The sequence below is a fragment of the Cyprinodon tularosa genome, unplaced genomic scaffold (genome assembly GCF_016077235.1).
Source record: "Cyprinodon tularosa strain WSP-4 unplaced genomic scaffold, ASM1607723v1 ctg71, whole genome shotgun sequence".
In the NCBI taxonomy this organism is placed as follows: Eukaryota; Metazoa; Chordata; class Actinopteri; order Cyprinodontiformes; family Cyprinodontidae; genus Cyprinodon; species Cyprinodon tularosa.
Genome location: NW_024039463.1, coordinates 3,479,922 through 3,942,500, shown reverse-complemented (window position 1 = coordinate 3,942,500; position 462,579 = coordinate 3,479,922). Strand labels below are relative to the sequence as shown.

Below are 462,579 nucleotides of genomic sequence, written 5' to 3'. Positions count from 1 at the left end.
TGCTGTCTTGTTTTAGACAAGGGCCCGAAAGCCCTTGTCTATTACAGGAGACACCCCAAGGACAGATGTTTTAGGCTTAGGAGGGTGATAGAGAATAATAGCACATTAGATTCATAATGTGTCCTGGAAGCAGAACTCTGGGGAGACAGAACTCCTGGGTAATCTAAATTCATCTGTCTTTCTCTCCTCTTCATTTCCTCTTTTCTTTCTTGTCTTTCTTTACCCCATCCAGGGTTGCATCCAGTCTGCCTCTTGAGGTGTTGAATCTTTGCCTGGAGCTACAGGCGGCACGGCCCATTCATCAAAAGCATGACCTGCTGCAGTCAGGAACAGGATGCTATGGTTTAATGAACGTACCTGTGTCATATCTCTGCACAACGTCGGGGGGAGATTTACTGTCCTTATCACCGGCCATTATGATGCATACAGTAACACATTGTTAATGGTCATCCTCAAAAGAAATGATTTAATCTGAAATAATCATATAAAATCTGTATGCGTTTCTTGTGCATGATAAAATCCCCTCAAGAAAACAAATTATGTCTTTAAAAAAAATCTCTTAAAGTTTCTCTCAGCTATCAATATATTGTCTGAAAACATGTTTACTGTAGCATTTCCCTCTGGAGGATTCATATTGTCATACATCATTTAAAATTGGGGTAAAGTCAACATGAATCTGGGGTGAACTAAACACATATTAATACTATAGTATCATCATCTCCTCCCCCTACCCACCTTCAGTACGGAGCTCCCACCTCTTCTCCTACCCCAGGCCAAGGGTAGGAGATGATGAGTGAAGAGGGAGGTAATTCACTCCTCAGGCTTAATTAATCCTATGTCTTATTTGATGAATGGCTCCTAAATTGTGCTGGGATCGTATTTTTCTCCTTTTTGGTGTGGAGGGGGCCATGAGGCTATGAAGCAGAAAGTCAAAGCTGGGACTTTGGGAGAAAGCTTGACTCTGGGCATTGTTTGCAAAGTTGTTGTCCTCTGTAGACACTTTGGGCCCCCTGTTCTCTGACATCTGTCCAGCTATAGAGAGTGATGGTTTGCTGTAGGGAACATGTGTTCATGGATTTGGTTGGGGGTTTTTTTCTATCACCATAGGAGTCCAATGCCTTCATTACACACTGAGTTTGTTACTTTTGCCAAACATGATTTGTGGAGTGTAAATACACAGAGTACCCTGTGATGATCTATCCACTTCTTATGAATACTGTATCTGCCTCAAGGGGCCAACACATTACAATGATAAATCCCATGTTTGACTACCAAATGTGGCTGCATTACTCAAAATCCAAATTATTTTTAAAATGAATTTTATAACTATACATTTTAATGTAATTCAATTAATTAGTATTATATTTTAGCAGGTGAGATTACACCAACTAATTAAAACTGTATTATTGTAAACAACCAAGTAGGTCTATATCAATTCAATTTATTTTTGTATCCTCAGCCGTAATTACAAATTTAAAAGGTAAACACGTCCCATATGTAATAGAATGAAATGTACTATATAATTATAACATTTCATTCCTGAAATACAAGATTCACATGGTTGTGTTTTTCTGAGCAGTAAGGTTCAGTTTTGATCAACTTCATTAAAGTTTGGAGTGCTTTAAAGGTATAGAGGAGGATTTTGGGGAATTCTTAAAAGATCTGATTTTATAAAACAATCAACATGCAAACGCGTGCAAGAGCATGCACAAGCCCATTTCTCCTTGTGCACGCTCTGTTTAAAAGTTGCTGTTTCATCACTCATACAAGCTTACCTTCCAAAAGAAGATTTGCAATTTTTCCACTATGTCAGACTCAGACATCCCAAGATCCAAAAACTAATTTCAGGGAGATGCTTATCAAAAAAAACTAATTCTGTCATCAATGCACACATTCACTGACACACATGAGGTCTTTCAAGCTGGACACCGTTTAATTCACACCAAGGGTGTAGGTTTGATTTCAACTTTGGTTGGGACACTATTGGTCTGATGTCATTGGTCCTATGCAAAAATATGCATGCTTTTTTTTATGCTTGACAGGAAAATCAGGGTATATTTCTTGCTACATTTATACAAATTTTGTAAGCACTACACACACTAGAAGCTGTTTATCAATGACTGAAGCTTAACTGGCTCTGATGAATGTGGAATTAGGACTTTTCTCCACTTTGAAAAGGTTTGTATTTGAAATTACCAGCGACTGAGACAGTAGGTAAATCTGTGCCTACAGAATACAGTCTAAATATGTCTGTTATATGTGAATGTATATAACAGACATATTTTCGGTCCTGTTTTTGGACCGTGGGAGGAAGCCGGAGTACCCAGAGAGAACCCACCAACACTCAGGGAGAACATGCAAATTCCTCGGGCAGGGAATCTAACCCAGGACCTTCTTGCTGCAAGGCACTGAGTAGCCAGTGTGTAGCCTTCTTTGTAAAGTCCAAATGTAAAGCTTCCAAATGTAACCCTTCATCTCATCTACTTAAAAAGATTTTATTCATTTACTTTTTACAAAAACAATACTTATGCTTCTGACCAAGGGCGTAGAACTACAGTGCACAGAATGTGCCTTGCAATGCCACAGTTTCTGTACTTTAGCAGTTTGTCAGTTTTTTCTTAGCCTTTGCAATCAATTTGATATCATGATATTAAACAATAAATAATAAACAATTAATCAAAGTTTATAAAAGGCCTAACTTTTATTTAAACTTTACATGTCTCTCAGAAGTTTAAAGAAAATCTTTGGGGTATAAATGTTCATTTTGAGGTATAAATATCCATTTAGTGACAACTATCAAAAATATTTTCTTAATAACACTTAACACAGATTGGGGCAATTACTCCAATATACAGCGTTGTGTATACATGGCTTTAACTAGTGTGTCTTAGATGTTGATGCATAAACTGTGCTACACACACAGGACTGGATCGAAAGGACCTTTATGCCCTCTACCAATGTGTGAATTACATCAACTTGTTATTTTGCTGTATAAAACTTTATTCAAGCATTGTACAGAAATAGGAATTTGATTTGAAACCTTCTTTTGAACAACAGCTTGTGAAAAGCATTTTTTTTTAGATATAGCAGCATCAATAAAATTAACTTATATATATATATTTGTCTGTAATGGTTGGTGATGCCTACTTTGCCGTTTTGTACTATGCTCAAATGTATAGTCATCATTGAAGTAATTGAAGACACATTATTGAAATCAATGAAGATACTGTTTTCTCACTAATTTGGCATCCATAAAGTCAGCTTTGGTGGGTGGAGGTGAGAGGTCCGGTTGAATTGGGGGAGGGGCGATAAGATTTGGTCGCCTGCTCTGATCAATTAACTTAAATAAACTAATTTCTTTCCTTTCAAAGCAGTGCTCATACTCTTTATCCCATAACTCCCAGCAATAGGATAATAACCAAGAAACAAATGGGGCCCATCATTCCTGAGACACGGGCCCTCAGAACCTCAGCTACAGTATACCTCCACTCCTGTGCACAATATTCCTTTTAAACACACATGAATTGTGGTCAACTAGATGGCTCACAATTGCCACACATACTCATGGAAATTATTGCCCCCAAGACAATAAGGGGTGTGTGTCAAGTCATCCTCTGATTTAGGGCTGAGTTGGGATGAATGCAATCAAAATTTATGATCAACATCAAGATATTGTAAACATTGTGAAAACAGAATAAATACCCTAAAACCATTTAATAGTATTTCCCTTTTGTTAAGATGTCAGGGATTTGCCCACAATCATGTAGTATGGATTCTCAAAAATAAGTGTTAAAAACTAATTAATATAATGAGTTGCAAAAATGTCATACATAAATACATGGTCTTAAAGACAAAGCTATAAGATACATGTTTTAATTTCACATCACAAAATATTAAATAAAAATCTCAACCCAAACCCTTATTTAGATATCTGAATACAATCTTTTATCATCTAAACTTTTGAAACTGGATGAGATAAAGACAAAAAGAACGGAATTTTAAAACCACATAACCAGTAAAACAGGTAACCATATAAACAGCTAAAAACAAGCAACCTTCAGGCCCCGTCCACACAAAGACGAACCCTGGCCTAAACGCACAAATTTTCACCAAACCAGCCTCTCATCCACACGAAGCCAGCGTTTCAGGGGTCTGTAAACGATCTTTTTTTTATTCAGCCTTCAGAGTGGGAAGATTTTGAAACGCCGTTTTCGCGTTTCCATCTTTACGCTCTAACCGCATATTTTTTTTTACAAGCATGCGTCATAGCGTCGCCTCTAAACACGCATGCGCGACCAGTATCACAACAACAATGGCGCCGTTGCTGCTAATGCTACTCACCCTGCTGTCGGGCTTACAACAGAATCTTCTTCTTCTGGAATATCTCCAGGAAGAACAGAGCAATATCGACGACATAGTTCAGCACCTGAATTTGACTTAACCACGAAAATGGACCTGCAGGGCAACCATGTATAAATATTAGTGCGCATGCCCAACATTTCGTCGCTTATTTTTGCTTTAGCACCACAGCGCCACTTACAGGCCTGGCATACATTTTGCAGCGTTTTCATGCATTCGTGTGGACGCTCACATTTATTTTACATCTCCGTCTTTACGGCAAACGTTTTGGAAAATATCAGCGTTTCGTGTTCGTTTTGACTTCGTGTGGACGGGGCCTTAGAAGTCTTTTGAAAGAGGACTTTTTTACTGAAATGCAATTTATGATCTAGTGAACTGAGTTTTGTCACAACTGGATTATATTTGAATATATATGACTGAATTAAATAGGACTGTTTTGGGATTTTACTGGAAAAAGGAACATGAAAGACTAAGAGTAATCAGCATTGTACGAGCAGAGAGAGGCCTGTTTCAGTAGCTTAATTAATCAAATCTAAATACCACATTTCAATATCTATTTTCTCATTTTAGAAGTTTAGAAATCAGTGAAAAAATCAGTTCTAAATAGTGGTGGGGAGCACTGAGATTAATATACCGTAGGTGGAACAAAGAATTAGGGGAAAACAAAAGGTGGCTCTGATCCCTCCTACTGGATTGGTCAAAGAGGTCATCTAATGGTAAATAGGGGGGTTCTGATTGGTCCTTAACTAGTTAGAACTGAAGAATCTGCTTGGATGAGAGGCGAAATGTCTTCTAGATCTAGTTGCCTAAACTGAACCATTCATCTTAACAGATGAATTCAATGGTGTGATAATTCAATGATAAATTGCTCTTTGTGTATATCTTTATTTACACACATTTATTTTCCTCTATTTTCTTTTTAGTTATGCAAAATGGAGATTGTGTTCATTGTCTTTATTTTATTTGGCTTTGCAAAACAAATAAAAAATGGTCTAAGTTATTTGTCCGGACTTTTTTGATGTGCACACTCATGTACCACTCCTTATGCACAGCCCAAGGGACTTAGTACAGTTGGGAGTGAGGGACAGAGACAATCAACAGACAGCAAGCTAGTGTAATTATATCCTGGAGTGGTAGTTAGTGAGCTCTGCTTGACACGGTCAGAGCTGCACCGCCCCCTGTGCCTGAATGCAGGATTGTTGTTTTATTTTTACCACTACCACCTTATATGCCCTTGGGATGTTTTTCTGCAGTTCAGACTTTTTACTGCCTCCTTGGGGACTGAGGTATACCACTGACAGCTGACCATATCACTTGAAAGTAAGAAGATTATTAGGCTGAAGAGTCTATTCACTTTTACTCTCTTTCTATTTTTGAAGTTAACTGCAGACACAGAGAACATTTCTGTTGTTAGTGCCCATCTCAACTTGAGCTCCACAAATAAACTAAACCTACAATTTACATTTAGTGCTAGGGTGAACCGGCTGTGAAGAAAGGTTTATTTTTTTGTGGTCCAAGGTTTTAGATATTGAATCAAAAGTACAAATAAATTAACACTTCTCTCAATGTGCTGTAAATCTTTCCATTTGGACGTGCTCCAATTCAGTAAATAGGCTTTTAGATGCAAATGTTTATTGCTGTGTTGTTAATAATGGTCACCTCTCATTGAACTAGAATTTTATATGCTCTGACACAACAGTTAGAGATTGTAAATATGGGATATTTTATCTTGGAAAACAAGCTGTAAAAGATGCTTCAGTTTAACAGCTTTCTAAAACATTTATTTAAGGATATGGAATTTGATTTTCTAAGAAACATTTTGTTCAATATTGATTCCTTACATTGAGAACATTTAATCCATATACAGCCTTATCCCAATCTAACAACTAAATATGTTAAAGTTCCAGTGGGAAGGTTTGCCAAAACCCTCAAACCCTCAGTGATACCCATTTTTTGTCATCTTTAATGGAAAATTACATAATTAATTTGTTTTTATTGAAATTTATGTAAAATATAAACAAATGGTGGTAGATTATATTAAAGTGGAAGGAAAAGGATACACACCTTTTTTAATAATATTTTTTAAAAAAACATAAAAGCTGTGCAAAGGTATCAAGTAAAGTGCAAATACTTTGTTACCTTACTTAAGTAGAAATTTTGGCTATATATACTTTTAAGTAATTGGACAACTTTTGAGTTATTCTTCTTAATTTTTTTTATAAAATTATATAGATTTAAAAAAAATAGACCCAGTTAGTAGACTTAGTTTTGTTTCATTTGAGTTCATATTGGTATTTAAAGTAAATAAATAACATAAAAATAATTTGTTTTATCTAGACAATTAATTTCTTTGTGGCTGGACTCGGTACTGCGCCCCCAATTCAATGTTCGCAACATTACCACAGTTTTTCAAGATGAGGTAAAGTTAAATTTGACATTATTACCATTAGATATAAAACTAAGAAAATTAAGTCCAAGGAAATTATCATGTTGAATTTCAGAAATGTTTTCCTTTAATAGGGTAGTGCAGTTAAGCATCTGCACTTAACATTTTTCAGCATTACTTTTATACTTTAAGTAGTTCTAAAAATGTTGCTTTTACACTTTTACTTGAGTAAAAAGCTTAAGTTGATACTCTAACTTCTACAGATGTTTTTTTTAAAAGTGGGAACATTAATACTTTAGACACCTCTGAAGCTGTGGAATGGATCTCTATTCAGATGTGTGCGTCTATTTTTTCTGAAACTCTATTATTCAACAACTGCAGCTGCAGGTTATTGGGGATACATCTCTTACTACTTCGAAGATCTATAAAGTGAAATTTATGCTCAGTGTTTTTTATCACATAAATCAAGATTATTTAGATAAAGTCTTACCTCAGATTTCCAATTTAATTATGTTCTGGATTTTGATTAGACCGTTCCAGCACATATATTCTATGATCTAAACCATATCTTTGTAGCTCTTAAGGTCATTGTCTTGATGAAGTCAAGAGCCGTGTGTCTTGGTGCTTTGGAGTTCCAGTTGGATTTGTGCTTAAATTTAACTTTATATATATATATATATATATATATATATATATATATATATATATATATATATATATATATATATATATATATATATATATATTTTTTTTTTTTAGCTTTTCACAAGATGCTTAGATTCTTAGCTCATTTTTCTGTTATCTTTTTAAATTTGTCTAATAATTCATATACAAACCCTTGTTTCTGGCATTTATAATAGCAACATCTATTTGTTGTCTATGGCCCCGTCCACACGAAGACGAACCCTGGCCTAAACGCACAAATTTTTCACCAAACCAGCCTCTCATCCACACGAAGCCGGCGTTTCGGGGGTCTGTAAACGATATTTTTTTTATTCAGCCTTCAGAGTGGGAAGATTCTGAAACGCCGTTTTCGCGTTTTCATCTTTACGCTCTAACCGCATATTTTTTTTTACACGCATGCGTCATAGCGTCGCCTCTAAACACGCATGCGCGACACATCACAACAACAATGGCGCGGTTGCTGCTAATGCTACTCACCCTGCTGTCGGGCTTACAACAGAATCTTCTTCTTCTGGAATATCTCCAGGAAGAACAGAGCAATATCGACGACATAGTTCAGCACCTGAATTTGACTTAACCACGAAAATGGGCCCGCAGGGCAAACATGTATAAATGTTAGTGCGCATGCCCAACATTTCGTCGCTTATTTTTGCTTTGGCACCACAGCGCCACTTACAGGCCTGGCATACATTTTGCAGCGTTTTCATGCATTCGTGTGGACGCTCACATTTATTTTACGTCTCCGTCTTTACGGCAAACGTTTTGGAAAATATCAGCGTTTCGTGTTCGTTTTGACTTCGTGTGGACGGGGCCTATGTTAAGATAGTGAAGCTCACTTCCCAGATGCACTGATTGGTCTCATTAAGTTTTTATGTCACTAAAGGCCAGATCACCTCAGCTGCATTGCACTGACTGACTGTAGATAGGCTCAGACTACACAGGGTAAGCAGATCTCGATATGTGCAGATTTGTTTCACTTCTGTCTCTTTGCCACACAAATTGAAATTATCATTTGAGTGGGAAAGATTACAAAAAGTTTTAAAATGAAAAAAAAAAAATAAGAGCTAAGATTAAATATAGAAATTGACAGCAACTACACTGGATGAGGCATTGAGTGGTGATTCTCAGAGAGAGAGATCTGTGAAGTTTGTTGAACTTTTTTTTCAATAAATACTCATCATTTGCACCACGAGACTGCCATTCTCTTGTTTTCAAGAGAATAAAGAAACTTAAGTATTTTATATAATTGAAACACTAGCTGGGTATCCCAAAGACATTCATTGGTATATCCCTTTAAGAGGTTCTCAGTGAAATGCAATTCATCACTACATGGTGTATATTAAGTGGTGTACATTAAAAGAATAAATATCAGGCTCATATCTTTGAAACATAATTAATGATTAATTGTAAAGCATGGTGCATTTACAGGCTTTAAACAAACCACCATATCATAAATATTTGCATGGTTCGTAATGCAGAAGTTCAGAGGTGTTTTCATTTCACTTAAGAAAAAGAACAAAGTTGCTTTCTCTTTCTTTCCCTGTCTGAGAGTACTTTACCTGGATCGTCCCTTAAATAAATCAATATGTATTTCAAGCATGGCCATTAACGGCAGCGTCCTCTTATTCCCTTTTTCTCCATCAAACCACACTAATCCTGATTTACACAGTTTAAAACCTTGGCCCCATCCCCTACCTTCCAAGGAGATAGGGTAATTAAATTGGTACTTTTTACAAGTCGTTCTCAATAAATCTGAATAAATTAACAAGGCATTACAGAGGCTGCAACGTTAAATTTGCATAGCGTGTTTAATGAATATGCAACTGCAAGTGAAAAGGTCTGATACTGTGAACTCTTGAAATTAGCATAACTACTTCCAGCATGTTTCTTAAATAATGCTCTCATTTGCACATCACTGAGTTGGCTAATTCTAACTTCAGTCACTGTAGCCTCATAATTAAGAGTCTCGCTTTAATTTTTAATGAAGTTTACGTTACATCAATCCTGACAGTAATGAAGGCGACATGGAAACAAAAAGGCTGCTAATAATTAAATTCACTAACCAGTCTGTGGCATAGTAATTCCTGAGGAGAAATTACATGACTAATTATTTATATGATATCCGTCCCACTCCATGGATAGACTCGCATAAATGCCAGTCCTGCTAACAGTAATGCTGAAATGCAAAATGCCTTTTTTCACTGCCCTCGTTGACTGTGAGGTCCCTCATAGATTTTTTTACTGCACAATTAATCATGTTGACACTCACGATTAAATGCTTTTTATTAGTTGCCATTTATTAGGCCTTATTACCTGAGTTGGTTTAAGGCCTGTTTGAGTGAGTTTGCAGGGTTCAGACATAAACAAAGTAGCGATGGAGCAACAGTCATTCTAGAGGCATCGCACAACTGAATGTGACTTTCAGCACTTTGAAGACTGCATACAAACATTCGCAGAATGCTATATATATATATTTTGTCTTCCTCTCAGGTTGTGTAAACACTGCAGGCAAAATGCTCAAAATCTATAGAGAGGAAATGGACTCTGTTTACTTTTGTATATGCAATATTGAATTTTTTTGTTGTGTAAACTTGTTTGTGTTCAGGTCTGGCAATTTGTGTTTATATAACATGATTTGCTTACCAAAAACATTTATGTTTGAAAATATATTCTTAAATGAAATAATAAAAAATATTTCAAGTACAATACACACACTTACTTCTACACATACAAATGTTAAATAAATGTGCAAATCTCACTTAATACAGACAGACAAAACTATAGTTATGCACAGGTTAGATTACAAGAACATCTCAGGTTCTCATCTAGTTGTAGATTACAGGAACCTCCTTGTAGTCTATTAGGTTTGATCCAAATTGTAATTGATTTCCCTTCACATTTTGTAGTGTCAACAGGTGGTGCGTTTCCATGAGTTTTTTCTAATGCGCATTTTGAAGTATCCTATTTAATCGTATCAAAAAGGCTTGATGAAAATTGGAAAAAAAAATCCCTCAAATTCTCAAAAAAAATAAAATAAAATTCCGTTCAGTCAAGGTGTTTTTTGCTTTTGCAAAAAAAAGTAAATGCGTAAAATATAACTGGAAACACTTAGGTGTGACATAGCAAACTTTTACAGATTTTTTATAGATTTGGCTGGAAGCAACATAATCATTACTATCAGATATTGTAAGAACAACTTCACTGACAAAAACAGATTTATTTAAACTTTCTTCAATTACTATCCGTGGTCGGTGCTAGATTGCAGCCTCTACTTGCTGTTTATTATGTATGCAATGACAGAATGTGGAGGATGACGTATGACTACTTTTTTTACACTTTGCATTCCTTGGTGAATTTGCTTTAAACTAAATAAAAAAACACCACTAATTTACATTATTTTTTTTTTTTATGCGAATGTTAAAAAGTTTGCTTAAAATTCACAGTTCAGTTGGATGGAAACACCACTAATAAGAACACTATCCAGGGTGGGAAAGGAGCTCCAAAATGCTGAGTGGAATCTGAACAGCGTTCAGCCTTATCAACGTCAATACAAGACATCGACACACAAATGGAGCTGGTCAACTGGGGACATAACCTACCAAATAAAAAAAACACACACACAAAAAAAGTTAAACAAATGCAGCAGAGGATGAAGCTCTCCATCATAAAACCCAAAACATATGAAGGAGTATAGATTTGCATTTGTCTCACACATAGTACTTAAATCTGAAAAACTCACATGAAGAGAAAAGACAATTAGGAGAAATTCATTGATACAATTCTCTGCAGGAAACATAGCGCTTAATTTTGATAGATTTGCATGAACGGGAGCAAAGAATAGGGCTGTTTCCCCCCAGGCCTGAAACTGGTGGTGGAATGGAGATAGATGGGGTTGGTCAGTCTGTAGACTGCTGGTTAGCGAGACGGTCTGCTGAGCTTTATGGGGAGATCCAGTGGATTGTGTGAGCTGATACTAGAGCTTCACTCAGGGACCTGGAAGATGGAAGTCCACTTTGGATAACACAGGTTGAGAAAACCTGCCCATGATGAGCAAGCATGAAGTGAAAGTGGAAAGGAAAAACTCCCCGTTGGGAAGAAACCTCTGGCAGAAACAGGCTCAACATGGCGGTCTTCTGCTGGACCGGTTAAGATGAGACAGGGAATGCAGTAAGTGTCCAGGAGGAATGACACTCTGTTGAAGCTTTAGCTATGATGGTGGAGGAGGGGTTGAAACGGGGTCATCTAAATGAAGTCACACAGCGCATCGTCGCCTGCGCACAGCAGCAGACAAGTGCGTATGGGAGGCTTTTTAAGATGAACTTTGGATGCTGATTGGCTTTTGTGGAGGTGTGGTTCAAAGCTGATTGGCTGTGTCACAGGTGAATGAAGGAAAGCAATGAGTTTCTTCAGTTGAACTTCCACCTAGGCTCCATATGTCATGACATAATGAATCTTTTTCATGAGTTGGGCTGTGCCTATATGTCTGGTCACACAAAGGATTTTGGGTACCTGTATAGCTCCCAGGGATGGTTAGGGATGTCACAAGGTCTCTATGCCAACTGCAATGACACAAGAAAGCATACTGCTTTCTGGTCCTAGCTCCATCCTATCTGCCAGCACTATTTGGGTAGTACATATTATGGCAACCAGAGGTTTCAAATAACAAAGTACAAATACTTTCTTACTTTACTTAAGTATAAACTTTGGCTTTCTATACTTTACTGGAGTAATTATTTTTAGACAACTTATTTGTTTTTTTGCAATTATCTCTACTTTCTACTACTTTCTTTTTAAAAATAGACCTGTTATTTTTGTTCATTTAAGCTCACTTTCATTATGGCTTGTTGTTATTTAAAAAACATAAAAATAATTTCTTTCATCCAGACAATGAATTTCTTTGTGGTTGGAGTCTGTGCTGTACTAACTTGTTGTTTTCCACCTACCAAAAGTAATCATTTTTTAATATGATGCAAAGTTAAATTTGACACTGTTATCATTAATTATAAAACTAAGAAAATTAAGTTTAAGTAAGTTATCATCCAGAATTGTAGAAAAATGTTCCTTTAATACAGTTGTGCAGTAACCATTATGAGGTTTAAAGCATCTGCCCTTATCATTTTTTACAGCCTTACTTTTAATTTTATACTTTAAGTAGTTTTAAAATGTTACTTTTACACTTTTACTTGAATAAAAAGCTTAATTTGATACTCTAACTTCTACAAAAGGGTTTTTAAACAGAAGTTTTTCTATTTCTACTTGAGTAATAAACATTAATACTTTTAGACACCTCTGATGCCAACCACAGACACACGTCTGCCATCACTTAAGTCTCATTACACACAGGGTGGAATTTATTCAATTATTGTTGTAACTTATATCTGAATTTAGGATGGATTTACTCCTGTAGAGACAACTGATTAAATAAATAATGAAATAATGTTTTTTTTTCTTTTGAACAAATAATAGCCATTAGCACTGTCAGTATCTTTAATATGCTTTGAGACGTTTTATATTGATATATTAGGACAGCAGTGCTACATTGTAGCCAAAGTTTAGGCCACAGTTTAGGCCAAAGTTCTGAGCACCGAGGAGCTGAGGGCGTTTTCCCTCCATCTCTAGTATGTGGCGAGGTGGAATCTGCACATTGCACCTGCATGGCTGAATCCTGCTCACATATTGTTCTTCAATATTCGGGCACCTTATTTCCACTGTTAGTAGCACTTTTACAGTATCATTCCACACATTTTTAAATAAAGACTGAAATAAAAAGGCGTCCAACATTTCATATGTAACTGTCCTAATTGTTGTTCTAGCACTTCATGCTTTTAGAAGTGCTACAACAGGAATAGATAATAAACAGAGGAAGATCAAAAGGCATAATATTTAATATAAGAAATTCACACACAAAAAAAAGATTATACATAGTTCAGAAAAAACTGATGCAATGTAAAGCTGCTTCTGCTGCTGTTGTTGCCACACTCTTTTCTATGTTGCTTTAATGAAGATGCTCAATTTGGATGGGCTTCTTTAATTTCATCAACAGGTCTCCCATAGAAATACACCCACCCTTTATTACTATAAAATCAAGACAATTATTATGTAAACTCAAAATAAATCTCCTATGACCCCTCATAGGAGATTATTTTTTAGGAAACAGAGTAGTCTGGTCTGATATACAATAACTATACAATACAATAACACTAACTGTGTTGGAGGATATTTTTGGAAGACACATTTGTTGTATTGTCTGCTATCCAGACCATACTGGCTATCCTAAGATTGAAGTGCAGGTATTTTATTTATTCCCCTATAAACTGATGATTCTTTTAATATCAGTTACTACTCTCTGTGTGTTTAACAACATGCTAAAAAAGAGGGAATTAATTCATATGAAAAGTTGTCTATCTGGTTTAATTTAGAGCTGCATACGTTGAAGCATAACATGAGGAAACTGGAGAGACAATGGACCACTGCACATCTAGAGGAATCCTACTTAATCTGAGAAAAGGCTACGGCTGTATAAAAGGACACCTCATAAAACAAGACCAGCATATTTCTCTTCATTAATAGAGGAGGAAAAAAGAATAATCCCAGATTTATTCTTTATACAGCTGTCAAACTTACTAAGAGGCAAAGTTCTGTTGAGTTTTCTATTTTCCCATCTCTCAACAATGCAGACTTTATGGGATTATTGAATATATATGATACTATAAAAACAAAAATATTGGCACGCTTTTAAATATGATTCACTCATCCTTAGAAAAAAGGCGGCAGTGGTGGTAACTGTAGAAATTTTACTTTTTGGAAGCTTTCTGAGTAATCATAATTATTTCATTTATGTCAGATCGATTTCCAAACAAAATTCTTAAGGAGGTATTCCTTCCGATTTCTTTCTCTGTTTTAGATATGATTAATCTATCCCTACTACAGGGGTATATGCTGCAGACTTTTAAGGTAGCAGTTTTCAAACCTTCACTTCAGAACCCTTTCTGCTATCAAAATGACTTGATCAATCGTAGACCTATATCTAATCTTCATTTCTTATTGAAGTTTATCTTGTGAAAAATAACCGCTCATGGAGGTTGAGAGCACTTACACCGCAATGATCCTTTTCAGTCAGGTTTTAGAGCTCATCATGGCACTGAGACGGCACTAGTTTAATTCGGTAACTGATATTCTTATGGCATATAGACATATTGACTTGCAATTCCATATGTCCTGTTAGACCTCAGAGTTACATTTGATGTAATTTGATATAGTCAATCAAAATATTCTTTTAGGTAGACTTGAAAATTCTGCAGGAATTAATTATTTGTTACTCCTGCTTCTAACTTGCGCTTCTTTCTCTGCTTTTTTTCCCTTTGTCATAGTAGCTGGTTTAACCACTCTAGTGTTATTATTATTATTATTTCAGTTTGTTAATATTATTGATAGATCTTCTTTAACCTAAAGGGTTACTTTTTGAGTACCACGGTGGATCAGTGCTAGGGCCATTTCTCTTCACTGTATAATTTTTATTTGTAGAATCATCATACAGCATCAGATTTATTTCCACTGTTATGTGATGATACTCTGTTATATTTGTCCATAACTCCCTATGAAACAGACCTGTTAGGCAGACTACAGCTATGTCTCAATGACAAAAACAAGTGGATTACTTAAAAATTTTATTTTATTGAATTCAGAAACTACATAAGTTATTGCGTTAGTCCACTGATTATTTATTCACTTTATTTGGAAATCATTAAATTAGCTTCCAATAAAAACTGCAACTCATTAAACCTTGATGTTATTTCGGATCATGACTTCATTTAAATCCAGGTTTCTAAAATATATTTCTTGAATTTATGTAATATTGCACAGAATAAGAGTATCTAAATCCAGGGATATGCTAAGAAACTATTCTATGCATGCGTTACTTCAAGGTTAGACTATTTAATTTCTTTATAATCAGGAAGCTGACAAAATGTAGAGTTCTGATGAATATTAAAAAGATATATTATGTTCCTTTCATTTTAGCTTCTCTGCATTGGTTCCCTGTCACATCCAGAATAGAATTTAAGATTCTATTTTTCCACATATAAATGCCTAAATATCCAAGTTCCATCTTATATCAGAGATCTGATTGTTCTTTATGTTCCTAGAAAAGCACTTTGCTCTCAATCGGCAGGTTTCTAAAAGTAGTATGAGGGGGCAGATATTTTAGTTATCAGGCTCCTCTCCCATGGAACCAACTACCATGTTTAGTCTGTGAAATAGACACCCTGTCTACTTTTAAGGCAAGGCTTAAAACATTCCTTTTTGATTAAGCTTAGCTTGACTCAGGCTCGGCGCCATCTCTATAGTAATGCTGCTATAGGCTTAGGCTGCTGAAGGACATGGGAACCACTTTTTATAACTTTTCTTCATTCTTCAAATATTCTCTGTTATGTATTAGTCCAGATTCTAACTTTCTCTTCTCTCTCGGCTTTTTCTTCTAATACCAGCTTCTGGCCTTACACTTTGATTAGATGGTACATTATCTTGGAAGGAGGCATCAGCTGGGATACTCCCTTAAAGCATTTTGCTTGTCTCCTATTCATAGCTGTTGGGTCAGCCTTGCTGTGACTGTATGTGCACATTTATTGATCAGTGATTCTATGTTCCTTAGGATTTCTGCTTTTCTCCCATTGAAACCCTAGGTGGCTTAGACAGAAGGCTACTCACACTTAGCCTGGTTCTGCTAAAAGTTTCAACCAGTTATTCGGGAGTTTTTCTCTCCAGTATCCCTGCATGCATGCTCAGTACAAGGGATTGCTGCAGAGTCAACAATACAATGCAAGCAAATGTCTACTGTTGCTAACTGCTCATTCACGAATAGCATGTCCTGCAAAGTCATACTTAATGCAGTCAGCTGAGTTTTTATCATTCTGTCTCTATGATTTAATCAAATAATTTCTATGGTTTCTGAAAATGACATTTGTTGTGAGTTTATATACTGAGGTATATACTGAAAATTAACTAAACCGAAACCTGGTACAGTTTGCTTTCCTTGCAGCAAGCAGGTCCTTGGTTCATTTCCTTTCCTGGGGTCTTCATGTTCTCCCTGAATGCTCTGGCTTTCTCCGACAGTATAAAAAATGACTGCTAGGTTAATTGGCATCTCTAAATTGACCTTAGGTGGGAGTGTGTGTGTTGATGGTTGTATGTCTATATGTTGACCTGCGATTTTTGCATGTTTCTTCTGACAACTTGTTCATGGTGTACGCTGCCTTTTACCCATAGCCTTCATGGTATAGGATGGATCCACCATCCCATGACCCTGATGGATAAGCAGGAGAAAATAGAAAAATTATATTGAATATCTCCAACAGTAATTTAAGATAAGAAGAATGCAGTTGTGGATATTTTGATTGTTTAAGAGGTTTAAAGGGCGGGTTATACTTCCGCAGCAGTGTGTCCCAGTGAGCTTTTCACAGGTATGATGCAGACATTTTTGATTTATGCTCAATTTTGAAGCTTGGTCTGCGCTATTTTATTCCACGGCACAATGCAAGGTGGACAATCACAAACTAGTTGTGGGTCAAGATACAGCCCGGGTGGCGAGGAAGTGGGGGCAAGTTTGTCCGACAACAGAAGTACATGAGGACGAAAAAGAGCAGAGATCCAGGTGGAAAAAGGGTTGCAGGGTTCTCGCACACCAAACAGGAAATACGCATGAGTAGAGCAGATGTAGATTTGACCAATCAGGGGTCTCCTGTCTGAGGTACTCTCTGCGGTCACCTACAATTTTGGAGAGTACAGCAGAGTGTCTGCAGAGAGGGGGCGTCTCTGGGTTCACTGCGACACCTACGCAAACGACCTACTTTCGAAGTATAAATCAGCCTTAGAGATCTGAACGGATGACTGTACACAGAGAGAAAGTTCTTCCTTATAACAAAAACAATTTAAGCTTATGCTTTAGGTATTCTTGAGTTATGTTTTATAGAGAACAGTTTGCAATAGTTAGTAATAGTTAATAGTTAGATAGTTGAAACGTATAAAAAAAAGCCCATATCTGTTCCAAAAGACTTTAGTTTCTTCTTCATCTAGGGGTCCCATGCTTGCAGCGCAATCCAGCACTTCGACCAGGCCTCACAAAGCTAAAAATAGTGGCCTAATGTCCTTTAAGTCAGCCTAGGGAATATGGCTTTAAAGAGGACCAGCCGTGCTTAATCTCTTTCTACACAGTTGTTCTTGTTCGCAGACTGCATTTGGTCTTTTCAGTTTTAGGAAAACAGGGAGGATTCCTGCTATTATTTCCCCTTAGGGGAACAAAAAATACAGAAAGTCTTCCTCCTCTAGATTCCAGGAATAATGGAGAGCTGACAGTTGGACACAAACAGCTTTTCAAAACAATTCTCTGCAAATCCCACAATTTTTAGTAGGGATTTCTGAGAACACACTGCTTTATCTGTAGCTTTTCAAAATGAAAAAGTCAGTTTCTTTAACACATCCATATTAAGGCACAGAGCAAGTCAACTGACAGCCAACACATCTATGTGTGTTTGACCATCAAAAAATTGTACATTTATACATCAACATTGTGATAGCAAATAAATCGCCTCTCTATGACATATGAATTTAAAAAATATTCACTCTAGAATCACATCTTTAAAAATAAGCATTACACAAAGTGTATGTGCAATTAAAGCATTTATTTGTCTTTTAAAATAATTCTACATAATATGCTATCTAGTATAAAATAATACTCTACCCCTCTATGATTTATATGAGCTTATTGTTCACTCCATATTCTGTAGTGTTCTCTGATTCTGCCATAATTACTGTGTAGAGGTCTGGGGTAATACTTACAATTATACAATACAACAGTTATTCATAATTCAAAAAAGAGCCATAAGAATAATTCATAATTCTGGTTAAAGAGGTCATACAAATTCATTATTGTTAAAAAAAAAAAAAAAAAAAAAAAAAAAAAACTGACAGATTTAGTTAATTTTCAGAATGCAAAAATCCTGTAGGGTTAGGGTTAGGGTTAGGGTTTGGTCTCTTGATTAATTATATATGTGAATTTTTTTTTTACTTTTTCACGTAATTCAATTTAATTCCAATACCTGTAGTATGAATATTTGGAAGGACTGTTGATTGAGTGATGCATGTTACCTATTTTTTAATAAGGAATAGAGGATAGGCAAAAATAAGCTTTTGTTTCTGCCTACTTCTTTTGGACACCTTAGAAAACTTAATTTTGTTATATATTTTTCAAACTATAAAAAATCTGTTGCTCGAATTAATAAATAAATAAAAATGTCTTCCAGTTTTTCAGTTGGGTGGACGAATAGCATACTGAAAAACAAAACTCCCTAACATGTTTTTCTTTTCGCTCTGAAACAGGCCTTCTTTGATCAATATTATTCTACATGTTGCTCTTCTGATCGAGGTTGTCACGACAAGTGGCTGCTCTGCTGAAAGTTAATTATTTGGGATTGTAATAGCTCCGGTTTAGGCAGGGGAATGGGACATTTCCCTTGCCGATAAGCCTGTTAACACTCTGTCTCTGCCAACAGTAGGTGTGACTGGTAAAGAGTATTTCCTGATGCGCAGCAGCACTTGACATTTCATTGGATTCTTCCTGTGCTATTCCATTAGTCCATTCTAATATCACAAACCTCAGCTCTGGATTGAATCTGTTTGATAGAAATGTAATTGCATTCTTCTCTGTGCATGCAGTCTGTGTGGATTTCCTACATATAATTTCAATGCCTTGTCACAACTGAAGTGCTGTCTTCCGAACAGGTCAGTGTCAACAACATTATTTCCAAGTGCAGACTCTCAAGAGTCTACTAATCAACATCACAGTTCATCATCTCTATTACTACTATCCTTCAAAAATAAATCTTCCCATATATTAGCTACAGTGCTACTTGAAGAACACTTAATCAACCGTATTTCAGACACATAAATATATATTTTCTTCTACTCGTTAGGCATGCTTTCCAAGGTCCTTGGCCACTAGTGACGAGCTGTGTCGCATTAGAAATACCAAACCAGTCCAAAGTAATGATGCAGTCTTCGCTGAGCTATGCTCTATAAGCATCTTTCATAGGGACTCCATCATTCAAATTAGTCCTCAATCAACATCATACATATTTTTGAGCTTGCTATGCTGCCAACATCCATCAGATCTTAATTTTACCATTAAGATCTGGTGGATCACATTCAGTGAAGAACTTAATAAAACGTCTGGCAGATGTGTGAGCATGAAGCTGAACTGCTTTCTGTCATATGATAAAAAAAAACAGGGGGTCGTTTTATTTGATGAAGCTGAACCCCTAACCGAACGCTGCAGGACTGTTCTGGCTGTGTGTCAATCAGAAATGTTGGAGTAATCATTTATTCAAATTTCAAATTTTATCAACAGGTCAATGCAAAAGTTTAGCCACATAAGCCCGGTAAATCTCTAAGGTCTCTTGACCAAAAGCCTTTAGTTGTTCTCTGGACTGGAATCAGGAGAGGCATAATGCTATACAACACCCTCTCTCTTTCTGTGAGGTCTGCCAAGACTTTAAAATAGTTTAGGCCTCTTTTAAAACACGTTTTTTTTTTTTTACTCCAGAGAGCACAATTATTAGTTCAGCCTTTGATGCTTTTCATACTTTTAATTGTGTATTTAATTGTGCAAATTGCTTAATAAAAGTTTTTTTTTCACTCTTATTTAAACATACATCATTTATGGTTTTTAAAGTGATTTATAGATAAATTACGAGGAATGATGATGGTGTTTTGAATTGTTCTCCTAATTTAAAACCCAGTCTCAAACAATTGTCAATATTAAGACAGAGACGAGAGAAGTTTTATTTTAGATAAGCTAGGATGTCAAGGATTCAATAATGCCATAAACTGTAACAAGGTTCCTTTGTCTTTGAAAAAACTTGGCCTGCAGCCTCACAGATCCTCCACTATACCTAACAGAGACAATAAGCTACTTCTTAACATAGTCATTGGGTAGTTTATAGTAATAATCGATAAATAGTATAGCATCGTTAAAACATAAAAATCTCAAAGTGCTAACATGATATAAAAAGGAATTGTTAGAATAACAACAAATTGAAACATAAATCCAAATTATTCTAAACAAATATAAAACAATATTTTATGTTTAAGCTCTTAAGAAGGGACATGTTTGATGAAGAAAATCTACAGCTGCTCTTCAAATAAGTCAAAACCCTTGAGACAACAAAGAAAAACAAATTGAGCTCATTAGATAATTAAGAAACAACTGTCTGAAAGCTTCTTTATCTGGTTTCCTCCCTCAGCCTGATCTGTATTAGTTCCATTTGTTTACCACTTTCTTATTATACCTATAAATGTATACAGTACATAGACGTGGATGATAACATTTAGCATCCTTTTTTATTGTAACTATTTACTCATATAAGGATGAATACACGTTTAATATTTAATCTTTCAAACTTTGAAAACTAAAAGAACTCAGGTTTAGAATTTCTTCATACCTAAAGGAATAAATCATCTATAATTTATGATAAATATAACACAAATGCATGTTTATTATTAATATGAATCCTTCCTCCACTCACGCATATATAGTGAGACTGTGATTGTCGCTAATAAATGTAAAGAACAGTTGCTCAAAAATAAAGAAACTATGCATTATTTTCTATCCTTGATATTCTGCAATTTATCTCAGAACTTGCTTGCGGTGGCCAATTCAAATATTTAGCATTGCTGGTATAATTATGGAATATTGTCACACGGTCATAAATCTTTCTGTTTACAGCTAATAGGGAAAGAGGGGTAAAAAAGTCAATAAAAAAACTTGTGTTTATTTCCATTTAATTATAGCTTTCAGAGAAAGCTAAACTTTTTGATTGCAGGTGCAAATTGATTGCTTCCTAACTTTTGTTATGAAAGTGTGCTGTGGTCTGTTTTTCATCTTTTACCTTCCCTATGGGAAAGTGTTTACTGTTTACATGTGTTATAAACTCACCTCGATTGTTGTTGTGCATTGTGCTGCTCTGGTCTTTAGTTCTGCCAGCCCTCCGTGGAGACTAGGCATTTCCCTGATGTATAAGATGAAAGACAGAGCAAAATGCCCCTCATTTGGTCCCAGTTGGTTAAGTATGTTCTGATCACTGCCAAGGTCTCCATGAACATGAGCCACACAAAAGACCGTGCCTTGCAACCACCAGAGCCGGCAATATAAGGGGATTTGCATCAGTTAGCTGTCTCGCTCATGAACCCCCAAAGGAGAAATGGTGGTGGGGCTAAAAAGGACATGCGAATGAACAATGAATTGATCCTTGAACCTTTCTTTTTAATTTTCACTAAACATCTAAAGAAATTAATTTAGGGAACTTATTCCACTTGTTTTAGTTTATGTGCTATATTTATTTGCACAAAAAAATATTTAGGCTACATATAAGGGTCAGCCGATATCAAATAAAAGGCCTTGCAAGAGAGAAGTTTTGCAATTGAAAGGTCAGTTCAGGAAGCTGTTATGACAAGTGCACATAGGATGCAATTAAAATAAAATAGAATAATAAATATAAACAGAAAGGTTAAAGGTTAAACTTACAGCTTTGACCTCATGAGGATGATATTTCACTTAAAGTGACCCTGTATTGATCTTTCCCCTTTCCTCCCTCAACGTCTCCTGTCAACAGGGAGGGTTAGTGCTTAATGATACGGTTCATGGGAGTTCATGTTCTCATAGACGACCTCTTTAAATTTGATATATTCTTATTATTTTTGCTCTATCCTGTGATCTCAGACTAATTTTACATTTCATCACAAAGCTTTCCACCTCATTTTCATCCTCTGTGAATTTAAAGTCTCTGCGTTTGACTGACCTTTGAAAATCCATGCCTCTTTTTTAACTGGAGCACTTTAATCTTTTTTCTTCATGATGAAAGTTCACTCCTCTGTTGAGTTTGTTGTTAATATATTATGATCCCTCTTTGCTTGATATTGTATAATTCTCTCATTTTCTACATAGATACATGATATGGGAATTTAAATAATTACTGTTCACTTGGTGATCACATTTTCTATGTTTTGCTTAAATATTGAACTCTGTCATTTTGTTTTTTCCTCTGTTCTCTTTTGGATTTATTTTTTTTATTTTTTTTTCAGTCTCACCTTCATTTCTTCCACTCCGGCTCTTTGATCCCCACTACCCATTTGACATGTCAGCAGGCTAAGTATGGTGTGTAGTTTAATAAGATGATGCTTTTCTACAGAGTCATCTGTCACCAAAAGCTAAACGATTAAAGGGAAAGTGACTTGTATCTTGTCTGTGATGAATTATGCGTGAAGGGGTCAGGGGGTCCTCTGTTTTCGTTACAGTCGACAGCTCAAGCACGGACCTCAGGTAGTGCGCTCATCAGTCTGTTTCTCACCATATGGAGTCAATGAACTGATGCAGCCCTCTAACACACACACATATGGCATACATGCATCCCAACACGTTTCCACATATACAGAATATAAATGTATATATATTTCTTATCATCAGATCGATAGATAGATAGATAGATAGATAGATAGATAGATAGATAGATAGATAGATAGATAGATAGATAGATAGATAGATAGATAGATAGATAGATAGATAGATAGATAGATAGATAGATAGATAGATAGATAGATAGACTGACTGTCTCCATCTGATGGTCATAAAGTGAAATTGCTATTCTTATGCTAAATCTGCCTAGACACAAATATTAAAGCATATTAGACAAGTAAAGATGTAAAATCAACTAATATTGGGTAAATCCCTGATTGTTTTTCCATTTTCTGTCTCTCAGTGTCTAATTGGGTGAAACTATTCCCAGACAAATTGAATTGCTTGTTTCCGCCTCCTTCCAATTGAGATATCTGTTACAGATGATGTGCCTTATAATGAATGCCTAATTTATGTAATTAGACCATTAAGCATAATCCGAGCATATGCTGTGAATGCCCCGAGGTGTTCTTCCAGGTAGCAGCCCCCTCCTTCCGATTTCACCCAGAAACAGCTGATGGAAGAGACTGCCAGCAAGACCAACTCCACCCTCTGATGAAAACAAGACAAAACACAAATTTGTTCATTAATGAACGCAAAAATAAAAAATAAAATAAACGCTTTTGTTGAAATGAAAATGAAAAGTCTCCTTTAACTTCTCGTCGTATAGGCTTGCATTTGCTTGGATGAGCTCTTGAGGTAGCACTCTGGCTGCTAATTAATTGTCTTTCTGCTGAATATTCATACCTTATGATCGGCACGTCCTTAATTGCGCCGTAAAACATCTCTGGGGGTCCGAATCCACGGCGGACTTAATTAGAGACGCAGGCCTGTTTGTTGCGTTTGCGGCAGACAGCAAACTGTGCTGCTACATGCTTTCTCCTGTCCGATTAGGCACCTTTACCACAAAAGACTATCAGATTTCTCACCCATGCGAAATAAATAAATAAATGGCAGGTGGTATGCTACACATTATTGAACAGCTCAATAATGCTAAAAGAATGCAACCGATTTTTGCATTTACTTAATCATATTTGCTTTAACACAATTGTTTTATGTCCTACCCTGCTAACATGAAACAATTGTGTTAAAGCAACTAAATATGAATATGAAGTAAATGCATAAAACGGTTGCATTATTTTTTTCAGCACCCAGGAGGCATCTTCTCACCTGCATTCCCCCACCACCCACTCCCCTACACACATACCAGCTTGAATTTTTATATTAAGAATTTACATCGACTTGTATTCATTTTGGTTACTGCATTTAGGCCCAACTCTGACATTATACCTAACTATATCCATCATCTGTAGTCCTAACCTTAACCTAAAGTTATTTCACACAATACTACGCTGTTATAAATAGGGGTCCACCGCATTAGGACTAGCCTTAAGGCCAGTTGGTCCTCAGAAGGTTAGTAAATATAACAAAAAACGGTCCTAAGTAGATAAACAAGGACAGCTACACACGCGCGCACACACACACCACACACTCACACACAAAATAGTTAACAGGAAAAAGTAAAATTTTATCCCACAGCTATTTTATCTATAAATACCTTGAATTATTATTTCTTGAATTATTATTATTTGAATTATTATTTCATAATAAAAATGTATTATATATATATATATATATATATATATATATATATATATATATATATATATATATATATATATATATATATATATATATATATATATATATATATATAAAGAAATATATGTATAATTTTGTCACTAATGTATGTCTTTTAATCACTTGTTTATTTTATTTCTTTTCCTCCTCTACCTCCGTGGGTCTGTGGGTCTGGGTGGCAGCATATCTCAACTCGATTCAGTGTGACAATATTGTTTGGCTATCATTCGCTGGTTTAGTATGAATGGCATCGATCCTCTTTTAACAACATTTGTTTCCTATTGTGTTCGGCGGCGCAGCAGAGGAGGGCAGACGTGTGAAAGTGGCTGTTTGATTCTCTTTTTCATCCCATGACCTCAGCTTTTGTGTCTGGTCACCCTGGGAATGTCACGCCTCACTACTCTACTTTAAGATGTTTCAGAAAGTGCCCTTTGTTTTCCTTCTTCTTTTTTTTTTTAAAGCTCACACAAAATTGTTCTTGAGCACCCCCCACCACCTCAACCTCCTTCTTGCTATAAAGGATACTTCAGAACGAGGCACGGTTCACAAGTGCAATGCAATTTGGCTTATCCCAACCTTTGTTCGGGTTTCTACAAATGACCAAACATAGTGCAGACTTGATCTACTGCTGCTTGAACTCGGGAGTTTGGAAGCCGCTGCAAAGAAAACCTATTGAGATTCAGAGTCATGGTGGTATTTTCAGTGTGTGCATCGGCAGGGACAATGGGCCCAACAATATCCCATAACCCCGGAGCTCAAAAAGCCATTGCGTTTGAGAGTGAGTGAAGTCAAAATAACGGCCCTTAAACCCTGCGCAAATGAGCGTTGCAGGTCAATTTGCAAGGGTGCACAACTTCCTCTGATATATGAAATATTGGTAACTACATAAAATCTATACATTGTATATTTCCTCTGATGTCACAATAGGTAAATTTGTTTTATTTTGCACGACACTAATGCACTCACTGATTAATTAGCGTGAGCTCTCATCATATCATACATATATAATAATGGGAGTGAATTGACGTCCCGCCCTGCGCTCTGGATGTCAGAAGATATTTGGCTCTTTGCAGACTGTTTTCATTATCCGCAGTGTTTGAGTTGAGGGCGACAAAGCCACTTCCTTTTGGACAAATCCCTTTCCCCGGAACATTAACGAGAAATGACAAGTGTTAAAAGTCAGTCTGCTGAAGCAAAAAAAAGGAAAAAAAAAATCCATGTTTTTGAGTCTCACCAAAAATTACAAAAATAAATACAGTTAATTTAAAAGAGACGTTTAGATAATGATCCTAATTTCTTTCTATTATTTTTAAAAGATTAATTGCTTTACATATTTGTCCTGACTGATGATTTGAGTTCGTTAATCAGTCCAGAGGACGCTCCTCTGCAGGTTTCTGGGTAAAAGTAGAAGGCTCGGTGCTCCCCCGCAATGCGATTCTTGTCGTAATCCATCAGACTGGTGATGGGTTGCGCTGTGGGTTTATAGAGGCGGGGAAATTAGCATAAATTATGAGTAAATCTGGATGTGCGTGTGTGGTCCCCTGGCATTGCGAACCCTCCAAGCGTAAAAAGGTGGCCCTGCACGGCCAAAGAAGCCTGAATAGAACTTTTCTGAAAATAGGCTTCCAATTTCGAGGCTCCGCATTCATATAATTGACTTATGGATATTTTATACAGTTTTCGCCACACCATCCTTGAGGGTTTATTTGCATTCCTGAAGTACTTTTTGGATCTTCTTTTACATAAACACAAAAGAGCTGATTGCCTCATGAAGTTTCAGTTTGAACAGCTTTGTGTTGCACGTTTTTTTTCTCGCTGTACTCTGATTAGCTGAGAAAAACTAATATTCAAATACACCCACTCAATGCAAATATTTTTTTTCCATCGCGTGCAATATAACATTTTCATTTGTGAATAAAATCAATTTTCCAAGCGCCTTAATTCATTCCACCGAATTTAATTTAATACATATTTTACTATCCATTTATTACCCACCTACAAAATTGCGTAATCCAGTTTATAGCAATAAAAACAAGGAAATATGGTTTAATTTTAATGAAAATGTAACATGGCAAATAGGCTACTCTTAGCTTTAGTTTAAATTCTGAGAGTTAAGTCCGCAGAAGAGCGCATACCTTAACACACTGAGTGCCATCCGGTTACCGAGCCTCTTTCGCACCCTTTTGCTGTCTTCAAATGGAAATGATTTCCATTGGCCCAAGGTGTCCGTGTAAATAAGTGTAAATGAAACCAGATTATGCCTTCCTTCCCAGCACCCCTCCCTCCCCTCCTTCCCCTCCCATGGCAATTGTCATGTGATAGCAAAGAGGTGGCACATTAATGGAGCGCCTCTACAGGGGTTCTTTTCTGCTCATGTCACAACATAAAACTATCAGATGGTTAGAGGAAGGCCATGGAGGCGCACGACAGTTAGTCTCATACAAGGGGAAACCGCCAAATGAAGTCCACTCTGCAACCGTAACGGAACAAGCTGAACCACTTTGCCAGAGAGAGAGAGAGAGAGAAAAAAAAAGACGCTCTGTAAATGCTCACCGTCCCTCTCCAGCGCAGAGGCACTCAGAGACCGGCTGTTTTACGCGCACCGCAACTGCAGCTTTGCAAAGACTGAAACTTTTCCCGACTGTTGTTTGCGTGACAAGAACTGAGCTTCCATCGAGGAACTGAGGGAAAGATTAAAAATATAATATCATTATTTTATTCCGCTTTACAAAACAGTGAGGATGCCTCGGCCGGGGAGAAACACTTACAGCGACCAGAAGCCTCCCTACTCCTATATCTCACTGACCGCCATGGCAATCCAGAGCTGCCCAGAGAAGATGCTGCCTCTCAGTGAAATTTACAAGTTCATCATGGATAGGTTCCCTTACTACAGGGAGAACACGCAGCGGTGGCAGAACTCTCTGCGGCACAATCTATCATTCAATGACTGTTTTATCAAAATCCCCCGGCGCCCGGACCAGCCGGGCAAGGGCAGCTTCTGGGCTCTGCACCCAAACTGCGGGGACATGTTCGAAAATGGAAGTTTTCTGAGGCGTCGCAAAAGGTTCAAGGTGTTGCCAGCTTCAGACCACCTAGGCCCCACCAAGCAGTCAGATGCCGCGCATTACCTCCAGCAGCAAGCCAAGCTGAGGCTGAGCGCACTGGCGGCCACCGGCACGCACCTTCCCCAGATGTCAACCTACAACCTTGGAGTTTCCCAATCGTCCACCTTCAAGCACCCGTTCGCCATAGAGAACATCATCGCCCGGGAGTACAAGGTCCCCGGCAGCCTGGCGTTCTCCACCATGCAGTCTATGTCCGCCGGGTACCCGCTGCACAATCAGCTTACGACGGCCTGGCCCCACATGTACAACAGCAGCGTGATCGACACGGCGGCCCCCATCTCCATGACGAGCAGCGACTACAGCGCGTACGGTGTACCCATAAAGACGCTGTGTCACGGGGGACAGTCCTTACCGGCCATCCCAGTGCCGATCAAGCCCACCCCGACCTCCATGACGGGCTTTTCGGCGTTACCTCCTCACATCCCCGCATTCCTATCAAACTCTCCACAGTCTCTGAGCCCGACCTCCCCACAGACAGCAACGAGCCAAAGCAGCCCGGCGACCCCGAGCGAAACTCTGACGGGCCCCTCCACGCTGCAGTCCGTGGCCGTGCACTGACTTTCCCAGGCCCCCCTACTCCCCTTCTTACCAAACCCAAAGTTTATATTTTCTGCAGTCGGAAACTATCAAGGCGAGTGGAGGTTATATATTGATTTATTTGTGTGTATATATGTCGAATGTGTCGCTTTAAATCGTGTCAAGTCCAGCACAGAAACGCACACGAAGTATTGCTCTTGAACATATAAATTATTTGATAGTTCTATTTTTCAGTTTGTTGTGATATTAAAGTGTTGATGGTGGGGGGCCCAATAAGGTGATCAGGGGGCTTGCCTTTTTTTTTTTTTTTTTTTGGCAAGAACTCGGTTGGAACTTTTGCACCGTTTCTGTGGGACCACCATAATCTCAATAATGATACAAAAACATCTCCTTTTTGTTTACTTTTAACTCTAAATTTGTGGTTAAAGGTTTTGCCAAATAGGAGTAGTATTTAGATCTGTTCTTTCACCTCTCACACCATCCCTGGGGGGGAAAAAGGCAAAAAGCTGAAAGACATTGTGTTGTCATCAAAAAGCCAGATGTGAACGTTTGTTGTAAAATGCACTTTTTTTTAGTTGTATGTTTTAGATATCTATTTTACAGGAAAAAAAAATGTTCTGTGAAGCATTTAATTTAAAAGCCGTGGTGACCATGTTTATCAGATGCTGTAAAATTTGTAATTTTTTTTTTAAGGTGAAGCATGCGTTCCTGATTTTGTATTGTTCCTGTTGTTGTTGTCATTGTTGTTTTTTTCCCCACCTTTTCGTTTCACTCCTGTTTTTTCTCTCTCCTCTATTTCAAAAAATTTATTTCAAGCATGCCTGCTTTGGAAAAGTGTGCAAACAGTCTGCGATAAACGGGAGGAAAAAATGGTCATCCAAATATTTTTTCATTAAAAGTGAAATAAGCAATCCAAAGTGTTTCCGAAGTTTTCAAGAAATTCTTATGACTTTAAGAAATTATGCTTATGATTATATCATAGATTATGATTATTATCGCAAATTATAATTATAATAAATACTAATTTCTATAATTTAGAAAGCCATTTTTACCATTTACATAATATTATTAATAATCATGTTAATAAGTGGGAGAAAAGGGAAGCATTAAGTTCAGAAATGATTCTGCAGTCGATTAGGATGCAGGGAGCTGAGACGCCTTACTCACAGTGCAGACAACTAACCTCATTCATCAAGCCGAGCTAAACACTGCTGGGTCTGACAATAAACAATTAAAAGACTCACACACAGCATGCAAATTGATATTTATTTATAAGATAATATCAATGATAGGGATTTTATATTTGGAATAATGCATTTCTCTCTCTTTGGCATTTTTATCTATTTTATTTTTCTTGTTCGGGAAATAAAACTCAACAGGTTAGCAGATATAAAGTCAACAATATCACAAATTCTTACATTTAAATATTTAAACCTGATTTTTGCATCCTCTTAAATTATTATTGTTTTTAAAAGAAGAACAAATGGTTTGAGTATTAAACAAATACACTAGAATTCCGTCACTTTTTTTGCAATCCAAATCAAATAAAGGGTCTCTGGCCACTTCATTCACCTTCATTCACTTGTATTGAAAGTGCAAAGAATGGTAAACTTCGACTGGGCCACCAATGTAGATTTAGCCTTTTTTTTTTTCAGCAAGACAAAAAGACAGATTTTTTTTCTTCTTTCACAAAAACATTGCTGACTGGGGAACTAGGAAACGAGCTGCCGAGACTCTTTTGGAATTTAAATCCACCCCTCCCCCGTAGACTGTTTGTACAACAGTGTTAGTTCTTTTTTTTACTTTTTCTTCTTCTTAAACCCCCTCCTTCACTTTGTGCATTTGTGTTTGTAACATTATTTCTGACTCTGGAGAAGTCAGCTCCGACGTTACGATTTTACAGGATAGTGATATATTTTTAGGTAAATCATTTCATATCCCTACAGCATATCAAAATACATTAAAAAAATAAAAAACAAGAAACTCTTTATTTGTCCTGCTGGGTAAATGAATGCTTAAAAAACGAGGAAAGAACAAATTAATACAACCAAAAAAAATGTATGCATATGCATAAATACATATATGTATAGGTGATTTATTTTTCTTTTGCGATGGATGTAATGCAAATAAATAAATAAATAAAACTAAACAAAAAATACAAAGTAAAAATTGCAAGAACTCTATATTGAAACAAAAAATTGGATATTTTTACGGCATTAAGAACAAACTAACCGATTATCCAAATGTTAAAAGTTAATATTTTAATTTAAGATGCAGTCTTTTTAGTCATGCCTTTAGGACAGGAATAATACATTGAAATAAAAAAGGGTGTTTATTTGTCTTGTCTTTAATTTTATTTCTAACAAAAAAACATGCCGAGCTTTAGCTAGAAAAATCAGAATTAAATGTGAAACAAATGCAAAAGCTAAAATAAACTGGCAAACAATATAATTAAAATAAATAATAAGATAACAAAAAACAAATTTATTTCCACAATTTTAGTTTTTATTGTTTTCCACTTTAACACCTTTTTTTCTTTTTTTAAACCATTAAAGCTCAGTCATACTTGTATAATCTAAGGCTGCTCTGCCCTTGTTCTTTCAACTATGTTCCACTTACACAAAGAAGAAGGTCATCTCAGGCAGGAGATAAAATATAGACCACATACACAAAAAATAAAAAATCCATGTTGTAGTTTAATTAAAATAATTCATTAAAGTGTGAGCCTAAGGTAATTAGTATGTATAATTTATGATTTGCTTAATGCATGCAGGCGCTGGCCGCTGCCATAAACTCAGCTTAACCCAGAGTAAAGAACTGATGTGGACAGGGTGCAGTTATTTACAGTGTGTTTACTGTTTGTCAAGAGTAAGCAAGTGTCCCAGCAAACCCGGGCTGCTACCTGGCTCCACTTTGTACACAAACAACTTCAAATTTATGTGTTTATCTCCAGGATTTATGCCCACTCACAGGAGAGCCTGTCACGTTTGTTGAGGGGTAAACAATATTGGCAATTGCCCCCTCTTTTCTTTTGGCATTTATGTTTAATCCGTCGTATCGGGTTGGTCATTCTCTCTATAGATAGTTTCCTCAGCCTTCTTCGAGATGACAGAATGGGAACAAACACCACAAAGTGCAGCTCATCTTTTTCTCCCAGACGCTTGTCAGCCCCGACTTCTAGAGGAAAATAATCAGCAAAAGACCAAAAACTTGCATTAATCATACTCTGCATATGCTTCAATCCCAGGCAAGCCCTTGACATTTTGAAACGTGGCTAGTGGCTTTATTTTATCACATCTTGTGAGGATTTTTTTTTTTCCTGCAAAAACAACACAGTAAAGCAAATATTTTCAGACGGAGCTGTGTAGCACAGTAAACAGATTTATTTTAGTGGTAAACAGAGCAACTTGTGGGCTTTAGTGATTGGTGGAAAGAAGACAGCATTTCCTTTAAGGCTTTCATATTAGATCACCTGTTATTATCCTTGATATGAGTCCATTTTTACAATGAGAATAGTATTTCAGCCCACTCTTTGGTCACAGTACACATCATCATTATAACACTAAAAGCTTAAATCATCAGTGATAATGTGTTGCTCCCCAGGGTAAATGGGCTGCCTGGCTGTGGCTGAGGGCAAAGGGCAGGTATGGAGAGGGCAGCCGTAGGGAAAGAGACGTGGAGGGAGGGAGGGTGCCGCTGAATCCACGACCGGCTCAGTAAAACACCCATGTGTGCATGAAATTAGAGTGTCAACATCTGATTCATGCTTCTGGGTGGTGACTGTGAAACAAATTATGTCAGCGGGTGGCAGTGGCAAAATTCCACTGAGCTGCAGCAAACAGTGTCCCCTGTGAAGTTACAGCAGGCAGTAGATCAGGGTTTTATAAAGCACAAGAAAACATTTTTGCACTGTAAATGTGAACACATTAGAAATAGAATTTCAAGTCATTTACAAAAGAGCAAAAGAAAACAGAGAAAAATCTATTTTCCATCCTGTCTTTGTGCTGCTGACTGTAATTGCATTTAAGGGCTTAAATGGATGTTGGTGTCACAGACCATTTTCAGTGTCTTTAAAATACGTGTGACGCACAGGAAAGGGTTTCAGCAAATTAAAAGCAATGGGTCAAGGAATTACATTTTAAATAAAAATGATTGCCAGTTTAAAGGTTTGCAACAATGTGGACATTTTTTTTGTCTGTTTAATTAAGTGTCAAGTGTTTGCAGAGGAACAGGTGTTTGGATTGTATTTGTAATCTGTGGTTTTTATCTCTGTAAATAAAGGTAAAGGAGCTAATCAAACAAGACCTGATGTGATTTTCTTTAACAGCAGAGCAATGGCCTGATTTTCACCTTCGCTGTGCAGGTTGGATGGCTTGTCAATCATTACCTGAATGTGTGAAATTGCGGGGCAGGTTGAGGCAGGTTGAGGTATAAAGCAGAAACTGTTCATCATGTTTCAGACTCCAATCCTGACATCTTCAACCTCCATTATTTTTATTAGATTCATGACCAGGGTCTTTTAAAACTGTCTCAATACTTAAACTTTAGCTGTTGTGCTATGTTTCAGCCACAAACATCATTATATTTAATGCTATTTCAGGTGAAGGTCGAACACAAAGCAGTACATAACTATGAGGCAAAAAGGGAAATGAATGATATTTTTCAACTATTTTGCTGTAAACTGACTTTGTGATTAGAGACATTCTGCCTCGGTCACAAATTGTTTATATCCTCAAACCAGTTTTGCTCTAGCCTTGTCCTCCCTCTCTAATCTGACATGGGGAGAACAAGCAGTTAGCATTCCTCAATGAAGACAAGCATCCCCACAGCATGCCAGATGACTTTGTCCTTTATTAATTAGACTACTTAGAACAGTTTCATTCTAATGTTTGATGTTTCCCTTTTCAGGGTTTAATTGAAAACTTGAAAAGTAACTTCTTAAAGTACAGCACATCAATCGCTTTGCTTAACTACACAATTATATACAATTCAATGCTGGTTGATCACGAAAATCCTTTAAAAATGCATCTAAGTTTGTTGGTGAAATACTAAACGTGTTATACTGTATACTTCCTCGGGTAGGAATATATTTGAAAGGCATTGTATGGTAGTGAAATTTGGGGCACCATGGGCTTCAGCATTTTACTAGGACTGAAAGTCACATGGATTTTGGTGCAGAAGTAGACACGCTTATTTCTGTTTAATTAAAAGGAATATTTTGCATTCGGACACACACGTCTGTAAAGGCTGTGGGCTGAGAGCCAAAAGTGTCAGCTCCGTTGCAGCTTGTCAGTTTAATTACTTTGTGTTGAACTTTAAACAGCATTTCACAAAATTTTCTTTTTAAAGAAATGTCTCATAAACAAATGGTTCCTCGTACAGGGTGTGAACCTGAGAAGTTTCTCTGTATGCCTAAATAAATGGCCTTAATGAACCTACTTAACAGTTTTCAAACAGCAATGTTTTTGTTTGTCAAAAGCTTTCGCTGTCAGGTGTTAGAACTGTGAGTGATCCTGTGGATTTTAGCAGCCTACTATTTCCCGCTCAGAGAGCTGATTCACTGCCTCTGGTAGGATCTTATCCAACCTTCTCCAGTCATAAACTAACACTTGCAGCAGGACTTCAAAGGTTCAGCAGGTAGCAGAGGTGAGAAAAGAGGCTTTCTTGCACTCGGGGGCCTTCCAGAGATGAAATGGAGCTGATTAGCAGGAGTGTGCTGCAAAGTCCCCGTGGGGCAGCAGCTGGGGGAGAACTCCCTAAGGGACTGGAGGACGTGTAAGTTTTGACAGCTCCTGCACCCTCTGGACACTGCAGGGTCAGGGCACCTTCAGAGAGGCTTGGGCTTGGTGTTTCATAGGAAGTCATCGGTAATTGCCATTCAGCCGATGGGACAGAAACAGAGACAACAATAACTGACAAAGAACACACAGCCCACTTCCTCTTTGTCTCCATGTGTTTTCAAGAAGGTTGCTACCTCCTCTACAGCAGAACAAAGCTGCAATAAAGTTTTCCCAATCAAATCTAGTGCTGCAGAAGCCGTTGAGAAGGAACAACATTTAGAGGCAAGCAAACCACTGGTGCTGTGCACCCGCAGCACCCGAAAAAGCCTAGATGGAACAGCTTGTTGCATGACAAGACTGCATTATTTTGTTAATGTAGCTCCATTTGTCTTTGATCCAATCTCATGTTGTCATGGCTAGTGTGAAAATCCCTATTAAGTGCATGATCCAGCACCGCGCCCATTGTGATTGTGATAATCTCCTGCATTGATATTCCACTTTGTTCCTTTTGTTTCTTTGTCACTGAGCACAATGTGAGGTTAATTAGCAGCCACTGCTACTGGTACCCCAGCATTCCCGGACACCCCACTGCAGCTGAAGTGCGCTCTTTGCTGACTGTCAGAGACCAAACGCAGGCCCCTGAGCCGATTGTAAGTAAGCATGATACAACCCGGCACTGAGTTAATCCCTTTCAGACATCACCAACTGTAATTGTCTCTTAACATCATTAATTGCTCTTATCGTTTCTTTACATGGTGTTTAAACACACAGAAGAGGATTTAGAACAAAATTAGAGTATCTCTGCAGATAAGGTTGCTGTGATTATATTTATTCAACATTAAACTGCTTTGATTTGAATTTTTTATATAATTTCAAGATGTCACATCGTAATTTCCTTTCTTCAGTGATTAAAGAAAAAAAACAACAACATTCAGTGCAGCACATTTATCTGTAATACTTCCCTTCCACCACTTCACATCTCCCATTCCCTGGTGGTCTAATTTATGTTAAGTCACAAACCTCCCCTATGGCTGTTTTGAAATGTTCAGAATGGAGACTGTGTGCTGCAGGTTTATGCCAGCCTCCACAATCCCCAGTGTAATTGTTCTCTCTGGGAAAAGCACATCTCAGTGAAACCATCTGCAAGTCCATGGGGCTGTTTCCCAAAGAATGAGTGGACTTCTTAGGGGGTGCCACTGCAATCCAGCTTCTCTTGTGAAGCAAGTAATTAATTCAAATCTCAGGAAGTCAATAACTGGCCTTGATCAGAGGCGTGTAACACACAGCTGTTGATACCTAGACTTCCCGCATTCTACAGGATGTACTGAAACAAAAACAAAAAAAGAGGTGCATACACCTGCAGTTGGAATGAAAAAAAAAAAAAAAACCCTGTCATGCTTTTGTCCCACCAAAGATAAGATACTCCATAAATCTGATGGTGCTGGATTGTGTGTGAAACACACATCAGAGAAATTTCTTCATCAATGATGGCATATATTCATAAAAATAAAAAAAATCAGGATTCTGAAGATTATTTAGGATTAAAGCTACTAACCAAATGTTTCTACAAATAACTCAAACTCACTGAAGATGTTAAAGCTGTAGAATAACATGGGCTTGTCAAGTGACAGCTTGTTCTGACATTTTTTCTGTAAATCATTACACATCAAAGTAAAAATGTGAGGTACTCAGACATGCCTTTGGTGCAATCTCATAAGAATTTTTTAAAGAAAGTCAGTTGTCTTATTTTCCTTATTTGCATGCTTTCTTCCCTAAATTCCACTTCAACACAAGCTTGTGGTCTCTGTAGGTGTGCAAGACATTTGAGCCCTATGTAAGAAAACTAATTGAGGCGGGGGGCAAGGAGTTTCTTCTAAACTCTTATTTTAAAAACTAAAATAAGATTATGAAACATGGCTTTAGAATGATTTTTAATACACAATAAGACTTACCATGATTATTTTTAAACTGATAAATTCTTGAGCAACATGGCCTCATCATTGTCACACAGACGAGGAAATTTAGTAATTGTACGGGCAGTGGCCACGCTATCAAATAAAGATTTAAAACCTGAATTTAAAAAGATGAGTTTCTGCATGCGCTCTGAAATAAACCATTGTCACAGTTTTACTTTTGTTAATTATTCACAGCAGTGTCCAACATGGCTGCACACTGAGAGCCTTTCAAATCAAATGCTTCAAAATCTGTCTAAATTCAACCGGATTTTTGATTGTTCAGTGATTTTTTTTTTTACCAAATGCAAACAAAGCTTAATAATAAGTGTTATTATTTTTTTTTTTTTTTTAGTATATATCTAGTAATGGAACTTAATGCTTAATATCCAGCTAGTTTTAAAGTTAGCATACTTGTATGAAAGAATGATAAAAAAAAAAAAAACAACCAACTAGCATCTTATCTTCAAATTATGCACAGACCCAGTTTAGGTGGAAATTTTAGTGATGATGTGCAGAAAATATAGAGTTCTCTTCATTTGTTACTTTTTTGGAATCTCATTATGTTCATTAGCCAAAGCACAGAATGATGAAATGTGATGAAAGAGCCAGAACAGCATTTTCACTAACTTCAGATGAAGATCACTTTCTGGCTTGCTGCCTTTATCCTACTTCTCTGAGAACTATAAAATGCAACAGACAAGAGGAATGAGATACTTTTTTCTTCCTTAAATTTGACCCACTGTACGTCTGGATTGAGAGCAGAACTGGAAGGTGCTGGCCTACAGTACCCTTCATCATTTCTTCAGACTTGAAATCAGTCTTTGGTCTTTTTTCAGATAGATAAAGATGCTCAGACAAAAATAAGTGGAGAATTTTTATTTATTTATCGAAATGCTTTTCACAATAAAACCACAAACATAAAGGTATAGTGGTGGATGATCTTTTTCTGGGTGGATCATCAAAATAAGTAGTCCTCCTAATTGTCAATCATTCTGGTGATATTTTTATGTAAGGCCGTCCCATGTGTTTGTCCCCATTTTCACTCACTGGTGGCGAGTCTGACATAGTGGAAAAATTGCAAATCTTCTATTGGAAAGTAAGCTTGTATGAGTGATGCAAACAGTAACTATTAAGCAGAGCGTGCTCAAGGTGAAATGGGCTCATGCACGCTCCTGCTCGCGTTTAATAGACATTTGCTCTCGGGAGCGGGTACAGGGTTGTGCATGTGCATTTTTTTTTTTTAAAGTGGAGAGGGTGTGCCTTTTCAAAAATTCGTGAAAATCCTCCACTATACGTTTAAGTAGAACTGATGTTGAAGAAGAAAGATGCATGTATTTATGATTATTTATGAATACATAAAAATATTACATTCAGCCCCCTTTATTCTGAGCCTCCTTCAAAAACTCAGTGCAACCACATTAAATCATAATATAAGGTAAACATGGTTGACAGTACTTCAGTACTTTTTACAATAAATTCTTGTAGGGCAACCTGTTAGAGGCTGGAAATGAATTGAAATTTGGGTGCAGGTTTACCAGAATTGAAGCATATTCATGTATTACAATGAACAAGTCAAAAATCCATTTATTAGATCTGAAAACTTTTTATCTTTTTTAGAGTTCTAGTTAAATTCTAAAAAGGGTAGTAAATAATTTTCATTTTCCTTTACAGATATTTTATACATTGTGGTGTCCTGTCACATCAAATCACCACAAAATGCTGTTTCCCTTAACAGTATGCTGAAAGTCTGAGTTACTAATAATTTTGTAGGGCACAGTACGGGGGCTTCCAAAGTGTCTCATAAACTTCTCAATGCACTTCTTCACCCGACGGGGCAGGGGCTAGGGTTAAATGCCTTGCTGGGCTGCTCCCTGCAGCTAAATGTTATCCAGCCCAATTGAGGAAGCTACTGCTGTGTTCCCAGCCTCTCTCTGACAACAAGTGTAAATAAGGATCTAAATAACAAACAGAAGCAGGCAAGCCTGCGTGTCATAGAGAGCTTCACTAGGCTTAGCTTTAGCCATGCACTGGCCACCTTAATGACTCTCTCAAAGGGAGCATGCAACGGTTGGCTAATTTCTTTCGTCTAGCATCATTACATATTACTGTAGCAGACAAATTAAAAGCAGGGGCAACTCGGCAGATTACTGGATTTTGTCCTATAAAGATTTCACTTTATTGGAGATGAGAATTTATGCAAATAAAATGCTTTGACATTAAATTAAGAAGTCCAATCTGCTAATTGGACTTTACATCTATTGTTTTTTTTTTTTTTTTTGTATTACCTTGTTTGGTAACCGTTGTGTCTTGTACATAAGATCAATGTCAGATGCAGCTTTGACAGACTGAGCTTGAGATGTCCAAATGCTCTTTTTGTTAACATTTGCTTTTGTCAACATCTGCTTATTGTTTTCATATGATTCTCAGGCTGTGTCTATAAATGCACATGGTGTCACCCAAATCTCTCTCTACTTGACCTTTGGCAGAGTGAGGAGTTGTTCTTCTGACTGCATTAAGTGTGTGTTGTGCTGCCTTATTGAGGGCCCTCGAGCATATCAGCAAGTTATGAGTCCTGCCTCCTTCTGGCGTCTTCCTTGGTTGGGTGAGAGCATTGTGCTGGGCTGGAAAAGGGCTTGCCCTCATGGCCACAAATCAGCCTCAACGATCTTCAAAGGGTGGGCTTCTCTGTGTGATTTACAGCCCCCACAAAGACAAAGTTAGGCACAGCCACTGTCTCCGCACCTGGGCCTTTATCAAGCAGCCAGGATGAGCTCTTTGCTGAGGACATTCAAATGTACAAGGAGCAGATTAGGCTGACTCAATCTTCTTTTGCCTGAAGAGAGGAGAGGGGAGAGAAAAAGAAAGAGTAGCGACTGACTTCAAAAAGACCCCCCACCCAATCCACCTCCTTTTGCTTCTTGAATGAGTGAATGGGTTTGGGAATAAAAACAGTCTTGTGTATTCAAAGTGCTAATTCACAACTTATTCCTCTAATACACTCATGAAGGACTTTTAATTGTGTTAGTTCGCATTCCAAAGCCATGTTTGTAGCTTTTAATTGGAGGTCTCTTTGAAATCTTTCAAATGTATGACTTGTAGGGCCAGCTTAAACAGTTCTTATGTGCTTGGCTTAGAGGCTGCTTCGTCGCTTTTTATTCCCATGCCTGGGTGGCACTCAAATATTTACTGTCAGGGTAAAAAGTGGCCTGAAACTATATAAATATACATTTTTATTGCTGCATCAGTTATTCTCAATCTTGATGAGTAAACGTAAATGGTGACTAAAACTATAAAACAGCTGCTCTGCTTAAAAAAACATGCATACTCCTTTACATTTTTTTTTACAGAGCTATCAAAATAAGAGGGATTGAGTTTAAATGCATGTTTTATATTTACAAAGATATATTGTATAGCATTATCCTTTCATTTTACAAAATGCACCACTTTCTATTGATTTATACAAGAAAGTGATAATGAAGTGCATTGATGTCTGTTATTCTAACATGATTAAAGTTCCATGTAAAGGGAATGCAATTAAAATTGTTGTATCTTTTAAGAACTAATCTCACAGAGTGTTTTGGGGTCAATAGTTGTATTTGGTAAGGTTTGGCTTTCTGTGAAAAAAGAATAAAAATAGGAATGATGACAATAAAAATGCATTTATTTGTGCTTTTGTTTGGCATTTTTGGAAGAAAAAAACTAAAGCTCTGTGGAACCATGGAGGTAAAAAAAAAAAGCAACTACATGTCTACCTGTCAATCTCTGCTTATGTCCAGTATTCAATCGTATTTGGCAACCTTTCTGCTGCTTTAAAAGGGGAAAAAAATCTTTTTTTTCCAATGGATTCTTTCTTATATCCTTCTGCTTTCCTCTCTTGAATCATCCTTTAATCCGGAGGGAAAAAAGAGCCACAGAACTGGCTGTCAATTAATGCTCTCTGTGCCAGGACTCTTAGCTTAAATAAACTCAGTGTAGCATGAAGCTAATTCTCATGGATGTATGCTCGGGATGGTGACTGTTGCGTCTACAGAATCAGTCCTCCTCCTTCTGCATAAAAAAAAACGGAAAAGAAAAAGCCATCTGTGGAAATGCCTGGCGACTGCACAGTTACCCACAGTAAAAGGACCACCCACATGGGGTTGAGAGGGGATTTGAAACAGCCTGACCAAACCTTTTCCGATGCTGTCTGAACTCATCCAATTGTGCCACTTTTACCAGTATTTCATAGATTTATGGAAGCAAGACTGACGTGTTGAACTCAATGGGGATATTTAGGTATGGCTGAAAATAAGAGTCATTAAAGATTTTTTTTCCTACTTGATAAATTTCTAACAATGCTGATTACAATACTGTCTGAAAAACTGTTCTAGACAAAATTACAATAAAAGTTATCTAAGTCTAAGCATTATATACTTTACTCACAGGTACAAAAAAAGAGAAAAATCTATCCATAAAAAAATCAGAATTTCTTTGGAATTTCACAAGCAATGAGTATTCAAATACTTAGATGTGTTTAATACCTTTTAGCAACAAAGCTTTTTTGGTCATTATAGCTTCAGATGTACCGTATTTAGAGAAACTGGTTTTAACACATTCTAACATTAATATTAAGGCTTGAAGATTTGGGACTTCTTCCATGCACTGAACATTTATGGTGTTTCCAATGATTTTTGGTTTGATCCCATTTAGCTGACTGACTTTATTTTCTTTACTGACAGTGTCCTTGACTTTGTGATTAGGGTTATGAAATTGCTGGGGAAAAGAATCCCAAACAATTCTTTCATTTCTTTTTTTATTAGAATTATCATACACACTTTGCAACATTATGACATTAGGATGTCTTTACTATCACACTCAACTGTTCAATTCATATTTTGATATTGATAGTCGGTTCCATTACCCATCCTACCTGGGATGCATTATGTCATCTAAAGATTCACTAACAATTTTTTGTCACATTGAAATACTCTTTAAACAAGCTTCCACTTGCTTTTTCTTAAGTAGTGAAGTTTTTTTTTTTTTTACAGTGGATGCAGAGGCAAATTTAGTTGAGTTCATTGCTCAAGTAGTACTTGCAATTCTCAAGTGTTTATGAAGCTATTTATCCATCAGTTGTCTATTAGTGCTCCTCTGCTTTTGGGCAACTCCTTAGATTCAGCTAACTTGGCAATCTAGGTTATTAATGAGTAGCACTCAGTTTAGTTGTACACGTCAATCTGCCAGTGCTACCATCTAATCTGTCTAGACCAGGCATGTCCAAAGTCGGTCCTTGAAGGCCACTATCCTACAAGTTTTCAATGGTCCTCAGCTTGAGCATAGCTGATTGCAATGACTGTAGCTCAGCAAAAGCTTGTTAATCAGCTGTGAATGGAAATCGTCTGTGCTAAAACAGGGAAACCTCTAAAACATGCAGGGCAACGGCCCACGAGGACTGATTTGGACATTCCTGGTGTAGAACCATCCATCCATCCATCCATTTTCTAGCACGCTTATCCCGAGTGGGGTCGGGTGCTGGTGCCTATCTCCAGCAGTCAATGGGCGAGAGGCGGGGTACACCATGGACAGGTCGCCAGTCCATCGGAGGGCAACACAGAGACAAACATGACAAACAACCAGTCATGTTTTTGGACTGTGGGAAGATGCCGGTGTACCCAGAGAGAACCCACAAATGCTCAGGGAGAACATGCAAACTCCCTGCAGAAAGACCCTGGGCCGGGAATCGAAACCCAGGACCTTCTTGCTGCAAGGCAGCAGTGCTACCCACTGCGCCACTGAGCAGCCTGGTGAAGAACCTTCAGGGCTTATTTGGCAGCAACGCCTTGTGTCCACATATCAAAGTTTGATATAAGCCAAACAGGCTCAACAGATGTGACAAGAAACTACAATAAGTCTTCACAGCTGTATGTCCCACCTTAATGCAACGTGATTGGTGGACCAGCTTCAGGTTAGTCTCGAATTGTTGCTAATTTATTTGATTAACCACGGTTTAGATTAATTATTTCATGAGTTTCTGATTGCACAAATACTGCGAGAATTCAACTTCCACACTACTCTCTGAACCACTCAGAATTTTAGATGCACATCTGCAACCACAGCTATTAGTTTTCTGACAACTAGCCTTTGAAAGCTCTCTCATTTATTCAATCATTGTGTATTTATTGTGGAATATCTTAGCAATCAGCAAGCTTTTTATACAAAAATAGCTCAGCTGATATGCATTACCACAGACTAGGACTATTTTCTAAATACCGGTAGATTTCAACAACTATCTTGATTTCTCAAAGCCTTTTTACTGGTTCTATTTGTTATAAAACGTATTTTGTGGATTTTTTGTTTTAGATTCCTATGTATTGCCCTTTTCCACCACCAACATTAGCATGTTTACTCATTAATTTCTCTACTGTTTTATATTTTCTTCAGATAAATATTTCCATATTGCACATTTCCCTAATATATTTCTTCTACAGCCTATTCCGCCCAATACTAAGTTGATAAAAACAATTAAACGTTTTGTTGGAGGAAAGTTTAACTGAGGCAGAGGTTGAGGTGTTTGTTGTTTCCGACCTGAATTCCAATGTGCCGAACACATCCACACACACAACATCCAGGGGGCTTCTCTCACTCTGCTTTTGCGGGTGTTTTTTTTTTCTTTCTTTTTTTCTCAATAAGGTCTTGTATATTTGGATTTCCCGCTCCACTGCTCCTCCCCAACATGTTCATTTCTAACTCCCCATCTCCATTTACAACCTGTTTTTATCAACTTTTTTCACAAAGCATAACAAAACAGAGGGAGGAGAGCCTCGCAGTTTGTTGGGACTCAGGAAGGCGGGGTATGTGTGTCTGTGTGTGCGTGTGTGTGGCGGGGGTCCAACACAGCCACAAACAATGTCCATGAACTTCTCCTCATCTCCATCCCCCAGTGTTATAGACAAACAGCCCTTTTCCATATGCAGGGGACAGGGTCACAGCATTAACAGGAGAAGGAATGCTTTGGGGAGAAAATATTGTTCAGCAATGACACAGAAGTAATTTGGGTCTCGCTGAGTGATTCCATCAGCTCCTTTTGTTCCCTCAAAGTGTTTGACCCAGAGGTCCCTGTCAGTCCTGTTGTTAATGGGAGCTGGAACAGAGTGACAGCACCAGAAAGTAAAACGTTTCTCCAATAATAGTTGGCCTCTAGAGGCTTAGGCATAAATATTTAAGCTACTTTTCCTTGTCCCAAATACTAGGGCGGCTCTGTGTTGCATTTATCTACAATGCAAAAAAAAAAAAAAAGGCTCAATATATCTGCGAGATACTACAATAAGAGCTTTTGGGTCATGTTTCTATCTGTATTGTTCCAATAAACAAACATATATATGCATATTTTAGTTGAGTTGAAAAAAAATGCACACATTTTAACTGCAGTCATCTAAGCTCATACATCTGCACAAGGAAAGACATAAACTTTTTCTTTCAAACACTTCAATCCAGACTTCCCTTTGCACAGTAGAAGCTTTGGCCTTCCACTCAAAGTAAACTTCATTAAAAGGGCTGCACGGCGTGTGAAGGTGGTCTGACGTGCCCTGAATGATGGTCTCGGCAAACAAAGCTGCTACACAAGCCATCGAATTATCTCTGTCAAACTTTGGCGTAATCTGAGCTGATCCTCTTAAAAATATTTAAATGAAACATTTGCACATCAATAGGGCTCCATGGCAACTATGTGTGTATTCTTTTTCCGGGGGTGCCCCTTTAACACCCAGCTTTAGAAAAGCACATCTCTTCTGTTGTGTTTACAAACAACAAAACAAACAATATTAAACGGAGGAGCTGACGTTTTTTCTTTTTTTCCACAACATTGATGAATAGAGGAATGTGAAAGGCTAGCGGAGCCCTCGCTGAATAAATCCTTGAGCTTGAGACGCTGGTAATTGTATGATCGTGCTTGGGATGTGTGGTTATACATGGACTATAAACCAGAGAGTGGGGCATTCTGAAGGTTGTAAGAGTGAATCCAACTTAGAAGCCTTCATAAGTATTCACTGAGCTGCCCACTCAGTGCTTTATAGCTGCATATTATAGCTCTATGTGTGAATAGCTCCTCTTCCCCCTAGTGGCAGAAAATAAATCTGCCTTTCTTGTTATCAAAAACACCCTTCTCATGTTATGTTTGGCTTATTTTCCTGCATACATAACAAAAAGCATTGCAGCAAAAATGTGAGCATGTTTGTGAAAATAACAGTGTGCCTGTTTTTCTTCCTCTTGCATGCTGGGAAAGGACTATATATCAATATAGCTTGTGGCCTAATTGGGTTTCAGATGGTAAATTAATTTGTGGCTAATAGGCACAAACATGAGAAAACAAACTTCTTTACTTTAATATGCCGCCTCTATGTGCATCTAAGTAAGTAATGTAAATTATGCAGCTTGTGTTCATTAGTCTGACAGAGTTTTGTGTAGGTCTTAAATGAAAGATAAAAACTTCCTGTCATTTTATCTGATGTTTACTTCCAGAAAAAGTTGGGGGTTATTTCTAACAACCGGGATTTGGGAATTAATTAAACTGATGGTTTATGGTTGGAAATGTTGAATTGACTTTACAATGCAAACAATACAACACTAATGCAGATGAAGTGTGAAAGAATAAATGCTAGAAACTACCAGCAGTCCTCATTTGCAGGAATGACATTATCAGCGCTGCACATAATGCAGGGCTTATTTTAAAAGCTAATTATATTTCCCTGTCCTTTAAATTTGCTCTTTTATCTGTAGCTTTCCCAGAAGATACTGGAACTCTGATGCAATAGATAAAAAAGATACAAGACTCGGCATGGCCTTGTAACTCTGCTGCAATCCATGCTTGCAAACTGATGGCTCACAGAAACAGAACCCCCCACCCCACCCCCCACCCCTGGTACTCTGCATTAAATATGCTTTAATCAGCAGAACATCAATTAAGGAGTTAGAAATAAAATGTCACCTTGGTGTTTCAAGGGAAAGTTTCTCGCCTCAAGGTTTCATTTAGAAAATTTGGAAATTCTTTCTTATGGTTTTGTCTGATTGCACTGTGTGCTGAGAGGGTTTTCATTTTACTGTGGGGTGTTCATTATATTTATGAAAGTTTCAAAACTCAACAGAGGCAGAGGATCCAATAGTCGCAGCAGAACATTTCAACATGCAAACATGGATTTTAAATGGCTAATCTTAAAACTTACATTAAAACTGCCAAAAATTTCCAAAAAACAGGAATGGGGTCAAGCTACGTACACTTTAAAGTATTAATTATTTGATATAAAGCCCCAAAGTAAATAATCAAAATGTTAATTGCATTGTGGAAAAAGGGCCAATATGCATTTAACTCTTTGTAGAGATGAGCTACTGAGATAAAATTAGCTAAAATGTGGAAAATATTTAGAAAAAGATGAATATTTTCTGATAACTAAGGAAGCTGGGATCAGAATGCTATTTTTTCCAACATATCAAAAATTCCTGTTATTTGTCTATTTACACGTAGGAGGTTATTTTTACTCTCTTATGAGAAAACAGTTTATTTATGATTTTTTTTTATATATATTTTTGCTTTCATGTCAAGAAAATAAGCTGAAGTAAGTTATCTGGAGGTAGCAGGCCTGCTTTCTTTATAAAACATGTTACTTATCAATAAATCAACAAACTGATATCTCAAATAAAATTTAAAAAAACTTAAGTTTTCAGTTTATTTATCCATTTACACAAGATTGCTGAAAATTACAATCCTTTAGAAATGTCGCTATAATTCGGAGGCTACCAACCCTTTTTTTTTTCTTGATATGGGTGTCTTTTCATGGCAAAAAAAGCTCCTAATTTAGTCAATAAGAAGAGATAGGAAAAAAAAGGGTTTTCTGAAATATTAAGATATTTATCTACTTATTACACACAAATAAGATTAAAGTTTATGCTTATCATTATATCATATTGTCTCTAGATGTAAGAAGTATCTATTCCCTTATAAACTGATTTTATTATTTTCATCACCCTTGTTTTCTTAGGGATTTGTGATTAATCTCTTGAATTCATAAAAAATTACATAACTATGTTAAAATCTCAGGATAATAAATATGATTTTCTTCTTAAGGTAACATTGTATTTCTGCCTAAACATGCTATTTCTATCCAGCCTAATGTTACTTGTTAGTCATGATAGAATAAAATGGAGACCGCTTAATCTGAAATCAGGGAAGTCATACTGGCCACCATTACTGTTGAATGCATCAGTTATAGATCCTGCCTTAACCCAAGTATTTTAATACTAATGCTGCACCACAAAACTGAGTGTTACAACTAATGTTTGCATTAAATTTAGCTTATCTTCTTGAATAATGATATAAAACTAACATTACTATTACAGATGTTAAAATTACCAATCAATGAACTCATGATATGTGAAAAACAATATAAAAATCAATTATATGGGTAGTACAGATCCCTTCTGTTGTAAAGGACTCAGTTCCACATTTAGGAAAATACAAGATGCAAAAACACAAAAGTGTCTTCTTTTGTCTTAAATTAGTTTCCATTTCAACTTTACCTGGTGGGATGATACTATTAGTGGAATTATATGGTCAAAGTAAAATGCTAGCTTTACACATACAGAATATCATCCCATGGCAGGCTGGTGCACACTATATATCAGCTGTGTCTGCACTGGTGATAACTCTCAGAAGTTAAACAGCCATAAAAGGCTTGAGAACTCTGACCTTCACAATCTAACTAAGCAAGAGGAGCCAATGATGTGGAACAGACCCGTCGCAGTGCTCACAAGATGATAAACTATGCTCCAGCTTTGCTAAAAAATAACTGTATGTCTTCCATGGCATATATAGCACCAGCATTTCAATAAGATCCCAATTTATTTTGCACTAAAATGGTTTATTGTCGGCTATAAAGCATATGCAGCAAGAGCTGGAAGGACGAGGCAGCTTCAGTGCAGAGAGTGTCTCTCAAAGGCACATTGTTCTCTTCGCAGCTTAAGAGCACATCTTAGTGATGTGTCTCAGCTCATCTAGAAGGTTGTAAAACCTATCAAAACTTATAAAGCTTATCATTAGTCTGCATGTTGTCACTCATTCCTGGCTGTTTTTATTTCACGGCTTTCAGCAAACTTATGAAAAACTTTTAATATGAGTGGTGTTTTTTGGAACAGCACAAGAAAACGTGTATTTCATCTTGTGTATACCAACCCACCGCCTACATGCACTGCACGCACAAAAAAAATCAAAATTCCTTGAATTTACAGACTTTGAGCCTCCCGAGCAATATGCAATATTTGTCACTTTGTGTCAAAAAGTTGTCACAGTGAATAAAACAGAAACTAAAAAATGAGAAAGAAAGGTGGAGATGATTTTCATGTTAGGATGCAGGGTCATTTACAGTCCAATAACATTTTCATACACTAAACAGATAAGCGAGCAATACATCTTTCCCCATGCCTGCCCTTCACACCTGTCATAGCAGCACCATAAACAGCATCTATAACAATTGCATTCACCAAGGAAATGCCTCCGAAGAAGAGCCTACAGCTTTGCACTCTTTGCAAAGGAATTGACATGCTTTTGAAGTTATCACTAAAACTAGCAAAAGCATTGTTCTTCTCTCTGACAATATATTTTCAGATGGAGTTTTATTTTTACAGAAAACTGAACTATGATTAATGAATTATGTAGCATTTAGAACAAACGTTGTTTTATTGGTAATAGTCATTATTTCTGTATTATTTGCAGTTGACGGAAGAACTGTTAGGTGTGCAATTAATCATAATTAAGAAGATTCTGACAAAAGCTCGCAGGGAACAAGGAGACAAAGCACTCTTTTTATATTCCCAAGGAGGGTTCTGGGAGATGATGGGAGAGGTATGGAGGCAGCTAATGAGCTAGGATTTCAGTATAGGTCCTGTTGTGATCTTTGCTTTCCTATGTGTCAGGGGAGATCACTGAGGGTTACAACCGATAGCTGGTTATGTGAGGGTGAACATCTCCTTTATCTAAACCTTCTCCTTAGATATCCTACAGAGCACCTCACAAGGCTAAGTACCATTTAATTTAGTTGCCCTTCCATATTTGTCTTCTGCTTATGATTTATGGGGTTATAATCCTTGAGCTGGAAATATGAGATGCCTCGATACAATGTGCTACAATATATATTTTTCAACCATACTGCAACATTAGTTATTCCATCCTTTGGATAATCATTAGCAATGCAAATCACATTAATTATCAAAAATATTTTTTTTCCCCCAGATTTATATTACCTCAGGATAAAAACTGAGCACGAGCAATAATGTTTAGAAAAGGAGAAATATCTTCAAAAATGATTTAAAAATAAACAAAAACAAAAAAGATTCATACATGAAGTTAAGACAGCAAGAAGGGAATAAGAAGGGTGAAATAATGTAAAATAAAAAAAAATAAAAAAAGTTTACAAGTATAACAGCACTGTATTCAAACAGTGGTACAATTCCTGACCAGCTTTTTGCATTGAAGTGAGTCTTTATGGGTGCATGTGTCACACAAAGACACAATTCTTATTTGAAAATAGACATGGAGGAGTTTTTCAGCCAGATGCAACTCCCAGTGCAACCAAGACTAAAACCCAAACCACCGTTATCAAAGACATCGCCCCAATCCGAATACTTACTTTAAGTCTAGAGTATTACAAGGTCACTCTAAAATGTTGATATCATGATATCAAGGTATATGAAGACTGTTGGTAAAATTAAAGGATTGCTTAAAATTAAAGAAGGGGTAGTAATTTTTTTTGTATTTAACTGAAAATATAAAAATTGTCAAATGTCAAAATGATATGTTGTTGCAGGTTTTAAGAAATCTTTATGTGAATCTACTTTTTTAAATTTAACGTTGAACAGAAGGAAATATTCGAAAGTTTGCTAATATGATGTGGGACAGGTTCTTATGACTGTTCAGACAAATCTAAATAAATGGAATTGATAAAATATTTAAGATATAAATGTGCTATATTATTATGGGCTAAGTTGTAAATATGTAAATGTAGGTCTAGCAGAATGAAGGTTAACAGTTCAGACCATAAAACAATTAACTACTACAGAATAAGACAGAGAGTTCCACGAGTTGAAGCCTAGAAGGCTGCTGAACTGGTTGATGAGCAGATCCAAGTGGACGAAGGAAGGCAGGAGTTTCCAGAAAGCAAAACCCAAGCTGGTGTCGAAGAGGTAAACAGGAGTCCAGGCCAGAAAATCAGAGATCTGATGAGGTACCGAAGGGATATCCAAGTTGAAGTAAGGACACAGATCCAGGTTCAGTCCACAAGAAGAATCCAGCAGGAGTCCAAAGACAGGTCAGGCAAACAGATCAGAACAGGAACAGGCAGGCTCTATGGTCCGAAGACAAAAACGGGTTGGGATCAGACAATCAGAACACAAACAGATACGGTAGAGAACTGTCACCGAAGCCTCAAATAATCTAGCACTGATGACTGGGAGCAAGCAGTTTAAATAGAGACTAGACCAGGGGACACAGATGAACAATGATGAAAAACAGGACAGAGCTAGACAGGTGAAAGGAAAGACCGATTAAGCCAATCATAAATGCCAAGATCATGACACTGATTGGCAAGATACTGTGCATTGAATACCACAATATGGTGGTCCAGTTTCTTTGCTTTAAAACCTAAAGCTAGCAGATGGCAAAACCTTTCCTTTAGAACTATAATGCACCCGTAAGTCACTTAACTTTTACATAAGTTGGTCATGACAAAGCAATGTCCATTTTGCTTGTTATTGTGGCAGCATAGAAGTAAGGGAATGGCAGGTTGATTTACTCTGTAAAGGAAGTCTCTTTTTCAAAGACAGTGAAAATGTGCTGTCTTAAAAAAAGACTCTGATTACCGGATTCAGGATCTGTTCAGCTATTTACCGGCATTGGTTCAAGCAATGTCCTGATTCCTCTACTGCCTTACAACTGGAGCTTATTTCCTAACACTTTAAATTGTTAATCAATGGAAATTACGAAGAGAGTTTTTTGTTTTATTGACAACTTAGATTACTTCTATTCAGCAAAGCTCATCAACCACGTTAAACTCAGAAATTCTCATACATTACATTAAAACACCAGTATGTAGATCAGTAAACGGATTAGCGAAATATCTTCTAGCAAACTTCACATCCAGTTCCCTAAACTGAAATTCTCAAGCTTGACCATGACCTGCATAGCATTAAATCTATTCCCTTCGGGAAATCAATGTTGTGTTTTGGAGTTTCTAAAGTTGATCTATGTGACTTTATATTATTATTATATTACATTATATCAAATCATAAATTCAACCTATGATTTTAACATAAGGTTTGAAAGGGGTCATTATTCAGTGGATATCTATCAATTATTGCTAAGGGGGTTGTCCTGTACCACTTAACACCTTTAGTACCAGCAATACTTTGTGTAGACTTACGAAATGAAATTTGCTTACACAAGGCATCCAAAACTTTTACAGTTCAGGACTTTCTATCACTGGGAATTTTAATAATTTACACAGGTATTTGAATGATTTTACTGATTATTTATTTAAAGAATAAATACATTTAAATGACTTTCAAAAGTATGTAGACACTCTGCTGAGATTAATCCTGTTTTGTAGGCTCTTTCTGATGGATTTAGAAATAATTCATTAATCATTGGTGTATGGTGAAGAGAAAATGCAAGAGCTTCTCTTATCCTTTTATCATCAAGGTGTAATGTTCTAACCTGACAACAGCCAGATTCATGTCTCGCTCCGCCTAGCTCCACTCACATACATCTGGGACACCGCCATAGAAATTGCCATTACTGAAGGCTGGGCCTTATCAAAACTCCTTGCATATGATTGGATAAGCCACTTGTCTGTCATCTTTATCGACGTGCTATTTCAACCACTCACACCGAAGCTAACCCGTGACGCTGTGAGAGCTACGCAGGGAAAAAAAAAAACAGAACAGCCGACATCTTGGATATAGCAACAGTGGAATCAGCGCAATGTCGGTAAATGATCAATGTCGTTTGTGCCATGAAAATGTGCGGATAAAAGGCAACATTGTGCACAGAAGACTTATTTAAAAAAAAGAAGCCAACCAAAAAAGTATAGACAAACGACTTACAGAACTCGCTTCTCCACTACGTCACATGCAGGAAACACCCGCCCTGCGTCCTGATTGGCCAGACCATAAATTTGGTTGTGGACATCACTTTCAATGAGCGGTGTCCCAGATGCATGTGAGTGGAGCTAGGCGGAGCGAGACATGCATCTGGCTGTTGTCAGGTTAGTAATGTTCTTGATTCACTATTAAACTTGCAAGCAAGATGAATTGTCGCAATATTTGTGAAATCACAAACTCCTGAAAAAACATCTTGCCTGGAGCCATCAGATCAGCCTTGAATACAGAAATGTTTTGAACTCATGAAGCACAGTTATGTGTATGACGCCAACTAGAGGTGGCCAGCTGAAGCAAAACAAACATGACTGTTTGGGTTTTAGCTGTAATACCTTTTTATTTTTTATTTTTTCAAAAATCAGCAAAAGGACATGATTTGTCCCTTTGTTCATGGGAAAGACCAGATTTGGTAAAGGTTTAAAATTATTAGTTAACTTTGACAGTTGTGTAACAATCAGGAAAGTGATACGTCACTGCTGCTACTGCTGTTTCGATTGGCTAAAGGCTTCACATGACAGGCAGGTTCCACTTGGTGATTTACATAGTCAGCTTGAAGAAGTCGACTAATAGTCCTTCCCCTTTGCGAACATACCTTCCAAAAGAATACTGTGTAGAATTCAAATCTAAATGCACAAATCAATCTGGCTTTTGCTAGGTTAGGTCACTATGCCAGTCAGATAGAACCCATAGAGGTGGAGAACCTCCACAACCTGCAAAGAAAGACCATATGGCCAGGATTCAAACCCAAGACTTTCCTATTGTAAGGTAACAGGGCTATCACCTGTGTCAAAAATGTTATGTTATTGTAATCAATATACGGGAATTGCTTAAGTTTGAAAAAGCTTAGAAGCCTAACTTTTCATGAGAAAACTTTGCTGTGTTACTCCAGTAGCAGTGTCTGACCAAGTCATAGCCTACCATGTAAATGGTCAATAGACATGTACTTCAGTGTACAGCTGACAGCTTTGATTTTTTTTGCCTCCGATGATATAGCGAATAAGCCACATTGACTATTTCGAATACTAATGAAAACTTTTGTTCAGTTTTTTTTTTTTTTAGCTTCAGATTATGGTTTGCAGTAGGGTGCAGGAATACTATTGCAAAACACCTGCCTCAAGCATAAACAATGGCTCTACAGCCTTCATTGTACTTTGATTTGTGCTCCAACTGGTCTCAACAAAACACTTGTGTATCGGTATGGTTAAAGGAAAGGGAGGCTGATTGTTTTTGCAAGTACATAACACAAGGTGTGAACATACTGCTATATTTTACAGAGTGATTATTGCTTGTACGACAGAGGTCAGTGACCTTCTCTTTAAAGAAAGTCCTCCGGGGGAAAGCTGCTTGTCAGCACCTGTGTGTTAAATTGGCCAGGTTAAAAGGTGGGAGAGATGAATGTTTGAGTGAAATACTTAAACCCTTTAAAGTCCAGCGACTGCAAGTCAAAGAAAACCCAGCGTAGTGAATGATGATCTCCATGAAACCAACTTGTGTGTCCATGTTGGTTAATCACTCTTCACATAAAATGTCAAAGAAGGTGGCAGAGAAGGTGAGAAAACCATCTGCAGCAGCTGCTGGCTGCGGGACTAATGCCTCAAAAGCATGAATTCTGTCCCGACAAAGGCAGTTCTCACGCTGCTAGGTTCATCCTTTCAGCAGCCAAAACACCCAGGAGATGAATAATTCAGCTATGTCTTAGCTATAAGCCCTCCGTCATGCACACAGGCAGCCTGAGGGCGAATGCCCTTTAGGCCGCAACTTTTACACATCTTTCTTGGTTGTATGCTTTGAACAGTTCTGTTCAGATCAAAAAAAATATTAGTGCATTGATCAGTTTAAATTTTTGGTCATGGCAATGAAAAAACTCCTCCAAAGGCTGTGGACTCATTAAGTGATTATGAGGAGCTGTAAACAATGATTTGTTGAGTGATCTGGAGAGCTGTCCCACTTGGCAGGGAGCTGAATTGTGTTTGATTTCATAAATAATTGCAGTCATCAGGGACACACATTGTTTTGGGCTTTAACTGTGTTGTTTACCCATGCCACATGTCTAAGAGAGAGACACTGTTGTGGATACACATTGCCCTCAAGGAATCTTACCCCGGGCCCTTGGTTGGCAAGTGTATTAAAGGATTTTCCTCCATGAGTCTGTGTGTGTGTGTTTGTCAATAAGCGAAGAAGTGAACTTAAAAGAGGGGAGAGAAAAACAACATAGATCTTGCACTGGAGGTGCTCAGGCGAAGCTGTGAGCAAACATATCCGTGGCTAATGAGGCCTGGCATATGGAGTGATCATTGGAATTCATCACAGCTCCGTTGCTACAGCACAGGAGTGTTACGCTCCATCATTTAGTCAAGCAATGGTAAAATATAAGACAAAAAAACATGTTAACAAATTAGCTGACATGTATGTAGGCCAAGAAAAAAGGTAATTGATTTTTCCCTCGTTGCGATCCTGTCAGCTCCTTTCCTGCCAGCTGAGGATACATAAAAGATGGAAGATATCTACGCTTCTGGCTGAATATACAAGAAGTTCTCTTGTCCTTGTGACCCCAGGAGTTTTCACCAAAAATTAAAAATAAATTTCTTCAGAAAGAGGTGTGGTGCTCACTTTCACAGGCTTTTATCTGAGCTTTCTGTGGGAGTCTCTCCGGTGGACGGTGTGTGTGCATTTCTGTGTGCAAATGTGTACATTTCTATTTGTGTGAGCTAAGAGGAGGATGCATTTAGAGACATAGCTGATTAAGAATCAGCCCTTCTGCTTCCTCTGCCTGGTGTTTGGTGTTGCAGATAAAAGGGAGTGGAGGTGGAGGTATGGGAGCAGGTACTCCAGTCTGTACCCGACTCCTCACTCACTGCCTGAACGGTACGGGGATTTGATGCATCCCCTATGATGAGTGACTGCAGAGAGCCAAATAGCTCAAAAACAGGGCCGGCATTGTGCCAATTAGGATGGAGCGATCAAACATATGCCTCGCTCAAAAAAAAAATCCTGCTGAAGTGCATATGGCAGCCATAAATTAGAGGAGCACAATAGATTGTTGGGCGTTTGAGTGTAAATGTTTAATTAACCTGTTTGGCAACATCACTGCTGTGCTTCACAGTGAAGGAATCAATCTACTTAGCAACCCATTTAAAAATACAAGGCCTTCTTTGTGTGACACATTCATTGGGGACAGCTGAGCAGTTGTTAATGTCTTCGAATTAACAAAGCCATTAACCCAAGTGATAATGGTGTGTTTTGTGTGTATGTGCAGCCTGTCCAAGGACGATAACTTTGCGTAAAACCTGGTCCAATTTTCTTTATGGCTTCAGGTGAATTATCTGCATTTTAACAACCACATTTAGATGAGGGTTGATTTGTGTCAAACAATCAACTGTCTTGTACAACTGTCAATGCTAGGATTAGACAATACATGCAACTGTTCAACAGCATGTTATGTGTTAGAGTAATCGCTAGAAAACATGAAACAGATTCATTCAGCTATTTTTTTTAACAAGACTTTGTCGGCCCTATATGTAAATTAGAACATTTAATAAGGCAATGCTTCATTTGCATGATTTAACCAAAGCATTTAATTGAACGCAAATAATCAGCCTCTACCTATGAAGTGGAGTGAAATCTGTAAGGAAATTTAGAGATAATTCTACCTATCTGTAATAAATCCTTTGATCAGTTCCTTCAGAAATCAATGTATCTATTGAGCAAGCTATCAAATATGATTTTTAAAAAAGGTTTCGAGGGAAAATATTGTTAAAGTGAAGTCTATTGAAAAAGTTACTGTGGACCCATCCATCAGAAAATCATAAATGATTGTGATCATCATGAAATACCAACAATGCATCCAGAATGGGCTGCACAGCGGAATAGTGCAAAGCGCTGTTGCTTTGCAGCAAGAAGGTTCTGGATTCAATTCCCAAGGTTTTTCTGCATGGAGTTTGTATGTTCATCCATGTAAGTTCCATCCGGGTACTCCGCTTCCTCCCACTGTCCGAAAACATGACTGTTAGGTTAATTGGCTTCTCTATATTCTCCTTAGGTGTGAATGTGTGTGTGAATGGTTGGGTGTTTGTGTGTTGCCATGCAACACACAAACACCCAACCATTCTATGGCACCAAGGTTGCCATAGACTGGCAACCTGTCCAAGGTGACCCTGCCTCTCGCCCATTGACAGCTGGAGATAGGCACCAGCACCCCTCTTGACCTGTCAGAAAATGCAATGATGGAATGGATGCATCCAGAATTCTTAGTATCTAAAAATCTACTTAGAAATATTTCTAATGAGGCTTATCAAAGTATCTATTCAGAAGCCCACCTGTATTTTCAGATTTTATAAAGAACCTAAACAAATCTATTCTTTTGGAAAGTCCCATCCATCCAACAGTCCATCCGTCTGTCCGTCTGTTCATCAATCCATCCATCCGCTTATTTCTTCAGGGTCGTGGTGAGGCCGGTCTATGAGCGAGAGAGAGGTAACACCTGGACAAGTTGGCAGTCTGTCAAGGGGCAAAACAAATCAACAACCATGCACACACATACTTACACCCAAGGACAATTTAGACAGACCACTTGACCTAACAGTGATGTTTTTGGATTGTTCGAGGAAGCCGGAGTACCGAGAGAGATCCCACTCATGCACGGGGAGAAGCTGAAAACTTGTATCTAGAAAGAGCTGGGAATAAAACCTGGAACTTTCTTGCTGCAGGGCAACAGCTCTACCCCCCTTCTTTTGGGAAGCCTGTTTTGAAATTCTTCCATGTATAAAGTAATCTGTCTGTTAAAATCCCAGGGAGAAATTGATGTTCATGAGAAAACATTCACAAAATCTTTTTTTAAATCTAAAAATCGACAGAGAAGTCTATTAATGGAAAAATCTCTTGAGAAATCTTTTAAAAAGCTAAATAATTTGTTAACTTCCACAATACTAGATAAGCCTGAACAATCCGCATCCTGTCCTTTTTTTGGAGTGATCTCATTCGACAGAAGGGGTTGTGTTGCCCCCCTTTTTTGCCTGGAAGGTGAAGTTCTGGGATGCAGAGATTTTTTTGATTTAATCACCGTGCTCCGAGGTGCACATTGGGCTATGGGAGGAGATGGCAATTATAACGCCTATGCTGTCCTGCTGTTCCAGCACGTGTGGTGATGTATTCCCTGGGGCGTCAGAGGGAGATGGTGGCAGGGGCAGCGCTACCATGAAAGAGAGCAGAAGCCCCCCCTACTGCCCCACTAACTCCAACACAACCATCCCTATCCTTCTGCACTGAGGACCAGTGACAACTGGATCAATGGGGGGGCAACACTTAGTTAGCACCTCGATGGCCGGACTATTACGAGTTTTAAACAACAATGTTTTTTTTTTTGTGACAGCCCATTCAAAACATATCCCTGCACCACACTGACCCAATTTAGTTTTTAACCTTAAAACAGTTAGATGGTTTTTGTACACTTTATTTAATCTTATAGTTAAGCTGATTTCAATGTCCACAATAACGCATATTTTGGATCAAGTTGTTTATTCTAAAATGAAAGGATACAGCTTTATGATACAATATTGATCTTACCATAAATAAGTAATAATATCTGCTCTCCCACATACCACACCTAGCAGAAAATTTATACTAAGAAGAACTAGCTCAACAACTTTTATATTGGATCAATCCTACGAGGAATATTGTTGTTTATTGGCAAACATCCTGACAAATCATCATACACAATGAAGTAGGCATGAATAATTGATACCATCTCACAGAACATATTCACCCGCACTTCAGTGGTGTTTACTCCCCCTGCAGACATCTACACAGAGGATAACCTCTGCTGTTTAGTGGAGCTCTGCATCTTACTCCTCTGCTATGCGGAGCTATACACAGTGGAGCTGTTTAAAAATGGCTTGAAAAGACTATGAGTGTTTTTTTAAGTCCTGCAAAAATTGCAATGCAGCTGGAAACTGAAGAATGCAGAAAAGAGGTAAAATGGAAGAATAATCTCATTTTGCTGAGAGTTGAAAAACCAATCAAACCAAAAAAATGATGACCAAAAATGAGAAAGCGATATGTTTTCTTTCTCTTTTCATAACTGAATATTATTAATACAATTTTAAAGATGTTTAAAGATGTTTTATTTAAACATTTAAATATATTCTCTGCTTTCTATGGTGTAACCGTATGTTTCATTTGAGTAGATTTTAGCCTTTCGGAGTTAAAACCACAAGCATTTTTTTCTCCCACACTGTTTACATTTGATCCCTGCTCTTCTTTATTGAATGAAAATGTTAATTTACTGTCTGGAAAGCTGTACTAAATAAAATTCTGTTTTGTATACACTCTGTGTATACAAAATGACAATAAAATTTTTCTAAGTCCAAGTCTCTAAGCCTAAGTTAATCAGCGAAAAATAGTAATTTTGTAATGTTCCTACCACAAATAAGTAATAAAATTTGGATTAATTATTAGCATCATAATAATTGAAAACTCTTTTACATGTTGGTGCAAAAATAAAATATATTAACCTCACTTTGCAATATTATGCATAAACATACGTATTTTACAATAAACAGACTTATTTTGTATTCAGCCTATGAACAATGAGTTTGACTAAAAACTAGTATTAAAACAGTTGCTAAACAAGCTGGATATAAATATTTCAGATGGCAGGTGGATATACTCCTTTACAATCTCTGGTAAAAAGAAGAGTTTATTGACAATGACTCTCTGAGAGTTTTTAGTTGTACTAGCGTGTTTGACTTTAGTATTACTACTAAATTCTAAAGTTCATTTAGATCCATCTAGTTAAAACTAGATACAAACCAAAGTTCTCAGTTCAACCCAGAAACGCTCTCGACAACAAGATTGAATCGAGCTCTAAACAAAAAAAAATTTAATATTACTTGATCTTTTAATTAAATATTTCATTACAATGATGATGATGATGAGCTACTTTATTATCCCAAAGGTAATCTGTCTTTTTCATTATAAATATTATACATCATCATATTAAATATTTCTTTATTAATAAATGCAAAATATGATTTTATTACCAGAAAATTGAATTTTAGAACTTGGATGTTATTGAAATCTACATTTAAAAAAGAACATGCTTTGTTAGTGTTTAAATAGTTTTAAGCGTGTATATTAAGGCTGCTTTAAATAGCAAAATGTTTAATTTGTTTGGTGATTTTAAAAACTTAAGACACCCCAGATATGTCAATAAAAATCAGTTATAGAACAGTTTTGGTCATACGGTGTATTCTCCACCACACACGAGGCCATTTCACAAAATATTCGGTTGTCAGACGGGAAATATTACCAAACCACTCAAGATCCATATATTCTTAGATTGGATTTCAGGTTTGTTTTTAGTAACATTGGGTAGAAAATAAAACTGTATTATTTCTTCGGTACCGGCACAAGTGTAAATAAACAAAAAGCAGGCAGGTAGCATAGAAATGACGAGAATTAAACCTATTGTTTATATTATATTATATACATCTTTACATTTTAATAGGCAAATTTATTCAGGTAGGACCAGATAATAGTATTTTTTTAAGCAGGCAATGAGGCAGCCTACACTGAATTAATACCAGAAGAGGATGCAGAAATTTGCACTAATCTTGCAGTGTGAACCCCCTTTAGATTCCCTATAAAAATTATTTTTTATAGTGCAAGTGTTCACACAGGTTTGCGTTTTGATTTTAAACCTTACTGCCTAAAATTTCAGTGGCTAAAATTATTATCAAGCACCCGAACTATTCACTTAACAAATAGCTCCTATGGTTGGTATTGATATTCAGCAGCGTTAAATAGAAAGTTGTTACATCTGGTTCATGCTAAAAACTAACAAACTTACATGTGAGTATTGTAAACCTTGGTGAGTGTAACCCAGATGGGTCCTGTAGACAGTGCAGAGCTGAATATTAAGCTGGCAACTGACTGACTGAGGGATGGGAAGACGCCGCCGCCCTTGGGAGACATCTGTGTGTGAGAAGTGACACTCACCGTGTAACCGTCTCGGAAGTCAATGCTATCACTCTGTCAAACTCAGAAGACGCTCTCCCCTTTCCTTTTATTTCTCTCCTTCGTCTATGCATTTCAAATCATTCCCACAGCCTAGAGCTACAAGCGCAGACTTTTAGTGCACGTCCGCTCTAGAAGGGAAGTGTGCGTGGGGAAAGGGATGGGGGGTGGGGAAGGGGTGCATCCTGGGCCACCATCACCAGGGAAAGTGACAGCCTGGATAATTGGCACTAATCAAGTTGCAGCTTGGATTGAGAGAATGCTGCTGTCTGCACTATAGAGAAACAGCGCTGACCCACAGAGGTAGTGCCCAAGGCCCTTTCCTTCCTTCAGTAGATTCTGTCAGTCCTCTCTGTGTGACAGTCGTCATCTAGCAGCACAGTCCCTCTTTGGTCAACATGCAAAAATGAGAAGAAAGTTGAAGATAGATGGAAGGAGGTAGAGGCGGGGGTGTTAGAAGAGGAGAGGGAGTGAGGGAGACGTTTCCTTTTTCACAAGACAAATGGGATGTTATGAAGTGCATACTACATTATTCTTTTTTATAATTCCTCTTACAGCTATTGCTTTGAATTACAGAGGACTTTTTGTCAAGAGCGAGAAGAAGATGAATCAAAAATTCATCTGAAGAAGTTCTGCATATGGCAAGGCGAGTGTACCTCTGGTGGAACCAACATTTGCAAAAGTTCTCTCTCCTTAAGCAATTATTAGCGGTGATAGTTTGACATGTACAAGAGTTGTCAACAACAGACTTTAAACAAAGTACAAAGCAGAAATAAACAGTGCCCTGGGCAAAATTAACTTGGGGGACTAGCCATCTCATGAATTATAAATGGCGATCTATTACTGCAGTGAGTGGTGCTGCTACCAGGAGGCTTAATTCACTGCGAAAAAAAAAAATCTAACCTATTTTCAACACATTTGAAAGTCAACCGGCAGCAAAACGCTGAACAATGTAGTTCAGGGAAAATATGAGCTTGTTGTTTAGTAAACGAGTTGTGTAATTTCTAAATTGTACCAAACTAACCGTGGAATACCCTGGGGGGGTTGTATCATCTGTTATACACGTTTGCCTGTTAACTGCCATTCAGCTGCAAATTAATTCTCTCCACAGAGTGCATTTTAATCCATCTAATTAGCAAAGTGGCCTATTCATAAAAGCTTGTGTTTTATCTTTTTAATCCTCACATCCCCGATGCCGGTCGGCCATGAGTAATTACACCAATCTGTCATAATATCATGACCACATGGCTAGTATTCAGCAGAGCCCTATCTTGCCCCAAAGCAGCTCTGATCAGTCAGAGTGTAAACAAAGAGTATCTGAAGGTGTCTTGAAGTGTCTATTGGGATGGTGGCAGTTTGTCCTTTGAGCCCTATCAAATGTGGGCTGGGATCTGTTTGGATTGGACCGGCTTCTCATCAATGATTTCAGAATCAATCAGTTTACAACTAGGGATTCAGAGAATTGGTGCAAACCTTACATTCTGCCTAATCTCATTCCAGCCTTTTGGTATGCAAATAAGGAGAGGAACTTCCTTATTAGTTTCCATGTGTTTTTTTCCCCTGTGCAAATGACAAAAATGTATCAACCTTTGAATGCTATTTTTGTTCCTGTAAGCACAACTACCTGAGCAAATTTTAATTGCAAACTTGGTGCACAACAGAGGGTAGAAACATTAAAAATACAATAATTTCCCTACATGCTTAATTAGACAGTATGTTCTTAGAATCTCCAAAACTCCTGAATGCAAATATTCCCTGGTTAAAGGGATATCAGCACCATACAAAGTTTCAAAATAACAGTGGCTGAAATGTTTATACGGACAGACAACTGTGTTCAAATGTTTTTTGAGGGGACTAAACGGCATCAGTTTTGCTGTTGTGTGTGCATTCATTTCTACTGACTTCAGTTTTCCTGTTAACACCACAATGGTACTGAGAGGATTTCAAATCCCTCTTTTCTGGAACCCATTTTCACACAATGCCAGTGTCAAAGAGAACAAATGCCTTTGTGGCGTATCAAACAGAATTAACACAATAAAACTGTTCTGCTTCACCAAAAACCATAGTCTTGTGAACAGGGCCCAATTAACAACATTGGGCTCTTGAGAGAGAGATTCTAATAATGCATTCAGGACATCAGCTGTGGCAAAAACAGCTTATCAGTCATGAGAGGTAAATATAACCAAGTTGGGTCATATTTCACAAAATGTTCTTCTATCTCCCCTTTAGCATAATAGCACTTTAAAACCACCTAAAATATTTTTTGTGACTTTAGTGAGTTGATTTGAGTTTTTCTGTTTCCATCAACCTCTTTTAATGCGATTCTTCCAAAGGCAGATGAAAAATGCTGATGGAAACACATCTACTAGCTTTTTTTTGTTGCTGCCCTATAAGTCATGTATGATCTGTGTCTGTTCTGAACCCTATGATTTACACCTTGTCTCTTTTCTAGACCTTGTGCTATCCATCCAATTGACAGTACAACTGGCTGTGCACTTATCTGTTTAGCTTTGATGCTTGAATTTAAAGCCACAAACTAAATTACTGTTAAGATTGACAATATTGTTGCTCATACTGCCGTAAAACACCACTCTGGGTCACATGACTCATTCAGTGACGGATCCGACCTTCCCAATATACTAAGGTGAGTTTTTGAGAAGTGCAGCCTACAGAGAGCATCAATACCCACCAAGTGGTGTATGTTTGCCTGAAAATAATTTAATGCATCTTAAATTATGATACTTGGTTCAAAACATACACAATGTGTCCTGAGAGTAAAAGCTGTTGCAAAGTCTAAAACAATAACCTTCAAAACCTGTACTGTGTTTTGACTGTAGAGTAAAATTGGACTGCAGCAATTGGATTTGAATGTCAGTATAAGAGTTACCCAAATCTTTTTATTAAAAGGGCAAAATCATCAGCTTAATAAAACTCTGTCTACAAAACTTGGACCTCATTTTGTAGTGTTTTTTTTTTACCTGCCTATACAATATGAAATACACAAAATATCTAATATTTCAATGAAATTTTTTATTTAAGATATCCAGAAATGTTGATTTGAAACATAAAAAGGATCTTGCCTTTACATTTTGTGTGTTTTGTATACTATTTTCTTGATTGGAAAATGTGTCACTTTTCTTTGAAATACTCTGATCTTTTTTTTTTTTTTTTTTTTTTAGCTAAATTTATAAAAAACATATGTTGAAAGTCTCTGGATGCTTGTTTTCCTATTTACTAATATTTTAAGCTTTTAAAAGAGTAATTAGAAAATCAATAAATTCATTTTGGTCTGAAATGTAACAAGGGTTTTGTTTTTGCTTTTAAGACAATTATATTTGTTTCTCTCTCTACTGAGAGGCATTGGTGAAAACCTCATCCTTGAAATCTTTACTAACATTAAACTGCAACTAAGAGCCAGAAAAAACTATTTACAGAAACACTGCCTGAATAATATGAAATTAAGCTACTGGAATAATTGAATTACATATTATCTAAATATTTCAATTATTTGTTGATTCGTTTTAAATAAATAAAATTTTTTAAGTTGGTGTAATTCAATACTCATACATGATCTATTCCGGCCACGCTTAGATTAATAAAAAAAGCTTTCAAAGTAAAAAAAAAATAATAATTCTTATTGTAATTGTGGAGATCACTGTACACAAACACATATCCTTCAAATTAACAATCATGAGAATAAACTGGACTCTCAGAGGATCCCAGAAGACAAAAAATGTTCTTTTGCCTCATTGTTCACAAGAACCTATGTCTGAACTTGTCTATAGAGAGATTCTACATACCTCAAGCCTGTTTTTCTTGTCATAATTCTCAAGGTACAATTGCAGCACATCTAATGACCTGAAAGACAAAGATAAGGAATTATTTTCTGTTCCCAGTAAGATTTTGATGGTGCCAAAAGGCGTCTGGCTGGTCAACATTGATAAAAGGCAGAAGCTCTGTCCTAACCAGGGACTCATTTTCACATTCTAGGCCTTCTGGGCTCTGCCTTAGAAAGGTGGAAAGAAGTCTGGATTGACACCTCTCTGGGTACACAAACCATCGCAGAGCTGCAAAGTCTGAACTGCAGAGACTCCCTGTAGAACAAAATACACACCAAAAGATTATTGAGACAAGCAGAACAAACAGATGCTGAGTCAATTAGATGAGAGCACTTTAGGTAAGACTCAGTGACTCCCAGCTGGTAGAATCAGAAAGCAAGAGAAGTTTTTGTCTGTCTTAAATAAATATATAATTCTAAAATGTGTATATTAAGAAGGATGTGGGCTGCTGCAGTGGGCAGCTTTGTTTCTGTGGTTGTCTGACAAAAAAATGCTGAAGCTGCAGTAGGAATGTTGCTTTTACAAAAACTGAGAAACAAAAGAGTGGGAAATCAGCAACCCTCATGGAAACACAGTTTGCTTTTCCAGCCTTGTGTTTCCCTTTTCTGCTTCTGTTCCTTTTTTGCAATTTGAGGTCTTTGCACAGCGTGCAGAGAATCTGCCTCATCTTCAAAAGACCGGTAAATAAAATCTTTTTTACACCTGTGGAAATAAACACATAGCTGGATAGAATATGAAAACAGCGCTGTGATCTAGTTCTACAAACATGGTGATTGGCAGGTGGGTGGCACAAAGACGGATGCAAACACAGCTTCACACGTTAATTGTAGTGGCTGTTTAAGGATGTTAACCAATATACATTCTATGCTCCCTTTTTGGAATATAGTTCTGAGGGAGTCTCTATTCAAGCTTGATGCTGTGTGCCGTGCGGCGCCACTGCCGATTTCAGCAGACTTGAAATACCTTTTTCAGTCACAGCGTCAACCTGCAGAACAGCATTCCCTCCAGGTGTTTATCGGCAACAAAATAAACTTAAAATAACTTTAGTTTGTTTTGAATTGAAAGTCTTCATAAATGAAAATAAACAGTGCTGCAGCAATGTGGGGCTGCATTTTCTTTCCCGCCTTGACTATGAATATATATTTATTCAGTTTATTTTTCCTGCATCAATATTTAATTTTCTCTCATCTGATTTGATTGCTGCGACAAAGTCCAGAATTATTTAATACTCTGGTCATGCTGAGGCCAGCTTGCTTTGTTGTCTGTGATTAAGGTGCCTTAGTTACAAGTGTATGCAGAACACAGGATTCAGCAAAGAACTTTGCAGATGAAAGTAGCAGCTCTACAATAAAAGGACAGTGAAACACAACGCTGCATAGCATTAGCAAGGTGCGGTTACTTCTACTGACTCATAATTGTCCAACATGCCTGGGAGATACTCAGATTAATTCCAAACCCCCCCATTTGCATAATAGGTACTCAGCCTGAAAGGGGACAGGAATGGGGAAGGCAGGGGGGGCACGTGCGAGTGATCTTCCCAGTGTCTCCAAGTCATCTTGTTTATCATTCAAATGCAAACCTTGTTCTATTATCCATGAGGGGACAAAAGTAACGTGTTAATGTCCCCCTTTTCGTCCAAACTACCAGCATGGCGTTCCTCATCGTTGTTCAAAAAGGGATGATAGACAAAGGGCAGTCAGAAGGCAGGAAAAACAGGTTATTACCCTATTAGCGACACACTTTTACACAACTCCCTCGGTATTGCTACTTCTATGTTCTAGAATTAATCAAACCCCAGCTTTGGGGACACATAAGCCCCATTTACAATAACTTTTTGAAACTGTGCCGAGATCGGATCGAGCACGATAACCTAGATAACTGTTGAGAGTAAATGGTATAAAAAACTGAACCAGAATGTTCCAGACACAACCAAACCGAGCTAAACAGGTACTAATTCATCAGTAGGACTTGGCGCAGTGCAGTTCTGGCACATTTCTCAGATAACAATGAGCGCATGAGCAGAAGATCCTTAGAGTCAGCCGCCGTAATCGAGAAATTTCATAAAAATGCAAGCTTGCCAAAAGTGCGCCCTGTGCCACATGATTTTAGTGATGATTCTGCTTAGCAGTGTGATGAACCTCCACGTTTGTCGTCGTTTCCATCGTTTGTCATATCAACTTCCCAAAAGCTGACTCTGTCAAGTAAATTCACCAAAGAGCTATAGAGTCAATAGCCCCATTTACATTACCCCCCTAAAACCAATCCATGCCGAATTCAGAGTGAGCTTGGATCAGTTAACCGTGCAGAGCTTGGTTCCTTACGACCATTTACACATCACGCTAGCACATTACCTCGCCTCTGAGTGACGATCTATGGTACTACTGCTCTCTAGAGGGAAACAAGCAAATCAACATGGCAGTGACCATAACATTGAGGAAGTTTGGCTATCATTGTGATATTCGTTGTTTGTGGAGAGTTAGGCAAAGAAGGCAGCCTGTGGTAAACGTACTTGACAGATTTGGCTTTGAGGAAGTCAATACGACAAACGATAGTCTAATCAGGGCTTACAGATGCAGGAAACAATGACAGACTTTGAGGTTCATCACACTGCTAAGCAGAATCATGACTGGATATCGTATATCATGGTAAAGAAGCTAGTATTTTTATGAATGTCTGAAATTTCATGATTACGGAGCCTGACTGTAAGGAGATGACACAGTCTGCTCATGCGCTCTTTGTTATCTGAGAATGGTGCAAGCACTGAACCACACCGAGCCCTACTGATGAACTAATACCAGTTTTGCGCGGTTCGGTTGTGTTTGGCACGGTCCGGTTAAGTTTTGCATGCCATTTACACTCCACAGTTATCTTGGTTACCGTGCTTGGACCAATTTTAAAAGGGTAGTGTAAATGGGGCTAGAGACTTTGATGAAATATGGTGTTGAGCAGACATGCAGGAACTACAGCCATCATAGACCTTACTTTATTTGTGTGACTGTGCCACATGCAGTTAAACACCCTTATTTCAGGGATCCTTCGCCCCTACGGTTGCTCCACGTAATTGATTATTTAGTCAGAAATATCCAAAGCTGGCATCAGTGTGAAGCTGGCAAATATAGTCAGACAACAAGGGAGAGTGCAGGTCTGAGGAAAGGAGAGATCTCAAGACGCTTTTGAAGCCAGAGAGTAGCCAAAGGCGAGCAGATATACCCCGCTTTCAAAGCCCCTCTTTCTTAATATCTCTCCCCAGTTTTAATGATGTGTTTCCTATCCTTGAGTAAAGTTCTTCTCGGCCCATCTTTCTTTGCCAGAAAGGATTTCTTTCTCTTTGAAATAAAATGTAAGTATATATTTATTCTCCTGGTTTAGAGGCTTGCAGGCCTGGGCAGATATTCAAATTTGTGTTTTTATGAGTTTGCATATTGACGGTTGTGTGGCAACTATCAAAGCGTTGACAATATTTTAATAAACTCATGCTGGAGGAAATTTTGGCTTCTGTTTGTATATTGAGAGAAATAATTGCTTTACAGACTTATTTAATTAGTGCGTTAAATGTGTCTGGCATAATAGAAATTTAAAACAGAGGAGGGATTATGTTGTGAAAACATCAGATTTTAACTTTAATATAAAAAAGTGATTTTCTCTGGTTTATCCTATGTTGTTCCTTTTTTTCTCAGATCAAAACAACATTTCAACTGCATAGCAGCTGTATGTCTATCTCCAAAACGGTACTGTTTTCATGATCTTTCATATTGTCCAAAACAAATCTGAAATAATCTTTGGTTAGTTCACTTCACCATCTTAAACTCTGGAATTTAAAGCATCACTAGATTCAATAATAAAATGTAGGAAATAAACCTGAATTTGTTTTTTCTTGGGATTGCAGCCACAAAAAGATCATGGAATGGCTGATCAATGTCTTGTGATGACTCCTACCCTGGAAGCCCATAGTACCACTAGACCGTCCACAAGACCTCGCCGGCATTAGGGCTCATCTCTTAGGGCCATGCAAACTGATACATGTTTCAGTTTCTGTCCATCCATTCATTTTCTCCCACTTGGTCCTTGTCAGGGTCATGGTGGGACTGGTACCCATCTCCAGCAGTCTATGGTCAGGATGCAGGGGACACCCTGAACAGGTCGCCAGTCTGTCGCAGGGTAAGACAGAGACACACAATTCAAAACTAATGAGAATTTAGAGAAGCCAATAAACCTAACAGTCATGTTTTTGGACCATGTGGAAGGAAGCCAGAGTACCCAGAAAACCCACATATACACAGGGAAGAACCTGCAAACTCCATGCAGAAGTACCCCAGGCCAGGTAACAAACCCAGAACCTTCTTGCTGCAAGGCAACAGCTCTACCCACTGCACTACCACAAAGCCCTATGATCTGGATATAATGCCATTGTACATGTTTAAGAAATGTATTCCTCCAGACATCTGACATATGATCATGAAACTTTAATAAAAATGATTGTTACATCCGGCCTGGTTTTGAATCCAATGACAGGTTCTAATAGGACATCTAAATAAAAGATTTTCTCAGAACTAACAGCCTTCCAGTTTTAGTGCTGCCACTGAAACAATTTGCTTCTACTCCACGAATCACTGTCAAAAGCAAACCACAGACAACTAAAAGTAACAACAGCAATGTTTGACCATAGTAGGCAGTGGAACTCTTTGGAACTTTGTAGTTGAGAGCCGATGGGTCAAAGAGTGTTGTTTATGTGATAGACTTCATTACATGAATTACTAGTTACTTTGGGTGTTTACCTCATGCTTTTGATAAAAAAAAAAGAGCCCAAAAAATATAACCTCATCCTACATTAATCTTAATCCTGAGAAAATATATATATATATATATATTCTATATACATATATATATATAGATAGATAGATATCGATACATATACATAGATATATATTCTATATATATATATATATATATAGACAGAAAAAAGTATTCCTTCTAGAAATATGTATAAAGAACGTGAATCATTTGACATAAATAACTATGAAGGCCCTGCATGAAAAAAGATCAAATATTGATGATGATGGTGGGGATACTTTCAGCATACAAAAACAAAAAAAAAAAACAACAAAGGAGCAGACGGCTGTCATTACAACAGCTTTAAGTGTTTGAGGGCCAGAAATCAAAGCTTTGCCTTTGATGGAACCCGTCTAACAGAGACCTGGTCTTCTCTAAACCAGCTATAATGAAAGCATCTCATCACAGTCTGTCCGTCAGAAGCTGAAGCTTTGCACATCCAGTCATAGACCCTCAGGCCAGCAGAATACACCTTTCTCGTTCGTGAAGTTGGAGCAAGTGACATTACAGGGTACCATCATCACTGATGATGAGATTTTACATGTCTGTTCAGCCGCTTTATTAAAAATACAAAAGACAGTCGCACAGAAAAGGCAGAAGGTAACATCATGGATTGACTGGCGTGGAATCCAGTTTGTGGGATCTCAGAAATGTATACAGCACCCTCCACATTTATTGAAACCATTGGATAAAAATTATGTAAAAACATGTGTTTCATCTTTTATCCAGCAGCATAATATATAATTTGTAGTTTTTTTCAGTGAGATTTGGGGGATTTTCTTTTGTCTCCCTGGCCACCCTCCTTACTCTGCATGATGGCAAAATAAACTCCCTGAACTTTTAAGTTACAGTTTTTGTTGTTTTAAAGACTTTATTTATAGGATCAGTGGCAAATTCCATGCAAAGGTTGTAATTTTTTCTTTTCTTTTTTTTTTAGGTTATCAGACAAAATGAAAAACCATAAAAAATGAAATTTAATAGGAAAAAATTGCAATCCAAACAAAGATGGGTTTTCTGCTTGAAATGAGAATTCATGGTTTCATTGGTTTGCAGAGTTTTATATCTTATTTCTTTACATGTACATCCTGTCCCGTAGTTTTTATTATGTGGCAGAAAGGTAACAAATCTGCACATTTCAATAAAATGATGTAATGGCGTTCCTATCATTTGTTTATTAATGTGGAAAGTAAGCTGAGTGTTGGTCTAAAGGTTTTTAGAAAGATTTGAAAGATATCAAATCAGACAGCACTAAATGTGATGAAAATACAAAAAGTAATGGGAGGCCAATAAAGAGATATATTGTGAATGTAAACAAGATGCCTCCAAAAATATGTTACAAATATTTAGAGCATATATACTGTAGTTTCAAAGTATAATTGGACTTAAACTCATGTTGCTATCGGATAATTGTGTTTGCGGTTGTTGTGACGCATGATTGGAGAAGTAATCTTTATGTATTTATTTGGTTATCTGATTAAATACTTTGTGTGGAGCTGTGTCTTAGAGGAGTTATTTGCTTATAAAATATTCCAAATACTTTTACCCTTTTAACACGAGATTCAAGACCATTTTTAATTTTTTTTTTCATTTAGGTGGGTGGATTTTAATTGATCTTTGGTTGGAAGCTGTCACTTTTTGGTAACTCTGCTAATTATAGCAAGTCTTCTAGGAGCAAAGCAGCCACGCTTCACACTAACACACTCATGTTTGACTATCAATGTGATGTTATGTTTGTAAAATACTCTTGAATTTTCATCAGGTTTGATGGAATTAATGTTGATTCTAAAGGTAATGAAGCAGACTATGATCCAATCTTAAGTAATATTAGCGTTTTAGTTTTGTTTTGGGTGACAAAAAGTGTAACAAATAATGATAAAAGCTTTTCACAGAGTCCTTAGGCATGCATATATGTGCATGTGTTCCATTTTCTTTGCATCTCTGTGCTGCCTTGTGATTGACTGGTGAGCTGTCCAGGAAATAGTCTGATACCACCCCAAGCGGTTCTGCAGGAATGGTTATAGACAAGGAATGGATAGACTTTTAATATATGTTTACCACAGATTTATTTGAGAGCAACAAACAAAGTGACTTTAATATCTTTAATTGGAATAAGTCATTCTATGAATATTAATCTAACAAGCTACACTTATAGTTGTATTTCAAAGATTTTCATTCTTGTTGAGTCTTTTGTTCTGCAACAAAATCTGAGCAACTTTTCTGAAAAAAATGTTGAAACAACGTGTGTTTGGAACAACCCCTCTCCTCCTGTCTTGAGGCAGTGATAGCCATTGAAAAAAAAAAGTGCTGGTTCAGTCTCGTTCTGTCTGTGGGCATAGCTTTGATCAGTCCCACCCCGAGACGTATCCTGGAGGGGAACGTTGCACTTCTATTCTCTGTGGCTAATCATACTTCCTGTCTTTGTCTTTATGTGCTTTAGACAAGCGTCAGATAGAAAGCACAGGAACAGATTTGCCCTGAAAGCTGAGAGAATAAAGCCTGCGGTTGTGCTGCAGTTCATGCTCATGAATATTTCCAGCGTGTTGAGAGGTGGATTTCAGCTTATTGGTGTTTTTGAGAGAAAAAAAAGATGCTTTTGAGAAGCAAGAAAGTAAGTCTTTGGAAATGTAAGGCAGAGGGATGAATATAATGTATGTCACCAGACTCTTGAAGACCAGGTATTTTTAGATGATGGCTGACAGAAGACAAAAAAAGATGGAGATTCTGAGTTAGTTGGTAAACATGTGACCCAAGTGGTAAAATGGCTAAGAAAGAAACGTACTCTTCATGCCACGAGTGAGACTTTTTTCTTTTTTTTCAAGAAATTCTTTGTGTGTTTAAAGTGAAAACCATTTATATTAGGGGCTGAAAAGAATATAAAGAAACAGACAAAAATCCGACTTCTTTTTTTGTTTCATGGGGAAAGCTGAAGGCGATGAAAACCATCTTGTCTTCTATTTCGGAACTGATTTCCATTTGCATGGCCACCTGAGGGATGTCAAGTTTCTCTGGCCAACTTCCTTACAGGGAAAAGAACGACTGGTGACAGAGACACAAACCCAAAGACAAACTGTTTTTCAACCGTTCCAACACCCACACCCCTCCTCATGCAACTCTTTACTGAATCTCACATGGAAACAGAATGAATCACATAAAGAAAAAGAAAAAAAATTACCTTTTTCTTGATGTTTTTCCTGTGCTTCATAGCTTGTATTTCTCTGCTGTGCCCCAGGGTTAATTAACATGAACCGAACAGTGAATGATCAGAGAGAATGGGAAATCTCTAAAGGTGAAGTGTCACAGGGGAAACGTGGTGTCAGAAAAAGAGACGAAGATAGGCAGCCCACCCACTCCCCGTCTCTCTGCATGTGTAAAAATCAAACATGAGACTAGCAAAGAAGAGAAGAGGGAAGAAATTTGTGGATTCCTTTTCAAAACTTTATATTTCTCCCATCAGAGAGGCTTAGCTTCACAGGTTGGACAATAAACTATATCTGTAGAAATGTGAAATTAACAAGAACCAAATAGAAGCGGGTGACTCGTATATGATGTTTCAGAGCCTTTCTAAAGTATTCACACCCCCAGAAATGTTTGCATATTTTCATTTTGCAGTGACAGAAACTTCCATTTGTTTTGCATGGATGCCATTTGATATACATAAAACTAGTGTATAGGTTTAACGAATGAACGAGAATTAAAATAAACATCATCAGCATCTTTTCAAGATGTTTCCAGGTCAGTTAGATTGGATTTGAGAAAAGAATCCTGAGTAGAGTCAACCAAAGGAACATTTATTGAGACACCTGTGCGGATCACAAATAGCCTATGTGCACAGCTTGGTTATGAAAATGCTTTCCATTTAGAAAAGGATATTTAATGATCACGCCTCTAATATATAAGTGCAATGGGGAAATTGGCTCCTTGATTCAAATTGCAAATGGCTTTGTGTGTATCTGAGAGATCTGAGCAGGACTGGTGTGACTATATGGGGATCTCTCAGGATGATTGTTAAATGCCCAACAGAACCTCCCAATGCACAGAGGGGTTGTAAGAACTTAAACTGGTGCAGGATGACGGTTTCTTAGTGCCCCTTACTGACAATATAAACCAGCTAATAATCCATCCATCATTGTGTACTAGCAGGTCAGCAGGACATCTAAACACCCGCCCCCTCCATGCAGAATAATGCATGCTATTTATGGACAAGTATGGACGTCTTCTCTCATGTCCATCTAAGCGATCCTTAGATCTGACTTATTTGGAGTTAACATGCTTAATCACCACCTTTTTGTTTGAATAAAAAATCTTTTGAGAACAAACATAAACTCCTCTGTGACCAATACACATTTCCATGACCTAAACTTACATCCGAGTGAAACCGTTACGAGGATAAATGTGATTCAGTTTCATCATTCATGTTTATTTTTAATAAAAGCTCAAACTCTTTTAGTTTATACTTACTGGAAGGAGCCACATTTCATTTTATTGGTCAAGTTTTAATCCCTAGTTGCCTGTTATTGGAGATTTTAAACTTTTGCATGATTGCAGCAAATTCTCACTGCAGGTCAAAAGATTGCTGCACACTCTTACACAAGGTTTGTTTTTGTACACCAGCAGTTCACCCACATTATCAAATCTGGAAACATTTTTTACCCAAGATTTCTATGTATATGACTTCATTCCTCATTTACTCCATCCTGACTAGTCTGTTGGTTCCTGTTGCTGAAAAAATATCCCCATAATGTGATGCTGCCACTACCATGCTTCACTGCTGAGATAGTATTGGCCTTGCGATGAATGATGAATAGTGCTTGGTTTTCACCAAGCATGAAGTCCAGCAATCACACCTAAGCATTCAATTTCTGTGTTAAAGGACCAGAGAATTTCATTTCTCATGGTCTGAAAGTCATCCAAACTCCAGAGAGGCTGCTATTTCCTCTCTCCTGAGTGTCACCTCCCAGCCTTCTACCCTGATCATCCAGTTAAGACTGCTGTAGGAAGAGTTGTTTCAAACTTAATTATTTAACCAAATTTACAAGAAATCAAAACCAAGAGATGCCAGGGTGGGAAACACACATGAGGATTGAAGCAATGAAGAGAAACTGCACAGGAAGTGTTTATATTGGAGACAGAACAAAGACTGAGCTTAATTAGTCGATAGGGAGCAGGTGTGGAGGATAAAAGCTAGCGGAGAGGAGACTGGCACAAGGAGGCAACAGAGAGCAACACAAAAAACACTGCTTACATATAACTAGAAAACAATTATAATGACACAAAATGGAAAATAAACCAATTACCAAAAAAACACAGAATGTCATAAACAGAAATTTAAATGAAAACTCAAAAAGAAACTTAAATAGAACCAAAATGTCCACAAAGGGCAGAATCATGGCAGATTATAGTGATTTTAATGCTCAGCTATGACCAGAAAATGTTATTTTTTATGAGGCTACAGTTTTACTGACAGGTGAAAACATAAGTGAAGATTATGAAAAGGATGTACAAAACATAATAATGAAAAGATTTGTAAGTATGAGAAAGAAAAAAGAAGACTGTGCAGGGGAAAGTGATGAATGAGAAAAGGAAGGCACAAGTCATGGAATCCAGCTTTTCAAACCTGCTAGTCAGTACTGCAGGCTTTTCCACTTTACTATAAAGTTTGCATGAAACTATTTGTGCTCAACTATGGCAGATGACCAATTGAGTCATTCTTAGCATAGAAATGCAGTGTGCCAAAACACTAGATTTGGATCTCTTAGTGATTTCTCAGCACAGCAAACATTACCTTAAGCTCTCCTAAAGTTAGAGCCTAAATCAGCCTCTTTATGGTAGCTTATTTCTTGTTTCCATGTTTGTGTATTACATTGTCTTGGTCTAGCAATGGCTGGAGGCCTCCATGCTCACTGTGAACCTAAAACCTGCAGATTTTCTCTGCATCCTTCCCTGAAGTCAGGAATCCAAGGTATATTGTTTCCACTGTTTTGTAAAGTTAATAAAAAATTTATTTACATCAACCTAATGACAAATGGGAAAGTCATGATGAAAACTCTTCCAAATCTTTAGTCCAGTGGGTAACGGTATTAAGGAACATAACATCACCTTTCATCACCTCAGCATGCTTCCGTCACCTATCAACTGTATGAAACATGGATCAGTGAAACTGAATTCAATAAGACAGGGACAAACAGTTGGATTTTTTCCCAAGCGTTTTATTGTCACTATACTGTCAAAAGTACAGAAATGAACACTTTGCATTTAACCTATCCCCTTGGGGAACAGTGTGGGATTATGGGTCTTTGCTCAGGGACCCAGAGTGGCAGTCTGTGGGAGAGGGGCTCAAACTCAGAACCTCAGGGTTCCAAGCTCTATGCCAGGCATCCCCAAAGTCCTCGAGGGCCGCTGTCCTGCAGGTTTTAAAGATTTCCCCTCTCCAAGCTGATTAACAGGCTTTTGCTCGACTTCAATCATAATAATCAGCTGTGCTAAAGCAAGGAAACCTCTAAAACCTGCAGGACAGCGTCCCTCGAAGACGACTTTGGGGATCCCTGCTCTATGCCTTAACCACTCTCCAGTTGTAGTGGATTTCAACTAACAGCAAAAGATCAGCTGACAGCTCACAAGGCAAGCTATATCTAATTGAATAGAAACTTTAGATCTAGATCCTTAAAAACAGAGCTTAACACAGCTACATTCTAAACTAAAATACTGTACAAGGTTACTTTGTGTTAAAGAAAAGGAAATAAATCAAACTTTAATAAAAGTCTTTGCAACCCCCCTACAATCACAATTCTGGGACCATTTTGTTTGAAATATGAGAATTCTGGGTATTCTTAAGCTCCTACATTCACACCAAGACCTTTTATCCATGAACATTTAGCCTTGGCAAAGGCAAATTACTTTGGTAAAATTGTAACAAAATCCTAGGTATTGGCTTTAAGTCCCTGCTGTGGAAAAGAGAATATGGTCTGCATTGAATAATTATGCTACTTTTAAAGGTAGTTTGTCACCATACTTTTATTTATGGGTATCAGAGTTAAGTGTGCCCAATACATACGAACAACGCACATTTTAGATGTTTATTTAAATTGCAAAACTTGTCCTTCCATTTGACAATTAATTTCCCAAGGTCTATTATATGAACTCCTGAAAAAATATTTTGAGTTTTGTAGTTGTTTCAGGGCAAAATGGGAAAGTGTTCAGAGGGGAATACTACCTGCATTAAGAACCTAATTCATTCAGTTTGATAATGTGGTTGGTGAAGACTTTGGAGACACATTAATAAATAAATAAAGAAAGAAAAACATCAAAAACAAAGTTAATCACTGCTTTCATAGACTCTCATCAAAATTGTGTCTGCCTTCTGGTATCCCCATGAGGAGAAAAAAAAAAGAGAAAATGACTTCATGATCCACAGATCTCCTGGATAGCATGTCTTGCAGAAGAAATAGTACGTTTTTTCCCTGTAATAATTAACATGGGCTCCTCTTCTGTCCCTGTGGCTTGTCGCTGACATTTGGTTCATGCTTGAGTGTCTGCCTGGCTGATTTCCATCTCTTGCATGAAGGTGGGGCAGCTGTGTGTGAGTGCAGGGTCCGGTGGCCGATCTGACGAGGAAATTGAAGACAGGCCATGTCTTGAGTGGATGGGATTAGGCGTCAAGACAATATGGATTAGAGACACCCTATTCTATCCCTCCTCCATCGATTCTAAACCTCCCGCAGGTTAGGAGTTGAGCGCCAAACACTGGACCACAAATTAGTCTTGTCACTGTTTGTCTTTTTTGAAACTGTGTTATGTAAAGAGTCATAGCTCACCCGTCTCTGAACGCACATTTTGACAATTCCCTAAATTTATCACACTGATCTCTTTACATTCTGCCTGTCATGACACCCTGCGTTGATTTACATACAACTCTTGCTGGCCACCTCATCTACTTCTGCAACTGGCCTTATTTTACAATATTACATTATGTATGCAGGCTTGTGAATGGATAATAGATGAATCTAAAGCAAAGCAGCTTAATCACCCACCATCATTCTGCCTAACACACTGCAGAGCACACATCTTATTAGCCATGGTGTAAATAAACATTAATATGCCACCCTGATAGAGATCATCCTCCTCCCCCCTTCTTCTTAGTGTGTTGTTATAATGCCAAGTACAAACCATAACCTAAACGGATTGGGTGGCGTTTTCAAACAAACAGAGATGTGTCGTAGCTCTGGCCCGTACATTACACACCACTTCACAGAAAATCATCACAGGTGAGCACATATGGCTTCCAGCCAAATAACCTACTTAAAAGATCTGATTGCAAACTGTTAAAAAAAAACAGAAACTGAGGCACTGAAAAGGTGATGTTCTTTAAAAAAAAAAAAAGCCTTTATTAGGACATAGCTAATAAAGGCATTTCGGCTCTTAGGCCTTCACCACGGCAAACTCGAGATTGCCGTCAAATTGAGACTGATCCCTCCACCGAAGAGCACCAAAAGGACACCGCCGCAAAAACATCCAAGTACCACTCCTGCATGTTTCTATCTGATTGCAAACTTTACTTCACATCCATGAGAGGTTTAAATAAAGTAGGACCTGAATGCCTTTAAGAGTTGGTGAAACTATGGGATCACAGAGATCTTAGTGAGTGGCACAACTGGCACAAGGGATGAGGGATGCCTCAGCGGACCCACAGAGGGCAAGAAGACAGACTATATGGGAGGATAAAGATACACCCCATAAATCTTACTCTTCTCATGCAGTCAATGATTTTCTTACCTTCTTCCCTTTTGGTGTGAATCTCGATTAGTTGGTCCCAGAGGCTGAAGCTAACAGCTTGTCCACGAGGGGCTAAGACTGAGCGTATTTCTACAGAACTAACCCTCTGGGTCCTTTTCACAATTTTGAAGTTTTCTATTAGATCAAGTCCTCATTATACATAAATATATTTCTAAAGTCTTTACCTCCTTAATTTATTTTATATTCCCTTTGGAATTTATATATTTTTTAATGTAATTTAACAGAATTAATGTTAGTTTTAAAAATCTGATTTGCTTTTTACAAAAGATATCTAAAAAGTTTCATATTTTTAAAATTACACATAAGGCAATCCTATCACTGCATGACATAAGAGGAAAGAGGAAATAAAAATAAGTATATACAATTATTAGAGCATTGGATCAAATAAATGGTTGGAAAATGACAGATAATTAAGGCCTAAAAAAATGTTTAAAACAGGTAATTAGCTAGATTATTTAATTAAAAAGTAAATACACAAAAATGTTTTCATACATGACTTAAAGGAACCAACAATTCTGCTTTACATATAGTTTGTTTGTAACTAAATGGGGTTTACTCCAAGTGTTTTAAGGAAGAGTATACCATAAGATTTAATTCGATACAGGCTCAAAACTATTAATGTAAACAAATGGTGTGTTTCTTTTTTTTAACGCAGGGAATTAAAAACAGATGATGGTCAAACTGCATCAGGATTAAAGCTTTTTATTAATATATTGCTTTTTGTTTATGTCAGTTCTGCATTATAGTTATAATTTCAAGTGTAAAAAATATAATCCATTGATCCCTAAAGGGAATAAAATATTATTGTAGCTCATATTCTTCAAGGATCTTTAAATATGTTATTAGATGTTCAGGGTTTTCTGTTATGTTTTATTTCTATAATGAACCTATGCTTGCAGCATTAACCCCAAAAACATCAGTACTATTTCCAAATCAGAACCAGACTTCTGCATTAGCTTGTATTTTCACATCTTCCATAATGGTTGAATACTTTAGTTTTTTCTGTTGACAGTAAGCGACTTTAGCATATCTAGATTTGTATGTTAGTTGTTTTGTCAGATCTTAGCTAACCTGTATAAGTAATCCTGGATATGACTAGATGATAGAAGCTAAACAAGTGAACCAGACCATTTTGAAGACTTTAAAACTGTAAACGCTAATTAGGCTGGTTGAGTCAGAGGACAACTTTTGCAAAAAAAAAACTTTTTTAAAGTCCTTTTTGGTGCAGAAAAACAAGGTTGAAAGCTAAAAGTAAAGCTTGTGCTCTTTTGTGGTTGGGATACTTCTGCTTTGCTTTCACTGCCTTCTAAGCATCAATTCAGCAAAGAAGTTGGTGTACAAATCACTAAACTGAATTTCCTTTGTTAATAAAGATTCATAAAATAATGCTGAAGTGAAAGTGATTTTAAAAGTGTTGTGTTTATGGCAATAAAAGTCTAATAAAACTCTTAGCTTCAGCCTCTATTAGCAGGAAAGTAGATTTAAGCTTTATAAAACAGAGGTATTAACTGTAGATAGCAATGCTTATAACCATAAACACAACCTCATTTCCAAAATCCTGAACTGACCCTTCAAGGTTAACAACCCAGAGGCTGTTCTCATTCTTTAGAACAAAGCAATAATGAGAAAGCTCAGAGCGAAACGAAAACTCTGTGCCCTGTCCAGATCTGAGCATCAAGCACTGCTTATCTGATAAACTACAGAAAATGAAGGCCCAGTTATGTCGCCAGGCAGACTTAAAATGTATTTTGACAAGTATAGATCATAATTTATTTAAAGCTTAATTAATAATAACGTTTATTTTGGGTTTTTTCAGGTGCAAACAGAACCTGTCTGTTAAACAGCCTCAGCTACACACATACCATATGCTTCACCTTACCCAGAATCCTTCTGGCGTCTCAACATGACAGAAGCTGAAACTCTTCAAAGCGATCAGTTGTACACAAAAAGCTTTTATAAACTTCTCCATAAGTCTTTTCTTTTCTGTCTGTAGATGGACTGACTGCAACCAAAACCCAAGAGGAGACAGGCCTTATTCTCCTCTCTCAAGTCATTTCAATCACCAGTCTACTCTACAAAGGAGACAGCCTGATGAGTGCACAGTGCTCATCTGCCTGCGCTGTTGTCTCTGTTTGCGCCTCATGAAAGGAAGCGGGCCTAACGATGCCAGAGGCGGAGGATCCGGCTCTGCAGTCTGAGCTGGGAAACATCAGCCGAAGCCGAGCGCCATTCTTTACAAGGAGATGTCCTTCAGTGTGGTGCCAACTCTCCCCAGGGCAGCAGCATGAGACGCAGCCTCTTATTTACCATATACAGGATCTCTCCGTGTCCTTAATGAGCCAGGATATTCTGCAGCAGAGAGACAAAGGCCACAGTTGCAATGGAGAAGCTGTGGCTTTGCTGAATTAAATAATGATAATTAAGAAAATATTAATCAAACTCCAGCTCTCTGGGCTCTGTGGATGTATTGAGGGGGAGCATCTTCAAGCTTAGCCTGTAGGAGTTCTCGTTTGGAGTATGCCTGTGACCCACAGAGCTGCAGGCAAACACTCACACACAACACAAAGAGATGCGCACAATTAAAAGCAGACCCTAGTGGCCTTCTAGTCTATAATTAAACACCCTTTGGTGCTCTGCTCTATAAAATACCAGCCGAGTTCAAATGTGTCAAAGAGAGAGTGGTGAAAGGAAATTTAAGAAGCTGTTGGTTTGCTACGTTGCAAGTTCTGTTCAGAGCAATGAATTAATAAAAAGCACAAACTAATACCTTCCCAGTGTGCAGTTGGTATGTCTGGCGGGGGCAACAGCAGCTATACAGCTGTACAAGTGAAAGTTTAATGCTGTTTCAAGCCTAAAGCCCTGCCCGGGCTTTGTTCCTTAGAGGTGAGGGTGAAATGGTGCTAAGATTTTTAGACAGAGAAAAACAATCTTCTAACCTCATAAAAACTCACAAAACTGATTTCAGACAAGGCAGAAAAGTTGGCAAATTCTGAAATGTATACATTTTTTTTTCACATTTTGGCATACAATTAAAGTCTATTATGTTAGTTCATATTTAACTTGACGCCATAATTTATATACACTTATATATATTTTAAAGGTTTTGCATTTAATTAGTTGCTAAATTAAAATTTCTAAACTTTCTAAAAATAAATAGAAATGTCGGTATAATACACAATTTTGAAATGTCTAAAGGTCAGTGATAACATAGATGGTTAGGAGCCAGTTGTAACGGAAACAAGAGATTGCCCACAGTGAATGTGTAAAAACTGGAGCGGAGGGAACACACCTGCCATCTTGGCTGTGTATGAAATAAAAATAGTTGGTTGCATATTTGCAACAATGGGCGTCAAGGGGTTAAATGGAAATTTAATGTCATAAACCAATAAACATAGTGAGTTAGTTTAAAGTGAATTTATGGTCAAATAAAACTGGAATGTGAAGGAAAACCAACATTTAACCTCTCATCAACAAAACCATTTCCTCTGTGACCCTTGGTTGTGGCAGCATTGTTTTATAGGTGTGGATGGACAAACAAGTAGGTCAGTTAGCTTAGCAGTAGGTGTACTTAAATAACAGACATTCCTGTCACAGGGTTCAGAAAGCTTACAGCACAGCTACATTGAAAAGATTTAGGTATGACAATAGTCAGGTTTTAAAATGGTCTAGTCCAAGTCTGGACCTAAACAGCTGCTGAGAATATGCTCCAAATTATGGAACTGCACACAATGTTTTTCTGCATCCTGATCTATATTAAAATGAGACCCTAAAAAGGTTAAAAAGTCTGTATAAATACCTTTGCAAAGTACTAAAAATGAAAATATTTTCCTGCAAAATAGTTAAATCGGTTTATTTGGCTTAAGTAACCATGTTTTACCAGTGTTTATCATAAGGTTGTAGCTGTTATGGTAATGTGAGGTAGTCCATCTCCTCCCCAGCATGCTCTGTGTTTGACATTCATGGGGTTAAAGTCCTCTGAATGATGAAGTGCCTGTGTTTGGGACGGTAAATTGCATCGTTTCAATTGAGAAGAGGGTTCCCTCTTGGGTTTGCTGGAGGTCCCCATGGGCTGGCCTTGAGGAGAACAGCATGTTGTACATCCATATAAAAAAAAGGGGGGGGGGGGGAATAGGGGTGGGGGTAAAAATATGGAGGACTTTTCTCTTTATGATGCAAAGATTAATCTGTCAACATGCTCCTGCATAAATCTCCATCCAGGCTTCACAAAATACTGTTTTATCTCACTTCGTGCTATATTTTATTTTTTATTGCCTATAAACACAAACCATCACAAAGGGCTAATGTTCTCCTCAATATTATTACAAAATGATCATAAATCCAACGTCTTGTTAAAACTTGAAGGCATATTTCCCCCTTAAGCTTTTCATTCATTGAAAATATTAGAAACATTCCTTATCAGGCCATTGCTCTCACAATAACTATAATCAGAGCTTCAGCACTTCACTTCCACTAAATTATTGCACTTTCCTTCCTATCCTTTCCTCATCTCTGTGTTCAGCAGTTCCCGTTTTTCCTTACGGGGTTATATTTTTTTCCTTATACTTCAGTAGAAATGCCTTGACAACAGTGTTTTTTTTTCTTATCCTGAGAGACCACAATCTAAACAGCAGAAACATGTTGTATAGACGCTTGTTTAGTGCTATGCAAATCATCCTTGCCAGGGGTAAAATTAACATTTTCAATTAAAATATTAGCACCAAACAAACACAGAAAAACACACTAATGATTAAATCATCCTCTTCCAGTCGGAGGCTGATACTCGACCACTGTTTAATCCTCAGAAAGACTCGTTTTCATATATTTTCTTTTACACATGGCAGCTGAAGGTTTAATATAACTGTTTAGTCATCTTGAGCATTCACAACGAAAAGTTAAATGTTTTAATTCGTTTTTGAATCAGAGTAAATATTAGATGACAAAGAAGTAAACAAGGATTGAAAGCAAACATGTATTTTGTGGTCAAATAATCATGGAAGTCTGTAAATATCTGTTATGTTTTGCAGATATAAAACTGTGAGGACCTGATAGGGAAGGATTCCTTTTGCGTAACCTTACCGCCCTCTAGTGGTCTGATATAAAAGCAGCATATTGGGAAGAAAAAAGGAAAGTTTAGCAATCCAGAAACAAAACTTTATTCATTTTCTGCTATAAAAATCATAAATAACACCTTTTTAAGTTTTAAGACAATATTTTCATGTCTTCTTCAATGCTGCGCCTTTAGGCCTGTGTAGTAATGCAACGCTGTAGGTCCATATTTCCAGTAAAAGCAGGTTAAAAACACCTGGATGTTGACAGGACATTTTTACTGATCTGGTCCGCAGAGGTTAAGCAGTATCTTCTGATAGTCTCCTTTGGTATGCTCCTGCAGAGAGGAAAGTAAAAGATAAGGGGACAGTATAGTGATAGAAAATGAAAATTAGCTGGAGGCTGCTTACGGTTATCGTCTGCTGCAGGGACTGCCCAAAGGTGGCCTTGTATTCAGAGCAGATCTTTTTCAGATCCACCTCACAGCGAGACACGATAATCCTGGTCACAATCTTCTCTTTGGCTCCTTTACTCTGAGCAGAAGAGAACAAGTCAGCACTAAAGTTCTACATACCTCTGATTTAAACTGCACAGCTGATGTAAGCCTACTGAAACAAGTTTTGCTAACTTTCGTGCTTTTTTCTTGCTTTTTTTTTGTCTACTGCAAAATATAAACTTTAGCAAAGTACATTTTTATGCCTTTTAAAGTGGTAGAAATTTAACATGCAGAAACAGAAAGTGCAGGAACCTTCATGGCTTCATTCAGCCTTTTCGCAAAGTAAAGCTGCTTGTTTTCAAAGCACTGAACTGGTAAAGGAAAATAAAACAGAATTAAGCAACAGTTATGCATGTTGTACTGTATTTTAAATATGTGTAGAGCTTTCATAAAACAAACTTAATTTAATAGTACCTAGTACGAGGAAAGACTTCTGTAGATCTCCTTTAACTTCCTTCTCAATACTCTCCTGCATGTCATAGGGGCTGTAACCCTTGTACTTGTCAAACACTACAATAGGAAAAAAATATTTTAATTGTAAATTTCCCCAATCTATTTCAGATAATCCAACAATGAGGTAAGGGGTTACCTTTCCGCAGGTGGGGGACACTCCTCTGGGACATAATAGAGATCCAAGTGTTCACATCGGTTCCTTTTATCTTCACTCCAGCATCATAAAGAGCCTGATCAGGAAAAACAACTTTGTTTACTGTCTGTGACCTAAAGTGCTTTTTAGGGCTTGCATCTTTAATTTTAATCATTAATTGTTTCTTTAAAGATTATAGAACGATAAAATAAAGTACTGAGATCTAAAGAGAGCTGAACTACAGTCTTGGATGTTTCTTCTCTTCCATCTTGCAGTTTTTTACTTTTTTATTGTTTCTTCTATATTCTGCGTTTCTCCATCCAAGTGTTCAGGGATTTCAGTCATTTTTGAAAAGGTGCTGTCTATTACAGGATATCTTATAATAGCTTTGTGTTAATCTATAACTGAGTTGAACCTTTTGTACAACCTTTAAATAAATATATTTTTTACCAATGTTCTTCATTCAGAACCTACTGGAAATTTAATGGATGATATCTACCAGCAGGAGGTCAACTCAGTTTGGTTTCCACTGATCTGATCAAGAATAATTTGCTCTCTTAAATGCTTCACAACAAATTTTAAAGGCTAATTGCTCACTTTAGCCACTGTTTTTTTTTAGTCTTGTTAGTTGCAGTTTTTTAACATTGCTCTGTTTCTTTTCTTTTTATTTCTAACTTAGAATTTTCAAGGTTTTACCTTCATATAATTTTCTTATTAATAACTACGCAGCTTTTTTCCTAAAAGAAGCGTGTGATTTTAATTTGTTCAGCTCAACTTTGATAGATTTTTTTTCCCCTTCTTAATATTCTGTATTGTGTTCTGTCTACTTGTTTCTGTCAGTCTAACATCCCAAACTTCCGAATGAAAAGCAATAAAGGTATTTTTTCCGCCTTTTTTCCTCTCATCTGAAACATCCGGCTCGACTAGGACGTAAAACAATAGAAAGCGTATAGGCAGAAGAAATGTAACAGTGCCACAAAAAAATGGTCATTAATGTACCTCCACTACGTTTTGCAGTGTGGACCAACGTAGTGGGGGTACATTTTCCCATGAGACTGGGTTGCAATACCAGTAATCATGTCTTTGTATCCTTATAATATTTGTAATCTGCCCACTAGAATGTTTGAATTTTATTTATTTTATTTTTTGCAGCCGTTTGGTCAATAAAATCAGTAATGAAATTAGAAAAATCTCCCATTTTCTCTTTAACAGTGTTTTTAGGCCAGAGCACATTCAGGTAAACACACAGACACTAAAAGTTATAACTGTTTTTATAATATGTAATAATAAATATGCAATAATTGTTGAGTGTTACTTACTCTGGCATCAGCATCTATTTTTTCATAGTCTACTACGGCACTGGGTTCATCTCTCTTGGTCTGTGCAGAAATTAAGCAGGATCTCTATTAGTTCTAGTTCAACTTTGTCCAACACAACTAAAACATGTACTTTGGACTCACCTCCACTAGAGCTAAAAGCAGCTTTGCAAAGTTTCCAGAGGTATCGCCTGCAACATCTTTTGCCAAGTCTTTCTTGAATACTGTAAAAAAGAAAATGGTAATTTCTGTTATAAGTCTCCATCTGTAATGTAAACATTCAAACCACTGATTCAGATGCTTTTTCTGGAAAACTTGGGATGTTTTTAACTCACGCTCTTTGTAGACCTTCTTGATTTCCACAAGCTCATCATTGCTGCGTGAGCATAACATTTCAATCAGAGTTTCTTCATCTGTTCCCAAACCCTAAAAACAGAAACAAAATCTTTTGAGGCAAAACAACACTCAGGTTTCAATTAGTTTCCACTTTGACTGAAATAAATGAAAAGTCATAGTTATGTTTGAACTGAATCCCTATTTATAAAACTAAATTAAAACCCAGTTATAAAAAAAATGGAGGTGCAGCTGAGGCATCTGGCCACTAGAGGATGTAATCATTCAGGGACAAATTCTGGCCTTTTACCTTGATTGATCCTCTGATCTCTGAGGCGTCATACTGGGATGTGCTCTTCATCAGTCCAAGGATGACGGTTTCCAGGGACCCGGATAAAGCTGCTTTCAGAGCTGTGATCATGTCCTAGAAACATAGAGGCACCGCTGCTTTATTCCCAATGTGTCTCTTACAGTTTGAAAAGAAAACACAGACTTTTTCACTCACAATCACAATCTTGGATTCTCTGTCTTGACGTATGGCGTACCTTCTTTGTCTTTCTTTCGTAGGCAAAAGCAATTTCCCTCCTTTGAGAATAAGTTCTCCTTGCAAGGACATCAATGATTGTCTGCTCATCCACTCCTAAAAGGAAGAGAAAGATAAAAAATAAAATCCTACAAATAGATTCTTATCTAATTTTTATTTTTTTGGGGGGGTGGGGGATAAATTAAAACCAAAGATCTGGAAAATATTGGAATTTCTAGTTTCATTTGGATGTGGCAGCTTTTAGTTTATTGGAATTAACAAAACTTTACAGCTAGAATCGACTTAATCAGCATCTTAAGTTAGGGGGGAGTGGCGGCCTAGTGGTTAGGGCATAGAGCTTGGAATATCCTGAGGTTCTGAGTTTGAGCCCCACTCCTACAGACTGCCACTCTGGGTCCCTGAGCAAGACCCTTATCCCCACACTGCTCCCCGTGGGCCCCACGATGGCAGGCCACTGCTACCCAAGGGGATGGGTTAAATGCAGAGAGTTTATTTCGTTTTACTCTGCACTTGTGACCGTGTAATGACAATAAAAGCTGGAACACAAAGCATCTACACTGCAAAAACTTTAAATAAGGCATTTTTCTTCAAATAAGTGCATTTTTTTCTTGAATTAAGGAAGTAAGTTATGCACTTTGCCAGTAGAATAAGACAATTTACATTTAAAATAAGAAAAAACTATTGAATTGTCTTATTTCAAGTGCATATTATCTAATTGTCTTGTTTTAAGAGTAAAAATACTCATTCCATTGGCAAATCATCTTATTTACCTACTCAAATTAAGGGTAAATACCCTTAGTTTAAGAAATTTCTACTTCTTTCTAGATCGTTTTTTGCTGTATGTATGACTGGATTATTCAGAGAGAGAGAGATTAAGATTTCATGAATACAGTATAAACAACCATGATATCATCTGAGGGCAAGCTTCGTGGCAAAGGGATAACCAATGAACACTAAGTTTCCTTTTATTTATAAACTCTACATTTTACTAAAGATTTAACAGACTGCTGGCTAAAGTATGAATGAAGATGTAGCTGATCTGTTAGATTCTCAATAGAAACCTCTGATCCAAAACAAACAAAAAAAGTGCAAAGTTTCAGAAAACGTCTCAGTTCTATGGATGCCGGTTGATGATGGGTAAACCAGAACTTTTTTTATTATGGGATATTTTTTGTTTTGATGTTGATGGGTTCTGGGGGAAAGTTTTTTCAAGCCTTTCATCTCATTGTCAAAAGATTAAAGTTCTCTCCTGCCAGGAAGCCACAAACAAAACTCATCTTCTACACAGACGGAAAGAAAACAGCTGAAAACCAGTTAGATGTTTCAACTGTTTAGAAGGGCCTACACCTTTCCAATCTATGCACAGTAGTCTTTGAATTGTTCCTGTTGGATCAAACTGAAGTTTGGACTTTTTACATAATTAGCTTATAATGCCTGGTTTTCAGAAAATAATGTGTTTTAGATTGGATGAAGAGTCCCCACCCCATCCAGAATAGGATGTTTTGCTTCTGGCACAGAATTGAGACATTTCTCCTTTTTTAGCCTGCTTTTATTTTTTTCTTTGAAAGCTTGGAATAACAAAGGATGAAATGATCTGAGGGCCTCATATGGTCCCTGTCAAATACAAAGCATTTTCCTGCTGTACTTTCCCCTTGCAGGTATCATTTTGAAATGGAAGACAGTGGATGTTAAAGAGCAGTGTGACTTCTGCCAATATCTCCAAACCAGCAGACAGAGGGAGCCCTGCCAGCTGTGAGGCACAGATGAGGAAAAGTTTCCAGGCTATTTTAACTAAAGCTGACTCACAAATACCAACTAGTCATCTGCAGAGGAGAAGGAAAAAAAGAACTGTTACACTCCAAGCTGTAGCTTACCTTTGGTTTTGATTGCAGTCTCTATTCTGGCAGCATCTCTGTCTGGGTCAAAGTCCTTGGCAGGTAGCAGAGTGGGGTACAGGGGTTCACTCTGTAATCAAAGGTAGATCATTCATTTAGAAATAATGCCATAATTTTTACATTCAGTTTTTGATTGTAAGACGGTTTGACATTACCCCAACGTTAAGAGTAAGCTGTCCCAGAAACTCCGAAACCAGAGCCATGTTGATATTCCTGAACAAAAAAAAAAAAAACTCATTAAGTTTGTGTGTAATCCTCCTATTGACTTTTCTAGCTTTACAAAAAAAAAAAAAAAGGGCATGTTTAGTTTAACTAAAGATAAAGGTTTGTGAGCTGGAAAGTAACGTCTTCTTAACAGTTGCACTGATGATCATGGAACATTTTTTTTTTAAATAAAACATAAAATCCTTTCTGTTTTTGACTTTCCCAGCATGTTCACATCATAGGTGTTTTTTTCTACCAACAGTGTGGTTAGCTATTTTAAGCCTCTGCCAACTTTACAATTTCATTACAGCAGCACCAGTGTGACCACACCCTGGAAACAATGCCTATGAACCATAGGAGAGCAAACTGAATCTGTTCACAGGAAAAACAGCCGTTAAAAGAAAATCTGAACAGAGCAAGATACCATTAACTTATACTAACAGATTATGAAAAGTTTGCTTGCGCACCGGGTTGAAATTATGTGCACAATCAAGCCCTTTCTAGTCCCTTAGAAAGTTAGGAAATCTCTGAAAATCTTTTAGCTGTGTTAAGTTAAATGTTAGCGTAAACATGTGAAGTAATTCAACAGTTATAGTAAAGATGTTTCCTGAAATACCTTTTTTGAAGTTGTTGAGATGATGCAGAGATTTGTTCCAGGAATGTTTGAGTGCAATGGGCTGTGAAGACTGAACTTTAGAGGCAGAGTGCTGCTTTCGCCGCCCCTTAAGTCACATGTCCTCCCTTACTTTGGCCTCAGGACTCCACCCTGTTTGTCTGTAAATACTTAGACAGCTTTAGGTCTTCAAGCTTTTTTCCCCCTATTAAAAAGGGTGGGGGAAATCTGCAAATCTGCACATTTAGGAGGTTTTCTCTTTATTTATAAATCCTGAACATTTCCAGAATTCACAATATTTATACAAAACTCATACAATATGAACATTTAATTTTATTACATAACTTTCTAACAAAATATACAGTTTCCAAAAAAATAAAATTTTACAACAGAGTTGCTTTGTCATTGCTATCTGGAAGTATATAACAGCAATCTTGTGCATGTCCATAGTAAATAGACTGGTTTACATGACAACAGATTTTAAACAGACTTCTGGACTTGCTTCTTGTTATATCGCTTATATTTGGCTGAAGGTTTTTTTTTCTTTCCCTTCTTCTGGGCATTTGGGTTCTTCTTCTGACCCGCTCTATTGTCATTAACTCCATCTGTCTGGAAAAGGTGAAAGAATAGGAGATTAGTGGTTTCATGCATTATAGTCTGAAACACCATCGTATATCAAGTCCGAAAATATGTAAAAAAAAAAAAAACTGGAATCAAATTCAGAATGGCTCAAGTGTCTGCAATAATAACCACGATAGTGTCTACCATGTCCATCTTGAAGTTGTGGTTTAACCAGTCTGATAAGATAACAGCTAAGATCCTTTTTACAACAACAGGTTTCTTCTTTCATGTTAGTTTTTCTTGGTTCATACAGTCACTGAGTGAGTGAGCTTTGACAGTCAAAGAGAGGTGTGGAGTTCTTAGGCATCCATTAAAAAACAAACATCAAAACAAGCTATTTCTTCACATTTTTCTGTTACTTGTCCAGCTAAAGCACCTTGCAATAAGGTTTTATAATCCTTGATTTTTTTGACATTTTATAACACTATAGTCACAATCCTTTTGGATCCAAACTTTATGTCAGCTCATTCATTTTTCAACAGCAATAAGGTACATTCCTTTCCCTGCATAAAACTAAATTGCTTTCCTGAAACAAGATAAAGTTAAATCTGAACATCACTAGTATAGAAAAAAAAAAGAAAAAAATTAGCTTAAGTCCAAATCCTTCCACCTGCAGCATTTAATCTGTCCCAAAATGCTGCAGATCATATCAGATCCAACAAAACAATGGCACTGTAGTGAGGAGTCCCTCTGGTCTGAAAGGTTCAATCCAAATATAACAAATGGGTAAGGAGTCTTTAGTCAAAGCAGAAATGCATCAGTGGTTGTCATGATAAGTACTGTCCAAATAGTGCTTGCAAATGGAAAGAGGTAGCTAAATAAATTTGAATGTTTCTTTTTATAATCCATTTAGCATAGAGCAGGGGTCTACAACGTTTTCCAGTCCAAGGACCCCAAACTGATGGAGAGACGGAGCAGGGACCCCCTGATTATATATATTGCATGAAACTGGTCTTATAGTCAATCTATTACAGATGGAGTAATGTAACTAAAGTAATCCCTCCCTGGGATTATTAAAGTATTTCTGATTCCTGGTTGATGTGACTGGTGTTGTGAGCTCCTGTGTGTCTCTGAATGTTTGCATTGATGACTGAAAGTGTGTTGAATTCATTTTAATGTGGATTTAAAGACATTTTAATAAGTGGAAAAAACTGCAGGGGGGAATATATAAAAAAAGTCTAATCAACCAAAACTTTGTCACCCCCCTGCAGTACCTCCGTGGACCCTCTAGGGGTCGCGGACCCCCTGTTGAAGACCTCCGGCATAGAAGGCTTGCTAGATCAATATCAGGTGCAAAGTAACTAGAAAGGGTACACCAATTCTTTGCATGACATCAAATCCTTTTCTTTATCCTGAAATAATATTATAGGCCCGGTTTCTTAAAAAATGAAATTAATAAACAACAAAACAGAATGCTTTCAAGAAGCGTCACATCAAATAATATTGTCAAAAAATAAAATAAAATAACCAAATCGTCACTAAGTGCTTTGTGGTCACCTTTTCTCATAATTAATTGTAAACCAAATTAATAGAGAAGCATGACTGTAAAACCAACGTATGAATGCAAATGTCATTTTTGGTTATTATAACATCCCCTATAAAAAAAGGTTTGTTACCACAAGTTTTCTCATATAATCACAATTGTATGTGCTATACCTAATATATGATATACCTAACTCTGTTTTATCTCCGTCATATCTGTTATGCACCTTGGTTATCATGGTGCAGTTATTTAGCTAGCTTTTATACCACAAAATAGGTATAATTAGCCTTTAGTCAACTAACTCATATCTTTACTTATAGATTGATAAAGAAGATCATAGAAAACTGAAGAGACATTAGCCACAGTAATGGGGATTTTTTTTTTTCTTTCCTCTCACATTTATGTGCTACTTTGTCCTTTAAACTTTTGCATAAAATCCAGGTTAAAAAATAAAATCATTAGATTTTCTCTTTGGGGAATTAAAAACCAATTACCCACCTTTTGAAATGTTTTTGGAGGAAATGTACAGGGAACTCTGCCATGTTGCTGGTGGAATGGAAGCACCACAGCTGGATCAACAGGTATCCAAGGCAGATAACACAAACTTGGTGGCTGGGGAACAGAGCTGTGGGCCTGTTGCAGGTTGTAAGCTCCTTGATTCCCTTTTTGACAGGTTGCTTTTAGCAGAGTCACAAATGGTTCTCTTGCTTTGTGCACAACCAGGTACTGACCTTCGTCCAACCTGAAGAACAAAGTGACATCAGCAACGGTGGTTTAGTGAGAGAGACATGTTGGAGCACCGCCCAGATTTTCTGTTTAGCTTTGTTTCTTGGATGAGTGATGACAGAATGTTGAGCAACCGATTGTGAAACTCTGGGGGGACAAGAAGGCATAGACCCATCATAGTCATGAGTTCTCCCTTAGGCTACAAGACTGTGTATGAAGTCCAAAGGTCTCAACAATTATTTTTTTCTTTGCTTCTAAAGGTAAAATTTATCTATGTTTCTTTTTTACTCTTGAACTTTATACACAATTTGGGCCATTTTCAGTGGCTGAATATAGAAAATGTTAATTCTAAAACCAAATTTCACAGTCTTGATAACCCAAGTGTTCTTTGAGTACACAGCAAGAACATGCTGTCATAGTCAGGAGGTAGGAGGGAAGCAGGGAAAAAGCAACCAAAGTTCAGAAAGGTTGAGAAAACTTGAAAAGCGTAGGTGGAAGTGTTGCTCTTTGGTAGCAAAGTACAAAAACTGAGATGTGGTTTGGAAGTCCAGCTCAGTTTATGCTGAAAGGAACTGCTAATAACCCACAATGTGAACCAATGACCTGAAAATCACTCACCCAGTTAACTTTTTCAAGAGGTGGTGCAGAATATTCAGGGATTTGGATGGTCTGCAGAGAGAAAAGGGGAAATTATCCATCCATCTACTTTGTGTTTGGATCCTAATTTCAACACAGAGATTAAAAACTTGAGGATGACAGCTGCATGTGATTCACCCACAAACCACAGCTCAATACTCTCCGGCTTACGTAATCAGCAGAACAGTGTCACAATCATCATCAATGTGGCAACAGAGATGAACAGAGGCGGGAGACGTGAACATTGCTCATTCTGCTGGCTGTGGTGCACCCAAATCCCTTCTCTGATTCAGTCACAGATCACACATTTTCCCCAGAGATTAGTGAACATACATGTTATGCAACTGTTGGTTCTAGTTGAAGTAATGTTTACACTAATATTATCTTACAGCTTGTAGACCAGCAGCTGTTTCTCTAGTTGTTTCTATTGAAATCTTTCCAGGATGAAATATCATTCCTGTTACTTTGGGTTACAATGTTTTTGGTACAAAATACAGATAAAAAAAAATCAGTTTCCCTGCATCCAAGAGCAACCTGCTGTTCTTAGATAATCCAGCAGGATTATAACTGCTATGAATCATCCTTTAGCATATATAACTCTTTGCCAAATTATTTACAATCAGTTTTAGTTTTTCTAACATTTGCAACAGAAACTTCATTCTATCCAATTAGGAAATTATGAATTAAACCGGTGCTTCTTAACTACTGGTTCCTTAGGGCCAATTGTCCTGCATGTTTTCTCTAAATAAATTCCAAAACAATCATTTGTTGCACTCTGATTTTAACTGTTTTATAAAAGTGCAGACCCTAAATTTAACGGGGCTAAAGCAGTTGACAGATGCTCTATTAAGCAGATTGCAAAGAGAAAAGTGGGCAATAATTTCAGTCTGAGGGATGTGTACCCCTTTTACTTTAAGAGTTTTGGTTGTTGTTTTACTTTGTAAACCATCAACACTTTGTCCTTATCTTTACAACGTTATATCTGTTAATCACATACAATTTCAATATGAAATTTTAAGCTTTTTTCACAGTTAGATGCATGTAAATAAAGACAGACTCTTAGCTATTTCCACCTAACGTTTATTAATGTTTGCACTGACTATATAATTTAACACTTCCTTATATATACCCAACATTAAAAATGTATTTAGTTAGGTTCTGGAAAGACCAGTGTAAGGCTTTCTGTGGAGCAGATAGAAATTAATCCTCACAGCGTTTGTTTCAAACATCTGATAAAAGAAACTGCTTTCTTTAGCAAACGTGCTTCTCAATTAGCATAGAAAGGCAACTGCTGTACAGATGCCATAGAAACTACCAGACTTTCGCCTGTTAAAAAAAACTACATTTCAAACCTTCAGGTCATAAGTAATGTAATCATCCTGAGTGGATTAGGGTAATCTAATCATGTCCACACATCTGCTTCAACAATACTCACTTGAACCCGCAGGAGATGTTCTGCATCCAGTCGTCAGGCAGCTTTCTCAGCAGAGCAACTTTTGATGTGTGTGCATTGATGTGAGCTACAGGGCCACACAGAGAGGGTGATACGATTACTGCGTGAACAGTGAGTGTCACTATCTACAACATCCCATAATTCGCTCACAAAGCATACAATCTAAAAGCTTTTGATCTTTCTTTTGTTTCCCTCAGACTCCAGCTGGTAAGTAGTTGGAATCCGTCACAATGCCCACATTTATTGAGTGTTTATAGAGCCTTAAACCACAGGCACAGATACACAGATGGGAATTGCCCCATGACAGGTCACATGATGAGCTAGCAACCACTAAGCAAAGAAGGGAGCCTTAATCTATCTGTTTATGTTGCACAATATCATTACCAGGGAGATGCTTTCCAGTATTTAATTCAGCTGAAATTTTATCCCTTTTTTTCCAGTTGCTTTATTGACATTATTTCTAAATCTAAAAAAAAACTAATTCTAATGTAACAAGCTATTATACAGGACTTTACCTATTCTATGAGAGAGTAACACTTTATGCATTTTTTTGCATAGTCTGTGGATAATGTTTTTTCATGCCAGCCATCTGAATAAGCTGCAAAGCTTGTAGTTTAGGACATCTTGGAAAAAAAAGAACAAAAAAAAAACAAAACGCCTTTCTCCTTCTGAGAGGACATTCCCAGACCACGCCCAACTAAGTCAACAGTAGAATGGAGGGAGTGGTTCTTCGGTTAAGATACAGCTAAGCAGGCTGCCCATATGAATTATGAATGTAAAAATACATCTTAGCTCTGCAAATTCCATCCTCTGTAATTGAAGACATAGCCGTAGCTATGGAAACAGGGTAAACTCCACAACAGCCTCAGCACTAAGATGAGTCATCAAATGACTATTCTGCTGGTCTGTGGGAGGATTCCTCTCCTGGTTACCAATGGCGACAGCCGTAGAGGGAAAACATTTATAAACATTACTTGTGAACCAAAATAATGTTTTTTTTTTACATGCTTTTACCAATGTAAGAAACTGTGCTGGAGTGAAGCGCTGTCTCTGTCCACAGCTGACACGCCTCGCTGCTGGTGAGGTATTCAACACCGTAAGAGAGCTGGTACTCCAACTTGGGTAAAACATGCACCGGCACAAACTGTTGGGAGAAAGCACAGCAGATATCATGGAACCTCTACACACACATTAACCCTATTACAATAAAAAATTATCTATTTATCTAAAACAGACAATGCATATTAGTCAACATGAGTATTTCCAGGTATCCTGTAAATGTACCAGATTTAGCTGTAATGTCAACATTCTGCCCTTTCTGGCTCTGTTTAAGTTTTCTTTTTGAAATTTCAGTTACACTTTGATGTATGTCATTCTGTGTTTACTGGGTCATTCTATAGTTTTCTAATTATATTTAAGCAGTGTTGTATTTTTTGAGTTTCTCTCTGTTGCCCCCTTGTGCCAGTCTCTTTTCCTCTAACTCCCTTCTAGTTGCATCTATCCACACCTACTCTCCATCAGCTGATTAGCCCATTCTTTATTCCATCTCCCATATATACACCTCCTGTGCAGTTCCTCATGGCTGGAATCTCTTCATGGTTGTGTTCGGTTTCAAAGGGCCTCATCCTCCAAGGACCCCGTCTATCTGGACTGAAAATAAGGAGCCTGGAAGAGTTTTGTCTATGTATTCAAACAGGTCCAGCCTTCTCCGACTTTCACCGCCTGTACACTCTGTCGCCTAGCAACTGTGACAGTTAACACACAAAGCAGGCAAAGAATGGGTACCGAAATTCTCACAACTGTTCTAGGTGCTATTAACATTTTTAAGGAGCTTTAGCAGCAGTACTGTTGACACAAATATCAGATTTATAGTCCACATTGCACAAATATTGGAATCTGTGCTAAAATGTCAGGCAAACCAATTTGCAGATGGATAGATAAAACCTTACAATAAACCAAACATTGCCCGACACATATCTGACTCAATAACCTTTTTAAAAAAAACTATTCTCATTAATTTCATACGGAACTATTCACATATTTATATTAAACTGCACTTATAATATTAACCACTATTATACACTCACGGGCCACTTTAATAGGTACACCTGTCCAACTGCTCGTTAACACTTAATTTCTAAGCAGCCAATCACATGGCGGCAACTCAGTGCACTTAGGTATGTAGACATGGTCAAGACAATCTCCTACAGTTCAAACCGAGCATCAGTATGGGGAAGAAAGGTGATTTGAGTGACTTTGAACGTGGCATGATTGTTGATGCCAGAAGGGCTGGTCTGAGTATTTCAGAAACTGCTGATCTACTGGGATTTTCATGCACAACCATCTCTAGTGTTTACAGAGAATGGTCCGAAAAGAAAAAACATCCAGTGAGCGACAGTTCTGTAGGCGGAAATGCCTTGTTGATGCCAGAGGTCAGAGGAGAATGGCCAGACTGGTTCGAGCTGATAGAAGGGCAACAGTGACTCAAATAACCACCCGTTACAACCAAGGTGGGCAGAAGAGCATCTCTGAACGCACAGTACCTCGAACTTTGAGGCAGATGGGCTACAGCAGCAGAAGACCACACCAGGTGCCACTCCTTTCAGCTAAGAACAGGAAACTCAGGCTACAATTTGCACAAGCTCATCGAAATTGGACAATAGAAGATTGGAAAAACGTTGCCTGGTCTGATGAGTCTTGATTTCTACTGCGACATTCGGATGGTAGGGTCAGAATTTGGCGTCTACAACATGAAAGCATGGATCCATCCTGCCTTGTATCAACGGTTCAGGCTGGTGGTGGTGGTGTCATGGTGTGGGGAATATTTTCTTGGCACTCTTTGGGCCCCTTGGTACCTATTGAGAATCGTTGCAACGCCACAGCCTACCTGAGTATTGTTGCTGACCATGTCCATCCCTTTATGACCACAATGTACCCAACTTCTGATGGCTACTTTCAGCAGGATAATGCGCCATGTCATAAAGCTGGAATCATCTCAGACTGGTTTCTTGAACATGACAATGAGTTCACTGCACTCAAATGGCCTCCACAGTCACCAGATCTCAATCCAATAGAGCATCTTTGGGATGTGGTGGAACGGGAGATTCGCATCATGGATGTGCAGCCGACAAATCTGCGGCAACTGTGTGATGCCATCATGTCAATATGGACCAAACTCCCCTGAGGAATGCTTCCAGCACCTTGTTGAATCTATGCCACGAAGAATTAAGGCAGTTCTGAGGGCAAAAGGGGGTCCAACCCGTTACTAGCATGGGGTACCTAATAAAGTGGCCGGTGAGTGTATATAAAAAATAGAATTGGAGGCAGATCTTTTAGTTAGTCCGTGAGGCATACACCCTGTCCACTTTTAAGGCTACACTTAAAACTTCACTTTTTTATAAAAACTTATAGTTAGAGTGGCTCAGGTTATCCTGAGCTATCTCTATAGTTATGCTGCTATAGGATACTGTATAGAGACCCCTTTCATCTTTTGCTTTTCTCCTATTTTGCAGTATTTGTTAGTTCAACCTCTAACTTTATGATGTCTCTGCTTTTTCTCATCATAGAAGCTTCATCTGGTCTGTTCCTGTTTGGCTGTGACACCAGAGAAATATCAGTTGTGCTGCTGCCATCGTTTGTCTATAGATCAGGGGTCTTCAACGTTTTCCAGGCCAAGGACCCCCAAACTGATGACAAGATGGAGCGGGGACCCCCTAATTATATATATTGTATGAAATTGTGTTATATCAACCTGGTCCTATAGTCACTCTATTACAGATGGAGTAATGTAAGGAAAGTAATTTCTCCCTGGGATTATTTAAGTATTTCTGATTCTGATTCCTGGTTGATGGGACAGGTGTTGTGAATGAAACGGTGCCGAGCTTGAAAGAGCTCCTGTGTGTCGTTGAATGTGTGCATTGATGACTGAAAGACATCTTCTGCCTCCATTTATCTGTTTACTACAGTGTGTTGAATTCATGTTAATGTGGATTTAAAGACATTTCAATTCAGGAGGGAATACAAAAAAAAAAAAAAAAATGAATCAACCAAAAGTTTCGCGACCCCCATGCAGTACCTCCGCGGACCCCCTAGGGGTCACGGACCCCCTGTTGAAGACCTCTGCTATAGATGTTGAATTTAGCCTGTTATTCAGTGTAGTCCTGTTTCTCTCAGTATTACCCCTTTCCCACTGGCCGAAAACCCCGTTTAACCTGGGAACTATCAGCTTTTAGTGGCAGTGGGAACAGCTCACTGATGCGTATCTACGACTCTGCAAGACACTTGGCCATGCAGCTTGCCAGCTACGGGTTAGACCCAGCTTTTATTGCCAATGGGAAGGGAGCCAAGTGCCGACTGTTAGCGAGTCGAACCATGATTGAAAAACATGCATTAACCCGCTATTTTCACAGAGAAAGAGGCTTGTGAGTAACTGCAAGTGCTCTCTTCCATCCTGAGACATGGGAGCTGGCTCAGAGCTCATCTGCCTGGATGCGTCTTTCCTGTCTGGGGCCGCCTGTGGAACTAGTTAACGGTGACCTTTTGTATCTCTGCTTCTTTTTTTATGTCTGCTTCTGTCTTCTTGAACCCCATTCAAGATTCAATTTCCTAAATCAAGTGTATTTACCCTAATTTGAGTAGGTAAATTAGATACTTTGCGAATGGAATGAGTATTCTACACTTAAAATAAGATAATTAGATAATGTGCACTTGAAATAAGACAATGCAATTGTGTTTTTTTATTTCATGTTTAAATTATTTTGTTCCATTTCCAAAATTTCTATTTTACCTCCTTAATCCAAGAACAAATGTACTTATTCTAAGAAAAAATCTAGTGCCGGTGGCTGCTCACACTGAGCCTGGTTCTGCTGGAGGTTTCTTCCTGTTAAATGCGAGTCTTTCTCCCCATTGTTGCTACAAGCTTGCTTGGTGTGACTGTTGAAGAGTCAATGAGTCGATGTAATCAACTAGTTTTCCTTAGATAGAAAACTTTGAACCAATCTGAGTGTATGATCTGGTTGGATTGTCTTCGTAAAGTACCTTGAGAGGACATGTGTTGTGAATTGGCGCTACCGGTATATTAGTAAATTAAATTGAATAAAATACTAAAAATAACCTACAATCTGTGGTTGCAAAATAAGAAAAGGCATTTTAGCCACTTTGGAAAACATGTGTCATTAATTCAATACCTGGTTCTGGATGTTGGCCACATTTCTTGAATGGGTCAGAGACACAGAGCTGCGCACCATCACCAAGAGGTCTTGTAGACTGTAGAGCTTGTACAGCAGATTCCCCTCCACTGGAGCCTCATAGTCTTGTTCATCTTCTGCACAAGACTGAAGGTTTTCTGAAAGTATTTCTAAATGTGATACATTACAAAAGCTGTTAGCGCATATAATTCCACAAATACTGCGTAAACCTACCAAAAGAAAGTGACACCAACTTTTGTGCTCTGTAGGGATGTTAGCAGATGCAGACTCAGAAGGAACCATAGGAAACTCGCCATCCTCATTCTGTTGTCTCTTCAAATACGAGGACACACATGGTTTAACCAGGGATGTTTGGTGTGTGTTCAGCTGGGGCTCCACACAGCGGCTGGGGGACTTAATAGGAGTAGTCGTTTCATTGCCGGATTTGAACATGGCTGTTTGCATGCGCAGGATCTCGCCCAGCTGATCCCCAGGTGCTTTTGCTTGTATGGTGGTTCGTTTAGACCTTGTCCTCTTAGAAGGCGGAGAGTAGCCTATCATTTCAAGGGTGGGCTTAACAGGAGATGTAATTAGGGGGTCTGTAGAGCTTTCTATATTAAGGGGCTTTAACTGGTTTGTTGGAGAAGCTAATACAGAGCCACTATCATCAATGATCAGCTTCTCATCATCTGAATCAGCCATGAATTCTGGCTGGTCATCCAATATTTGTTGAGAACCTGTTGATTTGGTTTTTGGCATCTCAGCCTCACTCACAGACTGATGACTTGTTTCTGTTCTGAGGTTCTCTGTGGTTTTTGAAACGGTGTTAATCTCCTCCTGTGAACTGCGGCTGGCTTTAAGACAATCACTGGAAAGGTTTGACTTGGTCCTATCTGGGGTACTTGTAGGCTTATTACTTTGAACCCCTTCATCCTGCTGCCTCTTTTTCTCTTTTATAGGGGCTTTAATTGTAATTTCCCCAAAAGTCTCCAAGTCAGTCAGGTCCACCTCAAAGTCAAGGCCCTTGTTTTCCACAGACATGGAGCCTCTCACAGACGTTTCCTGAAGATTATAGACAATATAGAAAATATTTAATCAATGCAGACTATATATGTTATGCTATCGCTTGCATTGGTTTACCTGGGACAGCTGGTGCTCATCTGCAGGTCGCTCAGTCATTAAATGGAAGATTTTCTTACTTCCATTTGTTAAGATGGAGAGCTTCAAACTTTCCTCATGATAGATCTGACTCCTCTCTCTTATTGTCACCTCCTGTTTCAGCAGAGGTGAGTCTACATACAGAGTCTTCCTTTTATTGCTACCTATAAAAAAATAAAAAAAGAGCCTCGTAACTAATAAGTTGGAGTGTATTCCCCAAATCACCGAAAGAAACATTTCATTATTTCAGCTATAATTTTATTGGAGATGAATATGCCATATTTTAGTTTAGCATATATTTAACTTTTTATTGGCTTCCTAAAATTTTTGATGCTATTTTTACTACAAAAAGCTGTAGATTAGGTGGACCCCCACATCTAAACCCAGACCAACTGAAAAAAAAGATGCTGAATTACAATGGGCCCACATTAAATAATTAAAAACTTTATTAATTATTTTATAGAGAATATAATGACTATTGTAAAACAGCGCCACTATGTGGCCACTCAGTAAATTTGCAGTTTCAACAACTGTATTTTCTTCTTCCTGTAAAAAGCTTTAAAATAACTCCATTGTTTGGAAAAAAAATCAGCATCATCTTAGGATGATAGCTTTTAAAAATCCATCTACTAAGGACTTTTACCCTCTAGGGGGAATAATGTAAGAAATTAAGAAATTATTAGCATTAAAAAAAATGAAATAAAAAAATAAAAATCAGGAAACCAATAATTATTAGTATTCGTGGGAATAATGAGCTAACACATTCATCACCCATTAACTTTTTCTCTGTTGATAAATTATAATCACAAGCTTCAATGTATTTTTTGTGATAGACTCAAATATCATATGTGAATAACACACCAAATGAAGCACATTTGTTTTGATTTTTAACGATTTACAAATAAAAATCATGAAACTTTGACAAGTAAAATCAATTGTCATTAGATGCTTATTCATTAGTAACCAGAGTCTACTTGTGTTTAAGATAAGACCAGCATAAATCTAGATATCATGTGAAGCCCTAAGACAGAAACTGGTTAGAGAACATTAGTGAACAAACTGAAACATGGAGACTGAGGATCACTGCAAAAAGGCCAGGGGTAAGGTTGGTCAGACAGGGATGACTGTCCAAAGCTAAACATTTACAAAACACGGTCGGATCCTGTTTTGCTGAATACAACACAACTAAAAAAATAAATAAAACAAAACAAAAGCGACCAGTTAATCACATCCCACCTAAAGAAACAGCATTAATTAGCAAAGGAGCCAAAAGGCCCAAGATAACTATGTAGGAGCTGCAGTTATCCCGAGAACAGGTGGAGTGATGTTTGTAAAAAGAAAACATTAAGGTGTTCTATCTATATTCCACTGAAATAAAGTCCAAGATTTCCAGTCAACAGTTTGCGACTGCTTGATGAACACAGCAAACGTGAAGTCTGCTCTAACCTGAATGTAAAATAACTCTGAACTCTGCTTCAGGTAAGAACATGGTGATGGGAGTGTCATAGTGTGGGAAAATTCATCTTCCGCAGACAGAGGAAAGCTGGTTGGTTAAGAGAACGATGGATGGAGCTAAACACAGAAGGAGTTTTACTTTAAAATGTAACAAAGCAAAATGAAGTATGTAGGAGTTTTGCTTCTAGAGGCACATCTTTACTAGGGATGGAACGGTTTATGAAAACCGTCCGAACCGTTCGGTTCGACTGTCTCGGTTCGATTCGCGTGTGTTGCGTTCGGTTCATGCGCTGCTCCTTCTTCTCATAGGCAAAGAATGTACACTCCAGAGCAGAAGGTGGCGGTACTGCGACCAAAGCCAACCACCAGTAGTAAACAAGAAGAAGAAGCGAAGCAGCGTAGCCGGGTGTAGCAGAAAAAAATCAGTTGTTGTGGAGAATTGTGTGGGTATGGCGAGTGGGAAAGAGCAGGAGTTGGAAGACGCGCCAGCAGCACTTTATAGGTCTGCTGTATGGGACCACTTTGCATTTAGAGTGACCTACGATGACGGCGGAAAGAAAGTTGTGGATAAAAGTGCAACAGTGTGCAAGCATTGTGCAAAGCGTGTTGTTTATGCTAACAGCAACACGACCAACATGTCATGCTAACAATGAACATATACCGAACCGAAAACCGTGACCACGAAACCGTGAACCGAACAGAAGCGTGGATTTTGTGAACCGTTCCACCCCTTATCTTTACCAATAAATGTGGAGATTTGTTGACTGTAGAGAAATAAACATTATAAAAAAAAATAAATAAAAAAAAAGATATTCTTGTCACCATCAAAAACTCTAAATTATATTCATATTCGGTGCTGATGAAGATTCTCAGTCATCCAGGTCATAGTCATTCCGTAAAAGTTTCCGAATTCATATTCGGTCTGCTTTTGGCTAATGATTTTATCGTTAAAAAGATGTAAAAACATTGGTCTGTGTTGTTGATCCTTATTAAAGCTACAAAATGATGTGAAGTCAGAAAGTAACAGTAAAAGGGATACAACTCCTACTGTAATGCATGGTATATTATCATATACTGTATTAGCTGTATTCAACATTTGTTTTAAAAAACTGTTTTAGTATTATTTAAACAATGCTGTACTTTAACATCTATTCTAAAATCAGTAAAATTGTAAGACTGAACACACCTTTGCCTGCAGTTACCTTGACCATAACAGGAAGCTCCCAATGGTCGCCAAAGTCGGGGCCGTGGTTGTCCAGCAGTCTAAGCAAGGCATCCCGGGTCAGGCAAACATGAGGTTCATAATAAGAACAAAGTTTTTCTGCATTCCCATCGCTACTGATCATCTGTAGGGCAGAGTAAAAGCACATTATCACACTGCAAAAATAAATTACAACTGTTGCTGTTTATAATGAAATGTTACATTTACAACAGTTTGAGAAAGTGAGACACAAGCGCCCTCTGGTGTCTTTTTTTGAAAACTGCAGGACAAATAGACCAGCTAACAACCATCATACAGTCTTGAAATTAATTCCAGCAGTAAGACATCTCTGCTTGTTCTGCTGCAGCAATTAAAAGAAGTGAGACAATTGCTTACAGCATGCTTATCCTTGGCTTTCTTAGCTGGAGGATTTGCTGATGAAACACTGGGATAATCGGATGCAAGCTGAGCATCAGCAGGCACCATCTTGTGGTCGGTTAGACTCACGGTGCCCTGGAGAAATAATGGGTGCAAATGTGGAAAGAGGCAAAGTTAATCAACAGGAGGCTGATTATGCAGTTAAAAACTTGAAAGGGAAAGCTCGCATGTTGAAAGAAGACAATGAGATTTAAAGTTACAACATGTGGGATTAGTTCAGGGGTTCATTACCATCGCCAGCAGCTGTTTCTCAAATGTCAGCGCCAGTCCTGGATTAAATGTTCCTCCTGTCAAACTGGTCATTTCATGGATCTGGTAGAACTGAGGAAGTGCCTTAACAGACTCTAAACATGCCTGAAAGAACTCCTGAAACACATTTGAATTTTATTTTGCATTTCAAAAACCACACAAAGCAGATCCAAGGTACAAACCATAAGTACCTCTGTATACTGCATTGCTCCCTGTGTTATGAAGTTGTAGTCTTCAGCGCATATTTTAGCAACGTCCTGCAGGTACATCATGAACTGCATCACTTCATTGTTTATTCGCACTGTGAGGTTCTGAAATAACATGAGTTATTGGAGAAAAAAAAAACTCAATATAGTATATTAATACATAATATCAACAAGAAGAGAGTGCTTGTACCTTTGGAGGACCCCTGGTCTTCTTACTCATCAAATAACCCAAATAAGTTTTCTGGTCTTTGCAGGTCAGGCTGGACATGCAGGGATAAGGCAGCCTGGGTTCAGGATATGCAACATCCACCTCCTTGTCAGGCTTTCCTTTAGAGTTTTTGCTTCTCTTGCTGTTTTTTGGTTCCTCAGCATCATTGCCAGCAGACGGATCATCAGTATGACAGCTCTCTCCACCAGATGCTTGGCTACCGAAGCAACCGCTCTCTTTTTCCTTGGCAGCATCTTTTAGGGGAGGAGTGCTGTGGTCTGCAGCAGCCTTCTCACACCTTTGCTTTATGTCGCTATTTTCTGCAGGACTAGAAGCAAATGTGTTCAAACACTCATGAAAAGCATTTAAAAGCCAAACCACAGAAGTTGTGAATCAGTTTAGACTTTTTTTTTTATAACAAACCTTTGAAGAAAGGTCCAAAGTTCCCTGATGTGTGGTGAGAGTGAATATTTGTCATAGAGATCTCTGGTAAAGAACGGACCGTCTGGGACTGGGTCATCATCCCTGTTGTTAAAGATAGCTGGTAAAATAACCCCTTTAAATCTGTAACTCTTTATATTGTTTTTATTAGCATCAATAAACTTTTTATATTTGTTTGTTATGCAAGAATCTTTCTGAAGCCTCCCTTGTATTCCAAAATAAAAGCACTGCTCTGTTAGATCCATGTTCAGGTTAATTTGATTAAATCATAGCATAACAAAATTTACATTTTATCATAGAAGGTGAATAAAAAAAAACACAGAGTGTATTAAAAAATGAACAATTCCAAAGCATTTTTTCTGTTAACTTTGGCTTACAACTGTTTATCAGAAAATTAGATCACAGAAGATGTTTTCTATCCAGAAATGTTCTTGAATCGAGTTCCTGTATGAGGCTGTTTGTAGTATTTATCAATACAGTGTGGGATGAATGATGGTATGTCTGTTCATCTCCTAAGGCCCAGCTAAGGTGCTTAGCAAGTCCAGGCTGTTTAAAAGACAACCTTCATCCCATCTGCATTGCTGATTCCACGTGGCAGGGCAGGTTTAGTGGCCAATCAAGTGCCATACGTGGTCATTATAGCAGGTACTGGTACATTTGGCAGCAAGATGAATGAAATCAGCACCTCCAGAAATCTTGATGGCAAGTGGAACCCATGCTAAAAATGTCCTTGCAGATGGCTGCACTGATTTTTGACTTGTCTAAAAACAGTGGACTGGACCCACACCACGACATTAAACAATGTCCGTCTCCTGAAGATTTACTTTGGACCTGCAAGCAACTTGGACTACAACACAAAGCTTATTTAAACCTAAAAGAAGGTCTTTGCAGCACTAAATAACATTCCATTCCTGTTTTCCCCTAAGCAAAGCAGACATATCTGCCTTTTTGTCTAGTTCAGGAGTGACTCAACATAAGGATTGCAGACAGTTATGGCCCACGTCCTGGATAGTCTGGGTGTGATCAGCAGCGAACTAATGGATCAGCTTTGCTTTATGATCCTCCAAATGCTGTGGTCATCATATTTGCTTGTGCAAATGTGTTTCTTTCTTCCACTTAACTTTCTCTTACTAAGTTTGGATACAGTATGGGAACAGACAGGTTTCTTTTGCCCAAATCTTTGTTGTGGCTTTTTCTCCTTAGAGAGGACAAGTGCCTGATGGTCAACAGTCCATTCAGTTTAACACTCAAGTTTCTGTGGCATAAACCCCATAGTTTTAAGCCTTAATCTCCATTAGTGCAAAATATAAACACTTCAATCACTTTGTGATGAAAATATACTGTACATTTTCTGACGCACTTGATATTTAATGCTGATATTTACTGTTTGTGTTCTTATTAGACACAGATTACGCATAGTTTTATTCAGCTTTTACTGACAACTGTAATTATAATGTGCAACACACCCCTCAGCTGGATTAGGTTTAGTGTGGTTCTGCAAATTTAAACACAAAATTGATTTTTTTTTTCTATGTCAAGCTTCCCTATCTTGGTTCAGTATCGATGCGCTTTTCTCTAGTTTTTTTAACCCAGCGTGTAAAAAGCTAATATTTCATGAGGTTTAAGTTGTTCTTTCTAAGCGAGGAGATAATTTCCTCCTCATCTCAGAAAGCTCCGCGGTATGACGGAGTCCAAAAGTTACTCACCACTGCAGCTCCATCGTTAACTGTCAGGAAAAAACAGGTGAAATCTAAAAGAAACGTTTATTGCTGCAACTAAACTTCATTATGTTCCTGATTTCCGTTTGTTTAACGTGCGTCCTTCTTTGTCTGCTGGAAATACAGCAGCATTACCGTGCTTTGTGCAAACTACTGCCACCCAGTGGACTTTAGCTGTAATTGACGTTAATGTTAATATTTAAATGCTTGTTTGGATTATAAAAATAATGTAATGTGATGTAATATAATATAATATGCCCACCCAATAATAGCAATGCCAGTATATGATAACTACTCTTTGTTAGAATTTATTACCATGTTAGATTTATATTCAAATTTTAGGTTTTCTTTTTACCTCCAGATGTAAATCTGTTTACATCACTTTTACTGAAACTGACTTAAAAAAACAAACAAACAAAAAAACAATATTCAACTTGTCAGATAGGTTCTACTGTTAAAGTGTTTGGCATTTGAATCCTGCCTGTGTTCTTTATGTATTGTGTTTTTATGGGCTCTCGGTTAGTTTTTATTTATTTATTTTTTAGTGCAGTTTCCGCACAGCCCAAACCCATGCTGTTCAGGTTGCTTGGTCATTCTAGAATGCTTTTAGAAGACAGTTTGTGCATGCATTATTTTTACCTGGATGGTTACAGTTTCCCTATAGAAATATCTGAAAATAGCCCCACTACTTTGGGGTAACTCAACAAGGAAAACATTGTTATAAAAAAACTTATGGATAACTGGTTAAACTTGTATTGAAGTTCTTGGTTACATTAATCCAGCCTTTCATTTCCCCTGGCTTACTTCGGTCTTACTATTTCTGGAAAAAATGTGCACTTTTATTTATCTTTTTAAACTCTGGAAATGTTAATATTCTATCCATTATATAAAAGAAAAAGATTCTGATGATTTAAAAAAATATATATATATTTTTTCTACGTAATATTGGATATGAGCACTATTTATTTTCTGTTTTGTCATAACCCAGCTTAACAATTTTGTTAAACTCACTGACCAGTTTGTTTTTTGAATGAGCAGATGATTTTTTAATATAAAATAATTTAAAAGTTTTTTTATTATGTAGCTCAGATTAGAGAGCAGGTCAATGCCACACAGAGTTCTAGCTGCAGACACATCTCTAGAACAACTGTTAAGAGGAGACTGTGTGAGTCAGGCCTTCATGGTAAAATAGCTAATAGGAAACCACTGCTAAGGACAGGCAACAAGCAGAAGAGATTGCTTGGGCTAAAGAACAAAAGGAATGGACATTAGAGCTGTGGAAATCTGTGCTTTACTCTGATGAGTCCAAATTTGAGATATTTGGTTCCAACCATCGTGTCTGTGCTATGCAGGAAAGGTAAAAGGATGGACTCTACATTCCAGGTTCCCACCGTGAAGCATGGAGGAGGAGGTGTGATGGTGCTGGGTTGGTTTGCTGGTGAGACTGTTGGGGATTTATTCAAAATTGAAGGCATGCTAACCCAGCATGGCTACCACAGCATCTTGCAATGGCATGCTATTCCATCCGGTTTACGTTTAGTTGAACCATCATTCATTTTTCAACAGGACAATGACCCCAAACTCACATCCAGACTGTGTAAGGGCTATTTGACCCAAAAGGAGAGTGATAGGGTGTTAATTCATAGTTTTGATGCGTTCAGTGTGAATCTACAATTTTCATAGTCATGAAAATAAAGAAAGCTCTTTGAATGAGTAGGTGTGTTTATATATAATGTTTAAGGTATATGATGCTTATATTATTTTATAGACGAGTGAGCTGAACAACGGCCAGACTAAGTAAGATGGATGAACAATCAGAGGAGAAAAACAAAACCCATTACAAGCGGTAAATTTTATTATGGGATAACAGCACATAAAGCACATCTAAAATCGATGTGTCCAATGCACTTTTAATAAAGGTAATATTAAAGGTACAGTTTCTAAGTACAATATAACAACATTCATATTAGAATGAAAAGTATTTAAAAGACAACATTAAATTTCTTATTCTTCTTTACAGATGTATTTACAAAATGAATCAAAATACTTATTTTCATATTTAAGAATCAGACAAGAAGGAGCAAAACTACATTTGTGAATTAGACTACCTGCTAAAGAGAGTTCAAAAGAGCTGGATAAAAAGGTTCATGATCAACCGTCGCCATTTAAGATCAGTAGCAAACGTGTGACTTAGAAATCTGTGTCAAACACACACTAGATTGGGCTTTTTTTTTTTTTTTTACATTTTTTTTTTTTAATTGTTTTGCAAGGAAAAAGCTTCGACCCCCCTGCTCCACTCAACCTTCATGTGTGGAGTTACCCCAAACAGACACAGCACACAATGAACACAGAACATTAAAATAACCAGATGTGCTGTACGCTTGTTTTACAAACACGTACGAATACAGAATATACAATGCATAAGCAAATCCTCTGTTTGCAGTGAAAAAAAACAAAACAACAGAAGATGTAGAAATGTCAAGATTATTTTTTCATTTTCCCAAAAAAAATCAATTGTGCAATTAATTATTTAGGGTAATAACTTATCTGGGAGCTTTTATTGACCACTTCAGATCAACATGAAAAAAAAAAACCTTCCCAGTTTCTGAAACAACGTGAGACGGATGACGTCTATACAATAAAACCTTTTCAACATAACACACAAAATCATGTTGAAACACAAAAGGAAAGAAAATAAACAGTTTAAGCAAGGTGAGATTTTCTCATGTAAAAAATACATCACATCAGTACATGTATGGAAAATTAAAAAGGACAATCGAAACCATGTATGCATTTCATTACACCGAGAGGCACTCAGTGTGATACTTTGCTTATTATTGCAAACATTTTCTTAGTGATATTTGCTACAGAGAAGAGGAAAAAAGATCGACTTTGTCATCAAATGGCAAATCCATTCATGTCTGTTTTTTAAACACTTCATGTGGTGCAACAATAATAAAAAAGGAACACAAAAAAACATGCCACTTGTCTGAATAAAACCACCGTTTCAGGGCCGTCAGAACATACGAGGCTCGAGCACCACGTTCCCACGTCAAGTAAGGGACAATGCAGAAACACGAGGTAAAATAGTTAGCTTCTTAAAACCCTGATTAACTACAGCCTCAGTGAGTGGTTTGTCTTACAATCAGGAAAAGAAAAAAAAAATGCTGTTTCCATTTGAATATCAGGAATTCTCCACAAAATTCAAAGAAAGCAACCTTAAATAGCTTTTAAAAGAGCAGAATCTAGTTTTGCTATAAGCCAAAAGGAAATAAGTGCATTATCCCAGAGCTAGCACACTGATACAGGCACTGTCTGGATACTTTTTCTTTTTTATCACTATCATTTTTATCATAATAATTATAATTCGTTGAGTCCTAATATCAATAACACATGAAATTATTTTAATAATAGGGCAGCCAGGCTTAGGAATCAATACTTGGTTCATAAAATTAACTTACCTAGCACCACACATGAGGGCAACACAAAATAACCATAAGTACACCCCTATCTCTATCAAACTAATCCTAAAGGAGGGAAGCAAAGTAGAAACGGCTTCATCGTACAATATGATGCAATCAATAAACAGATAAATATTTCCACTGGGGAGACCTTAGTAGCATTATTTTCCTCTTACCTATACAGAAAGAAGTTACAAAGCTACCTTTATACATGTGATCCATAAGAATAATATTAAATATGTTGAATAAAAACAGCGGAGAATGAGGGAGAGTGTGAGAAACAGAACAGGTACAGTAATACAGGCCATGTCAAGTTCTTTGTTCTCCACCTGGGAACTGAACTGGTCAAATATACAGACGAGACGTCCACGAAATTTAACAAAAAAAAAAAAAAAAGATAAATAAGGGGGTGTATTTACATGCAGATGCACAAAAAGAATGAGAAATAATACACCAACATAGATTATTGCTTGACATTCAATTATGGCTAAAGGTTGCGTCTTTATTTTTTCTCCTTTTAAAACTATCGTCCTTAAATGTAATTTTAATCTTAAATTCTTATCAGCTGTACTCTGAAAAACGAGTTGATTTTTAACAAAATGCAATGACAGATTCATAATTATGGGTTAAAATACGCTAGCAGCTTTTAAGCATGACACGCTAGCCTTCATAATCCGCGATCAACGAGGGCTCAAAAATCCAGTATTCTAAAGAAGACAGAAGGAATTGATTTTAGTACGCTGCATTCTGACCAAGAAAGCTGAAAGAGCATGTTTTTGGAGTGGTGACTCTGCTCTTTATGGTCCTCCACAGACTTTTTGCAAACCGCTGAATTGTTGAAGGCGTTATGTTATACTTAAAAAAGAATCAAATAAAAACAACCTATACTGTACTTATTATGGATGGATCCAGCTCAGCATTTCCAAACCTTTTTCCTTTTAAGAAATTCTTTAAAAAATTAAACCAAAATATCCTCATCCACGTAACCCTGTTCCTCTGTAATTATTAAAGCCTTGTCTGGGGTTTTTATTCTAGTCACACATTGTAAGAACAACACACGCACACACACACACACATATATATATATATATATATATATATATATATATATATATATACACACACACATATACAGAGACTATTGCTTTTTACAAACAGACAACATTGCAGAGACAGAAGAAACGGCACAGTTTACTGTATAATACACACAGATTGAAAAGCAGACATTATCTGGAAAATCTAAAAAGAAAAACAAAAAAAAAAACATATATATATATATAAAAAATAAAATAAAATGACCAGTGGCGGTTCTTGCATGCATGGTTCCCTGGGCCAGTGCCTGCAGGAAAACTTTTGATATTCTAGGATTGGATACATTGAGACATATTTGCATGTTTCCATATCTAGTATTTCTAGATATTTGCCACTCTGGGCAACTGCCCATTTGACCTCTAACAAAAACCGCCACTGAAGATGACATAATATTGCCAGTATAGTCATAGTACTTGTATGTTTGATGACCGTTTTCTGCTCTCCTGTCTCTATTGCAACCACACATCACATGTGAAGAGAAATAAAGGAACCGAACGGACTATTATTACTTCCTGGTAAAAAACTGTAAACATACAGGATGTATAGTTCATTATAAAAGAAAAGGTGGAAAACTGCAATGTAGAGACCCGTAATTGCAACACAAGGCATATTGCTTGTAATATTTTGCAGAATGCATCAAAGAGCCACTCATCAGGCTCACCTGCTTGCGCTTTAAAAAATGGCAGACCTTAGCTGATCGTGTGGGAAAAGTACGTCATGCAACTAGAAAACGTGCTAAAAACCAACCATTTCAAAGGAACGCAGACAAATCCCTCTTTTTCTTTTTTTTATTCCCATAAGAGGAATTGGATAAATCAGTGTGCTATGTCAGCCTATCTCAGGCCTTCCCTGTCCACCTCCCTGAGGGTTCACACCGCCTTCTTTCTATGTGCTGTTCTCATCGGGGCCACAGACATCTTTCACAAACCTGGATTGTCTAGCAGTGCTCCAGACTGGGGGCAGCAGGGGTTGTTTTGCTCAGATACTGAGGCTAACTAGTCGTATAGAGGGCTTGTGCATAATATACAAAGAGATGTGGACCAATAGAACAGCTACAGCAGATCTACTACAGCCCAAACACAACCAATTCAGTATTGCATAAGAATATTTTGGTTTTTCAAACAAAGAGGGTAATCATTTGCAAAGACCCTGATGACACCATCTGTAATAAAAAACAAATACTTCTTTCTTATTTACTAATAGGAAAATGCTTTGTGCTGAAAAACAGCAGGTTGTAAAATTGATGCGTTTATGGTTTTGATTTGTTGGCTAAAAACCTAATACAGTTTAAAACAAATCTTTACAGACAATCTGTAAAAAGTCACGCGACCTGTTTCGCTCCCAGAGTCTGACAGGGAATCAGAATAGACATCTCCTGTTGTAGCTCAGACACAGTTTACCAAATTATTCCTTTCTCCTTAATGTCAGAATAATGAGAGAAGTAAATAAAAGTTGAAAAAAATGTTTTCAAAGTGACATTTACATAGATTTCACTTGGTAGCTTTGTTATAAACTGCACAACTTAGGTCAAAGATATTTGGATGTTCTACACCAGGGGTCACCAACGTGGTGCCCGTGGGCACCAAGGGGCCCTCAAGGACAACATGGGATGCCCTCAGCATCTTTTGAAAACAGAACAATTCACCAGTGGACTAAATCTGAAATATTATTTTTTACTGAAGCTCTTATTTTGAAGCATTTATGAAGCATTTTATCATATCAATAAATTAGAACATTTGAGGATTTATATGGATTTCATAATGAGAATATTTAAAAGCAAATAAAAAATTAAAAGAAACAATAGAAATATGTTTATTATCTATGAAGTTCAGGTGAACGCCGACTCCTCTAGTTCATAGGTCAGTATTGGTAGCCCGTCCTATGACTCAGTACCCATAAAGTAGCCCTCAGCCTTAAAAAAGTTGGTGACCCCTGTTCTACACGTTTCTTGCCATCACTGTATATACAGTATATAAATATCCCATGCACCTTTTTCTTCCTTTGGCACATTCTTCTCCTTTGACTATTTGAGCTGATGTAACGAGTAAATTTCTCCACTGTGAGATCAATCAATCAATCAATCAATCAATCAATCAATCAATCAATCAATCAATCAATTAATCAATCAATCAATCATTATCTGCTGGAATGTTGGCCTGCTCCTCCAGAAAGATCAGCAGTAACCCTGTAGACAGCTTTGCTCATTTAGAACTTTTTAGCTTTCCCCACAAATGAAATCAGGGCTTTGGAATAGAAAAAGAAAAAAAAAAGAAAGAAAAAAAATTGACCTTCTTTTCTTTAACCCACTTTGTAATTAATTTGGTGCTATGGTTAATAACATTGTCCATGTGGAAGACACATTTGTGCCAAAGTTTTAACATAATTGGCTGTTTTCTTGAGGTGCTGCTTCACTATTTCCACATAACCTTATTTTCTTAACAATACAAGCTGATAATATTCCCTCTTGCAGCAGCGACCCCACAACATGATGCCGTCACTACCATACTTTACAGCTGGGATGGCATTCTGAGGCTTCAAATCACCTATGTTTTTCCTTCCAAGTGCAACAATAGTCATCCAGATCAAACATCTGAACTAAAAAAAAAAAAAAGACCACAGGATGCATCTCTCATTATTCTGGCCTTTAAGTAAATAGGAAGGATTTAGTCTAATTTAAAGTCAGACAATGAGAAGAAGTCTTTTCTTAACAAAGCGTCAATAAACATCTGTTTTAAACTGCACGTCGGAAATGTGAACTCAGTGATAACATTTTCAAACCTAATTTCAACAGCTTCCCATGGAAACATCCCTGAAACAAACTAAATGAAACATGATGAATACAAACAAATGTCCTATCAAATGGAAAGATAAAAAAAAAAAAAAAAAAAATTCTTCCCTGAGGGGTGACAGCACAAGGCATTAACGTCTTGTGCAAATTGCACAGCAAAGGAACGATAGTGTGCAAACAGAAAGAAATGAACAAACAAAACTTGATTCTGCTTAACAGTTGGTGACAAATGTATTAACACGCTTTGCTGGGTTTCCTAAAGGGATATTTTTTCATTTCTTTTTTTTCTTTTAAAGTTACTCAAGAAGCTGCTACTGAGATTGCTGGAATGTCTTCAGAATCCATTCTACGTTTTAACCAAGTAGACTGGAAAGCGGAAGCGACGACTACAGTTTGGCACATCCAGGGTTTTTTTTTTTCTACAATTTTTTTTTCTTTTACCACGTTTACCGCCACACTGACAAGAAAGACACACTTGACAAAAACAGAAGCACAACAACAAAGCGTTCTGAAAATAGCACTTGTCCTGCCATTTTCTGTTTTTTTTTTTTAAACTTCCCCCTCCTAATCATATAAACAACAGCTAGTCTTAATTATTGCAGGGATACAGTTAAGTGCTACCTGACATCTTTTTTCCTCTTCCTCATCCTCTTTCGTGGGTTTGTTAAACCAAAACAATTTACAAAAATAGAAGCTTTACTACCAGACAAGGCTTTGAATATTCACTTTCCCTTCACTGTTTATCGTCTGTGTCCTTTTAAGCTGCTGCCACGCCGAGGCTATGGTAAGAAGGCAAAAATACACTCATATTAAAAAGGGGGGAAAAAAATCAATGCCGTTTCAAATATACCTTTATAGTGCCGTAAAAAAAAAGTTTTCATACCTCTCTAACTTTTAATTTTTCAAGTTAGAACCAAGACCTCCAACCTGTTTTGTTGGGATTTTATCTGGGAGATCAGTTATTAAATAATGATGCAGGGAAAGAATAAGCCTTTAAGCTTTGTTTAGAAAGAAAAATCTGAACAGTGTGGCCTGCTTTAGCACCTGATTTCATAGCTCTAGTACACTGAAATTAAATCCATTGCAACCAATTTCCTTCAAAAATCTTTCTATATAAATTCCACATAATAAAGTTTTTACTTTGGAAGTCTAGCTTTGTGAAAAATAAAATCCTCATCTAAAGACAAATGAGACATGTTAGTAAAAGCTTCTGACCTTCCAGCAGAACAATACCCCCCTTTAAGCAGGACCCTGCTTTTAATTTAAACGTTTATAATGAGCATATTTCAATTGGTAAAAAGGCCTATTTAAAGTACAGGTCTAAATTAATCCAATTAAAAATCTGTGGCAAAACTTGGCCCATTTTAATGGTGCCTGAGCTTGCAAAGAAGGATAGTATTTCAAAATACTTCCAAATGCTATTAAAGTCTTGGGTACCACACTTTTTGGCATTTTGTGCAAAAATAAATAAATAAAACAAAAACAAAGGAAAAACATGCATTAGTTTCCTTTCCTTCCACCATTAAATGCTATTTGTGCTTGCATATTACATAAAATCCCAATAAAATACAGGATTATACCAAAAGGTTGTTACTTGATAAAATGCTACATATATAATAAGTTCAAGGTGTATTCATTTTTAGCAGCCTGCAATAGGCATGCTTTTAAGGGTACAGTAGTAATGTCACCTCTGCAATACTCGCTTGTCTTATTTCAAACTTCCACTAGGTGGAACAGTAGGATTGCAATCTAAATGTGTTTTTCTTCATGTTGAATCACATGGCAAAAAAAATCAAAGTATTTTTTGTGTTTTTATTCTGCTATCCGAATTCTGTCAAACTGGAATTCAAATAAAAACATATAAATGTATATAATTTTGTAAATTGCAAACGTCTCTGCCTCAAGGTTTTTTTTTTATTATTCAGGTTTTAGACACATTATTAGGGGTAATCAGAATCTTAATTTCTGTGCACCTTCCTACTGAAAATATGCAGCACTGTTGTAGCCGTTTCAGAAAAAAAGATAGAGCGTCTTTAGTTTGCCTCCTAATCCGTGCCTCATTCATGTGCGTCCAGCAGCAGCATGGGTCATCCTAACAGAACCCCCTGATCCCCCCCCACCAGCCTCAGAACACTTCCAGACCAATAACACCCATAGCTCCCAAGAGTAACCTCTGTGACTATGATTCAGCTTGTACTTCTTGCGCACATGCAACACATCACTAGGTAAATATACAAGTCTTAAATTAAACAAAGGTGTAAATAAAAGTGCCTTATCAATTCAACAATTAAGAATGGTCTAACTACGAATATCATACATGTTATTTAAAATAGATTCTATAAACATTATTTTTTTCTGTATAGTAAGTACTTATGACCATATACCCTGTAGTACATTATAAAACAGGTGGAATGGAGCCTTTTCATTGCGTTGGTACCCTGGGCTTCTTCAGGGCATCTTTCCAGAGAAGGATTAATAGCAGATGGCCTTACATGATTTTCACTATGCAACAATGGTGGATGGAGTCCTTGACAGCTAAAATCATTGTGTTTTATAAGAATTACCAGAATTCTAGTCTTCCTTTTTTTTTTTGTTCCATTTTAAACGATTGTCCTTAAAGAGGCGCCGATTGCATCACCATGCCGACGGAACCTCCAAGAGAGTTGCTGTGAGTTTTCATTTCGAGCGCTGCTTCCAAAACAAAAACAAACCAAAAAAAAAAAGAGAACAGGTAAAACGGCTGAACTTGACCAAAGTGTGCACATTTTGTAGGAGACTTAAATTCGGTCGGGGAGTCAGGTATTATAAAGATGAAAGGTTTAATTGTGAAAACACTAAAAAAAATCATTTAAGGAGTGCAAACCTGGGTGATAATACTGCTGAGGTCATCTTTTAAGTGTCGTTATACTCCTGCATCATAATAAAAGCAAACAACACAGGTGAAACTGTTTTGTTTTCCTTTAAAAAAGTGCATTAAAGGGCCAAGTTCAGCCAAACAGAAATTATTTGTTCCCATCTCCTCTTCATGTCTCGCTGGAGTTCAGTTGCATCTTCTTGCGAAACCTAAATTACACAAAGTAAACCTTGACAATTAGCTAGCCAATGCACCCGCCCCTCCACTGCAAAAACAAAAATTAAAAGGGGAAAAAAGGGGGGGGAAAAAGTTGAACAGCGTGCCATCTGTCCGCTCCGGTCTTGTGCAGGGCACCAGTAAAGTGTCTCAGATTCCTCCTCCATGGCCAACATCTCCCTTCCCCCCAAACAGTGGGCGCACCAGCACCTGGGGGGGCGGAGCCTGTTACCCATCGACGGGCATGGACTGCTCAAAGTCTGATCCGAACAGCTCCTTATATAAGGGGGGGAAGTGGGCACGCACAATGTCTGGGTATATTGCTTTGAAAGCCGTGAGCTTCTCTGTATGCCTACTGCACAGCGCTCGCAGTGTCGACACTTTGCATATCAACTGTGGGGAGAGAGAGAGAGAGAGAGAGAGGAGGGGGAGTAGGCTGTTTAGATTTACTACGAGGCAAGGACAAGGAGCAATTGTAGTGAAGAAAAAAAAAAGCCCTCCCTACAGTCCTTAGTGGCCCAAACAGACTTTAAAATCACGAGACATTGAAACACTTCATATTAGAGAGGAAATACAATTAATACATTTCCACATTTTGAGTAATAAAAATGAATTGTACTCAGTTTGGAGACTATAGGTTTGGACACTCAATTGTGCTTTTTATTTAACTAGTGAAGAATAGATCAAGCTTAGCTCAGAGATGCAGGGCAAGATGCCTTACAACGTACCTTTGTGAGAATACCATCCTCTCTGTGGTTCTTCTGCAGAACATGCTGAAGGGCCAGTTGGATCTTCTGCTGGAGTTTCTCAACTTTCACCTTCTCCTGCAGCCAGGATCGGTCTGAAAGGAAACATTTCACTGCTTTATAAATGGCTAAAGTTCATACAAAATTAGTACAAATAGTTTTGGAAAAAGTACCCCATACACCTGATTTGTCAAGTTACATTCTCAAATCCCAATAGGAATTCAATAGGATACTTTATAGGTCAACACAAAGCATTTTTATTTTTTTAGCAATTAAGATTTTGAAAATGGTGGCATGCATTTGAATTAATCCATCTTGGATTATTACTGTCTGAAAACACATTTCACTGCCACTGCAGCTGAAGTGCTTTTGGATATGTCTCACAAAGCTTGGCCTAACGCAGACCCTTACCCTAAGCCTACTAATTACCTAAGAGTAGACCCCAGTAAGCAGCATATTCTGGGGACACTGGCTTTACACTGTCTCTGTCACTGCATATTTATTTTGTATGCTTCCTACCTGGCCTGTCAGTTTATATTGATTTGTTTGATAGGTGCAGCTGTACCATACAGATATCAAATTATATCAACTAATTTGGTGACTTCTAAAGGCAGCTGATTGCTCTGGATTTAATTCAGAAGCTTGGGTAAGAAATAATATATATACATGCAACACTTTTAAGATTTTTATTCCCATTTGATTTTTGAAAACCACATGTAATAATTTTTCTGGCTTACAATTAATTGCAGTTTTTTTTTTGCTCTATTACATACAATGCCAATACAATGTATATTTGAATGTGACTGAATGCATACAGTTTAAAGGGTATGACTACTTTTGCAAGGCAGAGTATATTGTTATGGTGATCGTGGCTGCTCCCACCCCTCTCCCCCACATTGTTGCTGTGACTGACACCTACCAGCAGACATCAACACAAAGGCAGAGAACAGGGCGATCTCATCCTCAGACAGGTGCATAGAACACAAGTTTTTCCCAAACTCGAAGACGGAGCTGATCAAGTCGTCACAGCCTGCCACAGCAAAGGACATGGAGAGAAAGAGAGAGAGAGGGCTTAGGATAGGGAAGACCAAAGAACAACATTCACGCTTGATCTTTATTGGGAGAGAGGCACACAAGGAGGGGAGAGGAAGGGGGAGGGATAAAAAAGAGCAGCGTGCTGACAGCACATGGGAGCGTCTTAAGCAGAACAGGCAATGCTTTTACTGAGTTTTGCCTCCCAGACGAGTCACTTTTGGCAGTTGGGCGGCGTTATGCAAGCTAAAATGAGGTCACTATTGAGGCTTTTAGTTAAATCAATTATTGGGGACATACAGAGACAGGCACATGACACCGCTGCTCGGAAAGCTCATCATTCTCCCTCCCTCTGCCGCCGTCCCCTGCTATCAGTTAGAGGGACGTTCACTAATACATAAGCAGGGGTGCTTGAAAAAAAAAAAAACTGAAAGAAACAGGAAGGCGTATCTTCAAAATCACTACGGATTGCATTAACATTCTCACCGTCAAAAAGATAACTATGCAGGGAAATCACAATAAAATATGACAGTCAAACATGACTGCCATTTGTTTTTGTTTTCTTTTTGCCTGAGATGTTTCATATCAGACTATCAATGATAGTTTTGATAGCAGTCTCCCCAAAGATGCTCTGTCTGGCTTTATTTATTCCGCAGTTACAGGAGCCATATGCAGCGGCGTCTCGGTAACAGCTCTGTTCTACCATAAATAACCGCTGAAGAGACAGAAATGCCAGGTGAGGAAGGGATGAGGAGCTCAGTGGTTTCTTCCAGGCCTTCAGTGTTGAGCCCACAACAACAGCAGACTCTAATTTTGGCTGCTACACCAAGGAGAGGAGGAAGACACTGTAAAGAAACACTCTAGATACACAAACACAGCAGCTCACTAACACAAAAGCAGGCACCCACGTCTGCCTGCCTGCCTGCCTGCACACCCACTCCACTTACCTAATGACTTGAACACATCAGGTCCGGCATATTTTCCATCGAAATAGACGGTGTTGTTTTGCGAGTCAAAGGCACGGCACATTCTGACAAACACAACTTCCAGAGAGCCTGCAAGACAGACAGGAACAAGGTGCTGAAGATTTTCTTTTTTCGCTGCAACATCAGTCAGAGGTGCAAAACACACGATTATGCTTTGTGTTAATCTTCTGAAATATGAGAAAACAACCGCTTTGAAATATGCCTGCTGGCAGAGGAGAATAAAAACTGCCTCCACAGATGAAAACATCATCGATAGAAGGCTATTCTTCTACAGAGCAGCGCTTCACAAAAATAGGTAGCTACGTTACTTGTTCATTTAGACTCTCTTTTTAGCTGGAAAGCTATTTATTAGATGTGACAATAATGTAACCCTTGATGGGAATGAATAAGAAGAAAAAGGTACATAGATAACGGTTCCTCTTATTGACACAGCTGAAAAAGGGTGTTTTAAAAAAAAAAACCTTGGGATTAACTCATAGTTTACTTCAGCCTTCGTAACCACACTGAATAATTTAGAAAAATAAATCCTTTGAGTACATTTCTACAGAGAGAAAATCCAAAATTATATATCTATATCTATATAGATATAGATATACAGATATATATATATAGATATATTATAAAGCCAATTAGCCAACTTATAAAATTGGAAAGGAGACAAATTTGTTTTTATCTTCATAAAACAATTCCTCAATCAAATAGTGACACAGAAATATCTACTTTCCTAAACTTCCCCACATCTACAACATCTACATCTATAGCAATGACCAAGACAAAGACCAATAATGCCCCTGGTGAATTTGGAATGAAACCAGGGAACAAAGCTAGTTTTGGGTATGGTAAAGGATCTATAATACTGTGGGCTGCTTTATCTATAAATATCAGAAACAGTGTGTTAGTAATATTATAATACTAAGATACTTCCTGTATAACCGGGGGTATGTAAACTGAAAATGGGATGTAACTAGTCTTTTACCAGGATACGGATCTAAAAAATATGTCCAAATAGATGCAGAAATACTTCACCAGAAACAATAACTATTTCAGTTAAGAGAACTAAATCCTTTGGGTGGGCTAAAAGAAAAGAGCATACGTTCGGACTGTGGTCGCATAGAGAGACTTTTTAAAGATAAACGGTCAATGATTTCTCTCTTGGCTTCAGCTTTGTGAAAAAGTTAGAGCAGTACAGTCCTATTGGCAAAAGGAGATTAAGAAGAATTTATTCCAAGGCTTTTTCCCACGTTGTTACCAGAGAATCCAATAAGGGTTGATTGCATAGTGTATCTGCATGAATACAGGCTACATTATCAGAGCAGTTCAAAGACACATCCTCAATTTATGGGAAAAACTGGAAAAAAAATTCAGCTAGCATGACATATTATCAGAAGTCTGAGAAGGATGACTTATCTAATACAGTGTGTGCCTCTGCTATGTATGCAATGAACAGAGGAAAACAGAAAGAGGCAGAGTGGGGTGTGGTGGGGTCTGCTGCCTGTGACACTGTCTGGACGTGTGAAGGAGAGGAGCTTTGTGCAGTCAGGTCAGCTACACCCCCCCCTGACAACGCTGGAGTGGGGCCGGCGGAGGTGAGCCGAGGTGAGCTCGACGGCAGCGAGCCATGTTGACAGGCTGTCATACCTGCTTTCAGCAGCACTATCTGATCGTTCTGACACAGCTCCATAAAGCCGTCGATGCGCTTGGCAAACTCCACCACATACTGAATGGCCTCCGTTATTTTGATAGCACACAGCTGCCACATGACTTCCCGGGGCTGAGGAACAAGATATGAGAGAGAATGGGTTATCTGCTTTAAAACAATAATTTTGATAACTGCAGTTGCGACGCCAGGCCAGCCGTCTTACCTTGCTCTGGTAGCTCTCCACCTCCTCCTGAAGGAAAGCCTGCCAGGTCATCTGCTGCAGCTCCTCTCTCAGGTACTGACATGTCTCCATGTGTGACTTTGAGATGTTCTGGGCCAGGTGCTCTGAAACACAATAACCAACATCATGAGGAACCTGCAAAATTTCAGCTGAGATCCAAGTGTTACAAAACAGAGGTATGTAAAAGTGAAGACCTCACTGATGAAATATGCCACAGGAAAAGAAGATTTATTTACAGAGTTTTCATGAAGGAGCAAAGAGTGTGTTTGTGTGTGTTTGGGGGTGGGGGGGAATACATGAGTGCTTTTTTTGGGAGAAAGCTTGTTGACATTTCCTTATTCTGCCTGCAGGAAGCTCATAGCTTAAGGTTTAGGCGAAGCCAATCTAGTTATGACACAAATACATGGAAAGGGAAGGGGGTGGGGTGCCATGTTACTCACGGAAACAAAGGTCACGTTTTCTCTCAGAGAAATATTGAGTATAGGAATTTAAATGGTTTTGAAAACACATCTGTTAAAAAGGAGTTCCTCGGCACAAGGGAGCCTAAAAAAAATGATTTCCCCAGACGCCTGCCCTGCTGGATCCCGATTGGCCCTAATTAATGGAAACTAATTACAAAAAAAAGAGGCTCTTTTAATGAGTGTTGGAGATGAGTCTCCAACCTCCTGCTATTTTAAGCAACCTTTGTGTCGTTTGCCCCACGGTTGAGTTGTTCTACCCCCCTCCTTTGTTTTACTGTCTCTCCTTTAACCTCTCCTTCCCTTTCCCTGCTCCTTACCTAGTTCAGCCATAGAAACGGTGGGAGACGTCTCGCCATTGGTGAAGGAGCAGTAGGGAAAGAAGCCAGAGCCGGGGGCAAAGTCGCAGATGGGCTCTGGCTTTATACCGTTGATGTCTAAGCCTGATTGGTCAGGGGATGGCTGGATGTCCAGGTAGAAGCTGCTGACCGCAGAGTCGGGCTTGCTGCCATCAGGAGTGTGGCCGTCCATGTAGCCGCTGAGGTCGTCGTGTAGCTCCGTTAGGCCGTTGGCTGAGAGACCATAGCTAGGTGTGAGTGGCTCTGCCTCTCCAGGCTGCTGTTGGTGGTCTCGCTGCTGCTGCTGCAGCCGGTGCTTCTGGACCTCAGCATACAGGCTGTCTCGCTGCTTCTTTGACATTCGGCCAAACTTCACCGCTGATGCAAAAAAAGGATGAAACAAGAGTGAGAAAACAAGTAAAAGAGAAACTAGATACCAAACTACAGTTAATCACACCTATAAACAAGTTTCAGTATAAATTAAAGCAAATACCTTTTTATATTTACCTTTTAGTAACAGGAAAATAACAGGTTAATTCCTTAATTCTCAGCATATATTATTTTACAAATATTTCTTTTGGTCATTGAATTTAGAAATTCTAAATATGTGCTAATTAATGGTCCAGAACTTTTTACTTTTTTATTCTTTCCATTAAAAGGCATGAGATCTTGTGGCTTTTGGTTATTAGTCAACCAATTTCATTGAAATTGACATTTTGTTTATTGAATAAGTCATGATATCCTTCCATAATTTTGTGTTGGATCTAGAACAACTATATAATAACCTATTTTTATAGTTATCACACAATGAAATCGGTATTAGCTAGGAAAAGGCTTGTCAGTCTTTATTGACAACATTTTTCGTGTCAAATCCCACAAAAATCTCCATTTAAGTCGCTGAAAATATTGTGAAACTACCGTAAAATATGAAATTCAACCTAAAGATTCACTACACTTTTGACCCAACAAAAATCTTAATAAAATGTTAATAAAAACATACCCAACTTCTCAATGTTTGATCTATTTAGTAATTATCTATCTAATCACTGTAAATACTTTATTACTGACAAACAGAAAGAGCCTGTCATGGTTAGACATGTTTAGATATACAAATAAAAAAATTAAAAATGGTATAATACATTTATAGCAACAAAGTACCAAAGATTTTAGAAGTTTGAGTGGGGGTTTATTTTATATTTATTTACCTAAACCAAATTATTTTTTACAGAATATACTCTTCTACATGTTTTAATTAGGGATGCACGATATAATCGGCCCCCTATCGGTATCGGCCTGTATCGGCCTTAAAACTGAATATGGGACATCGGCCACCCCACCGATATTTAACCCGATATTTGATCAGCTTCTGAGTTTCTAAAGTCTAAAAAAAAAAAAAAAAAATACTACTTCTTGTTCTTCCTCAAAAACTTCTTTTTTACAGACTTAAAAACTTCTAAAGATGAGGGAAAAAATATTGATATATTAAAATATCTCAATATCTTCATATGCTGATATATTGCCATTTAAAAACACCATATCAATCTCTTTTACTAATGAAATATTGCTATATGTCATCGTTATGCTACGAAATCCCCCGAAAATTCACGAAATTTTGCCATATTTTTATATGTTGATATATTGACGCGGTATCGATCTATTTTACTAACAAAATCTCACAAGAATTTGCAACATATCATGAGAGTTTTTAACAGAACGATGAAATATCACGAGATTTTGAAAGTAAAATAGATCGATACCGCGTTTTTAAAAATCTATTTGATATCAGCATATGAAAATATATTTGAGTATATTATTTTTCAAAGTGTCAGAAATGGATAACAAAACTGCTATTTTCAATGACTACTTATTTTTGTCCAGCTTTAACATTGGTATCGGTATCGATTATTGGCTACATGGGTTTTAAAATATCGGCATATCGGATATCGGCATCCCTAGTTTTAATCATTACTCTATTATGTTTGCAACAACAGGCATAACAGATGCTTTAAAAGATCCATTTTTTAAATTTTGTTGAAAGCTTTTGAGTCAATATGTGATACAATGAAGTCAATAGTTTTCTTAAATGTTTTATCTTAAGAATTGTCATACTGGCCCACACCACAACAACTAAGCCAACAGTGTCAAACTACACTAGAAGTAAGAATCTCATAGCTAATGTGCAACAAAATGGTAAAAAAACATGGATTAAATCTACAGTAAATAGTTCCAGGACACACAAAAAAGAAAAATTACTGACTATCATGATAGTGCAAAAATAAAAGGAGAGGTAAAAAAGCTGGTCAGACAGTCCAACATGAGAAAAGTTGTCGGCTTTAGACACTTAATTCTTTTGCAAAGGAGACTTCTTGGCTGATGTTTGTGGAGAGCGACAGTAAGTCAGGAGGTCACGGTGTGCATGTGTGTCCTCAATGAGTGTGTGTGCATCTATGCAAATAAAATGCATGCAGAGGGACTTGGAGGAGAGTAAAAGCATAGAGGCTTTGAAATGTTCAGTGAAGGTAAGAGTCACCTTCTTCCAGTCAAAAACCTATATATACATCCCTGTATAAGCATGTCTGTATGAGTAATGAACTGTGCATCACTTAGCCATGCACTCTAAATCCTGTGTTCATTTATATTCAGGACTGTACATGCATAGGGATGTAGAAGGCTCTGTGAATGTGAATGTATGTTAAGATTTTCACTTTAAATCTGTGAAACCATGCTGTAATGAAAAAGATCTGCTTTGTTCAGGCAGAACCTCCTCAGCTCAGTCTAGTCTGGACCTGCCTCACAAAGAGGACACAGCCACTGAGGGGTTTCTATCATAGCATCTTTGCTGCAGCAGCAATCCCAATACTCTCTAAACATGTTCTGTTAAATGAAAACTGGTTTCTATCACCGCAGAGTTTCTTCCACCACTGGCACATAACACACAATATCTGTTTTTTCCCCAAATCAGTGACTTCTCTATGAACAGTTGGAGGGCTTATGGTATTGCTTGATAATGTTTACAAAGCATGTCCACCTTGCCTCAGTTGTTAATATTCTTGGTAGATAGATGTGTCAAAACCATGAATGGTTCTAGGCAGGGGCCAGTGCCTTCTAGAACTGGTCCTGGCCCCTGTTAATGGCCCCTTACTGAAGACTAAATACAAAAAAGAAATACCAACGCTGATATGAACACACATATGGAGTGATAGCTCCCTTGGACCATTTCATTTTTTCTTTACAATTCTGTTTTCATTATGATTCTAAAGTTATGGTGATAGCTTCAGCCGTATTGTATACAATCACGGTTTCAATAGCGAAATGTTATGAACCAAATTTTAAAAACCACACATTTTTTACTGCTAAATTAATTGAATTCACTTATTTTAAAATTCTAATTTGATCAAAACTAAATAATATCTAAAATAAGTCACAAATATTCAGTACTCGTAAATAACGAATGAACACTGACCTAATATTACAAACAATAGTTTTTTGGGTTTTTTGTAATCTGTTAGTAAATATTTATTTAGGAACTAATTATTTCAGTTACTTTCTCACGCAATTGTATGGGATTTTCTAATTTTATGTAAAGTAAAATTAACATTAAGCCAAAATTAACAAATTTTCAACTGGAAGAAAATTTTAATGAAACTAAATGAGATGGGTTTTTCACTTCATTCAGTTTAGACCCCAAGTAACTCTTTGGTTCTGTGCTTCTCTTAATATATTTAAAATCTTAATTATTTCCCTGATTTTTGCTTTATGCTTCTCTGGGCCCCATTAAATCCTGCTGGCTCCACCCTGGCCCCTCTACTAAATATGGTGTAGAACTGCCACTGCAAATACCTTTAAAGTAAAAAAAGTCTTCTTTTTTGGCAGAATTGGATTCTCACATTGGAAAAAAACTATAAATAACTACTCATGCATATATTCTCAGCCTGCTTAATGATACTACTGCAGTATTTTTGCTAATCATATGTTGCTTATTCTAGGATGATGAGAAGTAATAGATTACTTCTTGTGTACCTTATGTTATAATATGAGCTTTCACAGAGATTCATATGTCAGACTCAGGAAAACACCATTCAAGTAAGGCAAATGTGTAATAATCACCATAAGTTAAGACATGGTTTCTTAGCCAAACTCGACCATAACTATATTCAGGAGTACAATTAAAAACCTTCAGGCAACTAGAACTGACCACAAGGAAGATAGTAAGGCACGCAAAGCAGCCCTGTGTTATAGATCTGCAGCAGAGGGGGGCCTCTTAAGGTCACAAAGTTTCATTTTAGCTACTTAGAAACCAATTCAATGCCAAAAGGATATAAGAGAGACATGTGGGAAAAAATTCATCTCTGACCAACAAAATTGGACGGCATGTGAAAAATAATCCTGGAAGATTCTCCTTTTGCTCAGATGGCAACAGTATTGACCCTTTTTTTAATCAACCTTTATTTTAACTATGTAAGATAGAGATTATGTTCTTCTGTCTTACTGGAGTCCAAGTTAACAAGATATTTTTTTCTCAAAAAAAAAAAAACAGAAGATTTCCAACGAAAATCTGGTGATTTTTGTCAGAAAAGTAATGATGGCTCATCTTTGATCTTTGGACAGCATTTAAAGGTATAGTGGAGGATTTTGTGAATTTTAAATTGCACATGCACATGCATAACCCTGTACCAGCATCCGAGAGGGAACACCTATTAAACTTGTGCGAGAGAATGCACAAGCCCATTTCTCCTCAAGGAGGTGCGGGGATTCAATAAGACGATCGCTTGGATAGATCTCATCTCACCAATATTTATACATAAAAAGTTTCCCTGCAAATAAGACTACTGGTACATTAAAAAATCATGATATGCTTGTATGTGTGTTTGCGTATTCGCAGGAAAAGATAGGTACCTGGGGATAAGCATGTAGGACAGCCTTACGTAAACATATCACAAGATTGATTGACAATTAGGAGGATCAATTATTTAAATGATCCACCTGGAAAAAGAACATTCTTCATTATACCTTTAAAACATAAGCATTCTCAGGAATAGAAGAGAGGATAAAAATGTATTCTTGACAATCTATAGCAGAGGTTTCTGAAGTTAATCCAGCTTCCTGTTTGTTTAAGTAATTTTTCTCTGGCTAAGCGCAAAAATCTAACGAATGGGTCATTAGCATGTTCACATGCAATGTTTGGAGCTATGTAAGCCATTTGAGTAAGCTGGGTTACAGCAGGTACACGTCAACACATGCAGAACCTTTGGCCTTGAGGGGTGAGCAAAAATTTGTTTATGCTTGATGCGTCCACAAGTTCTGTGCAATCAAATTACGTCATTTTGTGCTTCCAAGACGTGCGGACTCCATGCAGACAAATTATCTGGAAGTATTTTTAACACATTTATCTGGGGTTCAATCTGTCAGCAATTATATCAAGATCTAAAAGCAAATAAATGTGGTCACTTATATCACTAATTAAAATTACTTGCTTTAAACTCTCCTCAACCAAAACATCTCCCCGCGAGAAGACCAAATTTTGTTCTTCACCTTCATACCCAGAGGATAGGGAGAAGCAAAGTGGGCTCCCCATCACCACCCCCCATATGTCTCCACCCACCTGATGATCCACTCGGGTACAAAACAACTTACCATCTCGTGACATTCCCACTGCCAAGCACTTCTGCAGCCTGCAGTGCTGGCAGCGGTTGCGGCTGGTGCGGTCGATCAAGCAGTTTTTCTGACGAGGGCAGGAGTACGCTGCATTGCTTTGCTGACTCCTCCTGAAGAAGCCCTGCACAGGGAGAGGGGCACGGAAAATACGTCTTAGGTTTGCTGAACGGGCCTTGGCGGCTGCAAAAACACATTCTAGCACCTCAGAGGGAAGATAATTTTTATGTCTTCATTGTACTCTTGCGCTGACAAGATTTATTGCAGCCTGGCAGGGATGTATTGTACTCCCGGCGGTGATATTTTCATTTTACTGCTTGTAAATGGAAATGCAACAAAAAACTACTGTGGTGGTATTTTCTTGACTTCTTTGCTGGCATTTAAAGAGCACTGTATATCCACCAGTGTGTACAACACGAGGGCGGAATGTTTTGGTAGCGCATGATAACAGCGGCTGGTATTTCTCTTCAGTGGCGTTATTAGTGTTGATTAATGCAGCACAGGCATGTGCGGGGCTAAAGGATTGCAAACGCACACCAACTGGATTTCTCATCCTTTGACTTAATGAATTGATTCCAGCACATCATTAACATGCCCCACTCTACTGCTCCACACACATATGTCTTAATTAGCTGCTCATTGGCTGTTTAATTACAAGAAAACAGCTGACAGCTGCCAAGTTGCTTTATAATGGAAGCCATTATGGAAACAGAGTAAAACTGCCAGTGACAAGCAGCACTCCTTAATAATGCAATGATTTATGGTCCAAACTTTAATACTAGCACGTACCATTAAAGGCCTTTCTGTCTTTGGACTAATTAGCAATCATTAAGGATAGATTTCAGCAGTTTATTCTTTAGCATTGCATCTTTTCCAGGATCTGTGTGTGTAGGAGAGAGGGAGAGAGAGGAGTGCTTAGAAGAAGAGCTTCTTTCAGCTTTTTTTCTTTCCTTAGTGGGACTTTCTATTTAGTTTCTCTCATTTTTATGGCATAACCCAGAAGCTTACCCTAACCCTAACTACCAACACATGCCTTACCTAAACCCAATTCACTCCTTAGTCCTAAACTTAAACTCCAGCCCAGGAAGAGATCTTTTCCACATGAGGGACAGTCAACTAGTCAACCTCAAAATGCAGGATCTTTCTGGGAAATTGTTCTTACACTGTCCTCACAAGGTAACAGAAACATGGCCACACACACCTTCACACTTCACACATATAGGAGCGAAAAGCAAAAGGTAGAGGCTGGTTGAGGAATGCTAATGATGCTTGACGAGCATGAGGGGGGACAGGAATACGCTCTTCACAAACCTCCCTTTTCCCGTGAATGGCTGGTGTATTTGAAACGGTACAAAAGGTGGCTTCAATGGGGAGAAATGTGCTGTAGCAAACAGCCAACAATCTGCTATAATTCAAAGCGCTCTTCTTTTGATCATCCTATTTCAAGACGAGCAGCAGAAGCAGAAAAAATAAAATAAAAATAAACTTGAGAAAGGAAAACAGCAAAAAAAACTAAATGTATGTCCCTAGGAGGGAAAAGGCAAAGGAAGGACTATCTCTTGTTAATTGTAGTTTTCTATGATGCCCTCAGTGGTGCTTGACCACTTTAATGATCATGCTCTCCGTGTTTACATACCACACTTCTTCCCAAATCCCTGTAAAACTTCAGTAACATTTTCAGATGTATTTTTTACTCCCAAATAAGCATCTTTCTTTACCTCCTTGGTGTTTCCCTCCATGTCTTTTCCCTCCTTTTTTCACTTGCTTACAACCCTTCAAACTAACAGGTTCGCTTCTTATGATGCTTACCTTACAGCCTTCACATGTTATCACACCGTAATGGATGCCTGATGATTTGTCTCCACAGATCTTGCAGGGAATTATTTCGATTTGAGCTGCGGAGAAGAAAAGAAAATGAAAGAAATAAATAAATAAGAGGAAAATAAATCAACATTTTGCTGTCACAAGCCTTTGTACAACCCTCTCACCATGGATCCATGTTGGAACATGAAAGAGCACTGTGCTTCTAAAAACATCTCATCCACTGGCTTTTGAATCCTGTCTTGCACATAGTATTTAGCTGAATATTTAGAGCTGTGCTTATGTGTCTGTGATTTTCTTCCTTTTTTTGAAGAAAAGGATCCAATTTTAAGATGCTCAAAAAAAGCTGGTGCAAACATGGCATCAATTTGAAGCGAAAAACACAACTTGCGTTACGAAAAGACCCAGCTGCCCACAAACTCTAATATCCCACCACAGTGCATATATAAACCTTACCCAGTGACAAAAGCTTATTTAGCCACATGAGGAGGTCTATTCCCTGGTGGAAAACCTGACTTCATGCAGCTTCTTAAATTTCAAAACTATAAACCCCCCCAGGAGCAAATCCACTAGAACCACAAAGAATCATAACACGCCCGCTGTGCTGGATGGAGCACCGACTGTGTATTTGTGTGTGCGAGCCACTGAAGAAGGAAAAAAAAAGCTGCAGTTTAAGTTTGTCTGTGGCGTTATGATGTTGACAGCAAAAGCCCAAAGAGGATGGCCCTCATCCATCGTCGGCCCTCTTTTTGAGAGCGAACCTGGAGCACAGCGGCAAGCACAGAGATCAGACACCCAGAACTCCCAGCTCGGCCCACTGCTCTCAGCTTCATCACGGCTGCAGCCACTGATGCCAAACTGCACCTCCCAGCCCCTCCAACACCCTCAGAGATCTCTATCTCATAGCCACCTTTAGACATAGTTTTTTTTTACTCTTTCATCACTCAAGCTCAGTGCCAGCTATTGGATCTGAATAAAGGAAAGATCATATAGAAAGCTTTCTTATGAATTGATGCTTTATTTGCTTTTCATGAATGAAGCTGGTTACCAATCAGGACAAGATGTGCTCTTGCACTTTAGAGCATCTCCACGTTTATTGGCAGCTTAAATAAAGATGTAAAGATCACCGAAAATTTTGACAAAACATTTAAATGTACACTTACTTCAATGTTTTAAAGAATATCTAAGTAATATCGAGTTTGATGTTTCAGTGAGATATAAATATGAGACAATACAAACCCATTTTGTTTCAGTCACTGACCGCCAGGCTGGATGAGGGCCCATGTTTGCTGTACCTCGACACAGTGAGAACTCCAGCATAAAGGGATAAAGTCCCCATTAAGTCAGGCATACACTGTGTGATTTTTTTTGCCCTTTTCGGGCCGATTCTCGAGTCGTGCAAGAATTTTTTCGATCGGGCAGAGTTGCAGCCTCATTGCCTGTTGTGTAGTAAACAGGGGATAACGAGGGGCGATTAGCCTCTCATGACCACCTCCCGATCAGGATTCGTAAGGTCGGGAGAAAATCAAACATGTCTGAAATTCAGTCGGCCGTCGTAAGATCGCATTAGAGCGTCGGGCAACACAATGTGAGAACATGCATCATGAGCTGTGAACTTTTAAACCCGGCGGTTTCGTCACACAGAGTGAGCTGTAGCTGCGTGCAATGATTGAAAATATTACACAGTGTATGTCCGTGTTTACGAACATTAGGTTTAATCTACATGCTAGCTGGTTATTAGGGAGACCTGCTAGGTAAAAAAATATATATATATTTCTTCCCTACCATTAAACATTTTAGTATAAGAAGTAGAAAAATATGTTTTAAATCTGAAGATAGTTAATTATGTTAACAAAAAGAAAAAAGATACAAGGATAAAGTAGCAGATATGCTACAAGGCTCATCTCCACAAAACAAGGTTATTCCGCCATTGGAATTAGATGTGTTAAATCATGGTCCTGATACACATTAAAAATTATCAGGACAGTGACTCTTAAGGAGAGGATCAAGAGAACATGTGCAATGAGGAGCACTCACTCTCTGTGTGCTACAACTCTGACATGCTCCTAAAATTGTGCAACTGGTCTCAACTTTCAATTCAGTTTTACTTTTAAAAAGATAAGGAAGGATTATTTTCCTCACAGCAGATGTACTGAAATTGAAATGTGTATATCTAAATATTTCAATAAGAGGATATGCTACTGCATTAAAAGAGGAATTTATCCTGAAACTCCTTACACATCCTCACCAGTGGTGTAAACACATTTTATTGCATTTTTAGACTTAGGTTTTTTACTCAATCAATCTTCGCACCATAGGTAGTATATCAACTAGTTTCTCTTGGATGTTCTATTGAATAAATCAATGTTTAAGCTTTTTAGCAGCTGGCCCAGATCTGTTTAACACTTTTTCAACATAAACATTTTAAATTTCTTCTTAAGACACATTTTTCCTCTTCTTTTTTTAAGGTGTAGCAAGAATCTTAAAAAAAAGTTCATGTACAGCAGTATGCTGCTTTTTATTCTGAAAAACCTTTGAGTGGACTGTATGTCTTTTTACTGTACTTTAAAACCTTGAAGGAAGCAGCATTGGTTATTTTACCCAAATACGATGGACACTGACATTCAGTTACATCATTGACACAAGGAACATAACCATTTCCCCAAATAGGGGTTGACAGATAATATAATTCTTGAAAATAGGTTGCAGATTTTCAGGGTATTACATCAGCCTATTCCCTTTAACCAGCCCCAACTGTCTGCTATAAAGCCTAAGGTTCTATCTAAAGACAAAAAGACTTAAAATATCTCCCGCACACCTTAACAAGTCCCCCTTTTATTCTAGTTTGATCACATCAAAAGTACTTTTGTAGGAGTTCAATCCAGATATCCCTGCCCATTTAATCAGCTGCCTGGGAGCCTGCATTGTGTCATGTGGATAATGTCCTCGTCCCTGAGGCGTGCCCCGGAGAGGCCCTTAACACAGAGCCTCTAATCCACTAACCGGGGAACCACACTCTGTTCATTCAGGGGATCTCTTCTTGCACTGCAGGAGTCAACGAGACCAGACATGTTTACTTGGAATTAGCCTAGATTTTAGGGAAAAGGAACAAAAGGGAGAGGTGGAACATGCACAATTAATTCTCTACCAGACAACACCTCCTGCGCTTTGTGGTTCTCCGATACAATAGAGGGCACTGCACCTAAACGGCCCGGATTAGAGCAGAACCCAGGCAGGAGGCGGGCCCTGACAACCTTACTGAGAGGGTTAATTTATAATTAATCTTTTCCTTACTGTGCACAGTTGCTTGTTATTTCATTTAGGTCTATCTCTGTATGAGTGCACTCTATTGTTTGTTTTTGTGTTCTCACCGCATGAGCATTAGCAGTGCAGTGTGTTTCAACTCCTTTAGCATTTTCAGCCTCATTACTTACATAATTTGTTCTGACATGCACTCACAACAACTGAAGCGTGCTGTAATTATGGCTAGCTGTGGTTATGTAGCTCTCTAGGCTGCAGTGACAGTTCCCAGCCATGTGGTGGCAGTGCAGGGCTGCTTCTTTGTCTGTCATACCGAGTTAAGCCGAGCTTCCACCCACCCCGTCCACAACCCACATGCTTTTGGCTATGAGCTCCAGTCTCTGATAGCTTCAGGCTTAGGCTGCTGCCTGATTCCCCCCACCCTACCCCCACAGCAGAACTGTGAGATGCCTTCATCTCTCCCGAAGAAGCGGAGCAGGCTGGGCGCTCGCTCAGGCCTGACAGAGGCTGTGCCACATCAGGTGAAGGCAGAGAGATTTTAGACACAGGGGTGCCAGGCTGGGCAGATTATTCATCCACATGAGCATAGTTTACTAAAGCCCTATCTCCTGCAGGACGGGCCCAAGTGCATCCAGTCTTACCAGCTTATGCTCTTTCATCTGCTGCTGCCACACAAGCCTAGGGATGCTAGGTGCACTCATCAGTAAAATGGACAAGCTGATGGACAACTTATAGTCTAATATAAAAACGATTAGTGTAAATTTACTGTTTTCTTTAGTTAAGAGCTGAACATTTATACAATAATTATTAACAGAAAGAGCTACATGGAGATACATATGGCAGTCCATATCTATTGACAAACTAGGGAGCTAATGGTCTCCTGGCATGAATCAACCAGCTGCTGGCTCACTTGAACTTGACCGCTACAGTGCCGCTGATCCCATTCACCGCACCTGCCTCCCTGCCTGTCGCCTTCCCTGCCAGCCAGCCTTGCCCGCTCTGTTTACAACATCAAAGCCAAGCGCAGTAACACAGGCGGCCATGCTGCTGCTCATCCCAGCAGCACTACCACTCACACCGAAAAGTGCCCTCTCTGCATGCAGGCCACTTCAAAGACACCTGCTGAGATGTCAAGATTGTGTTGAATCACAACCGCAGCACAATCACGGTCTAGCCATGGCCACGAGGGCCATGGAAGCAACCTAACCCAGGCATCCTGGCAGCAAAGCATGGGTGTTGAGAATAAGGAGCTGAGCAGAGAGAGGAGATGGTCATGCAGAATGTTAAGGCTTGTTCTTTGTCAGTGGCTGAGCGGCTCAAGGACACTGACTCACAACATTAGCTGGCCCTCTGAGGGGATGACGTGTCACTCAGTGCACATGTACAAAAGGGGCAGTGAGGCCAACGCATGTTCACCCAGTGCCCTTCACTGTCTTCTTCACAGCCTTTAGACTGAGCCAATGTGTGAACTGTACAGCAGAAAAGAGTCAAACAAGTACACAGTAACTCTGCCACATGTCAGTCTGATATGTCAAAATAAAATAAAAAAATAACTTTTATCTTTTTTCGATCAGAATACCACAAAATGTACAAACAGATTGAAATATTCAGTATGGATGCAGGTATTGAGCAAAGAAAAAAATAAACATAAGCATTTTGAAGAGCCTACTCAGCCTAAGTCTGAGTAGATTTTTTTTAAAGGAATACACATTTTTAAATACACATCAAGACATGGCTGAAACTTATTCTGACTATGAGAGAGAAGCTTTAATTTGATAGTAGAAAATCTGAACAAAGTAAATTTCATTTGTACTTTTACCCTAAATGTCTCATGGGACATCCTGGATTTTAAATGTTTGTATTGATGTTAAGGATTCTAAACATGCAAAGTGATGTGGTTTGAAAACATGGCTCAATCAGGTTATTTTTATGTTAAAATGATAGAAAAATAATCCTTAACCAATGTTCATTTAGAAAGAGCACAAATCAAGCTGTTCTTTGGAAAGGATTTAGACAAAGCTGAGTTTAAAAAATAACTAAGTACTTCCATGTTTGGAAGTCTCCAATATGGTTCGTACTCATACTCATACTCGTCGGCTCCCGCTTTATCCGGAACCGCGTCCAGTATGGTTAAACCTATTACACCCTGTTGCATTTTAGAACTCATAGAAATATAAAGAATTACAAAGTTTAACTTGAGGATTGCCGTTAAAATAAAATGACTAAATCAAATTTCTTTTAAATTAGAAATGAAAACCATGCATAAATCAACAAACACACATAAAGCATCTGTACAAATCAAAATCACAAAGGACTGGTATTTAGTAAAATTCTATCCAACGCCCATTGGCGTATTCTTCAGAAGCATTTATCTCATTACGCCATTCCTGATTGGCTGTTAATAGTGACGCCTGCATCACCTATCCTATAAGTAGCTTGCGCCACCACAGAGGGTCATTTCAGATAAGCACCTCTTCTCGTTTCACCCCAGCAAGAAGGGTTGTCTGGTGAGAAATCTACCTCATGCTACACTGAGAACCGGGGTTACGCAAGTAACCTATAATTCTCCTTCATTGGGATATGGAAACCCCCCATATTGCCACATATCTGATCTCTAGCGACCAATCAATAACCACATTGTATCGGGTATTTTCCGAGGGTGAAATGCTAAACCTCCTTTAAAAACGGTGAAAATGTTGGATCATCATATAACCATGTAATTCAGGAATAGTATGACATTTACTTCAGCTTTTGATATTGTGCAGCCTAATGTAGAACACAAATAGAGATAAATTAAACCTTTTTTGTCTGTAAAAACCACAAAAGATAGCATTTTTAATGTTTTTAGGCAAAAGACTACCTTAAAATCGGAAATGCAAAAATATAACAGTAGATGGATTAGAATATTCAACAATATATTAAGACGTTATCTTTTCTTTGTGAGCTGGATACATTATTGCACAAGTATATTTTGTGTAATATATTCAGCTCTGCTGATAAAAGGTAAAACTATCGGTATTGTAGGTTGCTAAAAAACATAACAACATCTGTAGACAAAATCTCCATGCAGTTCCCACTGAACCACTGGAAAACTGACAGCGCTTGCGGATTAAGATTATCCCCCCCATTACAGGCCCATGCCCAGGCCACCGTCATAATGCCGAAAGCTTAACCCATTACTCGATTGGACCATTAAATCAGTTTCTCATGGCCTTGTGATTCACAGTAGATGTGCAACACAAATGAAGTCTGAATCCAAGGCTTCGAGTGCTGATGTTTATACACAGCAGATTCTTCCCACTGGTACATTTACATATATCATTGGGAAATAAACCATGCAAAACAGTTGGAGAAAGCACATTGCTCTGTGTGTGTGTGTGTGTGTTTTGGCTGCGTTGCACTGACAGCTGTCAATGACAGAATGACGCAAACCAGTCCACTCATGTCAGATATTATGTAAGGTGGACAGGGCATGGCATTATGAGCAGATTAACAATTGTTCAATCATTGGACAAGCTGTGATTATAGATCTGCTGCGCTAAAATAGCTTAAAAGCACCACAAGGCTTCCATTGCAGGAACATTTTCTTTAACAAATATAGCCTTGTAATAATGGTCAACAACAAGAGAGAATTTTTTGTAATGCTCCTCCATCATTATGTGCATCTATTTATGGTTTTTAGCCCAAACCTTCTACTTGACAGCTTAGATCAGCTGTCGGTTAATAAAGCCTCCTTTAAACTGATACCCATAAGAGTCAGATCGAGCTGTAGAGAGGCGACAGCCTAACAAGAGAGGAAATCAGATCTTTTCTCTCTTATCTGCACGGGCTCTGCTGTCATATGAAGACGCACCGCACAATACTTTCTTTTATTGAAAAGGTTATTTGAATGTCACCTGCAAAACAGTTTTGGCGACAAATGTATCCTGTACAAATCTATTTAGTTATTCTATTTTTAGGAGGGAGGGGGGTACTGGTAGTTTAGCTCATATCTGGTCTAATGGCACCAACTGGTTAGTGAGAGCAAAGGGAGCTCACAGGGCGGTGATGGAATTTACTCGCAGAGCAAAACCTCTGTATCGCAGCTTTTAACAGCTATCCTGAAGTCATCACAAAAAACACTCAAAGGGGATTAGAGAAAGCAAAGACATAATTGACACATTTTGATGTCTCCAAGCTGAGTCTGGCTAATTCCCCTTCAAATCATTCAGCTGTCTAAGCCGTGATCCTTTTTCACCAGAGACCAGCTACAGTTTTCAGAAAATGGGCTTTTAAAGCTACCCCCTCCATTATTTCTTTCATAGCAGTGCTGCGACTTTGCTGGAGCTCAGGTCTGGACCATTGCCCTGGGCTGCTTTTGGGATGAACTCATGCGTGCATCTCTGTGTTTGTTTGTGTGTGAGGCCTATTAATATTTCAACACTGCCCGATTCCAGATGCCTGTACAACAGAGCAGTGCTTTTCTCTTTATGTCTCCTGTATTTACTTGACTGTTTTATTGAGGAGGATTCTGACACCCTTTAAGAAATCGAGTATGAGAGGGCCAACATGTATTCCTTAACTTGCAAGCACAAGACATCTCCCTACGTGTCTCCTCCTCCTACTGCATGACAGCAATTTGGGAACCAATTTGTGTTGTTATGGCAAAGATTGACGAGCTTTCTGGCTGGGAGTTTTCTGTGCTGCACTCTGGGGGAAACGACAAAAGCCTGAGTATAGTGAGCAGACAAGCTCCATGAAGGGGAGCATGTGTGCGGTGCTCATTTCCCTTCCCCTGATTTCCCCACCTGAGCTGGAATCCTCTCCCCATCATTCTTTATATTCCCCAGTTTACATCCTTCCCACCACCTCTTCTGCAGCAATAAGTGAAGTTTTGTCCGGCTGATTGGACCCAAAGGGCAAGTGTCTTTCTAGCAGGTGCTCACTTTTTTATTATGCTACTAAGATGTTATCGCTAATGGTATTCTTATACTTTAACATTATTAGATTATTTCATATATTTTCCTTCATGCATTCAATGCATGAAGGTGGACTATTCTTTGTCTACTTCTTTGAGATGCACCAAAACTCAAAACCACTGAAGCTGAAATCGCACAGGGCCGACTGATTGACTGCTGCAGGCACTGCTGGTTGAATTCTAAGAGTCAGGTAAAGATTGTGCAATGTTGCTTTTTTATTATTTTTTATTTTTTAACTTGGCCACTTGAACCAAAAGGGAGACGGTTAAAAGCTCCATTGTGGTACACTGCCTTTGTTAAGCACCTCTGACTCTCAACAGGGAGGGCTGCCTTGTACACTCCTTTAGAAAAAAAAAACAAAAACAAAAAAAACACATGAATATATAAATAATAAACCCTTCAAAACATCCATAGCAATTACACACAGAAACCTTTACATAACAACAAAGCGCCTTGTTTCAGTGCACCAGGGAATTTGCTAGTGCCACACTGTACAACTTCCTTTCTCCTATAATTGCTGTATTAGTATGCATTTCTGTAACTCAGCCTGGAATCTGCTGAGGGTTTGTGAATATGATATTTATACGGTTTCACTTGCTAAAATAAAACCCTACATCAGTAAAGCCTGCTTGCATGGTCCTTTATGGAAAATTTTACCAGTTGTAACCCCGACCCTTTGACACTAAAGCCTCCTTCTCTGTGAAATTATCAGTTTTTTCAAACAGGGGTTGACCCACTATCAATCGATATTTGGCTCCCTTTCCCATTGGAAAAAAAAAATGCAGGCTCTGATCCCCTGCTGGCAAGCTACATTAGGCCTCTGTGCACCCACTGCTGCATGTCTGGTGATGCCATCACACTGGGTTAGCCTAATAATGTCACCAGTGCGACGGAAATCAGGAAAGTAAACAATGGAGAGTGACTTGGAAGAGAGCAAGGGAGTAGGAAGAGTGGGTTATTGTTTCTTTCTTTTGTCCCTCTGAATCCCTCTCACCAGTGCTGCTCCATGATTATCGGATCTAAGCAGAGTTGTTTTGGCTTTTTAAATGTACGTTCACTGATAAGCGGAAGTACCGTTGAAAGCAACCGGCGACCAGACCTAGCTTATGGAGGAGGTGGTAGTATTCTCAACAACGGTTCCTTCAAAGGGAATCTGGTTAACCTAGAAATGCCAACAGCTTTGTTCGTCATTCTAAAGTAAAAAAGAAAAAAACAACAACAAAAAAACGCTGCCAAACGTCGAGAATCAAGAATCCACCTTTCGTATTCCATTTTCAGAGTTTTTTAAAATGTTTAACAGAGACGTTAGCACCTCGACGTCGGAATACACAGAGTGAAGCGAAAAGACTACAACTGTGTAAACAGGCCCCATTTCCGTTTCCGGTGGCAGGGGAATATTGACTATTCCAACAGAACTCAATGGGATTTACAAAATGCTAAATAAAACACTACAGGAACGTTTTTTCTTTACGAAACTTTTTTTGGAACGTCATTGAACAGCGCTGACGACCCGGTGAGTAGCATATTTAAAAAAAAGAACGTTTAAGGTTGTTTTAAGGACATTATCGGACATGCACTATGGAAGCCGTCCTGAAGCAGCCAGGGGTGGATTCTAAATGAGCCAAAAAGCAGAGACAGGACCAATTGTCAAAATTTTGGTGTCGATCATTCGATTTCATCCTGGACACTACAGAAAATGGGCTAAAAGTGTTAAAAACCGGAATTCTCCTTTAACAGCAATACTGTAATATGTGTGATCCGTAGAATGTCTCTCATCATCTGTGAACACATACAGCCTATGTTACACTGACATGAATGTGCCAATATTCATACTATTTTTTGTCCAGTTGATCCAAGGGCTTCACACTTATACCCCATTTTGTACTTCAGCCTTATTGACAGTTATTAACTGAGGCATATGGCACCACTGTGCTTATGATCTACTACATCTGCTGTGTGTTTTTTTTTTTTTTTTTTTTTAACTGCAGTACGTTTGGTGTCACCCTTTCATGGGCTAATGTAATGTCCGAATCGGCTCACAAATGTTCATGGAGAGTTTTTTAGGAGACTCCAATGGGTGAGTACAGGGTACAAAATTCATGTCATGCAGGCTACATGGATAAAAGAAAAGTAGAGCCCACAGAAAGGTACAAATTGGCAATTTCAGTAAATACTAGCTTGATGGAAGCATCAAATGAAACCAGATACTTGTGTTTAACTCATTTTACAGACACAGGCAACAACAATTATATTGAAGTCATATGAAACGAGCATTCCAACCCATTCTAACCCATCATTTGAATACACTGCAGTAACCCAAAGGGGGCATAAAATAATATTACCAAAGTGATCTGCTCTTTCCAGCCTACATTAACCACCAATTACATCTTCATAAACTTTAGTTCTTGAAGCAGGAGTCAGAGTTTATCTCATTCCTTTAGAGAACATATCTGAGTCAAGAGTAAAGTCTGTTTTAGCAACACAGTCCATCGCTTTTGGGTTCCTCTGCAGATAATGTGATGAAGAGAAGAGAAAAAAAGAGAGTCAGTGGGTCAAAGGCACACAGCCAGAACACACATGCAGAGCAGGCTGAATAGCTCAGCTGACAGTAATTGTCCCTCTGTGGTCTCCTTAGGAAAACATGTTTCCAGACAATGTAGACTGGCTGCACGAGCCAGATAGTAATCACAATCTTGATTCGCTCTATTGAGGAGGGAAGAGGCTGCAAAAGACAGTGATGGCATAAGTCAGTGTTTCTGTCAGACTGTATACCATAGTAGAAGTAAGACCTCTGAACAGATATACAGAACTTAAACATCATACTTTAATAGACCCACCATAAAATCAAGAAGATTTAGAACATTACTTTCAAAATAATCTTTTTTTAAAATGTTGTAACATGCTTGTATAAATTTTAATTGAATGATTGTGTGCGATAAGCTAAAAAACAGTTGGAAATGACTATATAATAAAAAATGAAATAAGATCTGCTCTAACAAGCCCGCCAACCTTGTCAGCTGCAGGTTTATACAGACTCTGACTGTTTTTTTCCAGATGGTTATTAAAAGTTGTTTTATGAACACAAGAAATGATGAGTACAGAGGGTCTATTCACCTTGAAAGTCTTGGGTTTTCATCAGCTGAAAAAGAGCAGGCAAGGACAAGGAAGATGAATGACATCAATGGCCAGCCGATACTTCCAGGGACTTGTGATTGAGACAAATGAGCCTTGTTACATTAGCTGTGATACTGAATCCTGCAGCTCAAAGATCCAGAGCTTGATAGAGCTGAAACTAGAGGCACCCAACCTTTCTACAGATCACCTGTGTCACTAGGTCTAAGAAGAGCGTTTGTAAAGTGCCTGCTGCACTACACTTCTTTTTCATTCAGTGTATTTTGGGATTTGACTTTACAAGAATCCACACACAGGATGCAAACATTAACAATCCTGCAAGGTAGAGGAAATAATCCGAAAATGCATCTAACAAAAACCCAACATCACACACCATTGGGCTGCAAATTAAAATGCCACAGTATTTGTTATAAAAGAAAAGGGCTCTGCACTGTATTTTATGATTTCTTGTCAGTTTGGTCATTATACATGAACAAATATAGACTTAAAATAAATATCCATTTACTGCATATATTACAGTTATTGGGGTACTGTATTACACAAACCACATCAAGTAATGCTGCTACGCCACAAACCAGCAAAACTTACGTTGGATTTTGTGACATGTATTAATGCAAACCAAGGCTTTTTTTTATTTGTTGCAGTTTAGCAACATTTCAATTATTGTTCCTATGATGATAACACACTTTCTAAACCCTTTTCTATCCCCAATAGTGATAGTTTATATCATAAATGCCATTAATATAACACCATCATTAACTTGTAATCAATTACAAGTGCTACTGGTTGGAATAGTAATAACAAATATTGTGGCATTTAACTGTCATCAAAACCAACTAAGAAAAGGAATCTTAGGGTAAATTGGTTCAGAACAGACTGGACAGTGTTACTATGTCAGAAAAACATTTTATACCCATGCTGAAAATCAATAAACAATGATAAGGCAGAGAAGAAGAAAACGGGGATCATTAAATGAAATATGAATGTAATGATGGAATAACTACAATTGTGTGGTATCAGGCAGGAAAAGGATACAAACTATTATCACCTGCAGTGTTTCAGAATCTTAAAAGTCTGTGGAAAATGAAAAGGAGCAGTGGTAAAAGCTCTTTTCAGAAAATAGGAATTTCTGAGAACTAAAGCCAAACTAGAAGCTATAAGAGGTTAAAGACAGGTTTTCATCTGTATTTTTAGTTTACTTCCGCCATCCAAGAGCATTTTTCCACAAGTTTCATTTGAATGGTGGGCTGTAGAATGTGAAAGTCTTATTTATTTCCCATAAAGGAAGATGCTTTATCAATTCCTCACCTTGCTAAGATATTAAACTGGACGAAATGGTATAATGTTACAAACACTATCATATTTCTGTACATGCTGAGCCCAACGCAGCAATTTATTGAAGATGAAGGCAGATTTTCAACCAAACCAGTGTCTGAAGGATTCCCACTGTAAAACTAGGGTGGTGGTTAGAAACGTTTGTAAAACTGAGACTTTGGGATGCACCTGTACATCTGTACCTGACTGGTTAGGGCCCTGCAAGTGTCATCCTATTGCCACAAAGGACAACCCGTCACCCTAAAAAGATTTTTAAATGAAAAATGTAAAATCCCTCTGTTCATTCATAATGCTTCGTCGTTCTCGTACACTCATGAACACAAAGACACAAAAGGGCACATACATGCGAGCGGTGCACAGGTGCACACGCACCGCAGGTACTTTTTTATATGACTTGGAGATGTCAGCAAAAAAAGCTGATCGAGCTCATCACGATCATAATTTACCTTTAAACTAAGTGGATCTGCTTTATTTTTATTTTGTAATAACCTGCTGCTGCGTGGAAAACGAGTGTGATGCGTGAAAGAGGCAAATCATACCAAAGGAGACGACATGACTGTTTTATGATTTTATTTAACCCAATAAAGAGTTTCTGTCTCCAGCCAAAACGTTGGACCACAATCTATTACATATTAGATTTAGCAAAGTAAGTACATCATAGATTAACAGTAATTCTGATACTAAATTAAGAAGCTCTTGATTGGCCATTCTAAGGACTCTAAACTGTACTCTAAACATTACAACTGCAAGATTAACTCGTTACACAAAATAGTCCAATATCATATACGGTATTAATCTCCTCTTTCAAATGGTATCAAATAAAATAATGCCAATGTAGAAATTGTAACAGTAGCTTTGTAACTTTAGCTAATTGGTTTTTAAAAGGCAAGTAACAAAATCTAAAAATGTCTCTGCATTCATTTAGGATAAGCAGAAGACGGCTCCACTGTCATACTCAGACTCTCCCAGACCGCATTAAAGGCATTCCTAGATGACAGGGGTGCACAAGCAGTATCTACTGCCACACAGAGTTCATGGGATGCTTACAGCATGTGAGACACATTCCCTCGCACTGCTGTTTTCATCGTCCTACAAACAGTGGCCTGGTGTTGTTTAACATGGCAGGATTAAGCAGCCACTTACAAAGAATGCTTCCACTTCTTGTACACTTGGTCCTCTATCTTTTAGGTAAATCAGCTTCCGTGACTGCATGTGAACTGCACACCGTGACTGCACACCCAGTGGTGCACCACCAAAATGACTGTATAAACATCTCCCAAAAGCCCTGGAAAAACAATCACCATTTCAGTCTGAGTCATGCAAAGGGTTCAGCATGGCCTTTTTCACCTTTTTCCTCACCTCTGTAGGATTTTAAGGGAGTTAATTTAGTGACAGTACCATTTAATCTGACCTCTTTTTTCATTAACTTGTAGCTAGCAGTTCCAGGAGAGGTAAGTCATGCTGAAAACAACATGTCAGAAGACTGTCAGTCACTGATTTGGGTAGGGGATGGTGTTGCTAGTTATGTATACAACAACTAGAAAAAGATAGCATTGGAAACCTTAGATTCCTAACACATCCTCTAGCTTGTACCCTTCATTTTGATATGGCTCCAGGGCCCATGGCCTCCCAAACATTCCTATACTATCCAGCACATTTCGTTATCCCTCTCGCAATCTTGTCTTTTTTTATTTAGTGTAAGGAAAGGAAAGCCCTAGATTAGGCAAGAGGTTTTTCCTTCCCTCCACCATTGCATTGGGTTTGTGCAATACTAAGTAATTTATTACTTTGATTCTAGAGATGCTTTGCTATGTCCACTACACCTCATTGAGGTAGTACTCAGTATTAATAAAAAAAACTAAGCAAACAGTGTAGAGCTGAGAAGAGATGAGCTGAACAAAGTAGCACTAATGGAAGCCATTTGGATATGCTTTACTTCCTACTGCATTTGCTCTGTAGGTTTATCACGAAAAAAAAGAAAAGAAACTATTTTAACCTGTTTAAGGTGTACACCATCATCTGTCCATAGACTGCTGCATATAGGCACCAGCCCCACCACGACCATGACAGGTGAAGCAGGAGTGGACAGATTGATGGATGGATAGATTTTGTAAGGTCTGTGTTGCTGCCAAAAAACGGAGATTACAAACTAAATCTTGAGTGTATTCTATTGATCTCATGTGCTTCTTCCACCTTTTTAATATATAAGTACAGTACAAAGAAAGTTTGGTCTAGCACAAAAACGTAATTCTAAGGGCAACGAGACATCAGTGAAAGAATTTAGTGCATTATGTTGAACTTTATGTTCATTTTTTATTCTTTTCCAATTATCTTACATAAAATAATATTTGACTTACAATTGAGGCTATAAAACGTACATATGAAAAATGTGCAGAGATAATAAAATTGCAGCAAATATAGAGCCCATTGACTGGAAAGGGCAAGTCAAAAACTCCAAATCACCCCCGGATATGAACTTTATGATCAGGGAACAAACTTTAACTTAGCAGTATGAGCGCAGATGTTATACTGTTAGGAGCCTCAAGGATGTTAGTTGCTAGTGAAAAGAAACTGTTTCCTAGGCAGCAGTTAACATTAGCTTGTTAGTGACCTTTAGGAAACTTCTAAATGAAACTAATGCATTACATTTTCAATGCAATATACCAGCCTTCAAAGAACAATACAAACCAGTGCTAATAGCTGACATAATATGGGAAACAGTTTCAAATGTCAGTTATGACAGCTCACAGCAGTCAAGCTAAAAAACAATAGTTTAAATTCTATTCTTTACATCATAGTTTGACCATGAAAAGGACAAAAAAAATGGTATTGTCAGGTGAAAGGTAATCAAATATTGGTAGACAACCCGAAGGTCCACACACTTCATCTCTATATAAAAGACAAAGGTACAGAATAAATCATATATATATCAAATCAAGCATGGCTATTAAAATTGCATCAGTAACAGTGAGGACTGCCCTCCTATTCCCACCTAATCGGGTCTGAAGCTATAATATGGCTTATTTTTGATGGGGAGGAATTTTGTGGAGATTCTAAAATATAAAGGAAGAAGGAGGACAGTGGGGAGGATATGAGGTGCAGTCCACTGGTCCAGGGGCAAGAGAGTGTGGGATGTCCAGCTGAGTTGGGAGGCCCCTCTCCAGGAGGTTTCTCAACAGCATGAAGGCAGAGGCAGTACTACGCCTAATGAGGGGCGAAGTGGAGCCCCCTCCCTATGGGACCCCCTCAGGCACACTCATTAGGAGATGAAATAGTGTTTCCCGCGGCAGAGCAAGTGTCTGCCTTGGCTCGGACATATTTAATTTAGGGCCATATGAACAGCAGGCCACCCTGGCCAGTTTTAGTTTAGCTTTTCGTCAAGTCCAGAGAATCAACATCACACAGGAATCAGTCCGCCAGAGCCTGACTAAATTGTATGTACAGAAGTAAATTATGGGTAATTTTGTGGTTGGGGCTGGATAGCACCTTTGAAGCTTACAGCATTTAGATTATCATAGGGTAAAAAAAAACAAAAAAACAACAACCCTCTTTCAGAAAAGGATATTATATTGAAAATATATGCCATATCACCAGTTTCAATCCTCTCAATGTGTTGCATTTTGTTGCATGTTTTTGGCTGCAGGCAAAAATAATAGATTCATTTAGCCAGTGGTGGTTTGTGGATGGGAACCAAGGATTATGGTAATGCAGCACTCACCGCTGAAGGCAAAATGCAGAGGAAAAAAGAGACTACTGCAGCAGGAGAGACCAGATGAATATCTTAGAGGTTAATTTATATGATTGCAGAAATTATGCCTTCAAACGTATATATGAAGAATTCAAACCACACGAGGTATTATGTTAAGAAGGAGAAATCTTGTTCGTTGCTTGAAAAAAAAAAAGCCTTACACGGTATCACTCTACTGTATTTCAAACACTGTACATGTCGCTGCACATCCTTGGTTCTGATGAATCTTTGCGTTTATTAAGGATGTCTTCGTGCCTTGTTAGCTATGTATAACCAATCTCCTGTAATTAGCAGCTGCTAACCTTTGGGGTGCTAATCCCCCATGAACTGTGGATTTTGTACATCAAAGCCTGCACATGCCCTTATAGCTGGTGCTTGAAATTACATTATTTCAAACCTGCAATTATTTGTACAGCATGGATGCAAACAGTCTCATCTTTAATGTCTTCAAGAATCCCTTGGGTTTGCAGTAAAGCATCCATAATCCACTCCAGTGGAAATCCAAATATAGTTGACAATGGCTCTCAGAGATTTTGATGTGATGCGAGAAGCCTCACTTTTACTTAGCCAATAGTTAAAAAGTCAGTATGTACACTACACTATTTGTCCTGGCAAATTTCACTTAAAAAAAGGGATAAACCATTACAATATTCTTAAAGTATGATATTAACTAAGTGGAAATGTTATTTTATTTTCAAAAGAATAAAATTTGAACAGAACTGTAAAATTCTTTTAATTGCTTTGTAAAGAACAGAATCAAACGGCTCTTCTTTGCTCCAGAGATTCATAGTACAACAGCAGATAAGTGACCTATGTTAACTTTAAAGTGGCAGTTAACAATATTTCATAGACAAATAAATAAATCGTAGACAAAGACAGAAAGAAAAATATAACTATGTAGTAATCAATATGCAGCAAATTGTAACGTTAATCCAAAACTATAAAAACATACTGGAACTAAGTGTGCCTTTACAAAATCTTGGCTTGTATATTTTTGCAAAAACAGGCCATGCACAAAAGTCTGTGCGAAGAAGGAAAAAAATCAAAAAAAGTTTTCAAAACATATACATTATAGAAATACATGAAATATATTTATTTGGCTTAAACAGCAAAAGTGCAGCAAGGGCCAATTGTACTATTAATGCTTTCAATTATCCTCCAAAATAGATTTTTGGAGAAAAACTTACAAAAACCAAAGTCAGAGACATAAAGAATCCTTATTGAACTTTAAGCATTTTAATTGATTTATAAAGGGGTGTGGCCAATGGGATCGTATTGCCTGCACAACTTTGCCAGGCCAAATGAAATAATGTAAGCAAGATTTATGCAATTTTTTTTGTAGTTAGCCATACCTGTCCATGTTTTTCAAAAAAAAAAGAAAAAATATGTCCAATAAGTTAAATACTTCTTTTAGCTAGGTAATTCTGAGTGATCAAAGAGCAAACTGGTCACCCCAACATTTTCTCTGACATATAGTACGGCAATAGAGTATTGTCATAAAACTGATTTTGAAAGCATAACTTACAAAGAATCTTGGTATACCCTAAACTGGTAATATTTATGATAGAAGCATAGCTTTGTTTTGTTGTTTTGCACCGTTAAAAACACAACTGAAAGTTAAGTAAATTGTGTTACATTGTTTAATGTAATCACATATTAAAAAATTATTTACACAAATTAAAGATTGTTGCAAATGTCTATCCTGTTCATTCATAGCTGCTGTAAATCCATTGTTCAAGGAAGGAGGAAGAGATTACAGAGAGAAAATAACCGAGATAGCTCGACACGTCACACACAACAGCATATTCTCATACAAACAGACCCACACATATCAGAACAAAACGTTGATGCTTCTGCAGGGAAGCTGCCTAAAGCATTTACTTCCTTTAATGAGAGACGGTAGTCTCATGTATCAGCATGGCACGACAGGGGAACAGTTGGGTTGGCTTTATTTCCATCAATCTGAGGTATTTATCCCTGTATCACATCAATACCTGTCAGTTACGCAGAATGAGATAAACCTCTTTGAGCAGTCTGAGTCGGGGCCGTGCCTTTCTTAGTAAATGCTAGCACTTTAAAAACTCCAGGTGGGTGTGATAATACACGGCAATAAATCAAACAGTCTTCCACCACATGGAAGTACAAGAAAGTTCCTTGTGAGACAAGATGATAAAAGGATCATCTTTCCAGCATTTACTCAAGTAAGTGATTAAAAATCCATGAATAAACAATGATGCTGTTCAGGATTTAGAAGACACTATACACCTCAGCTGTCACCTAATCCCCCTCGAAATCTCTTTACTTACCTTAATGAAAGAGGGATCCCTATTCTCCTTACCAGCTTAAATGGGAAACTGAAATCCCATCTTGTTACAACTCGCAAAATAAAACATGCACTTGTTACAAAGTGTAAGATTTTAGTAGCTCTGTGTTGTTTTCTTTAAGTAATGTATGCACATGCTCAAGCTTCCTGCAAAGAATGCGTTGACTGACTTAATCCATGAACACAGATATAACGGAGTACGAGAACTTCAGCAGTCTTTGCAATAAGATTTATCACGAGATTAAAAAACCCCTGAAAACAAATAATGTACACCAAGCAATGGCTTTGAGCGATGGCAATACTCCTAAAAGCAGCCAAATTATGATTTATAGACTTTGGCTTGAGAGTGCATGGGGTAGACATGCATGTATCCATGATGGCCGGGCTTTTCTCCACAGCATGGGAGCAACTCTGAGAGAATATATTTAGTGTAAAATTGCTTCATCTGTTTACAATTCTATTTGGAGTTTATGAGAAAGACAGGCAAACACAGGCTGATGTATTGCCCCTGTGTCATGGCATGGCAGGAGCATCCACACAAAGATTCATCTCTCACTTAGAAGCCAAATGATACGTCTAATTTGCTGCAAGCACAGTTATTTTTAACCTCTTCGAGCTGTCAGATAATGGAGCTCGACTGTCAGGGCTGGTGTATGCGAGTGTGTTAAAGGGTTGCAAACTCTTTTCAATTTACCATTCCCTTTGAGGGAATTACAAAATGCACATTCCCATTAGTTTGCCTGATTGACGTGGCTTTTTTCTTTTTATCAAAACCAAAAGGTGGAGAATACAAAGAGTTGACGGCACTGAGATGGATACATCCAACAGCAAACTAAATTTGCCTTTCACTTGTACCTTCAATAAAGTTTAACAAATGATGGGTGTTTTTTTGCGGGTATTAATTGGGCAAAGTAGTACTTTTTTTCCAAGTAGAGTAGATATGGTCCTTGAATTCTCCCAAAAAATACAAGATGCAAAGATACATTTTTATGCATTTCATTTTTTATATTAACCAGAAACATAAATATTATTGATGCCAAAGATGATTTAGAAAAATAAGAATTTAAAATATGGCTGGTGAATCTTTTCCAATCTTGATTAGCCTGTATTTTTTTTTTTTTTACCAAATGGTTGGAAAATATGAACAAACTTTCCCCAACAGTATTTACCTCGTACCTAAATGTTACCAGGTCAAGATCATTTTAACAGCGTTCAGGGTGGAAGTTGTTGCTGATTTAAAAACTTTCAGTACCCTTTAGGTGTTGGAACATGACATGATGGTACATGTATGAACTATGTGATCCATTCAAGCAGCAGAAGATGAACTGACAGCTAGCCTTTCAGCAGATAACAGGGATATTTCAAGTTTTAAAGCATGGTGGTGCCATTTTAATCTTTTGGGCTTTCAAATTCTGTCCACTAAGTCCATTCTCTCCATTTGCAAACACAGCTTACTATATTTGCAAGTGGTGGCAGCCTTTCTGTGATCTCAGAGAGACTTGGAGCTCATCACTAAAACTGTCGGAAATACATGTCACTTTCTCTTCTAAGGTGAACAAAACAAAAATAAAAAATTACAACCATAATCACACATTTTGCCTAAAATAATATAATTTTAAATCTGCCAGATAAGAATAATTCTGGGCCTTACTATATTCTCCATAAAACAAAAACAAATTGGTGCCAATTCAGTAAGAATAAAAGATTCTAAAAACATCCTAAAACCATTTTTGCAATATCTGTTTCATAATGAAATTGTCTTTTAACCTTTGGTAAAGCCTACATTTACAGCCGCTGCTCTCTAACATTGGAGACGGTTTTTAAATCAATGCAGGCTAAGCAGGGTGAGCTTTTATTGTCCATTTAGATTTAACACAAATCAATTCCCTAGCTTCCTTTGGAATGGCCTGTGAATCACAAAAAAAAATACAGAGCAGTACTTCTGACATTTAATAAGGATTGTTTTTCAAGGTAAGAAGACATTAGGAATATTAAAAACATCAGGAAATTCTGAATTCAACTCAAGTTCTGCAAATAAGATATAGAAGGACTTAAACACTACTGAACACTAATATTGTCTGTAACATTACATCAACAGTAAATAAATGAATTAACAAGCAGTAGATAAAGTAACTGTTGGCATTTCATTCTCCTGGTGCAGACAGCTCCACTGTCCCAAAAACCAGCTGACCTCTGATGTTTGCCAGCTCCAGCTTAGCCGCTGTTATGTAATAGAAGTGAAAGGGACATGTGGAGAAATGAGCACTGCTCACCTGTTTCAGTAAAACAGACAATCCCTGTTTGATTTTCTCTCTGTGATTAGCCAAAACAAGTTGAACAGCCAGTACAGAGTGATACTTATTATTGAATTAGGTCTGACTGAAAAAAAATCTTACGCCACACCTGTGGCGGAGCAATCCCTGCTGCTCTTTGGGCTCTGAATGAATGACTTGGCCAAAGCTCATGAGACACATTATGAATGTGTTTCTACCCTGTTTTTTAGCTATAAACTGAGGTTGAAGGAAAAATTGTCAGTTGCAGTTGTTCAGTAGATGGATGAGAAGTTTCTAACATGTAGGACGAGATTCTTTTAAGAAAGCATAAACACAATTTTGAAGCTTTGAAGGTTTAAGTAAAAATATCATCCACATATGCTTTCTTTTTCTCTAAAAGATCCATGCTTATCAAAAAAAGTTCTTTGCAAATAGGAAGATTCTGCAAAAAGCTGTATTTGTTCAGAAACATGCAGAAAAAGCTTTAATTCATACTCAGAATGTTGCCAGTAAGCTGTGTGTATGATCTTGATATGCTACTATATTAGACCCATCTTTCACCTGAATGAGGAAGCTGAGCCTCATTCTCAGGTACGTATGATGGAGCTCTTTGGGGTTTAAACAAGTAGCAGCTAATAGCACTTGGTCAGTGTTTGAGATCTAATACTGAGGCAATATGAGCTGCTACAACAGCTCTCTACATTTTGTCTTGTGCAGCCAGGAAACGTAGCGCCCTGCATGAGCTGAAACAAACCACATATACGTAGTAGGAGGAACAATGATTTCTTTCTTTGCATTCTTGACTGAAGAGATTTATTCATGACTGTTTATTTGAAAAACATTTAATCTAAAAGAAAATCCTTAACAAAATTTCGAGAACTTTTATTTACAAATGTTACAGCAGTCACAGAAGGGTGATCTAAAGCTCAACAACCAATCAGCTATGTTGACTCTGTAACTGCAAATCAGAGACATGGATTCGAGTTTGTGACCTAGACTTTAATCATACGTATAATGCAAAATGTAAACATTTGTTTCATGCTTCTGCAACTCATAAATAATATTTCCAGTCAGAGGGTGTATTCAATTTAAAGCAATAGACAGGTGTATGCTATCAATGGTTTATAAAACCCTTTCCAAGTTTAATGTAGCGTCACAATAGGGGCCTGATTAAAGCAGTTTGATTGCATTTTTCTCAAACTGATTTAATCACCTCGGAACATCCAATTCTCTCACTAACATTATAACAAACATATTTTTACCTTGCATCCTAAATGAATGCATGAAATATGTTTTTCCCATTCTCCTACTAAATGGCACATTGTCTTTTCTTTTTTTTAGTACTGTGTTTAAAGTGTACTGTTTACACTAAAAAAGCTTTAATTATAGATTTAGAAAACATCTTTGAATTCTTGGATCGTTATCTACAAGTAGAAGTAAATCCTTAAACCCTAAACCATGTGCTGATGAATAAGTTAAACACAAACATAGTCATTCAAAACTTTTATTTACTTAAGATGATTGGTAGCTATTAATCGAATAGATTTATTGCTATCAATCCATTACTATGTGTTTTATTTAAATATGAATCAATTTGAAATTTCATAGATAAATCATTAGATAATCTAAACCCTATCAGATAATTGCTTTTTGCCTTTTTTTAAGGTTTTATTGGATTTTCTTAGAAAAAAAATGTTGCTTGTTCATGTGTCAACTTAAAGGTATAGTGGAGGATGTTCTTTTTCCAGGTGGATAATCAAAACAAGTGGTCCTCCTAATTGTCAATCATGTTGGCGATATGTTTACGTAAGGACGTCCTACGTGCTCCTCCTTGGTAGCTATCTTTTTCTATGTGTGGTGAGGTAAGGTTTCAGCCATTCATTAGAGCTTACCTTTCTCACTGCGGTTCTTTGAATATGGCTGTGGATCGTAAGAGAAAAATGTACAAATAAGCTTTTATCAGGGATGCAAACAGCAACTTCTAAACAGAGCATGTATGAGGAGAAATGAGCCTGTACACGCTCCAGCATTTAATAGGTGTTCCCTCTCGGGAGCAGGAACAGGGTTTTGCACGTGCATTTTCTTTTTAAGTGGAGAAGGCTGGTCTTTCTAAAAATTCGTGAAAATCCTCCCCTGTACCCTTTTAGGCTTAAGGAGAATGATTCATACTCAGATATTCTGTGTGTTACATAGCCTGAGCAGCATACATTCAATCTAAAAAGAAAATTATAATTTAACCTAGAGTTGGACTTGCCCGACCAATATTTCACAATTGTATAATTCTCGGTCTCGGCGGGGTAAGACCTCACAACCAGCTAGTTGTCCATTTCGAAGCAGCTTGGTCTGAGTCATTCAAAGGACTGTTTTTTTTTTTATATGCACTTCCCAAGAACATGCAAAGCGTAAGCATGTCAGAGTGACAGCTTTCCCGATAAAATTGATGTCTCTTATCTCTGTTGTAAATATGAAAGGCTTATATTTTTACCAAGACAGATTCCCCGCCACGTCACCGCATGATGTGTCCACCATTACCAGCACAGATTTACAGTGGAACATGTGTGTCTCTTGTATGTAGCAACTGTATCCTAATGCTTAGCTATCAATGTGTCTGTATATCTTATGTACTAAATAGTATCAGACACACAAACGCACACGCAAACACTCCCCCAACACCCACAATATTGTTCAAACAATCAAGGTATGCGCTTCTCTCTCGCATAGTAATTCCCAGTTTATTGGCAGCACAGTAAAACTATCAATCCTGGATCAGGCTTTAATTATCATGATAATCTGTAATGAAGACATTATATGATAATTATATGTTATCTATAATTATTGTGCTCATGTGGAGCAGAGTGTGCTGAGCAACCATTTGTATCCACACCACTGGGTAGCATCATTATTAATCTGACAGCACTTAGGAAGCGCTTTGTTTGTTTACTCTGATTGCTCTTTTACCGGCCCAACAAACAACTTGGCTTCTCATCTGACTTACAGCGGCATAATTTGTTGGAACAGCAAAAGCATTATCTATAAATTTAGTTTCAATTTGAGGTAAGCTGCAGTCATGAAAAGCCAAATCACTACCAGGGAGAAGATTATTCTAATTACCAACCAGCTGTCGCGCATGCTGCATGAGCGCAGGATGTGTCAGAACACAGAGCAAAGCAGTAATCAGTTTCACAGAATCTTTTCAGCACACATTTACATCGTGCACAAAGTGTTAAACATGAAATTGTCTTGATTTGTATGGTAATGCTGTGAAACTAAACAGAGCGCATGAGTTAAAAAAACAAAATAAAATGCTGTGACTTAATCTTGGGGTGCTGATTTTATGGTCAATTTAGGATTCAATCTCAAAAGCAGAGTGCTCATTTGCAGATCTAATAAACCTGACAGTGTTTTAGTTTCAGCTCATAGAATGAAATATATGCTGACCACTTGACAGCAAGCAGCAGTAATGCAACTCATCAAGGTGGAGTAATATGTGCGAAGTTTAATTTCAAAGCGAGTATTACGATTTGCTGTGATTTAGTCATGCTGTAAGCTGGTGAGGGAAGAGGAGAGGGAATTTTCTCATATGATAGTCTGTCTTTTCCAAGGCGTAGTATATCTGAATTAGACCATACTGCAAGCATGGCTCGATCCCTTGGGTTTTCTTTGCCATTTGCACAGCTAGCGCTGCAATCCCCCTGACAGGCCTGTTTTTGACTGCTCTGATATCAGAGGGCTGAGCGGAGCCAGGGACGAGCCTTCATTAGAGATTAAAGTGACCGTCACAAAGTCCAAAACGATCACTGCCTCCTGCAGCAAGGCAAGCAGAGACACTGAATAGGTTTAAGAACATGTGTCAAAAAAAAGAAAAACTCAGAATCCGAGGGATCCTCTTCTTAGTGCACATTTTTTTTTATTTCAATAACCACCAATAGATTAAAGTTAAAGAAAATTTTTTTTTTTAATTGGCTGCTAATCTTGTCATCTACTTTGCTTCACTGTGAATAAATACAAAAATCTGTTCAACAAATTCAACAAAAAGCATGACCTTTGAAAGATGGCTGTATGATTTGACTTCAGTCTCAGCAAACATTAACCTGACTCCGCCAGATGGATGTGCTCCGCATATCCATCTGGAAACCTTCGGTTGAAGTAATTTTGGGAAGGGGCGAAAATACTGGTTAGCTGATTGGCCTATGTTGGTGATAGACGGGCCAAATAAACCAATCAGATCAACGAAGCATATGACGTACTAACAGCCAGGCTACTCAGGCCGAAACCAGTCGGGAGAAGAGCAAAAACATATTTTCCTCTGAGAAAAGCCTCCAGAGCAGTGTTTTGCTCTTCTTTCAGTGAAGAAATACTCTGTAATTCCGATAAAACTTGCTCGATAGCCACGCTAACGCTAGTTTCATCGGCTGAAGCCGCCATGTTCTTTAGACTGAACTGTCGCGCTTCTCGTTGCGTCACACCTCAACCCGCCTCAAAGCCAACGCTGATTGGAAGTTCGTTTGGTGAACGGCTCCAAATTTTCTTCAACGGAGAGTCTCCAGACTGATTAGCGAGTGAAATCTTGAAAGCTTGCGAGATCAGGATGGTCTCACAAGGCTAAGCAAACATAGGGATCCTACACAATTTTTTTTATAAATTAGAATTATTTTATACAAACTAAGTTGCAGTTTAATTGCAAAGAACATTAGCATTAATTTGATGTATGACTGATATTCTGTAGAAGATGCGAGTCCTGATTATATAAAAATGTATACCTGTTCCAAATGATGTGTGGTCTGTTTTCCAAACCCTACAAAAAAAAGAAGGCACTAATCCCTTATAAAGACATGATTTCTTAGACGGAATCAAACAGAGATAAACAGATTCAACTTAAAGTATGTGACTCTCTTCATACATACACCGCAGGTAAAATAAGACTCATACTGTAGCATGAAAATAATGGCAGACAGAAGGTTAAACAAAGCAACAAAAGCCTTTTTACACATTACGCCATTCCCTCTTCCTTCATACTCCTTGCTGTAACTCCAGAACAAAGCAGCTATTCTCTGAGGAACATGAAAGACAGACATCTGTCAATCACCACTCCTGCAACTCTGTATTTCCTGTGTCAGAGGCTGAAGGTTGGAGAAATGTGCAATATTCTGATAATATTTCATGCAAAGTAATGCAAGTCAGAACACTTCCCTGCTGGCCGGAAGGAGGGGGGGGGGGGGGGGGGGGGGGGCGAGAATAGGTAATTATTGGATTTCCTGAAGGCAAAAAATGATAGAGATTGCAGAGAACGGGGATATTTAGCCCTGCTAATGAAGGCCATGTTTTGGGAGAGCTGTTAAGGGGGAGTGACGGGAAGCTGGGATGGGGCCTGGCAGGAGGCATGCCTGATAAGGCCATCTTACATAATAGTTATACCAGGCCTGGCTTGCTGTTTGGATTGCGGTTCCCTGTTTCAACCATCCTCTGCAGTAGGCTCAGGAAATAAGGCACACTGCCAGGTATTCATGAGTTCATTACATTAACTGGAAGTCAGCAGAGACAAAGATTTGCATGATTTGAGTGATGGATCAACTTCTCTTAGCCTCGTCTATTTAACCCCACAGAAAGGTTTATGTTTGACCAACTCAACAGCACTAGTTAAAGTGCTAAAAAAATTAAAGGAGAATGTTTTTATTGTATATGCAGCAGCTCCCCCGGATGGATATGAAAATTTAATCACGACATTAGGATTCACAGGCATTCCCTTGCTAGACCTGCAAGCAGACATCAGAATTGCTAATTTGCTGGTTAGCCCAGGAAGGGCTGGCTGATGGCTGAGGAAGGGATGAATGAAAACAGGAGTCTGATTTGTCCAGATAACCTTGAACCCCGATGCTCAGTTTCCTGTGGACATAGAGAACTCAATCAGTCTGCTTTTTATGTTTTAAATGGTGCTGATCTGGGTTGCTATCCAGAGTTGCAGCCGGCACGGTGCACACTTGCTCTTACCTGCCTATTCTTTGGATGTCGGCAGCTAGAATCCTGTCCTGCTACCACCAAGCTAATAAGTCCTGCCGAAATACTGTGAATACTGCTAAACTCTACCTTTAAAATTACAATCTAGAAATGCAATGTGATCCTAATCAGATAGCAACATTAAGCCCCAAGTAAGTCTTTGACAAAAATCTTAGTAATTGGGGTTCAGTTTCTTATCGGGATAATTAATTTCTATTGCTTGTGAGGGAGATTCCACCAGAGGCATAGAAACGATAAAGAAAAAAGGTCCTGACAAGGTTATGAGTCAGCAGAGATGTGAAATTCAAATTAGCCAGGCTAAGCAGTTTGAATCTGATGATGATCTGAGTAGACTCACTGGGTAGCCCTGCAGTACGGTACAGGAGCTCAGGGCTGAAAGGTAGTGAAGATACTCATGGACACAGGTGCTTCATCAGCAAACAAGTCAAAGAAGCGGCATTCCAAACTATACATCACTTTTAACTGATTATATAAACCAAACTATTATTTGTGTGCATTTGTTTTTAAATGCAACCAAAATGATTTTTTCTAGGCTGTGACAATTAGTTGACGTGTAAGATCTTGTAAGCCATGCAGATTTCTAGTTGAAGAAATATGCCATGCTGTTTATCATTAAGAGCTATCCGGTAACTGTAAACATGCTTTTGTGTGACGTAGACACCATTCTCTCCTCAGTAATTCCTGAGGAGAGAATGTCCGGCATAGCAGGACATTTGCATGTAAATCTGTATGAAAGATGAAAAACAAAACAACACAAGGGAGTGATAAGTGAGCAACTAGATCTTAAATATGTTTAAAAATTAAATACATATACATCTATTGCAGACAATCCAAAAGAAATAGCTGTAAAATATTTATTTTTACAAAAATTGCATAATTATCCCGATAAGAAACTGAACCCCAATTACTAAGATTTTTGTCAAAGACTTACTTGGGGCTTAATGTTGCTATCTGATTAAGATCACATTGCATTTCTAGATTGTTTATAATTCCAAAAAAAGTTAAAAAAAAACAATCCACTGGACTTTGTTTCCAAGTTTTAGGACGTTTCGCCTTCCCATCCAGGAAGCTTTTTTAATTTAAAATGTCAGAAATAGCGCTGAGTTCATGCTAACAGTATCAAAAATCAATTCTGATACTTTAAACTTTTACTTTGCCCAAAGTTACAGCTTAAACATCCTCCAATGCACGCACATGAACCAGATTTTATGTATCATTTGTCTTGTGAGCTGAATATATCATATCAACCCCACTCCTACTAAAACATCTTAATTTTTTTGTTCCTAAAAAATGGCTAGAATAGCTGCTAAGAGTCCATCATGTAAGACAACATTGTGTTATTAACAAATCCAAAGTGGGAATCCATCATTGGCAGCGAGAGCTGGAGCAGCGGGAGCAGAAGCCCGACTGTTTTTCTGTCACGGCCCCAGCTGCTTGCACACACACTCCTTGCACACTGCCATCTTTCACTCTGCCAGACACTTGCCTTCTCACCCACTGCGCCCACCAGGCCTGGGCAGCACGTGCTGCGGCATAAACATTTAATCCCTGCAGAAGTCCTTCGTATCTGAAGTGGGCCCATCATTAAAGATCTGTTTAGACTTTAGTGCCCATAATACCAGCTATTTTACAAGGTTTACGCACAATAAAGTGCTTCAGAATGCCAAAACATGCTACACCTGAAGTTAGCTATGACAAATTAAATAATTATATACCTTATCATTAAGGGTGTGGGAAAAAATTGTTTTGGCGACATGTTGTGATTTTCGGCTGCCCGATATAACATTGATTTTTCAGCTCCTAGTATCAATTTTAAAAACTAAATATTTTACCTAAAAAAATGAGGGAAAATGGGCTACCTCTGCACCACCGCTGTGAGGCACATCACCACGGAGTAGTTGAGACAGTCACAGAAGACGTGGACTGACTACAACCTCAAACAACATGGATATGAAAATTATTAAATGATCAGCATCTTCTGATGAACATATACACTGCATAGAATTGAAATTTAATTAGGTAATTTTTGCTTAAAATATTTTTTTTTTCTTGAATTGAGCAGGTAAGTGAGACACTTTGCCAATAGAACAAGATAATTTATATTTAAAACAAGAAAAAACAATTACAGTGTCTTATTTTAAGTGCATAATATCTAATTATCTTACTTTAGGAGTAAATGTAGTCATTCCATTGGCAAATCGTCTTATTTACCTACTGAAATGAAGGGTAAATGCACTTAATTTTAGAAAATTTTTACTAATTTCTAGGTGTTTTTGCAGTGTACAGCACTTGCTTTTTTATCTTTACATGTAATTGAGATAGTTGTGAAAAAAAATCGTAATACATAGTGATATTGCAATCTTGATAATATTGTATCGTGAACCGAGAATTGTGACAGGTGTCGTGTCGCAACACCCATGCCAATACTCACCCCTATTTATCACGCAAAATAACTAAATATGGTTGAGGGTGGCAATTGCGTTCCTGCATCATTGGCAGAAGCCTTGGGCCATTTGTGTGAAGTTCGTGTTTTGCCCACATCTGCAGGAATTAGCTGTAGTACTAAAAAATCAAACAAAAAAACAGACTGAAATGTTAAAAAAAAAATACACCGATTGTGAGCCTGGGAGTTTTTATGTACTTATGTAATCCTAAATTCATGCTGTAGGTGCAAACACACCTTAATTGGCAATTGTATGAGAATGTGAACTTAACAGTATGAGACATTCTCTCAACAAAGAATCCCACCTTCAACATCTTAGCCTGGAGGCGGGTTTAGTGCTAACCTGCAGATGCTGTCTTTGAAGTTGAGCGATGGACGTACTGGGACAGATGGAGATGTTGGATGCTTTCAGGAAATTATTAATGGCAAGCTATGATCCCAAATGACCTTCAGCATATAGTCTCTCATCACTGGAGAACACAGACCCTAAACATTCCTACAGTATTTGGCCAATACACCTAGTTTGATGAAGAAAACACCATCTTATCCAGCTATGCTTGTGTGGGGGATGGGGAGGGGTGACTCTTTGTCTAGTTTTTTTTTTTTTTTCTTTAATGAGAAAGCAATGCTCAAGCCTCCAATCACATTAACAACAATCAAATGTTTCAGAAATAGATCTAGGATTTAGGCAGAAAACAGACTAATTCCTTAAAGCCCAATTTGTTTCTCCCACAATAGCAACGCATACAGGAATTAATCTGCAGAAAGCCATTGCTGTAGTTTTAAAAATAAACCCTTGATCACTTGGAATTGTGCGGTTGCTCATGGGATATGCCATTGTGACATCATTTTTATCTTGTGAACAGAAATTGGTAATAGAAATGTTATATCTGTTGTGATTGGATAATATTTTCAATATGAGGAGAACATTTGACATTGCCACGGATGGGAATTGAGCTGCTGAATTAAACCAACTCTAAATCTCTCAGACTTCAGTGAAAGGGGGGAAAGAACCAGAGTAAAATTGTTAATATTTGTGCTTACAGAAAACCTGTGAAGCTATGAAACATATTGGGATGAACTTATTTGTGATCTCTAAATACCTATTTCTGGTTTTTGCTCGTTGTCTTTACCTAGAGTTGTGAAAGTCTCTTTTTAACCAGACTAAGGAAAAAAACTTTAAACTGCTCAACATCTGTTGGACATGTTTAAGGTTTTTTTTTTAAGGCTGGTTTTCTTTTCAAAAGAGGAGATAATTTTTCTTTTCTTTTTTAGCTCTAAATTCAAATCAAAGTATACTTATTAGTATTTGAAAAGCTTGATTTGCTTATTTGGTAATGCCTATACATCTTTTAACATTTCTGCTTTCTATATATAAGCATTTTCTTAGAGTGCTTTTCATTTTCCTGGCTGATTTTCATGTTGCTTAGATGGAAAGCACTGATGTCTTTGTTTCAAGCCAACTAAGTTTTAGGAATAGAATAGAAAATCCTTTTTTGTCCCACAATGGGGACACTGTTTTTGTTGTGCCTACATTTGAATATTGAAAAAATAAATAAAATCACTTATAAATGTATCAAACTACAGTCATCCAATGTAATTTTTAAATAAAAAACCCAAATCATCAATGGAATAAGGAAAAAAAACAACAACTAATTATTAGCTTATTCTGATGGATTCACCAAGGATACTCAGGACTATTGAAGGACATTTAGCAAGGCCAGTAAGGTAGTGTATATCAACCATTTTCTGTACTAAATCAAATTTCAAGAAATAGTCATGTGGGTAGCAGCTAAAAGAGTGAAACCAAATCATTACTAATTTGTTTCATGTATTGAATTTTTGCCTAAAGAAGGAATAACTATCTTTTGGCAAAACTAAAAAGCCTATGATATGTGTACAGTGTAATGCAGGACCCTTGGGTCCCCCCACCCTCTAAACTAGCATATTAAAGTTTCTTCAGAGAGTTGAAATAACAAAATATTAAAAAGGTTTTCTTCTTTACAATTTAAAATAAGCTTTTGTGTGATAAAAAACGGTATACTTAACAATGATTCAATTAAAAGCAAACAGTTTTGTAGAAGGCTAAAAACAGTCTACATGAACAGTTATACATGTTACAATATGGCGCGTGAATGGGGATAAATTTAGATAATTAATGGTTAGATGAAATGATGGAAAAACCTCCATCAGATTCGGTGTTTTTTCAATTGGATTTTAAAGTAGTTAAAAAGCGTTTAGGTAAATAGAAAGCTTAAGTAATTTAACAAATTTTCTGCAATTTGCAAAGGTGTTAAAATTGTCCTAAATTTAACATATCTAAATTTTAACAGCTCTGGTAGAATTAGCAATGGTAAAGACAGTTAGCATTATGATTTGGTAAGCAGGCAATTCATTGTACGTTCCACAACTGGGCGAATAAAAAAAATTATCTCTCCAACCTCTTTTAAAGATGGCATGCTGGGAGTTTTAGCTGAAAGTGTTAATTCAATCCCATTACTTATGACAAAATAAACCTCAAAATAAATAATAAACCTCAAATTTAGAATATGCTATAATCCAATGAAAAAGAAAAATATTACACCTGTGCAAGTGTAATCTGGACACAGCCAATTTAAATAGAACTGTGTACTTCAAATATGATTAAGGAAATAATATCCTGCAACATTTGTAGTGCAAGGTCTGCAAGCCCCACTTTCCAGAGAATACATACTGTGGTGGTGCTCTCATAAGACTAGGCATGTCTTCAAAGCACTACATCTAAGGGATGAATTGATCAGACACTATTTCTCACACTTGGTATGAGCAGAAACGAATAAATTATTCGAACAGTCTATACAGCTAGATGCCCTGGCCTCTGATTAATTACCGCAGGGCTTACTAATGAGAAGTTGTAAATGAATACAATGTTAATCTGGTGTTTACTTAAGTTTGCTAAGGCTAAAGAGGGAAAACAAAACTAAATCTCTCATGTATAAATTATAATAATCTAACATCAAGGGAAAGAAAAAAATTCTGATAAGATCAAAGCACCAGTGCCCAATGTAATCATGTGTCAAAAGATCAAAACAACTTTTTTACAAACTCGAGAGGATAGGTATACGAAGCATGTTGTAGTTAATATGGGGGGCTTCATGTATTGTATCAAGGTTGAGTCTATTCCCTCTCTAACCTTCAGTTTATTTTCACACAGCAAATCAGAATCAATGAAAAAAGAATAAAAGATCTGAGGCATCTGGGGTGAAGAAGCAAAATAATATTTGGCGTAAAAAAAAAGACAAAATAAAATCTAAGCATCAGGATCAGTAAGTTTTGGTTTCAATAATATGAGCAGTGGCAATACCAATTTAAGTGAACACACCCTTCTATCACCCTCTTGTGAAGGAGAACCACCACCCAGGTATGCCAGTCCAGGAGCACGATCCTTGAACACCACGGGATGTTGAACAGGCTTGTCAACCAGGACATGCTAACAACATCCAGAGACCTGAGCTACTCAAGGCTGATTTCATCCACACCCAAAGTCCAATCACCTTAGAGCCACCCTCTTTGACTTCACACTGAGTGATGAACACGGCTGACCCCCAAACATCCAGTCTTTGCTTCCACCAGGGAAGGTGTGACAGCAGGGTTAAAGAGATCCTCAAAGTATTTCTTCCACTGTCTGACAATGTCCTCAGGCAAGGTCAGCAGTTTCCCACTCCCCCTGTGAACATTGTTAGTGAAGCACTGCTTTGCCCTCTGGAGGCGGCGGACAATTTGCCAGAATCACTTTGAGGTTGACCGATAATCTTTTTTCCACTGTCTCTCTGAACTCCTCCCAGACCCAAGTTTATCAATTTGCATCCGTTCAAGCAGTGGCATGCTTGACTTTAAGGTACCAATTTGCTGCCTCAGGAGCCACATAAGCCAACCATGCTTGATCCCTTACTCCTTAAGCCAGATGTTCAACTCCTGGATTTGGGGTACCTTTCAGGGTACTCATTATTGTACTCATTATTAATTTCATATCCTGCACAAATTTATTGGGCCCTGAAAATAAGCAGTAGTAAATTATAGTTTTTTTCTTTTTCAGCAGTTATTGTCATTATACCGTCACAAGAAAACAGCAACAAAATTAACTCTACATTCAAACCATCCCCTTGGGGAGCAGTGGGCTGCCATTGTGCAGGTCCTGGGGAGCAGTGTGGGGTTAAGGAGCTCTGCTCAGGGACTCAGAGTGGCAGTCTGTGGGACTGAGGCTTGAACTCAGAAGTTCAACCACTAGTCCACCACTCCCCTGAACCAGCAGGACTATGACACATATTCAAAAGCTTTTTATGACCACTTTTTCTCAGAATTGCAATAAATATAGCTACATATTTTGATTAAGTTTTAAGTCTGCACGGTACATACCTTATTTTAAGATATAACAATCAATTGAAACAAAAAGGAATCAGTTTCTTCTTAAAAACACACTCAATGGTATCAATAAAGCTAACCTGTTTAAATATATTTACAATTACATAAAAAAAGCCATCAAAATAAAATAAGCACTCACTACATCCATTCATTTGTCAGGCTGATGGGGGGTGTCGTACCTATTTTAGTGGTCTGGGAGTGTAAGGCAGGGTATAACCTGGACAGGTGGCAGTTAATCACAGAGAGATACAACCCCGCTCTCATACAGGGGCAGTTTGGAGATGCCAATACACCTAAAAGTTGTGTTTTTGGACTTTCCGAACCCAGAGTGCCGGGAGAGAACCCAGGCATGCACAGGGAGAACATGCCAACTCCATGCACAGATACCTCAGGCCAAGAAGCAATGCAGCACTGTTACAGAGCACTGTGTAGCCCATTAAACTACAAAATTCAGATATTAACTGTATTTTTAAATGGATGACAAGATATTTAACCATTCAAATGCAACAAATAGTAAAGCTTCAGGTGATACGTTATAATACTGGCATTATATTTGGTCTGCTTAGTACAAATGTTCATGTATTTTCTATTGTAGAGGCTACACTTGGGCAGAATTATCATCTGACACACCCTAGTCAGACATTAAAGGATTTTAAACATCTAATAGATTGGAGAGGAAAGGACCGCCTTTCTCTTCTCTTTAACTATCTACCAAAAAAAAAAACTACCGATGGCAGCAGCTGATTTGTAGCCAAGTGACAGATTCCCTGCAAGTAAAAAGGAGCATTCCTCCTGTCTTTCTGATAGAAAACTCTTCTTTTCTCTCAAAGAAACCAGTGAACTGTATGTAAACCCTAGAAAAAAAAAGACATTAGAACACTTTAAAAGGAGCTTTTTATTTCTGTTTCCATAAGCCTTTTGTCGTATGTGTTGCATTCTTGGAGCAAAAAAAAAAAAAAAGAACAAAAAGAACAAAGGGTGTTTATTTTTTACATGAGTGATGAAAATTCTTGTTTTGGCTCAAATTAGGCTGCTGTAAGAGACTGATTATAAGCAACTCCTGAGTCCTTGCTGACGGTGCTGTTGTTGATGTTGGACTAGGCTGAGCTGAGCATCCAGGTTGACAAGGACCTGTGCTCAGCACTAGGAAAGCTCTCATCCAGAAACAAGAAGCCCTGGGGAACAAAGACAACAATATGCCAGAAAGCCCACTTGAAAACAACAAAACAACCCAAAAAAAGAGCCTCTGAGAGAGAGTCAGTGGTGGGTGATTGCCAGCTGTACTCCAGATTGCCAGGTTTTCTGAAAGAGTCTTTCAGCAATTTCTGAGAGCTGTAGCACAATTTTCCTGCTACTTAATCAGTTCTGTTGGGGGAGATTGATCTTGATGCACAAAAACCAGAGCACAATGGGGAACAAACTCATAATCAGCAATCAGATATTCCACATTGCAAGAGGCGGGGAGCCCCATCTGAGATGGGTCAAGGATCTCTCCACGTGCAGTTAACCCCATTGCTCCAGCAGGGGAGGACGCATTCTGCCATCTTGCCCACTAACTCTCTGTGTGTGCTGGCTTTGATACCCGACTCTCTAAATTACGATGCTCAAACCAACGCATAAATGCAGAGCTCATTGTTTATGCCAATGTAAATACAGTTTCACTTTCCCATCACACTTTTTGAGCTATAAATGGGTTTGTATTTCATTAAAGCAGCACATCCCTGAATAAACTATGTGCTGTGCCTTTAAACAAAGTTCATTGCCTTGCACATTCTTCTTTCCTTTCATCTTTGTAATTAGCACTGAAGCAGCAATTCTTTTATTTCAAATAAATGCATGTGCATAAAAATCAATCTTAGGCAGGCTGTTTCTCTGGCAAGGCTATTTTCCTTTGTTATCTACCATGATAAATTCCTTTTATGCATCCGATTTTTGCTGCAAAACATTGAGTGTGAGATTTTACTTGCTTTGTTATAATTCTGCCTAGTGGCAACGTCTAACTAGTGAGCAGTGAAAGTAAAGTTAAGAAGTTCATCACTCTGGAGTGCAAATTTTCCCATCATTTGTATCTTTTCAAGAGCACCCCCTAGTGCTCAGGAGGATTGGCACGCTTTTGTTTGTTCATTAGTGTCGACATCAGATCAGATGAGTGTAAATGATGGCATCCTAGCAGAAGAACCCCTAATGGCCTCTGCTGGGATATGTAATCAAACGCCCCACACACACACTTCGCTCCCTTTTGTAATCAAGCGGAAGAGCGCATGTTGCGACGACCTTTGTTACAGCGCTGCCTGTTCCCTCAACTCATCAAAATTCCAAGCACCCCTCATTTTTCATCCTTTCTCCTCCCGCCAGGATCCAGAGAAGCCGCAGCAGCTCGCGTCAGAGCAGAGGAGAGTGCATCAAAACGTGACCTCTGACCTTTTTTTCTTTCAGTGTAGGTCTGGCATGTTTTGACCTACTAACTACAGGTGAGTCTGAATAAATCATCAAAAAGTAAATTGATGTAAGTTATTCATTTTATATAGGCAAACTAATACATAATTCACTTGCATTGCTGAGTGACATTTCGGTGGCAGACATTTCTGGGGGGTTGGGGGGGGTGGCTTAAAGCTAATCAGAACCTTGATTTCTGTTTCTCGGTAAGTTGAAATATTATAAGACTAAGAAGAAGGATTTTTAATATCGAAATGTGAAGGCCTGCATATTCATAAGACTCCTGAAGACAGTTATTAACAACCACAACAAGGAGGATAGGCCAGACAAGGTCATTAAGTTTCGGGCTGTTCATAAGCGGAGGCGCAGCATAGAAATCTAAAGTAAAGAGGCAAGAAAAAGTGGACAAGCAGTAGGGAAAACTGAAGCCGTGATAAGATTGTAAGGCATTCATTCCAGATTTTGGGAGAGATGAAATTTAAAAAAGCTGGGACAGTCACTGGAGTCAAATTATCAAGAGTCAGGATGCTACAGTACAATGGACCCTACCTTCAACCCAACTGCTCAATAGGACATAACTGTGACAAGATCTTGTCAACAACTATTCCCCAAAGATTATTTTCAGACAATCCATATCACATTAACACCAGTGCTCCTCTCTTGTGACACCGCCATTGGGCCAATGCAGGTGGAGGATGAGTGCAATAACCAACAAATACAGAACAAGCTTGCTGGCGTCTCGTCTGCTGCCGGCATGCTTGCCTTGCAAAGAGATCTGATGATAACTGAGAGCGGCTTGGTGTTTCATGGAAAAGCAGGTCAACTGTAGAGCACTGTCAGACCTTGGGAGTAGACCGGTCATATAGACAAGAAGGAGGCGGAGGTGATAAAACTACCAGACAGAAGTTTGTCTCCAACCGTAAGATAATGAGCAGTTGACGTTAGAGGACTGAGAAGACAGCTCTAGGGAAAGAAGTGTTTCGTGTTTTCGGTGAACCTCTTCATCTTCCATATCTTTTGTTTCTTTTTCCTCTGGCTCTCTCTTAAAAGACAAAGTTGCCCCACTGCCCAACACCTAGCTCCTTCTCTGTTTCTCTGTCCTTAGTGTTTGAGTCAGACAAAACGCAAAATCAATATTGCTTTTTCTCCCCCATTTCCTCTTTGATGCAGCTTCAAAAAGCCAATGGACAGCCCTCCAGAGGCCCACAGAGGATAGAGGGAGCAGAAGGAAAAACACAGATGATAAGAAATATGCTTAGAATGAAAGTGCAGGGGGAAGAAAAAAAACTTCACCCTTCACTCTTTTTAAAACTGTTACTTCCAAACCACAAGTGGCAAAGTATATAAGGGCCAAGCTGAAAGAAGAAATGTTTTTTTTTTTTTCCACTGGCAGCGTTTATCTTCTCAACACAATGATCATACAGGTGGTGTTCACAAAAAAAGTACATTTCATCACCTTAAAATTGCACAAAATAAACCAAGAGAGTCTAAAGCAAACTGTGTCCAAAGAGGAACTTTAAAACACTACATCTGTATTCTCTGTGCATCTTCTACAGAGGAAGCTAAAAGCAGAAATTGAAAGAGAGGGAAGAGAAAAAAAAATCAAAGTAAAAATGGACAGTGGTGTATGATTATCTAACCAGTGCTGAAAGACGAAGTATTCTATCAGCAGTTAAATGCTTCATGACAGGGAGACACTTCAAAGGATCTATGAGTGACTCCTGAAATACTGATTGAAAGTAAAGTAGAAAATTACCCCTAAGTTAGAGGCATTTTACTAAGCACAGCTAGGTGTTTTACCTGACTGGAGAGCCACATTGAGAACCCAGAGTGAACTTGAAATGAATGTTTCAGAACGAAGAAAAATCCACTCATGGAAGCTGACAGCTGCTTCTAACCACTTTATGTCTCTCATGCCCCGCTGCTCGAATGGCCACAGAGCAGGGGGAGTCGTTTAACCTCGTCTTTGATGGGACAAATCTGTCAAAATCTCAGGGTATAACTGACAGTACAATATGAGATACAGGGCTGACTCCCAGGTAAAGGTTTATCAGGTTTGAGGTCTTCTCAGCTAAAGAGGAAACTATATTTTGTCAAAGCAGAGAGCAGAGAAATTGGCTAAATAATCCAATAGCAGTCCACACAGCAATCACATACAATCTATCAATCTTTAATAATTGGTTAGGGGTATAAAGTTAATTGAAGAGTTAGTATTAAGTTGTTTTTTTTTTTAGAAAAACAAAACAAAACACATTCCTCTGCAGTTCAGGAAAATTCTTACAAAAAAAAAAGATTTTCCAGGCATCAGGCTTCTTTTCCTTTAACGTTATTGGGGAGGGAAATAAATTATTATATCTAAATTTTACATGGCATTACAAACAAAATCCATAAAAACACCACCATTTTGTTGTGGCCAACCTATCAGGGTAATTTCCTGATGTGGCACACACTCCTGTCAACCTAGTCAGCTGATTCAAAAATGCGGCAAATCAGTAAAAAGAAAATAAATTAATAAAAAAAGATTCAGAATGACATAAATAATAAAACATTGACAAAAAGTAATAAAAAAATGAAATGAGTAAAGATAAAGTATAACAGAAAACAAGAAAAAATACATTAAGGTATGAGGAAAAAAAATGTAACCATTAAAACAGGTGGAACTGAGTAATAAAATATCCATTATCTTTAGGAAAAAAAGTTTTGGGGATAGAAATTATTTCCCATTGGTAACATTTTTTGGTTTGAAGTCATTTGTTGTGACATGGAAATAATCAGACTTTTCCTAAACTGCTCTATGTTTTGTATAGAGTAAACTAGTGCTCCTCCTACACTTGCCTAATACTGTGCACTGCTAGTCAGCTGCATGGGGAAAAAAAAAAATGTCCGTTTGAAAATATTTAACTTGTTCCCCTTCTGTTACTTGATAAACAGCAAAACAGTGAAGAGGTATGGCACAATCAGTAGTTAGAATAACTAATAGTTTGTGTTTGGTCTATCAGTGAAAAAAATACATGCTGGTAATAACATATTATTCAGCTATGATATATAATTTTGGCTATTTTGTTTTAAACAAAAATAGATGACATTATACATTCCTTTAACCTGTAAATTTAAGTATTTGCCTTTTCAAGACACTTAATAAATATTCTAGACTTCATAAAGAATGCCAAAAATGTAGTCAAAAGACAACAAATCATATCAGTTTTCTGATATTACGATTTATCATCAGGCTTCTCTGCTCTCCGGAGTGCACCTCGCCCTCTTTCCAACTTCCATGCTGCCAAATCAAAAATCCATGCTCTCAATGGGCAGCCAATATCTCATTAACCAGCCCCTCTCCACACAGTTAGGCAGCCAGGATGTTTGTCTCAGTTGAACACAGCACAGACAGGCACATCCCACACTCCTTAATAACCTGTGGGGACAGCGTTTCACTTCCTCAGCCAGATAAAAGGCAGGAAAGATGGCCAAACCACAACTTTTTCATTTCTTAGTGCAGTGCCGGATTTCTTTTCTTTCATTACCTGCATTGATTTTAGCTTCATACTTTCATTATCACTCTAATGACTAAATCAATGCATATAAACTGAAAGAGCATTTATTAAATGTGTATTTTTGGAGCATATTCTATGAAAAATGTTTAGGTCCGGTGTCCTGCCATTAAATACATGAATTTGACAGCAGGGAGTGTAAAAAAAATCCTTAATAAATCAAACATTATTTATAAATTCTTGTAGATAATGCATCTCAAATTAATCAGACATTTTTTCCCCTCATGGCACTTCAAGTCCACAGTCCCTAACAGAATAATAGCCAATCTTGTTAACCTCTCCTTTAATGTGCGAGAGCCTGCAGCATGAGGTAGTGCAGCACTTCAATGGACTGCTGATGGAAAGAGACAACAAGTGCCAAATCTACAACAAATATTTACAGCATTGTTAATGTAGCCTTAAAGCACCTATCACAAGACATTTGCCTTTATCTTTCTCTAAGGCCTGAGCAAATTTCTCACAGCTTAGCACAAAGTCGATCTCAATAACATATCTGTGTGCGGTCCACATGCACTGCAGAGGTGCCCTCCCCCCCCCCTCTTTTTTCCAAGGGTTAATTATATGTACTCTGGACAAGAAGCACTTTTTACCTTTTCTAGCAGCACATCAAACAACTTTCTTTAATGATGTAATTGGAATTTTCATCTTAATTGTGCTGAGTAGGATGGCTAATTTGCATGGGGTAATGAGAGGGATGTTTCCATTACAGGTAATTAGGTACTTTAGTAGCAGTGATGTGGTAGAGAGGCTGAACTAAGAGGCAGAGCTGGTTAGACAGGGAGAGACAAAGCAGCCGACACTTTGAGGCAGATATAATATGTTTGTATTATTTTGAAGTTAAGAGGATAAAATTCTCAAAAAGACACAAAAAGGGGCTAAAACATCAGTGAAAGGGTGATGAGTTTTACATAATTAGCAAGTTTGTGCAAAGCCAGAAAGTCACAGAGCAGTTCATCCAATTCTCTGACCATTTTCTGGAAGAAATTGCCACTGCCATTTGAATTAGCATCCAATTATGCTGCTTGTTCACATTTTAATTTCATCCCTCACAATGTCACAGTGTGCTGCCGTGACACCAGCAACCTCTGGCAGACTGGAGCAAAACAATCTGGGAAAGACGGAGCTGAACGAGAACAGAAAAAAGACATTAACTGATGCCAATGCTGCTGACAGATAATATTGGGGGAAAAATGCATTAATGTAAATATGGTTTGGTAAAAGTAAAACAATATTTTCACGAAAATCAGTAAGAATAAATAGAAAAGTTAATTATAGCATACTTCAATTCTGTGCTTTTTGAGAAATTAATTTACATTCCACAAAATCTACTCTCTTAATTAAATAACACATCAATTCAGAGTATGTCAAAAAATGTATATATGGTCAAAATGTCTTTTGCACGTGCGTCCCTTCCCAATTATGGTCACTCTCAACAAATCTGAGCGTGCGTCTTTATTCCTTAACACATTCTTCCACACTTTTTTCACATAGAGAATAAAACAGCAAGTTGCCAGTCAAACACACCCTGATAGCTCCAGAGATGTCTAGCAATTTGTTCAAAATGTATAATTAGATTTACCTAATTAAAATGGGACAGTGGAAAATTAATAAAGAAGGTTAGAACCGTACATGCTCTATTAAACCGATGGGATAGTCACCAAACAGAGTCTCAGGCTGGTTAATGGAAAATTGAAGAAAAAATATTAAATGAACATTTCCAGAAAGAAAGCAACCCAACCAAAACACACAGTTAAAAAAAAGGAGAAAAGGAACCTAATTAGTTTGTTTTCTTTTTTATATTTGATTATGTTCATTCAAAAGTTTTAAAATAAACATTCAGAATTACTTAGAAATCACAGGTAAGAAATATAAATAAGAAGTAAGAAGAGAGGAACCGATAATAACACATTATCACTATATCTTAACAATAATAACCCTTTCCCTCATTCTGCTCATGGAAGTCCGCACATATTAAGCATACTTGTGAGTGCGCGTTCACATCGTCCGGAGAAGTTCAGACGAGTGTGAGTGTGTGTGAGTGGGGGGTGGGGTGGGGGATACATACATAAAAGGCATATTTATACACGAGCGCGTGGAGGAGAGAAGTGTGCAGCATTGACTGTCTGCTGTGCTGGGATGTGAGCGCACATGTGTCCCTGGATGATGGAGGGGAGGCTGGAGGAGCGCGGATTATGGGCAGAGTGGATCAACGTCCCAGCGACTGGGAGGACCCATCCTGGTGCTCACATGACCACACATCTAAAACCCGAGTATCCCCCCCACCCCGACCAATCCAACCATAAAAAAATAGGTCAGTGGAGCAAAGCACATGCACGCACAATGCGCGCCAGCATAAAGTAAAAGGAATCACAGTCCGCCATCCGCGCCGGTGCCCTTGCCCCCCGCCCCCTTCACGCATTGCTCTCATCTTGTCAGAAATATATATATATATATATATATATATACATATATATATATATATATATATATATATATATATATATATATATATATATATATATATATATATATATATATACACATATATATATATATATATATATATATATATATATATATATATATATATATATATATATATATATATAGCTATATATATATATATATATATATATATATATATATATATATATAAAGTGAAACTAAATGAGAAAATAAACATTTACAGATAGACTCGGACAGATAGATGGTTTCCACACAGACGCACTAGAGGCAGCAGCGCAAACTGTATATATTAAAAGTTAAACCGCAGTGCGAGAAATGCAAGGTAATGAAAAACGGATAATCCAAAAGTGCATCTACCAAAGAATAGAAATTCTAAATTCATGCACAAAAGAAATGTGGAGTAAGTTAAACCCAGAGCGCACTGGGACTGTCTCCATCCTCATGCCCTGCAGACGCAGCGCGCAGAGTTGGGAGTCCATGAACAGTGGAGCCTGCGCTTCCCTACTTGTTACTCTGCAATTTAAAATGCATGCATATGTATTTTCATACTATCGTCATCTTTATTCACTTACCTTTCATAGCTGAAATCACAAAATACATCATTAAGCTTCGAGTCCATAAGAGAAGAAACTATCAGCAGCGCAAAGCCCTCCACTGCTGTCTCAGCAGCAGCTGGCCAGCAAGCACAGCCTCGTCTCAGCCTCCGAGCATGACCACACCACAATCCATGTGACTGTGACATCAGCGTGCATGTCTGCCTGCTTTCCCCACCCACCCGGTCTCTTGATTGGCACAGCGTGCAGCCAGTAGGGGCGCTGAGAGCCCAGGCAGGGGGAAGCTGGCCCTCTTCCCGCTGATTGCAGTCTTGTCTGCCCCAGCTTGCTAGACGCAGCACATCCAACCCATCCATGGCTCTCTGGCTTATCTATAAAGAGCTAGGGGGAAGTCAGAAAGTTTTTTTTTTCCACAACTCTTCTTCTTTTTATGTATCAAAAAGACTAAAAGCTATGAAAGGAAAGGCAGATGAAGGAAGTGGAAGTGGGAACAATCAAAAAAATATGAAGCAAGTAGATAAGTAAAGGTGTGAGTTAGTTTTTTTATCTCTCTTTTTTAAATGTATGGCTCAAAGATAGAAGTGCCTCCTCCCTGCAGCTGGATACAGTGATGCCAGATGTTTGCGAGCAGCGGTGGGCCCTTTGCAATGATAAAACGAGTGGAGCCTCAGCATCTTCCTCTGACCTCTCAGAGGACCCCCCTGCCCACCCCCCCGCCCCATCCTTGCTCTTCATTGAACACACACTTTTCCTGTCAGGTGAAGAAGCTGAGATTGTGACGGAACGGTTCGGATGATCCCCTCCGCCCTGCAGCGACTTACTCTCCGTCTCCTCTCCTCCTCCTTTGCCCCTCACTCTTGCCCCCTGCTTTCCATTCCAGTCTCGACCATACTCCACCCCCCCCTCACTCATATGATAATCTGCTCTGACTCCTTACCAGCTGCCTCTCTCTGATACAATATTCTGGTTTTAGTGCAATCCAGCCTTGGCCAATAACCATTTGGCATTTCATGAATAAGCTGGTGCTCATATCATCTTGTCTCAAGACAAACATCACACAGCTCGGGTTTCAGACACAGCAGTATTTCAAAAAGAAAGAAATAAACGAGAGGAAATATTTTCATTTTTTTTATGACAATATAAATATTTGAGTTGTGGCAATCGGAATTTTGAAGATTCCTTTTAATGTTCTAAGCCGGTTTTTGATTTTTATTACAAACATTTCTGATATCAATCTTTACACTTAAGTAATTACTTTACCATATGCAAAAAAAATAAATTATCTACTGCATACTGTGTCAACCACATTATTGGCACTATGTGTAAAATGTTTAAACCATTCCATGTTTTATTGCAGAAGCATACAAAAAAGCTCACTTTAATTTAAGTATGCTTACTCAGTGGGGGAAAAAGTAATGCTAAGAAATAACACTTAAAAAGATCATTTGAAGGAATTGTTGTTAGGATAGGGTATTTTTTCACCCTGCACATTTGGGTCTCAGCTCACTGGCCATGTCAGAACATTGATTTTGTGTGCGTTCGACATTTTCTGTCTTGATTACACCTAACATATAGAATGATTATTGTGATGAGAGACTCAGTCATGTCCTAATTTAAGCTCACTGGTGTGAATCAACACAATTTTTTTGTTTAAAATATGCTGGCATGTTAGATATTGTGAAATCATGAACTATAACAAGGTGTCTAGAGCATTTGAGAGACAAATCAGCTTCCAGATTCACCAATCCTCTACCATACTTGACATTAAGGATGAGGTTTAATTATATGAATAATTTTAATAATGCATATTAAAAAGAGCCTTTCAGGACAACCAAAGATACTGAACAAATAACAATCAACTATACACAATAGTAAACAATATAAGCTACATTAAAACAGCGGGGGCAGATAGTGCTGGTATGCAGTCTTGAACAGATGAGTTTTTAGCCTTGATTTAAATAGAAGTAAAGACTAAAAATGATGAAGATCTGATTATAGTGAATTCCAGAGCTTTTGCCCGCTCTGCTCCCCATGGTGACGATGCGGGCAGGGGGCTTAACAAGGTGGATGAAAAAAGGTGGATCTAAGGGTACGGGAGGGTAGCATCCGAAGGAGATATGAGAGGTTAGGGTGAGCAAGTATATGGATGACCTTGAAGTTGTGTTTCCACATATTAACCATGTCTATCCAGCAAACTGGATCTAATTTGTCAGTTGGAAAGGTATTTAAACTTCATATTTTTTCTACAGCCCCTCTAAGTTTAATTGGCTACCCTGGGAAAGATGAGCCTTAAAATATTTTTTATTTATCATTTCAATAATTGAAAAAAATAAAAGAAAAAATATGATTCAAATATATTTAATTAGGGTTTCCAATGTCAAGAAGATCATGTTTTTTGCATTAGTTGCAAAACCACCTACACCTATTTATTTTTATGCTTTACTATTTTTCATTCGATCAGACTTTTCATCAGTAATCCATGTGTTTCTGTTTCCCTGGGATGTGACATAAAACCAAAGCCTGTATATTTTGACCATTCTGGAGCTAGGGAACACATTTAAGTACATCAAGTGTTGATCTCCATAAATTAGACATCAGCAGCGACAATAGCATACAGAAATGTTATATATATATATATATATATATATATATATATATATATATATATATATATATATATATAAATATATATATATATATATATATATATATATATATATATATATATATATATATATATATATATATATATATATATATATATACATAAATTAACACAATTTTGGCTCTTAAAGAGTGGAGGTGACTTTTTTCTTGCCATCCTGCACAGAAAAGAGGAAATTTAAAGGAGCAAGCTCTTTGAGAAAAGGGGGCATTATCAGGTCTCCATAACACTCTAGTTGATATCTGAATGCCAATGGGTTATTTAAGAGACAAGACAGGAAAAAGCCTTTTTTTTCCTACCATCACAAATGTAGATGGGTCTGACAGACTCTACTCAGACTTTAATTGGATAGGTGCATATAAATAAAAAAAAGTAAAATAAAAAAGAACATCATCAATGTAAAGAACATAATTTAGCTACAGGAAAGATGGATGTACCCTGAAAATTACTGAAAAATGCTATTTCAAGTTGAAATGATGCATAAAATGTAAAAGAAAACCAACTTATGGTGAATCTGCTGTTGCACTTCTCATTAATTATTTATTACAAATATTTATATTTAATTAGGTGTCTTTTATTCTCTGGCTAATGATTAAATAAAGGGTACTTCTAACTACATATAAAATTTAAATGAGGACTCAGCAGCTTGCAGCATAAATCTTCCCATGACAATGTTTCATTAGGACCTGTATGATCCATTAGAGTCACTAAACACATTAGCTCAGGTTGTGTCAACGCTGTTCTCTTATGACAACATTACAGTAATGAAAAAAAACAAAAAAAAAAAACATCTTTTGAGACTGATAGAATCCAATTGACTGTGTCAGGGATAAGGGACTCATGTGGACTGTAGGTAAACCATTTAAAAAACAAAGTGCTCGTGAGAGTCAGTGGCATTGTAGAGCGGTTCTCATCTCTCTGTAAGGTCTTAAAATCTCACCATATGAGTCAAGACCATGGCCCACGCAGTAGCATGTTTAACCGCTGCTGTCTGTGGTCATGTTTTGAAAACTGGCTGCTGTATCAGTCTTCTATGAAACCCTGCACGCCACTGCGGAGTGGTTAAACAGGAAGAAGCATACAAACAAACAGCAAGAGCAGCAGGGGTTGTCTATGCTGGCTAGTTAAAAACAACATTTGAGAGTAGAGATCACACTAATACTATCATCCAAATATATTTTCCACATATTTGATCTACTGCCTATTTTCTGATACAGGCATTTACTATTCACAGGGATTGTGTTTACTAAGGAAATGAAAGGAACCTAGAACTTGTTGCTAATTTAAAACATTTTCTTTGGATAACCCTCATTGTGGTTCTGAAAAAAAAAAAAAAATATATATATATATATAGGAGCACCTCAATCAATTAAAATGTAACGATTTGTGACATTAGTTTTAAGAAGGGAACATGTGAAGACAAACTGCTCCAAAAGTTAGTGGGCTGCAAACTGCAAGAGCAAGATGACCTCTGAGTTCACTAAAGTCTTTAGAAAGATCAGCTGCAGCTGGATCATTGACCTTAGAATCTGTGAAAAAGGATACGGGTTACTTAAAAGGATTAAAAAATTAAAATGTAAACCTACTATAGAGATCCTATTAAGGATGCTTTTTTATTTGTGAATTGTGTCCGGTGGGATTTTAAAGCTATTAAAAAAAAAACAATCTTTCGACATCTGTGTTTATCACTTAGGATAAAAAACGACCCAACTTTTAAGCTCTCAAAAATACAAGGACAAGTTAATAAGAAGAAGCCATATCAATAAACATCCAGTGTATTTGGAGTGTAGAGTATAAATGTTACAAAGACCGTTTTCCCAAAGAACAAACGTTTCCTAGAAATTGCTTCACTTGCTGTTGATCACACCTTTTCTTGAGGGCTCGTCTTTACTGCTGACAATAAGCCAATATGCCGCTGATGCATGTTCACTGCTGAATTGACTAGTTCACAAAGTGGTGAATTGTGTCTTTAAGTAGTGGTGCAGTCATGTAGAGCCATCAAACGCTTCATTTAAGCCACTACCATTTGAAAAAAAATCGGGTTTAAATGAAAAAAATGCCAAAATAGCGATATAAATACTCTGTTAATAGCCTTCCAGCTTTCAGATTAACTAAATGTTGTCTCACATTATTCCTGTATGAATTCAATGAGATATATCTACTGTAAACAAATCACACGGAACTGAAGTTCAATTGAAAGGTGGTGTTGAACATCCATTGGTGCCCCTGGAGGAGAGGAGAAGATGAGACCTGATAATGGCCTCATTAGCAGTCTGTCAGTAGCCATTCTATGCACAGGCTCTCTGTGTAGCTGATCCACATTAACCCTTACTTCTCTGGACTCAAGATAGAAAATCTGTTGTCAGCAAACTCTGTAGCCTTTAAACCCTTGTTGTATAAACTCTTTTACACTTGCATACAGTATTTCCCCCACATTTTCTTATTATAGTATTAGCAAACCAAGTGTCATGTTCCAAAGCAGACCCACCTTGGTCTATGAAGCTGCACTAACCAGCCTGAAGCAGAGGTCGAATTAACAAGCTCTAACAGGCACTCTATGAAAACAATACAGATCAATTTATTATAGATGCCATGGAGTGGAGGGCATAATATCAGGGCTACAACAGCACCGGCCGACACTGCACAATCATAAACCAATTCAGGACAATTTCAGGCAATTTCCTGGGGGCTTCCACTTGTTGGAAGACTTCAATAAATCACACAGACAACAAAGAGAATATCTGTTTCAATGAAAACAGCAAACACTACTGGGTTATTGTCTTGGTCCTGAAGAGAACAGGATCTAAAGGTTAGTTTAAATAAAGGCTTTTAAAAAACTGGGAAGGATTTTTTTTTTTTTTTAAGTCTACACAATCATTGTTAGCCCATTATATTATGATATCTGTAGCTAAGAAGTTCCAATTATCTCATTATGACTAACGGATTTCATATGGAGCATCAAAATAACAGAAGCGTAAGCGTTATACCTTTTAACAGCTTTCATGGTTACCTTCAGATCAGATGATTAATGGCTATAGAAGCTGCCCTTCATCCTTTATATGCACAGTAGTCCCAGGGCCAGATCCAAATCATTCTTTCTCTACTGCCATCCTTCCCTGCCACTAGATGCACACACACAGTATTTATAGAATAGTAGGGTCAGAAGAAGGCATATGAAAGCATATCATTCCTACACAGGTTAGCTGGTACACCTGTCAGCTGTCATGTAATCAGAATCAACAGCACTGTGCATATAGCGATGGTTGACAAGGCTGTAGCCTTTTCTTTCAGTGCCGTGGTTATTTATAGAGCTGAATTTAAATAATTCTCACATAAAACAAACTACAACACTGTTATTTCCAATTCAATTCCCCCAAAGTTTTTTTCAAGGAAACAAAATGAAGGAGAAAAAAAATGTTTATGTCGCTCCAATGTCATGTCATTGTGATCCCACCTTTAACTGTTATCCCCTTAGGTAGACTTTTTTCCTTTGCTCTAAAACGCTTGATCCTTTAAGGGTAGAAACACATGGATGAAAAAGCCTTAAAAGGATAAAATCAGGTAATTCTTAGGTGAGCTTATTTTAAAAGGTTGCAAGCAGTAAAAGTCATACCTACAGAATTTTAAAAACACTTGTGTGTGTGTTTTTTTTTTTTTTAATCTCTGTGACTTTATTTAGTTCAAGTCCAGTAAGTTGGTTGAGGGGGAGAACAGGGAATATGAGAGGCACAATATTAGAGCTGGGTATATAATTCTGTACTTTTAAGCTGTTGTGCCATAAACTATTATATCCATTTCAGACATTGAGGATATATTAACATAATCATTGGCATAGAAGGATTCATGATGGTTCTGCTGTTGGACTCTTCAACTACTGCAACCTTCCCCCATCCCACAAAGTTTCCAGGACTCCCGACGCCCGACTCTGTCTATGCGCTCCTGACCTCATAAATGTATGTAAATGAACAACACCATCAGCCAATCACGCTCGGTTTTTTGTTTTTCCAATAAAAGTATTCGTTTCAAATACTATATCCGGTTTGATGAAAAACCAACTGGCTAGCTCAGGTGGTAAGTCACCCGTCCTGCACATAGGAAACCTGGGTTTGCATCCCCGTTGGGTGGAATGAGGTGCCAATGCGGGTCCTTAGGCAAGACCCTTCACACTAATGTCTACTTTGTAATTCGCTTTGGATAAAAGCGTTTGGTAAATACATAAACACCAAAAAAAAAAAAAACACCATCAGTAAATAAAATAACTCTTGCAGTTATGCCGTCAACACTTCTAACCAGTGGACAGCAGAAAATACTATAAACGACCTAGAATTATCTTAAATAAATGTCAGTAAAACACTTATTAGATCATTAACTGATCTGCTATTGATACAGATTTAACTTTGCTGTTTAAACGGAAAAACAACAAGGATAGGTCAGATTCAAGCATGGTTCAACAATATTTAGATTAAAAATATTATGGATATGTTAAGATTTTTACGGATGCTTGAAAATAATCAAGTAATAGGAATGGTGTTTCTTTGGTAATTCCAGCATTTAATTTTAAATCAGGTAAAATACTCATTGATGGAGTTTCAGTCTACATAGGAGACATGTTTTGGATCATATTGGCCTTAGAATGGATTGAAGAAATCCACCCATTAAGAAGTTTACTTTGTCTAAATTTAATTCAGCGTTATATTCGTTCAAACACAATCATTCGGACAGCAGATGTCACCATTTATCCTCTCGGGCAGTTTTTCATCAAACAGGATGTAGTATTTGGAACGAATACTTATACTTATTGGATGAAAAAAGCTGAGCGTGATTGGCTGATGGTGTGTTTCATAGACATACATTTGTGAAGTCGCGAGCGCAGAGGCAGAGTCGAGCGAGCGAGTGGAGAAACAGCCAAGCACATAGCTGGTGTTGAGAGCGGAAAGAGCAGAAAGAGTGCACACAGAGATGGAGCCGAGCACACGCAGAGATGGAACTGTGTGCGAGGACAGTGGGTTAAGAAGAGTTTTTCAGAGTTGAGCGCGTGCCATACCGGTTTTGAGTGGGAGCAGGTTTCTGCGCACTCAAACGGAATGCACAAATATCACTCCATAGTGATCCTGCCCCCATGGTACGTTGAGAACAAAGCAAACACCTCATGTTTGCTTCTCCATCTTCTGGGGTAGATCGCCGATCAGCCACATCAATGCCAAGGACATAAACTAAAGACTCCTCCACGGTTAAAGGCATAGAGGGCGATGTTTTATTTACATCTAAATAAGTGGTCCTCCTTATTATCAATCATGTTGGTGATCATTCCGTCCTACGTGCTCGTCCCGTTAGCTATCTTTTTCTGTGCATGTGCACTTTAAGGCATATTTGTGTGGTGAGTAACGATTTTGGACAATCATTGAAGCTCACCTTTCTCACCACGGTTCTTTGAAAATGGCAGACGGTTGTAAGAGAAAAAGTGTCTATGAAGTGTACGAGAGAAAACAAAGGCCTCAAAAGAAGCAGATATATCCTGGGATGCTTTGCGCAGAGAGCTATCCTCGCAAAGCATTATGGGAGTTCTGTCACAGCAGCCCGCAGTCGCGAATATTAAAGATGGCGCAGGCACTGCGCAGTGGAGGAGGAGTTACGTGACCAACAGGGAGCAAAAAGCAGTGGTCATTTGTCTGAACGGTCAGTTAACCAAGTTTGCTATAAAGTTCACTATATAGTCCCCAATCTATATAGTGATAGCGAGAGGGTTAGGGCGGACGTTCGGGCACAGTAAGCTTGTATTAGCTCTGAGAACAGCAACTTTTAAGCGGATCATGCACAAGGATAAATGGGCTTGTGAATGCTGTCGCACACATTTAATAGCCGTTCCCTCTCATGAACGGGTAAAGGGTTGTGCATGTGCATTTCTGTTTTAAAGTGGAGGGGGCAGGTGTTTTAAAAACACAATGCTTTTAAGTGGTCAAGATGACTACCATCAGAAACAAATTTCTGCGAAGGAGGCAGCAATCTCTTGGAGTTCCAAGAACCTTCAGATGCTTGAAGCGGCTGGAGGTGGGGAGCACTTGAGAACAAAGACCTGCCATGATGTGGCACACATGTGGCCTGTTATGCTAAGCTGGTAATACTGGAAAACTTTTCCAAAAACCGTCAATAGTCAAATTTCAGCTAAACATTTGTTTTTGATGATTTCTGCTAATTTCATGTGTTTATTGCTGTGTAAGACAAGCTAACAAGCTGGGCTCCCAGTATGCCATGCCACTCCATGCCATGTTTTGAGCCATTGTTTATAAAGCTTTATTTCACTAAAAGTTTAAACACTAATAAAACGTTGACATTCATATCTTTTCTCAGATGCTCATAAAATTTAATGTGAGTTTTTTCAAAAAGCAGTGTTTCCTTTTTGTTAATTTATTTTCGTAATTACAATTTGTAATGTAATTTGTAATTTATGTTTTATTACCATACAATCAATCACATTACCACAGATGTGATGCAAAAAAGTACTCTTTAAAAGACAAACACTCTTACAGAAGACAGTTGTTAAAATTGTAAAGATTTACACAGCTTATTAGATAATAACTGTATAATAGTTGAATTTTGGGCAATTCTGGTGCAAGCATAAATCAAACTCCTGCCTGCCATGCTGTGATTGGTCGGTCAGTTATGAACCAGAACGTCTGAGTCTTCCCAGACTGACAAACTGCATACTAAGTATGTAAGGTGGAAGTTTGGCTGCTAGTAAAAGATCAAATATGAGTTTTTAGCAGAGTAAGAATACTGTAACTGGCCTTAACTAGCAACTGGAAGAAACCAGTTTATTTGTGTGGTCTGTGTGATGTGTACGCTGTTGTGCTCATTGTCACTGTGTGAGTGTTATAGCATAGGTTATAGAGGAATTTATTATAGATCAATAGAAATCAGATTCGACAATGAGTTGCTGCATGTATCTTTTGTGTAAGGCCGCCCTTGGGGACAGAAAGAGAAAAAGAAACAGGCGGCTAGCTAGAGTGAGAGAGACGAAGTGAAAGGGAACGAAGAGGAGAGATTATCGCAGGCATGGCAGCCTGTGTGAGAGGCTTAGCTTGGCAAGGCAGGGAGGTGGAACCCTGTGAATTCTAATGAACTGGCAAGTCCCCCCCCCAAAGAAAAAAAAAAACAGCCCCATCTTCATCACAAGAGGATGATAGCATAGAAGAAGGAGGTGATTAGGGTGTAGCGGCTCCTCCATAGCAAACCAAACAGAGCAGGTCATTTCCCTGTGATAATTATGGCTATAACCAGGCATGAGGAATTGATAATGGACCTGCTTATTCTTCATTTTCTGCGAAGGCAACCACTGTGTCTGTCGGGGGGGGGGAGCATTATGATGTGTCTTTTTTCAGTTAGAGGGGTGACTCTGGTAAGAGTTGCAATGGCTGCTGAAAAGGGCAGCAGGGGAACTTGGCCTTTGAGGGAGAAGTTAACGAATGAACTTCATTATTGAGGAGCATACCAGAGAGACCCCCTGGTGTTTGTGATGTATTACCCAGCATCAAACATGTGCACACCCCCGACATCACTGCTGTAGCACAACATCAGCTCTTCGGGGAGTTATGCATCTAAACTAAAATAGTTTAACCTTCTGGCTTGGGGCTAGAAGACAACAGAGAAAAGTGCAGATCTTAATAAAAACAAAAGTTGATTTCAGTAGAAAAGAAAATATTTCCTCTGCTTTCAGCCTGAGTAGTCTTCCGATCATTTTTGTACTGAAAACATCTAGGTGAATAATGAGGCAGTGCCTTTACCTGTGACTGTGTCTTACCCTAAACTAACACATATTTAACATTCTCTATGTGAATTCAGGTAAAGCAAGAGGTCCGGTGAGATGTTCCTGTCATCGAGTCATTTATTAGCTCTGTTCAAGCATGAAAGTAACTTTTCCCCCCAAAAAAAAAGTGACATACAGGAGGGACTTATGTTTTCCTCAAGATTGAGGAAGTTCCTCAGGCTATAGATGTGATGTGCGCCACTTAGCCTCCCCACACCTTCTCGGCCTCCATTGGGTCCAGGATGGAGTTTCTCTGCTGTGGACGACGCGACACGAAGGATCTCTTTCCAGAGCCTGTTCTCAACACTTATACTCTTGACTTATGAGGATGCCATGGATGCAGGGGAGTGATTCATCACTGGATGTGTTCCTCTTGCACCCACACACATTAGTAATGTGGTCCGCTGAGGAGAAGTCCTGTCATCAGTCTGTACCTGGACCCTCCGAACAAGGTAGGTCAACAGGAGGCAGCAGCAGCTGGCCCACTTTTAGTCTTTCACAGCACCTTTAAGTTTTCAGCAGTTCTGCCACAGATGAGCCTGACGGGCATGCTGAGATTAGCTTGGTCAAGAGGAGACACTGTAGTGGCACAGTAAGCCTTTACATTATCTGTGGACTCACTTACACACGGTCAAACTTATCATGAACAAGTTTGGCAGATAAATTAATATGTTTTCAAATTAAAACGCACAGGCACACATCCATGTATATAGAAATCAAGCCCAAAAATTCTACTCTTGATTGTAGAAAAATCCCTTAAACTTTAACCTATAGAATTTTTTTTCCCAGGCTACCTCAAAAGGTTTTTAAAGACCATAGAATTAGTCAAAGCAAACTATAGCCATGAAGGTGGTGCCACAGGTTCTCGATATATGACTGTACAGCCCTGGAGGGCTGTAAAACTGGAGAGTAAAAATGTGCAAGTGAACATTTGTGACTTAGAAAAACGTTTAAGTAAGGCTGATCATTTCAGTTGTTTGGTTTTAGGTTAGAAATAAAAAGGGCTGTTCTTTGAACTGTGGTCATGCACCAAGAAACTTTTTAGGTTGGATCCCCAGTTTGTTTTTCTGGTTGTTTGTAAATAACATATTCGTACAAAGTTTTTCTTGAACAATTAAAAAAATATACATGTTTGTCTCCAAGTGACTCTAGAGCTGCACAAAGTGTTATCTTATCTTAAGTTAGTTAAGTAACCCTAACCCTGTTTTTCTTGAAGTTAATAAGTGTTGCATTATAAAAAGTAAAGACCATCTTTGCATCTGCACCACAAAGATTAATATGAGATTTGGGTGTGCTTCGGTGGGGCAGTGTTTAGCTTGCACGACCGATGTACGAAGGCCTTAGTCCTTGATGTGGCTGACCCGGGATTGAATCCGACCTGTGTTCCTTTGCTGCATGTCTCTCCCCCTCTGTCGTAGCCCCTTTCCAGTCAGCTCACTATAAAAAAAAAACCCACTAATACCCCTTAAAAAAACATAACAAAACATTTAAAAAAAAGTAAATATGAGATTTAATTGGTGTTTTTTTAAAATGTTCTTTTTTTTTAAATACATATTTTGTCCTGATAACATTCCAGACATTTTAGGAAAGTACTTTAAGAGTGAAGAGAAAAGTGTTTACTTATAGTTTGCTTTCCATAGTTATTCATAAATATTAAGATGATCTGATGTGTGTATATTTTGGTACAGATTCTAAAGTTCTCAGGTTATCCATGTAAAACTGCCAAATAAAACCTAATCTTGAGAGTCCCAACTCACCTGTAATACAAACGCAACAAAATAATTCATGGTTTTCTGTTCCTTCCCTAAAATACAGAGTCAATAATCCTGTGACCTTAACATTGTGGGAAATGCATGTTTAAATACCCACCTCAGTATTCATGTTTGTCATTTTACTTGTGAAGATTAGGTGTAAAAAGGCTATTTGAAACCAAAACACAGGATTAAGGGATAATGCTGCTCTGTGTCTTGTGAGTCGACCTTGATTCTGTAATCCAGCACAATACTGGAGAACAGCATATTTCTCGCACTTGTACATTCAATACTCTTACTGTTAAACAGCTCAGTCTGATGAAATGCTGCCTGCATAACGGCGGCATGTTAGAAGATAAAGTACTCAGAATTAAGGAGAACTTTGTTGTAAAATCTTTGGAACAGACACAGAAATAGTATAATAACATTTGTACAAAGAGGGGGATAATTGAAAGGGTTTAAATATTGATCAGAAAAGAATAAAGAAAAGAGCCAACTCTAAAATTTGAAGCAGGATTATTTATGTTAGCATTAATTAACAAGTCTGGACAACAATTAACATGTGTGTAGTATCAAATACCTTGTTATACAGCATACGCGTTTCTCTTTCTTCTTCAGGTATGCTGCGTTGTCCTGACTCCCTACATGTTTTCCTGTCTTTTCTTTCCTCCTTCCATCCTTTTACTGTGCGGCACAGACACAGTAAAATGAAAATCTGCCTTTGATGTCTGGGATCGTATAATGCTGAGCAGTAGAAATCCGCATGCCTCTTATCTGAAGAATCTTAATGATGACGGCTAACTTCACAATGGGTTAACCACATCTCTCTGTTCTCTTGCTGCACAGCCACAGAAACGCAAATTAATAGCAAGGTGGGGAAAAAAAACCCAAAACAAAACAAAACAGAGCATTCTTCTAATAAAGCAGATTCAACAAAATGGGCACAATACGATCAGCACAAATGTCAATGTGTAATATCAACAAAAGCATTTGTGAGCACATCTGCACTCCTCTCTCTAGGTGCAACTTTTTTCTGCTTTAGATACTGAATAGAATGATGAATTTGTCAGATAGAGATGATCTGCATTTTAAATGATTAAACAATGAAGCCGTTTACAGTTTCAGTTCTTTAATTTTTACCCAGTTCAGTTAAGTAGTCATTATTGATCCTACATGGCAACAAACCTCGCCTAAAATATTTTTTATTTCCATTTATAAATAGAAATAAAAATTATAGATAGATAGATAGATAGATAGATAGATAGATAGATAGATAGATAGATAGATAGATAGATAGATAGATTCATTACTTGCTTACACACACACACACATATATATATACATATATATATATATATATACATATATATATATATATATGTATATATATACATATATACATATACATATATATATACATATACATATATATATATATATATATATATATATATATATATATATATATATATATATATATATATATATATATATATATATATATATATGTGTGTGTATATATGTATATATATGTATATATGTATATATATATATATGTATATATATATATACATATATATATACATATATATATACATATATATATATATATATATATATATATATATATATATATATATATATATGTATATATATATATATACATATATATACATATATATACATATATATATGCAAGTAATGAATAGTTAGGCACAAATAGATGTTTTGAAGCATTTATTTCTGTTAAATATGATAATACTCCAATTACAGCTAAATAAAACAAAAACAAACAAACCCTCTGTTGTGATAATTTTAAACAAGCCATCTATGTGACACTAAAAATGCACAAAAGAAGCTGCTCTGAAATTTCTGATCTACTTGTAAGATGCTATTTAATTGAACCTCTAATACTACGTTCACACTGGAAGCAGCAAAAGCAGCAAAGTCGTGTCTGCTGCTTCATCTTGGCTGCTTGTACCAGTTAGTTCTGACGCACGGCTGAAGCAGCTTTGCTGCTCTGGCTGCACGGTGCAAAAGTGTGTCTGACGCGCGTTGGGCGGAGCTACTCTATCCTTTCTTTGCCTTGCAGCTATATTTGCTGTGATCAGTGGGAATAAAGTAGTTTTAATATGTTTTTAAGTGAGAAAATACACCTGAAAACGTAATCAGTGCAGTCAGGTCATTCAGATTATCATCCTGCCTTCCAATATTTTTTCTGTCGGAGCCGCTCAGACCCCCACATACCGACAGTAGGAATCCCTTCATCAGCAGCCTCTGGCTGGGTCACCGCCTCAGGGTTTACCGCGGCAGCTGGTAGGTGTTTTTCATCTAAATAATCCAAACTGCAGGCAGCAGATTTCTGCATTTTAAGTTAATTTATGCGTCAATAAACAGTTTCAGAGGAGTGATCATAGCACTCTGTATCATCAGCGATGTGTCTCTCTCTCTGCCAGCTCCCAGATCAGCTCCTCTGATTGGTTGAGGCGGCGCGTCGAGCAGCCAAAGTTAAATTTTTCAATCTTGGGCTGCAGCGCGTTTGCGGCACGTCACGCGCGTCAGATACTTAAACGCCCCAGACGCGCTGCTTCAGCTGCTCAGATGCGCTGCGCCTGCTGCTCAAAACGCGCTGCGGGACCTTTTGCTGCGCCTTGACGCGCGTCAACCATTGACTTTGCATGTAAACTCGCTGTTTCTGCCGCACCTGCCGCGTCCGGTGTGAACGCAGCATTAGACACCATGGCCACTGTGTAACATGGTGGTGGGAGCATATGGTTTGGGAATGGTTTTCTTCAGCAGGATCCATGAGTCTAATCAAAAGTATTGGAAAGATGGGGACAGTTAGATGCAGGTCATGTATGGGATAGTTTGGTAAAGACTTGTCATTTTGGATTTTCGATGTGTAGGACAAGAAATAGGTTGTATTTTGAAATCAAACCAGACAAATTAGTGGATGCAATCTGGCTAAGTGTAAAAAATGTTATTACTACAAAACTATATCATAAAAGTACTGTGTATAGTGCGTAGCAAACCCATGACTCCACACCATGCACCTTCCTCATCTGGTCTGGATCCTCTCTGGCTTCATCCTGTGTCTCCCGACACAAATCAAAGCTTTTGTTATGTGGAAAGACCTCTTAACCTGATTTTTTTCACACAGAGGAAAAGTGAACAGAGGAAAAACCTGTGTGAAAGCTGAACGGTCACGTGGACAATGATGTTGTAACAGTGGATGGCAGTCATTTCCCCCAAGGCAGACACTGTCTTAGCATACCTCTTGCTCTCTTTCACCTGAGACGTCCAGCGTAAGAGAAATCGGCCACTGCAGATGGGGCCAAATACCCATCCAAGCATTGTATCCTTGTCACATGTCACTTACTCTCGTTTCCTGGTTAGACAACACTTCAAAGACAGGGTCTTCAGTTGTGCCAGCCACAAAAGAGAAAGGCTGAGGGGAAAAAAAGCTGATGAGGTCTCTCTTTGCTCTAGCTCAAATTCCCTAAAAGACTTGACACTGAGAGGAGAACCAGATTAGGAGCCAACAAAAGCAGTGAAGGCTGAGTCCAAAGAATCCTGTCCCGAACCCCTATGGCTCCCCTTGCAGCAAACCAGGCCCCTCGTTTGTGATAAAAAGAAAAGCCTTCGGCCACAGAACCTGCAGTGACAGTGCATGTACAAAGGCCATTTCTAATTTCATGAAATGACAGCCATAATTCTTTTAGCGAAAGACGAGGACTTGCCATAGTGAGCAGGAAAGGAAAAGACATGGCAATCGAGGAAAAATGGAGAAAAATCATGTTGGCCTGGTTTACGACAAATAGATAACTCTATTGATTTCCCTTTTACAGTGACTGTCCATTGCTCACTGCTGTGATTGCACTGACCTAGTTAAAGAGGAAAAAGCCATCTATTTAAGAATAAACCAAAATGTCTGGATAGAAAACACTTCTTCTGTAGAACAAACAAAGTAAGGTGAGTGAGGGCGATTGTTTTTTTTGTCAATTTGAGCTTTCAGTGTTGCTGTGGGAAAAGAGAAACAAGCAGTTCCAGAGTCATGCTGAGAACCAAATAACTTCCCCCAGATTGGGAGGTTATGTCTGCTGCAGTCATAACTGTTGTAACTCCCAACAAAAAAAACAAAAAACATTTTAATTGCTATAATATTACTAAACAAAAATCAACATTATGACGCTACTCCAATTTTAAAATGTTTATGAAAGCATTTGCTGAGTTTCGTATGGTTTGGGTTGATGATTCCTTTGTGTCTGCAGTGCCTGTGTGTCCCGCTCCACCATGTCTGCGCCGCACGTCTTGCTCGAGTATCTCACTCGGCTCTGCTCAGGGGACTCTTGCTGGCTGATCTTCATTATCAGCCCTAGCTTAACAATGTTCTGGATGCACTTCCCACATGAGTGCAACTAACAAATCCCCAAAGAGCTGAATCAAGGCAACAATGTGATGAAATACCTTCAAACAACAACCAAGCCTGGAACACGGAGCTATGCAGAGACAACTCACACTGCCCCCAGGGCGATTCCACTGAAGTGTGCCTGTTGCCAAGCAAAATTACACAGCAACTGGGACGTATTATTCTCCTCAATTGGCAATGTACAGCACCATTAAGGACCATAAATCTCATGTTTGATTAACTGGAAAATCATAGACAGTTCAACCGTTTAGTTTCATGCAAAACAGCCAGATAAACTTTGCCATGAATGTTTTAAGAGTTTATAAGATGCTGCTGAAGTTTTTCATCTTAATTTAAAGGTTTAAAGTACATGGGCATGAAATTATTTTTCTATCACATGCAAAATGCTACTGTAATTATGATGAGAAAAACATGAGCCACCATGAAACATGATAACTGTGGGTATGGGGTGCATCATAGTATTGCACAGATGAACCATGTATTTTTTTCCCAGCACTTATAAAAATCATACATTACCAACAGCTATGCAAAAAGCAAATGAAAAAGTTGATATTGAGGTGTTTAAGAATAAGAATCTGTAGAAGCAGTTCTTATACACAGATTGTTTTGAGAAAAAGCAACATATCTCCTTTTAGTGTAAAATTTAAATTTCTGTACCTTTGCAGACACGTTTGACTAAAGAGCAAGAATACATATCTTATACAGAAGTTCAGTGAAAAAATTATAATGATGGGGCTGAAGGTGTTGCTTCAGATAGATAATAGCTTTCATTGTATCTGACGAGCACAAAAACTAATTTAGGTAAATGAGACATTTTCAATACGCTTCTCCCTTGCTCTTCAAATTAATGTTCCGTAATGACAAAAAGTCAAAAGGAAAACAAAAAAGGATGAACTGAAACAAATAATGAAGCATACAAACTCAGACTTTTTCATTTTGATTTAGCCTCAAATAGTGCTCTAATTTCTCCAACTCTGCATGCATGCTCTCCCTTTAACTCCACACAAGAATCTAATTAATCCAGCCTCTTTAAATAAACAAAGGAGTTTGGCTGTACAATCAGTATAAGAGTGTACGTTACACACAAGAGAAACTCAATACAAGCCGAAAGCAAATAAATGATGATGCAGGAGTGAGGCCATGTTTCTCCATCAGTGTAAGAAGTCTGTCAACACAATAGAGATAAATATTGTGAAGGCAGAAAAGAAATTGGGGCTGTCTAAAAATGCATCTTTGAAATGAGGCGAGAGGAAACCTCGGCTGTCTGGACTGCTCCTTTATCCCACAGTCACAGTTGTGTTGCTGCCTCCCTCTGGCCAATTCAATTTCCAATCCTATGCTAAACACACATTACTTATACCTTTAATGGAGAAAAATTATGCTAACATCTGTCAAATATAGTGAAATAAAAATACATTAATGATAATAAAGCATGTCAATTCTGGTTTAATTTGAACCAAAAGTCTTTTTTTCAGGGAAGAGCTTCAAACATAGCACTTTTACTGTTGTTATCTTTAGTGTTACCAGAACATATTTTAGTATGGACCTTGTTTTAGGAAATATATGGATATTTCTATCATTTCTAATGTTTTCCTTAAAGGTGCAGCAGCAGATCTTTTCTGACGCTTTTTTTACAATGTGGCTTAAAAATCTCCCCAAAGCAGCTTAGCAAGCAGTGAAATAAAAGTTCTGGAAGTGAAACTAAAATAAATGGTCTCTGCTACAGTGCGAAATCAATGAATAACCCCAACCAATCACAAAAGATGGTCCGCTGTACACGATTGGTTCATCACACGTCAATCATGGTCGTCTGCTTGTCCCTCCTTCTTGTGCGCGTACCCTGACACATGAACGAATCAACCCCCCAATGCTCGTGCAGGACGCCATGGCTGAAAGCTAGCCACTTTTATGCTAAGTTCACACATAAAGCAGCAAGAGCAGCAAAAACGTGCGTGCTGCTTCATTTTTTATGCTTTTACAAATAAAGTTCTGATGCACAGCCGAAGTATCTTTGCTACTCTGGCTGCGCGGTGGAAAAAGTGGGTCTGATGCGTGTTGGGCAGAGCTACCCTATCCTTTCTTTGCCTCTAACAATGGCAGTTATATTTGCTGTGATCAGTGGGTGAAAAGTAGTTTGAATCTATTTTGAAGTGAGCAAGTCCTCCGGAAAACATCGTCAGTGCAGTTAGTTCATCCAGATTACCATCCTGCCTTCAAATATTATTTCTGTTGCAGCTGCTCAGACCCCCGTACACCAGCAGCCTATGGCCCGGTCGTCTCCTTGCGGTTTGCCGCGCCGGTTGGAAGGCGTTTCTCATGTATGTAATTCAAACTGCAGGCACCAGCATAATAAAAACGAACATGTTTTGCTGGCAGATTTCAGCATTTTAAGTTAATTTAGGTGTTAATAAACTGTTTCAGAGGAGTGATCATAGCATTCTGCATCATCAGTGCTGCCAATGTCCCTGCCAGCTCTGAGATCAGCGACGCACTGCTTTAGCTGCTCAGACGAGCTGCAGACAGCATGCGCGTTCATGTGTTTTGAAGGCGTGGTTTGTTGGGATGGTCTAAAGGGAGAGGCATAGTTGTGTATGTTCAAAAATATAGCTTGCTGGAACTGTTTTCCAAGATCTCCTACAGCACCTTTAAGATGTATATTTTAAAATGTGCAGACAAATTTGGCCAGTGACAGTAATTATATGACTTTGAACTTGATCAGCCAGTCCTAAAATGTTAAGTCGACTGCAGCCTTCAGTGAGAATGCTGTTACTAAAGGGAAATAAAACTAAAAGTCAGTTATTTGCTGTATCAACGAGGTGTAGTCAGATGAATAGCAGAAATGTAAGAAGCAATATAAAAGGTAAGACTTCTAAAACATGTTGAGGCATGTCTGCAGAAAACGGGGAGCCGATAACACGATGGCTAAAGAGATCCCAGCCAGGACGTCGATCTTTTGACTGGAGCTTTTAGAAACATTGGGATGTCAGGTGATAGCATTAAATATAATACCGTATGTAATTAAAAACATATGTGATAGCATTACACAGAATAGAACAATAGAAGAACAATTTGTGATGATTTTGTTTTATATTTGCCAATATTCTTTACATTTTCCAACCAAAATAAAAAAAATAAATACTAAATCACTTCAGGCTGTTGTTTGATTTATACTATTAGGTACTTTTCGATTTGTTTTGAATGTTTAATTAAAAGTCTAAGCTTACACCACTTTAAAATTAGATAATTTTGCTTGATCTGACCCAAGATATGACCCCATGGTCTTTCTGCATGCAGTTTGGTTTGCATTTCCTTCTTGTGTATGCGTGGGTCCTCCCCGGGTACTCCAGCTTCCTCTCACAGACCAAAAACATTAATTTTAGGTTAATTGGCTTCTCTAAATTGTTCTTGAGTGTGAATTTGTGTCTGCATGGTTATAAGTCTCTGTATTGCCCTGGCGACCTGTCCAGGTGCTACACCGCATCTCACCCATAGACAGCATGGGTGCCGGCCCCAACGCGACCCTAACGGCATAAGCAGCAGAAGACGGATGGATGCATAATAATAATGTTAATAACCTTAATCTTTTCATTTATTTTTTTGCAGATTTCGACAGGGACGTTTACTTTAAAAAAAAGTGGGGAATCTCAGCCAACTCTGATAGAGGTGATCAGAGGAGATAGATGAGGTGGCAAATCATAACTTTTTTTTTTTTTATCTGTTTAAAACCTCTAGACGTTTGAATTACAAATCCCTCTGATAAGAGAGAGAGGATGCAGCAGGCAGTGAATGTGCTCAAAATCCATGGATCATTTTCTAAAATCATTTTCCTCTCACTTTTTTGTGTTATTTTTAAACCAAAAGTGGGTACGCAACCATATATAGTGACATTATGAACCATTGCATTTTCTGCATGAAAATACATTTTCTTAAAAAGTAAAAAAAAAAGTTGCAAAAAACATCCCCTTTTCAAACTAATATATCAAACCCTCAAGTAAAATTTATAATAAAATATAATAATATAATTTCTACTTGGGAGTAGATTTTGTGAATATTTAAGTATAAATATGAGTGCCACGTAGGGAGGAAAACCAAAACTTACAAATTCTGATCAGTGCACCCGAGGAGATATTAATCTTAATATTTCTGTATTTCCATTCAAATAGTCAACAATCAGCATAATGTACATACACAGCTCCAAGATGGTGAAAAGGTTAGTTAATCAGGCGATCTGCTGTGTTCAACACAGAGCATCCTGGCTACATGACACAAGTCTCTGTGTGTATGCTTGTGAGTTGGATAGTTCTCTGCAATAAGAGCTGTGAGACAGAGTCCCAGACTGCTGATGGGAGATTAGAGGTGAGACGTCTAATCTCAATGTAATCAGGCCCTGCATCTGAGCCTTTGCTCCACACCAACAGGTCCAAACAGAAACTCATCTCACAGAAAACACGGCCCTGATGAAGTAAAAGATGGTGATGGGGAGTATCTGGTGTCAACCATCAAAGTCTGAGAGGGAAAAAAAGAAAAGCAGGTAAAATTTAATTATTTTTCTCTCATGTCTTGGAGGCTCAGGCTGTTTTGACAGGAATTAGTCCATATAACAGAGTGAGTGGTAAAACTGCCAAGGACGTGTTCAGGAAAACCACAGCTAAATACTTAATGATAATTAAAGCTTGGTGGTAAAAAAAAAAAAAAAAAAAAATGGCATCAGAGAGGTGCAGAGAGATCAAGGGAAATGAGCATTTTAAGTTATGTTAAGACAAATAATCTGTGAAAAAAAAGCATTAAAAGTGGACATTACAGCTTCTGGAGAAAGGACAAGTATCTGTTTTCATCTAGGACACTTCACCTTCTGATGGCTCAATGATTAGTGAATTTGGGTAGATAGAGGAGAGGGAAGTGGAGGAGAAGAGGCTGCCAGTGAACAGCTGCCCCTGTAATTTATATTGATGAGGGGACTGGCATGGCAGGGAGCTTCCAGCAGTTTGATCACTCAGGCAGAGTAGAGAGTCAGCGAGACACCACCAATCTCTGTGGTTTAGGTTGGAGTAGGGAGACCTCTTAAAATCACACACACACATTCACAGAAACCATACTTTTATGAGGTGTACCTTGAAAAACGATTTATTCTAAGCAAACTTTTCCACATTTTTTCATATTACTCTCAAATTTTCATGTAGCTTATAGCAGAGTTGGACATAACCTATGCATGATTTTAAAAACTAAAACTGTGACATGTTTTTGTATTTAGACCAATCTGATACACTGGAAGCTGATTTCAGAGAGCTGACATACTGCTTTGTCGGACGGTGTTGAAGAAATCATCTGATCCTGAATGCGACTAAAAAAGGGAGACAATTGTAGATTTTAAGCAAAAAAAATAAATAAATAAAAAAGTAAAACCCTATAGCCGTCATGGGGGACGAAGCAGAGGTGGTGGAGGGGTAAAAATGGTTTGGTTTTTACCTGAACAGCAGGCTGCAACGAAAATGCAGCTATGAAAATGTATACAAGAAAGGATGGAGCGGACTGATTTGAGGATGCTAAGGTCCTTGGAAGGAAAAATAAAGACAGCTGCAAGGAGACTTGTTTAAATCTGCTGCAATCTATCTGGAGGACACAGAAAAGATTATTATTGCTTTGAATGGAGGAAAACCAACACCAAACGACAACCTAAACTCACCATTGCCATGATAAATGTGGTTGGCAGCATTAAGCTTTGGGTTCTTTCATCAGTAAGGACTTATAAACTGGTCAGAACTGATGGGGAGATCGGTTGAGATAATTACAGGGACATCCTGAAAGCTATTAATCATACAAAGCTGATAGAGACATGCTCTTAAAAAATACGAAGCTGTAACGTCAGGAAAAGTTTGTCCTACAAAATAAAGACTAAGAAGGGCTGGATATAAGCATAGAACAATTGTATTTATTAAAATAAAAAAATAAAAAAAACACTAACAATTTCCAGTAACCCAATATTCACTGTTCCCAGTCATAAAAAAAAAAAAAAAAGTGTAGGCATAACCTGGCAAATCACAATGTTATCATTCTAAGAACAGAGATAGATCCACCGGCTGGCTATAAGCATGTGGGGCAGAAACATCTCCCTCATTATTACTCCACCAACCATATAATCACCAAGCTCCCCCTTTACAACCTCAATGACCATTAACTGGCCCTTGAACTCCTTCTGATCGCGCAGCCCTGATGAGGCGCTGCAGCCGCTTCCTGTCTGTGAGGCAGAGCAATCAGATACTTGTTAAGGAGATTTACTTTGATTTTTTTTTTTTCTCAGAGTTATGATTTGAATATTTCTAACTGAAATGAGATGGTTAAGTCCAGTTTCAGCCTAGGGCTTTTAAATTCAACACTCTTAAATTATACTCTTTGATTTGGGTCCCTTTTTTCCCCTCCGTATGGAGGTGCTTAAAGTAGCACTAATTAAGTTGGTGGGACAAGAGAACTATGGGTCAAAATGTGTGTTCCTCTCAACATTAAGAGACCCTGACCCCAGCATATAATTATAGTAGCACCTCCAGACAAGCAAATAGCTTAACACATCTTCATTCTGCACCGTCTGAGCAAGGTAGAGCTGTGTAGCATTGCAGACCATATCCTTTGCTCCACTGCCTGATGTAACCGAGAGCCGGGGTGCTTTATGCTCACAGTCTAAAACGCTCCGACCGCTCTTACAAAAAGCCCCTCTGGCTTCCCCCTCTCCACAAGTTGCATCAGAGCGATCAGAGAAAAAGAATAGCCTTCAGGGCTAGTTTCTTCCATTCACACAGAGGGATACAAATACACACATAAGCCTTTTTGTTGCATACACAGACAGGCAGCAGAACATCCCCACAAAAAAAAAAAAAAAAAAAAAAATTACATGCGTTTTCAATTGCACTTCACACATGCCAAAATACTGTACAAATCACCAGGAGATTATTGATTCCTGCAGGTTTGGCTGCTCATCAATTCTTAACGTGAGGAGTGAAATTTAAAAGGCTGAGCTTCACAGTATTACTGTAGCGCTTGCAGATGCCTTGCATGTTAGATTAGAGAAACGTGTCAACGCCTGCCCTGATATCTTTCAATTTTTGCCGATATAATCTGTATTGAAGAACATAGAAGTCTGGTAGTTAGTGCAGCCTCAGAGGTTACAAACCACCATACAACACCACATCCTTGTTGTTCAGCTGCAATATCTTGCAGAAAACAAAGAGATGCTATACCACACTGTCTGCTACAAATGTGCATGATTATCTAGCAAGTCACAAGACTGCACAGCATTTTGATTTCCTCTCGGGGTTATCATTTTCTTTACAGTACACAAGAGAAGAAATACAAAGAAGTGAGAGTGAGATAGATTTCAGAAAGGAAATCTACTGTGTCAGGCAAAACTGAAAAATAAGCAGATGGGAGACAAATACAGTCACTGGATCGCCCATCTATATGAAACAAGAGACATTTTCCCCACATAATGATGGGCTTTGCATAAAGCTTTAACAACTCAGAGTTTCTAATGAAGACAAAAAAAATAGTACTTACAAGTGTGTGTCTTCTTTGTGACTGAGATACCTGCAAAGATGAAACGAAATATATTAAAGCCTACAGTCACTAATACAAAAGGCAGAAATATCATTTTTTTAAAATATATATTTTCCAAAATCTACAAAAATTATATTAATAATAATGAAACTAGAAGGTGAACTTTAAATGAGATAGCTAGAAGTTTAACTCCTCCTGGGGAGTAGGTGGCACACTCGCATGCTCTCATTCCAACTTTGGCTACTGTGGTCTGGACCTACTGTGGATGTGTTATTTCTTTTTAAATAAGTTGCTTCAATTAAAAATTTTGTGGAATGAAGGTTTTTCCTTGGCCTATTTTGTGTGATAAAATGTTAGTTTGAATAGAAGTAATGATAGAGAAATTCTGTACCATTCACTATGCTATACTGTTTAGGGGGACAGAAAGCAGGTGTCTCCCCTCCCTACTCTAGATAAGGGTAAGGGGAAGGTCATTAGAAATAAGGAGTTCATATAAAGCCTCCTTCATGCTATGGTCAAAACTTATGCTCTTATCGTTCTCCCGTCACTGTTTCTGGTGTGAACGGAATACAGTTGTTTATCTGAGCAAATTTATGTCCTAGGGGTAGGGGTATGTTTCTGAATGCTTCAGAATCACACTCAGCTGTATTCAGCTGTTTTGTGCCATTCTCCTCTGCAGAGTAAAATAAAACGCTTTCTTCCTTGCATATCAACTCTCAGTGCTCATTTTTACTTCACAATTTGCAGTTTTGACAACCTGGTCTCACATCTTTTGAACCATGATTGTCCTGCTTTTAGCTAAACCCATCATCCAATTTGGCCAGACAACCTTCAATTTGCTTCTTGAAAAAAATTCACAGCAAAGACTGATGCTGTTGACTTGTTCAGCGATCTGTACTACAGGAGTTTAGCACCACATACGGTGCCTTATCATCAAACACAACGCAAATGCAAACTTAAAAGCATGTGCAAAGCTTATCTACATTCAAGGTGAAATTTTTTGTTTTGTTTTGTTTATGTGAGTGTGCCTTCATGAATAACAAGATCATATCCTAATGACCAAAACCTACAAACTTATGGGTGGAAGATATGCAAATTAAAAAATATACCTACAAAATTATTCATCCACTTTGAGCACCTTTTTTGCATCTCTTATTAGTACATTCAAATTAGGGTACAAATTAATTAATTCTACAATTGTGGTAACAAAGGAGGCAGTGATACAAATAGAGACAAGACAAAAAGAAGAGAGAGACTTTGTATGCATGTAAACATATCTGGATTGTCAAAAAACAAGTAGATTATTTGTGGGGAAAAAAGGCATCTGCTCGGACCACTGTGAATTAATGCAGCAAGAACCAAACAATCTTTATGCAGTTAAACCAAAATGAGCTAAAAAAGCACTCGGAGAGAACAGACCTGTCCGCCAAGCAGCAAATTATACCCCAAATTGTGATTTACACCTAAAGCTAAAACTACCAAATACCAAATTGAAATTAATTGTTCCTTGGCATGAGGCACACCTCAATGTTAGAAGCACACCGATGCATCTTTTAAAATTCATATATATATATATATATATATATATATATATATATATATATATATATATATATATATATATATATATATATATATATGAACATCCGGCCCATAAAAGAAATTTTGGGAGAAAGTCAAAATCTGTAATCTTAACTTGTGGTGAGAGGGATTACTTTTCTTCCTCATAGTTTCTTTATAAACTCTTGATGAAAACAGTTAAGTTGTATAAAATAATTTTGGGCCCATCATATTTTGTCATATTTTTGATCAATTGAAGCAGTTTAGAGTGTAAACTTGCTGTAAATCTAACCGTGATTTTTTCTTTATTAGAGGTATGTTGGAGGAAGTAGCAGAAAAATGCAGCATTTTCAGTTATTATGAGTGAATTAAAATCTTTTTAAATTTAACCTATTATCATATTTTAATTTGAACATATTTAACATTTTTTTTACTTTTTGTAGCATTATAAGATACTAGCAATAATAAGAATGATTATTCTATATTTTTCAACAATTATTATGAATATTACATATAACTCCAATGCTTAGAACCCATCCTTTCTTAAGGCCACAATTTGCTCCTTTTAATGGAGCGGACCAAAGCTTTTGCTCATCGTGCTCCTAGTGCGCACAGTATCTATAGTTCAACAGCTACATAGCCGCTTATTGCACAAGCAGTTTTTTGTTTTTTTTTTCCCAGTCAATTTGGCATCTTTTATTTTGATTCTATGAAGATCAGGCTCTGTATGTGTGCTGGCTAGTTTGTCAGTTAAGGTTTTTGCTATATCAAAAACTGTCACAAGGTGGTTATGAGTATAATTTCCAAGCAAAAGAGGAAATTTAAATAAAAAACAAACAACATTTGGAATACTAATGCACTGCCTACTGATTAGGCCGGGGAAAATGAGTAATCTTCAGTGCCTAAGGGGAATGAAGGCACTTTGACCGAAGTGTCCATAAATCCATACAATCTATAGAAAAAATAAAAAATGACAAGTGCAAAAATATTGTATCTGAAAGCACATGTCAGGCGTAGCCTTTTCTTATGCCAGGTAATGCAGTAGTAAATATCTATCAGTGTTCAGAACTTTGGATAAAAATAAAAACCTTAAATGATATATTAATAATAACGTCTTTTGGGGGTCGACCCATTGAGCAGCTGCTTTAGATCGTACTGTGACTCCTCCTGTCTGAAACATCGGTCTAACGCCTCAGGAGTCTGGCACAGACAAACGCCGAGCTAACCAAAGTCCCCCACGGCCCTGTTGCACACTCATGCTATGCAGGACAGAGAGCACAATAATAGATCCCACTTGTCATGCGGAAGCAATGGCTAATTTTTTCTACAGCCTGCATTTGAAACTCAGGGGACAGCATTTTGACATGATTCAATAACTCGCAGAAGAACAGGAAGAGAAAAAAAAGGCGTCTGGCCATAGATAACGATGCTTCAAACATGTAGGAAGGGGAAGCAAGTCAAAGAGCAACGAGGGGGAAAACAAATAAGCCCTTCAGTCTTTTATGGACATAGCACAAACCTACAAATTATATCAACTCCACAAGGCAGAAAAGAGGAGTGTGTGGACTTGTTATTATCATGGTGTGGGGACTTTTATCTGTTTTTACAGTCATGTAATAGGGACCTATGTCCTTATGGGGACCAAAAACCTTTTCCTCATATGGTAAAGTTCTCTTCTTTGAGGACTAAAGTGTGATTTCAGTTCAGGTTGGGGTTAGGGTACGTGTTGGGGTTAGGCAATATAAAATGAAATTAAATCACTGAAATGTCCCCATAAGTGATGAAAATATGAATCTGTGTGTGTTGAAGGTGGGGGCGGGGGGCTTGAGAGTCACCTAGGGGCTGTCAGTCTTTGATGCAGCTCCGACATTGTTCTTGTGCTCCAGGCAAAAAAAACTTCAGCTTGGTTCAACTTTAGCTTTATGCAAAGAAAACATAAACTAAAATGCTGCCTTAAATCAACACCTTAGTGAAATGACATGGAATTCATTTTGATCTGATGTTGAACTAACGACGAGCTGTGTCTATATGGTGCACAACAAGACAGAAGAAAAAAAAAAAAAACTGTAACGGTTTCTGTTTCAAGGTAGGACATTTTTTTTTTTTAGACCACAGCTGGTGTGTGTAGTGGTTACTGAATTACACAGAAATAGACTGTGTTTTCCTGGATTTTTGTCGGCCTCTTGTAATCTCAAAAAAACAAACAAAAACAAACCAGCAAAAAAAACCTCAGCCGTTTAAAAAAAGGTTTGTATCCATTTCAGGTGTAAATGTGCAAAAGCATAAAAAAACAAACAAATAAAAATAAATCTCACTTTACATTTAAGAATTAGGAAACTTTGCATTGACACTATCAATCAATGCTTGATGAGAGATCCAACAGCCGTTACCATCCATTCACTTTGTGAAATGTTTTTATCATAGAGGAAATCAACATTTGTGTGAACAGCATATACAGTTCAAATGTTGTTGCCCATCGTTAGCCACAGAGACCACACTCACAGTCACTTGCTCCTCCTACTTGTTAGAGAATTACTCGTCTTTCATTTAAATTCCCTAGAATGAAAGAGCCAATGTTGATATATATATATATATATATATATATATATATATATATATATATATATATATATATATATATATATATATATATATATATATATATATATATATTCACAAATAATGAATCCATTGATATTAAAACAGAACAATAAAATTCAGGCTAAGATAAAATCTGCTTTACTCCTTAAAACAACAATTTTACAAGATACTCTGACATTATTAATGCCCACATAAGTAATAACCAAGGCTTTACACTGCAAAATTTATCTAGAAATAATTGAAAATCTCTTAAATTAAGTGAAGTTACTCTTAATTTAAAGCAGGAAAACAAGATTGTTTGCCAATGGAATGAGTATTTTTACTCTTAGAGTAAGTTAATTACATAATATGCACTTGAAGTAAGACAATGCAGTTCTTTTTTCTTATTTTAAGTGTAAATTGTCTCGTTTCACTGGCAAAATGTCTCACTTACCCCCCCATTTCAAGAAAAAATGCACTTATTTTAATTTGATTTACATTTTTTGCAGTGTAGGCTCTAAGGCGTCACAGCAGACTGCAATATAATATGAATAAGATAATAAACAACACAAAAGTGCCTTAAGGAAACCATAGAGCACTTAATAATGACAATATCTTTATTTCATTCTTTATAGTATGTTGCATGATATTTTTTAAAAAGGGGGTGGCTGAATAGATACTATCAAAAAAAATTATCAATATCAACATTGGTAATTTACATACCAACAATTTAGAATATGGAGATCTAAAGTTAATTTCTTTTACTTTAGAACTATTGTTTAAATCTAATTACCGGTAAACATAACCAGGCATCAGTATTATTTTTATTTTGGTATATTGATATAAATTGGTTTAGAAAATTCATTAAAATACACTAACCACAAAGTAATTATATAGAATACTTACATTTTCCTTTTGAAGAAGTAAAAGAAGGAAAGGTTTTGAAAGAGCCAAATGTTTGTACCAACAGTAGGAGTTTCAGATGTGAATAACAAAAATTCTAAAGTACAAATTGTTAATTTTTTGTAATCTGCTGGAGCAGCATAGGTGTTGCAACATTATAGAATCATATTGTACAGAAAGTGCTGACTGATCTTTACAGGGGCACAAAGTTAATTGCATTGCATTTCTACAGGAAATATCATCTAGCCTGTTGCCATACAGGTTTGAAAGAGCAGGAGGCGTGGTAAAAAAGCCGACTTCACCCCCTATGTGTCATTCAGATTTCCCTGATTGGAGGTGGCAAGGAGAGGAGGCCACAAAAGCCAATGAATGAGTCAGGCGGTGAGAAAGAAGGAGTCTGCTCTGGGCAGTGACATTGGCAATGCCTGCCAAATCCCGTCTTCCCCACTGGATGACAGGTTCAGGGGTCATTCTGGAGGTGAAGCTCTCCTTTGCTGACAAACAAGCTGCCATAAACATGTTTATATCTTACGAAATGCCTCTTATTAATATGTGCACATCTTGGGCACTAATACAAAACTACATATGGTCTTTATGAAGTTGAAGCTGAATACTAAACTCTGCATTTTAATTTTGTCACAGAGGAGGGAGGGCTAGCTGTCATTGCATGGCCTTTGATCAGTTATATTCTCTCTTCTATGTGTGAACAATTCAGCAAGTATTGTCATGAGAAATGAGGGAAGAGAAGTACTATGCAGGCAACTTTAGGTTAACCTCTACCACATCCAGCTACAGGGATGGAGTGGGTGGGGGTATACACATCCTGTAAACATGCCACTTAGACTGGAGGAGAGTTAAAGTGAGGTTTGCAAGTCACATTGCTGCAGCCGGCTGTGAAGCGCAATGCCATCTCAGACACCTCAAAGTGACAGCGCTGTAATGAAGTCTGAGGCCCACGGCAGGCTGTACGTCATAATTTCAGGTTCCTTAAAGCCTGACAGGGAATGATTATCATGGATGGTTATTGTCATCCTGCCTCCCTGGTAGACGATGCGTGCTCTGGGGTTGTTGCACCGTGACATTCAAAGTTACAGTCTCCTTCATATAATGGAGCTGTCCTCTCAGCACGCTAATGGGAGCGATCCATTTAACCTGTGCCAGAAACACACAGACGAGGAAGTTCCTAATGCGAGGCCTCTCCCGTGGGGACGTCACACTCTCCCCCTGGCAGCTCCCTTCCTGCTGCTTGATTCATTGACTGGCGCTCCTCACTTATCCTCATTCACTGTTCAGTCTGGGGAGACAGGGGAGGCTTGCTTCCCGCCGCCTGCTCCACATGCTATCACTGCACGCCCACCGCACACAAGGACATAACCAGTACCAATTCAGGGAAGAACCAGTGTTGATCCTGACTTGCTATACACCCACTCTAGTTATGGGTCACTGATACAGGCCTTGAGAATGCTAACTGCACACACATGCAACGCTTAATTGGTTAATAAGGCCTCTTAGATTAGGAAATAGAACATGTAGACAGTAACCAATGTTTTTTTAAGCTAGACTGAAGGTTGTTAGAGATACACTGACCGGGTTCACATTGCAGGATTTTATCAAAAATTTCTAAACCTGAAAAATCTCATAAAAGCATTTAGTTATTATTACAATTAGCCAGTTATTTTTTAAATAACTGCATTTTTTTTCTTGAACTAAGGAAGTAAGTGATGTAATTTACCAATGGAACAAGAAAATTTACATTTAAATAAGTAGCATATTTTCTAATTTTCTTATTTTAAGAGTAAAATGGTCATTCCATATGCAAATAATCTTATTTACCTGCTCTAATTAGGGCTAATACACTTTATTTTAGACTTATTTCTGGATCGTTTTTGCAGCGTAATCAGTCTATTGACACTACTATAGACACAAAATGGTGGGTTATTCATTTTGGCTGTGTGGTAAAATGTGTTTTAAAGTTTGCATTGATTTGTACATATTATAATAAGCATTCAAATGCTAAAAAATCAGACTGGCCAAATTACATGTTGAAAAGCCAAAAAGCTTCAAGGAGAATGTCCTATGGACAGATAAGACAAACAATGAACTTTTGCTAAGACAAATCAGCAACATGTTCACAGATAGGAAAATAAAGCATATCAAGAAAAGAACAGCTCCATGTTTCTGTTGTAAAACATGGAGGAGGGTCTGTTATGTTCTGGGACTGCTTTCCTTCATTTGGCACAGGGAATCTTCGCAAGGCACACTGTAATCTCAAGGATATCAGGGGATTCTAGAGAAAACTGTGCAGCCCAGTGTCAGAGAGTTTGGTCTCCGTCGAAGGGCGTGGGTCTTGCAACAGGATAATAACCCAAAATATACAGCTAAGAACACTAAGCTAAGAAAACATTGGACTATTCTGAAGAGGCCTTATAAAAGCCCTGACCTAAATGCTATTGAGCATCTTTGGAAGGAGCTGAAACATGCAGTCTGAAAAGTGGCAGTTTGCTCATTTGGAGTGGACCAAAATGGGGGATGAGGGGTGCAGAAATCTCACTGACTGTTACAGGAATCATTTCATTGCAGTTATTGCCTCAAAATGTTGTGCAACAAAATATTAACTGAAGGATACAAGAACTTTTGTCCTGGCCTGTTTTGTACATGTTTTATCATTCCGTTTAAGCGTGTTTAAAAAGCAATGTCTGAATTTACTTTATTTTTAGTAAATTTTTATTTATTATTACTAGTCAGATTCAAGTTATTTCTGTGACCATTGATGATTTTTTTTTTATTAAACAAGGGGCACCAACAATTTTGTCCACACGTGTTATTGCACAAAAATGGTAAGTATATTCTTCTTGTTTCTACTTGTAATAAATGTTACGTTTCCCTGTAGCAATATAAAGCTGCTTGAAACTAGAGCTGCTGGAAATCTTGCACATCAACAGGCTGATCATAGAACTTGTGTGCAACAGTATCTACTTTGAAGCATCATCTTATTGTCACTTTCAGCATAGGTTAAGTCAAAGCTTGTCACACATAAAAAAGTTGTTTTCTCACAATTGGTTGTTTAAAATTAGGGCTTCATCCCAAAAGACAGCAACTGATGCTGATGCTTCTCTGTAAACAGGGGTAGGAATTTTTAAATTTAACCAGATACTAAATTGACTCTTAAATGCAGTAAAATCTAACTCATCATGAAAGAGTTAGAATAGATCATTAAAAGACATGGGATATGTAAGGTAAACCGATAACAGGATCTGTTGGCTCTTTGTACAGTATAGGCCAGTTTTTTTTAATATACAATGTCATAGAAAAAAAAATGTCTGTGACACAATTAGTCCTTGCTATTAGGTGGCTATAAACTAGAGATGCAAAAATGTAACGATTAAAAAGGCACAGCGATTCTAATCAGCTGCCCCCTAATATGCTAAAACACTTAATCCATGGAGAGGCCAACTCTCCGGGGATGCTCAAAGAAAAATGACTTCTTTGTCTCCAGGCGCTGTTATTTCTGGTCATTTCTAATTGGTTTTAACTAAAAGCAACCACTCTGAGACTCTACAGGTTACTTCAATGCATCGCTACGGAATTGTCTCCAAATAGAAGATATACATCCAAATTAGTTTTAGAGGACATCACAACTGTCTTTGAGAAGACAAAAGTAGAAAGGTCAGGAAAAATACAACTAACCATGCCTTGGTGAGGCAGAAGCAGGAAAGTAGAGGGTCCCAATGGAAGAATGACATTATCAGGGTGACCCTGAAATCATAGAAGCCCTGACTGTCTCGAGGTTTCATGTCACATGGACTTCACCCCCTAACAAATGACCCCAAGGTTCACGATCAACATCCTCCAAGGAGCAAATCTACGTTGCAGGGCCTCAGCGTCTCCAGGTGGGTCCACGTTGCTACTTGGTGAATTATAAAGCAGAGCAGAGGAACTGACATGGCTCAGCAGGGGCAAAAACAGCAGGCATGGCTGAGAATAAGAGTTAAGACTCTGACAGGATTTTAACTGTACTACAGGGAACACTGATAAATATTTTTATTGGTAAGAAATTGCTGCGCAGGTTTACTTGGCTGAGAGCCAAGAACCCACTCCATTGTATAATGGCCAAGACTCACTGAGTTCATTAACACTACATCTGTCTATACTCTAAATGGGGTTTATAACAAGGCTATATTAATACTCATTACTAAAATGTCTGTGTTCAGGGATACAAAACAAGAAAAACTACAATAACAGTGGTGAATGTAATTATACTGTAAGACTACAGTAGGTAATATAGGTAAAAGGCCAAAAGAGTGAGGTTTCTGTTACTGACATTGTTTCTTCCTATTGTTGCTGTTCTCTCATGCTCTTTTGAATGTGCTTGGTGAAGCTCATAGACATACGTCACACATCCATATGACATCTTTTGTCCTTACAGGCTGCACCTTTTTGGACAAACAAATATTTTTAACACAGCACCTTGGCTTTTACCACTGTGATGGAGTTGAACAGCATGGCCGCACCACCCTGTCCTTAGTTATACAACTTTATACAGGAGAAATGTCCTACATCTGTCTTGTATAGTGACATTATAACATTATTCAAACTTATCTATATTTTCTCTTTTCAAAACATTTTTGGTAATCTCCATCCTGCATAGGAGCATCTTAGTTATATTTGAACATTAACTTTTGATTAACACTAACATTCGACCAACAGCATTTCTATTTCATAGTCCTGGGGTCAACAATGAGGTTGTCTCTTTCTGGAATGGTCCACATAACCTTTCTCCCATAGATTAAAATTATACCAAGATCCTAAAACTCCCCTGGTGTCATGATCTTGGTAAAGTAACTGTTTTGTTTACATCCAGCTCTACTTCTGTCAGCATTATGATTCATTAATCTTTCCACCTGTGCAGCTCTGCCTCTTCTTATCAGTGCTATTGCTTACCACCTGCTCCCTGCCAATTTTACCTGCCCTCAAACCAGTTACTGCTACCAAATTATCTTAAACCTTATTGTGAGTAGATGTCCAGCGTTCCTTGCCTGCTGCCTTATCTCAACTTCTCTTCTGTGCCATGGATTCCTTGTTCCTGCCATTCCCATGCCAGACAATCTCCTTCTTGCAGATCTCTGCCTCCTGACTTTTGCCTCTTGGTTCTCCCCTGGATCCTTTGCCTGTTTTTACCTCACAGTTTTGAACTAGTTTTTGTGCCTGGGTTAACGATTCACTCCTTCCCCACGGAACCTCTCTTCTACTCCTCTCTTCACAGTTCTGAACAAAATACTGATCCCACAATCTGAGATCCATCTCCGTATGACCCGTCAGTAACCTTGTTCTCTATCTTTAGAGGATCCTAATCCTTTTGCTGGAGGTTGCTCACAGTCTCTCTTTTGCAGTTCTCAGTAAAACTTTTGAACCTGTTGTGTCGACTCCCCTGAGTGGTAATTCCACCTGGGCTAAAAATTTATTGTATATGCTTAAGTTATGAAGGTTGTACATGTCACTCTATTGTGCACCCTCAAAAGATAAAGTCACTGCAGTCTCTGTACAAATAAGTAACTCTTAAGGTTTTTTTTGTATATTTGCAAAAGCTGATCCTTTTATTTACACTGTTTAAGAAAAAAAAAGGATGAATGGAGTCAGAATCTGGATTAAAACCATGTGTTTTACAGCACCTACATCGAAAAGTTTAATTTTAATCTGTCCAAATCCCCTCCCCTAAAAAAATAGAAAACATTATTTAAACATTGCACCATAGAAAAGCATAAAAAGTTTCTGGTTTCTGTGAAGAAAAAAGCTAAATGTTCCAAAATTTTAACATAATTGTTGTAAACTGATAAAACATTGCTCAGATATGATTTTCTATTACCTACTAAACAGACAATTGAAGTAGAAGTCCAGAGTTCTGAAAAAGTAAATAAATATGACATGAAAATGAATAAAAAATGTTTCAACCTAACATTAATGGGAATCTTATATTCATGAAAACAAACTGAAGTTGAATCATTTGTGCTTCAGGAAATAAAATTGGTCACTACTTTTGACTCCATTTGTTCTAGTTTTTATATTTTCAAAATGGATATGTACAATTATGGATTAGATAAGGTTTACTGTTTGTGACTATCTTCATTCCTGCTTCTTAATCACTAAGAGGAAAAGTGGACAAGAGATTTGCTGACAAACTAATATCAGCCAATATTCCTACTTTAAAGGCTGACTCAAAATATGCAGGAAACCTGTCATTATCATCACTCATACAGTCTCATTTCCCGTGCAAGAGACCACAGTACAGACGACCGGTGTAATGAACATGGGCCTATGGGAAAGGATCACTGTATGAGAGTGTGTTGGAAGTGAAGGTCCCATAACAGTGGACTCGTGGCTCAGCTGATAAGGACTTGGCTGTAATTGCTCAGAAGGGAGGAAGCTGCAGCCCCATTAGGTCTGGTCTAAGCACTTGCCAATAAGGCAAACTGCCCCTCTGAAGCCTCGCATGTAATGAAAACTTCCTTGGAGATGAATTACATGTCTGTCAGTCCACTAATTAATATCAGACTTGTCGGTTTTGCTTCTCTGCATTAACGAACAGAATCAGAGAGCATGGAATGAAGGCACTTCAGGCACTGGAAGATATAACTGAAGGAGAGGCAGAGGCAGACCAGCAATTGCACTACTACTGTGATTCAGTACAGCTATGGTCTGCACTAGCAATGCATCGATTTTTTATGTATTTCAGAATTAAAACTTGCAACCTTTTTAAGTATTGCCATGCTCTGTCTATATCAGAGTCCCATTTGTAAGGATTTCATCCATGGAACCACTAATTTATTTCCAGTCCCCTCCTTAGAGCAAGGATACCCTGTAATTACGAACATTTAATAACAGGAGATGCTCTGAACTGGACCATGGTAAATACTACAAAGATCACAGTTTCCACCTTTTTTAAAGTTCAAACAACAAAGAACTTTACCCATAAGAATTCCTAATGAGCAGAATATAAATAGGTTGGTGAAAGACAACAAATGCTTTACACTGTGCCCCTTGTGATAAAGGTGGAGGGTTCTTCAGTTTGTTGCCTCCTCCCTCCCTGCTGCATCTCTATGTGAACCTAATCAGAGAATAAAGTGGGATGAAGCTCTGCAGAGCAGCGATATGATGCCTCACTTCTGAGGGGATTGAGAGATACAAATCTACACCACATGCTGCAACGTGGGAGTTGAGCTGAGCCTTTTGTTTGTCCGACCGGAGTATCTTGATTCCAGACTTAGCTCCTATACTGATGTTTCGGCTGTGATGTAAAGCCATAAAGTCTGTATGCTTATCTTTTAAATAACATATTAGGAGCTAAACTTGAGAGCCCTCATATCAAAAAGGCATTTTAGCAGCCATTTAAGTACACTTCCAGAGATATTGTCTTGTCAGGTTTTGGTACAATATAACTTATGACTACATGAACAGCTGGTAGGACAAATTGTCAGTAGATAGATATAAAAAGAAATCCCGTACCTCAACATCGGTGTGCAAAACATGATAGATAACATATTTTTTTTACTTTATGCATCTACTTCGACAGACTATATGAATAAAAGATATTATTATGTTATATATATTTTTTTTTGTCTAAAGAAATTATGAACACTAGTAGTAGACAATGAGTTTTAAATTTAAAAAGTTCATTAATTCTGCAATGCATTCATAAGCCATAAAAGTTTAAAGAAATATATTTATCTATTTATTGCTTTATTTATTTATTTTTTAATCTGTTCAGTCCACATAGAAAACTCCCTCCTAACCCTTACACTAAGAATTGTTAACTTAATAGAATGGAGGAGTCCATCAGACTTACCTTAGAATTTATTACAACATCCAACATTAAAATTACATTAAAGACACAGAAACTTATATAAGAGGGTAGAGATGTTCCATCCAATTTATCAATCTACACTATTTAAAAAAATAAAAATACTAATTTCAATTAACAGAATTGGCATTTTGCATAAAAAGCATTTTGATGCTGCAAAAAATAATATCATTAAGAAGTTGTGAAAATGAGCTATGATCAAATTATTAGCATCTAAACCCTCAGACTGGAGTCTGATCTTGTTCACTATGTACTAAAAGGATGAAGTATTTTTTCAGTCAGAAGCCAAGTTAGCAGCAGGGGAGAAAACTGCTGCAATGAATGTAGGGTCAGTTACAGTTCACAGCAAAAATGCCACTAAAAAATATCTGGACTAGTATTAAAAAATGTAGCCTGCTGGCTTAATGGAAGAAATGCAGATGATAAGCTTTGTTACTGCTTAAGCATATGAAAACTGGAATGTTCATCTACTTAATCTATACATTTTTAAATATGCATTAAAATTTCCAGCAGCTTTGGGTACTGAGATGTGGGTTTACACCTAGAATATATATACATAAAATGTGTCCATTTCTATATGTGCAGAGGCTAATGATACAAAGAGAGGAGTGGACTCTGGAACCACAGCTATAATGCAACCACAGCCATACATTCTCAGCAATATAAAAGCCTTGCCTCTTTGGCCGGCAGTAATAATTAATAGCATACTCTATAAGCATTCCATTAGGTGCAAGCAGCTGTCATAAACATCTTAATTAATTTACAAAGCAAGCAACCAGGGAATTTTGGCGACGTAAAAATCTGCTTCCCTCTGCCGCTCCACAGCACTGGAACAGATCGGGCTTTTAAATTTTTAAACATGCCTTTCATGTTCTCTAGAGCACTAAAAACCCTTTGAACAGTCAGCTTGTTAGGAGATGCACCTAGCAGCCCAATACCTATGGGTCGTCTTGCTATTCTTTCACCACAGTGACAAGAGGTTTTGGGCTTTTCTCTGCTGCACCGGCTTGACTCAAGGAATCTCCCTCTCCCTCTTATTTTCTTTGTCACAGTGGTTTAACCACACAGCATTTGTCTGTTAGGCTCTTCGTCTAAGATATCTCATTCTTACTTTATCAGTTTACACAGGTTTAGTAACTGTTGTAGACTTGAGCTGCTGTATCTCTCTCAAGACATGTTGCTGTGATGGATACTATCACATACTATTCTTTAACCTCTGATTGATCAACAAGACGTTTATGTCCACACAAATGCAGCTAGCAGTATATTTAGTGTACCTAAATATATAAAATGATGGCTGCTCAGTGGTGCAGTGGGTAAGAAAGTTCTGGGTTCGATTCCCGGCCTGAGGTCTTTCTGCATGGAGTTTGCATGTCTCCCTCTGCATGCGTGGGTTCTCTCCGGGTACTCCGGCTTCCTCCCACAGTCCAAAAACATGACTGTTAGGTTAATTAGCTTCTCTAAATTCTTCTTAGGTGTGAGTGTGTGTGTGAATGGTTGACTGTCCTCTTTGTTTCTGTGTTGCTCTGCGATAGACTGGCAACCTGTCCAGGGTGTACCCTGCCTCTCGCCCATAGACAGCTGGAGAAAGGCACCAGCATCCCGCACTACCCCACTTGAGGTATACGTGACAGAAAAGAGATGGGTGGATATAAAATGACAAGCAAGTGTGGGAAAAAGGATGCCAGGATGGTGCACCTCTGTTGCACCACACTGTAATCTGGATGCTACCGTGCAAAAGCAAAGAGTAAGAGCACTGTGGTAAACACTCCTTACCTGCTCTTACTCAGAAAGGGCAAGATTAGACTGGCCACTCCATTATATGAGAAAGGCTTAAGAGCATTTCCACTTTCAGAGCTGGGGTATCAGCAGCTTTTGACACTAAGCATGGCTGACCCATCATTTTGGAGGAGAGCCCCGAGTGGAGGAGTTCAGCTGTCCTTGAAGCAATACAGTTAACTCTACATGGGCTAAAAAATTTTTTTTTTCTTTTTTCTGACTACTGCAGTTTTTACTGGCAAAATAAACAACAGGTCTACAAATACATGTCTACACATTTTAAAACATGATCTGACGGTTGATACCTTTTACCATTGCTTAAAAAAAAGATGCTTGGTTACAATGCTTTTCGCAACTCAGGGATGTGAATATGTCCAACAACTTAGTGCCACCTATGATTTACAGAGAGCAATGAAAAGTAACCTTGACTTTTGACAGATGGGCGACCACACCTTTCGCCCATAAACTGATAGAGATACTGTACGACACAGCCCCACCCAGCACATGATGGGTAAAGCAGGGGAAGATGGATGGATGGATGGATGGATGGATGGATGGATGGATGGATGGGACATTTGAACATTCAAGGAGCAGCAACTCTTTAATGTATGTTTATTTTGGATTTTTGAAAGGCATACAGGGGCAAAACAGGTATATATTTTGAGTAGAGGCAAAAGGAAAAATGAAAACACAAGTTGGGTGCTGTGCAGCTAATGCTAAATAAGTTAGCTTAACAGCCTTAAAACTGAAAAAAATAAGGTTACGTTTGATACGTATAGATCCCAGCAGGAAGGTGTCACATTGCCTGAATATCAACCCTGCACAATTTGCACGAATATAGCCAGTAGTCTAGTTGTAAAAAAAAAAAAAAAAAAAGAAAGGGGATGGTGTAATTTTTGAAAGAACATATAACCTAATTAATATAGTCTATTAACATAGATCAATATGCATGGTATGGTTGTTACATGTTAGGTACGCCAGTCATTGACCTTGACCAAGGCACCTTACAGTAGAACTGGAGTCAGTCCCTGGACTGGCATGGCTATCACTGCCCCTACACAGTTAGGGACAAATGCAGAGGACAAATCTCCTACTGGGATTAGCCTCATATTCATGGTAGGCCACTTCTTTGATTTTATTTATTTTGCTCAGGCTACTCGTAACCCCACAGCCCCCCAAATGTTGAAAGGGCAATAATTGCCATTACTGTTAAAATATAGTAGAAATGGTACACATTCAGTAATAAAATGTCACAGAGGATGGTATGGGGGGATGGTCATTTAAAAAGGGATTTTTTTTAAGAAGGGGGAATGCCATCCCCCTCATCTCCCCTCAACTCAAGTACTGAATATACCGTCTCTCAGGAAAATTCAGTTGCATCAACTTCCGTCTTTATAATAAATGGGAAAAGGAAGAAGTGACATATGCTGTGAAGCAGTCTACACATTTGTAGTGTGTTTGGCAGAGCTACTGCCACTCTCCTTAAAGTTGCTTAGTGTCTGTAAAAGCAAAACAGATCCCTTCGGGCCATGGCCTCTCAGCTGATCCACCTACTCCTGCCACTATTTAAGGTGTATGCATCCAGTCATCAGTGCTAGATTATTCTTGTTCTCTCTAGCTAGTGGTGAGAGTGTTTTGAGTGTACCTTGGTGTTTCTGATTTACTGATCCTGACCTGTTCTGCTTCTCAACCACTGAGGCTGCCTGTTCTCATCGGAATTTTTCGCCTGAACAGTCTTTGGACTCCTCGACCTCTGAGCCCGCCTGTTCTTGTTCTGATCTGTTTGCCTGACCTGCCTTTGGATTTCCTGGAACGTTGAGTTTGCCTGGTCCTGTTCTTATCTGTTTGCCTGACCTGTCTTCGGACTCCTGCTTATTCTCCTTTCTGCAGGGCTGCAACATCTGCAACTCTCTGGATGGCACCCGCAACATCCTGTTGGCTGGATCCTACCTTATTCTCCGGGCATGGATGGAACTTGTAAACCAGGTTAGTTACTCACGTTTATAATCTGCCTCCTTTAGATTCACGTGGTCACTGACCGTTGTTTTCTTCCTGCAGTTTCCCTGTGATAGACACTAGATTCTCCAGTTCTTAATGAACATTTTTTGAGTAATCCCACATTCTGTCTTGCCTGAATACTTGGTCCTCTGTTCTGATCTGTGACAAATTTCTCTAGTAAGAGGACCAAAGTTATTTAATTGCAATTAAGATCTTAAAAATCTTTAAAAAATGTATCTGTAAATATTACACATTTTAGAGGTTGTATTTTTTTCTAATGGTCACTGAGACTTAACTCACTACAAACAGAGTTAATGTACTTTTTTTTTTTACTAGAGGTGTGTCTCATGCCAAGAAAAGATTCCTTTAAATTTAGTAACAATACAGATCATTAGCAATTTGGGGCAAAATTTGCTGCTTGACGGAGGTCTGCATTCTCTGAGAGCTTTTCTAGTTACTAATACTATTTCCCCTTCTATAACTGATAAAATACAATACTACTGATATTATTTTTGTTTGTGATGAATTTCTATATATCACCAACTTTTTTTCTTTTTACAAAGTGTGGACAAAAGAATCCAAACCGAATTTCACTCCTCTCACATCTCAAATCTACAACTATATTTAATCATGTGTATCATCATCACTATGCTATTTACCAAGAACCCATAGAATTTTAATATACCTATTATTCCTTTTTGACAGTTGGGTGCAATACATTCCATTTTTCTCACTCTCATTTGAACCCGTCTCTTTCCCTCCATTTCAGACCCATGCCATATTTGCTTAACCCAGCCACTGTGACAGCACTCAATGCTAAAGCACTCCCAAGGCAGATGATCAAAGTCAGCAGTCAATTCACATTACAATGCATTGATTTGATGTTTCCTAACCTCCCAGGCCTTTCACTAATGCTGCCAAGGGCCTTTAGCATATCTCAGAGTAGCTCCTTTCCAAGCTTTCCTTCCTACTCTCTCTTCCTTCCTCCCTTCTGTGTCTTTGAAACTCAAAAATTGTCAGCTAAGAATTTTTTCTTGGTCAAATATATAAGATACTTTTGGAAAATCTGGTGTTTAAAATCAACAGGAAATTAGATCAGGCATTTTAAAACAACCATGCTTTATACGATTTATTTTCCTTTACCATTCACTCACCTTCGTCTTGAGTATTTTTATAGAGTAAATCACTCCCTATTTCTCCCATACCACACTTCGTTTGTTCCTCATCACTTATTCATTTGCAATTCTTTACTGAGTGCTCTTTCTATGCTTTAGTGACTACCGCTTTCCTTTCAGGGGATGTTCAGAGCACGTCCATGTTTTATTCAATTATGAGAATTTAATATGGTACAAAGGTGCTACTGTATGTAGCTGTTACTCACTATGCCTCATTTCCACGCATGGTAATTCTCTCTTACCATTGTATCTTCTGTTCGAGATAATAGGGCATACAGTCCGAACTGATACATGCAATTTTATTTTATACACCATAAGTACCCCATAGAACAAATATTCCCCAAATATAGACATATTAGGATAAATCTGCACATTACTGTTAGATAAGTTATTGTTTGTTTTCTTTTTTTTTTTTTTTTTCTCTGTGTTTTGTTTTTCTCTCTTGGGCTGTCAAAATGTGTAAGCGTCATTGCCATGGCACACTGACCTAGTGACCTACAAGCACTAAGGAGGATGTCTGCCTTCATAAACACAGACACGCACAACATGCAGCAAAAATAGTAGAGGCGGGTGGAGAGTGTAAATGAGAAGATGAGAGAAATAAGAAGTATTGATTTGTCCTCAAGAGGCATTGCTTAAACAACATTAGTCATTATGACTGTGTGCAGCAAGCGTTCTCTTTAATTACTCATCAGAGGCCAGACAAACTCAGCGCCGCGTGAAGAGTGCCTATTGATTACCGGCTGGCAGATAGGACATACTTAGCATCTCGTGCTGTTTAACAGACCACAGGGATGAGCAGGAGGACATAAATGCCGCTGACCTCTCTTTCAATCTACAGAGATACAGCGGAGCAACTGTTAAAGCTGGCCATCAGATGCAGAGCAGACTTTGGACTTCATCCAATACTTGTATCCAACACCTGAATTGCAGCTGTTGTGTACACTTGCATGAACATGAATGACACAAATTGTACACCTTTGTTGTGTTTTTTTAAGTGCTAATAAAACAAATTCATCTTAAAAACGTGTTTAAATGTTTTTACCAGATTTTACAATTATTACCAGGTTCGATTTATATATATATATATATATATATATATATATATATATATATATATATATATATATATATATAGAAAGAAAAAAAAACAATAAAAAAGCAGTACAAGTAAATCACATATTTCTAAGGGTTATTACTGTCTTTGTTACATTTGATGCTTTGTATTCAGTAATTTTAAGTTTTATTCTTGGTTCATGTTTTGACCACCAAAATAAAAATATTTCATCCTTTGTATTTTAGCAAGTTTAATTTTTTGTTAATAAAACTTTTTGGTTGTAATTGTCTTGCCTGATTCCACTTTACTATCATACAACAAAATAGTCACAATGTTTGATTTAATACAACATGGTGAATTGATCCGCTCAATTATTTAGACACTTTGAGGACTCTTGAACATTGGAAGCTTAATATTTAACCTTTAGCCGAGTTGTAAAGTCTGTTTGGAACCATCAAACTCTTCAATTGTGTGCAAGGTTTATGGGTTAGATGTTTTGCTTTAAAAAAGATGAATAATTAGGAGCCTCCTCCATTTTTCCATCCATTCTGCTTGTAAAAAAAGAGCAACAGCATGATGCCACAACTATTGTGCTTCAAAGCGTTTACAATTTGCCCCATACTGATTCCTATAAACATAATTATTGCTTATGTGAACTAATTGATCTGTTCTTGCCTCATTTCACAACACATTTCTCAAGGGAGTATTTAACCGTTTTCTCAATGTGGGCAATTCGGAAGCTACTCCTAGCTCTAATCTTAAGTAAATTTTTTATCATTATCATGGTTAGCAACCTCTGGCAATGTAAAGCTTAGACCTCCTGGAGTTCGTCATAGGCTTGAGCTTTGGTGGTTTTAGGTTTCTATTCACGAACATCCTAACCAATTTCCTTTCCTTTGACCATGGCAGTTAATGTCACATGGTTTAAACCTAAAAATAAATTAAATCATTATAAACCCAAATCCAGATTTGTTTTAGAAAGTACTAATGAGGCTTCTAGATTTACCTTCCCAGTGCCTTGCTCTGAATTCTATTGAAGGTTTTGGGACTACACCTAAAAGCTCGGTCTATAATAGGAAACCCGTAATCGGATTTATCTCGAATATTTAATTAGTTAAGTGTCCTCAAATATACAGAAAGAAATATGCTAAAAGCTTCTGGATGTCAGAAACCCATGGTAAATTCAAATTTGTGCATCTAACTAATTTTTTTTTGTTGTTTTATTCTAGTGTCATTCAAGAAGAATACTTTTCAAACATATCTTGTAAGCAATGTTACCTCTAACTGCATTGGTTTTTCTATAATCTTAGCTTAATTGCTGAAGTTCCTGTGTGCAGACCAAAGAAAAAAAAATAGAAAAAAAAAAACACTACAAAAGCTAGATTGAGATAAAGTAGCATGCAGTGTTTTAGGCTATAAGCTTAATAGCAAAGATTAGGTTTATAGAACAAGGGGGACATTTGAAACACAAAAATTCAAAGGAAACATGAGCATATTCCTAACAATGCAAGTGAAGATGCTTGATGCTCTGCTTTTGCTGTAATAAAATATTCTACTTAAGAATCTATTTCCATATGAGAAACATATTACAGGCAGAAAAGCTCCTTGAGCAAAGATCAATCGATCTTTGTAGTTGAGTGTTTTTTTGGTCTTCGTTGTTCATCTTCTTTTAGGTCTGAGTTTTAAAGTTCTACTCTGTAGTTATTTTATGAGAAGGTCTAAAGCCCAGAGCTAGTGGAGGAATTCCCTGAACGGCTACACAGAACACAGACAACACATTTATGGATGTTAGTTTCTGACATTTAGTGAGCTGAACCTTCTACCCCATGTAATCTGCTATGTCTGGCTCTGCTACTGTGGAAACCCCTCGTTAAAAATGCATTTAGATTGCAGACGGTGTGGGTAAAGTGTACTAAGGCACACAACGGCGGGATGGTAGGCTTATATTCGCTGCTAACTACCCTGGTTAGGAAAAGATCTGTACTGTGCACCTCTCCAATGCTTCCCTTGCACTTATATAATTTACACAAGCAAAAGGAGGGGAGGACGGAAAGGAAAAAAATAAATAAATTGGGGGTGGTGGGGGCCTGAGCTACAGGGAGCTCACTTCCAATTGCGTCTGGCCATGTGGAGAGACAAATACGGCTGTGTGAGCAGAGCTCGTGCCACAGCGGGATTTGATGACTACATGCTGAGACATTCCTACGACGTGCTGATAGACAGAGCAGGACTCCGCCCCTCCCCTGCATTTACAATGCTGAGCAGAATAAACAGCGGATGCAACAGGAACAAGGCGAAGAGTCTTAGCGCATTAGAGGTGCACTGATCCAAGACCATGGCACGCTTATTTATTAATCAGCTGAGCTTAGCTAACTGCCTGCTTAGATGAACTCATGCTACACTGCAGCAAGGCAGTAGAACTGTTGGCTGAATGCATCATACAATACAAAATGCTTTTAAGTAAGTTTTTATTTTCACAGTCACTGTCCAATTTATCCACAAATCATTTTTAATGGGTTCTTTAAAGCAAAAAACAATAAGCCAATCACAAGGCAGTGAGTTAATGCTTTTGGGAAAGTAGAATGGGTATAGACCAATCCGCAGAATGACAGAGAAAGTTTACTTTAAATGGGTTTATGGAGGTAGAAGGATTGGTCTGAGTTTTTCCAGAAACACACATCATCCTCTCTGGTTTACAATAAATGATAATAAAAAATAAAGCATCCATTAGGAGGAGCTTTTTGGACAAAAATGCCTTCTTGTCAGAGTAGAATTGACAAACTTGTTTTTTATGATAAAAAAGAACCAATAGCATAGATGTGGCAGCATCATATTGGGAAAAATATAAAATTACATAATAGTTATTAAATACTGTGATGATGACCATTCCTTTTTCTTATCATTTTTCCCTTTTCTATAGCTTGAAGTAACCCGCTGCTCTTTCAGAACTTTCCAATCTTCTAGTTGTCAAAATAAAGAACGGTAAAATCTATATAGTGACCAAATACTGTTAAAAAAACTATATTTCAATAAATTGTGACTAGATCCCTAATTATTGCATCTAAACAGTCCTTGGCAACTGAGATTGATAGAATAATTTATATAATTTCACAACATAAAATGCTTTTTGCCCACAATGCACTCATCTTTCTTATGTTTATTTCCAGCAGGATATTATACCATGCCACAAAACTAAAAACATAGGTTCTGTCATGATGCGTGGTTGGTTTGCTAGCCCAAGGATGCAGAACTCACAGACTCAGAGGCAGGATAAAGTCCAATATTTATTTATGAACACTGGTAATCTGCCCTGGAAGGCAGAGAGGACAGAAAACAGGTTAAACTCAGGGATCAAAAACTAAACTGAAAACTCACGGGTTCGCTGGTTCAGGCAGGCAGAGTAACACAGGAAACGGACATGGCAGGGCGTGGCAAAACGTGGCTAACATGGTAAGACATGCTACATGGCTTGGGAACACATGGCTAGGAAACACAAGGCTGAACATGGCTGTGGGTAACACATGCTACGATCCGGCTCAGAGTGAAGCTGTCACACAGCTTATATGGGGAGAGGTTAATGAGCAGAGCTGATGGGAAACAGCTGTGCGCTGAGAACCAGCTCCCAGGAGAAGGATCCACATCGCCCTCTGGTGGGCAACCTCTGGATCCCAACAGGAAAAGAAGCTCACAGGAAGGGATCCAAACAGAAACAGAAGCTACAGAATGGGATCCACACCGCCCTCTGGAGGGCAAACCTTGGATCCCAACAGGTTCAATGTTTCCAATGGCCACCAGTTACTGATACAAGTAAGAGGCATTGATGGGATTTACATCAATACCTATGGGGTGTCTAAAAAAAAATGCTACTATTACGGTACTTATGCTTTGTTTTTTTCTTATTTAGCTTTAGAAACAAAGCAACACAATGTGATAAAAAGCAAATACAGTCAGAGTGTACAACAAACAAAGCATGTTTGCCCATTTGCAAATTATTCATCTCCTCGGGTGAAGTCAGCAATAAGTAAAAGAGGGGCGATGTTGTCAGTAACGTACCATCCCACATACACAAAATAAAGAAAATAATAATAAAAAAAATCAGCCCTTTCATGTTGTACTTTTGGAGTTCCCTGGCACCACAACACTGCGCGCTGACAATGTCCAAAAATCAAAAACAACCCACCCGGGGTGGGCGAGGACAGGAAAGTCTCAGGGGACCGGCCGTGGGGCCGGGTAGCAAGGCTTAGTCTCAGGGGGCCGGCCGTGGGGCCGGGTAGCAAGGCTTAGTCTCTGGTTGCCGGCCGTGGGGCCGGCGGAAAGGCAGAGTCTCAGGTGGCCGGCCGTGTGACCGGTGTCTCAGAAGCTGCAGGGGCCATGGAGGAGGACGCCTTCTCTGCTGCAGCAGGAAGCGCGGAGGAGGACGCCGACTCAGCTGCTGCGGGAAGCGCCGAGGAGGACGCCGTCTCTGCTGCTGCGGGGAGCAACGAGGAAGACGCCGACTCAGCTGCTGCGGGAAGCGCCGAGGAGGACGCCGACTCAGCTGCTGCGGGAAGCGCCGAGTAGGACGCCGTCTCTGCTTCCGCGACACAGCAACAGGCTCTGCAGCAACCGACGACTGTGGCTCAGGAGGAGGCCCAGAGGAAGCCGCCGACTGCAGCTCCACCCCAGGAGCAGGGGAGACCACCGATCGCGGCTCCACAGGAACACAGGAGGCTGCCGATTGCGGCTCCGGATCAGGAACAGAAGAGGCCGCCCATTGCGGCTTCACTTCAGGAACAGGGGAGCCCGCTAGTTGCGGCTCCCGGTAAGGAACAGAAGAGGCCGCCCATTGCGGCTTCACATCAGGAACAGGGGAGCCCGCTGGTTGCGGCTCCCGGTCAGGAACAGGGAAGCCCGCCGATTGCGGCTTCGCATCAGGAACAGGGGAGCCCGTCGATTGCGGCACCCGGTCAGGAACAGAGGAAGCCGCCCATTGCGGCTCCGCATCAGGAGCTGGGGAAACCACTGACTGTGGTTCCACAGGAGGAGGCTCAGAGTAAACCGCCGACTGCGGCTCCACCCCAGAAGCTGGGGAGACCATCGATTGTGGCTCCACAGGTAGACAGGTGGCTGCCGGTCGCGGTTCCGAATCAGGGACTGAGGAGGCCGCCCATTGCGGCTTCGAATCAGGAGCAGGGATCCCTAGACGCCCCCTCATCTCCTGCACAAAACGAATCCGCTCCTCGTCGACTCGTCTCAGCTCCGTCTCCACCTCTCGAAGGTAATTCCCTAAACTCCGGTGCATCCGCCTCCTTAAGAGCTGCTCAGGGGACTCTGGAAGGCACGAAGCGGGCTCAGGGGCTAAGGAGGCCAATAACTCATGGTAGTGTTGCAGCTGCGCCTCCCACTTGGGAGGCAGCAGACTGCGCCGAGCGGGCCCCACCAGGTGAGCGTGGATGGAGTCTGCTGGGCTAGCTTGTTGGCCGGATCGTTGTGTCATGATGCGTGGTTGGTTTGCTAGCCCAAGGATGCAGAACTCACAGACTCAGAGGCAGGATAAAGTCCAATATTTATTTATGAACACTGGTAATCTGCCCTGGAAGGCAGAGAGGACAGAAAACAGGTTAAACTCAGGGATCAAAAACTAAACTGAAAACTCACGGGTTCGCTGGTTCAGGCAGGCAGAGTAACACAGGAAACGGACATGGCAGGGCGTGGCAAAACGTGGCTAACATGGCAAGACATGCTACATGGCTTGGGAACACATGGCTAGGAAACACAAGGCTGAACATGGCTGTGGGTAACACATGCTACGATCCGGCTCAGAGTGAAGCTGTCACACAGCTTATATGGGGAGAGGTTAATGAGCAGAGCTGATGGGAAACAGCTGTGCGCTGAGAACCAGCTCCCAGGAGAAGGATCCACATCGCCCTCTGGTGGGCAACCTCTGGATCCCAACAGGAAAAGAAGCTCACAGGAAGGGATCCAAACAGAAACAGAAGCTACAGAATGGGATCCACACCGCCCTCTGGAGGGCAAACCTTGGATCCCAACAGGTTCAATGTTTCCAATGGCCACCAGTTACTGATACAAGTAAGAGGCATTGATGGGATTTACATCAATACCTATGGGGTGTCTAAAAAAAAATGCTACTATTACGGTACTTATGCTTTGTTTTTTTCTTATTTAGCTTTAGAAACAAAGCAACACAATGTGATAAAAAGCAAATACAGTCAGAGTGTACAACAAACAAAGCATGTTTGCCCATTTGCAAATTATTCATCTCCTCGGGTGAAGTCAGCAATAAGTAAAAGAGGGGCGATGTTGTCAGTAACGTACCATCCCACATACACAAAATAAAGAAAATAATAATAAAAAAAATCAGCCCTTTCATGTTGTACTTTTGGAGTTCCCTGGCACCACAACACTGCGCGCTGACAATGTTTTTTGCCAATTTCAACACCTCACAGTCGGGGTGTCAGCTCATTGAAATGGTGTTGAGAAACACAGCCTTTTAACTGAGAAGAGACATCTCTTGTATAAAGAAAAAGAAGAGAGGAGAAAAACAGAATGGGATGCAATTCTCCAGAGTGTTTTACCCCAACCCCCCACCTTCATGTCTCTTCCACCGCTTTTTTAGGCGAGCCGACTAATACACAGGAAAGCACTGGCACACACCACAAAAACATCTCAGCCCAGAGTTAGGGCTTCGTAGACTAATGGGAGGCTTGCACATCACCACAGGGGGAAAACGAGTGTTGGGATCTCTACAGTATTGGCTGGCGTTGTTGATGCAAGCTTTGTAGGAAGAAGTGGTTTTGCTAACTTCTTCAGTCCTCCAGGAGCTCTTTTAGAGAGGTGGTGCTGAAGGTGCCACAAGGATTCTGAAAACATTTGAGGATCAAGCAGAGATGAGGAGAGGCAAGGCCTTGGTCATTACCCGACATTTCCTTTCATCATTTCCCAAACTAGCTCGCACATTCTCTCATTCTCCTAGACTTCTGCAGCACTGAGCTCAGAGAGCTAAAGCCCCTTGGACAGTTCATTTAGGATAATGTAGTGATGAGAGACAGAGCGAGGGGAGGTGGGGAAGCATTGAGTCTCTGTGTGTGTGTGTGTTGTGTATGTGCCTAAATCATGCCTAATAAGTGTATCTTTCTCAGAATATCTTTTCTACATTTTAAACAAGATGCAAAACACATCAGCAAAGACAAGAGTGGTTATTTTCATAACCTGCTGAAACATATAAAGGCAAAGTAAATTGCGGTTATATCATTATTTTATGAATTCAAATGAACAACACAAGAAGGCTGTTTCAAAGAAATTTTCACATAAAAAAGAAGTAACAGAAATTATCTAGGGGCTTTTTTTCCCCCTTTCTTCAGACTTCAGAAAAGAGAAATTTATTTCTGCCTTCATCTCTAAATTGGATGCATTTTATTGCTTCTGCAAAGCTCATTTTTCACTGGCTTGCAGGATCCATGGGCCATGGCAGGCAATGCGTATCTGCCCGCCTCTTCCCTAGCCTAGGGTGCTAATATGTGGAAACTGGCCCAGGGATATGGAGCCCAACCAATGGAAGTGGAGGTAGAGGGACAGAGAGAATCAATCCGTAATCGCTGAGGACTAGGCAGCAGGAAGGGTGAAGAGGAAGTGGTAAAAGGAAAAAAAAAAAAAATCTGAGAGAAAAAAAAGACAGAAGGCGGTGTGTTTACTAGGCAGACATTTGGGTGCTGTCAGCTGACTGCAAGAGCGCCGGGGTATCAGAGAAAGAAAACCAAGTTATATAACCAGGCTGTTAAAGCAGAGAAAGAGAGAGAGGGTGAAAGAGACAGACAGACAGAGAACAAGACATGGACCTGGGAAAAAAAAAAAAAAACATTACCGTTTAAAGTGACAGGGGCAAAATGATAAAAGAAAAAAATGAACCTGGTACAGGTAGCTGCCACAGTGGCAGGTGAGAGAAAAAAAAACCCAAAAGTAACTTTAAAAAACTTAAAACCAAAATATGCCTTTTTGTATCCAGCTACTATCAAGATATTCAACCCTGATGGCACCAACCATTCTCTCAGGACCGCGGAGGAGATTAAGAACTATGTGGACAAGTTGCAAGGAACTTCATAAAACAACAGATAAAACTGTAAAGGTACAAAGTCTTACATAACGATAGCTATGAATGAATAACATGGGGCTTGCTATACTGTGGTTAATGGGCTAAGTATCATTGTGCAATTATGACTGATATTTCCAGTGCGGGAAGTAAAGTTTCTGTTTTTTCCACTACAGCTGTACTTTTTAAAAGTACATCTAGAACAGTATATTATGTTTATTTTGTTTTGGGTGGGATTGGGGAGGGGGAGGGATAATGATTCCAGGCCTTTTGTTCTAGTTTTGCCTGGAATCACTGTTCTTGGTTGGTATGGTAATTCACTGTTAATTGTTACAGACTGGTCAACTAAAAATTTGGTTAATTTTGGAAACGGCACACAAATTTTCATATTTATTTTGAGACATGTCAGTTAAGTTAAGTACATGGAATGTTAAAGGGTCCAACAATGTGATAAAGAAAAAGGCCATATTGAACTCTCTAAAGAAAGATTTGATTCATATTGCTTTTTTGCAAGAAACCCACTTGACCGATGATGAGCACAAAAAATATTGCAGAGATTGGGTGGGACAAATATTCTTTTCGTCCTTTTCTACGAATAAGAGAGGGGTAATTATTCTCATACATAAAAATCTTCCCTTCACTGCTATAGCTACTGCCAAGGATAATGAAGGAAGATATATACTTGTTAAAGGGGTATTACATGGAGAGAGTATTCTGCTAGCTAATGTATATGCCCCCAATGTGCAAGATGGAGGTTTTTATACAACATTATTTACTCAGTTAGTGGACTTGGACTGTGACAATATTATTTTAGCAGGCGACTTTAATTGTGTTTTGTGCCCACTAATGGACAGATTACCATCACAAACTACTTTGACAAAAAATTCAAAGGCCCTTTTTCAAGTTCTGAAAGAGCTCAATCTTGTGGATACCTGGCGATACTACAACCCATTGTCTAAACAATATACATTTCACTCTCAGCCACACTTGTCGGCATCTCGTATAGATTACATTTTTGTATCCAAAAGTATTTGTCAGCTAGTTACACAGGTGAATATAGGCCCTATAGGCCTCTCTGACCATGCCCCGGTAGCACTGGTTATGCAGCCTTTAAGACATATTGAGCGATCAGCGTCGTGGAGAATGAGCACAGTATCTTTGTTGGATGACAAATTTGTACGTATTCTAGATGAACAAACAACATTTTATCTAGAAACTAATGATAGTGAGAATATTGATTCGAGAATTTTATGGGATAGTTATAAAGCTTATCTCAGAGGTGTTATTATCTCATACACAAGTCACAAGAGAAAGGAACGATTAGCAAGGCAGTTAGAGATTGAGAATAATATTAAACAATTGGAAAATCAATTCTACTGTACTAAATCTACAGAAACATTAAATGAGCTTAAAAGCGCTAGGACAGCTCTCCAAAATCTAATAATGCATAAGGCTGAGAAAGATATTCTTTTTGCTAAACAAAGACTTTTTGAATCGGCTAACAAACCTAACCGATATTTGGCTCATCTTGCAAAAAATGTCCCTGCAAAATCTTTTATCACGGCGATTGTTGATTCTAATGGTCAGAGACAAATGGAAAATAGTAAGATAAATGATAGCTTCAAAGAGTTTTACGCTACTTTGTATAGCTCTGAGATTGACATGACAAGCCTGTTATCCGGATTTTTCTTAAATGATGTAACATTTCCCCAACTTTCTGAGGAGCAGGTTAACTTGCTGGATTCTCCCATAACGCAGGTGGAAATAGATAAAGCTATATTTGCACTTCAGTCGGGGAAGAGTCCGGGTGCAGACGGCTTTCCAGTGGAGTTTTTCAAGGTAATGAAGGGAAAATTAGGCAGCTTGCTGCTTAGAATGTTCAACAAATCGTTCGAGGAACTAAAACTACCAGAGACTTTGTACAGAGCTAATATAACACTTATAGCTAAAAAAGATAAAAATCCTGAGTTATGTTCATCCTATAGGCCTATCAGCCTTCTAGGTGTGGATTATAAAATACTCTCAAAAGTTTTAGCTCATAGGTTAGAAAAAGTTTTATGCTCGATTGTAGATGCAGACCAAACGGGTTTTATTAAGGGGAGGAATTCGTATTATAATACAAGACGCCTTTTTAATATTATCCATTACGTCAACTTTTACCAAATTCCAGGGTTGGTTGTTTCTATGGACGCTGAAAAGGCGTTTGATAGGATTGAGTGGGAATATATGTTTGAAATTATGAGAAGATTTGGGTTTGGACCGAATTTTATGAGATGGATTAGAATAATATACAACACTCCAATAGCTTCTGTCTTAACAAATGGTCTGTTGTCTTCTCCCATTCAACTGGGAAGAGGCACAGCTCAAGGTAGTCCACTCTCACCACTCTTGTTTGCTCTGGCCATTGAGCCTCTTGCTATGGCCATTAGACAAAATCCAGATGTTCATGGGGTCAAAATTGGGGAAAAAGAGCACAAAATTCTGCTTTATGCAGATGACGTTCTTCTGACATTGACAAATCCAACTGATTCATTACCCGCTGTGATTAAATGTATTAAGGATTTTGGTCACATATCTGGATATAAAGTGAACTTTGATAAATCTGTTATAATGACCTTGAACAGCTTGGCGGGGGATAGGGAACCTACATATATTAAACCTTTCGGATGGGCCCCATCAGGATTTGTATACTTAGGAATCAAAGTTACACCAACCATTAACCAAGTGTATAAGCAAAATATCGATGGACTGACTCGTGGTTTGTGTGAGATGCTGACAAGATGGAGGGCTCTTCCCATATCATTTTTGGGGAGGATAAATCTTGTTAAGATGGTCATCCTTCCTAAAATAATATATCCCACAGCCATGCTGTTTGTAATTTTGAAATCAGAAGACATTAAGGTTATCAATAAAGCAATGGTAGACTTCATCTGGGCAGGAAGAAAACCCAAAATTAAATTAGAGATATTACAACTTCCCAGAGCTTTAGGGGGGTGGGGGTTACCAAACATCGAAAATTATGCTCTATCTGTACAAGCCAGGATCATTTCTGCCTGGATACATGGACACCCTGATTCACCTTGGCTCAACATTGAAACATCATTATGTAAATCCTGCTCACCTGCTAACATGCTAGGAAGACGGTTGAACGACTTGCCACAAATAATGAAGGATAATCAGTTGATAAGTAATGTCTTGTGGGCATGGGAAAAGCTGAGAAAACTGTTTAAGAGTAATCACCGGTTTAATATGGTATCAACACTTATAGACAACCCAGATCTCCTGCCTCGAGACATAGGCTCGAGTTTTTTGGGTTGGCATAAAGCAGGCATAATTAGAATTTCTGATCTCTTTGAACATGGGGCATTCAAATCGTTTGATTCTTTAAAAACACAGTACGCGTTATCAAATAAGGAATTCTATAAATATTTACAAGTTAGGCATTATGTAATGAAGGAAGCAAAATCATTGATACACCCAACAGACTCGTATAGACTGGAAAGGTTCCTTCTTGAAAATAGGGACCACAAACATTTTATATCAAAATTCTATTCTGAGATCTATCAGCTAAATTTGGACAAACTGGCATGGTTGAGGAAATCCTGGGAAACTTTACTTAAATGTGAAATAAGCACGCAATTATGGGATAAAATCCTGCTCCTGCCATCTAAAATTTCTGTCTGTAACAGATTTAAAGAAATGCAGTATAACATTTTGCATAATGTATATATTTCTCCTTATATTTTTAGCAAGTACAATGCGGGAACTTCTTCAAATTGCCTCAAATGTAAAATTTCTGTGGGCACCAGGTTTCACTGTTTGTGGGAATGTGATGTCATTCAGTCATTTTGGAAAGATGTATGTGCCAAAATCAGTACAGCTATTGGTCAAATTGTGTCAGAAAACCCACTGATATGTTTGCTGGGACATATTCCTAAATCACTAGTAAAATATGAGCATGTTATACAGTCACTGTTAATGTTAGCAAGGAAGGCCATTATGGTGAAATGGGTGGGTAGTGAACCCCCCTCCATTTCTTTATGGAAATCGTTAATAGCTGATGTCATGACTCTGATTAGACTTGGACATTACATGGATGGAAGCCTTCAATTCTTTACAAACACCTGGAGGAGACCACTGGAAACACTGGGAGTGGAATGTAAAATGGACTCTAACGGACAATTGCTATGGACATAGAACTCATGGATGGACTCTTATATATACATGTGAGATGTAGTGCTGATATTGTTTTTGATTTTTGACCAGTCTTCTACAAAGTTTGTATGTTTGGGAGAAATTAAATAAAAGTAAAAAAAAAAAAAAAAAAAAAAAAAAAAAAAAAAAAACTTAAAACCTGCAGAGGCGTAATTATTATTATTATTATTATTATTATTATTATTATTATTATTATTATTATTATTATTATTATTATTATTATTATTATTATTATTATTATTATTATTAATAATAATAATAATAATAATAATAATAATAACAATAATAATAAATACAGACCATCATTTAAGTAGAAACAATTGCAAGTTTTTGGATGTTTTGTCTCTTTTTTTTTCTATAGTCATGTGTCATTGAATATCAAAGACAGTATCAAAGTCATTGAGGCACATAACTTATGCTCAAGTAATTCGTTTTATGACTTTAAACTTGACACTGAATAAATGTTCAGAGAATTTGACTTGGACTTTTACTGCAATGACTTGAGAGTTGAATTAAATTTGAGCCTATTTACCTGAAATAACTTTTTCCTCAAAATTTAAAGTTTAAAACTTTAAACCTGGTCTTTACTATTAAGGTTGCAGCCTAAATTTCATGCAGGAAACTTCAACATTACAAGTCCGTCTAAGTAGACCCTATAATAATATAGTATACAATGATAAAAATATAAAGGATTAACTACATTTAAAAAAAAGATATTCTGACCCTTTTCATAGGAAATCCACTCTGTTTTCAATGTGCATCTCTATGAGTATATTTCATTACCGGATCATAGATGGATCAATATAAGTTATAGTTTAATGAATATTAAGATGAGTCTTAGCACTGGACACCACAACCCCCCTGCCCCAAGACTTTAAGCACAGTTGGCTTAAGGTGCATTCTGTTCTGTGACCTTGCTGTTACACTTGTGCAGAGCAATGAATAACTATCACATTTCTTTGGCTGACAGCTGACACCAAGAACCCAGGTGATATACAAGACATGACAAGTGATTCTAATTAAATGTAGAGCTTGTGGATGTAAAGTGGCAGGAAGGGAACAAATCCTGTCCAGCCAGCGAGCAGCAAAGAGGCATGCCTTGCTCCAAACGAGATGAGCGAGGCTGTCAGGGCTGCCTTAGCTGTCCTGTAAACCTGGGCCCCCGCTCCCTGGGGAAATGACAGGTTTCAGCTGCAGGGGGAAAGGCACACTGCAAGCCTCCCTGCTATGCCACAATAACAAACAAATGTCATACAAACAGGCCGATCTGATGCAAAACAAAAAGGCACGTGGACCAGGAACATTTGTCACATAACTATGTACTAACAAGGTACAAAGCATGGGAGGGATGAGGTGTGTTCTGTTCCTTGAGCTAAGATCAGGTCTATATGTATACATCAGCTCAGTTTTGACTCAGTGACTGAATAATAAAACTACATTAAGTCAAAAAGAATCCAAAGAAGCAGGAAATATGGCTGCAACTGCATTTTCACAGTAACTGCGGTCATCCAACTCAGGCTAAGAACAAAGAATAAGACATGGCAAGTGTTTTTTTCCCCCCTCAGTTACACAGATAGCAAAGGACCCTGAAGTACACAAAAACAAACAGTAGTGTCAGTTAGTGACACAGAACTGCACTTTACGAAGGACACCGAAGAGTCCTCAGCTTCCTGATCAAAGCCCCCGAGACAGTCGTCACCAAATCAGTTAACCTTCGACCCCTCCTGAACAACCGGGGCCCCAAGAGTGGCGGTGAACTATCTGAAAGACAAATGCACAATGCACTTGTTTTGACTGACAGGAGCAGTCATGTTGGATGGCACCCTTCTCCTCCAGAAAAGTAAAGGAACAGCAATCCATCAAAAGAGATGGTAGGATAGATCAGCAAGTAGGTCTCTTTAAGTCTTAACTGAGTTTCTTCTGATTATTTCAAGCCCAATTTTTTTAAAACAAAAATTAAATTGATTGATTAAAAAGATTTCATTCTAAAATTATAAAAAAACTAAAGAAAATCTAATGATCGTTTTTCTCTAAGTGATGTAACAACAGTAGTGTCCAACATAATTCTCAATTAAAATGTAAGAATTTTAAACCAATGTCAGCAATCAGTCAAAATCTGATAAAAGCAGTAAACTGAACTTGTCTAAAAACAATTTAGTCAAACATCCATTTTATTCTAATTGTGGGAAAAGTAGAAATCATAACAATCACTGAGCTAATGTGAGTCATCAACACTGGTCAGTAATTAAATTATCATGAAGCCTGTAAAGGAACATTCAAGGAAAGAAACATAAAGGACTCCTTCATGCGCAGCTGAAAGTAGGAACCTAACCTTTGCACAGCACAGTGTTCTTCCCTCAGTGCTTGTCTAGGGTCTCTGTAGAAAGCATATTTATGTATATAAATAATTATGGGCTTACACTGATTTAAATAACTTTTTACCAAACAGAACTTGTAAAATATATTTATTAGAGCTTAGTTTTGCTGTAAATGTGACAGAGACTAGCAGACTAATCTCCATCAGGCAGGGGTCTGGGGATAAAGCTTACAAAGTCAGCATTTCCAGGATTTATGATTCATATTTCAAGTTTATTCTCACATTATATGTCTATAAAAAATATCAAAAACCATGTGATGATAATAAAATAAGTTTATATACACATAGTATCTGTCCTGATAGTGTTTAGATTTGTTCCTTTTTGAGCCTTAATCGAATTCCAGTGCCGGGCAGATATAGCAGACATAGACAAATGCTTGCGCCATCTGCTGGCATTAACGTAGAACTGTAAGAAACCAAGATGGTAGCAATTGACGCAGCTAATTAATAGAACCAGAACATCCTGCAATGCCTTTTGGTAAAGCTACAGCTCAGTGTGGTCGAAGAAAAACCAGTATTAATCAAATAAGCTGATCTACTGTGGCTCTAAGTTCTACTTAGTCCTCCCCACAGCCTCCCATCACAATATCAAGGGGAAAAAATCCTGTTCTCGCCAAATGCAAACAGGGATACAGCATTATGGTAAGAACCAATAAATCTATCTATTCATAATGTTGTTTTAGCTTAGACTGTAGAGACAAGGTATAGCATTGCTACAGTTAATATAAGTAATGATGAGAATCATTATGTGTAGAACACCTGCAACACCCCCATTATTCTTTTTGCACCAGCAATGAAGCTCTTCTTAGTTACAGTCTGTGAAGATTAGGCCCTAATAGCATGTAGCAAAGTGATAAAATTCAATCACTTTAATGTTTGGTGTGAAGTAATTAGATATTTTCAACCTTTTTATTAGGATTAATCCAGTGGTTCCCAAAGTGTGGGGCGCGCCCCCTAGGGCGTGGAAATTTTATTGTAATCCAAAGGGGGGCCCAGAAGAAAATCTTTGGGAACCACTGGATTAATCAATCCCACAAAAAATAAAATTTTCAGAAAAGCAGCATGTTAGAGGATGCACATGTACCTGCTACTATGAAATTAGTTTTTTTTTTTGAATTCATGACTTGATCATTGAAAGAGAAACATAAATAATATAAAAGTGTTTGTTTTTGTGTAAAACAATCTTTAGGTAATTGCATTTAAGAATAGACAAATAGAGAGCTCATTGCTTTTGACTGGCTACTATTTCGACACAAATCTGTTCAAACTTCATTGAACTGCTTTCATTATTATTAACTAAATTAATTGCAGGTATCATATCTTGGTATATAAAATATAAATGTCACTGGCTTTGTTATTACCTCATATTAGTAAATAGTTTGTTGACTTTTCAACTATAACTTTTTAACCAATAATTGACTTAGCTGAACAAGAACTGAAGTCATGAAGTCATTATAAGCTGGGCCTACACTGTGCGATTTTTGGGGCTATATTCCAGTCAGTCGTGCAAGAATTTTTCTATAGGGCCGACTTTCAGCCTGATCGAGCAGCGTTTAGTGTACAGGGGGTAACGAGGGGCGATCAGCCTCTTACAACCGCCTCCCAATCAGGAATCGTGTTCAAATCAAACATGTTTGATTTTCTGTCGACCGTCGTGGGCAAAATCGCTCAGGGCACAAGCGCAAACAAGGATTCTTCTTTTTCTTCTTCCTCACAGAAGCCTGGTGGGGGTGCAATGAGTAAAATGGAATTCTTTCTGTAAAATTGACAGACCGTAGTAGCCACGTTTGCTCAGCCATGTCTTTGTCCAATTAAGTCGTCGCCTTTTCTTTTTAGGGCTTTCAGCGCAAAATTGCGCAAATTGCCAAGGCAGCACGTTTCACACTAGTGAGCTTAATATTCCCCTTCTATTTGTTTGGCTTCCAGATAGATAAGTCAGAGCAGCTCCACATCACTGCAGAGCTGAGTCCGACATGGTTTTTAGATGAACAGTGTGAGCAGGTAGATCGCATCAGAGGGTCGGGCGAAACGTAAATCGTGAGCTGTACACTGTACGACGAAACCGCAGGGTTTCGTCGTACAGTGTACAGCTCACGATTTATATTCGTACAGTTTGAGCGGTAGCTGCATGCAACAATAGAAAAAAATCACACAGTGTATGCCCGGCTATAGACAGTCAATATACTATTTCATAGTGTTATTTATATATATATATATATATATATATATATATATATATATATATATATATATATATATATATATATATATATATATATATATATATATATATATATATATATATATATATATATATATATATATATATTTATCAAAATATAATTGTTTAACAGTTCTCTTTATTTCCCCTTCATGACTGTTCCAACATAACACAAAAATATTTTATCCCAAATGCAACTTGTTTAGCAATCCATTTTTTTTTCTTTTATTAATGATTAGAAAGCTTAAAACTGAATTTATATGCTCAGGATTTTGTACAATTGAGTCTCATGAAGTACAGAAAAATCCTATTATCCCTTAAGGTTAACTGTTATTTATTAAGGTAGAAGATAATGTAATGCATTTGGATAAGGATGGGGAAATGTTAGCTCATTTTGCTAAAGCTGATCATTCTGCTCTTTTAGTCTGTTCTTTCTATTGGCTTAGTCCGGGCATACATTGTACGATATTTTCACTACAGCTCAAACTGTACAATGAAACCACAGGGTTTAAAAGTTCCCAGCTCATCATGCATGTTCTTACACTGTATGGCCCGATGCTTTGATACAATCTACCTGCTGACAATGGAGGTCCAAAAACCAGAGAAATGGTGCTGGTCTGGAAGAAGTAGAAGAACCCCCTTGTTTGCATATGCGCAGTGCTCGAGGTTCTGGTAAATCGGCTCATAGAAACTCTAGGAAACTCTGCCTCATCAGCAGGGTTTTCCCATGAACACCTTATAAGGAACGACTGAATTCGATACATGTTTGATTTTTGCCAGAGCTTATGATTCCTGATTGGTTGCGAGAGGCTAATTGACCCTTGTTAGCCCCGTACACTACATGACGCAGGACGCATAATGAGGCCGATACTTGGCCCGATCCAAAAAATTCTCGCACTACTGGAAAATCTGACTGAAAAGGGCATAAACTCATACAGTATATGCCCGGCTTTCGTTTTTCAGCTCTCACAACTTCATGTTTTCCCCAAAATCTTTTGGTTCTTAATATTGGTAATATTTCACAAAGTACTGATGTGATTAGAAACCGCTGCAACTGTTGTAACTTAACATTGTTAAGTTACATTGTGGCTGTAACATACAGGTCTCTGTCCAAAATCCTTCTCAAGCCTCTCTTCACTCTGTGCTGCACCAGAGCCCTCTGTGTTCATGTAACAGCCTCATCTCCTTTCCATGTGCTCTCTCCTATAACACACAGACACACCCCTCTTCCCTCCCTGCCCCTCCTTCAAGTCAATTAAAGTTACATCGAGGGATTAGAAAGAAGTAGGTCAGTGGAGCATTGCTGGAGGAAAAAAAAAAATCAACAAACCACGTCATAAGTCACTATGTTGACCTTGTAAAACACACCAAACTAGCCACGTCCTGTGATCTCATCATGAGCTATGACAATGCTGGAGCTCAAATCCAACAAACTAAGCAATCCCTCCCCCTCACCTTGATGTCTCTGCAGCTGGAAGAAAACCCCATCTGGAGGGCAGCCTAGGGAGGGAGGCTTTGGTGGCGGACACTTGGCACCCCTGATGGAGTGCTTTGTCTCCAGATCCCTGAACAGATCTTCTTCAAATGCAGGATTATAGCAGTGCTGTGGGCAATGAGAGCCCCAGAGCTCCACCGGAAGGAGAGGATTCCAAAAGCCACCATGCAAGGTGAAAGCCCCACATGATGCAACACTTTTAGGTCCCTTTTATGTAGAGAGTAACAATGATTAAGAAAATATGTTGATTTGAGATTAGCTGTTTTTAAGACAAGGCCAATACATTTAAAAGCATCTAGTACATTGATACTGACCCTCAGCAGGGAAACTGTGAGAGGAAAAGCCTTTTATTTATTTTGTACGTTCTGTACATAAATGTACATAATGTGTTCTTTTTGAGAGATTTATTTACCTCAAATATAGAGGTAAATAATAATGACAAACAACACAACAAGCATGTCATTTCATAAAAATTATCTCCATAAGAACATATCAACGCTCACAAGCTCTGAATGGCTTTAAAAAGCATGGATTTCTGTCTGAGACTCCCACAAATACAAAATGACAAATCCAACTGTTTGCTAACACTAACTGAAATGACAGCTAATGTGAAACAAAAAAACTAAATGGTGAAAATGATCACCATGATGAAAAAGGGCAATATAAAAAGATTGAGAGGTCAATTAAAGAAAACAGGTGAAAAATAATCAGGGCCTTCCTTCTCAAGATTTTAATTTAATTAAAAATTCTCAACAAATTTGAATCTCTTACTGTGGAAGGCTTTAATTTATCGATCCAAGTATGGTATACAGTAGATTGATATCCGTAGGAGTCATGATTGGTAAAATAGGACAAAGATTCCAGAAGAACTCTTAAATAAAACCCAAAAGATCGTGGTTAAAAAAGCCTGAATGAAACGTGTGTGTCATTAGCAAGACGCAGTTGAATTGAAATGCATGTTGACCAGAAACATGTCTAAACATTGGCCAATTGACAAGATTGAGATCCAGACTCTAGATCAGTAATTCATAAACTTGGTAGGTTGGAATTTGGCTGAGAAGCTTTCACCATGTTTTACAGTACATACAACACATAAAGTGTTTTGAACGCATAGAACAACTTATTTAGAGTGAGTGTATGGGTAAAGAATGAATGGAAAATCTATTGATACATGATAACCTCACAATATTTGTGGAACACAAATTGATCAAATGTTTTTTTTTTTTTTCCCACACATATATTAACTCTTGAAAAGGAGTTACACTGTTTGATGGAGAAATCCTCAATTACATGTGCTGGAGTAAAAATGTACAAAATGGCTAATCTGCATCTTCCAGCACAGACTGGCAGCATGATTTGAGAGGATATTGCATCTCATTGTTTTATTAATCGTATACAGAACCTGCTTCAAAAAGGAAATGTGGAGACATGCAATTCATCCACTCTGATGAACCTTAGTTTCAGAATGTTTCACTGAGAAAAAATAAGGATATGGAGAAAAAAAATGCAAGAATATACCTCATTTTCTGCATTAGCTTCTAAATCCTGAAATCTGATTCTCATGGAGAAATTTGAAGAAATGAAGGTTGCCAAAGAATGTTGTTTTAAACATACTGAGCAGACTTTGCCTTTGACTTTCCTTAACTGATAACCTCCCAATTAACCTCTACAGATGCAGCTGTTTTATTAAAACAAATCACAGAGCTATGATTTGCTCAGTGTGTGATTCAAGGTGCAGTCAGGCAAGCAAAGGTGAACCAGCCCAAAATCTGAGGGATTATTTGCATATCTATAACTCCCAGGTGTCCTCTAAAGGGATTAAAAAGAGAAAATTAGTTAACGTTTCAAATTAATCTGCAATATATGTGTTTCTTTCATTAAATAAAATTTTATTGATATTTAAAGCCTTCCACAACATGCTAGATTTTTTTTACAATATTGAAAAACTGTTGTGTGTATACATATTGTAGGTACACTTCTCAGAAACTCCCCTCTTCTTATTTTATAGATGCTCAATGAGATTAAATGGGAAGCCATCAGGATTACCGAAGTCTCCTAAAAAAAGGAAAAACAAACCAAGCCTGCCAGATCAACAGCACATCAATCCAAAGCCCTGGCAGTGACGTTGACATGAGTCCACATCACCCAGGCTCCTTCATAATGAGCGTGTTATCACATCCTCATTTCAATTAGAGCAGGACACAGATCTAGACAGCAGCATGCTGAAGTGTCTGCACCCTGGGATCCCCCACCATTATCAGATGAGGAGACGACTGAGACGAACCTGATTGGTTCTCAGACTAATTGATGCAGGTCATGGTTTAAAGCAAAATTGCAAATCCATTTGTTGTGCCTATCACACGGAGATATCACACAGTATGTTGATCTCTGAAATTTTGATTAGATCAGTGATGTTAAGAAGAATATGGAACTCGCAAGTTCTCAGATCTTGATCTGTGTGAGGGCTCAAAGAGCCAACATGGAAGGAGTAAATGCATTCAGCCCTTTGGATGAGGAAATAAATGTTTAAACAAATTCACAAAAGGGATTGATAAATGTATCTTTTGATAAATACACAAATACAGGGTTTTTGATCCAAGAAATTCAGAGCTACTCAATTATGTACAGGAAATACACACAGGATCAGTTCTTTAGTTATCCAGGCTATGTTGACATAAACATTCAAATATACTTTTAGTATTAAAACTGTAGACATAACAATATAGTTGGATATTTTGACCCTGTAAGGAAATGGCAATGACAGTGTGAAATTCCAAAGATTTGTCAGTGCGAGGATGAAAGTCTAAGAAAAGCAAGGGATGAAATCTGCATTCCCAAAAGAGGCTGCTGCTCTAATCTTTGCATTGTGAAGGCAAAAGACGAGTGAGTCAGATTTACGTCACCGTTTGTTTGCTCTCTTCTTCTTTTCCACCCACAAATGGCGCTTCCTGCTTCGTTTTTTTTTCTCCAGATTTGCCTTAAGCAGATGAATCTTTTTACAGTTTAGTTCCTCATTTAAATGAAGTGGGCGGGATGTGGGGAGGGTGTTTTAATCACTTATATAAATATTTGCGTTCACATGGGCTGACCCGACCAACAGTCTATTACACATTCTCTTTCACCCGTTGGCCTCTACCTCTCATCCAGACACGCTTATTTACCTCTTCTGCTCTCCCATTCAACACAACTCCAAGCAGCCAGAAGACATTTGCATAGGCACAGAGCAGGCTGTTACAAAGCTTTGTTCAATGCTTTGTTCTGAGAGGACAAAAAAAGCCAGCCATGTAAGAGTATAACAGAGGATGGAGGGGGAAATTGTTGGACCACTTGGGAGAAGGATACAGCCTGTGTTTCAAGCCTCTGCACTTTGACAGATAACAATCATGGCAAAGGGAATATTTTTGACCACTTAGACGGCTACTACTTCTTTTTTTAATGTAAAAATGTCTGCATTTCTGAGTCTTTGTATTACAGGTCTAAATTGAATCATTGTACCATGTTAACACACAGTGCTTTGCTTTTTTTAAACATCACATTGTATAATGGTCCTGTATATTTAATACAAAATACTTTAAATACATCAAATCAGGGTGTTCAATCTCCCATTGAAGCTGTATGGTTGTGCTTTTTCTTAAAAAAATATTTCTAAACCAGTTTAAAAGTTTAGGTTTATATATGGTTGGCTAAATCCTTTATTTTAAATAACTGGATAGTATTAAAGTTACTATTCAACACTTGATTAAAGGATTAATGTCTGGTCTTTTTCACCAAAGTTCTGCTTCCGTTTTTTTTTTTTTTTAAGTTTGGCCAAACATATTGATTTCAAGAAAAATATTGCTCTTCAGCTGGAGCAAAACTTATCTATTACTTTAGCCAACTTATTGTCAATTTGCTATATATATATATATATATATATATTCCAAACATATGCTAAATTGAAATGGTGATCCCCATGACCCACTGAGTAACCAAATAGGCATTGAAATTATAAGAGTGAACACAGTGCAATTAGGTACATAAATTGCATCTATGTAATTGAATAATATGGGATCCCTCAAGGCTCCATTCTGTGGTCTTTCCTTTTATTGTTTTTCTGGTAAATTTTTCAGCAAATGCGAATGAACAAAATAGACAATGTTCAAAAATGTAAAACAAAAATTTTTTATTTTATTTTTTTTTACATTTCAACAACAATACAGCATATAAAAGCTATACTGATAGGTTTAACTGACGTGCTTTTCGAATGTCTTCAGAGGAATTTCGATAACTCATATTTTGTGATGAGCATTAAGTGTTTTAAGGTGGAAGGCCTCCTTGCAAAAGCACTTAATCATTAATTCCATAAACATATTTTTCATAATAATTAGGTATTCTGACAGGGGCACTCCAAGACATTAATATCACTTCAAAACAGAAACAACATATTTGACAAACTGAAATATTGATTAAGCATAACATTTAAAATTTTTTAAGTAGGTTTTCTTTTCTACTGACATATTTTACTACTGATGGTAAAGTTTCTTGTTTCCTTCATTGGAAATTATTTATTTCTTGACAAGAAAATTGTCAAAAAAATAAAAAATAAAACATGGAAAGGAAATGTTAGATAACATCTCCTGTTTTAAGGGTTAATCTCTTAGTTTAGGTGCAAAAATGAACAAGAAACTCTTAATTCAAGAAATCCTGTCAAGTGAAATAATCTGGTGGCATAGGTAGATAATCCATCTTGTTTTTAGCACCTTTATAATCAGATGTAGTATTTTTATCTTTGTTTTAAACACCTCTTTTTTTTTTTTTACAGTGTAACATTTTGAGAATATAATTTTTTATGGCTATGACAACTACCCAACTCAGTCTCAGCTAAAAAACAAAAACAAAGAGAAAATGTAGATGTGCAGCAAAAAAAGCTGGACTTCTCCTTTGTAGTTGTTTGACTACAATGTGTGACTGATTTACTACGAATACTTGACGATAGTGATCTGGGGTGGATCTCAGAAGAGACAGGGCTCCTGCATGTTTAATTGTTCAGAGGAACAGAGCCTCATCACAATTATAGAGCATTCAGGAAGCCTCCAAACTCATTTAGCTCTCCTCATCTGGGAAAAGAAATCCACTAAACACAAATTCCTCTTCTGCCGCCTGCGGCAAAAAGCCTTCTCTTTCTGTTTTTTTAAAAGATTAATAAGATAAGAGATTTAAGAATATCCACAAGACACAGTAAAAAAATGTTGAAAAAGAAACATCTGCAATTGCCAGCAAGTATAAAGAGGTGCAAAGAAAAGATAAAATCCTAACAATGCCCTCACTGACCACTTCATTACTTTAATTAAACCTCAAGTCCTCACCTAAAAAGTAGGAAGATTTTTGCTTTGCAAATACGTTTAATCGGACCTTGTTGTCTACCTATGTCTGCTACTGACATCCCAAAAAAACATATGTGCACTTATTTTGTTTGGATAAATTATCCAAATTTAGTTAGAAAAAAATATAGTTCTGATAATAATTTTAAATTCAGAACTATAAAAATTAACCAGCCAGGCCACATATCATAAAGAGCATAAATAAAGTGATCATCTCCACCACATCAGTATACCATCACATGGAATGGAAAAGCCATGATGTTGTGGACAGAACTACCACATGCGACTTCCTTTAAAGTTATCAGCATTTTCTTTTTGCTAAAACTATCACTGTTGTTATGGGTGACCTTTGGCAGCAGCTGGACTGCACTTTTGTCTAGTCTAAACTGCTTTATGCTGCGAGCAAGTAACTTTCCCTATGGGACCCAGACCTTAGATTCCTGGTTTAATTCTTGTATTTTGCATGGGGAACATATTACACAGCTGACTGACCTCCTGGTTAGCTGGGAAGTGTATCATTTTAGCAATAAAAGTATAGCTGATGATACTGTAACAGGCTATTTATATTATTTAGATTTTAAAAATGATGTAAAATCCCATAACTGGAGGTTTGGATGTAAAAAAAAGCCTTAAATGTCCTTATTTAGGTGGTTAAAACACAACTGAAATGACACTAGGATAGGATTACAAGCCATTGTTGTTAAGCTATAATCCATGAGCTTATTCCAGAGGTTAAACTTAAAATAAAGTTTAGATAAATTCTATTTAAAAAAAGATTATAATAATGATGTCAAATTTTTTATAACAGAAAATCTAAAAATGTGTCAAAACAAATATTGAACTACAGGTGCTGGTCATAAAATTAGAATATCATGAAAAAGTAGATTGATTTCAGTAATTCCATTTAAAAAGTGAAACTTGTATATTATATTCATACATTACATACAAACTCATATATTTCAGATGTTTATTTTGTTTAATTTTGATGATTACAAATGACAACAAATGAAAATCTCAAATTCATCATATCAGAAAATTAGAATATTGTGAAAAGGTTCAAAATTGATGGCCCCTGGTGCCACACTCTAATCAGCTAATTAACTGAAACCACCTGCAAAAGCCTTTAAATGGTCTTTCAGTCTAGTTCTATAGGCTACACAATCATGGGGAAGACTGCTGACTTGACAGTTGTCCAAAAGACGACCATCGACACCTTGCACAAGGAGGGCAAGACACAAAAGGTCATCGCTAAAGAGGCTGGCTGTTCACAGAGCTCAGTGTCCAAGCACATTAATAGAGAGGCGAAGGGAAGGAAAAGATGTGGTCGAAAAAAGTGTACAAGCAAGAGAGATAACCGCACCCTGGAGAGGATTGTGAAACAAAACCCATTCAAAAATGTGGGGGAGATTCACAAAGAGTGGACTGCAGCTGGAGTGAGTGCTTCAAGAACCACCACACACAGACGTATGAAAGACATGGGTTTCTGCTGTCGCATTCCTTGTGTCAAGCCACTCTTGAACCACAGACAGCGTCAGAAGCGTCTTGCCTGGGCTAAAGAGAAACAGGACTGGACTGCTGGTGAGTGGTCCAAAGTCATGTTCTCTGATGAAAGTAAATTTTGCATTTCCTTTGGAAATCAAGGTCCCAGAGTCTGGAGGAAAAGAAGAGAGGCACTTCATCCACGTTGCTTGAAGTCCAGTGTAAAGTTTCCACAGTCAGTGATGGTTTGGGGTGCCATGTCATCTGCTGGTGTTGGTCCATTGTGTTTTCTGAGGTCCAGGGTCAACGCAGCCACATACCAGGAAGTTTTAGAGCACTTCATGCTTCCTGCAGCTGACCAACTTTTTGGAGATGCAGATTTCATTTTCCAACAGGACTTGGCACCTGCACACAGTGCCAAAGCTACCAGTACCTGGTTGAAGGACCATGGTATCCCTGTTCTTAATTGGCCAGCAAACTCTCCTGACCTTAACCCCATAGAAAATCTATGGGGTATTGTGAAGAAGAAGATGCAATACACCAGACCCAACAATTCAGAAGAGCTAAAAGCCACTATTAGAGCAACCTGGGCTATCATAACACCTGAGCAGTGCCACAGACTGATCGACTCCATGCCACGCCGCATTGCTGCAGTAATACAGGCCAAAGGAGGCCCAACTAAATACTGAGTGCTGTACATGCTCATACTTTTCATGTTCATACTTTTCAGTTGGCCAACATTTCTATAAATCCTTTGTTTTTATTGGTCTTCAGTAATATTCTAATTTTCTGATATGATGAATTTGAGATTTTCATTTGTTGTCATTTGTAATCATCAAAATTAAACAAAATAAACATCTGAAATATATGAGTTTGTATGTAATATATGAATATAATATACAAGTTTCACTTTTTAAATGGAATTACTGAAATCAATCTACTTTTTCATGATATTCTAATTTTATGACCAGCACCTGTACCTATTCTTGCTCTGCCTGGTTTCTGCTTTTATAAAAGAATAAAATATATTTATAAGACACAGATCTGGAAAGTTGACTTTTTTTTCTTGTGTACTTTTAAAGTTACATGATTTTGGGGAAGATTTCAAACCTAATAATCTAGTTGTGGTTCCTGAAGTGGAAATGGCACAGATATAAAAATAAAAATAAAATATGGAATACAAATTTTCTTATTTATTGCAGTTTCAAAGGTTTTGAAAGTATTCTATATTACAGCTTTCAAGGGTCATCAGGGTAAATAAGCATTTGAAGTAAGATGGGCAGGCTATTTACCCATGACATTATACATGTTTAACACTGCCAGAGACTAGCACAGTACATCAGCAATCCACCTTGATTATGGAAATGCCGTATTTCCTTGAGCATAACTATATATTTGCTTTTACATTTCTAATGTATGGAATGCGCTGTAAATAATTCATTGTATATCACAAAAAATAGTCAGGTTATTAATCTATATTCTACTGATGAAAAATTCTATGTATGTGTTGACCTGTTTTTATTATCTTGTGGGGACAGTGTAAGACCAACTATTGTAAAGTTTTCTACATTGTGAGGACTTACAGGTACTTGAGCGGACCACGTAACATGTCCCAACGAGGAAAACGTCTTTTCTTGGGTTTGGGGTACGGATTAGGACTAAAGTGTGAATTCATCTTATGTTAGGGTTAGTTATATGTTGGTAATTGTTAGGGTAAGGGCCTGGGTTAGGCCATACAAATGGATAGGAGTCCACATAAAAGATGGAGACATAACATGAATGTGATGTGGGAGGGTTGCACTTTTAGTTGAATATTAAATAAACTGAGCGTCTCCAACATACTCCTGTAGAGGGCATTGTAACTCATGAGAGGAACAGTGACCCTGCAATGTGCCATGTGAAGCCATTGAAGAAAAAATGAAAAAAGGACAAGGCACAACTGTCGCCACAAGGCAAGCCTCCCCTCTGTGTAATCACAACACCCTGATGACGGCTCTTTAGTCATCATGGTCACATGAGACAAGGGAAAAAGACGTGACATAATTTCCTCCATTTGAGCACAACTGTTCCGCATCTGACAGCCATCCAGACAGATTTACAGCCCCTGCTGCGGTGATTGTAAACAGGCCGTTCAGCTTGTGTTGCTAACTCAAACAAGATGTGGAGGCCTGGGCCAAGTCTGCGGTCAACCTGGGGCCTTGTGATTGCGCTGGACTTGGAACAGGTCTCAGCCCCTTGCTAAATGTCTGCCTAAACCACAACACCTGTTCTGAGATCAGAGACAGAGAAGGAGCTAGATGTGAGAAGAGGATTGAGCCAAGCCTGAGGGCTGAGCTGACAACTCAGGTTGCATAACGGTGTCTAATTCAACAACAGCTTTACAGAGAGGTCTTTCAGGAAATACAGCAGTAAATCACATACAGTATATATATATATTTTTTTACAATAAGTTCTTTCACAGTGGTGTTCCTCTAAAGGAGACATGAGCTAGTCACTGGTATGAAAGTTCACCAAGGTTTTCAAAAGATATCGAAAACATCGTGTTTTTTTTTTTTTTTTTTTCTGGCTAAATAAAGCCACCATCCATTTGCTCCTGCACACTAAATCCAGTTGGCTGAAAGAAGTCAGCTGCATTTTGAATTCAGTTTAATAGATTTTGAGTTAATTATTTCAGGTATTGAATAATATGAATGGCTGAATGGAAACTCAACACATATTCGGGGCTTTTGATAAAAAAATATGCCCATATTTCCTATCAAACAACCTCCCAGGCTACTGCTTGTTGGCTGCAGATGCTACAAGCTGCAATTCATAATTTTTGAGCCTTTTATTTTTAGAAGCCCGAACATTTCTGATGAAACTATCCTGGGTAGGAGCCCAAAGGTTGGTCATAATTGACAAGATGCATAGCAGTGCTCAGAGTCTATGGTTCCCTTTGAATAGGGTCATCTATCATTACTACTGAGGTAAAGGTGTTTTAGATCTACAGTTGGCAAGCTGCAGACGGCCATCTAAGGAGCTTCTCACAGCAGATTCCCTTTTAAAAAGACAGCCTGACTCTTTAACCAGTTATTCAGTTTCTAATCAGTTTTTATAATGATCAGAGTGATACAAATTGAAATAATAATAATAAAAAAATAATAATACTTGCAGCAGGCCCTGTTTGAAAACTGGATTTCCCTCCATTTCTGTAAATACATCTTAATGACAATATGTACATCGTAGAAGACTCCTTGTAATCTTTTTAATCTTTCTTTCTCTCCTTTATTATCTCCTCTCCTTTTTAACTTTTCAGCCCAAGTCTCTCTTCTTTCTTTTTCCTTTTTATTCCCTTCCTCCATGTCCATTACATTTAAGAATATGTCGAATTAATTTTCTTAAAAAAAAAAAAACACACATATCTATCAAGTGGAGCTTTTTAACAAAGCTACAATGTCCCACTTATAAAGATAAATATGTTTATGCCAGACGGGAAACTGGAAAAAGAAAGTGGACTTCATATTGAGTAGTCTCTCTATAAACTGCAGCAGTAGAAACATAAAAATTGTATTATTCTCCCTCCAAGCCAAAAGTTGTCACTTCTCAACAATATGTAAAAGCATTTTGCAAAATGGGGGGAGAATATTAGCTCTTTGTTGGAGAACCGTCTATAGATTCAAATGAGTTATATGTTTAAAATAAATTCTACATTTCAGCAACACTAATAAATTTCCATTGCTTCCCTGAAATAATGATTAAATTTTTCTGTTTATCCAGAACTATTAAACTCTGAACGCCCCCAAAAATGACCTGTAAATAGGGCGTAAGTTTACAAGGTATATAATAATATTTTGACTTCCTTTTTTTTATTCAGAAAGCATCATAAATACATCAGATTATTTTTCCAAATGAAATAGTAAACATAAAAAATGTCATTGAGTAAATTTTTATCTTGAAAATATTTTAATATGCAATTTTGGTAACTAGGTTATCATACCATGAAAATGTCATACCTTTCCATGCATAATGAAGTAACATTCTTCAGTGCAAGTTATTATCAAACCAAATTTTTTCTAAATGACCAGTAAGGATTTCTCCTTTATGTGCAGCTCTGGTCTCAGTCATCCATTGGATCAGCATCATTTAGCACATAAACATGCTGCAGGTGACAGGTATCAGAGCCGCCTCCCTAATCACACACACACCTCACCTCTGTGGCTTGTCCTCATCCATCTCCCATTCCTTCGAGGCGGCACAGCCTCCCAATCAGTATGGATAATACCCTGTGGACCAACTACCAGCGTCTATACAAGACAGAAACGCTGGCACTAAAAAGAAAAGACAACTAAGGCACATTTAGCATCGGTGTGTTGACACTAATGGACACGGCAGCTACACCCTCATGTTTGAGAATAAGGATATTATGCAAACACCTGACCAGCCCTTGGATTTCCTCTTGAAAGCATAAGGTGGTACAATTGCTTTCATGGCTGCAGTGGGGTATCATTTTGGAAAGGTCTCGCCATCTCTGCCTTGACTCTGAGGAGCAGCCGGTGGAGTATAAGAGGACGGGGTATTATCTCAGACTCTTGCCAGCACAGTGCACTCTTTGGGATAATGTTCTTATTGAGCGTGATCCTCAGACTGCAGAAGTCATGCTGTCTTTACTCAGGAAAAGCAAAGGGGGGTTGCTGGGGATGTGTGCTGGCTTTGCCCCAACAGATTTAAAAAGGAAAAAAGTTTTTGTGCGGTTATGCTTGATTAAAGCCATATATACTGGAAATTAAAAGAACGGCAGCACTGTTAAGAGTCATTTCGCTATGTATTTTTTCAAGTATTATATGGACAATAGATAAATTGCAGAAAGGGAAAAAAATGGAAAAACATAGCAAAACGTACTATTTAAAACATTGCTCCAGTATTTTTTATTCTTTCGATCTATTACAGAAATCTAGCCCAATAAAAGTTGGTAACTGAATCTGTATTAGATAGAGTCACTGATGAAGGTATTGCTTGCATTAGTGGTGTGTTCTAACTGTTTCCATCTCACTTATTTAAAGTAATCCAGGCTCAGAGTCGCTGGCAGGACTATTACTGCAATTGAGCCTGTGTTTGCTCTCCCTTAGAAAATGCTCCATTCATTACCTCTGTGTTTAGCTAAATCTTTTTTCCTGACACAGCCAGCAACCAACCTATTGTTACCATAAACAATACATCGGTGGTTAGTTGTGTCGTTCTTGGACAGAGCTGTTGACAAAGCTGTTACTGTCATTAATTCTACATCTGTTTTTGTTTTTTAAAGAAAGTGCTCTTGGATTAGTGCTTCTGAATTTATCTGTCTCTTAAGTTGAAAAGTGGACTACTTCTGCAAATTATAGTTTTTCCTTAAGCTTTTTCTCCCCTGTAAAAAGTACCCACAGCATGTCAAAGTGCTTCTTAGCTTAGACGTATGTTAGCCCTGATTGCAGTTATTGAGAAAGCTGCATTTATATTTGTTCATCCTTCGACTAATCTGGATTCTATAGAACTGGATATAAATAATCACCTTCTTGTCTTGTAAAGAGCCATAAGAAGACATGTGTCTCAAGCATTCAAATCTTTGTTGTCTGTTTTTCATTATACTATGCATGTAAATTAGTTTAGCTATTCCTAAGTGCTGTAGAGGAAGGTGCAGGAACTTTTTTTGTTGCCTCTCAGGTCCAGGGTGACTGAAAATATACACCAGCTGCTGAGCTCTTGTGAGGCAAAATGCTCACTTAACTTTGGAATAAGGCAGTTTATCCATTCACTTCCCTGTGATGTACTGTAGTAATTTCTCTTTTAGCTGTAAGCTCTTTCAATATTTGAGTGCAACTGTAGCAGAATGTTTTGATAAATCCAGGGTATACACAGTTTTACAAGTTCTAAAAAGTCTAATAACAGCATGGACATACTGAAGAGATGAGCAAACCTCAGCAGACTCAAACAGATTCTCTCTAAGTTCTCCTATTTAAATGCAGCAATGTGCTTGCACCATCCCTGCAGCTTAACATCAGAGAATCTTTTGAAGAATAACTAAACAATCTGGAAGGCTTCAGGTGACAGCGCACAACACACTGGCAGTCTCTCTGCATCTGATAAGGTCCATCCAGTTGCCCACAGCTCACTATCAGAGGGATCAATTTCAATCTGGAGATGCGATATAGACAGTTGACAATACCACCCTGAAGCTGTAAACAGAAAATGTAATGTCTGAAAAAGTACTGATGATGAATCAAATCAGCTCTGAATGTGCATTGATTTTATTTTCCACAAAATCTGATGTATTAGTTCTGTCAGTGGTGGAACTCCTTGATATAACAGTAAACAACAGAGGTCCAATTAGGAAAGCATGGGAATAACCTTCCAGCTTAGATTGAAGTAAAAGCTATTACATTTCAGTCAATTTTCTCCTGTGGAGTTCTCAGTTAGCTAATCTACACAATAGGAGTGAAATTTCATGAAGAAAATTTGCTCTTTATTAACCAGCAGACAGCGTTTTGTTGCCTGCCAGACAGGGGTGATTGTGTTATCAGCAAGGCCGGCTGTGTGACTCTCCACTGGGCTCCTGCAGTTTTAGGATTGTCCCGTACCTCTCCTTTACCCCGAGCTGCACTTCTCCTCTGCAGTCTAATTGCCTCTATTACCGTATCTGCAGTCAGATAAAATGCTAATTTCACAGCACATTAATTTCTCCGGGCTGAACAATAAGCAACACAAAGCCCAAGCCGCCTTGTCTTTGCCCGGGCAAGCACGTCTGCAGCGCTGGGCTCCTTCCCAGTGGTGGAGGAGTGAGAGCGCCATTATGCACAGGTCAATGAAATGAAGGAAAAATCCATCGATTCCACATTTGAAAAGAAAACACAGGAGAAGGGCTGGGGCAGGGTGATTTATCAGTCTGAGCGGAGTCTGGCAGGCCAGGTCTGGAGGAAGCAGAGGATAATCCTCCATCCTCATTGGCCTGCTTCAGCCAGTTCATGATGCACTAACATCTGTCAATGAATACATATAGCTTTACTATCATCACATGTCATATATATGACATTTTATATACAAAAACGGGGCAAGAAATTATTTCTATAACTTAATGAAAACAAGCAGAAATTGTATTCCTTTTAAACCGAAGTATCTCTGATCCTCTTAATTATTATGGGGCTAATTCCCTAATTTTATAACCATCATTCTCTCCTCCTGGAGTTCATCGATCATCCCTATTTCTCTTGCTCTGAAGCACCCGTCTGTGTACATCAACCTAATGTTCTCATATTATATGCATGGCTTGATTCCTCCCTGCAGCATCCCCAACCAGCTCTGGATTAACACATCCGCATACCACTTCAGAAATCAAAATGTAATAGCCCCCATCCTCTAATGGATACACAACACACTTCATTTATTTAACCATCTTTTTTTTTTCTTTTACAAGCCATTATCAAATTTGGTTTAATTCTATTCAGGATATCCCCCAGGATGTTGAGAACAGTGACAGGGGGTGCCATCAACCCCACATACAAAAACAGCATCACTTTCTGTATCTGTCTGCACATGAATATAGGTACGAAATACAGAGAAGCCTGAATTTTACTCTATGTACGACACAACACGTAGTGAAAAACTAAAAAAAGAATCCTAGTTTAACTAATATAAACAAGTCAGATCCACAAGAACAATTAGACTCTAATTTAGTTCAGATAAAGTGCTAATGGTTGTGGTTAAAGACCTATTTTTTTCCTTGTGTGGTTTAACAAGTTCAATGTGGTTGACTGAAGTGCACAATCTATGTGACACTACCTTGCAAAAGTACTAAACACCCATGTTTTGTTTGTTTTTTACATTGAAGTTACATTTAGACATAGTTTTTTCAAAAAATGTCAATGTATTTTATCTTAATGTGTCTTAATAGAAAAATACAAAATACCCAATATATGTGAAGTAGAAGACAATGAGGATATATGGTTAGAAATGTATATTTCAGTACCTCTAACTTAAAATCTCCTCCTGAAATTACAGCTGCAAGACATTTAGTGTATGTCCATTCTTTATTCATCAATCTACAGAAATTTGAGTGCAGTCTTCTTTAAAAAATGAAACACAATTTGAACTTTGACTTCCCAATTGTGACAAATCTGCATCTTCTTTTGAACCATCCCATTGCTGCTCAGACTGGAGGTTCAGAGTCATTGTCTTGTTGAAATCTTTCTTTAACCGCAAGTCATTTGCAGGCTCTTGCACAATGCTTTAAAACTCATATCTTCAAGGGCCAATGTCCTGCTATTTTAAGACATTTCTCTGCCTCAAAATATGTGACTCTAATATGAGCTCATTATTTGAGCTTGGTGCAGCCGGTCAGGTAGTTTATCCATTTGACTCAAGTGTTTAAAGCAATGGACACACAAAAAAAAGTCTAAAGTCTAGCAAGTTTGTCACCATCATCATTCCCATAAACTCTAACCAGTTTGTCCTCGCAGCATGATGCTGCCACCACTGTGTCACAGTGGCAAAGCTATTTTTGGGTGGTTTCAAATGCTAGTTTTCTGCTACAAAACAGAAAGTAGGACAGAAATTTTAGTTTAGGTCTTACTCAATCCGATGCAACACAAGAAACGGGATAAGAAAGAGGGGGGAAGACTTGCAGCAAAGATCTCTGGGTCAGGACTGAAACTCAGAGGAGCTCCTTTGACGACTAAGGTCTTCCTATATGGGTCACATGCTTAGAAATACCACTGTTGCTTATTTGATTAATACTGTTGTCAATGCCAAACCTACAAGTTTGGCATTGACAGAACTTACCTGGTATATTTGCAGTCATGCCATAGTCTTTTTTTACTTACAGGTTATTTATGGAACAGTGCTTTTTGGAAAGTGAAAGCCTGGGACATATTTTATAGCCTTATTATATAACTTTCTAATCTTCACAACTTTATTCCAAACTTGTCTGCTGTGTTCCAATGCATTTCTGTGTTGTTCTGAGTCAAAAAGTTGGAAAAAAAAACTATGTTTTTTTTTTTTTAAGGACTAAAGTTTTCAATGGTTTTGTTTTGGCTGCCACATCAGATCCAACCGCTTGAACATGTCATGAAAAACCTTCCAGTTTTTATTTCAAGGAGTTTACTGTAAAAAATCTTATATGAAATTACAAGGAAGTTTCTAAGGTTACAACTTAAGTTTAGTGGACTTCCACGACCTCTTACTCATGACATGTTGTGACAGCAACTACAAAGCAACCCCTTCACAGTCTGCAGACATGTAGACAAGAGAAAAACAGGTGGATGTTTCAACCAAAATAAACTTGTGTTAGACCATGTTTTCTTCCTAAAGCAGAAGATGTGCACAGCAGGAGCCGAACTCCGGGCAGTCAGTCAATCAACACAGCTTGGCACTCAAATGATCGTCACCACGTCTGTGTCTGGTACCTTTAGTGATGCAACTGAAGACAGAAATAACCCTAAAGTTTGTTTTGACAATGTCTTATAAAATCTGCACATTTGCCTGTCTTGATCTGGTCATTTATAAAGAACAGTTTAACTCATACTACTTTATGTGTTGTTGTTTTGCTTTTGTTTTTTTTCCCTTATATTGGCTATAAAATTGACTAAATATTAATTTTAATTACCTTTTTTTTATCTACAAATGTTAAAATATTCAAATAGCTCCAAAAGAAGGATTGACAAGCCTAGTGTTAGACTAGCATGTTTCCTCTGCATACTAACAGAAACAAATGAATGGATATGTTTGATAGATTTTTGTTTTTAAAATGATAAGGATAAATAGTTTATACTTAGCAAAAGCTGCTAAGTTTGCATCAGCCAGCAACCAGGATTTTATCGCAGTTTAAATCTGCCCCAATGTAGTAATGTTTGACAGTTCAAGGGGCTTTTTATGCAGGGTTGTCCCTTCAACATCAGTTGCTGTACAGTCACACTTCTTCTACTTATCACTCTAAACACATTAGGAGCACAGCAACAGGTATGTTGTAATATTCTATGCAATTAGCACCTGGAACTAAAACTAAATTATTTTTGCTGAAGGAATTGATAAACTTCTATCAGGAAAACATAAATCTGTCTATGTGTCACATCAAATTAAAACTAATTCAGGTAAAAGATGTGTGCGTGTAAATAAAAAAAAAACATGGCATTTCTCCATAAGATTTTCATTCGGTGATAATCTTACTCCAGCCCATACCTTCTGGTATGTTGTTAAACTAATTAAACTAATGCTATGCAACAAACACCCAGTTGCAAACACGTTCCTTTGTGGTGTATTGGATTTTGCCTCAAATGATGTCCAGTTTAACTGCTTGGAAATGAAACGCAAGTTGTTTGTAATACACATGTTATTACTATTATAATTAGTAGTAGTAGTATTATTATGCAATAAAATATCCAAGTTTATTGAGTACAACTGTAGTTTCTTAGGTACAAATGTTATTTTTTTAACCATCAGAAAACATTCACTGGAATGGAATGAATTGTGCATTAAAGCTCAGTCGGGTAGTAAAAGCATTAAGTGCAGCAGGGCCAGTTACATCATACCCTATAGCCTGATTTAACCCCGTTTCTGAGGGCAGCTCTGGCCAAGCCTGTGTTGTTCCTCATGTTTCCATTCAAACACTCACAGCACTGAGGAAGTTTTGACAGACTGAGCACGCCCATACTGACTGCCTGGCATGGAGCTGTGTGGTGTGGAGCATCTGCTATAATGAAGAGGGAGTAGTAGGTTGAGGCCAAGGGCTACAAGAGGTACAATCTCTGATCACTATATGTCTCCACTTGGATCAAGCAACCTTGAAGCTGACAGCTCAAAATGTACTAAAACTATAGGTCATGACCAAAGAATTACAAGCAGTTTTTGGTAAGTGCTTTAGAAGGTATGCAGGTGGAATGCCATGATGCCTAATAAATTCCCCTCCCCTAATTAAACCATAACTGCAGGGCGTGCAGACTTGGAGAGGATTACATAATGCACTCCAACGTGCTAGAATAGGCCAGTCCCAGTGGACAGCAGGCACTGAGAGGAGAGAGGAGAGAGGCATTTGAGGAATTTGAGATTAAGTCTCTTTCATCTTCAACCAGACTCATATTTCCTAAAGTTAAATACTAGATGGAGACTGTGCGATTACTCTTTCCCTCTCTATCTCCTGCTTTTTTCTTTATTATTTTTTTTACACACATCTGCTCATATGTACACACTTTCTTGGTTTTTCCCCTTGTTGTTTCCCCTGCCAATGTGAATAACTCAAGTTCCCAATCCCCAGTGCTAAATGGGGGAATTTCTAAGAATCACAGCTCAGACAGAAGATACCAGGCTATGAGCTCACACGCTTTTTCAGACAAATCATAGTTAGTGGATGGATGGGCTGGAGCTTTCACTGCTTAGCAGACACTTTGGTTTTCAAATTTCTTTTCACATGTTGCTTAGTGTGTTGCAGTGTTACAAGAAGTGGGTAGCAACTACTTACTTGTACCTTTACATTTTCTTGAGCAACTTTATGAAAAAAAATGTACTTTTAGAATTAACCTAACTCCACCTTACTTTTTACTTTTACTTCATTAATAGTATTATGAGGTATCACCACACACACACACACCCACAAAAGCACATTTTTCTATCCCCGTGGGGACTTTGAATTGACTTCTAGTCATTTCTTACATATTTCTACAGCCTAACCGTGACCCTTTCCCTAAACCTAACCATTACTGATTCAAACCTAACCCTAACCCCAACCTAAACTAAATTCCCCTAATTCTACAAATGCACTTGTAACCTTGGGAACCAGAGATTGGTCCCCCTAGAGCGTTCAGTCCACACGATGTGCTGATTTATGTAAAAGGGTCTCCACGATGTAAAAAAAAAAGACGCCCACACACAGCTTTGCTTTCATGACATATGGGGACATTAAATTGACTTATATTCATTTCATATTACCCAAACCCTAACTATTACCAACATATACCTAACCCTAACCCTAATCAAAACTTAATTCACACCTTAGTCCTAAACCTAACCCCAACTCAAACAACTTAACTTTACGATATGGATAAAGTTCAATGTCCCCATATGTACCTCTAAGTCCCCACACTGTTGGATATTTTTACAAAACATTGACCCCACATTGTAGGTAAAACAGAACCCCACACTTTTTAAGTAGACTTTCAAACAAGTTTTCTTGTTTCTACTCTGGCCCCTGATGATGATGATCAGTCACGACCGCTGTGGAAAGGAAAAACATACAGACTGTCTGAGAAACCTGCTGAAAGATGTAAGTGACGAAATGTGGATGATTAGACACGGATGTAATTGTAAAGGATGTTGTAGAAGAGAGGAATGCCGTTATGGGAAAAAAAAAAATTGGATATAAAAACAATCAGTTTCAGAACAACAAATTAACTTTGTTTGGTCAATTCTTGTATGTTTACAATGGCAGCATTTCAAACCTCATACTTTACTGGGCTTGGAAAAAGCAAGGGTTGAATATCCATTTAACTCTATTTGTGGAGTTATTTTGAGTTTTATTAATTTACTTGATTCTTAAGTTTCTTAATTTCTTAAATTTGTGGGGGGTTGTAGCTGACAACTCAAATTTTAGGGTTATAGCTTACAACCCAAATGCCTAGCATGTAAAATAAAAAAATTAAAAAATTATTTTTTGCAAGGAGGGAGAGTATGGCGTAGTGGTTAGGGGATTGCGCTTGGAATCCAGAGGTTCTGAGTTCAAGCCCCACTCCCAAGGACTGACACTCTGGCTCCCTGAGCAAGACCCTTAACCGCACAATGGCAGCCCACTGCTCCCCAAGGGGATGGGTTAAATGCAGAGACTCAATTTTGTTGCACTGCACTTTTGACAGTATAGTGATAAAAAAGAATTGGAGAAAAAAAACAACAAAAAAAGAAAAAAACAACCTAGAAACTAGTGATTAAGGACTAGATTGTCTGATTGACCAAAAAAGTCTCAGGAGCTGTCACAACTTGCATTTTGAAAAAAGAGTAGCCAGAGGGTTTTGAGTACTTGCTAAATAAATGAGTCCAGTCCTTGTCGTCTTAATGTTGTTTTAAGTCTTAAATCATTGCTTCTAAATAGAAATCCAAATTACCCAAAATCTGTATCAACAGGTTCAACAATTCAACAAAAAGAAAAACCCTTAAAAAAAAAATAGAACAGATGGTTGACATTGTCCACAATATTTTGACTGCTGCATCTTTATAAATAAATGTCAGTATTCACATCTGGTACGCAATAAGACAATATTTAGTGATGTATTGTGCAAAGTTTAAATAAAGGCCTGTAAAAACTTGGCAGTTGGTAGTAGAGACATACGTATGTATTTAAGAAGGCATGTTTTGAATTTGCGCAAAGGGTATTAAATCGTTTTGCAAACATTTTCCATTCTTGTGTGATGAAAACTGTCATGAGTCAGAGTGTGTTATCCTGAAGACAGGGCTTTTATAAGAACATACATACAAGAAGATTTCTTTGCACTGCAAGACATCCTCTTTCATGCACTAGTAAACAGCGAGACACTTTCTGACAGGAACTTATAAAACAAACAAAGGAGCTCCGACAGGTCACACGTGCACTGATTTATAGATGTGTTATTCTAATTTTCACATGTGATGGAATGGTTTCAGCCAAATACACGAGGCTGGAGAGTATATCTCTTTGATTGTTCACAAACAGCTGGATTCAGCTGAGATACGTTTAGGTTAGGAAGCTATCACTCAAGCCCCAAGAGATAGAACACTCAAATCCACCCTCTTCATGTCAAGTGGATAGAGGGATATCATGACATGAAAAATCTCAATGCTCAGGCTCCAATCACACAGAGCCTCCTGTGATTAAAGCATTGCTCCAATCAGGCAAATTCCTGCAAGCGGGTTTTGGTAAAAAAAAAAAAAAAAAACGGCACAGTTGCCACCAGTGCAGGGCCTTCCCCCTCTGCTATGTTTGCTGAAATAAATCTTGCATCTCCAGTGATGCCAGACAGAAGACGCTGTCTCTGCCAGCTGTCTGCCCTGCCGCTCTGCTTCATCCTACCCGCTGCTTTCTGCCATGACTGCTGTCCGATGCTCAGCACTCAGCCTCTTGTTTTCATAACAGTTCCGGCACGGACGGCTGGCACAGCTGTTCCATGAGTCCCCACGGCCTTTTAAAAAAGGCAATAAATCAATCTAGGCACTCAATACAGGCGGGAAATTGACCAATTAGAGTGGCCCAAGATGCTTATGTTCAGGCGGACGATTTTACAAATTGGCTATCTATTTATACCAACACAAGCACTCAGCAAGAAAAACTCACTGGCTACAGTCAGAGCATTTTTTCCTTAGCAATACAAACCACAATATAGTATTCTGAGACCCTGCTGCTTAATCACACATTGCTCATTCAACAGTCTTTGCATAACTACTATGTTCTTTTAACTCCCACTGTTTCTGTTAACAGCTCTAAGAAAAGATTTGATCAAGCATCAACAGTGTGAGTAGGGGCAAAAACAGAGAAGCTGTGGGGGAACCAACTATGGTCATATCTTTTATATAAAGTATGTTGCTTAACACTGGAATCCATTGCAGCTGCTTGGAACCGTATTGTAAAATACACTTCTGAAAAAAATAAAAAATAACAACCATCAATGGAAATCAACCAATGAAACCCTGGATTTGGAGTCACACACACAATTTAAGTGGAAAACACACTACAAGCTGATCCAACTTTTATGCAATGTCATTAGAACAAGTCAAAATGAGGCTCGGTATTGTGTGTTCCCTTCACATGCCTGTGTGAGCCCCCTGCAATGCGTGGGCATGCTCCTGATCAGGTGGTGGAGGGTCTCCTGAAGGATCTTCAGGAGACCATCCACCAGTCAGACCTGGACTAAAGCATCCGCCAATGCCCGGACATTCTTCTTTGCAATGTGACATTGGTGGATGGATGGATTCCAATCTGTCCGGTCATTGCATTCAATGTTCCACAAAGTGGGTAATTAACTTTTAAACGTGTGTTTTCAAATGTTCAATTGTTATTTGAAATCTCCTTTTTTTCCAGTTAGATTATATAGAAAAGTGGCCTTTTTCCTTTTGTCATTCTAGGATAATCAGATGTCCCCATACAGGCAGGAACGCACCACATTTTTCACTTCTGACCTGTCATCCAGCAAATTAAAACAATGCCCAACATTACAATGGGTCAAATTCTGAAAAGTACAAAAGTTAAATAAATAAATAAATAAAAAGGAACTCACTAGCATTACAATGGTCCCATTTTTATTTACTTTTTTTTTTAGAACTGGTCACCTTAGTTTTGTCCTAAGCTTTTTAATTATGTCCTACAATTTTAATGTATCATAATGAACTTAGGTCAAAAATATTTTTTATTCAATTAATGAATTACATTTTGTTAAATGCACAATAAAATGAGAACTGTAAATAATCAGCAGCCAACATTGGGACTTAGCGAGGTTAATATTTCTTTACGTTTATGTTACCATCATGTTCTATCATTCAGTTTGAGCGTTAATCCATCTATTATTAAATGGGCAAGAAATCAGCTTTTTTTTTTTTATAGCCATTACACCATCACAAGTACAGAGCAACAAAATTACCTCTGCATTTAACCCATCCTCTGAGCAGTGTAGGGTTAAGGGTCTTTGTTCAGGGGCCCAGAATGGCAGTCTGTGAGAGTGGGGCTTGAAGTCAGAACCTCAGGATTCATAGCGCTATACCCTAACCACTAGGCCTAAACTCAGCCAAATCAAAAGATTCCTACTTTGTTATTATTTGTAAGTGAATGATGTCCTCCCAAAAGGCCACGCCCCCACAACCAGCAAACATAAGCCAGTCAGAGTTTGCAATGATAGTTGCTAGGAGTGCAGAATAATACATTAGACGAAGGCTGTGGCTTGTCCGATGGGCTGCTACGGACAGCGCGCTCTGGACAGCTTATTTCCCTTCATGACATCATAAGGGGAATGCTTTTAAGAGGTGGAGAAAGGCAATGATAGAGATGAAAGGATTTTTTCCCCCATTTGTTAATATCATAAACAGGCTTCATAAAACAAATGTCTGTTAAAAAATGTTTATAATGTGAATCTTGCATAATATGGGTTCTACCTGTTATATGGGAAGGCACATTTCGCCGCTTGTGATGCATTCAGCTGTTAGCTGTGGATAGAGACCTGTCAGCCATCACCATTCCCAAATCAATAAGTTAACTTATTGCTGAGCTACAGGTACACTGGCATCTGTTTCCATCTGTCGACATGCTGTAACCCGTTTTTTCCTTCGTAAAAAGTAATTTATTCAACACATTTTCTTTGAACAGACTCAAAATTACCCTGATGGCAACAATGCATGATTATCAATCTCTGGATAACAATAAAAAATACGAGCTCCTTGCACCTGCACGGCTGTACCTCCATATGCTGCTCCTGTAACAGGTAACAGCCTAGGTAAGCATTCATCCTCAAAACCGACTGATGCAATGCTGGAGCTAAATCATGCACAGGATCCAGAGACAAGCCGCAACGGTGGTTTTGTGGAGCCGCTGGCTAAATATGGTAAGGTCTAATTAGTGCTAGTGTGTAACAGAGTCCACTGACTGCGTTCTGAGGAATGCCACAAGCAAAAGCAGCGGTCCCTTATGTTATGCTAAATAGAACTCCAGAGCATCATTATCATTCACAGTCTACTTGCCCGCAGACTCATTTATGCTTACATGTCACTTTGCTTCCATACAGTCTAATCAGCTGATTAACACACAAGAATGCAGATTTTCAGATTCACTTTAAAGGTTACCGTCCACATTGTGAGAGCTCAACATAGATCACCCTGCCGCACAGGGTTATGTTAATTAACATAAACAATAGTGAATATTAATAGCAATATATATATATATATATATATATATATATATATATATATATATATATATATATAGGTTTTTTAGCTAAGGGTGATGGCTTTGGGGTTTTGATTACAATAAAGGGACTTAAACCTGACCCAATCAGTCCTTTTGTTGCTTTAAATGTTATTAGTTATAAAAGTCAGTACATCATATTTTTGTTTAAATTGATGATATTTGCTTTTCATAAGACAACCTAGGAGATATGAGGAATCACTTTAAATTATGACCAAAGTATTGAAGTGTGTGTATCCATACTTACTTTCATGGACTTCCTTTAATCACTTGAGCATGGTGTTAAGGTTTGTAAAGGGTTTGAGGATGTCCAACAGATTTTCAGGCCTGTTAGGCACCCTCAAACACTTAGTAGAGTTTCACTCTGAAACGCAACATGGACATTTTGGAGGTGCAAACATTTTTGATGCAAGTAGTTTAGAAAATAAAGGTGGTGTCATTTTGAGGTGGAAGCAAGTTCACATTGTCTTACTACAAGGGGTACTCTGACTACTTGGCAGCACATTAAAGGATCATATTTTCAGTGTTGCTCCAAGAAAAAAAAAAAAAATCCTCTATGTGTGATAGAAAGCTCAGACTATAAATAAATAATCCACTGTATTGTGAAAACACAGTGGTGGCAGCACCATGCTGTGGGAATGCTAAGAGGGACAGGGAAGCTGGTCAGAGATAATTGAAGGATGAATGATTATAAAGGGCATTGCTAATGACGCTCCACAAAACAAAATCAAGGTAAAAATTGACATCTCAATCCAGTCTTAGCTTGCATAGGAGACTGGCTCAACAAATATAGTTCTAGATAAGTAAAAACAGAAGCGAAATACCTCCTAAGTCTTTCTATAATAAACAAAGTGAGATGTGAATGGCAGACATAGATTACTGTTTATATTGGCAAACAATGTTGAAAACAATGTATCTTTTCACTTGACCTCATTGTGCTACTTTGTGTAGTTCTAATAATTAAACTAAGAAAAAAGGTCTATAGGTCTTAAAATAATGTGAAAAAAATAAGATTTTGATTCAGAAAGGCACTGCATGCCATTCAAGAGTAAAGAAATACACTTTATGTATAAAAAGCAAGCACTTTTGCTGCATTTTCTGCTCATGCTGAAGCAGACCTACTAGAAATGTTGAAATTATTTAAAAGGGTTCAAAAAACTTCCATTTGGATGCTATCAATTACCCTTTTTATTCCTCAATTTCATCCTTTTAAATATTAATATGATTCCATAATGAGGTTGAGTGGTCGGAATCACTCACTGTCCCTCAAGGCAGCTACGCAGTGGACGAGAGCACAGGCCGCATTTGATGAATAAAACCATCCCATTAAGCTACAATTCAGCCCTCGTACATGACTCTGAGGAAGTTTTCTCTTGCTCTTTGTCACAGCAAGTTACATAAAAAGGGAATTCATATTTAGTCTGCAGGTGCCTCTTCTAATAACTACATTCTTCACCTGGTGTTCTAAAGCTGTATGCTGCTGGGCTGGGCATAACAAATTGCAATAGGTTTATGCTTTCGTGCATGGAAACATGTCAAATGCAAGTGTTCTTCATTGCAGTCTGTAGTGATAATCAGCTGCATGGTACAATATGTTAAAAATTAAGCAAACTGTTGTGCAGATTATATTCCTTGTTTCTTATTTGATGTGCTTTGTAAACAGTTTTTCATGCTTACAAAGGAACTGTGTGATCATTTCTACAGGGTCACCAGTTTAAAGCAAAGGAGGACCTCTCAATTACAGCTTGATGAGGCCTGAAAAGAGACAGCCCTCGCTGGAGTGCGCTGAATGAGAAATGAGATGCCTAAGATCACTGAAATTGTTACATTTTAAAAAGCAATTTTCTTAAATTGCTGAAGAAGTTACTAAAATCAGACATGCAATTAGGATCTGATTTTGGAGAGAGGGAATTAAAGGGAGCAGCTCCGCTATCAGCTCTGTCTGAGGGCACAGGCGACTGTTGCTCAGCTCCGCAGCACCGCTTTTATGCAGAGGACCCCATATCATGCAACTTACACGATCTAATTAGCTTCCCACAAATGAATGAACACTCATTTTGAAATACAGCTATGTAAAAAATAAAAGGCAGGAGATAACTAGGACTGCTGTTATTGTCGCTTTTATCGACAGTTCCCCTAGTTTTTTGAAAAAGAGAATCTGCTGCTCTGAATCATAGACCTAGTACATATGAAATGAACGGCACTTAATCACAGCCGCGCAAATGAATCAGCCAGCAAACAGGGCTTTTTGGCAAGAGCTCGTATTATTTCACACATAATACTATAATACTAGCGGCTTGATGCGTCTTGTAACAGCATATTAGGAACTGATCCCTTCTTGGAGCTGCGCTGACCTTTCACTGAGAAACTTAATATAACATCCTTCAAACAAATTAAGCGACAGCAGATTTTTACTGCGTACAAATTCAATATTCACATGAAACACGTCCTAATAAAACGAGATTACATGCACAAACACACTCCATGAGGGGTATGCACACTTTGTCATACAGGCAGGCAAATCCATCCAGTGACACACGTGCACATACAGACGCACACAGAAACCAGTGAACTGTGAAACATCTTCATCCATCTCTGTTCCCATGGCAACAAGTGAAATCATATTCCTTTTACAACTTTGTTCTCTGTTCAAAAATGTAACCATCTGCTAAAAACATATAGTCGCGCTGAAAAGTTATGTGATGAATATTTTAGAGGGCTTTGCTAGCGGCTGCAGGCATTATGGTCCCTGGCCAACATCTTCCTTCCAGGCAGAAAACAGCCACATCCTCCCCCCACCGTGGATGATGCTAAGGGGGACGTTTTTTTCAGGAGAGTCCTGGCTGCTCACATTCCTTGTACCACTATATTTTCTATAACAGGAACATAACCTAACAGGACAGTAGATTTATAGCTTAGTAGTCTTTGTTCCCCTCCTTTACAAAGAAAAATGGTTCAAACCTGTTTTTGTTTCGGGTTTTTATTCTAGGCTCCTTCTTGGTTCCTCTTGTTTTAAACATTTTCCTTAATGTACTGATAAAACATAAACAAGCAAAACCTTCAGTATTCAAATTTTAATTCTATTTATAAAGAAAACCTTTATTTATATTTATGATTGCAAAACTTAAAAATTACAGACCAATATCATTTTTTTAAGATATATTGTTATATTATAAAATGTTTTCTTAAGATTATGATAAACAAGTGAGTTCTTATTTTGATGAATATTTGAATATTTTTCCTCCAATATTAAGAAATGCTTATAAATCTAGATAATTATTTAATTAAATGCAATTAAATGCAGCTAATCAATTCTATTGACATAGTCCAAAGAGATCAAAGTAACCGCAATAACATAGACACTGCTGAGTTGTGCATATTTCTAATAGGAACAATCAAAGTAAATCAGAATTTTCTCTTTTTTTGGGTATTTGCATATTTACAATATTGTTGGATTTGTATTATCTGGAGTAAGAAACCTAATTCCAGCAGTTTTCTGAATCAAATGTTAAGTGTACTAAAAGTAAGTGTTGCAGCCAGTTATCTCATGCTAAATCAATGGGAATTCTTCTGTTTAAAGAAAGAAACAGTAATGTGACATAAAATACCAAATATCTGCCCTATAGCAATGTGCTCATATGGCAGACATGAACCATTCCCAGAGAAGAAACTAAACACTGCCTCAGTGCAGATGTCATGACGTCGCTTCTCAAATATCATCTCAAAATATTGTTACAGCGTTGCCTAGTTATTGGTCCACATAGCATCAAAGTGCATCTGGACATTGAATTTTAATTGAACGTAAGATTTCCTTTATTGATTTATTTCTGTTTCCTCAAATGTTACATTGAGTTCTTCCCATGTTTTGCTGTGTGTTCCATAACGTGCTCAGGGCCGGTTGAAGGATGATTTTATAGTGACCAGAGCAGAATTTGATTTAGTTAAGCTGCAGCTCAGAGCATTGCAACCCTAAACCACCACTTTGCTGAGTTGCTTGGATATTTTTCCAGACACAACATGGTTTACAGCTAACTACTGAGTCAGAAATTAAACTGTGTCTTCTCCAACCCACATGTTGTTTAGACTGGGGGGTCAGCTGGCTGAAAGAAATATCTAGACTTTTCCTATAACTTCAAGAAGAAAAAAATACTATTACTAAAATTAATAAAAGGTTTGTCATTTATAGAGGTTTAATCCCACAAATTGAAATAATATTAACAGTTTTAGGTATAAAATGTTTAATTATTGTACTTGAACTCACAGTAATCACACTTTAAGAGTCTCCTACCATTCAATAAATTACTTATGCTTGTCTATATGGCATTTCTGCTGTTTTTATTTTAATTTTGGTTTGTTTTTGCAGAATAACTTAAATCATTTTCAAAGCAGCATTTAATAAGTTGACAAGTGCAAAATAAATATGGGAAACAATGTATTTGCTTATTTTGTCTAACAGTTTTATCCAGTGTGCTACGCTTTTTAGCTCAAGTGAAGTCTGAAAAGAGGATTTCATATTATTAAAATTTTGTTTAACATAATTAAACAATTAAACTGTCAAATAATTGTTAGTATCTATACTTATTTAAAAAAAGAGAATCTGCATTTGGTTAATTCTTTCTTTTATATAACACTGCTTTTTGGCAGCGGGTCTTAAAATGTTAGGAAAACCTGTTTCTCTCCATTTAAATGGTTCCAAATTGTAAGGAAATGTATCTGTGGGTTTAGTATGTGGGTTGTCCCCATTAAAACCTGCCAAGTCATCTCTGCCAATGCCAAACATCTTATCCTGCTATTGACTCTTGTCTGATGCCATTTACTGGATTTGATCACTGAAGTAGGACAAACAAGACATTTTGGCAATTTAACTATTTATTAAATTTACAAGGAGAAGTCTTAGTAGTCCATGGAGAGCCATACTCCACTGAAACAGCCTGGCATGTCCTTGTCCTGCTGGTCACATACTGCTGTGGGGTGGCATCCCCTTCTTCAACCAGGCAATGTGGTATAAATGGTCACTGGCATTAAAAAAAGCACACCAACGCTGACCCAACAAGGGTCTAGAGGGGTTTAGATCTGAACTGCAGACACGTCAATCCATTGTCTCAACTCCAAAACTCTGAATGTATAAAGGACACTTAGTTTCTGGGGGCAAGTGCTGACATTTTAGAGAATTAAAGCACCACTGTGTAAGTATTGTCTGCTAACCAACAAAACAGCCAAACAGATGTGACACTTATCTGAACACATGTATGTTTGGTTTTCTGATATAGTATTTAATCTAGAGGGGTAAATGTGACTTTGTCCTTATAAGGAACTCCACTTCTTTATCTGCTGGTCCAAAGTGGTCTGCTATCAGGAGTTAGAGGAGTTTACAGGTCTTTCACCCATAGTGGCTAAAAGTTACACAGTCTTGTTGGAATTGCCTTCATGTTGTGTGTGTAAACACAATTGATTGGTGAGCTGCTCTGTTTTTAAACTCCTCTAAACTAATTATTGCTGGAGCTAGACAACAGCCCCTTACAGAACACTGCAAGGTTAAGCTTTTAAAGACACCATTAAGTAGAGCTAATCTAAAGTATTACCTTTGAAAACACTAAAGTGTGGGCTCAATCTTCCAAAAATTTGAACTTAAACAGTGTTTCAGAATAGCAGTAAGTGAAGGAAGAGTTCAATTTATCTTAAAGCAAACTGTTGGGCTTAGGGTCCTTAAGGCAAGGGAAGGCAAGGCAAGCTTATTTATGTAGCACATTTCTGGGGTAAGACAATTTTAATCGGTGTACATAAGAAAGCAAAAACTACATTTCAGTGGCATAGAACCAAAACATAATAATTAAAGAGAATAAAATGTAATAGTTTGAATAGGATGAGTATATTTTAAGAAATATAAAATGAGTGGTGTCTTTTTATGTTGCTACTGTCAATGACAGCAACAAAAAAGCATAATTGAAAACACAAAATAAACTTAAAAGAAACCCAGTAAATTTAGCATAAGTTTGCAATTGTTTTGTCAGAATGAACAACTTGGAACATATCTTAACAGTACATTAGTTTTAATTAAGTAAATGGGGTGAGCTGTTAAGTATTTTCATTTATTTTTTAAAGATTTATCTTTTCCAAAAGTGAGGTAAATGCATAAAAAAAAAAAAAACTGTACTGGAAAATAAATGTAATGCTTGTCCAATTTGATTTCATACTTAAAATCCTCTATTTTTCAGAGAGGAAACTTTTTGTGTTCCTTTTAAATACAACCAAGTGATTTTACTGCACCTCGGTACACGAAAACAATATTTCATCCAAAGCATTCCAGCCTGCTCTCATTTCCAGTCTGGAGCAGTGCCAAGAGCTTCTTCACATGGGTTGAAACCCCATTGTGTAGCAGTGGGTTCACATTTAGTGCAATACATAACAGGTGGACAGAGGAATAAAAAGGAACAAGTGAACAGGTTTATTATCCACAACAGCATCCGATCCATAAAAGTCAGTATTAATAGCCATGCAGGTCATTTAATATTTTATCTACAATGAGGCCAGCTTAGAACAGCTGTGTAATAGCAAAATTACCCACTCAATGGTTTGTCTCTTTCACGTTTGAATAAACATTTACCGGAGAGTCAGTTATCCCATAAATCTATATTATAGTGTATGTAGTAAGCAACAGTTGGCAAAGCATATGCAGGAAGTCTGAGGCTTTTTGCTGACCTCGTGTTGAACACTACTCTGGAGGACTGACAGTCTTACAAAACAGATGGGGTAGGACCACACGAACAGTTTGCTGATAGAGGTGAGAGCTACTTTAAGCAACTGTTTAACAAGACAGCTAAAAAATTATTTATTCTACAACTTTGAAGAATGCACTTATTTCTACAGTATCCTGCAACTTTGAAACCATCCAGGAACATCCTCATATGACTGACCAGGTCAAGGAAGCAACAATTGATCCAGGGAGAATACTATTACTAATGTATTGAATACTAATATTATTGTAATTTTCTCAAATAATTATTTATGTATCTTTATAAAAAACATGGCTAATCCTACTGTATAAGGTTACTCTATACTGTATAGATTCCATGCACTTTTTTCTTCCTTTGGCACATTCTTCTCCTTTGACTTTTTGAGCTGAGGTAACGAGAACATTTCTCCACTGTGAGATCAATAAAGTCAATCAATCAATCAGTGAATCAAAATGTTTCATTTAAACTTACTAAGACTAACAGCATTTCACTGAAAACCCAAATGGTGGAAGCAGTTAATTCGATGGAGTAGTTGAAACACTATATTTTGTAAAATTGAAATCTATGCTTTTTTAAGTACATTTAACTCAGAACTTAATTAAGCTGAAATATTTTGTGCATACATTAAGCATAACTTAAATGACTTAATGAAGAACAACTGTAAAGAAGCACTCTTGCAGATTTTGAATATAAGATCCCATTGGCTGACTAGTTGGTGAAGGGTTCATCTATAGAGCAGGACTATGGTGAGTGAGGTTGCTGTTAGATTTATTGGGGACTTTTCAATATTGCTGGGTAGCAGATTAAGAAATTAAAGATTTTTTTGATTCTGTGATTTAATACATTTCCTACTAACAATTATTAGGTTTTAAGATTATATTAAAACAATATAAACAGCAGTTTTGGCTCACTAGCAGAACATTGGTGTTAATAGTATGACGTAATGAGACAACTGAACTTGAAATTAAAGAAAATTCAAATGAAATGCTTGGTATTATAGAATATTTCATACAGTATGGGCTTCAATTTTTATTTTTTATTTTTACAAACAAACAATTGAAAAGTCTGGCACACATTTTCCAGTATTCCTTCTCAACACAGGTGTCAACTGGTTCCAGAAAGGGCCGTTTGGCTGCAGGTTTTCTTTCCAACCAAACAATACCAAACCATACTCCATTCATATCATCAAGTCATCATGTTCAGATTCAACTCCCTTGATGAGATCACTGGAGTCTGGTGTGTTATTGCTTGGTTGGAAAGAAAACCTGCAGCCACACGGCCCTTTCTGAAACCAGTTTGACACCCCTGCTTTACAATGACATCCCTAAATACAATTTGGCACCAGTTGTCCTCAAAACTCCCTGCACGAGTAAATGCAGTCCACCTGTGTGAAATTCAGTCAGTCAGGCAGTTGTTCTGAGAAGGCCCTAAAAGTGGATCGGAGATCATTGACAAACACACAGCATCTTAAAAACCAAGGAAAAGCAAATTAAGGATGAAGTTGTTCGAACACAGGGTAATGTTAAAAGCTCTGTGCAACTAACAGAACACTGTTTAGTTTAATTCTGAAAACGGGAAAGATATGTGAGAACGGCAGGCATAAACACATGGTTCTGGACCCAAACTGACAGGGTAGGCATCAAAGCATTCGGGGCTCTTCATAACTCTCGGGGAGCTGCAGACAGTTACCAACTATCGGGAGAGGCGATGCTCTCAGGGGACATGTTGGTTGTGCACTATAAACACTGGCTTTTATGGAACAGTAACAACAATAAGTACATAATAAATCTTGCTAAAAAGGAGGCCCTAACCAAGTAAGGAACAAAGAAACTATGTGGGAAAAAAAGGTCATTTGATCAAAGGATGTCAAAACTATAATTTCTGACCTCCCTTGAAAAATTCTATGTGATTTAAAATCACCTACAATTGTCTCTAAAACTACTGTCCCTATTGTAAAAATTGTATTGGAAGCATGATATACTGTAGTGATGCTTTTCACCTACAGACACACAGTATAATGGTTAGAAATGGAATAATTTAACTAGAGAGAACTGCTGGAAAGAAAATTCTCAGAGGCTGCAAAGGTAGAAGTTTCCTTGTTGGAAGGACAACAATAGAATAGTTTCAACTAAATTGTCTTTGTTTTTTAATACCCCACTAAAAGTCCAAATCTAAATCTGATATCTGTGCAAAACTGCAAGATGTTTAAACTGTAGCTGCAGTGAAAGGTGGTTCTACCAAGACTGGACTTATTTGGACTGGTATACTTTCAACTAGACCTGAGGGATTCTCCTTTTATCTCATAATTATGTATGACTATGTGTTGGTCTATCACAAAAAAATTCATAATGAAGACAGCTTGTGTTTTTGATGTGACAAAATGGAAGAAAAGAGGTTGTGAATACTTTTGCAAAGTACAATATAGTGTTGACAGTAGATATGGCAGTTTATTGATATTTAATTGCTTAGACTTAGAAATTGAGAGCAGTGTTAAGACTGACATCTGCTGGGAAAGGAGGGACTGAAGGTTTCACCGTGGGTACAGTAGCCACATATAGGCCTGTATGAGGAGAATCCTTCTATGACTGACAGAAAAACAAGAATCTCTTCTGATTAATATACTTTTGAGGCACTATTAAAAATCTTCAAACCATGGTCATAAATCCATGTTAAACTTCCAGCGGCATAAACAAAACCCTCTCTAGATTGGGGGACATTATAAGCCGTGGTGGGCACAGGATATTTGGCTTAAACACAAACAGTGCATCCGCCTCCCCCTCTCATCAACTGCCTCCCCAGGCTTAAACTTAAAAGTGAATCTCACCCCTCTTCTCCACCTAGCTCTGGAGGGCGGAGGTGGTCGCAGTGTAAGGGGTGGGGGAGAGAGGGGATAAATCATTTGGCACTTGAGGCCCCATGAGGAGACCAACTTTGCCTGTAAAATAATCACAAATACAAGCGAAAGTGTTCCATTTTGAACAGCATGCCTCCTAATGTAAAAGTGGCAGGTGGCATATTTCAAGTGGGCTTTGATTGATCCCCAGCTGTTTGTAAAATTGTCTGGCGTCACAGAATTCAGGTCAGAGTGATAAGCATTTTGGGCACTCCCTCTGCGAGTGCTGTTCACATGTTCCTGTTCATGTTTGGGTGTCTGTGCGGCACAACGTGCAGCAGCGGTGATGGAGGAACCGACTGCAAACCGGATCTATGGAAGAAAGAAATTTTAGCAGCAAAATGAATCACGCTTTAAGTTGTTAACCCAGTGGATCCCCAGTGGTATCGATTTATAATTTATTTGAGAAAGTAAACACCTATTAACTGCTAAGAGACAATCTGGAAAGGGTTCAAAGTTAGTTTGCTTGGAAAAAGTAAAGTATGAGACTATATTCATTTTACACAAAAAAGATTCATGGAAATAACCTTTATGATTTTGCAAATAAATATAATCAAAATAATTTAAAAAATTACCCTTTTTGATAGTTTTTTTTGTATTTATTTATTTATTTCTATATTTTTTGTTATTTTGTTTGATTTTTATGAATATTTTTGATTTAGTTACTTTATGTGCTTTTATGTATTTTTTGTTTTATTTAAAAAATGTTTTTATTATTTCTGCATGTAAAGGAGAAATGTTTTGTTACAAGAAAAACAGGGGAGGAAATAAAAGAAATAAAACCCCTAGAGCTGTTACACAGTTTTAATTGGACTCTTAATCTAGCAAAAGACACTTTCAATAGTGAATTAGTCGTTTTTTTTGTACTTCTTTCCAAGAGAAATATATGCAAATCTCAGTGACAAAGAACATGGTTCTTTTCTCTGTGCCTGACAGAGAAGCAGTGGCCAGCGTAAAGCCCCCCACATTCTAGCAAGGCCCCCTGAATAAAAACCTGCAATGAATACATGAGAATACCTTCTGCTAAAAAGACTTATTTTTCTACAAGCAAGAGAGTTGATCACAACCTGCAGTATTTTATTTCAAGCCTTAACCATGGTACTACTTTTGAGTTACAGAAACAGACAGCTTGATCCTCAGTTTTCTGTTTAGAAAAAACAACAACAAAAAACTGGAAAGATGACAAGTCAACATTCGAGTCGTTAAGGCTGACAGGTGTCTTGACTTAAAAAGAAGGAAATGCAAATATCTAGAAAATACAACAACCAAACTTTACAGCCAGAATACTATTTTAATCTACACCAGTCCTCTTGCAAAATGTAAAGTTGACAACATTCGTCTTTCTGTTGTTGATACTATTGCAGTCACAGCTATTGATAACCATGCTCCTCTTGATATTTAAAGACACATCATCAACACAAACTGTTGTAGGCATTTGCAATCCATCTATTTTCATTTTGAGGGCCTGCCTGGCAAAGTCTAAATGTGGTTAACTACCAGAGGCAGAGTTAATCCTTTTATCTAGATCCCTGCTGCAGGGGATCCCAAACACATTCTGATTAAAAAAGGAAACGTGGGCAATGAACAGTTTAAGAATCATGGGCCCCTAAACAGATAAAGGCAGAACATCTTGTTGCTATGGCAGTGCATATGGAATGACTGGCGACAATTCTCTCCCACACACCCCCTCTGTCTAATATATTCACATTATTTATGAAATATTTTATATGTAGCATTGCAAATGCTAAATATAAATCCAAGGAAATGCTTGGCGCCTTCTTTCTGCTGGAGTCTGGGAATACCAGAGCCCGCGTTAGACAGCTTCTGGAAATGCTGGGTTTTATTCCACATTACTTTCTCTTCCTGAATACAAACTAGGAGAGCAGTGAAATTGGTATTGGTCAGTTTACATATGCCATGTGAAAATAGAAATTTCTGCATTTAAAAAAAGCCACACAAAAAAAAATCCAATGCTTTGAGATGCCACTACATCCAAAGAAAAAAATTAGCTGTTTGAGATTATGGCATGAAGAGTACACTGCTAATGATATCACGTTTAATGTTAAAGTTGTATGTTGTCACTTCATTGTTGATTATTTTTCCCATTTGAGTTATAGAGCAACACAATGTATTAAATAACATCAGTATGCGAAATACTATATCACATTCTTAAAGTCCTGAAGTGTTTGGTAGGATTTTATTTATAAGAGGCATTTACGCCACACTGAGGGCTGAGGTACTAAAGCTCTTTGAGAGTAAAGAAGATTTTGTATAACAGGAATGAAATAACAGCTTTTAGACTGTGAGGATAACTGTAATTGATACCACCATCATAAAATTTCACAAGTACAAATTCATGTGATTTCATGAAGCTCCAATATTCTTTAAAGGAAAGATACATTTTCTTTTTCAGATCATAGTTTCATAAGAGTGATGTTTTAAATGTTAATCCCCATAGAAACTAACTGTTGGGCAGAACGATATGGAGTGTCACTTCAGCATATAAAAATATAAGATAAAATAGACGTATGAAATATCAGATTTAAGTCTGGGCTATTGGGTAATTCCAAAATGTTATCTTCTGTAACAACTGTTTTGATCAAGATTAAATGTTTTAACATATTTGTAATTTTCAACATTCAAGCTATTAACTATTTTTAAACAAGATACAACATAAGTCAATCAATAGTGTTTATCAATTACAGAGGTATATATATTTTTTCCACTTGGTAATGACAGTCTTTTTTAATACTTTTGAAATTATTTGGTATTTTTCCCCTGACTAACACCTTTAAGCACTAAGATCCCTTCAGACTTTTAAAATGACTCTTTTGACGATAACTTTTCCTGCGAGATGCATCTATAATTTTAGTCACTGGCTGTTTTCTACTGAAGTGAGCAGGTCACATTGAATGCTCTAAAATATTTGTTTTATTTACATCACAAAACATGGCATATATAATACCCGTGTATAGTTCCTTTATACATTTTTTCTCTTTATAACACAATATTAAATTGCACCAACTTGAAAAAAGATAACAAAGCATTACTATTTTACAATATATTATAAGGTTTTATTTTTCTTTTACTTGGCTGACAATATTTTCACGAATGAAAATGTAAGTAAATCATAAATCTTTAAAATTAAATATCACTCCACAGAAGAAATACACTTGGAGAACAGGACAAGTTCCCTTCTTTCTTTTAGGAGCAGGACAACAGCACTGCTATTTCTCCTGTCAATACTCTCCCTGCATCCATTTTCACCTGGCTGACACCTTTTACTGGTCAAGGGATGAATAAATCACACTTAGTCTACTCCCCTGGTAGTTTGACTAAAAAAAGGATATCAACATGAAGGAGGACTGCAGCGTTTCGCTGTCATCACCGCCCCTGAGGTGTGCTGAAAAATTACCACTGATAAAATATCATTTTTCAAAAAGCTCTTATTGCTCTTTTAATCTATCCGCCACAATGGATGGCTTCTGGGATGTGTTTCTTTTCATCTGAACACAAACAATCTTTCAAAGGGCTTAATAACAGTTACACAAATGAGAGTCATTAATTACCTGCTAATGGAATAATAGATGTACCATCCAGGGTGCAGCCATACCACAGGAAAGGTGTGGGGCTTAAAAAATACATGAAAATAATCATAATTATGTAGGACTCCACGTGTCTTTGAGCTTCATTAGTGCTCCGGCAACAGCACCTTCATGCAAATACATGCACAAAAATATGCTGATCGTATTCCCTCCGATTCTGGTTATCTGTTTATATAAAGATAGAAAAATTTGCAAGAGGGAATCACAGCAGCTGCACAGAAAGACTAAGGAGAAGAAGAAATGAAAAAAAAAATTGAATCTTATTTCTAAGTAATGTTTTTGACTTTTTTTGTGTTTTTTTTTTTAAATATATATATATATATATATATATATATATATATATATATATATATATATATATATATATATATATATATATATATATATATATATATATATATATATATATATATATATATATGAATTTATTTTGAGGATAATCTTGCCCCAGAGTGTAATTTCCTCTTAAATGTATTCCAAGTATTAATCTAAATAAATTACTGGACTTGAGCTGGAAAAAAAGCTATATATATATATATTTTTATATTTGCAAAAGCAACAAAACTGCGGCCGATAGCACACACTTCCTCTCCCCCTTTCATTATCAAATCAGATTTGACTGATGTGACACAGTCGCGGTAGAAAATCACATTCGTCTTTCAGTGGGTTCGAAAAACTAACATGCGGTTATTTTTCACCCTAACCTTACTGATAAAACTAACAAATAGAGATGGATTTAGTGGAGGAGAAAAGGAGTAGTTAATGAATGATGAATTAGAGGCGAGGGGAAACATCATAAATTCTGACAAGGCGCTGTTGTCTGCTGGATGATAAACAGCACCGCTGGATGGAATCTGTCTCTCTGTGTGTATCTCTCAGACGCCCGCTGCCACTTTATCTCCTCCATCGTGCTAGATTACACCTCCAGGGTTCAGGTGGGAATCAATCATTGCTATTATTACCTGAATGCACGAGATGCATCTATCACTACTAAGGTTACCATAACCTCAATATTAACAGAGGAAAAGCCCCCTCTAATAAACAGCAGAAAGGATGGGCTGGCTGGTGGGATTTCATCTTCCTTTCACTTTTAATAAGGCACTCAGAGGAATAAAGATTACAGGCCATATTTAGCATGCAGAACAAATCAGGCTCTTCAAGGCTCTTCTTCTCCTCTACTTCTCATTCTGGTTAGTCATTAAGAATGAGGAGAAAGGAATGGGGGGGGTGGGTTCTAGCATTGGAGAGGCATTCCCTGGTCCAACTGTCTTTATGCTCTAGAACGGCCTGCAGCTGCTGTTAATAAGATTCTTTCGAGGCCTGAAAAAACTTAGCAAGTTGGACCACTCGCTCTCTTGGGTCGAATTGGCGAAACCAGTCAACGGATCCGGCTGAGAGAGAGAGAGATTCGCAAGAGTCCTGGGGACACAACGGCGAACACCCCCCCACCCCCACCCCTTGTTCGTGTTCATCCGTTCTTATAAGCCATCATTACACAATGATGTCTCTGTAAAACAAGATGCAGGAAGAAAGTGAGCATCAGAGCAAAAAAAATGCTAAGCTTCTTTTTGAGGATTAATGGATTTTAGTCAAGTAGCAGTCTGTGAGTGCATCAGAGCAGCTAACGCGGGGTCACGGCACTGCTGAGTGTTTTCACGCACCCCTTCGACATGAATCATTCATCGCCGTTCAAATGAATATCATCAGCTGAATGAAATATCATTAAGCTCAGCTAAAGTCATCCCATAATAATATACCTCCAATTAAACTATGATCAGAGCGTCAGGCCTGATAATAGATTCATACCAATTAAGTTAGAAATATATTCAAAGGACTTTTCACTTTGAAACCGGTCTTGTTATTCCCCTCGACATCCAACAACACGACTCATTACAGTTGCTCCAAAACTGGAAATGGAGAGACCATGTAAATATTTAAAATCCTCACAAATATATAAATATTCATTTCAGAATGATTTGATGCACTAAATAAATAATCCTGTGTTAAATAAATGACACCCTAAATAAAACCAAAAAAAGGATCTGGGGAAATGAAGATGAGATGAATCAGAGGGGAGGATACTGGCAGTGAGGAGCGAGGGGAAAATGTCAGCTATCACTCCACCCCTCTTGAATACATAATGGCAGCCATGCAAACAACGTGGGCTAATTAAAGCCCGGCAGCCAATTAAATAAGTTTTATTTTAAACTTTTTGGGAGGTGCTTAAATCTAGTCCACTCCATTTTCTTTCTCAGTTTTCTTTTTTGGGGGGAAAGTTTTGCAGCAACCAAGAAAGAGAGGAAGCAGCTGAATAATGTGGAGGAAAAGGAACGTAGCTGTCTCATATTCTTCACTTCAAAAGTAACTAGATTGATAATCATTTCAGCTCTAATAAGGAGGCCAAACACATAAAAATCTGATTTTTGTTTGTTTTCTTTTAAATGAAGGCATAATTACTTAACAACTCCCACAGGTTTTAGGCTTCAGAAAGAAGCCATCAGTTATAGGTTTCCGTTTAAACTTTATTTGAACTCTTTTTCTCTTTTAAAAATAGTTGCAGAAAGCATTGCAATCAGCTTTTCACTAAATTTAAATTGTTGATTTACCCTGATTAGGTCTTATCAGATACAGATTTTTTCTTCATATCAAGTAAACTAAAAACTAAGAATCTTTAAAATTATCATCAATAAACAAACCAACTCCATGTGGTTTGATTCAGTTTTTAAATAGTTTTGGGAAAAGTCAGACGAATCCAAATAGGCAAGCTTCATCTTAAATTTTAAGGGAGTAGTTTAAATTAAGTATCATCTAATTTTAACTTTATTCTTTCTTTTGCAATGTTTTGCAACAAGAACAGTGTGCAGAGAGCAACTTTTAATGAGATCAATAAATCAGCAGAAGATCAGAACTGGCCAGTTACCCCTTAATTGTTTTTGAAAGATAATCTGATTATGAAATACTGAAAAAGAAATCAAATTTGTTAAATGTAATACCTTTGCAATAGTTACAAAATGAAAACATTGCATTTTATTAAAAATGCACACATTGATGCACATTGGCTACTCTGTAAATCCTTTATTTTTTTATCAAGACATATCTCCATCAAATAACCTGACATACTGTACATGTTTTTATTTTTCATTATGTGTTAAAATCCTAACAAAAAATGAGACTGGCTGGTCAGAATCAGTAAATCAGGCCTCAAAGAAAATAATTAATCATTATAGATTGGAAAAAGATCTGAGCAGTAAAAGACTGATAAATACCTCCTTTATACTCGACTGCTAAACCTGTTTGTTGTAAATTATAGAGGGAAAAAATGATTCAACAATATCAATATCAAGGATTAAAATCTAAAGGAATATCATTAAAAGGGCTGGTTATTAAATATAAAATAAACAACAATATTTTTGTCTTATTTGCCCTGTTAAATTGTTCAATTCTTTTTTATAAAAATATTGCTTTGGCACAAACACTGACCCCCTGTGATGGATGTTTGGTGCTACAGGTCTCCGTTCTCTCCCCACAGCGGTAAGAACGTAATCTTAGGTGTTGGCTGGCCTACTCTGCGTCCCATTTGACTGCCTTTTCCAGCCTTCCGGCTCTCCGGAGAGCTGGACCCTTTATGCAGCCGACGTCTGTCCTATCACACACTGAGCTGCGGGAACAGTGCTTTTGTGATGGCAGTGATTAGTCTTTTGTGTTCCCAGGTAGAATTAAGATGAAATTCTACAGGCAGTCATTGTGTTCCTATCTTCAGGACATAAAAAAAAATATGTTAGGTTTTGAAGAGGTGAAATGAAGCCCGCGGGGCCCTTGCAAAGCTCGATCTGTGGGGAAATACAGAGTGGAAACACAATGGGAACAATCCTGTCCTTCAGTTTCCCTTTTGTGCTCCGCTGAACCTCGAGTCAGAGTTGCCCATTTACTGTAGCTCCTTTTTAACAGCGCTGCATTGTTTCACTTGTGTGTGCCTTCCTCTCTTTGCCTGCATCTGAGAAAGACTCAGAAGCGGATGATATGACAGTCATGACTTTGCCAGAGTCTGGGAGACCCTCAGGGTTTATTACCCACATTCCACCAAGTGCTGGGTATGCAAATAAAGTTTGGGATGCCGGCTTTCAGATGTGATAATTATGGGTTTATTTGTAAGCTGTCACATCCCTTAATGCTTAGGGACATCAGAATAAGTTCAAATGCAGCCATCAGAGATGATCACATTTGTTGGTGTAGCACAGATTCAAAGAACATGTGATTCTCATGACGCCAAAGGTCTGTCAATAACCACTCATTTAGACAGCAGTGTGCTTTGGAGATCTGCGCTGCATGCAGTCTCGCTCAAGATGTCTGCAAAGAAAATATTTTCATTTTCTCAATTGCTTAGATATTCAAACATCAAGGCTTTTTTTCTATCAGAGGTTGGTATAAAACAAACAGAATGCATTTCTATTGCCTTCTTTTGCCATGAAACTGAATAGCTCTGTTTGGTAGTGTTATGTAGAACTATGCCTGCCCTAATTAAACTCTGAGCTGGTACTATGGTATCACAGTGGATCAAGGCACACTCACTGGTTGTTTTGTAAAAAGTTAAACTGATTAAGACTCCATCTATCAAACTGGAACTCATAAGTAATTCTGTTTCAACCAAATCCAATTGTGGTTCCTCAAGGCTGGATTCTCGGGCCGCTTTTATTCAAAATATATATGTTCCTCTTAGGTCAGATAATGGATTACAAAATATCACAGCGCACATATGTATATAAGCTTACATATATATGTACACGTACTGTATGCAGATGACAGACAACTATGTACAGTATATTACCTTGTTGCCTCATGACCACACTTTAGTAGACTAACTTGGGATGTATCCCCCTTAGATCAGGGAATTTTCTTTTTTTTTTTCAGAATTACCTCCAACAATGTAATGTAAACAATTACCTCCAGTAATGTAGAAAAAAGTCATGCTTTTGTTCCAAATCGAACGTTAGACCGAGGCACTAAAGGATCCTTAAGCCTCAAGATCATCCCGCAAAGCAGTTATTATTGACATAAAAGCAGTCAAATAAAATATTCTTATAATCCCATCAGATTTATGATGTTTATTTTAAATGGGACATATCAAATCAAACCAGTGTCTGTTAAAAGACCTTCAAAGTTCCTGTATATATGGCCTAAAGCTAAAAAAAAAAAAAAAAAAGCATAATACTGGCTCTTAAAAATTTATTCAGGTAGCTGCAGTTATTCAGTTATTCCAAATACTAGTCCCTAACATGGCAAAAAAAATCATATAAATCAGATTTTAAATCAATGAACCGATTCCCTATTTGTAAAGAAAAGGACAGTAACATTTTGGTTTTAGGTGAATAGTATTGGAATTAAAACATTTTTTGCGAGATTTGGACTATATTAACCCCCCAACCATCAGATCTATGGTGAAAAAAACAAAAAATAAATAAGTAGTATAAACTGTTTCAACATCAATTATTTATATTATTTGTAAATATAATTTTCTATTTTTCGATTGTCAACCTCGGTTTGTTGGCTTGATGCTGCAACAGTTCTGAAGAAATACCCATAGCATTTAATGGCTGTGGGTTTGATCACCCAGCCTCTCAAGAGGATGACATGAATGAACAGTCACACAACAATGTTGGAGAATGACCACAAAGTGTTTTACAACAGACTATGCATCAGCTGTCTTGTGTTAAGTGGTGCCTAATGGAGTGGGAGAAAGGGTGAGGGTTTCCAGTTGCAGAAAAGAGGCTGGGAAAAGTTCACCCTGACAAACAGCCCTGCTGCCTTCGCTGCATGACATCACAGAGACTCCCTGATGGAAGAAAATGTCTGGGCCTGGATAGCACTATCTTGCTGGGAGCTCAATTCTCAAACATTGGTGAGTCAGTCTCTGGGAGAGAGTTCTCGGTCATTGTATAAGTGCACATTAAGATCTGATAAAAACAACTGAATCTGGCCATCTGTTTTGATTTGCCAGTGCTATTGAGCTGGGAGTCTGAGTACTAAAAATTTACTGGAAGAGTGGGAAGAGAGAAAAAAAAAATCTGAAAATGTATAAAAAATATAAAGAACCTATGTTTTCATTTTTTTTTTCTAAGAGTATTTACACTAAAGTCACAGAAACAGCTAATTACTGCAGAATTTCTGCAATGATTATTGTTGGGTGATGAAAATAAAGCAGGAAATTTACTTTAAATGATTACTGCAATATAAGTAGTTTACAAAATACTGCAAAGCTAATTAAATAATAGATCCTAGACTGTGATACACAAGATTGTTATATAAACCATTTATTAGCCCAAAACTCATCCGAAGAAAAGACAACTCAGGTCTTATTTTTAGGGAATACTTAACCACGGCTAAATAGAAAGGTTTAAGGAAAATGCCTTAGCTGCACAGCAAACTCAAGCCCATCGCTTCTATCATCGTTGCATGTGCAGGCGAAAAATTATATGCAAAACACAAAGTAAACATTTAAAATAGTTAATATACTGTATATTAAATAAACATATATATTTTAGTTTGTTCATATATATCCTGCATAAATAGAATGATTTGATTAAATAGGGAAGCTCTCCAATTGCCAATAATCATTTGTACCTCTAAGGAGCAGTAGTTACAGGTCTGCAGATGAGAGCCCAGAAAGACATCTGCATTAGCCCTCTGGTGGTTGCTCTCTGGAATTTAGATGCTTAACCATGCACAGCATTTATTCTCTTGTTACATCTCGGTCTGCTCAATTTAAACTAAATGAAATGTTATAATAAGAATCACTCCAATGACAAACTTGGTTTAAAGCGCGTACCTTCCTGGCATATATCTGCATTGGACTGATAAATACCACAGGTGCGCAACTCTGAATGCATCTATCTGTTGATCTCTGTTGAACTCAATAGGATCCACAGAAAACATAGAAAGAAACACAGATAGATGAGACTTGCACATATGCACATACATGCGAAGACTGTTGCTCTCTGGAGGTATCGTTGCAGTGGCACTGGGCTGCCTCAGAGCACATTCTATCACCAGCGCAAGATAGCATCTGATGACTTCTGCGATGTAATTGAAGTGTAGATTACTATCTCTCATGCGCTTGCCAGATCAAAATAAGAAAAATGCATGGAGGAAGCAATGGAGAAGGAGTGTGAGTAGGTGACATGGTGTAGCTGCACAAACCGTACCCATGGCTGCTGATTAGAAGAAATTCCACAGTCCTCCTTATAAAACCTTACCCCACTTAAACCTGTATCCAAAACAATTACTATATGACATGCTGGTACATGTTTGTTCTGCAATAGAGTCAGGCAGAAGCCTGGGTGTTGAGAGAATCAAAAATGTTAGATGTCACAGAGAGCTCAAGCTTACGGGCAGTATCTTTGCAAGAGTCAAACATAGACTTTAAAAACAGCAAAAAGACAAACAACCCCTCTTTTTTGTTGATCTAACGTAGCAAATCAAAAGGTTAAGAGCTAAAAAAAAAAGTGGCAGGAAAAAAAATCTATTAAAAAAGTAACCTAGCAGATGAAAAGAGAATAATTTAAATCCCAACTTGCCTGAAAAAAAAGAGGATCAATCGAAGAAAATCTAAGGGGAAAGATGGAAAAGGTTAAGGCGATGAGAGAACGAGTGAAATGAAAAAAGAAGAGGAAAAGAGCAAGTATGGAGGCAAGTAAAAAAAAAAGAAAAGCAGAAGCAGCAGAGACGGAAACAAGCGAGAGCACACAAAATGAGAAAATGATCGGGTTCACACCAAGCGAGGCCACCATATTTGTCGTTGCGCAGAAAACCCCCTCATTACTGCACCTCATGGGCACTCGGCATGGCCTTTGAAGTGCTTTGAGGTACATCATCCCATGAAACGAGCAGAGTTAATCCACTTGTTAATCAAGTGTGCTCACAAGCGTATGACTGAAGTGGCAAAGGGAAGTGTGCCCATGTGGAAAAAGGCAAAAAATACAAACTTCTGATAAACAAAAAGAAGCTAAAGCTGTGACAAAACATATTTCCAATTTTTTTCTAGCCTGAAGTTTGCTGCTGGAAAAAAACAACAACATAATTTTGCGGTTTATAATGGAAGAAAATTTGTTTGTGTTTCAAAGTGCTTGCAAGTAGCTGTTTGCACGTCTATTTGTCTGGTGGATTAAGTCTAAGTTATAATGAGTCCCTGATATGAGTACTTTGGAATTTACACATTGTTGTTTCTATGTTTGAGACACTTGGTTTGGAGCAACAAAAAAAAAGTAGATCTGGCTCATTTTGTTAGCAGATTTGCTTGACAAAGAATCGCCATCCACATTGCTGGCAACAAAGGCAATGGAGAAATCCCCACCACTCAGATCTAATTTCTGATGCAGCATTTAGAGAACTAAATGGAAGAAAGAAACAACAGATCACTCAGAGAACAAGAGCTACACAGTATTTAAGGCCTTTAAGAAAGCAATACTGATGTGAAGTTAGCTACACTCTTATTTGAAAGGAGGTACATTTTGACAGCACATTTTCATAAACTATTACTCTTTTCAGCAAAATGTTATTTTGTTTTAGTCCCAATGTGACCATCCATTCATTTGCTGGGTTCAATAAATATATCCACATTTCAGCTGACCGTAATATAAAGCCAGCATTCTATAATCGGTTCAATTATTTAGAAAACATATCATAAAACCTCTAAGCAAGATACTTTTGTTAGTCTAGGATGATGTGGGGTTAAAATTATATTTTACAACACATTGAGGTTTTTCTATTTTTGAACAACTTTATTTTGATTTTCTTTCCCCAAAATATGCACAAAAACTCTTTGGACTGCATGCTTAATTGCATCCAACTGGATGTCATCACCCCTGAAGGTTTCAACAGGGTTTTTCATTTTTGTTTTTGTTAATAAAATGTTAATAACTTTATTATAGTTGTAGTAATAATGCATGATTAAGACTGGAATGAGGCTTCCTATCTGTGTTAAAATAAATAATAATTTTATACATATTTCATTTTTGTTCATCTGGAATTCTTTTCTATCTTTAGTAAGATACTTTAAGCACTTGAAGTTATCAAACCTGAGGATAACAACATATTTTAATATTTTTGGTCAGTTTAAACATCTGTCTAATACATATAAATGAGAAAACCCTGTAGTCTACATGAATTAAACCAAAGACAGGGTGAAAATGTAGGTAGGGGAATACGTTTATTATGCTCATATTTTCTTTATGATCACTGACAGATTTCTTCAAAAAATAAAATAGAGAAAAACAAGATTAAGGAGAAACGGATGTTGATGAACAAATCTCTGGTCGTTACTATGTGTTTACCAATCCAGTTTGGAATATTTCTATAAAGTTTTTTTAATTCCCTATCATTGTTGATAACGCTTCAAAGAACAGAAGACAGAACACACTTTTTAGATAAAAAAAAACACTCTATAAGTAAAACTACAAAAAGAAATCGATTGTAAGGATTTACCATCAACTTTGTGACAAACAATAACAATGTAATATGCGGATACAGATTACAAATATTATCAATCACAGTAAAGCTTTAAAACATTTGTTGTTTTTATGAAAACAAGAAAAAAGACAATCAATATTCAAACAGGAAATAATATCTTGCTTTTTTTTGTTTTTGTGATCCAAGTATTCAGTATTTACTCCTATTCAGAGTTACATGTACATGTAAGGTGATGACCCATCACTACTTAAGGAGTACTTAAGCTCTACGCGAAGACTTGAACTTGTTTTTTCTTTCGACTTTCTACTAAAATATTGTACTTTATTGTAATAAATTTTGGGGTAGAGAAAGTTAGGAGTCTTAGGTTTGTGACTTAAAGCTGAAATATTAAACAGACATCTGGAAAAGGTTTAAAACAGAAAATCATATTTCTCTGCCTTTCTTCCTACACCATCTATGATGGACATCCTAGGTAACCCCAGCTCTTTAATAAATCTGCCAAAACTGAACTACCTTGACTACCTTGCTTACAATCTGTGCCCAAAAGCATACAGGTCTGCAGTGCAGTGATGGAGGACTGAGCTGCCCGCTCCCACTGAGACAACAGGTCTCCTTTTCACTTTAATTAATGACCCATAAATAACCCAATAAAGGTGTCAACAAAGAGCACGGTATATCACCACTTTCACTTCATGTGACAAAGAGAAGCTTTTTTTACAACTTCTAGCACTTCCAAATAAAGACAACGGGTGTAAAAAGAAAAGAGAGAAAGATTTATTCCTGGACAAACATTTCGACCTAGAATTCATCTAGCAGAGGGACTCTCACAGGTGCAGTGATTTGACAAATATACAGGGAACAGTGGAGCCTGTACCTTTGTTAGATGTCCACAGTCAGACTAGCAATAAATTTGGTTAAGAGTGGGGGGACAACACTCTCGCTAAGATCCCAGGAGGCTGCCAGGGAGTCGATGTTAAAGACACTTCTTTCTGTCTGCTTCTACTTCGGGACTGTGGATCACAAAAGCCAGGAAGGTCTGGCTAAAAAAGAACAGAACTGAATACAAATGAATGAGGGAAGGTGTTGGAAATACCAGGCTGGTCTCAGCAGCAGGAAGAATTGCTTTATCAGGGTGTCCCATAAATGTCACTTTGAGTCAACAATGAGGAAAAAGAAGTATATTGCGCTGACTTAGAGGCCCTCCTCAAAACAGAATGGCTCCAGGAATCGTGCACCGAGCAGGTTGCATGGCACTTTAGTGAAGTGCTATGAAGAAAAAATGCAAACTACCTGAATAATATATGACAGCCTGGGTCTGAATCCGACATTAAAAGCAATGATGTGAGAACAGCCTCGGCACTGCTTCATCTTGGATCCACAAATCAAAACCTGAGGCTTTAAAGTGAATATTAAGTGGTCCATCTTCATGGTTGATACTGTGAAAGGGTGGTAAAAAAAATAAAAATCATTAAATAACAACAAGCGGAGGCTTTTGAATTTACCAGAAAAGCACAAGCCTCTCCCCGGCAGCTAAGCCGGAACTAGCTTAAACCAATTAATGGTTGCTGTTAACCCACTCATCTACGGCGAGGATTGTCTTTTTTAAATGATACAGCAACATGCCCACCATCACAAAAACAAACAAACATGCACGCACCCACACAGACCAATATATCAGCCTGTATGCAGTACTTTGACAAAGACACGCAGATTGTCACTTAAAATTGAAGCTTTCCTCAGCCACAAACACACACTTCAGGTTATATCCTCCCATCAAAATGCAGAAAACAGGGAAAACTTTTACTAGGAATCCCCAATCTCAGTGCTTCCACATTCTAGAACATGTTATGTTTCCTGACACACACAAAAATATTAGAAAAAAAAAAAAAAAAAAAAAAAACATTTTTTTTTTATAAATATATAAATGACAAATTCATTACAGAGGAAGGGCTATTAAGGGTTGTTATCTTAGCAAAACATAGCATTTGAACAAGCCACCCCCAGTGATATAAATGTCCAGCTACCATAATCAGCCCGGGTTACAGACGCGGCCAGAAAGCTGTGATAAATGACATTTCCCAAAATCACGCTGACATTTTCTCTTATCAAGCAGCATGCACTGGTGTGGTGAGAGCAGGCTTGTCAGTCAGAGGCAGACAGGCCTCACACCTTATCACTCAGCCTCTCCAGAGCTACGGCTGAGAATGAGGCTGAAGTTTAGAGACGGGAGCAGAGGGGGCAAAGACCAACACGGAACCAGAATCTGAAGCTCACAACCAGAATCAAACAGTAACCGCTATACCAAGCATTGAATTCAAAAACTGGACACTCTCCTCTGGTATAAGTGCGTTTTGGGTGGAGAGCACTGCCTCCACCGCTCTGCTTTAGTTGGAGCTGACTTTAAAGCAACGGATGGAGATAAGGCTGATGTTACAGAACTCTTTCCATCCGTTCCCCCGCCCCTCTCCTCTGCCGCTGCTGCTCCTCTTGCAGTCAGGCTTCCTCGGAAGCAGACATAGAGCGGAAAATTAAATATTTAGGGTTGATAATGACACTCTTCATTAACATGTGATTCAGAATAAAAAGTGGAATACATAAATAAAGAAATAATAGAATGCCCATCAGTGGACATGTTGAATGAGGCTCGGTGATGATAAAAGCGAAGCAAGCGGAGGAAGGATTTCTTGGTTCGTGAGAAAATGATGGTAGCAGAGGGGAAGAGATCAGAAAGAAATGTCAGTCTAGTGTGCATTACTGATTGATATGCCTTTCTTCAGAGGACTCCATATAAAGTAGTTCTGTATTTTTTTTCTATTTAGTGTGACGAAGTCTGTTTTGTATTCCTCTTTTTTTCATAGCAAAATGGCTCTTGTAATTTTTTTCCAAGGTGTAGACTGTACAGATTTTTCAAATGTCAAGACTAAAATGGACTACCAGCTTGGATAAAACAGCTGTCTCAGCTACAGACTGACACCAAACCACCACTCTCTCGTACACCAATACAATATAATACAGGAGGAAACCAGGGATATTCTCTGTCTGATGACAGGAAAGTGTTTGGGGATGCCATTGCCCGTCTGAGTTGAAGGTGTTCACGAGGTAACACACTCAAGGGACAAGCTATGTTTTCTGGGGGAAGATGATTTGGTTGGCGATGGCTGTCTGTGGCAGCATTGTGGCAGCAAGACAATGAAAATGGGGGAGAGAGCCTTTATCCCTGGCAGCACATGTCTGAGTCAGAGCACTGGATCCTGTTAAGCCTCAGTGACTCACAGCTCAGCTCACAGTGCGGATAATCAGCTGTGTTTCTGTGATGTGAAGAAGCCTTTCAAAGTCAAAATGCTTTACTTCAGGAATTCACGGTTAAAATCTCCATCGAATCAAGAAACATGCAAATAAAACACATGTTTATGAAAGCATCACAGAGATAGCATCTAATGCTATGTTTAACATTCCTATTTTGTTCTCCAGATCATCACCATTTGGAAACTCATGGGAAGAAAATCCCTTCCTGCCAAACAGCAACATCTTACCCCTTGTTGGTGATAAAACCAAGATGGCTGAGCCTGTAAGCATTGGCTTGATACAGCTCCAGACAAGTTCTACGTCTAAGTTCTCGAGTAGATTTGGGTCCAGACTTTGAGTTCTAACACATGAATGAGTGTTGAGCTAAACCAGCCACTCTCAACCTTGGGTTCCTGTCCCAAGGTAGCGAGATGATTTCTGGGGGTCGCCAAATCATTTTGAAGGAGTTTATACGTGCAAAATTAATGTAACTTCTGACCAGACATTAGAAGGATGACAAGCAGTAGGTCTCAAACAGGCATTTTATTACTCAAAACAAGTAAGTGTCAGCTGCAACTAGGGCTCATCAAAACAACAACAACAAATCTGTCCACCAAGGTAACAGCATTTAAGAGAAGCTGGAGCGATGGGCTGTGGGAGAGGATGAAGTGTTGAAATGTTCTTGGAGATGGAGGACTTTATGGAGAGTTAAGATATCAACCTGCTTGAAAGTTTCAATAAGTATTCCCGGAATTATGACAGGCCAGAAAAGTACAACTGGATACGCCAGCCTGCATCACCTGTCACCAGAGCTTGCTTGATCTCTGCTCTGATCGCACAATAGAAATTGCTAGTTCTCTGTATGCATGCTGGAAGAGTTCTGGGTGTCAGTGGCGACAGAGTATGCAGCAATGTCAAAAGCTGCAACTGATCTGTTTTTTTCCACTTGCATCCACATATCTGTCCAAAAAGACCTTTTCTGCACTAAAATGTATGAAACACATATACCGATCAAGACTCCTCAGCGTTGATCTCCATGTGACTGTGTCTAAAATAAAGCCAAGAATACAGCTGCTCTGTCCAAACAATCAGGCCCAGCCATCATATTAAAGTGTTGCACAAGAAGAACCCTGCTTCTGACCAGTAGTAATTTATATGTTTAAGCTCTTAGAAACATAGATGTTTAAAATTAAACAAGGGTGGTTTTCTAGTGTGTTTTGTTAAAGTTTAGCACATGCTGTTTAAAAAAAGGAAGTTTGAGAACCACTGATCTAAACTGTTCCTCTGTAGCTCTGAGTGTCTGTTTGGTGTCCCTATCCTGCTTGAAGCTGAAGCTCAATCCAGTCTTTATTCTATTGTATTTGCTGACAAGTTATGATTTTAGGACCACTCCAGGATTGTAATTAATTTATTTAATCTATTTTCCCTTCACCTCTGATCATCCTCACTGTCCCTGTTATAAAAAGCCATATACAGTACTATGATGCTGAGGTGGGATGGTGTGCTCATGATGAAATAGCCAATTCATAATTACAATTTTTTTATGTTCCAGTCAGAGGTTGGAACCAAATACATACCAGATAAGGAAAACAAAAGGTCAGATCAAGAGCAGAAACGATGGGGAAATATGTTTTTGATTTTTACTAGGGAAGGTAATTAATTTAGTTTCAGAAGATTGTACTGATGTTTTGGTAAGAAATACATTTATTCTTTCTTTTCAGTTAGTCTTTTCTTTTGAGTAGTCAGCATATGAACCATGCCTATATTTGGCATCTCTCAGCCTTTGGTTAAATTTGTATATCCTGATGAAATGTTATGATTCAACTGAACTCAATATGGGTGAATGCTTATCAACAAGGTCCAAATAGCTTAAGTACAGGTATTTAAGGCCCTTAAGAGTTTTAAAATATCTAGTATTTATGCATAACTCTTTCAAAATCACAGAAATTCTAAGGAAAACCAAGCACAAATAATAACTTGTTAATGAGAAGAGAGCACATTTATCATCTGTTAAGGAGTATCTAGTCCAGGTGGATGTGATTTAGGAAAAAAAAAGTGCTGCTGCAGAACATATGCAGCGTGTAGTTAATTATAAGCAGAGAGAGGTGATGGATGGGTTAACAGGTCATGAATTATATAACAGCAGGTAAACGCAATGCACTCATTAAATTATAATGCTTTTATTTTCCCTAGGAGAGAAGGGGTAATTGATGTCTCGCTTCTCTGTCTGTTTGTTTTAACCTGACAGAATCAGCAAGGCAGTTCACCCTCAGTTGTCACAGTGGAGCTAAATACAAGGCAAGTGGTTTTTTTTTCCCTGAGTGAGTGAAAAGTGGTGAAAATGGTGACTATGGAGAAAAATACAATGCGTGGCATAAAAGTATCCATCAAACACTTAATTCCACATTTTTTCTCATTTGTAACGACAATCTTTAATGTATTTCATAGTGATCTTACATGGAATTGACACTTATAAGTACATACAGTAGCAAGAAGAGTAAAGGAGTAATATATGTATATGCCATTTTGATGAGGAATACAAATCTATAGGGTGTAACATGTATTTTTTGCTGGAATTTCAAATTTAATGTCTTTTGCAATATGTCTCAATCAGCTTCACACAACTTGAGACTGAAATAAAATTTAGTTCTTCTCTGCAGAATCATACTGGACAGCTAGATTCTGTGAATAGAAAACTGGAGGTCTTGACACAATTTTTTTTTAACTCTGTGTACAGTTTGAATAAAATCTTTCATCTCAAGAATTTGCTAAGGCATGGACCATTTTTAAGCTTTGTTTTTTATGTTAAGTGATTTTGTCACAACTGCGGGTAAACCTACAACCGAGCCTCAAATCTTTTTAATCTACCTGCTGATAGAATAAGCATCTCCACAACATGACGATGCCATCATCATGCATTAAGGGAAATGCAGTACTCAGATTGAACATTTTCTATCACACATTATGCAGCAGATTACCTTACTTTTATACGTTTGCCTTGTCTGTTGGATAATTTAGGAAAGTGGAAAAAAGGATTTCTACTGTATTTCTCTTTTCATCTCATCTACAAAAGGAAGAAAGTGCACAACTAATATTTAAATGTGGCCAGATTCTTGCACCTAGCTGAGGATGTCTGCAGCTCTAATAGAGTAATCATGGGATTTTAGCTTTTCCTCTAATAAATGCTCCTCTTGCAAATTGAGGTGAATTATCCTGCTCTGGTAGTTAGGATTAATAAATATACAGTATGACTCCTTTCCTTTTCTAACTATGTGTTTTTTCTCTTTATTTATTTATTTTTTTTATAATTAATCGAATGGTACTGTTTAAAGCTTGGGATGTTGTTTTATAACCAAACCCTGCTTTAACCTACACAACTTCAACAACTTCCTTCTAAGTTCCTGGTATTATAAGTTTTTGTTTATTAAAATTCAAACATCTGAAGCCATAATGGAATAGCTGAAATTAATATAACATATGGATATTTACAAATTAGGTGTTTTCTGAATGCAGCAAGTATCAGTGGATTATTATATTTTCCTTTCAGAAAATGTTTTTGAAAAAACAAACAAAAACACATGTACTGTATAAATGTCCTTTAGTCATAATGTGACAAAATATGAATTTGTTAAAAACATATGAAGACAAGTCTCTGTAAGCCATAGTAAACGGACTGAAGGCTCAAGTTTTTGACAGATTTTTAGGCAATTGTTAAAAACAACTATAATTATTAGATTTTTAGACAGCCACGGAAGTTTATCTGTTTTGAAAAATAAAATAATCTGCCTATTTCCAGTTTAAATATTATATAGAGCTCAGGTCACAGAGGAGTCATTCAAGTAGTTCAGACGCAATCAATCCCAATTTGTGATATCATGTTTTCAACGACCTCATGCTCTGCAGCTAAGCCCTTGGCTAGTGAGACATATGCACAGGAATATGATTGCTTGTTTACTTTTCACTGTCTCTAGAGTCTCAGTGAGTAATTGGGTTTTTTATGCTTCCTTTGAGCAACAGTCACTTCAGTTGCATAGTAATAACTGACATCCACAATAATGGGAGTGCATTGTGTTTATGTATAGCCAAGCATAAACAAGTAGATCCCGCTTTATTTCCTATGATTTCATTTAATTCTTCTAAACTCCCGCTGCAAAAATCTCTAAAGACTGAGGAGCACTCTTTTTTTAATCATTCAGAAAAATATTCAGAAAAAATAGTTTTGAATATAATAAACAAACAAAGGTATGGTGGTCCACCTAAGCTGATTGGTTTAAAGTTTAAGCAATATTTAAAGCATAAGGTTGATATTATATGTTGTTGTAAAGATCTACTACACAAGTAGCAGAGTTTGTTGGCATAAAAACAATCCCAAAACAATCCCATCTGAATTTTGTGAAGTCCAGAATCCCAAAGTTTTGACTTTTAGTTGCCAGAAGCTAATGCAGTAGATACAGCTAACACTGGTCAGGTGGGATTAAAACTTTAATATTTTGCCATGTAAAACACTATGGTCCTAACCTGCAAAGATTTCAAATAAGGGGTGCTAAATATTTTTGGTATGTCCATGTTGCTGGTGATCTATAAAGACTGCTTAGCAAGTGTTAAGATGTGCAAACCGTTTTGGTTCACCCATAAAAATTAGCAAATTGCATGTGATGCTGGCAGTTTGTGTGCCTGTAAAAAAAGGTGAGAAAATAAGCTGGAAAATGTAGCTGGAAGTAATATGTATATATTTTATATAAAAAAAAAAATGATATAATAACTATAATATAATGACTATATTTACAGAGCACTTAAGATTGGTAGCCTGTCACTAAGTGCTAAATCAAATTTTATAAAACATTAGAGAGAGTTGTCTTTGTCTATTAACCGCATCTCTTCTTTAAAGACCTGGTCAGAGCGTACAAACACATTCCCACATGTTTTGAGATCAAGCGTCCAAGTGCTTCCATTATTTGCTGTGGAAATGCTAAATGAGGTAATGGATATCCAACTAACCACTCCAGGAAATGTCAGTTTTTTTGTTTTAGTAGTTGTAGTATAAGTTGAAGAACTCCAAATCAACAAGCAGATAAATGTAGATGTTTGGTTGTTGGAAGGAATTTGCCTACACAAGTCATCTCCCAGGATCAGAGATGGCAAAAGTACTCACTTTCCGTACTTGAGTAAAAGTACAGATACTTGTGTTGAAAAATACTCTGTTAAAAGTGGAAGTACTGATTAAACTTCTTTACTCAAGTAAAAGTAACAAAGTACAGGCTTGTAAATTTACTTAAAGTATAAAAGTAAAAGTAGAAACCACTTTTTTCATGCCGTTGCCTACATTTTAAATGGATGTCTGCCAATAGGACTAGATCTCCGTTGTGTTCATTTTCAATCATCTGGTCATCCATACTATTATGCTATGCTATTATGCTGAATACCACCGAATCTGTCGATTCATCTTGTAGTGGTGCGTCAAATGCAACGTAGATTCCCATCCAATTAAATTGAATTTGGTATTGATGACGTGAAAAATAATAACGGTAACTCCAGTGAAATGATTCAAAACTAAAGTAACGAGCCAATTTTTTAAAATGTACGGAGTAGAAAGTACAGATATTTGTGTAAAAATGTAAGGAGTAGAAGTAAAAAGTCGCCATAAAAATAAGTAGTAAAGTAAAGTAAAAATATCAGAAAAATCTACTTGAGTACAGTAACGAAGTATTTGTACTTCGTTACTTCCCATCTCTGCCCAGGATCTAAATCCTCTTCTGAGAGCCTGCTTGGTGCTTCAGTAACTTCGGCCGATAGAAGGATTGGCCAAAATATTTCACCTCTTTCAGAGGTTAGTCCCATTCCTTTATGAAAATGGCAAACACAGCAGTATGCAGTGGATAATGCTGGTGGTGATGACTCTGATTTGAAGACGGAAACTCAAGTTAATGCTGTTTTGCATCTGAACATACAGGAAGGAGAACAGAACCACTACTGTTTCTGAGCATATCTGATGTCTTTCCCCAGTGTACCCACTGATAAGGGAAATAAAGCTTTTATGTATTTTTTGCTACAGCCACTTTGAATAGTTTGTAGAGAGAAACTAAGTCAAATAACTTGGTACCCAAGGATATATTCAAGGTCACAACTTAGTACTAACTATAGCTGTATAACTACTGTATTGTGTCTCATGTAAGACGTTAGATTTTTCCTTTTTTTTTTCTCTTTCTCATAGCTTTGCTTTTATTATTACATAAAACATGAACATGCCATTAATGAAGTCAAGAGAAAGGAAATCTTTGGTACGAATAATTCGAGAAGGAAGCAAAATATGGGATTTTTATTTTTGCAAAACATTCAAGATCCTACATAAAGGCATTTTTAAAAACACCAGGCAAAATGCAGTTCATCAGAAGACCAAGCCTAATGAAAGGGATCGAATATTCAGAATCTTAGCATTTCAAAAGCATTTGCTCATGAGAAGATATTGAAATTATGAAGTCATCTGCCAAAAAACTGCTTTTATTTCAGCAACATTTGAGTTATCGAAGTAAAACGCACATTTTAATAACTAGGGCTGGTGAATGGAAGGCCAAAAGCTGATTTTAAGTGAATGTCTTCAGGATGATACCAACTTTCTTGTTGCATCTTTAATTGAGCTCATTTACATTCCTCTTGTTTACTAGCTTCATAATCTATGTCTTCCCTTTTTCTTTTGCTGGGATTTAATATTTGTATTCTGTTTTGCCAAGGAAGAAGCTATGTTTGTTAAGAAGATTTAACAAAAACCATAAGGCTGTATTTAATGAAAGTGAATGTGGGGATTAACCAATTATAGAATTAGTTAGAGAGCTCTGTGCATCTAGAAGTTGCATTATGTTAATTTTTCCAAAGCCTATAGTTCCTTTTAATATCAGGAAGGCCAGCACAGTGATTGGATGCCTTGTGGACACAGTGCAGAGGTGGGAAACAAAATTATCCTAACTAAGTTAGCATCTATGTTGGATAATGTTTCCCACATCATGCATGGAGCTGTTGCAATACTGGAGAGCCCCTTCAGTGACAGACTGCTGCACCCTAAATGCACCAGGGAGCGTTATCACAGATCCTTCCTACCAGCAGCTGTAAGACTTTATGAGTGACATTTTTTTTTTCCTATAATCCTTTTACTGCTGTAAACATCAGAATTTTCCCATTGTTGGACAATAAAGGGATTTTCTATTCTATTCTTATCTATTTTTTCTTGTTTTTGTCTGATACTGAAACCTTAACAGGTGAGGTTAACCATTTTAAATATATTGCTTAGAATGTACCTGGTGGATGTAATAATAAATGTCCAAATACACTTAAATTCATTAAAAATGAAGCAACTAGCTATGAATTCTGTCAATTCATTAAAAATGAATTGACAGAAGTGCATTACCTTTAAAAAAAAATCAAGTATTATAACAAAAAGCTTCCCAAGATAAAAAAAATATATATGTCCAATGAAAAAAGGAAAAAAAAAACATGTTTTTTTTTCTACATGGTGAAAATATGGGTAACCTTATGACAAACAGGAACCCACAGTGGAAGGTGAGAAGAATGAAAAATATGTATGATAAACACAAAAGGGAATTGGGGAATTGTTGGCTTTAGTAAACGCTGTGATGGGCAAGCACATCTTGACAATTCCCAACATTTAGAAAACTGTTTACATTCATTCCCTAAAACCTTTTACCTTAAAAGAATAAACTTTGACAGACGGACATTGGCTAGCAGCTCAGTCAGATGGCTGAAGATTCATAAACCATGATGGAATCGGGCAAAAAATATGGTGATATTATCATGAATGTTTTCAATAGCTGTATCGGTATAAGGTCATTTTCAGTCCTATTCCATATTTTTCGTTATCCGTCTTATCCACACATGTTCCTGTTCGTGCCATATTACTTTCATGTTGCCTCAACACAAAAAGGCCCATAAAAAACAGCAAACTTAATTCATATCAGTTGTGCACCGTTGGGTAACACATGTCAGGAGTTTTTAAAAAGTAAGGAAAGCAACCTGGATAGAGGTTCAATTTGTAACCTGCAGCATAAGACGTTTCTGTAATTACAATGTTTAAGTTTATAGTAGGCTACTACAATGTTGGGTAGATTTTAAATTCTATAGGCTTTTTTCACAGTAAAAGACCTGGTACTTAAAAACCTAAGCTGTCCATTCAGTCCTTCTTTGTCCTCTTCACACTTGGTTCCCATTTGTTTTTTGTTAACATGTCTAAAAGCCTAGGCAGCATTTTTATCATGTGGCTAAAAGGCTTTGCTGCAGCCATAGAGAATATAAACAAACTCCACTGAAGAACAAAATGGGTGTAATAACACAGAGAACAACACAGAGTCCTACGTTAAGTATATCCGCTGGAATTTGCAATAATCTATTTGGCAAAGTATTGCTTTCTTTGTTGCCTACAAGTAATGTACAAAGAGAGCTGGATTTGGTTTGTTGTGAAGGAAAACATATATTCCGTAAATCAATTATTTACAATAAAAGCCAAAACAACAAAAAACGACAATAGCATTTTATTTTGAAGATGATAAACATAATGTATGTTTGATTTAAGTGAGTTTGATTGATTAGGAAGCAAAAACTGGTCAGTGGGTTTAAAGCAGATAAAAAAAAATCAAGTTTCCCAGTGTCATCCGCTATAGAAGTTTATTTTTCATTACATATGTCAGAAACAGTATGCTGTTTGTCTGGAACACTTTTCAACCGTTATTTTTCTTTTATTGACTCGTTTTAACTCTCCCCATTCATTAAGCCCATTATTTCAGACAGACCAAACATGACAGCACAAAGGACCTTGTTGTGCCATCAGGAATGTATGAGCTGCCTTTTCTCTTTACAATCTATATAAAAGTTTGTTTCAAAAGTCTATTAAGTCTCTTGCAGGCAGAGATACTCAAAACCCCCAGCTGCTCGGGACATTGCTCCCATTTATTGCCCTGACATTCTTTGATCATTATGTAGTGTGTCGGGCCTCGGGCCACAGTCAACCGCTTGCCTGTCCACTCTCTTAAGTCTCTAAAGAAAACGGCGCTATTGAAGAGATTTGGAAAAGAGAAAAATGCTGAAAAGAGGGTGCAGCCTCATAAAAATATATATGATCATGAACATAATATAAAGAAATAACAAAAGAATCACTTTTTCTTCTTAATGAGTGAATGCATAGTTATAGTGTGCAATGTTGGGAGTGAGAGAAAATGAAAAAGAAACGATGCTTAACATTTGACATCCATCTTTTAGGGAAGATATGTGATGGCCGGCACAGTAGCAGTGATCAATATCTAATCAGGGGAAATAAATTGATGCTGTTTGTCTTCCATTTTTGAAGAAATGTATAAGAATTCTGACAGCACATAGGAGGCATTAATCAAGTTATAAAATAATGATTTGGTTCGGAAGGATAAAAAAGCAAAGCTCTGATATTCACTGGGATACCACGGTGTTGACATCTTGTCTCACATCCTGTTACTTCAGGAACTGCATGAGGGATCATCTCCTCTCCTTGTCAAAAAAGCAAAGCATTGACTGGGATATCTGAGGAGAAGGTATCAGTCCCTTGTGCATACTGTGAATAACACAGTGTAACATGCATGGATGTCATACACTTGTGTATCTGACCTTCCTCTATCTGACAGTAAAGAATTCTCCACCACCATCCTCCATTTATTCTCAGCCCTTGTCTCTGCAATTACCATGTTCCAATCTCGCTTCGTCCCCACAGCCATCCGCAATACCCAGAAGGATCGGCAGGCTTTCTTCTAGAGCAGCAATTACCACCCCTATCTCACTGAAACAAAAACTTTGGTGTTGGATATTAGAAAATGTCAAACTCAGGTTATATTTCACTTAAGTCCAAAGGCGCTACAGTGTGCTCTCAGGCAAAACTATTTTCAAAGCCTTTGCATTATGCATGAAATGAGCGGTTCATTATTATTTTCTAGAAGGTAAGAGTATGACTCCCTATCAGCGATATAAAATACAAGACACACTTACAGATATCCCAAAGAATTGACATTTATAACAAAAGAAAACAAGATTTGGAAAAACAATCTTATCTAAGGAAATATAGCAGCTTTATTAGAAAAGGGAGGAGCTTGATTTAAACATGTTTTTTTCTTTCTAAAGCAAGTCTTTATTAAGTATCACTTTGAGACCTGAGTCAAATAGTTTCTCCCTAAGTGATATGCATGAACTGTGGCCTCTTATCACAATCCTGCAGGACAGACTAATCACATTCCAGTCTTTCACCTGCATGCCTGACATGCTTTGCTAGAGCTCATGATGAACCTTCTCAGGCAGGCATGACACCACTCTGTCGATGATGGTGCCAGACTCTCATCTACAGAATTTACCACAGCCACAGCTGGTTCTACTGCAGGCTACTGCAACACTTTTCTATCAGCAGTAATAAAAAAGACCAAACAGTTTTAAAAATACTCAAAAAGGAAATAATATACACATTCTAGCCAATATTATGCTTCTAACTCGATAGCCTAATAACTCAGCACTAGTCCAGATCATCATTGAATCATAAAATATAATTTGATGAGTTGTGATAAACCCAGATTCAGATACAACTGAAACAAATATACAATAAAATACAACCCCTCTCCTCTTTTTTGAGTTTCTTTGTCATTCAGTATGTCTGCTCATGTTATATATTCATTGAGTTTTATGTTGGTTTTTAAAGCAATATGTTTAGATCATGAAAATCTGTCTTTCTTCTATTTTCTTATATAATGAAATGTGAGTAGCCTGATGGGAAAGTGGGAAAGAGTAGCGATCTTACACCATCCTAGACTGAGCGCTCCACACCCTGTTTCAGCATCTGCTTTTGCCACAACCTTCCATGACACTTTTCCTCCCTCTTTTATTGTCATGTTAGCAAGTACTGACAAAGCAAAAAGAGAGCGTCACAATTTTTATTTTATTTGAGTTTTTCTCTCCCCCCCCCTCCACATTTGGCGCATGCAGCGTCTGCCTCTTTCATGAGATCAGTCCTTGCAGTAAAATTTTAATCGTTCTCGGTTCCTTCTCCAAAAGGAATTGTTGATGAAGTGTTAGGAAAAGGAAGAAAGCAGTGTAAACAAAAAATCTTTGGAGTGGATCTGGCAAACAGTGCACTGACATCTGTTTTCTACTAGTTAAGCAACTTTATACTGTGTTTGGGCCTGGTAAGTTAGAAGTTGCTGTAGCTATGGAAACAAAACAGGACAGATGCATTGTCAGTGCTGCTCAAGTTTATTGTCTGGAATGAACAGACTTTCATTGTCCTATTCAAGTGAGAATTAGCTAATGAAAAAAACAATCATATCCTGTTTTGGCAGGGGTGAGCTTGTTTAACCTCTACCCTGTTTTGTAATTTGTCAAAGGAAAATGAACAATACCATAGCAGCTGAACCTGAAAACTGATAAGGACTGAGCTATGGAAAAGATAACTCCAAAGTCATGGTGGACAGATGGTGGCGCTGTGGGATATGTTACTTCCTTAACTTTAAATCTAGGAAAAAGAATCGAGTTAAAATAAAAAAGAGAAATACTGTTCACTTGGGTTAATGGAGGGAAACGTTTCATTTAGGACGGATTTAGAAATTTGGGGCCCTAGGCAAAGAGAAAGATGGGGCCCTCTGAATTGAAAAGACAACACGTAAAACAGACCCATTATGCAGATAAAGAATTTTATCTTAAATTTTATTATTTGTAATTGAGCGCTTTTTTTTTAAATTAAAGTCCTAGAGGGGTCTGAAAAGTCACTAAATATAGCGACAAAAGTGCATAAGACAAAGCTTGCAACACTACTGTTTTCAAATGGTTTGCTGCCTTTCTACACATGTGCAGCAAATGGAATGATCTAATGGTGGACACTTAGAGAAAGGATTTTTATCAAAAATTAATGTGCACAAATAAGTTATACCTGTATTAACCATACATGTAAAATGAGGTTTATGGGGGCCCCAGGAACCTGGGGCCCTAGGCAACTAGCTATTTTTGCCTAATGGTAAATTCGCACCTGCATCTGACCAAAGAACAAAGGTTTCCCATTACCTGACCTGAGAACCTGAGAGACACTTCTACTAGTGAAAGCACATTCAATTACATGGGACGGACACAGCTCCGGGGTGTTAGCTGAGTGGAGACAGCCAGACAAGACAGAAATTAAGCTCATTACAGACTGATTTTAAACTCCACTTAATTTAGCCTCCCTTAACAAAGCCTCTTCCCTGCCTAGCATTTCTCATCTTACTTTTTTACCCCCTCTCCTCACGATGGAAATGGGATTTACATATTGCAGGTAAACTAGGGAATAAAGAATGCAGATCCAATTAAACCTCCAGGGAGCTAATTAGTTGCAATTAAGTTTCTGCTTCACTTGTTGTGTGGGATTATTTGGTAAACACCTACAGAATGTTGAAAGAAACTTGGCCTTTTCCTTGAACTCAAGAAGAGCTCTATTCATCTAGTGGAAATTTTGCCTTTGTGAAGAAGTTTTTTATGCTATTAATTAATCAGTGAAGATCTTGCGGTGAGTTATTCACATCAAAGTGTGTACAGATGCGGCACAAGAGCGAGAGCATTAACTCCATCGCTTTTTGAGGACTTTAAGTGGTAAGCTGGGTGCACAATTAAGGGGTTAGTGTTGCTCTCAGAGAGGGTGAAAAGGTCATGTAACCAAGGTCTGCTTTGAACAAATTGCACCTTGACTTCATGAACCTTGAAGCTCTTTCACATTTCATCACTAACCACATCTTGCAGGGAAAAGAAAAATACAGCAGGCAAAGAAAAAAGGAGATTTTTTTATGTGGCATGTTGCTCAGTTGAACTGCTGGAAACAAGCAAAGAGAGTTGTCACATAGCATTAAACAACAACCAGTAAGACCTTTCACCTGTCTGTGCCGAGCAGCCTAGAGCCAGTCATAGGTGTTCTTGGCTTTGTGCTGTCATTACACATCAACCTTCTTTTGAGTTGGGCTAGGTTCCAAGTGACATGTCCCCTTCTAAGTGAGTTTCAGCCCAGTATTTCAAGTGATATATGTATCTGAGATAAACAACGTGAGGGACTCAGAACAACAATCCTGTTATTGTCTGTCCAGAACAAACTACAAAATAAACATTTTGCTATATTTTGTAAAAATTTGTGTTACTTTTTAATGGCTGCTCTTCTAAAAACTGGTCTGATGCATCAGAACAGGATACAATGTTGAGTATCCTGAGATGTCAGTGTCTCATATTTGACAGTGTTTTAGTAAAAGCTGAATTACATAACGTGGGATTAAAATGCCCTGTTTTATGATTTTTTAAAATATACAGAAAACCAAAATAGTGTGCATACACATTGATTTCTTTGGGTAACAAAAAATCTTTCAATCACCATATTTTAGCCTCAGAAATCCCCACTTCCAAGTGGATGATTGAAGTAAACAGAAACATTCTGCCTCTTAAAAAAGGAGTCATTCTAATTTGATTTTGGTATTTTGATAAAACCACTATAGGTGGGCCTTTCAAACATGGACAGACGTTTTGTACAATCAGTACAGCTTCTCAAAAAATAAGTTGATAAAGGTTAAAATTCTGTCTCATTCTCATGACCTAATGTTGCGTTACGTCCTGTTCCCTGAGCTTAATTTATCATCATACCAAACACCTGAAAACACAAAACTATATAGAATTAAATAAATATATATTTTTTTCTTGTCCCTTTAAAATGAAGCAGCCACTGGCCATAAGAATGTCCCAGCACCAAGACCAACATCGTCAGGCTATGATTCTGCAGTTCAAACTCATCTGAAGGCCAGCATTTACTCTTATGGTGATGAGGATGATTTTATTTTGGATAGGGAAGAAAGTTGGCATGATAAAGCAGTAAAATAAGTCATTTTTGAGGAGATAAACTATCGTTAAACAACAGGGGTGGAGGTCTTCAAGTCCAACTGCCAAAGTATGACTCAGCCTTCTGGGAACAATAAGCAGTCACCATCTTACTGATAATCAGTCATTAGGCTACTGATCCTTGTTTGAATTTGAGCAACCAGATTTGATTGTTACCATTAATTTGTTGGTCCACTATGTGAAGGTAATTTTTTATAAAGTTTATCTAGAACTCATCAGGCTAAAGAAGTTTTCAACAAAGAAAAATGTGTTCAAAAGACTTTTATTTTACTTTATTTTATGATTTTTCTACCCATATGATTGAGATATATCTGTCAAATAATACACTTAAGACGAAACAACATTTTATTAGGGTTTAAAGACAGATATCAATACATGTGTGAAATATTTTAACTCTTCAAGAATTATACTCAAAGTCAGACATGTAAAAAAAAAAAACAAGATTAAGTCTATTTGAATGTTAAATAACCTGAAGCAAAGAAATAAATAAAAAACTATCACATGATAAATTTTTAACAAGAACTCTTTCCTAAAACATCCAGAAAGGAACCATCCAACTAGCAGCTCATCCTAATGACTCTTGCAATGTCACCAGACACCCAAAAACCTAATGTGTTAAATAAGAAATATTCTTTTGTAAATATACTTTTTTTTACCGGTAAATGTTTAGAGGAATTGCCCCAATAAAGGTCTTGATGATAATTCTTCTTTTGCATGGCTCATATTCATATGTATCTCTTGTGGAGTTAAGATGAATTACAGTGACATTTAAAAACTTTACACAAAAAGTTTAAACATCACTTTAATCCATGTCAGACAAACGGGACATTATAATACTCATCCCTATTCCAGGTGCTGAATTTAGTATTTAGAAAGGAGATCTGTGAGGTACATGCTTAAGCTGACATTGGCATTCAGTGCACTACAAAATGCAAAACGTTTCATATTATAGCAGAGAGGGAAATGGCACCTGCTGGGCAAACACGCCACATATTGTAATGTAGCTTAGCAGCACTTGCCCAGCTCCTTGCACTACAAAGCAGTCCATCAAAGTGAGATCTGAGAGAGAGGGAGAAGAAGATCATGACTTTTCACACCTTGTCAGCCTGACTCGCTTCTGCAAGTTCCCCGACCGCTATGTGGTTTCCCCCCAAACTGTAGGAGCATCAAGGAAGGAAGCAGGGGAAAAGTATAAGAATGGGTTCTGTAGCATAGGTAAGGTGATAGGGGCTAATAATTTAAATAAACTGTTTACCAAAAACTAATAATAGCATGATCTAAACCAATATTATGGATGTGCTGAAATTTTGTGATTATTGGCTTTGTCTCTGCACTATGTGAATAAGTAAGTCTGTCCATCCATCCATCCATCCATCCATCCATCCATCCATCCATAGACCCAACCACCCATCCATCTATCCATCCATCCATCCACCCATCCATCCATCCATCCATCCATCCATCCATCCATCCATCCATCCATCCATCCATCCATCCATCCATCCATCCATCAATCCATCCATCCATCCATCCATCCATCCATCCATCCACCCATCCATCCATCCATCCATCCATAGATCCACCCATCCATCCATCCATCCATCCATCAACCCACCCAACCATCCATCCATCCATAGACCCACCCACCCTTCCACAGACCCATCCAACCATCCATCCATCCATCAACCCACCCATAAATCCATCCATAGACCCATCCATCCATAGACCCACCCACCCATGCATCCATCCATCCATCCATCCATAGACCCACCCACCCATGCATCCATCCATCCATCCATCCATAGACCCACCCATCCATCCATCCATCCATCCATCCATCCATCCATCCATCCATCCATCCATCCATCCATCCATCCATCCATCCATCCATCCATCCATCCATCCATCCATCCATCCATCTTTGTTGATTTTCCATAACACAGGTGAACTTGACTGAGGTCACATTCTTAATTCATATGGTTTGGTTTAAGGTCAGGCAATCCTTTGCTGCCGTAACAACTCTTCTTAGAAATATTTCTACAATATTTACAAATGTGTAAATAAAGGTATTCTATGGGGTTGAGGTCAGGACTGAACCCCATTCTTTTTTCCTAATAGAGAAACCTGATATTGTTGTTCTCGTAGAAAGAAGTTCCCACTTCAAACCTTATAATTTTATATAATCTATAGCAAAAAGCTGAACTAAAATTGGATAGTACCTGTAATTTTATTCAGAGGCCACCTTAACATGCAAGTTCTGTCTGACTTAGAATAAAAAAAAAAACAGTTATTTAATACAATACAGTATTTTAGAGAGAACAAAAAACACCAGGGTAAATATCATCCCCTGCAGACAGATTACTACCTATACTATAGCAGCCCAGCTGAGTGGGGCCCTCCATAATGTCAAAGGAAATGTTTCGCCACATGCCAGAAGCACTTGTCTCCATTAACACTGCACCAAGGGAGACTCGCTTGGACTGACAGGCGGCAACAATACAGAAAACTCCTCCAACTGTGAGAGGAGAGACACAAAATGAAGAAAAGTGAGAAAAATGAGTGGGGAACTTCTATTGTCCTAAGCCTTTCCCTCCACACAGATCCACAGCTGAGCCAGTGCAGCTGGCCGACTGACAAATGGGAAAAAATAGTCCAATTGAGCTGGTCGTTAGCAGTCGGAGCGTAGCATTCCAGATAAATGAGTGGCTGCCTTAGGTATGGCAGAAGATCTTCCTGAAGCACTCCTGGGAGAGTGGACCATACCATGGCAACCCTTTAGCCATGCCTTCAATCCGACAGGGCCAGCGTCACAGCAGAGGTGACCTTGAAGTGCTTCATGTGACTGGCTTTTTATTTTTTGTGCTCTCCATCACAGCCCCACTCTGCTCCCTTGGCCTCCCCCTCTGTTCTTTATAATCCCCACTTAAAGAGACAGCATTGCTGCTTTTATATAAATAATTTCTTACTTCTCTTTCAACAAGAACCAGTAAAAAATGGGCAGTGGGTATTATATTAGTTGGATGCAGCCTAAAGAGCAAATACAGACCCATCCAGACTCAGAAAAACCAAAGACAATTTTAGTAGAGTTGAAAACACTTAAATAAATAAGAACATAAAAAAAAAACATTGATAGATTGAATTAATTCTACTAAATAGATTAGCCGCACATATTGTCAAGCATTTATTTTATAGTTTTTGAAGTTCATGGTTTATAGCTAATAAACCCAATATTTCTTTCATTCAACTTGTGTTCTAAGTTGCCGTTAAGGAAAAAATAGGGGAAAAAAGTAGCTAGAAATATATATATATTCTTACTATGAATGAGCATCAGGATGGGTTAGGATAGGTTTTTTTGTTTCCACTCCCTTTATGAGCTGTTTTTTTTTTTTTTTTGTTATTTATAATATGACTCATAAGTTTAAATTGATGAACTGGCATTCATTTGTATGTTTCAATGCATGTATTTGCCTGAATTAATAATTAAATGACAATGAAAAAATTTAATTCTGTTTCAAGGGAATTTGAATATTATATAAGACAAATGGAAAAGGTGTTCTTGATCGAGAAATATTATTTTATGAGTATGTCCTGACCAGAGTTGGCCGCGAGACAGCTGATTACTTGTTCTGCCAAAAAATGTTACAGAATTTAAAAATTCTGTAACATTTACAAATTTAAAGGCTTATTCCTTGGCATGAGGTGCACATTTGATAACAGTATCATTAAAATACTTTCATAACTTTTCAAGTAATCCTGCTAACAGTTTAACAAACACTGCCAAAACCATAACCTCCTTGGTGGAGGTAATTACACAGGACACCACAATCCATATAAAGGGGGGAAATGCAGAGAATGACGATTATTATTTGCTCTGTTTCAGTGTAAATCTCTACATTGAAAGATGATTTTTGGACCCATGTTATCTACTAATGTTGGTCCACTGGGTAACAGTTTTACTTGTTAAGTTTAAAGCATTTCATGCTTTCATCTGCAGGGAAGCTTAACGCAGATCCCAGTTTAATTTTCCAGTAGTGCATAATATCTGATCCCACTGCCCACACCTGCTTTAATGATTAAATCTGCAGCAAACTGGCCTGACCTAAGCCCACAGAGAGTCTATGGAGCATGGCTTATGTCAAAGCAAGCTAGGCTGCCTTAAAACACTAGGTACCTACCTGCTAGCCTTCATGCCTTGCTGCACTTATGCTGTGAGTGCATGTTTGATAGTACACGGGGATACTTGAAGCTTTCATTTCTGTCTTATTTTCACTAGAAGCTTAACTGTTGTTTATAATCTGATGTAAGCCATAATCAAAAAAAATTATCAAAAATAAGCTGTTAATTTATCATTGGGAGTAATCAAGCTATATTAGAACAAGTTTAAGATCTTAAATAGAAATATTTTAATTAATCAGCTTTTAATGATCTTCTTATGTACCTGTGTTGATGTTTGTACTCTTTTTACTGATGGTCCCAAAGTTAAGCTATCTCATTGAGTGTTCTGTGAATGTGTCAGAGGGAATCTGCAAACGTCCCTATGTGCCAGAATGCACTACTGTGCCTAAGTATGTTTTTCCATGGCAGCTGCCAGACCTCAACCACTTTTTTTTTGCACACCCACTGTGGCCTGTGGGACCATAATCTTTGTCAATGCTACGCTGGTTACATTTTGCCAGAGCCCAGAATGGAGTCAGCCAAATAAATACAGACATGGCTGATTTTGCTTGTTTTGCACTCTATTTTCAGAACATGGAAGCGAATCCATGATCCAAGAGCAGTGTTTATACACTACAAGATTAGAAATGAAACCAATTCAGAAAGTGGCTAAATGCCCCCAATGAACTGTGTTCATATCTAAACAGTCCGTCAAAGAATTCAACTTTCATCTACAGCTGAAGGATTCTCCCAGTATTTCGAGAAAGCTTGTATTGTACGTAATCACTTGTAAGCAAATTGCAAAATTTTGGCTCTTTAACTCTGTGGACAGTAATTGAAACCGCTGCGTGCCTTTCATCACCCTCTTAACTCTATGCACAACCACTTCCTGACAAGTACTTCATTGAATAAATCATGGCTATTGATTAGCAGACAAGCAGAAGTCTGTGAGCGGGCATTATGAGATTTGTTTCTTGAGTACCAGCTCATTCCAACAAGGGCTCTTTCATGTGAAAATCTTGCATGCTCCCAGCTTTCAACCCCACTCACCCGCACAAAATAGAAAATCCCCCAGCCATTCCTCCCACAGAAATGTCTAAATTGTGAAAAAGGCAAACTGAATCAATTGTTGCCTAAGGTCAAAACCTATTTTCTTAATAGATCCTACAGTCATCCTCAATTATCTTTCATGATGAATGCAAACTCATTTGGTGCTCCAAGCAATTTGTGACACACCTTATTATTGAAAAACAGGTATTCATCATTTGCTTTGTTTGACTCCCTACTCTAAAGTAATTTACAAAAATAAATAAATAATTTAGAATATTTACAAAAAATTTTGCGTTAATGTTAATTCAGGACGCCCATAGTTATCTAGCCAACAGGTGAAGCTGTGTACAAACAGCATCATATAATTATTATGTTACAACTGAACATTTTGCTAAAAGCAGTTCTTTATTTAAAACAATTTAACCATCCTCCTTAACGTTTTTGGTTGGAAGGCCTACTTAGGTCCTCATCTAAACCTGTTTGTCGAATTTCAAATCTTTTTAAAATGTTTTCACACAAAAATGTTACTGTTTTTCGTGGCAATTTAGCCTGATCTACTACAATTTAGAAAAGGAATCCCAGCAACTGGGCATGCTCTGGGACATGTTTAGTTCTCTTCCCAACATATTCACTATTATAATCCCAGCCTGCAGTCTGCAGGCTGCAGAGTAGGTATCCCTGGTCATTTCAAATAGTCCCTTCCCCAACCAATAAATGAGCTGCTCTTCTACTGGATGAAGCTCATTATAAGTGAGGATGTGGAGTTCTGGAGGCTGAAACAGGAGAAATCCTATAGATAGGAACACCAGGACGTCCCTTTCTCTCAGTGCATATCTTACTTTAGTTTTTTTCCTTACATTGAAAGCTGAGGACCAGAAGAAAAGAGTTAAAAGCATCCAGATCATGACCTTTACTGAGGCTCACTGAGACAAATTAAATCCATGCGTCTGATAAGAAGATGCTAAAGAGACCTTCTGGGATCCTCCAAAAGTAGCCTCAACAGTCCTGTACTTTCAAATCAGCTCATATAACAGGTTTCCCAGCTATTCACCTAAAAATCTCAGCATCTGGATTAAAAAGCTTCAACCATTGAGAACATTACATAAAACCCGCCAAAAAGATTTAAATATTTGAATTCCTTTTTCTTCTGAAAAAATGTCTCTATGTCCCATATGACAAAGCAAGTGCCTTTTTACACAAAAAGAGAGAAAGCTTCTTTCAGCAATTGTGGCTCTGTGGGAAAATATGTAATCTTGCAATAGGAAAATCTTTCATTACCATATTTTCACGACTATAAGGCGCACTTAAACGTCTTTTTTTTCCCTCAAAATGTGCGGTGCGCCCTTTGGTGCGGGGCTCCCTATGTGTGTTGTAACTGCGACTTTTGAGACCACCTCATTGAGGAGATGATGAAAGAGTGGCTGAATGTAAGGAGACCAGGTGTTTTTTTTCCACTCATCACCATCGCTGTTAATGTGTGACTCCATGCGTGCCCATCTCACAGCTGATGTGAAAAACATGGTGAAACAAATTAACGCTGCTCGCTGTTATTCAACCGCTTGACATCGGTGTGAACCGGACCCAGCAGGCGCAGCAGAAGCAGCGTGTTTACATGCAAAGTCAATGGTTGACGCGCGTATAGGCGCAGCAAAAGGTCCCGCAGCGCGTTTTGAGCAGCAGGCGCTGCGCGTCGGGAGCGTTTAAGCATCTGCCAACGCGCTTCTGCTGCTCGAGATGGAAACATTTAAGTTTTGCTGCTGGAAGCGCCGCATCAACCAATCAGAGAAGCTGATCTGGGAGCTGGCTGTGAGATGACACATCGCTCTGATGACATATGATATTTAGGCAAATGAAAAAGGCTGGATGGATGAGGAGATGACGAAAGCGTGGCTGAGGCAGGTGTATGTGAGGAGACCAGGTGGTTTTTTCCACGCATCACCATCGCTGTTAATCTGTGACTGCGTGCCCATCTCACAGCCGATGTGAAAAAAAAAGGTGAATCAAATGAACGCTGTGCTCGCCGTTATCCCGGGAGGTCTGACAAAGGGACTTCAACCGCTCGAGATCGGTGTGAAGCGGCCGTTCAAAGGCTGCGAGCGGCGTGGGAGCGATGGATGACCGACGGAGACCACAGTTTCAGGATAAGTGGAAGGCAGCGCCTGGCAAATTACGACACCGTTTGCGGATGGATTGTTGATGCTTGGACTAACGTGTCTGCTGGCTCTGTTGTTCCAGCTTTCGCAAAAGCCGGCATTATTTCCGAGGAGCCGCCCGGCACGGAAAGTGACTCTGACAGCGAAGAAGGGGAAATTGGCATTTCTGATTTAGCGCAGCTGTTTAATTCAGAAACAGAGGATGATGACTTTGATTAATACTTTGTAATAAATACATGAATAAAGCACAATCATACTCAGTTTTGCTCCCGCTCTATTTTTCTACCTGAAAACTTAATTCAACAGCAGCCTCTGGGCCGGCTCTCCTCCGGTTTCACCGCGGTGGCTGGCAGGTGTTTTTTCATCTAAATAATCTAAATCTTGCAGCTATATTTGCTGTGATCAGTGGGAATAAAGTAGTTTTAATATGTTTTTAAGTGAGAAAGTCCACCTGAAAATTTAATAATTGCAGTCAGTTCATCCAGATTATCTATTTCTGTCGGAGGCGCTCAGACCCCCACATACCAGCGGTACACCGACAGTAGGATCCCTTCAACAGCAGCCTCTGGGCCGGGTAGCCTCCGGGTTCACCACGGTGGCTGGCAGGTGTTTTTCATCTAAATAATTTAAACTGCAGGCACCAGGATACCGGTAATAAAAGCGAATATATTCCGTCAGCAGGTTTCAGGATTTTAAGTTAATTCAGGAGTGACCACAGCGCTCTGTCATCTGCGATGTGTCTGTCTCACGGCCAGCTCCCAGGTTTGATTAATACTTTGTAATAAATACATGAATAAAGCACAGTCATACTCAGTTTTGCCCCCGCTGTATTTTTAAATACGCAGTAGAGCTATTTAAAGGTAGTAGAGGACATGTACCTGTATATAAAAAACGCGCCCTATAGTCCGGTGCGCCTTATGTGTGTGTTAAATACAGAAATGGGACACATAACTGAGAGTGCGCCTTTTAGTCCGGTGCGCCTTATGGTCGTGAAAATACGGTACATTATGAATAAGTACTTTGAGTGGTCAGTATGACCAAATTCAGTCCACATCTACGCAACAACCTCAAGTGTGAATCTAGGTTTTTCAGTTTGAAGTCTAATATTCTTAGGAATATAATATTAAGTAAAAGGGATTTCGTTATTGACAGTGCTTCTCACTGGATATGAAACACGCAAAAAAAATCAACAGTCTGAACTGTTGCTGCTTTTCTGATATTTCTACAAAAATTCACTTGGCGAGACACAGTAATTTGCATCTTGGGTGCAAATTACTGTGTTTATTTTTGAAAGCTGGACAAAGCCACTGGTGTCCAAAGTCCAGTATATCCTAAAGAGATAGTCCCAGATCAGGGAGTTCAGGAGCTGCGCCTGAATCCCAGCTGCTGGCAGAGGAGCTTAGGGTAAAGTGAGAAGGCATTCTGGAGCTCAAGAAGGAGCAGCAGGTATATAAGAAAAAGCCAGACAGAGAGAAAACCAGAAATGGGACGAGGCAGTCAGCTGTGCCCCCTTCTTGAGCTAAGGAATCACAGCGGAAGATCGAAGGAGGAAAGTTGTAGATCGAAGAATCCTGCAAGGCAGAGAGAACGCCAGAGCACAGGAGAGGAAGGGGCTGACAGGAGCTAGCTCTGTAGCCTAACAGCAGGAAATAGAAGGATGACAGTGTAACATAGAAGAAGTTGACCAAGTAGAAAGCACAAGAGTAGGGAAAGATGGCAGCCGTTTGCCAGTAATTACACTGGAGCAAAGGAAGGACAATGAACAAGCCTTCTAAGGCTAAATTAAACTGACTTTGTTAAAAGCTTCCTACAAAGCTGAAAAGAGCATTCCTTGTTACATCCTTTGTCAACATTATTTTCTCCAACTTCCATAGTTGTCCAATAGTTTATCACTGCTGTGCCCTATGTCACCTTATGTCACCACAACATCTTGTCCCTGACTGGTTGTAATGGAATAAATAGACACAAAATGTAACATTTTGCTTTGCATACTTCTCAGAAATGACATTGCTTTCACTTCAGTGCATTCCTTCAAAAAATCCTTTCTCACCAGAGTAGCGCACCTGATCAGACCTGATAACATGTAAATCAGTTGCTCAGGTATGAATGCATCTTTACAGAAATAAATTTGGCCTTCGTAAGGTTGGTCCAGCATCATGTCTGCTTCACTGCAATCCATAACTGTCAGAAAGGGTTTTGGATCATGTCTTCCACCCCATGCATGAACTAGTTGGAGAACTGGAGAGCTCCTTCATTGACAGACTGCTACACCTTAAATGCACTAGAGAGCATTTTTACAGATCCTTCCTCCCAGCAGCTGTAAGACACTACAACCACCACTGTCTTGGTTCTGTTTAGTTTTCTGTGAGTTTTGATTTTCACTTTGATCCATGTTTTTCCTTGTTTTCTAGCTTTATTGGTGTTTTCTGGATATTTTACAGTTCCTAGGTTTTTCTTTTCTTGCCATCTGTTGCCCCCTGGTGTTGGTCTCCGTTTTCCTAGCTCCTTCTAGAAGCCTTTGTTCAAACCTGCTCCCAATCAGCTGAATTGTTCCTGTCTTTGTTAAGTTTCCCATAAATACTTTCCCTTTGCTCCTTGTGCATGTTTCCCTTGATTTCTCCATGGTTCTGGATTGTTTACATTTTATGTTGGATTTTTGGATTCCTGCCTCTATTACCTGTGATAACTCCATTCAAACTACAAGAACTCACCTTTGCTTGCTCGCCTCTGCATTTGGGTCCTCAAAACCTCAACCAAACCCTGACTGTTTTCAGATATAAGATATTGAATTTAAAAGCAGTTTCAAAATGTGAACTTAATGATCATTTAGTAAATTTCAGGTATATTATATTAAAACTGTAATAATGCATCAATTGCTAAAATAATTGACTGCTAATGACTGAAAGGCTGGGAGAAAAAAAAATCTACTTTCTGAGTTTTCCATATCTTCTTAGAATATGAGACTGAATGAAATCAGTATCAGCAGATCAAAGTTTTATGAAATACGGAATCCGAATTTGGTAAAGACATTCTTATTGGTGCATTTCTTATGATGAAGCCAATTAACAGTCTCAGGAAAAACAGCCGAACACATACAAGATGAGTTTTAGGTGAGACGGAAGCTAATCTCAAATAATTTTCACTTTAGCCTGACGAGAATGACCCTTTAACAATGCATCGTGACCCTTCTCAGTCATGACCATCAGACAGATTACAGCCTGATTAAACAAAATAAAGCACTTTCCCTCAGCTCATAATTAATGATGAAAGGCAAAAAACAGAGAGGCTATTGCTTAACATGTCAGACATAAGTGCTGAGAAAGGCCTGGCGCTCATGTAATTAACTACCGACAGAGAGCCAGGGAAGCAGCCTGATTTAGCAGCAACAGAGAACGCACACGGACTTCAATTTAATGTGCAACCTTCAGTAGAATATGAGCGACATCAATGAGTCTAGTCTTAAAATGAGTTAGGATGATGAAACATTAAGGAAAGTTTCAAAAACGTTTTACTGTTATTGTGAAGGGGTGGAATTAAAACTTGTGCTTCTCAAAGCCCTTTGTTCTATTATAAATGTCCTCTAATGATATGTCATATGGAAGTGTTGATGTTTTAGGGAAAATCTGTAAAAGATGTACTCAGAAGAGAGGACGAACTGCTGCAACATATTTATTAAGCCTATAATCATACTGCCATACAGGTGCATCCCAGTAAACCAGAATATCTAAATCTAAAAATGTTTATTCCTGCTAATTTTAAACATCTTTGCTTTACAATTAAAGAAGAAAAGCTGAATTCAGATCATTATAAGCGGGGATAAAACATTAGAACAGTAAAAGGACTTATAAAACAGAAATACAAGGGTCTTTTTATGCAGCCCATATATACAGTATGCACCTCACTCGGGATAAATTCGTCCTCCAGAATTCTGCATCCCAAGTATTTCCTTTTGAAAAGAGGACTTTGGACAATAGGCAACAATAAAGTCATTTTTCACTTAACCAAGCAAAGACACCTCTGATGCATCTAGTTCATGGGTAGCTTAAAACAAAGACAGTTCTGTGTGTGGCTGGTGTTTAAGCATCTGCCCACAGTCCTTGTTTTGTTTCTCCAAAATTCTTAAGTGGATTTTGCTTCACAATCCTTTCTCGGCTGCAGTTAAGCCTGTTGTTTGTGCACCTTTTTGTTTTAAAACCACACTTTTCATTAAAATGTTTGAATGCAGCTCTATGATCATCCAGCTTATTTAGCTTCTGCACTAAATATCCTTTAAATCCATAAATCACTTGCTGCAATCAGCAAAATGAACTGCATTAAACATTTGGAATATATCCCCCTATGATTTTTTTTTATTACTGCTTGATATTTAAATAATTTCTAGAGATGCATCATTTTTTGCAACTAAAATGATGAACTGAAAACATCTGGTGAAATGAAACAAGTCCTGTTTAATTCGTAACATTTGCTGGGGAAACAAAGAATTAATCAGAACTTTTTCTTACCTGAAGTTGAAGAAGAGGACATGACAGCAACATATAAAGAAAAACAGGGAGAAAGAAAGAAAAAAGAAATATGTTACTGATGATGGCCTCAGTTTTTGTTCAAATCTCCTAAATAAGGTATGAGTGACAATTTAAATCTCTTTGAACGTTAATTTAACATTCATCTCAAAGCAACATTCTGGGAAAGTAGATAAGATGAGACCCTTAGAAAAAGTGATTAATGTTGAAAACATATGGTCTGAGCCCTCACACAAAAATTCAAAAAAGCTTCTAGGACTGAAACTCTACAAGTTAGTGAGCAAATTGGAGATAAATGTAGTTCTATTATCTGTAGTGCAACATTCAGTTTAAGAGATGCTGCTACACTAAAGAATGATTGGTAAAGTTGTACACCTCTTTGCCTTTGTGAACACTGATGTGTTTGACTGATTGCAACGTGTGTTGGATCTAATTTGAAAGGTGGACAGTGATGAATGCCTCTCCAACACTTACTGGCCTTCTGATGTATTATGCATCCCCATCTGATCAGAGAGGCTGATGAGGTGAGCGGAGACAAAGGGGCGTCCATGTCCGACGCACCCTGACATTGGTTATATAAATTAATGCTCCTCCATGCCTTTTATTTCCCAGCTCACAGGTCAGGGGAGGGGCTAACGGGGGGAGTCATCTTTAATGGGAGGTGACTAGCTTCAGCTGGGGATGGCACATTTTGACAAAGTCTCTTAACACGGTGGCTGAGTCGCACTCCTCTGTCAGCTTGGAGTCTAATTGTCAGGGACAGAAACGTGGGCAGCAGCCGCAGGTTTGCACCATAGGCTACCCAGCCACTGCTGTGATCATATGGCTGTGTGTATCCTGCCTCTGCATGTGGAAAGGTGTGCTTACACCACTCATCTGGAAGACAGATAAGATGGATAAACAACCCTATTTTCAGCTCTTAAGTCATGCTGAAGCCAAGCTTTGAGAAAACAGATCTGATCCATTTCTAGTGGATATTTTCTGCTGAGATCATGCTGCCGGATGTATAACTGAGGGAGTGAAATTGTTCTTTTAGCCCAAGAGAAAAAAGGGCCTTAGAGCTGAACTGTGTTTTGCCCTCTCCCCAAGAAAAACAGTGCTGATAATTGTGCCTCTGCTGAGGGAGGGAAGCAGGCTCATTCTTTGTTTAAGTGTCCACCAGGAGAGCACTTTCTGACACAACCGTTGCTCCTAAGTGCCCATCAAGTGCACATTTTAATGTGCAGGAGCAATATTAACCACAGCAGCAAATAAAAAAGCCCCCCTCCCAACCCAGGTGGGCAGGAGGTAGGGGATAGGCCCTAACCGGTTTATTGCTGCTGTAATTGAGCCATTTTTACATCAGCAGCTGTTTCCTCCCTGTTAGCTCAGGAAGAACTCGTTCATTCTTCCAAAATCCCCATTAGAAATAATTCAACCTTCAGAGCATTTTGAATACAGACATTATGCTACAGAGCTTCGAACCAATCAAACATAATAGAGTATAAAAGTTATCACAAGATTAAAACATTTAGAAATACATGGATTCAAATATTTGTATTGAATTAAAATATTACATACAACATAGTACAGTTTAATCAATAAAAAATATATATTTGCTAACAAAACTGCTGCTAACTGCATCTAAAGAGGCAGGATTAAACATGTAAAACCACAGAGAACACTTTTTAATGACCCCAGACACCAGCTTCCCTGGTTTAGATGTATCCTAACTCTCTGCAATGCCAGAGCAAGCACACCCAGACCATCACTGTGCCACCACCATGCTGCACTGTAGCAATGGTTTTGTTTCAATGTACGCTCTATTACTTCTTCTCCAGACATACTGCTGCACAAAGATACTGAACTGCAACCTATTATTTTAATGGCTTCTCCGCATATGTATGAACCAATCGTTAGCATTTGGGTGTATTTTAGAGTAGGGCTGGGTGATAATTCAATAACGATATATATTGATCGATAGACGTGTGGCGCAATAGAAAAAAAGAGAGTCGATAAAAGTTTGATAAAGAAACGCAGTTTTCCTTCCTTCTCATTGTAGCCTAGCATGTAGGTTTATGCTAGTCACTACTTCCTCTCAACCAATCGCAATCGCGGACCCAGGCACGCCGTCACAAAGCGCCGCCCTCTCAAACCACAACACAGAGCACATGAAGATGTCGCAGCAAGGAGAGGCGGAGGAAATTGTTCCAAAGAAGGGTTTTTGTAGTTCGCCAGTTTGGCAGTATTTCGGTCATGGCAAGTCGGACAAAAAACAAAGCACAGTCATCTGTAAAATGTGTAGGGAACCAGTGAAAACCAGTCTGATAACGAAACCAACTTTTTTTTTTATCATCTCAGCCGCTCACACCCGCAGGAGCCCGAGCTGTGTAGGCCCCGGCCCGGCTCTGCATCGCCTCCGAGGAATCTTCTGGAATTTCGGAAAAAAAAAAAAAAAAAAAAATATATATATATATATATATATATATATATATATATATATATATATATATATATATATATATATATATATATATATATATATATATATTCAGTTCTGGGCATTTTCCCACGTAGTTCTAACAATTGAGAGAAAAATGCTGAGGGGCCAGCAACTTCAAAGCAATAACTCAGGTTAAAGCAGGAAACTAAGCTTAACCAGGTTCAGCCTAGAAGAATGGGGGTGGCGGTGGGTGTGTGTGTGTGTGTGTGTGTGTGTGTGTGTGGGGGGGGGGGGGGGGGGGGGGGGGTCAATTTATTTATTTGTTATATTTATTTTGGTCACTTTTCTGGTCACTTTAGTTTATTCTTTGTCAGTATTTAATAACATAACTCAGGTCTCTTAAGTTATTTTTCTTTAAAACAATTCTGTTATGGTTAAAAAAGGTCGTTAAATAAATATTTAATTGGAATTCTGTGTTTGTGTTCTTTATTAAAATTAAATCATTTAGCAATATTATAAAAAGTCCAGGCAGAGCTGCACATAAAATATGGTTTCAAATCTTTTCAATAATTATCGATATCGATCAATATGCATTTTTTTTTATCGATAAGCTTTTTTTCTATATCGCCCAGCCCTATTTACTGGTATGGAGCTCTTACGTGTTAAATTTGTCCATTACGATGGAAATTGAACCCTCCAACTGCTGTCACAAACTCCTGCAGCATACCTTTTGCTGTCAGAAGAGTTTTTAACCATGAACCATAACCATGAACCATAACCACAAGCAGGTTGTTTAGTCAGTTAATTTCACTTTAAGCATTTAACCTACGCTTTTAATTTTATATTTAAGATCCTCCAAGGCATTCATCGTATTGTCTTACCAGTTTTTAATTATGATCTCTTCTCTACATTTCTTTATATCTCTTGACGCATACCGACATCTTAAGAAGCCCCATGATTACTAATTTGCTGCTATTTTTACTCTCATGAAGAATTCTGTTCAGGACAGTGAAATATTTCGGGACTTTAGTAATCCTTGAAAACCACAACGAAACCCTTTGTGGCCCCACCCCCCAGCCTAGCAAACACACCTGCTTTCTCTGATTGCAGCACCTAACAACAGTTTGGACTGCTTATACAACATTCTGCTTGGATATATATGTAGAATGAGTAAACCAATGTTCTGTCTCTAAATTATTGGTGTTTGACATAGAGTCGAAAGTGATCCCAGTATATGATGTAGAGTATTTCATGGAAAGGGCAGCAGCAAATCCCAATCCAGCATCTGATTTAAGGGTCATTTGCTTAGCCTTTTGCCTAATGAAAATCCAATAGTGTCTGTCTGCTATGTTACTGGGACAAATACATTCACTTTGAAATAGATGTAACCATCTGTATGCATATTTACACTTTACTTTCATTACAGTATTTAAAACTCTCAAGCAGACTTTCAGTGGCTGTATTCCTTTGTTCAGTGCGCCACTGTTTCCGTGTTTGCCAATGTTTTTCACTGTTGGCAAATAAAGCAAAGTCCTTTAAAAAAAATGGCATTGTTCTTAATTTTACTTGTGAGGAACTAAATCTTTAAGACTGAATATACCCTTGGACCAAATTATCTGTTCAAGTTGCCGTTATCTTTGCGTGTGTATGTGTGTGTGCTGGTGCCACTTTGAGACTTTCAATTGCCTCATTTGTCCCCCTGTTAAAAAAAACATCAGGGATCACCACGGCAGTCTGAAGTTTTCTACATCCCGTTTACATGGTGTCCTTATTGGTGTTCGAGTTCCTTCCAGCTAGAGCTACCTCGCACAAATCAAAATCTGGATGGTTGGGCTGGTTACCCCATACATGTGTCTGTAATGCTTACCTTGGAACTATGAAACAGGTTGTCTATTTGCATCTTATGGTTGATAAAACAGCAGAAGTTCAAAGATTTGACAGTTACTATAAGCTGAGAACATTCATGTAATTCAACATTCACAGTTTCTTTGATTTTTGTTGAACTTTCAACCATTATGTGAATTTCCAATAAAACCAATGCATTCATTTGGATAAATCCGGATGCTGATTATGCGGCAAGCCGCTGTGTTTACCAGCCGGAGAGCACGGAAGCCATCTTTAATTCATTAGAAAAACACACTTTGTGGGAAGATTTTCAGTAGAGGCTTTACATTACTCAGGGTACTTTATCACATGATCAGTATGCAAAGGAGCTCTGAGTTATGGTGTGAATAATGGGTGAAAAAGTCCAGGGTGTTACACTGTCCTCCACCGATGAGCTATTAATTAGTGCTAAAGGAGGTGAACAACGTGTCCAAAAGCTGAGGATTTTTCATTAGTCATTCTGCTGCTAGTCATAGAGGGGCATAATTAGCCCTGCTGCTTTGCCAACAGCACTTTCTACTTTGCAAAGCCAACTGTAGAGCACTGTTGTCAAAATCTGACATGACAAGATGGACATAATGTCCACATTGTCCATGCGTGATGTTGATATCAGCTTTCCATCTTATAAGCATCATTTTAAATAAACCACAACCATTATGTGCTATCTGGTCATTATTATTAAAAGATAGCAGCTGATTTTATGAAGGACACATTTCATCTGATCTAATGAGTCTTGTATTAAATAACGAAATCACAGATATAGCGTTGATGCATTTGTTTAAGTGTTCTTTTACCTTTGGGGATGTTGTAGATTTTTTTAAATGTCATTTTCTCTTGAAAATTTTAAACAGAGACTGAGAGTGTACACTTTTTTCTGTAGATTTACTGTAAGCTTGCCGGGATTTTGTTTTTATTTTATTTGTGAACAAACTATATTCTTAAGGACTCAGTTGAAAAAGACAATTTCTTATGACTAAAGTTAGGAAGGCTCCTATAAACTTATATTTCAGAATCTACTGAAACCAAGGCTTAGTTTTTTGGTGTAAAGCTAAAAAGACAGATACAGTCAGACCCAGTCGAAAACTGAAAATATTTCCGTAATTCAACTTATAGAATGAAGCAGATGATTATGGATAAATCTGATGATTTTTCATTAACAGATAATAAACATTTAAGATTAAAGACAGGTAAGATTTGACAAAGAAATTTACTTAATAAAAAGTATGCTATCTAATTGGTTAAAGGTTGCTATTTTTATCAGGTATTTTAAATCTAACAAATGAGCCTCATCAGCAAGCATGGTATAATATATTGAATATTAATGTTTTCCGCAGCTCCAAGCCCCTTCAGAACAGACCAATTGTTAAAGCAGTTTAATATAAACATCTGTTTGTTCCAAAATGTTTTAAAGTGCAATATGTACCATTATTGAAGTCCAGTTATTGAAATACTGTACATGTGGATACTGGGACTAAACTTAATCTGTCCTCTTTCCACCCAAGTTGATGAATAGAGGCCTTCTACTACTTAAAAGAGGAACTGAAAAGTGCTGTAAATCTCAAGCAGCAGACTTTCTAAAGAAAGATGTGGAAGTATATCTACAGTGGGCCTTAACTATGCAGCATTGCAGCACTGCTATCCTCCATCTGCTAGTTGGAAGAATGCTACTACACTTTTTCAATTTTTTTTATTTTTGTAATAAAAAATTTTGTAACGAAAAACATGGGGATTCATGTTGAGAAAAATTAATCTGCTATGACTCTGGACTAACTAGATGAGTCAACTCCATAGCCTTTCATGATATCATATAATGTTTTCATTGGCTGATCGCTGGGGTATTTTAGTTGCAGTTACATTAAATCTGAAGCTGTGAGGCTAATGTGTTGAATACTTTTAATGTCAGAGTTATGGCTCTTTTGTGAAGGATGTTTTAAACATGCTTCGAACAAAACCTCAGGCAACCTCTAATTTTCCATCCACAACATGTCTTTCTACATTATTAAAATCAAAGACTGATAGTATGTGTCGTAGGTTATGTGAGATATAAAGAGTACAACCATAACTCTAAATAAGGGTTCTTTGTTATACATATGAACCTAAAAACGTCAACTATTGTCAACAATTAAATTTATGATGAAATGCTGCCATTGGCACTAGGGAGTTAACCTGGCAGTAGGCAGGTTGATATGTGTAGAACTGAGTTGAGTTCTACGTTAAGAAATTGGGATGGCTGGCGTCCAGCTTGTCCATGAAAAGGATGGACGTTTATTCCGTAAAAATTCAAAAAATATCCACTGGACTTGGTTTTCAAGATTTGAAGACGTTTCGCCACCTCTCCAGGAAGCTTTCTCAATTCATATGTCTGGATCCGCAGTGAGTTTGAGTCTTATATGGACAAGGCCTTGTATATGTACAAGCGATGAACGTTTAGTACAATACTTCGAGTTGATTTGGTGACGTGCCAGCTAGTATCCGCCTTCAATAATATGCTTTGAGCCAATCGTAGCAGCAAATCTTGACGTTTTCACAACTAGCAGAATAAGTTGATAATTCAAATTTTTTCCAAATCCTGCCGGAAGAAAAGCACAGACATCTTTCCCATTTACAAATGCACAAAATGCTTTTCTTTGCTCCTTTGTTAAACGAGATATTGGCACTGTTCTACCTGATTCACCTGTCAATTGCGGTATTGACAGGGGAGTCCTCCAACTTGCCATGTTTGTAATGTCCTGGCAAGGCCCTTCTGACTGTCATCATTCCTACACGTCCCGCCCCCAAAAAAACTGCTGACCAACTGGTGGTCACGAGACGGACATATGAGTGGGAGTCTTTCAATATGGATTTACTGAGAGACCAAAAACTCAGACTGCAACAATCCAGCTTTCAGTGCAAGGTTACTTGGAAGTAGGGCTGGGAAATATGGTTAAAAAATCTACATAAGATTTTTTTTCTACCAAATCGGATTAATCATTACCCCCCAACCAAAAATTAAAATAAAAATGACACATTATTTTCAAAACCTAGGGTGCAACCTATTTCTAAATCTACACCAATCTAAATCTACATCAATGCCTTTTGAACCATGTTTTTCTCCCACATTGTTTACATTCGATAGTTGCTGCACTTTATGAAATGGAAATGTTCATTTCACTGCTAAGCTGCTGCTCATTCACTGTCTGAAACCTGCACAAAACGAGAGTTTGTTTTGTATACACTGTGTATACAAAATGACAATAAAGTTGTCTAAATCTAAGTCTAAAGTCTAATTCTAATGCCACAGAAGTCATATTATCTCTGGTGATTAGGCAAATTTTTTAAGGAAGGCTTAACAAAGTTAGCGTTAAAATGACTCAGTAATGACTCAGACATTAACTAAAACAGAACAGCTGCTGTCACTGTGCAGATTGTGGCTTAGTTTATGCTCTCTTTTCTTGCTATATGCAGTGTATAAATGCTCAGAAAAATCTTTTTCTGTTATATTTATAGTGAAATTGACAATAAAGGATTGATTAGCTCTTAGAACGTGCTATCTTTTTTTGGTTTATAACTATGCACCACTCTGGGCAAGATTGATTAATGTAATGGTATGGCCATAGGTAAAAATTGGGTATTTTAACCCTTTTGATTTGAGTTTTTTGTCACAAGGTAGTTAATATTCTACATACAAAAACATATTTAGAATACATTACTTTTGATGAGACACCTACTCAAACAACTATATCTCTATTTTTTTCTTGCAGTATCACAAAATATGAGCTAATATCCACAAGTGCAATGTACAGATTCAGGTTTCAACAGATGGAGGCCTTGATGGTAAACTTCAGAAGAGTGCACTATGGACAAGCATGGCAGCAGACAAGAGCAGAGTAGGGGAAAAAAAAAAAAGAAAAAGAGTCCTGGAGGGAATGCGACATGCTGAGCTTATTCTTTCATGCTCATGTGCACACACAAGCAGATTCACTCATAAACAGCCTCCCCGTCACTGATAGCCCAACAGCCTCCTCTTATTTATTTTCTTCCTGTCGTGATACGCTGATAAGTGGCAACAAGACCAAACGGTGAAAAGTAAGAAAACAACAGCAATACAGTCATTTAAACGGAGTCTATTTTGAGTCGGGGACAGGTTCTCTTCCCGTTACTGAATTAATCAAATCCAAAGGACATCATCTTCAAACTCGACATCCCCCTAAAGGCGAGCAGCTCATTCTGTATGCAGTGAAGGAAGCTTCACAACATCCTAAAAATACAGCGCTCCTGGAAGAGAGGTGCTCTACCAGACTGAGGAGCTAACAGGCCCATGGGAATAGACATTGTGATTAGATGCAAAAACTCAGCTTTCATAAACAGCATTAGACTTGTTAGACATCCCACCCCTCCCACAGATGCAAGACCTCTCTGATTTGCAAAGCAAGGAAAAGGCATCATTGTTTTATTTGCATTTTGGGATCTGAAGCTCTTACCCCCACATGTTAAATATGAGTGGGCAAATGCTGCTCCTGTCAGACAGATGTTTTGGACTGAAAGCTCAAACCGAATTAATAAGATGATCTCTGTGTCTGGTAACAAGAGGAGAAAAAAAAATCTCTTGCTTTTCCACAGCTACCTTTATGAGCTAAACAAGTTTTCCCCAGGTTGGCGCTGTAAGATCGTTGTCAGGATTTCAATACAAATACAAATACATTTTCTTTAATCAAAATTATACATTTGAATGAGGCACATCTACAGTATTACTTGAAATGAAAATTATTTGAAATGTCATATTTATAAATGATTTAAGGGATATTTTTCTACTATATGGTGAGAAATTCATCTTGGGGGTATGTTTATTAAAAAAGCATATTAATTATCTTTTTGCTATATTTTTTTACATGGATTTAGCATTTGCTTATTTTTGTCAACTGTTTGAACTGTTAGGTTCAGACTGAAGGTGACACGATTACAAATGATTCAGATGAACGTGCATTCCTTTTCTAAAAAGGTAATGAGAACAGACAATTTTGCGACCCATCACTCAATGTCAGCACAGCTTATCAACAAATTTGTCTTTCTGCCAGCTTGTCACTCTGTGTCTGGACTCCCCTATTACTCCCCTGCATAAATTCAAGGAAACATTATTGGGGAAACAAACGCATAGTGAATATGTAACAACAAAGAAGATGAGTTTGGTGGTATTTATGTTGGAAAATATTGAATAAAGAAAATTTGCATAGTTACACACAGGTACTGGAGGAGTCTTCGTCTTTGATACTAACATCTTATTAGTTATTCTTTGGTTGCAAGAAAAAACTCTGCAAGTCAACAGGTTTGGGGGAAAAAAGTATGCCAGTGTATTTGACTGCTTCCTCCAAGGAATGATTTCAAACACTGCAATGTCATCTGTCTAATAAATACAGCCTAAATATTTGATATTTTCAAACATAATTTTCAAAATCGTTTTCTAAAACATAAGATGCGCTAGTTCTTACCCATAAGCTCAGGTTTATTTTTGATTTTCAATATCAAGATTCAATAGAAATTGAATAGAAGGTCTCTTTATTGTCCCACAAAGGAGAAATTCTGATAGACGTCTTGATAAAGTTCAGTAAAATAAATTTAAATGGGAAACTTTCAATCAGAATTCTGTATTTTTTTAAATGCTGTCATTTTGTAAGCATTTAGCATATTGAAGTCTGTTATGATTTAGTTATTTTCTGGTATAGAAATTACAAATATTTAGAGATGTTGACTGGAATTAGACAATTCTCGACTTGAATGACCCTGATTAATTATCAGTTGACACTGCAGAAATCAAAACAGAATTTTGGTCATGATGTCATTAAAAATCACTTAACAAGACACAAAGTTATCCATTTTTAGATAGGAACTAATTCATGACATGAACTGAACTGATTTCCTGCCATTTCATTTCTCTGCTTTGTCTTCCCTCTCCCTTTCTCACCACCCTTTCAATTTCTGTGTCCATTGTATATGATTTGAATCCATAAATCATTTTCAGTAACATTTTTATATATAATTACTTAGTGAACCATATGGTGAAAACCATAATGGCCTGCTTGAGAAAGCATATCTATTGGGCTATTATCAAGCTCTAGGACATTGATTACCAAAACTATATTGGCAAAACAGGACACAATAAAAAAAAAAGAAGACTTCCTGTCTGAACGATTTGCCTGACATAGAATTAAAGTGGCAAACATTGAACAGTTGTTTATTTTAGAGAAGTGGCCAGCTGCTGTTGCTCCTTGAACACATTTGCTGTGTTGTAGTCCCAGCCTTTGGCTGTTGGTGGTGTAGGAGGCAGTAGAGAAAGGCTACTAACAGACATGGTTCTGTTGGAGGCTTCTGCCCTTTAAAAGGATGTATTTCCTCTCCACTGTCACTACATACATGCTTGGTGTTGGGATCCTGAGGCTTGCCCACCAGAGGGCGCCAAGGATCCCTTCCTGGGGATTTTTTGTTACTGTTGGGATCTGGGGTTCTGTCTACCTTTTCTCCACCAGAGGGCGTATTGGGTCTCCTGAAGCTGATTTCACCAGCTGTTCCTCATCTGCTCATCAGGAGACCAGCATTTAAGTGGGCTGAGGACCACACTCCGGTGCCAGAGTGCAAACCCTGAGCCAACCAGTCTGTCTAGTCTCCTGACTACGAGACCTGAACCTGATCCTTTTGTCTTCTCTGTTTCCAAGGCTGAACCTGTCTGATCTCAGAAGAACCCTGGAGAACCAAACCTGCCAAGGACCTGCCAGCCGACTCTCAGAAGAATCTGAAAGGGAAACTTAAACCTGGTGATCTACTAGCTCTCAACCAAGCTCAGCCTCCACCAGGCCCTCAGCCTGCCTACAGCCTCTGAACCCTCCTGGTTCCCCCTTCTGCCGCTCAACTCAAATCTCTGAACTGTGAACCCAGTCGTGACCAGCCCTGGACCTGATTACCCCCCTGACCTGTTTTGTAAATATTCTTCATTAAATCTTTGAACTTTTTCCCTGCCTCTGGTGGTGTTCTGCATATGGTCTAGGAACCCAAACCCATCATGACACTTGGAGGGATTGCTGTAGAGCAGTGGTTATCATTCCTAGTCCTCAAATGCCACTTCCCTGCATGTTTTAGGTTTCATCTCGCTGCCATATACCTGGCCTGTGCAAAATAATGATTAACAGGCTTCTGCAACAATTAATGGCTGCTGAGGATGTCATGCGTCTTTTGAATCAGGTGTGCTGCAACAGAGACATTCAAAATATGTTTGAAAACTACTACTGTAGAGACAATGACATAAGGCAAGCAAATATCTACTGTTGTGACATGCTCATCCAGGAGGAGTGAATGTTGCTGAATCAAAGGCTCAATGCAATCAGATGGGTTTTCTTTATTAGAAAATTTTCAGCCTGGTAACTGGCCCAACCAAGATCACAAAAAATGGCTGAAAAAAACAAAAACAAATTTAACCCAATCTTGTTGTTTAACCCTTTTGGGGGGGGAGACTGTCAATTAAAACTATTGTAATGGCAGACAGTAGCCTTATTGTGGCAGTATGAGGCTGTAAATTTGGAAGCACCACATACAGTATGTCCCACAGACAGGACCTGAATGTTTATGGGTTAACCGATCTGACTGTAAGATTTAATTGAATTCAATCATTGTGCCCCAAAATGATACTTGTTTTGAATTGGCACTCTATAAACTGAAATGAATTTAAAGAAGTAATAAAAACAGGAAATCTACTACCAAGTACTCTATATATATATATATATTATACTGTTCTTATATTATTTTTCTTTCTGACCACAGAACAATGGGTGTTAATACACAGTATTATATAATGACCTTAATAATGTGACAATAGTTGTGCAAATGTCACTTTTAGGCTATGCATCCTTGAACATCAGTGTTTAAATTTAAAAATTCCCCATGTTTTTTAAATTGACACATATAAGAAAAAAACTACCACCATGATGGAATTCATTCTGAATGTGATATTTATTTTTATTGTTTTTATTGCTAAAAACAGAAAGTTTTTTTTTTTTTTTTTTTTGCCACAGCTAATAACTGCAGCATACAGTTTATAATACAGCAAACTTTTTTTCGTGATTGTGCATTTGATTTATTTAGTTTTATTTATTTATTTTTTTAATGTATGAAGAATTACATTTTGCAAAATAAGAAAAAATGCTTTAATTGTTCTATTACTGCTCGGAGGCAGTTTCCATATAATAAAAATGTACCTGCTTTAAATGATTGAATGTTTCTTCATAGAGACCTGTCTGAATGTGTTTTCCAAATATAAACATATCTGATTACCATTTGATTACCATACCATATCCCAAGAATGCAGTCCTTTATGTGTTGCTTACGCGAGACGTTTGTGGGATGATTATGTGGGTTGTTTGGACGAAGCATTTTATTAACACTGTTCTTGTAAAACGTATACAAGGTAATAATGAGTAGGATCTGCTCTCTACACCATGAATGAGTTGCTGCAGCCGTGGGGAGCTGGTGACATGATTGTGATTGGACGAGACACAGGGAATCCAGATCAAAGCAATCTCTAGTGTTTTGGCCCCCAGCGCAGTGTAGAGCGGGCCCACACACACGCTCTCTCTCACAATACAGTACCCATAAAAGTATGTACACACACATGGGCACACAGTGAAAACTGAAACATATCTATCCTCTCTGCTTTTTCACTCTTACACATGTACATTTAGAGCTTAATGGATTCCACCTCACAAATGTAGACAGTCTCCCATGAACCATTCACACAGGCAAAGCTGACTCTCTAATGCTTTTAGTGGTTGTGGAGTGTTGATCCCAAAAAATAATCTGCAAAAGGTGAGGATACACCTTAGATTTTAATTTTTTTTTTATTACTGTAAACCAAGTTTGTAAAATTCTTTCCCCTTCTCAAGTAATTAAATAAAACAATTACAAAGAAATTAATTTAAGAATATTTAAGTAATGCTTCCTTTTCATATATTTGCCATTTGCTGCTTCTTTTAACAGTCATTTGTTTACGTTCAATTAAAAGCAACCAAATGTTTGCAGCATCTACAAATGTTATCCTGACTCTAAATCACTGGCAGAATTAAACATGAATTCAGTTGACTGAACTGTTGCAATAACATGGATAAACTAAAAAAAAATATTGAGTAGCATGATTTTTTTCGCCTATAGATATTTTAATGGAGTTTAAACGGTTGTTATCAAATCAAATGGGGGAAGCCTGGCTACTTCTCTTGCTGCACTGTATTTTCACTAAAATGGTAACTTTTTGATTTTACCAAAACCATGTTTTGCTTTGGATGGGACCAAGGGTGACTTTCAATTATGTATGAAGGTTGGCTTGTTGTGGAGGAGGGGCTGCATGGGTGACTGCTGCAGGGGAGCCCACTTGGCCAAGTCAAAATTCAAGGAATGGCTTGTGCATGGAGATGGAGGCTGGGTAGCAGAGATAGATATTCTAAACCACTATACTGTATGTGCAACCTGGATAAAGCACATTGAAACACAATCAAAAGGGTTATTTCATGATATTATACATGTATACAGCTATAAAGATACCATAGTAAGCTCTATCAGCTGGAATTGCTACATTGGGAGAAATTTAGATTTTGTATTTATCTTGGAGAGGATAAGGTCTGTTTTGGGCAGTGACTGTGCCATTTTTCATACATGCAAGGATAGCCCTACCGATTAATCGGCGGGCCGATTTATCGCGCCAGTTTCAGAGTCTGGCTCATTCACAACTTCATTGTAAGCTGTGATTTTGTAAAACGACATTTTAGCTTTCCATGACAACAAATGTCCTTGTAGAAACACGCTGTTAGGGCACATTGAGGAGAGCAGGCAAGTTTTTGGTAAACATATTAACATTTTGGCTCTTTGTAAGTTTTAGCTCTCTGTGAAATAAACATAATTTTAGAAGGAAAATAAGATTATTGTATTGTATATCACTACACTTAATACTGACATGCAGGTTTTAGCAGGGCTCATAAATTCAGAAGTTAATCTTCTCATTAAATAATTTTTAAAAGGCTCCAACTTAGTTAGTCAGTTGAAATTCTGTTTGAAAGTTTTAAAAGCTGCAGCATTGCTACTTAAATCTAGTTTAGTCGCTTGTGCTCAGTGGAGGAAGGAACTTTTCAGTTGCTTGTAAATATGACAAATTTATATTTCTAAGGTGTTTGTGTGAATGAGTCTTAAAAATGAATCCAACACAAAACACCTCCTATTAGCCAGTCTGTTATCACTTTAAGCTCTATGCAGCCACTTGTTTTAATTTTTAAATGGTTGTCTGTAGAAGTGAAATGTAATTAACTAAGAACACTAAATGATCATATTTCCATTTCACAGGCAGAGGGGAACAGTCAGGTGTGGAGCCACTTCATTGAGGATGTAACAGCTGGTGGATGCAGCATCTGCGGTGTTAAAGTTAGACAGGGCTCCAGCACCAGTAAGGCAAAAAAAACCCACAAATTTGAGGCAATATCTAAATGTATTTATAGTGTTATGTTGACACTGCTTCAACTAAAGTAGCTTATTTTAAGTTCTGTTTTCTGTTTCTTTGTCTTGAATTATATTTTTGGTTATTATGAGAATATAGTTGGACAGTGCCTATCCTGTGCATGTCCATGTTAAGCTTTTTAAAAATATTCTGGACGATATTCAGGTATCTGCCAATGTGTGGGAAATTTTTTTTTCAAAACCTCAAATATTTGTAACGGCCTTCAAATTCCCAAATTGGTCAGGCTCTACATGCAAGCATTAACCTGTTTTTGTTTTTCGTTTTGATTGTTTTATCAGCAATACCCCACATTCCAACTAAGGTTCCAACTAAGATCATCAACAGGGGCCCTTGGAATTACCCCTGCTTATCAACGGAGCTAGGAGCCAACATCCTACTGACTAGAAAAGAGATGAGTCTGCTGCAAATATTCTAAAAAAACTGACAGGAACTGGAAAACGTAAAGAAACTAGTTAGCAGTATGGATGCTGGTTAAAATGGAGAAGGTAGAAGGCTGAAGAACGAAAAAACGGACCAGGAAATCACAATAATTCCTTAGGTGCAAGTTACCTATTTGTTCGATTTTTCTCCAAAATACTTTTTCAATTAGCAAGAGCTAGCAAGATTTTTTTTTTACAAATATTGCTTTCCTAATATTAGCAACCATAGCTTTAAATAATCAATAAGCTCTTAAGAAAAGATAAGCCAACTCTAATTAATTTACCCCCATCCCCATATACTGTATTTCTTCTACTTTTGCTTATTTGTGAAACTTCAATATTCATGTTCCATTCATCTAGGATTCATCCATTATTTGTCTGATTGAAAAGCTAAGAGCTTATACTTGACTTATACAGCAGATTAATGACCTGAAACCAGCAACTTTACCATGTTTTTATTTGTTGCCCAGCATTTAAGTAATCATATTGAAAGGCTTAACTTTACCATTTCCAATGCTTATGGATACATTATGAATGCTCTGCTGGAAAAAGAAAATCATTGAGTTCTCTCTACAGATTTGCTCCAGATTCAAAAGAGAACTCAAGGGACGCCATTCCCATTGTGCCCTCTGCTTTTAACTTTTGAAGGACTCTGTTAATAATAAGAAAATATAGGAGATTGCTATGCTTTAGAAGTTAAATATTAGCAGGTCCTAAGAATGACGATAACCTTCAGTGAGCTAACCTCTATTTCTAAATCTATAGCATTAATGTAGAGCATGATGATGTCCCACCATCATCATGTTTTAAAATTCCATGACTTTGATAGACAAACTCAATGTTTTCGGGGTGTGTGTGGATGTGTGTGCATTGTTGTGTGTCCCTGCATTGCCCTGAGAGGGACTGGTGTCTCATCCAGGGTTTATCCCACCTTTCACCCATAGACTGCTGGAGATGTGCACAAGAGGGAGAAGTAAAACGAATTAAATGTCATAACAAATCCCAAACATGACCAAATCTTGACTAAGACTAAAATGTAAATGTCATTGTGGTGAGTATATTGGATAGCAACCAGAGAAAAATATAAACACTGATGTATTATAGGTCATCAATATGTCTGCTTCAAAAGTAGATGAAAGCAAAATTCTGATCCAACAATATGACACTGGTCTCTCTGAAAAACTGTAGAGTTAGTCCAGAACACAGCAAAGGTATCAGCCTTCATTATGACCGCTGTCCTGACTGTTAAATAAAAAGACTAGCAAACAAAGTAGATTCCCAGTATTCTACACAATATTGTTAGAAGTACGCCTAAATATGTTCACTGTGTCAAGTAAAATAAAGAAAGAAATAAAGAAAATATACTGAAAAATAATATGCAACCATTTTTGGCATGTACTTAATCACATTTAGTTCCTTTAACACAATTGCTTGATGTCCTACCATACTAACATGAAGAGACATTGTTAAACTAACTAAATATGATTAAGTAAATGCCAAAAATGTTTGCTTTTTTTAAGCATTGTTTTCCTAATTGTTGAAAATGGTCCAATTTGCAGTATCACTGGCTGTTAAAATGGCAACTACTGCTCCATAGTTTGAGCTAGTCCCGACTGAGAGCACTATAGCTGAACTCTTTAAATTCTGATATTTTTTTCTTAACCCATATAGCATTGAATTGTTTTTATCAAATAATATGTATTGTGCAACTTTTAGTGCATCTTGGTCCCAGGCAGGGGTTCTTTCCTGGTTAAATAAAGATTAAATTAAATAAGAATAATTAGTATTATGAACCATCCACATTACATCCACCTGTTCCCTACGACCAAAACTTTTTTAAAAATCAGATCAAAATGGGAACTTAATTTATGTATAAATCTGAATGAACCAAAGCCTGTAATGTCAGATGACTCTCCTCAATTTAAAGTTTAGATTAGTCTATATGATAGTTTGGGGTCTGCAAGGGTATCACACACTTCTATGTTTGCCCTGTTACCCTGAAAATATAATTTACAAGGCAAAAATAATAATTTAAGAGCCATATTTAGCCCTGTGGCTTATGATGTCATTGTGGCAAACTGGCATACATAAACAATGAATTATAGTTTAGAACTGAGAACATGCATTCATCACAGAATATGTGTGGCAGTATAAATGTAAACAGTCTTTGTCTCGCCTGCGTAGTCAGTCATTTGTTGTGTATACACTCATGGAAATGAACTCCCACTTTTCCTCTCCTGCTAAATATACACGCATAAAGTCTTTTCCTCTTATTAGCTTGGCTGTCTGTGTGTGTGTGGCTACTGAGGGCTGGGACAAATCCTAAACCTGAATGAGAGGATGCGGTGGCTTTAATGTGACCTTGCTGGTGACATCAGAGCAGAGTGAGTGCCTTCTCCAAGCAGAAACAGACACTTTTAGACTGACACACTCATATGGAGAGAGACTGCTGTTATGAAACTGTCTTATTTCATACTTTCCAGTGGTAACAGTTTAAATTGACATTTTCTCTTCTTGCCATCCCTCCAAATGAAAGCCGCCAATAAATTGCTTTCATATGGTTAATCCAAATTAAGCATATCCAAAAAATAAGATATTCCATTTCATTTGGATAGCTGATGACTTCAACAAATCTCATTTTCCTTCTCCATTTGCTCGCAATAACCAAAGCACTTCTGAATGAATAAATTCAGATTCTGGAAAATCCCCAGTTCTGGGCAAAAACTGTTTGCTCAAGACAATTCAGTGTATTTGCCATGCAATGAATGCTGAACAAGGCAGCATTCAAGTGTTTTAGTGGCTTAGCGAGAGGATTTTTCAGATGGAAAAAGTTGCCTAATTGAACCAGATAAACTATTGTGTAACATTCATATTCTTTCTCTAAAACCAACAGAAAGAAATGTGTGAAGCAGCAGAGAGAAGATATAATAGTCTTTCTGTTGTACTTTATGCCTGCTAATTTATCTCAAAGATGGCCGTTTCATTTCCTCCTTCACAATTAGCGATGAAGGACTTAGAGCTGTTCTAACTAAAACATATTTTCATTCTAGTTCAAACTGCTTAGTGCCTTGTTTGAGATAAAAAAATGTATAGATTCTAAATATCTTTTTAAAAGATGATTACTGTAATCTTATCTGATTTAGTAAATTAAATGTTTACCATCACATTCAGTCTCTATCATATGGAAATGTAAAACTGTTTAGGTTTCTCTGCTGTGAAATACTTTGATCATTTTGATGTGTGCCTTATACATTTTGAAAGTATTCTGAATGTTGGGGAAAACTGTAAACCAGATGCAAAAGTAACTGAAGAGAAGGCACAAATATTTGGAGTTCCAGTCTTTTGTTCCAAGACACAAAATTACTGGTTTACTTTGGCTTTAGCTTTCAAAATCAACCAGTGGACCCTTTTATTGCTGCACTGCAACACATAGTAAAAAAAGTTGCACACAATATAGATAAACATGCAGAGACTCATCAGATGTTGATATACTGAAATTGAAAGTTGATGAAGTTCATTGAAAATATTGCTGATTGTTTCTGTGTTATTTTGTAATAATATTTAAGAACTGCTGGTTTATTTTCTTCTTCTTACCCATAGTCTGCGCTAAATGTATGACAGTGTGAACAAAGCTTTACTTCATAGTAATCTTTTAGTTATTACTTTATGGAAAGGAAAAATATGAAGATATTTATCTGTCCATATAGGCCTAATAGAAATAAATATGCCTTTTATATCTGCAGAACACATACTGGAGACCCCCAGGTCAAAATGGAAGCCACCTCCCAAGGTGGTGGAGAATAACAGAGCTAAGATCCTTGGGGACTTCCAGACACAAACAGACTAAATGGTTGCGGCCACCCAACCAATTCAATTCAGTTTATATATATAGCGCCAACACATGTCATTCACAACACATGTCATCTCAAGGCACTTTACAGAGACAATTCAACCAGATGATACAGTCAAATTGATTCAAAGGTTTCTATCTAAGGAAAATCAGTTGATTACATCGACTCATTTACTCGAAGGCAATCCCTCAAACTAATCATGATTGTAGACACAGTGGAGAGGAAAAACCAGGCGCGCTGGAAGCTGTTTCAAGCGAGGGGGGCTGATGGCTGGGTTGAAAAACACATGACGTCCTTATGTTGAGGGCTGTGGCTGACGTTTTTAAAATAATATTGTAGGCCTACATTTGTCGCCAAAAACTGCCATTTAAAATGCATCGGAACAAAGCATGAACATTTTAAACTTTATTTCTTCTCTTTTAATCATTCAAAACAAACAACAGCTCCCAATCAACAGGATCAGGAATACTTGAATAAAACATGGCCTAAATATAGCCTAAACTGAGCATTGAACGTCTTGAAAGTCCATTCGACTATGGATATGGGGGAATGATTTCATATCTGAAACAAAAAACACACACACAAAAAAAAATTAACTAATTTCATATTTTATCACTAAATAGCTTAATGCAGACATAAAATTTAGTGATATGCAGCCTTATTCTAGCGTAGACTTCTTCAGCCACAGGACTAAGATGAATAGGCACATAAATAACACTAAATGCGGCAGTATAGGGGAATTAAAACCATTTCTTACCTCGAAATAGTCAGAAATACATTTCTGCTGCCTATTGCTAGCCATGCCTAAACGAATGTGAGGTGGCGGAAGCTTCTGGGGGAGTAGCCTAGTTTTTTATGAAATATTAAAATAATGAATCATTAGTTTATATCTTATACACAGCCCATCATTTTAATCCCATATCAAACATAGTCTTTTAAAAAATAAATAATTTCATGTTTTTAAGTACAATAGTATGTTACTCCACAGCCCCCCACCATGGGGGGCTGATGCTATGACGAGGGAGGCTGCAGCCCCCGCAGCACCCCCCTTCCCGTGCCACTGGGAAAAACTCCCTTTTAACAGGAAGAAGCCTCCAGCAGAACCAGACGCAGTTTGAGGGGCCATCTGCTGAGGACGACTGGGGTTCAAGGACAGACATTGTGATCATTGCTAAGTAGGAGAGAACAGCCGCAGTGATCTGTGTGACCATCCTAGAAGATGGAAACATCAGGAAAAATAACATGAGAAACTGAAAAAATACAGTTTCTCAGGGATAAACTAGAACGAGTCTGGAGGGTGAAGATAGGGATAGTGCCCATCGTCATTTGAGCAATGGGGCAGTAACCCAGACTCTGAAAAAATATGTCTCCAACAGATACATGGAGTAACATCTGAGATCTCAGTGCCGAAATGTGCAGTTCTAGAGACAGTTAAGATACTTTCAGGAAGCCTCAAACTCCCAGAACTCTGGTAGAGGACCCGAACTTGAGATGAACAAGCCACCCATCCGACCCAGGAGGACAAGAGGTGCGTTAGACCAGGGGCTCATCTCCTGATTCCAAAATGCATCACAAACTGCTTGAGAAAGCTACTATGACAACTGCTGATGAAAACAAATATTATTCAATAAGATGTATTTGTGTTTAATAGGTGTTTATTAAGATAAACACGAATTCTGAACTGTAGGCCTATATAACAGGTCATGATGAACTGTTTACAGTCAGTACCTTTGTGTCAGTCCAAGCTCTATTTCTCCTTTTTCCATCAGTCACTCAGGCAGTCATTTTTATGTCCTGTGAAGCTGGAGTAGCTGCAAGAGCTGCTGGGTAATGTCAAGATGGGGAAAACATCACCATTTTATCCTAGTTTTGTGTTAAAGAGGGTTGATTATGTTGGTAGTCTGTTCATGGTAAGCTAATATTATCTTCTGGAGGTTGCAGTTCTAAGAGTTAACATTAGCACCATTAGAAGAATGTTCCACCACTTGCATACAATGTAACAAGCATCTCCTTGGTTTTTGTACTCCATAAATAAAGAGCTTTGCAACTGGACCTTGGTTTCAGCGTGAGTTACTTACCTGCTGGTTAAACTGCTACAATATTAAGGCGAAAGTATAGACCCATCTCCCAACCCAACTTTGAGAATTGATTAACGCCAATATTTTGACAAAGAGACAAACGGGCATGTGTCTGTGTGTGGATGTGTTTTACCTATAATGTAGAGGCAGCTGCAGTGTTTTGTACAACATCCTACATTATGGGGACTTAAAGGTACATTAAGGGACATTCATCTGGTCCCCATATGGTAAAGTCTTTCTTTGAGCTGGGGTTAGATCAAGGACTAAGGTGTGAATTCAGTTCGGGTTAGGGTTAGGGTATGGGTTAGCCCATATAAAATGAATGTAAGTCAATGAAATGTCCCGATAAGTCATGAAAACATGACTGGTTCTGTGTGTCTGTGTAGTCTGAAAATTGATCATACAAATACAATTATAAAAAGGTGATCAATCCTTAATCATATCCATTGAAGCTTTGTGTTATTTACTCATTAACCTCGTTTTATTTCTAAGCATCACATACTGTGATGATAAGTTACAAGGTCTAACAGAAAATGTTTCAAAAACCAGTTGAAGGCCAGAGAAAAACTTTAAAATATGCTTTGAAAACTCTGGATAGAGAACTTTAAAGATCACAAGAAAGTGCCTTACACTGGAAGCAAAGCATAACGAAATTGGAATTGGTTGAAAGCTTTACACTCTATACTGGCAATGGTAAGTGCTTCTGTAGAATAGATTTTACACACTCAGCTCAGAACTGCCATATTTCAACCATAAAATCAGCCATATACCAACATTCAGCTAGCGCATGAACGGAAATGGATGACTAAGGGTAAAGACTAGGTTTTTTTCATACTCTGGGTATAGCATGCACCTGTACTTTCCAACCATGGGAATTACATATAGTTCTAGGGACTGTGCACAGACAACTTTAAGAAAAACTTACAAAGCAGTTTCCAAGTGACAGTGTTAAATTTAATGCCAGAACAAACTTCAATTACTTTTTGTGCAAGCATCAACAAGAGTGGGTAGTATGAATTAGGGCCCAGACTTTGTCAAATACAGAGAGAACATCAAATTCTCTAGGTTTTAAAGGAGTCTTCAAACCAGAGAATTTTAAAACGGTTCTATCTGCATGTTACAGGTTCTTCCACTTAGATATGTACAACCATCTAGTTGATTTGCATTTTATGAAACACATGCAGATCAATAAAATGCAACCAAGAAATTAGATAGTTTTCTCTCTTATCTTACAGAGTGAGAGTTGTAAAATAAGAGCAGCTGAAAGCCATCTGCTGTGTAGGAAGAAGTGGCTGCTTTAACAAGTAGGCAAACTGTCAAAGAGGATTAATGCTCTACCTTAAACCTGAGTTAATAATAAATGGGCTGTTTACTTGTTCAAGGGGGAGGCCATAGATAACAGCACTCAAAACCCCTCCCTTTACTGCCAAAAAGATAAATTCTGGTTAAGTGGGGACCTGCCTGCATTGTGGCCTCCAGTTCCCAAATCATTATGAACAAAACAAGAGTTTTACTCTCACTTACTAATGGAAAAGGTCAGATGGTATGCATTTGCTTTGCACAATTTGAAGAACCTTTGGGATATTTTGTTCAATTTAAGTAATTCACTGTGCAATATTACTCTCCTTCAAAGTCTGATGTTCAGGATTCTTTGCAACATAGTTGCATTTTTTTAAAGTCACAAAGACCATAACAACAATCTGATCATGATAGATTCATTACATCTGACCGCCAGCACCACAGAAAAGCTCTGTGAAACCCCTCGATGCAAGAATTCAAAGGAACGCTGAAGGCGGCTTTAAAACCGGTGCATGCATCACCTTCTTAGCTGCTGATGCATGCAAGAAAATGTGGGAAAGAAACCCATGAGAAGGAGTCAAAAAGTGTCTTCACTCCATCCTCTACTTCACTCCTGGAGGGCTGTATTAGCCCACGGTAGGGATTTAACTAATGAGCCTAGCCACTCTCCAATGAGGGCATCCCAAGACAGCCTTTCTCCCACAATTGGTTCCAATGGGTTTAAACGCGATGGTCGCTGAAAAGCTCCACTCTGTCCTGAAGATTATAAGGGAAAAAGGCAGATGAAGGAGATGTAGAGAGGTTAAGCTTTTCTTACATTATTTGCAGTAATGATGATTGCTAGGTATTAAAGCATGTGTGCTGATGAGACCATTGGATAAACAAAGATCTCGGTCTTTAATATTTTGGATGCTTATTGATTGACAAAAAAAAAATAACATTAACAATTAAGATATGACTATTCTAAACAGTGTCAAAAAATTAAAAAGCAGTAAAAAACAGCGCCAGAATTAAAAAAACACACAGATTTACACAGACGCATAAAAATGAAATGGGGTTCTGTTTTTTTAGGGGCTTATACCAGCAGAAAATTACAACCGCACTAAGTGTTGTGGGCAAAGGGGGATTATCGCTGCACTGCAAAGATATTAAAGCTGCAATAATAGATCATCTATGCCACTTGAGAGCGTCTGACTAAGCTGTAATCATATCACTGCAATGTGATCAGTGTTTAAAGCAAACTTGGATAGCATGTTACTAAATAAGTTATTTAAATAAACATTTATCAGGCAGCACTATTAACCCCAGTTTGAACTGGGGGAATCAATCCACCTGGTGGAAATATTAACATACTCCTTTAACCAGATTTTAGTTCACACTAACAGTAGCAAACATACCAGAATAACTAATATTTTAGATCTGAGCAGAACTTAATTTCTAAATTTTGTGGAAAAAGAAAAAAGAAGAAGAAGTTTTCTTGTGGGGACAGTAGTGTGAGTTGAGTTAAATGAAATTAATTACAAATTATTCTTCGATCAATCAGGCAAATCTTTAAACATCAGAAAGCAATGAATCTTACCATTGCTATTTATTCTTATGTAGGTTTTTACCTGATCTCTGATTTATCTCTTATGATTGAGGGTTCCTAAAAATATTGCATTTAATATACATATTCCTTAAATTCATATTTGTTGATTTTTTAAATATTTAAGACAGTAAAAACCTGGGCTTAATCATGTTTAATTACACAGCCAAAAATAAACACTACGTTAAAGGGTGGCTTAAAACTGTTAAAAATATAATTTGCAGAGGCAAATGAAAAAAATGATTTACAGCTTTTCTGGTAATGTGGAAATTCTTATTAGATGCATACAAAAATCTCAAATTTCTTAAAGTCTTTATTTAATAATCCTGAATATAATTTATATGAGAGTTTGAAATAAGAAATTTAGTGATATAAATTGTATTTAAAAAAAATTCTATCTAAACTAACAACAGCAGAGCAAGAGTTGTCCTGCTCAATAAAATAAGCTCTTGATGCCTGACCTATCAGTGAAGTGGCTGTTGCTTCCTTTGAATGTTTTGCAGTTGGTCCCATATTCTCTTGATGTAGCAAATCCCTGAAATTCTAGATAATTTCCAAATGTGTGTTGATCTATCATATATGATACAGTAAAAATGTAACCACATATCTGTGCTTCAAACAGTGAATATGCATACATTTGTAATGTTTTTTTTTTTCAATACATATATATTAAATGATTAGTTTTCTCCTCATAACAAAATGTGTTTTCTCCATCCTTCAGTTAAATGGATACTTCATATCCCGAAAATCTTTTAATTAAACTGTTTGGTTTCTCAACTAAAAAACTAAGTATAAAGCATTTTGAAAATTTAAGAGATTAATTTTTTTTCTAACAGCAAATCAGTAATTTTTCTCCCAGTCATTTTGTTATATCTAAGAGGTTTTGAGAGTTAAAAAAAACAAACATGGAAATTATCCCTGAGTGGAGTATCCCTTCTGATTTTATCAAGAGCTTAACACATGGGAGGGGAGCTTTGCAGAAAGGTCTACCCAATTCCCTGCCCCGCTTTGTTTTCATGACAACCAATGAAAACAAACACTGACTCATCACCCCCAAACTCAACATCTGAATGTTTCATCCTTATGGCTGAGGTGAAAACGCAGAAAATGCAAATATTTTAGGCAATCTTAACCAAATATTTTAGGTAATCTTAGTAAATCCGATGAGGGTTTCTTTTCACAAAATGTATATATTTTTTTTTCAAAAGGATTGAGCCATCTTGTCATCTCTTCCTTCCAGTTTCTCTCTATGTTAGGCATCCAATAGATACTCATTTGTAACAATGAAACAACGCCTTGAATATCAGCCTCAACTGCTAAATCTCAGAGGTCTTCATGGTGGTATAAATCATTAAGACACAGCCTCCTCCGAGATACCGAGGTGGTCAGAGACTTCTTGTGCTCAAATGAATTTGATTTAATTTTCTCTGTGCTTCATCTTTGGCAGACAACATTCCATGTAGAATGTGGTTTGATGTAAAACATAACCCCTCATGCAGATCATTTCCATCAATTTTATCTCATTTAAACTGTGTATCCGAACCGGAGAAATCGATGTTGAACTCTTTTGAGTCCCATGATTAGATGAAATACCACACAAACTGTGACTGTTTGAGTCTATGATCTTGTTAGTTCATTCTGAAGTTGTATATTTATTCCCTTTATTCTGTAGGTGAGCTTCCCCTCTGCAGCAGATATAGCAATGTTCTATATGGAGGATGCACATTGTAAGGAAGCCATTGTTCTACAGCTAATCCTGAGCTCAGTTTTTCAACCAACCAGAGCTAGAGGCTTAAATGCAGGAGCCCCGTTAATTTTCCACTGTGAATAACACCAACAAGCTCAAGAAAAGCACCAGCAATTGAAGAAATAAAACCCTATCTTTCATTTAAACAAATTATGCCTCGAAACTGAATTTCCATGATTCCTTCCTTTACTCTCTGTCAGAAGATGCACAGACACAAAGATACGACTCTCGTGTCGAAGAGCACATCAAAGACAAGGACCTGTGAGAGATCTGCTTTACCTTTGAACATAGAATAGGATACAAGGCAGCGCCAGCTCTCAGGCAAGGCTCAGGCTGATCAGAGGCTGCCCATCGCTGCAACTGCAGCGGGAGTGGGCACAAACACTCATACTAGAGTCAGTTTCAAAGGAGCCTTCTACCCACCACTGATGTGCAAGTCTACACACACAGCGAGTCCAAGCTTTGCCATTAAGGGATAACTGAGCCTGTATTCCAGAGCACAACACCCTGCAGAGCTCAGACATTGTCATATGGAACAAAGTTCCTGATTCAACAGTCTCTTGCACAGTTCCTCCTAAATACTGCATTTCCCACGACACAAAGCTAACACAGAGAGAAAAGATAAGAGCATAGTTGAAGGCAGTCTCATAGAGGGAAGTTTAGTGCTGTAGCAATGTGTTTTGGAAATAATTCAACACAGCACTCTCACCTTAACATCTGGACTTAACTACAATAACAGGAAATGAGATAAAAAGATTCCCTCAATGTTTTTTAGATACATTTTGTTAACTTTAAAGTTAATATTTCAAAGTATTTCATTAGGATTGTATGCTATAGATCAGGGGTCTTCAACGTTTTCCAGGCTAAGGACCCCCAAACTGATGGCGAGATGGAGCGGGGACCCCAAATTATATATAGTATGAAATTGTGTTATATCAAATTGGTCCTATAGTCACTCTATTACATATGGAGTAATGTAACAAGAGTAATTTCACCCTGGGATTATTAAAGTATTTCTGATTCTGATTCCTTGTTGATGGGACAGGTGTTGTCAATGAAATGCCCAGCTGAATGACCGCCTGTGTGTTGCTGAATGTGTGCATTGATGACTGAAAGACATCTTCTGCCTCCTTTCATCTGTTTATTACAGTTTGTGAAATTTGTGTTAATGTCTATTTAAAGACATTGCAATTGGGGGGAGTATAAAAAAAAGTTGTCAACCAAAACTTTTGCGACCATGCAGTACCTCTGTGGACCCCCTAGGGGTCACAGACCCCCTGTTGAAGACCTCTGCTATTGATCACTGCTGCCAGCAGTTAGCCCTAGCTCTATGCTGTAACCTGCTTAGTAACTGTTAATTTAATTGTATTCTACTCTGTTGTACTATATTCTAAAAGGAAAATAATTTTAAGAAACTCCTATTGTGTAACACACATTTATATCCATGCTACACAATTTGAATCCATTTGCAGCTTGAAAAAGCCAGATGAGCGGACACAGGAAACAGCACTGCTCAGGCAAAAAAAAATAAAAAAAGTAGAACAATACTCAATATGGAAATAGTAGTTGTAATAACCCTGAACAGACTTATTTCAAGATGAAATAATATAGTGGCAGCATCATGCTATGGGGATGCTCTTTATCAACAGAGCAGCTAGTCTGCATTGATTGGAAGATTGGTATAACAGTCCAAGGGGAAAACATTTCAAGGCCCTATCTTTTTGCTCATCATCTGTTAAATTTAGACACTGAGAATTTCCATGAGGGACACATGTTTGTATCCCCTATGTGGTTTCTTAAACCTGATAGAGACATTCAGTTTGTAGAACCTCAAAAAGTGCTGTAATAGGAGGTTAGTACAACGGCACATACTGTCAGCACAGTCACAAAAATAAGAGCTGCAGCCAGAGGTCCTTGTAAACTCTTAGAAGTCAAGAGATGCCAGATAGAGATGGAGACAGTGGATTTGCAGTCGAGAGGACCTCAGAGAGGATCTGGACATATGACAATGCATCAGACATTGGAAAAGACTTGAGATGGAGTTGGAAAGTCACCTTTTGTCATATAGACAGAGTTCCAGTAGAATACTTTACATTAAATCACTTTACTAAAGATTGATGCCGTAATGTGATAAAACATGAAGAGATTTAGGTGTTATGAACATTTCTCCAAGGGGCTGTACATCCAGCATGCTTCTCAGGCCTTTTCCTGCCGATTGATTCAATTAAATTGACTTTATGTTTCCCATTTCTCTTTTATCTTTCTTTCACTACCTATGCATGTAACATTAATAACATAAATTACAGTTCACAGACTCTCAGTTAATTGTTCAGCAGTACAAATTTTAGAGGGCCACAGCTGAAGCCTGGAAGATGAAAACAGGATGGAAATGGGGGAGGAAGTGAGGCGTGCAGGAAAGGGGGAGGGGCATTATTACTCTTCCACTGTCACTGGACTGTAAAAACGCAGATGGGACCCCGTCCTCCTCTTACATGTGTTGTTGTTCACCAGAGACACAGTCTCCTATGATTAAAAAGTTCAGATTTGCTTGTTATCATTAAGGAATACCAACTTTAACATGTACCCTACAGAACGTAGGTACTGTAAGATGTACCTGGCACGCTGATGATATTTAAGTCAATTAGGTGGAACAGATGATGCTACTGAACTCCTGTCTCTTCCTGAAATCCATATTTTATTTTCAGTAACTTAATAAACTCCTTTAATCATTGCAAGTACTCGTGTCACTAAAGAGCATCATGATTTATTTTAAATAGTTTTGCAAATGATCTCATATTAATGCGTGTGGGCAGAAAAGTGTTTACGAGTGCAAACTATTATTAGGTTAAACCGTAGAATTCCTTGAGTTTGCACTTTGTCTGCCTTGTAATTTCTTCCCCCGTATCTCTGTAACAAATCTAATGCAAAATCCACTGCTTAACAAAAAACACCCTGCAAACTGGCAGAGGGCGAACAATTTAACAGATAATTATGCAAACGTAACCTTTACTCAGTCACCGAGTGGAAGGAACTGCGGCACCAGAGATTTTTTTTTTTTTTCCCAGAGAAAATCCCTAATAAAACTAAATAAATGTTCATTTTTGAGGTGGTGTATAGAGGTTATAAAAAAATGGACCTAGGTACAAGTGTAGTTTTATTGCAAACAGAACCTCATTAGAACAAAAATATATCACAAGGTGCATGTCTGACTAAGCAGTGTAACAAATGCAGAGAACATTTTGAGGTGCAAACTAAAACAAAAAGCCAAAGGAAAACACCAAACTGGCAGGATTTCAATATAATAAATGCAAGAATAGGAAGAAAAAAGCTCTAATCCCTTCTGACTTTTAAACACGCTTGGGAAGAAATAAAAGCAGGGTCCCCAGGAAGTTCAATATCTACTTCTGCTTGACCACATCTCAGCCCCCTTGATGAGAGGCTCTCCAGGAAGACCACACAGCATTTCACTGAAACATTTATGAGGATAGCAGCATGGCGTCACAAAAGCAGAACCACCGCCTGATCTACAAGCACAGACCCCTGCCTGAACCAGACCTCAAGCTGCTCCTTAACAGTGCAGGTGTGCAAAACCTCTCTTGTAGCTTATCAGCTGCTGGCAGTGGGGCCTGGCTGGTTCTCTTGTGCACTCTATGGGTCTTGGTCACTAACTAGGTCCCTCCTGGAACGCATGGTCTTTAAACTAATGGAACTCACAGTCTTTAGGTAGAGGTCAGGTTTCCCTACGTTACCCATGTGCTTATTTCTTTGAGATAACACATGTTTACTCATGCCTGCAGAAAAGACAAGGTGAAGTTGACATGTGTGGATGGAAGAACAGTCAGGCCTGTCTACATAACTGCAGTGAAGCAGCAAGGGGCTGCTAAAGAGCTAGACTGGATAGAGACAGCATTTTTTCTGCAGTGATCAGGATGGTTCCATAATGTAGCTGGTGTTCTTGGATACTTTAGCACTGTGGTCATTCTCCTGATAGTCGCACAAATTGTGCCTGAATTTAAACGGTTGACCTCTTATTAGAAGACAGTTTTTTAGTCCTCTCCAGTGTCACCGTTGATGATTATTTCTCATAATCATCAACTCAGATCATTTCCCTTAGGACCTGCAATTTAGTATCATTAAATTTAAATATTTGCCAAACAGGCTTGCGTGCGTTCAGATTAAGCTTAGCAATTCTAATATTTGCCACCGGATCTTTACGAGTCCTTTCTCAGCAAATTAATACAGAGGCTATAGCAAAGCCTATGCAAGTTTGTGGTTGTTCACAATACCTAGATTTTAAAAATTACAAGCTACAAAACCACTGCCTTTTATCACAGTGTGTGGATCTTAATACTGGTTTTTGATGTGTTAGAGAAAGTGGAAGAGATACTTTAGTGTTGTATAATACTGCTTACACATTCAATTTCTACCCGCTGTCTGTCTAAAACGATTGAAGGAGTTCTTTTAAATTTGCATTAAATGAAATTACTAATTTAGAACAAACAACCAGTAGAAATATTGTTGGGACTGTTGCCTTGCGTCAAATTAATCCTAAGATCAAATCTGAACCAGTATTTTCTGAATTGAGTTGGATGCTTCTGAACTGCAGTTGGGTTAGAGTGTCTATAGGCAATGCTATACTTGAGACAAACTGTCCACCTGTCTGCATGTCTTAAGTAGTAAGCCAGTAATAAATAGGTATATAAAATAGATGGATTTACTAAAAGCCATGCAACTTAGAAAGTCTCTTATTATTTTAAGCAGCTGCCTGCAATGTGAGGAAGACTTAGAGAACTCATTTAAATACATCAGTTAAATAAGCATCCAATTTTATTTATTCTAATAAAGAACAGAAGTAAAACCTGAAACTGCCTCCTATTTTAACTTTCCTACTGTTTTTAAATTATACTATTCTTACCTTAGTATTCAGTTTCTACAGCTATCATATGTTCTGCAATTTCCTTTTTTGTAAGGTCCATGACTCTTATTTGAATGAGAGACACAAAGGACTGAGTTGTCCTACACCTCTAGTATGTAGTTTAAATAAAAGAAACAAAAATATAAGAAAAATAACAAATTGTTGTGTTTAATTGCTTAAAATAGTTGTTGATGAATTATTAATAAATAGCAGCAGTAAGTGTGACTTTTTTTTAAATGTTGAATACATATTTTGTGAGTTTTTGTGTCAGTTACAAACTTCAAACTATTTTGGAATACCATAATAACTAAAGCTAATTCAATTTGGAAAAATTCACACAGAGAAAAGCTGCAATTAAAACATACAACACAGATCATCTTTATCTGCAATAAAAAATAATACTCATGAGTGACATTGGGTCTCACACAATGGCATCCACTACTCCAAGCTAATGGTTAGTTTGGAGTTTTGTAAAAAACCTATTGGACACGCAGAGAATCGGTGCCAAGGAGTGATCTACTTATTACTGCTGTGGTGATGTCACTGATTTACCCGAATGATTCAGGCTTCATTTTTCACGCTTTGACTAAGCCTGTGTGACATCATGAATGAATCACATCCTGATTCGTACAATATGTAAATCATGCTGACTGCCACTGTGTCACATGTATTCTACCAATGAACCAAGATAAAATCAACATCTGGAATAGATAAAGCAGTAACTTACACAACAAATGCTTCTACATAATCTGCCAATTGATTTTTTTAAATAAGTAATAGATTTTATTATACAAAAGTTGCAAAAGAGCTGTTTTAGTTTGTTTTTTTTTCCTCTAAGCAACTGATTTCCAGTTGCCAGAACTTAAAAATAAGGTAAAGTGGTGGTACGTAGGACCTCATTTTAAATGAAAAAAGTTCCTTTTTAATACGATTATGATTACAATTGAAATTTTTTCGGTTTTTTTTTCAGTGTTTTCTTAATTTACAAAGGTAAACATAATCCTTATCAGTCATGATTGATAATAACTGCCCTGTATCATCTTACAGTTAAGCCACTTTGTTGTTATAAACCTAAGCTTTCACCCTAACTGACTATGTAAACAGTCAGTGATATTTTATTTCACAGAACTATAGTAGTTATCAGTTTATATTTAGAAAAAATGAAGGTCAATGAAGATTGCTGAAAGAATCATAACTGTGATACAACAATTGAAAATCTGTAAATGGGAGTAAAAATAAACAGCTGCCTTTAAAAGCTGACAGAAGAGACTCAATTCAAGTGTCTTTTTTGTGAAAAATACATGAGACAAGTAAATATGTAAATTTCTGTCCCCAACTGCTTTCCTGCTAAATCCTGTATGTTCCTCACTCATGCGGATGATGTGTGCAATAGGTAGATCAGACATGTGCAGTTATGTTACATGACTGCACAATACTTGATATGTTTAGGACCTCAGAGATGCCTGATTAAGCAGAGACTAAAATGTAAAAATCCCAGATTCTGTCACCTTGCTGCCACCGAGCTGCATGACAATCAAAGCACTACAGACAGAAAGTTGAGCGGCGTTAATTTGAGCATTACATATCCACAGGCGATCTGCAGAAAGATGCCAATTACACAGTTTTAAAGTGTCTAATTGAGGCCCTTCAGTCTGAATATGTTATTGCCTGCTCTGATTTGAGAATGATGACAATATGCTCAGTTTCAGCCTGCTGCTTACTCTTCAAGGGATATGTGGTGGTAATGGGATGGATGCACAGCCTTTGCTTCAGCGTCCTCCTACTGAACCAGCGGGCCGCAGGGTGATAATCCTTATTTTGCTGCACTGGCTTATTACATTGCTAGCAGTAAATTTGAGCATTTATCCATAGGCCGTAGCAGCTTGATTTGAAAGCAACTCTCTAGAGGGGGTGTCAAATCCCCAGAATTTTTATGAAATGGCCTATTGTGCTATTAAGAAACGTTTGAAGTGCAAAAAAAAATTATGCTTCAGAAAAAAATACAAAGTGATCCAATTTTTTCTTGCTTACACTTGATGCCGAAAAATATGATTAAGACAATTAATAATTACTGAAGAGGCATAAGTGTAAGGCCAAAAAAAAACAAAAAACTTAAGAACTACAGATTTGAGGGTAATATGAATAATTTCACACCTTTAAGATCTATTTTGACCGCACACTCCAGGTCATGCTTGCTTTCCATAACTCCAGCTCCAAATAAAGCCACTAGACTCTTATTAGAAACCCCATGTTGAAGACACATGAATAATGCACTATACTCTGAACCCTTGCCAGGGTCTGTACATTCGCCACCATGTTTGATCTTGTCAAGTTTATCTCACATTTCTGCGTTTATTCTGCAAGTTCCCAGAATGTATGCAAGAGTGTCGCAGGCGGTCACTGCTTTTTGATCAAGATAAATATGGGAATGTTTGAAGATTAACCCAAAAGACTAATACACTTGAAACGGGTAGACTGGCTAATGAGAAACCAGCCCTGGTCTGGCAGCATAAACATTTTTTCCAAATGTATTTCAAAATCCCTCTAGAGGAGGAGCTTGAGAAATAGTCCTGTAAATAAAGCACATCAGCTCATTACCTTCATGGAGTCAAAAACATCAACTTTGAAGCACTGGGTTCTGCTGTAAAGATGAAGAAGCACAGTCGGGACTGGGTATTTTAAATACGTGAAAGCAAAAAAAAAAATCTCTGCAGGTAGAATTCCTAAAAAAAAAAATCACTTTCTGGAAAAATAGTTGATATTGACTATAGAAGCTGTTAGTTATTGGAAAATTTAAATCATAATCATTTATAATTAAAACACAGTTGAACAATGGAAATTAACAATTAGGAATAAAATGATACTGACAAAATATAACTACACCCTATAGTAAATATGTCTAACTAAGGAAATAAATGTGATTTTTTTTTCTCACTATACAACAATAAACCTTAAAATTTTAAGCAAGGCAATTAAAACAAGCTCTAGGGGAAGTCCTCTGAACGGCTTGTGGCAAACTTAATATTGACCCTTAAAACTGATCCGCATTGCTTTTTTTCAACAATTACTATTTACGAAACTAAAAAGGCCAGATTTGTGTAATGCCCCATAAATAATAGTCCTGTTGACAGCTTTTCTACCTTAGCTTCTGGTTTTCAGCAGCTCCTCTATTGTCGCTGGAGGTGCTGCAGCTCTTAGCTACGTCTATGGATTATCTCCTGTTGCTCTAATGTTCTTTCCATTCATGTTACAATAATGATCTGTGTTGACATGAAGTTTAAGGTTAAAGTATTACAAAATAAGGAAAATAAAAAGAAAATACTCTTCACAATATGAACAGTGCTGATACTGTAAAACTTGGTAAAAGTTAACTTTTATTTCACAGTCGGATTTGTTTGTAAAGGAGTAAGATAAACAAGAGCTTTTTACTCGATTTAGTTTCAGGTGATGATTTTACAGTATATATTGTACACATGAAACACTTATTCTATAAATTTGCTAAACAGATAATCGATATTTGGGCACCAGCACCCCACGCCATCCCAACTGGGATTAAGCATGATGGAAAATGAATAACTGACATTTAATACAAAACAAAACAAAAAATGTAGCAATCAAAAAGTTAAAACCATAACACATTACACGCCAGGTCATCTGAAAAGACTTGAGCCAAAAAAAAAGGGATATCATGTCAGGCTCTGCTTTACTGAAGGTCAGAGTAGCCTACTTGGAACATGGGCAAACTTCCCCTCAAGTCATAGCTTTTTTCCCCACATCGAATATCACAAAACCTGCTCCCCTGTAAGAGGAATAAGCTTAGCATTGGCCCAAGCTAAAAATAATAAGTCTTAGATGTTAAGAGACCAAGGTTTGTTCTCCCAAGTCATTAGCTGAGATAGCCGTTACTGACTTTTATTCCCTGGGAGTAGTGCAAGAGGAATGGGTCCCTGACCGCTCTCGCCTTCAATGTCATTCCAAAGATATTTCATCTATTACAAAAAACAAAAATATTTTCACTGAAAAACAATTTTAATATAAAATAGGACTTTTTTTTTTCCCACTGAAATAATTATTTTACAGGGGGCTCGTTTAGTCACTAAGTCAAAACCTATCACGTCAATTTATGGATCATTATCCAAGCACCCTCCCCAACGGATGACAAGCTGCCTCATCTGCATAAAGATAAGAACATTTTCTACGCGGACCAGAAAGATACTATCAAAACCCCTCCTGTGAAAGAAAAGATGAGAAAGTTAAGCAGGAATGCTCATCGAAGAACTCAATTATGGTAAACAAGAATAGCTAATTTGTTGCCAGCAGATAATCAAACAGGATTAGGCAGATAAAAAACTGATTTTAAGGTGCTGTGGCAGGGAACTTAGCTTGGTAGCAGAGAGCTTTCAACTTTGATAAGTCAGCCGGCTCCTCCCTTAAAGCATGCCGGGATATTTGATACACAGTCACTCATCCTGCCCCGTTGACAGCAATAAAGGTAAAAAGTTAGGGGCTATAAAATGATATACATGACAACAGCATTTCATCATGCGTTGTACCAGCTCCTAGATACTCGCTGTTAGCTCAGGACCCAGAGGAGCTTCTGTATCTTCATGATAAACTCATCTGGCATGATTTATTAACTAGTGAATCACACTGTGCTCCCGCTCCGTAGAACAGACGCACACACTCTAGCTGCTCCACAACTTCTCTGGAACAGTAAGCCTTTCCACAGGGACAGTCAAAGTCATTAGCACCTCCAAACTTTCTCCATGCTAATTTTTTGCTTTGATACACTGGGTAGCTCATTTAAAACTGGGTTCAGAAAGAGGGTGCAAATTCTTAAATCTCTCATACCTAATACAACTTTCTCTCCGTTTGCCATAAATTGTGCATAAGTCGTTAAAGTTTCTTGGAAAAGAAAACATCTTTTAAGTTTTGCAGCACTGAACTTACTTTTTTCTCTTTTTCTTCTCTTCATTGAAACTATACTCAACACTAGTGGCCATAATGACCTTGTGGAGGTTAGGCTCAGGCAGCTGTCTTATCGAATCGACCCTCCCCAGCTCTCAGACGGTCCATCGAGTGCACTGCTGGCACCGGACTGCACAAAGAATGCTGGCATCATTTCATTCTTTGAGCCTCCATCTGCCACGACTCTGACCAAGGGGCTACTTCTTATTTTAGATCATCTATTCGCATCCTCGCATCCGCGTCTGCTCACACAGACCCCCAACGGCCCATCACCCCTGTCCCATTTACCCCTCACATCCACTCTTCAAGCACAAAACTTGGGCTCCCTAGACGGAGCTGCGCTGAACTCTATGAAGTAGACTGGAAACATCCGTGTCCTTTCCCAAACTTTGTCAGGTAAAGGATAGCGGTTCTGCTCTAATAGACAGAGAGGTGGCTTTAGCCTTTCACTGACACAGCTCTTTAAAAAGGAAATCCCACTCAGACAGAACAACAAAGTCAAAATTCACACACTTTTAGTGACACTTAAAAGTAAAGCTGTAAGGGCTTGCTTTATATTACCTAAAAAAAATTAATAGATATACTGCTGTCAACATACTGATATGAATCAACTTTTGTAAAAATAAAAAAATAAAAAAGCAACAAGATTTGTATATAAAAATACCAAAATTGTTAGTACCCCTTATTTAATATGAAAAATGAGCAAATGAAAGTCAAGTAGATTGATGTAAAATTATAAACTCCTAAAACTAGCCTGGACAAAAATGATAATAACGTTAACTTAGACCTTCAGTGTGTAATAATTACAGGGATTTAGTCACAGAAACAATGTAGTAATATATTAGATATGCATATGTTATTTATCATCAACTACAAACTAAGAGGCTCAATGTTTATGTTTGCATTGAATAGAAATTGCTATATTTAATTATATAGGAGCAGGCCTCGTATTTTCTGAGGCATGTGTTTGTGCTACGGCAGCATAGAGCTGAAAATCTAGTAATTGTTCAGATTACCATTAGGCTCTAATCGGACTGCAGCAAGAGAGGGTTGACATGAGGCATTAATGAACAAAAGATGACAACAACATGCTGAAGAATGCCGTTACTCCCCAGCATTTATACTTATTCAGCAACATCCCTGATGTTTCATTGGTAATGAGGAATGGCGTTACTCTGAGATCACACCTTAAACTACTGACAACAGTAACTTTACTAAATGTAGCATTCAGACTTGTAAAGAAGGATTTCTCCAAACCAACCTGGACAGATTCGAGATTCCTCAGAGGTTTACCATTGACGTCACACACCAACCAGCTTCTTCAGATACTCTCAAAATTTGTCCCCAAACTCCACAAAGTGGTTACGGTTACTGAATCTACTGAATTCCTCCTGACCTGCAGTACTTTCAGATTTTAATAAAATGGTTTAACTTCTCTCGTTGTATCTGATTTCATTCTGGGTCTACTTTTTTCTGGTCATTTCAAGAACTCTACTTTAGAGATGCAGCCAAGAGGCCCATGATCACTCTGGATGAACTGCAGAGATCTAAAGCTGAGATGGGACACTCTCTCCATAGTTGTATACTGCATAAATCGGGCCTTTACTGAAGAAAACCACTTCTAAAAGACATCCATAAAAAGTCTTGCTAAGGTAGCATCAAGCCACCCAGGAGACACAGAAAACATGTGGAAGAATGTGCTCTGGTCAGATGAAACCTAAATCAAACTTTTTTGGCAACAATGCAAAACATTATGTTTGGTGTAAAAGCAACACAGTTCATCATCCTGAATACAACATCTCCACTGTCAAACATGGTGGTGGCAGCATAATGATTTTGGCCTGCTTTCCTTCAGCAGGGAGGGGGAAGATGGTTAAAACCGATGGAAGGATCGATGAAGCCAAATACAGGACAATTCTTAAATAAAACCTGTTGGAATCTGCAAAAGGCCTGAGATGGGGACAGAGATTTATCTTTTAACAAGACAATAATTGAAAACACAAAGCAAAATCTACAGTCGGAATGGTTCACAAATAAACATATCCAGGTTTTAGAATGGTCAAATGAGAGTCCAGACCTGAATCCAATCGAGAATCGGCGGAAAGAACTCAAAACTGATGTTCAGATACGCCATCCATCCAACCTGACTGTACTTGAGCTGTTCTGCAGGAGAATGGGCAAAAATGTCAGTCTTTTCCAACGCGACTTGCAGCTGTAATCGCAGCAAAAGGTGGCGCTACAAATCATTTTGCACCAACTTTTCAGTTCTTTATTTCTTAAAAAAAAAAAGTTTCAAAAAACACTGCAAAAAAAGTATCAAATAAATTTTGTCCCGCTTCCTGATTAAGTCCCAATTGTTCTTTATTATTCAGCAAAAACAACAATTTGATATCTTTGTGTTTGAAGCCTGAAATGTGGCAAAGGGTAAAAAAGTTCAACATCTGAATACTTTTGCAAGTAAAGGGGCCTATTCATTTTCCCGCCCCCTTCTTTGTTTTTTTATTTGTTATAATAAATACTTGAGATAAAATAATTTTTTTATCTGTTTAAAATATCCAATATATTTCATTCCACTTCATGACTGGGTCCCACTTGTTGTTGATTCTTCACAAACTATGCATCCATCCATCCATCTACACACACACACACACACATATATATATATATATATATATATATATATATATATATATATACATAAAATTTCTCAGGGAAAAATTATCTTAATTTAAAGTTCAACGTCTGCAAATCTGTGTTTACATAAAACACAATGCGAGACATTTTGATGTCTAAAAAGCCATCCTAAATAACGATTTGACATTTTCTGCTGTGAGCACACATCAATATTGTTGTGTCTTTAACCATTTTGTTGGCTGCAATGTTTGGTGCAAACAGACAGCCGCCAAGTCAAGTAGAGAAAGGGTGCCAAAGAAGTTTCTGGCATAAAATATGTTCCCCTCTTGGATAGGATAAGTTTCATGGTATAAAAGTACACCTTAGGACACTACTGTACCAATACGGTTGACAGAGTATTTCTTTTTTTTTTTTTGTATGTTAAAGGCAGAGATTTATAGTAATCACATATATGATTTTATGATATATAATCACTGACTAAAGGCAACTTGCCTCTTTATATCAACTGGCAAGAGGTTTGATGATCAGTGCTGAAGTATGGTCCTAAATAAAGAGATAAATGACTAACGTTTTGTCAATGACTGACTCTGAAACTTTTGTTTTGTCATTTTCTGCCAAATCATGCAACCCCATTATCTGGTTTAAGTCAGGTGGAGCAGACAATACATTGGTGAAGCTAAAATGGTCAGTGTTTTAAGATTAATCCCCAGAGCATACACTCCAGACCTGTACCATTAGTTTAACATTTAATAGAGCACCAATAAATAAATCATTATCCAGGGCTCAGTTGCTTTCAGTGATATTTTGGTTTATCTATTTTGTTGTATGGTTTTTGTAACACCCAAATTCCCGGCACACAGAGGGATCTAAGATCTGCAGAACTAGAGAAACAGGGGAAACAAAAAGCCAGTGTAAGCCTCAGTGGGGCCAAGCATCTCGGTAAAAACTCTTACTGACTTTGTCCTATCAAAGGAGGTTGGAAGAACTTGCTGCAGTTCCCTGGTAGTCCCGCGTTATGCTCTCAAATGCCGTTGGGAAATGCACTCCAGGTGCTCATTGACTTGCATGAAGTCTTGTTCTCATGCTTGCGTATTTTAAAGACTAATAAATTGCAATGGCTCTCTTGCAGACGATGCTTTTTTATTATTCAAGATGATCATATCAGTAAAATTGAGAAAAGACGTTTCCCAATTATCTTTTTTTGTTGATACAAGACTGAAAAATTTAGAAGACAAAATCCTCAATGTTAAGAGGCAAATAACAAAGTGAGCCTGTGTAGGAGGAAAAGTAGACTGCTTGTTCTCACGAGTGCCCAGAGATGCCCAGCGTAAGCGTGATGCCGTTTGCTGTCAAGGACACCTAGGATCCCAAGGTACTTGTTGAAGAGGAGGAATATTATTAACCCCGATGGCATGGCTCCCCATTTCTTTATATTTCACAGACAGAACCGTCAAACCATTATGCTACAACATTTCCTGGAATGTTGAAAGCTAATTTGGCTTGGGATAAATTGTTCTGCGTAAGGTCACACAATGCCACAACAATGGTGGAAATGGGGCACCTTAAAAATAACTTGTTAGAAGTAGAAACTTCTGAAACACAAGCTGGTCTTTTTTCTAGGCCAGTGTGCACCCGCTTGCAATGACTAGACACATGTTTAACTGTGAAAACTGGAAGCAACAAACTTATAGTTTGTAGAAAAGCCAGGTTAGCGTATATAGGTGGAAAAGTAGATACTTCACATTCTTCCTGTGACATCAGGCAAGGTAAATTACCTTGTGTTCATTTGCGCAGGAGCTCGTACAGCACAGTAGCAAAATTTGAATCTGGTGTCAATAGTAATTGATACTTAGAATTATGTTTAGAAAGGTAGTACAGTACTAGTAGTAGGTCTGTCAAATATTATCACGTCAAATAAAAACAAATCTTGTCAGAGTAACAGCTGTATTTACAAAAAGATATTAGAAGCCTTGGTTCACAGATTTTACGTGAAACCAGAAAACTACTTTGTCATGGAAGCATAAAAAAAAAAAACTTTGTTTACACAAAGATGCATCAAAATAGTAAATTGTGAGGACTACATCAGGGTTAGTTTTTAAAACAAAGTGCACAGCTTTAAACATTTCATTAAGGTCTACTTAATCAGTTCAAAATAGAAAAACTCACAAATAAAACTATAATAAGATATGCCTGACCCACTCTCTCAGCCTTTGCCCACATGATTACTCTAGAAGAAAATCTAAATTTTTCACGTAAATTCTTCCTCACTGTGACAACCTGTGGTCTTATTGTGAGCAATTCATTTATTTCTTAAGAACCTTGTAAATGTCTAAATTTGCAGGACACCAGCTCCTGAAGCCTCCAGTTGGCCCCTGTTTAACCAAGAGAGGGCAGAGCAACAAAAAAAGAAAATCAGAAGAGAAGAGAGGCAGATATCTGTAGCTAAGCATCTGCAAATAGAGAAACACACTGGCTTTACAATAAAGTGAGAAAGAAAAAGAAAGCTATTTTTGAATGAAGTTTATAAGAAGTTTAATTTACCATAAGACATGTAAAGAACACAAAAAACATTTAAAATAATGTCCTCTAGCCTGATTTGAATATTTATTAAGTATGCTTTGAAATTAAAGAAATTGACCACATACATGACAAAAAAAGCTATCTTCAAAATGAAATACCACAATGGTATCAAAATGATTTGGGCTGTCCAACAAATGACGGCTATTCTGAGGAAAACATCTCAAAAGTTGCAAAACACTAGATTATCTGATTTACTAGATTTACCTAGATTTCTAGATTTACCTTACAACAGGAACCACTAAAAGATCATGCCATGGTTCTATTGTGATTGCAGCAAAATTTCTATTGTTTGCCAATTGCAAAAAGTCACAATAAAACACATTAAAGAATTTTGTTTAACCAAGGCAAATGTAAGTATGAACAGTTTTATATTCAAAGTCTTAGTCCAAGTGATTTGATGCCTGAAATGATAGTGAAAGGTAGAAACATGGCAAAAAAACTAAGGCTTTGCAGGTGTACCTTTTCCTCTTGTCTTTGCTGTACAGGACATGGCAGTTTGACAGTATTCTGTCTACCATCCTTAGTGACACAAGACTCTGGAGCTCCCCTATAATTAACCCTGGCTGAGCTCCAGCCCAGGTAGTGCAGAAGAGAATGCCCACTGACTGCCAGCATGTCTGGCAGACGCCACCCTTTCCGCAAACCTGGAGATGATCCTGCACAGGAGACACTTTTGACACTCGATGCTGCATACACAGTAGACTCAGTAGAGCTTCAGCCAACAGCCCCATCTGTGAAACTCATTATTAGATCATTGCTAAAGACTCCAGACCCTCCACAATGAAGCTGAAATCTGTGGAGGTTTGTTAAGTTATCTCCTTTCATTATTTTCAAATTTTTCACTGTGTTATTTCCCATTGTTAAAATATTGAGGGAAAAGCCCCACATTGAGTATATTCTATATTTTATAAGCAGACAACATTAGACTATAAATATGTATAGCATTTACGGTGGTGGTTTTCAGCTTTACTGTGCATCAGCATTTCTTAAAAGGGCCCTCAAGAGTTCTAACATTCCAGATATCATCTTGGCCATTGTTGGATAAAGAGAATCCATAAGCCCCTCATTGTTTGCAGTTTGACCAGGTGCTTGGCTCATAAAAAAACCTACATTTATCTACCAGAAACTGCTGGCTTGCACACGAGAACCAAAACATCTCTCTTGTCTACTGCCTTGAATATGGGTTATTCAGGAAACTGCTGTCAATGTGAAAAACCAATGACAGCACTTGGATGTGGTGAAGGAGGAAATATTGTAATGGAAATGGACTTTATTCACAAAAAGGATTTAAGACTGTACAGTGACCCCATCACCACATGGATTTTGTTGATGGAGTCATCAGCTCTCTGTGTACTGCCCTAGACAATATAGACCCTTTAAAAAAGAAGAAATGTAAAAGTAGAAAGCTGGATCACTGGTTTTATGCAGTGCTACGCACTTTTAAGCAAAATGCCAGGAAACTGGAGAGAAAATGGCGCTCTACGTGCCTACAGGAATCGTAATCTGGAGAAGCTGTGTAATGCTGTATAAAGTTACCCTTACTAAAACAAGAGCAGAATGTTTCTATTCATTGAGCAAAAAGCTGCAAAACTATTATTGTCATCTAAGCTTTCAACTTATATGTTCCAGCTCCAAAAACGTTATTTAATGGAAGTACTCACTCTGATTACCTTCTCCACTTTAGATATGATTAATCTGTCCCTGCTACAGTGACATGTACCTTGGGCTTCAGGGGTTACTGTAATAACACCTTTACTTAAGATGATTTAGTCAATTTTATATTAATTTCTAATCTTCCTTTTTATAACAAATTCTTCTGAAAATAGTTGCTAAACAACTGTATGACCACTTACACAATAATGAACATTTTGATGAGTTTGTATTAGGTTTTACAGCTCATCATAGCACTGAAACAGCTCTGGTGAAAGTCTCTAATGATCTTCTCATGGCCTCAGATAATGGACTTGTAGCTGCAATTGTCCTGTTATATCTCAGGGCAAACTAGAGAAACTAATCCAAGCTGTTGTTACTTTAAGGCTGGACTATTGTAATTCTTTACTATCATGAAGTCCATAAACTGTAGTTAAAAGCCTTCAGCTGATCCAAAATGCTGCAGCCAGAGTTCTGATTAAAAAATTAAAAAGAGAGATCATATCTCTCCTATCCTAGCCTTTCTTCATAGGCTTACTGTTAAATCCAGAATAGAATTTAAAATCCTCTATCTCCCTAAATAACCAAGCCCCATCATATATCTGTTTGCTCCTTTTATTCCTAACAGAGCACTTCGCTCTCAATTTGCAAGATTACAAGTGGTTTCTAATTTCTAAAAGTAGAACTGGAGGCAGAATCTTTTAGTTATTAGGTTCCTCTCCTGTGGCACCAACTACCAGTTTTAGTCTGTAAGGCAGACACCCTGTCTACTTCCATGGCTAAGCTTTAAAGCGTTACTTTTTTCGATAAAGCTTATGGTTAAAAACAGAGGGATGTTTGCTTAGTCTCTAGGTAGTGCTACTGGAGGTAGCCTGTTAACGGCCCCATTTCGGAGGCAGGGAATTTCAGTCCGGACAGACATTTCTCCTTGGCTCTGCCTTGAACTTATTCTATCTCTTCTTTTCCTATACCTTATCCAAAAACAGTTTTTTTTGTATTTGTACTGCAATATGTTTTGGCTGCTGAATCATACAATTTTCCTCATTCTGCTTTATTCTATCTCTATTCTCCCATTCTGCAGTATTTGTCAAGTTCCACTCATATCTTTGTTGTCTCTGCTTTTTCTCATCAAAGTAGCTTCCTGTTCTGCTGTGACTGCATCCTGGAGAGAAATATCAGCTGTGAAGCTGCCATCGACATGTCTTTTTATAGATGTTGGAGCTTGGCCTGTTTCTTTTACTGTGGTTAATTGCATGTTCTCTCTTTCATCATCTGAAATGAGAATGTAGCTCATCTGCCTGGCTGTGTATTTTGTGGATGGGGCCACCTGTGGAGCTAGTTAACAGTTACCTTTTATAAATCTGCTTCTTTTTGTATGTCTGCTTGTGTCTCGTCAAACCCCAGTCGGCTGCGGCAGACAGCAGCTCACAATTAGCCTGGTTCTGCTGGAGGTTTCTTCCTGTTAGAAGGAGTTTTTCCTCTCCACTGTCGCTACATGCATGCTTCGTGTGAGGGACTGCTGAAGAGTAAATGACAAAATGCAAGTTAAAATAGTCGCTGCAGGCTCATCCAGGAGGAGCATGCGTTGTGAGTCAATGAGTGGATGCAATCAACTGGTTTTCCTGACCAATCTGACAGTATTGTCTCTGTAAAGTGTGTTGAGATGACATGTTGTGAATTGCCGCTATATAAATAATTTCATTTTCATTAGCTTTTTTCTCCCCTTTTTAAGGATATTAAAGATAACCTGAATCCTCATCAACAAGTTGCAAATAATTATCTTATTAACAGAAAAACTATTTCTAGATGCAAAAAAAAAAAAATACATATTTTGGTTGATTTTTGAAATTTTAAACCAAAGAAAAGCCCGGTTAATAGTTTTTAGAGGTCTTGCCTAAAAAAATCAGAGGATATAAGGTATGCTCTGTTGTACGTTCTTAATTTTCATTGCAACATTGCTCTCTTGCAGAGGTCATCTTGTTGTTATGCTAACAGAAAAGCAGTGCTGTTTTATGGGTAATTCTGGAGCTAAGAGTTACGCATCGTAAAGTCTCGCCCTGTTATTGGTGTGGCCAGAGTCAACTGAAGCTTACCTGATTGAATTATACTATGTGTAATTCATTCAGGCTGGCCAGGCTAGTCACAATGTTTAGGGTCACGCCACAGCATCTCAATCAGTTTTACATTCAGACTTTGACAAGGAAATAACTTTAGTTTTGGAGCCATTTTGTGGTCACACAGACTGAACATTCTAGATCATTCTACTGAAGGGTTTTATGGTAAGGGGAAGAATTCACATGTCGTCAATTATGACAAGTTTTTCAGGTTGTGAAGCAGTAACAGAGACGAAATCGGACACAAATATTTTACTGTTCAATTATGAAAACCATTAACTTTGGTAAGTCAGGTCTATTGAAATTCAGATGTTCTTGGTTCTTCTGTGATCTTCTTGGTGAGTCTTGATGCTATCTTGTGATTTCAGTTTGCCTCTCACTCCCAAAGAGTTTAGCTCTCGATATGGCTCAATGGTTTGGTTTAATCTAAAAAGGTTATCGTCTAGCGATAACATTAATTTCATGATCTGGAACATTTGAATTTACAAAAAACAAACAAAAAAGAATGCAGAAATATGTAAGGGATAATAATTTTTTAGGTTTTCTCTGTAGTCTAATGTTTTAGTAATGCTGATATATTTTGTTTATTTTAATCTGAAACTTCTTCATTTCAGGTAATGAAAGTCTTTTTTTTGTATTTTCATCACAAATGAATGAAGCCAAACACATAGATCATAAAAATGCACGACAGCCTGGATGTAATGCTTTTTTCACCGCCTCGCAATGAATAGCACTTTGCAAATTAAATGAGTTTCTTTTAAAGACCAGAAGTCAATTAATGTTTAATTTGACTGCAAATTAAACACTGAGAAAACAGGAGCTTTTCTATTAGATTAATTTCAGTCTGTTTCAAGGGAACATTACACCAATCGTGCCACTTACTCTCACCTTCCATTTGGACGGCACTTTTCTTCCAAAATGATTAATTCATGAATGGATGACCGCACAGGTCTGGTGAGTAAGTTTTATTTCACATAGCTACTGAAATCTGCATGATTTTACTACTGAATTTATTGAAAGGACCAAGAACATAATCGTTAACAAAGGATCGATGTCCTCTGCTTCATCAGGGCAAGTAGTTTGGTCACACATGTGGAAAATTATAAGAGATTAAAATTTATTTAAATATTTTAAATTAACTTACAATATGTAGTTTTAAGAACAAGAATTAAGAGCACATACTTATTTTCTTGCTTTGCTAATGTTGTTAGAAATTGTAGAGTTTATGAAAAAAGGATTGTTTTATGAACATAACCTGCCCTTTTAGTCATAATTCACAAAGGCTCAATGCAGTCAGTTACTGTATATCATAGAGATGAGCAGCAATCCAGGAACTGGTAAGCCTTAAGGCAATCTGAACAATACCAAAGCACCAGTGTTATAATCAAGAGTTGAGCCATATTAACCTAACTACACCACAGACTAAATTAACTTGCTTTTGGTATTCTAGAAATATTACAAAAACAGCTGTTTTTAACTTGCAAAGGAAAAACCCTAATAATTTAATCTTTTTTTACCTTAAATGATAACAGCTTGAGAATTGGTGTGCAGTGACTCCAAGGAAAGATTCCTCTTATTCATTTTTGAACATTTTTAAGGCATGTAAAGATGGTTGTTCAGTTACAGTGTTTGCCCTACCGAACATCAAAAGACCAAACCCAATATGTGATTTTTTTATCTGAATACCAATCAAAGCCAACTGGAGATTTAGATGATCTAAACTTCCTAGACAACACAACACATCTCTTTTAGCATAAATGTAATTAATATATACACAGAACTTGGTTTCTTTTCTTCATTAAAAACAAAAAATATGACTGTCATTAAGGGTCAGACAGGTTCCACTGTTTTACATCAGTTAAAGCCACTTAGAATTGAACGTATTAGCTGGGCACAAAATTCCCTTCTGTTTTTACCGTCACCTCCTGGTACCTTCACGCTTTGTGGATATATATCTGAGAGGAAGAGGAGGGCAGGCAGGGGAGAACCAGAAACCAGGGGCTGAGGCCGAGGAGCCTGGATAAATTAGCCAAACCACTTAGGTGATTTCAACTAAAATTAGCAGTGCTGCCTGTGGGCTCCATCAATTTTGAACTTGCTCAAACCCTGACAAGCATGGGGGAACTTTTTCACCCCTTGGCCTCTATCAAGGAGCCCCCCTCTGCATGGCTTGCTCTCTTTCCTTCTTACACACTGTGCTCTGCTTTCCTTTCACATTTTACAACTGAGATCTTCAATTAGGCCTCTTAACCACTTTGCATAATGAGTACCACACATGATAAAATATCATTATTCCCTAATTATTACCTTATCTAAAACAGTGTAATGAACACTGTTACCACAACAAGGAAAATGTATCTATAACCATGATGTAGGTATAATATAATTGAAAACTTGAAACTTGTTTAAAACAAATTGATTTATATTAATTTCCGAGATTCGAATTCAGCATCTTGTTCTGTTATTATCAATTTGCATAGAATATTGTTTTAGCAAAGAATTCCCATTATCACAAACAGATCTAATACAAAAAAGCTAAAAATCGCAAAGCGCTTATTTTAAAAGTTGTGATGCAGGGTCAATGGAAAAAGTTTGCAATTTGAGGGATGTTTGGATCTTTTTTAATGCGTTAATTTGATTACATGAAAATGTGTCATAGTTTTGAAAACTGAAATATATAAAACGAAATTATAACAGGTTTGTGAAAGCCTTGAAGATTTAGCAGAAAACAATTGTGCAACATATTTCTGTACAGTATATGGAAATGAGATATGTTTGAGCAATGAATTAACTAAATAATCACAGTTTGTAGCATTTTGTCTTTAATTGATTCTAAAGAAATACAAAAAACAGGTTGAAATAAAAAATGTTTATAGATAAACTGCAAGAAAGCAGAGTGAAGTTTTGTATAGCTGAGTTATAGCTTTTTACTGTATTTGTCAAATCTTTGAGTGTTTTTAAGATTTTTTTCTTACACTATTTTAAGTGCTTTTGACTTAGAGCAAAATAGATTGTTTAAAAATTAAATAAAAAAGGATATACTGGCAAACGTATGCTATTTTACACAAAGTTGTGGGAATCCGTAGCAGTGTTTTGCAATGTTCTTACACAGATTATAAAAACGACTTTTACTATTTAAAAAGGGGTGCATTGTAGCAAAGAAGAAACACTAAAATAGATTATTTCTCCTTAATCCAAAGAATAATCAAACCTGTAAATGTAGCAGTACTTCAATGAGTATAATCCCACTTGTAATGATAATATAGAAACATATTAACCATACAATATGTGAGCATAAAGGAGGCAACTCCTTCTAGTTATTTAAATTTTCACATACCAAGAAAATCTGGGCGAGGAGAAGGCATAGCAACGATCTTTGAGTCTGACTTACTGATTACTCCAAAGGCAGTTAATTCTCTGTAGTTGTGCTGCTATAGGCTTAGACTGCTGGAGGACATAGGGGCCCTTTTCCATTATTCTATCTCTATTCTCCCACTCTGCAGAATTTGTTAGTTCAATCCTTAATCTTATGCTCTCCCTGCTTTTTCTCATAGTAGCTTAATCTGGTCTGTTCCTGTCTTGCTGTGACTCCATCCTGGAGAGGGGTGTCTGCAGTGCTGCTGCAATCGACACTTTTCTTTGTCGATGTTCAAGCTTGGCCTGTTGTTCAGTGTAGTCCTGTTTCTCTAACTGTGACTAACTGGATGTGCATTCTTCATCCTCTGACATAGGGGCTGGCACGGAGCTTGTCTGCCTGGCTGTGTGTTTCCTGAACAGGGTCGCTTGTGGAGCTGGTTGAAAGTTGCCTTTTGTATCTCTGGTTATTTCTGTATGTCTGCTTTTGTCTCCTTGCTTCTGTGTCCTTCCTCCTGAGCCCCGTCGGCCTCGGCCGATCACACTGAGCCTGATTCTGCTGGAGCTTCCTTAATATTAAAAGGGAGCTTTTCCTCTCCACTGTTGCTGCAAGCATGCTTGGTGTGATGGATTGTCTTCGAGTCATGAGTCGATGCAATCAACTGGTTTTCCTCAGATAGAAAAATTTGAACCAATGATGACAAGTGTTGTGAATTGGCGCTATATAATTAAACTGAACTGAAAATATTCCAACTCTGCTGATCGAACCTACTGTTAATAACATTTACTTTACTCACTAAAGAATCCACACAATAAAACATAGTGTCAAATAGTTAAAGACCATCAATTCTAAATTTCATTTTTATTTTTATACGGTGTAAACCCACATACTGCTTGAGACCTAAAAAAAAAAAAGATAGATAATAAAAAGACATTAAGCAGGATAAAGCATTTGGGTAAACCAGCCAAACAGACAAGGGAAGCCTATCTTCTAAATCACTTTAAATTAAGACAGAGTCATTCTTGCCGCTGAGACTACCACTAAAACTGGCTGTCACAAAACAAAGCTGAGCTTCTGAGTTTTAATCCTGGATAGTGAATTCTACATCATCTCTCTCTCCTAGAGATTACCTTACCCAAAGCACACGTTTTCTAATTTGTACAATTAATAGGAGCAGTGTTCCAATTAAAATTTTGTACCCAAATGAATTTAATTTTAGATGAAACTGGCAGTGACAACTGGTTGGAGAGAGATCTATGACAGTAATAGAGAGGAATAAATCTGTTATATCAATATCCAGTGGTTTTTGATATTCATTTCTTTTTATTATTTCTCTAATCATGTTTGTTTGAAAAGCAAAGCAAATGTTTAAAAAAATATATGCTTTGTGATTTTTCTTCATACCTGATTACCCGACTGTGACAGTTTCAGTTCCTAGTTTTTTGTTTTCTCAAAGGAAAGTAGCTTTGGATGGTTCCAGTTTTTTGACAGGTTCATTCTGATCTGGATAAAGATGCTCAGTTTCTAACAAAAGGCAGAGAAGGTATTTCAGTTTAAAACACAACCTTAACAGCCTGCTTTATAATGTCTATTTTTTATCCAATATTGTCCAAATATTGCTATTCACACCAGTTACAGTTTTGTGAAAAAGTATTTTGACCCTTAAAGATTTTTATTTTCTTCATCATGTTTGAGGGGAGGTGTTCCCGTACTCCAGGCTGGTGCAGAATTTTCTTTAGGGAGGGCATCTCCTTCACCCAGTCTGTGTATGCATTTTTTTTTCTTTTTAACTAAATTTAGAAAAAAAAAAAAACAGGTTTTAGTGAATGTACTGTTGTGGCGTTGAGACTTATTACATTCTTCGTCATGTCAAGTTTTTTTTTAAAGAAGTAGTCTCTCCACAGTGCATCTTTAATTCTAGTAAGACACTAGTCGTTACTCCAAATACGTGTCCAAAAAGCATGAAATGCTGGAACATATAAAGAAGGATTCATATAATATCTCATTTCTGTAGTACATAGAAAAACAATCAATCTGAAACAGGGAGGTTTCCAATTTCCCCAGTTATGAAATTTCTACTCTCGATGTAAACATGCTTATAGATTTTAAAGTCCTTTTATGCACTTCTTTGACTCAAATAAATAAAATAGTTCAAATCAGCTTTTTGTATTCATGCACATTATATATATATATATATATATATATATATATTTTTTTTTGTTTTTTTTTTTTTAGAATTTCTTGATGAACTAAAACATAAAAGCCAAAGAAAAACAAAAATCTTTAGGGAATAAAATCCTTTTCAGACCTTTGTATACGTGGTCATGCAGAACTACGGCATGAGTTTAGATTTCAATCAAATGTAATATAGTAAAACAGCCAATATCATTTAAGACTTGAATATTCAAATCTGATAACCCAAGATGAATGTTCCACCATGTAAAGAGGTTGACTTTTCTCCGCTCCCTAAGGTGGAATAACATATTTGCTCAAACGTTACATGAATTAATTTCACCTCAACCTACGTCGTCTACTGGGCTGAGACTGGTAAAATGTATGCAGACAAATATTCTCATGTCTTTTGGGAATGTCTCGCGGAGGACATTTCTTTGAGAATATGGAACATTCTTTATAAGGCATAACAGCTCCTGCAAACCTATTGTTTGGAGCTGACACAGTGCTCCACGGAAGCATGTCAGCTCTTATATCAAATATGCCATTTTGACCTCTGTCCTACTTTTAAATGGGGGGGTGAACAAGACTGGGAGAGTGGGTGAATGAATACATGAGAAGTTACAGAGAGAGAAGCTTTCCAAGGACAAGACTAACTTCCTAATAGTCTCTCCAGGAGCTGGAGAATAGTTCCCAGTTATGAGGAGAGCAACAGGAACAAGAACTACCTCTAGGGTAAAAAGACAGAGCACTGGCGAAGGGAACAGAAAGTTAATAATTTGAAGCTGCATCCATATATTAACTGAATAAAAAAAATAGAGATGAAACAATTAATCGGATTAGTCTTTATTAATCAATTATTGTCAAATAATAATTGTCAACTAATTTAGTAATCGACAAATCGTTAACTGGAGCATAGAGACTCATGCCTTTAGCTGCCATAGCGACCCACTTAGAGAAGTTACTATATGAACATTTCTAAAAAAATATGTAAAATATTTTGCATTTAAGATAAAAAAAAGTTAGTTTCAACTGGTTTAATTTAAATATCGTCTTTAAGGAATTTTTCTAATCAAAGAAAAATAATCAACAGTTTAATGGAATTGCAAAATAATCTTTAGTTGCAGCCCTGGAATAAAGTAACATATTCTACAGCATTTACATTATAGATAATATGAAAGAACCAACTAATTCTTCTATTTACGTTAAAAGGTGTCTCATAACAAACTATGACCTCATGAATGTCTATGCTAGTAGTTCACTCTGATTACATATACATTATTTTGTCCTATTGGCATATTACATTTGGTTTCTGTTATACTTTTTTCACTAAATAAACAAGAAAGAGCATATAGGTAAACATATATATATATATAGGTATACAATTAAGCTAAGCAAATAAGCAGCACGTGGTGGTGCTAAAAGGAATTATGCAATTAAAAAGTAAAATTAATTATTTCATTATATTCGGAAATTTGAATTGAAAAGTAAACCTAAACCTACAAATATAGTCTAGTAATGCAGAAGCACATCATTCTAATGTCATGTTAAATGTGTAATTGAAGTTATTTAATCATTAATTTTAAAATATGTCAATTTTAAATAAAACTCTGGATGCATAGATCTTCATCAGAGTGGACACAATAACCTAAAAACACCTTTGACCCTTTTGTTTTTCGTAGACCAAAAAAAAAGCTATGGAAGTATCATGATTGTAATGCACTCTCCATATGCCTCCAGATAATCATCAAAAGCCTATTTTTATTTATTTTTTTGGTAAATTATCAAGTTTATTTTTTGAGACTAAAACAAATGACAGACGTTTCATCCCCATGGCGCTTCATCATTTGGGCCGCATGGCAAAGCCAGGCACCCCGATGAATTCCAAGCCAAGGCAAGCTGGAGGGAAGTAAAAGACACTCCACCTCAAAAGGGCTCATCAGCTTTCAAAGGAAGCCTTTAATGGGTGCTCATCAAGCAGGAGCAAGGGCCCACCAATTCCTTCTCCAGAGGGTCTAATGGCAGGCCACAATGTCTCAGCGAGAGGATAGCAGCAGAGGGCTGTAGAGACGAACCCCTTACCCAGTGGTGTATCAGAAAGGAGTCGAGCGGCACGTCCCAGGCTTGCTCAACTCCCAGCCCAACTGTCACTGCTGGCAGTCAATTTAGCCCCTTCAAGCACATAATCTGTGCTCGTATGGCTGTTAAACACCACACACTTCAGTCCTTCATTCATTCACTGCCATGGCATTGTTAAGTGTGCTGTCTTTGTATTATTGAGCCATGTAAGGATTTGGATAAAAAGCCCTTTCTCAGCATATGTTATCCTGATCAGCAACAAGGAAAAACAAGGGCAAGCAAAAACAGATTCTGTGGATATTTAGAAATATGCATACTTGATACCTGGGGTGATTCTGGCTATATCGCTTTGCTGTAATTGTTTTGGGACACTGTAAAGTAGACAGGGTGGATCTATGTGCACCAGTAAAACCTAAGGAAAACTGACTGATTCCTTGCAAATCAGACACACAACCCAGTGAATTAATCTGAGAAAACACAGTGGGGTGTAAGGTGGCACAGTGCCATGCTAGAGATTCCCACTTACGGCCATCTCTCCCAGTGACAGAGCGATAATGTCACATGGGCGTAGGTGTGCAAAAAATGGCAGGCTGCTTGATCCTCAGCCAGCTCCTTTAATTGGCTATAACAAAGTAATTTCAGAACAGTGTGGGGGGGCACAAAAGGGTAAATGATTGGACAGAAGGTCACCCCTTCTTTCTCAGTCTGCTTTGTACCATCCACCGACACTCCCAGCATGTGCTACAGTTAATACTGAGATCTATTATACACTATCTTTTCACCATCTGCTTCACACACTGATAACCTGAGCTGGACGACTCATTCAGCTGACTTGATAATGGGAACCATTTTTTTTTTGTTTTTTTTCTTATTACATTTGTCTGTTTGCCATGCTGTCTTTATGAAGGTGCTACTGTAGAGTCTGTTGGAAGGAGGCTAATAAGAAAATGAGATGTGGGAAATGGAAGGAAAATTCTAACTAAAATGATAGACTCATTTTTTATTCCAACAGCCACGATTTTTGCTATTAACAAAAGGACAAAAAAGACAAAAAGGATATATAAATGATCCTACTGCCTATTTTAATTTTAGCGGAGTATCTTTTGCATATTTAATTAGTATAATATCCCCTAAAAACAAATAAAATAACATAAGTTAAGCTGTCAGCAAATGAGTTACAACACTTGAATAATCAGAATATTCATTTAGAAGTGAAAGACATGTTGGGCATAAAGATATAATAAATTAATACCGGAACTTGTACATCTGCTGCGCAAGGTAAACCCCTATTTTTTCAAAGGACAGATGGCCGCTCACAGTCAGCCAAGTTCTGCTGGAGGTTTCTTCCTGTTAAAAGTGAGTTTTTCCTCTCTACTGTCACTAAAAGCATGTTTAGTTTGAGGGATTGCCTTTGCGTCAACAAGTTGATGCAATCGACTGGTTTTCCTTAGATAGAAAATTTATTTGACTGTATGATCTGGTTGAATTGTCTCTGTAAAGTGCCTTGAGATGACATGTGTTGTGAATTGAAACTAAAGAAACTTTTTATTGAATTCACAAACCCCAACAAACCTTCAAAATCTGTGACGATTTTAGTCAAAACAGAATCTGATTTGGTGTTCACATCATGACCCTGTAATTTCACGTGGGTTTGGAAACATAAATCAGGTGCCGATGTCATTACTATCCAGCCATGGGGTACGATGCATTTTTTCTTTTTGAGCTCTTACTATATGCACAACTCAGAAGGTTTCCTCCTTTGAATATTTGAAAAGTGAGGCAAACCCACCAAAGTAAACACTCTGCAGAACCATTATGCCAACACAGCTAACAAACTTCTTTCAGTCAGGCTGGATGGAAAGAATCAAGTTCTTTTAGACTTTTAAGTTTGGGGTATTGTTGAACAAACTAACTTCTCCACCGCTTTCTTCCCAATTTATGTTCTGTATAACATTTTTTTCCCAATAATTACATTTAAGATTTAAGTACATGAAGGCAAACTAATTAACATATTAGATGGCTTCAAAAAAAACAATGTTGGCACTGGATTTTAGGAAGGGATATCAGAGTAACTGAGGTGAATACAAATGCCACATTTGTTTAATTTGTATGTTAGTTTTTTGCCATGTTAAATCTTTTATTGACCTATCCAGATGCACTTTTAGAACAGAAACAGCATAACTTAATAAGGAGTTCTCTACATTTTCCAAATGAATGGCCAGCCTTATTATAACATGTGTTTGCTTTTGGCCATGTTCATGTCTCTGAGCATGAATTCAAGTGTGCACCTATGTGTGTGAGCACATAACTGTGTGGTAGACAGAGAGACATGATGCACCTGGGCTAAACAAATGACCCCCATGCCTGTGTGAGTTTTTCCCAAGTGAGGCTGATGCATGCATCATGTGTTACAGAGCGCTCAAGACCATGTCTGCCCGGTCTTCCTGGGATTATCTCTGAATGTGGTCCTGAAATTGCACTGTGCAAAGGAACAGTTCACCTCCTCAACAAATCCTTCCCAATGTTTGAGTTGGCAGAGAGGGAAGTGTGCAGGTCCAAAGCCCTTTGGGCACAAATCAGGTGTTATCTGTCAGACTCTGGATAATACCATCAATCTCTCCGGTCCATTTTCCATTGCTTGAAATCAAACCTGCATCAGACGATGCATCTTTGCTAGCAGCAAAAATACAACATAAACGAGTTCTGTTGAGGTTTAGCTATCTTGCCTTAATGTTGGGCATTAAATTATTGTCTGCATTTGTCAAATTAGTCAACTAGTTATTAAATGTCTAACAAAAAACAGAAGTCCAATATCAACGAAAAATAAATACAAAACTAGATCATACATAGACTGCAGCAACCAACAGTTTCCCCCCCCTAAAAAAATAATAATAGGACTGCTTAATAATTGTTACATTTCCTGTAAGCTTTGCGTTTTTTACTATTATTTTTTTGATAGTACAACGCACCAAAAGCAAAACTTTTTTGAAAGCATTCAAACACATTTAAATAACTTGGAATATTTGCAAACACATATTTCTGTTTGTTTTTATGTTTATGGCTTATAATGAAAATTAAAAAAAATCTGATTCCTGGGATTATTAAATTATTTCAAAAATACCAATTAGAAAGGGATTTTTCAATTAAAAATATATATAAATACTGCCAGGTTCTACCCTGCCAACCTGCAGGCTTGTCAAGACAGTTGTCGAGCAGATAGTTATAACAACCATTAGCAAGAATGGTAAGTCAGAAAAGGTCATTGCTCAACAAGCTGGCTGTTCACAGAAAACTGTATCTAAGCTTATTAATGCAAATTTGGGGAAAAAAGAACTTGTGGTGAAATAGGTGCACAAGTCACAGGGGTAACTGCAGCTTTGAGAGGACTATAAGGCAAAACCCGTTTAAGGCGTGGATTTTTGCTTGATTAGGTACTTCAAGAGCCACAGTGCTGAGACATATCCAGGTTAAAGGCTACAACTGTCACATTCTGATGTGTAAAATTAGAACCATCTTACCTGCGATAAGGAAAAATAGGACTGGACTGGTGCATAGTAGTCTAAAGCCCTTGTTTCTGTTTAAAGTAAATGCTTGCATTTGATTTGAAAATCAAGGTCCCAGAGCTTGGAAAAGAAGAGTACAGCATCTGCATTTGATAATCTAGGTTTGATAAACTTCACTTTGAAGTTTCTACTACCAGAGATGATTCAGAAGTTGTTGTTTATTTTCTTTTTTTATCTAAAGGTGTTGGTCCAGTGTATGCTCTAAAGTCCAAAGTTAGAAGTTAGTTTAGTAACCTGTCCTAAACCCTGTTGAGCAGGGTTGTTAAACTCAGGTTATCATGGTCCAGCTACTTCTGGACGAGTCCTTCACATTACAACCACATCTAATTTCTTTTGAATAAATAAACTATATTGAAATGAATTGAATTGAATTGTGACCGGTTATATTTTAACTACACAAAATTTGTTCTACTGATAATAAAACACCTATATATAGTCATCAAGTGTTGTTTCTTTCCCTTAACAGAGAGAAATTGTCTTTTTTTTATTGTTGAGTTCATTTTAGGATTCAAATGAGTAACTTTATTTTGCTATTTTGTTGTTGGAAAGAAAGAACATATTTTCTTCATATTTTTGACCATCTAACTGCTAACACCGACCACTAGTCTACAGCACTGTCAGCGTTAATTCAAAATTGAACAGCAATATTTTTACCAGTTTACGCAGGCATTCTGAACATGCTGGTTTTCCAATTGTGACCTGGTGAAGAGTCGATCTTCAGATTTCAAACAACCTTAAAAGGCTAGAAAGAGGTTTAGCCCTAAGCCACACAGAACACCTTAAAGTTATCTGTGAATTAGCCTGCAGCCTCAAATTTATGCTGAGGAAAATACTTCTGCTTTTTAGGCCAAAGATGATCCCTTATTTAAAGAAATAGTTTGAGTGTTTGTGAGTGGGGGTCAGTGGGGTTGTTATTTGCTTCAGTTTCTCAGCTGCACTGAATAGAATGATTGACCCAAGAAACAGATTATCACTGTGAAGTCATGAAATCAGCTGGTCTGAGTAAGTCCCAAAACATCTCCCATGACCAAAGCCTGTTTTTTGTTGCAAACATTACAAAACCCTAGACAATTATTTGGCATAAGTCATTATAAACAATGTTTAACATCACACACATATTCCCAAGTAGATCATAAAGAGCATTATTAGCAAGAACAACCTCATAACCTCATTTCTTTTTAACAAGCATCCAATGACATAATGAAATGATTGAAGTCATTGAATACATACTGTAAACATTGGATATCATTTCACTTCTCATATCTGGTAAGCATAGTGACAAACAAAGGGGAAAGTGGACAGCCCCATACATACTTTTAAAAGCTTACAAAGGGAACACTGTCATGCTTAAAATAAAAGGTCAGAATTTTAAGATATGTAAAGGAAATAAAAAACATTAGCTCTTATAGGAGGCTCAAATAAAAAATAAATAAAAAGTGTCATAGTTGACAGTTTTGGGCAACTTCCTTCACATCTGTAACTAATGGCTTAGGCTTTGAAAGGCACCTGGTCTAGTTAATTTATAATTTACCCTTAGATGGATTAAGTTGGTCCTTTAGGAGAAACTATGGGCCTTAGCAAGCAAAGAGAACCCAAAAACGCTAAGTAGAGCAAGCAGAAGTGAATAGGCATCACAAGACGAAGTTGTTCAACCGTAAATATCTCTGGATTGTTATTCCAAACCTTTTCCTCGTAAGACATTGTGAAAATGAACAGTAATTTAAAATATATTAATAAAAACATCATAACGCAATATTAAAAATAGACTTTTTGGATATTCCTAAACCTATTAGGTTTCTAAATATTTGCCGCCATAATGTGTTCGTTTAGTACATTTAAAAAATGTTGAACGAAGCAAAACTAACTCCTCATTCTATTAACAATATGACTGAGAACTAACCAGGATCTTAAAAGATCCCAAGTTTGCAATACATAAATAGCACAGTCTATAAGAAATGTCTACCACAGGATTTAATCTTCCTATTTCTGTATTATATCTATTTTGGTCTGTCACATAAAAATAGGCTTTTAACAACCCGGCAAGGCGTTAATTATTGCCTCTTAAGCACTAAATTACTGAAATAAAGCTGCAAATATTGATTGATCAGACAGCTGATATTTGTCAGGGAATACGAATAGCTGAATAACACATGGCAAAGAGTGACTTTGTGTTTCAATCACTGTCAGAATGCAGCGCAGCTCCTCTACCGCAGTGATTGAGCCCCATCATGCCACACTCATTCTCTGGCTATGCCTCCAAAAGTAATCAGTTCTTACACGCAAGAAGCAAATATTCATCAGCGACTTATTCATATTCAAAAGATGCCTTATAAAAGCAACAATGGAGCAGAATTGTCACTAACAAGCACAAAACAATGTATCTGTGACATGCTGTCTGAGCTACTAACAATTGTGATCGTCTTTTATTATCCAGTAGATGTTTTAAGAGAATCTTTATTGACAAGTGGGTTCTCTAACATTTTACCATTTAAATTATTCTAAAAAAGACAAAATTCCTTTTATGAAACCATAGAATGCAACAATGAGCAAAAGGTGTTTTCAAAAAGAGAGATAATATATCAATATGTAGGGATACTGCCTTTTGGCCCTTAAAACGGGTCGGATACAATGTTTAAAAAGAGAGAAAGCCCGGCTGCAAAGTTATTAATTAGTTAGTTCTCCGCTCAAATAAAATTCTGTCCAACCTCACCAGATTTTAATCAAAGGCTGAAAATAGTAGCTGATTGTAATCTGCACTCCGAAGTCACCAGGGGTGTTTGAAGAGCCCGACAAGCCTATGAGTGGAGCTAATTCGATTAAGTGCTGGCAGTACCTGGAGGGGACGGATCTGTATCTCCCTCTTTTTTATTTATGAGATTAAGTTTCGCTTGTTATTCCAATATAAATAATCAAGCCATCAGAAATGATACTCGTTTTCAACTCTGTTTTTTTCTCCTCTTTGTCCACAGAATACTAATGTTTGGTAATTAAAGTTTGTAAGGTGATACATTGGACTAAATCCTGGCAAATCCCTAATTTGCACATTTTCAAAAGAATCATAAATTGTATGCAGTGAAGTAATGGTGAACACTCTAAAGGGAAGGTTCAAATGACAAACAGCCAATCTGTTCCTTTAGAATATTATGCAATTACTGTTTCTTTTACAATACTTTCTTGTATTAAATAATCCTTGAAAAGACAAGTGCAGACAACAGTGATTTCTTCTTTTCATATTAAAAGTAGAGTATATGAATATGGCTTGTTCTGCTTTCTTCAAGCTCCTTCCCTATGAAGCAGATATGGCCATTTTCTTTCAATTTGATATGATATTCTTCCACTCAAAAGCATCTTCAAAGCTAGAATGTAGAGAGCCATTACAAAGTCCCACAGAAAGAAAAATAAATAATAGTTAAGAGGCTCACTTGCAGAGCTGCTTGAATAACACACTTTGCGCTTTACAGCGTTAGCTGTTCAAGCTTTAAAAGAGAAACATGCACAAGCTCCGGAAAAACCTCAAACACTGCTTTTCTCTCTGAAGTGTTCAGCCAATGTCAGTGTTTTAAAGGCTGCACAAGGAGGTACATGTTGGATAAACTGTGCCTTAAAGAACTATCCAGAACCTTTTCACATTTTGTCACATTTGAACCTGTAGCTTTAGTGTATTATATTGGTGTTTTATGTGATACACTTACACAAAGTGGTCTATAACCAAAGTAGAAGTAAAACATATTTTCTCAGATATTGTTTTAGGAAGAAATAAGAAAAAAAATATCCTTTGCATTTATGTTTATATTCCTAACCCATTAGTTTGTAGGACCATGTGTTGCATGAATTACAGCTGCAAGTGTTTTGGGTATGTCCCTACATTGAAACAATTACTGTATATATATTTAAAAAAAAGCTCAGGATCAATTGTTTTGATGAGAGCATCTATAATTTTGCGAGGAGGTTTGGGTTATCAACCTGCACAGTGGTGCAGTTTGTAGCACCGTTGCTTGCAACAAAAAGCTTCTGCGTGTAATCTTGGTCGGGGTTCTTTTTTACACAAGTTAACATGTTCTTTCTCTCCAAGCATAAGTTCTCTTTATGTACTCTGGCTTCCATCCACAGTGCAGAAACAAGATAAAGTTAACTGGGGACTAAGTTGTGGGTGTGTATTTGTGTGTCTCTGTGTTGCACTGGAGACCTGTCCAGGAGTGTACCCCACCTTTCACCCATAGACTGCTGGAGATAGAGACCAGCCACCTGTGAACCTCACAGACAAGAGGATGGACGTAGGCTTAGGTTATTTTTTTTTACAAATATGAACCACCACATTTTTTGTAGATTATGTTCAAGAGATGTTCTATATTTACTTCCATCTGTATTCCCGTCAGAGATGTCAAAAGTACTCACTTTCTGTACTTGAGTAAAAGTACAGATACTTGTGTTAAAAAATACTCTGGTAAAAGTGGAAGTACTGATTAAACTTCTTTACTCAAGTAAAAGTAACAAAGTACAGGCTTGTAAATTTACTTAAAGTATAAAAGTAAAAGTAGAAACCACTTTTTTCATGCCGTTGCCTACATTTTAAATGGATGTCTGCCAATAGGACTAGATCTCCGTTGTGTTCATTTTCAATCATCTCGTCGTCCATGCTACTATGCTAACGCCACCGCCACCAAGCTGCAATGATTTGCCGCCAATGAATACCGCCGAATCTGTCGATTCATCTTATAGTGGTGCGTCAAATGCAACGTAGATTCCCATCCAATTAGATTGAATTTGGTATTGATGACGCGAAAAATAATAACAGTAACTCCATTGAAATGATTCAAAACTAAAGTAACGAGACAGTTTTTGAAAATGTAAGGAGTAGAAAGTACAGATATTTGTGTAAAAATGTAAGGAGTAGAAGTAAAAAGTCGCCATAAAAATAAGTAGTAAAGTAAAGTAAAAATATCCGAAAAATCTACTTGAGTACAGTAACGAAGTATTTGTACTTCGTTACTTCCCATCTCTGATTCCCGTCAACTATGACCAGCTTCTTTGTCCGTGATGAAGAAAAGAGTTTTTTCAGCATAATGCTACTGAGCCAACTTTTTAGGTTAATGATTGTATATTCAGGGTATTTGTAATAGTAGTCTTCCGCTAAACAAAAAACTCTAATCTGGTCCAAAGAGTTCAATTTTGTGCTCTCTTCCATATGTTCATTGTCATAACTGCGTGGCTTTAAGCTATCTATAAATGGGGATTTCTTATGGCTTGATTTAGAATAGACTAGAATTATTGAATAAGCTATACATCATGTTCAAAACAGATATTAAAGTTGTAGGGAAACAGCTGTTCCAACCGTCTCAGTTCCTAATTCTCCCGAGTGGTGCCCGACTTTACATGAGTGAATATAGTGAATGCGATTGGTCGTTTATCAAGGGGGCGGGATTGTTGTGGCGGAAGGTTTGCAAGCCAGTTTGGTTGTGGCCGGTGTCTTGGAAGCATCTTGCTAACCCGTTAGCAACTTAGTGCTAGTAGGTTCCCAATGGGAAATTACATTGGGACCAAGTAGCACTAAATTAGTGACTTAAAAACGACACTGTCCGGGAATGCTAAGGACAGCGGAAACATGCAAGAGGAGGACAGTTTAGTGTCGAAGGTCGTGAATGAGTCTCCTCCGCCATACATCTTTTATTTAGAGAAGGAAAGTGGGGACACAGCTGTTATGGAAGAGGACGCCAAGGCAGAAGCTTGGTTCGATGTAGAAGGCTTACATGTTTGAGCGCTTGCCTCGCAACGCTGCCAGTTCTGTTAGCGCTATGCCTGCTGAAGACACAGACGTCCATCCCAGTGAACACTGGGACATAACTTAATGGGAAAGTAGATGATTCTTATTTTAACCTTTGCGTATAATAGCTGCAACACATGAATCAAGATGCTATGACCGAAAAAATTTGGTTGATGATATATGATTGGTCAAATTTAGGTGTACAAGCTGACGTATAACTAACTGGTCTGCATAAGATAACGAGAAAAAAACCCACAGATTTTAAGACAGGATTTTCGTAAAAATACAATTTTTCTAACTTTTGGGACAATATCGGCTGATAAAAAGTAAATTTATATACATGTTTAAGTCAGAATGATTTGACATTTAAATATGACTTCCCTACAACTTTAACATGTATTGGACATTAAAATAACATGCTGATACATGAGTAAATTTAGCCAACTTCCAAAAATTACATTTATGTTAGGATGGAGTTCATATTTGGGCACAGTTCAGCAAAGGTGACTTAATTTTTATATATTATTGAAGACTTATAACAGTTTAGATATACTTTATATTAAAATGTATGAAACCTAACCAAATTTTATGCGATTATCTTAATCCTGTTTAAATTATCTACATCGGACAGTTTTTCCAACACTTCCTTTATTATGTTGTATATTGATGTGTTGCTATAATTTGTTTAAGAATAATATGTTTACATATCTAAATAAAGTCTAAGCTTTAGTGCTAAGCTTTTATCTGCCAAATATTAAGCTTTTAATGTGAACATTTCAAACACTCTTCCTAAAACATAAAAAAAAAAATCACAAAAAGCTTTTTGTTGCAGAGATCTCTGCAGATCCTCAAGAGTTATCATTTTTGCCTACTTTTCAGAAGAGGGCTGAATACAAATGCACTTAATAAAAGAAAAATTTATAAAAAGACGTCTAAATCCCGCTGCTTTTTTGCCTCCATGTTGCAAATATGCATCAATGTGGTCTAAAACATTGAATCTTACAACCACCAAACTGAATATTTTGGTTTTAACAAGAGGAAATGTTGAAATGTTCATGGAGTGTGAATGCCTTTTGCAATGTGGCCATGCATAGTTTCTCTGAGGTCACATATGTACACAGTTTGGATATAAAATCATGAATTTTGTCAAATGGTTTCAAGAAGTATGATATATGGGTTCAGTTTCAATCGTTCATGTATGAAAGAAAGATAGTTTAAAAGACACTGCTGGGTCAAACATCCTGTCCTCTAGGATTTTCCATGTGGGGGTGACTTACCTCCCATCTCAGAGGGCTTCCCGCTATCCACAATAGAGGAAATGTGAAAGGCCTGGCACTTGATGTGACATGAGAAACCCTCAGAGCAATCCCTTATACCGTCCTCGACACTTCGTTCCCTTTTGCCCTCTTCTGAGGGGTCCATGTTCATATCAGAGAGTTGCAGAGCAGTGTGAAGCCAGGCAGTACTTAGGTCACACTGTACCACATTAAATTTAGACTCCTTTAACACTCTCCAATAATGCATCTGGAGTAGTTCTGGTCCAAACTATTCAAATGTTTCCTATCTAAGATACAAACTTCTGTAAATGGGCCACAGATCTAAGCCTTCGTTCACCACTGGAGATTTCAAATCAAATCTGGTGTCTGTCACAAGCTGAAATTTTCTAGCCAGCCCCAGTTAAGTCACTGGTGATTCAAACTCCAAAATAAACCATCCCAGTAGAATAAAACTTTCATCACTGATGTCAGTTAACTTTCTTACGTTAGTTTAATTAGCACTGCTTATTAGAGGGTGCACTTAAGTTTGTTCAAGCTTCACTTAAGATAAATCCAAATAAATGTTCTCCTCCCACAGTTGAGTTTGAGTAAAAGTATAATTCTATCAAACTGGGTTCTGCTATTATCACACATAAATATTCTTTAAATTAAGTTAAGCCTTTTAATAAGTAAAGCCATGACTCAGTATTAACTCTCTGGCAGCCTCCTTTAATTTTAGACCTTATGAAGTCCTAAAACATTACTTCATAAGGTATACTTTAAAAGTTGGCTTTCATCTTGCCATTCTTCCCTATATTTGTGAAGAGCACAATTATTAGTTGTTGAGTCTACAGATTCTCCTACCTGGGCTGTGGACCCCTGAATCTCCTCCCAGGTGTAAAGGGGCATCTTGGCTGTTTATCAGATTTATACTCCCCCCACCAGGCTATCACCTTAGGGTGGACAGTGATGGCGTGGTAGGTTTACAGTTCTGTTCTCCAATTCTCCCTGCTCAGATGATGGAAGTGGATTGTTCAAAGTTTAGGATATTATATAGGATGTTCTATAGCCTCTCTGTATACTAAGGAAAACTTCTGAGGCCTTTGTAGAATGACTTCTTGCACTACTTTATGTTGATCTATAACATTAACTCCTAATAAAAATCAAATGAGATGCAGGCTGGTAGGAGTCAAAATGTGAAAAGAGCGAAGATAGTATATTTGTAAGTGCATAAAGAAATGCTTAATAAACGGTTCTACAATAAGTCATCAAAAGGTCACATATCTTAAACTTTAAAAATCTGTTGTAAATAACAGCACATGAAAGTAATTTGAATGCTGACAAATTAAGTTTTCTGCATCACATTGTAAACGCAGTTCAAAATATAGATGCTGAAAAATTGAACAAAGATGACATTAATGGAGACAGTCACATGGTTCTTGAGCTAAAAGGTTACATAATCACTCATGGGTCAGATACAGAACTCAAAGAGTTGGTTCTCACAGATTTTAAATAATAATATTTTAGGGTACGGTGTAAAAGCTATAAGTTTTTAGTGTTTTCACGAGTCAAGGACGACAAGTAAATTTTTATGAAGCATTTTGCTCAGTTCATGCCATCTTTTCATTTAGCTTCAACAGCAAACACTTCAACAACTTTCACATCCCAACTGATTAAATGGATTTCAATCTCTTAACATGAGGGAAAGATCAAATGCTCTACGCTCAATAATACATAAAAAACTCTAAGACGGCATGTGCCTACAGGGGCCAACCCTCTAACATGAAACCAAAATAAAAGTTGCCAGACAAACCTAACTAAAAGATCTAACTCATCTCTGACATTCCATGCCTCAATGGATGGGGTCAAAGGTTAACTCAGTCAAGTTTGAAGGGGATTAAAATGCAATGGAGTACAAATTAAAAAGATTATCATTCAGAGATCAAACCATATAAGTGTATACCTAAAAAAAAGTTTATAAAAACAGCAAATACATCTGGAATTTACTCACTTCTATCACCTCACATGTTTGCTTTAATATTCTTCTTTCCCTCTTATTTTAAAGGCACAATAAATAATACTACATCAATATCAGTAAACAGTAAAAAAAAATCTAAATAGCATACCCTATTTATATATATCAAACATTATTTTGGCTGTTTATTTAATAAACTATATCCTTGTTAGCCATCTCACATATTTTTCCTTTATCAATAAAGAAGGCAAAGCCTTACACTAAAATATACTCAGAATCAATATGAATATAACTTTAAAAAAAACACAATTTACAGCCTTACAACTAATCTGGACAAATTAGAATTCAGAATAACTGCCTATATCTTATGTGAACATATATGGACCCAAAGGTAACTAACACAAATTTAAAACGTTGCAAGTAAAAAAGCATCACACCTCATTGTCACCTATTATTTAAAGGAGGTTGGCCCTGTTTACACCTTAGGCATTATATTCGTTGTCCTCCAGAGAGTTGAGGTGGGAGGTAACACTACAGTAAGAGCCAGAGTGCTCTCTTGGGCCTTCTAAGAGAAGATTGGAGGAGTTTATGAATGCAATATGTAATTTAAACCTGTTTTTAAAGAAAAAAGAACCAGCAATTCTATTGCATGAGAAATAGTCTAAAAGTGGAGGATATTTAAAAGTGGCAAACCTATCCAGGTCTGACCATCCAAGCACTCTAAGTCTGCAACAAGAAGGCTCCATGTCTTCGAATGACATATAAAAGGCTTTCATTTTCTGTAAAAATATATGCCTTTACAACACATTCTACGGTCGAACTTTACAGGGATTGAAGTAAAGAATTGTTCTCTCTATGAAAAACATGAAAGACAGATTAAAATGTCCTTGAGAGAATCTAGACAAGGACCCTTAAAAAATCTTTAGTGAGATGAATTTAAATTTAAAGTTAGGTACACAGCAAAATGGCATTTGCTTCACATGCTAAGATAGAAGCTTTAAGTGGTAGTGTCGCGTTAGGGGATTCTCAGCTGCATCTGGACCTGGGCACCTCGCCATCAATTCATTATTAATTACCTCAGCCAAGGAGGTAATGTTTTCATCGCCGTTGGTTTGCCTGTTTTCAACACTGTTTTCAAATAACTAAAGAATTTATGGACGGATTGTAATCAGATTTTTACCTGAGGTACGCCTTATGCCGAGGAACAATCCATTAAGTTTTGGTGATGATCCAGATCATAATTTGCTTACAGGAATTTAAAAAAAAAATATTCACTAATATTGTGAGATAGTGACGTTTGGTAGAACAAGCAGTTCAGCCCTAAACCAGAGGGTGGCGGTAGTGACTATTGACAGCTGCAACATTGGACTGATGTTGTTGGTTTGTTAGCAGGATCAACTGAAAACGTATGTACGGATTTTAAAACATATTTTTAGCAGAGGTGTGCCTCGTGCAAAGGAACAATTCATTATACTTATAAATCCAGATCATGTGCGAGTTTTAGCTATAGGTGTAAACCAAATTTTGGGGCACAATTTGCTCCATGGTAGAGCACTGCCATCTCAGAGTACTTTTCTAGTTCTGCCATGTATCAGTTTTGAGGAAAACTAAAGATCTTCACCACACAGTGTATGGAAAAAAAACAAACAAAAAAACATCTTAACTAAATGTGAGGAGTGGGGAAAACCTTTCTGGTTAATGACTACAATCAGCAAGTTTAGTCATAATCAGTGATGGGACTAACGGCGTTGAAACTAACGGCGTTACTAACGCCGTTACCTTGTTTTAGTAACGAGTAATCTAACTAATTACTTTGACTGTAACTATAACGCAGTTACCATTGCAGACACCCCGTTACTGCGCGTTACTCAGGTCGCACAATGAACCTTTTTTCATGATAGGACTCGTGCGCAGCTGCGTGAAGCTGACACCCCACCCACGTCAAAAAACTCTGCAAATAGACTGAATAGTTAGTGCAACGTTAGTGCAGATTTGTGCAGAAAAAAATATTGTTTGTGCTACTTTTGTTTAAGAGATATTAAAGATTATTTTTTTAGGTCATCCAGAGGTGCGCGCCTTGTCATGAGAGAGGGGAGGATGAGATTCCGTCTGTCAGTTGAATAGGTGGGTGTTTCTGCTGGTGGGTGTTAACGTACAGCACACACAGAGAGATGGAGAGTGAGGAGGATCCAGCAGCAAAACAGCGTTTTCCACATGGAAATACCGGTGTTATGTCGAGCTGCGTTTCCCCATCACATAACGGTTTCCTCTGCATCTCCGCACAGCGCAGGCGGCTCGAGTCACCGCACAAGCGACAGGAAACGCGCATGCTCGCTAAAGGCGCGCAACAGTCGCTCTGTGCTCGCGCCACAGGAGAACTATGGAGAGCGTGAACGATCAAATGACTAACCTGACAACAGCCAGAAATGATAGCTTATATGGAGAAAGGGAGAAATCTGGATGGATGGATGGATGGATGGATGGATGGATGGATGGATGGATGGATGGATGGATGGATGGATGGATACTCTGCCTTCTCAACCTACTGTATTTTTTATTTTAAACATTATTTGATGGCCTTTGTGGCAGGGATGGAGATCCATATTTTATGTCACACACAGAGTATACATCTAGATAGATAGATGGATAGATAGATGTTGCAGTATCTATAACAACCCAAACACACAGGATTTCAGAATTAGACATCCCCAGTTATTAATTTCATATACTCACCGGATCTGAATGCCCTGTTAAAAAACTTCACATGGCGTTCCCCCCTGATGTCATTTACGTTGAGTTGCAATAAATGCTAAACTGTCTGCAGGTTCTTGTCTTTGTCCTCCGCTCTATTCAGCTGGCTTTGAAACACACGGCGAGAAGGTGGGGGCCGGGTGGTGAGGGTTACGGGGGCGAGAAACGCAAAAGTAACGCAATAGTTACTTTTACTAGTAACTAGTTACTTTTATTGTGGAGTAACTCAGTTAGTAACTCAGTTACTTTTTGGGAGAAGTAACTAGTAACTATAACTAATTACTTTTTCAAAGTAACGTGCCCAACACTGGTCATAATTATCCTAATTATAGCTAACCTAACCTTACCTTGGATTCTTACTTTATAACAGATAATAACCTTTTTTTAATCATTTTGTTTAATCAATAAACTTAAATTTATGTTGTTTAAGTGCAATAAAATTACTTTATTTTACAGAAATAAAATACTGATGGCAATCTGTAGGTAAATATTTCTTATAAAACAACTAAGTATTCTTTGGGTTTCAATATTTCTGATCGGTCATGTGAGAGCCAAGCTTCAGATACCTATTAACAATACATAACTGTGAATTAAACCATTAATCTAATTATATCAATAAATTATTTCACACCACCAATCCCATCCAGAACAGCTACCACTGATGACTCTATTCTTACTTTCCTTTTTTTCTTTTTGGCAAAAGGTTAAAATCCACAAGTTTACTAATGGTTCCTAGAATTTGTAAAAGTAGAATGGGAGGCAGATCTTTTAGTTATCAGGCTCCTCTCCTGTGGAACCAACTAACAGTCCGTGAGCCCGACACCCTGTCTACTTTAAGAGTAGGCTTAAAACTTTCCTTTTTGATAAAGCTTATAGTTAAAGATGCTCAGGTTATCCTGAGCTATCTCTATAGTAATGCTGCTATAGGCTTAGACTGCTGGAGGACATAGGGACCCCTTTTTCATCCTTTTCCTTCATTCTATCTCTATTCTTCCACTATGCAGAATGTGTTAGTTCAAACCCAACATTTTGCTCTCTCTGCTTTTTCTCATAGTAGCTTCATCTGGTCTGCTCCTGTATGGCTGTGACACCATCCTGAAGAGAAATATCAGCTGTGATTCTGCCATCAGCACCTTTGTTTATAGATGTTTTAGCTCAGCCAATTTTTCAGTGTAGTCCTGTTTCTCTGAAACTGGATGTGCTCTTTTCATCCTCTGATGTGGGGGCTGGCTTGGAGCTTGTCTGCCTGGTTGTGTCTTTCCTGGATGTGGCCGCCTGTGGAGCTGGTTGACAAGTTCCTTTTGTAGCTCTGCTTATTTCTGTATGTCTGCTTTTGTCGCCTTGAACCCCAATCGGCCTCAGCAGATGGCTGCTCACACTGAGCTTGGTTCTGCTGGAGGTTTCTTCCTGTTAAAAGGGAGTTTTTCCTCTCCACTGTCACTACAAGCATGCTTGTGTGAGGGATTGCCTTCGAGTCAATGATTTGATGAAATCCTTAAATAGAAAAGTTTGAATCAATTTGACTGTATGATCTGTAAATTGCCTTGAGATGACGTGTTGTGAATTGGTGCTATATAAATAAACTAGTGCTGTCAATCGATTAAATTTTTTTAATCGCAATTAATCGCATCAATGCCTGAGTTAACTCGCGATTAATCGCATTTTATTCGCAAATTTTTTTTCTGATTGAAAATCATTTAAATACTCTCGATGACATACAAAAAATACATACAGGCTAGGTTTGTGCCAATGTTCTTTTTTTAAAATGAAAACAGGTCACAGACACTGATTTATGCCATAGAAACATATGGCAAGAAGATGGGGAGGCATGTAGCAAAAAATAACAAATATGTAGCCAAAAAAAAGGCCCTGAAAACAGGCTGATGTAAAAGACAGTCTTTACAGTTAATACAGTCTTTTGAACAAAGACAAGCATTTTACCCTACTGCTGTAAAATGTAGTACAGTTAACATTAGATGTTAATTAACCAAGATAATAATGAACAATTTTCAATCAATACATCAAAATCAGTAGACCGACATAACTAGATGGAGGTAGTCTATGCTCTAGAAAGTTACTTTTCAGCCTCTTAACAAAAATGAGAACACACATACACCCACCCACCCACACACAGACACACCCACCCACACACACACACATGATACTGACCTGTGGCGTACACAGACAGCAAGAGTGCCGTAGCAGATTCCATTTCTCCTCAGTAATCTGTTTTCTCAGCGTATTTCAGGTTGCTACTAGTTACCAGACACTCAACTTGTTTGTTGGTGGTGGGGCTTAAAGAAAAGGCACTAGCGCTACCCAGTGTATGAGCGTCTTTTTCCCTTGAGGAGCTTCGCTCTCGAAGCCTATGGAAAATACATAGACTGGGGGAAAATAGCCCCGCCTTCCCGCAGGCTGCAGCGGGATGTACTTGGAAAATTGTACCATAAAACCACATAGCGTTAATCTCACGTTAAAAAAATTATCGCCGTTAAAATGGCCTTGCGTTAACGCGATAATAACGCGATAATTTTGACAGCACTAAAATAAACTTAATTGAATTGAACTTATATAAACACTTTTTTTAAACTAGCATCTGTGGCTGCATGTTCAATGTTGAAATTGACGAGTTGAGTTTCTCCAGTTAATAAGAATGTTTTCATGCTTTCATATAACCAGTGATGGGACTAACGGCGTTGAAACTAACGGCGTTACTAACGCCGTTACCTTGTTTTAGTAACGAGTAATCTAACTAATTACTTTGACTGTAACTATAACGCAGTTACCATTGCAGACACCCCGTTACTGCGCGTTACTCAGGTCGCACAATGAACCTTTTTTCATGATAGGACTCGTGCGCAGCTGCGTGAAGCTGACACCCCACCCACGTCAAAAAACTCTGCAAATAGACTGAATAGTTAGTGCAACGTTAGTGCAGATTTGTGCAGAAAAAAATATTGTTTGTGCTACTTTTGTTTAAGAGATATTAAAGATTATTTTTTTAGGTCATCCAGAGGTGCGCGCCTTGTCATGAGAGAGGGGAGGATGAGATTCCGTCTGTCAGTTGAATAGGTGGGTGTTTCTGCTGGTGGGTGTTAACGTACAGCACACACAGAGAGATGGAGAGTGAGGAGGATCCAGCAGCAAAACAGCGTTTTCCACATGGAAATACCGGTGTTATGTCGAGCTGCGTTTCCCCATCACATAACGGTTTCCTCTGCATCTCCGCACAGCGCAGGCGGCTCGAGTCACCGCACAAGCGACAGGAAACGCGCATGCTCGCTAAAGGCGCGCAACAGTCGCTCTGTGCTCGCGCCACAGGAGAACTATGGAGAGCATGAATGATCAAATGACTAACCTGACAACAGCCAGAAATGATAGCTTATATGGAGAAAGGGAGAAATCTGGATGGATGGATGGATGGATGGATGGATGGATGGATGGATGGATGGATGGATGGATGGATGGATGGATGGATGGATGGATGGATGGATGGATGGATGGATGGATGGATGGATGGATGGATGGATGGATGGATGGATGGATACTCTGCCTTCTCAACCTACTGTATTTTTTATTTTAAACATTATTTGATGGCCTTTGTGGCAGGGATGGAGATCCATATTTTATGTCACACACAGAGTATACATCTAGATAGATAGATGGATAGATAGATGTTGCAGTATCTATAACAACCCAAACACACAGGATTTCAGAATTAGACATCCCCAGTTATTAATTTCATATACTCACCGGATCTGAATGCCCTGTTAAAAAACTTCACATGGCGTTCCCCCCTGATGTCATTTACGTTGAGTTGCAATAAATGCTAAACTGTCTGCAGGTTCTTGTCTTTGTCTCCGCTCTATTCAGCTGGCTTTGAAACACACGGCGAGAAGGTGGGGGCCGGGTGGTGAGGGTTACGGGGGCGAGAAACGCAAAAGTAACGCAATAGTTACTTTTACTAGTAACTAGTTACTTTTATTGTGGAGTAACTCAGTTAGTAACTCAGTTACTTTTTGGGAGAAGTAACTAGTAACTATAACTAATTACTTTTTCAAAGTAACGTGCCCAACACTGCATATAAGTATAATTTCTTAACCTGAAAGTAACAAAAATGGTATTGATTATCTAAGTATAATTAGGGAGTTTGAAATGTAAGTAAGGTGACAACCTTGGTATGGACCAATTGGGATTTATGAAATCAGGGCTATTATGACCCCTGATCATATCAGAATAACTGAGGGACTTTATGATACAGTCTAATTCTTTTTTTTTTTATCCATTTTACTATACTATTTGTATACGATACAATACTATTTGTGCCATGTAATATTTTGAAAGTTTGGAGGTTTCAACTATTCTAGTTTTTTAGCTTTTGGTGAAGTTTTTAAACGTATGGATGGAGGATCAGATGGTTTACCCAGGACCATAGAGAAGATATGGGGTATTTTAGAGAGGACCATTATTTTAATTGCCAACACCCCCAGTTACTGATAAAGGGTGAATCCTTCATTGCAGAAGGATTGCCTTAGCTTTTGCAATTTTATATTTATTTTTGCTTTGATGAATTACAGCTGCCAGTGAACATTGAGAAGAAGAGTGTAGATTCGTGTCTAGTTCTCCTTCAACTGTGCCCTTTACAACACCTGAAGCTCAACTTCAAATATAATCTGAATAGATTTTAACCATATAGAAAGTTAGCTGCTTAGCCTTTCTCAAGATCATCCTTTCAAGTTTGATTTTATGCAAATGTATGAACTTGGCATATGTTGGTTATTTTTTAAGAAAGACAAAAATGTCTTTAAAAGTTTGAAAGTGGTTTAGCTGGTGTCTAATGCATGTTAAGACAGTAACACTGGATCCTTGCTTAGCAATAATAAACATTTATGAGAATATTTCTTTAAATTTCATAATAAAAAATATATATTTTTGTTCGTTAATAGCGAAAAAAGCATTAATCTGATTGTTTTAGTTATAATCGAACATACATTTCCTGTGTTAAAAATATTACTTAAGCTTTGAAATCCATAAACAGAAACTTTTCAAAGTTGTGTCCTAGTTGCTGTAACAATTTATGCAACAACGTAGTATGCAAAAGAATATACAGGATTATGGTTAACATTAGGTGTCTGACACATACTAAAAAATGAAAATCTGATGAAATAACAAGTTCTCTGGCTTTTTAAACTGAAAATAGAAGATTCATAAAATTGTATCTACCTCAGCACACATTTAGCTAAGAAAAAAGAGCTGAAGGTATTTCAAGTCTGTATCTTCACCTTTCATCCAAAAGAAAGAGAATGCTAATCTCCAGAATATGAGAATGTCACGGCAACACTAATACTGCTGTCCACCCGAGTGGCGTGCAGCCTCCATGTCAGTGGCGTACTGACATTCTGTCCTAAAGACCTTTTAAAAAGAAGGAAAAAAGCAGATCCTCCTTATTCAAATTTTATCAACGCTGAAATAAAAACAATAAAATTCCCTATACCAGTTGAAAGCTTTAATTTAGTATACCTAAAACAATACTGCAGAATAAAGTGTTCATTAAAAAGGAGATATATTATTTTTATACCACAGGGTCAGGTGTTATTTCTGTAATATGAAACCAATTCCCAAAGCATCTTTCCTTTTTCTTTTTTTTTATTCCAGGCAAGAAAAACACAAAATTTAGAATAACAGCAACTGGCATAATCACAAGACAGGAGATACTTCATGTAGACCTTTTTTTTCCTGTTTCATCACATCTATAAATAAATCATAGAAACAAACCAGAACTGAATCCTGCTGAAAACCACATCAAATGCTTTATAGCTTTAATTCTTTGAAAAAAGAATTAACAAATTGGTTTCCTTATTAAGTACAGATACTATGAAACACAAACAGCAAATTTCAAAATTGTCTGTTAAACACAAATCCCCACTAAATGAACCCCTGGACACCAGACCTTCATTCTGGTCTTTATCTTTGCATCAACGGTTGTGCAATGTGTAAATATTAGGTTTCATCTTTTTTAAACACAGAACTCTACCATAAACAATTATCACACCTATTCAATCTCACCAAAAAATATAGCGCACCCTTAATGCCATTTTCCTGACCCGCCACAAATCTTAGCAAAACTTCTACGGTAACCCCCTTAAAATATACACTAGTAAAAATATATCAACACAGGCTTTAGTCAGTACTGTCAGAATATATAATTGCTTCAGAAAGCATTCAGTCATGTATTTTTTCTGCGACGGACCTAAAAAGCTGTGGATCCTTTCTAAACCCTCCGATTACAACTTTTGGTTCAAGCCTCTATTAGCTGTTTTTAGTTTTCATGCATGGAGTGCAACAGAGAACAGAAATGTTCTTATGATTTTATTGGTGGTATTATAAATGAATAGGAAACTGCAGAATGGCTTGCGTTCAAGAATTTAAAGAATTTAAACTTAGCCTGTATCCAGCTTTTGCTAGTTTAGCATCAGAGCTAACATCGAACTAGTAGGATGAGCTCCTCAATAGGGCTGGGTATTTTCGCCAAAGTCCTGAATCGATTCAATTTTGATTCATACAGTTCTAAATTGATTAATTTTGATTCGATCTGTTTTTACAGTAATGAAAATGGTTCAACTGTGTTTCAAAATACTCATGTATTTTAGTTTTTCCTGTCACATTAAATACAAACTGCAAACTTGTAAATCAGAAAGTTTAAACATGAGATGTGAACAAAACTGTCTCAAAAGTGCAAACTTGTTTGTGAAAATAGAAAAAGTGAAGCATCACGCGAGCAAGCAGACGTGGTATCTTCAATGCACAAACCATATTTGCAGCGTTGTCTGTAACAACTACAGGGTGTTTTCTAGTCAGCCTCCATTTGTTAATGTCTTCAGTCAACCTATTGGGTATATTTGCAGCTGTCTGACTTAAAGTAATCTTGAGTGCATCTTTACTGCTAATTTGAATGTGAACGTCACGCAGGTCACTATAAAATGAATCGATCTCATTCCCTAGAGATCGATTTTTCAAAAATGCAAAGGAATCGATTCAAATCGATTTTTTTTACCCAGCCATACTCCTCAATACAATTAAAGCTACAGTGTGTAATTTTCAGCGACATCTAGCGGTCAGACTACAGACCGCAGCAACATGAACATCTCCCCCCCACCGCTTCTCCCCCCCAACAGTACGTCGAGCGTTACGGGACAAAATTTCTTCCACGACGTCCACATCACCTACCCTCTCAAGTGATGAGGTTTGTTTACATAGATAATTTTACAGATAGTATTTCATTAGTCTGTGTAGGGTATAGATTTCATGTAGACTTAAGATAATAAATATACCCGTTATTTTTTCTACATCGTTGTGACGTCTTGGTGAGCTGCTTTGCATGGTGATATAAACAGACGAAGTAATTGTAGTCATTAGTTTAACAGCGAGATTGTGTTCGCTGGAAGAATATATATTCCCCGTTTACAGAGTCCAAGTCATTTTGGTGGCACGGGGGTTACAACGCGAGGGAGAGGGAGAAGAAGAGGGCGAGGGCGTGCAGCTAGGGCCAGGCGAGAGAGGGGAGCCAGCGGGGTGAGAGCAGAGGAGGAAAGGCTTGAAGATCTCCAAAGGAGCCGGAGAGAAGTAACCGAGGTATATATCCAGAAAATTATTTTACAGAAAATTACTGAATCATTACCTATGAAACGTCAGGGACGTTGCTGAATAAGTATACTGGAGAGTAACAGCATTATCACGCAGCATGTTATTGTTTTAGACAGGTCTGAGCATCCTGTACTCCAAAAACTGCAGTGATATTAGACAATTGTGTGTGTAGGATTAATTACCTGTCCAAGAGAAAACTGGCAACTTGAGCGTCACTTTGAAAACCTTTTTCCTCCATCAGTGACTTCCATCGTGTAAATGCCGTGCCAATGTTGATCCGTGTTTTTTATCGTTTCTTGTCACGCTTGCGTTTATTCTCGTCGTGTTTCCGCTTCTTAGATGACGGGGGTTCAGTGTCCGCCGCTTTTCGTTGTGATACAGAGTAGGCATGATCCTCCATTCGTCTGATGTTTGGCCACACAGTGCCAAACAGTTTGCAAAGTCACTCACGCCTGCTGCCTTGTTCACCTTTCTTGTTACTGAGGCGCAGTATACCTGCTTCTTCTTCTTCTTTGGTTTCAGGCAGACTAAACGCTTCTCAGGCATAATACTGCCATCTACTGTTCAGTACCGTCTCAGTTAATCTCTCTCAACTTGCCGTAGTTATTTTTGAGCGTCATGGGAGATCTCGCAATCGCTAGTTTGTTGCCTCTGCGCTTGCCGTAGCGCAAAGATGTCTGCCTCCATGGCTGCGAGACCCGCTCCTATGTAATTATAAATAACGAATTCTAAGGCAACGCAAATATTATGGTTAAAAGGCTGAGCTCATAGGTGATGATAAATAACATAGTTATGTATAATATATTAAATTTCTGACTTTATATGCCTGTAATTATTACACACTGTAGCTTTAAGTTTTGTCAATGGGAGTCACACGTAAGCTGTGATTTTAAACCAGAGGGGTTACATGCTATAGTGTTACTTTGAATCCAAAGGTTTAGATGTTGCTTTAATGAGGTTATTTGTGTTCATTTTAAACTTGAAACTGTTTGCAGACGTGAAGGTGGTGCAGTGGTCCTTTGCCGCATGTCTCTACCCCTCTCTCGTACCCCCTTTCCTGTCAGCCTAGTGTTGAAAAAATTATCCACTAGTGCAGCAAAAAGACACACACACACAAAAAAACTGTTTGCAAACTTATTTTTCTTTAACCGCAGTTCTTACAGATAAAATGCTCCACCTAAGCTTTATTTGTGTGTGGTGGGGGGGAGGGGTTGGACCCTTTTTCTAGAACAGAGTTTAAAACTTTATTCTGCCTTAATAAATAGTGCTTAGTGTCAAACCTATCTTCTAAGAGAGACCCAAGACTAAAATTCACACGACACCTTTATATGAAATGTACATATTCTACTTTTGCTAAGCAAGCTACTGCTAAAGTCAAACTTTTCCAGGTGCACTTTAATAATTTCCACCACTGAAATGATTGTTTCCAATCAACCCAGCTGGGTTTACTTTTGAAAGAAACTGCATGAAACCTTATAGAAGAAATGAAGAAAGTCTGTAATTTCTCACACATGAATCATAATTTGATCCTTTTTTCTTTGTGTGTCTTTTTACAAGCTGGGAAACATAATCTTAACATTTAGATTTTATTTTTTCTTTTAATAATGGGAGTGTAAATTAATCAGTTATGTGCTTTAATTCAAATCTAACACAATAAGATGTGCACATTTACAACTATCTTATTAGTTAAACACCACACCAGCAGTGTGCTTTTTCAGTGTAAGGTATTTTTAAACAAGTCTAACAATCAAAAATACACTTCATTAGATGTATTATAATGAAACCATCTCTGCAAATATGTTAGCATGTTTTTATTTAAAAGAAATCTACCTATTTATCAGGCATGTTTTAATTTTAGAAGTTTTCAAAAAAGTTTTCTTAACTCTTATTATAAGCCATCTCTATACCTACTCTTACTATTTTGTAAAAGAGGAGAAATAAACTTTTAGAGTGGCTAGGGAATCTTTTCATAGTTCAGTGATTGTCTCACTGATTTTTTTCCAGCCATTCAGCATTACATAACACACCAAAGGCGTTCTTTTCTCCGTCTTTCTCCTTTCCTGGCGCACTTTAATCCAAAGCGTAAAAAGGGTGGGGTGTATATGGGTCAGCAGGTTAGGAGTGTTTCAAAGTCAAACTTGTGAAAGAAGAAATCAATCCAGGAATCTTCCAAACCACCTGTCTCGGCCTTTTCTATTACATAAGCGCTCAGGCAGCGTGCGCCAGCCCACAAAAAGTCCCACAGTATCGCCTGCAAGTGGTGTATAAATACCCGCTATAAGTGGACTCCCTTATTTATGATTAAAGTAGACAATCGCAGTGAAGGAGTGGGTGAACACTATTCCTTTAGAGTGAACAGATCCGCGATGAGGATGATTTCTGCTCTCGGTTGCGCGCCTCTGTTTATGGCTAAACCTGTTACATAACCAGCTTACATTCCACATTCACCATATCACATTCTAAATATACCCCTTTGCGCGAAGCGCAGGAGGAGAGCAGACGCATGCAAAGCCCGCACTTCAATGAAATAATTGTTCCACCTACACCTCAGCGCAATGTGAACTCTGCTTGCTCGGAATCGGCAGAGAAATCCTCATTTCTTTGAACTTGGTTATACTGGAGACAGTAGAGAGGGGGTGTGGTTAAACACACTGTCTTGTACTGTAAAACATGGACGGGACATGATGGATAAATATGATATTTGAGGGCTTGTTTGGTTTTATTTGGGTTGCAAAAATATATTTGCAGCTCCTGCTTTGCAACAATAAATAAAAAAGCTCCTAGTGCGTCTTTTTTTTTGCAGAATGGAACAGCCTAAATGAGTGGATAAAACAGCCAGATGACGCTGTTAGAGGGGAAAACGTCCCTGTAACCAAACAGAAGAGGACTGATCGATAAACTAACCCACAGTTTCCCCAAAGTTCACTTTCGACACTTTGCCAACAAAGCGCCTGAGCGCACAGGTTGGCCTGTTAGTGCAATGGGAGTAGCTCCTGATAGTGGAGTCTGAGTTCCTGGATAATTGATTAATCTTGCAGTCGGAGTAAATGTGACATCTGTGACCGTATCACCCCCCACCCCCCATGATTTTGGCTGTCAGCGGAGCAGCGCGCACATAGACGCACACAAACCGAAGCGATAATTGCAATCAAAGTGGAAAAAAAATGCCCCTGATCGTGCATATCTAAGCAACAAGAGAAAAATAAAGTATTGGATAAATGAAACACGGCGTGCAGTTATCATGAGGATATATGATCTGATTCATTTTGAAGTTGGATTAGAAAAAAACGCCATCGGATCGTTTTCCCCCATTACGCTGAAACTGTCCATTTGCAGCTCGCTTACCTCTGTTGGTGCTGGAGCAGCTCTGCTTCCGAACCGGGGCTGGATGCTCCGCTTTTCGGAGCGTCTCCAGGTTTACCGGGGTTTCCCTGACCGGGGTAGCCGGCTCCGAGGCGCTGTTGCCCGGGTCGCTCGCTGGATCTGGAGGGGACTCCATGTTGATTTCTCTCTCCTGCTTCAGATTCACTATCAAACTAAAGATAAGGCTTTTAACTAACTATCGGCGATCTGTGAGGTCGGACACTACGTCCTGCTATCTAATTTAGACTAGAAGTAAGAAATGAGAAATGCGAGTGTGTCTGGAGGTGGGTGTGTAGGTTTGATTGTCCACTAGTAGCGCTAGTGAGAGCTCAAGTCATGCAAGCTGAAAAGGGAGAGGTTGTCAATATAGCAGGAGAATAGGTAGAAGGCCTGAGAGTGATCCAAACTAATCGACCCTGCACCGTTTTGCATGAGAATTTGGGTAATTTAATGCAACCCAGCCTTCACAAATTATTGCATTCATTTAGATACAAAGGCAATAACAGATGTGTTGGGTTTTTTTGTGTGCTTACATCAGATGTACACTGATGTTTGTTTTGGAACTTAAATTTGCCCCAAACAGTCACAAAACCAGAGGAGTAGGCAGAAAATGTTTATTAGGGTGGCCAGGCAATAACCAATGAGCGGATAGAACCTCAGGGTCAATCTACACTATTCCAACAGAAAAATTAATGAGCAAAACATCCATATTTTCTAAATTAAAACTAACTTTACTTTCCAAAAGCCTTTGCTAACAAATGGATGCACATATTTAAACATCCATGCTTCCTAGATAAAAGGTATAGTGGATAAAATTCTTTCAGGGTTAACCTCCCGGGCGAAAATTTTTTCCATTGTTAATACTTATCTACTTTTATCAATAATCATTCTTCATAAAATTGATATTTACAAGGACTAATATCTACATGAAGCAAATTTTTACACTGTGAGATCAATAAAGTCATAAATTGATTATTTAATACGTTTTTATTAAAAATATTTATTTATTTGTGATTTAACCTAAGACTCCTGACTTGCATTTTCTTTTATAGCCTATATATGTGTAAAACACAAAATCTAGTTATGAAAATAGCCTGAATACAGTAATTATTATCTTTAATATTAGTATATTGATGTGCATAATAAACCACAGTGTTTTTGTTGTCAAGTAACTGTTAATATATCAAAAAATTAAAATGTTTTGAACATTCCATTTGAGAGTATTACTGCTGCCACCATCTGTATCAGAGGGGAAAAAATGGTAGGGGTGGCCACAGGGGTGACTAATGATTGGCTAAGGGTGGCCATGGCCACCCCTGACCCCCCATCTAGCTCCGCCCCTGCAAAAAACATAATATTATTGCGCAGTCCGAAACATTATTCAGCTTTAAATTGTATTTTAAGATGTAAAGTTAGTATTGTATATGTTATTTATGCAAAAACTCATAAATCACCATTATTATTAAAACTATCAGTTTTTTTCTGGTCAAAATGCTATTGTCTGGTTATCATTTGCAAAATTAGTCAAAAGCCACAGAGGTGCATGAAATATTCACCACAGATTCCTTTAGAGGGAATTTGCCTGTGCATGTTGAGCTGCAGCAGCAGTAGTCTGCACACTTATCTCAGGCATAAAAACTGCCCGACCAAAGAATTGCCCAATAATGCATCCGGGACTAGTCAATCGTCACGTCATTATTTTCACCAAAATCACCATCATCCTAATCTCCAACATCCTCCTGTGGGAGGAGCAGACTGCATATGTGAGCAGTCTGCAGGAGCTGATGAAAGAACTCTTCCCTCCTTTTTTCATATAATAACATGCGGGTCTTCGCTCTGCCTGATAAAAAAGGGAGCTGACAGCGCTTTGGAGAGAATGCGTTTTAAGATACAATGCTGTCTGCTCCTGCCATCAAACGTCACTCTTGGAGGCAGAATCCAAGCACTGCTTGTTGCACACACACACACACACACACACACACACACAAAAACTGAAAAAAACAGTAAGAACCATGCTTCCTGCATGTGACCAGGGAAACCACGCCTCTTCAAAGCAAGGCACGTGGACTTTGACATGGTCCTGCCCTTCAAGCAGACAGCTCTTTCAAGTCAGTCATAAAAGTGACTAACTCCAACGTTTCAGCCCCGTCAAAACATTTTTTAGATCAACCTTAATACAATGTTTAAGGGAGGAATAGATAACTTCACAAAGGATATCTCACAAAACAATAATATATCTCAGCACATTTAATAAAAGAGGTAATTGCCGCTGTGTTTTTATAAGAAAAAGTTTTAAATTCAGTTTTGCTTTTTTTATTTTGGATTTTGTTTGAATTAATCAAATATCTTTTGCATTTTGAATCGGTGTAATTATGACTGTGATTAATACTGACTTAAACAACATATGTTTTGTGTGCAACTTAAGCAGGTATGCTTTAATTACCAAGATTGCTTTGCTGGTTTTCGCGATATTTACACAATATCTGAAAATAATATAATAGAAATTAGATTGTAACTATGTGGGAAAATTCACTTACACTAGCAGCAAGTGAAAAAGCAAACATAAGCATGTACATTCTCACAAAGGTAGAAAATTGATTGACTTTTTTGATCTCACAGTGGAGAAATGTACTTGTTACATAAGCTCAAATAGTCAAAGGAGAAGAAGGTGCCAAAGGAGGTGCATGGGATATATACAGTCTATACAGTGCGTCCACATATGACAGGTTGTTTTTTTGTTTGGTGATGAGGGTCTCTGATAGCAGCCTTTTTAGCACCCAGGATGTTGCAGTCATCATTGAAGGAGCTCATTTATGCAGCAGCTGCATGAATTGGGTGGGAGACATTATCCAATGGTGATGATAATTTTGCTAGTTCTTCTGTTTTTCATGTCCTGCACTGACCTGCAATGCCTTAGAGATTAGATTTTCTCAACTGGATTGCTCTTCAGGTGAAAACCAAGATAATTACAAGAGGAGCAAAATAAACAAATAAGTAGAAAGAAATATCAATAGCAACAGCAAAAAGACAAAACAAAATTGGGTTGTAATCAAGGCATAACATTTTTCTGAAATAATAACAGTATAAGTGTTTAAAATCAGTGCTAACCTCAACTTCCTACCCAGTTTTTCATTAGTGGTAGTGTTGATATTCAACAGGTTATGTACACAGGCTTAATGAATCTGTTCTGGCAACCTGTGACCTGCAACTTTGAAAACCACATCCTGGGTAGGTTGGGAGCTCTTTGCAGCCAAAAAAACTTTCTCACCATCCTCTGTTGCTCTCTTAAACTTGTACTACTAGCCCCTCTGGTCTGAAAAAAAGTTGTCATACCCAGCTGGGTTCGAAAATTTTATCTACTGAATACTTTCTAACCTGAGTGTGGTGTATGATCTAGCTTTCTAATCTAGCTGGGTTGTCTCAGCTAAAGGTAATTGAAAAAAGGATGTAAATTGCTGTACTCCTGATGAAACAACATTTTTTCCTGTTACAATTTAAAAACATGCACTAGCAAATAACAAATTCTTAATGCTGTCCTATTCTAGCCTATTTTTCTGTATAACTAGCCCATCAATATGAATTGCATGATTTATTTATTGCATGTTTAACTGCAGTATATTGTTTCAAAGTGTTAATATTTTATTCAGTTCAATTCAACTCAGTTTATAGTGCCAATTCATAACACATGTCATCTCACGGCACTACACAGAAACAATTAGAAGAGAGGATACAGTCAAATTGGTTCAAAGTTTTCTGACTAAAGAAAAACCAGCTGACTACATCTACTCTTTGACTTTACAGCAATCCCTCAAACCAAGCATGTTTGTAACAACAGTGAAGAGGAAAATCCCTTTAGCAGTAAAACAAACAGGGCTACACCGGAAACCAGCCAAGCTCCAACATATATATATATACATACAGAAATGTCTATGGCAGCACCTCCACCCACCTCTCTACTCACCCAGCAAGTAAGCAAACATCACTCTGTTTTTTTAAATAAATGCAAATCCCTTTATTGTCCCACAATGGGGATATTCACTCTCTGCATTAAACTCATCCCCTTGGGGAGCAATGAGCTGCCGCTGTTTGGCTCCCGGGGAGCAGTCTGGGGTTAAAGGTCTTGCTCAGGGTCCCACAGTGGCAGTCTATGGGAATGAGTGGAGCTTGAGCTAAGAACCTCCAGGATCCAAGTGCAATGCTCTAATGTTCAGCTATAAGCTTTATTAATAGGAGCATATAGCCTTAAAAGTAGAGAGGGTGTCTGTCTCACAGACTAAAACTTGTAGTTGGTTCCATGGGAGAGGAGCCTGCTAACTAAAATATCTGAATCCTATTCTACTTTAAGAAATTCTAGGAACCACTAGTAAACCTGCAGATTGAGAGCGAAGTTCTCTGTTAGGAACATAAGGTACAGATCTCAGATCTCTGATATGACATGGGGCTTGGTTATTTAAGGCTTTATATGTGAGAAGGAAGATTATGAATTCAATTCTAGATTTTACAGGAAGCCAACGGAGAGAAGCTATGATAGGAGGGATATAATTTCTTTTTAATTTTCATCAGAACTCTTGCTGCAGCATTTTGGATCACATGAAGGCTTTTAACTACAGTTTGTCGACTACCTGATAGCAAAGAATTACAATAGTCTAGCCTCGAAGTAACAAATGCATGGATTAGTTTCCCAGAATCACCCCTGGACAGGATATTTTTGCAATATTCCGCAGATGAAAGAAGGAAAATTTAGAAACCTCTTTGATATTAGATGTAAATGACAGGTCCAGATCAAAAATAACACTAAGATTTTTTACTTTATTATCTGAGATTAAATTAATCCCATCGAAATGAAATGACTGACAAATCAACTTCTTTTTAAAAGACTCTTGTCCTAATACTATTCTGTTTTGTCTGAATACATGAGCAGAAAGTTAAGAGTCATCCAGGTTTTTATGTCTTTAAGACATGCCTGTAATCTATGTAATGGGTTAGCTTCATCTGGATTTATAGACAGATATAGCTGAGTATTATAAGCATAAAATGTGAAAATTAATCCCATGCTGTCTAAATATTCTACCGATTGGGAGCATATATATAGTAAGAGAATTGTTCCTAGCACTGATCCCTGTGGCACTCCACAGGTAACCCTTGAGCATCAGGAAGGTTTGTCATTAATGGAACAAACTGAAATCTGTCAGATAGATACGATTTAAACTAGTCTAGTGCTGTACCTTTAATTCCTACAAAATATTCAATTCTTTCTAAAAGAATATTATGATCAACTGTATCAAATGGGCCACTGAGATCTAACAGGACAAGTACAGATAGAAGTCCATTATCTGAGGCCATGAAAATATCATTAACAACCTTCACCAGAACGGTTTCAGTGCTATGATGAGTTCTAAAGACAGACTGAAATAGTAAATTTGGTGAAAGTGATCGCACTTACACCAAAATTGTTTGGCAACTACTTTCTCAAGAATTTTAGATAAAAAAGGAAGATTGGATATAGGTCTATAATTGACCAAGCCATCTGGATCAAGAGACGGTTTCTTGAGCAAAGGCTTAATTACAGCAACCTTAAAAGCCTTTGGTACATATCCCTGTAACAGAGATAGATTAATCACATATAAAATGGATGAGCAGATCAGAGGGAATACCTCCTTAAATAACCTAGTTGGAACTGGATCTAACATACAAGTTGAAGGCTTAGACGAAGATAATAGTTTTGCTAACTCTGAGAGTTAGGATCAAAGCAGTCTAAACCCGGTTCAGATTCTATGACTACCTCAGATGCATAAGCCCCCCCTACACTCGACCAGAGTATTAGGTACAAGCAGTGATGGGAGTAACAGCGTTGAAAGTAACGGCGTTACTAACACAGTTACCTTTTTTTAGTAACAAGTAATCTAATTACTTTGACTGTAACTATAATACAGTTACCATTGCCGACACCCCGTTACTGCATGTTACTCAGGTTGCACAATTAACCTTTTTTCATGACTCGTGTGCGCCTTGTCATGAGAGAGGGGAGGATGAGATTGGCTGATGTACAGTATATTGAGATTACGTCTGTCAGTTTGGTAAGTGGGTGTTTCCGCTGGCGGGTGTTAATGTACAGCACACACAGAGAGATGGAGAGTGATAGATGATAGATAGATAGATGTTGCAGTATCTATAACAACCCAAACACATCATCCCCATCCCCAGTTATTAAGTTCACACACTCACCAGATCTGAACGTCCTGTTAAAAAACTTCACAACCATGAGTAGAGGTAATGCAGCCTGATGATATTTAGACTACATCAGATACCATTCCCCCCATGTTAAGCAGGGGGAACACTATCTGATGGGATTTATAGGCCCGTCAGATAGCTTTCCCCCCATGTTAAGAAGAGGGAAACGCTATCTGACTGGGTTTAGAAACCCATCAAATACTGTTCCCCCCATGTTAAACAGGGGAAACGCTATCTGACGGGGTTTATATGCCCATCAGATACCGTTCCCCCCATGTTAAGAAGAGGGGAACGCTATCTGACGGGGCTTATAGGCCCGTCAGATAGCATTACCCACTGAAGTCATTTACGTTGCGTTGCAATAAATGCAAAACTCTCTGCAGGTACTTGCCTTTGTCATCCACTCTTTTCAGCTGGCTTTTGAAACACACGGCGAGAAGGTGGGGGCCGGGTGGTGAGGGTTACAGGGGCGAGAAATGCAAAAGTAACACAATAGTTACTTTTACTAGTTACTTTTAATGTGGAGTAACTCAATTACTTTTTGGGAGAAGTAACTAGTAACTATAACTAATTACTTTTTCAAACTGACGTGTCCAACACTGGGTACAAGTTAGGGAACAGGGTATTTCATGCTGTCTTTGTCAAAAAGCCATCTTAGGCATGGCGCTCACATCAGAATCCACCACTGATTCTGATACCATTGGAGAGTTCAGAGTTTTGATTTTTATTTGAAAGGTTACTCATGTGGCTAATTGGACAGTGTTGCGCTAGTACTGGTGTGTCTGTTTTCTGTATACCCTGTATTTCATTTTTTGTAGTTAGCTGCTTAAAGTTGAAATTGGATGTTGTGTATGTGTTTTGATTAATTTTGTTGGCAGATGTGATCCCTCCTCCCAGAATAAATAACAGTACCTTGTCACATTTACCCAAGGTTGAAGTAAATCAGTCACTTAGACCAGTGTTGAGACCACATGCGCGATCACGACGCTACGGAAGCCGGCAGACCAAACCAGCGCATTCAGCTCGGCAAAGAACTCATCTTCTTCCTCAACACTGAAGTCCTCAGACATTTTTCTTTCGTTGTTTCTTTCTTTGCACAGGTAAACGGCACATTTCTTCTTCTACGCTTGCATTATTGGAAGAGCAGACGCTGAATGCGCACTTTCATCTGGTTTGGTCTGCCGGCTTCCGTAGCGTCCTGATCGCGCATGTGCGCGCTTTCAGGAAATCCTATACACTACTGTTTATGCTCTTAAAACATTCTAAATGACTTCGTTTCGAGTAAATTCTGGATGCTACCCACTCAGGACACTTGGAATACATTGGACGACCAGTATGGAGGAATATTGACACGTTTTTTGTGGACTTTTATGGACCTTTCTGTCTCGGGCACCATAGACCTCCATTATTTGAATGTCAGCAGACAGCAAGAAGCCTCCCAGATCTCCAGATGCATTTGAGATATCAAAAAAGTACTCCAGAGTGTTGTTCAGCATGGGGGTGAGTAGAAAATGAAGGCTAATCATGTTTTGGGTGTACTATTCCTTTAACCATTTAAGAGGATTACTTAATTTTTATCACACCTGTAAAAGAAACTTTTAAAGAATTCCAACTTCTTGAATATTTAACTTGTTGGTTTAATTTGTTGCAATTTTTATTTAGTAACAAAGCTCAACTATTCTGTTTATCTCAGAACAATAAATCCTGTTATACAAAAACAATAGATATTAAAGTTAGAAAAAATGAATCAGTTTTCATGTTTCCATTACCGTACTCATTCATGTAAGTGTTTACGAAAATCAAAATGTCACTTTTTGAGCTGTTATTTGCTCACCTATGACCTTTTATAAGAAGGTCAGAAGACATATCTCACAGCCATGGTTCTTCCAAGTTTTCGAGACCTCCTGACTCATTGTATTATGACAGCGTCAACCCCATATTCAAATGCAATGCTTGTTGCATACTTGGCAAACAAGACTGGACAAGTTATCCAAAGAATGGAAATGGCAGTTTTGGGAAATATCTGACCTGTTTTTGTTTTACCTTTTTTATATATTCTTACATAATAGACTCATAGACAAAAATAGTATTTATTTTCGAATGTGTGTTCAATCCTGAAGTCCTCTGCAACAGACTTAATTACAGTTAAGTATGTAATGTAACATCTGCATAAACTCAGTTGTTATGTGAAGGTTTCTTGGGTTTGCTTGATAATATTATTGAATACAAGCATTGCAAAGGAACACAGCAGTAGCCATAGAGATAAAGTAATGAATAAGTGTATAGTAGGATTAGCTTATAAAATAACCTAAGCAACTGCTGACAGTGTTGGGATCTGGAGGTCTGTCCACTTTCTCCACCAGAGGGCGTACTAGATCTCCTGGAGCCAGAGCTGATTGCTACCACCTGTCGCTCATCTGCTCATCAGGAGATCTGTATTTAAGGAGGCAGAGGACGTCTCTCCAGTGCCAGAGTGTTTGCCAGTTACGGTTAGCAAGCCTAAGCCAACCTGCCTGTCTGAATCTCTGACTCCCTGAAAACCTGAACCTGAACCTGATCTGTTTTCTCCTTTCTGCTTCCCAGATTGAACCTGTCTGAAACCAGAAACCCTGAAGAGTTTCTCTGTTGGAAATCTGCCAGTTTGATCTCTGAAGAACCCTGGAGAATAATTCCTGTCAAAGACCTGCCTGCCCGCTCTCTGAAGAATCTGGAAGGGAAACTCAAATCTGTGATCTGCAAACACTCAAATCAAGCTCTGCCTCCACCTTGCCCTCAGCCTGCAGACAGCCTCTGGACCCTCTAGGTTCCCCCCCTCTGCCGCTCAGCTCAAACTCCTGAACAGAGAACCCACTCGTGATCAGTCCTGGATCTATTTAACCCCTGGATCTGTTTATCCCTTGTACAGAATTATTTCAATAAACCTTTGAACTTTTCTCCAGCCTCAGTGTGTTCTGCATGTGGGTTAGGAACCTTAAGCCAAACATGACAGACAGTGTTTAGTCCATTATTTAAAGATGGAAACGTTAGAGCACAACTATAAGCCCCTGTCACACCTTGCCGATTTAGACAGCGTACGACTGACGTCCCAGAATCTTCTAAAATGCTGTCATACCCTCATTTTTCTAAGTATTTTTTCAATTTTGTGCGTATACATAGAGTATTCATAATGAGTCCAGAACTTATGTCCAACGACAGCCTAACTCATGCATAACGCACAGCAGCATAATGGTCATGAAATGTCACAAGCCAGTGTCCAGAGGTGGGCAGCAATGCGCCAGGAGAAGCCCGGCCTGCATAAAAAGATTTCTTTGATCACGGTATTTACCTAGTTGTTGTTTACTGCCTGCCAATTTAAAAAAAAAGAAAGAAAGAAGGTTTTCAGGAACAGTACTAGATTCAGCGCCATGTCTGCTAGGAAGCTTGTCTGTTGTGGTCATGGCAGTAGGCGTGAAGGCAGGGAGAATCCATCACACTCACCTTCATGCTCACCCTAAAACTAGAAATTAGGCAAATTGATGAGGTCATGCTGATGTTGGAGGAGAGCTAGTATGCAGTCCCATCTCAGCGTTGCCGGATCCTCCATCTCTTGAGGAACGTCTGAAGTCTGAAGAAGTACTTATGGTTTCCTCCCGTGACCCCCCTTTTCTACCAAAACGCTGCCAATGCGCCATTATACAGTAGCTGTAAGTTAGAAACACGTTCAGCGGTTGTCTGTAACACGTCAAATACATCAATATGCATTGGTTGATAATTTACACCTAAGTTATGCACAAGTTACTCATAGGTTTTGGATAAGCTAGATGCCACGACTTATGAGTAACTTACACTTGACGTATGTCAACAATCAGAAAACTTACCTGTGACTTATGGCCCACGTATTAGCATACACTCTCATACGTCAAGAAATGTTGCCATGTTGACGTGTGCCAGCGTGCTTTAGTGTACTTCATCATGCTCATAACTTATTAAAAACGTACCCATAACGTATACAACGTATGCCAGCATTTTTACCAGATTTTTAGTAAGTCATGCATACGCTGGATAAATCGTCTAGGTGTGACAGGGGCTTTATCAAGACATGAATTTCCTCCCTATCGCTAGGAGAGCAATTATTAGTCAAGTATCCAAGAGGCTGATGGTAACTTTTGAGGAACTGCAGAGCTCAACTGCTCACGTAAGAGTCTATTCACAGGACAACTGTTAAACTTAAACTCAACTTATTTGCCTGTATGCAAAACAGTATATGTTTAGAAAAACTATCACATGCCCACTATAAAAAAGTTGACGCCATCATGCTGTGAGGATGTTTACTTTTTATTAGAGGGGTGAGGATTGAGCTGAGTAAAAGGCAATACCAGAAAAATAATAAAAATAAAAAAAATGTACAAGGGAGCAAGAAATTTCAGACTGGACTAGAGGCTTACTACCCAGGTCAATGCCCTGAAAAATAACAAAACTGAATGTTAGAGATCATAGTGGGTTTGTGCTAAAATTCCCCAGTCAGACTTCAGATGAGATTTGAGATCTTTTTCACAGATGTCCTCCATTCAGTCTGACTCAGAATAAGCTACTTTTCAGTCTCTGAGTGTGAAAAAGGAGGGAGAGGCAGACCCCAACTGACCTGCAGCTTTAACTGCAGTAAGGTAAGACTTTATTATATCAGGATATTAATGCATCTAATACGTTTTACAATTTTATTTGCAAAATAATAAAAAGAAAAGCCCAAACTTCTTGACACATAATAGTAAATAATACTATGTGGTTGCAATGTCACAAAATGTGAAAAAGTTCAATGTTTGAGATATTTTACAAGTTATAAAAATATGCTGAATATACAAATAAAGGCTCCCTACACACTTTGCTTTGATTTCACCCGAAACAGGCAAGTTTGATAGTTCCACTATAATTTTTGAGTTTAAATTAATTATGCTGCTGTCACATTGTTGAGAAGGCAAAGGGGTAGGCAGTGGTGGATTTGAAGTGAGTAGAGTAATCATTCCTGCCGTGATCAGATGATTGATTAGGCCGACATTGGCTGAGAGGTGTAACACTGCTCTATTTTTCTCCCTCATTATGTAAGGCTATATTTCAAATCAGGAGAGCGCTGAAGGAAGACACAAGAGACACGATAAAGGACATCCTTCAAATAAAAAAGTTTATCAGACAACAGCCAAGGAGACTCGAGTTTCACCTCAAAATCTTTTTATGGTTATCTGGGTAAAGAAAAGAAAATAGATTACGCGTGAAATTAGTTAAGATAAACTATGTTTTATTAAGAAAGTCATGTTATATATTTATTGTAAGTAAAACTTTTGATTATAACTAACAAATATAATTCTGTGATTTCTGCAAAAAGAAAAAAATCACAGAACATCACTTTTAAATAAAACATTGCTTTACAAATCGGACTTCAAAACCAAGACCCAGCTAGCACACAGTTCTTTGCATGCTTATGAGGAGTGCAGAGTGGCAGAGTGTAATGAAACAAAAAATTTTAATGGCCTTTCACTTATTCATGCCTCGGAAATGAAGAGGCTTAGCCACATTTTGAAATGGTTGACAGAATAAAGAGCCAACATTGGGGGAATGGTTGTATTTATGATTTTAGCCTGACAGATGAAGGTATCAAGAGAGAGACTGAGTGACACATTTCTGATGGTTCAAAGTGTTAAATGATGTGATGCATGGCGACATACAGGAGCAGTGGGGTTCCTGCTCTTATATGCTCTTGCTTTAGTTGTCATGCACCTTTACTGCAAGCTGGAGAGACAAATCAACTGTCTTTGCTGTTATTTCAGAAAGGACTGAGGAAGAAATGTATCTTATAATGTATAAATATTATTAAAAAGAATATGAGAAATTAAACTGCAGCAAGGCATATTGTTATACATGAGTGTCACAGTTGCATCACTTGCAATGTTGTGTTTTACCTTCCTCTGAGACAGAAACATTAGCACCCCCTAGCAGCGACTTCACTGAAATTTTCCACTGTTCAGAATAGCGTAGAATACTCCTTTATTTGCCTTTTATTGCAACAAATCCACAGAAAAATAATAAAATATTCAGTTTGCATTATATATCAAAACAAACCCTACATTTTAAGGCAAAAAAAAGTGTCTGTTTTTCCAAGTCTAATTCTAATACATTTAGAAAAAAAAGTGTTTGTACAAGTATGTGTACAGATCTGTTACTTGGAAGCTGTACAGGAACACAAATATAAAACCTAGAAAAAATAAAAAATGATTAACTTAATTGTTTCAACAGATATATTCCATTTGTCTCACAATAGTGCCCAGAAAAGAAGACGGGCTATATATATATATATATATATATATATATATATATATATATATATATATATATATATATATATATATATATATATATATATATATATATATATATATATATATATATATATATATATATATATATATATATAGCCCGTCTTCTTTTCTGGGCACTATTGTGAGACAAATGGAATATATCTGTTGAATTGCTACATGACTGTTGTGAAATGTAGATTAGAATAAATTGAATTTAGATGGAGAACTCAAACTCAAATGGTACTTATAATGGCAATATATGCTATACAGCTTAGTTATCAAAATTCTAAATGCAGCTCTTTATTTGTTCTTCACATGTGCTTGTACTGCTGGCTTCCTGTCCGTTAAGGCATGACAAACAAAGCTATAGCTGTCACTTTGCAATACTTCATGCCTTGTCAGTTGCAAGACTGTGCACTAATGCAGTCTATGGAACAAACTTATATTATGACAGGGAGAACTCCAAAATAGGTGGTTGCGAAGGAATTGTCTCATAATAAAAGACAAATAAGGACTGGCATGTTTAAACAAGCTGCTTTCTGACTGAGCAAGGATTGACTCATGGCATGTACATGGAGTTCATACGACTGGGGACCGGAGTGATTTTCTCAGTTAAAAGTCAGAAGGTGAAAAATGGCCTGGTTATTTGTGCCTGACAGAAGTTAAGAGCTTTTCCCTGAGGCCCACAGCCTCCCAGCTGACCACCAGACAGCCTCCTTGTCTGGCGTCCGCTCACCTTGTGAGATCACCCGTCTGCACAGTCTTGGTGGCAGCCATGCATTCTGTCCCTTATGATAAAATTAATTTCTTTGGTGAGGTTAAGGACCAGTGCATCTCTGTTTCTTTAATATGTTTTACCAAATTTTTAAGGTCTATACATTTTTGCAATAGATTAGAGAGGTCAACACAGCAAGTAGAAGGTCAAGGTTTTTGGTATATTGAGATAGTAGCATAATAGATTCATGAATACAAAGACGTATCAGAGAATCCAGTTTGGTTGTACAGCAATATCAAATTGGGACTTTGGGAGAAATGATCTCCACTGCATTTTTTATTCATTGTTCATGGACTGCAAACAATCTGCATATTAAATGAATTATTTGTATCATACATGTACACTGACGGTAGATGCAACATACGTAAATTTACCTATTAAGCAGTTCTTACCATTCATGACCATGAAGTATGTAGGCTAGTTTACCTTCCAGTGTTAGGTTGGATTTGCTCTACAAAGGGTTGAAAACAGGGTAGGCCTATTTTTGCATAACTAGCTTTTTGACTTATTTGCATAACGGGCAATATGCACCATAAGTAAGACAGTTAACACAACAATTATAAGCAGCACAGCTTATGGGTCAAGCAAGGACTACTTAGGTGAAATTCTTATAAATAGAAAAAGAATTAGTATTTCAGACATGCATGTATTTTTTGACACTCTATCGATAAAGAAAGGTTGAGACTTTTAAAAACCTGCTTCTGAGCCTTTACTGGATATTCAATTGATGAGCTGTATTAAATTAAAATATAAGTAGCATAAGGTCAAGCTATCACAAGTATCTCTATATTTTATGTTATCCAAATAAGGAATATCAATTATTTGAGTCCATATTTAATGCCCTAAAAAAATCCTTCTATCTTACAAACTGAATTATAATTCAGAATTACACAATAATGCATTACAAATAGAGCAAAAAAAAAATGATGCCCAAATATGGTGCATCATAACTTCAAAAACTAGTAAAGGGGTTCCAAAAAAAAAAAAAAACAACAACCCAAAGCCCATACCTGCATCCCCGACTAGTGAATTTCCAAAGTAATTTCACCCTGATATTATACACATGGGCTTTTTTGACTGTACCAATATTCAAATGCACAATAAATGCTCTAGGTAAAAAAAAATCTAGTCAAGTACATGAAGTATTTGCATTACATGATTTGCTATGAAATTCTTAAAGTAATTTCCTTGACCTTCACACTCGTAATTGCTGTCTTGCCTTAATTTTGAGCTACACTTTGTATAATTACCAAAACTGAAATGGGGGCCTGGCATCAGTTTAGTACTTTAGAACTCTTCACATTTAATCTCCTAAATGTAAATACATAAATATATATATATATATATATATATATATATATATATATATATATATATATATATATATATATATATATATATATATATATATATATATATATACATTTATAAAGAGAAAGAGAGACGTTTGTACATATCTTTAAGATGTTTTGCATGAGTCCTATGAGTAGATCGAAGTATCCCAAGCATAGGCCCCCTTCCATTATATATCATGTTTTATTTCAAGCTTAGTTAATAGCATTTCATGACTGATTCTATCAAATATATTTTTAAGAACTTCGAAATATGGAAAATTGAAATTCTTCTCAAAGATCTCTTCATATAAAAATGATACCCTAGAAGATTAGATGAAAAGGTCCAGTGCAGTAGAGTGATCCATGTAATGTGTAAACCTTAAGAGACACCTTGACTATCTGACGCAATTGTTGGTCATGTTTGGACGGTTTAGTCACGCTTGCAACATAATAGAAGAATCATTATTTTCAACTCATCTGTCACAAAAACAGCAACCAATTACAACCTAATAGAGCAGCATTTTATGATGAAAGAAACATCGCTGCTTGCTCGCCAGTGATCCCCCCCGACAGTCCTTGCTGGTCTGACATTACTGTGAGGTCTCTGATGCTGGGCGGGTGCAAATTTAGCCTTTAGCTCCATGGTAGTGTAAATCACAACACTCAGGAAGACAAATGTCAGAACACATGTTGGCAGTCTGTGTCTTTGAGCAGAAGATTCCTTTAATTGGGTGTGCAGGGACCAGGTCCAATCCCCAGCAACCTCCTCTTCTTCCTCATTCCTCGCTCTCCCTCTCTCTTTGCCTTTCACTAACAAAAGGAAGGAAGATAAAACAGACAGCGACAACCCATTCCTACTTTGTGCCATTATAGAACAGACACACTAGGGGTAAAGAGGTACGATGCTGAACATCAAGGAGAGCTTTATATAACTCCCTTTTTATTCCACTTGTTTCATGTTTATTTTACTTCTCCCAGCTATCATGTCTGATTGACACTGCTCCCTGTCATAACAACCATTACCCATCGAACCAGCATATGGAATACAGTGATAGCTTCTGGATATATTTGTCTGAGTTCAGGAAAATGTGTAAAGAATCAAAAATGCTCTCCAAAGTGTGTTCGATGTCATCTCATCATCTGTGTTATGTTTCCGCCCTTCTACTTCCTCTGTTCATACACACTCTGAACCTCAGCAGAGGGAAAAGAGATCATAAAGAATAGATATTCAAAGGCTTTAACAAAAAAAAAAGACTTTCCTCAAAGCTTGGGTCTTTCTTGATCTGTGGAGCAAGGAAGGGTGAAATGTCCATACAGAGGAATGACGGAGATCAAGTCTGAGGACATTGTTTTATTAAAAAAGGATTTGTTGTGATTATAAAATCAGAAGATTTGCAGAAACGTATATTCATTCCTCATTTTCTGTCTGAATGTGTGGACAAATCTAAAGTTTCAGACTTTGACAACACTGATGATCGTGTTCTAGTTCTTCCTATACTCAGTGACTGGAAAATACCTGACAGAAGAAATCTTTGTCCCTTCATAAACCCAACCCAAAAATCAATCTTACACTTTCAATCATTCTCATCAGAAAATATGAACTCTTCCTTTAAGAACCAAGCCTGGTCACAAAACAAGCATTTGTTTAGCAATATTTCTCCATGTTTGTTTTAGCAGTCTCATTCTATATTAATGAGTAAACTAACTGAGGAGGAGAGGAAATCTGAAATAAGTGGACTGCATAACCCATGTGCACCATTGCAGAATGACTTTATAACTTCTTCAAACTCACTTTGTATGAATTACCGGTAATATGTTTTTTAAATCTTTCTATTTGTAATTACATTATGTTATGACTTAAGTCTACTGTACAAATATGATCCATACTTTTTCCTTTTGTTTGGATGGATACTTGTCAAAAATAAGCAGAAATCCTGATGATAGATTCCTACTAGAGCAGCCTGGACCTAATAGATGCATGGACTAGTTTTCTGAATTACCCTGAGACAGGATGTTCCTATTTTGGTGACATTGCCCAGGTGAAGTAAGGAGGTCTCAGAAAGTTGTTTTATGTGTGAGCTAGAGGACAAACCTTTGTTAGAATTAACTTCAGCCCTTCTAACGGCGATTTTGGAGGCCAATCTAAATAAATTAAAGGTTGACCAAGGAGTTTCTGAAAAGCTCATTTCATAGGTAGTAATTGATACAGAAGATTAACCCAATATGATTAAAAAAACAACACTTCTTGCTCTGTGTCACAGACTGATGCGGTTGCTAAGAGATTTCAACAGTAATTTATTTGCCATATTTAATATTCTTTCAGTAACACAAATTGAGTATATTGTGTTGCTTCTCTAAATCCTACTAAAACTATTTTCCTGCAATCATTAGACATGTGATCCACATCATCTCTGTTTGTTTAGGCAAGGCCCTGCAGAGCAGTGGGGGAGCGGCGGGCCATGAGCTGCACAGCACCACTCTAATGAGCAGAGCTGGACGCAGACAAAGAGAATCTGGACTGTGTTCAGCATCTCTGCCCATTATTTGGCTCTGGTCCAGTACACAGAGATTAATGCCCATTTCTTTCACTAACTTCATTTTAATGTGTATTTCCCAATACACAAATGCAGTGTTAATTTTAATCTTTATGCTTTATTCTTAATATTATTTTTTTCATGTTGATTTGTCATTATCTTGGGAAGCCAGTGATTTCATTTACAAAGCTGTAGATTAAATACATTAATATAAAGGTGGGCAGAAAAGTAATCTTTGTAAAAAAAAATAAAAAAAAAATCTTTTTATTTCTTTCAACCAGACTAAGCATCAACCAGTGAAATAATTCAAATTTTTGCATCAAGTTCAAAATTTTTATTACAAAATAAAAGGTGCAAAGGAATAAAAAAAGAAAAAAAAACAACATAAAACAATTGCAAAAGTCTCAGTTAACACTGAATAATGTTTTGATGCATAGTTAGGCTGAAACAATAAATCTGATTATTCATGATTAATAGATTATTAAAATAATTGACAAATTTAGTAATCGATTAATCATTACCTGGAGTATAGAGACTCTAAAACATGCCTTTAGCTGACAGAGCAACACTTACAGAGCAGTAATTCATAAAAACAAAAAATCCAAATATTTTGCATTAAGATGAAATAACTTTTTCGTCTATCAATATACTCTATCCAGAACTCCTCAAGTGGAAAAGTTTTAATTTGAACTGGTCTAATTCTATAAAACATCGTCTTTAAGGACATTTTTACTATTCGATTAATAATTGATTTATAAAAAAAAAATAATCAACCGCCTAATCTTAATCGATTTTTGAAATAATTTATAGTTGGAGCCCTAATCTATAGCATACTATTGCAGCTCTGATTGTATTTGTTGGCTTTTTGTCATGGTCAACCCTGCCTCAATTTAAAGTTTTTTCCAGCCACGAGCAGATAATTTTTCTCTAGGATTGTCCCACAGTCAGCCCCCTTCACCTTTCAATCCCAGCTTCCTTTTACCTACATAAGAAAAACAGTCCTACATCCAAATGCTGCCACTACCATGTTTCACAGTTTGAGTGGTGTTTTCAGGATGATGTGCAGTGTCTGTGTTTTTAAATGAATGGAATAGCATGTAGGCCCATTGGCACAATTTTTGGTCTTACAGTGTATGTGTCTTCCACACCTTCATTGTGCCCTTCCATGGCTTCTGGGAAACTTTAATTTAGACTTTTTAGGGTTTTCTTTCAGAGTCTTTTGTATCACCACACTTCTAAATGAGCACATGTTTATGTAGTTTTTTATAATTTTATTGTATTTTATGATTGTGTACAGCACTTTGGTCCTGTTCGGTGTATAAAGTGCTTCATAAATAAAGTTGGTATGGTATGGTATGGTAGTGCATATTTCTAATATTAAAAACATAAAAATGATGCAAATAGGTGCCAACAGATTGTTCCACATGGGGTGTGGATCCCTACAGCTGCTCCAGAGTTACCATGAGCCTTTGGGCTGCGTCTCTAATAAGCGCTCTTCTTGCTGATTTGCTTTGTAGTAGTAAACATTGTTTTGTTGTTGTTGGAGCACAATCTAACCATGACAGTTAACTACATAAAAGTATATGCATGTAACATTACAAAATAAATACTTATATAAAACACTGCATTCCATACAAACTATAAATGCAGCTTCTGTAATAAACAGTTAGTGGATGGGTAACTTTCCTCAGATATCTTTGAAACCCATTTTCTTTCTTTCAGTTAAAGTGCTACAAAACTTGAAACTCAATTTTTGAAACTATGTGGGCTGCTAAACAGACTAAAAAATCCGAAGTGACTAAAATAGACAACCTTTAAAGAAAATTACATAAAGAAAAAGTCAAAGCTGCTATTTTCCCCAAGGTATTCTAAAGCTGAAGATGTTGACAGTAATGTTTGTCTTCAACATTAAAAACAAGCCTCCTCTCTTTTTCCTAAGTGGGTTTCTCCCCCCTCCAACTAGACCCCATAGTGAGCAGCAGGCACCTTTTATTGATCAACACAAAGTTCTAAATAAATGAGTGCAGAATGAGAGCTATGCTCAAGGGAGTTCAGGGGAGCTGGAGCGCCATAGGTTCCCATCAATTTTAATCACTTCACTAATGAAGAGGCTCCTCTCTGCTGGATGTCCATAACTCACGGTGCAAGAGCTCTCCACCACCTCAATCAAATCATTCTACACAACCCGCTCCTCAGTGCAACTCTAATGACCTTTGCAAAATAAACAATGCCCACATTAATGTGGCTTAAAAAATCCTACAAAGTGTAAATAAAGAAGGGAGTTAAATGACTTACAGAAGGAATGTGTGTTGGAAAAAAGAATCCATTTCTTTTATAAAGACAAATTCTTTAAATGCATTTGAGATTTGCATACATTGAGTATTTAATTCAATACGAATAGAATAAACATCTTAAGTGCCCCCCTCCACATCCCTTCATACTATTCTGAGCAACTGCCAGTATATCCCATATCAAAAACACTTCCAAGTCAAATATAATTATAGCCTACATGCTACCCATTTTTATCAGCTTTAATCTATATTAATTTACATTTCAAAAGCATGTTAGTAATTTTACAAAATCCACTCAACAAAAACATATCAAACTCAAAAGTTAAACTCATAGCTTATAAGATGCTTCCTGTGGAGGATATTTTCATGGCTTAACTTATATGATTTCGTCCTCTCATCCGTTTGACCCACCAAGTATCTCAGAAGTTATTGAAACTTCAAAATTCCATGAACCAATATTTCATTACAAAAAAAAAACACCCCTACACACAGACACGTGCAATCATATTTTACTTCTAGAGATGTCCAAAATCTTTCTCCAGCATCTGTTCCACTCACTGTAGGTAAGGGAAAAAATCCATCACCTTCCCCCTGGGTTTGCATAAGCCTCTCAGAAAGGTGAGTCACTGCCATCAGGCCGATTTGTTGCCACGTTCTGGGATTTACTATGTCTTTTCAAATTCACTATTTGAACCTCTTTTGGAAGTGTGTTGGCAAAGACTCTTGTTTTGAATCTTGGATAAATGACCCAAAAGACATTATACATAAAAGCTGATTATTTTCTGAATTCTAGTTTTATTTCTTTTTTTTTCTTTTCATAAAAAGAGTTGTAGACAACTAAAGGTTCTGCTTTATGATTTTATAAAATAAAGCACAGGGGCAGGTTCAAGAAATGAAAGCTTACATACACAATTTGCTCATATTCCTCTGTGCGTGGCTATTATGTGGAGGCATTTGCTCTTCTTAAAAAACACACAGTTTAACTGGAGTACTCTCTGGGTGATCTCTCGACTGAAACACATTAAACTGTCTGTGATTAACCATGTGCTTTCAGTGCCCATGGTGAACATTGATGTTTGATCTCTCATTTGTGATGTAGAACATGAGGTCTTCTTTGTCTGTTGCTGTTAAAGCCTGCAGGCATATTGTAGCTGTGTGGGCAGGAAGGGGCAGCAGGCCAAGTGGACAGAGACGCTTCCCTCACACCACGGCTGGCCAGATCTGTTCACACATGTGGTTTAAGTGGAATTTAGTGAAGTAGCTCTAATTATTTCATTTTTTTTTTATCTCTTTAGGTATTTGCTTTGGTGCTTTATTTAAGAGAAAATCTAAATGAGTTGGTCCTATATCAGGTCTGAGTGAGGCTAAGACCGAAATGTACTTCAACCCTTTGTAAAAATCATTGAAGGGGCTTGATACCTTTAAATTGTTAAAGACAAAATTAAACATATTTAAATGTAATTTTGGTGACCAAAACCATGTCCACAACTGAATGTGAGTAATTGCTGTGCACCTACATTTTTTTATTCCAGCAGTCAATGAAACATCTTAATTTGCAACAAGGTTATTGATTGGTTTGTATTTGTAAGAGCACACATTTAGCTCATTTTCATATGTTATCCACTCAGTTCTTGTTTTCTGCACTTATTTTCCATGTTTCATAAGAGTTCTGCCCTCACCAAGATGGCAGCCAGGGCTCAGCGCTCCTGAAAAAGCTGTAATTGCACTGTGCTACCAGCTCCAGCTCGAGAGGAAATTCTTTAGTTTCTTCAGTTAAATTGGTGTTGAACTTATGGTTCGTATTTAAAGAGTAACTTGTATTAATCTGCTCTTTGCAAATTGGAAGCTGAAACCACAGTTTCACTCTTCGCAAAGATGCCTTCCTTCACACCTTTTTCAAAACATCTGTCTTCTCTGTCCAAAATCTGAACACTCTGGTCTTCAAAGGTTTGTCCTTTGTTCTTGACGTGCAACTATAGAGCTGAACTTTGACCAGAGCTACTAGCTCTCCTATATACTGTCCTGCTTTGGTGTTATTGTTGTTTGGTTTGCTTAGGTTTGGCTCTTCTGTTAAGATGAACGTGTTTTTGCCTGAGTGAGTTGTTGGTTTTTAAATTCACCAGTATGTTGTGTTTCAATAAAATCCTTTGAAGTTTTTGGTTTCTCAGAAATTCCTGAAACATATGGAATTATACTGTACGTTTTTGCATTTCTCTGTTTTTAGTTTTCTTCTTCCTGCCATTTTTTGGCAATAAAAAACAGTCAGTTTGGATAACCACGTGCTTCAAGTGATTTCCTAACATGTTTTATATTCTTTTGTGGGCGAGAAAACAATTTGCCAGATATATCAGATTATCTTCAGTTAAAATTTTCATATGCTTGATTCAGGCATATCTAATCTTTTCTATAGTCTGCCAACCTATTTACTATCCTGGGTTCGTCTTGCATTTTTTTTGATTATTTAATGTAACATATTTATTTAATTCATCTCACATATTTTGTTAGGTATCTATTTTCATTGCTCAAAATGGTTAGCTTGTGCATTTTATTGTTTCGAATTTACCCTACTTACCTGTGTTTCTGGAACAAAATGAAGAGGTCCAGCTTCACTGTATGCAGCCATGACTTCTTTAGAAAGCTGAGGTAATAGGAAGTGACCGGTGGTCTATTTATGAAGCTTGTGTAAACGCAAAAAGGGGCCTGAAACTTAAAAGCAAACCTAAAAAAAAAACATAAAAATATTTAATTCCCCACTCCAACTCTGACGCATGTATACCATATATGCATGTGCAATTTGGTGTCAGGGAAGACTGGCCAAGATCAATTCAGCATTGAGGATATGAGTCTGAGATTGCTAAACCTGCTTTTTAAAATAGACCTCAGGACCTTTCAAATAGAAATTACTGATGAAAAACCTGCTGAAAATCAAATCAAAGTGGCCACAATATTAAAATGCTCACTCACCATGACATTCCTCTCCAACAGGATGAGTTGAACTATATAGCAGATCAACTTGGGAACTTGTGAGGCATTCAAATATGACATCGGTACATAGTGGTATATAATGGAAGAAATTGCTCTGCTGGAGAACTTGGGAAAATGAGAAGTTAACATTCTGCAATGCCCGCAAACATAATAAACCACAAATGCAATACAAATATGCAGCTTTTAATAAACTTTGGTGCTTAAACATAAAGTCCATGCTGGATTGTGATACCACTGCATCATTCTACTGATTATGGTTTCCCATCATTTTTATTTCTTTTTCTTTGTGTAAACTGTAGTTCTAATTGAGTTTCACTAGTTTAGTAAATAGATTTTACATAAGTACAACAGCATTGAATGAAAAGTTATTGCATAAAAGATGTGTCTCTCTTGCAGTCCACCTGGTTCAAATGATTACTTGACACTTCTGTAGGCCCTTTATTGTTGCAAAATAATCTTAACCATCCACTCATTTAAGTCAGGTTTGGTGGCAACAGGGAGACACCTACGTTACAGTGTCCTGCACCTTTTAGGAGCATCTATGCTTTCACTCACCTGAGTCAAAGAATCGGGTCATTAACAAGCAGGTCTCTGGAGAACTTAATTACATACTGAGGAGAAAATGTTTATGTATGGAAGCAGAACATCTTAAAAAGGTGTAGGACACCAGATTGTCCTTCTCCCTATTGAAATTCTAAAACAGGCAGAGTGCTGTAGGGAGCGGGTTAAAAAGCACTTTAACAATTGTTTCCCTAAACAAAAGCAAGGCACAGATCATCTTGGAGTACTTCTCCTGTCAGGCCTGAAGAGGGAGGACAGGATGCAGTCGTCATCAAACCATAGATGAAAAGTTCCCCCAAAGATATCTCATTGTAGTAATTTTTTGTAATTGTAGTAAAAACTTTTTTTTTTACAGTTACAGATAGTTAAACTGATTTTAAAATTATTGATTTCTCTTCAAAGTTTTCATTTCCTCACCCTTTATTATAAATAAATAAGTTAGTTGAATATTTTGGACACATTTCTGGTGGCTATTAATAGAGATGTGTTTAAATTCTGATTTTTTTTTATGAGTGTGAACAATGTGATCCTCTTTAATCGCAAACCCTACATGTCCAAATTATGCTATGAGAAGCTCATTTAAAGTCATAGAGAAGTCATATTTAAATGTCAAATCATTCGGGCTTAAACATGTATATAAATGTACTCTTTTTCATACTATATTGTCCCAAAAGTTAGAACATTTCTATTTTAGAAAAAAAATCCTGTCTTAAAATCAGTTTTTTTTTCTCTCGTTATTTTATGCAGTCTAGTTAGTTATATGTCAGCTTGTACACCTAAATTCGGCCAATCATATATCAACGGTCATCTGTTAGTCACATTTTTTCAGCCATAGCATCTTGATTCATATGTCACTGCTAATATATGCAACGATTGAAATAAGAATTAAAAATCATTTACTTAACCATTGAGTTACTTTCCAGTGTTCATGGGGTTGGATGTTTTTGTCTTTGGCAGGCACAGAGCTAAGAACTGGCAGCGTTGCAAGGCAGGGGCTCAAACATGTACGGCTGTAAGCATTCTACACGAAAAAAGCTTCTGCCTCACTGGCGTCTTCTTACACAACAACTTTGTCCCTGCTTTTGTCCTCTAAATAAAAAATGGATGACGACCCCGACCTTCGACACAAAACCCTCTTCCTCTTGCATGTTTCCGCTGTCCATAGCGTTCCTTGACAGTGTCTTTGCTAAGTGTTACTTGGTTCCAATGTAATTTCCCATTGGGAACCTACTAGCACTAAGTTGCTAACTGGTTAACAAGATGCTTCCGACAAACCGGCCACAACCAAATGTGCTTGCAAAATTTCCGCCACAACAATCCCGCCCCCTTGATAAACGTCCAATCCCATTCACTTTATTCACTCGTATTAAGTCGGGCACCACTCAGGAGAATTTGGAAATGCAACTGTTGGAACAGCCACTTCCCTATGACTTTAAAGAGTCAGGTGAAAAACATGTTTGAAGAAATATCTATGAATTGCAATCCATGTTAGTAAATGCCCATAAAAAAATCAGTGGTGGCTGCTGGTCTCAGAAATTGGAAGCTCAGAATAAATGAAGATAGATTCCTTCTAAAATAGAAAGCCATACAAGACTGTCCTATACTCCTTTCCCACTGGTCGAATACCCGTTGATTTCTGGGAACAATCGGCTTTTAGTGGCAGAGGGAAAGACTCACTGTCCCGTGTTGACCCATGTCAAATGACTCAGCAAGCAACTCAGGTTAAAATTGCCTTCAAACAGCTCGGCTCCGATCGGCATACAGTGGAAATATCAGACTTGGGTCAACCCGCTAATTTCCGTGATACCATTGAGCACAACCGACGTCAACACACCACGTCAGTCACATCTGATCTAACAGCCTAAATAGCTCTGCAGCAGTGGTAAGAGGGAGTTGGTGGGACAAAATAATGTAACAATAAATAACACTTACTACGCACAGGCTTTCTTCCATGCTACTTTCCATTTTTTACTTTCCTGATTTCTGTTGCACTGGTGCCAGCAGGGGTCAGACCCAGCTTTTGTACAATAGGAAGGGAGCCAAATGTCGATTGTTAGTGGGTCAATGCATGTTTGAATAACCCATGTTAACCAGCTGATTTCAGTGGGAAAGAGGCTCTAGTTAGATGCTGGTTGTGTAGATTGAAAACTCCCTTGAGGCTAAAAATCCTACAGCCTGATCTTTTAGCTTGTGTATTAAAACATATGTAAACTGCTTTGCGTAGTGTGTTATCTCTCCTGAATTACCACATTTATATTTATTAAAGAAGTATTTTCTACTGCTGGTGTGCATTGATTATCAGGCAGAAGGTTAGAATCTTGAACAATTCCCTTAAAGATTGTGTATAGGACTAGCTCCACTGCTGCTTTTTTATAGACAAGAAACTTCTGAGACATCACACTGAAGTAATGCTAAAAATACAAGAATAGAAAACCACCTTGTTTCTGTAAATGTAATGTATATGACAGACAGGGATGGAATATTCCTCTATGCCAAACTAAAATTAAAGGATAATACCCTGAAACTGATGAATGAGTTTGTATGGCAGGCGTGTCTATGTTAAGATGCATTGGTTATTATCGATCAAACCAAACAACCTGATGGAACTGACTGAAAGTCACCTTGATGTAATTCTGGCTATCAATCATTCGGGTTGCACTCTTAGTCATGGCTGGCAGTACCATTAGCATCAGCGTGGCATTCTTTGGTGAAGACGACAGGACTGTTCTCTGCTGCAATTAACACAAGCAATTATCATATCCTCCTGTACTACTGCAGTGCCCTATGTTTCCCATTTAGTTTCCAAATCTCCTCTGGATGCTTCATAGCGCCATAATAACTATCCCAAAATGTCCCACATATTTTTATGAAACTGTCTATGCTTTAGCTGCAGCATGCTTCCCTTTGTGTTTGTTTGTTTGTTTAAGCCTCGCATTTTAAGCAGTTGTATCACAATGAGAAAATCTACCATGAATAATTTGTTAAGAATAAGGTAAACAGAAGCCAGCAGATTGTTTAGGGTCCCTCTCACCTCCTCCCCACAAGCAGACCCTTTAAGCTTTTAGTGTTCTGTAAACAGCAGTGACACTTACACAAAATTTTTATTATAAGAACTGTAGCCCTAATAAACGGCCATAAAATTGCACTTTATGTATAAACAAATACACTATCAGATTGGCAACTTCACAAAGGCCACAAGCAAAAAAATACGAATGGAAACACATACAAAAACGGACTAAAAGAGTAATTACTTTTCTTACTGCATGAAAATGCAGAGCTTTCAGTGAAAATCAAACCTTAAAATTGCTTTAGTCGGACACTGGGAGGGAATGAAACATTTGGGACCTCTGTATTGCTGGCACATGACTCCATAGATCAGGCTAAAGATAGCTCAGATAATCTTGTGCCTTCCCAATAAAACTGGTTTCTTAAGACTTTGATTAAAATTTATATAGTTTTCTCATAGTATTATTCTTTGAGTAGGTGTTGGTCAAATAGTCTTGCAATTTTATAACCTTTTAATATTTTTTGTTTGCTTTGGCACTGGCCGTAGTACAAAAAAAACAAAAAAAAGGAAAGACCTTTTTCTTCTAAACAGGCCTAAGTTTGGACACAATTAGAGGACATTTCGTACAGTACTTGCATCAAATATATGATGTAGCTCCTTTCTGCCTGACTAAAGCTTTATACTGTAGTAAAGATGTACAGTATGGCTTATAATAAAAAAAATATCAGTTTTAATCTTAACGGTCATGGAATCTAGAATGATGAGACCAATCTGGAATGAGATCCCGGCATTCCCTTAAAGAGAAACTCCGTTTTTTTTTAAATTGGACCCTTGATTTTATGCTATTACATTATGTTCTGCTCACCCATATGAGTTTTCTGTCATTTGGAGCTGTTCTGAAGATATTCCGTTAGGTTATATCCAAGTAACGTCTTCCTATGGGCAAATGACTTGAAGGCACAAAATAAACTGTTAATAATTTATCATTTATGGTACGCCAGCATTCATAACATGTAGGCGAATCTCTGTCCCCCAGACATCCGCGGTTATATTTTTTGTATTTATATCTTTTAAAAACGAAGGGGACAGTGATTCACCTACATGTTATAAATGCTGGTGTACCATAACGAATAAATTATGAACAGTTTAGTCTGTGCCTTCAAGTCGTTACCCATAGGAAGACGTTACTTGGATATAACAAAACGGAATATCTTCGGAACAGCTCTAAATGACACAAAACTCATATGGGTGAGTAGAACATGATGTAATAACGTAATATCAAGGACCCAATGTAAAAAAAACGGCGTTCCCCTTTAAGGGCTGGGCATTCCCTCAGAAGTGTGGTGAGGAGCTCAGTCATACAGGAGAGGAGAGGCCTACTGTAAAGCTGCTTCTCCTCCCCATCGAAAGGAGTCAGCAGAGGTGGCCTGGACATCTTTTTCAGCATTTCAGTTTCTTGTTTTCCAAATTAGAGCTAGACCTGGGAATTTGGAAGGTGGGTGGGGGGGTGAATGGAGGATTGAAATACTTTTTTGTCAGCATATCAATCTGTGGCTGCCTCATACCTGTAAGATGTTCTTTTAGGAAGCATGGATGCCCCTGTTTTTTTTTTTTTTTTTTCGATCATCCTAGTATTGTCTCTGCTGAAAAAAAGAACCAAACAATAAGCAATTATCGTTAAGTTCATTCCACCATCTGGTTTTCAGGTGTCTGTTGCCAGCGTCCAAGTAGGCAGAGAACTGAACACCTGGTCTTGGATTAAGAAGTAGAAACTTTTTGTCCCCGGTTACTCATGAATTGGATTCACTGCTAAAATGTTATGTAGTGTTGTGGTTAACACCAGACCAAATAAGACCAAGGAGTACCCAGACAAGGCCAAGACCTTTAGAGGCCAAGACCAAGACCTTATATAAATCTCTTGTCTTGGATTTGGCCTCTAAAAATCTTCGCCATGTCTCTGTCTCGGGACTCCTTGGTCTTGGTTTGGGTGGTCTTGACACTACTATTATGTAACCCTAAACCCTGCACCATTTGCCTGTAGGCCCGAGTGGCTGGATCCCTACTGCTTCCAGTCAAATCCAACACCTCTTAAGCATTGTTGTTTGTGGCTTTTTAATCTTAACAATATCACCTTCCTTTTTTCAGTAGGGAAATACACACTGGTACAAATAGAGAGAATAGATAACTATGCAAACCTGTCTCTGTTTTTTTAATTTTTTTTTTTTACCACAACGACAGCAAAATCTTCCTTTGCAGATGTGGTAGGGAGGTATACCTGGTGATTGTTGACAGGAGGGCCCAAAGCACTGAGCTGGCTGGGAGTTATTGGAAAATAAATCATAAATCTTCTTATCTCTGTGACAGGGAATGGCCCTTGCAGATTGTGTCTCCAGTGTGGCCAGTCTGACTTTGTTTGATTGCTTACTACTGGAAAGCTCATGCTAAAACACTTCTAATGAGTAAAGGATTCACATAAAGATGCATCATTCAGAGATCAAATGATATTACCAACTTGCATGAATGAGGTTGAACTCTCTGTGAACATCAAGAAGGGTTCATCCCACAAAGACTTTGTGTTCCCATGAGGCATCTCATTTGTACCCAGAGGTAATTTAACTACACAGTGAAGCCTTTTCTCTCAACATTAACAGTAAAAGTAAAGTGTAAAAAAAAAAAAGATTTAATTCATTTACAGTGAAATATTACCTAACTTAACCTGGCAATACATTAAAAAACCCTTTTGCTAAAAAAAAATAAATCAATAAATCAATAAAAAAAATAACTGTGAATACTGTGAACTAAAATTAATGGAAAGCAGAGTTCCATTTTCATAGCAACAACACAGCATCATAAGCACCTGGCCTGAAGAATTAAAATCTCAATTTTTTTAGAACCTGTTTAACAGAAGGAAACCCCTCAAATTCAAATAGTCACATATCATGCTTCTTTCTGGAAAAAAATCAAGAATAGATTGAAAACCAAGTCACTTATGTCTATCAGTCTACAATATTACAAAGCCCTTTTTATTTAAACCCCAATGAGAGTCATCTGTTTTTTCTCAAATGGAATAAACAAAACTTCTAAAAGTTCCACCACAAGTTCTACTATTAGTTCTGAGGCCAAAACTACAGCTAAAAAATATATATATTAGTTCAAAAATACCTTAATGATTCACAAGACCTTTAAGAAAATACTTTATGAACTGATAATATAAAAAAAGGTACCACCGTATTTGAAAGTCGCGTCTTTATATGGTGTAAAACAGAGTCTCAAAAAAGGAAATTATACTATCAGGTTGTTTGGTTACTTGTTGTGAATGAAGGAACCCAAGAAATACTGAAAGGGATTGTAAGATTATGTTTAGTTATTAACCTATTACTTCTAGCTCAAAAGCACTTGGGTTAGACTGAAACACACTACAGTGGCAAGTCTGCATCTGTATGGCTTAAATAATCAAGTGAAATTATAATCTTATGATGACCTGTTTAAGATCCAGTGGTAAAGGATGAAACTGTACTGGAAAATATCTTATAGATGTTATGTTTACAAAAGAAAAAAAAAATCCAATATGGCAAAATTAAGATAATCCTTGATAGTAAAGGTAGCCAAAATTCCACCACAGTGATTTTAAAGACTCGTTGTTGAAAACATTTGATATTAGCAGTAAGGCTGGGACAACCAGTTATTCAGATTGTAATTAAATTATATTTTGAAATGGACCAAAATTAGTTTAAAAAAAACAATAAAAAAACGTTTCTTCAAATAAATCAGATTATCTATTTAAAACTGTCTTTCTCCATTAACACTGATTAAATCTGCATGATATTAGAATGGATTTGAACATTTTAAACAGGCAACACTGGCAGAAAAGATAACTAAGAACAAATCTTTGAAGGGTACATACTTCATCAGAGCATTATATGTGTATTTATTATGTATGAAGTAAAGTGGCCAAGCTATTTACAAGTAGGTGGAGGTCCTGCTAGGTCTGTTAATTTATCTGAGGGAAGCACTGTATAAAGATGAGTCCTCATGAGAATTTAGGTACAGATGCCATCATGTCTTTGATCACCCATCACGTGTCAGCATTATTCAGCTTTTGAAAACACAGGAGAAGCTGCAGCTTGTTTGTGCCAGGTACAGCTCTTCAGAGAGCCTCAGAGGCTCTATAGTTACTCATTTAAATGGAATGGTTTCATGGACAAACAAAGGCTTACCTCTTGTTGACATGGGACATTTTTCCCTTTCAAAGATCACTGAAGATTTCTGTCTTAGATTGACAGGGGGATTAATAAACATTTCTGTAAACCTGTTAAAAGCTAATCTAATTCCCTGGAAATCCCAGTGATTAAAAAATCTTGTTACACACAGAGAGAAAAATGAATTTTACTTGAGCTCTGAAATTAAAGATAAAAATTCAGTATTTTTCATAAAACACATGAAAACAGAAAAACATGTCTCAATCAGTCTTATTTTCAGTCTATATCCTTGGAACCCCAAACTGTAAATAACCAGGGTAAACCCGCTCTCGGCACACACTTGATCAATTTTAATTGCTGCAGCTCTCACCCAACAAAGCCGAGAGCAGAAAAAAGAAACAAAAAACCTTAAAATGAAATGTATTCCCGCGCACTATAATATGGTAAATGTTAGCGCCTACTGCATCGCACTCCATATGACTTCGCCCCATATGAAAAATAGTTTGCTATTTTGGAACCCCCTGGCAGCCATAGTGGATCACCACAGACCCAGAGCTCATTTATCTTTTGTCAGAGATGAAGCCAAACTAACGCCATCTCCTGAAGCTGCTAAAGAATGAGGAGGGACATAGGGAGGGTAAAAATAAACCCGGAGCCCAGGTAGCTACACAAAGAAGTCATTCCACAAGTAATGGGTGGCTTTTGAAAGTGGAGCTCTGCGAGAAGCTGTCTGTCTGCTTGCAAATTATACTTTGCCGTTTAGTGTGTGAGTTTACTCTGTCACCTTTTAAGGCCATTACTTAGAGGGCCTATGTAAATAGAGTGTGGGATTATGGTTAAATTGTTGCTACTTGACAGGTTTGCCACCAATTAAGTGATCATTTAGTCGTTTCATTGATGCCTGAGCTTCTATACATGTCATCTTATAGTTGAGCTCCAGAGTAACTTTCTGTTCAATTAATTATCACAGGAAAAAAGACGCAACTGTTTGAGGCTTGTGTGCAAAAATATCTCTGGTTTATAAATTAAATTAGTTTAAGTTTGTTTTATTTTGCTGTTTATTTTCTTTTGTCTTGGTTAAAGAAATCTTTGTGTTCAACAAAACATATAAATGCTTTTTTCTATGAATAAAAGTTGCACTGTTTTCTAAACTTAAATATCCCTTCCAAAAAATGTCAGTTTTTAAGCTTTTTAATTCTGCTTTACTATCAAACCTAGTAATTGTATTTGAGTGTAGTTTGCTTTATTCTTTTTATCTTTAAATTCAACTGTGCTGCAACATAAAACAAATAAAATACATTGTCTTAAAACATGATACAGTAATGATCTAATAGAACCAAAGTTAAAGAAAGGTATCACATTTACTTTATGGAATAAAACAAAAATAATTTGTAACAAGAAAACATTAGATTATCACTGAGAAAAAAAAAAAAAAACATTCTGTGACTATCAACATCTATAGGCCAGTCCTCCCTTTATTTTTGTTAATCTTTGTTTGTTAAAATGACACTGGCGTTTCATAGGAAACAGACTATTATCTAAATACACTGCACAAAAATAAAGGTAACTGTCAAATAACGCATTCTAGATATGAATGAATAAATTATTCACATCGAATACTTTGTTCAGTACAAATCTGCTAAAAAGAAATATATATATTAACCTATGGAGGCATGGATTTGAAGTCACACATAAAAATAAAGTGCAAAAGCACAATACAGGCTGATCCAACTTAAATGTTATGTCTTTAAAACAGTCCCAAATGAGGCTCATTATTGTCTGTGGCCTCCATGTCCCTGCATGACCTTCCTGCGATGTCTGGGCATCCTCCTGATGAAGTTGCAGATGGCCTCCTGACGGATCTCCTTTCACACCTGAAGTAAAGCATTCGCCAACACCTGGACAGTATGTGGTGCAATGTGACGTTGGTGGATGGATCGAGACATGATGTCCCAGATGTGCTCAATTGGATTCAGGTCCAGGGAACAGGCGGGCCAGTCCATACCTCTAATGCCCTCATCTTGCAGGAAGTGCTGACACACTCCAGCTACATGAGGTCATTGTCCTGCATTAGTTTGAACCCAGGGCAAACCACACCAACATATGGTCTCACAAGGGGTTTGAGGATCTCATCTTGGTACCTAATGGCAGTCATGCTATCTCTGGCAAGCACATAACTCTATAGACTTGCCACACCATTACTGACCCACTGCCGGTCATGCTGAAGGATGTTGCAGACAGCAGATCACTCTCCACTGTGTCTCAGTGTGTATATATCAGTGGTGGCTGGCCAAAAGAGGGCGCTAGGGTGCAGCCCCACTCACCCAGTGACCTTGATTAAGACATAAAATACAGATAAAAATGAAAATTTTAAATAAAAATATTTCTAGACATATTAAAATATTTCTTTGATGTGAAAGATAAATATCTAATCTTTAATGATGAGTAAAGCTGTTTCGTTCGTCGTCAGATTGGTGACGTATTTTGGTCGAATTGGTCACATATTTTCGCCCTGGGGAAGAAAAATCTTTACCTGTAGACTCTTGTTATAGGTAATACATGCACAGCAGCTCCTCTTCCATACAAAAGACAGGACCATTCTGGGGTGCAGCTCACCTGCGCCCAAAGCTGAAACCAACTTTATTTGCAATGTTTAATTTTGGCCGATCTAAATGTAGTGACATAGATTGTTGTGCAACTATTTTGATTTTGTTTGAGCATTTTTATAAGCACTTAAATTCTCTTCACTCTGACAATGATTTAAATGAACTTAATGTATGATAAATTACTGAAGAAAGGTTGTTCTGATATTCTGATATTTTTTTACTTAATACATTTTTCTCTTATCTGAACAAATTTATTATTAATGATTATTTGCTGAATTAAATCAGATCACTCAATAATTCCATTTGTTATGGGGATTTTTTGAGCTTGACATGTATCTATCTCTCAAACATTTTAAATGGTTGGCAGGTAAATAGAGAATGGTTTCATAAATAAATTAAATATTCATTTTGGTGTCTGGCCATTTAAGGTCCTCCCCCACCCCCCCTCCTCACCTGTCAAAAGGGCACACATACTTCCTGCGGGGGATGAGGAGGGCCCAACCCACCCCAAACCATCCTCACGACCTTCTACAGAAGCACCATAGAGAGCGTTCTGACCAGCTGTCTCACTGTGTGGCGAGGAGGCTGCAGCGCCTCAGACTGGAAGAAGGTGAGAAGAGAGGTGAGAACAGCAGAGAGGATCATAGTGGCTCCTCTTCCCTGCACAAAAGACATTTCATCCCAGTGCTCTGCATCACACTGATAACACCAACTAAAAATACTGCATATTTGCACCATATATGATAATACTGTAAACTTCTATATCAGTGTGTATTTTTGGACCATGTTTTTTCTCCCACACTGTTTACATTTAATCACTGCTGCCCTTTATGTTATGGAAAAGTTAATTTACTGTCTAAAAAGCTTTACTAAACAGTACTGTTTACTCTGGGTATACAAAAGGACAATAAAAGTCATGTAATTCTGAGTCTAAGCATAGAGGCAATACAAATAGTCAGTAAGAGAATTAAAGAAAAGTTAGATTGGAAACTTAACTAATCAGAAAGGCATTCTGAGAACGCAGACCTCCACCAAACAGCAAATGATGCCCCATTGTGACTTACACCTATGGCTAAAACTGGAACATAACCAGTGCCTCTTGCCCGTAGACAGCTGGAGATAGGCACCAGCACCCCTTGTGACCCCCTTTTGGGATAATCGTGTTAGAAAATGGTTGGATAGAAATGGACTTGTCCCATATCAAACAGGTCTACAGAATTTCCTTTTTTATGTCCAAAATATTGCAGAAATTAGAAATATCTTGTCGAGGGGTAATGCTAAGAAACTTCTCAATGTATTTCTTTCTTAAATGCTTAAGTATTGTCATTTTTTACCTTTACATTACTATGTTAGATTTGTGTAATAACATTAGAAATTTTTTTGTGATTTAGATGTCAATATAGTGTATTTTACAGTTTCACAGTCAACCTTATCATGTGCTCTACATATCTTTCAAACCTCTACCTCAACCTCAACTGCAACACAATAAACCAGACTTGTGACGCAGCAAACAGCCATTTGACAAGCAAATGAAAGATTAGTATGATTCTGCCCAGAAAAAGCTATATTTAAGGCCTGATGCTATGACCAGTGTGACAGTCCTCAGATGTATCAGTGTTACGGATTTCTGTGATACAATGTCTGTTCCCTGTTACAAGTGAATGATCCACATGCAACTAACCAATAATCTGCTTGCACATATACACAAAGAAAGAGGTAGCTATGTAAAGGCAAACAGGCAAATGTACCCACAACCAACCAACTGACACATTCAGTGGCTACATTATTTGGAAGAAGACACCATGACTAGGAAAAGACCAAACACTGATTGTCTCTTTATGCCTGATGGGGTTTGAAGATGGCTTATCCCCTAGCCTCAAGATGAGGTCCTGATGAATTGTCAGGAACCAAAGAGCCTAAAATGAGAAATCAACAGATAAAAGCTGCATATAGGAAACATGAAGGACCCAGAGGGATTCCTGTGTGCTTTTTTGAGATTGTGGAGCAATATAATGACTTTGCTTTCTCCATTAAACACAATATAAATGCTACAATACACCAACAACACATAGACAGCAGCCCCATCTCTTAAACACAACTCTGCATTTTCCATTTCAGTGTCTTATTAATTATAAAACTGCTGAAATAGACTCTTTGCATTGTACAGCACCTTGGTGTGTAAGATTTTGTTCTTTCTCTCTTGCAGTAAATCCTTTCATCACACTTGCAGGACTCAGGATCTGTTTGACTTTGATCTCAATGTGCCTTTTTAATCAGTTTCCAAAAAGATGTCTTCATTGTTACAGGGTTTTGCCAGGCAGCATTGGGCGACATATCCTAAGTTTATCTTCAGCAAATTTATCAGCAGCGCTTTAATATTTTTTACTCTATAATGGTCTTTTTTTTCCCCATTGCACTGAACGCATTTGGTGTTCTTTGGCTGCTGGGCATGACTTCTTAATAGAACTGAGATTCGAATTTGACTCTACCGCTTAGCAGTTTTAATTTGAAAAGGAGTTGGTTTGAAGCCTTGAAAAGTGGAAGGCAGTAATTTAAGCCTCTAAACCCTGTAATACCTCTAAAGCATAATTCCTAGTAAAGCTTTTATATCTTTAAAGGGTATTGACAAAATCAATGTTTATTGCTTTTACACTATCCATTAAAAACACCCGACTTCCTTATGGTTTTCAGGTGATCTCTGGACAAGTTTATCCATCTACTACCCCCTTCTGAGTGGTCAAGGTACAGGGTCAGCTGCAGAAAGACACTGCAGAGCCTGGTGAAGATTTGCCCAAGGACATTTCAAAAGGATGGATGGATGTTGTCAAATGGATCTGAACTTAGACCTTCTAGAACAAGGACAATCTAGATTATAAACATATACCTTCATTGCATTTCTTTTAACTAAATAAAAAATATAAGAAGTGAATAAAATTAAATATCTAGGTAGCTAATGCCAAAACACAGCGGCTAATTAAATGTACAATTTTCAGGGCATAGAGGGAGGTGAAGTTAATTTACCAAAACATATATAATCTCTCCATCTGGTCAAACACATGTCAGGTTTTCGAAAAAAAAAAAATATTGTTTGATTTATATAAGTTTTTATATTTCTTTATAAACAAACGCATGACCATAGCTGATATTGTTTGTCATTTGCTTGTTTGCTATTATTATCCAAGTCAGTAGTTTTCTAATTGCACCTCATAAGTCTAAAAAATTCAAGATGTATAATTTGGACGGGTAAATAAGGAAAGGGGAGAGATAAAGAGGGATATGGATGCCCGTTCTGCTGGCACTCAGACCCAGCTGGGTTATGGGGATGCAGAGGCTGCCTAATGAGCTTCTCTTACCCAAGAGAGCTCACCCCACTCCTCCCCCACTGGGGCCCCTAATATGAGGATAAAGAACTGCACACACTCAGTAACTATCACATGTGTTGCTTTCCCAATGCGCAGCGGGCCGTCTAATGAAAACACAGTCTTTCTAACAAAAAAAGTCATTTGCTAACTAGTTATAATGCCTTGCAGAAGAGTTCACTTCCCTTAAACGTTGCCACATTTTGTGACATCTCATTTACAAACTTAAGAATCATATACATGGTTTTCTTTTATAAACAAGGTTTTTGCAATATAAGAAAATTGAAAATAGTTAGTGGCGGGCCATTATCGGCGTCAACGCAGTGTGTTAATGCCAGATTTCATTGGGTGATAAAAAAAATATCGCCATTAATCTATTCTCACAGTTGGGTTGGGAGCTGGGTCTATACTAATGATGACTTTCACCTTGATATTTAAGCATGGATGTACTGCACATTTTGGGGTAAGAACAAATCAGTCTTCCAACATGTGCAGGCATACTATGAAATTACCATGTTGAACGTGACATGCTGACATGGATGCAGCAATGTAAAACATCGGGAAAATGTATTTTGAGGAAGCTTCCAAATGAAAAACTTGACAAGACTAAAGCTGTCTCAAGTACCACCTAAATGCAAAGCATCCCTTAGCCACTGCAAAAGATGGCGGACCAAGAAGTGATGTAGCACAGGGGAAGAGTTGTGTTCATCAAACTAAAATGTTTGAGTGCAATCGAGGCAAGCCCATCAGCAAAGATCTATCAGCAAAGCTAACCAATCTCCGCGCTCAGTGGATAGCCACAAGCTGCTTGCCCAAGGGTGGGCAATTCCAGTTCCTGAGGGCCTGTATCCTTCAATTTTTAGATGTGCCTTTGGTTCAACACACCCAAATCATGTAATTAGTTGATTGAGAGGTCTTTGTAGGAACTGACTGCATACTGGTCCAGGTGTGTGGGATAAAGGATGGATGTAAAACTTGCAGGATACCGGCCCTCAGGAACTGGAATTGCCCACTCCTGTGTTAGCCCACCAGTGTGGTTAAAAATGATAGGCTCAAGCTTACTCTCCAGGCGACCACAGGTGCCCCCCATTACCCTACCCTACCTGCGAGGCAAACTATCATGAGAATATATAATCGGCAAGCCGCAGAGAAAGCCATGAAAGATGAGAAGATGGTCACGGCGATGTGTGTAGTACTGACAGCTGACCACTGGACATCTGTCAATAATGATAACTACTTCGCCGTGACTGTACACCTCACTGATGCCAGCTTGGAAGTTCACTCCTTCGCTTTAAGTAGGCTATGTTATGTAATTTTACATTTCATTTTACCACGACACAACAAATGATAACCACAACATTATGTTTGGTTCCTGATGATTCCTTTGGTGAATATGGGTAAAGTGGAATGCTTTTTGAAAATGTAGCTTCTTTGGTATTGGTTTAGCCTATATCATTTTTAGAGCTACAGTCATGATTCATATTTAGAAACCTCGGGATCTTCACATCACAAGAGACATTCTAAACACAGATTTTAGTATTATCCTCAAACGCTGTTGCCCCAAAGTCAGATTTTTGGCGATATTATATTTTTAAAGTTGGACATCTATAATTGGAACTGGGACACTATTTTTGCAGCAAAAACACAGTAACAAATTAGCAAGAAAAGTATTATAACCTCACCAGGAGAGAAAAGCAGGTTAGTAACCACGTAAATCTAACGGATGAAGATCATTACATGCAAATATTTATAATAATAATACATTCGAACTCTGTGCAGAAAGAAGCCAGAAAAATCTATCTATCTATCTATCTATCTATCTATCTATCTATCTATCTATCTATCTATCTATCTATCTATCTATCTATCTATCTATCTATCTATCTATCTGGCCAACCCACCGACCCGCCCGCCCGTCCGTCCGTCCGTCCATTCATCCGTCCATCCATCCATCTTCTCCTGCTGGTGATGAACTGTGTCGCCATGCAGCCGGTAAGTATCTAAATTAAATTCAGTTTATTTTTAAACCACATACAAAATCAGGATTAGTGTGAGCGGCCTTCTTTCAGGGCAAAGCAGACATACAAAAAGAATGTAGAAGTACTGATCAATAAATACTTGTTAAGCCCCTGTCACACCTTGACAATTTAGACAGCACATGCCTGACGTACAAAAATCTGGCAAAAAGTTGGCATACGTGGGATAAGTTATGGGTACATTTTATATAAGTTATGAGTACACTGAAGTACACTGACACGAAGTACACTTTAATACGCTGGCACACGTCGGCATTCAGCAAGTATTTCCTGACGTATGTCAGCATATGCTATTACGTGTGCCATAAGTTAAAGGTAAGTTATCTGATCATTGACATATGTTTAGTTTAAGTTACTCATAAGTCGTGTCGTCTAGCTTATCCAAAACCTCTGAGTAACTTGCACATAACTTATGCGTAACTTATCAAGAACTTATCTCCAATGCATATCAAGTATTTCACGTGTTCCAGATGACTGTTGAATTTGTTTCTGACTCACAGCTACTGTATAATGGCATATTGGAAGCATTTTGGTATAAAAGGGGGGTTTACAGGAGGAAACCATCCTCTGGACTTCAGCTCCATCATAGGGTGAGTGAGGAGGTGAGTGCAATGGATCCTACCTGCATTCACACCCACAGCCACAGCCACAACCAACAAACTATTATTATTTAGTTATTTATTTATTCTTTTTTGTGTGTGTGACGGGGGCTTTAGAAAAAACAACAGCAAGCTAAGTACATTAAAAAATGCTCTATTAAGGTGCTGATGGCAGAAGCCCAGCTGTTATTCCTCACCAGGATGGTGTCTCAGCCTAACAAGAACAGGCCAGATGAAGCTACTATGACAAGAAAAATCAGAGAGAACATAAAGTTATGGGTTGGACTAACAACTTCTGCAGAATTTAAAAATAGAGATATAATGAAGCCAAATTATGAGAATTGGCCTCTATACCCTCCAGCACCTTCAACCTAAAGCAGCATAACTAAAGTGATAGCTCAGGACATCCTTAGCCACTCTAACTATAAGCTCCATCAAAAAGGAAAGTTTTAAGTATTTCCTTAAAAGTAGATGGGGTGTCTGCCTCGTGGACTAGAACTGGTTGTTGGTTCCTAAGGGAGCCTGATTAGTAAGATATCTACTACCTATTTGGTACCTTTAGAAATACTTGGACCCACAAGTAAATCATGGGCCTTTTTCCTTTCACTGCAGAACTGTGCGCCACTTTTAGTTTGTCTACCATATAAAATGACGATATATTACTTTACAATAAAGTTTTATTTATAATATTACAGAATTTCAAAAATCAAGACAATTCCATATTTTTCAAAGGAAATGTGGAACTATTCTTGATATCACTAAGATGAATATCAGTTATCAATGAAGAATATACTCACTTTCTTTACAGAAAAATCGGCATATGTTTTGATGAATATAAAAAGCAATACCATATCAAAGCAATGGATTCTATGTTATAAACACATTTTCCCTTCAACCTTTAAATTCATGGCCTGTCCAGGAAGTATGTAAAAACAGAACCTCTTTGTTAAGTCAAACCAAAAGTTCAACCTGGGCAGAGGAATTCACCCAAAACGATTGTAAATTTTAATAAAAGGTTCATGTCAAAGCAGCATGAGTGAGTGATTCTGTTTGAGAGGGTAGGAAGCAAAACTCCATTCGGCCCTTTTCCATTATCACTGCTCCCAAGTGCCTAATGGTCAAGGCCTGTTTCCATTGGGTAAATGTTTATCCTTCAATAGGAGAAAAAGAAGCTTGCCACAAACAAGAATACAGAGGCCAGCAAGGCCGGGGGAAAATAATGAGCACCTATCAGCCTCCCTGCTTTCCTGCCTCAGACACGGCCTGATGCTCATTAAAGCCTCGACAATGTGCACTCAGTCAACTAGTTTTCTGTTCTTATGCAGAGAGACCTGAATGCACACGGTATTCAAAAACAAGAGGGAGAAAATCAACAGTGAAAATATTTGAACAATCTATTCAAACACCTTGTGGATTGTGCTGAAGGCATGCGGCCAGAGAGCAGTTGTTTAGAATGGGCAATGAAGACGATGGCAAAGACATGCAGGCAGTTCATTGGATTTTTTTTTATCATGCGCTGCCAAAATGGCTTTGATTTACTGAGGGAGCTATTGATAATTAATTGTATCATCTGTTTCCTCCTCCACACATGCCAAGAAAAGCAAACCCCATTCCTCCATCACAGAGCCAGGCACAATCAACCCATCAGAGAGGCCGCTTGGACTGAAGCTGGTGTATGAGCTGTCAGCAGATGGTGGCTAAAACTAAACACCTTTCAAAGAGAGCACATACTCAGGAGTCTAGAACTTTGCCAGGGTATGGTGGAGGCAATTATTACTGCAGTTATAGGCACACCACACAATTTGCAGTTCTTTTATAACCCAATGTTAGAAAAAATATGGCTGCTTCTTTTTGAATTCATTATTTCTTAACTCAGCCAGTAAAACTGTCAGTACATATTTAGAATATCTTGTCATTCCTGTTCCGTTTCCTGTTACCTGTATCACACCAACAGAGATCTCCCACACATCACACAAGCACTGTCTATAGCAAGTCACAGAAGAAGTCCGTATATGGAACATACTTTTATCTCAATTATTCATAGTCTTAGAGGGACGCTGAATAATTGAAATGAACTTGGAGGCCTTTCAGCTTAGCAGAGCTTTGCATGTAGCTGATGGATTTCTGGGATTCAATGCACATCACAGGGGTGAGGGGAACTATAGTGCTAAGCTGTGTTTCTGTTTTCACTGCATGCTCATTGATCAATTATTTAGCCGAACCCCTTCACTATGACCTACAGTTCAGAGAACAGGCCCAAGTTTTATATGGAAGACAGTCGGAGATGTGACAGGGTTTTTTCTTATTGTGCTTCATTTTATGCTTCAACCAGCCGCTCACAGAGTTAAGAAATTCCCTCAGACTTCTTTCTGAAGGGTTCTCAAGTTCTTCAGCTGTGGTGGCTGTTGCTTCGGAATCTAGAGTAGATGTCTTTAATGTACTTAAATGAGTGTAGCAACAGGTCTTCTTATGAAGTGAGCAGAGTTGCTACTTTAGGCCAGTGTTTTCCTTTACTTGTTCCTTTCTTGTTTGGGGAAGAGGTATCAAAGAAGCTTTCTGACGAGCACTGCATCTATTAAGCAAAATGATAACTTCACAGTAAATGCAGCCTCACAGCCAAGAGTCTTTGTGTCTAATTACCACAAAAGAATGCTGCACTTGTGCAAACTCCCTTAAAATACTTGATTGTCTTCTCTGATAGACTTGTATTAACCAATAAGTTTTTTTTTTTCCATCAACCAAATAAGTTTATCCTATCCTCTGTGGCTGTTTTAACACTCATAAGCACAATCTGGAGCTCGCTATGAATATAAAACATTTTCTTTTATGATAAAGAGGCTGTACAGTATCATATAACAAACCTTTTTACTTCAGAGGAACATTGTTTTTTGTTTGTTATAGAGTGGCTACTTTCTTATTTTGATTTTTGCATTGCTTTTCTTTTGTTTTGAATGAAAATATTTTAATGCTTAATACCTTTTTTGACTTATTTTCTTAAGATATAGACTAAAAAAATATTTCAAAAGCTAATAATGTAATAATGCGGCATTGTTATAAGAAAAAGTAGGAAAGCTCAGTTATTAAAGAAAATTTCATAATCCTAATGATTTTTCTTTAGTACTTGAGGCCTGATTATTTAGGATGATTGCTCATTGAATTTATTTATTAGACAAAATAAGAGTATAATTGCAAGAAGTGATATAAAGATATATTTTCTCTGTTGCTTTTTGTGTGATGAAGTTGTGTTTATTTTTGTTCTTTCTGGTTCTTTCACATGTAACACATGTGTATGCAAACATATATACATACTGTATATAATTATACTGCATCTGCAGTACTTATTTTTTTAAGCAATAATCAAAATGGAAAAAAAAACTTATTTTTCAATTGGAATAAGTGTTTTGGGTTTTTTTAAATGAGGGCAATTGATTAAAAAAGTTTCAATATTACATTTTTAAAAATTAAGGGTTAAAAAAAGCAGCCTGTTAATGAAACCCAAAGTTAATGTAAAATCTACTTAAGAAAGCTTTAAAATTCAGCAGTATTCCAAGTTCTCACTTCTGCTTGAAGTCTCTCGACAGAACTATTGTTTGCTATGCAGAACTGGCCCTCTGGGATTAATGCCTGCATTGTTCCACACTCATACAACTTATGTGTACATATTGAGGCCAGAAGACACCCTCACTATATCAGAATAGTCTGATATACAACCGTTTAGAGGTCAAGCTGAGCTTTGTCTACTATGATTTATGATCCACATGCTCACCTACAGCTGTAGGGTGGAATACATGTCACATAACATTGCTTTGTTAGAAAAACACAGTTTGATACCTCTGTGATAGATGGATTTGAAGCTACCTAGGCTTTTTGACATGAGCTGAGTGTGTTTTAGACAGAGGTGTTTAATCTTCATCCTGAATGGTAGGCTCTTCACGTCCCCTGAGCTCCTTGTTTTCCTGTATTGATTAAAATCTGCCCTGCCCACCTTCCTGGTGTAAGAACTCCTTCAAAGAAGGCTCGGAGGGATTATTCACTGCAAAAAACTTAGTCTATGTCTTTGTTCTGTCAGTTGCTCCTGCTTGTTGAAAGAGCCAAATCAGTTGGTCAGTAATGGTGCAAAAAAAGAGTGCATTACCAAACATTTTAGATAGCTCCTTTTGAATGGAACATTATAATTGCAAATCATCATGCTCTGTTTTAAAGCTTAATTTGGAGGTTAAAACTTTAAAGAAGTGAATCCAGTTTGTTAAACATGGACAATCTTCTTTTTTTTCTTATTTTGAACTTTGATTTATTCAAATGAAGATAGAATTAAAGCATTAGACCAGTGTAGAATTTAGGAGTACCTTATCTAACTTTATGGAAGGACATAAAACTGGGAAGCTTTCTTATCCTTCTTTTTCCTTTTTAGTGTTGTCAGAGCTGGGGGTATAATTTAAAGGTACATGTTCAAAAGTCCATATCTGTGGGTATGCTCTACAAAGGTATGATAGCAACAACCACTTAATTTGTGATTAGGGCTTCATTCAACGCTGTGTATATTCTCCAAGGAATTCATTAGATCCAGAAGCTGCCTAATCCACCCCCTCCCCCCATGTTCCTCCGACTCATTCCCCCAGTGAGGTGATTTAATGCTCATCTCCAGGTGATAAAAACTGGAGAGCATGACCACAAATACATTGAATATATTAGCTATGTTTTTTCTCCCTTTCCTTATAAACAAAGGGAAACTTATTCTATCATTCAAATTACCCAGTGCACAGGCACATTTCTCCCGAGTCTCATTCCACAGACATCAAATTATTTTAGGTTTAGTGCCAGGTGACTTACCTGTAGTGTTTTATTGTTACCTTTGGAAAAAAAAAAAGGAAAAAAAGCAGTTGTTGTTTTGACAGCTAAAACTAGTGGAAAAAACAAGGTCTGATCTTTTTACATTTAAAAACCCCCATATCACCTTAACTGAAAACAAACGCTTAGTTTGAAAAGTTCAGGATTTTTACATAAACAACTCAGTTGCATCTTTTTTTGTTTTTTTGTTATTTCTTCCAGTGAAACGCTCCTATCACAATCAGCAGTAAAGCAAGGTTCAAGCATGATCCTAATCTTCAAGATATCCAACAAAATTATGTTTATGATATAATTATAATATAATTATATTAATTAGGGGGGTTCTGAATCACTTGAGGGAGGCGTTATAGAGGTTGATGACCCCCTGTATTTGACATTTATGCACTATTTTTGCACGCCACTTATCACTTTACTTGGATTTATCACTTTAGTTGGATATTCACTTTATTTGGATTTAGTTTTTACATATGAACTAAATATACATATAAACTAAATATATTATTCAAAGGTATAGAGGACAATCTTTTATTTCCAGGTGGATAAACCAAATAAATTGTTCTCCAAATTGTCAATCATTCTGGTGATATGTTTACCTAAGGCCGTCCTATGTGCCTGTCCCATTAGCTATATTTTTGTGCACATGTGCACTTCCAGGTGTATATCTATGGTGAACTATGGTTTCAGACACTCATTGAAGCTCACCTTTCTGACTGTGGTTCTTTGAAAAGGGCCAAGGTTCATATAAGAAAAAGTATCTAGGAAGTGTATGAGAAGAAAAGAAAGGCCTGAGAAGAGGCAGATATATCACTTTTCGCGTAGAGCTCTCCTTGCAAAGCATTATGGTATTTCATGTCACAGCAGCCCGCTGTTGGGCGACTAATAACAAAGATGGCACAGGCACCGTGCAGTGGAGGAGTTACGTGACCAATGCATAAAAAAGTAGTGATCATCTGTCTAAACTGTAATTTAACTGCTATAAAGTCCACTACATAGTCCCCGCTCTACAGTATACAGTATACAGTAGTGATTGAGGGATTTAGGGGTTACGGTGGATGTTTGGACACAGTAAGCTTGTATGAGTTATGAGAACAGCAGGAGGAGAAATGGGCTTGTGCATGCACTCGCACTTGCTTTTTTCTTTTTTTTTTAAGTGGATAGGGCAGGTCTTTTAAATAATTCACAACAATCCTCCACAATACCTTTAAGTTAAAAAAAAGCATTTACCTTGCAAGCCCCTAAAGAGGACAATGTGTATGCAAGAGCCAAGAACAGCAACATCTCTATCGGTAAGATCTTTCATCTTTGTATTTTTAATGCTCCTAATTGTTTAACAGAAGTTACAACTAATTAAACAGTGCAATCAAATGCTGTGTTTATTAGGAGGAGGGTCTAAAGTTAGACTAAGAACAATTTATCCAAAATATATTTCCTTGTTGGGATCCACTGCCTAAAGCATTTTATGTTAGGTTTGGAACTGAATACCAGTTAGGTTTGAGAGTGTGTGAGAAAAATCACCTGGCAGCATTCTACAGGAATTTTAGGTATGTTTTACAGTACATGTGCAGTTTGCACATGCACAAAGATGCATACAGTAGAACCAATTGTTACTGACCATAAGGAGGTTACATCCCCACACTTTCTGTCATATAAGCCAGGTTATAAAATATGATTTAAGTTTTCTAAAGCAATCTTGGTTTTAGAGTTTCATGGTGGCACTTAATGTTGTCATGATGAATCAGAGAATAAAATGCTCTGTGAAGTTTCATTGTGGATTAAAACGAGACATCACCCTCTCTGAAACACCAATCCCTAAAAAAGTCAATATAATTACAAGTTCATCATGTTGTTTGTTAAGCTATATGCTTTTAACTCTGTTGCATAGATTGTTTTTTGTGTTTGCAATCCTACACAATGTAAATTAAGCTAACCTAAACACAAACCACCAGAATATGGTAAGAACTGAAACAGAAATAGGAATTTCAAAGACAATAACCCATGATGTAATGGATTATGTTAATTATCTATTATTGCAACACATGTCTACGTTTATTTTACTTTCTATTTTCTTTTTGTGCTGATTTGAAATACAATTTTACAAAGGTTTTCTGGCTCTTCAAAGAAATGACATGCTTCCTCTTAAAAAAACAAGAATATGTAAACCTTGGAAAACGTTTTCTTTGGACACAACTCTGAACCCTAGGAACAATATGAAGATGATTTACTTACCCTTTGACTTTCAGATGATAAAATAATAAAACTAAACACCCCTGGGAAGTTCATAATATATTGGCAAGATTTAAATGTATTGGTCAATAAACTTAAGTTATAAAAGATCTTGATTTATTAGCAAGAAAAATGTAATAATTTTTTGTAATTTTATGTTATGTAAATCTAATTTTATTCTCCACCCTTAACAAGTCTTAGCATACTGTGGTACAGTAGTAACTAATACAATGATCATGATGTTTTCACCTTTAGATGTAATTAGTTTTTAAAGAATGTATAAAGCTTTGTCAATATTCTTTTTGTAAACCCCTCCTGTGTCATTTGGATGTTTTACTTGTATAGTATTAGACATTGACTGTAAGATGATTGTGTGTGTGCTATGATGGCCAAGTTTCCAAACAAAATTGAGCAGAGCTGCAGTGCTCCAACTGTAGCAGCCAAGATGACAACTGTTGCTCATTAAATTAGTCAGTTCCATCATCCTGATGCATCTGCAGAAGAACTGGGATGGCCATGACCTTTCTCTTTCCCACAACCAAGCCCTCTCCTTTACTAATATAGACGCAAACTGAAGTAGGTCAAACACCAGGTATAAATCTTCCTTGGCAAGCTGCAGCAGTGTTTGCCAGGTAGGCTCTGCAGGCTGGCGCAATGAACGGTGAATGGAGGTGTGTCTGAGGCGTGAAGTGTCCACACTGTTGCTGCTGTCGGCAGGTTGGGACCAGCTTGCCGCTGGCCGAAGGGTTTGCTTCCCACAAGGGAACCATTTGGCTGCAACAATGTGCTTCTGAAAACAGATATTGGTTATCAGGATGAAGCCAACTAGAAAAAAAAAATACTAAAAAGAACAGACAGACGTTTGTGTATGAGCACTTTCTGCAAGGTCAAGTTTAAGAATCAGCAACATTTTTTATGGCCAGGCTTTGATATGAGAATATGATACAACCTCAGGCTCCTTTTTCCCCTCCGGTGTGATTTCATTTACATACGCATTTATTTTTATTTTTTTATTTTTTAACTTTGAGGTTTTATTGCATAAGGTGTCTTGTGTTTATAAAATAATGATAAGTTTATAAAGTTGATTTAAGTATTTGCAAGAATTTTTTTGATCCGATATAAATCAGATCAAATATAATATATATATACATATAATTTGATCCCATACAAATCCGAAACATAAATAGTTTTATTTAAAAAAATATACAGTTGCATTGTACAAAATCTGTGACAGTGATTTAAAGAATTGTTATTTTCTGGAGAGACCCAAGATCTTTTCAAAAGCTCCTTTTACACATTTTTTTTGCAAAGCTAAAATTAGATAAAGATACAAGGACAGACATTGACAGAGCAAAATATTTAACTATGTCAGGTGATCTATAAATATATATATATATATTAGGGATGGGACGATTTATGAAAACCGTCCGAACCGTTCGGTTCGACTGTCTCGGTTCGATTCGCGTGTGTTTCGTTCGGTTCATGCGCTGCTCCTTTTCTCATAGGCGAAGTGTTTACACTCCCGAGCAGAAGGTGGCGGTACTGTGACCAAAGCCATCCACCAGTAGTAAACAAGAAGAAGAAGAAGCAAAGCAGCTTAGCCGGGTGTAGCAGGGAAAAAAATCAGTTGTTATGGAGAATTGTGTGGGTATGGCGAGTGGGAAAGAACAGGCGTTGGAAGACGCGCCAGCAGCACTTTATAGGTCTGCTGTATGGGACCACTTTGCATTTAGAGTGACCTACGATGACGGCAGAAAGAAAGTTGTGGATAAAAGTGCAACAGTGTGCAAGCATTGTGCAACACGTTTTGTTTATGCTAACAGCAACATGACCAACATGTCATGCTAACCCCGAAATCCCTCATACTCCGTCAGCAACCCCCGCTCCGCCCCGCTGCGCTCCAGACCGGCTGCTGCTCAAAATCAAAGCCTACAGCCTCCTCTGTGGCTCCCGTCCGCTCCCCTCTGAGTCCCTTAGAGATGGTAGAGAGCATGCGCGAGATGATTAAATTCAAAGCAGCAAAACATACGGAAATGATCCAGGGTTTACACGGATCATTTAAAATAATTACAAACCATTATTTTTGGGGGGATTTTTTCATTAATTTCATACATTTTTTATGGGATTTCGGTGTAACAATCAACATACCGTAAATTCTCTAATATAGGCCCGGGCCTTTATTTCACTCAAGTGCATCGCGGTCCAGGCCTTTATTGGATAGAGGCCAGTATTAGAGACAGGCCTCTATTGCTATTTGAGCAAAACAGACTACCAGTGGAATGAATAAAAATGAGATTTTGTGTCTATTTGAACCTATAAAACACTAGGTTCATTTATTGAAAAAGTACAGTTACCATGTCTCGCTTGGTTTGAAGTAAAAAAAAAAAAAGAAATCCTCCAATTCTGTTTAATCCTCCTCCTCAGTTTCCTCATCCTCTTCATCTCTCCCTTTAATCTCCTCATCACTCGCGCTCCTCCTCATGTTGTGCTGCGTGTCTGTTCTCTTCCTCGCGCAGACGGGCAGCAGTCGGCCTGTCGTCCAGCTGCGCAGGGCTGTGGTACTTGTATGTTACTTAATACCACAAGTATAATGTTGAGGTATGCCCAGAAAAAACGTTTATAGCCCCGGCCTGTATTAGAGACCGGCCATTATTTACCTCCTCTGACAGCGAGACCGGCCATTATTAGAGACCCGGCCGCTATTGGAATACAGGCCAATATTAGAGAATTTACGGTATACCGAATCTAACCGAACCGAAAACCGTGACCACGAAACCGTGAATCGAACCGAACTGTGGATTTTGTGAACCGTTCCACCCCTAATATATATACAATGATAAATAAAACGTTTGGGGGGTATCTACAAAAAACATATTTTAAACAGCACTGTTAGACTGTTGAGAAATAAACAGTCCATCCATCCATCCATCTAAACAAAAAATGGATGGATGGATGGATGGATGGATGGATGGATGGATGGATGGATGGATGGATGGATGGATGGATGGATGGATGGATGGATGGATGGATACTTGCTTTCCAGTTCAGCTACAGCATTATGCATAGGGTGGGAGACATATAAGGTCTTCAGGAGCACTCATTCAACACTACAAAGCTCCCTGACAGAGTCTCAATTCTTTTCCCCACCTGACCCCGCCCTACCATTTGTACTGTACATAAACCCTGTGCCTCTTCTGTCAGGGTTACAATTGGGGACAGCAACAGTGAGATGTATAGGATTGCTATTGCAGCTGTGATCCCTGTTCCTCCCATAAGGGGCCTTTGGACCAGTCCGGAGCTCAACTTCAGCAGCAACTAGCAGGAGGACCCTTGGACAGAGTAGATGTAGACATCATGGGGCCATTTCCCCATACTGATAGGGGACACCGTTATGTTATTGTTGCAATGGACTATTTTACCAAGTGGCCGGAGGCTGTGGCAGACATATTAGTGGAGGGGATGTTCAGCCAGTTTGGAACAGCAGAGACCCTTCACATCTTGGCATTTGAAGACATGCACCATGCCACTCAACCCCCAGAGTTATGACTTTGTTGAGAGGTTTATTAGGACACTGGCCCAGCAGTCGGCCAGCCCAATGTCAGAACCCCAGCGTGACTGGGAAACCCACCTTCCACTAGTACTTGTGGCCTACAGGTCAGAAGTCCAAGACTCAACCAAGTATACGCCTGCCCTGCTCAGGTTAGGGAAAGAAATATAGACCCCTGATGACTTAGCTTTCTGGAAGGCCCCTGATGCACCAGATGCAATGCTGGGTCCGAGCTATACAAGGAAGCTCCATGAATGACTGGAGTCTGATCATTCCTATTCTTGGACCAGTTAGCAAAGGCTGGGCTGCGACAAAAGAGAAACCTTGACATAACTGCTAAAGGAAGACATTTCCAGGCTGGGGAACTAATGTGGGTCTACAGCCCTCAGAGAAAAAAAAAATATGGTGTCCCAAGCTACAGTAGACAGCTACTGGGTTAGACCCTGCAGTGTCCTGGAACGAGTTGGAGAGGAGGGGTATAGAGTACAGTTGCCAACTAAAGGCAGGAAAATGGTGCTGCATAGAGACAGGATGGCCCCATACAAGGGTCATGTTCTCCCCTCTTTCTCGGAATGTTGTGTGCAAACACCTGATGCCCCAGCACAACTGCAGAACCAGCTGGACATGTTCATAGCCTCTCCATCTGGGCCATCCTATTAGTCCACTTTAATTTTAACAGCCCTTCGAAGGCAGAGGAAGCATCGTCAACTACCTCCCTGTCTCAGACTGTGTTCTCCCCTTGTGGAAGATTTACTTTTTTGGGCATTGTAATAATCTGTGATGGACTACTGGTAGTGCGGTTGCACTGTTACTGTCTCTTTAAGAAGTTGAGACGCTTCTGAGGGGGGAAGGCTGTTTTGGAGGAAAAACTTGGGGAATCTGGGAGTGTTCTTGTTGGAGGACCTGCGTTCGTGCCCTGGTGTATGACGGAAATTAACAACCGTTTCAATTAAAGCTCGGCTTGGTCCTTTGGAGGCTCAAAGGAATAGTACACCCAAAACATGATTAGCCTTCATTTTCTACTCACCATCATGCTGAACAACACTCTGGAGTACTTTTTTGATATCTCAAATGCATCTGGAGATCTGGGAGGCTTCTTGCTGTCTGCTGACATTCAAATAATGGAGGTCTATGGTGCCCGAGACAGAAAGGTCCATAAAAGTCCACAAAAAACGTGTCAATATTCCTCCATACTGCTCGTCCAATGTATTCCAAGTGTCCTGAGTGGGTAGCATCCAGAATTTACTTGAAACGAAGTCATTTAGAATGTTTTTAGAGCATAAACAGTAGTGTATAGGATTTCCTGAAAGCGCGCGCCTGCACGTTCCTGACGCTACGGAAGCCGGCAGACCAAACCAGATGAAAGTGCGCATTCAGCGTCTGCTCTGCCGATAATGCAAGCGTAGAAGAAGAAATGTGCTGTTTACCTGTGCAAAGAAAGAAACAACGAAAGAAAAATGTCTGAGGACTTCAGTGTTGAGGAAGAGCATGAGTTCTTTGCCGAGCTGAATGCGATTCTGCCATTTTAAAGAGAAGGAATACACACCAATACTAACACATGAATTTGAAGTTCACAGTTATAACAGGCTGGACCAATTATAAAGCTTATATAATTTGCAATGTAATGTTGCATGCCAATACCACAAAAAACTGTTTGTATTTCTGGGGATTCATCACACAATGCGGTGTGAAATGATGGACCCTGCAGGCTCGAAAGATAATTTAAAGTTCTAATTAAAGTACTGCTGTATATTCTTCCAAAGCAACATTACATGTTTTTGCATTTTGTGTCATTTCAATCTTTGTAGGGTGTCAGGATGACACCCTGCATTAAAGGTTTTTCAAGAGTCCTCAAAATTTCCCATGTAATGGGTCTAAAAACAGGGAAAAAGATGAGGCAAAAACGTAGAAGTGCAAATAACATGAAAAAACATGGTTTGAAGTGGGATAAAAAAAATGCTATCATTATACAATGTCTTATATATTAGGCCTATGTGTAATGGATACAGCTATTGTACTTGTACAAACTTAATGCATGACTGAAATTTATGGGGATAAGACTTTCATAGAGAAAAAAAACCTATTTAAAAAGTAAACTATTTAAAGTCGGTTTATTTTTCACATTATGTCAAGATTCTACAAATAAATAATCAAGTTCAATTTACATTCTGTCAGAAAGATATATATGATAAAAACAGTTAAAGGCAAAGTCATGCAGCCAAGTTCCCTGACTGGAGACAGCTAGGCTCCATCTGATGTAAAGTAAACAATTTAGTACAGCAAAAAAAGCCTTACACCAGCAGACAAAGAAGCTGGTGCTGTTATCTAAATGTAACCTTTTTTTATTGTTTTTTACTAGAATCTAATTTTAACGTGATTGATTTTAACTTTTATTTTCACCTGCCTGTGTGTACACTGCATAAAATGGAAATCTAAATAAGTCCCTTTTGCTCAAATTAAGCGCATTTTTTCTTGAGACACTTTGCCTATGGACGAAAGACAATTTACATAAAAAAACAAAAAACAATTGCTTTGTCTTATTTCAAATGTATATTATCTAATTATCTTATTTTAGGAGTAAAAATGCTCATTCCATTGGCAGATCATCTTATTTACCTGCTCAAATTAAGGGTAAATACACTTAATTTAAGACATTTTTTACTTGTTTCTAGATAATTTTTTTGCAGTTTAATCCATATTATACCAGAATAAAATAAACGTTAAACCATTTAGATTTTAAAAGATGGTTCATAAAAAATGTCTGCATTTTTACAGTGGATAGATAGATTTATTTAACTACAGTATCGATCTATTTATTTTATCTTTCATTGAAGTAACAAAAAAATCAAACAGTTGCACTGAAATAATAAGCCATGATTAGATGGGTGAAGTTTGTTGCTTTCAATTTTGGATTTCATTAAGGTTGCAAGAAGGATGCAATTTAAAAATCTTAAGAAGAGTGCATTTTAAGTTTCAGGAACTGGGGGTTGTAGAGGTTGCCGTACTTAGCCACTTAAAAAAATGGAGGCCTGTATTGAGCTTTTTAGGCCTGCAGCTCTAGGCAATGGTGATAAATCCACCTGTGAGAGAGAGCTTGTATCAGACAGGCCCAGGCCACTGGCAGATAAATCGACCAGCCCGTGCCATGACTGGGAGAAGCACCCCTGTGGGCTTCCCTGCCGCTGAGAGTTATTTTTCCTGCTCTGTCCCTTGTAGGTTGGAGCATGGCTTCGGGATACAAGCAAGCTAAATGAAACACTAATGCACCGAGTTTCCCATCAGAAATTTCCATAATTCATTTCCACACATTTCCTTGAGAGCACACAGTGGGATTTGAAGGAGGGGCTGCGAATCTAAATGTACCAGCTGTGTGAAAAGAGGTGTCTGATCAACAGCTCAGTGGCTGCTGCCTTATGTGAAATTCTGAAAGTCAGCACGTGAATTTCCAGGTGTATTCCCTTGCTTTCCAGAGGGCATTGTTGTTGTGTTTTTTTTAACAAGAGCATTAAATTGTGCTTTGCCATCTCACTCACTCTTTTTGGATTTACAAAGTAGGGAAAAATCTATTATTTTATGTTGCAGATTTCAAAGAAATCCCCTCTCTCAGCTATTTCATTTTCATCAATAAATAAGCCAGATTCTGCTCTTTCATTCACTGCTTGGCTCCACATTGAATGATTTAAGGGGCTTAAAAGTGCCTCAGCAGTTCTCTTTGTGCTCCTGGTTAAAATTTTCCCTACAGTTTGTTTCTTGCTCTTTAACTACTTACTAAAACCACCAGTTCTATGGAAAAATAATTCTCTCTTGGACCAGAGTACAATGAAACTATTACTTTTGATGTTATTCTCTCAGAACAAAAGCTGCTCGTGTCTTCTGGTGTAAAACTTAGATGTCCAATAATACACATAGTTCAGAAAATATTCGTTCAAGAGGGATGCTTTCAATTTTTTTATTCAAATGGTTCTCTAGTCTCAGTCATTTAAAACATCTTCCAGGGATTAGCTAATTCTGGCAATTTAATAAAAACAAATGCATTGGTTTATAGTGTAGATTCATTTTGTACTGACCTATTTTTACAGTAAGCTTATATTTCTCTTTATTTTGACAATTGTGCCTTACAGGAAGCAAAACCCCAAAAAATTCAGTTTCCCAATGTATTCAATACAATTTTCAGAGCAGTTATTTTATTTCCCTCTCCAAAATCCATGTGTTTTTTTTTTTGCCAATATGTATGTATATGTTGTGGGTTAAATGCAGGTAGAACATGTCATCTTTTTCTTTCCTAAGCCTTTTAAGGTAGTTCTCCCTCCTTCTGTTGCAAATTTTGCTACCAATAACTTTCAATCCAACAAGCTTTCCATTAATGTTTCGGCACAATATTCTATGAACAGAAAGCTTCATTTTTTATTGACCTTTTGTTGCTTACCCCACCTCTTCAAGCTTTCAGTGACTGTCCAGATATTGTTTGCTGAGATGGTAAGTTTTTGGATTTTAACTTTTGTTCTATGATTGTAACCATCAAATTTTATATAAAATTTATATTCAAATGGATTAGTGTAATTATCTTTCTGCAATTCATTTTAAAAATATAACTTTTCAATAATTTTGAAATTTACCTGTTTATCAGAAAATATATGTTATCCAAATCCATCCAGAAAAAAATGAACAGTTGTTTTACCTCAGGCAAATAAAAAGCATGTGATTATCTGCAAATCAGAAATAATGCTTGAGATGTGCAGAAAAATCATCCCAGAATAATTGAGCTATAATGAGTCTTTGCTAGTATTGTTGGATGCAGAACAAATGGTTAGCACAAACGGTGTTTAGAACACAGAAATAGTCTGAACACCAGGTGTTGTAGAACAATATTCCCTGCAGTGTGATGAATTGGTTGACTAAAGAGGGTATTCGTCCAAAAAGCGCCACACTCTGCAGTATGTGATTGCTAAATCTGACAAAGTCAGAGAGAAAAAAAAAGGAAAAAGATGTTCTTACAAGTTGCAATGCATCAACCTGATTCCGAAGGATTACACGGACATCTGTTTTAAAGTGTCAATAGTAAATAAATAAGCCTTTTCTGTATTACTGATCTCATGATTGTTACTGAAATGTTTAATACGGACCTTAAAATGTGGTGACAATATAACCTTTTTTTTTTTTTCTTACCTGGTTTCAACCTACAGGGGGGTTTCATATAACATAAATTAGAGTAAGTTTCCTTCTTAGTTCTATTGTCCGGAACCAATCCTGATAGTCATTTCTCCTGCCTCGGTAAAGACTAAGAAAAAGGACTAACAATCCTCTACGGGGGCTTTTGCCTGAGGTAAGACACAGGTGGATGGCGCCCAGAGCAGGGTCACTATAAAGATTTATACTATGTACAAAGTAAAGAACAGAAGAAAAATGGCTGTTCATGTAGTGTCTCAGTGAAGCGAGTGAAACAGCTGTTCACGGCGTGAGGAAGTGGTCAGGTAAGACAGGCCTGGAAATAATAATCACAGGCCCATCTGCTGACCTGGGACTGGATGGCCCCGGGGCTCCCAGCACAGGGCCCTCCGTATGGAGCACAGCACAGCCTTCGCCCCAGGAAACCTGGCCACGCCGCACTAGGCTGCTGACACTGCCACATGCTCTCCTTTTGTGGCTGGGGCTAGCCTGCACTCTCATGTGAAGCACTCAAGTTACTGGGAGTTGCCACTGCAGGGACTATCTATAACCACCTGACTGCTATTAGGTGTAGTGTACCCCAGGATTCTATTTATACATATGTGTGTACCTCGGGGACTGTGTTTGAACTTAAAGGAACAAAGGACCCCAAACAAACTTTTATTATAGTTGATGATAAATTGTTGTTTAACCAAAAGTTCCATTTAAAGAAGTGGGTTCATTAGATATGAGGAGAAAGTTTCAGAGTAAAATTACCAAAGAACAGTGAATCAAGGGCCACTCTCGTTCCAACTGCCAAATCTGTTAATTTTGATCATTAATTTACTGAGTAATAGCAGTGTGAGATGGCGTTTTAATGCAATGTAGGATTAAAACACATTTATCATATTAGGGAACACATCAGTGATCTCCTGGTCGTGCATCCTTGATGGGCTCTACAGGAACAAATCAATATTGCGCTGTAATTGAGCGATGAGGAGGGTGAGAAGTGTGAGCGGGCTAATCATAATTAAAGAGCAGGCTGCTAAATACGAGACTGTGAAAGATAAGCAGTGTCAGCAGGAGATGCTGCACAACAAGTCAGATAACTTTCCAGGGTTGTCTGAACTTACACCAGATATTAGATGTAAAGGATGCTAATTATGGCTATCAATTCTTGTAATTCTTAGAAAAGAGCTTTAAGGAATAGGTCCTACTGATCCTCAAAAGTATTCATTACGTCCAATTTTTCCTGCATTTTGTCAGAATACAACCAAAGTGGGGAGTCGTGGCCTAATGGTTAGGGCATATAGCTTGGAATCCTGAGGTACTGAATTCGAGCCCCCACTCCCACAGACTGCCAGTCTGGGTTTCTGAGCAAGACCCTAAACCCCACGCTGCTCCCTAAGCACCCCACAATGGTAGTCAGCTGCTCCCCAAGGGGAGGGGCTAAATGCAGAGGTAAATTTCTCCAATGTGAGATCAATAAATTTCAATTATTATTACTATCTATTTTGGATTTTAGCTGAGAGACTTGAGCAAAGTATTTCATAGCTGTGAGGTGGAAGGATTTTCTTTTTCAAATAAACATCTAAAAGTTTGGTGTGCATTTCGATTGAGCTAACATCCCTCTCACATCCATCAATAAATTGCAAGGCAATCAATTGCATTTCCAAGCAACCTAAAAAGTCAAATGTCCACCTTACTATATATTCTGATAAGATGTCCGTATATATTTTCAATTGGTTGCACATAGCACATAGAATGAGAAAGACCAAGAAACATACCAAACAGATCAGAGGGGAGGTTGAAAGCTTTCTCTTAGCGAGGAAAAAGTACTTCCCAGTGAATCCACACAAGATTTAAAAACTGCTATTCACTGCTGCTCGGCATCCAATCTGATGGATCTTGATCACTTTTGCAAAAAAGCACAAAAAAAAACATTTAAGACTCTTGATTTGGAAACTAGTGGTATTATTTCCTAAACAGTACAAGTTTTTGCAATTCCAATATAAAGCAGCTGTCAACATAATTAACTTGGTAGGATTAAATCAACATTTTTCAGTTAGTTTAGGTTCATTTGGCAATAAAATCTCTTTAAAAATGCTTGTTGATTTAAGGTGACAAAATGAGGACTATTAAGGGGTTTGGAAACTTTTGCAAGGAGCTGAAAGAGGCTATTTGAGCCTAAAACAGATAAAATGTAATATAAAGACTGTTATAAATCAAGACAAACCTTTGTTATAACACCTAGAGAATCTTAATACTTATCATAATTATCCCCCTACTTAGTGACTTCATTGCTATTCAGATATCTTTAAAACTATTTACAAAAACTAAATACTAACTTAGTACAAAACCTGTTCAAGTATTTCCTTTAATCACAGGTAAAGCAATACATATAAATAAGCTCTTATTTAATCTATTTTTCTGTGCCTTTCAGACTCCTTCAAACACATACAAATGCCGCACACAAGTTCTTTGTTCTATGACATGCCATCAAAGGATGCATCACAAAAGCTACTTTATTGTGTTTGGGAGGAAAAAGCAGTAAACAAATTTGCATCACTATCCCACATTATCTGCTGATGCCCAGAAATGACTTGTTTTATGCACACTTGGCCTTGAAGTTTGCAAGCAGGTTGTCACTGATGATACAATAGAGCTAAATGGTACAGAAGGAGAAAACAACAACTTTGCTGAGGTCTCCACTTTGAGCTTGAAGGCAAACTGCTTAACTCAAAAAAGGTAATTTTAATTGCATCGATTCAGCCACACAAATGTAAGATTCTCTACAAAAGTGTTAGACTCAGCACAGTCTCTGTCTTCTAAAGCTGCCAAAAAGAAGCCAGTTTATTCTGTAAAGCCCCCTTCAACTCAAGCATGCAGCACACAATCATGCACGGAGGTGAAGGGGGGTTCGTTTTGTATGATTTTACACAATGCAGAAAAGTATGTGACACGAAAAAGTGCAAAATGCTCAAAGTTCTATTCAAATGTGATCAGCATTCTAAAATGCTAACTTCATAAAAGTACGTAAAGCTTATAATAGTTTTCAGGCCTTTCTTGCTATATTAGAAGACATAAAAAGGGAAAGGCTTTCTTTCCATTTACAAATTTCAAAAATAACTGAAAAAGGTAAAACCAATGATACATACTGTAATTATGATTTAGCACTTATTGCATAAATTCAACTGAAATTTGGTTTTATGGTATCTTTGGTTCAGATGTTGCTAGTAGTAAATGCAGAGAGCATATTGTTATTGTTTGTATGTGCTAACAATAATGACCATCCTAGATTCAAGTTCGGACTCCAGAGGGGAACGTAAGAGCTCTGGGGCAGTTTGAATTCCAGTTCTTACCTGTGCATTTTGTACTAATTCCCTCACCATATACATACAATTTCAAGTATTTGTAGTTGAATCTGATTGATACTCCGAAATATAAGGCTTATATATTTTTTATTTTACACACATTACTAAATATAACTTTTCTTTTGCCCTATTGTTATTTATTTTCTTTCTATCTGGTGTTTCTTTTGAATCGTTTGGATGGACCTAACTAGTTATATTTCATTGAAGAAAACAGAAGAATATGTTTGAATTCCACAACTTTCAACCCAGAAAGGATGTGTGTAAAACAGGCAAACAATATTGGAAGGTAAGTATTTAAAACAAACACCAGTAAATGAGGAACCACTAGTCCTTATTGCTTTGGTTTAATTCACTTTGCATTGTGAGCTTTTAGACTTTTCAGCACTGCTGTTCTCTTCTGAGTGGTTTAATCTTTTAAAGGTCTCTTCTTATCATCCTTACATCATGACTAATAGTTTTGTCCTAACCTTGTAAATAACTGATAGTAAATTTCCTCTGTGTACCACTAAATCTCAAGTACAACCAGTGGCATTTGTACACACATCCAAGCTTGGACTCGTGTTTTTTTTACACATCTAGCCTTTCTATCGTCACATACAGGTAAACTTTGGTGGATGACATGCTCAGGATGCAGACAATGGTCATTTCCCAGGTAGATCAGGGCTCACCGTGAGCGATTGGTTCAGTGCGGCTGTCACAAAGCATTACTGAACTGCAGGCACGGCTCTGCAGACGCCACAAGCCTGTGAAGATGATCACATTTGATACACATGACACTCCATCCCTGCTGTGACAACACGCAGTCATTTTTCTGCTCTGACATCCGTTGCCGTGTGGGTGTTATTCAAGTCAAATCTATCATTTTAATGGAGAAGTAGTCAGACCTGAGGATTATTTGAGGCATAAATATATCATTGTCTGTTCGTTCAGTATCGACCAAGTGTCACTGCGCCCAGCCTTGCTCTTTCATGACAAAAACTGTGAGATATCATAGAGCACAAATAGATTCAGTGGGCCCTGACAACAGGGACAACGGGAGAATAGGGTATGACAAACTGCACAAGCATAGGCTAAGACAACTGACTCTAAGATACTCGCAGAGGGATAATAAACAGGCTAATTATGTTTTGCTCAGCAAGTACAAAGAGACAATAAACCCATCACTTGAAAAATTTCAAAGAACTCCTCTTGTTTGGTGCCACGAATGCAACAAAGTGAATTGTCCACCATGATTTTGGCTTTTTGTAAACGCCTTAAGTACGACCCATCTGATGAAACTCTAATTTGCACGTAACCAGTGCACAGGGGCACGATGGAATATTCCAGCATATTGCCTAAGCCGTGGCCTCTGAAAGCACACTAATTGCATCTGGGATTTGGTTATCCAATCCCACAGTGCATCACAGCCGGGCTAGGAGTAAAGACGGGGGAGAGGGGGTTGAATTAAAGGCTGCTGGGGTGAGGCTTCTGCTTGCTGAAGCCTTGACAGTGCTTTGTACTGAATGATTGTTCTCCAGACAACTGACGGAGGTAGCAGCGCACGCAGGGTTGTTTGAAAGCCCAAAAGGATATGCGGCTGCATCATCAAAGTCCAGCAAGTCTTCCATGTGTCAGGGAGAGATTAAGCTCTTCCGGAGAGGGCAATGCCTCTGATCACTCCATTCGATCGATGGGATTTGAATAAAGGAATAAAAGATCAGGCATTGTGTATCCGGGTGCTCTGCAACCGCTGGATAGGATTAAGGCATGTTGGAGCAGTAACAGTGACAGACGCCATCAATCACAAGTTCCCCACACTAGTTAGCTGAAGTTGATATTAGCCCTAAATAGGACACATCTGTTTGTTGCTGCACACCCACAGACTTTAATTAATTCTCAAGTCATTTTATTTTTAGGCATGGGTTTTTATTTGTTGCTGCTCCTGTACAAGTGCACAAAAATGTAAATTGCATCCTTCCTTTGCTCACAGTCAGGGGCTCACATACTCTGTGATACTGCAAATTAAGCACACAAACACACTCTCAGAGAGGGATCCACACTCCTAGCACAGCACTCACACAAACACAAACAATATGAAAGTCACTGTGCAAACAAACTTTGGTCTGATGGTCTGCTTCAGCCTCATTTTCCTGCTGCCTGAATGCTCTATCATCAACGAGCGCCTTCTCCACGGGCTCTTCAGATAATAGCTTCTTTCTCTACTTTTGAAGAGAGAATGAGTCTATTCCCTGAGAACATGGTTCAAGGGCAGGTCTCTATAACCCAGGGAGACAGACTTTTGCCAAGACCTTGGCTTCAGATCCTGGAAATGGCTAAACACGTCTTATGCTTATCCCATATTGAGTCCTGCCCAGGAGCCCCGACTCTCCCACATCAGACTGAGGGGTGCTGATTGAGTTCAGGTACATGGATTGTCCTTGGCATCTTAACATTACAGAGTCTAACTTCTTGCTAATTGTTTCATCAACAGACAGGCTGCTAGTTTCTTGACATGAGGAGCACACGGGGGCGATGTAATATGATGTCGACCCACACTTTTCAGGTACAATAGTTGAATTGTTTTTTGTGAAGGCTTTGTACAAGGGGTAGGAGTATGTTTTATGGGAATTTGGCCATTTCTAAGATAAGAGACAATTATTATACAAAACATTGCAGCCAGGCTGCACATGTAAATGGACAAATATAATGTAGCAGATAACTTTATAACATGTTCTCGTAAACCTGAATTCCTATTAGGAGATCAGGCATGTGCAGAAGGTCTTATATGTTTTACTACGGTATTTAAGCCATGTCTGAAACAAAAATGTTTTCACAATGCCAAAGTTGTTTTTTTTTTCATTCCCTTTTATATTTTTTCATTTGAGATCTTTCGACCTTAGTGTTTTTACACTCGTAACACTTTGTTTAAATTTGATCAGAAATTTCACCAGGATACAAACAAATACCCAAGTACTCTAGTAAAACCAGTCTGGCAATGCCTAGGGTTATATAAGACTAAGTCCAATTTTTTATTTTTTATTATTGTCTACCAGACTCTCATCTTTTCACCCATGATGTCCCACAGTGGGATATAATTACTATAACCCTTTGCTTTCCTATTATTAGCCCAGAATTTGAAGCCCTCTGCCTGTTCATATGGTCAGTCCTTTAGGGCAATATGTCACAGTACATGGGCACAAAAGGTAGCCAAACAATGCCTATTGGGGACCAGGTGCCACTGCAATAGAACCATTTGGCTACCATTCACTATTGTGGCACTGTAATATTGGCATTGCTGTAATATTACAATATTTGTGGTTTGAAGCAACTGTGTTAATTAAAGCAGTCAATGCATATTGAAGGTGTACGCATTCAGCAGACCATAGAACCTATTGTTTGCAGATAAGCAAGTTGGCATCCTTGAATGACTCACATAAAGACACAATGACAGACGGGATGGAGTACAACTACACCCAGCATGAAAGAAAATGCAGCAGTCTCATTGCAGCATCATTATGTTCTCTTCTATCATCATGCTGCATGCGAGAAATAACCTTTTTTTTTTTCTCAGAGTTATTCTTGGCAATCAAGTCTGCCTGTTTAATGATGTTTGGGATCTTAGTGCTCAGTGAAAAGAATGAATTTGATTGGTGCTTTTGGACATTAAGTTCTTTTTTATTTTTCTCTATTTTGAACACAGTTCAACTGAACACAAGAAAGTTTCCTCTTGTGCTTGAAGTGGATAAATCTTTCTTTGTCTGCATATTAGAAGTTCTTCATTAGTTGCTGGGGGTTTTTTCAGCAAACGAGCTGATGGTCAAACTGTGTAACCAAGTTACATTAGATTTTTTCAATTGGGTACTACACACATACATCTGATTAATACTAAATCTGATATTTTGAAACCCCCAAATGAGCCGTTTTGGGGGGGGGGGGGGGGGGTCTCAGAATACCAAAATGAAAAGGAGTTTTTACCTATGTAAATAAATAATTTACTTTAAGATGGTACTTTGCTAAATTCTTTTAGAAACTTTGAACTACTCTCAATTTTTCAAGTTAAAACCACATGCTCTTATAGACATAATCATTATAATCAATAAGGGTTGCCTGTTTAAACCCTAGCCCTGTCTATCTCAGTTACGCTTCAATTGAATTGACTAATGATGGCGGTCTAAAGAGCTGGGGGCACCCACCAGTGAATGGCAACCTCCCTCATGTCACTGAGCCCCATGGCAGTTGTGGCTACAATGCTGCTTACCTCTATTAGTGTGTGAATGGTTGAATGACTGTGGGGGAAGGACGCCTTAAGAAAAGTTTCCAGCAGGATGCAGGCAGAATGTGGAAGAAGTTGCTCTAGTCATATATCCTATGTGAAAAACACAATGCATTTTGAAAAAACTACACTTCCTATAATCTTGAACACATCATCAAAACACTATAACGGCAGCAGCATCCTGTGGGGAAGCTCTTTTCATAAAGATACTATTCAAAAGTAGCAAAAGACTTTGATACATACAGACAGAAAAACAATAACATGATTAATTTAAAAGAAATGTATTCTAATAAAATGGCAGATGTAAAATGCAGAAGTAAATCAAACCAGAACTATGCGGCAAAACAGAAAAGTTTGCTTTATGTTCACAAAGGCCTTGTAATCAATCTGACTAAACTTGAGCTTGTTTACAAAGAGTACCAGGTGAACGTTTAGGTCTCTAAGCAGACAATTATAGATTATGTTATAATGTGTAGAAAAAAAAGAAAGAAAAATATTAATCGTCATCCTTTAATTTCAAAATATGTGCTCCTTCGTTCTGGTGCACAGATCTAATAAAAAACTTAGAGGTTTGTGAAAGGTTTATAAAAAATTATGCTATGTGGACTTTTTTCTGTTTTAATATTTTAACACAAACTTCATTAGAATAGATTAGCATTTTTAATGATAACAGAACGGACAATGTAGGATTCTCTGTACTGATTTAAAAGAGGAAGACTTTCCAAAGACTAAGTTTTGAACTCAAAGCATTAGTGAAGATATCAAAGCGCTTTGGGGCTTTGTGCAATAACAATCAGCAGACTGTAGTGTCTTTTACTTACTGCCCGGTGGAGTAAAAGCTTTAGCACACACCTGAACCGCCGCACAGCAGTCCAGCAATACAGAGGACGTCTGACATCTGGTGACCTCTTCCCCAATGTAGCCCCCTGAGGGACCCCCAACCAACAAGCTCAGGGATCATTTACAGCTTATTTGCTGACATGCTGTGGCCCTCAGCACCTCAGCCAGTCTGTGTCCCTCAACAGAAAAATAATCACCCACTCAAGCAGCCTGTACTGTACACACAACAAAGGAACATTCTCAAACATTATACAGGCATCAGACATTGCTCATGCAAACACAATCTGTCTCACACAACCATGTGGTCTCCCTCTGTGTCCCTTCGCTTTCTCAGTCTCTTTTCATGTGAATCAGACGGAGAACAGAAAACTGGTAGATATCTCCATCTTGTGGTCAATGTTTGTCGAATTGTAAGTGATACTATGAGGGAAGGCTTGTTGTCTGTTTCGGTTGTGGGCAGAAATGGTAACAGAACTATCTTTCTGAATTTACCATGTGTTTTATGCTTGGTTTTATATAGCAGTGATGAAGTAATCAAATGCTAACAGCATATCTTTCTTTGAACCTGGACAATTGATTCTGTTGTAAACCTGTTTTATTTTTCACTATTCTTCATCTTCAAGAACCAATAAAGCCGACAGGGTGACTTTATGTTGAATGTCACTTTGCTTTTGGTTGGTTAGACAGTAGCCTCTCTTGAATTAGTTTTGCGGATGAAGGCACAGGTGAGGCCCGGAGAGGAGTGGCTCTCTCTCTGCAGCATTTTCTGAACTGAAACAGCCCTACATTTTAATATGCAACATCTGTGCCGGGAGAGCCGTCCAAAATGGCTGCTCCTTGGAGGATGACTGTGGAGTCTGCTCAAACTTCAGGTTGGGGCGTTTGGTACTGCAAGGTTCTGCACAGATGTTAGCATTCACAATGTCACCCTGTCCTATGCTTCAGTGCCCAGGGAGGTCTATTTTAAGGAAGGATATGGTGTGTTTTCTTCTTTAGTTTTATGAGATCACTTTATCTTTTACTGTCAATGAAAACATTCTGCAAAGACTTGCTCAACTGAACTGGAAATGCTGTGTCTGATCAAGTCTGTAAGAAGAAGCTTTTGTCTCATAAGTCAGTTGGGAAAAACTAAACATGACTCGTTCAGGTGCTGAAAAAGACAACGGCAGACTTGAATTATGATGAGTAAGAGGGGCACATAACAAGTTGAGAGAAAAATTAACTTGCTTTTTATGCAAAAAAGAAATAGCTTGAAGGAGGTTTTACAGTCTGACTATTTAAAGGATTCTCAAAGACTTTAGTCAAGGCTGCAGCGAGTCAAGCAGAGAGACTAGAGAAGGGAAAGTAAAAAAAAATCAGAAGAGCAGAGCACACACAGGGTGCCTAATGCATTGCTTACACAAAGAAGATGTTCATATTTAATGCTCATCATTAAGGCAGGGTTTGAGCATGGAAGATGCTTCTGCTATTTTCCCACACCCCTTGAGCCAAGTCCATGTGACAGCCTTCCACTGCATCCCGGCAAATTACCCGCATGAGCTGCGGCGAACAAAAACAGCCGAGTGCGGGGGATGTGAGGCCCAGCCTTAGCTCCACTCCTGTGATGGGGAGACACGTCACTTTGCATCAGCTCCAGCCCTCCAAAACCCATCATCTGCAACTGAGGAGAACAGGACCACTCTACGGAGAGAAGGCAAAGAAAAAGGCAAGGCGGGGATAAAGGAAAAGAGAATCAGCTCTAAAGAGGAATGAACAGCACTAGGGTTTCTTTTTTCTAAGTACAGCCATGTGTGATCAGAAGAACACAAACACACTGAGCTGCAATGTTAATGTTTTATTGTTTCGTTCAAGAGGCAAGAAAAGGCAAGTTTATTTGTATTGTGCAGCTCACACATTGTTATTTTAAATGTTCATCAGAAAAATGCAGAATTAAATCTAGAGATTTAATCACAATAACAGCAAGAAATATATATACCGTATATACACTATATTGCCAAAAGTATTTGCTCACCCATCCAAATTATTGGAATCAGGTGTTCCAATCACTTCCATGGCCACAGGTGTATAAATTCAAGCACCTAGGCATGCAGACTGTTTTTACAAACATTTGTGAAAGAATGGGTCGCTCTCAGGAGCTCAGTGAATTCCAGCGTGGAACTGTGATAGGATGCCACCTGTGCAACAAATCCAGTCGTGAAATTTCCTCGCTCCTAAATATTCCACAGTCAACTGTCAGCTGTATTATAAGAAAATGGAAGTGTTTGGGAACGACAGCAACTCAGCCACGAAGTGGTAGGCCACGTAAACTGACGGAGCGGGGTCAGCGGATGCTGACGCGCATAGTGCGAAGAGGTCGCCAACTTTCTGCAGAGTCAATCACTACAGACCTCCAAACTTCATGTGGCCTTCAGATTAGCTCAAGAACAGTGCGCAGAGAGCTTCATGGAATGGGTTTCCATGGTCGAGCAGCTGCATCCAAGCCATACATCACCAAGTGCAATGCAAAGCGTCGGATGCGGTGGTGTAAAGCACGCCGCCACTGGACTCTAGAGCAGTGGAGACGCGTTCTCTGGAGTGACGAATCGCGCTTCTCCATCTGGCAATCTGATGGACGGGTCTGGGTTTGGCGGTTGCCAGGAGAACGGTACTTGTCTGACTGCATTGTGCCAAGTGTAAAGTTTGGTGGAGGGGGGATTATGGTGTGGGGTTGTTTTTCAGGAGCTGGGCTTGGCCCCTTAGTTCCAGTGAAAGGAACTCTGAATGCTTCAGCATACCAAGACATTTTGGACAATTCCATGCTCCCAACTTTGTGGGAACAGTTTGGAGCTGGCCCCTTCCTCTTCCAACATGACTGTGCACCAGTGCACAAAGCAAGGTCCATAAAGACATGGATGACAGAGTCTGGTGTGGATGAACTTGACTGGCCTGCACAGAGTCCTGACCTCAACCCGATAGAACACCTTTGGGATGAATTAGAGCGGAGACTGAGAGCCAGGCCTTCTCGTCCAACATCAGTGTGCGACCTCACAAATGCGCTTCTGGAAGAATGGTCAAAAATTCCCATAAACACACTCCTAAACCTTGTGGACAGCCTTCCCAGAAGAGTTGAAGCTGTTCTAGCTGCAAAGGGTGGACCGACGTCATATTGAACCCTATGGATTAGGAACGGGATGTCACTTAAGCTCATATGTGAGTCAAGGCAGGTGAGCAAATACTTTTGGCAATATAGTGTATATATTAGTATCAACCAGCTCTCCCTGCTGGTTGATACTAAAAATGCAGGCCTTTAATCTGATTTTCTTACAGTATTTTTAACTAGGCAAAGAACAAGTTGATATTAGATGTTTAGAAAGTACAGAATCCTGTGTCCTGAATACATCTCAAGGATATTTCCCCGACGGCCAAGGAGACTTGAGAAAAATTGAGTTCCACCAAAATAAACCTGTCTTCTAAGATGCATGTGCTCTGAGCCTAAATTGGCCTATTTAAAGCCAAGAAACATAGACAGCCTTTGAATAATATTGACTTGCAAAGTGTGTTCGGGTCAAGGATGAAATGCTAGTTAGAAGAAGAGTGATGGAAAGTAAACCAAAACACATTTAGAGCTTTTGGAAAGGAACAAGTCACATGCTTTCCTATAAGTGAAGAGCGTCTCACTCCCTGAAGGCAAATTGGTGAACATATGCTTCAGGAAAATCTTTCAGTGCTTGACATGCATATTGTAATGACAAATCACATTATCAAACTACTGTTTAATTACAAACTTCAGTTCATTAGAGTTTATTTCTGTCATGTCATCCAAAACACTCAAAACTGTCGAGAATTTAAGCTTAATGAGCACAGTTCCTGTCAAAGAAATCCCTGCATGTTTTTTCTTGTTTAGCAACTGTAAAAACACAAACTATAAAGTTGTTAAACTCAAGAAGTGAACAAAGTTTATGTGAAATAAACCTCTTTTTTTCTTTCTTTTTTTTTTAAAGAAATTTCAATCTGGTGAGCGGTGCATTGCATCAGTAGTTAACCCATGAAATGTATACACTCTATAATATAATGTCTTATTGAAATTATAGAAAAACATATTTGGGGTACTTTTCCACCAGCTTCACATATGGAGCCTGAAATATTTGCTTATTCTTTATTACAAAGTAGTTTCAGCTCAGTGAGAGTGGATGGATTGCATCTCTGAACATCAGTTGTCAAGCCATTTCACAGTAGATTCTAGATCTGGATTTTACCTGAATTTTACCCGTAAAGCTCTAATTTAAGACTACATTTTGGTCTAAACAATTACATTGTATGTCTGGTTATATATAATTTTTTATCCTAGAGAAAGGCTAACCTTTAGCTCAGTCTAATAGCCTTTTTAGCCATCAATGCATCTCAAAGCTTCTATATGTTTGCTAGGGAAATGATGATGGCACCAGTATGGTTAACGTTAGATATGGTGTGTTTTAGGGTGATTCACACTGTCAGCTTCAAGCAGCAGACCACATTTAGGTCAAAAAGTTCAAGTTGGGTCTTATCTTCCAAAAGCACCTATTCCAAATGCTTGCTTTGCCCTTTATGCAGCTTGTTGGAAACTGAAACCTGGACATCTGATGTTTTTTTTGTTTTCTTTCTAAATTGTATTATTTTATTATTATTTTTGCCACTCTTTTATTAGGTCTAGATTTAAGGAGTGCAGAAACAATTGTCCTGATGAATTCTATTTAAGATATGGATTTCTGCAGCTCTTCCTGATTAATGTTCTCCTTGTCTGCTCTCTCAGTTAACGTGAATAGTTTTGTACTAATACGCTTGCAAATTTGGGAACAAAGAAAGTTGTGGATTATTTTAAAACATAACTCCCTAATAAAGTACTGCATTTCATTTTTTTTTTTTTACTTGACCCATCTGCTGTGCTTCTTGGTTTTGTTGCTACTGTTTGCTGCCTTTAATACTCCATGAAATATTCTGAAGTTTTCAAAGTAAAGCTGCCTTTATATATCAGAGCTTATCAATTGACACAAGTGGACTCAATATAATACAAACAACTTTTCCAAATTTTCAGGGGGGAAATCTGAAGGTATTTGTTTGTGGATTTTATTTCAGGCATTAAAGTAATGGCTGGTGAATAAATGTTTCAGAAACTAATGAAATATTTAGTTTTGTCTACAACACTAAATATCAGTAACATAAACTAAAGTTTGTAGGTTAAAATATTTATATTCATATTTTGCTTTGACTTTCAGGGGTTTTCGGAAGAAATAGAAAAGGTTCCAAGTTTTATATATTTTCTGATGAAAACAATCCCAATTCAATAATTCTGAAACCTTTTTTATAATTACAGTGCTAAGCAAGCCCAGGTTTGGATGCTGATTTAATTAAATATGGTAAAAACAATTCAAGTCCATGAGCTGTGCAAGAATCAAATACATTCTGTTTGCCATACATTCTGTTTTCTTAATCAAAATAGAACATGGTTTGTGTACTAAAATAATTTGACATCTCACTTCAGGAAACAAAAAAAAATAAATAAATGAAAAAACAATATCTGTACATTGTTTATTGCAATCAGACATGAGTTCATGCAGGTTGTCTGTCTGAATTATTGCCCTCTCGCTGTAAAACGGTCTGTACAGGAGAACATGTTATCCATATTCATGATTTTTGCCTGAAGGCATTGGTCTCTTCTAAAAATAGGAGGGTGAGAGAAAGAGCCTCCCTCTCTCTCTCTTTCTCTCTCTCCGTATCCTAACATTCATGAGCCTTGTCCAAGTGATTGGATGTAAACAATTGTCACTTCCCAGAGCAATTCTTCATGAGTAAACACTAATAAATAATTAGTTATAGTTATGAGGAAGAGTAAAGGGACATACAGGGTAAAATCAGCCTAGGAGGATCATGCACAACTCTCTTCAGATTTCATTGTTTGAACAGAGATACATTCCAGATGACTTACTTATGTTGAAGGGGTATCCAAAGTACATTTTAATTAATGCCAGCATGTATGAGCTTTTAATTTGGTGATTTTGTTTGCAGTAAGAGTTTTTCTTATTTCCAATGCTTCAATGTGTATTGAGGTGGGGTTGCCAGTAGATGGCAGCACTTGTCAACTGCTGTTTAAATTCAACATTACTTTTTAGAGTTGAAATTTTGCATTTTTTTTTTATAAATGGGTCTCTGTGTGACATATGGTCATGTGATCTATTCAATATAAAAACACTTTATGAATAAAATAAAAAACAAAAAGATGTAATTTGACATACCAGCTTTGTACTGAAATGGTTCAAATTGGGCATATGGAGAAAAAAATAAATAATGAAACACCAGCTGCCATTAGGTTGAACTGGGAGGGCAACTTTTTCCCCACTGTTTTTTTTACCTGGACTGTATTCGTTCATTAAACTGATACAATTACATTACAGTCAGATTACTCTAACAGATGATGTTAGAGTAAATGCAGGCCAGTACTAATGACCCCAAAATGCAGGTCACTTCCTTTTGTAAGAAATAAAAGGCTCTGGTGCCTGAGGCTGCACTTTAACTTCTCTGCAACCGGACATGGAAACTGGCTTAATGTGAGCCTGAGAGAGGAGAGAGCTATTAAAGGGACTAGTCAGAGATGAGGAAAACCAGATATTTAGAAGTGTAGAAACTTTGTCAAAAAGTAAATATTCCTATTTACTTAAGGTATGTTAGAGCTGAAAAAACCCATTTAAATCTTGAAAAATAACTTGAAATGGCAAAAAGTAAGGGGATTAGAACAGTCTCATCAGAGAGCATCTGAACTTTAAACTAGCCAGTTTGAGAGAAGATTATCTTTTATTGGTTATTTTGTAATTGTGGTTTAAGTTCTGAGTTTATCTCATCTAATCTAATGCTTTTCCTAATAAAACAATTGAAAGATGTACATCAGGGGTCACCTACCTTCATTAAGGCTGAGAGCTACTTCATGGGTACTGAGTCATAGGAAGGGCGACTAAAACTGACCTATAGACTGGAGGGGTCAGTACTCACCTTAACCTCATCCAAAAGAAACATATTTCTAATTTTGTTTAGATACATTTTGAAATATCTTTAAATACTTAACTGTTCTACCATTAATTACAATATGTTTGTAAAGATTAAATACAGGTAAGCATAATAATCAAGTATCAAAATTTCCAGCAATGTTTGTATATATTATGCAGCAAAGATGCATTCAGGCATTATTCTTTGGAATGTTGCAAATTTCTTCTGCCCACACAGGAACAATGGCTAAGAATTTTTTTTTTCATTTTTTTTTTTTAATAATTTTCCTTCAAAACAGCAGTTTTTCCTCAACTATGAGTTGAAAGTGTGATAATTTGAAATATTCTTTTGGCAGGTTTTAACAAAAAGTTCACGTGTTTTGACAGTAAAGGCATAATGCTTCATCTGTTCAACTACATTTGTGCTTTAGATTATATCGCTTTATTGAAGATTTTCATTCTCTCCTCTTGCCTCTTTATAGACTGTACGACATTTTTACAACAATAATAGTCAGTGCTCTGCTAGCTAAAAGGTATACAGGAGTCACTGGGCACCAACATCTTTTTTTGTTTGTTTTATGTGTGTGTCTGGAAATAGATGGGAATAGATGTGCCAGAACTAGCTGATAACCCAACAGATTTGCTTTCACAAACAGACCGTTATGACTGTTGCCATAAAGTTCTGCTTGGTACTTGTACGTGAAACATTATTTAAAACTATTTAGGGAGTAAAATCGTATACAATGGACACAGAGACGGTAAGACAGGTGAGAAAGAAAGTGGGTATACGAACTAGAAGGAGAGAGAAAGAGATAGAGATGGGAAAACTGCTTTTTGTATCTCTGCTTCTGTCTCCTTGAGCCCCACTCTGCGTCGACAGAAGGCTGCACACACTGAGCCTGGTTCTGCTGGAAGTTTCTTCCTGTTAAAGGGAGTTTTTCCTCTCCACTGTCACTATAAGCTTGCTTAGTGTGAGGGATTGCATTCGAGTCAATGAAAACAGCTGGTTTTCCTTAGATAGAAAACTTTGAATCAATTTGAACTCTAAAGTGCCCTGAGATGACATCTTTTGTGAATTGGCGCTATATAAATAAACTGAATTGAAATTGAATGGAAAGAATGCATGAAAAGAAAAAAGATGAAATAAAACAAAATAGCAAAAATAGACAACACAGAAGATATACAGTTTCTCCTTGAAGTTTGCTCCCATACCTGTATGAGATGATAAAAAACAGAGAGCATAGCAACAGCAAAAACAAGACAACAGACACCAACATACATCCTTTTTTTTTACATTATAGCATTGACATGTGGAACAACACATGTTGCCTCACATGGCGGGAAACGTGGGAACCTGTTGATGTTTGATACAGCATTTGATACTGTTGTTTCCTGCTCTCCACATGAAGCTAAGTGCCTCCAGCCTGTGATGATGACAGTACAGCAAATCAAACCCGTTGTTTCCTCCATGGTCCACAGTGACGAAGTGCAATTGTGTTGGATGATTTGCTGTACTGTGTTAATCATTGACGTGAAGTGAGGAAAATTCTGCCCTTTTCTTAACACAAAACTCTAAAAATAAAACAGTCTGAATATTTCTAAGAATATTTTGTGACTGATTTAATAGATGATTTAATAATTATTGGATGTGAATGCACGGTTAACCTGTATTCAATACAGTTAAATGATATTTAAACTATTTAAAATTGCTGTCAGAAGTCACTTAAAAATGAAAAATGTAGCAATAGTGAGATCTTGGTAAGAGAACTATAGTATGAGCCATAGTATGAACCAAAATCTCATTCTATTTTCATAATGAAACTAATAAAGTACAAATTTCAGATTGATTTATGACCCTCAGTTTGTTGCTTTTTGTACTTGAATCAACATTGATCACAGCTAAGCAAAGACAGTAAACACGGAGAAGAACATCAATAAATGTCATGTGAATTTAGTTTGTGGACCTAGATTTAATGAATGAAAACATCCTGTGATGTGGAAAGTAATTGTAAATCAATTATTCTAAAAGTCTCACAAAAACAGGAATTCCCCAACACTGAATTGGAATAAAATAAGGTTCTGCTTAATTGTCAAAAATCTTGTGAAAAAGACTAATTCACAAAGATATTGTGACTAATGTTAATTTGTAAATGAATAGGTTTTGGAATCAAATCAATGAGTTTTGGAACAAGATATTTTTTTAGATAATTCATTAGTAAATTTATGAATAGAACCTCAGTCAAATAAAACAGATAGGCTGAAAATGTTCAGTTTTTAGATAACTACAAGTGACAGCACAAAATATTTTACCTAGTGAACTGGTTCTGGACTCCCAAAATTCAGCCAGCACAACAAAAACAGTTTAAACAGTTTATTAAAATAAAACTGCAACAGGTCAGTAGGAAAAATCCAGCAAAAGGCAGAGGAACCACTAGGGACAGAGGCATTAGGTTAGTGGCAAATAAGAAATTCAGCAAATTAGACAAACTCAGACTGAACCCCAATAACCTCTTCTAAATCTGGGGGGTGATTTGGATCCTGGATTTTGGTTCCTCAGTGATCGAGATGTCACTGTAGGTTTGCAGTTGAGAACCGCCCCACAGAATAGTCAGAAGTTTCTGAGGGAGAGATCATGGCAGGTTTTACCAAAAGGACTGGCAGGGATCAGTAGTGCATCAGCATCAACATAAAAAACAGTTAAAGGAATCAATCAAAATTAAGTTTACTAAAGCTGGCCAATTTGATACATCTAAAAAAAAAAAACATTTTAAAAGTACCGGTAGGTTGAAAATACATTTCAGAAGTAGGTTGAACATTGTCATGTCACATTGTATCAGAATGAAACCTATTAATTTGTCTATTGTCTATACCCACTGATGCTTATTTCAAGCAGTCATTGGTTAAAATCCAGTGAGCCCCCTAACAGGTCACCAGTCCATCACAGAGCAACAGAAAAACAAATAATCATGCACACACCAATAATTAGGGACATTTCACAGAGACCATCTAGACTAAGCACTGTTTCTGAACTGTGGTAGGAATTGAAAGTATCCAAAAAGGACCCAAGTATCCACAGGAAGGACATGTAGACACTGTTCAAGAACAACCTCAGAATTTGAACCAAGCATTCTCATATTGCAAGGTAAAAGTGCAAACCACTGTACTGTATCTGGGTAAATGTTAGGGTAGGATGGATAAAGTGTTTAGTTCTTTCTTGATGGTATCTTCGAGAAAAGCTTAACCAAATCTGGGATTGCAAACTACTGCAGCCATTGTCTAACTAATTTTTGTACAAAACAACTGTAACATTGTCTTATGTACAGTCCTCGACCAAATACACTTACCTTCATACATATTTACATCTGTGTATGTAAATGCAGTGGGGGTTCTCAGAGAGAGAAAATAAAAAGAATGTGTACATTTTAAAGAAGAAGAAAAAACAGAACTTCCTTAAACCATGTTTTATTAAAAAAAAAAGTGAAGATGCGTGTTTTTATTTACTGTTAATATTAACTATACAACTTTAAGAACCCAAAGAATTAATAATCTGTTAAAAACAGTCCTTTTTTATATAATGATAAATGCATTTGGGTCTGTTTTTTCTTGGTTTCCCTTCTTCTTTACTAGAGTTAATTGCATGGTAAACCCATGTGCGATAATAGGACATTGATTTGGTTTGTGTTGACCAGTCTCCAAGAGAACCAATCGGGCAAATAATATCTCCTCACTTAGCTGCAATGTTTTACCTCTGATTAAATGGCAGGATCATACAATCTGTGTTGCCTCTTATCTAAAACTCAACCCTTTTTTTCATTACATCCGTTTTTAATATTCTAAAAAAAAATAGAAAGCTCATGATTGAAAGTGACCATTTTTCATTTTGATTTCAAACTGCAAGTCTTTTAAAATTATTCCTGGATATTGTAGAAAAATGTTAACTAGATTTATTGTATACATGCTTTAACAATGTAAATAGAAACAATGTTCCCTCGCCCACTCAGGTCGCCAAATTTTACTTCTACTGTCTTCATCTGCTTGGCTGTTTTTCTCTACTAGATAATCTTAATAAAGAAATAACTTTTGCCATTAACCTTTTACTTTTCTCTAAAATATAAATAACATCATCAGTGCTTTTCTGTTTATTTTGTATTTATTTTCTCTATTTAATTAACCCACCGGTCAGTCATTGCAGAAGGCTATTGTCACTGAGGCTGGTTCTTCTGGAGGTTGCCTCCTGTTAAATATTTAAAAGTTTTCTCTCTGCTGTCCCTACATGCATGCTCAGTATGAGAGTCCATGCAAAGTTAACACAAGGCAAACAACTGCCCACGGTTACTAGTATATGCTCATTCATGATGCCAGCTAAAAATACAGGACTGGATGTTATCTGCCGGTTTTCTTTTGATAGTAAGCTGTTTAACAAAACTCTATGTATAATCTATGTATAATCTCTATAAGATTATACATATATATAAGCTTTTACTTAAAATTAAAAATCATATATACCATCTTTATTAATATGTTTATCGTGTTTTTTGTTTGTTTGCTTGTTTTGTTTTCATTTGCATGTGAAATGTATTTTAGAATGTTTCCTTTCTCTGTGTATGCAGACAAAAAAACTGTATATTTGTCTAAGAATGACGTGTGGTTCTAAAAAAGCGATTTCCATTCTTGGCTCCGTGTTTTTAAAGGTGTACTTGACACATCTATTGATAGCCGAATCTAGATGTGAGCTTCAATATGACTTAAATAGAATGGGACAGATTCTATCAACTCATGGGTTGAAATAAAAGCATCCCTCACATGAAAGGCGGGATCTCCATGGTTTCCCTCTCAGTGCTGGGTCATGTTGCCATGGGAGTACAAGGCTCTTCTGAATGAGGGAAAAACAGAAGGGCAGGCAGGAAGTGTCATCTTTCCTTTTGGGTTTTACATGAATGTGTCATTATCCATTTTAGAAAAAAAAAAGTGATTTCAGTCTAGCCAAATTAGAAAAATTATATGCATACACATTTTTAAGTGAATTAAACCAGTACTGTAAAGATATACACTCTCACACAAACCTCAATGTCATTATAGATTGTTTGCCTTGCTGTGTAAAGACCATTTGGATAACATTGTGCCATGCTCATGTTGATCTTTATGCAATTACCCATTACACCAGTCTGTACCTGTCTCTGAGGAAGGTCAGAAACATGAGGAGGTGGGAGGATGGTAAAAAAAAAAAAAGGCAAACGGGGAAGAAATGTTAAAACCCTCAGTAACATTTAAGTATCATTAAAAAAAAGAAACATGTTGAAATACAAATTCAGAGAAATTTTAAAGATAATATATTACATTTTTTTAAAATATTGTTATTTGTCCTTTGTGGTTATTTGAAAAATATAATAACATTTATCAGAATTCAGAGAAGCCAACAGTTGTGTACATCTCAGGTTTGAAATCTAAGGCTACCTCACATTCTTTATTTCCGGTACAAGGAATTCATCCTGTAGTTAATGGGTCTCTCAAGATCAAAGAGATCAACCAATACCTGTTAAGCAAATCTCTTTGTTAGCCAACCCCCCATTTAGCACTTTACTAACCAATATGAAGATTTAAATTTATTCAGATTTCTTTGATATGGTATCAGAGTTTGGACAGAAAAGTTGATTTAGTAGGACGTGTTTTATAGATTTTAAAATGTAGCTCTCCTTTCAAAAATAAATCGTAATTCTTTACAAACTTTATCTCCTTTATATTTAACCTTCTTCTAACTCAGAGTTTGTGCAGTTTTTTCACAGTCTTGCCAAAACATTTTAATCCCAAATAAAAGATTATTGGTGCTGCAGTGGAACAGAGATCATTTTTCTTATTAAAATGGAAAAGGTATGCTA

The 462,579-nt window shown here is 37.7% G+C and overlaps 4 protein-coding genes across 6 annotated transcripts; 1 reads left to right on the top strand and 3 right to left on the bottom strand.

Annotated features, from left to right (window-relative positions):
* The first annotated feature begins 26,912 nt into the window (after positions 1 to 26,912).
* Positions 26,913 to 30,220, top strand: foxb1a (forkhead box B1a). Its single transcript, XM_038268909.1, has one exon. It carries the CDS (start codon positions 27,314 to 27,316, stop codon positions 28,253 to 28,255), a length of 942 nt encoding a protein of 313 aa, XP_038124837.1. The 5' UTR covers positions 26,913 to 27,313; the 3' UTR covers positions 28,256 to 30,220.
* Positions 30,221 to 81,373: 51,153 nt separating this feature from the next.
* Positions 81,374 to 87,833, bottom strand: anxa2a (annexin A2a). Of its 2 annotated transcripts, XM_038268854.1 has the most exons (13): positions 87,655 to 87,833; positions 86,990 to 87,047; positions 86,814 to 86,904; positions 84,941 to 85,035; positions 84,706 to 84,819; positions 84,398 to 84,488; positions 84,207 to 84,286; positions 84,066 to 84,125; positions 82,750 to 82,843; positions 82,575 to 82,670; positions 82,413 to 82,471; positions 82,075 to 82,197; positions 81,748 to 82,001 (listed from the first exon to the last, which is right to left on the bottom strand). In XM_038268854.1, the coding sequence occupies exons 2-13, from the start codon at positions 87,035 to 87,037 to the stop codon at positions 81,942 to 81,944; spliced, it is 1,011 nt and encodes a 336-aa protein (XP_038124782.1). In that variant the 5' UTR covers positions 87,038 to 87,047; positions 87,655 to 87,833; the 3' UTR covers positions 81,748 to 81,941. The 2 variants fall into 2 exon arrangements, with proteins under 2 accessions (XP_038124783.1, XP_038124782.1); XM_038268855.1 differs by lacking the exon at positions 87,655 to 87,833 and having other exon boundaries at positions 81,374 to 82,001.
* A 280-nt stretch (positions 87,834 to 88,113) lies between these two features.
* Positions 88,114 to 104,954, bottom strand: ice2 (interactor of little elongator complex ELL subunit 2). The gene is made up of 15 exons (XM_038268853.1): positions 104,819 to 104,954; positions 103,095 to 103,196; positions 102,654 to 102,999; positions 102,449 to 102,568; positions 102,240 to 102,374; positions 101,967 to 102,083; positions 101,556 to 101,715; positions 98,897 to 99,078; positions 98,011 to 98,818; positions 97,757 to 97,926; positions 93,585 to 93,714; positions 92,553 to 92,637; positions 91,100 to 91,150; positions 90,254 to 90,497; positions 88,114 to 88,260 (listed from the first exon to the last, which is right to left on the bottom strand). The coding sequence occupies exons 1-15, from the start codon at positions 104,830 to 104,832 to the stop codon at positions 88,132 to 88,134; spliced, it is 2,793 nt and encodes a 930-aa protein (XP_038124781.1). The 5' UTR covers positions 104,833 to 104,954; the 3' UTR covers positions 88,114 to 88,131.
* A 7,505-nt stretch (positions 104,955 to 112,459) lies between these two features.
* On the bottom strand, positions 112,460 to 386,954 carry roraa (RAR-related orphan receptor A, paralog a). Of its 2 annotated transcripts, XM_038268872.1 has the most exons (11): positions 386,622 to 386,954; positions 195,245 to 195,274; positions 128,143 to 128,228; positions 126,316 to 126,457; positions 120,664 to 121,059; positions 119,868 to 119,989; positions 119,644 to 119,776; positions 117,967 to 118,074; positions 116,907 to 117,017; positions 115,970 to 116,082; positions 112,460 to 115,634 (listed from the first exon to the last, which is right to left on the bottom strand). In XM_038268872.1, exons 1-11 carry the CDS (start codon positions 386,773 to 386,775, stop codon positions 115,470 to 115,472), a joined length of 1,560 nt encoding a protein of 519 aa, XP_038124800.1. In that variant the 5' UTR covers positions 386,776 to 386,954; the 3' UTR covers positions 112,460 to 115,469. The 2 variants fall into 2 exon arrangements, with proteins under 2 accessions (XP_038124800.1, XP_038124802.1); XM_038268874.1 differs by lacking the exons at positions 195,245 to 195,274; positions 386,622 to 386,954 and adding an exon at positions 171,069 to 171,210.
* Between the last annotated feature and the right edge of the window lie 75,625 nt (positions 386,955 to 462,579).

Coding starts and splice junctions, on each gene's coding strand:
- anxa2a (XM_038268854.1), bottom strand. CDS start 87,037: ATGGCTCTGGTTTCGGAGTTTCTGGGACAGCTTACTCTTAACGTTGGG. Junction 84,126..84,206: donor TGCTTTTAGCTCTAGTGGAG/GTGAGTCCAAAG, acceptor ATTTCTGCACAG/ACCAAGAGAGATGAACCCAG. Junction 82,198..82,412: donor GGCTGAATGAAGCCATGAAG/GTTCCTGCACTT, acceptor TCTTCTGCTCAG/AGTAAAGGAGCCAAAGAGAA.
- foxb1a (XM_038268909.1), top strand. CDS start 27,314: ATGCCTCGGCCGGGGAGAAACACTTACAGCGACCAGAAGCCTCCCTAC.
- roraa (XM_038268872.1), bottom strand. CDS start 386,775: ATGGAGTCCCCTCCAGATCCAGCGAGCGACCCGGGCAACAGCGCCTCG. Junction 121,060..126,315: donor AGTGGGAATGTCACGAGATG/GTAAGTTGTTTT, acceptor TTTTTGCATCAG/CGGTGAAGTTTGGCCGAATG. Junction 116,083..116,906: donor CTTTGTGTTGATGTCTGCTG/GTAGGTGTCAGT, acceptor GTTTCCTTTCAG/ACCGATCCTGGCTGCAGGAG.
- ice2 (XM_038268853.1), bottom strand. Junction 102,375..102,448: donor GAGCAATGCAGTATACAGAG/GTACTTATGGTT, acceptor AATGTGTTTCAG/GAGTTCTTTCAGGCATGTTT. Junction 99,079..101,555: donor CAAGGTAACTGCAGGCAAAG/GTGTGTTCAGTC, acceptor ATTTTTTTATAG/GTAGCAATAAAAGGAAGACT.